The following is a 576,716-nucleotide window of genomic DNA, read 5'->3' as shown; positions in this document are numbered from 1 at the left end:
AATGATACAGAAAGCAAATATTGTTATGTTGAAAAGCTAGCGCTAGCAGCTGTTCAAGCGATACAGAGATTTCGACACTATGTCCTCTTTCGAAAAACTACCATTCTATCAGATTGCAACCCCATGACTTATATATTGTTGCGACAGTTGCTGGGGGGAAAATATTCAAAATGGATAGCAATTCTACAAGAGTTTGATCTGGAATTTGTAAAATCCAAGTCAAAGAAAGCCCTAGTTTTCGCAGAATTATTATGCGATCTCCCATCGTCATCCAATGATGAAACATCCGAAGAAAATATCGTGGATGAATCTTTGTTTCTGATATCTTCAAGCAATCAGTGGTATGGAGATATAATCATCTATCTCCAAACCCAAAAATATAGGCTTAATACCTCCCATTTCGAACAAAAATGTATTCGATACCAATCAAAAGACTACATGATCGTCGGTGATACACTTTACCGTCGTGGTGTCGATACAGTTCTACGGAGGTGCCTCACCCATGAGGAGGCCGAAAAAGTCCTGAATGATTGCCATTCAGGTGCGTGTGGGGGGAATCAATCCGGTTACGCTACGGTGCAAATTTTTTTACGAGTAGGATACTTCTGGCCAACAATGTTCAAAGACTGCATAACCGCAGTCAGAAGTTGCCATGCCTGTCAAATTTTCGATAGCAAAACCAGAAGACCACCCGCACCTCTGCAGCCAATAGTTGCTGTTGGGCCATTCGCCAAATGGGGCATCGATTTCATGACATGTAACCCCACCTCAACTGGGGGGCATGGGTATATCATAGTCGCAGTTGACTATTTTACCAAATGGGCCAAGGTGATGCCTACATTAGATAACACTGGTGAAACATCTTCCCTCTTCTTTTTCAATCATGTAGTTGCCAGATTCGGCGTCCCACAGGCTATAGTCATAGACCATGGATCGCATTTTCGCAATCACATGATGGTCAAATTCGCTGCCAAATTAGGGTTGTCGCATGACAACTCTACTCCATATTACCCGCAAGCCAACGGACAAGTTGAAGCAATCAACAAGGTCCTGAAGCACATGCTGCAAAGGATGATTGGAGTCCACAAAAGGAGTTGGCACCTGATCCTGTACTCAGCCTTGTGGGCATACCAAATATCGGTAAGGAATGCGATCGGGTTTACACCTTTCCAACTGGTGTATGGCCTAGAAGCAATCTTACCAGTTCAGTGTGAAATCTCGTCCCTCAAACTCGCAATCGACCTTCTCCCCGGAACTTCAGAAGAGGAGGTTCGTTTCTTGGAACTAATCCAATTGGATGAAACCCATGATGATGCCGCTTTGGCTAACGAAGCCCATAAGAAATGAGTCAAGGCGCAGTTCGACAAGAATGTCAAACCCTGTGTCTTCTTAGAAGGTGACTTGGTCTTGCTTTATGACCAAGAATCCGATAAATTGGGAGCAGGTAAATTCAAGTCTTTATGGATGGGCCCCTATATTGTTAAGCGAGTGTTAGCAAAAGGAGCCTATGAGTTAATGGATTATGACGGGATTCCACTGGCACAACCTCGTAACGGGTTGTACCTTAAGCGTTACTATGCATGATTCAGTATGGTAACCTATATGCTTTTGTTACATTTTTGTTTTCGCTAAAGTATTTGTTTTGGTCAAGTAAATCCGCTTTTTACATTTGTTGCAGATGTCGAACCTATTGGAATCATTTGTTGGATATGCCGACGGAGCAAGTTGTAGTTCGCGGAACCTATCTTCTATGGCCTGGGCCATTTTTGATCCAAGCGGCGAGTTAGTAAGTTTCAGAGGGGTATGTATTAGTCGATCAACGAATAACATCGCTGAATATAGCGCGTTGATAGAACTTCTCTTTGATGCCATCACACGTGGCATACACCTACTGGTCGTCAGGCTAGACTCACAACTCGTCATACTACAGCTCACTGGTATCTACTCCGTCCGAAATCCAGCTATCTATCGCATGTTCCTAAGGGTCAAGATTTTGGAAAGGCAATTTGATTTTATTCAATATCAGCATATTTCCAGAAGCTTAAACACATTAACTGACTCATTAGCAAATTATGTGTTAGATAGACATTTGCAACATTTATAAAAAGAAGCATCTCATCAATATTTGCATTAGGATCATGCAACTTAACCAAAATAAAACTTTGAAAATCAAAAATATATATATATAACTATTTATGGTTTACACATAATGTTCTGTAACCAAGACAAAATTGGTCAAATGACCCAAAACTCAAAACGCTAGGGGGCACCCTAGTCTAATGATGCTGGTGATAACAAGTCACCGCCTGTGTAATCATGCGTAAAAGCCTAGTCCATCGACTTGGCACGCCAGTAGTATGTCGCTGCAACCTCAAAGGCAGCTCGTCAGTCCTCACATCTGGAATACCGAGAGTGAGGCCCTCGACCTGATCCTGTAATGTTGAAAGAGTCTCGGCCACATCAAGGTCGCAAAGGATAGCCCTTCCAACAGCCTCTCCTACTGGGGCTGAAGCTGGCACTCTCAGGCGTACTACTGGCCGAATGGGACCAACATTTGCATGATCACATGAGTTCTGATTAGTCTTGATAGAGTAAAGCACGAGGAAATTATAAAAGAAAAACGATAAACATAAATATGGTCAAAAATTTACCAATGGCACCCCACTGTTCACCAGCCGGCAGTGCCAAATCTGGGTCACCCCGGAAGTCCATACCAGCATATGGATACTAAGAATAAACCATCTCCTAATGATCAAACCACCCGAAGAAGGTATCTGAGACTGACCAGCATGCCTAGACATATCGTCGACCCATCTCTGAATACGTGGTTCAGTCGGTGGAGGTAAACCGAGTGCAATATACTGCGGCTATATCAGTGGTATCTTTTCCAAGGCGAAGGCGGTCAAAATAGAACCATATCCAAAGTTCTTCAGTCTCCCGCTTTTCACCTTGGTCAACTGTTCTTTCATCATAAGGAGTACTGCGTCACACCAGTTGAACACCTTCGATTCGAGACATTCCAAAGCGTACTGCATATAAGACCAGTTGGCCACATGAAGAGCCGCACCACCAGCCATCCTACCAAAAGTGAATAGAATGGTCATCAAAGACCTATCAATGACATCTCGGATGATGATCTTGACGTCTTTACTCAGCTGAGATCTTTCTCTGCAATACCTGCGAACATAATCTCTCATAGATTCACCTCCACGGGCCGAACCTAATAAAGAGATGGGGGCACCCCGCCTCGATAAGCCGGTCAAAAAATAGATGTCCACTACAGTCAAGGGGATGGATTTTCCCCTAATCTGGAACACCTGGCTGGTAGGATCCCAAGCATCGAGCAAATACTGCAGCAAGTTGATTTGTTGTCTCATGCTAGAGATGCGGAAAAACTTCAACAGGCCACAGTTCCGCAGTGCGTTTACTATAACCGGATCATGTAAAGCAAGCATGTCCTCTTCTTCATGCTCATGTTCTCGCCATGTAATAGTCATCTTACTCCAATAAATCTCTGAAAGCAAACAAGAGAAGAGTTAGATCCTGATTTGGTGAGAAACAGGCAAAAATTTCCATTAAAAACTGTGCATAGATTTCCCTCCTTGCGCCCATCGCACCTCCAGCTTAGTCCTGGGTGCGTTGCATGTCAACTGCCCAGTGAATAGGCTAACATAAGAGACACCTTTCGATGCAGAAAGGGTGCGATGGAGCTAGGGCGAGTTTTTTGAACCCCAGAGGCTCAGAGAAACCAGAAATCAGGCTCGGAATGCAAAATGGAAAGGATGAAATGAAAGAGCTCAGGTTTAGCTCCTACCTGGTCCAGACGGCACCGAAAATCGTCCACAGTATCTCTCGGAATAAGCTAGTGAAAATAAAAGGGGGAAAGCACCTCCAAAGCTCCAACAAGCCAAAGTTCAAATGAAATGGTAAAATGAGAGGTAAAAGCACTTTTAAATTACTTTTTACGTAATTCGAGTAAAATATTAGTGTCCTAACTCATTTTTTCAAACATATATTGTTCATTTCTAACTAGTTTGATGAAGCTATTGAGCATGCAGTATAATCTTTGAAGGAACAAAGCTAATTATGGTAAAGTCAAGAAATGACTGTTATATCAAGCAGTTTTAACGCAGACTTCATGCTCGTTAAAAAATAAACAAAAGAAATGAGAAAATGTTTCCCCCAGCGTTTAAGCTCAATAAAAAATGAACCAATTTCTGGTAAATAACTATTGTGAATGTAGTACTTCAGCCTTTAAAGCCTTGGTCGTGTTCTCATCATCACCTCCACTCCGTATTGGCCGATCATTCACCTCCATTTGATTGTTTACCCCTTTTGAGGAACAGCTGCGAAGAGTGATCCTATTAGCCATCCTTGTGACACTGCTGTGATTGGGAAATTCCAAACCTTACCTGGAATCGGCTGCTACCTGAATTTATCACTCGTTCCTCAAAAAACGAGTCTCCTTTAATCTCTTTTCAGCTGACTCATAAAATATGAAAAGATTGCTGAGCCATTGGCCTCTCCAACTCGTTAAAGGGACCAGAAGTGCTATCCCTCCTTTAGATTTTAATCTTTTTGGACCTGAGGGATTATTACACAAAAAGATTGAGCACTTGTTTTGTTCGGCTCGTTAAAAGTATCGAAAATGCATCCCTTCTGTATTGTTTTATACTTTTTCGGACTTAAGGGATTAGATGACGAAAAAGGATTTTTGGAGTTTCATTTACGTCCCTTTTCAGACTCTCTAAAATTGAAAAGGTCTGAGTTATCTTTGTCGTTAAACTCGTTAAAACCTAATAGCGACGAACTTTTCCATAGCAGACAAGAACGAGTTTCACTATCGCTAGGCTCGTTAAAACATAGCGATGGGTTTTCCCGAAGAGCAAATTATAGAACAAGCATATGTTATCCTCCTCAAGCTTGACAAAAATAAAGAGGTACTGGTCAGCAATGACTGGGGAAAAATTGGGAAGAAAACTTGAAGAAACTTTGTTGGTAGCAAGTCGCTCTTGAACATGACACTTTGACTCCGCATCCAAGTCGGGTTGGGTTGTTTCATTCACCAGTCACATCACCATGGTCATATCACACCATCCACTTTTGGGGTTAATGCTACCAATCCATCATGTCAGTGTCGCTGATATGTTCAAGAGAAGTCACTCAGAGAATTCACCTGTGTTTCACCCGCTGCAATACATTTACGCTCCATTCTTTCATGACCGCCACCCTGAACCTTGTATCACCAGATCGTTTTCACCTCCATTAAAATCATTTGCTCCATTCCGTGTCATTGATGTGGGATTCATTAAGGCCCTCCTATGACGGATCACTTCGTGTTGAAATCAGCTCATTATCCAAGAAGTCGATCTAGGAACACCCATTTCAGTACTTTGAAGATTGCATGCCTCAATGGCAAGTTTCTCACTTCCGGCGGCAGGTTTACATCAATGACCTTCGACCGAAATATTTTGCGTGGTGTTCGAAGCCAAGTCCTTTATTCACACCACGTGAATTGTACTGCAGTACCTTGAGGATCATTATCGTTATCAGTGATTCCTCTCGCGCCTGTTAACAGCTTACATCATTGGCTGGTAATCAGGCGATGTCTTTCCATGTTCGACTTCAGAACATCTCTCACATGGATCGACTTGTACTTTGAGTGAAGATCGAACGAGATTGAAGACCCCGGATCTAGTTTCATCCATACGGGCTGCGATATATATTCAGGAAAATAAAGACATCAAATGTACATCATTGCTGCACAGATAATCATCCAATCAAAGGGATGATGGCTCTACCAGAATCATCAGTCTACACTGAGACAATTGTCTATCCTATGTACATGAAAATGAATTTATAAAGCTGAGCATGGGAATGCCCGACTCAGCTAGATCATGAAAATATTATGAAGATAATGTATTGTATTGTATCTTATTACAGGTCTCCTTCCAGCTTGAAAGAACTTCGGATCCTCATGATAAAGCATTTCACCCGACATCAAAAAGGTTAACGACCTCATGCTTTAGGGGGCAACTGTTATAGAAATTTTTGGGCACTGCAACCCCAAGCATAAAATGTCCATAAACCAAGGGCTCCTAAGTCCCTAAAGGTGTTGTTCCAACCCCTAAAAGAACAAGGTCAACTGATTACAGCTTCTCCTAGAAGTTCTCCATGAAAAACTACTCATAACTGGTAAAAAATGGATCATTTCACCTACTCCACAGACAAAGTGCATTGCATCTCACCTAAGTACACACAGTGGGTGCGTTGCATTTCAAAAAGCTCTTTTATGGGGTGCGATGGGCGAGAAGAGACAAATGGCAGTGTCAATCCGTGAGGTGGAGAAGCATGGAATCTTCCAGAAACTTCTCCTGTGACACTTGCCTCTCTGAATTCAACCAGGGATGAGTAAGAGATCATCAATCTCCAAGTGGAAGGAAGAAATATCAGAGGGAAGACACTAATCAAATCAAAAGCTGACTCATCTCCCTTGCAAGCATCTATATATGGATCCCTCATCCCAGAGATCTAGAGGCTGGAATTTTGCATCTTGTAAGGAATTGTTGTTGGTTTCTTGAGGCAACATCATAGTGTTGGGTGATCTAAGCTTTGCATGAGGTGAAGAAGGGCTTACTTGCTGAGAGGATGATGCTGGGTCAGAACAACTGGTTGTAACTCTCTTGGCTCTTTCTTGATTATCAATAAAGCTATTCAAGTTTTCCTCCATACTCTTGTGTAATTTATGTTTTGTGCATTTGTATGGTCAATTTACATCTGATCCTAGATTGTTTATGATAATAGATCCATGTTCTCGTATAGTGTTATGCTGCTTTGATTCTACAGGTACTCTGTGAAGCTGGGTATACAAGAAAGCAAGTAGCAAAGGACTATCAGAAGAGAGAGGAATCGAGCAAGGAACCAAGCGCAAGACAGAGGTTGGTCTCCTTTATTCTTCTCTCATCTATCTTTCATAAAGGAAAATGAAAGTAGTTTTACTTTGTTTGTTTCTAAGGTAGCTACCCGCCTTAGTGGGATTAGCAGTTCTGCATAGACACTTTTCCCTGTAACACACAGGTTTCCAAGGGGCGCACTCACCCTACTCCTCATGTGTTAGAACCATTCATGCACCTTCGTTGTCTTACTACAGCTATAACACCTTTGCTACCAACAGAGTTATCTTACTTGCCTCTGTGTGAAATCCCAGTCAAGGAATTACCATACGACCCACTGCTGGGACTCCTACACCAAACAGTCTGAGGTCTAATTGGGACTTTTTACTCGGGAGATCCCCTGACATGTTGGTGGGTCCAACACCATCAACACAACCAAAGCTTGAATTTTTGAGATTTTCTTTCCAGAGAATGCCCAATTACCTAAAACGAATCCTCCATATCCTTCTTCCATTTTCCCTAATCAAGCCAAGTAGATTATTTCCATGATTTCTTAAATTTTAGGCTATTATTGTGATCAGTGGGTATATGAGCCCATTTTAGGATTCCTCTCCATATTTTCCACAAACAACAAGCCCTCCTTGGTGTTCAACTTCAGTCAATTCTTGGCTGATAGTATCCATGAAGAGTTCATAAATTTTCCTACAGAACATGTGTTAAATTACACCTCTATTCTGATTTATATGTTCCTCTATTATCATATATATAAATTCAGTGTTGCATTGTAGAAGCTTGATGATGTAGGGAACTAGCAGCCAGTAATATTTTGGAACTCATTGGTCATGAGAGAACAACAAGAATTCACCTACAAGTAGTTTATTGAATATTTTTTTCATCCATCCATGAACATTCTGAATAGTGTAGTACAACCCAGAATCAGTGAGGAAATCAAGAGAATTTTTCATTTGTCAGACCAAGCAAAGACCAGGGATTGGTATTTATACCAAAATTACATAAAAATCAGGGTATATGGTTGTGAATTGGCCCCGTATAAACTCCTCAAATACCTCGCAATGAGGATTTTTTCCTTGGAGTACATCAGGCGGATGCTGAATTTGGATGAAATCCACTTTGTAGTAGCCAAGAAGAAGGCACAATTCAGGATAAAGACATAGGTGGGCCCATGTTTGCAATACAAGGACAATAGGTGAAGATGCAGATAGAATGCTTAAAGAAATGAAGTTCAATTTGAGCTTTACATGGTCTTATGACCCCTGTGGCACTATTTCAAAGCTCAGAGTGGAGAACAAGCACACTCCTTACCTTCACACTTCAAGGCCAGCCATAGAGTAGTATCCTAATCACTTGGAGTGGAAAAAAAATACCTTGCAGGAAGCTGAAGAAAAACTTATTTCTACTTCTAGTTTGTAGACTCCTATCCTTCAAGAAAAATCAAGAAAAAGACAGAGGGAGGAAGGATCATCATCTACAACTGGGAGTGAAGCTAAAGAATTCAGAATCAACTATAGTAAGAGAGAAAAGGTAGCTCCCAGAGTAGAATTAGACAAATAAAATGAAGATCAGGCAGCCATCATCATCACAGATTCACCACCTGCAACTACCAAATTCACAACATCTCCTATTGAACCTTCATATTCACAGGGTCATAAGGAAATTGAGCTGGAATCACAAACCGTCCAAATAGAAAAAGAGAAGATAGTTTTTGATAGGTATAGGGAAATAAATCTCACGGATGAAATTCTAAAAAATAACATTTATAACCAATTTTGGAAGCAGACCTCCAACTCACAGAGTAGGTTGCTGTCAGTCTTTGATACAGAGCATGGAAAAATGTAGATGGCCTTTCTTGAGGCCCAAATTCCACAGCCAAAATCAGCAGCAGATTACAAAAGCACCACTTTTGAGTTCAGCACAAAGGACATACATCCCATTTATTGAATGAGGATGCACAAGAAAACTGGTGAAATGATATCCTCCACTCTGACTAACACTGCTATGTCACTTTCCAAATTGCAGGTTTCTTTTGCAAATGTCCAGTCATAGTTGAAAATGGAGAAGGCATCCTCCTTGGCAAAGGATAATAATATCAAGTCTTTGGAAGCGTTGGCGATTAAGATAGGGTATGACCCTAAAGATGCCAATGCTTCTGAGGATATTGTTAAAAATAAGAACCTAGACCTTGCAGCCTTAAGAAAGCAGCTCAAGTTGCTAGCCACATAGGATCCAATGACCAAGGATATTGAAGAAAGTGAAGTAAATAAAGCAGATATGATAAAATTGATCATAGAGAAGAATATACAGATTAGGTAGATGGAGGTAGAGATGGAGAAACTAATAAAAGGAGAAAGATGAAAGCTAGAGGATGGCCATTGTCCCCTTAGATGCCATACCTATCTCTCAACTTCCAACAACAGGGACAACTACTGCAACCACTTCTTCCACTCAAACTATGGGTGCTGACCAAGTAACAAAGAAACTATAGAACATGTCACTACAGTCAAAGGAGATTGAGACTTTGCAGGGCCTACTCAAAGATTTGGAAGTGAAAAAGGCCAAAGCTAAAGCTGTTCGGGTTACTGAAATGGAGAAAACCCAGAGACTATTGGAGAAGCTGCAGAAGGTAGAGAGAGACACTTCAATTGGTTAGACCTTGGCCTAAGCCAAGAAAACTATTTGAATGAATATATTAGACTCTATGAATGAGATTTGGCCTTCTATCCAAATCATATTTGAGAAAAAAGAGTTGATAGAGAAGGATACATAAACTATTGTGCAGTGAAGAGAAAAGCTATGAGAAATGCCCACATAAGCCTCTAACATAATCAACTTCTTGAACTCTAAGTCCAGGTATGAGCTTGAAGAAGTAGGGATCATCGATATAACTACCACTATTATGGAAGTGAAGAAATTCTTGACAAAGAGAAACCTCATTGATCAGTTGGAAGAAAAGTGTGAAACCTTGGAGCTACAAGTAAATAGGTTCACAAATAGAATTGAAGCATTAATCCAAAAGGGAGTGCCCAACATTTATGTTATAAATGAAAAGTTAATCACTCAGGAAGATTATATCTTGAAGATGAAAGAAGTGGATAGAAGCACCATCACGTTCAGTGAAATTAATGGCATTATGATAGCAAAATCATTTTTGGAAACTATGTCAAACGATTTCCATGTTCAGAATGAGGTAAAACATATTTTTACCGTGAAGCCAACTTTTGCCAAATACACAGAGGTAGATGAAATTTACCACAGTGTAACAAAATTAACAGTACCAGATGAAAAGAGATGGAAAGAATTGGTTGATTTACTAGACTGAAGGATAATTCAAAAACAATCAAAATAATTGCCAACGCAGCAGCAAACACATCGATCAGTTCAACAGTGCATCACTGTTTTAGGTTGACTCAGCAACCGAAACCATCACAATAGGCCCACCTTCCTTTTCAACAACCTACATGGCCTATTCTTCTGCCAAGATTAGATGATTTTGTTTGTAATTAGGCTAATAATACACTGTTGGTTTGACAATGATTTTTATAAAGGATTTTTTGTAATTTTCATTATAAATACTTCACTGTTTGAAGTATTAAGGGTTGATTTCCAAATATAATTTCCTTCTGCATATTGTAATTTTCAAAGCACTGGACCACCAATAATACAAGGACCTTTCATAGGATTCATGTGGTGTAATAAATGGTGATGTGTCTCTTTTTCCTATTTGTTTAAGCATTGTTTTCTTCCTCTATTATTCCAAATTTATGAATTAATCAACAGAAACTTTGATAAATAGGATTTGTTAATTAGAGCACCCTATTTTGGCTGTTGATAATGTTAATGTTTTCCACTCAAGTTAGATCAAGGAGTTATTAATTTCTCTTTGGTCTCTACTGAACCTTACACTTATGTTATTCCACAAATCATTTAATTTATTAAAAGGTCTAGTTAATACAACCTAGTTTTCCCTCAGAGAACTCCTCGAAAAATTGATGCAAAACTTCAGTTTAATTCATAGATTCCATAACCCAATGGAATTATATCACTTGAATCAACCAAAACCTTTCAAATAAAACAAACAATTACAATCATAACTAACCTAATATTCACATAAAACAAAGATAAATTAAATAGAGAGATCCCTCTCCGAAGTTGGCAGGGCTAGATCCCAGCTTCGAAAGTGGTTTTGATGTTGTCCTATGTGTTTACCCCATCAACCTCAAAAATACAGAATGCTAGCATAGTGTCCTATGTGTTCAAAATGTCCAAATTAGAAAATAACACCTCTTCCTAAGCTCAATTTGGTTGAAAATTTCTCTCTCAATGACTCAGACAGTATTTTCCTATAAAAACTCCTCTAAATCTGGAATGACTCTAGTTAGCCCTGCCCTTTGTGGAATTCTTGGTGAAATAGGAGGTTTGCTAAAACACCGCCATTTTAACTAAGAGTTTAACTAATGTTAAGTCAGGTTTAACGGAGGTGATTAGTGCTAACCCCGTGGATTAGGCTCACCATAACCGAAACTGGTGGCAGTTTAGATGGGATCACATGTCGTGGTTACCTCATAGTTTTGGAGTCCGCCGCACTAAACGTTCGGTGTAACATCATGACGTTCACATGGACGTAGACCATTGTAGTGTTGGAGCATTGGAGCCTGCCACCACATAACCGTTTTCGGTTAACAACAATTGTGTTCACATGGGGAGTGCTTGCCTGCGGGCTGGCCCTCCCCTAACTGCTAACCCAAACTGCAATATATTTTAACTATGTATGATCCGCTATAGGGGTAAGAAACAACTAGTAGTGGAGGTCGTTAATACTTGTAGACAGTATGCCAGAGGTTGCGGGTTCAACCCCGACCTCCACCCAAGAATTTTGCTCCACTACCGAGCCCTGCCTAGGCATTTGGGAGGTGCCATATGGTGTTCTTTCATTGGTCAAAAAACAAGCCAATAGAATTGTTTCAACAAACAACCTGAAACCCAATCTGAATGTGACACTTGTCCAACTATGATTCTATGTTGACCACCGTTGACCCTACCTGGTCACTTATCACATCAGTAGTATGGACTGCTGACTGTGCAGTGACTAGGCATTTTTTTTGCAAATTTCACCTATTTAGCAAAGCAATTATAATACAATAACTTTCTCATACGAACTCGGTTTTCAGCAAAACAAGTTGCATTAGGATAATTTTTCTGAGACGTATGCGGTCGTTCAACTTTTGAGCCATTATGAGAATTTTGATTTTTGAGCTAAATACTAAGCACTTGATCACATGGCTTGTGTCACCCAATTTACTCAGTAAATTTGAGTTATAAGAGTTAGAGTTTAGTTAAGGATGTGTGATTGCTAATTTGTAGCAATCAAGGTCTGTTTTTTCAAGTTGTTTTAAGTTAAACTAGTTCTGGCTGTTGGAGGAACTAGTGGAAGGCCAGTTGTGGAGTGAGGCTTCAGTCCAACTCAGTGATCATCTAGTTAGCTGATCAAACAATCCAAAATAGTTAGTGCATGCAAGGAATTCGAGTTCCCTAGATGTGGTGGAGATTCCAAGGTAGTGTAACATCAATTGTAGACTAGTATTGAGTGTACAAGTGCTGCATGCAGTCAAATGATCAATATTTTGAATTGCACAATCAATTTGAAGAATTTACTAATTAATAGGGGCCTAAATTCTCAAGGAATTGTGCAAGATAATAGGGGCTCAAGTAGAGGCATAAATTGACTAAGCCTATGTTAGAGCTTCTTAGTGAGAAGAGAGATAGGTTATTCACTTGTAGGTTGTGCTTAGTTGAGAAAATAAATTGTACTACATCTCTATTCATCATATTAATGCAAGCAATCATTGGGGTTTTTAGCATATTGCTTTCCCCAGGAAAAATAATGTGTGCATGTGTGTTATTTCTCATTGCATTTTTATGATTGATGTTCTAAATTATGAATTAATTTCTACAAATTGGGAGAGTAGTTTTGTGTCTTACGATTTTGATTAAAACTTCACGAGAAGTTGCAAATCTACACCATAATTTCTACATGGTATAAGGGAAGGTTTCACATTAGAGTAGGAATTTTAAAGAATTTTCTCAGGAGGTTCGAATTTGTAGTTCAATGTAGTAGGATCTCTATAGAGTTGGGAAGATGACCTTCAACACGCTTAGACTAGAGTATGCCTTGGAAGGAAGCTATACTTTAATTACATGGAAGGATCACATGGAGGCAATATTGGATGACAATTGATTGCTAGAATACATCAATATAGATGTTGCAAAACCACAACCGTCTGATTCCCATATCCTTACTCAGTGGAAGAAAGATGTAGCCGAGACGAGGAGAATAATCTTAGAGGGAGTGTGTTACCACATTGTCACAAATATCCATGGGAAAGAAACTCCTTACATAATGTGTTAGGAAGTAACAAAACTGTTCTAGAATAGAAACAACCATAAGAAATTGGTGCTCAAGGATAAACTTCGAAATATCAAGATGCAGAGGAATGACATTATTCAACAGTATCTGAGAAAGTTCACACAAGTTCGTGATTTTCTTGCAGGAGTTGGTGGTACTATTTCAGATGATAACCTAGTAAGCCTAGCCCTTATAGGCCTTCCCAAGAGTTGGCATAGCTATCAAGATTCGGTGAATGGGAGGGAGAAATTACCAAATTGGGAATGCTTATGTTCTAATTTTGTACAAGAGGAAATAACGATGAATACCAGATATGGGACTTCATCCAAGGGTGAGGATGGAGAAAAAATTGCATTGTTTGGATAGGGAAAAAAGGGAAAAGGGAAGAAATCTTAAACCAAACTAAAATCCAGCCAAGGGGGAAAAAGGATTTGTCCAAAATTAAATTCTTTAGTTGTCATGAATTCAAGAACTGTGTCATGAAGGGTCCACACAAAAAATTGAGAAATAAGTCCTCAAAGGAGTAGTAGGTGAAGCCTTGGCTTCAGTGTTTGAGCTTGACTTCACCCTTATCACATCCATGGCTAGCATAGTGATGGGGAGAGAGTGGAACTTGGACTATGTGCATCATTCCACATATGCACATTAAGTACATAAATATGACCTGGAGGAGAAATATTTTCATATGCACATTGAGCTGGGGGATGAAGAAAGGTACAACATGACTTGGATTGGTACAGTCACCTTTCAGAGGGAGTCGGGATCCCGTCTGAGACTCAAGGATCTCATACTTGTTCTAGTCATAAAGAAGAATCTCATCTCTGTTGTAGTTTTGGAAGATCATTGTTATGATGTGATTTTCAGGAAAGGGAAAGCATTCCTGAGACACACAGCCATGGGATAGGTGAAGTAGATTGGGGTTTGGATGAAGAAACTGTATAAGCTAGATGAAGAAGATTACGTTGCATTAAGAACTAAGGCAAAGAAACTGAAGAGTTTTGATGTTGGTGAACTTTGCCACATAAGAATTTTCCATTTGCATCATGGCACCTTGAAGATTATGCAACAAATAACCACTAACCTCCCTAAAGGAGCACTTGAGCAACAGGATGTATGCAAAGGATGTACCTTGGGGAAGTACACAAAATCCACATTCCATGATCGGGACAACAAAGCACATGCAGTCTTGGAAAGGATACATTCTGATGTCTACGGAACTTTTTCGATAGCCTCCACTACCAGACACAAATATTTTGTCATTTTTATTGATGACTTATCAAGGAAGTGTTGGATATTCTTCATGCGGAAGAAAGATCAAACATTCTCCGAGTTCATAGAATTCAAGGCACTGGTTGAGAAATAAATCGACAAGAAGGTGAAGGTTCTCAGGAGCAATAATGGAGGTGAGTATGTTTTGAATGAATTTAAGAAATTCTATGTGAAAGAAGTTATTCAAAGGGAGTTGACAAAACCCCACAACCCACAACTAAATGGGGTGGATGATAGAAAGAACTGTAGCATTATGGGAGATGCGAGATCTATGTTACATGAACAAGACCTACCTTTGAATTTGATGCAACGCAGTAGTCTACTTGTATAACTGATGTCCTCATCAGATTCTTGGTATGATTACACCAGAAGATCCTTTCTTAGGGAGGAAGTTAGATGTGTTGCACTTCAGGATTTTTGAAGCCTCTATTTACTAGCATGTCTCCAAATAATCAAGGAAGAAGATTGAGTTGAAAACAGAGTTGGGGGTATTTATGGATTACAAAAAAACTCCTCACAACTACTGTGTGTACTTACCTTCCCTAAGAATGAAATTTGTTTGAAGGGATGTAAAGTTTGATGAGGAGAAATCCATATGACACTCTCTTGAGAGGGAGCTTCATATCCCACCAGAATAGGAGCTTTTAGATCTAAAGAAGGAACCTCAAGAAGTTGTGGAGTAGCCACAAATTGAAGAGTAGAGAGTGGATACATCCACTCAAGCAGAACCATTTAGAGAAGGAAGAAAAAGAACTAGGGAAGATGATAGACTTGTATAGGATGTGATGGTGAATGTGGGAGCTCCTTCAAATTTGCACATGTAGAGAAGGTCACCTAAATGGTACATTGTTTACATGGATCTAATGATTGAGCTCGTATAGAATGAGCCATCCTCTTTCAAGGAAGTTGTAAAGAAACCTGTATGGGTTGATGCAATGGTGGAGGAATACAAATCCATTATAAAGAACAATGTTTGAGAAGTGGTTCCAAGACCAACAAATAAATTAGTTGTGGGTTTGAGATGGATCTTCAAGATTAGGCATGCAAAATATGGAAGCACAAAGAAGTATAAGGTGAGATTTGTGGGCATGGGATATTCTCAATTTGAGGGAAATGAGTATGACGAGACATTTTCTCTTGTATTAAGGTACTTATCCATTAGATCCATTCTTGCACTGGTTATGTAGATGGGGTGGAAGAACCACCAAATGGATGTAAAAACAAAATTTCTTAATGAGGTTATGGAGGAGGAGGTGTACATCAAGAAACAAGAAAGTTTTGAGATATTTGATCGAGAGTCTCGTTTATGCAGACCCAAGAGAGTGTTTTATAGTCTCAAACAAGCACCTCGTGCTTGGTACATCAGGATCGATATCTATCTCACCGGTCTGGGCTTCACCAAAAGTGAAGTGGATGAAAACCTCTATCACATCTTGGTAGAAGGTGAACTGCTTATTATTGTCTTATATGTTGATGATTTGATTTTGACTGGTAATGAGAAGATGATCATATCTTGCAAGGAGGACCTTGCAAGGGAATTTGAAATGAAGGAAATTGGTCTCATGCACAACTTCGTCGGGTTGGAAGTATGGCAAGGTGATGGAGAAATATTTATGTCTCAAGGAAAGTATGGAAATGAGATACTAAAGAAACCTTTCATGGAGAGTTGTAAACCCATGGAGACACCTGTAGCGACCAACTGGAGCAAGAAGGATGCCACTTCACATGAATAAGTGGATGCTACCATTTGTTGGAAACTAGTGGGTTCATTAATGTATCTTGTGAACACATGACCATATATGTGCTATGAAATCAAATATCTAAGCCAAGCTATGGTTAGGTTGACTAAATCATATTGGAAGGTAGCTAGGCATGTTTTATGGTACCTCAGAGGCACTACCTAGTTTGGCCTATGTTATAGATGGGTAGAGGGAGTGAAGTTTTGTGGCTTCACAAATGTAGATTGGGTAAGGAGTCCATCCTACTAAAATAATACATCAGGTGGAATTTTCAACATTAGGGTCTGTAGTGGTTTCTTGGTACAATAGGAAGCAAATATTTGTGGCACTCACCTCAGCAGAAGCAGAATACATGGCTGCAAGTTAAGCAACATGTGAGGTGATCTACATGAGAAAGATACTTGTGGGATTGTTTGGTCAGATGATAGATCTAATTGTGATCTACTATGGTAATCATAGTTGCATCAATCTCTCTAAGAATCCTATATTTCATGATCGATCCAAGCATAGATATATCCAGTATCAACATTTACAGGACTGTGTGCAGAGGTGGATAATGTTGCTACAATACATTCCGACAAAGGAACAAGATGTTGACATTTTGATTTTTTTTTTCAAAAGGGAAGTTCATGTTCCATAGGTGTAGGATAGGGGTGGTTGATAATCCCTTTCCTACTGAGATCATGTGTTGAAAAATGCAGCAAGAAATTCTCAATTTGATTTTTCCTTGATTAAATTGAGAAAATTTGAATTTCCACATCAATAGATAACTTGGATGAAGTTAATCTATGTGACATGGCATGTGTCACCTAGTTTACTTAGTAAATTCAAATTGGAGCAGTTAGAGTTCGGTTAAGCATGTGTGATAGCGAATTTGTAGCAATCAAGATTAGTTATTTCAAGTTGTTTTCAGTTAAACCAGTTCTAGCTGTTAGAGTAACTAGTGGAAGGTCAGTTTTGTAGTGAGACTTCAGTCTAACTCAATCATCATTGTTATAGCTCCAACTCTCACTCTTGATGTTTGTGATGCAACACTTATGGCCTAGGGAAACCCCTCCTTCCAGACCTAGTCGAAATACTTTAAAAATAATGTTTTACTCCCTATATGCGACATTGCCCTGAGCTAAACGCGTGTGTACTCAGGTCTATGTATACCCAACTCGCGTATATGTCTTAAAACACTTAAAAAAATTAAATCTCCTTAATTTCGGGTGGAGATCATGGGTTTTACCTATTGATTACCTATTAGTGCCCGTGGCCCAACTATTCCCAACGAATTCCCAACTAAAAAACTACTTTGGGAGAAGTATAAAAAGGCTTCAATGGGAAGGCCTAAGGAGGAGAGAATAGAGAGAAAATTCACTCTGCTGAGATTATCCCTGATCAGGTCGTAAGATCCTTGTGCTTCCAGCACTTTCCCCATTACAGGAAACCCTTGTTTCCTTGAGTTATGATGTCTTTTCATTAGTTGAGATATCCTTATGTGAGTCGTGGAAGGATCCTTTTGAAGACTTGGGATTGGACGAATCCAGAGGACGGTTCTGCTTGGAGCCCGCGAGAGGAAGATTCAGGTGATATCATTCCTTGTTTTACTTTAGTTATCTGCAATAAAGAAACATTTGTCTTCTTCTCAAAATCAATCTTCTTCATGCTTATGATGTTGTTATTATAGTTTGCATATGAATAGTTGTTTCAATTATATAACTAACTACCTTTCAATATGCTATGAAGTTGATTTATTTATTGTGCTTCGTCTATATACTACAATGCTTCTTTGAGTTGGTTATTTTACAGGTTGAAGGATCGAAAGGAACTCCAACAGGGTTTGGACCCTAGCTGGATCTACCCAAACAAAGGACCCCCAGGTGCACCTCTCTTCGCGTAGTTTTCTTATATTAGTATCATGGTTGTGTGGAATGATTTTTTCTCATTGTAGATAACCCCCGCTCTGCTAGGGTATTGACCCAATACCCTAGGGGACTTTGTCCCTCAATAGAATTGGCGACTCCGCTGGGGACCTCAATATTGTTGTTCCTAGTTTGGGTTAATTTAAGCCAATCAGGGCTCAGCCTTTGATTTTCTTGTTGTGACTGAGTTGTCTGTTCCTATAGGAACTCAGACTTTAAGTCTGAACATTTTCTTCAGACCCCTTTTTTGCTTTTTCTTGTGAACTGTTATATACGCAATTTTTCCAGGTTACAAAGGCGTATGTACACAAGTTTCCTCAAGTGAACCTGCGTATACACAGGTTTCCTTGGGTTGAATAGTGTATACACAGATGTGCATTGACACAGTCACATATACCCTAATTTTCCAAGATTTTTGCAAATCTTTCTTGTTCAGTACATTTGTTTTCTGGTCTGAGTGCTTCCTGAGTAGTCAAGTTTGGTTGTCAGTCTCTGTTTTTACAACAAGTTTCTTGTTTCGAATTCTCTCTGTTTGTGGAAAGTTTTGGTCTTGTTTTGTTTGGTTGCAAGTGTCATCATTTGTGTTTGAGCACACTGTGGAGTACTAAAGAAGGTATGTTTTTGGTAATTATTTCAACATCTTCTCATTAGAACTTACAAACCTTTTGCATCATGAACTAGGAAAATGATAAGGAATTGTAATAAAACCTGCGAGATTAATGTGCAAAATGAAAACACTGACAATTGTCATTTTCTTATGCAGGAAGAAGGAAAAACAAAAAACGACCATTCTAAAGGAAAGGACAAGGACAGGTTAACTACTGTCCCTTTGACGGGGAACCGTATGCAAACAAGGCAAAACAAATCAAAGTGAATCAACCCTGGAAAGGAAGTGGAGATATCGACTCGGCTCAAGAAAGAAAAGAGATAACTGAGGACTAACGGTTCAGCGAATCCCTTAGGATCCTTTGATCCTAAGGGATCGCTGCTTTAACTATTTTTGCACCTAGAAACCTCCGCCTTCACCATTATAAAAGGGGCAGCACTGTTCGCTCGAAGGGTCTGTCGAGTACTTATGTTTTATGTAATTTCTCTTAAGATTGAAACTTTGATCATCGAGTCTCGTTGAGCGCTGATCTACTGTAATTCCGTCTTATGCATTAATACAAACTCGGTTGCTATTTCATCTCTCAGTCTGGAATAACTTCAAGCGGTGTACCCCTGGAGGCTAAGGGCCTAGCCCTGGAGGACACTTGCTCCTATACTATTACGTTTGGTTTATGCGTGGTTTGCTTACCAACGTTATTTGGTAATCTGATATGTTTTGTTAGTTTACATCACATGCTCTGTTATGTTTGATTTGTTAAAGTTTCTGAAGACAGAACCATTGTATTAACTTTGCAACGTACTACTATTCTTTTAAGCACTAATATAGTATCGCCGGTCTTTACAGAATATTGTTGATGTTCATTTACAGAGCCTCTATGCTATGCACTTATTCATTGATATTACGGAATTCATCTTAGCGATTATGTTCTTTGCGATTGTTGGATCTATAGACATTGCTGTTCCATTCTGAAATACAGTCGTAATCTTTTATAACTGAGATTTATAACTAGTTTACCAAGATCAGGTTACTATTAAGGTGTGCTGTGTGCATATATGGTTTTCAAGTGCTGTTCTATAATTCATCATTAATTAGTGTTGTTCCATTTTGGTGTGTTGTTCAATTCATCCTTAAGAGTGGCGGATTGCCATTTGATTCCTGTAGGTCACAATTAGTGCATTTGATTTTGTAGATTAATGTGTTCCTGCTTGTTAGACTTAATTGCTGTTAAAGTTTCCTGTTTGCTTTTCCATTTCAGGTTTGCTGTTCTATTCCTTATTTGCTGTTCCATTTCTTATCTGCCGCTCCATTTCCTGTCATTTGTTATTTTGGTGTGAAGAATGATCCAAGGCTGTAGTGAGCACTGACATTTACTGTCTGGCTCCCAGATCCACGATCTATTCTCTGATTTACTTTAGTTCCATAAGTTTACAAAGGGATGAGTTATTGCTACTGAACCCTTGACTAATAAATTTCTTAGTTTTCCGAATGTGTGGTTTAATCTTTTGAAGTAGTTTGCTGTAAACAAGCATCCGTTTACTCTTGTATTTTTTAGCACTATACTACTAGCATTACTCTGGCGAATGATAGCCTCAGACTGAGACACTCTTTGAAATAACAAAATGTTCTTGGATTGACAAACTAATGTGAGGTAATTAGAGGTGAAAGAGACCCTTTTTATAGCTCGACATTTTGGCGCCGTTGCCAGGGAAAGAGTGTAGCCATTTGTTTCTTTCCAGAGTAGTGTAAGAACCTGTTAGGGAAGAATTGGGTTTTAAAAATAGAAGGTAAGAACCTACGTGTGGAGCATGTAACAACCCTGCTCCCCTGCCCGCTTTCCTACAGATTTGTTGCTGTTTTGTTTGGGTAGAATCTAGCAGTTGATTTGTGTGCATGACTAAGCAGAAAAAGCCAGAAAAGAATTCCAAACCTCTACCCAAGCCAGAAAAAGCTAAGGGGCCGGTGACCCTTGGCTGATCAACCTTCATAGACGAAATCTTCAAGAAAGCAGAATCTCAGCCTTCAGTAGGACCTAGAAAAGTTATTTCTAGATAGCCTACTAGTTCCCTTCAGGCCACAGGATCACCATCTGTAGCCTTTGCTGAGGTGCATAGTCAAACTGAAGAGCAGGACTTTCAAGAAATTGAAAATTCTACTCCAGAACTATTGCAAGAAGGGAATTTCAGCAATCTTTGTGAAGGAGGAGGAGAGACAGGGGAAACTGAGGAACCGAGGTCTCCTCTTGGGACAACTTAGAAATTGAACAACCCAGACAAGGGAAGTGCTGCAAAAATCATTGTTGAAGAAACTCAATCTCCTCAGACATTAGGCACTCTCATTATCCCAGATAGAGGAAGTGTTATTAAAACCATTCCTGTTAAAGCCATTCCTTCTCAACCTAGGAATACCCTCCTAGATATCCCAGAAGGTTATTGGCATATATTCGACCAAATGGCTCAAAACCAGCCAAACACCCAAACCTATACATTGCAATACCCCATAGTGGATACTGCAGCAAATGCGCCCATGAAAGAAATCCCTCTTCAACATATCCCTACATTCCACGGTCTTACATAAGAAGATCCGGATGCATTTCTATTTGAGTTCGATGTGCTGTGTAGGGGATATGATTACACCACTGACCCCCATAAGCTAAAATTATTTCCCTCTACATTAAAAGGGGCTGCCTTAAGATGGTTTATGGGATTAGGTGGCGGGGTTATAAATAACTGGGATCAAATGAAAGAATCTTTTCTAAAAAAATATCAGGACTATTGCAGGTCTAGAGAACTGAAGGACGAAATATTCCAGATGGTAGCTAGACCAAATGAAACATTAGAGGAGTATGTGGAATCTTTTCAGTATAATCTTCAAAGATCTCCTTATGCATCACTACCTTTACCTGATAATGTGTTAAAGAAAGCATTAATTAGGGGCATGAAGGAACAATGGATTGAAACATTAAACATTATGGGAAAAGGAGATATTTATCAGGAAAATTTTGCTGACATTATTAGCTTATGTATCAGGAGCTCGAGAGGCAGCACAAGATTAAAACCGGCAGAACATGATCGGTTTGTAAGAGATAATAAAATTTCGACAGAAGGAGTAACGTGTGCAGAAATTGGAAATTTATTAGAAAATTTTAAAACTGATATACTAGGGACACTAACTACACAACTTGATGTTATGCAGGCCAAACAGAAGCAAATGGAGGTAGAGCAGAATTTGGAAATCTTCTGTCCTCGATGCAGAAAGAAACATAGCCATAAGGAGTGTCCACTAGATGTAGTCCGAACATGCACCATCTGCACAAAAGATCACCTTACGGAAAGTTGTCCCTCACTTCCCGGATTAAAAGCAGTATGTAAGGAAGTAGAAGAAGAGCTAGAGTCGGTGTATCTGCTCAACCAGCACCATCAGTGGCAGCCGAGACAGTCTGGTATGTTTCGTACCCAACCTCTTCTTTTCAGTCTCCACAGTATAATGCCTAACAATATAATATGTGGCAAAATCAACCCCTGTTTCCAAATTGGTCACCACAGTCGTTTCCTTCATCAACCCCGTGGCCGAATCAGGCAAGCTAATCTGGTTGACCGAATTTTCCCTATGCCCCACCATATTGGCAAAATAACCCATACCCAGCACAATGGACTCCCCCTACTTCACAAAGTTCAGCCTGGCAGACAAACTGGCAAAGACCGATGCATCAGCCAGTAGGAACCATGCCGCTCCCTCAACCTACACTGCCAGCCTTACAACAAAATCCCCAGTCTAATCTGAGACTGCAACTCCCAGCCCAACCCAATCCCAATCCAAATAACAGACCGGTCCAATCTGTCCAAATAGTAGAAACATCAGAAATAGGAGCTGATCTGAGGGAGTGTAATGATCTTCAGCTAAGATCTGGGCGTATTATTGAAATTGAGGGAGATAAGACAGCCCATGCTGAAAATTAGTTACCCAGAGAACACCTGTCACAAGAAGAGGATGTGAACAAACAAAAAACTTATAACAAAGAAACCACATCCTCTCCCCCATTCCCAAAACGATTAATCATACCTCGACCTACACAATATCCTGATTTTGACATTCTGCGAGAATTACAAAATTTGTACATAAAAATTCCATTCCTCCAAGCCATTCAAGACATCCCGATATATGCAAAGACTATCAAAGAATTGTGTGTAAAGAAACCAAGGAGGAATGCAGCAAATAATCCAAGAGTCCAAGTAGTTGGCACTCTATCTGACTTATTATCAGGAAAAAAAACACCCATTAAATATGAAGACCCAGGAAATCCAATAGTCACCGTATAAATTTATGGTCAAACCTTCCCTAATGCCTTAGTTGATCTAGGAGCTGCAATCAACATCTTAACAACTACTACTTGCCAAAAGCTAGGCATTACATCTGTAGAACCCACCTCTACCTTGCTAGAGCTGGCTAACCAATCTGTGGTTAGGCCAGAGGGCACACTACATGATGTCATGGTATCTGTTGACTCCTGGGAATATTCGACCGATTTTCTGATAATAAATCCCAAAAGCCGACTTGATGGACACCCATTGATTTTAGGTAGACCTTGGCTTGCAACTGCCAATGCCTATATTGGCTGCCGACAAAGCAATATGACCATAACGAGGGGAGAAAATATCAAGAACTTAGCCTTACATCCTCCAACACAGCCAAGTATCACAATGATCAAAACTAATAAGCACCCTGTATCATACCTTACTGACAACATTAGATCTCCATTAACTATACAAGAGGCACTTGATTTTAAAGACCAGACAGAGGACGATGCCATTAATAAATTTATTAGCCAAACTAAATTCAGATCCCGCACACAGTGTCACATGATAGAGGCAGCCTTTGATAACGAATTAGAAGAAGATCCTCTTAGATCCACATGATCAAACAATGCCTTTTACCTTTGTTGCAAATAGTAAAATTGTGGAAATCAAACCGGGAAAAACCTTAAACATTAATGCCAACCTCACCTTTGAACAAGAAATGAAACTCATCCATTTTTTGAGGAAATATAAAGAAGCATTTGCATGGGACTACCCTGATATGAAAGGAATTTACCCCCAATTATGTACCCACCACATTTACATAGAAAAAGATGCGAGACCAGTTCGCCAACCTCAGAGGAGACTTAATCCTCATCTAAAATATGTGGTAAAAGATGAACTTCAAAAACTTTTAGATGTCAATTTCATCTATCCTATCTCCGATAGTAAATGGGTCTCTCCGCTTGTGGTGGTACCAAAAAAGAATGGGAAATGGAGAATTTGTGTGGACTACAGAGAACTAAATAAAGCAACACAAAAAGACCACTTCCCTCTCCCATTCATCGACCAAGTATTAGACACTTTGGCAGGAAAGAAATTCTTTTCTTTCCTGGATGGCTTCAGTGGATACAATCAGATTCAGATTGCCCCTGAAGACCAAGACAAAACCACTTTTACTTGTCCTTGGGGAACATTTGCCTATAGAGTTCTACCTTTTGGCTTATGCAATGTTCCTACCACATTCCAAAGGGCTATCCTCAACATTTTTGCAGACTTAATAAATGAAGGACTTGAAGTATACATGGATGACTTTACACCATATGGAGACGATTTCGATCCAGCATTGGATACACTGGAAAAAGTCCTACAACGCTGCATTGCTACCAGGCTTTGTTTAAGCCATGAAAAATGCTATATGATGATGACTGAAGGACTTATTCTAGGACACTATATTTCAGCAGCTGGAATTTAGGTAGACCCAGCCAAAATCCAAATAATTTTGCTTATTCCCACTCCTACCACTCAAATGGAGGTACGCAATTTTCTTGGATTTTCTGGTTATTATAGGAGGTTTATAGAACATTTTTCGCATATTGCTGTACCTCTGTATGCACTAACTGGTAACATTGATTTTCTTCGGACAGAAAAATGTGAACATGCTTTCCAGGATCTGAAGAAGCTTGTGTCCACAGCCCTAGTCCTTTGAGGACCAAATTGGGATTTTCCATTTCAGATATCATCTGATGCCTCAGATATAGCCATTGGAGCAATCTTTGGCCAGGAAGAGGATAAAAAACCATATGCAATTTATCATATTAGCAAAAATTTATCCCCTGCTGAATTAAATTACACTGTTACTGAGAAAGAATTTCTAGCTGTAATACATGCTGTCAATAAGTTTAGAAATTATATTACTGGATATCCTGTTATCTTGTATACAGATCATTCTGCCATCAAATATTTAGTAAACAAGCCTATCACAAATGGTAGAATAACTAGATGGCTGATTTTATTGCAGGAATTTGATATTACAATCAAGGATCGACCTGGAAAAGAAAATCCTATAGCCGATTTTATCTCAAGAATCCCAAAGCCAATCGATGCAGCAATAGTTGAAGATCAATTTCCGGACGAGCATCTGTTTGCTGTGGCTGTTCAAACACCCTGGTATGCTGATGTTTCCAATTACCTAGCAGTAGGTAAACTACCGAAACATCTAACCCCTAATGAGCGGAAACAGATTATTCAGAGGAGTGCTCGATTCTCGTGGGTTGGAGGCTACCTGTTCCACACAGGGGCAGATATGCATATCAAAAGATGCATTTGAGAGGATGAAATATTCGACATTTTAAAAGCCTGGCATGACGGACCATGTGGCGGACATTTCGCCAATCACAGAACTAGACACAAGGTGCTGCAAACAGGGTATTATTGGCCTAAAATTTTCAAAGATGCAAAGAAATTTGTCCAAGCTTGTGATAGTTGCCAGAGAGCAAGACGCCCTGGTCAGTCCGATGAGATGCCCTTGAACCCACAGTTAGTCATTGAACCATTCGAACGATGGGCCCTTGATTTCGTCGGACCAATTAACCCACCCTCAAACTAGAAAACATATATTCTGGTGGCAACAGAATATGTCACCAAATGGGTTGAGGCAGAGATGTTGCCGAGAGCTACAAAAGATTTTGTCATACAGTTCTTGTCCATATATTTGTGCGTTATGGCCTTCCAAGAGATATAATTACAGATGGCAGGCCACAGTTTGCTGGGAACAAAACAACTGCAACACTAAAAAACTATCATGTCGAGCATAAAATCACTACTCCATACCACCCACAGGCAAATGGTCAGGTAGAAAGTAGCAATAAAATAATAGAAGCAATAGTAACAAAAACAATTGCGTCACATAGACGTGATTGGGCTGCGAGACTACCAGAAGCACTATGGGCTTACAGAACAACATGGAGAAGTACCACTGGTTACTCACCTTATCAATTAGTGTTTGGAAAGCAACCCATTTTTCCCATAGAATTTGAAATCCAAACGTTGTGAACAACACAGGAAGTTGTGTCGGCCGGATAAGTCGTTCTTGCAGACAAGACCGACCTCCCTAGTATCTATTGATATCTAGCGACAAGCAAACCAAACAAATTCTATCTTTCTCTAAATATGCAATTTATAAATAAAGGCAAACAAGCATTTTAGGCCTACCTCAGGGTCCAGTGCTAGTTTGTGGAAGCCACGCTCCGTCGATCCAAGTGAGCTCCCTTGTAAAGAATCTGCAAACACAAACAAGCACACACATTAAATAGCACCTGAAAAGATAATATAATAAAGCATATTTATCATGATGATCAAGGAATTCATGAAATAAACCATATAAGACAATTTATTTAGAAAAATGAATCTGATTGTATTAACTTTAATCAAAGAAGAACTTTACAACCTTGGTGACTTGATGTTGTACAATCTCCTCCCAGGGTCCAACAAGAATCTCCTCTACTTTGACAAGTTTCACTCTCTTCCCAATGAAGCCAAAAGGTATGTAATCTCTCCTCTCAAGCTTAACTAGGAAGTCTCAATTCCAACAACATTTACACTAAAAAATGTTCAGCTTCTAACCTCTCTAGCAACCAGCCCAATGCCTTAATTTATAGTGCAATGGAGGGAAGTTAATAGGTCCACCTTCAAAAGGATAAATCCCTCCTTCAAAGGGATATGCTCCTCTCATCAAGGGATTAGCTCCTTTAGTTTTAGGATGCATGAACCACCTAGGAGCGAACCATCCAGGTCAAGATTCCTTCTAGAAGCATCCAGAATTAACCATAAGTGAGTTTTTAAGAATAAACTTGCGCCTTTTTGACTTTCACAGGGGTCCGCACCCACTCCTTTAGAGACAGAGCGGGCAGGTCCGCAGGTAACATGACCAAGGGGTGCGGGACCGCAGGTAACAATAAGATAAAGTGCGGAACTAGCGCTTTATTGATTTTCAAAAACTTTCTCTCATTTTTAAAGCTTGACATGAAGAGCTAAGGTTTGAGACTTGTAAAGGAGGACAGTTTGAGTGGTGATAGACTCACACTGATTGCAGAAAGTCATGGTGACAATATTTTGTGTAACAAGTTGGCTTAGATCTAACTGAGGCACAGATTAATCAATTACAGCAGATCAATGAGCTCGATGAAATCAGGCTCTCTGCACTCCAAAACATTGCACTTATCCAACAACAGCGAGCTAAATGGCATGATGCTCTCATTAAAATTAAAGTCTTCCACGAAGGAGACTGGGCACTTTTGTACGATTCCAGGTTTCAGGACTTTCCTGGGAAACTTCAGACTCGTTGGTTGGGACCATGCGAAATCCAGAAGGTACATGACAATGGTACTCTTACTCTAATCACTACTGACGGTTCCAGATATGCCTTCAAGGCAAATGGCCACCGAGGTTATTGCAAACCACTCACTCGAGAGTCCTTCTTCCAGCAGCTACGCCAAGACTCTGATATGGAAATTTTGGGGGAGGGAGAGAAGTCTTCCTCACCTGTGATTCATTAAGTAATTTATCTCTTTTCACAGTTTGTACATAATTTCTTTTGTTTTGTTTTTGTACATATTTTTGAATCAAACGCTTTGCCGTCACTTTTCGAAGCAGCAACAATGTTATTATTTTTGTTGTTCCTTTTCTCAAAGGGATAGCATTTTTTTTCTTCTGTTCCTTTTTCAAAAGAACAGCACCTTTTGGATCAGCCGTCATTTTGCTTTAATTTTGTTCTTTTTCTTTATTTTTTCTTTCTGCTGTTCCTTTTCCAAAGGAACAACACTTTTGCTTTTTGCTGTTCCTTTTCCAAAGGAATGGCATTTGGGTGTTTTGTTGTTCCTTTTCCAAAGGAACATCATTTTCAATTTTTGCTGTTCCTTTTCCAAAGGAACGACATTTCTGCGTTCTGGTGTTCTTTTTCCAAATGAACAACATTTTCGATTCTTGCTGTTCCTTTTCCAAAGGAATGACATTTTTGTGTTTTGCTGTTCCTTTTCCAAAGGAACATCGTTTCTAATTTTTGTTGTTTCTTTTCCAAAGGAACACCGTTTCTGATTTTTGTTGTTCCTTTTCCAAAGGAACAACGTTTCCGATTTTTGCTGTTCCTTTTCCAAAGGAACGGCATTTGTGTTTTCTGCTGTTCATTTTCCAAAGGAACAACATTTTTGATATTTGCTGTTCCTTTTTCCAAAAGGAACACCACTTGTATTATTTTGCTTTTCCTCTTTGAAACAGCGACATCCTCGTATTCCTTTTACTTGTGTTTGCTCCCCTTGCTGTTTTAAATTAAGGATGCTTACTCTTCCTGTTCTTTCAAGTCTTTTGGAATACAGCTATGCACTTATGCAATGGATACAAAATCACAACATACTGAAATCAGGTGAATTTTAAAATCATTTTTTTTATAAGAAATTGCTCTGAATTGGTAAAAGGACAGAGGGAAGGACACACTTACCCATTATCTTTTGCCGTCATTGTTTCACAACTCTGCTCTGATTGGTTATCTTTATCATGTTGGTTCCTTTTAATTCCTCTTTGATTATTATTCAGGAATAGGAGAAAAGGGTTTATATCTTCCTATTGAGATGTTAAGACTTCTTCCACCATTCCTACTCTTAAGGAGTGTTGAACCACCCTTTGTGTATAAATGGGAAAGTACTTTATGAAAAAGAAAGAAAAAAGAGCACACTGACTTGTTTATATAAAGACATCAAATACAGGATAGGGGGTCTCATCAAGAGCCAGCCTACCATGATCATGAGGAAGAAAGTGAAGTGGCATTCCCACTATGGCCACCACACCAGGGATATGGTCCAAAAGGTATATCAAATAAAGAACCCTTGGAACAGGAGATCTCATCATGAGCCGGCCTGCCCACCTTTCGGTCCTTCCTCGTGAATGGCATTATGGCTAACTGGTTACCAAGCCAGCATAATGGCCTACATTTTGACATTATACAACACTTCCTAAGCATACACAAAGGATCATGGTTCCATGGGTGAAATAAACAACTCTGCCAAGGTTATGGTGTTGTGGGGAAAAATGCCTATGCAGGACGATCCTATCCACCTAAGGTGTGACAGTACCTTAGCAACAAACAGATACAGCTATTATGGTTTTTCCTTTATGAAATGTGAAATAGGGGAGATCGATAGACTTACCATTGTCTTCCGTTTGTCCCTCGATCTAGATCCTCTTCTCTTAGGGTGTTCACAGCTACTTGCCTCCTCGCTTGCTCAAGAGAACAACTACTTGATTCCCACGAGGTCACAAGAGAACAGCTACCTGTGATAAGAGAACAGCTACTTGCGACAAGAGAAGAACACAACACAAAGGCATATATTCATATTCATAAATGATTCAGGATTAGAAGTAAATCAAATACACTAATGCAATCATACACATACACTAGTATATAGGAGAAAACCAAGATAGCTTTATTGATTGATAACAAGGTTCAGGAAGAGATAAAACCCAGAGGGCTCCAATCCAGCATCTCCTTCCCAGCAGAATGGAATTCCTTCTCAGCTCCCTTCAAAGCATTAAGCACCCAATGTTTCCAGCCTCAAACCAACAACAATTATTTGCAATAACAAAATTCCAGCCTCTAGATCCCATGGAGGAGAGATCTATATATAGTTATTTTGGAGAGAGGATGAGTCAGCTTGAGATCTGACTAGTGTCCTCTCCCTCTCTCAGTTCTTGAGTCCACTTGGAGGTTCTTGCTTCCACTTGGAGATTTGGAACCTCTTACTCATCACCAGTCGAATTCCTTGATACAAGTGTCATTTTGGAAGCTTCCTGGGCATTGACACATTGAGGAATGAGCCTGCCACTTGTCCAATTACGCTCAGCGCAGGTAGCCTTTGTTGGAGTTGACATTCAACGCAGGTAGACAGTGGAGCAGTTGACATTCAGCGCAGATGCTCAGTGGAGCAGTTGACATGATCCAGAATTGGCTTGTTTTTGAGTGTTTTCAGGTGGAGAACTTCTGTGAATTGCTGTGGTTGGTTTGCCTTGTTCCTCTAGGGGTAGGAACAACATGTTTAGGGACTTTGGATCCCTTATATTATGGACATTTCATGCTCCATGCTGTAAGGCACAAAAATGTCTATAACAGTTGCCCCCTAAAGTATGAGGCCGTTTATCGAGTGAAATGCTTTATCCAGGAGGGTCCGAAGTTCATCCATCTGTTGGGAGGAGACCTGTAATAAGATACAATACAATACATTATGATTCATACTGCTTTCATGATCTAGCTGAGGCAGGCATTCCCATGCTCAGCTTTATAAATTCATTTTTGTACATAGAACAGACGATCGTCTGATGGTAGACTGATAATTTTGGCGAAATTATCATCCCTTGAGTAGGATGATCATCTGCTGCAATGATGTACATGTCAAATGTCCTTATTTTTCCTGAATATATATCGCAGCCTGGATGGATGAAACTAGATCCGGGGTCTTCAAACTCGTTCGATCTTCACTCTAAGTACAAGTTGATCCATGTGAGAATTGCGCTGAAGTCGAACATGGAAAGACATCGCTTGATTACCGGTCAATGATGAAAACCGTTAACAAGCGTGAGAGGAATCACTGATAATGATAATGACCCTCAAGGTACTGCAGTACAATTCACATGGTGTGAATAAAGGACTTGGTGTCGAACACCACGCAAAATCTTCTGGTCGAAGGTCATTGATGTATACCTGTCGCCGGAAGTGAGAAACTTGCCATTGAGGCATGCAAGCTTCAAAGTACTTGGGGGGGGTGTTCCTAGATCAACTTCTTGGATAATGAGTTGATGTCGACAAGAAGCGACCCGTCAAAGGAGGGCCTTGATGAATCCCACATCAGTGACACGGAACGGAGCTAATTATTTTAATGGAGGTGAAAACGATCTGTGACATATGATTCAGGGTGGCGGTCATGAATGGATGAAGGATAATGTATGGCAGTGGATGGGACTCGGTTGACTCTTTCTGAACGACTTCTCTTGAACATATGGCGACACTGATGCGATGGATCGGTAGCATTACCCCAAATATGGATGGTATGGCGAGACCATGGTGATGTGACCGGTGAATGAAACAACCCAACCCGATTGTGGTACGGAGGAAAAGTGTCATGTTCAAGAGCGACCTGCTACCATCAAAGTTTTCTTGATTTTCTCCCAAATTTTCCCCAGTCATTGCTGACCAGTACCTCTTTATTTTTGTCAAGCTTGAGGAGGATAACATATGCTTGTTCTATAACCTGCCCTTCGGGCAAGCCCATCGCTATGTTTTAACGAGCCTAGCGATAGTGAAACTCGTTCTCGTCTAAAGACAAGTTTGTCGCTATTTAATAATTTTAACGAGTCTAACGACAAGGATAACTCGGTCCTTTTCATTTTTAGAGAGTCTGAAAAGGTACATAAAGTTAACTCCAAAATTCCTTTTTCGTCATCTAATCCCTTAAGTCCGAAAAAGTATAAAACAATACAGAAGGGATGAGTTTTCGATAATTTTAACGAGCTGAATAAAACAAGCGCTCGACCTTTTTGGGCAATAATCCCTCAGGTCCAAAAAGATTAAAATCTAGAGGAGGGATAGCTCTTCCTGTCCTTTAACGAGCTGGAAGGCCAGAACTCGACAATATTTTCACATTTTACGAGTCAATTGAAAAGAGCTTAAAGAAGACTCGTCTTTTGAGGAACGAGTGATAAACAGGGATAGCAGCAGATTCCAGGTACAGTTTGGAATTTTCCAATCACGGCAGTGTCACAAGGATGGCTAGGTGAAATCACTCTTCGCAGCTGTTCCTCAAAATGGGTAAACAATCATATGGAGGTGAACGATCGGCCAAATGAAAAGTGGAGGTGGCAGGTGCAAACACGACCAAGGCTTTAATGGCTGAAGATATTACATTCACAGTGGTTATTTACCGGGATAGGTTCATTTTTTAGTTAAAAATGAGCTTAAACACTGGAGGAAACTCTGCTCACTGCTTATATTTATTTTTTAACGAGCATGAAGACCGCGTTAAAACTGCTCGGATCTTGCGTTTATTTTTTAACGAGCATGAACTTTATGCTAAAACTGCTCGATTATATAGTCAAATTTTGATTTTTTACCGTAACTAGCTTTTCTCTTTTCAAGGACAGTACTGTATTTTCAATTGCTGCATCAAACTTAGTTAGAAATGAATAACATTTGCATGGAAATGAGAATATAAGCCTAATATTTCGCTTTGAACTACGTAAAAAGCAATTAAAAGGTGTTTTTACCTCTCATTTTACCATTTCATTTGAACTTGGTTTGTTGGAGCTTTGGAGGTGCCTCTTGCCCCTTGATTTTCACCAGCTGATTTCGGGAGATTCAGTGGACGATTCTTGGCGCCGTCTAGACCAGGTAGGAGCTAAGCCCTAGCTCTTTCTTTTCATGGTTTCATTTTTCCATTTTGTGCCTGTTTCCCAGTCTTTCTGAGCACCTGGGGTTTTGCCAGGGCGCCCTGTCATCAACGCAGGTTGTCCACTCGAAACCTGCGCTGAATGTCAAGCTGCCTTGAGGCAGTTTGACCTTCAACGTAGGTGGAACACTGTCTGCCTGCGTTGGGACTAGGAAACTGATTTTGTGGCACAGTTTTTGATGAAATTTCGCCAGTTTCTCATCAAATCCAGGATCTTACTCATTCTCTTGTTTGTTTTGCAGGGATCTTTTGAGGAAAATGTCCCTTACATGGCGAGAACGAGAACATGAAGAGGAGGACATGATTGCCCTCCATGACCCTGTCACAGTGAACGCGCTGCGGAACTGTGGCCTGCTGAAGTTCTTCCGTATCTCTAGTATGAGAGCACAGATCTCTTTACTGCAATATATGCTTGATGCTTGGGATCCTATTAACCAAGTATTCCAGATTAGGGGAAAATCCATTCCCTTGACCATAGTGGAAATTTACTTCTTGACTGGGTTTTCAAGGCGGGGTGCCCCCATTTCTTTGTCAGGTTCGGCCCGGGGGAATGACTCCGTGAGAGATTATGTTCGCCAGTATTGTAGGGAAGGTTCCCAGCCGAGCAGAGACGGCAAGGTTGTTATCCGTGAGATTACTGACAGGCCTCTCAGGTCCATTCTGTATACTATCGGTAGGATGGCCGGTAGCGCATCTCTTCATGTTGCCAACAGGTCCTATGTACAACATGCCTTGGAGTGTCTCCAACCGAAAGTATTCAACTGGTGTGATGCAGTACTTGTTCAGATGAAAAGTCAATTGACCAAGGTAAAGGACGGGAAGCTGAAGAACTTTGGATTTGGTTTTATTTTGACTGCCTTTGCCTTGGAGAAAATACCACTGATGCAGCCTCAGTATATTGCACTCGACCTGCCTTCTCCTACCGAGCCACACATGCAGAGGTGGGTCGACCACATGTCTAGGCATGCTGGTCAATCTCAGATTACTTTCACTGATACCTTCTTCAGGTGGTTCGAGCGCCAGGAGATGGTCTATTCTGAGTATCCATATGTGGGTATGGATTTCCGAGGTGATCCGGATTTGGTGTTACCGGATGGTGAACAGTGGGGCGCTATTGGTAAAATCTTTGACTATATCACTGTTTACTGTTTTTATTCATAATGTTGCTGTGCTTTACTCTGTTAAGAATTTTAATCAAACTCTTGTGTGCATGCAGATGTTGGTCCTGTTCGTCCAGCAGTTCGCCCGAGAGCGCCAGTTGCTGCCCCAGCAGGGGAGACTGTTGGGAGAGTTATTCTCCGCGATCTTGACGTAGCCGAGATCCTTACAGCTGTGCAGGAGCAAGTTGAGAGCCTTACTCTCGGCATTCCCAATGTGAGGATTGATGAGTTACCTTTACAGTTGCAGCGGCATACTACTGGCGTGCCTAGACGATGGACTCGTCTCTTGCGCATGATTGCACATGCCGTGACGTGCTATCATGAGCATCACTAGACTAGGGTGCCCCCTAGCATTTTTGAGTTTTTGGTTCATATGACCGATTTTGTCTTGGTTACAGAACATTATGTATGAACGATAAACAGCTTATATATATTTTGATTTTCGAGTTTTATTCTGGTTGAGTTATATGATCCACTTGTACAACATTGATGATGCATTTCTTTTTACAAATTTCGCAAATGTCTATCTAACACATAGTTTGCTAATGAATCGGTTAATGTGTTTAAGTTCCTGGAAATATGCTGGTATTGAATTGAATCAAACTGTCTTTCCAAAAACTTAACCCTTAGAAACATGCGATAAATAGCTTGATTGCGAACGGAATATATACCATTGAGTTGTAGTATTACGAGTTGTGAGTCTAGCCTGACAATTAGTCGGCGTATACCATGGGTGATGGCATCAGAGAGTAGTTCTATCAACGCGCTATACTCAGCGATGTTATTCGTTGATTGTCCAATACACACACCTCTGAAACTTACTAACTTGCCGCTTGGATCAAAAATGGCCCAGGCTACGGAGGATAGGTTCCGCGAACTACGACTCACTCCGTCGGCATATCCAACACATGTCTCCAGAAGGTTTGACATCTGCAATAAATGTAAAAAGGTGGATCACTCGACCAAAACAAATACTTTAGCGAAAACAAAATACAACAAAAGCATACAGGTTACTATCTAAGCATAGTAACGCTTGAGGTACAACCCATTGCGGGGTTGCGCCAGTGGAATTCAGTCATAATCCATTAACTCGTAGGCTCCTTTTGCTAACACCCTTTTAACAATATAGGGGCCCATCCATAAGGAATTAAATTTACCTGCTCCCAGCGGAGTCGCCAATTTGTTGTGGGGAAAAATGCCTATGCAGGACGATCCTATCCACCTAAGGTGTGACAGTACCTTAGCAACAAATAGATACAGCTATTATGGTTTTTCCTTTATGAAATGTGAAAGAGGGGAGAACGATAGACTTACCGTTGTCTTCCGTTTGTCCCTCGATCTAGATCCTCTTCTCTTTGGGTGTTCACAGCTACTTGCCTCCTCGCTTGCTCAAGAGAACAGCTACTTGATTCCCACGAGGTCACAAGAGAACAACTACCTGTGACAAGAGAACAGCTACTTGCGACAAGAGAAGAACACAACACAAAGGCATATATTCATATTCATAAATGATTTAGGATTAGAAGTAAATCAAATACACTAATGCAATCATACACATACACCAGTATATAGGAGAAAACCAAGATAGCTTTATTGATTGATAACAAGGTTCAGGAAGAGATACAACCCAGAGGGCTCCAATCCAGCATCTCCTTCCCAGCAGAATGGAATTCCTTCTTCAGCTCCCTTCAAAGCATTAAGCACCCAATGTTTCCAGCCTCAAACCAACAGCAATTCTTTGCAATAACAAAATTCCAGCCTCTAGATCCCATGGAGGAGAGATCTATATATAGTTATTTTGGAGAGAGGATGAGTCAGCTTGAGATCTGACTAGTGTCCTCTCCCTCTCTCAGTTCTTGAGTCCACTTGGAGGTTCTTGCTTCCACTTGGAGATTTCGAACCTCTTACTCATCACCAATCGAATTCCTTGATACAAGTGTCATTTTGGAAGCTTCCTGGGCATTGACACATTGAGGAATGAGCCTGCCACTTGTCCAATTACGCTCAGCGCAGGTAGCCTTTGTTGGAGTTGACATTCAACACAGGTAGACAGTGGAGCAGTTGACATTCAGTGCAGATGCTCAGTGGAGCAGTTGACATGATCCAGAATTGGCTTGTTTTTGAGTGTTTTCAGGTGGAGAACTTCTGTGAATTGCTGTGGTTGGTTTGCCTTGTTCCTCTAGGGGTAGGAACAACATGTTTAGGGACTTTGGATCCCTTAGATTATGGACATTTCATGCTCCATGGTGTAAGGCACAAAAATGTCTATAACATAAGGACACCTGTCGGCAGTAGAGCACTGTTAATGGTATTGAAGTCACATTATTTACACCAATAGGTAGTTATCAACACCCTTCTGTTTCTTATACCTTAGTAATCAATCGCATAAGACGGATGTATATTATTTTCTGAACCATACAACGCATGTAAATCTATTATCACCAATCATGACAAAACAATTGACAATGACCGCATGAGACTCGGTATGCACGGCAGATGTCCTATCCTCCCAGCCTCGCATCATATCACAGCAGTCTCTTACGTATTAAGCGATCCAACTTGACACCTCGATTTCGGTAATCTGCCACTTTTGTAAACATGGCATATTGCCATACGCTGTTCCTTTATGACTCTGCTTCAGAACAGAATGGCACGCGCTCCTTTATTTGACGACTGGGATGGCCTATCACATTGCGGGGGGGGAGGTTAACCTCATCATTCCTTGGATGATGTGTCAGACCGCTATTCGGGAAACTACGTACTTGGGAATAGCATGGCTCAATGGTATACTAGTTTTTATTTTTTGCATGGCTTGTTGTTCCTAAGCCATCTCCATAGTATGCTCTGCGGCATTAGTAAAACCCTTTAGATTTTGAGCAAGTCTTGCGTCTGTCAGCCTCTCTGTGTTTTAACAGCGTGAACAGCTGCCGTTCCATTGTCAAAATTCTGAGATTTTAAAGCGAAACCATAAACATGGGAGGAAGATCAATTCGGAGAGAGCCACAGGTGCTGACAGTCTCTGATGTTGCACGGGAAATCCTGGCAAGAGCAGGATGGCTAACTTATCTCAATCGCTTACAGGAATCCAACGAGACTGTAGCAATTGAATTCTTGCAAAACTTGCAAGAGGATCACTCCACAGTGAGGGGGAGACACATAGCAGTCACCGATGACATAATCGCAGAAGTCTCGGGACTGCCAGCCGCTGGACCTGTATGGATGTTAAAGAAGGAGAGATTGCAGAAGATCATAGAAACCTTCCAGGAGGAAGGCCAGAGCCTAACAATTAGAGGAAAGGGGGTTCTGCCAGCAGCATTAGGAGAGCCGTGGGCGGAATTGGAAAAGACCATTCAAAGCTACATCACCTGTGAAGGCAGAAAAGACGTGGTAAGACCACGACACCTGAAACTCTTAGCTGTATTAAAGCAAAAATGCTCTGTAAATTTACCTACATTTTTGAATTCATTACTTCATGACATTGCACGGAGCATAAAAAAGGCACAACATGTAGAATCAGTTGTTAGTCATCATGGGTTGATACAATTAATAGTCAGCCATAGCCTTACCCGGCAGTAGAGCAGCTGGGAAGAGCTAATTTCCATGATAGATGGAGGATTGACCACACCATCTCCAAAACGTAAACATGCCACCAGTACACCTGAGCGTCCAGAGAAACGAAGGAAATTGGTCCGACTAGCACAGCTATGAGGGAGGCTGGAGAATCCCCAAGGAAATACCGGCCAACGGGTAGAGATAGAAGATATAGGGGATGAGCAACCCCCACAATTAGAAGGAGAAGACAATGAGAAAGTAATGCAGGAAAACGAGGAAGGAGAAATGGAGGAAGAAATCGAGCAACTTGAACTGGAGGAGGAAACAGAACAGCAGGAAGGCAGCCCATTGCAAGATCCATTGAGAGAAGATGAATTGGCCAAAGTTTTGGCCAATATGGGCGAATATGGCCAATCTTCCAGCCCATCAGATCTCCATGCTGAAGAAGAACCAAAAGAACGCTTTGCTCAGGAGGGAAATGCACCTGAAGAATCACATGCAGAGGAAGTAGAAGAGGAGAGTCAGCATGTTCATGATGAAAACATGACAAGAAATGCAGAACAGGAACAATCCGTTCCTAGCCAGACAACACTAGAAGAAACTCCGGAAGAAGGGGGGGCAGAAAAGGAAGTCACCCAAGAAATAACAGAACCAGCTAGGGTTCTTGCCCCAGAGCAGCCAGAGCAGAGCAACAAAGAAGCACCCCAGAGAGAAAATTAGGAAATTAATCCAGGTCATAGTCTAGGCCGCAGCGAACAGTCTGCTGTTCCTTCTAAGGAAATTGAGGAAATTAAGAAATTACGGAAAGAACAGCAAAGACTACTGAATGTAATAGTTCAGCTTCGACAACAGATCAGGATTTTGAAAGCAAGGAAAAGGGTAAAAAGGACTTCGGGAAGGAAACATGCAACCACTCCAGCAAAACCCCTCAAGACAAAGGATCGGAGGACCAGAGTCCACCCTGCTGTTCAAAACCCTGTCGAAAAGCGGGCTGCTGTTCCAAATGTTATTGAGGAGCAGACTGCTGTTCAAATTCAAAAGGAACAACATTTGACTGTTACCCATGTTGAAATACAAATGGATGATATATTGACCTGCGATAAAGAAATTCAGATAGAGGCACCACCCTCGGGAGTGATATGGGCCATGAACACAAGACAATGCAATAAGAAAATTCAGGTAAAACTCCCGGTCTCCACCGCCGCATGGGAAAGAGATCCGAGAACAGTAACCCTATGAGAGGGTTTGACGCAAGCTCAGCAAGCAGCAAAAAAGCTCATAGAGCAAACGGTCCCTCGAGAAAGGTATGAAGAGCTACAGCAACAGCTTAGGAACGTCAATCTATCCGAAAGCCAGGCCTTTGAAGGGTGGCGAAGGGAAGAAGAAAAAGTCGCGAAGGTAACTTGTAGGTTAGATATAGTTATCAAGCAAATGGATACCTTATGTTCTTTGTGCAATGACATCCTAGCATGTAGGGCCCCTACTAAGAATTATGCCTTGTTTTTAATGGAACGATATTTGCAATTGAAAATAAAGGCTGTTAAAGTAGGTGCTACCATACAAATTAATACCATCGATGACTTTATAAACTGCTGTAAGCACTACGGGGTAAAAGTTCAAAGACTACTGTGTGAATTTTATTTACATAACCTTGTATTAGACCAGGAGACCGAGCTGAACCCTGGCCCTTTTGTTGGGGATATCCAATTACGGGCATTTATTTTAATTGGGGTTAATCAAATTAAATGGCTTAAAGCCTATAATGCTTTCCAAAGGCAAGAAAATAGATTAGATTTGTGGGTAAGAGCTGAGCTTAGGGATCCAGTAAAGTTGTGGAGAGAACATAGGAACCTCATGAAGACTCCAGGTGTAATTGAAGCATTAGGACCCATTCACACAACAATCAATCAGTAGGGAATAGAATACTTTTTCACTATTAAAGACCTTGCCATTGATGCGGCTAAATTTCGATATCAGATCTCTAATCCGAATATCCAACTCAGGGAACCATTAAAGTATGAAAATTTTAAGTTAGCTGCCAACCGCTTGCACCTCTATGGTGAAGTCATTTTGAGGGCAGGGCCATCCTGGTTAGGATATAGGTTCCGGAGTCCAATTATTTGGCACCCTACACCTGGATACCAAGCCCTGTATGAGATGCCTGAGGGTTAGACAGGCCATTTCTTTGAACACCTAGTTATGCATCATGGCTGTAGACCTCCACATGAGATTCCATCTCCAGCCTACTCTCTCACTGCCTTACATGTCAAGTACAATGTTTTCATGAGGGCATGAAAAAGGGTAAGTAGGGGGGTGTGTGGAGTACTAAAGAAGGTATGTTTTTGGTAATTATTTCAGCATCTTGTCATTAGAACTTACAAACCTTTTGCATCATGAACTAGGAAAATGATAAGGAATTGTAATAAAACCTGTGAGATTAATGTGCAAAACGAAAACACTGAAAATTGTCATTTTCTTATGCAGGAAGAAGGAAAAACGAAAAACGGTCGTTCTAATGGAAAGGACAAGGACGGGTTAACCACTGTCTCTTTGACAAGGAACCGAATGCAAACAAGGAAAAACAAATCAAAGCGAATCAGCCCTGGAAAGGAAGTGGAGATATCGGCTCGGCGCAAGAAAGAAAAGAGATAACTGAGGACTAACAGTTCGGCAAATCCCTCAGGATCCTTTGATCCTGAGGGATCGCTGCTTTAACTATTTTTGCACCTAGACACCTCCGCCTTCACCATTATAAAAGGGCAGCACTGCTAGCTCAAAGGGTCTGTCGAGTCCTTATGTTTTATGTAATTTCTCTTAAGATTGAAACTTTGATCATCGAGTCTTGTTTAGAGCTGATCTATTGTAATTCCGTCTTATGCATTAATACAAACTCGGTTTCTATTTCATCTCTGAGTCTGGAATAACTTCAAGCGGTGTACCCCTAGAGGCTAAGGGCCCAGCCCTAGAGGACACTTGCTCCTGTACTATTACGTTTGGTTTATGCGTGGTTTTCTTATCAACATTATTTGGTAATCTGATATGTTTTGTTAGTTTACATCACATGCTCTGTTATGTTTGATTTGTTAAAGTTTTTGAAGACAGAACCATTGTATTAACTTTGCAACGTATTACTGTTCTTTTAAGCACTAATATAGTGTCGTCGGTCTTTACAGAATATTGTTGCTGTTCAATTATAGAGCCTCTTTTCTGTGCACTTATTCATTGATATTACGGAATTCATCTTAGCGATTATGTTCTTTGCGATTGTTGGATCTATAGACATTGTTGTTCCATTCTAAAATACAGTCGTAATATTTTATAACTAAGATTGATAACTAGTTTACCAAGATCAAGTTACAATTAAGGTGTGCCATGTGCATATATGGTTTTCAAGCGTTGTTCTATAATTCATCATTAATTAGTGTTGTTCCATTTTGGTGAGTTGTTCAATTAGTCCTTAAGAGTGAAGGATTGCCATTTGATTCCTGTAGGTCACGATTAGTGCATTTGATCTTGCGGATTAAGGTGTTCCTGCTTATTAGACTTAATTGCTGTTACAGTTTCCTGTTTGCTGTTCCATTATAGGTTTGCTTTTCTATTCCTTATTTGTTGTTCCATTTCTTATCTGCCATTCCATTTCCTGTCATTTGTTATTTTGGTGTGAAGAACGATCCAAGGCTGTAGTGAGCACTAACATTTACTGTCCGGCTCCCAGATCCACGATCTGTTCTCTGATTTACTTTAGTTCCATCAGTTTACAAAGGGATGAGTTACTGCTACTGAACCCTTGACTGATAAATTTCTTAGTTTTCCGACTGTGTGGTTTAATCTTTTGAAGTAGTTTGTTGTAAACAAGCATCCATTTACTTTTGTATTTTTGAGCACTGTACTACTAGCATTACTCTGGCAAATGATAGCCTCAGACTGAGACACTCTTTGAAATAACAAAACGTTCCTGGATTGACAAACTAATGTGAGGTAGTTAGAGGTGAAAGAGACCCTTTTTATAGCTTGACACACACAAGATTTCTCTCTGAGAATCTTGGCTGTTCTAGTCTCCCAGAGCAGAAAGATTGTTTTCAATCTTTGTGGCAAACTTTATCTTTGTAGTATTCTTGCTTTCTGTCAAAACTACACTTTGTGGCCATTTACTTTTCTTGCTTTTTGAAAGTTGTTGTGTGACGATTTTGAGAGTTGTCTTTCTTGATCTTTTGATCGTTGTTACCAAGCTCTTTTTTTCTTCGTTTTGATTGTTGAGAGCATCTTGAAACACCTATTTTGTTGAGTTTTTGCCCATTTTGAGTTGATAACTTGCAAAGTGTTTTGGTTGCTTATTATTCGGTCTCAAATTTTTCCATAGTATTTGGAGCACTTTTGAAAAGTCATTTTTGTTTTTTCTTTTGAAGAAAATTTCTTGAAAACTTGTTTTTTGCTTTCTTTGGCCTTGTTTTGATTTGGTTTCTTTTTGCGAGTAAATTGCATTTTTGTTTGTCTTGAGATTTGCTTTTAGTGTTTGGATGAAAATGAGCATTAGCAACTTATATTCTATCTAAACATCTTAAATGGCTATTTAGAAGCGATAAGCAAGTTACTTTCATTCTTTGCTTTAGAGTTGCCTTAAATTCTTGCATCTTCATTACACCTTGCATTAGGATAATTTTGCATTGTTAAAGCATTTTAGTTGTTGCCTGTGTGAAGTATGTTGCAAGAAAAGAAAAGGAAAAAGTTATTCGCTTTCTAGGTGTTTCTTAGAACCCGAGTAGAAGTTTCTTTTCATCAAAAGAAAAATGATTGCATTCATGTAGTTACTTTTTCTTTGATTTTGATTGGGTCATACACACATCATCAGTTTCACTTCCATAACCTTGACTTAAAAGAACAACCTTTAAAATCAAGCGTTAATTAAAATATACTAGAACTTTTTATATTGTCGATTTAGACACACCAAAAAGTTTTAGGATATTTAGGACCTTGGATTAGGTGAGAGGAAAGTAAACTCTCCAAGGTCACTCTAAACTGTCAAACACAGAAGTCTGAACAAAGAGTGAAAATCCAATAGTGTTAGGGAGACCAGGAAAGCTCCGGATCTGGGAGTTAAGCACGAGGGTTTTTGACGATAAGGAAGAGAGATACCCCCTCTCCTACTTGTTGGATCTTACCTCAAGACTATTCCGCCTAGCTTCTAACACGAGTTGGTACCTTTAGTTGCCTATCCTAGGGATCTACATAGGTGGCTGTGGAGGGGAATCCCGTGGCACCTGAGGTCGACGTTGTATCACTCTCAGCAGTACTTCTGGAGGGCACCCTTGCGAAGCTCGGGGGCTTGCACCGGCACTGATGTTGTTTGGAGGTCAGCATAACTTCCTCTGATACCTTCGCTGGTAGGCCTGGGCCGTCATTATCCAAGACTATCTTCGGAAGGTCCCTTAGTTCACTTTCTTGTGTTTTGGTATCCAGTCCTAATCACCCGGAGCAGAAATACTTGGAAGTTTCTTGATTGGTTGTATCTTTAGGAACTTTATAGTTGAGTGCTCTTTGTTCCTTGTATATAGTTGGCTTTAGGTATTTTTGTCTAGTCACTTTTGGACTTTGTATTCTGAGTGACTGACTTACCACTCCACCGATCTTTAAAGGCTTTTGATCGTTCTTTCGAACGTTGTGGAGTTGCCTCCTCAAGGGTAAAGGTATTGATTGTGTGTCTATCTTCCTTGAAAAGCCATTGGTACATTCCCGTAAGGGAAGGGTCTACGAATCAGTTAGATATGGCCCATATTCCTATGGAAACCAACCAAAGTACCCTCCCAAAAGGGGATCCTTGTGCTTTTCCTTTCTTTGGAAACATTGGTACTCCCTTGATGGCCACTTTGAATATTCCTAGATTGAATGTTGGACTACCCATTTGGTTGTGGTCCACTCCGAATATTCCAAGTGCTCTTGAAGCTTCTTAGTTGAATGCTTTATTTCAGGGGCATTTCATGGATGTTAATCGTTTGTCTTCTTTCAAAGAGAAATATGGGATTCCTTTTTCTCCTACTTGTAATAAGAAATCTAAAAAGAGGAGAAAGAGGAAGTCAAAGAAGAAGAATAATTCTATCCATTCATCTTCAACCTTTGTTAGTCACATTGGGGATGAGCCTTCAGCCGCTGCAAGTGATGCTCGGGGCACAAGTCTCGTCACTACAAGTCATACTAGCAATTCATCTTCAACCTCTACCAGTCATGTTGGAGATGAGCCTTTAGCTGCTACAAGTCATGTTGGGGGCATGAGTCTAGTCACTGCGAGTCATACTAGCAAAGAGTCACTGACCTCTGCAAGTCATGTTAATGACTCTCTGCAAACCACTGCTAGTCATGTTGGTAGAATGGAGGTTGATAAGAAACTTGGACGTAGAAGTTTTAAACCTAGGTTCCCTTGTAAGATATGCAAGGGAGACCATCTTACTCATTTATGCCCTGGTATTCCAAAGGCACAAAGGATATGGTCTGAGTCTAAAAGTTCTTCTACTCCTGCATTTGATATGTTTTCTCGTCAATCCCATCAACCATTGGTTGATAATGTGGTTGAGGCAGTGCAATCTCTGGCTAATTACGCTCCTCTTTTGGGGGGTGAAGTGCCTAACAAAAGAGTCTATTTGATCTCTAGTACAGAGTCTTCTGGTATAGAGGGCATTTCGGTTTCTTCGAATGTTCCCCCTCCAAGTTCTAGGACTGTTTCCTTTTATTGGGATAATCTTGTCGAGCCTCGTCTTCCTTCCACTACACCTTTCAAAATAAAGGTTAGGGTTAATTCCACAAAGGTCTATCGTTGTATGGTGGATGAAGGATCCTCTAAAAATATTATATCTTCTTTGACTTGGAAAGCTTTCGGTTCCCCAAAGTTGTTGATAGCTTAGAGTCAGTTGTTAGCCTATGATAGAAGACCTAGTGAATCTATGGGTTTTCTTCCTCAATTATCTATTAATTTAGGTGGGAAGACTGTCTTAATCGATATGATGGTGGTTGATAGCCCTTTAGACTTTAATATCCTACTTGGGCGTGATTATATCTATGCTATGAATGCTGTGGTGTCTTCACTCTTTCGAGTGATGTGCTTTCCTCATAAAGGGAATATGGTCACTATTGATTAGCTTGCATCTGATAATTACCACCCTAATTTGAATTTACTGCAGAATACCCCTTGGTTTGTTCCAAGTTTTCAAGTAGACTCTACCCCACCATGGGTGAATTATGTGAAATTGAATCCTCAATGTTCAGTTGCTTCTGAGAAGGATCCTTTGACTTATTATTCTCCTTCTTATGACTTGGTCATGGTAGTTGACCAAGAGATTCTTCCTATAGGAACATGGGACCCCTTAATTCCCTCTTTTGATCCTTGTAGTCCTCATGATTTCTCAGAACTTGATTTGCCTTCATAGGACGAACTCTTTGAAGCCATGATTTTTTAATTACCAAAGGAGTCCTTGGCCTGATCCCTGCAAGTGGTTTGTCCAGAAGAACTATTATACGTAAACTGTAAGGTTACATGGTTCCCTATACCATATTGTATATATATAAGGTACGCATTTTCGAGTTTTGTAACACAAGATTTTATATGAAGTTTATATGTGGGATGTATTAACTTCTTGTCTAGTGTTCCTATTTATGTTTATAGAACTTGGAAGATTTCTGCTTTGGGAATTTTTATGGTTGGTCTGTTTTGACAAGTATTGGTTCTCGAAACTGGCATATAGGTTAGGTTTTTCCACCTGCATTGTGCACTTATCAGTTTCCTTTCCCATTTTAGCCTTAGGATCGACCCCACCAAGTTATGGTGCAGAACCTTCTCATTGCTTAGAAGTATCATGACTTGTGTGGTAGAGCCTACCTTATCATGGGTGCCCTAGTTAGCACCTTGTTGTCACTTGGCACTCATGTTGATTTTTTGTCCCTAGGCTTGGGAGTCCTCTGTAGTCTTGCCATGACTTACGCGATGAAGACTCATCCCTCTTTGCTTCTTCGCTTTGTTCTGGCCTTATACCCTAGAGGCTCCTTTATGTTGAGTTGTACTACTGCATTGCATTTTGACCATTTGCACCTTTTGGCCTTGAGCCAGCTTCACTTGGACTCATGTTTAAGCCAAATTTTGACCATGACATCTGCAAAATCAAACTTGCATCCCCTTGACTTCTGCAACTTGACACACCCTGACCCGTAACATACCTTTGAGTGTCTTTGACCAGTTTTCGCCTCCTTGCATTAAGCATAGGATTGTTCCAATCCCGGGAACTAGATCATCTATTTCACTGACACTCTTTCTTTCCACTGTACTATAGCATTCTGTTATTCTTTTTCTAGCTTAAAGAAAAAGAAAAAAATATTATATATTCCAAAAAGAGCGGGAATGGGACAATATTTCCACTTATTGTTGGCAACTAGAGTCGGTTGTGTCGCCCTTGTACAAAGCACTCAAAACAAAGTCTCCTCCATTTGGGTGGGATTTAGTTTGACTTAGGTACGCCTTAACCCTTTTATTGAGTTAGTTCTCCCTCGATTGGTTATCTCTTCTAATCATATGGAGGGTTCGTTCATGCCTCCTGCTAGAGGAACTTATACAGAGTCATGGTATGCTGCCACATAGTCACATTGAGTCATGCTTTTGTTAAGGGGAAGTTATCCTAAGTCGGCCTCTCTGCAGTCTCTCTTGACTCATTTTTCAGTCAGCCATCCCTGGTTGTCAGTGTCTTGTTGTTATAGACATATTTGGGCATTGCAACCCCAATCACATATGTCCATAAACCAAAGGCTTCTAAGTCCCTAAAAGTGTTGTTTCATACCCTAAAGGAGCAAGGTCAGCTGATTACATCATCTTCCAGAAGTTCCCCATGAAAAACTACTCAGAACTGGTCAAAGCAGGACCATACAGACTGCCCAGTGCTAAGGGTACGATGCATCTCACCTGCCACATGCAAAAAGTACAATGCATACTGGAAAGCCCTTTTGTAGGGTGCGATGAGTGAGAGCAGACAAATGGCACAAGTAGTTTGCTAGGTGGAGACCCTAAGAATCTTCTAGAAGCTGCTCATTTGACACTTGCCTCCCTGAATTCGCCCAAGGATGAGTAAGAGATCATGAAATCTCCAAGTGGAACCAAGAACTATCAGAGAGATGACACTAATCAAAATCCCAGAAGCTGACTCACCCCCCTGAAAATATCTATATATGGATCCCTCATCCCACAGATCCAGAGGTTGGAAATTGGTTATTTGCAAAGAAGTGCTGTTGGTTTCTCTTTAAAGACATTGTTGGGTGATCTTACTTTGTATGAGGTGAAGAGGGCTTTCAAGCTGGGAGGATGGCACTGGGTCAGACCAAGTGGTTGTAATCCTCTCTTCTACTACTTTTATCAATAAAGCTATTTGGTTTTTCCTCCATATTCATGTGTATCTCCAAATACTGTGTTGATATATGCATTTGTATGGTCAATGTATATCTGATCCTATGTTGTTTACAGTGATAGATCTCTATGCTTTGATGGTATTATGCTGCCGTGACTCTACAGGTGCTCTTTGAAGCGGGACAAGTAAGGAAGCAGTGGCGAGATTCTGTCGAAGGGGAAAGGAAAAAAGCAAGGAGCCAAGCGAAAGACTGAGGTTGGTACTCTCGGCTTCTTTCTCATCTGTCTCTCATAAAGGAAAGCACAAGTGACTTTAGTTTGTTTGTTTCTAAGTGTTGTGGGGAAAAATGCCTATGCAAGACGATCCTATCCACCTAAGGTGTGACAGTGCGTTAGCAACAAACGCGTACAACTATACTGGTTTCTTCCTTTATGAAATGTGAAAGAAGAGAGATCAATAGACTTACCGGTGTCTTCTGTTTGTCCCTCGATCCAATCTCCCTTCTCTTTGGGTGTTCATAGCTACTTGCCTTCTTGCTTATCCAGCTACAACTTCCTGCAAGATCACAAGAGAACAGTTACTTGCGACAAGAGAACAGCTACTTGAGACAAGAGAAGAACACTACACAAAGACAAATGTTCACATTCATAACTAGTTTAGGATTAGAAATAAACCAAATACACTAATACATTCATACATCAAAATACATCAGCATATAGGAGAAACCAAGATAGCTTTATTGATGAATAACAAGGTTCAGGAAGAGATACAACCCAGAGGGCTCCAATCCAGCATCTCCTTCCCAGCAAATGGAATTCCTATCTTTAGCCCTTTCAAAGCATTAAGCAGCCAATGATTCCAGTCTCAAACCAACAACAATTCTTTGCAATAACAAAATTCCAGCCTCTAGATCTCATGGAGGAGAGATCCATATATAGATGTTTGGAGAGAGGATGAGTCAGCTTGAGATCTGACTAGTGTCCTCTCCCTCTATCAGTTCTTGAGTCCACTTGGAGGTTCTTGCTTCCACTTGGAGATTTGGAACCTCTTACTCATCACCAGTCGAATTCCCTGAGGCAAGTGTCATTTTGGAAGCTTCCTGGGTCTTGACACCTTGAGAAATGAGCCTGCCACTTGTCCACTCTTGTTCAGCGCAGGTAGCCTTTGTTCCAGTTGACATTCAAAGCAGGTAGCCAGTGTTGGCTTTGACATTCAGCGCAAACAGCTAGTGTATCCACTGAAATGATCCTAAATTGACTTGTTTTGAGCAGTTTTTTGGTGGAGAACTTCTGTGAATTGTTGTGGTTTGTTAGCCTTGTTCCTCTAGGGGTAGGAACAACATGTTTAGGGACTTTGGATCCCTTAGATTATGGACATTTCATGCTCAATGTTGTAAGGCACAAAAATGTCTATAACAGTTGCCCCCTAAAGTATGAGGCTGTTTATCGGGTGAAATGCTTTATCAGGGGGATCCGAAGTTCATCCAATGCTGGGAGGAGACCTGTAATACAATACAATACAATACATTATTTTTCATACTGCTTTCATGATCTAGCTGAGGCGGGCATTCCCATGCTCAACTTTATAAATTCATTTTTCTGTACATAGGACAGACAATCGTCTGATGATAGACTGATAATTTTGATGAAATTATCATCCTTTGAGTAGGATGATTATCTGTTGCAATGATGTACATGTCAATGTCTTTATCTTTCCTGAATATATATCGCAACCCAGATGGATGAAACTAGATCCGGGGTCTTCAAACTCATTCGATCTTCACTCTAAGTACAAGTCGATCCATGTGAGAATTGTTCTGAAGTCGAACATGGAAAGACATCGCTTGATTACCGGTCAATGATGTAAACCGTTAACAAGTGCGAGAGGAATCACCGATAATGATAATGACCCTCAAGGTACTGCAGTACAATTCACGTGGTGTGAATAAAGGACTTGGCGTCGAACACCACGCAAAATCTTTCGGTCGAAGGTCATTGATGTATACCTGTCACCGGAAGTGAGAAACTTGCCATTGTGGCATGCAAGCTTCAAAGTACTGAAGGGGTTGTTCCTAGATCAACTTCTTGGATAATGAGCTGATGTCGACAAGAAGCGATCTGTCATAGGAGGGCCTTAATGAATCCCACATCAGTGACACGGAACGGAGCTAATGATTTTAATGGAGGTGAAAACGATCTGTGGCATATGATTCAGGATGGCGGTCATGAATGGATGAAGGATAATGTATGGCAGTGGATGGGACACGGTTGACTCTTTCTGAACGACTTCTCTTGAACATATGGCGACACTGATGTGATGGATCGGTAGCATTACCCCAAATATGGATGGTATGGCGAGACCATGGTGAAGTGACCGGTGAATGAAACAACCCAACCCGATTGTGGTACGGAGGAAAAGTGTCATGTTCAAGAGCGACTTGCTACCATCAAAGTTTTCTTTAGTTTCTCCCAATTTTTCCCCAGTCATTGCTGACCAGTACCTCTTTATTTTTGTCAAGCTTGAGGAGGATAACATATGCTTGTTCTATAACCTACCCTTCGGGCAAGCCCATTGCTATGTTTTAACGAGCCTAGCAATAGTGAAACTCGTTCTCGTCTAAAGACAAGTTTGTCGCTATTTAATGATTTTAACGAGTCTAACGACAAGGATAACTCGGTCCTTTTCATTTTTAGAGAGTCTGAAAAGGTACATAAAGTTAACTCCAAAAGTCCTTTTTCGTCATCTAATCCCTTAAGTCTGAAAAAGTATAAAGCAATACAGAAGGGATGAGTTTTCGATAGTTTTAACGAGCCGAACAAAACAAGCGCTCGATCTTTTTGTGCAATAATCCCTCAGGTCCAAAAAGATTAAAATATAGAGGAGGGATAGCTCTTCCGGTCGCTTTAACGAGCTGGAAGGCCAAAACTCGGCAATCGTTTCATATTTTACGAGTCAGTTGAAAAGAGCTTAAAGAAGACTCATCTTTTGAGGAACGAGTGATAAACAGGGATAGCAGCTGATTCCAGGTACAGGTTGGAATTTTCCAATCACGGCAGTGTCACGAGGATGGCTAGGTGTAATCACTCTTCACAGCTGTTCCTCAAAATGGGTAAACAATCATATGGAGGTGAACGATCGGCCAAATGAAAAGTGGAGGTGACGGTGAAAACACGACCAAGGCTTTAACTGCTGATTATATTACATTCACAGTGGTTATTTACCGGGATAGTTCATTTTTTAACGAGCTTAAACGCGGATTGAAACACTTGCTCGATCTTATGTTTATTTTTTAACGAGCATGAACTATGCGCTAAAACTGCTCGGATCTTGCGTTTATTTTTTAATGAGCATGAACTTTATGCTAAAATTGCTCGATTACCCAGTCATATGATAAGAGTGTCTCATCAAGATTCTATTTTTTATGGAGCTTCATCTCACTAAGCTTTGCTCCGCATCCTTTCTTTATGCAAGTTAGGAAACGGCTAACCCAAAAAACAGATAAATAACCGCTCTTTGCTTGCACTCCAAAAGGTTTGCATGCCCCCAGGTATAAAGTACGATTTCAAAGTTACCTCTACTTCATTTCCGTCAAAACTTTCGTTTCACTGGGAGAGGCCTACCTCTTTCAGGTTACCCAAAGATTGTCTCGTTAATCTTTCAAACAAAACACTTCTTCAGCAATGTCTACCGAAATAGACAAAGGTGAGTGACGATACCCGCCCTCTCACATAACTTTGACAAGAGAATCTTATTCCAGAACAACCCCTCTTCCAACCACGGATGGGGTATGGACTAGTCATATTCTCCCGCGGAAAACTACCCTATACCCAAAGTTTTCCTGCCGAAGCAGGCCAGGACGCATGCCCCCTGGGTTCCAGTCATATCCTCCTGGATTACTCGCGCTCATCAGGAGGATGGACCGTGGGTTGACACACTTCTTGCATGAATAGACCATTTTGGGATGGTATATGACTATTTGCGATGCGTGATCCGGGAAATGAAAGTTGGTCCACGAGCTTGACCATTCTTCCCTCATGTGGAAAACACATTACTCTAAAGAGTGAGGAGACAATAGCTCCCATGCAATATATATAGTCTCGTCCAAGGAGTAGGTTATAATCCAAGGGTCCTTGAACGACCATCACGTTCATTTGAACGGTCTTCCCTTTCAATGTTATAGGCACATTGGGGAGGATCCCTAAAGGTCGACTGGTTCCTTTATCAAAACCTGATAGATTTCTCATTTCAGGCAAAAGCGCTGGCGAACCAAGCGCTTTCCAAGCAATAGAGGAAAGGATACTCACAGATGCCCCCTCATCAATGATAGTGCCAGCCATTACCATTCTGTATATTTGAACGATAATTCTGAATGGTATGCTTGCTGGCAACCGGGGTCTGCCTAGTTGGTTCCAGTCAAAGGACACAACCAGGTTGCTTGGTGGTGGGACCAAATAAACGGCCGGATATCGCTCTGACGAACTTCCTTCCTGTGATAAAGGAATGGGGGCATTGCCCCCTTGTTCATCAGAGTCAGTGTTAATGAAGAGAATCTGGACGGTGTCATCTTTATTCTCCTCTGTGATGGTATCATTCGAAGATAGAGCCTCTGAAGGAAAAAACGGGTCAACTGCCGTATCAACCTTTTGACTTTCGTTAGGCATGGATCTAGACGGTTCATCTTCAATGATAGGTGCTTCGGCTGACCACCTGGGCGGGCCAGCCGGATTCTCAACTAGTGAAGGACTTGGCAGGAGTTTTTGATATCCAGGAGGAAGTTGCGCCCGTAAAATCGGGCGATCTTCCAGAACTCTTTTAGCCTTGTCTAAGAAGGAACAACGGTGGATGGCGTGATCACCTTCACACAGTTTGCAGGGAAATCTAGCTTTCCCTCTCTGTCCTGGGACTTCACTTTCACTAGTCGATGGTGAGCCGTCAACATGGCTATCAGAGGTTGATGCTACCGAATTATGCAAATGGGGAGACCAGTCCCTTAGTATTCGAGGGATACAGGGACAATCTCTGTGGAAATGGTCTCCCTTGCATATGACACATGGCGATTTAGGCCTGGTTAGTGCTGTGTGTGGATTTTTGTCAGACGACACTTGTTTGCCCCCAGTCGCCTTTGGCTCCTTCTTCTTCTTCTCTTTCTTCTTCTTTTCCTTCTTCTCCTTAGGAACCTGGTTTTTTGTTTTACCAGCTCCGTCAAGCAAAGAGGAAGGAGGAGAGGAAGAGTTAGATGAAGTAGAAGGCTGGTTGGAAACTCTTGTTTGGTCTAACTGTTGACTCGACTGTTCAGGAATGGTGGTGTTCTGAACGACATTGGTTGAAAAGAGCCAGACTGGCAGGCCAATTTTCAGTCCTGGAAGCGACAATGTGGCCATGTGGGGCGCACCAACATCTCCCCAAGAGGAGAAGGCACTAGGATTTCCTCCAAGGGGAATTCCTTGGTTGGTGTGCTCCATATTTCAACCTAAAGATCAACGCAGGAAATAAAGGGTGATTGTTCTGTTTAAAATAAATTTTAACGACGCTTTAGACACAACTTGCTTTTTCAGTTTTAAAGAGTCGAGAAAAAGCTAAAGATGACTCTAGTCTCCTTCGATGTTTTAACGAGCCCGAAGTGACAAATGCTCGGATGGACTTTTTCTGTTATAGAGTCTGAAAAAGGCCAAAAGGAACTGCTCTGGAGTTCTAGGCAGAGGGTGTGCCAAACTTTTCGCAAAACCGCAGAATACTTTTTTAAGGTATGGGCGGTCGATCTTCCTGAATGCTGTGTTCAGTGCATTGCGATCAGTAGGGCGGCCGACACGGCTTCCTAAGGATAAAGGTTTTATGCCTATAGGGGTCTCCCAATATATACGCGACGGTACGTGGGAGCACAATCCATACTGGCGCTATCATCCCTCAGGAGGAATCACCCACCATCCACGAGATCGATAGTCAACAGGCTTAACGATGCTGGAACACGTCTCTAGCCTAGACCTCTATGTTGTGCGTTAAGTTACAAAGCGTTGTTAAGTTCATTCAATTTATTTTAGGTTGATCTTTTTAAAGTTTGCCTTTCAAGGTTCACCATGAGATGTATGATACAAATTCCTAAATGCAGTCTAAAGATGATAAGCAAGCTTTATATCTTTTCAACTTTGAAAATCCTAGCTACTAAGGGAAAAGAAAGACACCATCTTTTCTCAAAGAGCAATCAGCACACTCTAATGCACTTTTCCCTAAATCCAACATGCAAACTATCAAATGCAAAATGCACAATGCAGGTGTTTGTTTTCCGCTTTCTTAGTATTGATGCCTACAAAGAAAGCTTTTTGTACAACTTTGAATTTTCTTTTAAATGATCAATACAAACAAGTTCACTTTTTCAAAATCAGAGAGGGTAGAAGAGATTACACTACTTAACGATTTTCGAAATAAAGACTTGTTTCGACCCTTAAAAGAGACAAATTCAAACCAATAAGAAAAAGTAAATGTATAATCAATCTGCAAACAACCAATGAACTCTCTTCTAAGATCACAATCAATCAGATCTGAATCAAAGGCTACAGGATGACTATTTCACTCATGCAAAGGAAAACTGTAAATGATGCCACAAACACATAAAAACACTCACAGTCTTTTTGTACAAAAGGAGGTGGAATGTAAGGAGAGAAAAGGGGTTATTAAACTGGTACCTATGCTGGTTACAGGCTGCAAAAATCAGAGATCAAAACAAGGCAAAACAGAGCAGAGAACCCCAGCTGCACAAGAGCAAACTGGTTCAGCATAGGTTCAACACAGGGGTTTTGACATTCAGCGCAGGTATCCTTCACGGGACCTGCGTTGAAATGCAGAATCCCTTCACTGGGTCTGCGCTGAAGGAGAAACTCTCGTTTCCCTCAGGTTCTGGGTCACAGATTGATATTTAATTCACTGTTTTAGGCCAAATAAAAGCATCAAGCAAGGTGTAATCAAAGGGATGCTTTGAGAGGCTACTAAGATCTATCACAAGGATCATCAAATAATTTGTGAATCCATTGTTAAGATCATACACTAGTCCAGCAATTGGATCAAAGCAGCAACTTTCTACTTTGCATCCGGGAAAGATGCAGTTCGATTGTCGCTGTCAAGTCTATGATGCAAACAATGATAGAAACACAAATAAAATGACTAAACAAATCTCCCCAGCAGAGTCGCCAATTTGTTATGGGGAAAAATGCCTATGCAGGACGATCCTATCCACCTAAGGTGTGACAGTGCCTTAGCAACAAATGAGTACAGCTATACTGGTTTCTTCCTTTATGAAATGTGAAAGAAGAGAGATCAATAGACTTACTGGTGTCTTCCGTTTGTCCCTCGATCCAATCTCCCTTCTCTTTGGGTGTTCACAGCTACTTGCCTTCTTGCTTATCCAGCTACAACTTCCTGCAAGATCACAAGAGAACAGCTACTTGCGACAAGAGAACAGCTACTTGAGACAAGAGAAGAACACTACACAAAGACAGATGTTCACATTCATAACTAGTTTAGGATTAGAAATAAACCAAATACACTAATACATTCATACATCAAAATACATCAGCATATAGGAGAAACCAAGATAGCTTTATTGATGAATAACAAGGTTCAGGAAGAGATACAACCCAGAGGGCTCCAATCCAGCATCTCCTTCCCAGCAAATGGAATTCCTATCTTCAGCCCCTTCAAAGCATTAAGCACCCAATGATTCCAGTCTCAAACCAACAACAATTCTTTGCAATAACAAAATTCCAGCCTCTAGATCTCATGGAGGAGAGATCCATATATAGATGTTTGGAGAGAGGATGAGTCAGCTTGAGATCTGACTAGTGTCCTCTCCCTCTATCAGTTCTTGAGTCCACTTTGAGGTTCTTGCTTCCACTTGGAGATTTGGAACCTCTTACTCATCACCAGTCGAATTCCCTGAGGCAAGTGTCATTTTGGAAGCTTCCTGGGTCTTGACACCTTGAGAAATGAGCCTGCCACTTGTCCACTCTCGTTCAGCGCAGGTAGCCTTTGTTCCAGTTGAAATTCAACGCAGGTAGCCAGTGTTGGCTTTGACATTCAGCGCAAACAGCTAGTGTAGCCACTGAAATGATCCTGAATTGACTTGTTTTGAGCAGTTTTTTGGTGGAGAACTTCTGTGAATTGCTGTGGTTTGTTAGCCTTGTTCCTCTAGGGGTAGGAACAACATGTTTAGGGACTTTGGATCCCTTAGATTATGGACATTTCATGCTCAATGCTGTAAGGCACAAAAATGTCTATAACACTAAGATAGCTACTCGTCTTAGTAGGACTAGCAGTTCTGAATAGACACTAGATTTCCCGGTAACAAAATGGTGACTCCGCTGGGGACCGATTAGTTTGATTACTTGTCTCTATTTGTTTGATTCATAAACCACAGACGGAGCCTGAAGTTAAGCCAGCTAGCCTTTGAACTGCATTTGCTATGCAAGTGCAAAGTAGATCAACGTTGCTTCACTCAATCTCTGGGTTTATTTATGAATTGAACAATTGACTTGAAAACATCCTAAGTGCCCTAGAGGTAGCTCAAGTAACCTCATTAGATCAACCCCTATACTTTGTATTTACTGACTATCATTAGCTCGGCGTGAATCCCCGAACTAAGCTACAAATTGTGACCAAAAACCAAGTTAAAGTCTCGTCCCTGGACCATTGTACCTTCTCCTCTTGGCAATCTGGATGCATCGCACCTCCCGTGTGCAGTAGGTGAGATGCATCCCTATTTCCCTGTGTTACAGGTGCGATGATCAGATAAGACTGTTTCTGCCTCCAGATTTTGGTTTTTTCTTCACTCTCTTCAGCTTTATTCAGGAGTTTTACTGTATGTGATCAGTAAACCACTGTTGAAACCGCATTCCATTACATCATCCAACCTCATTTGTACAAAAATTTGTGAATGTTTTTTTATGTATTTTTCGCCATTCACAGTTCTCATTTACAAAATGGTAGCTTAATCGGACTTTCGTCTTTTGATTTGAAAGTGTCGCAAGTGTCGTTTTCAGTCAAAGAAAAGAATCCTTCTCTTTTGTGATTGTCGATTACATTGTTACTCTTGTATTTGATCTGAATTAATAGTATTTCAAGTGGGTTCTCCGATCAGAAATTCAAATAAAACAAACCACAGATCTCTGAAATCCAGTATTTCAAGTGTCAAAATCAGTTTTCAATTCAAAATAGCAAAGTGTCGTCTTGTCTCCTTTTCGTTTTTTGAAAAGAAAATCATTAGTACTGTCGCTTTGAAAGAAGATATAATTCAGATTTGTACTTAGCATTCTTTTTGTCATTCACACATTAGGAAAGCATAAAAAAATACATGCATGTGAATTTTCATTTAGTCTGCTTGTTGATTTTGATTTAGGACAGTGCATCTAGTGTGTGCTCTCTGCTCTATGTTGAAAGGATTTCGTTTCTCTTTCCTTAGTATCTAGGATTTTCATTGCAAAACGAAGAGTAAATGACTGTTTATCATCTTAGATTGCATATTTAGGAGTTGTATATCTACATCACGCGGTGAACCTTAAAGGAAAACTTCTTAAGAAAGATAAACTGTAAAATAAATTAAATGAACATAAAAAACGCTTTGGAACCTAACGCACAACATCTAGAAGTCTAGGCTAGAGACGTATTTCGGTGTCGTAAAGCCTGGTAATTGTCGCTTTCATTGCAGGTTGGGTGATTCCTCCTCTTTGAGATGACAAGTGCCAGTACGGACTTGTGCTCCCACGTACCGTCGAGTATATATTGGGAGACCACAATAGGCTATATCCTTTATCCTTAGGAAGCCGTGTCTGCCGCCCTATTGATTGCAATGCACTAAACACAGCATTCGGGAAGATTGACTACCGTACCATAAAAGGTATTCTGCAGTTTTGCGATTGGTTTGGTAATCCCTTTGTCTAGATTTCTAGAGTAGTCTCTTTCGTTCCTTTTCAGACTCCTTAAAGGAAAAGGTCCATCTGAGCACTTGTCACTTCAGGCTCATTAAAAATCGAAGGCAACTAGAGTCATCTTTAGCTTTTTCTTGACTCTTAAAAATTGAAAAAGAAAGTTGTATCAGAGCATCTAAAATTTATTTTAATCAGAATAACGTCACTGTTCCCTCGTTGATCTTAGGTTGAGAAAATGGAGTCAACCAACCAAGGATTTCCCCTTAGGGGAAATCCTAGTCCTTTCTCCTCATGGGAGATGTTGGTGCACCTCATATGGCCACATTGTCCCTAGTAGGACTGGCAATTGGCCTGCCGGTATGGCTTTTCTCGACCTCTGTCCTTCAAAGTACCGTGATTCTTGAGCAATCAAATTAGCAACTAGGTGATATTAGAGTTACCCCTCAACCCTATACTTCATTTGTTTCTCCCTCTCCTTCTTCCTCTTCACTTAGTGAAGATAGTAAAACTAAAAACCAAGTAGCTGAGAAGAAGAAGAAAGGGAAGGAGAAGAAGAAGGAGGAGCCAACGGCAAAAAGGGGCAACCATGCATCGTCTAGCAAAAATCCACACACTACACCATCCAAACCTAAATCTCCATGTTTCATCTGCAAAGGGGACCACTATCATCGAGATTGTCCTTGCATCCCACGGATCTTAAGGGATTGGTCTCCCCACTTGCACAATCTGGTGTCGTCAACCTCTGACGATCATGTTGAGAGTACACCGTCAACTAGTGAAAACCAAGTCACCAGAAAGAATGGAAAATCTAAATTTCCTTGCAGACTGTGTGAAGGCGATCATGCCCTCCATCATTGTCCCTTCCTGGATGAAGATAAAAGAGTCTTCAATAACCATCCTGCATCAGTGCAGTGACTCCCTCCTGGATACAAGAAACTCTTACCGAGTCCATTGGTAGTTGAAAATCTGACTGATGCACCCTTGTTGTCGGTCGAAGCACTTATCATTGAAGATAAACCCTATGATTCCACATTGGACCAAAGTCAACAGGTTGAGACAGCAGTCGACCCCATCTTGTCTTCAGAGGATTTACCTTCAGATGATACAGTCACCAAAGAGAATGAGAATGACATCGTTCAAATTATTTTCGTAAACATAGACTCTGATGAACATGGGGGAAATCTACCCATTCCTTTACTACAGGAAGGAAGTTCATCAGAGATGTATCCAGCTGTTTATTCGGTCCCACCTCCAAGCAACCTAGTTGTCTCCTTCGATTGGAATCTACTAGGCAGACCCCGTTTACCATCTAATGTACCATTCCGAATCATAGTGCAAACTTACAGAATGGTCATGGTTGGTACCATCATAGATGAAGGGGCTTTTGTGAGTATACTTTCCTCATTTGCTTGGAAAGTGCTTGGTTCACCATTGCTTTTGCCTGAGATGAAAAATTTGATAGGCTTCGACAAAGGAACCAGTCGACCGTTAGGGATCCTTCCAAATTTGCCTATAACTTTGAGAAGGAAAACTGTTTATTTGAATGTAATGGTAGTCCAAGGACCTTTAGATTACAATCTACTCCTTGGGCATGACTACATTTATAGCATGGGAGCTATTGTTTCCTCACTCTTTTGAGTGATGTGTTTTCCGCATGAAGGAAGAGTGGTCCAGCTCGTAGACCAGGTTTCATTCCCCAGTTCACACATAGCTAATAGTCAAATACCATCCCTAACAGGTCTTTTTGTGCAAGGAATGTCTCATCAATCTCCAGTCTGTCCACCTGATGAATGCAAGTGATTCGGTGGTTGTAACTAAAACCCACGGGGCATGCACCCTGGTCTGCTTTGGCAGAAAAACTTCAGGTATAGGGTAGGTTTCTGCGGAGGATATATGACTAGTCTGACGCACCTGTCCGTTTAGGAAAATGGGATTAGACCAGAATAAGATACCTCTGTCAGAAGGTATTCCTTTCCCAACAGAGCAAGTATTTTTGTTTGCAAATTGAGGGGTAACCAAGGTATGCCTTTCCTGACAGAACAAATGTTTTGTCTACAAATTGAAGGGTAACCTAGGAAACTCTACTTCGCTATACCTGGAGGCATGCAAACCTTTTTCCGTGAAAGTGAAAGGAAACCTTTTATTTTCCTAGTTTGTAGATTCTTAACCCTTTAAACTCGTAGGGTTGGTCGTTCCTAGCTTACATAATAAAAGGAGTCGGAGAAAAATTTTGAATGGTGCAAGCCCCCAAAAAAATGAACCTATCGATGAGACATCCTTATTATATGACTGGCACGAGTTGTTTTACGCAAAGTTCAAGCTCGTTAAAAATTAAACCTAGCAATGAGCATATGTTCCACCAGAGTTTAAGCTCATTAAAAAATTAACCCACCTCTAGTAAATAACCATTACGAATGCATTATCATCAGCTTTTGAGCCTTGGTCATGTTCTTACTATCACCTCCACTCTGTTTTAGCTGATCATACACCTCCATTTGATCATTTACCCCTTTTGAGGAACAACTGCAATGAGTGATTCTGTTAGCCATCTTCTTAACACTACCATGATTGGAAAGTTCCAACCCTCACTTGGAACCAACTGCTACCCGAAATGTCACTTGTTCCTCAAAAACGAGTCTCCTTTAAGCTCTTTTCATATTACTCATAAAATATGAAAAGATTGCCGAGAAATTGGCCTCTCCAGCTCGTTAAAGTGATTGGAAGTGCCATCCCTCCTCTAAATTTTAATTTTTTTGGACTTGAGGGATTATTGCACAAAAATATCGAGCGTTTTCCTTGTTCAGCTCGTTAAAACTATCGAAAAGTCATCCCTTTCACATTGTTTTATACTTTTTCAGACTTAAGGGATTATACTACGAAAAAGGAATATTGGAGTTTCCTTTCCATCTTTTTTCAGACTCTCTAAAATTGAAAATGACCGAGTTATCCTTGTCATTATACTCATTAAAACAATAGCGACAAACTTGTCCATTCAGACAAGAGTGAGTTTCACTGTCACTAGGTTCATTAAAACATAGCGACAAGTTTACCTGAAGGGAAAATTATAGAACAAGTATATGTTATCCTCCTCAAGCTTGACAAAAATAAAGAGGTACTGGTCAGAAATGACTGGGGAAAATTGGGAAGAAAACTTGAAGAAAATTTATTGGTACTAGGTCGCTCTTGAACATGACACTTTCACTCCATCACCATGATTGAGTCGGGTTGGGTTATTCCGTTCACCGGTCATATCACCATTGGTCCACTGTACAATCCACTTTTTGGGGTTAACGCTACCAATCCATTTCAATGTCATCGATATGTTCAAGAGAAGTCACTCAGAGAATTTTCCTATCCAGCTTGTGTCTCATCCGCTGTAATACCTTCACGCTTCATTCTTTCATGACCGCCACTCTGAACCTTGTATCATCAGATCGTTTTCACCTCTACAAAATCATTTTCCCTGTTCCATGTCGTAGATGTGGGATCCATCAATGCCCTCCTACGACGGATCACTTCTTGTCGACATCAGCTCATTTTCCAAGAAGCTGACCTAGGAACAACCCTTTCAGTACTATGAAGCTTGCATGCCTCAATGGCAAATTTCTCACTTCCAACAATAGGTTTACATTAATGGCCTTCAACCGAAAGAATTTGCGTGGTGTTTGACATCAACTCATGTATTCACACCACGTGAATTGTACTACAGTAGCTTGATGGTCATCATCATCATTGGTGATTCCTCTCACACCTGTTAACAACTTACATCATTGGCTAGTAATCAGGCGATGTCCTTCCATGTTCGACATTAGAACATCTTTTCCCATGGATCGACTTGTACTTTCGGGTGAAGATTGAATGAGTTTTTAAGACAACGGATCTAGTTTCATCCATTCGGGCTGCGATATATTCAAGAAAATAAAGACATCAAATGTACATCATTGGTGCACAGATAATCATCCAAACTAAGGGATGATGGCTTTACCAGAATCATCAGTCTGCACACAGACGATTGTCTGTCCTATGTACATGAAAATGAATTTATCAAGCTGAGCATGGGAATGCCCGCCTCAGATAGATCATGAAAATATTCTGAAGATAATGTATTGTATTGTATCTTATTACAGGTCACCTTCCAGTTCGAAAAACCTCGGATTCTCATTATAAAGCATTTCACCCAACAACAAAAGATTTATGACCTGATGCTTTAGGGGGCAACTGTTATAGACATATTTGGGCATTGCAACCCCAATCACATATGTCCATAAACCAAGGGCTTCTAAGTCCCTAAGAGTGTTGTTTCATACCCTAAAGGAGTAAGGTCAGCTGATTACATCATCTTCCAGAAGTTCTCCATGAAAAACTACTCAGAACTGGTCAAAGCAGGACCATACAGGTTGCCCAGTGCTAAGGGTGCAATGCATCTCACCTGCCACATGAAAAAGGTGTGATGCATACTGGAAAGCCCTTCTGTAGGGTGCTATGAGCGAGATTAGACAAATGGCACAAGAAGTTTGCTAGGTGGAGACCCTGAGAATCTTCTAGAAGTTGCTCATTTGACACTTTCCTGGCTGAATTCGCCCAAGGATGAGTAAGAGATCATGAAATTTCCAAGTGGAACCAAGAACTATCAGAGAGATGACACTAATCAAAATCCTAGAATGTGACTCACCCCCCTGCAAATATCTATATATGGATCCCTCATCCAAGAGATCCAGAGGTTGGAAATTGGTAATTTGAAAAGAAGTGTTGTTGGTTTCTCTTTGAAGACATTGTTGGGTGATGTTGCTTTGTATGAGGTGAAGAGGGCTTTCAAGTTGGGAGGATGGCGTTGGGTCAAACCAAGTGGTTGTAATCCTCTCTTCTACTACTTTTATCAATAAAGTTATTTGAGTTTTCCTCCATATTCTTGTGTGTCTCTGAATATTGTGTTGATATATGCATTTGTATGGTCAATATCTATCTGATCCTATGTTGTTTACAGTGATAGATCTCTATGCTTTGATGGTATTATGCTGTTGTGATTCTACAGGTGCTCTTTGAAGCGGGAAAAGTAAGGAAGCAGTGGCGAGATTCTATCGAAGGGGAAAGGAAACAAGCAAGGAGCCAAGCGAAAGACTGAGGTTGGTACTCTCTGCTTCTTTCTCATCTATCTCTCGCAAAGGAAAGCACAAGTGACTTTAGTTTGTTTGTTTCTAAGATAGCTACCCGTCTTAGTGGGACTAACAGTTCTAAATAGACACTAGATTTCCTGGTAACACTTGTCTATCATCACATCAATTATATTGGTCCTTTATTCATGCCGATTTGAGAAGGTCTCCATTGACTTCTTGCTGGCGGGTCTTGTCCTTATCGATGACGACACCTTGATCTCAGTACAGGCTTAGAGCCATACCCTGGCCCTATTTTCATTATTGATAGGTCACATTGTGCTCAGCATCGATCAGTATCATGGGTCTTTGACTGAGTGGCTTCCCTTGTGTTCGACATCAGCTTACACTATCACACATCGGGATTCATGCAGTACCTTGGTTTCCATTTGACCCTATTGGTGGATACCTCGCCTCCGTGTCAGCTCTCATTATTAGTTGGTTCAGAGGGTTTCTGTTGTGCGTTAGCCACATCTTGTGTACGCTAGCTTCGGTTAGGTTACTACATCTTTTTCGTCTGATTACTTCCACATTATTGGCCTATGGGTTACACTCACGCTAGATTGATGAAGGATGCCTTAATGCCTTCCTTCTAGCGGATCTTTCCCCATCGACTATGACTCATTGCTCTAGGGCAAAGATCTAGAATCCATTTGGTAGTACCTTGGGGTTTGCAGTCATTAGTGGCAGATCCTTCACTATCAACAGTGGGAAACAATCATTGTCTCCTGATTGATAGATTCTTACAAGTGTTCGACTCCAACTCATCTATTCACACTTGTTAGATTGTACTGGGTACCTTGACGCTCATTATCATTATCAGTGAGTAGTCTCGTATTTGTTAACGGTATACATCAATGATTGGTAATCAAATGATTTCTCACATGGTCGACTTCAGATCATTTATTCCCATGGTGTAGAAATGTACCACGGTGGTCGGTGAAGACCTCAGGTTGCATCAGCATTCATTGGTTCACTTGACAGTTTCTCCTGTTGCTGCTAGTTCATACCACTCCACCTTATATGTTGCAGTCATTCATGGCGACATTCTATATTCTGGGACCTGAGTTTGCAGTGTAGTACCATCTTAATCCATCATGTTCATTTGGTACTTTTGAGATCAATTTTTGATATGAGTGATCAACTTCATCCTTCAGCATCATTGACATTCTTATATGTGATATTCAGACATGTGCTTGTTCGATCGTGATCAGATGATCCATTATGTATTTTCCAGTCTTCTATACTTGTATACTTAGTGGATCCACTTGTACTTGATATGCGGACATGTTTTACCTTCTCTGAGCATGGGTATGCCCGCCTTAGACAATGTTTCTTTCTGATCTCCTTTGGTGGCTTGGCAGGCTAAACTTTGGTGAAGTCCTTCTCAGTTTTTGACAGGTTTCCTTTCCATTTACTTACATAATACATTTCAGCCATCATGTACCCCTTTTGACTTCATATATTAGGGGGCATCTGTTATAGCTCCAAATCTCACCCTTGATGTTTGTGATTCTACACTTATGGCCTAGGGCAACCCCTCCTTCCAGACCTGGTCCAAATACTTAAAAAACAGTGTTTTACTCTCGATACGCAACATTGCCCTGAGCTAAATGTGTGTGTACGTGGGTCTGTGTATACCCAACTCGTGTATATGTCTTAAAACACTTAAAAAAATTAAATCTCCTTAATTTCGGGTGGAGATCATGGGTTTTACCTATTGATTACCTATTAGTGCCCATGGCCCAACTATTCCCAACAAATTCCCAACTTAAAAACTACTTTGGGATAATTATAAAAAGGGTTCAATGGGAAGGCCTAAGGAGGAGAGAATAGAGAGAAAAATCACTCTGATAAGATTATCCCTGATCAGGTCTGAAGATCCTTGTGCTTCCAGCACTTCCCCCATTACAGGAAACCCTTATTTCCTTGAGTTATGATGTCTTTTCATTAGTTGAGATATCCTTATGTGAGTCGTGGAAGCATCCTTTTGAAGACTTGGGATTGGACGAATCTGGAGGATGGTTCTGCTTGGAGCCTGTGAGAGGAAGATTCACATGATATCATTCCTTGTTTTACTTTAGTTATCTGCAATAAAGAAAGATTTGTCTTGTTCTCGAAATCAATCTTCTTCATTCTTATGATGTTGTTATTATAGTTTGCATATGAATAGTTGTTTCAATTATATAACTAACTACCTTTCAATATGCAATGAAGTTGATTTCTTTATGATGCTTGGTCTGTATACTGCTATGCTTCTTTGAGTTGGTTATTTTGTAGGTTGAAGGATCGAAAGGAACTCCAACAGGGTTTGGACCCTGGCTAGATTTACCTGAACGAAGGACCCCCAGGTGCACCTCTCTTTGCGGAGTTTGCTTATATTAGTATCATAGTTGTGTGGAATGCTTGTTTTTCATTGGAGATAACCCTTGCTCTACTAGGGTATTGACCCAAGACCCTAGGGGACTTTGTCCCTCAACAATCAACAAGTTAACTGATCCATCAACCCATAATAACTAGTGCATGTAGAGAATTCGAGTTCCTCAACTGTGGTGGAGATTCCAAGGAAATGTAACATTAGTTATAGAGTAGTCTTAAGTGTACATGTCTTGCATGCAATCAGATGATAAAAATTGAGAATTCCTTAATCAATTTGAGGAATTTCCTAAAGAATATGGGTCTAATTTCTCAAGGAAATGCGCAAGGAAATAGGGGGCTCAAGAAAAGGTAAAAATTGACTAAGTCTAGGTCAGAGCTTCTTAGTGAGCAAAGATATAGGTTATTCACTTGTAGGTTGTGCTCAATTGAGAAAAGCAATTGTAATATATATCTATTCATCGTATTAATGCAAGCGGGCATTGGGGTTTTCAGAAGATTTCTTTCCCCTGGAAAAATACTATGTGCATGTGTGTTATTTCTCATTGCATGTTTGTGATTGATGTTATAAATTGTCAATTGAATTCCATAGAGAAATAGAGTAGTTTTGTGTCTTTTGATTTTGATTAAAAGTTCATGAGTAGTTTCAATTATACACAATAATTTCTGCATTTTTCTCATTCAAATCACAAAGCTTAATTAGGAGGAAAGTAAGTGGCACTAAATAAAAACATCTTTTTTACTAACCAAATCTTTTTGATTTTTCAAATTATTATCGAGACCGGGATTGGGTGTTAGTAAAGCATTAGCGTGAATTTTTTCTACAAGTGTACAAAAAATGCTTCACTTAAGTTTTTGGTGACAAGAAACCCTAAAAAAAGAAATGGTTATTGATTTGAGGCTTCTGCGATCCATATTTTGTGTTGTGTTATCTTCTAGAGTCATACTTCGGAAGATAACACCAAAAAAAATGGTTGTTAATGTTTTATCTAGACTTGTAAAATAAATATCAAAACCCTACAACAAACAATACGCAAATAAAAAGATACAAGTAGCAACAAGATAAAAGTGTAACAACCCAATGGAAAATGAATAATTTTATTATTAAATTGAAATTTTTACACCTGATGAAGAGAGATTGTAGACTTGGGTTTGCAAATCCCCCTCCATGGGATGGATCGTTTTGTAACCCTGTGCTTCAGCTTCAACATGATGATTATATGCAATGGGAAAACTATGGTTATGGAGGCTAGAACTCAAAGTGAGAGCTCAAATGCCGTAAGATGATAATGGGGACGATGATAATGGTCATAGTGAAGAATGAGAAGAAAACCCCTCTATTTATAACAAAATATTGAGATAGATCTAGATTTAAAATAATAATAATAAATGTTGGACTAGAACAATATCTAGCAGTTAGGAATATTTTATTATATTTTTAGAGAGGGAAAGATATTTGAAATGGTCAAATATATTTATTTAGAAAGTGTTTAAGGTAATTAACAAATAAAAATTATTTATTAATTACTTGATAGTGATTAAGTCAAATATGGATTAGAAATAATTATTAAATAATGATTTAACAATTATTTAATGAGAGAAATACGGGATAATTATGGAATAATAAATAAATAATGATTTATTTAATTATTGTCATGGGATTTTTTAGATTTTAATGGAAATAAATTAGGAAAATGGTTCACTAAATTATTTCCTAAGCTGAAAGTGTGTTTTAATGTGTAAAAACCCACCCTAAATGATGTATTTTGATCAACCTAGGAAGAAATAGCTAGGTGATCATTTTTTTGGTGATAATAGATTTTCCCCCAACAAAAGAGTGTACGGAGCAAATCGTATGACTGAAATACATTGTAGGTTCACTTTCACGAGACATTGAAGGGGGGAGAGAGAGAGAGAGAGAGAGAGAGAGAGAGAGCTTAGCAATGCAGGTCATGACAAATTGGAGAGGGCGAGACCTACTTGTTAGAGATAAGTGTCCTTTTATTAATGAGTACAAGATCTTAATAAGGCGGGGGAGGCATACCTGTACCCGCTAAGATAACCAAGTACAATGAGAATGGTGCCAACAATGTGGGTATGAGCTACATAGTACATGATATGCTAGCATCAATGGGCCAGAAAGTGATACAAAGATAGAATGAGTACCATATATGTAATTTCTTGGAACACGAAGGCCAAGAGTAATATAAAGAAGTCTGGTGATATGAGTGCATAGGAAATAATTCCCCCAAGATGATGTGGTGGGTGATATCACAACCAAAGAATCCCTGATTAATAGGAGAGGTCTCTAAAGATATGAATGAACCATTTGAAAGAGTGGTACATGTTGTGGGCTTTGTGATCAATAGAAACCGAGCCAATCAAATCTACAAAACTACATTTATGGTTGGATCATGATTTGTTGACATCCAGGAATGTGGGTGACTACCTGAAGGGGCACCCCCTCATGAGTTATAAAATATCTCACACACACCTGGGAAATGCTGAGACAATCTGTTGGATCATTGGACCGTGAAGTGTACGAGTATCGATGATGCAATAATGAGTTGGAGTCGAGCATGCAAGAAACAAACAAGTCAAAGGGAAATTATGATTCCATTTTCTTGATCCATGGCACTGAACAAGGATGAAATATGGAACCAAGGTACATCGTGCTCTAGACCACTCTCCTAGAATAAATGTGCTGAAGTCGACAAAAGAGGGCCCACCAAAGTTGAGGCAATGAGGTTTCCTCAACAAAGGCATGAGGGTCATATGAATGTGACTGATATAGACTAATGCTAGGGATAATGTTAGGGAAGTAAAGGGACTGATGAACTTATGAATTCCCTTTCTAGAGCATAATATGTAAGGTTGACCTGGTAGAAACTGACATAATTCCAAAGGGGATGGTCAATTACTCAAATATAGCATTTTCAAAGACAGGTTAGGATATTTGGAGGCCAAATGTGAGAATAATGGGATGAACATGACATAGTGAAGGAATAATATATTCTAACAGGGCACAATGGGATACTAAACAGATTCCATGTATGTAGGGGCGACTCATCTCTGATACTCTAAATAATGGTGACTCTGTCATGCTGCCACATGGGAAAGGCTTGAAGGGGACCGTGAAAACATGACTAAATAATGGTTACTCATGATGAAACTTGACACACAATTCGATAGGTACAAATACGAAGTGGTGCCAGAGTACAATTGACTCATATGAAGCGATTCAATTTTAATGAGAGACAAAGTGAAACCTCATAGAAAAAATGGCTTCTTGGCAAAGTTTCAAATTACCAAAAATGAAGGGAGACCCATTATAGAGCTTGGTGAGAGATTTCCAATGTTGTTGATGATCATCAAACTGACCTACATTTTTGTCATAACGACCTATTGAAGGCTTGAAATGTTTGCATCAACATCGAGGAAAACCACCCGATCGGGACCTTAGAGCAGATTCTTCTCTGTTTGGGATGGTGGCACTGAATGGAATTTCTGGGACCCATTTTCTTTGATATAAAATAAGAAAATCAGTGAAGTATATAGATGTGAGACTTATGATGTAGTTGAACTAAGAATAAAAGGTATTTTAACTAACTATTTACCTATATATCTATCTATCCCGGGAAATCTGATCTATATATGTGATTTAGAAAAGCTTATATACAACATGAAAATATAGATTATCAAGTTAATATGAGGTTAAAGCAAACTATGATGACTAATTTAATTAAATAGTTAATTAAATTATTTGATGAAATCATTACACATATAAGATTTTGTTGTTTATGCATATAATATATGATTCCAATCACACATATCAATAATGAAATATGTATGACTTCTTGCAACACACATATGATAAACATAATCAAATAACCATTTAACTCTTAAGCAAAGAAAAACAGACAGATAATAGTACCCGATATATTGTAACTCTGCTCATGAGAAAATAGTATTGGTTCAGCTTTCTATTAAGATAACTTAAGTTACATTAGTGCAAACAAAATCTTTCTCTCCAAAATTCAAAACCCCTTCTCCATTCAAATGAAGGGGATTTATAGTTTTCAAATGAAATACAAATATAGCAAAGCAGAATAAAAGTCTGAAGCGGTTTTAACAAAAAACACTTAAAATAAAACCATAAGACAATTTTAGACTTTGTTGTAACAACCCAGCTAAGACTGTGAAGAAGAGTGCCCTCCTATATGTTGTCCCAATTCGTAAATATCTATCATGGGATTCAATTCAGTTGGAGACTATGGTTGAATCCACATATAACTGGTAAATATAGCATCTCTGATTGCCAGAAGCATATGAGTGGTTGTGTTAGATAAGAATCTAAGATTTAGCCATTGGCTATGAGGCTTGAATAAGAAATGCCAATGGCATTATAAGTCAATCTTAGATAGATATTAAATCTTCCTGCCCTTTCACTTGGACAATTCCTACCACGTTTTGGTCAACAACTTGATATCGGGTAGAGTTCCTTTGGGCAATCTAAAATAATCTTTTCCTGAAACAAATTATCATTGGTAGCTTCAATGAGGTCATTGGAATGTACCTTGCATTGAATATCATTGTTTTTGTATGTTTAAGGCAAATTTTCCATTCTCTGAAGACTATATCCTTATGCATTTCCTCTATCCTTGGGAGATCGGCTAACATCCCTTCGGAACTATCTTTCCATGCTATGTAACATGAAATATTCTTCTCAATATAATAAAAATATGTCCTCATGTCGAATAATTAGTCTACCAATGTATTGGTTGTTTGACACAAATCATGAATGATAGCTAATTTCTAATAGAAAATGACTGGTTGTTGAGCAAGGAGAGTATTTAATTCTCTTGATTCCTTTTTAAACTCCATCACTTCAAAATTGATTTTCAACTATTCAATATTTTTTTGTAATTCCTGAATTTGAGCATCTTGGACCTTCAAATAAGAGTTATGTTGAACTTTAAGGGGGTTCAAATTGTTTTGGAGTTCAACAAGTTGTTCTTGCTAATGATTGGGAATCATTTTCTATATTATTCTCAAGGCCTTGTTCCAACTGCATAATCCTTTCCTCTTTTTCTTTCAAAAGTTGTTGTATCTCGGTGGCTTTGTCCATAGTCGCAGAAGCATAAGCTCTTGTGAACTGAGTAAGTCTTTTGAGTTCCTCTACAGGAGTGGACTATGAACCTTTCCATAGTACTTCAAAAGAAGAATTTCTAGGGATTAAGGCTTGGGATTGGCCAATTTCCATTTTATTTCTTTCTGTTTTAACCATGGCCTTGTGCTGGGGGCTGTAGAATATGTCTAGAGGAGGAATCGCTTCAACTATCAACATGACCTCAGAGGTCAAAAATGATGGTATAATTTCAATATATTCAACCTCTAAAGGCTGATATGTAGTCCCTATTGTAATCATTGACTTCTCAAAATTTTTAGAATTTTCTAAGACGTTTTCTTGTAAAGTAGTCTTTGAAACCTCAGGTTTATTTCCTTTCAAGACATGGTTGCATTGTTCCCATATTTATTCAAGTTTAGAACTTGGCAACTGTCCCTCAATCTGAGTGGAAGAAGATGCCCCTATATCTTTTGGGTCAAGGATATCAATAACCTGTGTAGAAGAAATATCTATGACATTTTCTTGAATTGTGTTTTCCTACAAAAGTTTTAATGAATCCAAGGGTAAATGGGATAACCTCGTTTCCCTGTATTGGGAAAATTGATTGATTTCTTGTGGAGTTATTTTCTTTGAATTTTTTTCAAAGACATCATCAAATTGATCATGTTCATGATAAAATTTCCTTACACTTGATTGAGCGATAATCTTTTTAGCAGTCCCATGAGGATTGTACTACCTATTAAGGATAGTAGGAAAATTCAACTCTAAAATAAAGTTCACTTCAATAGTTGCATGTTTGAAATTATCTAATGTATACATACCACAATGGAAAGGAAAGGTAGGCCATACTTTCTTATTGGATTCCTTCAATATTTTATAAATTCCATTACCCACAGTTTGGTAGGCTATCTCACGAGCCAACAATTTATTAGGGACATACAGGGGAAAAACATGTGGATTAGCCAGACTACCAAAGACCTGAATGTAGGTAAACAATTCTTCACCAAACCAATTCCCAACCCTGAGCAAGTCTACTTCTACTTCTAGGGAAATCCTAGGGGCTCTCTTATTAAAAATAATTTGATGAATATGCAACATGACACCCTGGCATATTTTATAGAAATGGGGTTGGTACTTAGAATCCCAAAGGATATTATGATATATATGAATAGGAGTTGGATCCTCTAAAGTCCATTTCCATCCCACGGAGGAAAAATCCATACAAAAGCACAAGGATTCCATATTTTTTGAATTATATTTTTTGAAACTGTATGCTTTCTTCTAAAATTCAAAATGTGAGTGGCTAAGTTATCAGATAAAATATTTCCCTAGTCTAGTATAAATCCCTCTGAAGCAACATCAATCATTGGAGTCCATTGATATGGGAATTTCTAAGTATTAGGATAAGTAAATAATCTACATACCATGGAAACAATTTGGAAATAAGTTCCTGCAAGGGAGTCTACTGAATATATTCCCTTTTCCTCACGCTTTTTCATATTGGGATCTCTCCTCTAATCCTTGATGGGATTTGTTGCATGATCGATGTTGCTAATGAATTTATCCATGAATTGTTTGTCATATTTATACTGCGGAGGTGGAAAATGGCACATCGCGCTGAAATCACTGCCGATGAAAGAGGCAATGACTATTTCATTCTTTATCATGAATTTTTTGTCTGCAATGTTCTTGTCCTTCACGAACCATTGAATCATATATGTATAGGGTAGGAGCTTGGGTTGAGTAGAAATTCTGTGTAAAAATAAATTTGCGACATCATTATAGGTGGTATTAGAAACCAGAGAAGAATCCTTTGTTGTAACCATTCTTTGAGTAACCCTTGGTCCCTCTTCTTCGAATAACTAGTAAATAGATTCCCATGAGGTACTACCGATGTCTAAAGAACGAACTGTATCTGAAAACAACCCTGGTGTGTCAATATTTTCAGCTGGCGGAGCAGTCAGATGCTATTAAGTAACTAATTTCTTTCTTGTTTTAGTTACCCTAGACATATCTTCAGAATTACGTTTATTGGGACTGACTTGAAATGGAAAACACAAGACTAAGTGATAATTCTTTCGCCAAAAATCTCTTAATGCAAATAATGATTTTTCATAACGATTTCTGTCTTAAAGGGTGAATCATGATAATATTAATTTGCAATGAATAAAGCTATTTTAGAACTTTGAAAACCATAAATTCGACACACTTGGAAATTAAATGAAAAAAGTGGATTCACATGGGTGATGGACAAATCAACATATCAGAGAAATTTTACCAGAGAAATCCCATGGTTGCATTCTAAAAGTTACGATATCTAAGGCTTTCGATATGTGCTATTTAAAAATATAATGACTATAAGTATATGCGGGAAGATATACCGGAGGATTCATATCGACGATTGGAATATCGAGGTTTTCAAAGTGTGACATCCGATATGAAAAGTCCTAATATGGGTAGAGACAAGAATATTGGAGGATTGAGATATCAGAGGAGAGGAGTATCAGAGATATCAGGTATTGGGAGTGTGAGGCATCGGAACATTATGATATCGAGAGTTCTTGAAATAGTGAAAGTGCTAGGTATTAGGGATATCAGATATCAGAGGTTTGAGGTATCAAATTTTTTTGAGATGGCACTTGTTAAAAGTTACGATATTTAGTAGTTCCGGTATGCCAAGTCGCAATGTTTTGGGGCCGTTGGTTCTTTAAAGTATTCAATATAAAAGGAAGCACCCATTATCTTTATATATCGGGAAAGTTCAATCAGGGAAATGTTTTATCATAACTTTCCTATAAGGAATGTTACAATATTTGAATGATCCAAGATAACTTCCCTCATAATGCATTATTTTAAATAACAAGGCCTATCGGGTTTTTATGACACTTGTAAGGTTTTGAATCCTTCGATATGTAAGTTTGATATATGTAACCTTTATGAAAGAGGGTTATTTACAAAAATTAAAAATTGACTTATCTTTATTAGAACTTAAATAGTTTTATTAAAATTCAAAAGGGTGCCCATTATTTATTATATAGCTAAAATAAAACTAAATGGGGAGTTGTTGAGTAGTACAACAATTGGCAACATACTGGATGAAACAATTATCTCTATTAAAAAATAAATGAAATTTTAACTACTAAAGAAAAAGACTTAGAAAGGTAAAAATATTTGAAGTTTTGATTGATAAAGATTACTCTAAATAAAAGAACTCATTATTTTGTAAATTGTCTCACAACCTGTTATTGATGAAAATCTTTGTTATCTTTGTCGGTCATTTAGTTAGTTGTAAAGATAAAGTTAAGGGCTATAGAAGTTTAGCATTTTAGATAGACTTATTTATCACTGGTAGAGCCATTGCTGCCAGCAGGCATCCATAGCCTCGACAGGGTTACCATTTAACCAAAATGTACCAGTATCCCATCCACTTATAGTAATTTTTTAGAGGTATTAATTTTTCTTTTAAATTTTCTTTTGAAGCTACTTGAAAGCCAATGTCCTAGTTTGGTGGCCAAATGATGACATTGCCATTCACAAGTTATAATGATATTGAACAAATCGACTTATGATGAGACCTCTTATCTTATAGTTATATAGCCACAAGCCATTATCCTAGCTTGGTGACCAGTCATGATAATGTTAACATCATTAATTTCCCATGATCATGGTAAGTTGGCTCATGTTGAGACCTCTTATCTTTCAAGTTTTATATATTTTTGAATTACACTAAAAAAATTAAAATTAGTGGATGGGGAGGTAAATTTACTCCTTAAGAGTTATGGATGACAATTGGAGTCAAAAGATGCTAAAACTTCAAAATAGTCTTCATTTTTTAAAGAAAAATTTTCATGACCAATCATAGGACAACAAGATCTTTTAAAGTTTCAAGTTATGAAATATTTACAACTTAATGGATATAAATATTTTAGAGATTGTAATAGATGCAATACTAAACTTCAATGTTATAATTTTCTTTATGAGATTTCTACTTTAATTAGTCAAACTTCATGTAAATGATGAGAGACCCCAATATGAAGTCAAAAGAGTATTACCTAACATTACTAAGGCTAAAGACACTGATATGTACACATGATTATTTACATATTTACAATAGGACAAGGTATCTTCTAAAAAAATATTTTTTTCAAAACTAGCCCATTAACGAGAAGAGCATCCCTCTTTCCCTGTAAATCTTGAAGGATAAAGGTTGATGGGCCTAGTTTGTTAATGATATGAAATGGGGCTAGCCGTAATTTTTGGAATTTTTTGTGTTTTCCTTTCTCTTCATGGGCCTTATCCCATTTCATAACTAAGTCACTGATTTCAAAATTTTTGTTATTAACTGAACCTGCATCAAACGAGGACTTGACCAATTGTTGGTGGTGGGCATGAACTTGTTTTGCTTTATCTCTTTCTTCTTCTAGCTTAAGAATTTGGGACATCCTAAATTGTAAAGAAGAAGAAGGTTTTTCTTCAATAGATTGCATTAGGGCTAGTGAAGAAAGAGCTAGATTGGGAGGTAGGATAACTTCTTTTCCATACACTAATTGGAAAGGAGAAGTGCCTATAGAGATCTTCTGAGTAATTCTCCCATCCCATAAAGAAAAAATAGAGCTTTGTGCCAATTTCTTTGATTTTGGTCAACTCCTCACTTGATTATCCGAAGAAGACCAAACCTCGTAATAATAAATTGATCAATAAATTCAATAATGTTTTCAGAATTGGACACCTTTAGAGGTATTGCTTCCACCCATTTGGTGAAATAATCCATAACAATCAACATATATTTATGCTTCTTAGAAGAGTTAGGAACAATCTCACTTATGATGTCCAGTGCCAATTGTTCAAAGGGTTGCTCAATGTTAACTAGTTGCAAAGGCAGGGCTAGTTTATTTTGTCTTCCTGAAGCAGTTTGAAAGACTTTGCATTTTCTAACATAACCATGGGTGTCTTTGAATAAGGTCGGACAATACTAACTAGCATGTAGGATCTTATCAGAAGTGGTATCCCCACTATAGTATCCACCAGTTGGTCCATCATGTAGTTCTTGTAAAATTTTCTCTGCTTCAGATTTTTCTAAACATCTTAATAAAACAACATCATAATTTTTTCTAAATAAGAGATCATTAACAAGTTCGTACTGATTAGCTTTAAGTCCTAGACCTATTTTTCTTTTATAATTAAGTTCTAGTGGAGCATAACCATTTTTTAAATAAAATATTAAATCAGTATATTGAAATTCAGTGTCAACAGGGCATACCTCTATAATTTGAACATTATTACCTGAATCTTCATCAACCAAAGTGTCATAAGCTCCAATAATTAATCTGCAAAAAACTTGACCCCTTACTATTTTAGTTGGTTTTATCTTTAGGTCATATTATTGTAGGGCAGTAACCCAATTAGCCCTTTTCTCTCCTAATTCCTTTTGGATAAGCAATTGTCTAACTGCATGGAAAGGAACAATTAGTTTTGTCTGTGATTTTAGGAGGAAAGGCCCGAAATGTGTTATGGAGTTAAAGTTTGGAAAGGCTTGTTTCTCAACCTATGAATAGTTTAACTCGACTCCTTGTAAATTGGAATTAAAAAAGGAAATGGGAGCCTCAACTTGTTGTTCAATGGGTTGTGTTAATACTGTTGCATAGGATTGTTGGGAAGCAAAAGTGTAAAGAAAAATTTATTTCAAAACGTTTGGAATTCATAATGAAGGAGCATCTATGATTTATTTTTTTATTGATTCAAATACTTTTCTTTCAATTAGTCCCCATTTGAAAATTGATTTCTTCTTAAACATATTTTGTAAGGGTAAAACAATTTGTGAAAAATATGGGACAAAACATTTGACAAAATTTATTTTCCTAAGAAAGGATTGCATGGATTTTTTGTTGTGTGGTAAGAGGATTTTAGAAATTGCCTTAATTCTCTCTGGGTCTATGTAGATTTCCTCTTTGGACACAATGAAACCTGGAATCTTACCTTCCCTTAGGGAAAAATTGACCCTTTTGGATTCAAAGAGATTCCAAATTTTTTACATCTTTCAAAGATTTGTTTGAAATAATGGAGGTGATTACTTCTTTTCTTCGAATAAATTGTAATGTCATCTAATTACACTACAACTATCTTATTAATAAAACCTCTGAAAGCAATGTCCATGGCTCTCTGGAAAGTGGCTCTAGCATTAATCAGTCCAAAAGTCATTTTTTGATAGGCATACATTCCCCACTTGGTTCTGAATGTAGTTTTCAGTCTATCTTCTAGATGTACAAGAATCTGAATGTAACCTGAAAAACAATCTAAGAAGGATGTTAACTCAAAACTAGCAATAGTATGTAAAATTTGTTCCATTGGAGGCAAAGGAAGTTTATCCTTTTCACATGCTTTATTCAAGTTTCTAAAATCTATACAAATACGAATATCTCCATTATTTTTCCCAACTGGTACAAGATTAGAGACCCACATGGAATGTCTAACTGGGAATATAATTTTAGCTTTGAGGAGATTGTTCAATTCAGTCTTAATTTGGGCTTCTAAGTTAGGATGAATCTTCTTGAGCTTCTATTGAATACGCTTTGAATCTGGCATCACAAGTATGGTGTGATGAATGATAGATGTATTATATGTTTTGAGATCATCATAATTCCAAGAAAATACATCCTTCTATCTTTTCAATAGATGAATGAAATCATAAAATCATATCTTTCATCTATTATGATTATAAGGCCTAAATTGATGTTCTAAGGATTATGATCAGATCCTAAATTAACTAATTCAAATCTCAAAATAGAACTATGAAGCTTGCAATTAGTTACTTTTTTAAACCTATCTTTCAGATCATATAAATATTCCAATTTTACTACAGGTTTAGGTAAAGAATTTTCCTCAAAAGATTTATTCAATTGCTTGTCATGCTCATATTCATCAATAATCTGGTCAAAGTAAGAACCTTCTGATGTTAGAAATCTTAGGATGTCATTGTCATCATTAAACACATGTCAGATAGTTATGTTGTCTGGAATGGAGGGGTGAAAAAGTAACTCAATCAAAAATCTATCAGGACTAAAATCTTCAAGTGGAATGAGCTTGGAGGCAACAATGGCTAGGAGATTGGCACTAGCATTCTGTAATCTTGGGATCGTAACTATATTGAATGTAGTAAAATGTGAAGTTAAGCCTTCGATAAAATATTGGTAATGCTTAAGGTGACTAGAAACACAATGGATGTTGTTTCTAAGTCGTTTGATTACAATCTCTGAGTCACCAAAAACTATAAGATATTTGACATTAAGACAAATGGATTTCTGTAAGACTTGTACCAATGCTTCACATTCAACATTGTTATTGGTATAATCAAATTCCAGTCTACAAGCTAGTATAGTTTTCTCTCCATCAAGATTTATAATGATGCAACCAGCTCCTGCACCATCATTAGATTTCAATCCATCAAAGTAAATAGTCCAAAACAAATTATCATGCTTATTTATAGGATTTTATACAATAATAATACATTTTAAGAATTTTTTTTCGGTGTTAATCACATAAAGAAACATTTGTCGACACGTTTTGAACTAACCAGTGTGGTTCATCATCATGACAAGATGAAGAATCAAATCATGGCAGCGGGTTAAATAGATAGTCATATCATTCCAACTACTACATTTGACTGGGTCAAAAAATAGGCGAAGGATTAATTTTATTCATAATTTAAATAATTAAGTCAAATACATAAAAATAAGTATTAATATTATTTTTCACATAAATTTGAAAAAACTTTTGACTAAATTAAGAAAATTAATTTTCTTTTATAAATTATATATATATATATATATATATATATATATATATATATATATATATATATATATATATATATATATATATATATATATATATAGATATAGATATAGATATAGATATATATATCTGTGAATGAGATATTATTACCCACTCAATAGAATGAGGTCTAGGATGCATTATTAAAATAATGGGGCATTTTATTCTTATTACAAAGCTTAATAAATAAGAAACTAAAATAAATTATAAAATACCAAAGTCAAAGGTTGAATATAAAAATAAATTAAGATCAATAACAAAGAATATAATATATAAGTATAAAATATAAAAAGGGGAGTCAACTAAAGGGATAAAATAAAACAACAAAGGGAAACAAAGAGGAATCAATAATCCCAAGGGGGAGAAATAAGAAGAAACCAAAATCAAGGAAATAAAAAGGGAAAATCAAGGAAATTGAAACAACCACCAGATCAAGAAGGAAAACAAAAAAAAGCTAAGAGGAAAGGGTAGGGATCCAACAACTGCTAGTTTTCCATCCGTCATCTCTGTTTAGATTACTTGGCCTTATTTCAATTTCAACGTCCTCCCTAAACTTACGGTGATGAAAATGAGAAGTCTTCGCAATAACCTTAGCCTCCTCAATGCATATATGATGCTTTGTCTTCTCAGCATGTTCAGCCAAAGCTGAAGAGTGGGTCCTCCCATGCTTGATGTTGGTTGTGTGCTCCTTAATCCTATGATTTATAGATTGGCTAGTTTCAGCAATGTATGAGGTTCCACAAGAACAAGGGATAACATAAACATGTTTCATGTCCTTGGAGTCCACCAGGTATTTAACATATTTTAAGGAACTTCAAATTGTGTTGAGGGGTCTAAAGTTTGAGGGAACATTATGCTTCCTTAGGATTCTCGCAATATTGTTTGTGGTCCCTTGGATGAAAGGGAGATGCACCCCTAAAATACGATCATTAGGGTAATTCTTAACCTTAGGACCTTTTCTAGCTTTGAGGAAAGCTTTAAGACCTTGTTGTGTACTATATCCATTATTAATGAAAACATTAAGGAGATGGATTTTCTCTTTAGAAAGGTGGTATTCATCAGAAATTCCAAGTGCATGAGTAGCTAATGTGTTGAGAACAACTAGATTTTGAGCAGGGAAATGATGAGACTTGTCATGAAGATACTGCTTAGTACGTGTCTTCTTCTGAAATACCTAGTGGGAGAAAGATCCATCATCATTCCTTGAAATGACGACGTCAAGGGAAGGTAGGGAACCATTAACTTCCTACTCCATGGTAAACGTTATAGATTTAGACTGATTATTGAGATGTTGGTTAAAGAGATGTAACTTTTCATGACCATGCAGCGATATGGCACAGGTGTCATCCACAAATATCTTCCAAATCCTAGGATTAAATCGACCCGAGGCCAAAGATTTGGATTCAAAGTCTTCCATAAAACATTTAGCTACAATAAGGGACACAGAGGGAGCCTATGGTCACACTGCAGGTTTGTTCATAGAACTCCCCTTCAAAGTAGAAAAAAGTAGAAGTAAGGCAGATCTCGACTAATTTTGCAGTGTCAAGATCAATAAGGTGATTGATGACCTCAATGGCTTCATTAATGGGGATGTTAGTGTAAAGTAAAACTACATTGAAACTAACAATATTGTCTCCAGGATCAGAGTTCATGTCCCTTAACGCATTGACAAACGATGAGGAGTCTTTGACAAAGGACTGTGAAAGGTCAAGAATGGGTTTAAGATTCATGACTAAATATTTAGCTAGCAGATAGGTTGGCCCTCCTATGGTGTTAACAATGGGTCTAAGGGGGGCCCCATCCTTATGGATCTTTGGAAGCCTATAAATCCTAGGAGTGATAGGGCTACTCTCGATAAGTTTTTGGCTAAAGGTGTCAACACTTTATAACTAGAGAAACCGCTCCAGAGATCCTCTTCAAGGGATTCTTGTCAAGCTTTATGTAGCTCCCGCTATTACACAAGTGATTCAACATTTTCTTCCGATAATCCTCCTTATCAGGGATTACAATGGCCCCACCTTTGTCGACTCTCACGAGAACGATTTCCTGGTTCCTCTTTAAATATTTGAGGGCATCAAACTCATCATTGATAATATTATTCTTGGGGGGCTTTTCTCTCCCAAGGATAACAACATAGTCTTGTCGTACTATATCTTTAGTATTATCCGGTAAGCCCTTGATCCCAAACTCAATGGCACACATAATATCATCCACTGGGATTTTCTTAGTAGCAAGGGAAAGATTTAATCCCTTCTCCAGAAGTCTATAGACCGGAAGGGAAAAGGAAAATCTCCACAAGTTGACTACCCTATTAATATGAGAAAAAGGATTATTCTTATTCTTATTCTTATTCTTATTATTATTATTATTTAGTTCTTCACTATTATTATTATTATTAAGTCCTTCATTCCTATTATTATTATTATTATTACCTTCTACTTTATTAATATTAACCATATTATCGAATACAAAAGAATGACTTTCATTCAACATATTATTAGGGTTGTTAAAGATGAAAAAGGGACAATTGGAATCGAAATCCAACATCTTCCAAGAATGGAGACCATTGGCAGGGTGAACGCTGATGTTAAATAAGAGAGAAGAGGTTAAAGGATCACCGTTGGCAAGGGAGGAGCGGATACCAGGACAGGATGGGAAGACGCTAAAAGGAGATGAGGATCCATGATGGGAGTTGAGAACTAAGGAATGTGAAGTGTAATTGGCTGAGCAGGAAGGGAGAGGGTCAATGGATTGGACAAAGCCAGGGTTGACCATGACCTCAGATGGAGGGTTCACAACCTACGATATGGAGCCAAGAGTGTGTGGATTGATACCAATCATGAGGGATGAGTTATCAACCTAGGACGAATACTCTAGATGGGGAGGAGAAGACACAGAACCGCCTATAGCTCAGGCTAAGGAAGGCATAATAGCTTCAATGGATCGGAGAGATTGAACCTGAAGTGGATTTCCATAAGCAATGAAATCACCCTAGGAGCCATCAACATCTCTTGAAATATGCTAAAAGAGAGATCTCAATGAATCGATCACCCTAGCTGGGGAGGAAACATTTTTAGAAACCGAAAAAGAACTTATATTAATCCATGAATGAAGTGCAAACAATTTGAATGGAATTAACCCTTCTATTGGAAGAATGCCCGAAGGGGTCAGAAATGTTTCTATGAGCAGTGGTTCTCGTTTGCCTAAGAAATTTCAAAGAATGTTTTTTCTTCTAGATATCCTCCATCTGCAAAGATTTAAAAGTCGAGCATGCATCGATCCTTGCCCACAGGGTGGCCGAAATTATACAAGAGAGATCAAAATGAAATGAGATAAGATGTAAAGAGAGTCAATCAAGACCACTTCTTATTCTCCAAATCTCAGACCGTAACAAGGCAATAATTGCCTTCAGAAAAACATGATGGTTTCTCGGATTTATTGAGATGATGTTTAATTTGGGTGAACACTGGAATGTTGGATGAATCTCTACATATTTTAAGGAATTCTAGATCTGATTTCATCTTGGAGACCTGCAGTCGTACCCATTCAAAATGATGAACCTTAATTTCAATGGCCCTTCCATGCAGGGTTGTAATGATCGAGTTTAGGCTTTTGTGATCCATATTTAGATTCTAAGAATTTCTTTTTGTTAATAATCATAAGGTCTTAAATATTTCCTCAAATCTAGCAAAGGTCCTAACATTAAGAAAGACCCTACTGATCATATTTTAGGGGTGAATCGCCCTTTCATCCAAGGGACCACAGACAAGATTGCGAGAATCCCGAGGAATCATAATGTTCCCTCAACCTTTAGACCCCTCAACACCATTCGAAGTTCCTTAAAATATGTTAAAGACCCTGTTACATAGTATTTTGTCACACTTCCCATCCCATATCCTGAAGCAACAAAATGTCCCATATCCTGAAGCAACAAAATGATGAATGTTGTCAGTGCATTCACCATGAAACATATACTGAAGCATCCCTAAAGAAAAAAAGAAATGTTTGCATGAAAGAGTTCTGAAGAAACTTTCTTAACAACCTAGTTTTTAGGATCAACGCATTTTGCACCACTAGTGAATTGTGCTAGTAACTTGTTGCACTATGTTTACCTAGCGTTGCTAGCATGGATTTTATTGGGAAAACCCATGCTAAACCTCTTCAGGCATTTTTTTCCTAAAGTAAAGGAGAAGCTTCTCTTACTAGAAGTCTCGAGAATAGCGAGCTGGTTACAAGTGAATAAGGATTAGAGCGAGATCTCCCATTCTTGGTCCTTGATCCTACTTTCATGGAGCTTTCCCTTGAGTTATGGAACCTATCCCTCCTTTTATGGATCCTTAATGTTATCACAAAAAAATTGATCATCTAGCCTAATTTACTAGATGGATCGATGTACACCATGTAAAGCCAATTTTACCATAGTAAAATTGCTTTCATTGTGAGAAATAACTTAATAAACCACCTTGGTTAAGTAATTTATAGTTAAACCCATGAAGAATAATTAAATAAATCACTATTTATTTGATTTTCTTCTAGGAATAATTAATTTAACAATTGTTTTATTATTATTGCTTGTCATATTTGATCCAATCATGAAAAATAAACAAATAAATCATTAATTATCTTATTTTTCTCCAAGAATAATTAATTAATCACTAAATAATTATTATTCTTTGTCAAGTTTGACTACATCCCTTAGGAATAATTAAATAAATCCTTATTTGTTTATTACTCAACTAATTCCTTGAGATGATAAATAAATAATTTATTTATTTATTATTTCTAAATAAAAGTTTAAATACTTTTTCCTTCCTAAACAAATATAATAAAATATTCCAAGTGGTTATTCCAAGAATGGGATCAATAATATTTTATTATTGCTCATTATTTAGGGACAACTCAATATTTTGTTATAAATAGAAGAGTTTTCCATTCATTATGCACTTTTGATTATTTTCATTGTTTTCCATTCATTATTCACTTTTGATTCCATTAGCATCATGGATCATCTGATGGTAGTGGCTCATTATCAAATTTCCCTCATGGTCTTTACCTACTGGCCTATTTTTACAAGTTCAGGTCATTTACAGTCATCTTTTGTCATTATATTTGCAAAAGCCATTTTTAGGGTTTTAGGTCTCATTAGGTCTAGGGTTTGCCACCATAGTCATGTAAAAGCTCAATAATGGTCAGCAGGCACATGAGGAGGTCTAATAAGGTCTCAGCATCAAAATTTCAATAATGATATACTCAGTAATTGATTTTTCCTCAAAACCCTGTTTTGAGGTAAAACAGAGTTTTTATGTTCTATGTATAAAAATTTCATGTAATTTTAATTTTCCTATATGTAATAAGTTCAGAATTGCTACCCTTGGTCACCTTGCCAATTCTAGCCACTGCAAGCAAAAAACACAAGCATCAAAGCATCAATTTGTCAAATGATTAAGAAAAGTCAATTTCAATGGAAAAAGAGAGTTAAAACCAAAAGTGACTTTAACATTAGAAAAGTGGGTTTGAGCTGAGTGAAAAATTAAAGTCATTCATATTTAAAGTGAAAAGGGTCCTCTTGGTCATTTCATTATGCAAATTTACACTTGGAGAGTCAAAAATCGCAATTTGGAGCAAAAGAGGCAAAAACCTTGTTTTTTCAAGGCAACTTGGCTTGGCACTGCACATTAGAGGTAGTGCATTGCGCATTAGGTAGGCGTTGCGCATCAGAGGCAGAACTACAGTGTAAAATTGAACTGGTGCTACGCATTGGGCCTAGTGCACTACGCATCAGTCCAGTTTGCCCCAAATCATACCAAATTGCTCAAAAAACCTCAAATTTGCTACATTTTCCTTCTACAAGTAAGTACTCATCCTCCTAGGGTTGAAATTGAAGTCACATTGGTGTTTTTCATAGATCTTGCATGTGAAGAATGAAACCCTAGTTTCTCTTCATTATTTTCCATCCCAATTGTGCAATTTGCATCCCACCTTCTCAAAAACTTCATCAAACCCATTTTCACTCTTTATCTACCCTAATACACTTCATTCATCACATTTTCTCATAACCCACTCCCCTAAAGCAAGAATTTCCCTCACCAAACCCTAAATCCCTCACTAAACCCTAATCTCCCAAAATAATTCCTTTCACTCCCCAATTTCATCTTCCAAGAGTAAAATCTCTCCATACTCATCACTATTGTCCTTTTTCATCACCATTTTTCATCATACCTTCATTTCATCATTCCCCCTAAAACAAGCACAATGGCAAGAAATAGTGACTCAAGCTATGAGCAAGAAACACAAAGTGACAATTTAGGAGACAAAAATTTATAGCCTAGGAGACCTCACAAGGGTTGGAAGATCATCAGAGAGGAGCCTATTAGTATTGTTGAACGTCTTTCTTGTCCTCTTGCCACCACTTGTTTCAGATACCAATATTGCTTTGAGTTTTGTGAGATGGTAGAGAGGGTCAGGTATCATCATGAATTGGCTAGTCAATTTGTCATCAACATGGAGGATAATATGGTACAGCTTGCTGGCATCAACTTCACTCTTTCACCAGCCATTATTGTAGAAGAAACTAAGATGCCAGATGTGGGGGAAATATGGAATAAGAGACAAAATATTAGCAAATAGAACTATGAACCCTACATTAAAGCTAGATATCATAGCCAATTGGCCAGGGTGTTTCCTTTCATGTTTTTGGAGGACCGGTATGTGCCATTAATGAAACTCATCAGTAAATATTTCACATGCGAGGGAAGTTTCTCCTGACTCTATGCTTACCATATTAGGTTGGTTATGCATTTTACTAGGGTTAGAATGATGATCATACCATACTTCATTTGCAAAAACATAGAGAGGATGACTGTAATTGCAAAGAGGAAACCCTACCCACAGCAGCTCAATATTATATATCACTTTGCTGTCATCAAAATTATTGTTTTGCACCAGTTGACTCAGTTGGGAGTGCCATGGGAAACCTTCATTGCCCATGAGATTTTCAAGGGACCTCAAATATTTGCAGAACCTCCAGAGGAAGCTAGACCTTCCGGGCAACAAAGAGAACATGAAAGCAAAATTGAAGAGGCTCACATTACTATTTTGATCACTTATGAAAAGGGGACAAGAAGACTTTTTGCAGCTGCAAAATGAGTATTATCTCCACCAGGGGTGGAAGGGGTCTTGTTCTTTTCACTAGACAACAGGCAAATGTTATCTTCACCTGGGGTGAAAGGGAATTTGCCTTCTTCTTCAACAGAGCAGGTACAAGATAGAGGAAAGAAATCATTGCATGATGAAGGGCCTTCTAAAGGTCAAGAGAGTCACTTTATTTTGATTCAGGAGGAGGGCACTGATTTGATCTCCCAAAACTCAAGGCTCAAGGAGTTCATTAGAGAACAAGAAGCTGATATCAATACCTTATCCATCAACCTTGAGAGGGCTAAGTGGATTATTAAATACCTTGAGCAACAAAACAAGCAATTGGAGGATAAATAGATGATCATGGAGCTGCAAACTATCAGGGAAAACCGACTGATGGTAAAAAGGAGGAAAGTCAAGTTGACTTCGCTAGAGCAAGAAATAGAAACTGACCGAGAATCATGGTTGGAAAGAGTGCATGTCCACCTTGAGAAGCTTCTTGACAAGGCTAATAAGGAGAAGAAAATGTTGCGAAACATGGCCTATCACTATTTGGCCCGGAACAAAATTTGTAAGGCAAAAATAAGAAGACTAAAAGCCAAGCTTGGGAGAGCCTTAAAGGACAAAAAGGAGCAAGACAAACTTAGAATATTGGCTGAAGCTTCCTTGGCTCAAAAAGGTAGTTGATCAGCTTGCCTAATGCCAATTTTGAAGAAATTTGGAGATTTTTTTGTCATTTTCAAATTTTTAATTGCAATACACAGGGATTTTCCTCTGATGCGCAGTGCCATTGGTGCTTCACATTGAACTCGTAAGGGATTTTGAAGAATGGCTTATATTTTTGAATTTTTCATGAAAAAATATGAAAACCCAGAAAATTTCATGAATTTTGGAGGAGTTTTGGGTCACCAAAAGGGAAAAAAACACCTCAAAATTACCCTTTCTGCCACTTTTTGGATCCACAGGAAGCAATATTGGGAGAACTAAATTTTGGAGGGGAAAATGGATGCCAAATTCAAAGATTCCACTTGTCATAGAAAGTAGACAGACAAGCCTTTCCAACAAGCTAACTTGTAGAAAATTTTGTGAAGGGGAAGGCCTCCAAATTTAGCTGGGAAAAGGCACTGCACGTCAGGTAGATGGCACTGTGCATGAGGCGCAATTTGCTCAATTTTGCTCAAAACTCAAAAATTTCGCCTAGTTTTTTCTTAGTTTGACTTTTTCTCTCTCATGGTCAAAATTATGATGTAAATTGATGTAAATTGATGAACTTTGATGTGAAAATTATGAAAATTGACTCAAGGAGGTAGATACATCATGTATAGGTGGTTTTGAACTGAATGAATCAGTTTCCATAGTTTTAGAAGCAAGCTGTTCCACTGCCTATTTTTCAGTTCCTAGTTTAGATCTAGTTGAAACAGCTCCTAGACTCATGGATTTGACCCCTAAAGGCTAGCATGGGTGTTTTGTTGCCTATATCTTGTACTTTCTTAATCATTTTTCAAGGTTGGACTCTTGTGAATGCTTTGAGCGTTATTGTACATTCATCTCTGCAGTTTGGCAAAGAAATAGACCAAGGTTTGCAACATTTTGTGGGATTCTTGTGGCAAGGTGATTTAGCATTGTTTTTCCTTTTGTGATTCAATTTATAATGTATTTATGTGTGCCATCATCTCTCTCTTTTCAACTTAACTAAATGAATCAAGTATAAAGGTGGAAATCATTGATGTTGTTGTGCTCTACCTTAGGGTTTGTTTACCTTTACATGTTTTCTACTGTTTGAAGAGGACTCATGACACTTCCATGCCCTCTCCAACTCCTCATCAGTCTTAAAACTCTCCATTTCACCTAATTCAAAGTACTAAAGCACTTTCCTACCTTGCCCCACAGAAACCTCTGGAAGAATGAGTTCATTCCCCAGACCCAAAACTGCCTTTCACATTTGATCCAACAATCAACCATAAAACTCAATCAAACTCCTCTGAGGATATACCTAGCCTAAAATTAGTCTTTACATCAATCATATCAAGCCTCATTTGATATATTTTCCTGAGATTGACAAGGAGAGAGCCCTCTCCCGACTTGGTAGGGCTAACTACCAGGTTAAGCATGGTTTGATGTTACCCTAGACCTGCCTTTCTCAGCCTGAGGTAGATTTAGACCATAACATATTGGCAACTCCACCGGGGAAGAAAATTTTGTTTGTTGTTGTTTGCTTTGTAGACTACAGACGGAGCCTGAAGTTAGCTAGGTAGCCTTTGAACTACTTTTGCTTCGCAAGTGCATAAGTAGATGAATGCTGCTTTAGTCAATCTCTAGTTTAGTTTATGAACTGAACATCTGAAACTAAAAACTATTACCCCAATATCTTAAATCAATTCTAGACATTGGATGATGAGTTTAGAATTTGATAGGCTGAAAAATTGATAATGTCCATTTGATTTTTGGGAATAATTCAACACACTAGCTTCTAGACAATACACCAGGGCCAATCCTGATCCTGATCCTCCTCCCATGTATGAAAACCCAAATCTCATCCCAAGAATTCTCCGACAAGAAAGTTCTATGATTCCCATTTTTAGATCTCATTCATGTCCAGTTGTTTTTGAATATCTTGAAGATCTTGAGTTTGATGAACATTTTCATCTATCGTTGTTTGAAGCTAAATCTGAAAGTGTAGTTGGTTCTACTGTTCTAAATCCGAAGTTTGTCAAAGATCTTGAAACTAAAAAGGCTAATAGATCAATTGATGATTATATCTTGAATCTTCAAACTTCCATTGTGGCTACAAACATTCCCAAGTTCTTAGAATCTACATCTACAACTCTTGGTTCATCTGTTGTTGTATCTGGTTCAGAAATTCCTACTGAAACTCCTTTTATCCCCACCATTCCCGTGCAGCCCACCATATCTGATCAGAGACCTCCTGTCTCTTCTCCCCTATCAACCCCTTCAACACCTCAAACATCTCATATTTCCTCCCCTCCTTCTACACCTCATACACCCATTACATCATTTGCTATCATTTTTCCAACTCCTCCTACATCCCCAAGGCCAGTTTCAAATCCACCTAGAGCAATGGCTGCCCGATATGCACCTCTCGTTTTGCCACAAAACTTGGATGCTATGCTTGCTGATTACCAAAGAAAAATTCCATTGTTTGATGGTGCCCAAGGTATCATAGTGCAGTATCATGTGGATAAGATGACCGATTTCTTTTACCTTCATGAGATAGATGAAGAAAATGTGACCATGAGATTATTTGTACAAACGTTTGGATGCGAAGTGCGAAAGTGGTTTAGAGAATTGCCAACTGGGACTATCAATACATTGGTAGTTCTTCATAGACAATTTCTGGATTGTTGGGAGGTAAAGAAAAATCCACTTAAAATTCTTTCCGAATATGAAAACATAAAGAAGAATGTTGGTGAAAGTGTCCAGGATTACTATGTTAGATTCAATACTGTTTATAATGCAATTCCAGTTGATATAGGGCCACCAATGGGGTTGGATTTGATTAAATTTCCTGATGGCTTCGATCCCAACATGGCATATCAATTGAGAGAAAGAGACCCGACCACATTGGAGGATATGCAGAAAATTGCAGTGAGTGTGGAGGAAAATCTGCTAGCCAAAAGAGCTAGAACAAAGACCGAGAAGAAGGTGACCATAAAGGAGGAAGCTTCTTCCTCAGATCATTTGCTTTGCAAGATTGAGAAGATGTTTGATAGATTAACTATTGTAGATAAGCCCAAAACACAAATCAGAAATCCAAACTTCCTCGGTCAACAACAAACACAGTTAAGAATTAAATAACGGGAACAAAGAGCACAAGACCAAGCAGCACAACAACAAGTTAAAACACCATTACAACAGAATTTTGTACATGGTCTAGAATCAGATGATGATGAAAATATAATAGGAGAAGAGAATCATTTTTTTACACTTGATGGTTTGCCAATTTATATCATGGAGGATGAAGAGTATTCAGAAAGCCCAGCTGTACAAAAGGATGAAGATTTTATCTTAGCAAATGAAACAGTCCTAGAAGAAGAATTTGATGAATATCAGAGGGGATACATGAATGCCTTGACAGCCCAGCAATGACAATATTCACTCAGGAGTAGAGAGGTACCCATCAATCCAATTCAAAAGAGGAAGGAAGCAACACCACCAAAGAATGATTCTCCAAATGTGCAGAAAAAGGGAAAGGAGGCAGCAGATCCTACCACTAGCAAAACACAATCAGCAAATGAAAAGTCAAATCAACCAAGTGCATCAAAGGAGAAGACTGAAAAGAAAGATGCTCCACTCAAAGAGGTAGAAAAAACTATAGCCTTTAGCTTAGAGAATGAGATTTCTAAGTTAAAAGTGTCAATACCTTTGACTGAATTAATGAAGAATAGCAGCTATAAAGGTCATGTGTCAAAGATTTTGAATTTAGATCCGTTATCTGATATGGTTAATGTGGAGGATGACCAGCCCGAGCTTATCTTTGGTCCGGCATTAGAAGGTCAATCTGAGGATAGTGATGTAGCTCCTTTTTACATCAGCCTTAGATTGCATGATTATGTCTTGCACAATGCCATGTTTGATTTAGGAGCATCTCATAATTTGATGCCAAAGGAAATTATGGAAAAATTGGGTTTAGACATCACTCGCAAGTACCATGATCTTTATTCCTTTGATTCTGGTAGGGTCAGATGTATTGGTCTCATTAAATATTTGGTTGTAACTTTAGATCAGATTCCAGCAAAGAATGTTCTTATGGATGTGGTTGTGGTCGACATTCCCCCTAGATTTGGCATGCTTCTATCTAGATCATGGGGCGCAAGACTCAAAGGGACATTGCAACTGGATTTCTCCTATGCCACTATTTTTGTGTTTGGTCAGTTGAGGAAATTATATCGGGAGAAAAAGATGAAATATATGATCACAAGCAAAGAGAAACCTTTGAATCATCCAATCAATTATATACATACCGATTTGGAATCTTTTGTTCTCTATTCTAATAGTTTTAATGATGTAAATAGTCAATTAGTTGAAGTAGAAGATATTCCAGAGATCACAGAAAATTTCAGTGCCATACTTGATCAAGAGACAAAGGCTTGATAGTACCATTGAACAATCAACCTTCCACCAACAGTAGAAAATTGATGGACAGCAAGCAAAGGTAGAAGAGCAGCCAGAATTTTAGCACTTGGAGGACGAAGCCAATTTGTGGAGTATGGACTTTGATGGAGCAGTAGGTAAGGATGGTGCTAGAATTAGTATTTGGATACGCAGCCCTGTTTTCCTACCAAATAAAGTCCTGAGTAATCTTAGAGTTTGTTCATATAAATTGGCTTTTGATTGTTCCAATAATGAAGCTGAATATGAGGCTTTAATTGCTGGTTTGAAAATCCTCAAGAAGTTGAATGCAAAGAGAATTTTAGTTTATGGCAACTCCGAATTAGTAATCAAGAAAGTCAAGGGTGAATACCAAGCCAAAAATCCCTGAATGCAGGCCTACAGTGATGTGGTTTTAGATATTTTGAGGGTGTTTCCAGATTATACTTTGACATGTGTTAGTGCCTAAATCTACCTCAGGCTCAGAAAGGTAGGATCTAGGGTAACATCAAACCAAGCTTAACCTGGGAGCTAGCCCTACCAGGTCGGGAGAGGGCTCTCTCCTGTCAATCTCAGCAAAAATGATCAATGAGGCTTGAGATGACTAATGTAATGACTGATTTTAGGCTAGGTATCTGTGCAAAAGGGTTTTATTGAATTCGATGATGTTTTGTTGGCTCAAATGGAAAGGCAGTTTTGGGTCTTAGGAATGCGGCTCAGTTTTGCTCTTTGCTTTCAACTCGACTGTTCTCTTGTTCACTCCTTCTCCTTTGGATGCAAATGAGCTCTTTAAACATGAAAAATGGTTTATATACAAAATATTTTAATTTTTCACTTATCAAAAACCCACTTTGTAATGTTTGCATTTGACTTGTTTTTCAAACTCTGTTTTTGGGCAGTTTGCTTTATTTTTACCTGTGATGAACTGAATGCTTTTATTTTTTTTGTTTGCCTTGTAGGTGATGGAGATGCTGAAGCTTGGCAAGGTGACCAAAGTTGCCACTGAAGTTATTACATATGGAAAAACTGAAACTACATCAAATTTATACATAAAAACATAAATAACTCTGTTTTTCCTCAAAACAGGGGTTTTGAGGAAAAATCAATCATTGAGCATGTAATTATAGAAATTATTGTTGTTGAAACTTTATTTGTCCTCCTCATGTGCCTGCTGACCTTTATTGAGCATTTTGAAGACATTTTTGACGAAACCCTAGACCTAATGAGACCTAAAACCCTAAAAATAACTTTTGTGGATTTAAAGACAAGAAATGACTACAGATGATCTAGATGAATGAAAATGGGCCAGCAGGTAAAGGACATGAGGGAAAATGTACAACAAGCCACTATCGTCAGATGATCCATGCTCCTAATGGAATGCATGACTGAGCGAGACACCTAATATGCAATGCAACAAGAGAATTTGATCTCTGACGGAGGGATGAAGATACCAACACTAACATTGGCTCCAATGGGGATGGTAGCTCCTTGGAGGTGCCAAGAACTACAAATCTCTAGGAAAGCAAGCAATACCTCTTCCATTGGGCTACATGGAGTCAATAACTTTAGCAAACTAAAATTAATATCTTGACAACAAAACATCGAAACTCAAGACTCAAGACTCATAACTGAAATGAGTAAGACTGGCTCAAAATGAAACAAGACACTCAAAAGCTGAAACTAGAGATTCAACAACTAGAACTAAACATTTAGAAACTGGAACTAGACATTCAACAACTAAAACTAGACACTCAAAACTGACGAAAACAAAAAATGACTCAAGACTTACTTAACTGAAACAAGTACTTACAAAGCTTTTTAATGGCAGCATACCATCAAGATTTGAGGGCTTCAAATCATTATGACAACCACCTGCTTACTGATGAAATATGTACAATCATGTGTAGTGAGCCTTCCAATGTAACCAATCTAGTAGATGGCTACATATTGAAATTCTGCTCTCACTTTTCCCGAGCAGGTAGAACGATGTAAATGTAGGCAACTCACAATAACCACTGAAACCAAGGCTTATAATAACGAACCAGGAAACATCCATCTTCTCTAATGCTTTCAAAAGAATGCCGAAGGGATCTTGAAAATCCTGAAACGCTAGCTTGTCTTGAGATCCAGCAGCAAAAATACAAGTACTCCCTTTATTCTGATCTAAAAGAACAGTTGGTTGTTGATTGATAGTAACTGACTTGAATTCTGGCATACGGTGTCTCTCAGACTCATATTCCTCAATTTCATGGTCTAGGTCATTCTTAAATAGAAAACAATCTTCAAGATTATCAAACATGATAGCCTTATCATTTTCATGAAAGAAAATATTATGTGTTCGCTGATCTATAAACCTAATTTCAAGACTATCATCGTTGTCAAAAGTGGAAGAAGCTTCACCAACATCTTCTTGACCATGTGCACACTGTAGATCTGCATTAGCTTGGGCTATAACCTGACCTTTCAGGAGTTGATCTATCTCATCTTCAGACAGAGGAGAGAATACTTTCTATTTTGTTTTGCTCAAGTGATTATTATCTTCTTGAAATAACATTTCAAAACATGAAAAACGTGAATGACAGTCCTCAATTCCCTGATCTTCTGAAATTTGAAAACATTATTGATCATCTTCGTATGACATGGCAATAAAATTATCATTTACCACTGAGTTATTGAAAGAGGATTTTTCACTTACTTGAATAAAGATCCCATCTTGTTTTTCATAAAATAACTGGATTACCTCCTTATGAAGGCTTGGTTTTAATGAAATGAGAACACTTGGGTCAATAACTCTATCTTCTTCATTCCAGATGATCTTAACAGCAGAGCTCTCCCTCATGGGATTCAAACCAAGGTACTCTTGATCATCACGATCTGAATCTAGATCTGAAATAGCTGACTTGACTTTATCACATTCTGAAATTGAAACTTGACTTTCCTGCATACTGTTTTATTCTATGGACAGATATGAAATAAAAACTTCTCTTTCATTATTTTCCATTGTACTAAGATCTTGATCCTGCTGCAAAGTTTTCTGAGCATCTTGATGAGTATCCTCTAAGTTCTCTTTATGTTGCTGAAATGGATTTTCGTACGGAGCCTCCATGATCTCATTGTCCATGAAGTCATCATCTTCATAAACTTTTTCAAGATTTTCAATAAAACTATAAACATGTTTACAACAGTCCTAAACTAAGGTTAAGGATGGATAAGATTCTTTATACCTCTCAAAGAACATGGTATGAAAATCCTTCAAACAATAAATACAAGTAGGTGGCAAACTTTCATACCAAGATCGGGCTTCACCTTCCAGAGTGGCCATGAATATCTTCATCAAACAATCTTCAGGAAAATCAACCTTCAACTTGCGAATATGTATGTGAAATCTAACCAGATGTAAAGCAGCATCCTTCCTATCATCATCTTTAAATGTAGGCAAATTCCTTTTCCAATCTACCTTAGGAATTTTATTTGGGAAACCTGGAATGTGATCTCGGCTCATGGGAGCATACCTTCGATCCAGCGAAACCATTTTGATAACAATGAATTCAATAAGAAATTCTCCAGGCTACTGGTTCTTGAAGAGTAGAGTTGCCATAAAAAGTCCAAACCTTTGGATTTTCGACACTGGAGTCGCTAGGAGAATGATTTCAGCCTTCATATGTGTCTGACTGCTGTCCACCATCAACAATCAGATCTAACTCGATTCATGTACTGGGGCAATGTGCAAGTCAGATGTTCAGCTTATAAGACTAGACCGGAGATTGACTGAAGTAGCTTTTATCTATTTGTGCTAAGGCAAAGAAAAAGTGTTTCGAATGCTACCTGGATAATCTTCAGACTCTGTCTGTATTTTATAAAATGAAGAACACTAACAAACAAATAGTCTCTTCCCCAGTATGGTCGCCACTATGTTAGTGCCTAAATCTACACATCGAGATAGGTTTTACTCAAATGATGTTTCTAAGCAAGGAAAGATGAATTTGGAAAAAATGAGAGAGGTTTTTTTCCACAGTAGGAAAGGAAGAAAAACCTCCTTCACTTTTTACACAGGTGTCATGGTTTTAGAGAAATGTCAAAAATACAATTGCCTCAGGAGAATTGATGCACCTCTATAGTGACTTTGGAAAACTCAAGATTTATCCTAGTTTGGTTGACCAAATGACTTGCTTGATGAATAAAATGATAACTATACACAAATATATTTCCAATGAGCTATCATGAGCTCAATTTGGGGTTGAGGAAGACCTTCAAACGTTGACTGCAACAACACTCTGCCTTTAGGTAGCCTCATTTTGCACATTTTGACCAGTCTTGGGAGATTTGACTTTTGACAGGGAAAATGAACTCCAAATTGAAAAATTAAAGTTGGGTTGGAAATTAGACTCAATAAGATTTCCAACAAGCTATTTTTCACCTAATTTGGACACAAGGAAGGCCCTCAAAACGGGTCTGCAAAAAGGCGCTACGCATAGAAATTTTTAACATAGGTTTTTCTGCCCAATGCGCCGCGCCACCTGGCGCTCGCTTTTGATGGGGACCTCCTTTTGAGGAAAGCTTAGAATTTTTGGATTTTTCATAGAAAAATATGCATTCCCACAAATTTCCAAGAAATTTTGACAAGTTTTGAGCCCCCAAAAAGGTCAAAAACACCCCAAAAATGACCTTTCTGCCCCTTTTTGGACAGACAGGAAGCAGTGTTGGGAGAAATCAAGTTTTGAGGGGGAAATCGAGGCCAAATTAAAAAATTCCACTTGGGTTGGAAAGTAGACTGGCAGGCCTTTCCAGAAAGCACACGTGGAGAAAATTTGGACACCAGAAAGGCCTCCAAATTTGGCTGCAAACAGGCACTACGCATAGAGAAATCAGCGCGACGCATAGGGGAAATTTTGCTCAGTTTGACCAAGTACACTCTATTTTTCGCTTAGTTCTTTGACAGTTTGACTTTTCTCTTTCTTAATGTAAAACTTATGATGTAATTTAATGTAAGTTGATGGATCTTGATGTAATTATGTTAAATTTTCACTCATGAAGGTAGATTCATCCATAAAAAGTTAGTTTGCAACTGAATGAATCAGTTCCCTAGTTTTTGGAGGCATGCTGTTCCACTGCCTAATTTGTAGTTCTCAGTTTAGAATTAGTTGGAACAGCTCCTAAACTCATGAGCTCGACCCCTAGAGGGTAGGATGAGTTGTTTTTTGCCTATATCTTATGTTTTTTCAGTCATTAGCATGGTTGGACTTTTGGGAAAGCTTGGAGCTTATTGTATACTCATTTCAGCAATTTTGGCTAAGGAATAGACCAGTGGTTTGTAGCACTCTATGGGATTCATGTGGCATGTTTCTTTGATATTGTGTTTCCTTCTATAAATTGTAAGTTTATATGTGTTTTATGTATGCCATTATCTCTCTTGCTTCTTCTTAACTAAAACAAACAAGGATAAAGGTAGAATCCATTGAAATTGCAGTGCTCTACCTAGGGTTTGCTTAGTTATTGATGTTTTCAGCTATTTGAAGAGGATCCTTGAGGTTTTCTTGCCCTCTTCAACTCCTCACCTATCTAAATTTTTCCATTTCATTCAATTTGAAGTATCAAATCACTTGCCTACCTTGCCCCATTGAGACCTCTGCAAAACTGAGCTGCATTCCAAAGACCCAAAACTGCCTTTCCATTTGAGCCAACAAAACTTCATCAAATTCAATCAAGCCCTATTGTACACATACCTAGCCTAAGATCAGTATTCATATCAGCCATCTCAAGCCTCATTGATTGTTGGGTCCCTATAATACTAGTGATTACCCCATGACTATTGTAGTTGTATCCCTTATTAATATTGTTGTGCCCCTATTGTCCCCATATTGTTATTACTGTGCCCCATAGAATCCCTCTATTGTTATTTTTGTGGCTTTATATTATTATTGTTAGGTCGGTTGGGTTATATTGTACTCCTTAGACTCCTATATATAGAAAGGAGGTTTTGTCATTTGAATCATCCAAGAATTGCTCATTTACGTAATGTAAAGGATGCTGCCCCCTCGAAGAGGCTGAATTCTAAGGCGTTGATCTATCTTTTCTATCTTTCTGTGAGCTGGTTTCATAACATTTGGTATCAGAGCTTTGGATTCTAGGGTTTCGCAGCTCCAAATAGGTCATCGTGGCATTTTCGCTATAAATCTTTTTCTGCGACATTTTAGAAGCTAAAAACAAAACCCATTTGAGAAGACATCGTGCTTAACCTTGGGTCCTAATTTTAGAGCTTTTCAATCTATATTTGCGGAGATATGATTTGAGGAAATTGGTCTTTTTGCAGACTCCTGAATTACATTCCAAATAGGTGACCAGGGAAAAATAATCATAACTTTCTCTCTGAGCATCAGATTGAAATTTCGTAAGAAGGTACAGAAAGAGGACGGAATATAGTTTCTTGTGTATATTTTTCAGAGCCAAAGGTACAAACAGTGACTCATGGCACGTCGTACAAGTTTGCTCTACTGAACTATTCTATAATCAAGTCACTGTGGGAGATTTCACATAACTATTCCTTGGAGAATCCAATTTGGATCAGACTGGTGGCATTGGAAAGAGGATACAGAGGGCTACTGCAAGTTGCAATTTGAGAACTGGATGATCGAAAAGTACAGAGATACATCAAAGGCAATATCGAGCTCCTACAAAGTGAAAAAAGGTGTGTAGATTTTTTAAATTTTTTGCTTAAGCTTGGTTTGAAAAAATTATTTTGAAGGAATTCAAAGGCAATAGTAGAGAATTATTATTGGTAACTGATGGCCCGAGGAAAGAAAATGCAAACAACTAGTAAGCAACCTGAAAGCTCTAGCGTGACTCATGAAGAAGAGGAAGAAATACTACATGATATAACAAAATTACAAGACCAAGAGCAACAAATGTCACTCTCACAAAAGCTAATAGAAGCTAAGATAAATGGCGTGGAATCTAAGACAAAGGGCGTGGAAGCTAAGATGGATGATTTGAAGATATATTCGAAGAAATATTTGAAGACAGAGATGGCAAATTTGAAGACAGATTTGAAGACAGACATGGCAGATTTGAAGACAGATTTGACAAATTTTCTACAGGAAATACTTACTAATGGTGAAAAGGTAGTAAAAGAATCTCATGATGCGAACAAAAGAAAGGTTAATCATGATTTCATAGACTCTAATTTGGGATCAAAGACCCACCATATTCCAAAAATTGATATGAGGAAGTTTGATGGCAAGGATCCCGCAACATGGATATTACAGATGGAGCAATTTTTCGATCTCAATAATGTGCAAAACACACAAAAGGTATGTATTGCAACTTTATATTTGGAACCAAATCAGTTTGTATGGTATCAATGGCTTTGCTCTCGTAAACAAGTTATCACTTGGGAAATTTTTACGGAAGAATTGACAACACATTATGAGGATACAAAAAGCAACACTTTTTTTAGCCAATTGATAAGTCTTAAACAAAAGGGTTCAATAATGGAGCACATTGAGGAGTTCCAAAAATTGAACATAAGGGTAAAAAATATTCCAGAGGAGAATAGGATTGATGTGTTCATAGGGAATTTAAAGGATAATATCCAACATGATGTTCACCTTTGGGAACCTGATTCATTAGAGAAGGCATTCAGGTTAGCAAGAAAAATGGAAAGCAAAATTATGGCAACCAGGAAGCATACCACTCACAACTATAAAGATGGAAGTGTTGTTGCCCCTAGTCTTCCACAACCTATAAGGTTGACACCACAACAATTGGAAGAAAAAAGAGCAAAATGGCTTTGTTACAGTTGTGATAGCAAATACACTAAAGGTCATAAGTGTGCTGAGAAGAAATTATTCTACATAGATTGTGAAGAGGAAGAAGAAAAGGAGCAAGAAAGGTCAAAATAAGAGGATATACTCTAGGAACAAAGCCTAGATAAAGAAGAAATGAATCTGACCATATCTTGTAATGCATTGGCAGGAATTACCACTCCTCAAACCATCAAGATAGAAGGACAAATCAAGAAGAAAAAGGTAATAGTGTTGATTGATTCAGGAAGTACCCACAATTTTATTCATTGTAAGGTAGCAAAAGAATTGAATTGCTTCTTATATCCAACACCAGAGTGTCAAGTGATGGTTGCAAATGGAGGAACAATAAATTGCTCAGGAAAGTGCCATAATATCAAGCTATCCATGGGAGAATATGTATTGACTAGCCCAATGCTTTCCATTCCAATGGGAGGTGTTGATGTTGTACTAGGAGTCCAATGGCTACAATCCTTGGGTACAATAGCTTTTAATTTTCAAGAACTTTTCATGAAATTTTCTGTGGAAGGAAAGGAAGTGGAATTAAGGGTATTGCAGGGAAACCAGGAAAGATAATCAGCTCTAGTGGTATGACAAAGCCTCTAAAAGAGGAACAAAGAGGTGTAATTGCACAATTATGTTCGCTACATATTTCCACATTTGAACCATCTATTTCTCCAGATCTCCAAAAAGCCTTGGACAATCATTCCAAGGTATTTGAGACTCCCAAAGGTCTCCCACCTATTCGTGATCATGATCATGCTATTCATCTGATTCCAGGAAGTGTTCCTCCAAACATCAGGCCGTACAGATATCCCTATGCCCAAAAGAGTGAAATTGAACGTATGGTTGCAGAAATGCTAGAGGCTGGTATAATTCAACAGAGTCAAAGTTCTTTCTCTGCTCCAGTAGTATTGGTGCACAAGAAGGATGGATCATGGTGCATGTGTTTGGATTATAGGGAGCTCAACAAGCTCACTATTAAAGATAAATTTCCCATTCCTGTCATTGATGAATTACTGGATGAATTGCATGGATCAATTTACTTCACCAAGTTGGATCTTCGTTCAGGATATCATCAAATCAGAATGAAGACTGAAGACATTCCGAAAAAATCATTTAGAACTCATGAGGGTCATTATGAATTTTTGGTCATGCCTTTTGGCCTTACCAATGCACCTTCAACATTTCAAGGTTTGATGAATTCCATTTTCAAACCATTCCTTAGAAAATTTGTGTTAGTATTTTTTGATGATATACTAATCTACAACAAGTCTTGGAAGGATCATGTTGAACATGTTGACAGGGTGCTACAACTATTGGAGAAAAAACAATTATATGCAAAAAGATCCAAATGTTTCTTTGGAGTACAAGAGGTGGAATATCTAGGTCATATTGTATCTCATGAAGGAGTTAAGGTAGACCCTAGAAAAATTAAAGCCATTAAGGAATGGAAAACCCCCACATCCATAAAGCATCTGCGAGGATTTCTCGGGTTGACAGGTATTATCGTAAGTTTGTTAAGAATTATGGGAGAATAGCAGCACCTCTAACAACATTTTTGAAAAAATATGCATTTTCATGGACTCCAGAAGCAACAAAGGCCTTTGAACATCTTAAAGAGGCAATGTGCCAAGCACCGGTCTTAGCTACACCGGACTTCACAAAAACCTTTATTGTGGAATGTGATGCTTCAGGAAATGGAATTGGTGCTGTTTTAATGCAAGATGAAAGACCCATTGCTTTTGAAAGTCGTCCAATCAAGGGAAAGTTTTTACACAAAGCTATTTATGAGAAGGAAATGTTGGCAATACTCCATGCACTTAAGAAATGGCAACCCTACCTAATGGGAAGACACTTCAAGTTAAAAACGGATCATGATAGCCTTAAATACTTTTTAGAACAAAGATTATCCTCTGAAGAGAAACAAAAGTGGGTCACAAAGATGTTGGGTTATGACTTTGAAATCATCTACAAAAAAGGGAAGCAAAATGTGGTGGCAGATGCACTCTCAAGAAAGGATGAGGATGTGGAAGCATTGTTGTGCACCATTTCTATTATCCAACCAGATTGGATAAATGAAGCAAGGGAGGAATGGAAGAATGACGAAGAAGTGTGGGCACTTATTTGAAAGTTACAACAAGATTCTAGTACGTCTGATACATTTAGCTGGAAAAATGATTCGTTATGGTACAAAGATCGCTTATACCTCTGTAAGAATTCCCAACTAAAACAAAAGATTCTTATGGAATTGCACACTTCTCCCTTAGGAGGGCACTCAATATTCTTAAAAACTTACCACAAGGTTAAGAAGGAATTTTTTTGGGATGGCCTTAAATCATATATTCAAAATTTTGTGGCGGAATGTTTGGTTTTCCAACAAAATAAAGTTGAAACAATTAAGACACTGGGTCTATTACAACCTTTATCCATTCCAAGCCAACGTTGGGAGGAGGTTTCAATGGATTTTATCATAGGTTTACCGAAGTCTGAGGGAAAAAGTGTCATCATGGTGGTAGTTGACAGACTTACCAAGTATGCACACTTTTGTGCATTATCACATCCATTTAAAGCCAGTACAGTTTCTACTACATTTATGGAAACAATTCAAAAGCTACATGGAAACCCAAAGATTATTGTAAGTGACAGAGATCCCATTTTCACTGGAAATTTTTGGACATAATTATTTTCTTGCCTTGGTACTCAGTTAGCTCATAGCTCATCTTATCATCCTCAATCTGATGGGAAAACTGAGATAGTAAACAAATGTTTGGAAGGATATCTTCGTTGCTTTGTATTTGATAAACAAACACAATGGGTCAAATGGTTGCCTCTAGCTGAATGGTGGTATAACACTTCCTTCCATACAGCAACAAAAATGACCCCATTTATGGCACTTTATGGATATCAGCCACCATCCATCACATCATATTTAAGAGAAAATTCTAAGGTTCAAGTAGTGGAACATCACATCGAACATCAACAAAAATTCCTCCAACTCTTAAAGGATAACCTTGTGTTGGCACAGAATAGAATAAAACAATAGGCAGATCAACATCGCAGCGAAAGAAGTTTTGATGTAGGTGATTGGGTATTCCTATGGCTACAACCATATAAGCAAATGTCCCTCAAGCAAGCTAAGAAGGATAATAAATTATCACCAAAGTATTATGGTCCGTACAAGGTGTTGCAAAAGATTGGTACTATGGCATACAAATTGGAGCTTCCTGCAGCTTCTCGATTACACCCAGTTTTCCATGTTTCATGTTTAAAGAAGGTTATAGGCAACAAGCTCCCAGTTCAAACAATATTTCCAGAGCTTGACGAGGAAGGAAAAATTATATTGGAACCGGAAGCAGTCACAGAAACAGGAACTCGACAGCTATGAAATTGATCAATTTCGGAGTATCTTATCAAGTGGAAGAACTTATCTGCTGAAGATTCCACATGGGAGGATGAGAATTTTATACAGAAGCATCTAGAACTACTCAAGCGTTGAGGACAACACTTTTTTGAAGGAGAGGGGCATGTTGGGTCCCTATAATACTAGTGATTACCCCATTACTATTGTAGTTGTATCCCTTATTAATATTGTTGTGCCCCTATTGCCCCCATATTGTTATTACTGTGCCCCATAGAATCCCTCTATTGTTATGTTTGTGGCTTTATATTATTATTGTTAGGTCGGCTGGGTTATATTGTAATCCTTAGACTCCTATATATAGAAAGGAGGTTTTGTCATTTGAATCATCCAAGAATTGCTCATTTATGTAATGTAAAGGAGGTTGCCCTCTTGAAGAGGCTAAATTCTAAGGCGTTGATCTCTCTTTTCTATCTTTTTGTGAGCTAGTTTCATATCATTGATCATTTTTGTTGAGATTGATAGGAGAGAGCCCTCTCTCAACCTGGTAGGGCTAGCTACCAGGTTAAGTTTGGTTTTATGTTACCCTAGATCCTACCTTTCTCAGCCTGAGGTAGATTTAGGCACTAACAACATGTGTCCCTCGTGTACAAAATGTTATTGTAGGTTCCCTTGCTACAGCTACAAGTAACTTGAAAATCCCGATGAATTCAAACAATACGTTTGAAATTCATGTGAAACATCACCCAGTTGTACCTAATAATCAATGATATTGGCAGGTGTTTCAAGATGATAAAGAGATTGAAGAATTTCTACAAAATGAAGGCAAATACAAAGATACTTCTATCGATGGAGATCAAGATGATGGTGAATCAGACATAGAGGTAAATCAGATGGAAGTTTTGCAGCTGAAGGACAATGTCATTCCTAAAGACCTAATACCTTTAGAGGAGTTATTTGATAAAGATGATGTAGCCCGGAAACCAAGCTTGGTGCCGAACAAGAAGGGATTTGAGGATGTGAATATTGGAACATCGAAAAATCCAAAGACAGTGAAGTTGTCAAAGGAATTGCTTGCTCAGGTAAAGGAAAAATACATTAGTTTATTGTCTTCATTTGCTGATGTATTTGCATGGGACTATTCAGATTTGAAGGAGTACGATAAAAGTATAATTCAGCACATCATACCAATCAAGCCAAACCAGAAGCCATTTCGACAAAAGTTAAGAAGGATAAATCCCAAGTTGCTGCCATCAATAGAGAAAGAGGTGAATCGATTGTATAAGGCTGGTATAATCGTTCCAATAAGATTTTTAGATTGGATTTCCAATTTGATGCCCGTGCGGAAGAAAACAACTAAGATTAGATTATGTATTGATTTCAGAAATATGAATAAGGTGTCTTTGAAAGATAAGTATCCATTGCCAAAAATGGACCACATACTTCAAAGAGTATTTGGAGCATCTCGTATGTCGTTGCTCGATGGGTATTTTTGTTATAGTCAAATTCTGGTCCGTGAGGATGATAGGGACAAAACAACATTCACCACTCTGTGGGGGACTTTCCATTATGCCAAGATGCCATTCGGATTAAAGAATGTTGGTGCAACATTTCAGCAGACTATGGATATCGCCTTTGCAAATGAGAAAGATGTATTTTTAGTAGTTTATCTTGATGATTTGATAGTTTTTTCCAATTCAGATGAAGAGCATCTTTGCCATTTGAAGATTGCTTTTCAGCGGTGTAGAAAGTATGGCATATCTCTTAATCCAAAAAAGAGCTTGTTTTCCATGGATGAAGGGAAGCTTCTTGATCACATCATATCTAAGGAGGGCATCTGCATCGATCCTGCTCGAGTGGAAGCCATTCAGAAAATTGATTTTCCACGTAGAAAAAAAGAGATCCAAGCATTCAACGGTAAGATGAACTTCTTATGTCGTTTTGTGCCAAATCTAGCTAAACATTTGAGGGAAATCACAAACATGTTAAAGAAAGATAGTGTAGTAAAGTGGACCGAAGAAGCTATCAAGTCTTTCAAGTTGGTAAAGTTGGCTCTTTCTTTAGCCCCAATTTTAATCAGCCCAGATTATTCTCAAGATTTTATATTGTTTTCATTTGCTTCGGATCATATTATGGTAGTGGTCTTAATGCAGAAAAGAGACCAGCTTGAGAAGCCAATTGCCTTTTTCAGCAGGACAATAAGATATGTAGCCTTAAAGTATAACATTATTGAAAAACAAGCTCTTGCCTTGGTAAAAGCTTTGAAAGATATCCGGGTATATATTTTGCATTCTCATATTCTTGCTTATGTCCCTAACACAGCTGTTAAAGATGTCTTAGTACAAACAGATCTGGAAGGGCGACGAGGCAAATGGATCGTAGCTTTGTTAGAATATGATGTGGAGATAAAGCCAACAAAGCTCATCAAGGGGCAGGGGCTAGCAAAACTAATGGCGGAATCTAATTTGCATGCCTTGGACATAAATCTGATTGCTGCTATGTCTGAAGAAGATGAAGACAGCCCACTTGTTCAGGTATCTGAAATTTTTCTTCATTCTCCTTGGTATTCAGATGTTGTATATGTGCTCCAGCATCTTTCATCACCACCAGGGATGGCTAGAAATAATAGTAGAACTCTGAAAGTAAAGACTTCCAATTTTTGTATTATGAATAATTCACTTTATTGGAAAGATCCCAGCGGTATTTTGTTGAATTGTTTGGTTGAGGAGGAAGCAAAACAGGTCGTGCATGATTTTCACAAAGGAGACCGTGGAGGTCACCTATTTTAGAAGACAACAATAAACAAAATTTTGAGAGCGGGGTATTATTGGCCTACCCTTTTCGCTGATGTGTATAAAACTGTTACAAGTTGTCACGAATGCCAGATTTTTCAGGGAAGGAGAAAGTTGCAGCCTTTACCTCTCAAGCCAGTGGAAGTTAGTGCTCCATTTTAGCAGTGGGGTCTAGATTTTATTGGCGAGATTCATCCTACATCTTTAGCTCAGCACAAGTGGATCCTCACAGTGACAAATTATTTCACAAAATGGATTGAGGCGATTCCCACTCGGCAAGCCACCGACTTGGTAATAATTCAATTTCTTTAAAACAATATTTTGTCACGTTTTGGCTATCCTAATAAGTTGATTACAGATAATGCAGTAGCGTTCAAGTCCAAAAGGATGATTTACTTTTGTAGAAAATACAACCTTACCTTGGGACACCCTACAGCATACTATCTGCAAGCTATCAGATTGATGGAATCTTCAAATAAATCATTGGTCAACATCATCAAAAAGCTGTTGGAAACAAACAAAAAGAGCTGGCATAAGAAATTGGTCAACGCACTATGGGCGGATAGAGTAAGTCAGAAGAAATCAATAGGCATGTCTCCCTTCGAGATCGTATATGGTGTTGACAAGGTGTCCCCGACATCTCTCACAGTCCCAGTTGTTAAACTTCTACAGGAAGTTGGCAGCGAGGAAGATCATTTACAACGAAGAATAAACCAAATGGTCCATTTACAGTAGATGAGAGAGGAAGTTTTCCATAATACTTTCAGGCTACAAGAGATAATCAAGAAAATCTATGATTGGAAGGCAAAGGCGGACAAGTTTTAGATTGAAGACATAATGCTGAAATGGGATGCTAGAAACGAGGACAAAGGAAAGCATGGAAAGTTCAAGAATCTATGGAAGGGACCATTCAAAATTGCTGCATATCGGGGTCAAAATGCTTTCCTGCTGAAAGAAATGAACGGGGAAGATTGTCCAGGAGGGCCGGTCAATGGTCAGCTGCTGAAACGGTATTATCTTTGAGATATTTTCTGTTGTCACATATATCACTATACATACCATTTTATTTCCTTCATTGCAAAGTGTGTACTGTCGTCATTCATTCAGTTTGGGGCCCGAAGTGAAGGCTATAAAACTGAAGGTCTGATTTCAGTTTTTGATTACTTAGTGTGGATTGTTTGAGTCAGTTTTAAATCAGTTTTCAGTCTTGTAATTGAGTCAGTTTTGAGTCAAGATATTGGTTTTGGTTTGCTGAAGTTATTGACTCCATTTAGCCCATCGGAAGAGGCATTGTCTTCCTTCCAGAGATTTGTAGTTCTTAGCACCTCCTAGGAGCTACCATCCCCATTGGAGCCAATGTTAGTGTCAGTATCTTCATCCCTCCATCAGTGATCAAAATTCTCTTTTTGCATGCATTCTAGGTGTCTCATCTGATCAGCTGCATTCCATTAGGATCATGGATCATCTGATGGTAGTGGCTCATTATCAAATTTCCCTCATGGTCTTTACCTGCTGGCCTATTTTTACAAGTTCAGGTCATTTACAGTCATCTTTTGTCATTACATTTGCAAAATCCATTTTTAGGGTTTTAGGTCTCATTAGGTCTAGGGTTTGCCACCATAGTCATGTAAAAGCTCAATAATGGTCAGCAGGCACATGAGGAGGTCTAATAAGGTCTCAGCATCAAAATTTCAATAATGATATACTCAGTAATTGATTTTTCCTCAAAACTTTATTTTGAGGTACAACAGAGTTTTTATGTTCTATGTATAAAAATTTCATATAATTTTAAGTTTCCAATATGTAATAAGTTCAAAATTGCTACCCTTGGTCACCTTGCCAATTCCAGCCACTGCAAGTAAAAAACACAATCATCAAAGCATTAGTTTGTCAAATGATTAAGAAAAGTCAATTTCAATGGAAAAACAGAGTCAAAACCAAAAGTGACTTTAACATTAGAAAAGTGGGTTTGAGATGAGTGAAAAAATTAAATTCATTCATATTTAAAGTGAAAAGGGTCCTCTTGGTCATTTCATTATGCAAATTTACTCTTGGAGAGTCAAAAATCGTGATTTGGAGCAAAAGAGGCAAAAACCCTGTCTTTTCAAGGCAACTTGGCCTAGCACTGCACATCAAAGGCAGTGCGCTGTGCATCAGGCAGGCGCTGCGCATCAGAGGTAGAACTGTAGTGTAAAATTGAACTGGCACTGCGCATCAGGAGGGCACTGCGCATTGGGCCCAGTGCGTTGCGCATCAGTCCAGTTTGCTCCAAATCATCCCAAATCGTGCCAAATTGCTCAACAAACCTCAAATTTGCTACATTTTCCCTCTACAAGTAAGTACTCATCCTCCTAAGGTTGAAATTGAAGTCACATTGGTGTTTTTCATAGATCTTGCATGTGAAGAATGAAACCCTAGTTTCTCTTCATTGTTTGCCATCCAATTGTGCAATTTTCATCCCACCTTCACAAAAACTTCATCAAACCCATTTTCACTCTTTATCTACCCTAATACACTTCATTCATCACATTTTCTCATACCCCACTCCCCTAAAGCAAGAATTTCCCTCACCAAACCCTAAATCCCTCACTAAACCCTAATCTCCCAAAATCATTCCTTTCACTCCCCAATTTCATCTCCCAAGAGTAAAATCTCTTCATACTCATCACTATTGTCCCTTTTCATCACCATTTTTCATCATTCCCCCTAAAACAAGCACAATGGCAAGAAACAGTGACTCAAGCTATGAGTAAGATACATAAAGTGGCAGTTCAGGAGATAGAAATTTGCAGCCTAGGAGACCTCACAAGGGTGGGAAGATCATCAGAGAGGAGCCTATTAGTATTGCTGAACTTCTTGCTTGTCCTCTTGCCACCACTTGTTTCAGATACCAATCTTGCTTTGAGTTTTGTGAGATGGTAGAGAGGGTCAGGTATCATCATGAATTGGCTAGGCAATTTGTCATCAACATGGAGGACAATATGGTACAGCTTGTTGGCATCAACTTCACTCTTTGACCAGCCATTATTGCAGAAGCAACTAAGATGCCAGATGTAGGGGAAAAATGGAATAAGAGACAAAATATCAGCAAACAAAACTATGAACCCTACATTAAAGCTAGATATCATAGCCAATTGGGCAAGATGTTTCCTTTCATGTTTTTGGAGGACCGGTATGTGCCATTAATGAAACTCATCATTAAATACTTAACATGTGAGGGAAGGTTCTCCTGACTCTATGCTTATCATATCAGGTATCTTATGCATTTTACTAGGGTTAGAATGATGAGAATACCATACTTCATTTGCAAAAACATAGAGAGGATGACTGTAATTGCAAAGAGGAAACCCTACCCGCAGCAGCTCAATAGCATATATCACTTTGCTGTCATCAAAATTGTTGTTTTGCATCAGTTGACTCAGTTGGGAGTGCCATGGGAAACCTTCATTGCCCATGAGATTTTCAAGGGACCTCAAATATTTGCAGAACCTTAAGAGGAAGCTGGACCTTCCGGGCAACAAAGAGGACATGAAAGCAAAACTGAAGAGGCTCACATTCCTGCTTTTATCACTTATGAAAAGGGGACAAGAAGACATTTTTCAATTGCAAAACGAGTATTATCTCCACTAGGGGTGGAAGTGGTTTCGTTCTCTTCACCAGAAAATAGGAAAATGTTATCTTCACCTGGGGTCAAAGGGGATTTGCCTTCTTCTTCAGCAGAGTAGGTACAAAATAGAGGAAATAAACCATTGCATGATGAAGGGCCTTCTAAAGGTTAAGAGAGAGACTTTATTTTGATTCAAGAGGAGGGCAATGATTTGATCTCCCAAAACTTAAGGCTTAAGGAGGTCATTCAAGAACAAGAAGCTGATATCAATACCTTATCCATCAACCTTGAGAGTGCTAAGTGGATTATTAAATACCTTGAGCAACCAAACAAGCAATTGGAGGATAAACAGATGATCATGGAGCTGCAAACTATCAGGGAAAACCGACAGATGGAAAAAAGGAGGAAAGTCAAGCTGACTTTGCTAGAGCAAGAAATAGAAGCTGACCAAGAATCATGGTTGGAAAGAGTGAATGCCCAACTTGAGAAGCTTCTTGACAAGGCTAATAAGGAGAAGAGAATGTTGTGACACATGGCCTATCACTATTTGGCCTAGAACAAAATTTGTAAGGCAAGAATAAGAAGACTAAAATCCAACCTAGGGAGAGCCTTAAAGGCCAAAAAGGAGCAAGACAAACTTAGAATCTTGGCTGAAGCTTTCTTGGCTTAGAAAACTAGTTGATCAGCTTGCATCATGCCAATTTTGAAGAAATTTGGAGAATTTTTTGTCATTCTCAAAATTTTAATTGCAATACATAGGGATTTTCCTCTGATGCGGCGCTGCGCATTGAGCTGGTAAGGAATTTTGAAGAATGGCTTATATTTTTGAATTTGTCATGAAAAAATATGAAAACCTAGAAAATTTCATGAATTTTGGAGGAGTTTTGGGTCACCAAAAGGGCAAAAAACACCTCAAAATTTCCCTTTCTGCCACTTTTTGGACCCACAGGAAGTAGTGTTGGGAGAACTGATTTTTGGAGGGGACAATGGACACCAAATTCAAAAATTCCACTTGTATTACAAAGTAGAAAGATAGAAAATTCATACAAGCCAACTTGGAGCAAATTTGGTGAAGGTGAAGGCCTCAGCATTCAGCTGGGAAAAGGCATTGTGCATCAGGCAAATGGCAATGTGCATCAGGCACAATTTGCTCAATTTTGCTCAAAACTCAAAATTTTTGCCTAGTTTTTTCTTAGTTTGACTTTCTCTCTCTCATGGTCAAAATGATGATGTAAATTGATGTAAATTGATGAACTTTGATTTAAAAATGATGAAAATTGACTCAAGGAGGTAGATACATCATGTATAGGTTGTTTTGAACTGAATGAATCAGTTTCCATAGTTTTAGAGGCACGTTGTTCCACTGCCTATTTTTCGGTTCCTAGTTTAGTTCTAGTTGAAACAACTCCTAGACTCATGGATTCGACCCCTAAAGGCTAGCATGGGTGGTTTGTTGCCTATATCTTGTACTTTCTTAGTCATTTTTCAAGGTTGGACTCTTGTGAATGCTTTGAGCATTATTGTACATTCATCTCTGCAGTTTGGCAAGGAAATAGACCAGGGTTTGCAGCATTTTGTGGGATTCTTGTGGAAAGGTGATTTAGTATTGTTTTTCCTTCTGTGATTCAAGTTATCATGTGTTTATGTGTGCCATCATCTCTCTCTTTTCAGCTTAACTAAATGAATCAAGTATAAAGGTGGAAATCATTGATGTTGCAGTGCTCTACCTTAGGGTTTGTTTAGCTTTACATGTTTTCTACTGTTTGAAGAGGACTCATGACACTTCCATGCCCTCTCCAACTCCTCACCAGTCTTAAGACTCTCCATTTCACCTAATTAAAAGTACTAAAGCACTTGCCTACCTTGCCCCATAGAAACCTCTGCAAGATTGAGTTCATTCCCCGGACCCAAAACTGCCTTTCACATTTGATCCAGCAATCAACCATAAAACTCAATCAAACTCCTTTGAGCATGTATCTAGCCTAAAATTAGTATTTAAATCAATCACCTCAAGCCTCATTTGCTATATTTTCCTGAGATTGATAAGGAGAGAGCCCTCTCCTGACCTGGTAGGGCTAGCTACTAGGTTAAGCATGGTTTGATGTTACCCTAGACCTGCCTTTCTCAGCCTGAGGTATATTTAGGCCATAACACTATAGATCTACAATGTTTAGTAGCCATTTATATTGTTTAGATTGTTTGTCATCCACAATCTTAAGTGGGTTCTTTTTGTACATCTTTGAGAAAAAAACACTATAACAAAATTGGAGACTCTGCTGGGTTTTATACTTCAGATCCAGAAACCTGTGTGACCTTTGGTTCAGCTTAGAGTTCCTTCTTTTTTCAATTCTGTTAATGTCCCATAGTTTTTTAACCCTAGATCTAATAAATTTCTGACTTTCGGAAGCTTTCTAAACTTTTCCACAGGTCACAGGAACCAGTCACGACAAAGGCGACACTTTTTTTTTCTGAAATTTTCCGATCGAGATCCACAGAGTAGAAATCACACTTTTTGGCCCTTAAAGTGCGATCTGGAGGCAATAATGCACTAAACAACCTAAAAAGTGTGATTCCTATAGAGAAACAGTCTAGTACCTGCGATTTCTTAGTTTTAGGGTTTTTCTCAGATCAGTTTCTCGGTTCTTCAGAGAGTTTTCTGACCTCTGTGTCATCTCTCTTAGGCCTTGATCCACTATGATTTACTCATTGAAGTCAAATTTAGCCTCCCCTAGGGCTTCTAGTATGCTTCCACCTTTTTAGGAGGAGTTTAGCTGAGTGAGTAGTCTAAGTTTCTACAATGCCTTTAGCGACATTTTCTAGATATGTAATATTTTGTTTCAGATCTATTAAGATAGCCTGCTACCATCCTTAGTTTCACATTTAAACTTGTTTGGTCATTTTCCATAGGGTCCCATCGGTTGTCCTAGGTGTTTCAACCATCTCCCTATCTTTTTGCAGTGATCTTCTCCTCTGGTTTTTTGTTTTTGCTGCACCACTTTCGAGTAGCTTAGTGTCACTTGATCCCAGTCACACCAACATTTATATATCTTGACTGTTTCAGTGTATTTTCCATCGATTTAGCCACCAAGCAGTACAATGTCTTAAAACTTAGTTTGGGTGTGGTTTAGTTAATCATTTTTTTGTTCATTTTCAGTCATTTATTTCAGTTTATTTTCAGTAAGATTTTTTCCTTTTTACAAACACAATCTTGGCTTAATAAATTAATACACTTGCACACAAAAGCACACCTTAAGCAAAGGGCACTTGGTTTACACCACCAAGCCAATACTTAACATAATAAATTTATCTCCCCACATTGAGACAAAGATATATTGTTGATCTACCTTCACCATTTTTGTGTCACATGTGTCCTACCATCATTACGCCACCAAGGCATGTGTCGTAGAGACTATTATTCCTTCATCCCCAGTTTCTACTTGGGCATATTACTCCTCCCTGTTAGGTTCGAGTTCATAGCCGTTCGAACCCCCATACCAATTCTTCTCCTAGTTCTTTCGATTCCTCATTTGATTTCAAGCCTCCTTCACTGCATATCGTCACCATGTCTATACCCACAGCTGGTGCAGGAACCCAACCTAGTGTTGGCTCTAGTTCTATGCCGATGGTCACATTAAGCGACACAGTCTCAGGAACCATTCCAGCAGCCCCCATGCTCCCCTTTGTGGCTGGGTTAAGTTTACCAAATCTTAACCAATTAATAAATGACCCCATACACCATGATGTTGGTTGGTGCTCTATGCCAACTAAGCTTCCCTCCGACATCCAAAAGTTTCAGGGTATTGTTGGAGAGGATCCTACCAACCATGTTCGATCCTTCCACATGTTGTGTTCATCCAAATCCATAACCAATGATTCCATTCGTCTTCAACTCTTCCAATGCATGCTCACTAGAGACGCTGCGAAATGGTATGTATACCAGCCCTCCAAATCTCATTCCATTTTCGTGATGCTTGTTAAAGTGTTCCTTTCATATTTCTAGTTACATCTCCGGTATGACACTGGTACAGAGCTATTGACCACATTCCATCAGTCCTCCGCCACTCTCCTTTATGACCATGTTCAAGAGTAGTGTCGAAGGAGGAGTACATGTCATGCCCCACCTTTTGAAGGCCATGTCTATCTAGATTGGTTTCTTAAGAACCATTTGTCCCCCATTGGGAAATATGCTGCGTCCCATTTTCCTCATACCAAGGAAGAATCTCTCCAGACCGCTTTGAGATATGATCTAATTTATGTACAATTTGGTTATGTCTATACTATCATTCCAAACCTCCCTCTTCCTGGAAGTGCCAATGCACTAAGGGCATCTCACGCCACCGACGGTATCGTTGGATCCCTTTCAAACTCTTCACCATATCCTCAAAAAATTTATGGCTACCCACAGGGGGGCACCAATTCCTCTCACTTACGCCCATCCTACTAGCAACATGTTTCCTAGACCCCAACCTATCTACCAAATTGTTGCTCCTCCTTATGCACAACCGAATGCTCCAGCCCCTCATGTATTGGCACCGCAGCCTCACATGCATCCTCAGCCCCAACAACCACCGCCCCCTCAAGGTCAGGTGTTTGCGCACTAGAGTGCTACCAATCCCCCAAATTCAACGAAGAAGAATAAGGGGAAGGGTAACAAGGGTAACTAGGGTAACTAAGGTAACTAGCCTAGTGAACCCCAAGGGAACTAGCCTAACACCAACAACTAGCAATAGGGAAGCCAACCCAAGTAGAAAAAGGCTATACGTATGAACAAGCCTTGCGCATGTTGTGGTGTACATGGCCACTACACGCATGAGTGTCCCCTCTTACCCTAGATGTGCCAAATGTGGGAAGCTAAAGCAACTTCTAGAGGTCAACAATCACCTCAAATTCCTGCGCCAACCCAACTGGAAGTGCTCACAAATCCTTTCCCTCAGCAAGGATTTGTTTCTACTCAACCCCAGCTAGGTCAAGCAGCCCAACTCCCCCAACCTTTTGGTCCCGGTGACTACCAGATCCTTATGATGAACTCTGATGAGGATAACCCCTCCAATATCAACCTACAAACTCAGTCACATCAATATGACATGCCCTCCATTTCGTCAGCTATCGAGTCTAAAACCAAAGTATCTGTTGAGCCTCTTACGACACCAAATGGTCCTTTACAGATCCCTCAACCTAAAGTTGAGGCCATTTCCAAGATCCCAAAGGGACCATTAAGTCATAATGTGACTTCTAACAGAGCTACCTGTTAGATCCTAGATTTGTCTCAGGCTGAAAAGACAAGGTTCTAGGTCCACATCAAACCACGCTCAACCTCGTAGCTAGCCCTACGAGGACAGGAGAGGGCTCTCTCCGAGTCAATCTCAGCGAAAGATACTCAATGGGGCTGGAGATGACTGATTTAGCAACTGATTTTAGGCTAGGTATTAAGTGAAAAGGATTTGATTTGAGTTTTTTAGGGTTTTGTTGAAAAAATGGGAAAGGCAAATTTGGGCTTGGGGATGAGGCACAGTTTCTGCAGAGTTCCGATTGGGGCAAGGAAGGCAGTCGTTTTGATGCTTTAGAGTGAGTGAGATGGATAGATCAGACCGATGAGGAGCTAAGGAGAGCAAGAGAGTCTCATGAATTCTCCTTAAACAGACGAAAACATGAAAATTTAAACAAATTCAAAGGCAGAGCATAGTAGTTATGAATTCTACCTTAATCACTCATTTGTTCAAATTCAGAATAAGAAGCTTGAAAATGATACTCATAACACAAGATAAACTTACAATTACTCAGAGAACCACACCATCAAAACATAAAGCCACATGGATCCCGAACAGTGCTGCAAAACCTTGGTCTTTCCTTAGCCAAAAATGCAGAGATAAGATGTACAATAGAGTGCCAAGCTTTTCCCAAGAGTCCAACCCTGACAATGACTTAGAAAATACATGATATAGACTAGCCCAACCCATTCCCCTGCCTCTAGGGGTCGAGCTCATCATTCTAGGAGCTGTTTCAACCAATTCCAAATAAAGCACTAAAATCTAGGCAATCAAAACAACTTGCCTCTATAAGGTAGGAAACTAATTCATTCATTAAATTTTCACTCTTTGGTGAATGAATCCTCTAGAACAAGTAACTAAGTGTCAAAATTACATCATGTTCACCCAATTACATCAAGATAAGTAAAAAATTACATCACAAAGAAAAACTAGTCAAACTAGCCGAATTTCTGAGCTGGAAGGTGGAAAATTGGTCAAAAAACCTCTATGCGCAGCGCCATTTTCTGTATGTGTCGCGCCACTTTGATACTACATTTGAGGCACTTTTTGAAGTCCAAATTGAGCCCAAGTGTGCTTGTTGGAAATCCCTGCCTGTATACTTTCCAACCCAAGTGGAATTTCGGAATTTGGTGCCCATTTACCCCTCCAAAACCTCAATCTCCCAAGACTACTTCCTGTGTGTGAAATTAGGGGCATAGAGGTCATTTTTAGGGTGTTTTTGACCTCCTGAGGACTCAAAACTTGCCCAAACTTCTTGGCCATGCACCAACGGTCATGATTTTTCATGAAAAATCCAAAACTATAAACTTTTTTGCATTTGGAGATTCCAATCGTAAGCGCGCGCCATGTGGCGCAGTGCACAGGGAGAATAACCTTGTTTTTTGCACAAAAATTTCCAAAAATACTAAAAAAGCCCCAAATTTCTTGAAATTTGGGCTAGAGCTTCCTTATCAAGTGTTATGCTGGGCTAAAGAAGATTCAGCCAATATTTGAAGACGATCGAGCTCCCTTTGCCTCTTTTGCTTCTTGATTGCCTTCCTCAGTTTCACGTTCAAATTCCTGATTTGGGCCTTGCACACTTTGTTTCGTGCCATGTAGTGAAAATCCATGTGTCTCAGCAGTGCATGGCCTTTGTCAGCCTTGTCCAATAGCCTCTCTAGGTGCATGTTAACTCTCTCGAGATTGGCCTCCCGATCCTCATTAATCTCTTGCTCCAATGACGTGAGCTCAACTCTTCTGCTTTGTGCAGCTTGGCGATGCTCATGAATTCTTTGTAGCTCCATGATTGCCTGCTGATCTTCAAGCTGCTTGTTCCTCTACTCTAAGTATTTCATGGTCCACTTAGCCCTCTCCAAGTCAAGGGATAAGGCTTCGATCTCTGATTGCTGCTCCTGGATGATCTCTCTAAGTTTGGCGCTTTGTGGACCCGTATCTGTATCATCATCATGAAGGAGAATGAAGATAGTCTCTCGTTCACCTGATGGCTCACCTGAAGGCCCCTCATCCTACATTGGCCTCTTGCCTTTTTCCTGTACCTGTGATGCTGATGGAGGAAGCGAGGCCCCTTCCACCCCGGGTGGAGATAACACTCGCTTTGTCGCTGCAAACAAATGTCTGGTGCCTCTCTGATATGTGATGAAAACAGGCACACTAGTAGTCTCATGGCGCTCATACTGATGAGCAGGTTCACCCTCATGCTTAGCCTTTGATACTCCCTGTGAAGCTCTGAAGAAGTCACGAGAGATGAAATCATCCCAAGTGATGCCCTGCAATCCAAGCTGATGAACCACCAAAATCTTAATAAGAGCAAAATGATAGACACTGTTAAGTTGCTGTTGAGGGGTTTTATGTTGTATAAAGGTGGTCATCCTCTCTATGTTCCGGCAAATGAAATATGGAATGTTCATCATCCGTACCCTGGTGAAATGCATGAGCAACCTGATGTGATAAGCATAAAGACGAGAGAAACATCCCTCACAGCTGAAATATTTCATGATCAATCTCATTAATGGAGCATATTCATCTTTCAAACATCGGAACTGGAACACTCTCTTGAGCTGCCTCAAGAAACTGGTTTTAATGTATGGCTCATAATGCTGCAGGTCAATCTTCTGTTTCTTGTGCCATGGTTCACCAATATTCAGTATACCAGTTGCTAATGAGACAGATTCTGGTGTAAGTGTGAAGGTGACACCAGCCAAGATAGCCTGATCTTCGTGCAAGTGCAACACAAAAAGATGAGCCAACTCATGATGAAATTGGACACTAGCCACCTTTTGACAAAACTCATAGCATGACTAATGCTGAAAACACTGCATAGCAAGAGGGCAGGCCTGCAATTCTGTAAGGGTGGTCGGTTCTTCCCTAACATGTCTACCACTTTTATGAGGCCTACGGGGTGCCTGTTCTTCCAAGGGAGAGTCACTTTGGGTTTCCACCTCATAGTCTGATGAATGCTCAGATGCCATGACTACTGGACAAAATACCTTGAAGACAAGATGCTGTTGTATATAAACTGTACTTGGACTGCTCTTTTTGATGTAAAAAACTGTTGTGTTGTGATTCTGACAAATTCATGCAAGGATTGAGCAATTTGGTGAAGTTTCATGCAATATCAGGCTTTGGACTATATGCGCCATGCCAAGAGCCCAATGCGCCATGCTCTCTCTGTGCGTCACGCCCGTTCAAATTAACACTGGGCAGAAACTCCCAGTGCGCCGCGCGCTTCCAGTGTACCGCACCACCTGTTATGTGCGTCGCGCCAGTTAGTTGCAAACGATTTCTCTCCAAAACACGCACTACTCACCCAGATTCGCCTTGAAATGCTTTTCTCCAACCTTAGCATGCAGAATGACTTTCATCTTCATGGAAAAACCTTTATAAAGACATCAATTTGATTTTTGGTTCTCCAATACCCATTTTTGTAATGGTATGCAATTGGCACTTTTTCACAATTAATAGAACTCTGACTTTTCGTTTCCTCCTTGATTTTTGGTTGAAATGATGAATTTGTTGGCAATTTTTTGCAGGGATAGTTATCATGGAATTTGGCAAAGGAGACCAGGGTTGCGCTTGAAGAATTCAAGAACTAAATTTTTTTTAAAATTATTACAAATAACAAAATGTCGACTTGTCTTCAAAACAATGTTTTGAAGTAAAGTCATAATCCATCTATATGACGATAAAAATCTTTTGAAATAACAACTTATCAAGGACCTCCCTCTGGCCTGCTGGCTTTATTAGACTTTGTTGAAGACCAAATTGACTAACCCTAGACCTAATGACTAAAATGACTGTTATGACCTAGAAACTGCAACAGGACTGCAAATGACTTTTAAGATTTGATTTTGATGGACAGACCTGAGACAGTAGTGAAAAGCATGAGGGGAATGAATGACAAAAGCCCTTCCGTCAGATTTATGGCATGCCCCTAACGAAATGCAACTGGTCAAGAGAGATGGGACACCTAAACATGAAATGCAAAAAGAGTTTTGATCTCTAATGGAGGGATGACCAGACTGACTCTAACACTACCCATACATACATTATAGTAGACGACTTGGCTCAATCACCTGCTACCATGTCGACGCTGGAAGTCCTCCATTCATTCCCATCCCAAAAGAAAGCTCTACCAACTACCTTGGGTGCAGTGGATCCCTCCGACAATCATTTGATTCTCTTCTCAGTTGATACATCAGAGCCTCTGCCATTGCCTTCATCTGTTTCTTTCCAGATACGTGTTAGAGTCCATAATTCCATCATCCCCAGATGCATTATTGACAAAGGCACATAAACCTGTGTGATGTCCATTGCTGTTTGGAAACAACTTAAGTCACCTGAGTTGTCCCCCTCGACCATCACTTTGCATGCTTGGGACAGAAAACCCTCCATGCCCCATTGGCTGTACCGCAACTATTTAGTGACCCTTACAGGCAACACTGTCCATGTTGATATCGAAGTCATGAATGCCCCTTTGGATTACAACATTCTCTTAGGTCGTAGTTACACATATGCCATGTCAGCTGACACGTCTGCGGTGCTCTGCAAGATGTGCTTCCCCCATGAAGGGAAGATCGTTACCATTCATCAATTGACTTACTATGAGCCGACATCTATGACCTCCCTCGAGTCCATTATCATGTCGATGTCCAGCAACTAGTCTTCAACTCCTTGCACTAGTGTCTCACCCGGAGTCTATAAGGATCCCTGATTCTTGGGTTCTTTCTCTGGTCCTCCCCCTCCCATTTCCAAACCTACTTCCATGAGTGTTTGCATGTTACAAGTGTCACGAGATTCCCTTAAGCAGTCTGGTACACCTGATCAATAGCCAACTCCTCAGCACCTTGCTCTTGCTCTTCCAACTGAATCCTCTGGACCCACTCCCCCAGGACCTCCTCCATTTGTGGGTGCCTCTCCTATGTTCCCACCAGGAACCGTTCCTCTAGGTCTCAACCATCTACAAGGTATTCCACTGGGACATTATCCTGTCGGCCATATACCTTTCTTATTCCCCCCTCCGGGAATTTTTCCTGTACCTATCATGGCTTCACTAGTCCTTCCTAACATGACTCTGGTGATCCCAATATGGTACATCAATCCCCCTGCAAACATCCTGCTTGGTTAGCCAAGACCATATCATTCTTTGACCCCTGTTCAACTGGTCCCCATGCCCCCTTCCACTACTTTAGTTCCATCACAACCTCAACAGGTACCAACTCTTGTTGTGAAGGCATCTAGCCACAGGGGCAAAGCCAAAAGGAAAGATTCAAAGGACAAGGCTCCCCAAGCTACTCTAGCCCCTAAGGCCCCACAATCGTCACCTTTGTGCTCTTTCTATAAAGTTGTTAGGCATGCCACCAATAATTGTCCCGAGCTTTCTCAACTTAAACCTTTAGTTCATGAAGCATTCCTTGAGTTGAATATCCGAAAGTTCATGTTAACTTACCGATCCCACCTAAGAAACTCAAAATGCTATGCTCAAGCCACCCTTGTGCCCTATGTGATCATCAAGGTCACTATTCCCATTGTTTCCCTCGTCTCGATGAATTTCACGATTTCCTTGGGGTGATTCGCAAATACGAGGCAACTCGTAGTGGATCATCTACTCCTCTACCCATGGATTCTAGTACCACTAGTAAACTAGAGAAGGGAGACTCTGGCCCCACTATTGTGATCCCTCCTCCCAATTTCGAGATGACGTACAACACAGTCCATATCCTTTACCTGTTTTCATCCTCGAGTTCCTCGCAGAAAAAACCTTTCGAAGGTTTCTATGTGTGCTTCTATGGAACCTCTTTCAACAGAATCCTAGGTCTCAACATCTGTAGATCCTCGATCTAATAGCTCATCATCTACCATTCCAGATGATGCGTATGTGAAGCTTCTTTCTCAGGTTGATGCACCAGGTAATGCCACCACATCATGTAGTCAATCTTCCTCTCATCCACCCATCTCTCATCTTGATGAGGACACCACTGAAGCTATATCTACCCCTGATTACCCCTACCCTTAAGTAAGGGGGCATTTCTTGAGAGGATTTTGAAGGCCATTTCCTTACTAATTCTCCCAATGCGCTCTACCTCAAGAAATTTCTCTCATAGCAGATCCCTTTGATTTTCATGTCTTTATTTCAGCCATGAAGTTAGGTAGATTGCATCATCTCATCTTTTGTCTCTTTCACCTTTTAGATGGATCCATCATCCACACTGTATATCGGTCATGCCGACAATGCAAGTCGCTTCTCCTGGAATCTAGCCTCAGCAGCCTGGGCCATTTTTACCTCCTTGCATGTGTTAGTCCTTTGAAATGGCGTGTGCATTGGATCTGCCACCAGTAATCAGGCCAAATATGATGCAATGATAGGTTTTTTAGTCGATGCCCTCGCTCATCACATCCTTCATCGTCATGTTTTTTTAGATTCCTTGCTACTTGTCATGCAATTGAATGGTGTATATCATGTGCATAACCAATTCCTATTTGGAAAATATCTAAGACTTAAGCTATTGGTACATGAATTTGAAACAATTACATTCAATCGTGTGCCTAGAGCCCAAAATCACTATGTAGATACCATCTCAAACAACATTCTAGATTTTCATTTATCACATATATACCACAAAATATAACCATAAACAAAACAAATGGCGAACCATCATCGTCATATAAAATGCATAATCATATTATGTATCATAAAAGTGTTTGGAGCCATAGCTATAAATACATCCAACATGCCCATAGCATGTTACAAAAATAACAATCAATGGGACCCACATGTCTGAACATCTAGTCACTATCCAGTGGATCTTGCGCGAAAGGCTCTACTCCACCTGTACGTAGATCACGTATTGTCTAATCTACCATCACCACGTGCCGAACTATACCTTGCCACTCCGAGGGAAGACTGGTGCACTCACCTATGTACCAATCCTCTAAGTCATGCTATCCACGCTCTGAACCTCTGGTCAAGAGTATATCAAACCTATGATGCAAATCAACAAGCAGCGCAGTATCCTCTGGACCCTGCTATGATGATGATGTCTCCTAATTTGCAGCCCCAAGCACTATGGCTCCACTTGCATATCTTGCCAACTTTACTGGTTCTATGTCTGCATACAACATTTTTAACACTCAGTACCTACACATGTGATAGAAATATAAAATGCACCATAAAACATAGCAACTTAATACTTACCGTTTGGTCCCCATGCTTGCCCAGTGTTGGCTTGAAGGGGCCTAACCCAGGTTTAGCATTAATTAGCCAAACAAATCCCTACACTACTAGCACTTTCGGCATCAGTCTGCGGAGCGCAAACCGAAGTCTCACCCGAAGTTGTATGGGGGGATGCTAGAACCAAGTTTCCGCACCATGAGATGGTTGTGATGTCATTTGATTTATTCTATCCCTGCCTTCATGCAGGTGATCCCAGTCTAGGGCTTGTTAGACAAACCCTCTATTCCGGCTTTCTATACCTTCACAAAAGTATATGATCGACCTTCACACAACCCTAACCTGGGGCTCAGGTACTTTCGTGCTATTATGGCAGTGCGCCGTTCAGATTCCTCAATTACTCTAAGTGGTTTGCTTATCTTTCTGACTACTTAAAGTTATCACCACGTAATCCAATATTCGTAATTGCGTTTAATTATTCAATGTAACTGTATTCATTGACACGTCATGGAAGCATCATAAAGGAAATTCATACACTAAATATTAAAACCCATCAATAGAACAAATATAGAGAAATTGCAGAATAACTCCTTTTATTAATATCTTCCAAATGTTTACAGACTTTGTTCACCCTGCGCACACAGATGCAGGGGTCTGCGCACTCATTTTTGGACATCTACCCTAGGCCTTTGTGCACTCAGCTACAGAGCCTCTACCTACACTACAACACAAGACTTAGACTTCTTGCTCTAAAGCTATGACTCTCTTACATTTTTCATCATTCTATGTCTCTAAAAGTACTTAGAGCTTAGCTCTTTTTATACAATCCCATGGTTCACGGACCATGGGTAGATCTCTTACAGCTGGCTTTACTTTACAAAACCAAGGGTAGACTACCCTTTATGACACATATCACCTTTGCACTCCGTGACCACAACATGTGGAGTCTTTACAATAATATTACAAAAATTGACTTAAACGTGGGCTTTTAGCCCCAAAACTACCCTTGGGGGATCCCGCTCCCAACAGGCCCCTAACACAAACATCGTGAATCGCCCTTGAGTCACTCAGTAGGCACAAACATCTTTGCACGAATCTTGTCCAACTTGACCCTAATTATTGCAACTTCAGCTGTGCACTGATTTGTTGCCCACTTCGCATCTTCGACTATCTTCTCAGTTACTGCCCTTGCTATCAACCTGAAGCTGTTGTTGTGTTGCTTGCAGAGTTGCAAGCTTGCCTTCAATGTTTCCTGTGATTGCATAAGCTTCCTCCAGCCATGGATTTAGTCATGCCTTCAGCACTACTTCCTTGTGTAGCACTGTGTCCACCTATTCCTTCGACTGCTTGGCTTCCTGTAGCTTGGCTAACCTCTGTGTCAGCGCGGCAGTTCGCATTGTGCCATTAACTTCATCATAGTGTTGTTGGAGTTCACACACTTCCATCTCTAGCCTCTGGATGTTTGGGTCCTCTTGCAAGTCGGTTAGGACCTCAAACTATTGTTCGAACAACTCTATGCAGTCTGCTACTGCACTCTCCACTACCACAACTACTTCTGTGACAGCAGTCGCCTACTGTTCCTTTACCTTTGGTGGTGTTGAAGGTTGAGACCTCAACTAGAGCTTTGTAATATGCAGGTTCAGCTCCGACTGAACCCATGCCATCTCTATCCAAGTGTTGCATGCTCCTGTGGTCAATTTACGGATACGGACCTCGACTGGATCCTCCTATGGAATGTCCAATTCTGAGACCATTCTACAGGCCTCCTTTACGACTTGTATGATCTTCTTTCTCTGGCTGGTTGCCTCGGCCTTGGTGACGATGGAAGCATTCCTCTGTAATTCCATCTCCTCATTTTTTATTTTTTGTTCACTGATCACATGGACGGCATGGTGTTCACAGGCCTTCAGCTTTGCAATGACTCCATCTTGCAAGAGGTGGAGTGCTTCACGAGGGAGCACTGTTAGGTTCAACCCATTCCCTTCAATGCGCTAATGGTGGGCCTGCCAGCCTCATTTTCTGTTGTCAGTGCTCCATCCAGCAGCACTAGTGCATTGGAATCCTTCGTACACAACATATCGGTAGCCTTTAATGTGCCAATAGCCAAGCTAGTAGACATCATACCAACTTGCGACAAGTGGGTCTGCAACTCCTGCAGTCCTGCCTGGATGGCCCCTAGGATGATCCGTTGTTGCTTTCTAAATTGCTGCAGGGCCTCAGCGGTGACATCTCGAACTGTGTCACCAATGTCATATAAGTCACCCTTCATTAGTGTGATAGGGTCCAGCAAGGTCTTGGTTGCCTTGGATTTCTTTCTGGACCCTCCCTTCTCCAACTCTCTCGAGTGCTTAATGTGGCCAGACGTCTCTTGAGGGTCAACGTCATGCTGCTCTATGTCCTCCTCTTAAGTTTTAGGTGAAGGCGACCATGCACCTTTATCATATCCCTGCTCTGCGCCACACGTCTATTTTCCTACCTCCTTTCTTGCCTATTCCGCCTAGGACTTCTTAGCGGCCTCCTTTTTCCTCTTTTCAAATAGCTGCGCCATCTTCAGCTTGGCCTCTTCCTTCTTCTTTTGTGTGGAGGACTTGCTTCCATCCAATGCCAAGTCCATCAAGGTGCACCACTCCATCGACCATTTATTCAACACTGCATCAATGGCATCATCTGTGGCTAGGTATGACAAATCATACCACTTCTGCGCAGGGTCCTTCCACGACCTGATCAAAATCCAATGGAAATCAGCCTTAAAATCGACATAGCTCTGCAGGTTAGCATATACTGTGGGTGACAATCATGGCTTGTGATTGATAGCTATCCTGATATTCATTTCCATCAAGATCCAGAAGATCGTGCTGTCTGGAATGCACTTCGCGTCCTTGGTCACTGATAGCGAAGCGTACTTCATTGCTTCAAGAAGGTCCGTCACAACCAAGGGGAATTGTCTCTAGTATGGTAGCTCCCATGCTACGAGCACAATCGAGAGAAAGAGCCATGCGTAGTGGAAGGTATTACTTTTCTCTTGCGCTTCATGGTAGTTCACCAGGAATTCTCCACGAAGGTAGTCTGACTAGTTAAGCTAGACTCCTTCCACACACTGTTGTGCGGGCGCGATGACAGGCACTGGCACCTCATTAGTGCAGAACTTCCGTATCACCTTCCCTGCAAGGATTTGCATTTCCACATTCACAGCGGGGTCGTAGATGCTAGAGATAGTGTACCCGCACGACTTCTTTACCAGTTTGAACTTCTCCTTCATTGATTCTACGAGCACCTGCACACCACCCTTGCTGCCAAAGATCATAGAGAGATTTTTGCTTGTATACGAAAGATGCATTATGTGGTGAATCAAACTCCAGCCACGGACACCCATCATGCACCAAGCACAACAGCTTCTTGCTGACCAACACTGTCACGGGGGTGTGGTTGTGGTGTGACACCCAGAGCAGGTTGAGTAATCTTGCCTTCTCTACTCCTCTGAGCCACTTCTGCGGCTCCAATGCAGTCATCTTTGTATTTGTGTCTATGATGCAGTGCATCAACTATTTGGTCGCCAGGTGTAGGAACTTCTTATGATCCACCAAGTCCCAGTCTTTAAGCTTCAAAATTGGTACTTGTGCCAAGCGCAGATCCTCGAAAGTGATTTCATCTGGTAGAAAAGGGGTTTGTAGGGGAGTCTTACTTTCATCAATGTCCTTTGGGACCTTCAACTTAGGCTTGTGTAGAGGGACATATTCCGACAACCGTGTAATAGGGTTTGCACCCTGGGCTTCAACCTCCTCTATTTCCATTGCCACATCCTCATCATCCCCGAGGATGTCTTCAATATCCTCCTCTTCTAATTCTAGGTTTATAGCCTTGCCTTTCTCCTGGGCATTGGGCTTTGGTGGATTTTTTCTTGGCGACTCGCGCACGGTATGGTAGGCTGCTTTCCCTTCTTGTCTTTCATGGTCTCCTTGGTCGGGGTTGGCTTCGATCTCGACATTCACAAGGATTTAGTGACCTCTGCTAATACTTCGACTACTTTTGGGGCAGCTACTTCGGCCTCTCTCTCCATTTCTTGTGCTATCTGCTCTACTACTTGATGTGTATTGAGAGCTTCTGGGGGACAGACATGATCTTCTGCAAGAATTCCTGTGTGTTTGCCAGCAAGTCACAAATACCCCCGAAACAATAAGAAGCTTGTACTGCTCATGATTCATAGGTGTGTGAGAGCTCAACCATTGAATACTCAAAATGACAAGTGTTTTTCGTTGGGTAGCCAGTTGTAATTTATAGGGAGATTTGAATTCAAATTAGACCATTCCCCCCAAAATTGGTTCATTAATTCTAGATTGGTCGCATATTTTCAAGGATCTAAGCCATAAATTTCATCTTAAATGTTGGTTGCCCGCTCCATTTAGCCTCACTTCTGTCGTATTTTCATGAACAGTGAATTTAATGGTCACTTTCTAACTGACCTACGCGATTTCTCCTTGGGTAGCACAACTCCCTCCACACTACCGCAAACCTAGTGGCACATCCTTGTTTTGCGCCATCATCCAATAACGCAACTCCCCAACCCGGGTAGTGTAGTTTATAGTCCCGTGCCTCCTTTCAGCTACCTAGAGCGCTAAGACTATGTTTCTTTCATTTAGTCACATGGCTGGACCATCGGTGTATGGCTTCACCTTTCCTGGGAAGGGTTCTCCATTTAATTTGACCAACCGTACCGCTCCTCCATTGGTAATCTCCTTAATGTCATAAGGCCCTAACTAGTGCATCCTAAATTTCCCTAGAAATTTATCAAACTTACTATCATATAACAAAACTAGGTCATTTACCTTAAATGTGCGCAGCTTGATGTGTCGATCATACCATGCCTTTTCGCGCTGCTTTTGGACCTGCTAGTGAAATCCAGCTAAAATATTTCTTCTTTGAGCTCATCCAACTACATGAGCCTCTCCTCTAGGGCTTCATGATACATCATACCTATGAGCGCTACTATGCGCAGACTAGGCACAATGTATTCCATAGGCATTACGGTTTCCACACCATAGACTAGCCTAAAAGGGGTTTGTCCCGTCAATTCATGCATGTTGTTCGATAAGCCCATAATACTGCAAGTATGCATAGGTCCCAATCACTTTGCTGAGCATTACAACCTTGGTCTGCGCATTTTCAAGCACTTTGTTGAATGCCTCCACTATCCCGTTAGTCTGTGGGTGATAAGGTGTGATCTTCTGGAGATATACCTGAAATTCCTCTGTTAGTGTGTTGATCTTCTCATTTAGGAAGTGCGTATGATTATCATTCATCAAGATCCTTGGACATCCAAATCACATCAGTACATGCTCAAATAGGAACTTCGTGGCCGTCGCGCCCATGCAATCCTTCACTGGCTGCACTTCTGCCCAACGAGTCAAATACTCTGTCGTAGTGATAATGTACCTTGCTCCAGTCTTCCCTTGTGGTTGAATGAGTCCTAAAAAATCTATCGTCCACTTCTCGAAGGGTTGCAATGTCATTTTTGGATTCAAAGGCATTTCAAGCCTCCGTAATGGCCTTCCTGTTCTTTGACATACATCACATGCCTTGCAATATGCTTTTGAATCCTGATGAAGGGTTGGCCACCACAACTCTTCACGTAGAATCTTCTGCACGGTTTCTCTCCTTGCATAATGTCCTCCCATGGCACCCCCATGAGCGTCTGTAAGGATGTTGCTTCTCTCGAACTCAAGTACACATCAACGCAATATCTCATCAGTACCCATTTTGTACAGATGCCCAGCAATGACAGAAAAATCTACCGTGTGCACCACTAACTCCTTTTGTTGGACAGAGTATCCTTTTGGTGCAGCTCCTATTGTTCGGAAGTGTATTATATCCTCAAAATGACCATCCGTGACATGCACTGCGAGTAGATGTGCATCAGGCAATCCTTCTTCCAAGTTAGTAGGTTCCTCCCCTATTTCGATGCACGACAGATGGTCTAGTTCCGTGTTCAATCGTCCAGGCTTCACAACAACTTCAAAATCGTACTCTTGGAATAATAAGAGCCATCAATAGATTCGCCCCCACAACACAAGCTTATTGACCAGGTAATTCAACGCAGAGTGATCTGTATACATCTTAAAATGGCCTCCTAGCAAGTAGTGCCTATACATCTGGAGCACATACACCATAACTAGCCCCTCGTGCTCAGTGGTAGAATAGTTCTTCTCTACTTTGGATAATTTGCAGCTTGCGAATGCGATAGGATGGTCCAAGCCTTCTCCACTAGCCTGTGTTAGTACTGCCCCCAACGATATACATGACACATTGACATGTACATGAAAATCATTCTTCCAGTTCGGGAAAACTAGAATCAGTGCAGTAAACATATTTTATTTCAATATATCCAAGCTCTTCTTACAGTCATCATTCCAGTAGAACATGACATCCTTCTTTAACAATTTTTCCATAGGTGTAGTGATCTAGGCATAACTTTTCATAAACTTTCTGTAATATCCCATATGTCCCAGAGTAGCACGCAGTTGTTTCACACTCCTTGACGCTTCCAAGTTCAGTATCATCGTGATCTTCATGGGGTCTACCATCAGTCCTTGTCTGCAAACCACATGCCCCAATAGGTTCCCAAAAGGAACACAAAACAAACACTTCTTGAGATTGAGCGTGATCTAGTATCTCTGATAGGTATCTAGCATCAGGCGCAAGATTGCTACATGGGGCTTAACCAGCCCAAAAATAGTCAAATCATGAAAATATACCTCCAGGAACTTATGAATAAATTCCTTGAATGCCGCAACCACCACGTGCAAAACGATTGTAGGTGCATTCTTCAATCCAAATGGCATTACAGTGTATTAAAAACAACCCCACTCAGTTGTGAATGTTGTCTTGCTCCTATCCTCCTGCACGATTTTGATTTGGTGGTACACAGATAACCCATCAATCAAGGAATATGCTTCCTGACCGCCTACATTTTCCAACACTTCATCCGTGAAAGGAGTCGGGAAAGGATCATGCACACAAGCATCATTCAGTTTTCTAAGATCCATGCATATCCTTATCTCATCCTTCTGCTTCTTCTCTTGCACCACCATTGGGCTTACCCAATCAGATTCTTCCACAGGCTCAATGATGCCTGCTGCGAGAATATTGTCTAGCTCTAAGCGCACCTTCTCCTTATATTTTAGATTGAGACAGTAAGGCCTTTTATTAACTAGCTTCGCGTCAGTCATTAACATGATCTTGACCATTCCTAGGTCCCTAATTATTCCTTTTAGACCTGTAAACTTGGTAGGGAATAAGTCTTGGTATTCGTGGAGCAATTCAATGACCTTATCCACTGTCACGTCATCAAAGTAGTCTCTAATCTTCACAAATTTGGTTATGCCTCCATACCAATGTTTACTTGTTTCATTCTCAATGGTGCGGTTATATCAGGATTCTCAATCTGCAGTCCTTGAACCTCGTGGTGGCCTTCTATTTCTGGAATGTTAATATTCCGCGGACCCTCGTCCTCTTCTTCAAAATTTACATTATAACATTCAAGCGCGCGACTCAAATGAGTAGCCCATTTAGGCTGAATTATGTCTAAAGGATCCTGCGGTGTCCTAAAGATAGATGCTTTCACCTCTTGTAGCAATTCATCAATACTATCAAACCCGTCCTCAAACCTGAATGTCATCATGAATCCTTCGTGCAGGATATCCCATTCGCATGTCCCATGGTGAAGCTCTGTTTCTATATACCAATTCATTGTGATAACATCTAGGGTATGATAGAACAAGTGCACCCACTCAGGTTGGGGCTTTCCTCCATAAGCCTGCATCCATTTGGCTAGATGCACGCGCGAATTGTTCTACCCATCATACTTGTCTATTAGTCACATCTTAGGCTTCCCAAATCATGTACTCATCATCCTCCTACATTCGCGCCAATAATCAAAGCTTCCCTTGTGCGTACCCCACCATCTTGCGGGCATAGCATGTAGTGCCCAGTCCAAGGCCTGGAAGCACTACTTTTCTAGTACCTCCCTTTCAAATGCATCTAAAAATATATCCACCTCATTCAGACCATCATAAAAAGGTAGATTTCTTACCTCTGACGACACACAACTCAACGACTGGGTCATCATGTTACAATTCAGCGTAGTTACTTCTTGTAACCGATTTTGCCAGTGTTCTATTTCATTGTTGGAGTCCGAAGGGCAGGAACTATCGCGATCCCATGTATTTCTTCTCAAAGATTGTATTTTGCTTCTTCAGATTGATTACCCCGTTCATATCAGTAGCCCAGTCAATTCCCAGTAGCAAAGGATAGGGATTTTTGTCATCCACTATCTCTATTACTTCAAAGTCAGCCAGTGTGCTCGCTCCCCCAATATCCACAGTCACCCCTTGCAACGGCCCCATGGGGATGACCTTCTGCTGATTCGCCATCCTTAGCTAAATCGAAGACCATTGTAGCGTAGGTCTCCCATTTGCTCCCAAGTCTATTTTGGTAGGACATTCGCATCTGACCCTGGGTCCAAAATGACCTGATCCATTTCATACTCTCCTATATGTGCGGTCAGTCTCATATCCCATCCTGTCCTTGTTTTATGCTTTCCAATATTTCGTACTACGCGCGGCTCACCTGGCATGGTTCCAATGCATCTATTGATGAGTTCTTGTAAAACTTTCACAACCTTACTGTCACGCAGTAACTTCATACAAGTTTCCAGGAAAGTTGTGGGCATAGAGGGGTCCATCTCCGGCTCATGCGTATCCTTGCTTCCTGAGGTGTAGGCCTCAACGAAGCTCTTCTTAGCTTCCATGAAGGTTTCACATGCACACTCCAAATCGAACTCAGACTCCTTCACCGGAGCTTTGAGGGCCCACATATTGTCTTTTGGTTGTTTCCCTTTGTCATCTCCCATCGTGATTCCACTTCTGAGCACTATATTTACGTTTGGATCTTCTTCGCACTACTCAGACCTCATCATTTGCAGGTTCTGAGTCAGTGGAGGTGGTAGCGCCCCTTTGTCACATATCCTAGCTATCAACGTAGGACAACCTTCTGTTTAATGATCAAATAGCATGCAATGCTTGCATGACAGACGCATGGGATTAGTGCAATTGCAACCACAGTGTCCTGGTCTTCTGTAATTGTAGCAAATCAACTATCCTCGACCTCTACTAGGTCCTCCTCTACCTCGGCCTCGTCCTCGCCCCTAAATCCTGTCTGCATCATCCATGCACTCTGGTCAAGGGGCCCCATTTTGGCCTAAACCCTATAGCTGGGAGTTCTATCCATCATTAGTTCATAACTCGTACGATTTTTCTCATCATGCCCTACCAATCTACAAAAGTTGCAGAATAGCTGTTGCGGTGTCTGTACATACTTCTGTGGCATATGGCAGTTATCCATGGCATGTTTTCTTGCTACCTGATAGATCGCACACCATAATGCAGGCCTTATGCTAGTTCTTGCTTGAGCTTCTGGCCTTAAAGGCATCAGTTCTCCTCCTACAATATAGTTTGTAAATACCGGAAAATGGTCTTTTTCATGACCCTGACTCTTGCATTTTAGGCACCATACTTCCTCACGTACCTTTGGTTGAACCGTCCTGTCCTGCTTCAGACTTTGCATCTCAAGGCATAGATTCTTCAGCTACGGATGGATTTGCTGAACTCCTCGATTAGGATCTTGCATCAGAGTTTCATGTAGTCTGATGGCAATTTCCAAGGCCTCGGCCTGAGTTTTTATCTTTTGCTATGACATCGCACTCCTTAAATGTGGTAGTAGCAAGGCCACAAACTACTCACGATGCTGTCCATCTGTCAAATTCATGTTGGCTTTGTAGATTGTACATTTTAGCCTCTGATCTAGTTCCCAATGCGTCTCGCCTGGTTTCATCACGATCCCTTTGAATCCCACAATCGACTGCACCTCAGATTTAGGCCTACTAAATTCCCTATTTAGTGTTGCCTCGATGTCTACTAATCCAACATTCAAATTATCGTTAGTGTACTTAATATACTAGGTTAGCGCGTGATTTTGCAGAGCACTAACCAATGTAACCTTCTTTATATGATCATCTATAACACCTTGTTCTTCCCATACAGCTTTCACAACGAACCAGAATCAGACTAGATCCTCATTTCCCAAGCCTTTGAACAAAGTCAACTTTACTACATTTTCCATACTAAACTATGGCAGAGGTGGAGGTGGTATGGGTGAAGTCGGAGGTGATGGTGGTGAAGTTGGAGGTGGTGTGGGTGGAGGTGGTATTCACAGGAATCCTTGTCTTATTAACTCAATAACACTTTGTGGAGAAACCTTCGCTATTCCTTCTTCATCACTTCGCGGAGGTGAAATCAAAGGGCTATACTCCTGACCCTTTTTCCCTTCATTCCTGTAAGCTTTTCTTCTTTGCGTCATTTTGAACATCAAGGTAGCTGCTTAACCCATTTTTCAGACAACAACATTTTAATCCAAGTATTCAAAGATTTCAGTACTTACCTCGTAGTCCTTTGAAAAAGTGTCGCTTCACCTCACTATAGCTGACTGAGGTGTCGACTGTGAATTTAGTCACAAATCCTCCTATGACGTGATTGAGCTAATGATCGAGAGCGCGGGCGATCTTATCATCTGATGCCTCCAACCTTCGCACTAGCTCCAGGGTCCACACAATAGGACGATCAAGTTTCCACCTTATTTGGCTATCTGCTAGGTTCACGATCTGCTCGTATAGCTCAATAGGGAAGGAGCAGAAAAAGATCTCATGGATATTTGTATACAGGTATCTATCCAACCACTATTCCTTTATCAGTCACAGATTTTTGTTCTCTTACGCTGCAAATTCGTGGATCTTTCTATCCAACCAGTCTCCAATCTCCTTCTTAGTTGGATTTCAATGATACGACATCGCACATCTCTCATATAGATTCTAGTCCCTGTTACACAGTAATTTGTCACCGGCCCTGTTACCCCTCTCCTGCACTTTGGAGGACTCATTCCAGGACCTGTGAGAAGTGACATAACTCGAAAAGACTTGCATTATGTTCCCCTAAGTATGGACTTCATATGCCCTGAAGACATCTCCTGTAGAATATCCTTAAAAAGTTCCCTTTTTCCATTAGCGCGGATCCACAGTGTATTACTTGTGCCAATGGGGGAAATCCTCCAAAGAGGGCGCGCCAGTTGGCGCTCTGTCTCAGAGCTATACTTGCGCCAACCGAGATTTGGAAAGATTTTTAACAAACGCACGCACGAAGGTTTTTACCTTTCAACTCATGAAGCTTTTTAAGGATAATGCCAATCCCATGGATGTCGTGATTGATCTTATCTCCCTTTCCTCTATCCATAATAGCTTTTTGAGGATAAACCCAATCCCATAGATGGTATGATTGATCTTATCTCCTTCTCTTCCATCTATAAAAGCTTGTTCTGTTGCCTTTGACAAGCTAGTTCGAGCATAGGGAGAATTATACTTTCTGAAGTCTAAGAGATTGCTGTAAGAGTCTTCTTTGCATTCATAATCAAAGAGAGAGAGGCTTGTTCCCAATCCCGACAAGCTTTGCAAGACATATGTATTTGATGACCCAGCCAAAGGAGGATTTGACGTCAGAACTATGGTTGTATTCTTCTTTGTTGTTTATCAATAATAGATGACTATCATTATGGTTCCACTCTTGTTGTTCATTGTAATGATGTTTGAGTTATATCTTTTCTAACCGATATATAATTGCATCTATTGGATTTTATGCTTGTATTTGTGTTGTTCTTTGCATGTGCAGGTGTCCATTCACGGAGATCATGGGGATTGTAACCGGCCGGAGCAAAGGAACGAGGGCATCGACTCTTCTACAGTACTACCGTTGGAATCCAAGTAGGCTCTCATCATTTACCTTTAATTTTCAATTAGGGACCTGCGTGTTAGTATTGTTTGATTGTTTCTAGACCCGTTCTGGGCTAGTAGGGATCACCTTTGTTCGCAGAGGGGATTTACCTCGCCAACAATTTGGTGACTCCGCTGGGGATGCTATTTGTTGTTTGATTTGTAAACTTTGGACGGATCCTGAAGTACGGCCAGATAGCCTTCGAAACGCTATTGCTCTGCATTAGCGAAGTAGATCAACGCCACTTCAGTCAATCTCCAGTTTGCTTTACGAACCGAACAACTTGGATTTTGCTTGCTTAGATAAGCTTTCTGGGTTGAATTTTTAAGTTGTCTCTTGCTGCCTGGTCTGTCTGGATACTGTTGATCAAGCCGTGGACTGCTTGTTTTTATTTTTAAGCTAGCAAACTTGATTAGCGTGATTTTTTCCCTGACAGTCGCGCTAGTGGGCGCATGTTGCACAAAAACAACTCGCGCTAATCCCTTAAAAGCGCGAGTTACAGCCTGACAGTCGTGCCAGGCCTGTGCACTATTCCAGTTTGCTTGTTTGGAAGCCTTCTGAGCTTGGATTTCTGTCTTGTCACATCTTTTTCAACTACTGGAGTGTGTCAGAGCTTTGTTTGACTGGTTTTGACCTTCATCCTTCGGGTGTTTGCCTCTTTCCATCGATTTCACATTCCAGCCCTAGGGCATCTAGTGGCTTTGTGCATCGAGCCTTCCGTAGGAGTTTTTGGTTCTTTGATTGTCCAGTCGACTTCTTGGCTACTTTTTGCACTTGTCTAGTGGTTGTCAAAACTTTTTATTGTGTTCTTCGAGCAATTTACCTCTTTTTCGTTTGGATTTCGCTTGGCTTCGTTTGGGCTTAGATTACATAGCTCATTGAGGTCTTTGTGATTTTTCTTGGTTTGAAAGATTGTCTTGGTGTTTCAAGGACTTGATTGTGTTTTCATTGAGTGAAATTTGTCTTTTTTTACTCTTTGTTATTATCTCTCAAAATTTGTTTAGTGCATTTTGCCATCGAAAAGAAAACGAACAATCTCTTTTGCGTTGCAATAGTTAATGGAAATTAGAGCTTTTCATTGTTATTAGCGATTAGTGACTTTAAAGAAAAGTTTCATTTATTGCCATTAGCTGCATTAGAGTCATTGTTGATTGTTTTATGATCATTTTGTTTGATTGAAAGATCTCAACTCTCTCGTAGCTAGCATTCATCGAATGAAATGATATATTTTGGCATATAGCTTGCATTTAGGAAATTGTGAGAGATTACATACGGTAGGACCTGGAAACTAAAACCTAATCAAAGATCAACCGTAAAATGAACTGAATGAATCTAAAAACGCATTGGAGCTTAACGCATACATCTAGAGGTCTAGGCTAGAGACGTGTTCCGGTGTCGTTAAACCTAGTCACTGTTGTTCCACATTAAGGTTGGGTGATTCCTCCTTTTGTGACTCAATAGTGTTCTAGCACGGATTTGTGCTCCCACATATCATCGAGTATATGGGGAGACCCCACTAGGTTATCATCCTTTATCCACAGGAAGCCGTGTCTGCCGCCTTACAAGCCGTAATGCACTGAACACAGCATTCAGGAAGATTGACTGCCGTACAGAAAGTCCTTGGTTTTCATATGATTGCCGAGGTGTATATGTAGTTTTACGGATTTGTTTGGTAAACCCTTTGCCTAGTTCTCCAGAGTAGTCACTTTTGATCCTTTTCGGACTCCCTAAAAGAAAAGGCTCATCTGAGCATTTTGTCACTTCGGGCTCATTAAAAATTCGAAGGAGACTAGAGTCATCTTTTTGTCCTTTTCTCGACTCTTAAAAAGTGAAAAGGTCAAGTTCGGTTCCTTTGTCTTAAAATTTATTCGGCCACGATTCACATTTACCCGGTTAGATCTTAGTTGCGTTAGCTTTAGTAGGCTTCTTTTTCGATGGCAATTTTTCCGGGGTTCACCAACCTAGGGATCCCCTCTGACGGAAACCCTCGTCATTTCGCTCCTTTTGGGAATGTTGGTGCTCCTTACATGGCAACGTTGTCCCTCCCAGGGTTAACTGTTGGGTTTCCTGTTTGGTTGTTCCCAACCTCTTTGGTCCCTGCCATCTCAACTTCTGGTCAATCAGTCCCTCCACCTAAACAACATCATGTCGATTCTAAGGTGGACCTCTCCCCTTCTTCGCCTGCTTCTACGTCCTCATCTTCTACTTCGCCTGGTGAAAGTCTCGATTCGAGTAACCAGGTGGCTAAGAAGAAGAAGAAGAAGACGAAGAAGAAGAAGTCTCCTAAGGGAGAGGCTAAAAGTGCCGCTACTCCTCCGAGTCCACCTCAAGTCGGGCCACCTTCTGCTCCTCCGCGGAAGGTCAAGTTTCCTTGTAGATTGTGCAAGGATGACCACCCTCTTCGCGATTGTCCTGGCATTCCCAGGGTCTTAGGGGTATGGTCTCGCGATCTGGACCACCCCTCATCATCCTCTGAAGCTCACGACGATGTTACCTTATCAGATGGAAATGGTAAGGGAAAAGGGAAGATTCGAATCCCCTGTAGACTTTGTGAATGCAATCATCCCCTTCACCTTTGTCCACTCATGGATAAAGCCTCCATTGTCTTGGAAAGTCTCGCAGTTCCCTAACCCCAACTTCCCGTTGGATATCAACATCTCTTTGCGGTTGCGGATCACCCCCTGCTGACAAAGAGATTGACCAAGATCCCTCTCTTATCCAGCCTCCTCTTCCTGAACCTGGCTCTGCCAAGCCTATTCCAGACCAACCATTGGTCGGAAAGAGTGTCGACTCGAGTTCACCACCCGATCACTCTGTTTCGGAAGAGCATAATTCCCATGTTCATCTCATCTCCTCAGATTCTCTTGAGTTCGGAAATGACTCTCCTATCCCAGCTTCTCCCGAGAGTCCTGCTTCGGTCCCTTTAGAGCAGGGGGGAAATCATATGATTCCCCCACCAAGTAGTTCAGTCGTTTCCTTCGACTAGATTCATTTGACCGCCTCCCGCCTTCCATCCCATGTGCCTTTTTGGGTCACGGTACATGCCTATAATAAGGCGATACCTGGCACTATTTTGGATGAGGGTGCATCTGTCAGTCTTATGCCTACCACTACTTGGCAAGCTTTGGGTTCCCCACAGCTTGTGCCCGTTGCACCGAATCTAACGACTTTTGACGGAGGAACTAGTCAACCATTAGGGATCCTTCCAAAGTTCCCTATTACTTTAGGAGGCAAAACCATCTATATAGACATATCGGTTACCCAAGGTGCTTTAGATTTCAGTCTTCTCCTTGGTCGTGACTATGTTTATGCCATGGGGGCCCTTGTCTCTTCACTTTTCTATGTGGTTTGCTTTCCACGCGATGGAAGAATCGTGACTATAGATCAATTATCGTTCGTTCGTCCCCGGGTCCCTCCCGCGCAGTTGACATCCCCTCCTAGTTTTCATCCACGAGTTGCATCTGCCCTAGCACAGATCAACTACGTGACCACCTATCCTGTGCCTCTATCCAGTGATGCTGCCGTTGTGCATAGTGTCCTCGGGGCATTGGGTCCTGACTTCCGAGATGTTGTCCTTCCACCGGGAGTGGCAGTCTTGGAAGCCATGACTTCCTGTTTATTCTAATGAAGTTCGGGCAGAGCATAGTTCGTTTTCCTATGTCAAGCTCCTTAAAAAATGAAACTAGGTCTGGCGGAGCATAGTTCGTTTTCCTATGTCAAGCTCCTAAAAAATGAAACTAGGTCGGGCCGAGCATAGTTCCTGATCTTGTGTCAAGCTCATTAAAAAATGAAATAAGGGTTATGAGGATAGTTCTTTTCCTAGGTTAACCTCATTAAAAAATGAAACATCTCCTCCTTTCCAAATCGAGTCTTTGATTAAGATCTCGTAAAATACAAGTCGAGTCTTTCATAGATCTCGAGAGTGAACCTTCATTCCATCCACTTTGTTGAATGCAATGAAGCTTGGGGGGCATGTACCTCATTTTGCGTTATTATGCTGGGGGCATGCGAACTTATAACAAGCATAGTTTTTCGTTTCAAGCTTGTGTAAACATGAAACCGAATCCAAGCAGAGTTCTCCATGGTTCAAGCTTGTGTAAAAATGAACCCATACCCATTTTACATCTCGTGATTTCCGTTATTTTTCTAAATTATGTTAGATGAGCCTTGGTTGTTTCATTCCATTGCTACCATATCTTTGGCTGATCATATGCTTTCACTTGGTTGTTTATCCTTTCCTGAGGAACCGCAGCGATGAGTGGTTTTATTAGCTAGCCTCTTGACCATTATATGTTTTGAGCAATTCCACCATTTCCAGAACCAATTGCTACCCTTTATACCACTCGTTCCTCCAGGAAGAGTCTCCTTTTAAGCTCTTTTCTGACTCGTAAAAAATGAAAAGATTGCCAAGTATTTTTCCCTTTTTGACTTGTTAAAGAGAATAAAAAAGGAGGTCTAGTTTCAACTCTTTTTCGACCGTTTAAAGACGAAAAGATTGCCGAGTTATTCCTCTTGACTCGCTAAACGTAGATAAGGGGTGGTCGTCTTTAAACTCTTTTCCGACCGTGTAAAAATGAAAATATTGTCGGGTCCTTGTCATTTTAGGCTTGTTAATGGTTATGAAGCGACATGGTTTCGATCGCTTTTTTACTTTTTCAGGTCGAAATCACTACTCATGAAAAGTACTCCTCGATCGTAATGGTCGGGCGGTTCTTTCGAGCATTGTTTTATACTTTTTCAGGCTCGAGAGACACAACTTTACAAAAAAGGACAACCTTGGAGTTTTCTTTTCTGCTGTCTTTTCAAACTCTCTAAACATGAAAAGACGCCGAGTTCTTCCTCTGTCAGACTCGTTAAAACTTGATGACATTGGAGTCCATCGAGATGACGCTTTACAAGCATATGCTATCCCCGTCAAGCTTGTTAATAAAAATAACTGGGGTACTCACCAGAAATGGTGGGGGAAAATGGAACCATAATTATTGTCGTGTCGGCAGTATGTCACTCTTGAACATGGCACTTGTCTGCTTTCGTGTCTGGGTGGGGACATCTCATCTCGTTTTTCACTTGCTTCCGTGGATTTGGGTGATCCTTTTTGACCTCTCATCTACTCATTGCCTCGTCACCATGACCTTTGATCCATTGCTGTCAAATACTACCAAGTCCACTGTCCTGCCGCCAATATGTTCAAGAGAAGTTGACCTCTACAGAATAACAACCTCCCTCTGATAGCTCACATAATTCTGATTCACCACAACATTCTTCCTCTGTCTCGTGTCGATGATGTGGGAAACACTATGGCCCACCTTCGATGAAGGTCACTTCCTGTCGACTTCAGCTCATTATCCAGGAAGCTAATCTAGAGACCCCCTTCCGGTGCCTTAGAGCCTGCATGCCTCAATGGCAGGTTCTTCGTGTTCGACGTGAGGTTTTCATCATTGGCCTCCGATCGAATGATTCTACGGGTGTTCGACACCAGCTCACTGATTCGCACGCCGTCTATTGTACCTATAGTACCTTGAGGGCCATTGTCATTATTGGTGGTACCTCTCGCGTCTGTTAATAGTTTTCATTATTTACTGGTAATCAAACGATGTTCATGCATGTTCGACTTCAACTCATGTATTCGCATGCTTGAACTTGTACTTTTGTTCGGGTCAAGATGGAGTGCAAGACCCTGGATTTTGTTTGTTGGAATCCACGCTGCGATTTTGTCGATTATTGTGATTATTACATGACTCATTCACTGGATGGCTGCGACCATGCCTGAGTCTATTCATCGATCCTCACCGGATGGCTGCGCCCATACCTTGGATCTAGATTATTATGTACTCTGTTATGGATGGCTGCGCCCATACCACATATATCATGTACTTGAGATATCAGTTGTACCTCTCTATGCAGATTCTCCGGCGGCGACATTTTCAGTTGCATGTGTTCTTGTAAAGCATTTCACCCCTCTCTCTCTCGGGCCTCATGCTTTAGGGGGCATCTGTTACACAGTAATTTGTCACCATTTGTCACCGTCCCTGTTACCCCTCTCCCGCACTTTGGAGGACTCATTCCGGGACCTATGAGAAGTGACATAACTTGAAAACACTTGCATTATGTTCCCCTAAGTATGGAATTCATATGCCCTGAAGACATATCCCGCAGAATATCCTTAAAAAGTTCCCTTTTTCCATTAGCGCGGATCCATAGTGTATTACTCGCGCCAATGGGGGAAATCCTCCAAAGAGGGTGTGCCAGTTGGAGCTCTGTCTCAGAGCTATACTCGCGCCAACCGAGTTTGGGAAATCTTTTTAACAAACGCACGCTCGAAGGTTTTTTCCTTTCGACTCATGAAGCTTTTTAAGGATAATGCCAATCCCATGGATGTCGTGATTGATCTTATCTCCCTTTCCTCTATCCATAATATCTTTTTGAGGATAAACCCAATCCCATAGATGGTGTGATTGATCTTATCTCCTTCTCTTCCATCTATAAAAGCTTGTTCTGTTGCCTTTGACAAGCTAGTTCGAGCATAGGGAGAATTATACATTCAGAAGTCTAAGAGATTGCTGTAAGAGTCTTCTTTGCATTCATAATCAAAGAGAGAGAGGCTTGTTCCCAATCCTGACAAGCTTTGCAAGACATATGTAGCTGATCACCCAGCCAAAGGAGGATTTGACGTCAGAACTATGGTTGTATTCTTCTTTGTTGTTTATCAATAATAGATGACTATCATTATGGTTCCACTCTTGTTGTTCATTGTAATGATGTTTGAGTTATATCTTTTCTGACCGATATATAATTACATCTATTGGATTTTATGCTTGTATTTGTGTTGTTCTTTGCATGTGCAGGTGTCCATTCATGGAGATCGTGGGGATTGTAACCGGCCGAAGCAAAGGAACGAGGGCGTCGACTCTTCTACAATACTAGCGTTGGAATCCAAGTAGGCTCTCATCATTTACCTTTAATTTTCAATTAGGGACCTGCGTGTTAGTATTGTTTGATTGTTGCTAGACCCGTTCTGGGCTAGTAGGGATCACCTCTATCCGCAGAGGGGATTTACCTCGCCAACAGTCCCTGCAACGGAACCATTTGTTGGCTTGAAGGGGCCTAACCCAAGTTCAGTGTTAATTAGCCAAACAAATCCGTACACTACTGGCCCTTTTGGCATTAGCCCACTGAGCATGGACCGAAGTCTCACCCAAAGCAGTATGGGGGGATGTTTGAACCAAGTTTCTGCACCCTGAGATGGTTGTGATGCCGTTTGATTTCTTCTATCACTGCCTTCGCACAGGTGATCTCGTTCTAGGGCTTGTAAGGAAAACCCTCTATTTCAGCTTTCTATACCTTCATGAAAGTATACGATCCACCTTTGCGCAACCCTAACCTGGGGCTCAGGTACTTTGGTGCTGTTATGGCAGTGTGCCATGTAGATTCCTCAATTACCCTAAGTGATTTGCTTATCTTTCCAACTACTTAAAGTTATCATTGTGTAATTCGATATTCGTAATTGCATTTAATTATTCAATGTAACTATATTCATTCGTGCATCATGGAAGCATCATGAAGGAAATTCATACACAAAATATCCAAACCCATCAATAGAAAAAATACACAGAAATTATAGAATAACTCCTTTTATTAATATCTTCCAAGTGTTTACAGACTTTGTTCCCCCTGTGCACACAGCTATAGGGTTTGTGCACTCAGGTGCAGACTTCTACCCTAGGCCTCTGTGCACTCATCTGTAGAGCCTCTACCTACACTACAACCCAAGACTTAGACTTCTTGCTCTAAAGCTATGACTCTCTTACATTATTCATCATTCTTTGTCTCTAAAACTACTTAGATCTTATCTCTTTTTATACAATCCCATGGTCCGCGAACCATGGGTAGATCTCTTACAACAGACTTTACTTTACAAAACTAAGGGCGTACTACCTTTTATGACACATAACACCTTCGTGCTCCACGACCAAAAAATGCGGAGTCTTTACAATAATATTACAAAAATTGTTAATTTTAGGTATGTTCTATGCTTAGAGCAATTTATTTCAATTTTCACAGTTAGCTCCATATCTTTTCCAGATTAGAAATCACATTAGCATTAAAATAAACTGCAGATAGAACATAAACATAAATTACAAAAGACAAGCCAAGACAAGAAGACAAAAGATGTGGTGCTAGCCAGGGACAAACCCCAATGTGGGGAAACCCTTGATCAATTCTTCTTATATGTTCTTCAATAGTTCAGTAGAGAGAGAAAGAGAGAGATAGTACATTTACAACAGAATTCAACACTTTGACTTATCTAGCTAAGAGCATAGATCATCTCTAAGAAGATGATACATGGGGTCAGTTGAAGACATGCTACTTCAACTAATTCTCCAAGGTGACTCCTTCACCTATCGTTGTGCTACATTTCGTCATCATGCTGCACCTCACTACATTGCACCATGTTGCACCCATCATCACTATGTTGCATCTCATCACGCTTCATTAATCATGAGTGTACTCATCACTGTACTACATTATGTGCCATTGCTGCACCATGTTGCCATCCTGACATATGTGTTGGCTGCAACTTGCTTGCGTGTTTTCCCTAGCATGCTTGTTGTGGAATGCTAGTTGTCCCTTACATGCTAGCTGTAACATTGCATGCTTGGTGTATTTGTTGCTAAGTACCACACAACTATCCCAATGTTAGTTAGATGTCCCTTGCATGCTGCTCTCTTTCAGAGATAGATGCTTCGACTGTTTCAGCAGTTCTCAACAGTTTTGGCATTCCCGATTATTCTCGGCAGTTCCAACAGTTCCGGTTGTTCCCATCATTTCCAGCAGTTCCAGCTTTTCTGCCAATTTTAGCTTTTCCAGTAGTTCGGCATTTCTAGCATTTCCGGCTTTTCTGAGTTTTCTGGCAGTTCCGAATTTTCCGGCATTTCCTTCCAACTTTTTTGCATTTCTGGTTTTTCCGGCATTTTCGGCTTTTCCGGCAGTTCTGGATTTTCAGGCAGTTCTGCCTTTTTTCGCATTTCTGGCTTTTTCTTATTTTCTAGCAGTTTCGGCTTTTTCGGCTTTTCTGGTAGTTCTAGCTTTTTCGGCAGTTCTGGCTTTTCCGGCAGTTCCGGCTTTTTCAGCAATTTCAACTTTTCTAGCAGTTCCGAATTTTCCAACAGTTTCGGCTTTTCCGACAGTTCCAACTTTTACGGCTTTGCTGACATTTCCGGCTTTTCCGATGGTTCTGGCTTTTCCGACAGTTCAAGATTTTTCGGCATTTCCAGATTTTCTGGATTTTCTAGCATTTCTGGAAGTTCCAGCTTTTCCGGCAGTTCTAGATTTTCCATCTTTTCTGGTAGTTCCAGCTTTTTCGAGATTTTCAGCTTTTCTGGCATTTCTGGCTTTTCCGGCATTTCCGACTTTTCTGGAAGTTCCTACTTTTCTGGCAAGTTCTGCCTTTCTGCCCTCTGGATTAGGGCAACGTTATTCCTTAGGATCTCTCCTACTACTAAAACCCAAATACAAATAGAGAGAGGAAGAGATCCCAAGTGTGTTGAAATGACTTGAAGGCCACCTCTATTTATACTAAAATGTTGAGCACATGTGGGGTTTATTTGGTTGTTGTCCGTCCTTGACGAATTGTATTATAACGCAAATAAATTCATAAATGCATGAATACTTATCAGAATTGGATGATCTTTAGATCAATCCTACACCTGTCGATGAGAGGTATCCAAGAAAAATATCAGTTGCCATAAATAAGATGACCCACATGGAGTTTGGCCCTAGTTGCCAATTTTAACACTCCCTCTCAACTAGGGAGAACTCCATCCGTTGATCCATATGTCTGACTGTACTATCTCTGCCATCAGTGCCTTGCACTACTCTGCTCTACTCTGATCTACTGAGCTCTGCTCTGCTCTACTCTACCTTTGATCTGCTAAGCTTTGCTTTGTAGAACCATGAAGAAGAAGAATTGATCGAGAATGTCCCATATCATTCTCTACTAACCTGAAGTCAATTTCATCTGAAGAGAGTGTGTCACATCACTCTTACTGACCCGAAGTCAGTTTTATTGATCCCAAGTCAATATCACAAGAGAGTGTCTGAAACCACTCATACTGATCCCAGATCAGTTTCATTGATCCCAGATCAATGTCACAAGAGAGTGTCTCAAACCACTCATACTGATCCCAGATCAGTTTCATTGATCCTAGATCAATGGAGGTCATCCTAGCATAGGGAGTACGGTAGATACAATGATGCATCCGTTGATAGTACTACTATGGTCCCTATCCTCATTTCCTTGCTCATTGATAAGATGAGAGGTACTTCCCATGAGTCCCAGACTACATGGGTAGGATGCCTCAGCAAGAGAACTAATCATCCTGTCCACAGGAGAAAGAATCATCCTGTCAGTGGATGCCATGGAGAACTAATCATCCTAGCCCACAGGAGAGTTAATCATCTTGTTCCATAGTCGCCACTGAGAACAAATCATACTAGCCCAAAGGAGAACTAATCATCCTGTTCCATAGTCGCCACAGAGAACAAATCATCTTGGCCCATACGACAACTAATCATCCTGTTCCACAGTTGCCATGGGGTATCACAGGGGAAGGTTGAACTTGTCATCCTGTACATATCGCACCACCAGGGGAGGGTGAGTCACCTTATGGTCGTATGTTGCTCCAGTAAGTACCCCAAACCCCCCAAAGCTCCCAGAGCTCAATGCATGCAACATCCAAGACCCTGTTGTGCCCTACAACAACCCTCCATTTCATATCATATTTATTTACTAAATCATCATATGAAATGGGTCCCTTTAGAATTTAGTTGGTATCAATACTTCATTATTTGAAAAAGGTCCACAAACCAAATGAAGACATTATATAAAACCTTTTAAAAACCCATTTTTGGGTCAAATAAAACAATCTTTTATCATTGCGATAAAGCGATCGCAAGATTGCATATCGCAATGGCATAGAAAACACAAATAAGTGGCACATTGGTCTCCGCCGATGCGATATCACTATCGGCTATCGGCAATACTCTGTGCACATTTTAAAGCGCCCCATGCCATTAGCCCCGACGCGATGCGCAATCGGCGATCGACTATCGGCGGTAATCTTTACACAGTCTTAAAACACCCCAACCCTTTCACCCCGATGCGATGGAATATCGCAATCAGCAATCGGCAGTATCCCATGCACAATAATAAGGACCCAGGTCATACCCCCGATGCGATGAGATATCGCAATCGGCAATCGGCGATACACTATTTATGCACATTATGATGCCCATTCACCCCGATGCGATGCGATTTCGCTATCGGCGATTGGGATTTCAAAATTGTCAACATAAGGATTTAAGTGTTCCCGACGCCCGATTACGATATAGCGCGGATTTCAAAAAGTCGTTAAATGGAGGGATATTATGATTCATTCATATTTAAAGCTTGATCTTTTAAGCAATCATTCACCCACGCTCAACTGCCAAAACATCCACAGCACGCTTAAACGGGCCATTCGGCCGAATAATGGTATAATGAGCATTTAAGGGGTGGCAGGTCTTGAACGGCCATTTAATGTAATTGTAAGATCCTCCCATGGATTGTGTCTGTGCCCATTTTTAAAGCTAATCCCTTATTACGCATCTGTCAATATTTCTCATCACTTGCAAGTTTTCATTGCTATTTCTCTGTATTACGTATATTTGCGCCTCTGTGCAGAATTCATCCAAAGGAGAAAGCTCAAGCAAAATGGGGAAGAAATCCAAGAAGACCATAGGTGCTTCCACTACGCCAGCAGCAGGACAGGTTCTGACTGACAAGAAGAAAGGATTAATTTCGGATACAACATGTTCAGGTCTCGGCAGAACTACTTGGCAGGGTACCTACAACTTAATCGAAATTGAAGAACCTACGGTGACAATAGTAGAAGCCACTGCTGATTCCACTCGGAAATCTGAGTGCACTCTTAAGGATTTAGCTGACTCCTTCCTTCACAGGATAGCAGCCAGGGATCAAATTCTCCCATACACAGACGTAGTGCAGTGGGCGATTGAAGAAATCCCAATCTTGGATAGAACCTTCAGCACCAGAGACGGAAGAATTTTCGGGTCGTTCAAAGCTGAGGACTTGAGGAAAATGTACCATTTGCCTAAGCCAGAGAAGATATACAATAAGGCGTTCCTGGAGAAATTCGCAAATGAAAATGAAGTTGAATCCGAACCCATCCGGGATTGGAGACAAAATCCGGCCAAGCACAAACACGAATCTTCCGGTAAGTACTCAGTTGATTCCCTGGCTTCTCCTTATTGCTACGCTGGAATAATGATGTGTAGATTGTGGGGATTTCATGACTCCTCTAATTTCACCATAGAGATGGTTCCTTTAATGGAAGCTGCAGTGAACAGTCAAATAATGGATTGGGCCACTATTCTCTCAAATAAACTAGCCATAGCTGTTCTTGATATTAGAAATCAGACTGTCGTCTCTGAAAGGAAAATTCCCCCATTCTATTACAGTGCATATATTTTAGATACATTATGTTTCAATTCTGAATTTCCCGTGCTCGGCTGGAGGTGGACGCCACAAGATCCCACAGATATCCACATATACCATCAGAAATTATGGAAGACCTCTTACAAGCACCATCTGTACCAAATCTGCAATGGCTTTATGGTGCCTATTTATTATTCTATTTTTGATAAACCCATTCCCAAGATTTCCTATCAAGCTTCGTTTGATTTAATAGCGGTATGGAGTTGGTTTGGAGAGCAGAGATTTACCTACATAAGAGTTTTCGGCAGCCAAGCCAACCCACATGTTCCCCCTTTGTACATACTAGATAAACTGCTAGCAAGAGAAATCGCTTATCAGATTACGGGTGAGAGTGTTACACAGACTCTCAAGAAAGAAAAGAAGAGGGGTTGGCCCTCTTTTCCCTTGAGGTGTGGTGTCTATACTCTGCATGATCTCAAACATGCAGAAAAGGAAGCCACAAAGATTCAATCCTTAACTCTGGTGACTATCCCAAATAGGCCATTTGATCCAAAGAAAGTTGCCTATAATGCACTAGAACAGGCCAAATTTAAAAAATTTGAGCATAAAGAAGATACGTTTGACGACCTGTTCGTTTCAGCCGAATCAATAGGTCAGGCTAGAGAATTCAATAGAATGAAATATAATGATGAAGGGTTGACTGAGTTTAATAAACTTAGAGAACAGAGGTTGCAAACTCTACCTCTAGATTTACTAGCAACAACCCCGGCGACATCATCAAGCGAGCCTGGTTGCCAACAGTCAAAGGAACCTCCAGTTGTAACAAAGGATCATAAGAAGGAATAGGAGGAAAGGAAGAGAAGAGAAAAAGAGGAAAGGCAGAAGAGAGCACAGGAGGAGAAACAAAGGAAAGAGAAAGAGGAACAACAAATGAAAGAGCAGGAGGAAAGACAAAAGAAAGAACAAGAGAAGCAACAGAAGAAAGAGCAGGAAGAAGTGCGAAAGGAGTCCCAAGCCGAAAAGCAAAAGCAAACCACCATTGATGTCAATATAGATACTCGTATTGACCCCAAATTGCTCCAGGAATGGAAGCAATTTGACTCAATCATCAGTGGGTTGGAATGTTCCAAGGATATAGACACTTCCAAGACAAACGACACACAGGACATCACTTCACCTCAGGTTCTAAGTGGAACTAGCGGCCCACCCATTTCTAAGGATGTTGAGGTAATACCAAAAGACCCCTCCGACCAAATCATTCTCCAGGTAGAAGATATTCCTCCCCTGGATGTTTTCTACAGCCCGAGGCATAAAGCAGTGGTAAAACGACAAAGGAAAAGAAGGAAGATTGATCAACCTTCCCTTTTCCCAGAGCAAACTGTTACGGGCAGCGTGGTTTGGAAGGAGGAATTTGACCCCTGCGATGACCTGACAAAACTGTCACAGTATGCGGGAGCCTATTCGGCAGCGACAATCAATAAGGCATCGGAGGTAAGTCTTCTATTGAAAACCAAGGACCAAGAAATTTTCGCATTACAGGTAGAATTGGCTGAGACAAAGCAGAAGGTAGAGCAGCAATTGTCTACACAACAGCAAGTGAAAAGTCAATTAACTCAGCAATTGCAGGCAGAAAAGCAAAGGATCGACTAAAGTGCGATCCAGAAACAGAAGGAATTATCAGAGGCATTGGCACAATTAAGGGCATCAAACGAGCAAATGATGAAAACAAAGGATGAACAAATCGCTCAATTGTCATCGCAGCTCGAAATAATAAAGGGCGCTCCACAAGTGGCTGAATTCAGAGCAGAAGCATTAAAAATAAACACTACATTAATATCTCAAATTAGGCTTCTGTGTCAACAAATCGCTTAGGCAGAGCCACTCTGTGAATTAACGACATCCATAAATCAGCAGGTAGAGAAGGCCAGAAATGAATTGGATCAAGCCGAAGAGATCATAACTGCATTTCTTGACTGGAAAGAATCTGAACAAGGAAGAGCATCAAATTTGCCTAGAATCTTAGAAACACATAAAGATATACTATTCACAGAATGGCAGTCTCAGATGATGAAAGCAGAGAGGGCAGCTTCAAGATGTAAATCAACTTCCAGCAATCTGGTTGAACTAGTTAACAACACTCTCTACTTATCAAATATGATTTCCCAATGTACACCAGGAAAGTTGACAACAACAAACACATTGGAGCAATAATGCTATCCTGATTTAGAGGAAAAGGGGAGATTAATCGCTGGGATTAACAGTTTAACTATGGAAGCATATTGGCTCTTCCTGGTAAAGCCGCATACACAAAGAGCCGCCCTTAAGTGCCTAACAGATGCGATCGAGTATATAATTCCCGATATTCAGGATGCCACCTATGCCGCCCAGCTCAGTTCGCGCCTCAACAAAACCGCTTAAGTAGAGCCAATGCTTGCGATAAGTCAGCTCAGATTTAAAGGCAAGAAGCCTACTTGATGAATCATGCCGCCGATTGCCAGATCGCTGAGGAAAATAGGATCAAGATTTATTGATACCAATTTAGTAGGATTTCAGTTTAATAGGTATTTAGATTAATATAGTATTTATAGACCCTTTCATTGTTTTGGAAAGGGTCGTAAAGTTTTGTACCAGACTTAAAGACTGAAGTTTGCACTACTGTGCTTCATTTAATATTCTTTTATGAAACTGGACCAGTTTTTCTTAATTCAACAAGGAGGCTTTTTATGCGATTGTGCACTATTGTATTTGTTGAGAATGTTTCTGCGTTGAAGAAAGAATTACAAGTAGCGATTGATATCGGGAGTGTCAAAGTAGCTCATATGGTATTTCTATCTATGTCTGAATTCATTCCTGTTATGTGAATTGTTATTTGATTTTCCTTGCTATTGTTGATTATATGCATGCGCTTTAACAACAATTCTACATTCTTTCCACTATTGGTTGTTTTATGATATGCTTTCATTTTAATCATGTATATGTCAATAATATAAATGATGAGTGTGGTAATATCGTTTTAATCGCTTTGCTTAACTATTTAGGCACAATAATCTTGAATGAATTAATATCTATGTCTGTTAGATGGAGTCATCTATATGCCTGTCTTTAGACACAGACCATCAAACGCTACACTTTAAAGCTCAATAGATTCCCGGGATAGTTCATAATTTTTGTATTCTTGTCAATAGTTTAGTTATTCTCTCACCGCTAGCTTAGTTTATAAATCATCCATTCATCCCGTTTATCCACTTTTGGGAAACTGGTCCCATTATCCCCAGTCGGAGCCACTATTCCAAACGGAAAAGGAGCTGTACTAAGGTCCGGACCGGGTGGTTATCCCCGATGTTGTTGCAGCGATTTTCGAGGCATCAACATTTTTGGCGCTAGAAGGAGGGCCTGACTGTGAATGGCAAACAAACCCAAATCTGCAAGCCATTCTAAGAGTAATTCTCCCTCCGAATCCCCTCGAACTTCTCATTCGCATGCTGGTTCTCCAGTATCCAAACAAGAAGAAGAGGAATCAACTACCACTGCTCAAACCCATCATACTCCAGAACAATTAAGTCTTGAATCACCTGAAGTCCAGTCTCTTATCCAAAAACTTCAGAGCTTCTCGATTTCACCACAGAAATCTGAGGTATCACAAAGCAGTGCGACTTCACAGTTCAATTTACCTCATCCTCTCACCAGACTTCAGAGCGAAAAGCTCGGTATTGAACCCACTGAGTTCCCTTTACCCAAAAGGAAAAAGGCGAAGAAAAATACTGAAGGATCTAACAGTGAAGAGCTTTCATCCATATCCTCCATTGCATCTTCCCCTCTGCAAAGTCAACCATCCACTCCCCCATTACATATTGTTGTTCACCAGGGATTAGAAGCTTCAACATCCCAACCTGCTCACTCCTCAACATTATTTCCTTCCCATACATCTGGAATTCCAACAGTAGTATCAACCACTGTTGCTATTACAATGGCATATCCATGGACCAGACCTGGTGCAGTCAATATGCCTGCGCCATTGCATCCATTACCAGATTATCCTGAAAAATGGCTACCCAAGTTTAATCCAGATGATGGAACCCAGGGTGAGGAACACATCAATAATTTCATGTTAGCAGTCAACTTGAAAGGAGTAACAGAACAAGATGTTGTTGTTAGACTTTTCCCTTACACCTTACAAGGATCAACAAGATCCTGGTATTTCTCTTTACCCTCTGGTTCCATTACCAGTTGGAACACTTTCCAAGAGCAGTTTCTTACCAAATATGGAGATGATAGGTCTTTGGCTACCCTAATAAATGATCTCTCCAATCTGAGAATAGAGCATAAGGAACCAATTAAGGAATTTAATGCCCGCTTCAATAAACTCCTGAATAAAATCCCTACAGCCTCCAAACCAAGTGAACAAATTCGAAGCGAATGGTATATCACCGCCCTACCCGCCAATATAGCCATTTTTGTAGACAGGGCTGGGAAACCTACCTTAGCTGAAAACATGAGAGAAGCACTTGCTGTTGAAAAGCGCATCAATGCTCTAGAGAAGAAAGCTGCTCTGGAAGACAGAAAAGCCAAAAAGGTCTCTTTCAAAGATGACTCAAGAAAGAAAACCCCAAAAGACCCATACGACATGGAGGGTTTACAAAAGGTCCTAAAAACTTTATCAAACGAAATGGTTGAAATAAAGAAACAGGTAGCTGAGACATCAACCAAAAGGCCCTTTAGAACTTTTAAGAAAAATGAATCAAAGCCGCCAAATGTCATATCTAATGCTGATTCAGAACAAGAAGAAGAGGAAGAGGAATCAATTTCACAAACTAGTGATGAAGAAGAAGTAGTGGAATGTCATGGAATGTGGGATTTTATACTCCCCAACTCTGATACCGACAACGAAGAAGAAGCATTCCTGGTCACTACTAGGAGCAAAAGTACTTCTGAACCTGTTCAGGCAACATCAAAGAAAAGGAGTGCCGGTTCTGCTACAACCAAAGAAAAAACACCTGCAAAGAAAACACCTGTAGCAGTCCCCCAAAACCAGCCTTCAACTTCTAGTACTCCTTCAACATCCAAAACATTAGTAGTATCCGATTCAATGGAGTATAACATTGTTGATGACATGAAGAAAACTAAAGCAAACATTACCATGTTTGAACTTAGTAAATTAAAGCATCAGCAGAAATTACTCCTTAAAGAATTGAATGTTGTTCCCTCTACACCACTTCCCAGTGCAAAAGCTGCTAATGATTCAAGCCAACCTCCTCCAGGTATGGTTGAAGCTACCGATTCAGTTCTGATTGGAGATAGATCAAATTCTCATACTCCACCATTCCTTTTAACCTATGAGATTTACAACAGAAACTTGCACAACTGTTTAATTGACTCAGGGGCATCATCTAATATAATGCCAGATTCAGTTTGTTCTAAACTGAACATTGAACCCCAGAAGTCTGATATCCATATTGTACAGTTGGACAGGACCAAAGTGCAGGTTGTGGGAGAAATTAATTCCGTAACTATCAGGTTGTTTGCTGATCCCAGAGTAGTACAAAGGATTGACATCCTAATAGCCGATATACCTGAATTTTACAGTCTAATTTTGAGTAGGGATTGGTCCGAAAAATTGCATGGGCATATTTCCACTGATTCGTCACATATGTGGCTTCCCTATAAGGGTAAGCCAAATCAAATAAGGATCGATCGGGAAAAACATATGGCCCATACAGTTACTGAATTTGAGCAAGAAAACCAGCCAGTAGCATTCAACAACAACATTTTGGGGAATTATTCATCAGAGTCATTCTTTGGCAACTTTGTTGCCCAACCATCTCCTTTTTCAGTCAATCATTTTACATCTCAGATTGAGAATTTTTCACAAATTGATATGTCTAGATGTTTCAATGATGCTGAGAAAACTGTAAATACATTTGTTAATACCTCTTTATTTTGGTCTTTATATTTCGATGGGTCCAAGTCTAGCGAGGGCTCAGGAGCTGGATGTATTTTGGTTAGCCCACAAGGAGAAAAGACAATGGTGTCTTGTAGGCTGGTATTTGAATGCACTAACAATACAGCCGAATATGAAGCCTTAGTCCAAGGACTGTATAAAGCGATCGGTCTTAAAGTGCAATATTTGAAAGTATTCGGTGATTCTGAAATTATTGTTAAACAGGTGAGGAATGCAATCCATTATCTTTCAAATCACCTCAAGCATTATCAATCGCTAGTACAAGAACTTACTTCGCACTTTTCCGCATTCAACATTTTCTCCATCCCCAGGTCTCAAAACTCGGCAGCGGATCTCCTAGCCAATGTAGCTTCCAAGCTTCTACCTTCTGAACACTACAACCTAGATAGATTTTCCGTAGAATTGCTTTTTAGGAGTTCAATTCCTGACAATGTCACTAATTGGAGAGTATTCAACCATGATGAGGATATTTTACAATTTCTAACTTCTGAAAAGTCCTATGACGATCAAATTATTGAGGAAAATGACCGTGATCTACAAATGAAAGAAACACCTCAAGAAAATTCAATTCCTAAGCCAGTGGTAAATCTCAAAGATCTTTATGATATCAAAGATAGGTTTAAACCTGTAACTAATGCAAAGCTCCAAAGTTCTACCCTTAGGTTTGAATTGATAAATCTAGGTACTGAGCATGCTCCTCAAAATATTAATTTAGGATTAGGACTTTCCTTTGAAGAGAAAGAGGCATTCATTAAACTGTTAAGGAAAAATAAACAGGTTTTTTCTTGGAAATATGATGATTTGAAGACTTATGATACATCCATTATCCAGCATACCATTCCAATGCTTCCCGATCAGAAACTGATTCAGCAGAAGTTAAGAAAAATACATCCAAACTTGGAGAGCTAGATAAAATTGGAACTTAACAAACTCTTGAAAGCCAAGATTATTTTTCTTGTCCGACACTCAAACTGGGTCTCTAATATGGTGCCAGTCAGAAAGAAAAATGGCGACATTCGAATTTGTATTGATTTTAGAAATTTGAGCAAAGCGAGCTTGAAAGTCAAACATTATAGACCCTTCCTTTTGAAAACTCACACAAAAGTTATATTTCCTTTCCCAGCAGTTAGGCAACTATTAATCCAAAAAGAACTGGGTGAAAAAAGGGCAAATTGGGTCACAGCGCTTCAAGAGTATGACTTAGAAATTAGGCCAGCAAATATTGTTAGGGGCCAAGGTTTCTGTAGGATATTGGCAGGAGCATCCAACATTCTAGAATCAAGCGATACAGATCAAACTGAAGAAATCAATCAGATAAGTGTTACTGATTCTGAATCTCAATATGCAGATTTAATCTTTTATTTAAAGAATGGTTATGCACCTCCAAACCTATCTTACAAGAACAAAAGGGCCATTAGGTTGAAAGCAAAGAATTTTACAATTATTGATGATGTGCTTTTTAAGCAGAATTATGATTCTATTTTATTAAGATGCCTTGAGAAACCTGAAGCCCAAAAGGTTTTGCAGGAGTTACATGATGGACCAGCAGGAGGACATTTTGGAGCTGACACAACAGCTCACAAAATTATTCATGCTGGATATTATTGGCCTACTCTGTTTAAAGATGCCCACGAGTATGTAAGGAAATGCCTCAATTGTCAAACTTCTAGTGGAAGACAACGTAAATCAGCTTTCCCTCTGCAACCAGTCAACATTGAACAACCATTTGAGCAATGGGGATTGGACATCATTCGGGAGATTACTCCACCATCTTCCAAACAGCATAAGTATATCCTTACCGCTACCGATTATTTTACTAAGTGGGTTGAGGCAATCCCTTTGAAGACAACAAATTCTGAAGCAATCATTGAATTCATAGATCAATTCATCATTACCAGGTTTGGTGTCCCAAATGCTCTTGTTTTTGATAATGAATCTTATTTCTCAGGCAATGCTATGTTTGATTTCGCTATTAAAAGAGGATTTAAATTAAAATATTCTGCTAAGTACTATCCCCAGGGTAATGGTTTAGCAGAATCTACTAATAAAAATCTGATCAAAATCATTAAGCAAACTATCGAACAGAATCACAAAAACTGGCACAAATCCTTAATGTTTGCATTATTGGCTGACAGGATAACACAGAAAGCTTCTATAGGATCTTCTCCGTTCAATCTTGTGTATGGAAAAGAAGCAGTAATACCCACAAATCTCGTTGTTCCTTCTTTAGCCCTAGTGCAGTTCATTGAGGAAAGTCCTTCCTCTTCTATTCAGCTTAGACATGACCAAATTCTAAAATTAGAAGAGGAAAGAGAAAAAGCCAGGGTTATTCATGCCAAACATTAGCAAGTCATCAAGGCAGCTTTTGATTCAGTCTCATCCGGTTCAAAACAGTTTCAAGTCGGTGATTTAGTTCTGAAATGGGACAAAGCCCATGAGGATAAGGGGAAACACACCAAGTTCCAGAAGATGTGGCTTGGACCATTTCAGATCTGTGAAAAGATAGGCCATTCGACCTTTATATTGCAAGACTTATCACGGTTGAGAGATTCTCTCCCTGTTAATGGCCTTATCTTGAAGAAATTCTTTAATTGAGGAGGTAACCCCTTCTCCTTTTAGTTTGATAGATTTTTGTAGTTTGTAGGATTTGCAGAAAATAATGTTGTAAGGTACCTACTATTGACCTTTGCTGTGTTTGAAAATTTGATCTACAGGAGTACATCGATATTTGCTTTTAAAATAATAGAACTCTTAACCAAAAGGGATAATTTCTAGGAAATTAGGTATCATTGTATTCTGAAACCACAGTTCAAGTTTTGTGAACTCCTTTCAAAGTTTAAAAGTATTGTAAATAATTTTCTGTTTTGAATTTGGTCTCAAAAGGTTATCAATATCAAGATAGAAGCCAATCCATTTTCAGCATCTTCAACTCTTACCCTGTCATCCATTTACTCTTAAGGAGAAGATTGTTCATCCCATTCACTAAAGTTTATGATTACTCAGAGTGTAATTCTAAAATATCTGATATTAAAGATAAGAGGTCTTATTACAAGCCTGCTTACCATGTTCATAGTGAAATAGTTTAACCGACATTACCAATACTGCATACCAAAACAGGGTAATGGCTTGAAATTATAAGACAAGGGGTCTCATCAAGAGCCAACTTGTTCGGTTAGATTACTACCAGTGAATGGCATTGTCAATAGCTGGCCACCAAACCAGGACAATGGCTTTTTATCTTATCAATAATAGAAAAAGGAAATGAAATACAAAATATGAAAACATGTTTTGAATTCATTCTGTTAATCACACTCTTAATTGGATGGAACAATGGACAATAGCATGCTTAAAAGGTATCCCTCTCGAAACTATGAACGTTTGCTGGCAGCAGAGGCTCTACCTATGACGGAGGAGTTCACTTTAAAAGCTGATTTGGAAAGGTTTTCTGTTTTATCATTATAAACCAATAAAGGCCTATTTAAAACTTAGAATGTATTTATTTTCTTAAAAAAAGAAAAAGAAAAAAGAAAGGAAGTTAGCAAAATAGTTTCATTTTACTCGGAATGCATATATACCTAGTTATATTAGAATTTTCCCCTTTGATTAGAACTCTATTGTGAAAAAAGTTTAAGTATTTCTATGCTTTCCAGAGATAACTGGTTCTTCCAGCGAATCGCCAATTGTTGTGCCCTACAACAACCCCCCATTTCATATCATATTTATTTACTAAATCATCATATGAAATGGGTCCCTTTAGAAGTTAGTTGGTATCAATACTTCATTATTTGAAAAAGGTCCGCAAACCAAATGAAGACATTATATAAAACCTTTTAAAAACCCATTTTTGGTCAAATAAAACAATCTTTTATCATTGCGATAAAGCGATCGCAAGATCGCATATTGCAATGGCATAGAAAACACAAATAAGTGGCACATTGGTCTCCGCTGATGCGATATCGCTATCGGCTATCGGAAATACTCTATGCACATTTTAAAGCGCCCCATGCCATTAGCCCCGACGCGATGCGCAATCGGCGATCGGCTATCGGCGGTAATCTTTACACAGTCTTAAAACACCCCAACCCTTTCACCCCGATGCGATGGAATATCGCAATCGGCAATCGGCAGTATCCCATGCACAATAATAAGGCACCCAGGTCATACCCCCGATGCGATGCGATATCGCAATCGGCAATCGGCGATACACTATTTATGCACATTATGATGCCCATTCACCCCGATGCGATGCGATTTCGCTATCGGCGATCGGGATTTCAAAATTGTCAACGTAAGGATTTAAGTGTTCCCGACGCCCGATTACGATATAGCGCGGATTTCAAAAATCCGTTAAATGGAGGGATATTATGATTCATTCATATTTAAAGCTTGATCTTTTAAGCAATCATTCACCCGCGCTCAACCGCCAAAACATCCACAGCACGCTTAAACGGGCCATTCGGCCGAATAATGGTATAATGAGCATTTAAGGGGTGGCAGGTCTTAAACGGCCATTTAATGTAATTGTAAGATCCTCCCATGGATTGTGTCTGCGCCCATTTTTAAAGCTAATCCCTTATTACGCATCTGTCAATATTTCTCATCACTTGCAAGTTTTCATTGCTATTTCTCTGTATTACGTATATTTGCGCCTCTGTGCAGAATTCATCCAAAGGAGAAAGCTCAAGAAAAATGGGGAAGAAATCCAAGAAGACCACAGGCGCTTCCACTACGCCAGCTGCAGGACAGGTTCTCACTGACAAGAAGAAAGGATTAATTTCGGATACAACATGTTCAGGTCTCGGCAGAACTACTTGGCAGGGTACCTACAACTTAATCGAAATTGAAGAACCTACGGTGACAATAGTAGAAGCCACTGCTGATTCCACTCGGAAATCTGAGTGCACTCTTAAGGATTTAGCTGACTCCTTCCTTCACAGGATAGCAGCCAGGGAGCAAATTCTCCCATACACAGACGTAGTGCGGTGGGCGATTGAAGAAATCCCAATCTTGGATAGAACCTTCAGCACCAGAGACGGAAGAATTTTCGGGTCGTTCAAAGCTGAGGACTTGAGGCAAATGTACCATTTGCCTAAGCCAGAGAAGATATACAATAAGGCGTTCCTGGAGAAATTGGCAAATGAAAATGAAGTTGAATCCGAATCCATCCGGGATTGGAGACAAAATCCGGCCAAGCACAAACACGAATCTTCCGGTAAGTACTCAGTTGATTCCCCGGCTTCTCCTTATTGCTACGCTGGAATAATGATGTGTAGATTGTGGGGATTGCATGACTACTCTAATTTCACCATAGAGATGGTTCCTTTAATGGAAGCTGCAGTGAACAGTCAAATAATGGATTGGGCCACTATTCTCTCAGATAAACTAGCCATAGCTGTTCTTGATTTTAGAAATTAGACTGTCGTCTCTGAAAGGAAAATTCCCCCATTCTATTACAGTGCATATATTTTAGATACATTATGTTTCAATTCTGAATTTCCTGTGCTCGGCTGGAGGTGGACGCCACAAGATCCCACGGCTATCCACATATACCATCAGAAATTATGGAAGACCTCTTACAAGCACCATCTGTACCAAATCTGCAATGGCTTTATGGTGCCTATTTATTATTCTATTTTTGATAAACCCATTCCCAAGATTTCCTATCAAGCTTCGTTTGATTTAACAGCGATAGGGAGTTGGCTTGGAGAGGAGAGATTGACCTACATAAGAGTTTTCGGCAGCCAATCCAACCCACATGTTCTCCCTTTGTACATACCAGATAAACTACTAGCAAGAGAAATCGCTTATCAGATTATGGCTGAGAGTGTTACACAGACTCTCAAGAAAGAAAAGAAGAGGGGATGGCCCTCTTTTCCCTTGAGGTGTGGTGTCTATACTCTGCATGATCTCAAACATGCAGAAAAGGAAGCCACAAAGATTCAATCCTTAACTCTGGCGACTATCCCAAATAGGCCATTTGATCGAAAGAAAGTTGCCTATAATGCACTAGAACAGGCCAAATTGACAAAATTTGAGCATAAAGAAGATACGTTTGATGACCTGTTCATTTCAGCCGAATCAATAGGTCAGGCTAGAGAATTCGCTAGAATGAAATATAATGATGAAGGGTTGACTGAGTTTAATAAACTTAGAGAACAGAGGTTGCAAACTCTGCCTCTAGATTTACTAGCAACAACCCCGGCGACATCATCAAGCGAGCCTGGTCACCAATAGTCAAAGGAACCTCCGGTTGTAACAAAGGATCATAAGAAGGAACAGGAGGAAAGGCAGAAAAAAGAAAAAGAGGAAAGGCAGAAGAGAGCACAGGAGGAGAAACAGAGGAAAGAGAAAGAGGAACAGCAAATGAAAGAGCAGGAGGAAAGACAAAAGAAAGAACAAGAGAAGCAACAGAAGAAAGAGCAGGAAGAAGTGCGGAAGGAGTCCCAAGCCGAAAAGCAAAAGCAAACCACCATTGATGTCAATATAGATACTCGTATTGACCCCAAATTGCTCCAGGAATGGAAGCAATTTGACTCAATCATCAGTGGGTTGGAATGTTCCAAGGATACAGACACTTCCAAGACAAACGACACACAGGACATCACTTCACCTCAAGTTCTAAGTGGAACCATCGGCCCACCCATTTCTAAGGATGTTGAGGTAATACCAAAAGACCCCTCCGACCAAATCATTCTCCAGGTAGAAGATATTCCTCCCCTGGATGTTTTCTACAGCCCGAGGCATAAAGCAGTGGTAAAACGACAAAGGAAAAGAAGGAAGATTGATCAACCTTCCCTTTTCCCAGAGCAAACTGTTACGGGCAGCGTGGTTTGGAAGGAGGAATTCGACCCCTTCGATGACCTGACAAAACTATCACAGTATGCGGGAGCCTATTCGGCAGCGACAATCGATAAGGCGTCAGAGGTAAGTCTTCTATTGAAAACCAAGGACCAAGAAATTTTCGCATTACAGGCAGAATTGGCTGAGACAAAGCAGAAGGCAGAGCAACAATTGTCTACACAACAGCAAGTGAACAGTCAATTAACTCAACAATTGCAGGCAGAAAAGCAAAGGATCGACCAAAGTGCGATCCAGAAACAGAAGGAATTATCAGAGGCATTGGCATAATTAAGGGCATCAAACGAGCAAATGATGAAAACAGAGGATGAGCAAATCGCTCAATTATCATCGCAGCTCGAAATAATAAAGGGCGCTGCACAAGTGGCTGAATTCAGAGCAGAAGCATTACAAATAAACACTGCATTAATATCTCAAATTAGGCTTCTGTGTCAACAAATCGCTCAGGCAGAGCCACTCTGTGAATTAACGACATCCATAAATCAGCAGGTAGAGAAGGCCAGAAATGAATTGGATCAAGCCGAAGAGATCATAACTGCATTTCTTGACTGGCAAGACTCTGAACAAGGAAGAGCAGCAAATTTGCCCAGAATCTTAGAAACACATAAAGATATACTTTTCACAGAATGGCAGTCTTAGATGATGAAAGCAGAGAGGGCGGCTTCAAGATGTAAATCAACTTCGAGCAATCTGGTTGAACTAGTTAACAACACTCTCTACTTATCAAATATGATTTCCCAATGTACACCAGGAAAGTTGACAACAACAAACACATTGGAGCAATCATGCTATCCTGATTTAGAGGAAAAGGGGAGATTAATCGCTGGGATTAACAGTTTAACTATGGAAGCATATTGGCTCTTCCTGGTAAAGCCGCATACACAAAGAGCCGCCCTTAAGTGCCTAACATATGCGATCGGGTATATAATTCCCGATATTCAGGATGCCACCTATGCCGCCCAGCTCAGTTCGCGCCTCAACAAACCCCCTTAAGTAGAGCCAATGCTTGCGATAAGTCAGCTCAGATTTAAAGGCAAGCAGCCTACTCGATGAATCATGCTGCCGATTGCCAGATCGCTGAGGAAAATAGGATCTAGATTTATTGATACCGATTTAGTAGGATTTCAGTTTAATAGATATTTAGATTAATTTAGTATTTATAGACCCTTTCATTGTTTTGGAAAGGGTCGTAAAATTTTATACTAGACTTAAAGACTGAAGTTTGCACTACTGTGCTTCAGTCAATATTCTTTTATGAAACTGGACCAGTTGTTCTTAATTCAACAAGGAGGCTTTTTATGCAATTGTGCACTATTGTCTTTGTTGAGAATGTTTCTGCGTTGAAGAAAGAATTACAAGTAGCGATTGATATCATGAGTGTCAAAGCAGCTCATATGGTATTTCTATCTATGTCTGAATTCATTCCTGTTATGTGAATTGTTATTTGATTTTCCTTGCTATTGTTGATTATATGCATGCGCTTTGACAACAATTCTACATTCTTTCCACTATTGGATGTTTTATGATATGCTTTCCTTTTAATCATGTATATGTCAATAATATAAATGATGAGTGTGGTAATATCGTTTTAATCGCTTTGCTTAACTATTTAGGCACAGTAATCTTGAATGAATTAATATTTATGTCTGTTAGATGGAGTCATCTATATGCCTATCTTTAGACACAGACCATCAAACAATACACTTTAAAGCTTAATAGATTCCCGAGATAGTTCATAATTTTTGTATTCTTGTCAATAGTTTAGTTATTCGCTCACCGCTAGCTTAGTTTATAAATCATCCATTCATCCCGTTTATCCACTTTTGGGAAACTGGTCCCATTATCCCCAGTCGGAGCCACTATTCCAAACGGAAAAGGAGCTGTACTAAGGTCCGGACCGGGTGGTTATCCCCGATGTTGTTGCAGCGATTTTCGAGGCATCAACATTTTTGGCGCTAGAAGGAGGGCCTGACTGTGAATGGCAAACAAACCCAAATCTGCAAGCCATTCTAAGAGTAATTCTCCCTCTGAATCCCCTCGAACTTCTCATTCGCATGCTGGTTCTCTAGTATCCAAACAAGAAGAAGAGGAATCAACTACCACTGCTCAAACCCATCATACTCCAGAACAATTAAGTCTTGAATCACCTGAAGTCCAGTCTCTTATCCACAAACTTCAGAGCTTCTCGATTTCACCACAGAAATCTGAGGTATCACAAAGCAGTGTGACTTCGCAGTTCAATTTACCTCACCCTCTCACCAGACTTCAGAGCGAAAAGCTCGGTATTGAACCCACTGAGTTCCCTTTACCCAAAAGGAAAAAGGCGAAGAAAAATACTGAAGGATCTGACAGTGAAGAGCTTTCATCCATATCCTCCATTGCATCTTCCCCTCTGCAAAGTCAACCATCCACTCCCCCATTACATATTGTTGTTCACCAGGGATTAGAAGCTTCAACATCCCAACCTGCTCACTCCTCAGCATTATTTCCTTCGCATACATCTGGAATTCCAACAGTAGTATCAACCACTGTTGCTATTACAATGGCAGATCCATGGACCAGACCTGGTGCAGTCAATATGCCTGTGCCATTGCATCCATTACCAGATTATCCTGAAAAATGGCTACCCAAGTTTAATCCAGATGATGGGACCCAGGCTGAGGAACACATCAATAATTTCATGTTAGCAGTCAACTTGAAAGGAGTAACAGAACAAGATGTTGTTGTTAGACTTTTCCCTTACACCTTACAAGGATCAATAGGATCCTGGTATTTCTTTTTACCCTCTGGTTCCATTACCAGTTGGAACACTTGCCAAGAGCAGTTTCTTACCAAATATGGAGATGATAGGTCTTTGGCTACCCTAATAAATGATCTCTCCAATCTGAGAATAGAGCATAAGGAAACAATTAAGGAATTTAATGCCCGCTTCAATAAACTCCTGAATAAAATCCCTACAGCCTCCAAACCAAGTGAACAAATTCGAAGCGAATGGTATATCACCGCCCTACCCGCCAATATAGCCATTTTTGTAGACAGGGCTGGGAAACCTACCTTAGCTGAAAACATGAGAGAAGCACTTACTGTTGAAAAGTGCATCAATGCTCTAGAGAATAAATCTGCTCTCGAAGACAGAAAAGCCAAAAAAGTCTCTTTCAAAGATGACTCAAGAAAGAAAACCCCAAAAGACCCATACGACATGGACGGTTTACAAAAGTTCCTAAAAACTTTATCAAACGAAATGGTTGAAATAGAGAAACAGGTAGCTGAGACATCAACCAAAAGGCCCTTTAGAACTTTTAAGAAAAATGAATCAAAGCCGCCAAATGTCATATCTAATGCTGATTCAGAACAAGAAGAAGAGGAAGAGGAATCAATTTCACAAACTAGCGATGAAGAAGAAGTAGTGGAATGTCATGGAATGTGGGATTTTATACTCCCCAACTCTGATACCGACAACGAAGAAGAAGCATTCCCGGTCACTACTAGGAGCAAAAGTACTTCCGAACCTGTTCAGGAAACATCAAAGAAAAGGAGTGCCGGTTCTGCTACAACCAAAGAAAAAACACCTGCAAAGAAAACACCTGTAGCAGTCCCCCAAAACCAGCCTTCAACTTCTAGTACTCCTTCAACATCCAAAACATTAGTAGTATCCGATTCAATGGAGTATAACATTGTTGATGACATGAAGAAAACTAAAGCAAACATTACCATGTTTGAACTTAGTAAATTAAAGCATCAGCATAAATTACTCAAAGAATTGAATGCTGTTCCCTCTACACCACTTCCAAGTGCAAAAGCTGCTAATGATTCAGGCCAACCTCCTCCAGGTATGGTTGAAGCTACCGATTCAGTTCTGATTGGAGATAGATCAAATTCTCATACTCCACCCTTCCTTTTAACCTATGAGATTTACAACAGAAACTTGCACAACTGTTTAATTGACTCAGGGGCATCATCTAATATAATGCCAGCTTCAGTTTGTTCTAAACTGAACATTGAACCCCAGAAGTCTGCTATCCATATTGTACAGTTGGACAGGACCAAAGTGCAGGTTGTGGGAGAAATTAATTCCGTAACTATCAGGTTGTCTACTGATCCCAGAGTAGTACAAAGGATTGACATCCTAATAGCCGATATACCTGAATTTTACGGTCTAATTTTGAGTAGGGATTGGTCCGAAAAATTGCATGGGTATATTTCCACTGATTGGTCACATATTTGGCTTCCCTATAAGGGTAAGCCAAATCAAATAAGGATCGATCGGGAAAAACATATGACCCATACAGTTACTGAATTTGAGCAAGAAAACCAGCCAGTAGCATTCAACAACAACATTTTGGGGAATTATTCATCAGAGTCATTCTTTGGCAACTTTGTTGCCCAACCATCTCCTTTTTCAGTCAATCATTTTACATCTCAGATTGAGAATTTTTCACAAACTGATAGGTCTAGATGTTTCAATGATGCTGAGAAAACTGTAAATACATTTGTTAATACCTCTTTATTTTGGTCTTTATATTTCGATGGGTCCAAGTCTAGCGAGGGCTCAAGAGCTGGATGTATTTTGGTTAGGCCACAAGGAGAAAAGACAATGCTGTCTTGTAGGCTGGAATTTGAATGCACTAACAATACAGCCGAATATGAAGCCTTAGTCCAAGGACTGTATAAAGCGATCGGTCTTAAAGTGCAATATTTGAAAGTATTCGGCGATTCTGAAATTATTGTTAAACAGGTGAGGAATGCAATCCATTGTCTTTCAAATCACCTCAAGCATTATCAATCGCTAGTACAAGAACTTACTTCGCACTTTTCCGCATTCAACATTTCCTCCATCCCAGGTCTCAAAACTCGGCAGCCGATCTCCTAGTCAATGTAGCTTCCAAGCTTCTACCTTCTGAAGACTACAGCCTAGATAGATTTTCCGTAGAATTGCTTTTTAGGCCTTCAATTCCTGACAATGTCACTAATTGGAGAGTATTCAACCATGATGAGGATATTTTACAATTTCTAACTTCTGAAAAGTCCTATGACGATCAAATTATTGAGGAAAATGACCATGATCTACAAATGAAAGAAACACCTCAAGAAAATTCAATTCCTAAGCCAGTGGTAAAGCTCGAAGATCTTTATGATATCAAAGACAGGTTTAAACCTGTAACTAATGCAAAGCTCCAAAGTTCTACCCTTAGGTTTGAATTGATAAATCTAGGTACTGAGCATGCTCCTCAAAATATTAATTTAGGATTAGGACTTTCCTTTGAAGAGAAAGAGGCATTCATTAAACTGTTAAGGAAAAATAAACAGGTTTTTGCTTGGAAATATGATGATTTGAAGACTTATGATACATCCATTATCCAGCATACCATTCCAATGCTTCCTGATCAGAAACCGATTCAGCAGAAGTTAAGAAAAATACATCCAAACTTGGAGAGCCAGATAAAATCGGAACTTAACAAACTCTTGAAAGCCAAGATTATTTTTCCTGTCCGACACTCAAACTAGGTCTCTAATATGGTGCCAGTCAGAAAGAAAAATGGCGACATTCGAATTTGTATTGATTTCAGAAATTTGAACAAAGCGAGCTTGAAAGACAATTTCCCATTACCTACTATGGAGCAAATACTTCAATCAGTAGCAGGCTCTGAATTGATGTCCTTTCTAGATGGTTTCTCAGGATATAACCAAGTCCTAGTTCATCCTGATGACCAGCTTAAAACTACATTCAGAACAAAATGGGGAACATATGCATATCAGAAAATGCCTTTCGGACTTATAAATGCAGGAGCGACATTCCAAAGAGCTATGGATATAGCTTTTAGAGGGTTGATTAATAGAACAGTAGTCGTCTATCTAGACGATATTACTGTATTCTCTAAGGAGAGGTATAATCATTTGCATGATCTAAATCAAATCTTTCAACGTTGCAAAAGATATGGTATTTCTCTTAACCCTAAAAAGTCTTTCTTTGCTCTTGATCAAGGGAAGCTCTTGGGTTTTATTGTGTCCAAATATGGCATTTATATTGATCCTGATCGGATCAAAGAAATCTCTGAAATCCCTTTCCCACACAATAAAAAATCGATGCAGTCATTTTTAGGCCAGATCAATTTTGTTAAAAGATTTTTTCCAGATTTTTCTCAAATTATTTTGCCACTTCAAACAATGATTAAGAAAAATTCAGTTTTTAAGTGGGGATCAGCAGAAAATGAAGCTTTTGATCTAATCAAGCAATCAATAATCAATGCCCCAGCCTTAAATACTCCAAATTTTTCTAATCATTTTACATTGTATACCATCGCATCCAACTTGTCTTATGCTGCAGTACTCACGCAACTAAATGATCACAATTTGGAAGCACCCATTTCATTTTTTAGCTCAAATCTTCAGGGTGCTGAATTGAATTACTCTGATGTAGAAAAACAAGCCTTTGCTGTATTTAAAGCAGTCAAGCATTATAGACCCTTCCTTTTGAAAACTCACACAAAAGTTATAGTTCCTTTCCCAACAGTTAGGTAACTATTAATCCAAAAAGAACTAGGTGAAAAAAGGGAAAATTGGGTCACAGCGCTTCAAGAGTATGACTTAGAAATTAGGCCAGCAAAGATTGTTAGGGGCCAAGGTTTTTGTAGGATATTGGCAGGAGCATCCAACATTCCAGAATCAAGCGATACAGATCAAACTGAAGAAATCAATCAGATAAGTGTTACTAATTCTGAATCTCAATATGCAGATTTAATCTTTTATTTAAAGAATGGTTATGCACCTCCAAAACTATCTTACAAGAACAAAAGGGCCATTAGGTTGAAAGCAAAGAATTTTACAATTATTGATGATGTGATTTTTAAGAAGAATTATGATTCTATTTTATTAAGATGCCTTGAGAAACCTGAAGCCCAAAAGGTTTTGCAGGAGTTACATGATGGACCAGCAGGAGGACATTTTGGAGCTGACACAACAGCTCACAAAATTATTCATGCTGGATATTATTGGCCTACTCTGTTTAAATATGCCCACGAGTATGTAAGGAAATGCCTCAATTGTCAAACTTCTAGTGGAAGACAACGTAAATCAGCTTTCCCTCTACAACCAGTCAACATTGAACAACCATTTGAGCAATGGGGATTGGACATCATTGGGGAGATTACTCCACCATCTTCCAAACAGCATAAGTATATCCTTACCGCTACCGATTATTTTACTAAGTGGGTTGAGGCAATCCCTTTGAAGACAGCAAATTCTGAAGCAATCATTGAATTCATAGATCAATTCATCATTACTAGGTTTGGTGTCCCAAATGCTCTTGTTTTTGATAATGCATCTTATTTCTCAGGCAATGCTATGTTTTATTTCGCTATTAAAAGAGGATTTAAATTAAAATATTCTGCTAATTACTATCCTCAGGGTAATGGTTTAGCGGAATCTACTAATAAAAATCTGATCAAAATCATTAAGCGAACTATCGAACAGAATCACAAAAACTGGCACAAATCCTTAATGTTTGCATTATGGGCTGATAAGATAACATAGAAAGCTTCTATAGGATCTTCTCCGTTCAATCTTGTGTATGGAAAAGAAGCAGTAATACCCACAAATCTTGTTCTTCCTTCTTTAGCCCTAGTGCAGTTCATTGAGGAAAGTCCTTCCTCTTCTATTCAGCTTAGACATGACCAAATTCTAAAATTAGAAGAGGAAAGAGAAAAAGCCAGGGTTATTCATGCCAAACATCAGCAAGTCATCAAGGCAGCTTTTGGTTCAGTCTCATCCGGTTCAAAACAATTTCAAGTTGGTGATTTAGTTCTGAAATGGGACAAAGCCCATGAGGATAAGGGGAAACACACCAAGTTCCAGAAGATGTGGCTTGGACCATTTCAGATCTGTGAAAAGATAGGCCATTCGACCTTTATATTGCAAGACTTATCAGGGTTGAGAGATTCTCTCCCTATTAATGGCCTTATCTTGAAGAAATTCTTTAATTGAGGAGGTAACCCCTTCTCCTTTTAGTTTGATAGATTTTTGTAGTTTGTAGGATTTGCAGAAAATAATGTTGTAAGGTACCTACTATTGACCTTTGCTGTGTTTGAAAATTTGATCTACAGGGGTACAACGATATTTGCTTTTAAAATAATAGAACTCTTAACCAAAAGGGATAATTTCTAGGAAATTAGGTATCATTGTATTCTGAAACCACAGTTCAAGTTTTGTGAACTCCTTTCAAAGTTTAAAAGTATTGTAAATCATTTTCTGTTTTCAATTTGGTCTCAAAAGGTTATCAATATCAAGATAGAAGCCAATCCAATTTCAGCATCTTCAACTCTTACCCTGTCATCCATTTACTCTTAAGGAGAAGATTGTTCATCCCATTCACTAAAGTTTATGATTACTCAGAGTGTAATTCTAAAATATCTGATATTAAAGATAAGAGGTCTTATTACAAACCTGCTTACCATGTTCATAGGGAAATAGTTTAACCGACATTACCAATATTGCATACCAAAACAGGGTAATGGCTTGAAATTATAAGACAAGCGGTCTCATCAAGAGCTAGCTTGTTCGGTTAGATTACTACCAGTGAATGGCATTGTCAATAGATGGCCACCAAACCAGGACAATGGCTTTTTATCTTATCAATAACAGAAAAAGGAAATGAAATACAAAATATGAAAACATGTTTTGAATTCATTCTGTTAATCACACTCTTAATTGGATGGAACAATGGACAATAGCATGGTTAAAAGGTATCCTTGTTGAAACTATGAACGTTTGCTGGCAGCAGAGGCTCTACCTATGACGGAGGAGTTCACTTTAAAAGCTGATTTGGAAATGTTTTCTGTTTTATCATTATAAACCAATAAAGGCCTATTTAAAACTTAGAATGTATTTATTTTCTTAAAAAAAAAAACAGAAAAAAATAAGAAAGGAAGTTAGCAAAATAGTTTCATTTTACTCGGAATGCATATATACCTAGTTATATTAGAATTTTCCCCTTTGATTAGAACTCTATTGTGAAAAAAGTTTAAGTATTTCTATGCTTTCCAGAGATAACTGGTTCTTCCAGCGAATCGCCAATTGTTGTGCCCTACAACAACCCCCCATTTCATATCATATTTATTTACTAAATCATCATATGAAATGGGTCCCTTTAGAAGTTAGTTGGTATCAATACTTCATTATTTGAAAAACCTCCGCAAACCAAATGAAGACATTATACAAAACCTTTTAAAAACCCATTTTTGGGTCAAATAAAACAATCTTTTATCATTGCGATAAAGCAATCGCAAGATCGCATATCGCAATGGCATAGAAAACACAAATAAGTGGCACATTGGTCTCCGCCGATGCGATATCTCTATCGGCTATCGGCAATACTCTATGCACATTTTAAAGCGCCCCATGCCATTAGCCCCGACGCGATGTGCAATCAGCGATCGGCTATCGGCGGTAATCTTAACACAGTCTTAAAACAGCCCAACCCTTTCACCCCGATGCGATGGAATATCGCAATCGGCAATCGGCAGTATCCCATGCACAATAATAAGGCGCCCAGGTCATACCCCCGATGTGATGCGATATCGCAATCGAAAATCGGCGATACACTATTTATGCACATTATGATGCCCATTCACCCCGATGCGATGCGATTTCGCTATCGGCGATCGGGATTTCAAAATTGTCAACGTAAGGATTTAAGTGTTCCCGACGCCCGATTACGATATAGCGCGGATTTCAAAAAGCCGTTAAATGAAGGGATATTATGATTCATTCATATTTAAAGCTTGATCTTTTAAGCAATCATTCACCCGCGCTCAACCGCCAAAATATCCACAGCACGCTTAAACGGGCCATTCGGCCGAATAATGGTATAATGAGCATTTAAGGGGTGGCAGGTCTTAAATGGCCATTTAATGTAATTGTAAGATCCTCCCATGGATTGTTTCTGTGCCCATTTTTAAAGCTAATCCCTTATTACGCATCTGTCAATATTTCTCATCACTTGCAAGTTTTCATTGCTATTTCTCTGTATTACGTATATTTGCGCCTTTGTGCAGAATTCATCCAAAGGAGAAAGCTCAAGCAAAATGGGGAAGAAATCCAAGAAGACCACAGGTGCTTCCACTACGCCAGCTGCAGGACAGGTTCTCACTGACAAGAAGAAAGGATTAATTTCGGATACAACATGTTCAGGTCTCGGCAGAACTACATGGCAGGGTACCTACAACTTAATTGAAATTGAAGAACCTACGGTGACAATAGTAGAAGCCACTGCTGATTCCACTCGGAAATCTGAGTGCACTCTTAAGGATTTAGCTGACTCCTTCCTTCACATGATAGCAGCCAGGGAGCAAATTCTCCCATACACAGACGTAGTGCGGTGGGCGATTGAAGAAATCCCAATCTTAGATAGAACCTTCAGCACCAGAGACGGAAGAATTTTCGGGTCATTCAAAGCTGAGGACTTGAGGAAAATGTACCATTTGCCTAAGCCAGAGAAGATATACAATAAGGCGTTCCTGGAGAAATTCGCAAATGAAAATGAAGTTGAATCCGAACCCATCCGGGATTGGAGACAAAATCCAGCCAAGCACAAACACGAATCTTCCGGTAAGTACTCAGTTGATTCCCTGGCTTCTCCTTATTGCTACGCTGGAATAATGATGTGTAGATTGTGGGGATTGCATGACTCCTCTAATTTCACCATAGAGATGGTTCCTTTAATGGAAGCTGCAGTGAACAGTCAAATAATGGATTGGGCCACTATTCTCTCAGATAAACTAGCCATAGTTGTTCTTGATTTTAGAAATCAGACTGTCGTCTCTGAAAGGAAAATTCCCCCATTCTATTACAGTGCATATATTTTTGATACATTATGTTTCAATTCTGAATTTCCCATGCTCGGCTGGAGGTGGACGCCACAAGATCCGACGGCTATCCACATATACCATCAGAAATTATGGAAGACCTCCTACAAGCACCATCTGTACCAAATATGCAATGGCTTTATGGTGCCTATTTATTATTCTATTTTTGATAAACCCATTCCCAAGATTTCCTATCAAGCTTCGTTTGATTTAACAGCGGTAGGGAGTTGGTTTGGAGAGGAGAGATTTACCTACATAAGATTTTTCGGCAGCCAAGCCAACCCACATGTTCTCCCTTTGTACATACCAGATAAACTGCTAGCAAGAGAAATCGCTTATCAGATTACGGATGAGAGTGTTACACAGACTCTCAAGAAAGAAAAGAAGAGGGGTTGGCCCTCTTTTCCCTTGAGGTGTGGTGTCTATACTCTGCATGATCTCAAACATGCAGAAAAGGAAGCCACAAAGATTCAATCCTTAACTCTGGCGACTATCCCAAATAGGCCATTTGATCCAAATAAAGTTGCCTATAATGCACTAGAACAGGCCAAATTTAAAAAATTTGAGCATAAAGAAGATACGTTTGACGACCTGTTCGTTTCAGCCGAATCAATAGGTCAGGCTAGAGAATTCGCTAGAATGAAATATAATGATGAAGGGTTGACTGAGTTTAATAAACTTAGAGAACAGAGGTTGCAAACTCTGCCTCTAGATTTACTAGCAACAACCCTGGCGACATCATCAAGCGAGCCTGTTCGCCAACAGTCAAAGGAACCTCCGGTTATAACAAAGGATCATAATATGGAACAGGAGGAAAGGCAGAGAAAAGAAAAAGAGGAAAGGAAGAAGAGAGCACAAGAGGAGAAACAGAGGAAAGAGAAAGAGGAACAGCAAATGAAAGAGCAGGAGGAAAGACAAAAGAAAGAACAAGAGAAGCAACAGAAGAAAGAGCAGGAAGAAGTGCGGAAGGAGTCCCAAGCCGAAAAGCAAAAGCAAACCACCAATGATGTCAATATAGATACTCGTATTGACCCCAAATTTCTCCAGGAATGGAAGCAATTTGACTCAATCATCAGTGGGTTGGAATGTTCCAAGGATACAGACACTTCCAAGACAAATGACACACAGGACATCACTTCACCTCAGGTTCTAAGTGGAACCAGCGGCCCACCCATTTCTAAGGATGTTGAGGTAATACCAAAAGACCCCTCTGACCAAATCATTCTCCAGGTAAAAGGTATTCCTCCCCTGGATGTTTTCTACAGCCCGAGGCATAAAGCAGTGGTAAAACGACAAAGGAAAAGAAGGAAGATTGATCAACCTTCCCTTTTCCCAGAGCAAACTGTTACGGGCAGCGTGGTTTGGAAGGAGGAATTTGACCCCTCCGATGACCTGACAAAACTATCACAGTATGCGGGAGCCTATTCGGCAGTGAAAATCGATAAGGCATCGGAGGTAAGTCTTCTATTGAAAACCAAGGACTAAGAAATTTTCGCATTACAGGCAGAATTGGCTGAGACAAAGCAGAAGGCAGAGCAGCAATTGTCTACACAACAGCAAGTGAACAGTCAATTAACTCAGCAATTGCAGGCTGAAAAGCAAAGGATCGACCAAAGTGCGATCCAGAAACAGAAGGAATTATTAGAGGCATTGGCACAATTAAGGGCATCAAACGAGCAAATGATGAAAACAAAGGATGAGAAAATCGCTCAATTGTCATCGCAGCTCGAAATAATAAAGGGCGCTCCACAAGTGGCTGAATTCAGAGTAGAAGCATTACAAATAAACACTGCATTAATATCTCAAATTAGGCTTCTGTGTCAACAAATCGCTCAGGTAGAGCCACTCTGTGAATTAACGACATCCATAAATCAGCAGGTAGAGAAGGCCAGAAATGAATTGGATCAAGCCGAAGAGATCATAACTGCATTTCTTGACTGGCAAGACTCTGAACAAGGAAGAGCAACAAATTTGCCCAGAATCTTAGAAACACATAAAGATATACTTTTCACAGAATGGCAGTCTCAGATGATGAAAGCAGAGAGGGCAGCTTCAAGATGTAAATCAACTTCCAGCAATCTGGTTGAACTAGTTAACAACACTCTCTACTTATCAAATATGATTTCCCAATGTACACCAGGAAAGTTGACAACAACAAACACATTGGAGCAATCATGCTATCCTGATTTAGAGGAAAAGGGGAGATTAATCGCTGGGATTAATTGTTTAACTATGGAAGCATATTGGCTCTTCCTGGTAAAGCCGCATACACAGAGAGTCGCCCTTAAGTGCCTAACAGATGCGATCGGCTATATAATTCCCGATATTCAGGATGCCACCTATGCCACCCAGCTCAGTTCGCGCCTCAAAAAACCCCCTGAAGTAGAGCCAATGCTTGCGATAAGTTAGCTCAGATTTAAAGGCAAGCAGCCTACTTGATGAATCATGCCGCCAATTGCCAGATCACTGAGGAAAATAGGATCAAAATTTATTGATACCGATTTAGTAGGATTTCAGTTTAATAGATATTTAGATTAATTTAGTATTTATAGACCCTTTCATTGTTTTGGAAAGGGTCGTAAAGTTTTGTACCAGACTTAAAGACTGAAATTTGCACTACTGTGCTTCAGTCAATATTCTTTTATGAAACTGGACCAGTTGTTCTTAATTCAACAAGGAGGCTTTTTATGCAATTGTGCACTATTGTCTTTGTTGAGAATGTTTCCGCGTTGAAGAAAGAATTACAAGTAGCGATTGATATCGGGAGTGTCAAAGCAGCTCATATGGTATTTCTATCTATGTCTGAATTCATTCCTGTTATGTGAATTGTTATTTGATTTTCCTTGCTATTGTTGATTATATGCATGCGCTTTAACAACAATTCTACATTCTTTCCACTATTGGATGTTTTATGATATGCTTTCCTTTTAATCATGTATATGTCAATAATATAAATGATGAGTGTGGTAATATCGTTTTAATTGCTTTGCTTAACTATTTAGGCACAGTAATCTTGAATGAATTAATATTTATGTCTGTTAGATGGAGTCATCTATATGCCTGTCTTTAGACACAGACCATCAAACGCTACACTTTAAAGCTCAATAGATTCCCAGGATAGTTCATAATTTTTGTATTCTTGTCAATAGTTTAGTTATTCGCTCACCGCTAGCTTAGTTTATAAATCATCCATTCATCCCGTTTATCCACTTTTGGGAAACTGGTCCCATTATCCCCAGTCGGAGCCACTATTCCAAACAGAAAAGGAGCTGTACTAAGGTCCGGACCGGGTGGTTATCCCCGATGTTGTTGCAGCAATTTTCGAGGCATCAACAGACCCTTATAAGAAGGTCTCTCAATGACTCCAAGGTGTTCAGGAAAGTCACAGATTTGACCTTTCCCTAGGGCTTTGAAAAAATGTTCGCGACCTGTACATCAATCTCAATGCCATGGAGCCTCCTCGCTCATCGACTTACCATATCCCAGATAAGGTAGTATCTGATGTCTATCTGCTAGAGCAATCATCAAATATGGGATTCCTCAATAATTGAATCCCCCCTCTGGTTGTCATAGACAATCATAGTGGTATTCATAATGTGTACAAACAACTCACTTAAGAGCTTCTACAACCATGCACCTTCACATGAGATCATACTTCTAGCTATGTATTCAGTCTCAGCAGTGCTTATAGAAATCGACTTCTTCTTCCTGCTCATCCATGATATCGAAGTAGAATCCAAACAGAACCAGCATTGAGAAGTAATCTAGTGATCCTCCACACTGCCTACCTAGTCAACTTTCGAATAATCATGTAGTCTCATAATTTCAGTAGTGTATCTCAATCCATGAGATTGTGCCCTGAAGATATCTCAGAAGATTCTTAGCGCCAACCCAGTGAAGCTCAACCAAATATGAGCTCACCATGCTAACTGCAAAACATATGTCCGAACGGAAGTTCACTAAGAACATCAACGCAAATGTGTTTATGAAACTCAAAGGCATTTCCTAGATCTGGTCCACATCACTACCATATAACTTTTGAAAGTTAAGATCCTCAAGGTAGTCATAGGCTTGCATTTTATCATTCCACATTCGGAATGAGAGGTCTATCATCCACAACCTTCGAGTAATGGTTTGGATCAGTTTCAATCCTAGTGAATCTCAGCTTCATCAGACAACTATCAATCCTCTCATACTACGCCCGGGGTGTTTTGTTTCAAGCCATAAAGGGCTTTCTTCCACTTGTATATATGAGATTCCTGATCATGAATCTCAAACTCCTCGGGTTGTTCCAAACCTGTGGACCTGCTGCATGAGGGGAATGGTCCCCTTATAAGTTTTTCCTTCGGTACATCTCAGACATGTACCTTCATACTCTACTTGAATTCAGACATCCCTATCACCATTTGACTCACATCAGGTAGGTCCCCATAGGTAGAGACCTCTGGTGTTATAGATGTGATATGTCAATTGACATGATCCGAAATGGACCATCCTGCAACTTGATACAAATTTCCAACCCTGAACCCATGAGAAAAAGCATCTTTGAAAATTATATTTTTAACACGTACCTGTCCATTCATGAATGCCACCCTGAAACCTTTGACTTCCATTTCTGAGATGGACACCACGTTCTTCTTGTGATCAGGTACATAAAAGAGATTCTGTAAATGAATCGAGTTACTCTCATTCAATTGAGAGTTAACATTCCCTACACCATTTCCGGGATAGGTGACATCGGCTCCAAGTATAATCCCACGATTGTTTCCATCTCTACCAAATTAGAGAGTGCGCCCATCTATCCGATGAAGTGGCTTGAATCACTACAATCTATAAGCCAGATTCCCAAAGAATCTAAAGGAGAGGGCCAATACAAGATAACGCTTCTTTATCTTATCAGAAACAACATTTGATTCTTCATACCTGGGGTTCCTTGCTTTCTATGAAGAGTCGGCCATTTCCTTGATGACCTACATTACCTGTCATTCCTTTGGTCATTGAAGATGACCCTGGAATGATTGTTATCATCATCAAGTGATGTGTCCCTGCCATTTGGACACTCCTTCGCATAATGTCTGAACTTATTGCAACTAAGTCATCTGCCTATCCTTCCACACTTAGATCCGAACTTCCCAATGAAGTGATCTTTAGGTAGGCCATCAGAAACCTCCGCTGTGCCATTCTGATAATATTCTCTTCTTTGACTTCACCGTCGGTGAATTTGAAGAGGGATGAGGAATCCACTGATCCTTTTGTCCTTTCCCAACTGTCTTTGGTGATTGCTCTTTCACTCTTTCTTGGGAATTGTCTTGACCTCAGCTCTAATACCATGTTAATTTTAGGTATTTTCTATCCTTAGATCAATTTATTAAAATTTTCACAGTTAGTTCCATATCTTTTCCAGAGTAGCAATCACATCAACATTAAAGTAAACTGCAGATAGAACATAAACATAAATCGTAGAAGACAATCCAAGACAAGAGGACACAAGATGTGGTGCTAGCCAGGGACAAACCCCAATGTGGAGAAACCCTTGATCAATTCTTCTTATATGTTCTTCAATAGTTCAAGAGAGAGAGAGAGAGATAGTACGTTTACAACAAAATTCAACACTTTGACTTATCTAGATAAGAGCATAGATCATCTCTCAGAAGATGATACATGGGATCAATTAAAGACATGCTACTTCAACTAATTCTCCAAGGTGACTCCTTCACCTATCGTTGTGCTGCATTTTGTCATCATGCTGCACCTCATCGCGCTGCACCATGCTGCACCCATCATCACTATGCTGCATCTCATGATACTTCATTAATCATGACTGTACCCATCACTGTACTACATTATGTGCCATTGTTGCACCATGTTGCCATCCTGACCTATGTGTTGGCTACACCTTGCTTGCTTGTTGTCCTTAGCATGCTTGTTGTTGCATGCTAGTTGTCCCTTGCATGCAGGCTGTAACATTGCATGCTTGGTGTATTTTCTGCTAAGTACCATACAACTATCCCAATGTTAGTTAGATGTCCCTTCCATGCTGCTCTCCTTCGGAGACAGATGCTCTGGCTGTTTCAGTAATTCCTGGCAGTTTTGGCAATCCCGACTGTTCCCTGCAGTTCCAGTAGTTCCAGTTGTTCCTGAAAATTTCGGAAGTCCCGACAGTTCTAGCTGTTCTAGTAGTTCTGGCTTTTCCAGCAGTTCCGACATTTCCAGCATTTCTGGCTTTTCCGGATTTTCCAGCAGTTCTGGATTTTCTGGCATTTCTAGATTTTCCAGCTTTTTTTGGCATTTCTGGCTTTTCTGACAATTCCATCTTTTCCAGCAGTTCCGACTTTTCCAGCAGTTCTAGCTTTTCTGGCAGTTCTGGATTTTCCAGCTTTTCTGGCAGTTTTGGCTTTTCTAGCTTTTTCAGCAGTTACACCTTTTCTGGCAATTCCGGCTTTTTTGGATTTTTTGGCAATTCTGGCTTTTCTGGAAATTTCGGCTTTTCTGGCTTTTTCTGTAGTTTTGGCTTTTTCGACAGTTCCGACTTTTTGGGTTTTCCAGCATTTCCGGCTTTTCCGACAGTTCCAGCTTTTCCGACATTTCCAGCTTTTCTGGCTTTTCCGACATTTCCAGTAGTTCTGGATTTTCCGGCAGTTCAGGATTTTCCAAATTTTCTGGCAATTCTAGATTTTCCAGCATTTCCATCTTTTTTGGCATTTCTGGCTTTTTCTGCATTTTCGTCTTTTCTGGCAGTTCCATTTTTTTCGGCAAGTTCTGGCTTTCTATCCTCTAGATCAAGGCAATGTTATTCCTTAGGATCTCTCCTCCTACTAAAACCCAAAGACAAGTAGAGAAAGGAAGAGATCCCAAGTGTGTTGAAATGACTTGAAGGCCACCTCTATTTATACTAAAATGTTGAGCACATGCGGGATTTATTTGGTTACTGGCTGACCTTGACGAATTGCCTTATAATGCAAATAAATTCATAACTCCTTGAATACTTATCGGAATCAGATGATATTTAGATCAATCCTACACCTCTCGATGTGAGGGATCCAAGAAAAATATTAGTTGCCATAAATAAGATGACCCACATGGAGTTCGGCCCTAGTTGCCAATTTTAACAAAAATTGACTTAAACATGCGCTTTTAGCCCCAAAACTACCCTTGGGGGATCTTGCTCCCAACACCCAGGCAGAAGTGGAAAATTAGGGTCCCCTTGATAGTTCATCCCACTATAAGAGTAATCATCAAGGTAAAAGGGGAATCTGATCCCAATGTGTGAATACTTGGGTTGGAACACCCGTTTGACTCCCCCTTTGTTTTGGGCAAATTTAGTGTTTCTTCAAACGCCTAACCCTCTAGACCTAGTAGCTAGTCTAGAAACAACAGACAAAGTAATTTGTCGCTTTTCCTATAATTAATAGATAAGAGAAGGAAGGAAAGGAACCAACCTGTAACTTTCGCTTGATCCCTTTCTCCTTTGACCGAATTCACTGCTCCTTTCCATTCTTAACTTGCTTGGAAAGTACCTGCACACAAGCCGAGATAGAAACCCATCAAAGCATACAATAATGACGATCTGTTAACTAAACATATCATATAATCAAGAATATGATATACATCATATGAACACATGAATGGAAAAAGCTTAGAATTCTTTATTAATAGAAGGAAATATTACAACCCATGAAGATTCATGCTCGATTCAGTGTCATCCTTCTAGCTTCAAACCCTTCTCTCCTCATGAAGCAACAATTCGACATCATTACAATACTCTTACAAATCTCATTCAAACAACATTTCCTTAGCTCAAGAAATTCCAACCTAGACCAGCCTTTGAATGCTTGGTCAATTTATAGCTGAATGGAGGAAATTAAGCCCTTAATGGCCCTCATGAATGCTTTGCCAAAATTGGGAAGTGGTTCCATGGAGGAAGGGATAATGGATTAAGATTCATTCATCCTCTTCCTCATCCAAAAGCAAGCTCCATCCATCTAGAAACTTCCAGAAGCATCCATTGGATGAGGAATCCAATGGATTCATTTTTAAAAATTCGATGAATCTCGCTCATCGCAGGTGAAACAAAGGCTAAGTGTGATGCATTGCACCCAGTCAGTGTAGTTGGCTACAATGCATTGTAGCCTGACAAAAGGCTCCCTGCGCTGATCTCTTTAGGGACAATTTTTGGATGAATGGTGACATGGAAACCCTTGGGAGGCAAGCATGATGTAGGTTAACTTCATTAGGGAATGAAAACAACAGAATTAGGGATTGATGGACCCTAATAGTACTGATCTGGAAGTCGGGATTGATGTGCCCAAATTGACCTGTAACAGTTGCCCCCTAAAGCATGAAGTCGAAAATAAACATGTCGAGTGAGATGCTTTACCACTTGGAGAGAAGGTTTTGAAACGGAAGGAGACCTATATTAGTTACAATACATATATCATGATACTTTGATTTTTTCTCATAAATTAGTTGAGGGAAGGCATACCCATGCTCAGCTTATAAACTTTCATTACATGTAAAAATATAGTTGCCTACAAATATATGCTCATGAATGGATGACCATGAATGTAAGGCCATTGTACATTTGATATAGTACTCCTGAAAATATATATCGCAACCCAGATGGATGAAACTAGATCCGGGGTCTTCAATCTCATCCAATCTTTCACTCAAGTACAAGTCTAACCATGTGAATAGATGATTTGAAGTTAAACATGGAGAGGCATCATTTGATTACCAGCCAATGATGTAAGCTATTAAAAGACACAAGAGGAATCACCGATAATGATAATGAACCTTAAGGTACTACATTACATTCCGCATGGTGTGAATAAATGATTTGATGTCGAACACCATAAGAAGTCTTTTGGTCGAAGGGCAGTGATGTCAACCTATCGCCGGAAGTAAGAAACCTGCCATTGATGTATGCAAGCCTCAAGGTACTGAAGGGGTGTTTCTAAGTCAACTTCTTGAATGGTGTGCTGATGTCGATAAGAAGTGACTCATCGTAGGAGGGCCTTGATGTATCCCACATCAATGACACGAAACAAGGTAAATGATTTTGGAGATGAAACATCGACTAGCGACACAAGGTTTAGGAATGGCGGGCATGAAAATGAAGGTTTACTGTATTGCAACGGATGAAGTTTTGAATTGAATGACTTCTCTTGAACATATTGGCGACACTAAAGTGAATTGGTAGCATCGACCCAAAACAAAGTGTTGGAGAGGTAAATCCCCTCTACGGATAGAGGCGATCCCTACTAGCCCAGAATGGGTCTAGCAACAATCAATCAATGCTACCGTGCAAGTTCCTAATTGCAATTAAAAGAGAGGCAAAGAACACCTACTTGGATTCCAACGCTATTGTTTGATGAAGAGATGCCGCTCTCGCTCCTTCACTCTGGCCGGTCACGATCCTCCACGATCTCTGTGAATAGATACCTGCACACACGAAGAGAAAGACAAACACAAGCGTGAAATCTAATAAAAGCAATTATACATCAGTCAGAAAGGATGTAATTCACATTAACCATTATAAAGACAAATGAGAATGGAACCATAACAGTAGTCATCTATTATTAAATCAATAACAGAGAAAGGTACAACCAAAGTTCTGACGCTGAGTCCTTCTCTTGAGGGTCCAGCCAGCAAGTCTCTTAAGCATTCACCCTTGAAGGTAGATTCTCCCAACACAAAAGCTCTCTCTCACACAAGAAATACTCACAACCTTCCTTAAGCTTCCTCTAGCAAAACCACACTTGTCACACCAACTACCTACTAGCAGCAGCAATCCAAGCACTATGAATTCCACACTATCCAAAACTACAAACTCCCAACTAAAAAACTAGCTGCTCATGGCAATGGTAGAGGCTTAAATAGGAGAAGGAGTCTCCATGAATGGTGGGAGGATGAGCTTATCTCCAAGGAAGGTGGCTCAAATGACGAAACAAACATGCCAGAGAAGGGAGGGCGACATTGACAAGGCCAATAACCAGGTCTGGAGTCATCTGGAAGGCCGGCTGTTAGAACAAACTCGCCCAAACTGGATCAGCGCGGTTCCATAACTGCACTGGAGCACTGACATCGCAGCTGAATAACAAAGAAGGTCATGTCAGCGCGATCAGATATGAATAACAAATGCGTTGGCTCATGAAATTCGATCAGCATGGAAAACACATGTTCTTCCGCGCTGACAGCACATTCGGTCTATTATGGAGTGCCCATCAGCGCGGTTATTTGGCCAAAAGTCGCGCTGATAGCAAAAACTTTGGCAAAGTGGGTCATTTGGCTAGATTAGAGAGCATGAGCATGATTGATTTGAATTCATGACATAGTAGGGAGACTGACAGGGAGACAGTGACAAATTACTGCGTAGCAGATGCCCCCTAAAGCATGAAGCCCGAGAGAGTGGGAGGGGTGAAATGCTTTACAAAACTGCTGAACTAGAACACCACCAGGAAGGACCTGCACGTATGTACAACTGATATCTTGATTACATGTAGTCTAGGCATGGGCGCAGCCATCCAAAAGACATATGAAGAAGGTCTGTGGTATGGATGCAGCCACCCAGCTGAAGAGACCATAAAGATAAGAGGGTATGGTCGCAGCCATCCCAAAGACTCAGGTATGGGCGCAGCCATCCATCAATGAGTCATGTAATAACAATCCACAAAATCGCAGCCTGGTTCGCAACAGATAAAAACCAAGGTCTTGCGCTCCATCCCAACCCGAACAAAGTACAAGTCCAAGCATGTGAATACATGAGCTGAAGTCGAACATGCATGAACATCGTCTGATTACCAGCCAATAATGAAAACTGTTAACAGACGCGAGAGGTACCACCAATAATGACAATGGTTCTCAAGGTACTTATAGGTACAATCCGCGACATGTGAATCAATGAGCTGGTGTCGAACACCCGCAGAATCATCCGATCGGAGGCCAATGATGAAAACCTCACGTCGAACACGAAGAACCTGCCATTGAGGCATGCAGGCTCTAAGGCACCTGAAGGGAGTCTCTAGGTCATTGTCCTGGATAATGAGCTGAAGTCGACAGGAAGTAACCTTGATCGAAGGTGGGCCATGATGTTTCCCACATCATTAACATGAGACAGAGAAGGATAAAATGTTTTGTGTGAGACATCAGAGGGAGGTGGTAAGTTTGCAGAGGTCAACTTCTCTTGAACATATCGACGGCACGACAGTGGATTTGGCAGTATCTGACATCAAATGAGCAGAGGTCATGGTGACAAGGCAATGAGCAGATGAGAGGTCAAATAGGATAACCCAAACCCACGGAGGCTAGTGTAAAACAAGATGAGAAATCCCCACCCAGACACGAATGCAGACTAGTACCATGTTCAAGAGCGACATACTGCCAACACGACAATTATTACAGTTCCATTTTCCCCACCATTTCTGGCAGGTACCCCGATTATTTTTGGACGATAAGCTTGATGGGGATAGCATATGCTTGGAAAGCGTCATTTCGACGGTGTCCGATGTCATTAAGTTTTAACGAGTCTCACAAAGGAAGAACTCGGAGTCTTTTCCTGTTTAGAGAGTCTGAAAAGACAGCGGAAAAGAAAACTCCAGGGGGGTCCTTTTTCGTAAAGGTGTGTCTCTCGAGCCCAAAAAAGTATAAAACAATGCTCGAAAGAACCGCCCGACCAGTATGATCGAGGAGTAATTTTTGTGAATAGTGACTTCGACCCGAAAAAGTAAAAAAGCGGTCGGAAGTACGTCGTTTTGGGGCCAATAACGAGTGCGAAACGACAAACACCCGTCGATCTTTTAAGTTAAACGGTCGAAAAAAGAGCTTTAAAAACGACCGCCTCTCGTTCCTTTTAACGAGACAAAAGGGGGACTCGGCAATCTTTTCATCTTTAAACGGTCAGAAAGAGCTGAAAGCAGACTTCCATTTTTATTCTCTTTAACGAGTCAAAAAGGGAAAATACTCGGCAATCTTTTCATCTTTTACGAGTCAGAAAAGAGCTTAAAGGAGACTTGTCCTAGAGGAACGAGTGGTATAAAGGGTAGCAACTGGTTCCGGTAATGGTGGAACTACTCAAAACATGTAATGGTCAAGAGGTTGGCTAATAAAACCACTCATCGTTGCGGTTCCTCAGGAAAGAAAAAACAACCAAGTGAAAGCATATGATCGGCCAAAGAGATGGTAGCAATGGAATGAAACAACCAAGGCTCATCTAGCAGAATTCAGCGGATAAAAATGGCAATCACGAGCTGTAAATCGGGTATGGGTTCATTTTTACACAAGCTTGAACCATGGAGAACTCTGCTTGGATTCAGTTTCATGTTTACACAAGCTTGAAACGAAAAACTATGCTTGTTATAAGTTCACATGCCCCCAACATAATAACGCAAAACGAGGTACATGCCCCCCAAGCTTCATTGCATTCAACACAGTGGATGGAATGAAGGTTCACTTTCGAGATCTTAGAAAGACTCGACTTGGATTTTACGAGATCTTAATCAAAGACTCGATTGGGAAAAGGGGTTGTTTCATTTTTTAATGAGGTTGACACAGTAAAAGAATTATCCTCATAACCCTTGTTTCATTTTTTAACGAGCTTGACACAAGATCAGGAACTATGCTCGACCAGACCCAATTTCATTTTTTAGGGAGCTTGACATAGGAAAGTGAACTATGCTCCGACTGAACTGCATCATAATGAACAGGAATTCGGTGCTTCCAAGAGTGTCACTCTTGGTGAAAGGACCACATCTTGGAAGTCAGGGCCTAATGCCCCCAGGAAAATATGCACGACGGTGTCATCACTGGATACAGGCACGGGGTAGGTGGCCACGTAGTTGATCTGCGGTGGGGCAGATACAACTGGTGGATAAAAACTAGGAGGGGACGATAACTGCGCAGGAGGCATTGGGGGACTAACGAATGACAATTGATCGATAGTCACAATTCTTCCATCGTGGGGAAAGCAAACCACATGAAAAAGCGAAGAAACAAGTGCCCCCATGGCGTAAACATAGTCGCGACCAAGGAGAAGACTAAAGTCTAAAACACCTTGGGTAACCAAGACGTCTATATAGACGGTTTTGCCTCCCAAAGTAATAGGGAACTTTGGGAGAACTCCTAGAGATGGACAGGCTCCTCCGTCGAAGGCCAACAGATTCTGAGTGACTGGCCCAAGCTACTGGGAACCTAAGGCTTGCCAAGTAGTGTACAGCATAAGATTGACAGATGCCCCTTCATCCAAAACAGTGCCAGGTACTACCATAACACAGGCATGTACTGTGATCTGGAAAGGCATATGGGATGGAAGGCGACCGACGATCAGGCGATTCCAATCAAAGGAAGCGACCAGACTACTTGGTGGGGGAATCGTATGATTGCCCCCATGTGCTAAAGGAACCGAAGGAGAACCTTCGGGAGCAGCTGGGTTAGGAGAGTCATTTCGGGACTCAGGAGAATCTGAAGAGACGAGAAGAACATGGGCGTGGTTCTCTTCCGAAACAGAGTGAGCGAGCGGCGGACTCGATTCAACACTCTTTCCGACCAATGGTTGGTCTGGAACAGGCTGGACATAGTCGGGTTCGGGAAGATGGACCTGGACAAGGGAAGAATGTGAACCAATCTCATTGTCGAGAGGTGGATGATCTGCAGCTGCAGAAAGACGTTGATATCCAACGAGGAGTTGGGGTGAGGGAGCTGGGAGACTTTCCAAGACACTGGAGGCTTTATCCATGAGTGGACAAAGGTGAAGGGGATGATTGCCTTCACAAAGTCTACAGGGGATCTGAATCTTCCCTTTTCCCTTACCTTTGTGAGCCGATAGGGGAACATCGCCGTGAGCCTCAGTGGACGATGAGGGGCGGGCCGCATCGCGAGACCATACTTCTAGTACCCTGGGAATGCCAGGACAATCGCGAAGAAGATGGTCCTCCTTGCATAATCGACAAGGAAACTTGACCTTCCGCAGAGGAGCAGAAGGTGGCCCGACTTCAGGTGTACTCGGAGTAAGAGCTGTACTTCTAGCCTCTCCCTTGGGAGCCTTCTTCTTCTTCGTCTTCTTCTTCTTCTTCTTAGCCACCTGGTTATTCGAATCGAGACTTTCACCAGGCGAAGTACAAGAGGAAGACGTAGAAGTAGGCGTTGAAGGGGAGAGATCCACCTTAGGATCAACATGATGTTGTTCAGGTGGAGGGACTGATGGACTAGCAGCCGATACGGTAGGGACCAAAGAGGTTGAAAACAACCAAACAGGCAACCCGACAGTTAACCCTGGAAGGGATAACGTCGCCATATAAGGAGCACCAACATTCCCGAGAGGAGGGAAATGACCAGGATTCCCGTCAGGAGGGGAACTTGGGTTGGTGAACCCCGGAAAAGTTGCCATGGCAAACAAAAGGAAGCCTACTCAAGCTAACGTACACAAGATCTAACCAAGTAACGTTAGTCGTGGCCAAATAAATTTTTAAGACGCAGGAACTAAACTTGACCTTTTCATGTTTCAAGAGTCGAGAAAAGGACGAAAAAATGACTCTAGTCTCCTTCGAATGTTTAATGAGCACGAAGTGACAAGACGCTCACTGGCACCTTTTCTTTTAGGGAGTCCGAAAAGGATCAAAAGTGACTACTCTGGAGACTCTAGGCAAAGGGTTTACCAAGCAATCCATAAAACTGCTTATACACCTTGGCAATCGTATGAGAACCAAGGACTTTCTGTACTGCAGTCAATCTTCCCGAATGTTGTGCTCGGTGCGTTACGGTTCGCAGGGTGGCAGACTCGGCTTCCTATGGATCAAGGATAAAAGCCTAGTGGGGTCTCCCTATATACGCGACGGTACGTGGGAACACAGTCCGTGTTAGACCACTATCGAGTCACAGAAGGAGGAATCACCCAACCGTAATGTGAAACAATAGTGACTAGTTTAAAGACGCCGGAACATGTCTCTAACCTAGACCTCTAGATGTTTGCGTTAAGTTCCAATGCGTTTTTAGGTTTATTCAGTTTATTTTATGGTTGATCTTGAATTAAGTTTCGGTTTCAGGTCCTACCGTATGAAAACTCTCGCAATTCCCCAGATGCAAACTACATGCCAAAAAATACCATTTCGTTCGATGAATCCTAACTATGAGAGGGTTAAGAGTTTTCAATCAAACAAAATGAACTCAATCAATCAAACAATCTAATGCAGCTAACGGCAACGAAATGAAATTTTCTTTTGAGAACACAAATCAATAAAATGCTCTTTTTCCCATTAACTATTGAATGCAAAAGATATTAGTTTGATTTCTTTTCCAATGGAACAATGCACCAATACACTAATCTCACGATGCATCAATACTACTAATGAAATATTTAAATTTTTCTTTTCAATTTCTCAAACATGAAAGTTCGTAATGCAAATGCACTTTCACTTTCGTATGCTAAATGAATGCAAATGTTTTTGTGAATTCAAGAAGACAAACAAGCAAGTGTGAACTGATCGATCCAAACAATTGTGATCTATGCTTGGTAGTGAAGAAATCGAATCAACATAAAAAGTGGTTCAATAATCGACACTAAAAATCAACCAGCAATAAGCAGTGAAAAAACCTCAAGCAAATCAATAAGAAGGTTGTGGATGAACCTTGAATAGACAAGTAACCTGAGCAAACGGTTTCTCGATGAAACTTCTAAAGGGCTAGGTCACATGGTCTAAAAAACACAAGACTCACTCGAATGAAATCAAAGAGAGAGCGTCCCCTAACCAAAAGCAATCAAAACAAGCTAATGAGGGACAAGAAACAACAGGGGATAAGAAAGATTGATGAATTCAGGAGATAAAGTTATAAAAACAACTTTTCAGGAATCAGCGCAATTTTTACACAGACCACCCGAGATGATCACAATGTGATCACAATGTCAGCGCAATTTTTACACAGACCACCCGAGATGTCAGCGCAACTTTTACACAGACCACCCGCGCTGATCCGATTTCAGGAGTCGTCACGGGAATTAAGCTACCAACCCAAGGTCAGCGCGGGTAAAAAGCATACCAAGTGGCGCTGACATCGCGACTGTACACGTCTTTTACGCGCTGATCCGATTTCTAGGATTGTCGCGACTGTTTTATGTACAAGCGCGATGACAACGGGGTCAAAGAGACAGCTATGCACTGTCAGCGCGACTGTTTTGATATAAACCACGCTGAGGCTAAAAAAGAGGCAGAATCAAGCCAAAAACTCCCAAACCAAGGCCAGAACTCTTTAAACAATTTATACACCTCCCAGACTGAACTAGGAAGTCTAAAAGCAGAGAACTAATCCCCAATTTTTGAAAAGAGAGTAACAATCAAACTCAAAAACAAGAATGAAAAAAAAGAGGCAAAGGCCAGCTCCCCAACGGAGTCGCCAAATTGTTGGAGAGGTAAATCCCCTCTACGGATAGAGGCGATCCCTACTAGCCCAGAATGGGTCTAGCAACAATCAATCAATGCTACTGTGCAAGTTCCGAATTGCAATTAAAAGAGAGGCAAAGAACACCTACTTGGATTCCAACGCTATTGTTTGATGAAGAGATGCTGCTCTCGCTCCTTCGCTCTGGCCGGTCACGATCCTCCACGATCTCCGTGAATAGATACCTGCACACACGAAGAGAAAGACAAACACAAGCATGAAATCTAATAAAAGAAATTATACATCAGTCAGAAAGGATGTAATTCACATTAACCATTATAAAGACAAATGAGAATGGAACCATAACAGTAGTCATCTATTATTAAATCAATAACAGAGAAAGGTACAACCAAAGTTCTGATGCTGAGTCCTTCTCTTGAGGGTCTAGCCAGCAAGTCTCTTAAGCATTCACCCTTGGAGGTAGATTCTCCCAACACAAAAGCTCTCTCTCACACAAGCAATACTCACAACCTTCCTTAAGCTTCCTCTAGCAAAACCACACTTGTCACACCAACTACCTACTAGCAGCAGCAATCCAAGCACTATGAATTCCACACTATCCAAAACTACAAACTCCCAACTAAAAAACTAGCTGCTCATGGCAATGGTAGAGGCTTAAATAGGAGAAGGAGTCTCCATGAATGGTGGGAGGATGAGCTTATCTCCAAGGAAGGTGGCTCAAATGACGAAACAAACATGCCAGAGAAGGGAGGGCGACATTGACAAGGCCAACAACCAGGTCTGGAGTCATCTGGAAGGCCGGCTGTTAGAACAAACTCGCCCAAACTGGATCAGCGCGGGTCCATAACTGCACTGGAGCACTGACATTGCAGCTGAATAACAAAGAAGGTCATGTCAGCGCGATCAGATATGAATAACAAATGCACTGGCTCATGAAATTCGATTAGCGCGGAAAACACGTGTTCTTCCGCGCTGACAGCGCATTCGGTCTGTTATGGAGCACCCATCAGCGCGGTTATTTGGCCAAAAGTCGCGCTGATAGCAAAAACTTTGGCAAAGTGGGTCATTTGGCCAGATTAGAGAGCATGAGCATGATTGATTTGAATTCATGACATAGTAGGGAGACTGACAGGGAGACAGTGACAAATTACTGCGTAACACAAAGTGATGGATGGTATGATAGACCAACGGTGTGATAACCATCAAGCTAAATGACCCAACCCACATAGTCACGATGATGAGGTGAAAGTGTCATGTTCAAGAGTGACCTGCTACTATAAAGTGTTCTCGGCTTTTCCAATATTCCGTAGTCATTTCTGACTAGTACCTCTTTATTTTTTATTAAGCTTGAGGAGGATAACATATGCTTGTTGTATAATTCCACCCTTCGGGTGAATCCATCGCTATTTGATGTTTTAACAAGTCTAGCAAAGGTGAAACTTGGTTCTTATCTAGATGGACAAGTTTGTCACTATTTAATGTTTTTAACAATTTAACGACAAAGACAAATCGGTCCTTTTCATGTTTAGAGAGTTTGAAAAGGGACGAAAAGAAAAATCCATAAGTTCTTTTTCATAAAATAATCTCTCAAGTCCGAAAAAGTGTAAAATAATACAAGAGAGATGTCATTTCCAATCTTTTAATGAGCCGGAATAGACAAGCACTCGACAATCTTTTCATATTTAGAGAGTCTGAAAAGAGTTTAAAGAGGACTCCACTTTGAGGAACGAGTGGTATCTAGGGTAGCAACTGGTTCCGGTGATGTTGGAACTTCTCAAAACATGTTGATTTATGTGAAGAGGCTGGCTAATAAGACCACTCATTGCAACTATTCCTTAAAAAGGGTAAAACAACCAAGTGAAAGCATATGATCAACCAAAGGGATGGTGGTGATAGGATGAAAACAACCAAGGCTCATCTGATGAAAAAGGCTGATAGAATGGCAATCATGATGGTCAAAAATGGAAATGGGTTCATTTTTACACAAGCTTGAACCATATGGAACTATGCTTAGGTTCAGTTTCATGTTTATACAAGCTCGAAATGAAAAAACTATGCTTGGATTCAGATTCATTTTTATACAAGCTTAAAACAAAGAACTATGCTTGAATTCAGTTGACACACCCCCAACATGATGAAAGGGAGAGTCTCCTGTAACCAGATGGAAGTCACTGCAGTGAAGTAGGATGGTTATCCAACACTTGTTTGGCTTCATCCAGATAGACAAAGGTGAATGGGGTGATTCCCTTCACATAACCTACAGGGAAACTTAACATTACCACTAGGTGTATGCCCCCTAGCTTCATTACATTCACCTAAGTAGACTACTCATAGCTATCAGGTGGATGGAATGAAGGTTCTTTTACGAGATCAAGTGAAAGACTCGACTAGGATTTTACGAGATCTAATCGAAGACTCAACTTAGAACTTGGGACCTTGTTTCATATTTTAATGAGCTTGACACAAGACAAGGAACTATGCTCATATCCTTGGTTTCATTTTTTAACAAGCTTGACATAAGACAAGGAACTATGCTCAAACTCCTTGTTTCATTTTTTAATGAGGTTGACACAAGACCAAGAACTATCCTCACAGACCTGTTTCATTTTTTAATGAGGTTGACACAGTAAAAGAACTATCCTTATGCTCCTTTGTTTCATTTTTTAACGAGGTTGACACAAGACCAGGAACTATCCTTGTAGATCCTTGTTTCATTTTTTAGTCTCCCAACATATACTTGATGGTACAGGGAGCACAAGTCCATACTAGCACTTATCGAATCAGAGAGGAGGAATCACCCAACCTCAATGAAAACGATAGCCACTAGGTTTAAAGATGCTGGAACACATCTCTAGCCTAGACCTCTAGATGTTTTCGTTAGGTTCCATTGCGTTATTAGGTTAATTGATGTAAATTTTAGGTTGATCTTGCTTAAAATTTTCTTTTGAAGGTTCGCCATGAGATGTTTTCTGAAATTCCTAAAAATGCAACTAGAATGAGAAGCACTCTTTCCATTTAATTTCAGCAATGAAAATCCTGGCTATGAGGGATATAACACACAAGTACTTTTGGAACAAGCAACAAAGAGCACAAACTAATGTGATTCCCTAAACCATTCCTTTCGAACACAGAAACTCTAATATGCACAATGTATGTTTTTCTTTTCAGTTTCTCTTAATGTGAATGATGCAATAAGAAAAACTAATGCACAAACGATTCAGAACTCTTTTCATGAAAAATGACGATTTGCGACAATTTCTTTTAAAGGGAAAGGAAGACTGTATGACACTTTCGATTTTAAAGAAATGAAGATTTTCGACACTTTAAATGAAAATAAAATACAAATCAAGTGCACACATCAATCAATCGATCTTTCATGAATGAAGACTTTACAACAATTCAACTTTCGAAAGAAAAGATGATTTTACGACATGTTTCTATTGACAAAAACAATCGATTATATTCTAACTTTGAATATAGTTTGATAATGACAAAGAAAAAATGAAAGAAACATTAATCAATCCAATCAAAGTAGGGCTGGCTGGCTTAAGTAGATGAAAAATTGTTTCAGATACAAAACATCATTTACATTCAACAAGCAATTCAAACTGACGAAAATTGACAAAATTTTTCAGTTCCTAGATGGGAAAAGTGACCCTAAAGGGATCATCACAGGGAACAGTTAGAGACAGTGCAATACATCGCACTGGATCTACGCGGGAAGTGCACCGCATCGCACTGTGTCAGTGACAGAAGTGCGATGATTACTGAAGGCAATTTTATGCTTAAATTTGATTCAATTTTCAGTGAAGTTGGACTTGAATTCAATAAATGACAGAAGCTACAGTATGTTAAAGTTTTTTAAGATATTGATAAGATACTATAAGGGATAGCATCGTTCCCCAGTGGAGTCACCAATTTGTTTTGGGCAAATTTAGTGTTTCTTCAAATGCCTAACCCTCTAGACCTAGTAGCTAGTCTAGAAACAATAGATAAAGTAATTTATTGCTTTTCCTATAATTAACATATAAGAGAAGGAAGGAAAGGAACCAACCTGTAACTTTCGCTTGATCCCTCTCTCCTTTGACCAATTTTGCTACTCCTTTCCGTACTTAACTCGCTTGGAAAGTACCTGCACACAAGCCGAGATAGAAACCCATCAAAGCATACAACAATGACGATCTGTTAACTAAACATATCATAGAATCAAGAATATGATATAAATCATATGAACACATGAATGGAAAAAGATTAGAATTCTTTATTAATATAAGGAAAGATTACAACCCATGAAGATTCATGATCGATTCAGTGTCATCCTTCCAGCTTTAAACCCTTCTCTCCTCATGAAGCTACAATTTGACATCATTACAATACTCTTACAAATCTCATTCAAACAAAATTTCCTTAGCTCAAGAAATTCCAACCTAGACCCACCTTTGAATGCTTGATCAATTTATAGTTGAATGGAGAAGGTTAAGCCATTAATGTCCCTCATGAATGCTTTTCCAAAATTAGGAAGTGGTTCCATGGAGGAATGGATAATGGATTAAGGTTCATTCATCCTCTTCCTCATCCAAAAGTGAGCTCCATCCATCTGGAGACTTCTAGAAGCACCCATTGGATGAGGAATCCAATGGATTTATTTTTAAAAATTCGATGAATCTCGCTCATCGCTGGTGAAACAAAGGCTAAGTGCAATGCATTTCACCCAGTTAGTGTAGTTGGCTGCAATGCATTACAGCCTGACAAAATGCTCCCTGCGCTGATCTCTTTAGGGACAATTTTTGGTTGAATGGTGACATGGAAACCCTTGGGAGGCAAGCATGATGTAGGTTAACTTCATTAGGGAATGAAAACAACTGAATTAGGGATTGATGGACCCTAATAGTACTGATTTGGAAGTCAAGATTGATGTGCCCAAATTGACATGTAACACCCTCCTCCTCCTCTCTATAGTAGTAGCCCCTAGTGGCGCATCCTGGGCTCCTGTGGGCCCCCATCTCAGATTTGTACATGAGGATGGATCATGGGTATCTTCTCAAAGAAGAACACACATAGTATTGTACCAAAAGCGTTGTCACTGTTCACTTGCCTCTTGTAAAAGACTCAACTGTCACTTCACCGATGACAGCATCATTTGGGCCCACGCCTAGTAGGTCCTAGCCAAAACACTCTCAACCAACATCATCTGCCCATTAGTGATGTGGTGGAATGCCTGGCTGCCTAAGACCCATAGTACAGCTGTGGCAACATGCTGTGTCTATAACCTCTCTATATCAACAAAGTGGGATAGTCATGCCCTTGACACGAGCACCCCATCGATAATGGTGCTCCACAAACTCAGCAATGTTCCTCCCACGAGGTAGAACCAGATGAATATCCCCCACCACTCTAAGCAGAGGCAGTCCAGTTAAGAAATAAATATCCTGTAATGTGAGCTTGATCTTGTGCCTCTGCATGACAAAGACCTCCTAGTCTGGATCCCAATAGCTCACAATTCTCGATAGCAAGGGCTCACCTGCCCTTATCAGTGGGTTCTCTACCATCTTCAGAACCCCATAATGAGCCAATGCCCCTCGAACCACCTGATCCCCTTGGATCTCGGATCGAAGGGTATCCAAATCTCGTTCATGCTAGTTTATTTTTAGCTCTGCCATTCCTACAAAACACCACATGTCTTATTAGTTCAGAGAAGAAAACAATGGGCTACACTGATCAACCTACAACCCCCACCAGTCTAGTAGACCAACCCTCTCTCCAGCCCCAAATCATAGTTTTCAGCCTAGAAAGTGCGAGCTCACAGGTTTCCAGTTATTTCCTGTGAGCCAGATCACATTTCTAGGCCCGAAAAGTGTGATGTGACCATGAGCGTGAGTAGGGGTCTCTCAAGGAGTTGCCAGGTGCCAAAAATTAGGAAATAAATGACTGAAATTGAAGAGATGAGTAAGGCCACCTACTTGAAAGTTGCAAATCCTCATTTTGATGGTGCGTTTGTCTTCTATAATCTCCACAAGATGTAGGGCCTTTTCCTCCTCTCTAAATTGGCCACAACCCACTTAGCAAATCAATCCAACTTAAAGGGAAAACATCCTTTCATAGAAAAATCCCAAATTTTTCTATTGCCCATTGCGACTAGACTGTAGCTTAGTTTGACGAACCATCGACATTGTAGTAAATATCTCACCGAGCTCTATAATGGGTCTTCCTCAGTTTGAATGATTTGACACTTTACTAGGAAGCCTTTTTTCCCAGAAAAGTCACTTCGTCGCCTCTCAAAATCAAATTTTGTCATAAAGAAACACTTGTACTTTGAGGTCCACCTCCTCTTAATACTTGTCATAACATATGTCAACTTTATTCATGAGTAACCATCTTTTACTCATGTTTTCATGGTCCCCACTAGGCCTAGTCTGCGTGGCAGCATCATCGAGTCCCCCTTGTTCAGGGCATCTACGGTGAGTCACCCTTATATTCTTGGAGTCTATTTCATGTCCCATCATGTCATGTCAGAATATTCCATCCATATTTTCATACCGTTCATCCCGTGTTGCCCATTTTGGCATCCAATCATACTGTCCCCATCCCCTCTGAAGTTGAGTCAGTTGCTGCTAGGTCAACCATGCACTTTATACTTTGACAAGGGTAGTCATCTATTTGTCCCTCAGTGCCACTTTTCCCCACTATCCGAGGTATTAGTCCATCAGTCACATTAATATTTTCCCTCATGCTTTAGTTAAGGATCCTCATTTCCTCATCTATCGCGGGCCCTATTCTGTCGACATCAGTTCATTTATTCCAAAAGAATGAACTAGAGGGCAATGTATCTCATTTCCAACTTACATTATTTTTCGGCACCTTGGATCAAGCAGAGGGTCTCATTATTTCCCTTTGACTTAGTCATTTCATGTTCGTGATCCATACACTTGATGGTCCAGTGATGCAGTAGATTGTACTAGTGATTCCCAGTTGTGTGTGAGATGTTTCAGACCTCATGAGAGGGTGGCCCTTCAAGTAGCCCCCAACATGCTCGGATGCATACCTACTATGCTACAGCCTCAGATTCAGTTGCGCAGAGTTGATGGGTTTGGTTCCTACCAATCGCAGTGTTCATAGCATGCACATCTCCTCCAGATGATCCATTCAGTTTTGCAGAGCCCTTCCTTGTTCAATGGGGCTTCTCTAGTTTTTCTACCCTCCCTCTCACCCATTTTTTGAGGGAAGGGGCTTTGTATCTCATGTACTCATATATTATTGTATTCCGTTCTCGCTCATGTTCTTCCAGGTGCACTATGTATATGGGACACATTGTATTATTTTCTGCTCTGTTATACCAACATGTCATGTGCCATTCAGCATGCACTTCATTGCTTAGTTCTATATTTATCGGTGAACCATTATTTTTGTACTAAGTTATCTCGGTGTGTATGGGTATGCCTCCCCCGCCTCAGTGAGGTCTAGTACCACAACAAAAAAGGAGACTTGCATTAGTCTCGCCCCCTCTGTCCCTATCCTCTTTCAAATTCAGTTTCATTGGTCTCTCTCTCTCTCTCTCTCTCTCTCTCTCTCTCTCTAACTCCCATGTGTTTTCTAAGTGATTGTGTCTTTACAACGTACTTCTGTCATACGTTTTACTCCTAACACTCGTACATTGGGGGGCAATCTATTATCACAAAAAAATTGTTCATCTAGCCTAATTTACTAGATGGATCAAAGTACACCATGTAAAGCCAATTTTACCATAGTAAAATTTCTTTCACTGTGAGAAATTACTTAATAAACAACCTTTGTTAAGTAATTTATAGTTAAACCCATGAAGAATAATTAAATAAATCACTATCTATTTGATTTTCTTCTAGGAATAATTAATTTAACCATTGTTTTATTATTATTCCTTGTCATATTTGACCCATTCATGAAAAATAAACAGATAAGTCATTAATTATCTTATTTTTCTCCAAGAATAATTAATTAATCACTAAATAGTTATTATTCTTTGTCAAATTTCACTAAATCCCTTAGGAAAAATTAAATAAATCCTTATTTGTTTATTGTTCCTTAACTAATTCCTTGAGATGATAAATAAATCATTTATTTATTTATTATTTCTAAATAAAAGTTTAAATACTTTTTCCGTCATAAACAAACATAATAAAATATTCCAAGTGGTTATTCCAAGAATGGGAACGATAATATTTTTTTATTGCTCATTATTAGAGGATAACTCACTATTTTGTTATAAATAGAAGGGTTTACCATTCATTATTCACTTTTGATTATTTTCATTATCACACTCATTGTTGTAACTCTGATAGCAAGCTGAAGATGTTTGAGGATAGCCAACAACCCATCTCATAGGGGGGCCTAGTAACATTTATCCGTTCTCTTCATAGGTGTTGTAATAAAATTATTCTTTACATATATGGTTTCCATTGGATGGTTGGAGTTATTACTCTTTCTTTTTTCTATTTAACTATGATTGTGGCATAGATCCAGACTTTGGCAGGTTTTGTTTCTATCAGTTGTTGCATATCTATAATGTTTAGCAGCCATTTATATTGTTGATATTATTTGTCATCCACAATATTAGGTGGGTTCTTTTCATACGTCTTTAAGAAGAAAACTGTTATCGAGAAAACTAGTGTCTATGCAGAGCTACTAGTCCCACTAAGGCTGGTAGCTACCTTAGAAACAAACAAACTAAAACTACTTTCATTTTCCTTTATGAGAAATAGATAAGAGGGGAATAAGGAGACCAACCTCTGTCTTGCGCTTGGTTCCTTGCTCGATTCCTCTCCCTTCTGATAGATCATTGCTACTCGCTTCCTTGTCTACCCAGCTTCACAGAGCACCTGTAGAATCAAAGCAGCGTAACACTATCCAAGAACATAGATTTATTATCATAAACAATATAAGATCAGATATATATTGACCACACAAATGCACATAACATCAATCATACAAGAATGTGGAGGAAAACTTGAATAGCTTTATTGATAATCAAGAAAGAGCAAAGAGGATTACAACCAATTGTTCTGACCCAGCATCATCCTCTCAGCAAGAAAGCCCTTCTTCACCTCATGAAAAGCTTAGATCACCCAACACTATGATATTGCACCAAGAAACCAGTAACACTTCCTTACAAGATACAAAATTCCAGCCTCTGGATCTCTGGGATGAGGGATCCATATATAGATGTTTGCAAGCGGGGTGAGTCAGCTTTTGAGAGTGGATTAGTGTCCTCTCTCTGATAGTTCTTGATTCCACTTGGAGATTGATGATCTCTTACTCATCCCTGGGCGAATGCAGAGAGGCAAGTGTCACAGGAGAAGTTTCTAGAAGATTCTATGATCCTCCACCTTGCAGATTGACCTTGCCATTTGTCCACTCTCACCCATCGCACCCCATAGAAGGGATTTTCAAGATGCATCGCACCTATTGTGTGTATTTAGGTGGGATGCAGCGCACTTTGACCATGGAGCAGGTGAGATGGTCCAGTTTTGACCAGTTCTGAGAAGTTTTTCATGGAGAACTTCTGGGAGAAGATGTAATCAGTTGACCTTGTTCTTTTAGAGGTTGGAACAACACTTTTAGGGACTTAAGAGCCCTTGGTTTATGGACATTTATGATTGGGGTTGCAGTGCCCAAAAATGTCTATAACAGTTGCCCCCTAAAGCATGAGGTTGTTAATATGTTGATGTCAGGTGAAATGGTTTATCATGAGGATCTAAAGTTCTTTCAAGCTGGAAGGCGACCTGTAATAAGATACAATACAATACATTATCTTCATAATATTTTCATGATCTAGCTGAGGCGGGCATTCCCATGCTCAGCTTTATAAATTCATTTTCATGTACATAAGATAGACAATCGTCTGAGTGTAGACTGATGATTCTGGTGGAGCCATCATCCCTTAGATTGGATGATTGTCTGTTTAGTAATAATGTACATTTGATGTCTTTATTTTCCTGAATATATCTCACAGCCCGGATGGATGAAACTAGATCTGGGGTCTTCAATCTCATTCGATCTTCACTCAAAGTACAAGTCGATACATGTGAGAGATGTTCTGGAGTCAAACATGGAAGGACATCGCCTGATTACCAGCCAATGATGTAAGTTGTTAACAGGTGTGAGAGGAATCACCGATAATGATGATGACCCTCAAGGTACTGCAGTAAAATTCACGTGGTGTGAATAAGGGACTTGGCGTCGAACACCACACAAATCTTTCGGTCGAAGGCCATTGATGTAAACCTGTCACCGGAAGTGAGAAACTTGCCATTGAGGCATGCAAGCTTCAAAGTACTGAAAGGGTTGTTCCTAGATCGACTTCTTGGATAATGAGTTGATGTCAACAAGAATCGATCCGTCATAGGAGGGCCTTAATGAATCCCACATCAATGACATGGAACAGAGTAAATGATTTTAATGGAGGCGAAGACAATCTGGCGATATAAGGTTCAGGGTGGCGGTCATGAAAGAATGGAGTGTGAATGTATTGCAGTGGGTGAGGCACAGGTGAATTCTCTGAGCGACTTCTCTTGAACATATCAGCGACACTAACATGATGGATCGGTAGCATTAACCCCAAGTATGGATGGTGTGACAAAACCATGGTGATGTGACCAGTGAATGGAACAACCCAACCCGACTTGGATGCGGAGTGAAAGTGTCATGTTCAACAGCGACTTGCTACTGATAAATTTTCTTCAATTTTTCTTCCCAATTTTCCCCAGTCATTGCTGACGAGTATCTCTTTATTTTTGTCAAGCTTGAGGAGGATAACATATGCTTGTTCTATAGTTTTCCCTTCGGGCAAACCCATCGCTATGTCTTAACGAGCCTAGCGATAGTGAAACTCGTTCTTGTCTATACGGACAAGTTTGTCGCTATTCAGTTTTAACGAGTTTAACGACAAGGATAACTCGGTCCTTTTCAATTTTAGAGAGTCTGAAAAAGGGACGTAAAGAAAACTCCAATAATCCTTTTTCGTCATATAATCCCTTGAGTCTGAAAAATTATAAAATAATACAAAAGGGATGAATTTTCGGTACTTTTAAGGAGCCGAACAAAACAAGCGCTCGATCTTTTTGTGTAATAATCCCTCAAGTCCAAAAAGATTAAAATCTAAAGGAGGGATAGCACTTCCGGTCCCTTTAACGAGATGGAGAGGCCAATGGCTCGGCAATATTTTTATATTTTACGAGTCAGTTGAAAAGAGCTTAAAGGAGACCCATGTTTTGAGGAACGAGTGATAAATATGGGTAGCAGCTGATTCCAAGTAAGGTTTGGAATTTTCCAATCACGGCAATGTCACAAGGATGGCTAACAGGATCACTCTTTGCAGATGTTCCTCAAAAGGGTAAACAATCAAATGGAGGTGAATGATCGGCCAAAACAAAGTGGAGGTGATGATGAGAACATGACCAAGGCTTCAAAGGCTGATGGTAATACATTCACAATGGTTATTTACCGGAGAATGGTTCATTTTTTAATGAGCTTAAACTCTGGGGGAACATTTGCTCATTGCTTATGTTTATTTTTTAACGAGCTTGAATTCCACGTTAAAACTGCTCGATTAATCCAGTCGTATAATAAGGATGTCTCATATATAAAAACGACATTATTTCAAAGCTTTGCCCCGCATCCTTTCTTTATGCAAGTTAGGAAACGACCAATCCTACGAGTTTAAAGGGTTAGAGGACCTATAAATTTAAAAAATAAATGGTCGCTCTTCGCTTGCACGCCAAAAGGTTTTCATGCCCCCAGGTATAGCGAAGTAGAATTTCCAGGTTACCCCTCAATTTGCAGACAAAACATTTGTTTTATCAGGAAAGGCGTACCTTTTCAGGTTACCTCTCAATTTGCAGACAAAACATTTGTTTTATCGGGAAAGGCCTACCTTAACAGAGGTACCTTATTCCGGTCTAATCCCATTTTCCAAAATGGACGGGTGTGTCAGGCCAGTGATATACTCTCCGCGGAAACCCACCCTATACCAAAGGTTTTCCTGTCGAAACAGGCCAGGGTGCATGCCCCCTGGGTTTCAGTCATATCCTCTGAATCACTCGCGCTCATCAGGAGGACGGATTGGGGATTGATGAGACATTCCTTGCGTGAAAAGACCATTTAGGGTTGGTATATGACTATTTGCTATGTGTGAACTGGGGAATGAAAGCTGGTCTACGAGCTTGACCACTCTTCCTTCGTGCGGAAAACACATTACTCTAAAGAGTGAGGAGACAATGGCTCCCATGCAATAAATATAGTCTCGTCCAAGGAGTAGATTATAATCCAGGGGTCCTTGGACTACCATTATGTTCATGTGAACGGTTTTCCTTCTCAACGTTATCGGCACATTGGGAAGGATCCCTAATGGTCGACTGGTTCCTTTGTCAAAGCCTGTTAGATTTCTCATCTCAGGCAAAAGCGATGGTGAACCAAGCACTTTCCAAGCAGTTGAGGAAAGGATACTCACAGAAGCCCCTTCATCTATGATGGTACCGGCCATGACCATTCTATATATTTGAGCAATGATTCGAAATGGTACACTAGCCGGTAAACGGGGTCTGCCTAGTAGATTCCAATCGAAGGAAACAACCAGGTTGCTTGGAGGTGGGACCGAATAGACGGCCGGATATGACTCTGACGAACTTCCTTCCTGCGGTAAAGGAACGGGTAGACTGCCCCCATGTTCATCAGAGTCTGTGCTTATGAAAAGAATTTGGACGGTGTCATCCTTGTTCTCTTCGATGACTGTATCATCTGAAGATGGATCCTCTGAAGGCAAGACCGGGTCAACTGCCGCCTCGACCTTTTTACTTTCGTCTGGTGTGGATTTAGATGGTTTATCTTCCATGATAGATGCTTCGGCTGACCACAAGGGTGTCTCAGCCGGATTTTCAACTAGTGACAGACTCGACAAGAGCTTCTTATATCCAGGAGGAAGTCGTAACGGTGAAACTGGACGTCGTCCAAAACTCTTTTAGCCTCATCTAAGAAGGGACAACGGTGGACGACGTGATCGCCTTCACACAGTTTATAAGGAAATTTACATTTTCCTTTTTGTCAAGGGGCTTCACTTTCACTAGTTGACGGTGTACTTTCAATGTGATCATTAGAGGTTGACGACACCGGATTGTGCAAACAAGGAGACCAGTCCCTTAAGATCTGAGGGATGTAAGGACAATCTCGATGATAGTGGTCTCCTTTGCAAATGACACATGGTGATTTAGGCCTGGTCGGTGCAGTGTGTGGATTTTCGCTAGATGATGCTTGGTTGCCCCTTTTCACCTTTGGCTCCTTCTTCTTCTTCTCTTTCTTCTTCTTCTTCTCGGTTACTTGATTTTTGGCCTTACCAACTTCATCAAGCGAAGAGGAAGGAGGAGAGGAAGAATTGGACGAAGTAGAGGGTTGGGGGGTAACTTTGGTATCGTTTAGTTGCTGACTTGATTGTTCAGGAATCGTGGGGTTCTGAACAACAGAAGTTGAGAAGAGCCATATGGGCAAACCAATTGTCAAACCCGGAAGCGACAATGTGGCCATATGGGGCGCACCAACATCTCCCCAAGAGGAGAAGGGACTAGGATTTCCCCCAAGGGGAACTCCTTAGTTGGTGGGCTTCATTCTTCTCAACCTAAGACCAACGTAGGAAAGGTGATATTTATTCCGTTTAAAATAAATTTTAGACGCTTTGACACAACTTGTTTTTTCAATTTTTAAGAGTCGAGAAAAAGCAAAAGATGACTCTAGTCGCCTTCGATTTTTAATGAGCCTGAAGTGACAAGTGCTCAGATGGACCCTTTCCTTTAAGGAGTCTGAAAAGGAATGAAAGGGACTGCTCTGGAAATCTAGACAGAGGGACTACCAAACCAATCGTAAAACTGCAGAATACTTTTTACAGTATGGCAGTCAATCTTCCTGAATGCTGTGTTTAGTGCATTGCGATCGATAGGGCGGCAGACATGGCTTCCTATGGATAAAGGATAAAGCCTATTGTGGTCTCCTAATATATACTCGACGGTACGTGGGAGCATGAGTCAGTACTAGCACTTATCGTCTCAAGGTGGAGGAATCACCCAACCAACAATGAGAACAACAGTTACCAGGCTTAACGACGCCAGAATACGTCTCTAGCCTAGACTTCTGGATGTTGTGCATTAGGTTCCAAAGCGTTTTTAGATTCATTAAATTTATTTTACAGTTGATCTTGCTTAAGAAATTTTCCTTTCCAGTTCACCGCGTGATGTAGATGTACAATTCCCAAAATGCAATCTAAGATGATAAACAGTCGTTTAATCTTCTTTTTGCAATGAAAATCCTAGCTACTAAGGAAAGAGAGATGGCGTTCTTTCAACATAGAGCAGAGAGCACACACTATATGCACTGTCCTAAATCAAACCAACAAATAGTCTAAATGCAAATGCACGTGCATGTATTTGTTTTCAGCCTTCTTAATGTGTGAATGATAAAAATAAAGCTAAGGGCAAATCTGAATTATTTTTCAAAGCGACATTACTAACAAGTTTCTTTTCAAGACAAAATGAGGACAATGACGACACTTTGCGATTTGGAAATGAAAACTTGCTTTCGACACTTGAAAAACTACTAATTCAAATCAAATACAAGAGTAACAGTGTAATCGACTATCAAGAACAATCAGATTCTCTTCTATGACTGAAAACGACACTTTCAAATCAAGAAACGACAGTACGATTATGCTACTTCTTTGTAAAAGAGAACTGAAAATGGCTCAAAATACATAAAAACATTTACATTCCTTTGCACAATAGAGGTGGAATAATGGAAAGGAAGGGGGTTTCAATAGAGGTGTACTGACTACAGGCAGCAAAACTCTTGAATAGAGCTGAAAAGAGCGAACATAGAAACCAAATCTAGGAGCAGGAAAGGCCTTGTCTGATCAATGCACCTGTAACACAGTGAACTGGAGATGCAGCGCACCTACTACACTCGGGAAGTGCGATGCATCTAGAATTCACAGAAGAGACAGTGCGCTGGACCAGGGACGAGACTTTAACTGGGTTCCGGGTCACAATTTGCAGCTCAGTTCAGGGATTTAGGCCAAGCAAGTGGTAAATAGTAAATCAATCACAGGGGTAGATCTAAAGAGGTTACTAGAGCCACCACAGGGGCAATTAGAGAGCTTGTAAATCAATTGTTCAGTTCATAAACAAAACCCGAAGATAGACTAAAGCAGCATTGATCTACTTTGCACTTGCATAGCAAATGCAATTCGAAGGCTAGCTGGCTTAACTTCAGGCTCCATCTGTAAGTTTATAAAGTAAACAAATGTAGATAAACAAACAATCTATTCGCTCCCCAGCGGAGTCACGATTTTTTTATCGGGAAAACTAGGGTCTATGTAGAGCTACTAGTCCCACTAAGGCTGGTAGCTACCTTAGAAACAAACAAACTAAAACTACTTTCGTTTTCCTTGATGAGAAATAGATAAGAGGGGAATAAGGAGACCAACCTTTGTCTTACACTTGGTTCCTTGCTCGATTCCTCTCCCTTCTGATAGATCTTTGCTACTCTCTTCCTTGTCTACCCAGCTTCACAGAGCACCTGTAGAATCAAAGCAGCGTAACACTATCCAAGAACATAGATCTATTATCATAAACAATATAGGATTAGATATATATTCACCACACAAATGCACATAACATCAATCATACAAGAATGTGGAGGAAAACTTGAATATCTTTATTGATAATCAAGAAAGAGCAAAGAGGATTACAACCAATTGTTCTGACCCAACATCATCCTCTCATCAAGAAAGCCCTTCTTCACCTCATGAAAAGCTTAGATCACCCAACACTATGATATTGCACCGAGAAACCAGCAGCACTTACTTACAAGATACAAAATTCCAGCCTCTGGATCTCTGGGATGAGGGATCCATATATAGATGTTTGCAAGCGGGGTGAGTCAACTTTTGAGAGTTGATTAGTGTCCTCTCTCTGATAGTTCTTGATTCCACTTGGAGATTGATGATCTCTTACTCATCCCTGGGTGAATGCAGATAGGCAAGTGTCATAGGAGAAGTTTCTAGAAGATTTCATGATCCTCCACCTTGTAGATTGACCTTGCCATTTGTCCACTCTCGCCCATCGCACCCCATAGAATGGATTTTCAAGATGCATCGCACCTACTATGTGTATTTAGGTGCGATGTAGCGCACTTTGACCATGGAGCAGGTGAGATGGTCCAGTTTTGACCAGTTCTGAGCAGTTTTTCATGGAGAACTTCTGGGAGAAGATGTAATCAGTTGACCTTGTTCTTTTAGAGGTTGGAACAACACTTTTAGGGACTTAAGAGCACTTGGTTTATGGACATTTATGATTGGGGTTGCAGTGCCCAAAAATTTCTATAACAAAAACACTACAACAATTAACTCCCTCTCCTTCCCTATAAATGAGATCCCTACTATCCACAACTGGTTGGCTATTGCTTGGTTTCCTTCCTATGTTGAAACTATGCCTAAATGTTGCCTATTTTTCTAAGGAGAAACAAGTGCTTGAAGGTATTTGCTAGGACTTGGAAAATCATCCAAAGGAGGCTTCCAACATCAAGGCTTAAGTGGTTGTATGCTGACCTTAATTTATATTAATAATACATTGTGTTTAATTTCCATAAGTGTGTAAATCATTACTCATTTAGTGTGATACTCCTTGATCTATCACATAGTTTATGTTAAAATGAATTATGTTATGTATTCTTTTGTTGTCTCTGTTTAATCTTACTTGTAGGGATTCATTCATAATGACGTAGAGAGGATTGAACTTGGAAGCGATAAGATAGATAATGAAATCAATGGGACTTAGCATTGAACTGAGGTAGGTCATCTATCCTCCTTTGTATTTTCTTATATGAACTCAGATTTTTTTCACATATTTGTCTACTTTGTTTCTAGATCTTCCCATAGGACTAGAGGGATCGTTCCTTTCTGTAGAAAGGATTTCCTACAAAGAAATATCATGACTCCGTTGGAGAGCTTATAACCCTTCAAACCTCCTTTTTACGTTTTCTTTCTTTTATTAGTTTGACCAACCTCCTTGTGATCTGTGACTTAGGGTTATTTTGGGTCAACATTCTTAGTGATACATTCTTTAGGGTGTCAAGTCTAGATCTGTCTTTGGATATCTCCTCATTTTCCTATTCTTTCTCACTCAAAGTGCTTTTTATAAAAAACAAGCATGTTGTCAGTGCTACTTTTTCTCATTACAGTCGCGATGAAGACCCTGTCAGTTTTCCAGCACGGGTTTTGACCATAAAAGTAGCGTTCATCCACCTTATCAGTGCAGATTTTGATCATAAAAGTAGCGCTGATCCAAAAACCATGTTTTTTTTAGGGTTTTTATCAAAAAGGTCTAGTGTGCCTTGATCTCTGAAGTGTTCTCCTGCTCTGTGTGCATAGAATTTTCCATTATTTTTGTTGATTTCTTATTGGTTTGAAAAATCCCATCCCATTGTTTGAAGTAGTGAAAGTGAATTTTGGTTGAGTCTTTAGTTATTGGGTCAATTGAATTTCATTGTTTGTTGCTTGTATGTGTGGAAGGAATATTGATTTCTTGTTGACTAAAGCATTATTAGTGCTTTCGAGAACCATAAAAGAAATCTCATTTTTCATTTTCTTAGCTTTCATCTCAGGGTTTAATTTTTGAAATGCATTACATTACATCACATTGAAAATTCATTTTTGGGATTATCATTGAACATAGATTACATTGCTTAGTGTTGAATGCTGAAAAGTGCATTTTCATCCATTAAGAAGAAAATTAAAAAAAATATCATTTTACTTTTGGTAGGTGCATTGGAATAATGAAAGCAAAAATTCTAGTTAGGAAGCTTTCTTTGTTGCATACTTGATTATTGCATCAATGTTTGTGTTTTTTCCCTACACTAGATAGATTTCATTGAAATGAAAAGAATATTTTTTTCTCATATTAGTTGCATCATAGGTGTGTTCAGGTGACATTGATCTTTGAGCCTTAAAACTAAAACTTAATCCAAGATCAACGTTAAAATTTAACTCAATTAAGCTAAGGAGCATTTGGAACATTAACAAAAACATTTAGAGGTCTAGGCTAGAGACATGTTCCGCCATTGTTAAACATAGGAGCTATAGTTATTTTCCAATGTTGTATCGTGGGGGTGGAATCCTTTTGTGACGTACAGAAGTGTATAAGACCATCCTCTAGTACTTGCAGGTATATCGGAGGCGTTCCATGCATGGTAAGTATATGGGAACACTCTCATCAAACGGTTATGTATTAGACAACACTACTATGGACTACAATCCCACATACCATCACGTATATTTTTGGGGTCCTCAATAGGTTTATATACATCCATAGGTAATTGAGTCTGTCACCTTGTATACTATGATACACCGAACACATAATTCAGGGAGATTGGTTGTCATACGTTAAGTCCTTGGATAGCCAAGGTGTTATTGTAGTTCATGGTTGTGTGGTGAACCTTTATGCCTAGCTACCCCTTTTTTATTTATTTTTGTTAAGTTATAAAATCAATTAATTAAGCACGGAAAAACATTCTTGTTGTGGAAGTACTCCTTAGTATATCTTAGGGTGAGACTAATGACAACAGTTCCCGAGTTCACCAACCAAGGAAACCCCTTTGACAGGAATCCTAGTCCTTTTCCTTCTTTCGGAAATGTCAATGCTCCCTATATGGCAACACTGTCCCTTCCTGGGTTTACCATTGGTTTGCTAGTTTGGTTATTTTCAACCCCTATGCTTCTGAATGTCCAAATTTCTCATCAATCGGGCTCTCCTCCACCTGAAAAGTATCAACTTTCGGTTAAGCCTAAAGTTGACTATTTTCCTTCTTTTCTTGTTCATTCTTCTTCCTCTTCTTCCTCTTCGTCTAGTGAAATCCTACAAGCTAGTAACCCAGTGGGTAAGAAGAATAAGAAAAGGAAGATTAAGAAGAAAAAAAATAAGCAAAGGGCCAACCAAGCGACCATTGCTACAAATGCAACTGATGTTGGAAGATCTTCGAATCAACCCCATAAAGTGAAATCCCCTTGCAAGTTATGTAAGGGTGACCACCTTCTTAGAGATTTTCCTAGTATTACCAAGGTTTTAGAAGTGTGGTCTACATGTTCACAATGGCCTTTGTCATTAGCCTCTAGAGATCATGTTGGTGACAAACGTTCAACTAGTGGCAGTAAATTCCATGGGAAAAATGGAAAAGTCAAATTTCCCTATAGGTTATGTGAAGGGCATCATCCTATTCACCTTTGTCCTTTTATGGATGAAGCCTATAATAACCTTACTGCTTCTCAACCTCGTCTTCCAACTGGTTACTAGAAGCTTTCCCTTGATCCTCCACTAGTTGATCAAGTGATTGATTCGAACTCATCTATGGTCAATCCCACTCTCTCTGAAAGTGAATCCCATGAGTCTGTTTCCAACCAACAATTGGTCGAAAAAATGGTTAACCTAATTTCGCTTTCAGTTGATTGTATCTATCCTATAGAGAATGAAGTTCATGCCACTCAAGTTATTATGGTTTCTTTAGATTCTGAAGAATTAGGGGGAAATCCTCCTATTCCCACGATACAGAGGGGTGATCCTGCTATTCCCATGGTACAGGGGTGTTACCGGGAAATCTAGTGTCTATTAAAAATTGGTAGTCCCACTAAGATGGGTAGCTATCCTAGAAACAAACAAACTAAAGTCACTTGTGATTTCCTTTCTGAGAGATAGATAAGAAGGAAGCAGAGAGTACCAACCTCAGTCTTTCGCTTGGCTCCTTACTTGTTTCCTTTCCCCTTCGACAGAATCTTGCCACTGCTTCCTTACTTGTTGATGAGCCCCAAAAATGGGTAACTTATTGGGCTCATTTTGCCTATTGTTCTTCATCAATCCACCATTTTTCATATTTTATGCATGTTTTTTGAGTATATTTATGTTAGTTGAACGAATGAGAATAGTCACTTGACCAAGAAGGCTAACACGTGGTTATTGCAGATTTTTGGACAAATTTTTGACCAAGGCCAAGAATTTATGAGCCAGATGACAGCCAAGCATGAAGTAACAAGGGTGAGGATTCCTAGGAAGGGTGTCTCCTCCACTAAATGGCCCCTTCTTGGAATTCTCCACCCTCAGCTCGGAGTTCAGTAGGTCACCAAAAAGGATTCCCAAGGGCAGCCGAGCAGTTTTGTGTAAAGTGACTGATCACTGGCAGTTCGAGCAACCGAGCCCCTCGAGTTAAGGAGGGCTATTGGAGACCCTTGTAGTGCATAAATGTGAAGGCTTCCAGCCTTCGTAGGTTACTTTTTGAATAGTTGTATTCTGCACTATAATACTGCTAGTTTTTCAGCTCATTTTGTAGCTTCTATTGTACAACTTTTTGTAACATGGTTATTTTTGAGTAATGGAAAGCAGTTTCATTTGGAACTAGTTCTGAGCTTTTTCTTAGGAGCCTACAACTCTTGGTTTTGGGCCCAACCCAAGTTCCAAGGCTTCATTCGTGTACTGCTATATGTTTTGAATGTCTTTATCAAATAATTTTTGTTAAGTAGATTACAGTTTTGCTTGGTTACCTAGGTCATTGTTGATGATTAAAAAGGTTTTTCATGTTCAGATTGATTTTATAGGTTAATAACAGAGAATATCTTTAGAAAAAGGCCATCAAGCACCCCTAATCTCACATCTCCCTCTGTGGGACCATGAGCTAAGACCAAGGTGTCCTTGCCGCCACCAAAAACACTGCCTTTGTTTCATCATGCAAATGTTAGTGTTAGATTCTCATTTGCAGAAGTTGATACCAGTTGTGGTTACATGCTTAGGTTTGTGATTGCTTAGTTTGCATAGCTATTTCACGTGATTTCATTGCAAATAAACTTATGTTCATTTTCCTTGGCTAATATTTAGGACAGATTAGGTTACAGTAGCTAGGTCTTTGGTTTTCTGAGTCTTTGTTTGAATAGTTTGGAAAATAACTTGTAGAGCACCTGTGATACTTCTTTGCCTACCCCTACTCCATCAATACCGCCTGCTCGGTCCTCCAACTCTGATTCTTGCCTCACATTTTCTACGTTCCCTCACTTTGACCTAATTTCCATATTTTTGTGCAACATTTCTCTACCCCTCCTTGAACAAATCCAACCATCCTTATCACTCACCCGCTTCGTTCACCAGGTCCTGGACCCCTCCAAATCATCATCCATCCTCCGTACCCATTTCTTCACCTTTTTTTTCCACCATCATCCCTTCAAAATCCCCTTTTAGAACATCCTGTAGAAACATCCTATAGAACCCCTATAGACTTCCTGTAGAAGCTCACGAAAGCGGTTTCTCGAGATCCGAATACTGTGAAACTCTCTGGAAGGGTGCTAGGGATCCCTTAGACCCTCTTCTAACCTTCCCAACTCTTGCAAGCACCTACTCCCTTTCCTTTCGCTAATCAACCTCTGCACAGTCAAAAACAGTTAAAGCACATGCAAAATAATTCTGAAAAAATACTCAAAAATGAAAAAAGATGTTTTCTTCATATTTCTCTTCAGAAGTAGCTTAGTCACATGCATTTTACCTTTCTAGAAGTCAATGGCATCCATTTTTGTAGCTTTCATCCTTTTACTTGCACCAATAGGGTTAGACAGTAAAACTAGTGTTCGCTAGGGTTTGCATTTCCTTTCAGCTTTCTGCTTCTTTTTGCAAGTAGATTAGCCTCCGGTTGAGTTAGCTTTCATCCATCACAGTTAAAAGATTCTTCTAAGAGCTCATAGAAGTTGGCTTAAGCTCCTAGCATACTTGTGCCAGCTGATCAAGTGGCAGCCTGTAGCAAGAGCTAGTACTTGTGCATATAGCACTGTCGCTTCCAAGTTTGTTACAAACTACAAGGTTGATAAAAGTAAAGAAGGGAGCCCTAGGATTTGCAACATTATTGCTGCAATACTGGAGCCCACCACTTGTCCTGCTTCAAAGAGGACCTATAGAATCACAACAGCATAATACCATCAAAGCATAGAGATCTATCACTATAAACAACATAGGATCAGATATATATTGACCATACAAATGCATATATCAACACAATATTCAGAGATACACAAGAATATGGAGGAAAACTCAAATAGCTTTATTGATAAAAGTAGTAGAAGAGAGGATTACAACCACTTGGTCTGAACCAGCATCATCCTCCTAGCTTGAAAGCTCTCTTCACCTCATACAAAGCAAGATCACCCAATAATGTCTTCAAAGAGAAACCAACAACACTTCTTTGCAAATTACCAATTTCCAACGTTTGGATCTCTGGGATGAGGGATCCATATATAGATATTTGCAGGGGGTGAGTCAGCTTCTGGGATTTTGATTAGTGTCATCTCTCTGATAGTTCTTGGTTCCACTTGGAGATTTCATGATCTCTTACTCATCCTTGGGTGAATTCAGGGAGGCAAGTGTCAAATGAGCAGGTTCTAGAAGATTCTCAAGGTTTCCACCTAGCAAACTGCTTGTGCCATGTGTCTGCTCTCGCACATCACACCCTACAGAAGGCCTTTCCAGTATGCATCGCACTTTTTGCATGTGGCAGGTGAGATGCATCGTACCCTTAGCATTGAGTAGTCTGTATGGTCTTGCTTTGACCAATTCTGAGTGGTTTTTCATGGAGAACTTTTGGGAGATGATGTAATCAACTGACCTTGCTCCTTTAGGGTATGAAACAACACTTTTAGGGACTTAGAAGCCCTTGTTTTATGGACATATGTGATTGGGGTTGCAGTGCCCAAATATGTCTATAAGAAGAGGGGAATCCTCATGTTCCCATAACACAAAAGGGAAGTCCTCCCATTCTGATGGCACCCTCTCCAACTATTTTAGTCACTTTCTTTGATTGGAGTCGACTGGTATGATATCATCTTCCTTCCTATGTGCCCTTTCAGATCATGGTACAACCTTATAATATACTTGTACCTGGAGCATCATAGATGAAGGTGCATCTGTTAATATTCTTTCATCAACTACTTGGCAGGATTTAGGTTCTTCGCAGCTTGTGCCCATTACCCAGAATCTATTGGCTTTTAATAGAGGAACTAGTCAACCCTTAGGGATCCTTCCAAAGTTGCCTATTACTTTCAGAGGAAAAAATATCTATCTCGATGTGATAGTTGTCCAAGGCCCTTTGGATTTTAATTTACTCCTTGGTCATGACTATGTTTATGTCATGGGAGCTCTTGTCTCTTCTCTCTTTCATGTCATGTGTTTCTTGCATGAAGGAAGAATTGTAGCCATTGATCTGCTTTCATTCAATGGTACTAATTTGATTTTCAATCAACCATCTTCCCTAAATAGTCCTTGTATGCAAGTGGCATCATCCACACCACGGGTTAATTATGTGGGAACCTATTCCATGCCCACATCTACTGATGATCCAGTAAACGATATAGTGTGTCATGTACTGGGGGCATTGGAACCTGATGTTTCCATTAGATCCATTGGCATGTATCCCTTCCAGAGCATTTTTCTCCCATCTGATGATAACCTCTTGGAGGCTATGACCTCTTATAGGCCATAATCAAGGTACCATGAGGATAGTTATTTTACTATTTCCACCCCGTTAAAAAATGAAATAGGTCCCTATGAGAATGGTTCTTTTCTTGTGTCAATCTCATTAAAAAATGAAATATGGTGTCATGATAAGAAAACCTTACTTATCTCAAGCTCATTAAAAAATGAAACAAGGTGTCATCAACATGGTTCTTTTCTTGTGTCAAGGTCGTTAAAAAATGAAACAAGGTGCCATGAGAAGAATTCCTTACTTGTGTCAAGAACGTTAAAAAATAAAATAAGGTGTCATGAGCATGGTTCTTTTCTTAAGCTTATTAAAAAATGAAACAAAACCCCTTCCAATTCGAGTCTTTGACTAGATCTCGTAAATTCCTAGTCGAGTCTTTCACTTAATCTTGTAAATGAACCTTCATTCCATCTACCTGTTAGTAATTAAAAGTATATTTAGGTGAATGAAATGAAGTTTGGGCGGGCATGTACCTCGAATTGAGTCATTATGTTTTTGATCCAAGATATTTTACTTATAGATGCATCAGAATTACATGAAAGAGAGCTTATTAACCATGGAACTTAAAAGCACTGTTGTAGCGGCTACAACCACACTCCGAAATTTTTCCTTAGCCTGTTTTGGAGCCTCCCTACCAACCTTACACAACACTTTGTCTTGCTTCGTCAAGTACTCAAGCTCAAGTGTTTTCCTCCCACAAAGGCAACCTGTCGATCACAGTTGATCCATTCCCCTCACAAGATGCTCACCCGGACTTAGTCCAGCTGCAGGCTGAGTAGCTTCCCCTTGAAAATTGTGCATTTCTGGAGGGAAACCTGCCTTCCCTCTAGGAATTGCATAATCCTCTTTGACAGCCTGCTCGACTCCAGGATTGCGCAATCCTGCCAGCCAACCCTCCCAGTAGGATTTGCGTAAATGTTCCCAGCAGCAGGCTGTTCATCCCAAGATTTGCATAAATCTGGGCAGCAGTCAGCTGCTCTGCCCAAAAATTGCACAAATCTCCTGGGCAGTGAGCCCAGCTCCCAGCCGAAAATGCACATTTTTCTCCAGCAGTTAAGTAGTCTCTTGCATGTGCAACTGAGTTGACCGATTCCCTTTGAAACTGAGTAAAATAGACTTGCATGCATGGGTTGTTTCTCCCAAGGCAGCGTGAAAAGGCATCCATTGTTTCATGGAACTATGTTTAGAAATTAGAGGTTACATGCAAGGAACAATTCAGAAACCTCCCTCCAAGTGTCTCTTCCCCTAGATTTGTGGCATGCGCATCACAACCTTGATGTTATCAAAACTCATCAACTAGAAACTGCAGAGCTCATTCCTCACATCAACCTTGTAGCTCTAACATCCCACATCATATCTAGGAGTAGTCGGCACATTCAACTCAACTGTTTTGGGGTAATCTTGCTTCCCATGCCTTGTGCTGCATTTCTGGCGCTTTTTGTGTATTTTCTTGTGTAAGTTCTATTTTCTTGATTTCTTTGAATGCCTACTATTGTTTACATGTATTCTAGCTTTTCCTAGCTCTGTTTCAATTTTCATTTCTATCTCACTGTTGTTGCATGCATGAAACTATTTTGCATGGACGTTCACCCAACCGGCAAACTTCCTCACCCACATGCATGTTGATTTGTTTCATGAATATTTCATGCATGTTTTTCATGCACTGTCAATCACTCCTGCTATCACTTTGTTGTTGCCATGCATTTACTATCTTAATTGCTTTTAGTTTCCTGTTGGCGAGTCGGGCCAACCTTGGCCCAGACGCTGCCTTCACTAAGGCTGCATTGCGCAATATGGGAAAGGAAGGCTCACCTTCCTCTCCATATTTGCGCATTCATGCCCAACATTGGCCTCCAAGACTATTTTTCACATTTCTGGAGGACACTGGCTGCTTGGCCCAATTAATTGCGCAAATCTATCCCTGGGCTAGCGGTCCTTCCCAGCTAGAATTACGCAGTGTGCAATCCCAGTAGTCAGCAGCCAGACTGCACTATGCATTGTGTAGTTTGAGCAGTCATCTAGACTCCCAGTAGCCTAGACTATTCCTTGAGTAGTCTTGGCAGTCGGTCTCCCAACTTCCTGTCCGCAATTGCGCAACCTTCATGATCATTCACCCAGATATGTTGCAAGTTAGTAGTCATGTTCATTCTAGTTTTCAAATGATAGATTGCTTGCTATGAGTGATTCCATGTCTCTAGGTATCGCAGGTGTTCATCTACCTCTCAAGAGTATAGGTACAATGGTTTCCAAAAGAGCAGAGACAAGGACACCATTTAGATCACACTTGGGGATGCAATCGATCAAGTGTCTATGAGCTTGCCTACTCATGAAGACATCAAGTTGTTCGTAGACAAGGACATCAAGTGGTAGCATCATGAGCAGCAGTTGAAGATAGCATACCAAATGCAATGAATGCAATAGGAGGTTTTTTGACAACACAGAGCTGGAACAAGGTTGTAAGCTCAAGCAGGTCCTTCGATGATGAAAGCTACTTTGGAGACTCCGGCTATGGAGTGACGGTGCGTCTTGAAGATCGTGTGAAAGAATAAGATGTAACAAAGAAGGAGTTGCATGCGCTGAAGAATAAACTAAGGTGAAGCTATGCAAATAGATGAATGAGTTGTAGCAGGATCAGGAACAACAGTGGGAGCAACGTGCTCTCATGGATGAAACTACGCCAGACAAGTTAAAGATCCATCCCAGCAGCTAACATGGGGTAGACATGGTGAGCAGTGTGGCTGATCGCATGCAAGGGATTCAACAACATGCATGTCATTGTGCACACACATTCAATCCAACCCATTCAACACACTCACCAAGGCAAAGACAAGAGGCAAGTCCAACAGGAGCCGAATGGGTACTTCAGCAAGTTGATGCGCATGACCACCAGCACACACTTGAAGATCAGCACAGACACTATGCATCAGTATTCTATCAGTTCAGCCACACCCAAGAATACCATTTACATGTTAGTAGATGAGTTTCATGAATGGGTCGAACCAATGCACCGATTGCAACAGAAGTAAGAGTTCGCTTCATCAAGATGTCACCATGAGGTGCATGCACACCATCACGAACGACCAAGCTTGGCATCAGCTCACTAGCTTCACCATCACAAGCATGTCAAAGAGTTGGTCTCACCACAGTGGACCAAGTGTCAATGACATCTTGCAAGGCTTTCTCAAGCCATGTTGTCTCACATGAGTAGATGTGCATTGTAATGTTGAGTCATGTCAAGTGTAAGTCAAGTGTCAACAGTTGGATGTAATAGTCATAGAGTAGGTGAAGAGTCATGAGGGTAGTTGAATTGTCACAAAGGGGAATGTCAAGGGTCACCCCACCTTTCTCTATAAATATTCCCTCATAAATCATTGTAGAGGCTTTTGGTCAGCTAAGCTTCTACTAAGACTATCTTGAAGAAGGCTTGAATAGTATTGTAACGCGCCTTGGCTTCTCCATTGCATGAAGCTAGTACATCTCTTTGGAGGAGCAGGCAGATGTAACGTTCCATGGTTGGGGCTAGTAGGTTTACATGGTGTATTGTATGGTTGTGACTTACACTTATTTAATAATAAGAGCCGACACATTTTCATGCATATGTTGTTATTGTAGTGGGACTGTTCCGGTTGCCATAATGATATATGTTGTTTAACTTATGTACTTGTATATGAATTGATTTGTATGCAATTATATGAATCTTGTTGTTAATGTGTTTCATATGTTGTTAATGTTGTCACCATCTGTGTTGACTGCTCTGCCAGACTTCAGACAAACCTTTCTCATGAACCTTGTTATATCAACCATCACACTCGTCTCAGACTGATCCGTGAGTGATGTTCGTGTTATCTTACATTGTATATTGTGACTGTCGCATCTGAGTGGAATTCTCCACCAAAAGCGATGCATGTCCTTTGTGTGGTGTGTTCCTAGCTGAGTTGGGACTGATCCCTTTCAACCTATAACTCACCTACACCTTCATCTCCCTTCGAAGTGTTGGAACATCTCGTACACATTCCTCGACTCTCTGCATCAGTCACACCCTTATTGTTGACAGAGTTATCATACTTGCCTCTTTGCGATATCACGGTCAAGGCATTACCTTACAACCCACTATTGGGACTCCTACACCAAATGGTCTGAGGTCTAATTGGGACTTCTTGCCGCGGAGATCCCTTGACATTTTGGTGGGTCTAGCACCATCAACATTTCTAGTGCTAGAAGGAGGGCCTCATGACAAGCAGTTTCCTCTCATCCAGTTTTGAACCTTTACACATCTTTCATGGATTTTTGCATTCTTCTTCCCCCAAGGTGTTTTTCAAATCGTGAAGATGTCTCCATCTTGGGGAAGCTTTTCAATCTCTTGCCCACTCACATGTATAATGGTGAAGGCGAAGTGGCGTGGCCTGAGCACTTACATAAATTTCTTTCCATGATTTATGAGGAAGATGAGTTTACTAATGAACAGGTCAGGTTGTTGCTCACATAAACACTTTACGAATCTCCATTTCATTGGTTGCTTAGCCTACCGGCTAACACCCTACACTCATGTGAGCGCTTATGTGATCTTACCAAAGACATGTTCTATCATTTTGATCCAAACCATCTTGACCGGAAATTGTTACATCAACGAAGGGCTCCACATGAATTTGTTATTGATTTTTTGTAGTGCTTCTGTGACTTGCAGTTTCAAGCTTCGAAGAGCTAGATGAAGTTTGCTTATCTCTAGGACCGGTTCGAGTACATCCTTAAGAAATATCCTTGTCCAAAGAGAAATCTTGATGTCAAGCTTCACTCAACCTTCTTCATTGATGGAACTCTGCAATCCCATGTTGGTGCACACACTATCCTAATGGACTGTTAGCGTCCCTCTCATTCAATAGTTCCACCTTCACTTAGTGATGTTGAGGATCATGTTCACACATCTGTTCATCCTTCACACCTGCCCAACATCACTCCACTCAATTTTCTCGCAGAGCTGGTTGTGCATCCTTCGAGTTCCCATATGCGTTCTTTTCTTCGACCTCCATCTTAGCACTCAAGTGTTCCTCCAGATGATGTTGTATTGTGTTCGTCCATTTTGGACTCTTCACTTGTTGTGAACGCGAAACAACCCACTGATGGATTTTGTGTTGCAAAACCAACATGCACTGTCATTCATGAAGAGTATGAATGGGAGCTTTAACATCAACACTTGGCAAAGGATGACTCCCTTCTATCCCTGCCCCCTCTGTTCTTTCCTAGCTTCTTTCGTGAACCTACAATCCATCATTTTGCATGTGTGTCTTCATCCACGGATGCACCCATTGTTGATCACTCGTAGGACTCACCGGATGCTAGTTCATCATTCAACAATGCAGAGGATAAGTTATTCATTGAAGATCCACTTGATCCTTCATTTTTCTTTTCTGGAAATATAGAGGATGGGTTCGTTCACTTTTCATCTACCCCTCTATTTGATTCATCTGATCATGAGGATGCCGAAGAATTCATTTATTTTTCTGATCGTGGCAGTCATGATCCATTTGCTTCCATTTTTTATCATGATCACGAATCTATTTTAGTTGATTTTTTGAAGCCACCAGTGTATGATGATCTACCTTGTTGGGCATGGAATCCCCCCACAGCATGGTTTGGGGCTCAAAGGCCAAGTTTTGAGTAATATTGTTGTAAAAACTCCACGAGTTGCGGGCGCAGAGTGCGAATTTTATGTTAGAGTCATAGGGCTGTCCGTCCTAAGTTTTGAATGTAGTCTCAGCCTACCCATGGTCTCCGGACCATGGGATTGTATAGATAGAGTGAGGCTCTAATTTGTAAAATAGTTAAGGAAGTGAACCAATGGATGGAGTCTGAAAAATAGCGAAGCATAGAGAAAGGGTCTAGTATCTTGGGTCGTAGTAGTAGGAAGAGGCTCTAAATGTGAGTGTGTAGAGGCTTGGTAGAGTCTGGAGCTGAGTGTGCGAAACCTTACAGCTGAATGCGTAAGGCAGAGTCAAGTTTGTAACCAAGGAAGAAGAATAATAAAGATAAGTTTTATCTGAATTCTGTGTATCCGCTCTTAAGTTATTACATGTTTGATATCAAGTGCAAGTATACTGTCTATTTTCTGCGCACTTTTGTGTGAATTATAAATATTGTTATGTATAAATGAAAGCATACATATAAGCTAAGTTAATCAACTAATATCGGCTTCCTAGTAAGGATTTGGATAATAACACTATTCAGCCCCCGAGTAGGGCTGCGTGAAGGTAGCATCACTGGCTGCGAGGTACTGATAAGTGCGCGTAATGACGTGCACACAAGGTCAAACCGCGGACCACTTGGAACCCATCAGACATCCCCAAGGTGTGGAAACCTAGTTCTAGCACCCTCCCATACTACTTCAGGTAAGATCTCAGTTCGCGCTCCGTGGACTATTGTCGAAAGGGCTAGTAGTACTGGGATTTCTTTGGCTAAATCATCTCTGAACCTGGGTCAGGCCCCAACAAGCCAACATACCTAATGATGAAGTTGAGGCACCCAAGACTGTCGAGGCACTTCAGCCTGAGCTAATGGGTATGATAGGCCCTCACTCTCTTGGGGTTAGTATCACTTCCAATCATGAAATTGTTCAATCACCCAAGGCTCCTCATCACTCATTTGTATGAATTGAAGATCCATCTCACTAATAGATCACACTTCCTCCACCGAAACTGCATGATCCCATTGCTCATGCATTGGAGGAGTCTTACATTGCAAGCATTCGTTCGCGACGCAAGTTATCTTTGTTTCTTTTGTTTCCTTGCATGTCTCAGTCAAGAGTGTCCTTTAGCTTCAAAGTTGCATGTAGTGTCACACAACACCATGATAAGTCTATAAACTGGCCTTCATGCACATGCACTCACTTATGTCCCATGGGCACTTTGAAACACAAAGTGTCATTGTCTTCACTGATATATCTTTCTTGTATGCTGGTCCACACGACTGGGTTACTCGCAGACCAAGCCTTCACCCACATGGGTCTACCATTGCATCGGTAGCTGCATTGGAAGTATCACTTCACGTGATCAGACCCATGCACTGTTAGTGTAGGAGTAGGAGTAGTGTTTTCTTTCAGTTGTTTTCTTGCATGCTTTTTTTCATTCATGCTTTTATTGCTTGATTGTTTGCTTGCTTTTCTCTTATTTTTGCTTCTGCTTTTGCTTGGATTTTTTGTTAGTTCATTCACTTGTTTCATTCGTAGGTTAGTTCGCATGAAACCATGTGTGACTCATGAAGCAAGTTGGGTAAAGTAAAAGAGGGCTTGTACAGCTACCGCTACTTGGTTATCTTTCAAGTTGCCTCTGTATGATGAACTTGTCACTCTTAGTCCATGATACGTCGAAGGAAAATATGTATTGTTCGAAGTGAACCTTGGTGTAAACACGATGCTTACACACTAACTAGTGTCACCTTCTCTAGTTGATTGCTTTTGGTTTAACCCTTGTCAAGTCAGCCAAGTAGAGTAAGGTGAGGGGGAAAACCTTAATAGACACATCAAAGATATAATAAACTACTTCTCTACTGAAACAACCTCTTCTTCTCTCAATAAGTTTGGATCCCTCTTCCACCTCTGAAATGAATAAGTGCCATGCACAATGAAAATGGAAAAAAAAAAGTAAAAAAAAAATGAAATATGAAAAATGAATAAGGTGAAAGAAGAGAAAGGCTTCCTAAGCAGGGAGGTGATGCAAGTAACTTCGCCGGGGTATTGACCAGGCTCCCTGGTAGCATAGCCATGCTTGTGTTCCTATGTGACTCCACCGAGGTACTATCTAGGCCTACTGGCAGTGGAGAAACACCAGAGATGAAACTAAGACTCTGATGACTATACTGCTTGTGCACCTATATACCCCTCAACCCCGATTGAAACAACTGTGTTTCCTTGGCTTGGAATGTGTGTCAATCGACCAAGAGTCTTGCATATGCTACATCTTATAATCAAAGCCAAGATGAGTTGAGAGCTGAATAATACTTCCAGAGGTGTTAGACTTGCTTTTCACGAACAAGGTCCATTCAGAGAGCTGAAGTTCTACCAGTGTGTCGCCAAGTGTTGTAGTCGCTACAACCACCCTCCAAAATTTTTCCTTATCCTGTCTTGGAGCCTCCCTACCAACTTTACACAACACTTTGTCTTGCTTCGTCAAGTACTCAAGCTCAAGTGTCTTCCTCACACAAAGGCAGCCTATCGATCATAGTGATCCATTCCCCCCATAGGTTGCTAAACCAGAATTGGTCCAGCTGCAGGATAAGCAACTTCCCCTTGAAAATTGCACATTTCTGGAGGGAAACTAGCCTTCCCTCCAGGAATTGCACAATCCTCTCTAACAACCTACTAGGCTCCAGTATTGCGTAATCCTGCTAGCCAACCCTCCCAGCAGGATTTGCGCAAATTTTCCCAGCAACAAGCTGCACAGCCCAGGATTTTCACAAATATGGGTAGCAGTCATCTGCTCTACCTAGAAATTGAACAAATCTCCAGGGAAGCCAGCCTAGCTCCCAACCAGAAACGCACGTTTTTCTCTAGCAGTCAAGCAATATCTTTCATGTGCAGCTATGTTGACCGGTTCCCTCCGAGACTGAGAAAAATAGACTTGCATGCTTGGGTTGTTTCTTCTAAGGCAGCGTGCAAAGGCATCCCTTGTTTCAGGGATCTATGCTTAGCAGTTGGAGGTTACATGCAAGGAATAATTCAAAAACCTCCCTCCAAGTGTCGCTTCCCCCATATTTGTGGCATGTGCATCACAACCTTGATGTTATCAAAACTCATCAACCAGATGCTGGAGAGCTCATTCCTCACATCAAAATTGTAGCTCTGACATCCCACATCACATCTAGGAGCAGTTGACACATTCAGCTTCGCTGTTTTGGGGTAAGCTCGTTTCCCATGCCTTGTGCTGCATTTCTATCACTTTTTGTGTATTCGCTTGTGTGAGTGTTGTTTTCTTGATTTCTTTGAATGCCTGATGTCGTTTACATGTATTCTAGCTTTTCCTAGCTTTGTTTCAATTTTCATTGGTATCTCACTGTTGTCGCATGCATGAAACTATTTTGCACAGACATTCACTAAACCAACGAACTACCTCGCCCACAAAAATATTTCATTCATGTTTTGCATGCATTGTCAATCACTTGTGCTATCACTTAGTGTCACCATGAACTTACTGTCTTAGTTGCTTTCAGTTTCCCGCCGGCGAGTCGGGCAAACCTTGGCCTGACTCTGCCTTCACCATGGCTGCATTGCGCAATTTTGGAAAGGAAGGCTCACCTTGCTCTCTAGATTTATGCATTCCTACCCAACACTGGCCTCCAGGACTGTCTTACACATTTCTGGAGGACAATGGCAGATTGGCTCAAGAAATTGTGCAAATCTAACCCTAGGCCACCAGTCCTTCTCATCTAAAATTGTGAAATGTGCAATCCCAGCAGTCAACAGCCTGACTGGACTGTGCATTGCATGTTCCAGCAGTCAGCCAGTTTCCCAACAACCTAGACTGTGCCTTGAGTAGTCTTGGTAGTTGGTCTCCCAACCTCCCAGCCAAAATTACGCAACCTTCATGATCATTCACCCAAGTATGTTGCAAGTGAGTTCTCATGTTCATTTTGGTTTTCGACTGTCAGATTACTTGCTATGAGTGTTTCCATGTCTCCAGGTATCGTAGGTGTTCATCTGCCTCTTAGCAGTACAGGTACAATGGTTTCCAAGAGAGCAGAGATGAGGACACCGTTCAGAGCACATTTGGTGATGCAGTCGATCAAGTGTCTATGAGCTTTCCTACTCATGAAGACATCAAGCTGTTCATAAACAAGGACATCAAGCGGCAACATCACAATGAGCAACATCATGAACAATAGCTAAATACAACATACCAAATGCAATGAATGCAAGAGGAGGGTTGTTAACAACACGAAGCCGGAACAAGGTTGCAAGCTCAATCAGGTCCATCGATGATGAAAGCAACTTTGGAGACTCCGGTTATGGAGTGACGACACGTCATGAAGATCCAGTGAAGGAAAAATATGTAGCAAATAAGGAGTTGAATGTGCTGAAGCAGCAACTCAGGAAGAACATGAAGTTGCATAGATAGATGAATGAGTTGCAGCAGGATCAGGAATAGTAGTGGGTGCAACGTGCGCTCACGGATGAAACTGCGCCTAGACAAGTTAAACATCCATCACAATAGCTAACACGGAGTAGACATGGTGAGTAGTGTGGTTGATCACATGCAAGGTGTTCAACAGCATGCATGTCACTGTGCGCATGCATGAAATCCAACCCATTCAAAACACTCACCAAGGCGAAGACAAGAAGCAAGTCCAACTGGAGCCGAATGGACACTTCGACAAGTTGATGTGCATGACCACCAGCACACACTTGAAGATCAACATGGACACTATGCATCAGTGAGCTGCCAGTTTATCCGCACCCAAGAACATCATGAGCATATTAGCAGATGAGTTGGATGAAGGGGCTGAACCAATGCACCAGTTGCAAAGAAAGCAAGAGTTTGCTTCAGCAAGATGTCACCATGATGTGCATGCACACCATCACGGATGACCAATCTTGGCATCATCTCACTAGCTTCACCATCACAAGCATGTCAAATAGTTGGTCTCACCACAACAGACCATGTGTCAGTGATGTCTTGCAAGGCTTTCTCAATCCATGTTGTCTCACATGAGTACATGTGCATTGTAATCTTGACTCATGTTAAGTGTAAGTCAAGTGTCAACAATTGGATGTTATAGTCATAGAGTAGGTGAAGAGTCATGAGGGTAGTTGAACTTTCATAAAGGGGAATCTCAAGGGTCACCCCACCCTTTGCTATAAATAGTCCCTCATAACTCATTGTAGAGGCTTTTGGTTAGCCAAGCTTCTACTAAGACTATCTTGAAGAAGGCTTGGACAGTATAGTAACACGCCTTGGCTTCTCCACTTCATGGAGCTAGTACATCTCTTTGGAGGAGCAGGAAGATGTGGACGTAACGTTCCATTATTGGGGCTAGCAGGTTTACATGGTGTATTGTATGATTGTGACTTACATTTCTTTAATAATAAGAGCCAACCCATTTTCAGGCATATGTTGTTATTGTAGTTGGATTGTTCTAGTTGCCTTAATGATATATGTTGTTTAACTTACGTACTTGTATATGAACTAATTTCTATGCAATTATATGAATCTTGTTGTTAGTGTGTTGCATATGTTGTTAATGTTGTCACTGTCCACGTCAATTGCTCTTCCGAACATCAAACAGACATTTCTCATGAACCTTTCTATATCAACCATCACACTCATCATACCGATCCATGAGTGATGTTTGTGTTATCTTACCTTGTATGTTGTGATTGTCGCATCTGAGTGGATTGCTCCGGCAGAAGCTGTGCATGTCCTTTGTGTGGTGTGTTCCTAGCCAAGTTGGGATTGATCCCTTTCAACCTATAACTCACCTTCACCTTCCTCTCCCTTTGAAGTGTTGGAACCTCTCGTACACATTCCTGGACTCTCTGCATCAGTCACACCCTTGTTGCTAACAAAGTTATCTCCTCTGTGCGACATCGCAATCAAGGCATTACCTTACAACCAACTACTTAGACTCCTACACCAAACAGTCTAAGGTTTAATTGGGAGTTCTTACCAGGGAGATCCCCTTGACATGTTGGCGGGTCCATCACCATCAACAGGCATTAAAAAATGTGGAAATAACATGATAAGAAAGAAACCATGGCATATATATTTGATTATGGAGTTCATCCAATTTGGACTATGTCTCTAAGCCCTGCTCAATAGTGGGGAGGCCTTCTTTCATTAAGTGGAATAAAAAGAGATAAAATTACAAGAAACATTCAATTATAATCCCTATACCTCCAATATGGAAGATGGATGAAGAATGGAGAGCCCAACTTCATAAATAGACAATACCACCGAAATCCTGGCGGAAAATATTGCAAAAATACCTATCTAAACATCCAATTCAGATAATCGGAATTTCTCACCTTCTCGGAACCTCCCTGCTACTCAAGGAGAGGTTCCAACCCCTGCTTCCAGGTTGGGTTACTTTTGTGTACAGTTATGAACTATCGTTCAGCTGCCCCCTTTCTTATGCGAACCGTCTAATATATATACTAGGTGGCTAAATCGTCAATTCCTGGGCAGTTTCCAACAGAAGAAAAGTATTAGATGGTGGGTTTGTTTCCAAGAGGGATTCTTGGGGACGTAAATAATACATAGGTAACAAAACCTGTTTAAACATAGAAAACCACTTTATCAAGGTTTCCACATGAATTTGCATATTCCCTGAATCCCAACAACTTTATCTGTGTTGATCACTCATCAGCAAAGAGAACTCAAATCGAAATCGGCAGAACCAGGGTGGGACTTGTTATCGAGACACTACATAGTGTGATGTGTGATATGCGATATCGCACTGCAGCCAGACTCTGTGGGGTCCAATTCGTAAATCTCTTCCCTCTGGGATTGCAATATGTCTGTCAAACTTGATATTGAATTTCTTTAACTTCTTCATATGAACTCGGATTTGAGTGTCGTTTACAACATTGGAATCAGGATGATAAGCACTTCAATTTGATGCTACATTTATATATTTTCTGCCACTTTGAGTTTTGAGCCTTCTTACCATGTCACTAGTACCTTTTAGAGATCCACCTGGATCAGCTGGGGGCATGCAAAACTATCTCAAGAATAGTTTTTCTTTATTTCAAGCTTGTGTAAAAAAGAAACCAAATCCAAGCATAGTTTTTTCTCATGTTTCAAGCTTGTGAAAAAATGAAATCATCTTCAAGTATACTCAAGCATAGTTTCCCATGTTTCAATCTTGTGTAAAAATCAAACCATTACCACTTTACCTCTCGTGATTTCCATTTTTATCTACATGTTTTTGCTAGGTGAGCCTTGGTTTTTTCATTCCATCGTTACCATATCTTTGGCCAATCATCCACTTTCACTTGGTTTTTTTACCCATGCCTGGGGAATATCTACGATGAGTGGTCTTATTAGCCAGCCTCTTTACCTTTACATGTTTTGAGAAGTTTTGTCATGACCAGAACTAGTTGCTATCCTTTTATACCACTCACTCCTCTAGGAGGAGTTCTCTTTGAGCTCTTTTCATACTCCCAAAATATGAAAATATTTCCAAGCACTTGTCTTCTCGAACTTATAAAATTAAATGAAAAGACATCTACTCAGTATAAGTTTAACCCTTTTCTAGATTGAGATATACTAGCTATGAAAAAAGAATAGCTTAGTCGAACATGGATAAGAGGTTCTCTTGAGTATTGTTTTCTACCTTTTCAGATTCAAGAGACTATCCATGAAAAGAGACATTTGGAGTTTTCTTTTCACCTCTTTTTCAAACTCTCTAAGCATGAAAAAGATATCGAGTTACCCCACCTTCGGACTCGTAAAACTGAAACAACGGAGGACTTGTCACCATGACGAGACCGAGCTACTCCTTCATAGGGCTCGTTAAAAACACTAGGATGGATTATTTCGAAGGATAAAATTATATGACAAGCATATTTTATCCTCTTAAAGCTTGATATAAAAAATAGTTAGGTACTCGCTAGAAATAGTGGGGGGAAAATGGAAGTAAACATATATCCAGTATTTCGTATAAATGCAACATGTCGCTCTTGAACATGACACTTATCTGTTGCTCGTGTTGGGTTTGGGTTATTCTCACTTCATCACTTTCCTTACTGGGTTTTGGGAATCCATTTTCCTCTCATCTAATTATACCATATTTTCATCATGACCTCTGACCCTATGTTGAGACAAATGCTACCAAATTCCAGAGTCATGTCGCTGATATGTTCAAGAAAAGTCCCATCTACAATTCAAACCACTTATACATTGTTTTACTTTTATGCAGCAATCCTTAATCACTTTTGTCAACTGTGGAAAATCCTTTTAGGTTAATGATGCATGAAACATTATGGCTCTCCTTCAACAGATCACTTCCTTCAGAATCCAACTCATTATCTAGGAATATGATCTAGAAAATCCCTTTTAGTACCTTGGAGCTTGCATGCTCAGTGGAAGGTTCTTCACATTCAATGATAGGTTCACATCACTAGCCTTCGATTGAGTGATTTTGTGAGTGTTAGAATTTAGCTTCATTGTTGTTGTTGGGAAAAGTATCCAATACAGAATGACCCTATCCCACTCTAAGGGTGATAGTACCTCAGCAACAACCGAATGCAAAGCTATTCAAGATTACTTCTTTATGAGATGTAAGAGAGGGGAGAAAGAGATCCACTAACCGTCGTCTTCCGCTAATGTTTGATCCAATCTTCTCTCCTTGCTGCTTGCTCCCAGCTCCTTGCTCTTTCACTGGCCCAGCTACACAAAGATCCTGCAAAAGCATAAGAAAGGGAAACTACAAGAAGCATACATCCATAATTGGTTCAAGGATTAGAATAAATCAAATATACGAGCATCAATACGCCACAAAGACACATGCATATAGAAGAACCTCAAATGCTTTATTAATGGAAGAAGTAAAGTTCTGAGAATGTTACAACCATAATAGGCCCAATCCAGCAACACCTCCCAGCAGAAAGAAATCTCCTCTTCACCTCCTTCAAAGCAATCACCTAATAGTTCTATACTCAAACCAACAACACTTCCTTACATTCACAAGATTCCAGCCCCCCTAGACCTCATGAGAGAGCTCTATATATAGGAGTTTTGGAAGCTTCCTGGGCATTTGACACCTTGCAGAATGACTGTGCCACTTGGCCAATCTCGCCCAGCGCAGGTAGCCTTCATTAGATTTGACATTCAGCGCAGGTACAGAGTGGAGCAGTTGACATTCAACGCAGATGCTCAGTGGAGCAGTTGACATGATTCAGAATTAGCTTGTTTTTGAGTGTTTTCAGGTGGAGAACTGATTTTTAGTGTTGTGGTTTGCTGACCTTGTTCCTCTAGGGGTAGGAACAACATGTTTAGGGACTTTGGATCCCTCTGATTATTGACATTTCATGCTTCATGCTGTAAGGCACAAAAATGTCTATAACAGTTGCCCCCTAAAGTATGAGGTCGTTTATCGGGTGAAATGCTTTATCAGGAGGATCCGAAGTTCATTCAATCGCTAAGAGGTGCCCTGTAATAAAATACAATACAATACATTATTTTTCATTCTGCTTTCATGATCTAGCTGAGGCGGGCATTCCCATGCTCAGCTTTATAAATTCATTCTGGTACATAGAACAGACGATCGTCTGATGGTAGACTGATAATTCTCTGCTGAAATTATCATCCTTTGAGTAGGATGATCATCTGCTGCAATGATGTACATATCAAATGTCTTTATATTTCCTGAATATGTATCGCAGCCCGGATGGATGAAACTAGATCCGGGGTCTTCAAACTCGTTCGATCTTCACTCTAAGTACAAGTCGATCCATGTGAGAATTGCGCTGAAGTCGAACATGGAAAGACATCGCTTGATTACCGGTCAATAATGTAAACCGTTAACAAGCGCGAGAGGAATCACCAATAATGACAATGACCCTCAAGGTACTGCAGTACAATTCACGTGGTGTGAATAAAGGACTTGGCGTCAAACACCACGCAAAATCTTCTGGTCGAAGGTCATTGATGTATACCTGTTGCCGGAAGTGAGAAACTTGCCATTGAGGCATGCAAGCTTCAAAGTACTGGGGGGTTTGTTCCTAGATCAAGTTCTTGGATAATGAGCTGAAGCCGACAAGAAGCGATCCGTCAAAGGAGGGCCTTAATGAATCCCGCATCAATGACATGGAACGGAGCTAATGATTTTAGTGGAGGTGAAAACAATCTGTGAGATATGATTCAGGGTGGCGATCATGGGTGGATGAAGGATAATGTATGGCAGTGGATGGGACACGGTTGACTCTTTCTGAACACATCTCTTGAACATATAACGACACTGATGTGATGGATCGGTAGCATTACCCCAAATGTGGATGGTTTGGCGAGGACCATGGTGATGAGATCGGTGAATGAAACAACCCAACCCGATGTGATACGGAGGACAAAGTGTCATGTTCAAGAGCGACTTGCTACCATTAAAGCTTTGAGGTTCTCCCAATTTTTACCCAGTCATTTCTGACCAGTACCTCTTTATTTTTGTCAAGGTTGAGGAGGATAACATATGCTTGTTCTATAACCTGCCCTTCGGGCAAGCCCATCGCTATGTTTTAACGAGCCTAGCGATAGGGAAACTCGTTCTCGTCTAAAGACAAGTTTGTCGCTATTTAATCATTTTAACGAGTCTAACGACAAGGAAAACTCCAAAAGGTACAGAAAGTTAACTCCAAAATTCCTTTTTCGTCATCTAATCCCTTAAGTTCGAAAAAGTATAAAACAATACAGAAGGGATGAGTTTTCGATAACTTTAACGAGCCGAATAAAACAAGCGCTCGACCTTTTTGTGCAATAATCCCTCAGGTCCAAAAAGATTAAAATCTAGAGGAGGGATAGCTCTTCCGGTCACTTTAACGAGTTGGAAGGCCAAAACTCGGCAAACTTTTCATATTTTACGAGTCAGATGAAAAGAGCTCAAAGAAGACTTGTCTTTTGAGGAACGAGTGATAAACAGGGATAGCAGCAGATTCCAGGTACAGGTTGGAATTTTCCAATCACGACAGTGTCACAAGGATGGCTAGGTGAAATCACTCTTCGCAGCTGTTCCTCAAAATAGGTAAACAATCATATGGAGGTGAACGATTGGCCAAATGGAATGGAGGTGGTGGGTGCAAACACGACCAAGGCTTTTTATGGCTAATAATTTTACGATCACAAATGGTTATTTACCGGTACTGGGTTCATTTTTTAAAGAGCTTGAATGCGCCAAAACACTGCTCAATGCTTATGTTTATTTTTTAACGAGCATGAATTCCGCATTAAAACTGCTCGGATCTCGCTTTTCTATTTTTTAACGAGCATAAATTCCGCGGTAAAACTGCTCGATTATACCAGTCATAAGATAAGAATGTCTCCTGTGAGATAGCTATTTTTTATGGAGCTTTATCTCACGAAGCTATGCTCCTAATTTGGCAAATTTTGACCTTTGCCCCACATCCTTTCTTTATGCAAGTTAGGAAACGACTAATCCAAAAAAAAAACAGATAAATAACCGCTCTTTGCTTGCACTCCAAAAGGTTTGCATGCCCCCAGGTATAAAATACAATTTCAAGGCTGCCCCTACTTATCCGATAAAACATTTGTTTTAAAGGGTGAGGCTTACCTCTTTCAGGTTACCCAAAGATTGTTCTGTTAATCTTTCAAACTGAACACTTCTTCGGCGATGTCTACCGAAATAGACAAAGGTGGGTGAAAAACAGATTATTTCACTCACATAACTTTGACAAAAGAATCTTATTCCAGAACAACCCCTCTTCCTAGACGGACGGGGTACGGACTAGTCATATTCTCCCGCGGAAATCTACTCTATACCCAAGGTTTTCTCTGCCCAAAGCAGACCAGGATGCATGCCCCCTGGGTTCCAGTCCCATCTTTCCGAATCACTCGCACTCATCGGGAAGGAGGACTGGGGGTGGAGACATTTCTTGGGTGAATAGACCATTGAGGGTTGGTATGTGACTATTTGCGATGTGTGATCCCGGAAATGAAAGTTGGTCTACGAGCTTGACCATTCTTCCTTCGTGTGGAAAACACATTACTCTAAAGAGTGAGGAGACTATAGCTCCCATGCAATATATATAGTCTCGTCCAAGGAGTAGGTTATAATCCAAGGGTCCTTGAACAACCATCACGTTCATCTGAACGATCTTCCCTTTCAACGTAACAGGTACATTGGGGAGGATCCCTAATGGTCGACTGGTTCCTTTATCAAAACCCGAGAGATTTCTTATCTCAGGAAAAAGCTCTGGGGAACCCAGTGCTTTCCAAGCAATAGAGGAAAGGATACTCACAGATGCCCCTTCATCAATGATAGTTCCAGCCATTACCATCCTGTAAATTTGGACTATGATTCTGAATGGTATACTGGCTGGTAACCGGGGTCTGCCTAGTTGGTTCCAATCAAAGGATACAACCAGGTTGCTTGGTGGTGGGACCGAATACACGGCCGGATGTGACCTTGACGATGTTCCTTCCTGCGATAAAGGAATGGGCGCATTGCCCTGATGCTCATCAGAGTCGGTGTTGATGAAAAGAATCTGGATGGTGTCATCCTTATTCTCTTCAGTGAGGGTGTCATTTGAAGATGAATCTTCAGTGACGGTGTCATTTGAGGATGAACCCTCTGAAGGAAGAACCGGGTCAACTGCCGTATCAACCTTTAGACTTTCGTCTGGTCTAGATTTAGTAGGTTCATTTTCAATGACTGATGCTTCAGCTGACCACTTGAGCGGGCCAGCTGTATTTTCAACCAACGACGGACTTGGCACCAGTTTTTTGTATCCAGGAGGAAGTCTCAACGGCGAAACCGGGCGATCTTCCAAAACTCTTTTTGCTTCGTCTAAGAAGGGACAACGGTGGATGGCGTGATCGCCTTCACACAGTCTGCAGGGGGATCTTGCTCCCACTCTTTGTCTTGAACCTTCACTTTCGCTGGTTGACGGTAAGCAATCAACATGGCTATCAGAGGTTGATGCCCCCGAATTGTGCAAACGAGGGGACCAGTCCCTTAGTATCCGGGGAATACAGGGACAATCTCTATGGAAGTGGTCTCCTCTACATATGACACATGGCGATTTAGGCCCGTTCTGTGTTGTGTGTGGATTTTTGTCAGATGTCTTTTGCTTGCCCCCAGTCGCCTTAGGCTCCTTCTTCTTCTTCTCTTTCTTCTTCTTCTCCTTCTTCTCCATGGGAGCTTGGCTTTTGCCGGCTCTACCTTGCGAAGATGAAGGATTAGAGGAAGAGTTATAGGAAGTAGAAGGCTGGTGGGCAGCTCTAGACTGATCTAACTGTTGACTCGACTGTTCAGGAACCATGGTGTTCTGAACTACATTGGTTGAGAATAGCCAGATTGGCAGGCCAATTGTCAGTCCTGGAAGCGACAATGTGGCCATGTGGGGCGCACCAACTTCTCCCCAAGAGGAGAAAGGACTAGGATTTCCATCCTGTGGAATTCCTTGGTTGGGGCGTTCCATGTTCTCAACCTACAGATCAACGTGGGAATAGGAGGTGATTATGTTCCGTTTAAAATAAATTTTATAACGACGCTTTAGACACAACTTGCTTTTTCACTTTTTAAGAGTCGAGAAAAAGCTAAAGATGACTCTAGTCTCCTTCGATGTTTTAACGAGCCCGAAGTGACAAATGCTCGGATGGACTTTTTCAGTTATAGAGTTTGAAAAAGGCCAAAAGAAACTGCTCTGGAGATCTAGGCAGAGGGTGTGCCAAACCTTTCGCAAAACCACAGAATATGTTTTACAGTACGAGTGGTCGATCTTCGTGAACGCTGTGTTCACTGCATTGCGATCAGTAGGGCGGCCGACATGGTTTCCTATTGGATAAAGGCTTTGTTCCTATAGGGGTCTCCCAATATATACGCGATGGTACGTGGGAGCACAAGTCCGTATTGATACTTATCGCTTCACCGTGGAGGAATCACCCAGCCACTCAACGCTAAGATATCACGTTTAACGACGCCGGAACATGTCTCTAGCTTAGACCTCTATGTGTTTGCGTTATGTTTCAATGCGTTGTTATGTAAATTCAATTTATTTTAAGGTTGATCTTGTTTAGCAGTTTGCCTTTATGGATCACCACGAGATGTATAGTAACACTCCTAAATGCAGTCTAAGATGATAAGCAAGCTTTTCAATCTTTCAACTTTGAAAATCTTATCTACTGAGGGAAAAGAAAGACAACATCTTTTCACACAGATCATAGAGCACACACTAATGCACTTTTCCCTAAATCAACATGCAAGCTGTCATAATGCACATGCACAATGCAAGTATTTCTTTTCTCTTTCTTAATGTTTGTGCGACACAAAAATAAAGCTGTTGTATAACTTTGAATTCAATTTCAAGTGAAAGCAAACAAGCTTGTCCAAAATCAAAAGACACCTTAAGATTTACTTGTTTCGACACTAGAAATATATAAATTCAAACCAAACGACGAAAGCAAAAGCTCAATCAGCTATGAACAGCAAACAAACTAACTCTTAAGACCAAAACAACACTTTATCACAGGTCTAGATCTAAGAGGCCACAGCAAGACTAGTTCACTTTCATTATGGGAAACTGTAAATGATACAAGAAATACACAAAGAACAAACACAGTTTCTTTATACAACCGAGGCGGAATAGTGGCAAGGCAAGTTGGTTTCAGATAGGCACATTGACTGGTAACAGGCAGCAAAAACAAGAGTGAAAACAGGGCAAGAAACAGCAGGAAACCCCAGTAGCACAAGGCAGGACTGGTCCAGCACAGGTGGTACACAGGCAGTTTGACCTTCAGCGCAGGTAGCCCCTTCGGGAACTGCGCTGAAATGCAGACAGCCTTCACACAGCCTGCACTGAAGAACGAAACTTTCGTTTCTCTTGGTTTCCGGGTCACAGATTGCTCAAAAATTCACAGTTTTTGGCCAAATCAGAAGCTATCAGTCAAGGACACACTAAGGGATGACAAGGAGGATGAAAATCTATCACTAAGAGCTTATTAGAGTCCTTGTGGATCAGCTCTTCAAATCATAAACTTGCCCAGAAACTGAACTAGAGTAGCTGCCCTCTACTTTGCATTTGAAAGATCCAAATGCAGTTCGATTCAGTACTCCCTTTGTTTATGAAATGAATAGCAAAAACACAAACAACCAACAAGATACGATTCCCCAGTGGAGTCGCCAATTTGTTGTTGGGAAAAGTATCCAATACGGAATGACCCTATCCCACTCTAAGGGTGATAGTACCTCAGCAACAACCGAATGCAAAGCTATTCAAGATTACTTCTTTATGAGATGTAAGAGAGGGGAGAAAGAGATCCACTAACCATCGTCTTCCGCTAATGTTTGATCCAATCTTCTCTCCTTGCTGCTTGCTCCCAGCTCCTTGCTCTTTCACTGGCCCAGCTACACAAAGATCCTGCAAAAGCACAAGAAAGGGAAACTACAAGAAGCATACATCCATAATTGATTCAAGGATTAGAATAAATCAAATATACGAGCATCAATACGCCACAAAGACACATGCATATAGAAGAACCTCAAATGCTTTATTAATGGAAGAAGTAAAGTTCTGAGAATGTTACAACCATAATAGGCCCAATCCAGCAACACCTCCCAGCAGAAAGAAATCTCCTCTTCACCTCCTTCAAAGCAATCACCCAATAGTTCTATACTCAAACCAACAGCACTTCCTTACATTCACAAGATTCCAGCCCCCCTAGACCTCATGAGAGAGCTCTATATATAGGAGTTTTGGAAGCTTCCTGGGCATTTGACACCTTGCAGAATGACTGTGCCACTTGGCCAATCTCGCCCAGCGCAGGTAGCCTTCATTAGATTTGACATTCAGCGCAGGTACAGAGTGGAGTAGTTGACATTCAGCGCAGATGCTCAGTGGAGCAGTTGACATGATCCAGAATTAGCTTGTTTTTGAGTGTTTTCAGGTGGAGAACTGATTTTTAGTGCTGTGGTTTGCTGACCTTGTTCCTCTAGGGGTAGGAACAACATGTTTAGGGACTTTGGATCCCTCAGATTATTGACATTTCATGCTTCATGCTGTAAGGCACAAAAATGTCTATAACAATTGTTCACACTCGTATATTGTGTTGTTGTACCTTGAGAGCCATTGTCATCATTGGTGGTTTCTCTCATGCCTATTAACAGTTCACATCATTGACTGGTAATCAGGTGGTTTCTACCATGTTCGACTCTGACACATCTATTCACATGGTGAGATTCATAGTTGGATGGATGGAGACAGAGATGAAGACCTTGGGTTTCATTTGATAAATATAGGTTGTGTGGCTTTATTAAGTATTCATGATTGTACACATGATCCATTCTATTCAGATGTTTGTGCCCATGCTGTGGATTCATACACATGATCCCTTCTATTCAAATGGCTACGACCATGCCGTCGACCTATGCACATGATCCTTTCTATTCGAATGGTTGCATCCATGCAGTGGATCTATGTATTGCTATATGCTTACAATTTGAGCATACTTGCATGAGAGATGCCATATATATTGTATTATGTTTGAGTTAAAAGTCTCCTGACAGTGGTTCTCCAAAGTCCTTGCCTTGATTTGTAAAGCATTTCAGCCATCACTTCCCATTATGACTTCATTCTTTAGGGGGCATCTGTTATACAATATGTTGTCACATTCCTAGTCTCATATCCTAAGTGTTGCACTTTGTGTCGTCAATGTTGTAAGTGTCGCAAAGTGACAAAAGTTGTCAAAAACAATGTATTCATCATGAAACATGTTTAGAAGCATACCTAAAGGAAGAAGAATACTTGCCTTGAAGAAATTCTAAATAACTTGTCCAAAACAGTGTTTTGCAAGTCCAGTGCTACTTTTAGCAGACAAACCCGTGCTGGTAACCTTTTGTCTAACTAGCGACTAGCATTAGCAATGCACCTTTTGATAGGAAAATATGTGTTGGACCTCTTCAGGTAGTTTTTCCTTAAATGGAGGAGAAGCTTCTCCTACTAGAAGTCTCGAGAATGACGATTTGGTTGCAGTTGAATGAGGATTAGAGTGAGACCTCCCATTCTCGGTTCTTGATCCTACTTTCATGGATCTTCCCCTTGAAATGTGAACCTCTCCCCCCTTTTATGGATACCCAAGTCCCTCTCCTTCCCTATAAATCAAACCCCTACCATCTACTTTTGGTTAGGTGTTGGTTGGCTATTGCTTGGTTACCATCCTATGCAGAAACTATGCCTAAATGCTAGCCATTTTGCTAAGGAGAAAGGAGTGCTTGAAGGTTGCAGCTAGGACTTGGAAACTAACCTAAAGGAGGCTTCCAACATCATGGCTTAATTGGATGTAATTCTCCCTTTACCATATATTAATAATAAATTATGTGTTTACTTTCCATGAGTGTGTAAATCATTACTCATTTAGTGTGATACTCCTTGATCTATCACATAGTTTATGTTAGAATGAATTGTGCTATGTATTGCTTTGTTGTCTCTGTTTGATCTTCCTTGTAGGTATTCATCCACAAAAATTTAGAGAGGATTGAAATTGGAATCGAGAAGATCGAGGATGACAACAACGGATTTTACCATCAAAGTGAGGTAGGTCATCTATCCTCCCTTGTATTTTCTAATATAAACTAAGAAAGTTCGCACATATTTGTCTGTGTTTGTTGCTAGATCCTCCCATAGGACTAGAGGGATCATTTCTATCCACAGAAAGGATTGCATGCACAACATTTAGTCAAATGTGAAAATGAATAATTATCAAATAATGATTTAATAATTATTCCTAGATAAAATTAAATAAATAATTATTTATTCAATTATTCTCATGGGGTTTTTTAGTTTTAATCAGAAAATAATTTAATAATAATGGTTTACTAAATTATCTGCTATGGTGAAAGTGATTTTACTATGGTAAAATTAATCCTACATGGTGTATTTTGATCCACCTAGTTAGAAATGGCTAGGTGATCATTTTTTGGTGATAACAGATTGCCCCCCAATGTATGAGTGTTAGGATCAAATCATATGACCAAAATATGTTGTAGGTTACAATTCCATGAGACACCAAAGGATATTCAAAGAGATAAAGAGAGAGATAGCTGAATAAATGTAAGGAAGGACAAAAATGGAGGGGGAGAGACCTACTAAACTGATAGAGGCCTCCTTTTAGGTTGGAATACATGATCTCAAATGAGCCAAGGGATGCATACCCATACCTGCCAAGATAATTGCGTACAAATTTGGTGAGCCTGAAAATGTGGGACTAAGATACAAAGTACATGATATATGATATGCTCTCATCAATGGGCTAGAAAATAATACAATGGATCCCATATACATAATGTGCCTAGAAAGACATAGGCCAGGAATTAATACAATAACATCTGAGTACATGAGACATAATTCCCCTCAAGCTGACATGGTGAGGGGGGATTGCAACGAAAGAAGCCCTACTAAACAGGAAAGGGCTCTGAAGATATGAATGGATCATTTCAAGGAGACATGAGTGTTGTGGGCATTGCAAGAGGTAGAAACCAAACCCATCACATTTGTTGAAATGCATCTGAGGATGGATAACCATCCGTGGTCCTCCGGGCATGTGGGGGGCTACCTAAAGGGCTACCCCCTCATGAGGTCTATAACATTTCACACACACCCTAGGATCATTGGGACAATTATATGGATCACCAAACAATTAAGTGTACGATTCTCAATCGTGCGATAAGGAGCTAGCTTCAGGCACATGAGAAAAAACCAAGTCAAAGGGAAATCATGATTCCCTTTGCTTGATTTGAGGCACTGAACAAATATGGAAGCTGGAACCAAGGTACACTCCCCTCTAGACCACTCTGTTGGAATAAATGTGCTAAGGTCGATAGAAGAGGGCATGCCAAAGTTAAGGCAATGAAGAATCCTTAACAAAGGCATGAGGAATCATAGTAGAGTGAATGATGGACTGACACTAGGGAGGATGATGGAAGGAAACTATATGAGTGGTGTACTGCCGACTTCCCTTGCTAGAGCATAATATGTATGGTTGACCTGGAAGAAACTGACTCGATTTTGGAGGGGATGATCAATGACTCAAATGGGGGTTCGACAAAGATAGATCAGTAGAGTTGGAGGCCAAATATGAATATAATGGGATGGATGTGACACAACGATGTATAGAACATTGTAACTGGACTCAAGGGGACTCAAAACATACCCCGTATATACGAGGGTGACTCATCTCAGATGCTCTAAACAAGGGTGTCTCAATGATGCTGCCATGTGTTGGAGGCCCAAAGGGGACCATAAAAGATGAGGAAATGATGTTTACTCATGGAAAAAACCGACATGTGAGTCAATCAATACAAAAGTAAAGTGGTACTAGAATACGGTTTTCTCAAATGAAGAAATTAAATTTTAATAGGTGGCAGAGTGAGATCAGTGTGGAAATAATGATTTCCTAGTGAAGTGTCAAATTAGAAAAAAAACAAAGGGACACCCATCATAGAACTTAGTGAGAGCTTTCCCACGGTGTTGATGATTCCTCAAATAGAGCTATGGTTTTGTTGCAATGGGTGATGGGAAAAATAGGGTTTTTCCTATAAAAGGGCTTTCTCAACCCCAAATCCAATTCATTTGCATAGTGAGTTGTTGGGGATTTTGGAGAGGAGAAAATTCTAAATCTTTTGGATATCATAGTATACAAACCGACCATCGGAATTTGGATCTGCGACTTTCAAGTAGGTGGCCTTACTTGTCTAAGGATGGCCTTAATGCTTCTTGAAAGGATGGTTCCTAGTGAAGAATTAAGGTAAGAAAGGAATACATGAATGAACTACTAGAAAAGGTCTAGGATCATCCCTACCCATGAAGTCAAACATGGGGATCAGGTGGTAAGTGTGGCATCAAATAGAGTAGAATTTTTGAATAGGTGATATCAGTGATCTACAATATGTACTGTGTATATGGCTCATTGGAGAGGTCGGTAGGAGAAATTGTCCAAGGAATGAGAGGATAATTGACCTTACCTAGATTGTTCGAATCTAGGCCGAGACTTATTTTGAAAAATATGGATAGGGGTTCCATCATGCCCCCAAGCATGAGATATTTCCCCTCAACATATGATGATGGAAGGACTTATCATGTATGCAATGGCGGGAATGATGCCCCCTACCAAGAGGATTCTGTGGAGTGCCATGGCATTCCAAGTGCTCAAATAAGGGATTCAAGAATTTCGTCCTACTCGCACAAGGTCCTCTAGAGGATGATGGGAAGATGGAAGGGCATGTGTGCCCCCCATTTTTGTATGTAGCATGCGATGGGAATGTCATATGTATTTAGAGTAGTGGAATCCAAACACATTTTGATGATGTGGATTTCCATTTGTTTATGTTATGGATGTCTTCTTGTGGGAAGAGAAAACAGATACAGTTAGAGAAAGGAAATGGTGGATTACTAATCTCGTTTGGCACTACATATATGAACCAAATGGACTAAATTTCTAGGTTCACATACATGGTGTCACTATACCAAAGAGTGGTTTCGGATATGATGAATTGGTGCTCACCTAGAAAACATGGTGTTTGAACAACAACAATGTCTAATGGACTGGGTGGTTGAGGTAAATTGGAGGGATGAGTAAGTGGATCATCTCAAGAGTGATATGAAGTGATATGAGACTCTAGAGGTTCTTTTACATGGGGAATAATAATGGTACTAGAGTCTAAACTACTCAATGCACTAAGAGGGTTGGGGATAATTTCTTCTCCTGGACTCTAAAAAATGGATGCCCCCTTACCCAAACATTGAGTGGCAATGTAATGGCCACAAGGTGGATGTGGATCAAATTCATGGGTTAAAAGTAAGGGGTTTTTGAACCAATAGACCTCGCCATGGATGAATTCTTTGGGATATGTTAGTGTCTGTCAGTCCTTCCATGTGGATCAAATTCATGGGTTCGAAGTAAGGGATTTTTGAACCAATCAACCTTGCCATGGATGAATTCTTTGGGATGTGTTAGTGTTTGTTAGTCCTTCCTATCACCAGTGATCAAATAAGCTCGTACAAAGTCTTTGTTAGGGTCTCAAAGTCAAATTTTTATCATTTCATTAGGTTTCCAAAATAAAAAATTGGTCACTGGATAGTGTGTCTAGGTCTATTACTGCTCCTTTCAAAATTTTCATGTTCAGGTCACTGCCATCACTCAGTTGGATATGTCATCACTGAAAGGTTATCATTGTCATCTCGGTCATATCATCATTGTCCTCATTCAACTCAGTGTCACCATTAGGTCATTAGGGTCAAAGTCATCAAAATCTTTCATTTCATTCATAAATCCGGCAAATGAAGTAGTAATAGGGAATTTTATCAAAAGGTTTTTGTTTCAAAGTGTAATTTATTTCAAATATCATGCAATAAGTTCTAATGTTCCAAATCTATATTGAATATGCGAAAGTTACATAGTTTTCAAAGAAAAGGTGAAAAACATATGGTGGGCCACCCTACCACTCTCAAGAATTTGACTTCTAAAAACTATAAAGACCATCACAATTCATTTATCTCACTCAGTTCATTAGAAAATGGCTCTCACTCACAATCAAGCACCTCCACATTGTTTTCAGAGCCAAATGATACTTCAGCAAGTGTTTCCAAGCAACCATGCTGCGTTTTCCAGCAGCCACACTGCTCTTTTTAGTAGCCACGCTATGTTTTCTCTCGAAAAGATATAAACTCACTTTCAAGGGTTATCAAAGGGAAATTGAAGTTTTTGTTAGCATTCTACAAGTAATTTTATGCCTCTTGATACCTCCATCAGCTTTATTTCCTTGTTTGTATGGTGCATAGCCTCCATTTGTCCCCACGCTGTGTTTTTGGTAGTTTTCCTAGCTGGGATTGTGTAAAAATTCCCTAGACTAAATCCTACACCCATTTCATCCCTTTCCACTTCCAAAAGTCCCCTAACACCGTTACCTACCTCCCTATATTTTCTGACCCTCATTTCCCTTCCCTAAACCCTTCATCCTATCCCCTCACTCACTTCCCCTATCTTCCCCACTAGGGTTTTCTCTTGCAAATTACCAACATGGAGGAAGAAAATAAATCCTATAATAAGGGAGGTCAAATATCAAGGTATGAACCACACAACACCCATGAGCTGATGTCCTCCTCACTGTCCAAGAAATTCTTTCAAAATGTGGGGTGTTTAAGGTTCTGTGACCAAGTTCAACAAGTCAAGTATCATGCCAAGTTGACTAGCTTGTTTGCCACTAACCTTAGGAGAGATGAGATCACTGTTGCAGGGGTCAACTTCACCATTTCAACTAAAGCCATAGCAATAGCCATAGGGATACCAAATAGTGGGGAAACATGGTTTAAGATCCTTGACTTGGATATGGAAAACTACAAAGCCTTCATCAACGGTTGCTACAAAGATACCATTAAGAAATTTTTTCCTTTTGGAGAGCTCCTTGAGAAGTTTTCTCCATTGATGAGGGTCATAATGAAGTATTTTACATGTGAGGGAAAATTTTCAAGATTTCACAAGTATCATGTCATCTTGCTCATGCATTTCAGAGGGGTAAAACCACTTAACCTACCCTACTACTCTACAAGAGCTTCGTTAAAATGGAAGAGAAGGTGTAGCATAAAGAAAGTGATCATCAAACCAACGTTTTTCACCATGACCTCATCAAAATAATTGTATTTCATCATCTTGAACAAATGAACATCACTTGGGAGACATTCATTCAGTCACATGTCTTTTTGTCTTTTGTTGGTCAGTCTACTAGCGAAAGTACACCATCAACATCATCCGAGCATATGGAGATTGAATCATCTAGAAGAAATATAGTCAAGAGGACACCTAGGGCTGAGGTGACTCAAACATATCAGAGAGGAAGGAGGATTTTGTTTTCTCCACACTTTTTGGAAGGGGCCAAGCTTACATCAGCAGAAGGGATCACCATCACAGCATGAGACACCTTTACAAGATGACGAGTCATTCCATCTTGAAACTGACATAGTATAATTTAAGGTTAATGAAGAGCATAAGACAATAGAGCAAGTCATCATGGAGAAATATGTTGAGATGAAAGAGCTTAAGGACAACTTGTCCAAGGCCAGCTTTTTGATTTCATTCCTAGAACAAGAGAATAAGCAATTGAAGGTAAATCAACTACTCTTGGATATGCATAAGGTCGATGTTGGAAAAGAAGATGTAAAGGGATAAGCAGTAGTTTACACAGATGATTCACATGAGCATCTGGAGAAGGTGAAAAGGAAGAGGCCAAGGACTATAGGCCTCCAAAGGGCGCTTCAGCAACAAAGAGAAAAATCTCCACCAAAAGAGAAAATGTCTTCAGTTGACCTAATTGCAGCAGAAATAAATTAAAATAGGGAGTTTTGGCTTGAAAAAGTGAATTTCCATTTGGAAAATCTTCTTAAGAGTGCCAAAAAAGATAAAAAATTACAAAGACACATGGCTTCTTATTACTACACAAGGAATCAAGTCTCCAAAGTCAAGATCAAATAGTGAAGGAAAAACTCAAGGAAACCCTAATCAGGAAAAAGAGAAGGTTAATTTGGATTTTATTTCTGATGCTTCCCTCATATCATAGCATACCATTTCAGGTCTTTATGGAGTAGCTCTAGACCAATTTTGGAGAAATTTTAAGAAATTTTTGTTTTTATGAATTTTTTTTAACTTTTTGAGACAGTCACTAGGTCAAAAACGCAGCATGCCCGACATTGTGCTTTTGATGGGGAGCTTCAAATGACATTTGTGTTATAGACATTTTTGTGCCTTACGGCATGAAGCATGAAATGTCCATAATCTAAGGGATCCAAAGTCCCTAAACATGTTGTTCCTACCCCTAGAGGAACAAGGTTAGCAAACTACAGCACTGAATAAAAGTTCTCCACATGAAAACACTCAAAAACAAGGCAATTATGGATCATGTCAACTGCTCCACTGAGCATCTGCGCTGAATCTCAACTGCTCCACTGTCTACCTGCGCTGAATGTCAACTGCAAAGAAGGCTACCCACGCTGGGTGAGTTGGGACATGTGGCACAGTCATTCCTCAAGGTGTCAATGCCCAGGAAGCTTCCAAAATGACACTTGGATCAAGGAATTCGACTGGTGATGAGTAAGAGGGTCTATATCTCCAAGTGGAAGCAAGAACCTCCAAGTGGACTCAAGAACTGAAGAATAACTGAAGTGAGAGAGGACACTAGTCATCTTCATGCCAGCCTCAAGCTGACTCATCCTTTCTCCAAAACTCCTATATATAGATCTCTCTCATGAGGTCTAGGGAGGCTGGAATCTTGTGAATGTAAGGAAGTGCTGTTGGTTTGAGTTTAGAACTATTGGGTGATTTGCTTTGAAGGAGGTGAAGAGGAGATTTCTTTCTGCTGGGAGGTGATGTTGGATTGGGCCTCTTATGGTTGTATCACTTCCTGAACTTTACTTCTTCCATTAATAAAGCATTTGAGGTTCTTCTATATGCATGTGTCTCAATGATGTATTGTTGTACTTGTGTATTTGATTTATTCTAATCCTTGAATCAATTATGAATGTATGCTTCTTGTAGTTTCCCTCTCTTGCCATTTTGCAGGATCTTGGTGTAGCTGGGCCAGTGAAAGAGCAAGGAGCTGGGAGCAAGCAGCAAGGAGAGAAGATTGGATCAACCATTAGCAAAAGACATCGGTTAGTGGATCTCTTTCTCCCCTATTTTACTTTCATAAAGAAGAAATCTTAGATAGCTTCGCTTCGATTGTTGCTGAGGTACTATCACCCTTAGAGTGGGATAGGGTAATTCCGTATTGGATACTTTTCCCAACAAAAAATTGGCGACTCCGCTGGGGATCGTATCTTGTTGGTTGTTTGTGTTTTTGCTATTCATTTCCTAAACACAGGGAGTACCGAATCGAACTGCATTTGGATCTTTCAAATGCAAAGTAGAGGGCAGCTACTCTAGATCAGTTTCTGGGCATGTTTATGATTTGAAGAGCTGATCCACAAGGACTCTGAACAGCTCTTAGTGATAGCTTTTCATCCTCCTAATTACCCTTTAGTGTGTACTTGATTGATAGCTTTTGATTTGGCCAAAAACTGTGAATTTTTGAGCAATCTGTAACCCGGAAACCAAGAGAAACGAGAGTTTCTCTCTTCATTGCAGGCACTGTGAAGGCAGTCTGCATTTCATCGCAGGTCCCGAAGGGGCTACCTGCACTGAATGTCAAACTGACAGTGTACTACCTACGCTGAACCAGTTTTGCCTTGTGCAACTGGGGTTCCCTGCTGTTTATTGCCCTGTTTTCATCCTTGTTTTTGCAGCCTGTTATCAGTCAATGTACCTATTTGAAACCACCTTTCCTTGCCATTATTCCGCCTCGGTTGTATAAAGAAACTGTATTTGTTCTTTTTGTATTTCTTATATCATTTGCAGTTTCCCATAACGAAAAGTGAACTAGTCTTGCTGTGGCCTCTTAGATCTAGACCTGTGATAAGTGTCGTATTGATCTTAAGAGTTAGTTGTTTGCTGTTCATAGCTGATTGAGCTTTTGCTTTCGTCATATGGTTTGAATTTATGTATTTCTAGTGTCGAAACAAGTAAATCTTAAGGTGTCTTTTGATTTTGGACAAAGCTTGTTTGCTTTCACTTGAAATTGAATTCAAAGTTATACAACAGCTTTATTTTTGTAGTACATCAACATTATGAAAGAGAAAAGAAATACCTGCATTGTGCATGTGCATTTTGACAGCTTGTATGTTGATTTAGGGAAAAGTGCATTAGTGTGTGCTCTATGATCTGTGTGAAAAGATGATGTCTTTCTTTTCCCTCAGTAGTTAAGATTTTCAAAGTTGAAAGATTGAAAAGCTTGCTTATCATCTTAGGCTGCATTTAGGAAGTTGTATTATACATCTCGTGGTGATCCATAAAGGCAAACTGCTAAACAAGATCAACTTAAAATGAATTGAATTTACATAACAACGCATTGAAACATAACGCAAACACATAGAGGTCTAAGCTAGAGACGTGTTCCAGCGTCGTTAAACGTGATATCTTAGCGTTGAGTGGTTGGGTGATTCCTCCACGGTGAAGCGATAAGTATCAATACGGACTTGTGCTCCCACGTACCGTCGCGTATATATTGGGAGACCCCTATAGGAAAAAAGCCTTTATCCATAGGAAGCCATGTCGGCCGCCCTACTGATCGCAATGCAGTGAACACAGCATTCACGAAGATCGACCACTCGTACCGTAAAACGTATTCTGTGGTTTTGCGAAAAGTTTGACACACCCTCTGCCTAGATCTCCGGAGCAATTTCTTTTGGCCTTTTTCAAACTCTATAACTGAAAAAGTCCATCCGAGCATTTCTCACTTCGGGCTCGTTAAAACATCGAAGGAGACTAGAGTCATCTTTAGCTTTTTCTCGACTCTTAAAAAGTGAAAAAGCAAGTTGTGTCTAAAGCGTCGTTATAAAATTTATTTTAAACGGAACATAATCACCTCCTATTCCTGCGTTGATCTGTAGGTTGAGAACATGGAACGCCCCAACCAAGGAATTCCCCATGATGGAAATCCTAGTCCTTTCTCCTCTTGGGGAGAAGTTGGTGCGCCCCACATGGCCACATTGTCGCTTCCAGGACTGACAATTGGCCTGCCAATATGGCTATTCTCAACCAATGTAGTTCAAAACACCATGGTTCCTGAACAGTCGAGTCAACAGTTAGATCAGTCTAGAGCTGCCCACCAGCCTTCTACTTCTTATAACTCTTCATCCAATCCTTCATCTTTGCAAGGTAGAGCTGGCAAAAGCCAAGCTCCCATGGAGAAGAAGGAGAAGAAGAAGAGAGAAAAGAAGAAGAAGGATCCTAAGGTGACTGGGGGCAAGCAAAAGACATCTAATGAAAATCCACACACAGCACAGACCGGGCCCAAATCGCCATGTGTCATATGTAAAGGAGACCACTTCCATAGAGATTGTCCCTGTATTCCCCGGATACTAAGGGACTGGTCCCCTCGTTTGCACAATTCGGGAGCATCAACCTCTGATAGCCATGTTGAATGCTTACCGTCAACCAGCGAAAGTGAAGGTTCAAGACAAAGAGGGGGAGCAAGATCCCCCTGCAGACTGTGTGAAGGCGATCACGCCATCCACCGTTGTCCCTTCTTAGACGAAGCGAAGAGAGTTTTGGAAGATCGTCTGGTTTCACCGTTGAGACTTCCTCCTGGATACAAAAAACTCGTGCCAAGTCCTTCGTTGGTTGAGAATATAGCTGGCCCGCTCAAGTGGTCAGCTGAAGCGTCAGTCATTGAAAATGAACCTACTGAATCCAGACCGGACGAAAGTCCAAAGGTCGAAATGGCAGTTGACCCGGTTCTTCCTTCAGAAGTTTCACCTTCAAATGACACCATCATTGAAGATTCATCTTCAAATGACACCCTCACTGAAGAGAATAAGGATGACACCATCCAGATTCTTTTCATCAACACAGACTCTGATGAGCTTCAGGGCAATGTGCCCATTCCTTTATCGCAGGAAGGAACATCGTCAGGGTCATATCCGGCCATATATTTGGTCCCACCACCAAGCAACCTGGTTGTGTCCTTTGATTGGAACCAACTAGGCAGACCCCGGTTGCCAGCCAGTATACCATTCAGAATCATAGTCCAAATATACAGAATGGTAATGGCTGGCACTATCATTGATGAAGGGGCATCTGTGAGTATCCTTTCCTCTATTGCTTGGAAAGCACTGGGTTCCCCGGCGCTTTTGCCTGAGATAAGAAATCTCTCGGGTTTCGATAAAGGAACCAGTCGACCATTAGGGATCCTCCCCAATGTGCCTGTAACATTGAAAGGGAAGACCGTTCAAATGAACGTGATGGTCTTTCAAGGACCCTTGGATTATAACCTACTCCTTGGACGAGACTATATATATTGCATGGGAGAAATAGTCTCCTCACTCTTTAGAGTAATGTGTTTTCCACACGAAGGAAGAATGGTCAAGCTCGTAGACCAACTTTCATTTCCAGGATCACGCATCGCAAATAGTCACATACCAACCTTGAATGGTCTATTCAATCAAGAAATGTCTCCACCCCCAGTCCTTCTTCCCGATGAGTGCGAGTGATTCGGAAAGATGGGACTGGAACCCAGGGGGCATGCATCCTGGTCTGCTTTGGGCAGAGAAAACCTTGGGTATAAGATAGAATTTCCGCAAGAGAATATGACTAGTCCGTACCTCGTCCATAGAGGAAGAGGGGTTGTTCTGGAATAGGATTCTCTTGTCAAAGTTACGTGTTTGACAAGAGTCATTCACCCTTGTCTATTTCGGTGGACAGTGCCGAAGAAATGTTTTGTTTGAAGAAGTTAACGAAACAATCTTTGGGTAACCAGAAAGAGGCAAGCCTCACCCTTTAAAACAAATGTTTTGATGGATAAGTAGGGGCAGCCTTGAAATTGTACTTTATACCTGGGGGCATGCAAACCTTTTTGAGTGCAAGCAAAGAGCGGTTATTTATCTGTTTTTTGGATTTGTCGTTTCCGAACTTGCATAAAGAAAGGATATGGAGTAAAGCTTAGTGAGATGAAACTCCTTAAAAAATAGAGATCTCACAGGGGACATTTCCTATCTTATGACTGGTATATTCGAGCAGTTTTAGCATAAAGTTCATGCTCGTTAAAAAATAAACGCAAGATCCGAGCAGTTTTAACATGGTCTTCATGCTCGTTAAAAAATAAATAAAAGCAGTGAGCAATGTTTCCCCCAGAGTTTAAGCTCATTTTTAAATAAAAAATGAACCTATTCCGGTAAATAACCTCTGTGATCGTAAATTTATCAGCCATAAAAAGCCTTGGTCGTGTTTGCACCTACCACCTCCACTGTCATTTGGTCGATCGTTCACCTCCATATGATTGTTTACCCTTTTTGAGGAACAGCTGCGAAGAGTGATTTCACCTAGCCATCCTTGTGACACTGCCGTGATTGGAAAATTCCAACCTGTACCTGGAATCTGCTACTATCCCTGTTTATCACTCGTTCCTCAAAAGACGAGTCTTCTTTGAGCTCTTTTCAACTGACTCGTAAAATATGAAAAGATTGCCGAGTTTTGGCCTTCCAGCTCGTTAAAAGGACCGGAAGAGCTATCCCTCCTCTAGATTTTAATCTTTTTGGACCTGAGGGATTATTGCACAAAAAGGTCGAGCGCTTGTTTTATTCGGCTCGTTAAAGTTATCGAAAACTCATCCCTTCTGTATTGTTTTATACTTTTTCGGACTTAAGGGATTAGATGATGAAAAAGGAATTTTGGAGTTAACTTTCTGTACCTTTTCAGACTCTCTAAAAATGAAAAGGACCGAGTTTTCCTTGTCGTTAGACTCGTTAAAATGATTAAATAGCGACAAACTTGTCTTTAGACGAGAACGAGTTTCCCTATCGCTAGGCTCGTTAAAACATAGCGATGGGCTTGCCCGAAGGACAGGTTATAGAACAAGCATATGTTATCCTCCTCAACCTTGACAAAAAATAAAGAGGTACTGGTCAGAAATGACTGGGGAAAAATTGGGAGAACCTCAAAGCTTTAATGGTAGCAAGTCGCTCTTGAACATGACACTTTTCTTCCGTATCACATCGGGTTGGGTTGTTTCATTCACCGGTCTCATCACCATGGTCTCGCCAAACCATCCACATTTGGGGTAATGCTACCGATCCATCACATCAGTGTTGTTATATGTTCAAGAGATGTTGTTCAGAAAGAGTCAACCATGTCCCATCCACTGCCATACATTATCCTTCATCCATCCATGACCGCCACGCTGAATCATATGTCACAGATTGTTTTCACCTCCATTAAAATCATTAGCTCCGTTCCGTGTCACTGATGTGGGATTCATTAAGGCCCTCCTTTGACAGATCACTTCTTGTCGACTTCAGCTCATTATCCAAGAAGTTGATCTAGGAACAACCCCCTCAGTACTTTGAAGCTTGCATGTCTCAATGGCAAGTTTCTCACTTCCGGTGACAGGTATACATCAATGACCTTCGACCAGAAGATTTTGCGTGGTGTTCGACGCCAAGTCCTTTATTCACACCACGTGAATTGTACTGCAGTACCTTGAGGGTCATTATCATTATCGGTGATTCCTCTCGCGCTTGTTAACGGTTTACATCATTGACCGGTAATCAAGCGATGTCTTTCCATGTTCGACTTTAACGCAATTCTCACATGGATCGACTTGTACTTAGAGTGAAGATCGAATGAGTTTGAAGACCCCGGATCTAGTTTCATCCATCCGAGCTGCGATATATATTCAGGAAATATAAAGAAATTTGACATGTACATAATTACAGCAGATGATCATCCTACTCAAAGTATGATAATTTCAGCAGAGAATTATCAGTCTACCATCAGACGATCGTCTGTTCTATGTACCAAAATGAATTTATAAAGCTGAGCATGGGAATGCCCGCCTCAGCTAGATCATGAAAGCAGAATGAAAAATAATGTATTGTATTGTATTTTATTACAGGTCACCTCTCAGCGATTGAATGAACTTCGAATCCTCCTGATAAAGCATTTCACCCGATAAACGACCTCATACTTTAGGGGGCAACTGTTATAGACATTTTTGTGCCTTACAGCATGCATCATGAAATTTCCATAATCTAAGGGATCCAAAGTCCCTAAACATGTCGTTCCTACCCCTAGAGGAACAAGGTCAGCAAACTACAACACTGAATAAAAGTTCTCCACCTGAAAACACTCAAAAACAAGGCAATTCCGGATCATGTCAACTGCTCCACTGAGCATCTGCGCTGAATGTCAACTTCTCCACTGTCTACCTGCGCTGAATGTCAACTGCAAAGAAGGCTACCTGCGCTGGGCGAGTTGGGACATGTGGCACAGTCATTCCTCAAGGTGTCAATGCCCAGGAAGCTTCCAAAATGACACTTGGATCAAGGAATTCGATTGGTGATGAGTAAGAGGGTCTAGATCTCCAAGTGGAATCAAGAACCTCCAAGTGGACTCAAGAATTGAAGAATAACTGAAGTGAGAGAGGACACTAGTCAGCTTCATGCCAGCCTCAAGCTGACTCATCCTTTCTCCAAAACTCCTATATATAGATCTCTCTCATGAGGTCTAGGGAGGCTGGAATCTTGTGAATGTAAGGAAGTGCTGTTGGTTTGAGTTTAGAACTATTGGGTGATTTGCTTTGAAGGAGGTGAAGAGGAGATTTCTTTCTGCTGGGAGGTGATGCTGGATTGGGCCTCTTATGGTTGTATCACTTCCTGAACTTTACTTCTTCCATTAATAAAGCATTTGAGGTTCTTCTATATGCATGTGTCTCAATGATGTATTGTTGTACTTGTGTATTTGATTTATTCTAATCCTTGAATCAATTATGAATGTATGCTTCTTGTAGTTTCCCTCTCTTGCCATTTTGCAGGATCTTGGTGTAGCTGGGCTAGTGAAAGAGCAAGGAGCTGGGAGCAAGCAGCAAGGAGAGAAGATTGGATCAACCATTAGCGAAAGACATCGGTTAGTGGATCTCTTTCTCCCCTATTTTACTTTCATAAAGAAGAAATCTTAGATAGCTTTTCTTCGATTGTTCCTGAGGTACTATCACCCTTAGAGTGGGATAGGGTCATTCTGTATTGGATACTTTTCCTAACAACAATTTGGTTTGCATATTTAGATTCCTTATCACTTTTACATCCGTTCTAGCCCTTGGGAGCAAAATTTCAGCAAGTTCTGGTAGGTGGAAAAGGCCAAAAACTACTCAAAGATCACCTCTCTGCCCTCTTTTTGAAGTGCTGGCAACGCTTTTGGAGTACCTCTGGGAGAATAATTTTTTGGAGGGCTAGGAGAAACCTTTTTCAGTTCTTGAGGATTTCATCATGTAGCAGACATCGATGGCTATCTCCATCACACTTTAGATCAGGATTTGGACCTCGGGAAGGCCTCCAAAAGTCACTTCTACCAATTTTGTTGCGCTTTCTGCTCGCATGCTACGCTTTTGACTAAATTTGCTGCACTTTTGCCTGAAACTATTGTTTCCCAGTTTTATCATCCATATTAGAGTTTTTATGATGTATTACTTGAATTTGATGTAATTATGATGTAATAAGAGGTAAATAAGATGGTTAGAGTTATTTTCATGCAAACTTAGGCCTCATTTATGAGAGAAGTTCAGTCAAAGTTTAAATGGAGGATTTTTTTTAACTGACCTAGACATTAGGGTTAACACCTCATGTAATCAGTTCCTAAACTGAACGATTCGACCATAAGAGAGGGGAAATTTTGTTTTGGTCTATATGTATCTATTTTTTAGTCGTAGAACAGGTTGGACATCAGTGAGTAGAACTCTTGGAGCCTGTACTTCATCACTTTTGTATAAAATCAAAGGATAGCTGTAGCTATTATTCAGGAATTCTTGTGTTGTAAGTTTGTGATCATGTTTTCTCTTTTTTATAGTTTTATATGAATGATGAACCCATCTTCTTTCCATGTCTATTTCTTTTAGTGATTTTCCTAAGAGGTTTAAAACAAAATTCTTAGTTTTAAGCTCTGTTTTGTTAGGAACTTCATGTTTATGTCACCTATCTTCTCATAAATGAATTCATGCTTGCCATGCTCGTTTTGATCTTTGATTTTTCCACCCTACACTACATCAAAAAAAACCAAAAAGTATCACAAAAGCATAAATACCCTGCTCCTTTATATATCTTGCAGTTGAACCCTTTGATATTGTGACCTAGTTCCCTAATTTTCCCTCCCAATCTAGAAAAAAGTCTAAAATATTCAAAACCCTAGAGCTGAACATATCTAGCCTAATATCTTTTTCCCACTCCAGTCACCATTGGCTATGAGCTCATAGAGATATGCCTCTCTGGTTTAGCACAGCTAGCTACTGAACCTAAGTGGTTTGAGGTTACCTCTATCGATCTCCTTTCTCAGCCTTGGGATATTGTGGAGGATAACATTTTGGTGTTGTTGCCAGGGAATGCAAGATCATATCTTCCCTGGCAAAGAATGACAAGGATACAATCTAATTGCTTATGGTCGACAGTGATCACACACAGGAAGGCTGAGATCATTCACCTGGCGACTCCAGTGTCAAAGAATCAAAAGGGTTAGAATTTTCATGGCAACTCCATTGTTCAAAAACGAGTAGTTTGAAGAACTTCTTTATGACCTAATTGTTTTCAAGATGGATTCAACTACTCGAAGGTATGCTCCTATGAATCATGCTCACATTCCTGGTTTTCCATGTCGAATTCCTTCCATAGATTGGCAAAGTAATTTTCCCAAATTCATAGATGGAAACGAGGATGAATCCATTCTGCATCTAATAAAATTTCATTGGCATGTACATAAGCTTAGGATTAGGTTTCACGATGATTGTTTATGAAAATGTTTATGGCTACCCCACAAGGAAAAGCAAGATTATGGTATGAAGGATTGAAACCAGGTAGCTTATTCTCTCTTAAAGAGTTACATACAATATTCTATGAGTTTTATGGAATATTTCATCATTCATTCTTGTTGTTCGAATATTTTTGTGAATCCTGTGAAAACTTCATTCAATACCTTGAGCAGAATTTTGGTGATGAAGAATGTCTAGATTATGAGATCCTAGGGGCCCTTTATAAATTTTCTTCCCAACAAAAAATAATAGAGGTTAGTTTCTTTGATACAAAGGATCATTCACAGCACACATCAACTCCTTCTTTGCTTGAATATGAAACAGATTTGCATCCTAAAAGTTAAGAAGAAATTGGTCTGAGTCAAAATTTTGAAATCGCATGTACAAAAAACTTGAGCAGTGAACCATATTATGGCAATGATCATCTAATTTTTCGAAGAAATAGTGAACAAGAAATTGTTTTCCGTGATTCTTGTGACAGTCAAATTAATATTCTTCCTATTGAAGCACACAAGGAATCAAATATGCTTGAAGAGGTTGTTTCATTAATAGTTTTCCATGAGCCTCCAAAACCCTCTCTTCTGGATGAGAGGTATGAAGATAATGATTCACTTGTTTTTTCAGATTGTTCTTTCTCTGAGTTGTTATTTGAAGATCAAGTTTGTGAGGACCAAGATGAGGTTTTTGATGAATGCATGGAAGAAGAGATATTAGAAGCCTTTTATGATTTTTCCTCTCAACAAGAATTAATAGCTTCCTCCTTGAAAATGAAAATCTAGGTTTAAATGATGACCGTCATGAGACTAATGAAAGTATACAAGAATTTGTTGTGAGTAAGCCAATTTTTGATGTAAATTTCCTGCAAGGATATCAACTACCATGTTGCGAGTGAGACCACCCTAGGGCTTTTGGTTGAGAACCCCAGCAGAGTAGAGGGAAAACCAAAACAAGAAATGCTTAAGCAATCAACCAAAATTCGTATTCTACTAAACTATGTAGGAGTGTCCTTACCCAGATGTCCTCCGTTTGGGTAGATCTCGTAGGGTGCAAACCCTTAGCTTCTCCCGATGTTTTTGAAACCTGAAAATTATTCAAATGGAACATACACAACAGTAGAAACATAAAGCATGTTCATGATATTAACTTTAAATCGTATCAATGAATGACTAATTATACATCAATATAAGATTCATAAATGAATTATAACATAACTTGATGCATTAACATATTTAATATCGGAAACAAAACAAGATTCATTTTACTGAAGTTAGCTACAAGTAAAGTGGAGAAATATGACCTGAGTCCTTCTTCAGCTCCAAGCAGAACCGTCCTCCGGATTCGTCCTTTCCCGGCCTTTAGCAATCTTCCTCCATCACCAACACAAGGATATCTAAAGTAAGATGAAGGATATCTATAACAAGGAAACAAGGGTTTCCTGAAGCTTTGGGGAGTGCAGGAGGCACAGGGATTCATCAGACTCAATCACGGATAATTTCACTATAGTATCAATATCTTATATCTTCTCCCTTATGGCCTTCCCATGGAGGTTTATTTATACTTCTCCAAATTAGTTTTTTAGTTGGGAAACAGATGGGCCATGGGCAATAGGAGGTGAGTAACAGGTAAAACTTGTGAACTCTGCCCGAAATTAAGGGAATTTTTTTTTAAGTGTTTTAACATATGTACGCGGGTTAGATACATGCTGACCCAAATGTACACACTTTTATCACAGGAAAAAGTAGCGTATAGGGAATCAAACACTGTTTTTTAGATTTTGGACCAAGTTTGGAAGGAAGGGTTGCCCTAGGCCATAATCAAAGCATCAGATCTACCAAGAGTGGTAAATGGTGCTATAACAAATACCCCCTTATATATGAGGTCAGAAGGGGTACATGATGGTTGAAATGTATTAAGTGTATGGAAGGAATCATGCTGAGACTGAGGAGGAGTTCACCAGAATTCATCCTACCAAGCCATCGAAAGAGATCAGAAAGAAACTATTGTCTGAGGCAGGCATACTCATGTTTATAAATAATAAAGCATGTCTACATGTCAAGTACAAAAGCAGATCCAATATGCATATAAGTGTTATAGACATTTTTGTGCCTTACAGCTCTAAGCATGAAATGTCCATAGACCAAGGGATCCTAAGTCCCTAAAAGTGTTGTTCCTACCCCTAAAGGAACAAGGTCAACCAATTACAGCTTCTCCCAGAAGTTCTCCACCAGAAACTGCTCAGAATCAGTCAAATCAGGATCATTTCAGCTGCTCCACTAGCTAGCTGCGTTGCATAGCACCCTAGTACACTAGCTAGGTGCATTGCAACGCACCTAAATGCACTACCAGGGTGCGCTGAACGGGAAATGACAAATGGCAGTGTCATTCCGCGAGGTGGACAGACAATGGAAGCTTCCAGAATCTTCCCCAATGACACTTGCCTCACTGAGTTCGACCAAGGATGAGTAAGAGGCTCTCAGTCTCCAAGTGGAAGCAAGAACTGACAGAGAGAAGCCACAAGTCAAATCATAAGCTGACTCATCCTCTTTGCATACATCTATATATGGATCCCTCATCCCAGAGATCCAGAGGCTGGAATTTTGTACTTTGCAGAGAATTGTTGTTTGTTTTGAGATAGAGATCAGTGCATTGGGTGATTTATGCTTTGTTGGAGGTGAAGAGGGGATTCCTTTGCTGGGGGGTTGATGCTGGATCAGGAATCATCGGTTGTAACTCCTCCTGGACCTTCTTGTTATATCAATAAAACTATTTGAGTTTCTCCTACATGCTTGTGTATCAATGATGTTTTGTTATATTTGCATGTTTAGCTTAAATCTGATCCTAAGCTATTTATGAATGTAAATCCATGTCTTTGTGTAGTTTTCCTCTTCTGTGATCTTGCAGGAACTTGGTGAAGTTGGGCAAGTAAGGGAGCAGGTAGCTGGAAGCTATCAAAGAGGAGAGAGTTTGGATCAAAGGACTAGCGCAAGACACAGGTTGGTTCATCCTATTCCTCTTCATTTACAGTTCATAAAGAAGAATACGAAAGTAGTTTTCCTTGTTTGTTGCTAAGGTACTGTCACACCTTAGTGGGATAGGGGCGTTCTGAGTAGACACTTTTCCCATCAACAATAAGTATAAAGGGACTAAAAATACATAATGGATCATTTGATCATAATCAAGAAAGTACATGTCCAAATATCACATATAAAGAGCTGATCAATGATGCTGAAGTATGAATTTGATCACTGAAGTCAAGAAATTGATCCAAATAGTACCAAGTGAACATGATGGAATGAATGGTACTACACTGCAACACGGGTGCCAGCATATAAGATGTCACTATAAGGAACTGAAACATATAATGTGCATGGTGTCAACTAGCAGAAACAGGAGCAACTGACAAGTGAACCAAGACACGCTGATGCAAACCTGAGGTCTTCACCGACCATTGTGGCACATTTCTACACAATGGGAATGAATGATCTAAAGTCGATCATGTGAGAAATCGTTTGATTACTCTTCATTGATGTATACCATTAACAAACGTGAGACTACTCACCGATAATGATGATGAGGGTCAATGTACCCAATATAATATAATAAGTGTGAATAAATGAGTTGTAATTGAACACTTGAAATAATCTATCAATTGGGAGACAATGATGTTTTCCCACTGCCGGTAGTGAAGGAATTTGCCACTAATGGCAACAAACCCTAAGGTACTGCCAAATGGACTCTAGATCTCTTTCCCATAGCAATAAGCTGAAGTCGATGGGAAACGATCTACTAGAAGGAAGGCATTAAGACATCCTTCATCAATCTAGCACAAGTGTAACCCATAGGCCAATAATGTGGAGGGAACCAAATGAAAAAAGATGTAATAACCCAATCGAAGAACGTTTTCGTCATACACAAAATGTGGCTAGCACACGATAGAAACCCTCTGAACCAACCAATACTGAAAGCTGACATAGAGGTGAGGAATCCACCAATAGGGTAAAATGGAAACCAAGTCACTGCATGAATCCCAATGTGAGATAATAAAAGCTGAAGCCGAACACAAGGGAAACCACCCAGTCAAAGACCCATGACACTGATTGATGTTGAGCACAAGGTGACCTATCAATAATGAAAATAGGGCCAAGGTGCAGCTCTAGATCTGCCCTCAGAACAATTTTTTGTAGTCGATAAGGATAAGACATGCCAACAAGAAGTCAATGGAGACCTTCTCAAAGTGGCACAAGCAAAGGACCAATAAAACTGATGTGACAACGAACATGACGCTAACAACTAGGGATGGCTGACTGAAAAATAGGTCAAGAGACACTGTAGAGAGGCAGAATCGGGTTTACTTCCCTTGAACAAAAGCACGACTCAACTATGACCACATGGCAACATATGATAACTTTGTATAATTTTGTCATGCAGGAGGCATAAGAAAACTCTCAATATGATTGGAAGAGGTAACCAATCAGAGGAGTACTGACTCGATAATAAGGTTAAGGCTCTCCTAAGTCAAACTAAAGCCCACCCCAATGGAGGAAAGACTTTATTTTGAGTGCTTTGTTCAAGGGCGACACGACTGACTCTAGTTGCCATCAAAATATGGAAATAATGTCCCATTCCACTATTTTTGGAATATATAGTTTTTTGTCTTTTTCTTTTGTATGAAGCTCAAAAAAGAATAAAAGAATGCTATCAGTGGAAAGAACGAGTGTTGAAAAAACATATGTTATAGTTCCTGGGAGGGGAACATTCCTATGCTCAATGAAAGGAGGCGAAACTGGTCAAGGACACTTAAAAGGATGTTCTTTCCATGAGTATAAGAGTGTGTGAAGTTGCAGAGGATAAATGATTGCAAGGTTGATTTTGCATAAGACATGGTCGATAAGTGGCTTAAACATGAGTCCAAGTGAAGCTGGCTCAAGGCCAAAAGGTGCAAGTAGTCAATATGCAATGCAGTAGTACAACTTAACACAAAGGAGCCTCTAGGGTATAAGGCCAGAAAGTAACGTAGAATAATGAGAATGAGTCTTCAACGCACAAGTCATGGCGGGACTAAAGGGGACTCCCAAGCCTACTCAATATAGCAGCATGGGCAGCCAATGTCAACGACGATCTAACTAAGATGCCCATGTAAAGGTTGGCTCTATGATCACATAATGATTTTTAAAGTCAGCGAGTGAAAATGGTTTGCGAACCAAGATATGATGGGGTTGAACCTATGGCTAATGTATCGCATTGTGGATGCTATTATGCAAAATGTAGCGGAAAGTGGTATTCCCTAACCTATATTCCAGTAAGAAAATGATACCTGCCATGACAGGTCTGTAGTCATGGGACCAAAATGATGTCTTGAAGAAGTCTCCAAAATTTCCTGTAAAAACAACCCATTATCGACACTCTAAACCAAAAGGCCAAAAAGTCCATAAGACAAACATCAATTTTTGAAAAAATATCTTTTATTTTTCAACTTATATAAGGACTTTTGGACTCACAATTTTGTCATTTGTGTTTTGAGCAAGGAGCTATGGAGACAAACTCAAGCAAGTTTCCTTTGACCAGTTGAACCATTCAAATTGTTCCAAAACATCCAGGTAAGCCCTATATTTGTGATACTTTTTAGATCTTTTTTTCAAGTTTTGACCGTGGGAAAATATGTCAAAAAATTCAACTCTGCGTACACACAAGTTGAATATGAGTAACTCGGGTATACGAGGGCCCTACATGCAACTGTGTGAAAAGGGAACTCGCGTGTGCGTAGGTAAAAATTTTAAAACATAAATCTAATGGTTTAAAACATATTTTTTGGGCAAGATGACCATCACCTGGCGAGAAAGGGAGCATAGTGCCATAGATAATCAAGTAGTGGAGGACCAAAATGCTTTGGATGCTTTAAGATGTTGTGGCTTGCTAAAAAAAATTAAGATGCCAAATATGAAAGCCAACACATGATTTCTTGAGCTTTTGATTCATTACTAGAGTGTAGAGGATGACGCATTCATGATCGATCAGATGCCCCTAAGGATCGAGATCGAAGATATATACTTTATTACCGATCTTTCTCGAAGGGGAGAGGTTGTGCATTCGACTGGCAGGATGAGGGGTGGTCTTACTGTAGAAGACTATGTCCACATATACTGTCTTGTTCATCCTAAAATTATTGGAAGTCAGATTCCAATCAAACACGTAGAGAGCTTGTCCTTAAAGATTTTAATATTTACCATTTCCAAGTTAAATGGTTCATCTTCTTTGTATCAGGCCTCACGAGTATCTATGAGCATAGCAGTGGAATGTATCACCATAGTGTTGGATTGGTGTGCACCTCTACTCACCAATATGAAGAACCAACTGACCTCCATTCAGAAGGGTCAGGCAAATAATTTTGGATATGGCACAATCTTATGCTCATTCTTCTTGGAGAAAGTACCTGGGCTTTGACCCAAGGTATAATCGACTATCAAAATCCCTAGAGATCCATGAATGGGTAGATGGGCTGACCTGATGAAATGCCTTGGGGGTGGCAATGTGTCCAGGATGAATTTTGACGATGAGTTTTTTGCATGGTGGGATCAACAGGTCATCACAGTCGATGACTACCCCTATGTCAGCATGGATATCCAGTGAGATCTAGATTTAGTGTTACCACCGAATGCAGCATGGGGTACCATAGGTAACAATTTTTTAATTTTTAACATTTTAAAGATTTTTTGATTTTTAATATAAATGAACTTAAAAATATTTTTGATGAGACAAGATACATGCAAAATATATTGATCATGTTTCATATGTGGGACCAATGAGACTTGATGGCTTTCCCATACATAGGTGTCGTGGAAGAGATGCCGAAGGGGCTGCAGCTAAGATGGAGATAGTTCTCCATGCAGTTCAAAGGAACTTGGTGAGGCTGACTCACCAAGTACCCATGATAGCCATAGAGGATCTACCCGAGAAGATGCAATGTCGCATGGTAGGAGTACCACGGGACTGGGTGTGGCTATTCTGGCGTGTAGCCAATGCCATTGTTTATTTTCTAGCTCCTCATCCTGAGCCAGCTAGATAGATGATCAGATCTTTTTATGACTAGACATGATGATGGGAACGAGCCCAAATTTTGTAGATCATTTTGTCCCAATTTTTTGTATACTATTTTGGACATAAACACTCTATCTATATCCAGGCAATTTTATGATATATACAGATGACACTTTGAATATTTTTTTATGTTTTTTAATTTGATGAATAATTTATATGACAATCTAATTCTTGATTAGTAATAGAATATGCTAATGAATTTTATTATCATGGAATGTGAACATATGTGATATAAACAAATGATTGTTGCAACAATATCACTCTCAAAAATTGGCGATACAAATAGGGATCTCGTACCCGATAAGTGTTATTCAGCTGAGATACCACCAGTTGTGAGTCTAAATAAACCACTAACGAATCAATACCAAGAGATATTACTTCAGATAGAAAATTAATAACAACAGTATATTCAACAATATTATTTGAAGCAGGACCGATATATACTCCTCTCGAAACCATCAATTGGCCATATGGATAATAAATCACCCAAATCATGGAAGCAAGGTTCTGGGTATGCCTACTCGCACCATCGGTGAATCCTAGATATACTAAATCATCCATCAATACCTGCCAAAGTAGATCAAAAATATCAACATCACTAAAACCGCTAGATAGATATGTACAAACATACAATATATACAAACAAGTAAGTGCTCAGCCAAAGCCTAAGCAAAGTACTTCTTAAGGTAGAGCCCATTTTTGGGCTCTGCCAACTTGTTTCCTTCAAAGTCAATTAATTCATAAGCCCCCTTTTTCAAAATGTGCTTGACTATAAAGGGACCGTACCACATAGATTTAAACTTGCATGCCCGAGGGCGTATTTTTCTTGATCGTAGACCATGACAAGGTCACCTTCAGAAAACTTCCGAGGCCAGACAGCTTTATCGTATTGAGTTTTTACCCTCTTTTTATGGGCTTCATTTATGATGGCAGCATCTTGACGCTGCTCATCAAGATGCTCCAAATGAATGAGGCATTCCTCGAGACTAGAAGTCTCTGGAAGAATTTGAACAGCTAGCTTAAGAGAATTAATTTTACATTCAATAGGAAAGATAGATTCCAACCCGTAAACTAGTTGAAAAGGACTAAAACTAGTGGCAGTCTGAACTGATGTTTGGTATGCCCAAAGTGTCGGATATAACATGACATGCAAATTGGATCAAGATTTGTCAATCTTCCTTTGCAACGTGATTTTAAGGGCTTACTCAAAGCTTCAACCTACCCGTTGGCCCTAGGATAATATGGAGATGAATGCTCTTACTGGAAACTCAACTTGAGAGCCAATTCGGACATCGGTTGATTTTGGAAATGACTGCCATGGTCAGTGAAAATCTCTTTAGGGATAGCAAATCATGAAATAACCTGATTGAAGAGAAACAAGGCCATTGTTTCACTATCATTTTTTAAAGTAGGCATGGCCTCAGCCCACTTTGTAAAGTAGTCTACCGCTACAATTATGTACTTGTGATTTCCTACCAAAGGCGAATTACAAGTAGTAAAATCAATGCCCCACTTCATAAAAGGACTGACGGTGATAACAGGGAAAAGTAGAGCTGGATGTGCACACATTTTCTGAGTATAGACTTGACAAGGATGGCATCTTTTGACCGCTTCAATACAATCTTTGAAAATCAAAGGCCAAAATTATGCTGCTCACAAATTTCTTTGGGTTGTTTCAAGCCCTGATAGATGACCACCACAAGCTCCACTGTAGCAATCATTAAGAACCGACTCACCTTCTTCCAAAGTTAAACAACGCCGAAGGATTGAATCAATCTCGTGACGATATAATGTGTCACCTATAATAACATAATTCTTAGCGAGGTGACGCAACTTTCTACGCTCATCTTTGGAGAAAGAGGGTGGAAACTTCGAAGTCTGGAGATATATAATGATATCTCCATACCAAGGATCTTGTGAAGAAATGAGAAATAAATGTTCATTGGGAAAATTTTCCTCATGAATAACTTCTTCCTCACAAGGCAGCTTTAATATGAACTTTGAAAATACTAAATATTTCTTAGATTTAGTTGACATGAATTCGAGATCAAATTCTTGCAAAATGACAATCCATCTATTATATTTTCCCTCAATCACTCGCCTACTGAGAACAAACTGAAAAGTATTGATGACTGCTAAGATGAATGTTTTTCGAAGCATAATGTAATGCCAAAGTTGTTGGACAACATGGAGAACTTCCAAAGCCAATTTCTTGATGGGAGAATAGTGTAGTTCAGGACCTACCAAGCCTCAACTTAGGTAGTAGATTACATGCTCACAGAAAGCATCATCTTCCTGAACTAGAACCATACCAATGGTTGATTCTACTGCATCAAGATACAAAAGGAAGTCTCTGCTATAATTGGGTGGACTCAATAATGGAGCAGAAGTTAATGCTTTTTTCAAAGCATCAAAAGATCGTTGCGTGAAATCATCCCATAAAAATGGGACTCCTTTCTTAAGCAAATGCATAAATCCTTTTGTAATCTTGGCATAATTTTCTATGAATCTCCTCAAGAAATTTTCCTTTCCTTGGATAATTGGAAGTTGACAAATGGAAGATGCAGGAGGCAACTAAAGTATTGCCTCAACCTTGAAGGTATCAACACGAATCCCTTTTGTCGATACGATGAATCCTAACAACTGACCAGATGTGATGGTAAAAATGCACTTATTTGAATTCAACCGGATTTTATAAAAATGACATCGTTCAAAGATCAACCGAAGGTGTTTAGGATGATCAATTCTCTTTCGAGAATGAGTAGCTAAATCATTCAGATATGCTTCCATAACATGTTTGATATCGTGAAAAGCATAAGACATGGCCCATTGAAAAGTGGCTCCAGCCTTTTTAAGGCCAAAAGGCATCTTTTTGTATGTGAATGTACCCCAAGGACAAATAAAGGATTTCTTGTGCAGATTGTCTGGACAGATAGTAATTTGATTGTAACCAAAGAATCCATACATGAACGAAAAAATTTCATTACCTGCACATTCATCAATAATTTGATCAATAAAGGACGTGGGGTAATTTTCTTTCGAACAAGCCTTATTTAGGTCCCTAAAGTCGATACATACCCATATCGTTCCTTGATTTTTATCTACGGGGACTGGGTTAGAGACCCACTCAGTTAGAGGAGTGGGGTATATAAAACCCACCTTTAGGATATTTTCAACTTTAGCTTTAATAGTTGTTGCTTTTCTAGGATTGACCGGTCGAAGTTTTTGACGAATAGGTTTAGTGTTTTCGTATGTCTTGATCTCATGTTGGACTATAGATGGATCTATTCCAGGCATTTCCTCATAAGACCAAGTGAACACATCACGAAACTCTTTGAAGAGATCGGTGTAAATTTGAATTTCTTCAGGGGAACAGTTAGTTTTGATGAAGAAATTTTTTATTATGTTAGGATTCCTAGAGATGTTCATAGGTACAATTCGTGAGATAACAGACATGTTAAGTTTGGAAGAAAACTGTGCTAGGACCAAAGGGTTAAAACTGTATGAACATCACTAGTAGACGGACTGAACAAACTTGACTCAATTTATCACAAATGAGGGAGGAAATATGAACGATGATGTAAATCATCCCATGGTATATCAACACCCACCATTGCTTCTAGAATTTCTTCCTTAGATGGTAAGACTATATGTAAGCAATCATGTGCTGAAGTTGAATCGAGGGTCCAGGTTGGAGCCACATCTCCATCTAACTCCTCTGTTGAGAAAGGAGTAGGTTGGGAGTCTGCAGAGTTAATGATGGACTAATAAACGATTTCCGTTGCAGAAATAGGGCATGCCATTCCACCTACTTGCCCTCCATATAATGTGGTGGTAGATGAGGGTAAGGGCCAAGGGTCCGAAAAATAATGAGTTCAAAAGAACTCTCTTCGAGAAGGTCCCATGGAGGATGAAATAGCATTGGTTCTAGCTAAAGGAGCAGGGAGATAAAAAATACCCATTAAATAAGAGTACATCCCAACTCCTAAATTCTCAATAGGTTGCCTGGGATTATCCACTAATGGAATAGTAGAGTCAGAGGATGCGTGACAGTCACCCAGATAATAATCCATCTGATCAACTTTTACAATCCTTCCCTCATGAGGAAAACAAGGGATGTGAAATAATGATGAAACTATGACATCCATCTCATAAATCAAATTCCTGCCTAAGAGGAGGTTGCAATCTAAGTTGGCATCGACTATTTCTACCTCAATATGTACCACCTTTCCCCCAACATAGATGGGAAAGGCTGGAATAATCCTGTGCAGCCTATGAGAATGTCCATCAAATGTCGTCAATAGAGTCGGTGAAGGAACAACTTCAGGTGGTCCAATGGCCTTCCAACATGACATGGACATCACAAATGTGGAAGCTCCCTCATCTATAACTATTCAAAAGATGTTGGTCTTTCGATATGTAGACTTTATCTGGAAATCCATATGATGGGGAAGTCTCTTTTTGATGTTTGACATATCAAAAGTGAGCACAAGATACTTTTTGGATCTACTGCTTCGATTGCTGAGAGAAAAGCACTTCTCTGAGCAGGGCATGACTGGAGTACCTCTAACGCTAACATAGCACAAGAATAGTGAGCCAAATCTTCTACAATCAATTAGTTCAAGGCTGACCTAGCATTAGGGTTAATGGTCAAGTGCTTCACAGAGCCTCTTGGCATCCGAGGTATAGACTCAATATAGGGCCTCTCAATATGGAGAGGCTCTGAGGCATCAGAAGCATACTTAGCCTTAGATGATTCTGATTCATCGTAATCATGTGATTGCATAGAGATGTTGATATGTGAGCTCATCATATAGAATTTGATGAATTATCCCCTTCTTGGTTGTCCCCTGCGGTACCAAATTTAGAATTCGCGCTAGCAAGTAATTGTTGCCCTTGGGGAAAACAGTTAGTGAGAATAGCTTGGGAGCTAGAAGACCCATGCTACACTAACAAGCACTGAGCGTCTTGGATCTTAGGGTAGAGATGATTCAAATGATCCCCACTGCATAACTTGCATGGAAATTTTACCTTTTTCTTGGACTCTTTCGTAGCCTCTCCGACATCATTGCCGAGTTTGTTTGCATTGCCCTTCCCATCCTGGTTCTTCTTCCTACCTCGTCCTTTCTTATTTCCATCGGATTGTTGATTTCCTTTGGGGTTAGAAGTTTGGATGACATTTATAGATGTAGGTTGAGAAGGTGTAGATGTGGACGGTGATGCCTGCATAGAGGAAGTAGTTTGTAAAGACAACTACTGCAATTGATTCAGCAGGTTAATTGTGTTAACATCAATTGATCTGACTAGCCTGTCAGCCTGGGGAACTAGCTTCGGTTTGGCTATATCCACCTTGGATCTAGGAGCATTAGGTAGAATTTTTTGAAAAACCCCAGACTGAGAATAGATCAGTTCTAACTGCTGGGCCCTGAAAATAGAATGCTCTTTAGTGAAAGCACCGAAGATGGACACGCCCTTAGAGATCTCAGGTTGTAATGATTTAAGAAACCATTGAAGAAGGAATTCATGTGGGATATCAGCTTTGATGAGCCTCTTCCTTCTGCTCCATTCCTAGATATGATCCGAAATGTCAGTTGCCTGATCTTGTTGGAAATTAGACAGAAGCTTAGATCCGGCATCATATAAGACAGGCAATTGAAAATGGTTCAAAAAGATAGTAGAAAAATCACCGAAAGAAGTAAAGGTGCCCCCTGGTAGTTCTATGTACCACTTAGCTGCATTTCCAGTTAGGGTACATTGAAATAATCTCAACTTGATTGAATCATCTATCAAGGAGTTAGACGAACATCATAAGTGGAAGGTGGTTACATGGTCACTCGGATCTTCACCAGTCTTCCCCTCGAATTTTGGGATATCTGAGGGAAGTTTGGCTGGGACTGGAGGCAAACTAGGTTATACCTAATTGTATCATTAGTCAATTTAGAGAGATCTGGAAAGTTTAAGATTTCCAGAAAAGGGAGTCATGGTGCACCATGAGGATTCCACCTGGTGTAGCGAAAATCCCAATGTTCTAAAAAGAATGACCTAGATTTTTGAAGGCACCAGGTTGCCCAAAGTAATTCGTAGACCCAACTAAAACATAAGGAGCCCCTTGCGGTCTAGAAAAATTTGGAGTTTGACCAAAACCTACTGAAAATCCTCCGTAACTAGTAAAGTTATCCCCTAAAGAAGAGTTAAAAGGAGAAAAAAGCCCCTGATAAGGGTTCCACGCATTAGCATAGGGAGAAAAGTTTTGAAATGAATTAATAGAAGAATAGGGCATATTCCCCTATTGGCCGAAATAAGATTTATTCCCGGCTCCTAAACCACTAACCGCAGGGTTTGTCCAACTTTGAAACGGATTATAACTTTGACCTATAAAGGAAAAAGGCATTGATCCCACTGTTGGGTTGGAATGTGGTATATGACCACCCCTAAACGGGAAACCCTAAAAATAAGCTGATCCACTTGCCATGGATGTGGAGGTAGCTAATAGAATACTCAATGGAACTGAAGGAATCACATTGGTTGGCATTCCAAAAGGGAAAAAGCCAATGCCAGAGGAAACAACTTGAGAATTTCCACTCGATGATGGAATGGAAGTAGAACCAAATATAATAGTGCTAGGAGTAATAGAAGGTATAGAAATTGTTCCTCCTGCTTGTACAGATACAAGATTCTGCATACTCATAGCACTTGTCATGGATGCCATGCTTCTAGCAGTGGTAGTTGAAGGAAAATATCGATATAAACTTGGGCTTGAAGGCCTATTGGTAGGAGTTTTGACGTATAATAAAACATATGGATTATTATGAGGAAGAGGATAATTAGGAGCCGCAATAGACTATGAAATCTCTTCAACCTCAATATTATCTTCTGACTGGAAGAGGAGTCGAGAAAGAACTGGAGTGCTCCTCTCTAACTCTCTACTTGTACCAGGTCTTTCTTATGAATCAATGATTCCAACCGGAGGATAATCTCTGATGTGCCTGCTGCCACTGGTTCAAAACCACTAACAGTATTTCTCCTATGCCTTCGAGGAGAAGGCTTAGGACTCGTAGCTGATAGCCAACTAGGAGCAAAGAGCACTCTTTAAAAGTCCCTAAATATAAAATAAATCGAACAACTTTCTGGTATTTCCACTTCGGGTGATTAGGACCGAACACCAAAATACAAGAAAGCCAAAATCAAGGGTCTTCCAAAAATAGATTGGGGTAATTATGCCCTAGGCCAACTAGCTTTTGGGCTGTAAAAAGGGTCTTTTTAACCTCTATTTACCTTCACATTAATTATCAATCCAGGTACGATTTTATAATCTCAAGAGTGTACTTAGTCTGAGGTGGTCACTTGTTCAAGAGTAATGTCTGTATTATAGTGCTTACAAAAGTAACTGAATGCTAGAAACAAACTCTAATTGTAATGGAAAGAAACTTAAATACTTTGTAACTAAATCATTCACTCAAGAAACTATAACAATCATCAGTCAAGGATGTAGTAATGATAACTCTTTCCCTTGTAAACTGATGTAAATGTAAATCAATGATGAACAAGACCTCCAATCTGAGAACTTAGACAACAGTAGTCAATGTTCGCTACAGTTGTAGATCTTTCTATTCACACCAAAGCAAATGCTGGAAATGACAATTCAATTTGCAGAAAAGAACAAAAATTAATCTATTGAAAAGATTGAACAACAAAGCTTAATCTACAGAACTAATTTAAGCAGCAATCTTAACCGAAAGGAATTGAACAACACTCTTCAACTAATAAAGGAATTGAACAGCGATCTGAACTAATAAAGGAATTGAACAACAATCTAAGAAAGGAACAACAAACTTAATTAAGTGTAAACACACAGCAAATCTAGAGTAGTTGAATCAGTAATCTTATTCTAGCATACAGGATATTAACCACAATTATAAAGGAACGGAAATTGCAATGATAATGGAACAGTAATCGAGTGAACAACAATCACAATTGTAAGTAAACTGTAGCTAAATGAACAACAATACCAATCGGTGAATGAACAACAATATCAATCTGTAAATGAACAGCAATGTCAATCTGTAAATGAACAGCAATATCCAAATTAGACAGTACGATATTATTTCAGAATGAACAACATAACATTTTCAGTTGCAAATAATAATCTTGCTATCCACTTACTAATTCAATATAACAGATCAATTCAATGAAATGTTCAGAAACAAAATATTTTCTGAATAAAGCGAATTAAAAGGAATGCAAAGGAAATCAAACCACACACGATTGTAATCGGAAAATAATGATACAAGAAGCAAGTGATCCACTAGGGCCGGGCCCTTAGCCACCAGGGAAGCACTGCTGCGATTACTCCAGGATCAGATAATGGAACAACAATGAAGTTATATATTAATCATAAAGGAAGAGTTACAGCTATCGCTCCTTAAAGAGAGTCGATGATCAAAGTTTAGATTACAACAGTAAATTCTACAAATCAACAATAATCTGCCCCCCCTGGGCTACCAGCACTGTCCCTTTTTATAATGGCCAGGTGGAAGTATCAAAAATACAGATAAGTCTTGAGGCAGCGATCCCTCAGGATCAAAGGATCCTGAGGGATTCGCCATATCTTTAATCTTCAACTTATCGTTTTGTCCTCTTGCGCTGATACCGCGTTTCTTCTTCCTTTTCCTAGTCCATGCATTCCGATATTGATTTCCTTGTCTAGATGGTTTTGCTTTGTCTTTTCCTCCAAAATAATGATTTTCCATTTTCTTCACTTTTTGCATAGAAAGATACAATAATTAATCATTTTACATTAATCACAAATCTCCTTAATTCTATCATGATCGTTTAACATATTACCATCTTTGAATGTAAAGAAGTTATGATTTAAAGGAAAAGATAAAGAAATAGATGGTAAATACATACCTTTTCCAATGCTCAACACACCCCCTGCTTACCCTTTTTCATGCCCTCATGAAAACATTGTAATTGACATGCAAGGCAATTAGGGAATAGGATGGAGAAGGATTTTCATGCAGTGGTCTAAAACCATGATTTCTAGCTAAGACTTCAAAAATATGCCTTGTTTGGCCTTCAGGCAATTCATATAGGGCTCTATACCCTGGTGTAGGATACCAGATGATTGGACTTCGAAACCTATAGCCTAACCAATATGGGCCTTCTCTCAAGATGAGGTTACTATAGGTAGCCAGGCGATCAGCAGCTAGCTTAAAATTTTCGTAATTGAATGACTCTCTGTCTTGGACATTCTGATTAGAAGTCTTGTATCAGAGTTTGGCTGCTACTATGGCAAGGTATTTGATAGCTAGGAAGTATTCTACCCCTTGCTGGACAACTGCTTTGTGAATGGGTCCCAATGTCTAGATCACACCCTTCTTTCTCATTAAGCTTCTATGCTTATTCCACATTTGCAATGGGTTTCTGCATTCACCCCTTACCCACAGATCTAACCCGTTCTCCTATCTTTGGAAGGTATTGTGGGCTTTAAGCCACTTTAACTGATTAATAGCAAAAGAGATGAATGCCTGAAGCTGGATATCACCCAAAAAAGGGCTAGGGTTATCTTCCATTTCACCATCCAACACAAGATTATGCAAATAAAACTCACCTAGCAATCGCTGGACTTTCACCCCATAATGCTTACAACAATTTATGAAATCATCAATAGTCTTTAGCTCTATATGCACCCCTACCTTGATAGCCTTAATTTTCAATTGTAAATACCTTTCCATAAAAAACAAAGCATAGTTTTTGGCAAGTGCCCTACATGCTAGAACATTAGTATACAGAGAACATAAGGTATCCATTTGACTCATAACTGTGTCTAGTCTATTGGTTACCTTTTTAACTTTTTCCTCTGCCCTTCGCCATCTATCGAAGGCCTCGCTCTCTGATGCATTGATGTTCTTTACCTGCTGCTGTAACTTCTGATATTTCTCCTGAGGAACAGTTTCCTCTGTGAGCTTTTCTATTGTTTGTTGGGCCTATGCCAGATCTTTTTGAAGTTTCACTATCCTCGGATCATTGTCCATCATAACATTTTTGGACTGGAGATCTACCTGGATCTCCTTATTGTGACATCTGGTTCTTATAGTTTGTGTTTCCTTCTCATGAACTGTCCGATCGATTGTGATGCTAGAGGGAAATGCCTCTGTCTGGATGTCCTTATTACAGACTAGTGTGCTTTCTGTTTGGGCTTCTGCATTTGTAACAGTCACATGCTATTCCTTGCGGTCTTGGATGATAATGGGTTTGGTTTGAGTTCTTTTGGTCTTCTTTTTATGGGGTTTCGCCTGGGTGGCTGCATGCTTTGCTCCAGGGGTTCTTTTTGAGCTTTTCCCTAGTTTTAGAACCCTTATTTGTTGTCTGAATTGTTTAATTACATTTAGCAGTCTTTGTTGTTCCTTTCGCAACTTTTTGATTTCATTTGTTTTCTTCGAACGAATAGTTGTTTCTTTTCTTGGGCCTAGACTTTGTTCTTCAAGGATTGTACCCTTTCCTTGGCCAATTTAAATGTTTTCTGCTTGGAACACTTCTTCAGTGTTATCGTCCTGCTGATCAGATTTCTCAGGGATGGGAGCCTTGGGTTGATCTACTATTTCTCGGGTGGCTTCTTCTTCTACCTCTTCTTCATCATGCATTTCTTCAGATGCACTCCGACTGTGAGAAGAGTGTTCCTGAGATTGTCCTTCTTCTTCCTCCTCATCACTCATCTCCCCAGATGCACTCTTACTATGAGCAAAGTGTTCCTATGATTGTCTTTCCTCTTCTTCCTCATCGTTCATTTCTTTAGATGCACTCTTATTGTGAGCAGAGTGCTCCTGTGATGGTCCTGCCTCAATATCGGGGTTGAGTGGGCTGTGGGGCTAGATGTATTCCCCCATGTTGGCCAAAATTTGGGCCAATTCATCTTCTTGTAGAGGGTTTTGTAATGGGCTTTTGTTGGGTTGCTCTGCTTCCTCCTCTTCTTCCTCGCCGAAGTGCTCGGTTTCTTCTTCCGGTTCCTCTTCTTCATTTTCGTATAATTCTTCTTCTTCATTTTCCCACCTTCAAGTTGTGGAGGTTACTCATCCTTTGAGTCATGTATTTCTACTGGCTGGCTACTGTTTTCTTGGGGATTTCCCAACATTCCTCTGCTTCTCCCCAATCTGACAGATTGTCTTCGTTTCTGTGGTCTAATTGATGTGCTAGTAGTGTTTTTTTGTTTTGGGGCTGGCAAGGCCAATCCCCCATCTATTAAGAAAACCAATTCTTCCCAACTACTCTGCTATTGGACGAGACTATAACTGATTATTAGCTGAATTAAACCGTGATGACTTACTACTGATTCTACATGACGAGATTTTCTTATACTTTGGGCAGCATCATGCAATAAAGATTTTAAGTATGCGGGAAAATTCACAGCACATTTTTGTTTTAATACAGCTAACATTTTGAGATGGCGTGGTCTTACCACGTCTTTTCTGCCATTGCAAGTGATGTAGCTTTGCACAATTCTAGCTAATTCTGCCCATGGCTCTCTTAGGGTTGCAGGCAGAACTCCTTTTCCTTTGACAGTAAGGCTCTGTCCTTCATCCTGGAAGATGGTTATAGTGTCTTGAAGTCTCATTTTCTTCAGGGTCCATACTGGTCCAGTAGCTGGCAGTCCAGATACTTCAGCAATTATCACGTCTATTACTACTATTTGCTTCCCCCTCACCATGGAATGATATTCCTACAAATTTTGCAGAAATTTAATGGCCACCGTCTCATTGGACTACTGTAGTCGGTTAAGGTAGACAATCCATCCTGATCTTATTAAGATTTCGCGTGCAGCATTGGAGACCATTAACACCTGCGGTTCACTGCGTATCGATCTGCCTCCCATCTTTGTTCAAGCTTAGCACACTGTTAAAAAACATAGAGATGAGGATGGAATAGCTAGCTGTTCAAGCTTTAGCTTAGCAAAAACACAGAAATGTCGATGGAATGGCAAGCTATTCAAGCTTTAGCACACTGTTTACAGAGAAAAAACACAAAAATGATGATGGAACAACAAGCTGTGCATATTGGGAAATACAATACCGTTAAACTTGCTATTCCTGAGTTTTGATGGCGTCATAATACCTCCAAATAAGGAGCTGACACGTATGCCAGAGTATTATGGAGATCACCCGTGCCCCCCTGAAATGTGATAGGCCGTCCTCGGCTGGCAAATAAAGGAGCAGCATGCTGAACTACAGTCATACAGTAAAATAAAGGAATGGCGTATAGATCCATGACATGTTTACAAAAATTGGTGGATAACTGAAATCGAGGCTCATGATGGAAATCGCGAATAAATATGGAAATGCCATGAAATGATGTGAAAAATAGAGGATAGGACAACTGATGTAAGTAAAAGTTTTTATGCGGTTGCTATCCACTTTAACCATTATGATTGATTTATAAAAAGGTTCAAAATGGTTATATAACATTATCTCATTTTAAATCAATATAAAGATATAAGAAGAAGGGTTTATAATGACTATTGGTGTATAAAAAATATGACTTCAATACCATCAGCAGAGCTCTGTTGCCCACAAGTGTCCATAACCTTGACAGAGTTGCTTATTTCACCCTTGGAACCATAATCCTTTGTGTATCCCTAGGAAAGTGTTGTGCGATGTCAGAATGGAGGAAATTGTGTTGGCTTGGTAACCAAATGAATCACAATGCCATTCACCAGGAAGGAGTGAAAGGTGGACAGGCTAGCTCGTGATGAGACCTCCTGTTCCAAGGAATTTTTTATTTTTTTTGATATGCCTCTTGGATCATCTCCCTGGTGTGGTGGCCATAGTGGGGATGCCACTTCACTTGCTTCCTTATGATCATGGTAGGTTGGCTCTTGATGAGACCCCCTATCCTTCATCTGAAAAATCATGTTAGTAATCATATAGATATATATTTTTCTTTTTTCTTTTCTTTTATATAGCACTTTCCTATTTATATACAGAGGGTGGCTCAACACTCCTTAAGAGTAGGGATGGTGGAAGAAGTCTGAACATCTCAATAGTGGAAAATATGCCCTTATTCTTATTCAATAATAATGATCAAAGAGAATTATGAAGATTTAAGAAAGAACCAACATGATAAAAATAATCAATCAAATTGGTTTTAGTGAAAATAAAGACAGCAAAGTGATATAAATAGTTGTGTCCTTTCCTCTTTTTTCTTATCAGTCCAAAGCAATTTCTCTAAAGAAAACGATTTTTCTTTGATTTGTTGATTTCAATATCCTCTAGTTTTTGTATTCTTGCATAAATGTATAGTTGTGCCTTAAATGAACCATCATTCACAAAAATCCTCTAAATGATGAAACACACATGCACAAAAAAACAAAAAAATGCACTCAAAAAGTGTTGTTCCTCAGATGGGACAACTGTTGTTCCTTAAGAGTAACAACAAAAGAACATCTGCACGCAAAAACCAAAGTTCCTTTAAGAGGAATAGCAAGCAAAAGAAAAAAACATACTTGAAACTACTATTCCTTAAGAGGAACAGCAGATGTTCCTTAATCGGAACAAAAAATAAAGCAAGTGTAAAATAAAATACTGCTCCTTTAGCGGAATAGCCTAAGATTATCTGAAATCGAAACTACTACTCCTTCGGAAGGAACGACAAAAAGTAAAAAAATGCGAAGGAGGGTTGTTCCTTTAAGAGGAACTGCAAAACAATCAGGCGGAAGTGCTATTCCTTTGGAAAGGAATGGCAAAAAATGAAAGTGTTGTTCCTTCGGAAAGGGATAGCAAAAAAAAAAAACAAAAAGTATTGTTCCTTGGGAAAGGAACAGCAGAAAAACGAAAGCGATGTTCCTTCGGAAAGGAACAGCAGAAAATGAAAGTGTTGTTCCTTTGAAAAGGAATAGAAGAAAACGAAAGTGTTGTTCCTTCAGAAATGAACAACAAAAAACGAAAGTGTTGTTCCTTCGGAAATGAACAGTAGAAAAATGAAACTGTTGTTCCTATGCGGGGATGATGTTCCTTCGGAAAGGAACAACAAAATGCGAAAGTGTTGCTCCTTCGGAAAGGAATAGCAAACAAATGAAAGTGTTCTTCCTTCGGAAAGGAACAACAAAAAGGTGGAAATGTTGTTCCTTCAGAAAGGAACAACAAAATGCAAAAGTGTTGTTCCTTCAGAAAGGAACAACAAAATAACGGAAAGGTTGTTCCTTCGGAAAGGAACAGCAAAATGTGAAAGTGTTGTTCCTTTGGAAAGGAACAACAAAATGATGGAAATGTTGTTCTTTCGAAAAGGAATAGAAAAATGCAAAAGTGTTGTTCCTTCGAAAAGGAACAACAAAATGCAAAAGTGTTGTTCCTTCGAAAAGGAACAACAAAATGAAAAAGTGTTGTTCCTTCGAAAAGGAACAGCAAAAAGGTGAAAATGTTGTTCCTTCAGAAAGGAACAACAAAATGCAAAAAATGCAGAAATGCAAAAATCTGTATAGAAAGTAATTTATACAAGCAGAAAAGAAAAAGTTATGTACAAAATTTAAGAGCAATGAAATTACTTAATGAACCAATGCTGAGGAAGAATTATTTTCCTCAGCAAGAATCTACATATCTGAATCTTCTCGGAGTTGCTGGTGGAAGGATTCACAAGTAAGCGGTTTATGGTACAGTCGAACTCGGTGGCCATTTGCTTTAAAGGTATGTCCAGATCCGTCAATAGTAGTCAAAGTAATAGTGTCATTGTCATGCGCTTTCTAGATTTCATACGGTCCAAGCCATCAAGTCTGAAGTTTTCCTGGAAAATCCTGAAACCTGGAGTCATATAGGAGTGCCCAATCTCCTTCGTGGAAGATTTTCTTTTTGATCAGGGCATCGTGCCATTTTGCTCTCTACTGTTGAGTTAATGTAGTGTGTTGAAGAGCCGAGAGCCTAATTTCATCTAGCTCATTAATTTTTTTTAATCTGTTAGTCTAGCCCTCATTCAAATCTAGACCGACCTCCTGTGCTGTTCTTAACGTTTGTATTTTGAACTCTATTGGAAAGATGGGTTTCTTTCCAAATATTAGCTGATATGGTGAATAATCAGTGGTGTTTCTCCATGTTGTTCGGTATGCCCATAAGGCTTCTGAGAAATTTGAAGCCCAATCACGCCTTGGTCATGCAATGGTTTTTTTCAATATTGCCTCTATCACTTTATTCATGCTCTCTACTTGGCCATTTGCCTGTGGGTGATACGGAGTGGTAACTTTGTGCTGAATGTGATAATTTTTTAATGTTGCAGCGATTTTATTACCTACAAACTGTTGTCCTCCATCCATGATTATGTCCCTTGGGAGGCCATATGCACAAATATTTGGAATAGGAAATTAATCACAGAGTCCTCTGTAGCTCTTGTGAGTGCCTTTGCTTCAACCCATTTGGTAACATACTCTATTGCTACTAGAATATATGTTCTCTGATTTGATGATGGGTTGATTGGACCAACAAAATTGAGTGCCCAATGCTCAAATGGTTCGATTACTAACTGCGGGTTTCAAGGCATTTCATCGGACTGTCCAGGACGTCCTGCTCTTTGGCAACTGTCACAAGCTTGCACAAACTTTTTAGCGTCTTTAAAGATTGTGGGCCAATAATAACCTGTTTGCAAAACCTTGTGACCAGTCCTTCGATCTGCGAAATGTCTGCCACATGGTCCGTCATGACAGGCTTTTAGAATGTCAAATATTTCGTCTTCATGAACGCATCTTTTGATGTGCATATCTGCCCCTGTATGAAATAGGTAGCCCCCAATCCAAGAAAATCGGGTACTACGTTGCACAATCTGTTTTCATTCATTGGGGGTTAGATGCTTTGGTAATTTTCCTACTGCTAAATAATTTGCAACATCAACATACCAGGGTGTCTTGACAGTGACAACAAACAGATGTTCATCTGGGAATTGATCTTCGACTGCTGCTATGTCCACTGGCTTCGGCATTCGTGAGAGGAAATCAACTATAGGATTCTCTTTCCCAGGTCGATCTTTTATTGTGATGTCAAATTCTTGCAATAAGATCAACCATCCTGTTACTCTATTGTTTGTAATAGGTGTATTTGCTAAGTATTTTATGGCATGATCTGTATATAAGACAACAGGATATCCAGTGATATAATGCCTACATTTATTTACAGTATGTATTACAGCTAAAAACTCTTTTCAGTAACATTATAGTTTAGCTCAGCAGGAGACAAATTCTTGCTAATATAATAAATTGCATATGGTTTTTTTTCTTCTTCCTACCCAAGGACTGGTCCAATAGCTGTGTCTAAAGCATCTGATGAAATTTGAAATGGCAGGTTCCAATTTGGACCTCTAAGCACTGGCTCTGTTGACACGAGCTTTTTTAGATCCTCAAAAGCACGGTCACATTTATCTGTCCAAAAGAAGTTAACATTCCCTGTCAGTGTGTATAGAGGTACAACTATTTGGGAAAAATGTTCTATGAATCTCCTATAATAACCAGAAAATCCAAGAAAACTACGTGCCTCTGTCTGTGTGGTAGGAGTATGTATTAACAAAATTATTTAAATTTTGGCCAGATCTACCTATATTCCAGCTTCTAATATATAATGACCTAGAATGAGCCCTTCGGTCATCATCATATAGAACCTTTCATGGCTCAAGCAGAGCCTGGTGGTGATACATCATTGCAACACCTTTTCCAATGTGTCTAGTGCTGGCTCAAAATAATCTCCATATGGTGTGAAATCATCCATGTATACATCGAGCCCTTCATTTATTAAATCTGAAAAGATGCTGAGGATGGCCCTTTGAAATGTGGCAGGGGCATTGCATAGGCCAAAGGGTAGGACTCTGTAGGCAAATGTTCCCCAAGGACAGGTAAAAGTAGTTTTGTCCTAGTCTTTAGAGGCAATCTGAATCTGGTTGTATCCATTAAAGCCATCCAAGAAAGAAAAGAATTTCCTTCCTACTAATGTGTCTAATACCTGATCAATGAATGGAAGGGGAAAGTGGTCTTTCTGGGTTGCTTTGTTTAATTCTCTATATTCTACACAAATCCTCCACTTTCCATTCTTCTTTGGCACCACTACTAGTGGAGAGACCCACTTGCTATCGGAGATTGGATAAATAAAGTTTACATCCAAAAGTTTTTGTAATTCAGCTTTCACAATATCTTTCAGATGAGGGTTGAGTCTCCATTAGGGTTGGCGAACAGGTCTAACATCTTTTTCTGTATAAATGTGGTGTGTACACAGTTGGGGATCAATTCCCTTCATGTCCGGATAGTCCCGTGCAAAAGCTTCTATATATTTTCTTAGTAGTTGGACCAGCTTTTCTTCTTGTTCAGGGGTCAATTTACTATTAATGTTCAAGGTTTTACCTGGCTCAATCTATATAGTTTTGTTGTTTGAAATAGAGGTAGTGGGTATTGATTGGTCATGAGTGTCTTTGAGAGGATCTTCTTCTAGTTCATTGTCAAATGCTACCTCTATTATGTGACATTGTACATGAAATATGGATTCGGATTGGTTAATGAAGTTATTAATAACATCATCCTCTGTTTGATTTTTAAAATCGAGGGCATCTTCTATTGTTAATGGGGACCTAATGTTTTATGTGAGGTATGAACAGGTTGTTTGTTATTTTTTATTATTGTTACACTTGGCTGGGCTGGAGGGTAAAGAGCTAGATTCTTCATATTACTCCCTCTAGTTATGGTCATACTGCCTTGTCGGCAACCAATGTAAGCATCAACAGTCACAAGCCAAGGTCTACCTAAGATTAACGGGTGTCCATCGAGTTGGTTTTTGGGGTTGATTATCAGAAAGTTGGCAGGATATTCCCAGGAAAATATGGATACCATTACATCATGTAGTGTACCTTCTGGCCTAACTACTGATTGGTCAGCTAGTTCTAATAAGGTAGAGGTTGGTTCCACTTATGTAATGCCCAGTTTTTTACAAGTGGTGCTTGTTAAAATATTAATTGCAGCCCTTAAATCAACTAGGGCATTTGAAAAGGTTTGTCCATTGATTAGCACTATCACTATTGGATTCCCTAGGTCTTCATATTTTATAGGTGCTTCTCTTCCTGATAATAGATCGGATAGGGTGCCAACTACTTGGACTGTTGGGTTATTTGTTATTCTCCTCTTTGGCTTCTTTATACATAATACTTTGATGGTTTTGGCATATATTGGGATATCTTGGATAGCTTGGAGGAGTGGGATTTTTATACACAAATTTCTAAGTTCTCCCAGAATATCAAAGTTAGGATGTTCGATAGGGCGTGGTATGATTAATCGTTCTGGGAATGGGGGAGAGGACGTGGTTGCCTGGTCATGAGTTTGTTGTCTGACCACATCCTCTTCTTGTAGTGGTTGTTCTATGGGTAACTGATTTTCAACTTGAACATTTTTATCTCCCTCGGTTTCTATAATGCGCCCAGACCTTAATTGAGGGTCGTTGCACTCCCTTAGATCAGTTTCTATTTCTGGTGTTTCAATTATTTGAACAGATTGAACTGGTCTATTATTTTGGTTCGGGTTGGGAGTTGCAGTCTGTTGGGTCGTTAATATGCCATTGTTATTGTCACTTGTGAACATTTATTCCACCCATTTCTACCATTCTTCATCATGTCATTTATTATAATTTATTATATAAATCCATTCTATGATGATTTATGCTCTTACATTATTTATTCTCCTTTATTTCTAATAAATTGATTATTATGCATTATTTTACCAATGATAGTTCTAATAAGTTGGTTGTAACATTATTTACCATTTTTAGCCTCCAAGGTAACTTCCAGATTGAAGATTTGATTTTTAAATCTGTCAACTCAGAAATTCGCTGGTTTAAGGAGTGACAGTTTTGCGGTTGAGATTCTGAGAAAATGAAGACGAATTTGGAAAATCCGGAACATGGGTTTTGTCCAGAACGGGCCCAATTAACTTTATCAAAGAATGGTTTGCTCGAATTCGGCTTGTACAGGGAGAAACGTAGGGTTCTTTGAGCATGATTTTCTCAGATTTGCAGTTGCGGCCGTCCTCCAAATCTCAGCTGCAAACCCAAATTCGTCTTGCTTTTGTTGAAGAGATGAGAGGGAATATATTTTCTTGTTGATCATCTGGTTAGAATCAACCCAAATTTGTAAAAAAAATCATGATTGTAATTATCTATGCTCTGATCCTTCTCTATTTAAATGAAACCAAAGATCAGAGGGGAGAGGATTGTTTTTGTAATTTTACAGTTTCAGAATAAACTCTGATCGTTGAGTCTCATTGAGACCTGATTTTGTTATACTTTTGTGGATGTGATTAATATAGAAGACTTGGTGTTCATTCCGTCGCTGCATCTGGAGTAACTTAAGGCAGTGTTCCATTGGCAGCCAAGGGCCCGGCTCCGAAGGACACTTGCCTTTGTATTATTATACGGTGATTTGCGTGTGGTTTGTTTATTTCTATTATTAAGTAATCTGATACATCTTTTATGTGATATGCTATGCTTCATTATAACTGATATCTGAATGAGTTCTTTATCTCATGTCTCTGCATTTATTCGAATTGCATCTTTCAGCTATTTCTGTAGCGGAATGTTGGTATGAATGTTATTGTTATCAGATCCATGTGAAATAGTATTTGTAAGACTTGAAAGCAATATTACTTCGTTCAGAAACATAGTCATATCATCCATTACTCTCAGATTGCTGTAGTAGTAGAGAACGTGTACACACGGTTGAGGATTGCTGTTCCATTAGTGTGTTTTGTATATATGATAACTGCTGTTCCATAATTCATTTGTAAATATCTTCTCGGAAAGTAAAGATCATTGGAATTGCTTTTGCCGATTGTTATTTGATTGCGGAATGAGAGTTCAGTTCTAACTCGCGAGATTTAGTTCTTTTAATTGCTGTTTCATTTACTGCTGTCCATTTCGTTTCATGCTTCTTTTTGCCATTCCTTTTACTTGCATTTATTGCTTTGGTGTGAGAGAAGGTCCAAGGCTATCGTGAGCCTCAGCAGATGCTACCACGCTCCCTGATCCATGGTCCATGCTCTAATTCCTTTTGCATCAATTTCTAGAGGACTGAGTTAGTGCTACTATATCCTCGATTGATGGTTGTTTGAATGAATGATTTAGTTTAAGAACATTTCAGTTTCTTGCTGTTCCAATTAGATTCTTTTTCAAGCATTCATTTACTTTTGGGTTTTAAGCACTATACTGCAAAACATTACTCTTGAGTAAATAGCCGCCTCAGACAGAGTACACTCTTGAAATAAAAAGTCGTCCCTGGGTTGATAATTAATGTGAGGTAATTAGGAGTTCACAAGACACCTTTTTATCGCTCCACATTTTGGCGCCGTTGTCGGGGAGAGTGTAGCCATTTCTAAAGAGTAGTGTGAATCTGATGAGTGCCTGCTAGGGAAGAGTTGGATCTTAAAAACGAAAGGTAAGAACCTGTGTACGGAGCATGTAAAAGCCCTGCTCCCCCGTCCGCTTTCCAGCAGGACTGTTAAAGAACCTAGGGTAGAAATAGATGTTTGAATTTTTGTGTGAATGATTAGGAAAAAGATAGAAATTTTTAAAAAATGAATTACATGATCTCACGCAAGTGGTGATGTAAGCACCACCCATTTCACTAACCGATTGACAGGAACATTTGAAGAAGGAGCCTCGAAGAAACACATGAAGAACATATTAAACTATGGTAAGAAATGGCTCACATTTCTACTTTTGAATTTCCTATCAAAGATCTAGGAGTGACACAAATGCACATAATTCCCCCATCTTTATCAAATTTTCATGGTTTAGCAAATGAAGATCCACATACATTTATGTTTGAGTTTGAAATACTTTGTAGAGGATATGATTATTGTACTAATGATCAAAGATTGAAAGTGTTTCCTCTTACTCTAAAAGGAGCAGCTCTCCGATGGTTCATGAGCCTAGGTGGGAATTGCATCCAATCATGGGAGGACATGAAGAACATATTCTTGAAGAAGTACCAAGACTATTGCAAATCCAATGAAAATATTTTCAGTATGATACAAGGGGAAGATGAAAGCTTGGAGGATTATGTAGATCGATTTCAATACAACCTTCAAAAATCAAAATATAAGCATTTGGAAAAAGAGATCTTAAAAACACTCATTCTTAAAGGAATCAAAGATAAATTTTTAGAACTCTTAAATCTGATAGGAAAATGTGATGTTTTTCAGTTATCATATGATGATGTTTGTGAGTTGTGCATAAGGTATTCAAGAGGAATCTCCAAGGCTGGTAAGAATCCTAGAGATGTTTTTTCTTTGTTTTCCAAATCTGCTACAAGAATAGGAGACATAAGAGCTGAAATCAATGCTTTATTTGAAAATTTGAAAATTGATTTTATTAGCTCTCTAAATGAAAAATTGGATGTTTTGCAGGTTCATAAAAATCAAGAATTTGATGAAGTGTTTTGCCCTCATGACCGAAAGGAGCATCTCATAGATACTCACTCTTCCTTATCTAGGATGGAAGTGGCATATCAAAGAGATGGGAAAGCTACAACAAGGCCTACAGGTATGGTTCAAAACACTTTTTCTCCATTGTCATACTTGCATAATCCATTATGGAATGCTAATGTGTTAGGGCAGCCATGTCAATTTCAATATAACCACCTATCTTGTTTACAAGTTGGGCATGGTTCATCTTATGATGGCATGACTACTCTCCCTCATCTTGTAGCACAAGTACATTCTCCATATTCTCCACCAGCTCTTTCACAACACCTTGCTTGCCCCTCAAAACCATTCACACAACCCAATCAGCCACATCATCAAAATGCTCCATTCCATACACATTTTCCTGCTCAACTAATTCCACACCCTCACCATAATAAACCAGTACAACATGCTTACAATGTTGAGCTGGCAAATTTACCCACCCTTCCCACCCATTCTATCTCACATGTGTTATTAGAGAAAACCTACAATGAGATTCAGAATGTTTCAAATGTAAAAATTGTAGAAGCTATGGAAGAAAATGAGGTTTCTTTTACTATGCATCAACAAACTATTTTAAAAGCTCAAGAACTTCATGATATGATGGCTATGCGAAATCAAGAAAATAAAGGATACATTGAAGATTGGTTTCACTCCATCATTTGTTTGCAACATCACTCCATGCTTCAACAATTTTTGATACCATTTTTTTAAGGGAAGTTGGCTTCTCATACCCTAATATCCATTAACATGCATTTTTCAAACTTGGGTATGTGCATACGTGAAGCCGTATTTCGAAAATGGCTTCACTGGAAGTACTCATACACGTAGTCATATTCATCCTTCAATCAAAGTAGGTTAGTGAAAAAAATAAAATAAAATAAAATAAGGACATAAATAAATGCATTTTGTTTTTCCATGTAAAACTAGAGTTTTTGTTGCAACGCGCTATCGAAATCAACATCGATGATAAATATTTCAATCTATTTGTGTATGTAGATGATTTATAATAGAAATAACAATTCTACAAACACTTATATTCATCTTTATCATCAATTTGAAAAAATGCTTGAATTTCATTTTTTTTTGCTTGCGGGCTTGATGAACTTTCTGGAAAAACAGTCGGGACAGTCATGTTTTGAGGGACCAAAAGTGAATATTTTTAAAACCTGTTTCTACCCTAAGTAGCCCTTGATGTCTAATTTCTAACCCAATTTGAATCACTCAATTTTGATTTGAAACGAAAAAGTTAGAACCAAAACATTGATCGGTTATCTAGCGGGCAGCTCAGGAACAGAGTTGGGAAAGTCAGGTTTTGGAGGCCTAAATGAATGAATTTTTAAAACATGTTTCTATGGTAGATTCCCCTATGAATCTAGTTTACAATGCAATTGGAATCACTCATTTTCGATATCGTATAGGGAAGTTATGATCAAAATACTGACTGTCTATCGTAAATCAGCACCCTTAAAACTATGTCTTTCCGGTTGTTCCTTAAAGTATTTGACCTATCAATTCTTCTTGTATTCAAAACCTGTTTCTATTGGAGATCAATAAATGAATCTACTTTCATTTCCAATTTGAATCATTTGGATCCGACATCAAACGAAAACGTTATGCTTGAAATATCAACTGTTGGTCTAAGCCGGGTAATCGACAATGACTCTATTATGCAGGTTGTTCTAAACAAATTTGACATATCATATCATTGAGTTTTTAAAACCTGTTTCTATTGGAGATACACCTTTGAAGCAGCTTTCATTTGGCTTTGGAATCACTCAATTTGGACGAAAAACAAAGAAGTTGTGATTAAAACACTGCTGGTTAGTATAGTCGACCATTGCTCTCCCGCAGGTAACAAATAAATGTTACTTTGTTATTTTCTCTATGGATTTGTTATACAGAATAACTACTTGTTGTTTTTTGCATAATTCTTGGATTAAGGGAGCCCGTACACCTCTATTTCTTCATGATTTAATGCTTTATTGCAGGTAGATACTTGTTTTTGCAGGTCCTGGGAAAATAAAGAAGGTCAATTTATAGACGAGTGATTTTTCAAAGAAGTTTTTATAAAACAAAGGAATTTTATCCAAATCATTACCCAACGGATTCATAATAAAACAAATGAAGAATTGATTTCAATTTCAAGATTCATGTCTTGTCATTGTTGCCAAAGCACTTTTAAAAAAGATCATTTTTTTACATAATATCATAGTTGTTGTAACTTAATTTACATATTGTTTTTTTTTTTTAATAAAATGTTGTTTCTTTTCTAATTTCTTTTATATTTTGTGTTTCAGGTGTTGCTTCATTCAAACAGCATCAATGCAGTGAACAGCTAATTCATTCTTTGCGTGTTTGCATTTTATGGTTGTGTATTTTGCCGTTCCTTTTCGAAATGGAACAGCTGTTGTTCCTTTTCGAAATGGAACAGCACTTTTGCACTTTCACGTTGGGTGTGTTTTTGCTGTTCCTTTTTCAAAAGGAACAGCATTTGGTGTGTTTTTGCTGTTCCTTTTTTTAAAAGTAACAGCAGTGCGTGTTTTTGTTGTTCCTTTTTTAAAATGAACAACAGTTTGAGTTTTTGTTGTTCCTTTTTCAAAAGGAACAGCAGTGCGTGTTTTTGCTGTTCCTTTTTCAAAAGGAACAGCAGTTTGAGTTTTTGTTGTTCATTTTTTTCAAAAGGAACAACAGTGCGTGTTTTTTCTGTTCCTTTTTCAAAAGGAACAGCAGTTTGAGTTTTTGCTGTTCCTTTTTCAAAAGGAACAGCAGTGTGTGTTTTTGTTGTTCATTTTTCAAAAGAAACAGCAGTTTGAGTTTTTGCTGTTGCTTTTTTTCAAAATGAACAGCAGTACGTGTTTTTGCTGTTCCTTTTTCAAAAGGAACAACAGTTTGAGTTTTTGCTGTTCCTTTTTTCAAAAGGAACAGCAGTGCGTGTTTTTGCTGTTCCTTTTTCAAAAGGAACAGCAGTTTGAGTTTTTGTTGTTCTTTTTTTTCAAAAGGAACATCAGTGCGTGTTTTTGTTGTTCCTTTTTCAAAAGGAACAACGGTGCGTGTTTTTGTTGTTCCTTTTTCAAAAGGAACAGCAGTTTGAGTTTTTGCTGTTCCTTTTTCAAAAGGAACAGCAGTGCGTGTTTTTGCTGTTCCTTTTTCAAAAAGAACAGCAGTTTGAGTTTTTGCTGTTCCTTTTTTTCAAAAGGAACAGCAGTGCGTGTTTTTGCTGTTCCTTTTTCAAAAGGAACAGCAGTTTGAGTTTTTGCTGTTCCTTTTGTTTGAGTTTTTGCTGTTCCTTTTTTCAAAAGGAACAGCAGTGCGTGTTTTTGCTGTTCCTTTTGAAAAAGGAACAGCAGTTTGAGTTTTTGCTGTTCCTTTTTTTCAAAAGGAACAGCAGTGCGTGTTTTTGCTGTTCCTTTTTCAAAAGGAACAACAGTTTGAGTTTTTGCTGTTCCTTTTTTCAAAAGGAACAGCAGTGCGTGTTTTTGCTATTTCTTTTCGAACAACAGTTTGAGTTTTTGTTGTTCCTTTTTCAGCAGTTTGAGTTTTTGCTGTTCCTTTTTTCAAAAGGAACAGCAGTGCGTGTTTTTGCTGTTCCTTTTGTTTGAGTTTTTGCTGTTCCTTTTTTTCAAAAGGAACAACAGTGCGTGTTTTTGCTGTTCCTTTTTCAAAAGGAACAGCAGTTTGAGTTTTTGCTGTTCCTTTTTTCAAAAGGAATAGCAGTGCGTGTTTTTGTTGTTCCTTTTTCAAAAGGAACAACAGTTTGAGTTTTTGTTGTTCCTTTTTTCAAAAGGAACAGCAGTGCGTGTTTTTGCTGTTCCTTTTTCAAAAGGAACAGCATTTTGAGTTTTTGTTGTTCCTTTTTTCAAAAGGAACAGCAGTGCGTGTTTTTGCTGTTCCTTTTTCAAAAGGAACAACAGTTTGAGTTTTTGTTGTTCCTTTTTTTCAAAAGGAACAGCAGTTCGTGTTTTTGTTGTTCCTTTTTCAAAAGGAACAGCAATTTGAGTTTTTGTTGTTCCGTTTTCAAAAGGAACAGCAGTTTGAGTTTTTGCTGTTCTTTTTTTTCAAAAGGAACAGCAGTGCGTGTTTTTACTGTTCCTTTTTCAAAAGGAACAGCAGTTTCGCGTTTTTGTGCGTATTTTTGCTTTTTTTGGTATGCATTTTCTTTGTTGTTCCCTACACAGAACACCATTTTCTTTTTGAGTGTTTTTACTGTTCCTTCAAAAAAGCAACACTTTGAGAGTATTTTTGAGGGCAACCCTTTCCTTTCTCTTGTGGGATTATTCATAGTTTAGCTCAACCACATTCTCTTGATTCTCTTTCATGACATGAAGTACACTATTTTTATGAGGACAGGAATTATGGATTCTATTGAAGCAAGTTAATATCATTCACGTTATGATCTTTAACAGGACAACTCCTTGATGATAGATTTTTTTCAAAAGAGACACAATTATTTATATACTACTTTACTACATTGTTTTATGTTGAACATGATATTGATTGATCATCTTAATACCATGCTGGTTCCATCATCCCTGGTTATAATCTTCTTTGTCTGTAATAAATGAGATTATGGGTATATTTTTTCTATTGACATCTTCAACTTCTTCCGCCATCCCTGCTCTTAAGGAGTACTGAGCCTCCCTCATTTTATCATAAAAATATGTAATAACAACAAAATTTTGTTCGCAGATGGAGGATAGGGGGTCTCATTACGAGCCAGCCTACCATGTTCATAAGGCTGTAACAAAGTGACATTCCCATTATGGCCACCACATCAGGGTTATGATCCATTGGATAGCCAAATTATCCTTGGAATAGGAGGTCTCATCACGAGCCGGCCTGATCACTTTTGCTACCTCCTAGTGAATGACAGTGTAGTTATCTAGTTACCACGCCAGAACACTGATCTCTTCTGTAAAACAACACTACAACTCTCCATTTATAAATTGAGGATCCTGGCTCATATGGGTTAAAAAGCAACCCTGCCGAGGCTATGGACGCCTACTGGCAGCAGCGGCTCTGCTTATGGTATTGAAGTTATATCTTTTTGTCAATTATTATTATAATACCCTTTTCTTATTTTTTTTTTATCAGAGAAGTTATTTCCTTAACTTTTTCCCTATTTGAACCTTTATGCATGAGAAATTGTTTTATGATCAATCACATCATTTTCAGCTAGAATACCGTCAGCAAAGCATCTTTTTAGCATATTGTTGTCCTTTTTCGTTTTGCATAAACTATCATCACTCCAAAGCGTCCTATCTCTTATTCATAACTATCTTTACACACTTTGCTCTCAATATAACCATAACTTTCACCGTCCTATCATTGATAAGTGTACTCTGCCTCCCTTACTGATATATTGTTCATTCCATTGTCTTGCCGTCAGCACCACCCCTTTCATATGCTTTATGGTTATATTAGAGGGGGGAATGTCTGCATTATGGAATTGCATGCGATATGATTACTACACTCTGCCATAACTTGTTGATTTGACAACAGTTTTTCTGACTGAAAGTTTTGCATGCATCTTATCTATTTCTATTCAAAACTAACACTATGGATTCAAGAACATTGTATGCAAAATAGTGCTTTGTTTACAGGCGAACAAAAAGTATGGGCAGAATTCTATTCGTAGCATGACCACATTATTGCACTTCACAGTAGAGGCTCGCGAACGTGAACAATTCTTCAGACATGATGTGCTTCCCTGGATTCCACCTTTTGCATCACTTTCAGCGCCAACTCTGTCTACATCAGCTTCAACAAACTGCCAGTCCATATATGTCATTCCACATTTTTTGGAGGTAAAACTTGAGGTAAAATCGCATAGTTTTCTAATTTATTATGAATTTAGGAGAATTTAATGAAAATCTATTTTGAGCATTATTTGTCATCTTTCATTCCACATCTTTACCACTTCCCCTTTTTCCGCAGCATGTCATTTTCGAGTGTGGGGGAGTGTTCCTTTTCATTCATTTCTTTCTTATGACCACGCCATTCATATTCTTTATCATCCATTGCTATTCTTATTCACTCTCAACACCTCCCTTATTCCATGTTGTTTTACACCAAGCATAGACTTCCACAGCTGGTAGCAACCACCTCTACTTGTTTTCTAGCATCGCATGAGGACATGCTAATTTTTCAGAGAGGGGGAGGAATTGTTATGCATGATGGATGTTTTCTACTTTCTTCCTTATTTAAGGCATACAATTTCATTTTTACACAGTGCAGAAATTGATTTCCCATATTTTTAAAACTATGAACTCAATTCTTGTAATTTTTGGAAAACACATTAATACAAAACCACACAATTTCAAGAAATATTAGTTCATAAAATTTCGGAAATCATGCACTCTCACCTACAGCCATTTTGTTTATATCTCATTATCCATGCATCAAAACGATCTGATTTTTGGATCATAGAAGCCTTCATATATTACAAATCTACTTGCAACATTTCAACAAAATCTGGTTTGTAGTTTTTGGGAAAATGGTTAATGAAGTTTGCTGTTATCTGTGTCATATTTTGTTGCAACTTCATAATTGAATGTCAATGTAAAAATTGTTATGCCTTCGTCAAGATTACTAAAAGTGAATATTCATTAATTAAGAAAGCATTTATTTATTCTCAAATTTTTATTGTTTGGTTAACACATGGTTTTTTGTCTTTTGGTTGCATGAGGACATGCAATATATTCAGTTTTCGTTGCATGAGGACATGCAATATATTGAGTGTGGGGGTATGTTGGGTCGTTAATATGCCATTGTTATTGTCACTTGTGAACATTTATTCCACCCATTTCTACCATTCTTCATCATGTCATTTATTATAATTTATTATATAAATCCATTCTATGATGATTTATGCTCTTACATTATTTATTCTCCTTTATTTCTAATAAATTGATTATTATGCATTATTTTATCAATGATAGTTCTAATAAGTTGGTTGTAACATTATTTACCATTTTTAGCCTCCAAGGTAACTTCCAGATTGAGGATTTGATTTTTAAATCTGCCAACTCAGAAATTCGCTGGTTTAAGGAGTGACAGTTTTGCGGTTGAGATTATGAGCAAATGAAGACGAATTTGGAAAATCCGGAACATGGGTTTTGTCCAGAACGGGCCCAATTAACTTTAATGAAAAACGGTTTTCCCAAATTCGGCTTGTACAGGGAGAAACGCAAGGTTCTTTGAGCACGATTTTCTCAGATTTGCAGTTGCGGCCGTCCTCCAAATCTCAGCTGCAAACCCAAATTCGTCTTGCTTTTGTTGAAGAGATGAGAGGGAATATATTTTCTTGTTGATCATCTGGTTAGAATCAACCCAAATTTGTAAAACAAATCATGATTGTAATTATCTATGCTCTGATCCTTCTCTATTTAAATGAAACCAAAGATCAGAGGAGAGAGGATTGTTTTTGTAATTTTACAGTTTCAGAATAAACTTTGATCGTTGAGTCTCATTGAGACCTGATTTTGTTATACTTTTGTGGATGCGATTAATATAGAAGACTTGGTGTTCATTCTGTCGCTGCATCTGGAGTAACTTAAGGCAGTGTTCCATTGGCAGCCAAGGGCCCGGCTCCGAAGGACACTTGCCTTTGTATTATTATACGGTGATTTGCGTGTGGTTTGTTTATTTCTATTATTAAGTAATCTGATACATCTTTTATGTGATATGCTATGCTTCATTATAACTGATATCTGAATGAGTTCTTTATCTCATGTCTCTGCATTTATTCGAATTGCATCTTTCAGCTATTTCTATAGCGGAATGTTGGTATGAATGTTATTGTTATCAGATCCATGTGAAATAGTATTTGTAAGACTTGAAAGCAATATTACTTCGTTCAGAAACATAGTCATATCATCCATTACTCTCAAATTGTTGTAGTAGTAGAGAATGTGTACATACGGTTGAGGATTGCTGTTCCATTAGTGTGTTTTGTATATATGATAACTGTTGTTCCATAATTCATTTGTAAATATCTTCTCGGAAAGTAAAGATCATTGGAATTGCTTTTGCCGATTGTTAATTGATTGCGGAATGAGAGTTCAGTTCTAACTCGCGAGATTTAGTTCTTTTAATTGCTGTTTCATTTACTGCTGTCCATTTCGTTTCATGCTGCTTTTTGCCATTCCTTTTACTTGCATTTATTGCTTTGGTGTGAGAGAAGGTCCAAGGCTGTCGTGAGCCTCAGCAGATGCTACCACGCTCCCTGATCCATGGTCCATGCTCTAATTCCTTTTGCATCAATTTCTAGAGGACTGAGTTATTGCTACTATATCCTCAATTGATGGTTGTTTGAATGAATGATTTAGTTTAAGAACATTTCAGTTTCTTGCTGTTCCAATTAGATTCTTTTTCAAGCATTCATTTACTTTTGGGTTTTAAGCACTATACTGAAAAACATTACTCTTGAGTAAATAGCCGCCTCAGACAGAGTACACTCTTGAAATAAAAAGTCGTCCCTGGGTTGATAATTAATGTGAGGTAATTAGGAGTTCACAAGACACCTTTTTATCGCTCCACACAGTCTTAAGTTGGACTGGGGATTTTGTTGTATTGTATATGGCACTGGCAATGTAGGTTGAGGGAGTGGAATGGTTCTTGCTAGTTGATTTATCGGTCTTTGCCATTTTGTATGCTAGGATTGACTCTGCGAAGTGGGAGGGGACCATTGTGTTGCATATGCATTGTTTTACCAATATGGTGGAGTGTAGGGAAAATTTGGCCAATTCGATTGGCTTATTTGATTCAGCCATGGTGATGATGAAGGAAATGGTTGTTGTGACCAGTTTGAAAAGGGAGGTTGATTTTGCCACATTGTATTATATTTTTTAGCATAATATTGCGGAGGCTGGAAAGAAGAAGATGGATTGAAGGACATACCTGGTTGTCGAGGCTACCATTGATGGTGTTGATTGAGTAGGTACATTGGTTCTGATTCTTCTTCCGCTTCTTTGTATACTGCTTTCAAACCTGAAAGTGAGGGGTAGTGCTCTATGGAGTGATCTTTTGTATAGATAGCATAGAGTTGAACTGCATCTAGTGGGCACTCTTTATGGTTGTGTTTCTTTCTGCATCTGGGGCAGAATATTGCCAGATTTTGCTCTGCTTCTACTTGTTTTTGTTTTTCTTGCATAATATCGAGCTGCATTGTCAAAGTCCCCAATATATCAGTTTTGAAATTCTCCAGTAAATTCTCGATTTTTTCATGGGTTACTCCTTCTCCGATGATCTTTTTGTCCCTTGTGAACCTGTCATGTTCCGCTGGTTTTAGCCTTGTGCTGCCTCGTGAACTCCTGATACATAAATCAATAATGTCAGCAAAATTTTCTTGATAAATGTCTCCTTTTCCCATAATATTTAGTGTTTCAACCCATTGTTCCTTCATTCCTTTAATTAATGTCATTTTTAATACATTATCAGGTAAGGGTAATGTTGCATAAGGATATCTCTGAAGATTATACTGAAAACGTTCAACATATTCTTCTAGAGTCTCATTAGGTCTAGCTACCATCTAAAATATTTCATCCTTTAACTCTCTAGACCTACAATAATCTTGGTATTTCTTCAGGAAAGCCTCTTTCATCTAATCCTAGTTGTTTATGACACCTCCACTTAACCCCATAAACCATCATAAGGTTGCCCCTTTTAATGTAGAGGAAAATAATTTTAGCTTTTGGGGATCGGTGGTGTAGTCATACCCCCTGCATAGTACATCGAATTCAAACAAAAATGCATCTGGATCTTCCGATGTTAGGCAGTGGAACGTAGGAATATGTTGAAGAGGAATGGCCTTCATAGGTGCATTAGCTGCAGTATCTACAATGGGATATTGCAGTTTCGAGGTTTGAGGTGTTTGCTGGTTCTGGGCCATTTGGTCAAATATGTGCCAATATCCCTCTGGGATTTCTAGGAGGGTATTCTTAGGCTGGTTAGAAGGAACAAGAATGGCCTTGACAACATTTCCTTTGTCTGGGGGGATCTTAGCTCTTCAGGTTCATCAGCTTTATTTTGGATGATTTTGACAGCACCTCCCTTATCTGGGTTGCTAAATCGCTGAACTATTCCAAGAGGAGATCTTGGTTCTTCGGTTTCCCCTGTTTCTCCTCCTCCTTCGCAGAGATTACTAAGGTTCCCTTATTGTAACGATTTCGGGGTAGAATTCTCAATTTCTTGAAAATCTTGCTCCTCTGTTTGGCTGTGCACCTCAGCAAAGGCTACAGATGGTGATTTTGTGGCCTAAAGGGAACTAGTAGGTTGTCTAGAAGCAACTTTTCTAGGACCTACAAATGGCTAAGATTCTGTTTTTTAAGGATTTCATCTATAAAGGTCGATCGGCCAAGGGTCACCGGTCCCTTAGCTTTATCAGGCTTGGGTAATGGTTTAAGATTCTTTTCGGGATTTTTCTGCTTAGTCATGCACACAAATAAAATACTTATTTCTACCCAAAATAACCAACAAATCTGCAGGAAACCAGGTGGGGGAGTAGGGCTGTTACATGCTCCGTACGAAGGTTCTTACCTTCCGTTTTTAAAACCCAACTCTCTCCTAGCAAGTACTTACACTACTCTCTTTTCAAAAGAAACAAATGGCTACACTCTCCCCAACAACGACACCAAAATGTTGAGCTGTAAAAAGGGTCTTTTTAACCTCTATTTACCTTCACATTAATTATCAATCCAGGTACAATTTTTTTATCTCAAGAGTGTACTCAGTCTGAGGCGGTCACTTGTTCAAGAGTAATGTCTGCATTATAGTTCTTACAAAAGTAACTGAAAACTGGAAACAAACTCTAATTGTAATGGCAAGAAACTTAAATACTTTGTAACTAAATCATTCACTCAAGAAACTACAGCAATCATCAGTCAAGGATGCAGTAATGATAACTCTTTCCCCTATAAACTGATGTAAATGTAAATCAATGATGAACAAGACCTCCAATCTAAGAACTTAGAAAACAGTAGCCAATGTTCGCTACAGTTGTAGATCTTTCTATTCACACCAAAGCAAACGCTGGAAATGACAATTCAATTTGCAGAAAAGGAACAACAGTTAATCTATTGAAAAGATCGAATAGGAAAGTTTAATCTATAGAACTAATTTAAGAAGCAATCTTAACTTAAAGGAATTGAACAACACTCTTCAACTAATAAAGGAATTGAACAATGATCTAAACTAATAAAGGAATTGAACAACAATTTAAGAAAGGAACAACAAACTTAATTAAGTGTAAACACACAAAAAATCTAGAGTAGTTGAATTAGTAATCTTATTCTAGCATACAGGATATTAACCACAGTTATAAAGGAACGAAAATTGCAATGATAATGGAACAGTAATCGAGTGAACAACAATCACAATTGTAAGTAAACCGTAGCTAAATGAACAACAATACCAATCGGTGAATGAACAACAATATCAATCTATAAATGAACAACAATGTCAATCTATAAATGAACAACAATATCTGAATTAGATAGTGCGATATTATTTCAGAATGAACAGCATAACATTTTCAGTTGCAAATAATAATCTTGCTATCCACTTACTAATTCGATATAACAGATCAATTCAATGAAATGTTCAGAAACAAAAGATTACTGAATAAAGCGAATTAAAAGGAATGCAAAGGAAATCAAACCACACATGACTGTAATCGGAAAATAATGATACAAGAAGCAAGTGATCCACTAGGGCCAAGCCCTTAGCTACCAGGGAAGCACTGCTGTGGTTACTCCTGGATCAGATAATGGAACAACAACGAAGTTATATATTAATCATAAAGGTAGAGTTACAGCTATCGCTCCTTAAAGAGAGTCGATGATCAAAGTTCATATTACAACAGTAAATTCTACAAATCAACAATAATCGACCCCCCTCTAGGCTACCAGCGTTGTCCCTTTTTATAATGGCCAGGTGGAAGTATCAAAAATGCAGATAAGACTTGAGGCAGTGATCCCTCAGGATCAAAGGATCCCGAGGGATTCGCCATATCTTTAATCTTCAACTTATCGTTTTGTCCTCTTGTGATGATACCACGTTTCTTATTGCTTTTCCTAGTCCATGCATCTTGATCTTGATTTCCTCGTCTGGATGCGATTTCCTGTCAAAGGGACAGTAGTTGGTTTTTCTTTGTTTTTCCCTCCAAAATAGTGATTTTTCATTTTCTTCACTTTTTGCAAAGAAAAAGACAATAATTAATCATTTTACATTCATCACAAATCTCCTTAATTCTATCATGATCCTTTAACATATTACCATCCTAGAATGTAAACAAGTTATGATTTAAAGGAAAAGATAAAGAAATAGATGGTAAATATATACCTTTTCCAATGCTCAACACTAGCGAAGGTACTAGAAGCATTTACACTGAGCTCCAGACAACAACCTTTGCCGATGCAAGCACCAAAGATTTGCAAGGGTACCCTTCAGAAGTATTGTTGAACGTGATGCAACGTTTGCCTCAGGTGCCACAAGATTCCCCTCTGCAGCCACCTATGCAATTCCTAGGGAAGGAAACTATGGATACTAACTCATATCAAACTGCGGGTAGAACAGTCGTGAGGTGGGATCCAACAAGTAGGAGATGGGGTATCTCTCTTCCTTGCATGCACTCCCCCTCATGATTAACTCCCAATCACAAAGCTTTCCCGGTCTTTCTAACGATATTGGGTTTCACTCTTTATTCAACTTCTACGTTTTGTAATTTGAGCAGCCTTGGAGAGTTAACTCTCCTCTCACATAATCCAAGGCCCTAATGAACCTAAACTTGTTGGTGTTTTTTAGTGACAAAAATAAAAGTTCAAGATCATTTTCTTAATCACTTGATTGTATATAGTTGTTCTTTAAGTCAGGGGGAAATACGAGAGTGAAACTGATGATGTTTTTATGACGCAAAAGAAACCAATAGAAAACTAGCTATATGAATGCAGCCATTTTCTTCAATGAAGAGTGATCTCTATTTGGGTTCTAAGAAAAATTATATATAAACAAAATATTTTACTTTTCTTTTCTGGACTGAAACAATCCACACACACCCAAAAACTAAAAAGGCTAAGAATGCCTTAAAATGCAAACTAGCCTAATGCAAGTTACAATGATGATGCAAGGTCCTAAACAACACTCATAAGCAAATGAAACTCTTTATAGAGACAATAAGCCAACTTCAAATGAAGAGGGCAAAAATTTGAACCCAAATCTCTCTTCAAAGAAAGCAGAACAAATTACCAAAGATCTCAATTCGCTTTTCAACAATAAAACAAAAGAAACCAAAAACCAAAAACTTGGAAAAATAAAAACAAAAGAAATGTTTTTTGAGCTTTTTCTTTTAAGGGAAAAAAACAACTTTTTGAGGTCAAAAAAGTACTACTAAAAACTCGAAAGATCAATAAATAGGCACAAGGAGTCTTTCAACCTCGCAAGTTATAAACTCAAAAATGAATAAAACTTGAACAAGGAACACTGCAAACTTGCACAAATTGATCCAACTAGCAGCAAATGATTTCGACAAACTGACAAAAATGACAAGAAAGAAATACTTTCAAACTTGTCAAAAAGACTCTAAAATAAGCAAGAAAATCAACAAGGCCACCAAACAAGGGAAAGCAAAGCAAGGGACTTGAAATCCAGCCTAGAAACGAAATTGAAAAAATTCCCATTCTAGAAGACCAGTACAACCAAGAACTTCAGAACGAAGCCTTGAACCCAAGATACAAACTACAAACTTGCTTAAGAAGAAATCCTAGGCCAAATCTTTTCGGTGAGAAGGAGATTTTGAAAAAGAAAGTTTGTAGGAAAACTGAATTCTCCAGATAGAAGATGACCATACAACAACATAAATCACTAGGTAGTAGACATAACTGGGCAGAAATATTTGAAAAAATAATCCAAAAAATTGCATATGCGATTGTGTAAATACAAAGAAGCATGCACACGCGTTTCTAATACAGGAAACTCGCATATACGCGAGTCTGATTTATAGAGACCTGCATGTATACACTACTATAATCAAAGAAAACATCATATACAAATAAAATCTTTATTAAGAAAAACAGAAATCAAGGTCTTATCAAGAATATTAGACTTGAATCTTGGGACACTAATGGACCAAACAATATTGTAAAAGAAAAATCAAGAAACTAAACCCTGATTGAGAACAAACAACCCAAACCAAGAATAACAAGATTGTTATTCCCAGTGGAGTTGCCAATTCTATTGCGGGTGAGACCACCCTATGGCTTTAGGTCGAGAACCCCAATAGAGCAGAGGGCAAACCAAAACAAGAAATGCTCAGGCACTCAACAAAAATGCTTATTCTACTAAACTGTGTAGGAGTGGCCTTACACCGATGTCCTTCGTTTGGGTAGATCTTGCAAGCTGCAAACCCTCAACTTCTCCCAATGTTCTTGAAACCTGAAAATGGTTCAAATGGAACATACAGAGTAGTAGAAACATAAATCATGTTCATGATATTAACTTTAAATCATATAAATGAATGACTAATTATACATCAATATAAGATTCATAAATGAATTACAACATAACTTGATGCATTAACATATTTAATATCGGAAACAAAACAAGATTCATTTTATTGAAGTTAGCTACAAGTAAAGTGGAGAAATATGACCTGAGTCCTTCTTCGGCTCCAAGCGGAACTGTCCTCCGGATTCGTCCTTTCCCGGCTATAGCAATCTTCCTCCATCACCAACACAAGGATATCTCAAGCAAGATGAAGAATATCTATAACAAGGAAACAAGGGTTTCCTGAAGCTTTGGGGAGTGTAGGAGGCATAGCGATTCATTAGACTCGATCAGGGATAATCTCACTGTAGTATCAATATCTCATATCTTCTCCCTTAAGGCCTTCCCATGGAGGTTTATTTATACTTCTCCAATTTAGTTTTTCAGTTGGGAAATAGTTGGGCCACAGGCAGTAGGAGGTGAGTAATAGGTAAAACTCGTGAACTCTGCCTGAAATTAAGGAAAATTAATTTTTTGAAGTGTTTTAATATATGTTTGTAGGTTGGATATATGCTAGCCCATGTGTACACACTTTATCACAGGGCAAAGTAGCGTATAGGAAATATAACTTTTTTTTTAGATTTTGGACCAAGTCTGGAAGGAAGGGTTGCCCTATGCCATAATCAGAGCATCAGATCTACCAAGAGTGGTAAATAGTGCTATAACATACAAAGGACTATTTTCTTTCATGAAGAGGATAGGGTTGGCATGTTTAATAATATTGAATAATTTTTTTGTTCAATGATGATTTAGACTATGAGTTGGAAGAGTATGAGTCTGAGATAGACAATATGCTAGAGATAGAAATAGAGTTGCTCATGCTTGAGGAATTTACAGCCAACACTCAGGTAGCAGAAAGTCATACTGCCCTATGCCTTCCTATGGATCGGCAACCAAGTATTCTTTCAGATCAAAATGAAAGGAGTACTTGTATTTTAGTTGGATTTCAAGACAAGGTAAAATTTCAGATTTTTAAGGATCCTTCCACTATTTTGCTACAGTCAATAGGGAAGATGGATTTTCTTGTATTTATGGATCATGAGCACATGTCCAATTGGACACTTGTAGTGGCCTATCTTTTCTTTTTTTCTGCCTGCTCAAGGAAAGTATGAGCGGAATTCAAATAAGTAGCCATTTGCTGTATTGGTTACAATGGAGCGATCATTTCACATGATTGTATATATATTTTTAGCATGTGGGTGGTTATCATAAGGATTTGAAGCTTGGAGTGAAGGCCCTAACATCGAATGGTCTTCTTCCATAAGTAAGTTCAGTCAGTGTGTTTTGTATGGTCAAGCTAGTTCAGTTTTTCAGTGATTTTTGAGTTTGGGTTTTGTGTTTTGACTCCACGCCCAATGGATAAGGATACCTAGTCTACAATGTTCTTGACACCTCCTAAAGGAGCTTCCATCCCCAAATGGAGCCAATGTTAGTATCTATCAGTCCTGCTAGTCACCAGTGATCAAATATGCCCTTACAAAGTCTTTTTTAGGGTCTCAAAGTCAAATTTGTATCATTTCATTAGGTTTTCAAAAATAAAGATTTGGTCACTAGCTAGTGTGTCTAGGTCTATTACTGCTCCTTTCAAAATTTTCATGTTCTGGTCACTTCCATCACTCAGTTGGTTGTTACATCACTGAAATGTTATCATCATCATCTCAGTCATATCATCATGGTCCTCATTCAGCTTAATGTCACCATTAGGTCATTAGGGTCAAAGTCATCAAAATCTGTCATTTCACTCATAAATATGGCAAATAAAGGAGTAGTGGTAGGGAATTTTCTCAGAAGTTTTTTGTTTCAAAGTGTAACTTATTTCAAATATCATGTAATAATTTCTAATGTTCCAAAGCTGCATTGAATATGCCAAAGTTAAATAGTTTTCAAAGAAAATGTGAAAAACATATCATTGGTCACCCTACCACTATGAAGACATTGAATTCTACAAACTATAATGACCATCAAAATTCCTTTCTCTCACTCATTTCATTAGAAAAGTTCTCTCACTCGCCATCAAGCACATCCACAGCGTTTCCAAAGCCAAAGGATACTTCAAAAAGTGTTTCCAAGCAGCCACACTGCATTTTCCAGCAGCCACGCTGTGTTTTCTCTCCAAAAGATATAAACCCACTTTCAAAGGTTCTCAAAGGGAAATTGAAGTTTTCATCAGCATTCTGCAAGTAATTTTAGGCCTCTTGATACCTCCATCAACTTTATTTCCTTCTTTGTATGGTTCATAGCCTCCATTTGTCCCCATGCTGTGTTTTTGGAAGTTTTCCTACCTGGGACTATGTAAAATTTCCCTAGACTAAATCCTACACCCATTTCATCCCTTTCCACTTCCCAAAGTCCCCTGACACCCTTACCTACCTCCCTAAACTTTCCTACCCTCATTTCCATCCCTAAACCCTTCATCCTATCCCCTCACTCACTTCCCCTCTTTTTCCCACTAGGGTTTTCTCTTGCAAATTACCAACATGGAGGAAGCAAAGAAATCCTATAATAAGGGAGGTCAAATTTCAAGGTATGAACCACTCAACACCCATGATGTGGTGTCCTCCTCACTGTCCAAGAAATTCTTTCAAAATGTAGGGTGTTTAAGGTTCTGTGACCAAGTTCAAGTATCATGCCAAGTTGACCATCTTGTTTGCCACTAACCTTAGGAGAGATAAGGTCAATTTTGCAAGGGTCAGCCTCACAATTTCAATTGAAGCCATAGCAGTAGCCACATGGATACAAAACAATGGGGAAAAATGGTTTAAGAGCCTGGACTTGGGTGTGGAAAACTAAAAACACTTCATCAAAGATCACTACAAAGATGCCATTAAGAAAGTTTTTCCTTTTAGACAGCTCCTTGAGAAGCTTCCTCCATTGATGAGGGTCATCATGAATTTTTTTACATGTGTGGGAAGATTTTTGATATTGTACTAGTATCATGTCAGATTTCTCATGCATTTCATAAGGGTAAGACCACTTAACCTACCCTACTACCTCTACAAGATCTTGGATAAAATGGCAAAGAAGATGAAACATAAAAAAAGTGATCATCAAACCAAAATTTTTCACCATGCCCTCATCAAAATCATTGTATTGCATCACTTTACACAAGTGAACATCACTTGGGAGACATTCATTTAGTCACATGTCTTTTTGTCTTCTGCTAGTGAGTCTACTAGCCAAAGTACACCATCAACACCATCCAAGCATATGGAAATTGACTCATCTAGCAGAAATGTAGTCAAGAGGAAACCTAGGGCTGAGGTGACTCAAACATATCATAGAGGAAGGAGGCTTGTGTTTGATCCACATAATGTGGAAGGGGCAGGGCTTACATCAGTAGAACAAGGATCACTGTCATAGCATGAGGCACCTTTGCAAGATGAGGAGTCATTCCATCTTGACTCTGACATAGTAGACTTGAAGGTTAATTAAGAGCATAAGATAGTAGAGCATGCCATCATGGAGAAATATGTTGAGATCAAAGAGCTTAAGGAGAACTTTTCCAAGGCCAATTTTATGATTTCATTCCTAGAACAGGAGAATAAGCAATTGAAGGTAAATAAATTGTTATTGGATAAGCATAAGGTTGATGTTGGCAAAGAATATGTCAAGGGAAAAGAAGTAGTTGACACAGATGATTCAGATGAGCATCAGGACCAAGTGACAAGGAAGAGGCCAAGGACTAGAGGCCCCCGAAGTGCACTTTAGCAACAAAGAAAACAATCTCCACCAAAAGAGCAAATGTCTTTAGTTGACCTAATTGTAGCAGAAATCAATGAAAATAGGGAGTTTTGGCTTGAAAAAGTGAATTTCAATTTGGAAAATATTCTTAAGAGGGCCAACAGAGACAACAAATTGCAAAGACACATGGTTGCTCATTACTACACAAGGAATCAAGTCTCCAAAGTCAAGATCAAACAATTGAAGGAAAAACTCAAGGAAACCCTAATTAGGAAAAAAGAGAAGGTTAATTTGGATTTTCTTTCTGATACTTCCCTCATAGCATAGCATACCATTTCAAGTCTTTATGGAGTAGCACTGGACCAGTTCTGGAGAAATTTTTGGTTTTTATGAATTTTTGAAAATTTTGAGAGGGTCACCAGGGAAAAAACACAACGTGCCCTACGTTGCGCTTTTGATGGGAAGCTTCAAATGAAATCTGGTTTGCATATTTGGATTCCTTATCACTTGAAAATCAATTATATCCCTTGGAAGAAAATTTTCAGCAGGTTTTGGTAGGTGGAAAAGGCCGAAAACTACTCAGAAATCACCTCTGTCGTCTTTTTGAAGAGCTCGCTGTGATTTTGGTGTACCTCTGTGAGAATGAATTTTGGAGGTCTAGGAGAAACCTTTTTCAGTGCTTCAGGATTATATAATATAGAAGACATCCAGGGCTATCTCAATCACTTTTTATATCAATATTTGAACCTCGGGAGGGCCTCCAAAAGTCACTTCTACCAATTTCGCTGCGCTTTCTCCTGGCAAGCTGCACTTTTGACTGAATTTGCATTGCTTTTTCTTGAAACTAATTTTTCTGAGTTTTATTAGCCAAATTCAAGTTTTTATGATGTAAATACTTGAATTTGATGTAATTATGATGTAATAAGATGTAAATAATATGGTTAGAGTTATTTTTATGTAAATTTAGGCCTCATTTAGGAGAGTAGTTCAGTCAAAGTTTAAATGTAGGATTTGTTTTAACCTCCCTAGACATTAGGGTTTTTTGAACACCTCATGTAATCAGTTCCTAAACTAAAGGATTCGACCATGATATAGGGTAAATGTTTTATTGGTCTATATGTATCTATTTTTCTTTCATAGAATAGGTTGGACATCAGTGAGTAGAACTCTTGGAGCTTGTACTTCATCAATTTTGCAGAAAATCAAAGGATAGTTGCAGCTATTATTCAGGAATTCTTGTGTTGTGAGTTTGTGATCATGTTTTCTCTTTGTTATAGTTTTATATGAATGATAAATCCATCTTCTTTCCATGTCTATTTCTTTCAATGATTTTCCTAAGAGGTTTTAAACATAATTCTTAGTTTTAAGCTTTGTTTTGTTAGGAACTTCATGTTTATGTCACCTATCTTCTCATAAATGAATTCATGCTTGCCATGGTCATTTTGATCTTTGCTTTTTCACCCTACACTACATCGAAAAAAACCTAGAGTATCACAAAATAATAACTACCCTACTCCTTTATATCTATTGGAACTGAACCCTTTGATCTTGTGACCTAGTACCCTAATTTTCCCTCGTGATCCAGCAAAAACCCTAAAATCTTCAAAACCCTAGAACTGAACATATCTAGCCTAATATATTTTTCCCACTCTAGTAACCATTGGCTGTGAGCCCATAGAGAGATCCCTCTCTAGTATAGCATGGCTAGCAATTGACCTAAGTGGTTTGAGGTTACCTCTGTCGATCTCCTTTCTCAGCTTTGGGATATTGTGGAGGATAACAGGCTCCACAATATATTGTTCATGGGTTTGCTATGGAAATAAGTATGCATGATGGTGCATATCATCCCAAAGATAATCAAGAGTGTTCATAGCTTCCATGATGTCTTCATTGAAATGGAAGATGGTTGGACTAGAGGAAGAAGGACCACATGATGGAGAAGAGCTACTTGAGGCATCTTCATGAGAGATAAGGTTCACATACACATCATCAAGGTTAGGAGACATATGACAAGTAGATGGAATATCTACCGATGTTGAGACCGGGTTGTTTGTTGAAGAAGGTTCAATAGAACCACAATAGAAGGCATCAAGGGAATTCCAATGAATCGATCTCATGGATGAAGAAAGGTAGAGAATGGTAGTGGTACTATCCGTCATCTCCACTTCAAGGAGAGGGATCACAATGGGTGTTTGAGAGACCTCCTGTTCTAGCACAGGGGAGGGACTAGAATCCAGAGGTAGATGAGAGGTGGAATCATTACAAGTGGCCTCTAATTTGCAAAGCGCTTGAAGTGTATCACAAAAATATTCAAGACAGGGAAAAAAATGAGAATACTAGCCATAAATATCACACAAAGCACATGGGTGATTCGTTCGTATTCATTTGTTCTTCTTAGCTGACTGAGGTAAGCTGACATGAACATCAAGAATGTTAGAATTAGGGAAGGTATCAAAGACAACATTCTTGACAATGGGGAGTTAGGACAATTATTAGTGGCATGGTCAACAACATCACACAAAGCACATGTAGGAATAACCTTTGGCAGATTAGGAGGAGTTAGAGTTGCAGGGGGTGCCTTGTCTTTGGTTCCCTTTTTCTGGGCTTTTCCCCCCTTATAGATGCTTTTACAACAAGAGTAGGGTCTTATTGAGGTTGTTGTGGAATTGAAGCAAAGTCACAGGTAGGAACAACATGTCGGACCAGGGTCAAATCAATGTAAGGTTTGAGTTGAATGTTTGGAGTGTTTGCGGGAGGATGAATGTATGAGACTTGAATTGTTAGAATAATGTAGAAATTGAAGTATCTAGAAATGTGATAGGTTTGTTGAGTTGTCTTCCAAGTTGTCAGGAAATGATGTCCATCTATGTGAGTTACGAGATGTTGTTCTGGAAGTTATTGTTTTCCAATGTAACTGAGTGGTATTTGAGTTAGAGTGTGTATCATCCATGTTGTTATGTCCATAGAGTCTAGTGATGGCATTGTTATATAATGGGACACATTGTGATGTATTGGCAGTGAGCCAGTGTGAGCATGCTTTGGCTTGAATTAATAAAGTGCTCCATTGTGTTAACTTTGTGTTCTTCTAATATGGTATCAGAGCCAGAGAGGGAGATCTAGCAAGGATTCAGAGAGGGAAATCTAGTGAGGCTTCAGATTTGAGAACAAGAGTGTCGAGATCTGTGAGGGTTGTGAAATAGAGGGTTGTGAGATCCCATTGTTAGGGTTATGAAGTTGAGGGTGGTAAGATCGAGGTTGTTACGTCACTGCTCTCCAATTTTTTATTTTTTTTTATCTTTGGCTAAGATCGTCAAATCTATGACTTTTGTTGTCTATTTCTCTAGTGAGGCCCTTACTACACAAACCTTCATTGCACAAGGCCATGGTTTATCGCTGCCAGCTATATTAAATGTTGCAGATCAGTGATTTGCAGAAATGTTAAGAGATCAGAGTCATCGGCTATTAGAGATTGCATGTGTTTGTGTCGGATAATAAAGGAGATTTTGCAGAAGGATGAATCCATAGATATCAGATGAATCAGGTGGTTGATCCAATGGAGCATGTTGTCACCTTTAGAATGTACTTGTATGGCCTAGTAGGGTGAGTGGATTGAACCTAATGTTTGAAGGAACTGATCTGTTGTGTGGGGATCAAGTAGCATGGGGTGTGAGCATTGAACAAGCTTGAACTCACGACTTCAGCGAAAGGCTAGCATGATGTGCCTAAAGTGAAAACCTGTTTATTGAAGGAGTAGATCATATTTCTCTCTGTATCAAAATTACTGGAAGGATCTCTTCAATTGAGGATTTAGTGCAACAATTTTAAAAGGGCTCCTCAAATGACTCAATCAATGGCCTCATCCAAGTTTAGTTTCCAGTGTTGATATAGACTGACTGATGATTGCATCTTGTGATAGGAGGCATGCCATTTGAGACTGCTCAGAGCATTTAGATAGCATACTATTGGCACCCAATTCAATTCGAATCAAAGGCAAAAAAGCTTCAAACGTTGAGTATAATGCTCACTTACATCATCTGTTGTATATATGTACAGATCTCCATTTTTTTCCTCAATATTTGTTGAAGAGCCATGGACCAAAGGCAGAAGGGTTGTCAGAGTCAGCGCAAGCTGAGGATTTGTTTCGTGAAAGAATTGGATCAGTGAATTGGTTGTGTCATTCTTTTCAAACCAAATGAGAAGTTGTAGTGTGTAATCCTTTTTGTTGGAGGGCTTGCATTACAATTCACTTGAAAGTGAGTATTTATACACTAGTGAATTGTATTCATGACTGTCATTTCCATGGTGTTGCCTTAGTTCAAAGGTATGATTTGATTTTTAAAGGAATCCAAGCCAAGTGAAACATTCATGGTTATTCTTTTTATGGAGTAAAATTAAGTTATGTTTTTTAATGAAGAATAAATTACAGATGGGTTAATGGAGAGATAAGGAGTTAAAATTTTTATGGTGAAAAAATGTTTTTTTATTGGTGAGAAGTATTTCTATCCATTCTTTTTGGGTGAAGAGAGTTAAAAATCAAATAAGAAAGGCGTCGGAGGTTTTCAATGGTGGAAGTAATTTTCATGAGGTTGTTTTTTCTAATGAATGGTAAATGGTAAAAATGAGTTTGTTTGAGAGATACAGTATTTTTTTAAGATTTGGCTTGAAAAAACAAAATTGTTAAGAAAAGGGTTTGGTGGTTTTTTAATTAAAAAAGGAAAGTGCATTCTACCAAAAGCATAGGAAGCATGGTATGATTTTATTTGAGGTACTGGTTGGTATCAGTTTATTATTTGAAATATTGCAGAGATTTGGCTCAAATTTTGTGCAGTGTTAAAGGAAGGAAATTTATTGTCATTGGTGATTGGCATGAATTTTTAGTTGATTATGGTCAAATAAATTGTAGAAGGCAATAGCAAGGATAGCAGTGATGGGTCAACAAAGGAGAATTAAATAGTTTTGGAGAGAACTAAAACAGTTGAGGTGAAAGAATCAAAGGGCATAATCTACAAAAGAATATGGAATGTTTCCAACTATGGAACCAATGACTAATGAAGACATGAATCAGCCTAAAGAATATCAAGAAACTGGTGCAATATTGAAGCGATTAATGCCAATTTTTCCATCTTTCTCAGGTAAAAATTTTAAACTTTGGGCAATAAAAATGGAGGGATTGCTTGGTTCAGTAGATTTATGGTAATTTGTTCAAGAAACTTCTATAAATTCTCAAAATATAAGTAGAGGTGTAGTATCATTGTTTCTTATTATATCAACACTGGATAAAAACATATTGTCTAGTATTTTGCATGAATATGGTGAAGTAAAAAATGCAAAAATATTTTGGGACATTCTTGAAACAAAGTACAGTGAGAAAACTAATGAAGATGAAGCTGAAAATTTAGTACGAAATCTGAAGCTAGGTGCAAAGATTGTAGAGGAAAAAATTGTGGATGATTCAGCAACAACTCATGAATTAAAGAAAGAGGGATTTGCAGCAAAATTTGATGATGGATATTTGTGTTATGAAAATGAATTTAAGGTGATCTCTGAAAAGAAATTAGTTGATAATTTTTTGTTTTCTTTTGATGATCAAGTGGAAGAACATGAATAGGAAATTGTAGCAGTAGTTAGGGGAACAAACAAGTTTGAAGATGTCAAACTTGATTATGGCACAGAGATAAATCTTATTGAAGAATGGCTTCAAAATTCCTTTGAACAGATTGATGAAGGTCTAAAAGATGCATTTGACGTTACATGCTTAAAGGTGAAGGCTCTTGAAAATGAGAAAAATGGTAGATCAATGAATGATTCAAATTATATGGAAATGGAAACATTGGTGGATACATCTAAAGATGCTAATGAAATTTTGATGCATTGGGCCTAGAGGAAATAAGATATTATTATGAACTGATGAGGCAACAAACAAGTAAATAAGAAACTATTGATGATGAAAATGAACTTGTTGAAAAAGGAGTTGAAATGGACTGGGATCATCCTAGTTACAATAAGAAGCAATATCCAGAGTTCATTTTTTGAAGTAGGAACAAGACTGAACAAGTTGAAAGTGTCAGAGTTTGGAGCAGGAAGTTCAAGAAGAAGTTTCATCAACATGTTGAAGCAAAGAAATTCAAGATGAAATATTTGAGTCATATTTGTAAGCCTAACTCAGACTTAAACCAACAAGAAATTTTATTTATGTTATAGGAAATCCAATTCTGTATTAAGGGGGGATGTTAGAATAATGTAGAAATGGAAGTGTCTATAAATGTCATAGGTTTGTTGAGTTGTCTTCCTAGTTGGCAGGAAATGATGTCGATCCATGTGAGTTACGAGATGTTGTTCTGGAAGTTTTTTTTTCCAATGTAACTAAGTTATAGTTGAGTCAGAGTGTGTATCCTCCATGTTTTTATGTCCATAGAGTCTAGTGATCCATCGTTACATAATGGGACACATTGTGATGTATTAGCAGTGAGCTAGTGTTAGCAGTATTTGGCCTGAATTAATAAAGTGTTCCATTGTTTTAACTCTGTGTTTTTTTAATATGAATCCCCAATGTAATGTTGGGTGAACTCAACGTAGCCATAACATGTGTAAAATAAACTCCAAGACGTGGAAATAGGAATGATATCTGACTAGAAGGATAATGGCCTAGAGGAACTGCTCCGAGATGGTTAAGAACTAGGGGAATGGTTCCAGGTGGAAAAGGATTAGGAGAGACACTAGTAGAAGGAAATTATCCTTGCAAATTAGTACGGGAAGGTTGGATTAAGTTCAGAATAGTAGGTTGCATAGGTGTGGGTTGCTGTGAAGGCATAGCAGACCATTTGTGGGTGGCCTGTGATGCTTGGAGCATGCAAACACTAGATGAGTTAGGCTCAGAAGGAGTAGGTGGTGGACCATAATAAGAACCAAGTAGAGTGGAATCTTTGTAGACTCTAGGTCAAACATTGGTGAGATACGAGACAGTATTATTGTCAGTCACAGAAGAGATATTGGACTGAGGTGAAATCTAGGCTTTGGGATCATAGTATGTCAACTGATCGACGGTGACAATATTTCCATTGTGGGGAAATCACATATTACGGTGAACTGCAGATGTGACAACTAGCATAGCATAGGTATAAATACAACCCAAAAGGATGTTATAGTCTAAGGGAGCATCAAATACTTCAATGTCGATAAGGACAGTCTTTCCTGCAACTATGATTGGGTATTTACGATATAAGCCAAGGAGCTATGAGCGATGATCGTCCCAAGCACAGAGAGTGATGGTGGATGGGGATAGGTCTATGGAACCAAGTCACTTCCAAACACTCGAAACCATCCAATAGGTGGAGGAGCCTTCATCTATGATACACATTTGAACAATGGCATTTCTAATGGAAACTGCTATTTGAAATGCAACAGATGAAGGTAGGGGAGGATTTTCTGACATGTCAACATGAAAGGAAATCATATGATCGTATTGGCGATCCACAATACCCAAAGTAGAGAGTAGATATTTCCTTTGGGATGGGCACGTCTAGAGGAATTCCAGAGTTAACATGGAAACAGGAGGTTGTGCCAAGTCATATACTATGCTATAGGTATAGGCGACTTTAGTAGAAGTAACATTTCGACGTAATGGACCTTTGGGGATCTTGGGAATGACAATGACCTTAGGCTAAGGGATCTGTAAGGTACCATTGGATGATGATAGAGGCTCATTGGAAACTTAGGGGTGGGACTCAGTTGTTGACTTAAAGGATGGTTTGTCGTATTAGTGCGATCGAGTTTGAAGGTTGACTTGCTCGGTATTGACTTCATCAGAATTCATCACAAGAGTATGATAATCATGGTGACCAGATGGTGGATGGCAGAGCTTAATGACCCTGTGTAGGTTGGGATGTGATATATCCTTGGTGAGGAAAAGGATTGGTAAGAACTGTCAATTGAGACGAAGCATGAGGGGGAGGAGGAGCGATGGGCTGCAGTCCTCAAAAAGCATATGCTTGAGCTTCCCATACTTGATGCATTTATGGTAAAAGGGGACACTCTTGAGTATAATTACCATATACTCTGCAACAGGCATAAGGTTTGTCCATACAAAGACCCTTGTTTTGGTTGGGTTATCGCCATGTTATTTGGTTGCGGGGCTAGGCTGAGGACCCTGAGGTGCATTAGGTGGAGGATCCTACTTTCCTTGATTACCTTGAGATTTCTGGTTCCAATTACCCTTCCCCTTATTCTGTTTCTTGGGGTTAGGGACTTTGGGTATGCTCTGTTTAGCATACACTTGACCTTGTGGATGAGGTTGCTATGGTGGCAAAGCAGGAGAAGGAAAGGGGGATGGAGTGTTAGGTGGTGCTGACTGATAATAAGGAGAATGGGAAACATTAAATGGGTGGTGCAACAACTGGCCCTAGCATTTATTTATGTGGATGGGGATATACATATGGCGTGCTGGGACCTGGATAAGAGTTTCCATGTGGAGGATTGGGGGAGGGATAAATGTAAGAGGAACTGGTCCCTCCTTGAGGTGGACCATAACTCATCAGAGGTGGAGCATATGGTTGAGGGTATGAAATGGTTCCAACTATGCCATCCATGACATGAGATGCCCTCAGTGCATTAGCAGCACCAAGCTGAGGCAGATTGGGGATGACAATGTAGACATAACCCGACAGGGAGTAGATCAGAGAAAATTTTAAAGCTACTTGGAGTACATATTCCTTAGACTGGGGGAAGTGTGACGCAACATCCTTAGCAATGGGGGCTAAAAGCAATATAAGTTTCCAATCCATGTAGACACGATCGTCGAATACATGAGCTCTACAAATGCTTGTCCTTCTACACCATTCCTAAACATGGTCAGATAGATGAGTGGCAAAAGTTTTAAAAAAATAAGTCAATAGTTCAGTACCAGTGCTATAACAGAGAGGTAATTGAAAATAGGCAAGAAACGATTTGGAAAGAGTCACAAAAGTGGAATGAGTGGTTCTGGAGTGATCACTGTACCACTTAGTAGTATATCAAGTAAGTGTGTGTTGGAACAGATGAAGACAGATGGAGTCTTCAATAATGGAATTTGATGAACACCACATGTTGAATGAGTGAACATGATTAGTGGGATATTCTCCAGGATTACCTTCAAACTTTGGGATGTCTAAAGGGAGTTTAGTAGGCATAGCTGACCAAGTGGGATCATGGAGAAGAGGATCGTTGATGAGCTAGTTGAAATCAAGGAGACTCAAACCAACCATAAAAGGAATAAATGGAGTGGGAGTGGCCACACGGGTGGGGGTATTGCTGGTGGGGGTACCTCAGTTAGTACGTGAGTTACCACCCTCGTTTCCTTCACCCACTTTGGTGCCTGACATGGTGGCAATACGAGGTTGAGAAGACACGGAATCAAAGGAGGAACTCGAAGAATCAGTAGAATCAGAATCAAAATGATGAGTTGATGAAGGAATCAGATGATGTAATCTAACTTGATGGGGAGGAGTAATATGTCCTAATGGGAACTAAGGGTGAAGACCTCAAAGTCTCTGCAACAAACACCTAGGGGTCGCAATGATGTCAAGACAATGAAGACTCTAAGGACTAAAAGGTGATGATAGGAATAAAAGAGCAACAAACAACAAGAAAACACCTAGTGTAGTGGTTCCAAGTGTAAACTAACTATATGAATGGTGTTACTCTAATACAAGGAAACATGTCCTATCAAAGAAAAATAACTCTAGCCTATAGGTGGTCTAAATCCTCAAACAATCCTAGACATACTATTTCAAATGGCCTTCCAAAGAATTTCTTACTTGATGGAATATCATCCCCACAAGTAGAGCTATCCAGAGAAAGGTAGGGTAGAGAACCAACTACTTCCCACATCTAGTCATATAAGGTGTCTTCCTAATATTGGTCGCTATGGTTACCTTCGTCCCATTGGGGGTGTTCGAGTTTTGAGATTCCTGGTAGTCAACCAACACATGGTATTCCTTGCCACAAGTTGGGTAGCCCTGAGGAGAACCACTCGCACGATCATGTAGAATAACCCCCTCTTAATTAGGTTTCATATGCACTCAATCTTTGGACTATGGGATGGTGAAGGATTTTAAGCTCCCTAATATGTCAACTTCTATGTTTCCATGAAAGTAATCAATGGGTGTAATTGGAAGCCTATCCCACTGATCCTACAACTACATTACAAAGATTGTTTTTCCTTGCTGCCCAAGTGGGCTTAATCTATGTGTGTTGAGTTATTAAGGTGTAGTGTTTCAATTCTTGGCTTGTAAGTTTTAACCAAGCTCACGTTCACTTAGGGTGAGAGTGTGTGAAAATAATGTGTCAAGTGGATGAGTTAATTGAGCATGTTTTTTGATGCCATGTGCTTCTGAAAATAAAGTGTTGAAATACTATCAATAAATATGAAAATAATAGAAAATAAATATCCAATCAAGCATAGAAAATGCCACCCACAAAGGCTAGAAAATAGCTAAGCAAGAGAGGAAAAACAAGCTACTCAAAGACACACAAAAAGGCCTAAAATATCTAATGTCAAGGGACTGAGATCTAGAGGCGATAATCTATTGTAAATGGTGTAGATAAACAACAAAAATTAGAGGTGAATAATGTTGCAAAGGATATGAATGAAAATCTAAAACCTAGGGTTCTCAAGGGAATCCTAAGGGGGAAAGGAAGAGCCAAACTATAAAGGGATAAAAGGTAAAGAAGCCTATCCAAAAGTGTTGAAAAGTAATGGACTAGGCTCTGAAAATCAATGGCTGAAAATGTTAAAACCCTAGACTCCTCACTCAGCCAATATCTTCCTAACAATGTGGAGGTGTACTCTAAACCCTAGGGGGATTTTTCCTTCCTCAAAGAGAAAAATTAAGTGTATATAGGCCTGGGAGAGACCGAAAACGGAGGTGTAGTACCCTTCCCAGTCTACAGACAACACTGTCGGTAAATCTGATAAAAATAATAATAAAATAATTTAAAAACTGAAAATTTTCTGGAAAAATACCAAAACATAAGTACTAACTTGGAACACTAGGAAACACAATTTATGGGCCAAAAAATGAGCTCTAGAGCGCAGATCAGGGGCTGAAAAGTTTATTTTTCTCCTAAGACTCTTGGTCAGAAAATCTCACATAGATTTTTCCATCTCCTGCTCAGTTGGTACCTGTGACTTGCAAAAAGAACCAGAAAACCACCAAAATTCGAAAATTTGATAAAAAAATTAAATAATACTATAAATAGAAATTGAAAGGCTAAAAATAGTTGTAGAAAACCTAGCATCTATTGAAACTTCAGTCACCCAAGAATGTTGTTATTACCCCAGTGGATTCGTCACTTGTTGACGACAAAGCTAACTAAAAACCTAGTGGATTCGCCATTTGTTAGTGTGAAATTTCTTGAAAGGTGTACCAAAAACACTTCCCTTAAGTCACTAGGTGACAAGTGACCCTATCAACAATTTGATGTCTATTTACAATTCATATCTATAATAAAAGGTGAAAAACCTATGATAAAAGCATATATGCTCCAGAATAGAAAACAACAGTAAAGATATCCAATGCAATAACCCAAATGGAAAGACTTTAATTTAATAAATTCTATATTGAAAACACCTAGTGAAGGAGATCTACAGAAGGGTCTAAAAATCCTCCTCTGTGGGATGGGTCCTTTGATGTCCTTGATGCTCCAGTAATTGATCTTCTCTCTCAATGTGTGAAAAAACCAAAACAATATGGATAACTCAAATGGGAGCTCAAAAGAAAAGAGACGATAATGGTGATGATGATAATGATCATGGTGAAGAATGAATGAAAAACCCTCCTATTTATGACAAAGTGTTGACACCTAATCATTGGGATTGGGTGAATATATGTAAATAGTGTAAATAGTAAATAAGAAGAATAGGAATAAGAAGAGACACTGGGAGGTGAAGCCCAAAAGTCTCTCCCTCCATGTATATATCCATGAGAAATCTTAATGCAAAGACACCATTTGCATTATGGAGTTACCTCCTGGCCTAACATGGTATTAGAGCCAACTCCATTTTTAGCCTTTCTACCCTTGTAACTCCCTTCTACCATTCCTGTAGTCTGCCATATTCTTACGCTCTCATATTTTTGCAGTATGCATTGAATGGTGTCCTGACTAGCCTCCTATCTATTGTTGCGAGTTATTGGCTCCAGTTTATGTGCAGTTGAATACATTGTCATACACGTTTTCTTTCTAGGTTGGAATGCTAGACCATGCCTCACATCCCTCTCCATTGTGATTTTACCATAGTCAACTCCCCACTATGGTCCCTCCCCCCTATGCAGCAAACGCTCTCCTATACATAGTCTACCCTCGCAGTCGGTGGTTGCACCCTTCTAATCCCTCAATTGTGCTTCCAATTCAATACCCCCCATTACACTCTCCTTGGCTAGTTCTCCTATACACCTACACACCCATTATCACTTGGCTTCCTTGGTTAATCCATACATAGGTTAACTCGGCCATACCTCCTACCTCTCATATCTTAACTCCTGATCGTAATATCTTTGCTTAACTCCTACCACACTCTTGTTAACACTACTCGACTGTATTAAACTCGTTTGTCACACTATTCTCATACCATCACATGAGATACCATTACAACTTTGAGTTTTTAATTACTGTACTTTGCCAAGGCTTCTCCATATGGGTTTTTCCATCATTTTTATACCACATTAGGTATTATAATACACTCTACTCTATGTTGATCCTCCAATTCAATATCGCTTCCTCCCACCACTTCCTTGATATACACTCCCAATTTTTTGAATGCTTTATACACCACGTCAACCTCCATACACATAAACCTCTACCTCACAATCGCTCATGGCCTCACAACCTCGACCCTCTCCCTCAACCTCGGTCCCATGGCATCTCCCCTTCACCTTGGTCCCTCGACCTCACACCCCTCCCCACTGTGCTGCCACTACCATACACGACCACTCCTCCATCCCTCCTGTTGCCGGCGTCTATCCATACGTTGGTCAACCAACATCCTCTGACCACGCTATTTTAATATAAATTCATATGTTTCTAAAATTCATTAATACCCACTGTAATACATCGCTCCCTCCATACACAGTTTATATTGTGCTCTCCCCACATACCACCTCCCCTAAGTAATAACTCGCCACATACCACTCTCCCCACATACCATCTCCCTTAGGTAATAACTCCCCAAATCATTACCTCTGTCCTACATATTAGAGTGAATTTTGTTTTACAATTGTACACCATAACTGCATTTTTTTTACCACTAGGAGTGTAAATTTTATATATTGGCATCACAGAATATTTTTTACATAGTACATTGTATTTAAGATGCATTCATTTATATCTATTATTGGAATAGTCCTCTCTGGAAAAGAGAAATATCCAAAATTGTCAAGGAATATTAAACACACTCTCATTTTCAATGAGTTGTGGAAAGGAGTTTGTGTAGGAGAAGGAGATGATGAACCTGCAAAGCCCACCTTAGATAAGGAGATCACTATTTAGGAAAACAAGAAAAACAAGGCATATGCCTTGATTACAACATCTGTAAATGAAGAGGTGAGTCACCATATTTCACCATTTTAAAATTATTTTGAAGCCTTACAGAAGTTGAAGGAACTCACTGACTCACACTTTGAACTTGAATTTGTCTAATTGATGATTAAATTGTTCAATCTTGAATCGAAAAATGATGATCCTCTTGCTTTAGCATCAAAATTACGATCTATTATGCATGAACTTAAAACCACTGGTGTTCAAATAGACATTCCTCTTATATCTTATGTCAAGCCAATATATCCCACTTATTCAAATTATCTTGAGTCATTGAAAGAAATTCAAAACCTCAACGAGATCACCTTGACTCCCTTGAGAAGAAGTTTGTTGAGAGAGAGAAGGATTTTGGAAAGAAGAAAAATCCTCAGTCTTTTGAAGAAGCTATGTGTCTTGCACATAGAGGGAAGAATCATGCTCAAGATTCTTCTAAAGGAAGAGGTGGCTAAAGAGGAAGAGGAAGAAGAAATTTTAGAGGCAGGGGGGGTTGACACTCTCTAGGAGAAAAGTCTGATCTTCATTGCATATGTTGAAATAGAGATGGACATGATGAATCTACATGTAAGTTTCCTTGGGACATAATTGAACAAGAAACAAATCAAGCCATAGGTAAAACCAATGGCAAAGAGAAAGGTAAAGAATATGAATCCTCTCACTATGTAGTGGCACATTGTAATATTTGATTAACTGAAGACTTGTTTAATGCTTAACTTGCTTCTTGGAAAAATGATTTGTTTCTTGATTTAGGAGAAAATTTCCACATGAATTTTAGAAGATATTTTTTTGAAGAATTTACTAACAATGTTGATGGAGCAATATACTTTGCAGACAAATCAAAACTCAAGCCATCATAGCTTGGCACAATGAGGCTCAAATTGCCTTGTCTTCTAGACTTTCTTCTACATGATGTTTTATATCTCCCGACGTTGAGGAGGAATTTGTTGTCCTTAGTCCACATCCACCAGCAAGGACACTCCATTCATATGTTTGATGGTAAGTTTGAGGTCAGAAAAACATCAGATCACTCACTTGTCATGATGGGGATAGAAGAAGAAAGATTTTTGAAGCTACAAGGTACCTGTGCTCATGCACAAAACTTCTCATACCATTCTCATTATGATGAAAGTAAATTTCCATCAAGTCTTTTATGGCATGCTAGCTTTGGACACTTGAACTTGAAAACCTTCACTTCTTGAAGAAAAGTGGTGTTACTAGTTTGCCTACAATTCCTAAGAAACTTAAGCAATGTGATGCTTGTATTCTAGGAAAGCATAGAAAAAAATATTTTCATGATTCACATTCCAGAGCACATAAAAAAATTGAACTCATTCATTCATATTTATGTGGTCCAATGCTTGTTCCTTCTACAAATGGAAATAAATATATGATGACATTTATAGATGACTACACTAGATGTACATCCTAAATTTATATTCCTCTATCAGAAAAGGTACATTGATGATCTATTAAACAGGTTTGGCATGGCTAAGTGCAATCCTTTAACTACTCCAATGGAACAAAACTTGAAGTTCACATCCATTGAAGGAAAATAATTTCAAGATGCAACAAATTATAGGCAACTTGTAGGAAGTCTCAACTACCTAACCACTACTAGAATAGGTATTTCATTCATTGTTGGAATCCTCTCCATGTTTATGCAAAAGCATTGTGAGGGACATTGGTCTACTGCAAAAAGAGTTCTAAAGTACTTGAAGGGAACTCAAGACTTTGGGCTCAAGTATACATAGGTGGGTGACTTCAGCTTGATTGGATACTATGATTTAGAATTTGATGTAGAAAAAGAAATTGGAGTATCTACTTTAGGTTATGCTATGAGTCCTGGGTCAGGAGATGTCTTCTAGAGATCACATAAAAAATCAGTTCCAGCATATTCCACAACAGAGGTAGAATATGTGGCAGCAGATGAAGAAACAAATGAAATTGCGTGGCTCAAAAAAATTCAGGAATATTTGCAGGTGAAACAATTACATTCAACTCCACTCATGATTAACAAAAGCTTTGCAATAAAGTTGGCCAAGAACCCAAAGTTCCATGATCGAATGAAGCACATAAATACAAAATACCATCTGATTCGACATCATGTTGAGGCCAAGACAATCCATCTATGCCATTGTTCCACTAATGAGTAGATTGCAGACACCTTCACTAAAACGCTTGGAAGATAAAAGTTTGAAATATTCAGAACGATGCTTGGACTCACCAACATCCCTTCAGATTAAGGGGGGGAATGTTGACACCTAATCATTGGGATTGGGTGAATATATATAAATAGTGTAAATAGTAAATAAGGAGAATAGGAATATGAAGAGACATTGGGAGGTGAAGCCCAAGAGACTCTCCCTCCATGTATATATCCATGAGAAATCTTAAAGCAAAGACACAATTCGCATTGTGGAGTTACCTCCTGGGTTGACACAAAGTATTGATTTAATCTTGAAAACGGAGAATAATAAAATAATATTGACCAAATCAAGATCTAATCATTAGGAATCAATTATTATATTTTTTGGAGAGGGAAAAGATATTTGAAATGGTCAAATATATTTATTTAGAAATAATTAACAAATAAAATGATTATTAATGATTTCGCAAGGCTTAATAATGGTGTGAAATTGAAATAATTATTAAATAGTGTTTTAACGATTATTCCAATAATGGAAATAATGAATAATATATAAATAGTGATTTATTTAATTATTTCTATGGGATTTAGTCAAATGTGACAAGGAATAATTGTCAAACAATGATTTAATAATTATTCCTAGAGAAAATTAAATAAATAATGATTTATTTAATTATTCTCATGGGGTTTTTTAGTTTTAATCAAAAAATAATTTAATAGTAATGGTTTACTAAATTATTTCCCATGGTGAAAGTGATTTTACTATGGTAAAATTAATCTTACATGGTGTATTTTGAACTGCCTAGTTAGAAATGGCTAGGTGATCCTTTGGTGATAACAGAGGTGATAACAAACATCACATATTGGTATGCCTCACTAAGTGGCACCTTCATTAGAGTGTTTGGCAGAGAGAAGCCTCTACATGTTTTACCAAGGTACGCCACTGACAAACTTGTCATGAAATAAGTATCATACCATCTCACCATAGGGTTATTAGCAGCACTGCACTAGAAGAAGAAATCACCATGGCCAACTCTTCCTTTGTAGATTAGATTATATGCGATAAGGAACTTAAAATTTGTGGATGTTGAGGCAAAGGAGATAGTGAGATTTGAATTTGACACTCGTGATTTTAATCTGTATCATCCCTGCAGTATTTGTAAACGCCATTGTGCAAGTGTTTACTTTCCATGGATCAGTCGAGCATTTCATTGGCCAGAGGATGATCCATGGAGGCACTGTTACAATGCCTCCAGACTTCATCATTCAGTCATCTTAGCAGGGACTTCACTACTGCTGCACAGATGAAAACAACTCTGAAATAAATAAGAGAATAAGGAAACAATCTCGTGCAAGACAAGGGAAAGAGGAAGATTTCTGATAGTCCATAGGGAGAACAAAGTTGCAAGATGAAATCAAATCCTATCCTCATGAAAGCAGCTTTGGCAGTAGAAGATAAGAGGAAAGAGAGGATACAAAGAGAAGAGCGAAGGAAGAGATAAAAGCAGAGGTTTCAGGGAGCAGAATTGAAGTTGCAGTAGACAGAGAAAAAGTTGAAGGAAGAAGAGGAGTTGAGGAGAAGTGAACAAGAAGAGAAGCAGAAGTAGGAAGAATAAAAGAGGCAAGGATAATTAACAGAGGAAACAAAACCGATACAAGTTAAAGAGTGGGAACAAGACCAACCAACAGCTGAGGAGGAAGGTGAATAGATGCAGGATCAAGAGCTTGCTCAATAGGTTTAGAAATTGATTGAAGTGATAGACATGGAGATGGAACACAAGCCACAAAATGAATATTTTGATTTGATGCCAAGGGCACCATAGGTCATTCTTCAGTCTCCACCACCTCTAGCAGCAGAGCCAACTTCGAGCGAGCAAGGGGGTGCTTTTCCCCTTGATGATGATCTGGTAATGGATGTGTACAATCTATCATTCAATGAGTTCCAAAGGAGGATTGTACAAGCACATAGAAAGCATTTTCCATATGATCACACATCACCTGAATTCGTTATGGAAAGGGTGATAGTTTTGGACACCAGGAAGCATCCAAATGTAATTGTCAAAGCTAACTTGGCCTATGCAGGAGAAATAGGATTAAACATTCAGTATCTAACAACTGAGAATGAGAAATTGTCAAAGAACTTGCAAGCTTCCAGGAAAGAGCCAAAACAACTTCATGCAATAGTGCAAAACGCAGTTTCCACATAGGTATTCTTGGAGGAGATGAGATCAGTGATACTTGATGAAGTATCAACAATTGGATAAACCATGCAGAAGCTCTATAAGGTGTTTGCCACCGTACATAATGAAGTTGTCCATCTGCATGTCCTATAGGAACAGAGCAAAGAGTTTGTTAAAAATATCAAGAACATACAAGTTTCCATTTCTTATGTGTAAGGATGGAAAATGTGATACAAAGGGGCACAACTTGACTTAGTGAAGAAAATGAAGCCACAGGTAGAGCTGGAGAAAGTGAAGGTTCAAATTTTGATTCAGAACAAAAAGAAACTTGCCTCATTCATTGGAAACATTTAGGCCTCATATGTATGGTTGTTTAGTAGTTTGGATGTCTTGGTGAGAACACACTAGATCCTGTCAGTCTATTCCCTCACCAAAGCCAAATATAAGAACCAAGTACGGCAGGAGATCGAATAGTGCTTGGAGCATCCAAGACAGAATTCCACCATGGAAGACTTGGATATGAATAGACAGAACATGAAGAATTTCATCAGTGGTCTTGTCCAAGTCATAATAATGTTCGTCATGCTTCAAAATGAACTAGACATAGGTTCCAAGACAATGTACCCATATGCCATGGAGGCCAGAATATGCTTCCTGTCAGACACCATTACATAGTTTGGGGACATCACCACACAATATCAAGCTTGGCACCAATGTGTGACTAAGAAGAAACAAGTGGAGGTTGCTGAGATAGACTTCTCCCAAACTCAAGCATCATAGTGTTGTGTCTTGTTAGGATGTCAAGTTGTCTTTACCCTATTTTGTCTTATATGGGTACAAGTGTAAAATGTAATATTGTTTGTAATTATGTTGTAAGTGAAATTCCAAGTGCCAATGATCTGAAAATGGAATGTACTTGTTTAAGGGTGCAGGGTATCCATTTCCCATAATTTCAAATGTGAGCTATACACTCCAAGTGACCTATGAAAATGTGAAAACTTCTTATTTCTTATACAGAGATAGACTGTAGGGGCATTCACCAGACATGTCACCTCTAAAGAGAGGATGAGTTCCAGAGGCTACCTGGCCCTCTACAGGCTCTGCCTAAAGAAATAACGAAGTAAACACTTAGAAGTCATTGACATACACATACTTGAAGTTTGATGTCTTGCGGAATAAAACAAATAACTTTCTGCAGTTGTATAGGTGATTATGTGTGTATGAAAGTTATGTATATTTGATGTTTAACACTTTATATCAGTTTTGTTTAGCGTACCATCTTCAGCAAATAAATACATCAAAATGATGAAGCATTTCACCCCTCCTGGGCTACATCTGCTGGACCAAACCTCTCAAACTAGGCTTGTCCTCTTGTATTAAAAATGCTACAAAGGCTAATACAAGAATATGAGTGTCTCAAAAGACAGATCTGACTTTAAAAACAGAATCAGAAGATAGGAATTAGCTAAACATGCTCTTTCCCAAGCACTAAACAGTGAAATTGTACCTTATACAGTACTTTCCCCAATTGGCCCCAGTGGCCCTTTAAACTTGCATGGAGAATTTAGAGGTGAATATGACCTCAATTGGTTCTGAACCTCTGCCATTAGACTCAGAAGGTCGAAAAAAACAGACATAGGCTTTTGAATCACCAAAAATGGATGAACACAACCCCCAAACAGCTCAAGCACTGAAATGGCCCTAGTGGCCTTAAAAGCTTCCCTGAAGCTAAACACTGAGAAGAATGCCTCAACAGGAAAAAAAAGCTATAGAAATGGATTCAAAATTTTGAAAACCTTTTGGAATGACCTTCGTTCCACATTCACTGGCTGCACAATTCCCAATGCAGCTCCCAAACTGATTTGGCCCTAGTGGCTCCTGGAACTTCCATGAAGAAAAAACACATGTAAATGACCTCAGATGGCTATGAAACCTATGCCAATAACTTCAGAAGGTCAAAGCGACCCAAAATAAAAAAAAAAAATCATCCAAAAAGGACTTTTCTAGCCAAAGTTATGGCCATTTACTCCCAACTACCAGCTGGTCCTAGAAAGACTCCCAGTTTAAAACTGGCTAACTGCCAGATAACCCCGACAAATAGGCAATTCCGCCATTTTTGGAGCGCTCCGCCAAATACTCCGCCAGAAAGACCACCGGTTAATGGATTGTTTTAATGGCACATGTGAACGCATTTATCAACGGGCAGTTTACCTTGGATGGCGCGCCTGGACGGTTAGTGGACGGGCGGTGAACTGTGTGTTAACTCCCGCGTTTGGTGGCAATGTGAACACGTTGTATAACACAATGCGGTAACCGTTTACAATAGCGCCAGCGGTTGAGTTAGGCCCACGGTTATGGGGCGAGGGTCCCATGGTATGGGGGCTGGCACTTAGGGGCTGGCCCCCTTCGGGCCACGACCAAATATTTTACAACCATTAAATATAGTTCGTTCCGCATTCATAACAAGAACTTCCCGCGTGGTCCATTGGTAAGGCGTATGGCTTGTGGTAAGGAGGTCGCGGGTTCAATCCTCCGTGCCTCCCAAAATTTTAATACGCACCCAACATGCTTGCTGACGTCATCCAGGCCACGTGGCAGCCTCCAAGCCTGCCATTCGTTGCCCAAAACAGAATATTCCAAAGAATATTCTATTTTAAATTTTTTTGAAAAAATTCAAAATTTCAATGTTATTGGGCAATTCTTCTTTTTGGCATAACTTTCTCATACGGCGACCGTTTTCCGAACCGTTCGTGACACCGGAATCAGGAAGATGAGCTCTATCCATTCGTTCAAGTTCAAACTAGTTCTGAGCACTTTCATTTTTGACCATTTTACGACACTTGGTCCTGAGCTCCTAATCACACCTCCCAAATGAGAAGGCTTTTGGTCCCCAAAATCTTACTGCATCTCTGAACTGAACTATACAACACTTGAGGAGCAGAAATATCCTCTTCCGCTCAGCCAAAAGAGCATACTGATGCCAAAATGTCCTGCCTTATCAACTGTCACGATGCCCATCCATTGCACCTCCGCTCCAGAAGAAGAGCTGCCTCCCAAATGATAAGGCTTTTACAAAGATGAAACACTTCATCATTTCTCCTCTTTACAATCTTGGAGATCAAATTAACTTTTTCCAAGTCAATATTACATTACATGCATGGTTAAAAACAAAGTAATCGACCCTTCAAGTTAATCACACATACATGTTTAAAATACAAGGAAATCATCATGATCCCTGTGCTCATGCATATCATTCTCATGCATGCAGTTTATGATTCCTTCAACTTTCTCTTAAGTACAATCATAAGTACAAGATCCTCGATCACATGTACATGTACTTTCAAAACTGAAATGAATATAACTTTTGCTGCAATAGAGTGAGTCTCATACTCAGCTTTTCCATCCCGCAACTTGTATTCCCTTAACAAAGAAATGCATTCAATCAAAAGACATGCAACTTTAATTGGATGAGAATTCTAACCATTTCTTACCAATCCATTTCAAAGGCACTTCCTTTAATTGCACATTGATATCAACATGTGTATCATCCTTACACATATCAATGATGGAAACTTCCTTCCCATTCTTGCCATACTCTTTCTCCAATTTCTTCAACTTTCGTGGAAGCATTGTTGGATTCAAAGTCCAAGACCTTTCAGCAGTATGTCCATGCTTATGGCAATAAGTGCAACACACGTTCATCTTCTTGACAGCATGATTTGCATTGTTCAATGGAACTTTGGCTTCTTGCCTCCTTTCCTTCAAAAGTTTCTTGTATGTTGCCATTCTTTTCCAACATCTAGAAACACTATGGTTAACCAAACCACAAAAAGAACATGCAATTCTTTTCCAATGCTTATGTGGAAATTTTCCATGCTTTATATGATCAAAGGAAGTGTGATGGAAATCAGATTTATACCTTTCTCTTTCACTTTCATTACCTTCATAAGGAGATGAATTGAAAGAAGAAGAATCTCCCTTTAGAACACTATGAACCCCTTCAATGGTTTTAGAGCTTTCACTACTTTCTTGTTCAAGTGCATGTTTATGCACCCCTTCTTCCTGCAAAGCATGTTTCAAACTATTGCATTCCTCAAGGATACAACATTTACAACCTTGAGATAGAGTACCTGAAATGAAACTCCTTCTAGGAACTGTTTCAATTGCCTTCATGGCTGCTTTGGAACTTTCTCCATAAGATTGTCCATAGCCAAGACCCAAATTCTTAGGCCTTACCTCAACCATTATTGGCTCAACTATACCTTGTGCGTGTTTGCCCAATCCTTTTCCTTCATATCCCATTTTGGACATCAACTTGGACCCTATGCCTCTGGTATGTTTTTCAAAAGAACCAACATAAACATTCTTATAAGAATTTGAAGACAAACTAGAATTGTTTACCTCTTCTTCAAGCTGATACTTGGCTAAGGCTTCTTTGGCAACAAGGAGTTGTGTCTCCAAATCATGCATCCTTTCCAGATTCATGTTTGAAATATGAATTTGGCCTTCCATTTCCTGCAATTGGTCAGAAAGCAACTGCTTCTCTTCCCTCATGGAATTCAACTGCTCTTGAAGTCTAGAGCTCTTTCTTTCATCCTCATACATTTCTCTCACCATATTCATCATGATGAAAAATTCTTGCTTCAAGCCTTCATCAAAAAATCTTGTGAAGGAGGACGATTTTTAGAACTCACTTATGGAAGTTTTCATTATAAAAATGAACAAAAGAGCTTCAGCAAACTCAAACAACAAGTAGTTTGCAGAATAATGAAGCAGTCAATCTTCAACATTGCTTAAGACACCTTCAAGCTACACAATCAAGCTAGTGATGTCAGTCAAGCAAACCTAGTGCTCTGATACCAACCTGATCTAAAAATGGAATGTACTTGTTTAAGGGTGCAAGGTATCCATTTCCCATAATTTCAAATGTGAGCTATACAGTCCAAGTGACCTCTGAAAATGTGAAAACTTCTTATTTATTATACAAAGATAGACTGTAGGGGCATTCACCGGACATGTCACCTCTAAAGAGAGGATGAGTTCCAGAGGCTACCTGGCCCTCTACAGGCTCTGCCTAAAGAAATAACGAAGTAAACACTTAGAAGTCATTGACATACACATACTTGAAGTTTGATGTCTTGCGGAATAAAACAAATAACTTTCTGCAGCTGTATAGGTGATTATGTGTGTATGCAAGTTATGTATATTTGATGTTTAACACTTTATATCAGTTTTTTTTAGCATACCATCTTCAGCAAATAAAGACATCAAAATGATGAAGCAGTTCACCCCTCCTGGGCTACATCTGCTGGACCAAGCCTCTCAAACTAGGCTTGTCCTCTTGTATTAAAAATGCTACAAAGGCTAATACAAGAATATGAGTGTCTTGAAAGAAAGATCTGACTTTAAATACAGAATTAGAAGATGGGGGTTGGCACTTAGGGTCTGGCCCCCTTCGGGCCACGACCAAATATTTTACAACCATTAAATATAGTTTGTTCCGCATTCATAACAAGAACTTCCCACGTGGTCCATTGGTAAGGCGTATGGCTTGTGGTAAGGAGGTCGCGGGTTCGATCCTTCGTGCCTCCCAAAATTTTAATACGCACCCAACATGCTTGCTGGCGTCATCCAGGCCACGTGGCGGCCTCCGAGCCTGCCATTCGTTGCCCAAAACAGAATATTCTATATTATTTTTTTTGAAAAAATTCAAAATTTCAATGTTATTGGGCAATTCTTCTTTTTGGCATAACTTTCTCATACGGCGACCGTTTTCCGAACCGTTCACGACGCTGGAATCAGGAAGACGAGCTCTATCCAGTCATTCAAGTTCAAACTAGTTCTGAGCATTTTCATGTTTTACCATTTTACGACACTTGGTCCTAAGCTCCTGATCAGCCAATATTGGAATATGAAGAGTTATCGTGTCCTTTCTAGTTGAATCTCGAAATACCCATAGTAATAATCATATTTGTCAACGTTTCAAATCCCAATAAGGATCCATCATCAGGACAATTATTGAATGATGATAGAAGAAGAGCTTAGTGAGATTATAAATAGCATTAAGATATTTTTAAGATAATTTGATTTCAAGGAGATGAGGTCGGCTTAAAATTTTTATTTTTATTATTTTATAATAATATTTAACCATGTTTAAAGTTTTATTATAATTTTATAATAAATTGTATTTTATTATTTACATTTGCCTTAGTTTTTTATTATTATTAATAGATTATGTATAATGTTATGTTATTATAATGTGACAATTTTGTAATGTTTTATTAGATTAAGTAGTTAGATAGTTTTAAAAAAAAATTAGTTATTATTATATCTTAATTCTAATAAATTAATTAATTGATTCATAATTATTATAATAATCAAAGTTTTTTTTTTTTCCAAGGAAAAAAACCGAGCTTTTCTATTATAAAGAGCTACAAATAGATGAGTTAACATCCAGCAGATAAAAACACTGCCTGAGACAGATATGTTGCCACATGGGCTCGCAACGTTAGTGAACTAATGTGCACAAAGAATATGAAGGAGAAAAGAAAACGAAACGAGAAAAGGGGAAAAACCTGGCTTCCGGCTCAGGTTTTTCGCCCCTTTTTCTTTTCTACCTTGCGCCATTCTCCCACCGTGGGCTCGGTCGAGACAATGACTAACTGAGTTGTTTCATTTTGCTGTCCACTTTCTTTATCTGAATCTGATGTATCTGAATGATGCTGCCGTTTGATGCCTCCCATGCTTTGATCCACGCTTGTCATCTGATGCTGGGTCTCTGTCTGGGAAGAAAGTGGCTGTTGCTCTTTGTTTACTGCTGTAGTTTCCTTTTGGGTCTCTAGATCAACCTCCTCTATGATTGTATCGTCCTCCTCTTCTTATGTTTCTGCATCTTCTGATACTGTGGGTACTTTCTTTTCCTCAGTCTTCTTCTTTATGACATTGTCTATGTTCTGCCATCCTTTATGCTTCCTTTGTTGTGGCTTGTTCTTGTTTTGGCTTTTGCATGCATTGAACAAATGACCTGTTTGTTGACATCCCCTGCATCTGAATGCTGTGTTCTCATAGTCCAAAGATTGTTTCCATTGTGTATTGTTGAAGTTCAGGATGATGCTTTCTGGTAATCCCTGGCTTAGATCTACCTCGACACAAATTCTAGCAAATGTAAAGATCCCTTTTAGATGTCTCTCTGTGTCTATCTTTAACATTCTTCCGAGAGCACTTCCTATGACTGCTAGGGATAATCAAAGTTTTATTTAATAATGATAATTAATTTTTATTATTATTAATAAAAGATAAATTTATTTTATTTTAATAATATCACTAATTTTATTAGATTTAATTAATTACTTAGTCACTAAATATTATAATTAGATACTAATTACTTGTTTAGTAAGCTAGATGGTATTATAATAATTAATTTTTATTATAAATATCTAATGATACTAATACTAATTATTATAAAAGAATTATTCCTATTATTATTATAACTAATCTTTAAATAATTACTATTCTTTTAATTATAATATCTATTAACTAATTAATTGATTAATTATAATAAAATTAGTTATATTATTATAACTTAATAGAGAAGCTCTAATAATAATTATTATTATAAATGAAACATTCCTATTATTATTATTAAATAATTATTATCATAATTATAACTAATCATTAAATGATTATTATTATAGATACTTAATAATAATAATAATGATAATTATTATTAAGAATCATAATAATAATTATTTTAAACTATTTTTGATTTTTAATTTTATCTTTATTATGAGATCAGAAAATTATAATAGGAGAGGAGAGGAGTTACCTGACTACCTGAAATGTACTGGTGGTCCTAATCCCTTTGATTAAAGGAAGCCAACTTCCACTAATCTCGATACCGTTGTCTCTATTGAGATTCTGTGGATGTTTTATAATTTCAAGAGCCTCCCTAATCTTTCATCTATGATATTGTTCCTCTCTTGCGATAATTGAGGCGCTCTCCAAACAAACCTGGTGTTTCATTTTTTAGGAATGCTCCGCAAGGGCTGACGTATGAGACCTTCCATTCTTAATATCTGCTCCATGTTCCTTTAGTCTTTTCTGTAGAGAGCGCCTTGTTTCACCAATGTAACACTTGCCACAAGAACAATCAATTTTATAAACTCCTTTGAGTTGATGTCTATCAATATCATCCTTGACAGACCTCATACCTTGTTTAATTGTTCCAGTTGCTAAGAACTGAGTGACTATGTCTTTCCTTTTTAAGATTTTGGCAATATTATCTTTCACCCCTTGAATATATGGTAGGAAAACTCTACCACACTGATGAAGGTCTTGCACTTTAGGTTCCTCTGAAACCACTCTTCTTTCCACTCTTTCTATATCTCTCCTAATATCTTTTTCTTTATATACTAGACCATTAAATACTGAAGATCAATGTTTCTTCTCTTCCTCGAGATGCTTAGAATCAGAAATTCGAAGGGCTCTAATGGCACGAGTGTTAAGGACACCAAACTTCTGGGACAGGTGATGGTATGATTTGGCGTGGAGGTAGCTTTCTATGTGAGTTGATTTTCTAAAAACTTTATGTCCTAAAGAGCCATCCTCCTTCCTAATGATAAGAACATCTAAGAATGGGATCCTATTGTCTTCCTCCACCTCTATAGTAAATTTTATTTCAGGAGAGATAGAGTTAAGGTGCATAAAGAACTTATCAAGTTCTCTCCTACCATGAGTCCATTTTAGGTTGGAATCATCGGCGAATCATTTCCACCAAGCTAGCTTCAAAGGGTATGCTTCAAGCACTTTCTTTTCAAAGTATTCCATATATAAGTTGGCCACAATTGGAGAGACGGGTGATCCCATTGCCACTCGAGATGTATGCTCATAGTAATCTTGTGATGTTATCATGTAATTTAATGTGTCATTTTGTAAAGAAGTTGAAGAGTCATGAGGGTAGTCCAAAGGTCACAAAGGGGATTTGAAGATTCACCCCTTCTTGTTATAAATAAAACTTCATAACCCATGTAGCGGGATTTTGGGAGCCAAGCATTTGGCTAGGCTTAGGCTTAAAAGGAGCTTGGGAGTATTGTGACTAGCCTTGGATTCTCCATAGCGTAGAGTGAGTATACTTCTTTGGAGAAGCAAGTGTTCTTGACTGTAATGTTCTACTATTGGGGCTAGTGTTCGTCAATGGTGTATGTATGAATGGAACTTTCACTTATAATAATAAAATCAGAGCCAACATGCTTTCATGCATATGTTGTTAATATAGTAGGACTATTCTTGTTGTATTTTCAATGTATGTTATTTACATTAGGCTTATGCTTATGAAATATTTCATTTGCATTTGTATGAATCTTGTTGGATGCGTGAAGTTGTATTAACTTATCACTTTAACTTGTGGACTATTCTACATCGTATCTTGCGATGTCATTATGCTCATGTATTGGAACCTTCATGCATTGCACTTCACTCTCTGCAGGGTCACATGCTTTCTCTCACCCAAAGTTAGCATACTTCCCTCTACATTTTTACGTAGTCAAAGCATAAAATTACCACCCACCATTGGGACTCCTGCTCCCAACAGTGTGAGGTCTAGTTTGTATTTCATATGGAGGAGATACCCGGAATGTTGGCGGGTCTAGTTCCATCAATAGATACCAAGTAATTCTTTCTATAGACTACTTTTTAAACATAGGTGCTATGCTTTCTTAAGAAGTTCTTCCAATTTTTTAAAATTTCAAGGTCATCTTTTTTGTCACTGTACATGCTTGGTATTATAGATATCAAAGTCACATAATTCATTGTCTTGGCAATGGCATATATATACATATTTTTCTGAATATGATTTTGGATTTTGTATCACTATTAAGACTTGAATTTATTTCACATATCAGATCTTGAAGACAACTCCCTTCACTGGCTTCTAAGGGCTTATGCCTTCTACACAAGATTTTCAAATCATTTTCAGGTGACTGTAGTTTCCAAATACGCCCTCTAATTAGGCCTCCAATGGCTTGCTCCTGGTTTCTTAACCAATGATTCTCATGCTTCCTATTAAATCCTCAAACATACAATTCATTTCTTGATTCGATAGATTATAATTATGCACAGACCTATGAAAAAGGTGCCAGAACTTAGACTTCTTTAGTGATGATTTCAACTCAGGGAGCTTTGTTCAGGGGTTCGATAATTTCCTCAAGAAGATTTGCATTGAATGAGCTAACTCTTTAGCCTTTCAATCTCCCAAAATATTGCTTCTATCCTCCTAATACTTCTTCATTGTCCAATTATAAGTATGTGACCTAGTTACTCTAATTAGGGCTTATTAGAGTGCTTCACAATTCTTTCTAGGAACTCGATCTTGGATAGCCAAACTTATTTTCTTGACTAGATGTCCTTGTGATCTCCTTCTTGACCTTATGAAAATGAACCATAGCTCTAATACCATGTTGAGAAATCTAGGGAAATGTCGATAAGGATTCTTATTAATTTGATTTATTTATTACATGAAAATTTCTTTTGATTAGGTATTTCTTCATCTTCTTTGTTATTACACTATTATCATCAAGACAATTTCCAAAGCAAAAAAACACATGAGAACACAATATATAGGTGCTCAACCAGAGAGGAACCCCTAGGTATGGGATAACCCAGCCAAGAAATCTTCCTTCAGTAGATTTAAATCACAGTGAGACATTCCTAACCTTAGACTAGAGACACAATCTCATTCCATCCACCAAGTCAACCCTTACCACAAATAGTCAAACATATTTTCGACTTCTACTTCTCTACAAATTCTACAAAATTTCAATCTCACCCCCCTGTAATCTGCTTTAGGATCATATGTGCGACATAAAGATTTCGGTTTCATAACTAGAATGAATTCTTCATTTTTCCTTTTTAACTATCCTTTCTATGATCTTCACATCAATTTTCTATCCTTTGTTCTTCACTGTGGATCTACCTACGTACTCCTCTCTAATAGGTCAAATACACACCTATATATAGTTGTTGGAGTGTCCTTTAATAGGCTAACATGAGTTGTTTGTAGGAGTTGACTTGTCAACTATTTTTTAGGCCAACTTGTTCACCTTTTGTCAATTGTTTAGAGAATGACATGAAGGATAGGTGTCTATCATTGTATGAGAAGGAGTTGACTTGGTGGAGGAGATTCTTTGACACAAATTAATTTTCTTTTCTTATGAATTTGACTTAATAAGAAAAATCCTAAAGCACACAATGGGTGCTATGACCTATGAACCATTGACCCAAGCATGAAATCGTTGCTTTAATAAGTCAATTTAAATAATAATAAAATATATCTTTTGAAAAATATATTACATAATGACTCAAGTACAATTATGAGGACCGAAACTAGTTACATTCTTCAACAATTTTGTCTTAAAAATAACAAAACATATTTCATGCACGAACTAATCAACTTTTTGGTCCGGTCAACATTTACCAGTGACATCTTTAACTTGCCCTTGTGCACGCTGATAATGAGGGAATTTTCTTCCATGATGAAGCGATATTGGTTAGCTGTCCACATGAAGATCACATCTCGAATGTACATATAGGTGATCCTAATCACAACACCACAAACATCTAGTGGAACTACATTCAATTTTACTTCATTGATAAATTTAACAGTGATAGAAAATTTGATTACACACTATTTGTTTACCTTTATCTATGACTCCTTATTGACTCATTCCAATGGATATGGTCTAGGATGGTCATGAATCTCTAATCCCTGTTTCTTGACAGAATATGATGTTATGAGATTCACCTATGGTCTTGAGTTGAACAGAGCATCAATTTTTTCCTTCTTGGCCCGTATATTTATATGGAAAAGTTTGGTCATTTCCTGCTCTTCTTGTTTTTGAAGGCTATTCAGATTCAACCCCTTCTAGATGGATGTACATACAATCTTTGCATTCACATCTAAGTTACTTTCCACCTAGTTTCTCGAATCAATGGGCATGAAGAGTCTAGTCATTTCCTTCTCTTATTATTGTTGAAGGATACTTAGATTCACCCCCTTCCACACTGATGTACATACAGTCTTCTCACTCACGTTCGAGTTACTTTCCACCTAGTTGCTTGAATCAATGGGTATGATATTTTTCTTCTTAATTTCTTTCTTTCTATTGTTCGGGTTGAGCTCTAAATGAAACTTTCAACACTTGTCATCTATATGATTGTCAATGTTACAATGATTATAGTAGTTGCTCAGATCTTTGCACTAGTTTGTTGTGGTTGTTCTCCTTTTTATTTCCTCCCATTTCACTTCTCATTCCCTTCCTTAGAAACTTCCTAGTGCTCCTTTTTCTTTAACCCATTGTTGGCAGGCCAACCAACTCCCTTGTATTTTCTTCAAAATATAGGGCCCCTCATTAAGGGAATTTTGAGGTCTAAAATGGGCCTCCTATGGAATTTACAAAATAATAGTGGAAATAATAAAACAATATTAGATTACATCATCAAATTTTAGAGGGAAAAAAAAAAAAAAAAAAAAAAAAACTATTTTTTCAACTCGTATTTTCAACTTATCTCCCTATTGGTTTACTCAAATTTTGAGTGGAAACACTCATTGGATGTAGAATTGGATTCCTCATCCAAGGAGTACCCATGTTGCATACTTTCGATGGGCCTTGCTACACGAAAAATGAAAAATACATGAAAATTTTGATTGCAATCATGTTTTTTCATGTATTTCTCATTTTTCATTTAGGAGGTTCCATCAAAATTATGAAACATGGGTACTCCTTGGATGAAGAATTAAATTTTTCATCCAAGGATTATTCCTACTGGAAATTTGAGTAAAACCTTAGGGAGATAATTTGAAAATAAGAGTTGAAAAAGTAGTTTTATTATTTTATTATTTTTACTTTTTTACTCCAAAAATGGTGAATCATCCCCCATGGTTCACATCATCATCTTGAATCTTATTGGTTTTTATAAAGTTTATTTTAGTTGTAATTTTTTCGTAGGAGGACCATTTTATACCTCAAAATTTCCCTAATGCATGAGTTTTCTTTTTATTCTGCTTGTTTTCATTTAATTAAAGTTGGTATTGGATTAATTCCTATTTCATATCATATAGTTTTCGTTATTTTGATTTTAGTTGCATGGATGGTTTCATTTCTCAGCTTTTCCTCTTATCCATTGGTGACAAGGACCATATTTTGATTATGATGTCCCTAAGTGATTGCTTCTACTATTAAGGAAATATTTTAGTTTTAAAAGGCCATTACAAAATCTCAGATTCTATAATAGCATCAATTATGAATTTATTATGATGATTCTAAGTGGTAAATTGGTCCATTGTTTTCACAATTATGTTAATAGTCCTTGTCTCCTATGCAATACAATTTAATAATAATTTGAATATGGTATCTCTGGGTGAAAGGTTGTTTCTATGATTTGATAAAGCTCTTTAATTTGGTCACTTGGCATGCTTCTATTATATCCACCTGATGGATCATTAATTGTCAATTTAACGTATAAAGTATCACTTGTCGGGTTTACATTCAATCTGTGGTCATCCAAGAGTGTGTAATATCCTGACCTGAATACCTCTACCCCTGCCTGTCAGTTTGTGGTTGTGTCATTTATCATATGGCACCGCCCTCCACGTGATACAATTATTAATCGCATCCCTAGACCTAGTTACTCTTGATACTTGGCATGTGTGATGTTAACCTCATTCTATCCTTGAAATGAGCCTTTTCGAACCCTATTACTTGGATGCATTCCTCTTTAGTTATGAGAATTCTATGCCTTAGGGTTTTATGACCTGTTTCCATTCCATAACCTTGTTTTTCCATGAAACCTAGCCTACACTTCACAAAAATGCCTATGAGCTGCACTGAGTTAGTTGCAGCTGAGTTAGTAGAGGATGGCGAACAATGCTTGGCTTTGTTTAGAAAAGTCAGGTGGTGGTATTTCCTACAATGTTTTCAATGGAATAGTGAAGGAGTGGTTAGAACCTTCGTTGATACTTTCAACGGTGGAGAGCATATGTTGCAAGCTTGAAGATTAAGGTCAGTTTGGAATTATTGGCAACAACTATTCACCCCTTTCTCAAAGGAAAGTGTTGGTCCAAGAACAAGCCTGTTCAAAATGTGCCATGGGAAAAGTTGTTAGCCAAAAAATATTACCAGTATACGGTAAAAGGTATGCCTCTTCCCTTCCTTAGAAATAAATGACACCAACCTTTGTATATGATTCATAAATACATTACTTACGAAGGTCGTTACAACATAGTATTTATGTATCATTTGAGGTTGTTAATGGTTTTCATAGGGCGTGAGCTCAATTTACAGTATTTCCTGTTGAAAAGTATAACAAGAATGGAAAAAGCATATCATGATGACTATAAGAATCCCAACCATTCCCTTTTCCATCATACCTTGATCTATATTTTAGTTCATCATCATTTGGATCAGGCAAGGGATGATTGGGCCTCATTTATTACTCGAAATTCATTCAACCCAACTCAATCTTATGCAAACCTTATGCCAAACCCTTCACCTGTGCACTCTGCTTCATTGTTAGTAGAAGAGTTAGCCCAAGACGAGCATGCAATCTTTGTCCAACCTATTGGTTTTCCATCTTCAGAGGATAGTCAAGTTTAGGCATCTAACATTCTTACTTCCCTTCGATAACAAGTAGTATGACCAAGGTAGATTATTTTAAGTATTCTAATAAGCCCCCTCAGTCTGAGATTCTGCACACTTCACCTACACAAGAGAAAAACATAAGTCAAATTAAGAAAAATGAACAAGAAATGGTTAAAATCAAGCAATTGCAGCATAAAATAGCTAGGGCACATAGGATAAGGCATAAGAGCCCCCTTGAAATAGTTCCTTTAGTTGATTTGAAGAACAAATCTCAACTATTGAAAAATGCAGCAAGAAATTCTCAATTTGATTTTGCCTTGATTAAATTGATAAAATTGAAATTTCCACATTAACAGACAACTTGGATGTAGTTAACTTGTGTGACATTGTTTATGTCACCCACTTTACTCAGTAAATTCAAGTTGGAGGAGTTAGAGTTCAGTTAAGCATGTGTTATTTCTAATTTGTAGAAAAAAAAGTCAGTGATCTTAGTTTGTTTTCAATTAAACTAGTTCCAACTGTTGGAGGAACTAGTGGAAGGCCAGTTGTGTAGTGAGACTTCAGTCAAACTCAGTGATCATCCAGTTAACTGATCAATCAACCAAAAATAGCTAGTGTTTCATGTAGTGAATTTGATTTCCCCAGCTGTGGTGGAGATTCCAAGGAACTGTAACACTAGTTGTAGACTAGTCTTGAGTGTACAAGTGTTGGTGAAGTCACATGATCAACCTTGGGAATTGCGCAATCCATTTTGGAGAAATTCCTATATAATAGGGGCCTAATTTCTTAATGAATCGTGTAAGGAAATAGGGGCTTAAGAAAAGGTAGAATTTGACTAATATTGAGTTAGAGCTTCTCAGTGAGTAGAGAGATATGTTATTCACTTGCAAGTTGTGCTCAGTTCATCAAAGAAATTGTAACACATCTTTATTTATCATATTAATGCAAGAAGGCATTGGGTTTTCTAGCAGATTGATTTCCCCAAGAAAAATACCATTTGCATGTGTGTCATTTATTATTTCATATCTGAAATTGTTGTTCTAAATTGTCAATTAACTTTCGTAGAGCAGTAGAGTAAGTTTGCGTGTTGTGATTTTCATTAAAACTTCATGAGCAGTTACAAATCTACACCCTAATTTCTACATGGTATTAGAGTAGGATTCACATTAGAGTAGGAAATTTGAAGTTGTTTCTAATGAGGTTTGAATTTTGAGTTTAGTGCAGTAGGATCTCTGTATATCTGAGAATATGGCCTTTAATGGATTGAGGCTAGAGTATGCCTTGGAAGGAAACTATAATGTCATCACATGGAAGGATCGCATGGAGGCAGTATTGGATGAAAATGGTTTTCTAGAATACATCAAGACAAATGTTGCAAAACCATAAGAAGTTGATGCACAAAACCTTGTTTAGTGGAAGAAATATGTGGCCAAGGCGAGGAGAATAATCTTAGAGGGAGTACGAGATCACATTGTCTAAAATCTCCATGGAAAAGAAACTATATTCTCAATATAGAAATAATTGACATAATTGTTCAAGAATATTAGTGACCACATGAAGCTATCACTCAAGGATGAAATTCAAAGTTTCAAGATGCAGAAGAATGACACTATTCCACAGTATCTAACTAGGTTCACACAATGTCGTGATGAACTTGGCGGGGATGGTGTTAATGTTCCAAAAGATGACTTGGTAAGCATATCCCTTCTAGGCCTTCCCAAGAGATGAGATAACTACCAAGATTTGGTGAACGAGAAGGAGAAACTACCAAATTGTGAATGATTATGGTCTGATTTGGTACAGGAGGAAATGAGGTAGAATAATAGAGATTGGACTTCATCCAAGGGAGAGGATGAAGAAAAAAATGTATTGGCTAGAAAGAGAAAGAAGGGAAAAGGGAAAAAATCTCAATCTAAACGAGAGTCCAGCCAAGGGGGTAAGAAGAAAGATTTTTCAAAAATTAAATGCTTCCATTATTATGAATTCATACGCTATGCAACAAAGTGTCTGCACAAAAATTAAAGAAAAAAGACCTTAGGAAGAGTAGCAGGTGAAGCCTTAACATCAAAGTTTGAGCTTGACTTTACCCTTATTTCATGCATATCCAGCGCAGTGAAGGGGAGTATGTGGTAATTGGAATTAGATGCATTGTTCCACATGACAGGGTGTATATTTTTTCAGTGACCTAGAGGAGAAAGACTTGCAGATGCACATTGAGATGGGGGACAATGGAATTTACAACATGATCGAGGTCAGTATAGTCACCTTTTAGAGGGAGTTAGGCTCCCCTCTCAAGCTCAAGGATGTCATGTTTGTTCCGGGCCTAAAGAAAAATCTCATCTTTGTTGCAGTTTTGGAAGACTGTGGTTATGATGTAATCTTCAGTAAAGGAAAAGCATTCTTGAGACACACATCCATGAGATAGTTGAAGCAGATTAGGGTTCATGTGAAGAACTTGTATAAGCTAGATGTCGAAGACTGTGTTGCATTAAGCACAAAGGAGGAGAAGGTGTAGAGCTGCGATGTTGGTGAACTTGGCACAAAAGACTTGACCATTTTCATCATGAAACCCTGAAGCTTATGCAACAAATAACCACAGGCCTCCCTAAAGGATCACTTGAGAAGCAGGATGTATGCAAAGAATGTACTTTGGGGAAGTACACGAAATCCACATTCCATGATCGAGACAAAAAAGCACATGCAGTTTTGGAAAGGATTCGCTATAATGTTTATGGACCTTTCTCGATAGCCTCCACTACCAGACATAAATATTTTGTCATTTTTATTGATGGCTTCTCACAAAATTGTTGGACCTTCTTCATGCAGAAGAAATATGATAAATTATCCAAGTTAATAGAATTCATGGCACTGGTTGAGAAATAAACTGGTAAGAAAGTGGAAGATATCAGTAGCGATAATGGAGGTGAGTACCTTTCGAATGAATTTGAAAATATCTATGCAAAAGAAGGCATTTAATGAGAGATGACAACACCCCACAACCTACAACAGAATGCGGTGGCTAGGAAAAAGAACCATAGCATTGTGGGAGTAGAAAGGGTGATGTTGCATGATGAAGGCCTACCTCTCCATTTGTGGGATGAGGCATGCAACACAATATTTTATTTGTATAACTAGAGTCCTCATCGGATTCTAGGCATGATTATACCAGAGGAGGATTTCTCAAGGAGGAAGTTGGATGTGTCGCACTTCAAGATTTTTGGAGCCTTTGTTTACTTCCATGTCTGCAAAGAATTAAGGAAGAAGCTTGAGCTAAAAATAGAGTTGGGGGTATTTATGGGTTACACAAAAAATCCTCACAACTGCCATGTGTACTTTTCATCCCTCATAATGACAGTTGCGGGAAGGGATGTAAATTTTGATGATGAGAAAGCAATGTGGTGCTCTCTTGAGAGGGAGCTTCAAATCCCACCAGAAGAGGAGATTTTAGCTCCAAAGGAGGAACCTTAAGAAGTTTTGTAGTAGCCACAAATTGAGGAGAAGAGAGTGCAGATAGCCACTCAAGAGGAACCATCCAGAGAAGATAGAAAAAGAACCAAGGAAGATGAGAGACTTGTGCAGGATGTGAGGGAGAATGTGGGTTCTCCTTCAAATTTGTGTAGGTAGAGAAGGTCACCTGATTGATACATTGAATACATAGCTCTAATTACTGAGCTTCTAGATACTGAGCCATCCATTTTTGAAGAAGAAGTAGAGGAACCTGTATGGGTTGATACAATGGTGGAGGAATATCAATCCATTGTAAAGAACAATCTTTGGGACGTGGTCACAAGACCAACATATAAACCAATTGTGGGTTCTGTTATCACTCAGATTTTCCTTGAATTTTTTGGGAAGAGGAAAGGGGTCCAAGGTAAAAACAAACCAACTTTTAGGTACAGAATCTAGCCAATCTATATCTAGAGAGGGTTCTCTCTTTAATTTTTAGCTTTGTTTTGAAAGATATTAGGCTAGTTATGAAAGCTTAGGAGTTTTGATTATGTTTGGGTGGTGAAATTCAATAGCAAAGGAGTAGAACTAGGTAGTTTAGGCCATTGGGATAATGGACTCAAAGAAGATGGCTTAACTGGATTTGGTTTCTTAACAAGGGATGGTTTCACAGGGCAAGATAGTTAAACAGGGAACAAATAAAGACTTAAAAAGATGGAATGGAATCAAATGGGATGAAAGGAAATTAAGAATCCTTGATCATATTTGAAAGGGGGAACTTGAATGATTATCAATAAAGAGAAAATAAGAATTCTTTACAAAATAATCAAAATGAATAAACTAGCAAATAGGAGCAATTAAGAATTCACCGTTTATGCTAGTTATAGAGGAAAACATTAGGAATAACAATGATTGAAAATAAATTGCACTCAAGCACTTTCTGAATTATTCTTTTTTGTTTATCATTCAGATATGAAACACAGATGATATAATAAGCAAGAAAACTTTAAAACATGAGATATAGAAGACTTATTGATCCAGTGTCTGACTCAAGAATCCTGTGAAAAGTCCTTTGCATCAATTCTTCATCTAGCTATCCATACAAAATTTTGTCCAACAACACTTTATTCCAAGATAATCGTATTACAGCAATGTCTATGAATCCACACTCAATACTCCAATTGAGGGAGTATTTATACAAAAAATATCTCATAACAGAGTGAGATATATTCTAGGATGACTAAGAATAAGTTACAAGAAAATAGAGACAAATGGTCTCGTAGATAGGAGAAAAGGTAAATTGATGTTGTGTTGTTCCTATTCTTCTAAGTGTGCTTGAGGCAGGCCCTATGATTTGGCTTGCTGCTATCTTATTTGGTAACTCTATGCTGGCTACCTTGTTTTCACTGATACTATTTACCTGTTCTGATACACTTCAACCTGTTTGATCTCTGTTTATCCTCTTTACCATTACTTACTGCAGTAAATAACCAAAATTTACCCAAGGATAATTTTACAAAATGTCTAACATTTCTTCCCACCATTATGCTTCTAGTATTCTGGTTCTTTGAAGCTTTCTCAGGGTCTCATCAATTTCTATGTACCTGAAAAAGGTAGGCTGAATTGGAAACAAGTGCTTTATCTCATGCTCGACATAGAACAAGTTCTCTAGACTGTCATAGAGAACTCTACCTGTAGGAAATGCTTTTGCTACTGATGCACTTGTTGATGGACCTGCCTAGTTGCCTGCATACTGATTCAATTTCTCCACATAGTCTATATGACTCATTAGTTTATCATGAATAACTAAAATACTTGGCAACCCTTTACTCTGCAAAATATCAAATCTCTTCATGAAATCATTAATTTCTTCATGCATGTCATGGCACCTTCTTTCTAAGTTTTGCATCATTGTTCTTTTAGTAAAAACCCTTTTGACTTCCAAAATTGTCCCCGTTCTATTTGAATGCCTAGCTCTTCAAGCTGGTACTTACTCTTGGTATTCAAAAACTGTATGAGCCTGCTGGCTTCCTCAGGCATATTTCCTAACTCTGCCCTTGCCTTTTGAACTTCTTCTTGAGCTAGCTTCACTAAATCAATTTGCCCAAAAATTATTTGAATTGATTGCCAAACATCATTTATTGATTGAGTGATGTTGGCCCAAAGAATTTTCTTAATTTTTGTCAAAGGTTTTTCAAATGTGAGATCCCTTTCTAATGATTTCACTAGGTTTTCTAACCCTTTGATCTCTCTTTTCTTTTCTGCAACATTTATCTTTGAGAGATCATGGCTCTGTTCCAAGTTGGCATATTTTTCTTGTATCTTTTTAAGCTCTGACACTTGTAGTTTCATGTCCTCCATTGATTTTATTAGTTCCTCTGTGCTCAAATTGACAGTACTATCCTGTGCTGCTCCTGTTGTTGTTGTACCTGTGACCATCTCTGCTATGGCTGCTGGAATGTTTGGTGCCAGAGCTGCTCCAAGAGTTGAAGGAACTGTCGTTGAGACTACTGGTATTACATTAGGAGGCTGAGAGGTCGACTCTCCCTGCTTGTCCTTCAATGCTTTTTCAAGTTCTTTCTCAGTCTCATTCAATCGTTCATTAAGTTTTAAGAGCAAATCCATCAACTCTTCTTCAGATTTTTTCTTTATGACCTCAGCAGTCTATGGATGCCTTGAAGGTGGTAGCTTTAGTTGCTTCCTTAGGGAAGCAATATCTTCATCTTTCTTTTTGATTAAGGCTTATGTAGCCTTTACATCTTTGGGATCATGACCCAATCCACTAATTATTTCTTCTAAAGACTTTATTCTATTATCTTTAGCCTGGGAGGAAGCTTTCTCCAAATGTAGTTGGGCAGTTGTGTTATCCAAAGAATTTTCCAGCCTTTGGGCCATCATAGCCTTACTAGTCAACGTGGAATAAATCATTTCTCCAGTTTGCTTGTGTAGCTCGATTTGATCCAAAGGATGAATATTCTTTGCCATGACTTCAAAATTGGTTCTAAGGTAGTCTGTTGTTGTTTGAGGCTATTGCACTTTAGGCTTGAAATAACTCATTATCATTTTTCCTTCTTTGAGGTCATAGGTTGACATCAATCTATTTTGGTTTGAGGGAGCCATTTTCAAAAATTGATTGTAGACTTGAAGTCTCAATGGATCATTTCTGGCTTTTATGTCTATAAATGTCTTTTTGATATCCCAAGTGTCCTTCACTAGTGGCCTGAAAGATGATACCTCTGCACTTTGTTGTCTCTCTAGCTCCTTTCTCTGTGAGCTAGTAGATGTCCCACCTACTGGGAAAGTTTGTTGGCTATCTACTCCTTCTCTCCTCTAACTATCAATGGTCTCTTCAACAAATTCTTCCTCTGAAAGGGGATTTAGCCTTTGCCTTTTGGTACCAGGCTGTCCTGAAGGTCTACTAGCAGGGGTAGTTGTTTCTCTGTCTCTCTTTTTATTTCTTTCCTCATTTAGAGGAGTTTGCAAGATTGTAGGTTCTCCCACATTCCCCTTAGTGGGAGAAGTGTGCATTTGGGCCTACTCCTTGGAAGTTTCAGGCTACTTTGACATTGTGGGTTGCTCGGTGGGCTGTGCATTGGTTTCTAGTTCCTTGCCTTTAGATGTTCCTGTGGCTGGTGTGTTGTTTTCCTGTGAATGTTGCTGAGAGGTTCCAGCTGTAGAGGGACCACTCCCCGACCTTTGTACCTACCAAAAGAATCCAGGTCAAGTGTTTTCTCAACATCTCTCATAACATTTTCAATATTGACCTGTTCACTATCTTTTGCTATTAGGGTCCCTTCCATCCATTCATCCATATTTGTAAATTGTTAAATCTCTGGAATCCTATGGTGAATGTATGGTGACAATCTGTTCTTCATTCTTCTATCACATATAAAGCTATTAGGGTCATATGGTACCCACCCAAAACTCTTTTGTAACTTAATATGATCTTCTAAAATTCTTTCTGCTTCTTTCCATGCATCCCTAGTGTTACAGACAAAAGGGCCTAACTGATTCTTGATTCTAAGCTAAGATTTCTTCTTGGCATTATAAAAATGGACCAGGTCTAAATTTATCATTTGCCTAAAATATTCCAATGCAAAGAGCCTCATTGGAACATACTTTGGTAGCTTAAAAGGGTAGAGCTCACACCCATATATCATGATTTCTATATGGTTCTTGTATAGGTACCAATCACCTATTCTGTACTGCTTGGAGAGCTGAAGGATCTTCTTCATATCACCATTGATCCTTGGAGGGGAAACTCCTGTCAATAAGGTGGTTGCTGGGTGAACAAATAGGTCAATGAATTCATTGTAGGAGTAAAGGGTTTCAAAGGAACTATGGAAGATTGTAGACTAGAAGATTACAGACCTTGGATTTCCTCTGGTGTCAAGTTTCATGACAAGGAAGGGGAAGTTTTCTGACTGATAATACAGCATAAGATGATATATGAAAGTGGTGTATTTGAAAATTCCTTCATTGTCTAGTCTTAAGAACTAATCATGAATCTTATTAGCAATATAGGAGGCATAGTCATACTTAACAGCAGGGGGCTATCCAGGAGTGAAAATTGACAACAACACTAGGGTTATCTCATCAACATACTCACTAGTGTTGAATCCCATGATCAAAGATATCATATCAATTATGAGTTGGCTCATATCTGTGAAGAAAGTCTGCATGTAAGGAGGTGGGCCTTCAGGCTGATGCTTTGGTGACATGAAAGTCTGATATATGCGTTTCAGTTTTGACTGAGACAATTGAGTGGATTTCTCAAGAAAATATCCCATGGAAATGGGGGTGAGAGCTTGACTGGAGTGGAATTGCAACATTTCGTTGATGGATTGAGCAGTTATTGGAAAGAGGACTATTTGGCTTGGAGACATAATTGCTCTGAGGTTAAGGTCATAGTTGGCCTGGCATTGGTGAATTATATCAGGGAAAACATGGACTGAGGGGAGAAAATACATGGGAAGGTTAGATTCCCACTATCCTAAGATGTCAGACCCATTCAGATAGTTATTCCTACCTTGGAAAAAGACTTTAAGGTGGTTTTTGTTAGTGGATAAGTCTTTTATCTGAAAGTCTTTATCCGCAAGAGGCAGATAATCTAAATCTTTATGAGGGGCATTCATGGGTGCAACAGACAAAGCCACAGGGGTTTCTATTTCTAGTTCTTGTGGATTCAGAAAGGAATTTGGGTTTTTAGTGAAAAATGGGAAAATTCACATGTCTGGGAACTTAGATGGCAAAACAAAGACTGAATTTGCAATAAATTTTTGCCTTTTATGTGGAATTGCAGAGTAAAAAGTGAATTTGCAGGGTTTTGGTGGAAATTAGATAAGTACCTGTGTTCGAGGAGTGAACAGTGCAAAAACAGGTACGGGCAGTAGCTAATAGGTTCTGGGTTGCGTCAGCTACAAATTTCTTAGCAAGGTGGCGCTTGGAAATATTTGACAGTTGACCTCGACATTCTTTAAATGGGAACACTGGTATACTATAAAAACAATGAAAATGACATTCATTTGTTTTATTAACAAAGTCAAAGTTGGTAGGGTTTTTTTGGTTTTCGGGTGGATGACGTGTGCAATGAATGAATTGACGTTTTGTCGTATATGGAATAGCGGTAAGTTGTTTCATTGCACCGCTTTTGGGGATGGGCGGTATTTAGTTGGGAGCCAGTGATTCCATAGATCGCTTGACGCATGGTGGAGGTACGGGAGAAAACCACTTAGTGATCCCGCACTAACACGCGGTCACTAAGGGGTGTGTGGAGGTTTGCCGTTACACCAAAACCCGCAGGTGTTGGTAAACATTACAAGCCAGTAACTAGGATCCCCAGGGTGGAAATTACGGATTCTATAGAGGTGCGGTGATTCTTCCAACACCCCCCCTCAAACGCAACTTGGGAGAATCGAACCTGGGTCCAAGCTCTGATACCATGTGGAGGTTTGCCGTTACACCAAAACCCGCAGGTGTTGGTAAACATTACAAGCCAGTAACTAGGATCCCCAGGGTGGAAATTACGGATTCTATAGAGGTGCAGTGATTCTTCCAACAAGGTGCACGATATTGATTAAGGTCGTCAGATCTGGAGAGTGTGATCGGATGGCTGACAGGAGGCACGATACGGCGGGGTTTAACAGCGATGGGCCCAACATAATTAAGTGTTAGTTAATTATATCGGGGGCGATATGATAGGTCGGGGAGAGTTATTAATTAGTCCGGATGACTAAATTAATCCTCATTAACTAGTGGCGGGGTTGGGTTCTTAGTTAGTTACAGATTAACTAATTAATCCCAATTAGAACGTATTTATGGTTATATTTAACCATCGGAGTGGGGTATATAATAATTTTGGATTTTTACATATTTATAATAATACGGGAAAATGGTAATTTTCTTTTATTTGGGAATTATATAATATAAGTTAAAAGTTAAAATGATCAAATGAATGGAAAGAGAACTAAGTTTAATGTTTCCAAATATATTTCGTCATATAACATATTGACTTAGGCTAAAGTGTGTAAAAGGGTTTTTATGAAGATTTATTTCAATTTACCTAAGTAAAATAGGATTTTACTTAGGAAAAGACTTATGAAAGTAAATGAATGACTTTATGGATGATTTTAAGTACTTAAGCTTTTAAATTATTGGACTGAGGGTCTGATCCCTCCAGAAGTCAGAGAAATGCTTTGAGTCCCTCTAATTCTCAAATGCCTTAGTACTTAGGGGGAATTAGTGAAAATTTAGGGAAAGATGAGAAGGGGAGTTAATTATTTGACCTTGTCTTGCTTGAAATTCTTCCAGTGTAATGTTTGCCTTGCACTTGTGATAAAAGTGAAAAATTAACACATTTAGAGTCATAATGCATCACATGTAATTCTGCAACACCATCTACCTACCCTACCCACTTTAACCTAACATTTTTTCTTCTTTATTAGGGTGCACTTAGACTGGCAAACCCTTTCACACTTTCTTTTCTTTTACATGTAGATATCTATCTAAGTCTAACCTTATTGCATCCAAGGGCTTAGATTAAACTGTTGAGCTCCTTTTATTCACTCTACCTATCTACTTATCTGCCAAGATTAAACAGTTTGGTTAGATTTTATTCTCTATCTCTAAAACATAAAATTCAAATATGAACTAGTCAAGCTTAAGCTGTTTGACTATTCACCAATTGTGGCATAAGTTACAAGCTGCACACAATTGTTTATTACATAAGAGTAAAAAAGTAGTGGCATTTAGACTTGCACACTTTCATAGTCTTTCTTTTTGTTGGGGTTCATTCTCTTTCATTTTTTTTACCTTTTCTTTATTCTTTTTACCCTTTGATTTTTCTTTTAGGGTATACCCTCTTTACATTTTTTAAATTTTTTGGTTTTTTGACAATATGGAAAACCTTTGCAACAAGGAAAGGTATAAACGTATTCATAGCTCATCAAGTCAATCATGAAATATGACACCTATTGGTATAGGAGCATAACACTGACTCCACTTGGGGATGGCTTTTCCTAGTGTAAAGTCAAGAACAGCAGGTCAGATGGCCTCTGAATGATTTTGACTAAACTATGGAATCTTCTTCTGCTTGTTGCTTTATTGTATGTATGACAGTGATACTTCTGAAGCTTAGGGCCTTCTCTTCAGGCTTCAACTCCAATAAGTTACTATCCAATCAAAACTTTTTCATTACAGAGGATATAGTATTTACATGTTAAAAATCAGGATACATTAATAAGTAGGATCAAAGTAATGTTTCAACATCTGACCATTAACTGGCCCTTCTTCTATTTCTGTGCCGTCCAAGTTTTTCAGATAATATGTATTGTTTCCTTGTAAGGCATAGATAATATAAGGTACTTTCCATAGGAAGTCAAAATTCCCATGTTTTCCCTTATCCTCTCTCCTGGAATCCCATCTTAACACTTTGTCTCCAAGGTAGAAATCATCTGCCTTGGTTCTTTTATCAAATATCTTCTTAAGCTTCTCTTGCAACACTTGGGATCTTTGATACACTTCCTCTCTGGTCTGTTGCAGATTGATGGTCTGGTTTATCCTCCTTTGAATATCATTAGGTTCCACCTGAGCTTCTTGAAGTAATTTCATTAAAGGAACTCATAAATATGAAGGAAATATAGCCTCCATGCCATAGACTAACTCATAAGGACTAGTTCCAATAGATTTTTTGGTGGTGAGTCTGTCTGCCCATAGTGCATTTGTAAGTTTCTTGTGCCAATTTTTCTTGTTCTCCTCCAATAATTTTTTAATAATATTAATGAGGCTCTTGTTAGAAGACTCAGCCAGTTTATCACCTTGAGGGTAATAGGTTGTGGAATGGCCTAAGGTGATATGGTACTTGTTAAAGAAACTTATCATCTTCTCGGATTTAAAGGCAACAACATTGTCAGTTGTGATTTTATCAGGACAGCCAAATCTAGACAATATGTTGGTTTCTAAGAATCCTATGATCACTGTGTCATTGGCTTGTCTGGAAGGAATGGCTTCTATCCATTTGGTGAAATAGTCTGTGGCAGTGAGAATCCATTTGTGTTGGCTAGAAGAGGGGGGATGGATTTCTCCAATGAAGTCAAGGCCCCATTGTTGGAAGGATTTTTCAGTGGAAATTGGTCTCAAGGGTAAAGGTAACAATTTTCTCTTGCCTTCAAAAATTTGACATTTATGGCAAGCAGTGATAAATTTCTTTGCATTAGCAAACAAGGTTGGCCAATAAAATCTATCCCTTAGGATTTTTTTTGCAGCTGATTTACAGTAAAGGTGTCCACCACAGTCACCTGCATGAAATTCTTGGAGACCCTTGTTAGCTTCTTCTTTTAATAAACAATTCAATAGAATACCTTCATTATTTTTCCAAAAAAGAGCATTATCTAAAATACAAAACTTTGAAGCTTTCATATTTAAAAACATTTTCTTTGTTCTGGATAACCCTGGAGGAGCTTGCGGGTTTAATAGTACATAAATTATATCAGCATACCAAGGTGAATATAAGAAGGCCTGGCTAATTTGTGGAGTCGCCATCTCCTGTTCGTTATCCAGTTCATTAATGTCCAGGGCTTTTCAATTTGTTTCTGTCTTGATCTTAGCCAATCCCTATCCTTTTATAAGCTTTGTAGCTTTTATTTCAATATCATACTCTAATATAGTAGCAACCCATTTACCTCTTTTTCCCTCATTTCCATCGTGGGTTAAGATGTCTTTGACAACAACATTTGGTACATAGGCTATCACATGGGAGTACAATATGTAGACTCTAAACTCTTTAATATATTTTACAAGTGCAAAAGCTTGTTTTTCCATGATTTTGTATTTTAATGATGCATCCCTAAGTGCTTTACTAAAAAAAGCTATGGGCTTCTCACATCCTTGATCATCCTTCTATAATAAAACAACTGCTATGGTGTGTTCTGATGCAAATGAGAATATTATGAAGTCTCTATCAAATTGTGGACTTGTAAGGACCGGTGTTCTAGTTAAAGCCATTTTAATTTCTTGAAATGCTCGTTTGGCTTCTACTGTCCATTTAATACTTGAATCCTTTTTTAACATATCATTAAGCAATCTAACTAGTTCAGCTAGGTTAGATATGAATCTTCTCAAAGAAATTATCTTTCTTAATAAAGCTTGAAGTTCCTTGATATTTCTAGAGTGAGGTATCTATAGAATAGCTTCTATTCTAGCAGGATCAATTCTAATACCATCTTTGGAGATGATATGGCCCAAGAGTTTACCTTCCTCTAGACCAAAAAAGGATTTCTTTGAATTCAAAGAAATACCATATTTTCTACATTTTAGGAACACTTGTCTGAGATGATCCAAATGCTACTGATCTGATTTAGAAAAAACAGTTAAGTCATCCAGATATATAACAAGAAAATCATGAATTTCTTTTGCAAATGCTATGTCCATTGCTCTTTGGAAGGTTTCTCCTGCATTTTTAAGTCCAAATGGCATTTTGACGTACTTGAATGTGCCCCATGGTGATGTAAAAGCAGTTTTTTCCTAGTCATCTGGATGAACCAGAATCTGGTTATACCCTGAAAACCCATCTAAAAATGAAATACTAGAAGCACCTACTACCCTTTGTAAAATGTGATCCATCTTGGGTAAAGGGTAATTGTCCTTCAAAGAAACCTTATTTACATTTCTTAAATCAACACATAATCTAATCTCCCTAGTTTTCTTCCTAGTGGGTACTAAATTAGACACCCACTCTGAAAACCTAATGGGAGCAATTATCTCTGCTCCATTCATTCGTTTGATTTCTTTTTCAATTAAGGGCAGTAGTACAGGGTTAATTCTTCTGAGTTTTTGTTTGAATGGTTTCTGATTTTCTTTTAAAGGTATTGTATGCTGAATTATAGAGGTGTCATATGATTTCAAGTCCTCATAACTCCAGGCAAAGGCATCCTGGAATTCTCTCATTCATTCAACATATTTTAGTTTTTGGTTAGGGGACAAAGATTTAGATAACTTTATCATTTTTGGATTTTCTTCAATCCCCAATTTATATTCCTTAATTTCTGCTTTTAGTGGTTCCATATTAGGTTTCTTTGGAATATCATTGGAATCTAAAAGGTTTTCCAGAGGAGTTAATCCTTTGGGCAAATGATTGTCTTTTAAATTAATGACTTCAGATTCTCCTTCAATAATCTCCTCAATATCCATTTGTTTAAGGTCCTGCATTTCTTTGTTGGTGAACTTTGTGGGATGAAGCATCTGAATTGTGCTCTCTTCTGAAATGTCTGTTTCTACCTCATTTGTTTGATCAAATTCAATAATTGTATCTACATTTATGTGACTGTTAGAAAATTCTTCATCTAAAGTCAAGAAATTGTTAATCTTCTCATCACTATCAAACACTTGTCAGTTCTTTAAATTTTCAAGTATGGCTAGTCTGTGTCTAATCTCAGCTGTGAACTGATGATTAGGTTCGAATGGTAATTTGCAGGTGCTAGCAAACATTTCCAGACTGTGGACTTGCTAGTTATGTTTTCTTGGGATTTTAGCAAGCTGAGTTTCTAGAAAAGTATTGAGAATTTCTATAACTGTTCCTCTGTAGTATCTCAATCTGGGATCATTTGTCAGATACTTCCCTTTGATTTTTTGAATGATTAAATTAGAATCTCCTATGACAGATACTCTAATTGCCCCTAATCTTTTGACAAGTTTAAGACCTAGCAAAAGAGCTTCATACTCTGCCATATTATTGGTGCACTTAAAGTTTAATATGTAGGCATGGCATTCAGCATGGTCATTTTCAAGGTTGTACATCCAAACTCCTACTCTTGCTCCTAATTTGTTGACTGAACCATCAATTTCTAAGTGCCAAATAATTTCGTGTTCATAATTGGTATCAGGAGTATCAGGAATTGGTTTAATAGTGAGATCTGATATTTTATTTTCTTCTGTTTTCTCTTGGGTATCTGATTTTTCATTGTTCTCAGAAATTTCCTAGATTTGAACACTAGACTTTGCTTTTGTAATTTCTTTTGGTTCTGCTGCTAAAACTTCTAATTCGTTGGAGGGATCACTTTCAACATTGTAAAGAATGAAAGAATCCATATCAAAGTGTACTGAGTAGATAGGGAAATTTTGGGGTTTCTCCTGACTACTTACTACATATTTCATTAAAGTTTCTCTGTATAGTTTCTTAGGTTGGCCGCAAACTGAAATAGTAGCATATGACATATCCAATTGAAGAGATCCTTGAAGCTTTGCACTCCAAGATCTGGACAATAACATGCCATACTTTTCTGGGATATCTGCTACTACTATATCCATTAAGATTGATTTTGCAGGATATTGAACCAAGGAAACACACAAGTCTTTGATTAATCCTAAACATCTCACCTGACTCGAATCAAAAGAAAAGGGGTCTTTGTATGGCCTGGTGATGTCTAGGTCTAATTTCTCCATTATAAACTTGGGCATTAGGTTGGAGATGCCCCAAAATCAAACATGGCATTATGAAGTATTTTATCATGTATGTTTAAACTTACATAGAAAGGAGGGATTTCTCCATCTATAGGTTTTCCATTTACTTCAGGGCCAAAGATTAATTTAGGTTGGTCATCAAAAACATTTATTGAGTCTTCATTTCCAAAGATTTTGAGTGATCTATTGATTTGGCTTCGGTAGACATCATGTTTGGCTAATTCAAATAATTGAACAGCTACTTTTAATTTGCCTACTTCAGTCTCCAGATTAAAAGGTTTTTCAGTCTGAGTTCTTATATTTCGGATAGTTGGATTCTCTTTATCTTCTGTATTTTCTATGTTTTTCTCCTTCTCATGAGTGGGGTTATGAACTGAATTTGTTTCCAAATCAAATTTTGGAGGTTCTTCCACATTTCCTTTGGGAGGAATAGAAGTGGAGTGTTGTCTGTTATTAGGTTGATTATCGGATACATCTTCAATAATTGGATTAGCAGGAATAGGATTTGATCTAGAAAGAATATGTACAGGGGTGGTATTGGTCTTACCTTTGTTAGGTTTTTTTGTAGCTTTCTGTTTGTTGGTTTCAGGGACATCAATTATTCTTCTCCTCAGATTATATTTCTTGTGGACTTCATAAATGGTTGTATCATATCCCTCCCTGAAGTCAAATGATTCACCTGACTGAGTTTGGAATTGTTTGATAATGTGAGCTTCTTGATCCTCTTGGGTCAAGAAAACTTGTTGCTCATTATTGATTCCCATCAAGTTTATTTGGGTATCTTTTGTTGGTTCATCAAAATTTGAGGCTTCAGCATAATTTTCCTGGAATGGGGGCCTAATGTTTTGGTCAGAACTAGTCTTTCCAGTGTTCTGGTTTTGATTTTTCCTGAAATTTGGATTTTTTCCAGTATTTCTCGACTGACCATCCCAAGGGGATTTACTTTCAATTGTTTCTACTCTATCTCCTAGCCTATCCATCCCTTTAATAATAGCATCTAGTTTCTGTTCAAAGGCTGAGGGTTCTTCTTTCAATGGTATCCTTCTTTCACTTCTAGCCTTAGCTCGTTTAGAAATCAGGTTGGCTTCAACAATGATAGCTATACTTTGCATATCTTCTAAAGTTTGAGGAGCTCTTTCCCTAAGTTGGTATTCCATGTCAGAATCAAATCCATCAGGGAATTTGATTAAAGCTAAATCTGGAGGAAGTCTGAGGTTTTGAGGGATAGCATTGTAAACATTATTGAACCTAGTGCAGTAATCTTACACGGTTTCTTGTGTTCCTCTCTTCAGGTTTTCATATTCTGATAAGATTTGGAGAGGATCTTTCTTCTTTTCCCATCTGTTCAAGAATTTTCTATAAAGAGATTCTAAGTCATTAATACTGTTTGCAGGAAGGGCTCTAAACTAGGTTCTAACTTCTCCAGTCAGACTTTGAACAAATATTCTCATTCTTACATCATCTGCATCTATTTCATATATCTCAAAGTAATCAGTCATGTTTTTGGTATGTTGTTGTGTATTGTAAGTACTAGAACCATCAAATGGGGTGATTTTACTTTGATAGTCTTGGGGCATAGCCCCTAGATTGGCTGGTAATACCAAGGGAGTATATATGTTTGCCATTGCAGTAGGTAGTGATGAAAAAATAGTTGGATCTGGTCTTGGAGTGATGGATGGAGGGGTAGAAGGGGTGGTTTGAGGTTGAGATTTCTGAGGAAATGTTGATGAACTTGGAGAGGCAGTCATGATTACAGAAAGGTTGGGTGTTGCTTCAGAGGTAAGCTCAGATTGTATGGAGTTCTGCAAATGTCTATCAAGATGTGAAGTGACAACTTCAAGTTGTAAATATTCAATAAATACTGGGTCTTGAACCAAGTGGACCAACTCAGAGTCATAAAAGGTTACAAATAAAGAGGTTTCAAATTTCTCATCAAAGGGTTCGTCCTCAAGGTAGATCCCCTTTACAGGGCAGGATCTTGATCTATAAAGAGGCTGAGAATTAGCAGAGCTTTCTTGGATGTTCTGTCTCCTAAGAATTCTTGGGATCAGATTAGGATTTTCAAACACAGGTGGTGGATTTGGATTAGGATTAGCTCTGGTGTAATGCATCCTTTCTAAAGCCAGGTTTCTAGGTGTATTTTTGGTTTTTCTCTAAATGGAATTAACAACACAACTTAAACAGTTTCTTTAAGAGGTTTTAGATATGGGATTTGAACTTTCTTAAAGACTTATTTGACAAGAGGAACTGGTCGAGTGTTTGAAACAAGATGTTCAATCCATAAACTAGACTGGAGATAGACTGAAGCGGCATTCATTTACTGTGCAATTGCAAAGCAAAAGCAGTTCAAAGGCTACCTGGCTAACTTCAAGCTCCGTCTGTATTTTATAAAGTAAACAATAGTAACAAACAAAATATTCATTCCACAGTGGAGTTGCCACTATGTTATCACTCATATTTTCCTTGAAGTTGTTGGGAAGAGGAAAGGGGTCCGAGGTAACCATAAACCAACTTTTAGGTACAAAATCTAGCCAATATGTATCTAGAGAGGGGTCTCTCTTTAATTTTTAGCTTTGTTTTGAAGGATATTAAGCTAATTATGAAATTTTAGGAGTTTTGATTGTGTTTGGGTGGTGAAATTCAATAGCAGAGGGGTAGAACTGAGAAGTTTAGGCCATTGGGATAATGGAGTCAAAGAAGATGGCTTAACTGGATTTGGTTTCTTAACAAGGGATGGTTTCATAGGGCAAGATAGTTAAACAGGGAACAAATAAAGACTTAAAAACATGGAATGGACTCAAAGGGGATGAAGGGCAATTAAGAATCCTTCATCATATTTGAAAGGGGGAACTTGAATGATTATCAATAAAGAGCAATTAAGAATTCTTTACCAAATAATCAAAATGAATAAACTAGGAAATAGGAGCAATTAAGAATTCACTGTTTATGCTAGTTATAGAGGAAAACATTAGGAATAACAACGATTGAAAACAGATTGCACTCAAGCACTTTCTGAATTATTCTTTTTCGTTTATCATTCAGATATGAAACACAGATGATATAATAAGAAAGAAAATTTTAAAACATGAGATATAGAAGACTTATTGATATGGTGTCTGACTCAAGAATCCTGTGAAAAGTCCTTTGCATCAATTCTTCATCCAGCTAGCCATACAAAATTTTGTCCAACAACACTTTATTCCAAGATAATCAGTATTACAGCAATGTCTAAGAATCCACACTCAATACTCCAATTGAGGGAGTATTTATACAAGAATTTCACAAAAAATATCTCATAAAAGAGTGAGATATATTCTAGAATGACTAAGAATAAGTTACAAGAAAATAGAGACAAATGGTCTTGTAGGTAGGAGAAGAGGTAAACTGATGTTCTGTTGTTCCTATTCTTGTGAGTGTGCTGGAGACAGGGCCTATGATTTGGCTTGCTGCTGTCTTCTTTGGTAACTCTGTGCTGGCTACCCTGTTTTCACTGATACTCTTTACCTGTTCTGATACACTTCGACCTATTTGATCTCTGTTTATCCTCTTTACCATTACTTACTGCAGTAAATAACCAAAATTTACCCAAGGATAATTTTACAAAATGTCTAACATTTCTTCCCACCATTGTGCTTCTGGTATTCTGGTTCTTTGAAGCTTTCTCAGGGTCTCATCAGTTTCTGTGTACCTGAAAAAGGTAGGCTGAATTGGAAACAAGTGCTTTATCTCATGCTCGACATAGAACAAGTTCTCTAGACTATCATAGAGAACTTTGCCTGTAGGCAATGCTTTTGTTGTTGATGCACTTGTTGATGGACCTGCCTAGTTGCCTGCATACTGATTCAATTTCTCCACATAGTCTATATGACTCATTAGTTTATCATGAATAACTAAAGGACTTGGCAACCCTTTACTCTACAAAATATCAAATATCTTCATGAAAGAATTAATTTCTTCCGACATGTCATGGCACCTTCTTTCTAAGTTTTGCATCAGGGTTCTTTTAGTAAAAACCCTTTTGACTTCCAAAATTGTCCCCGTTCTATCTTGAATGCCCAACTCTTCAAGCTAGTACTTAATCTTGGTATTCAAAAACTGTATGCACCTGTTGGCTTCCTTAGGCATATTTCCTAACTCTGCCCTTACCTTTTGAACTTCTTCTTGAGCTAGCTTCACTAAATCAATTTGCTCAAAAATTATTTGAATTGATGGCCAAACATCATTTATTGATTGTGTGATGTTGGCCCAAAGAATTTTCTTGATTTCTATCAAAGGTTTCTCAAATGTCAGATCCTTTTCTAATCATTTCACTAGGTTTTCTAACCCTTTGATCTCTCTTGTCTTTTCTGCAACATTTATCTTTGAGAGATCATACCTCTGTTCCAATTTGGCATACTGTTCTTGTACCTTTTTAACCTCTGAAACTTGCAGTTTCATGTCCTCCATTGATTTCATTAGTTCCTCTGTGCTCAAATTGACAGTACTATCCTGTGCTGCTCCTGCTATTGTTGTACCTATGACCATCTCTGTTGTGGCTGCTGGAATGTTTGGTGCCAGAGCTGCTCCAAGGGTTGAAGGGACTACCGTTGAGACTACTGGTATTACATTAGGAGGCTGAGAGGTCGACTCTCCCTGCTTGTCCTTCAATGCTTTTTCAAGTTCTTGCTCAATATCATTCGATCATTCATTAAGTTTTAAGAGCAAATCCATCAACTCTTCTTTAGATTTTTGCTTTATGACCTCAGCAGTCTGTGGATGCCTTGAAGGTGGTAGCTTTAGTTGCTTCCTTAGGGCAGCAATATCTTCATCTTTCTTTTTGATTAAGGCTTTTGTAGCCTTTACATCTTTGGGATCATGACCCAATCCAATAATTATTTCTTCTAAAGACTTTATTTTGTTACCTTTGGCCTGGGTTGAAGCTTTCTCCAAATGTAGTTGGGCAGTTGTGTTATCCAAAGAATCTTTTAGCCTTTGGCCCATCATAGCCTTACTAGTCAATGTGGAATAAATCATTTCTCCAGTTTGCTTGTGCAGCTCGATCTGATCCAAAGGATGAATATTCTTTGCCATGACTTCAAAATTGGTTCTAAGGTAGTCTGCTACTGTTTGAGGCTGTTGCACTTTAGTCTTGAAATAACTCATTATCATGTTTCCTTCTTTAAGGTCATAGGCTAACATCAATCTATTTTTATTTGAGGGATCCATTTTCAAAAATTGATTGTAGACTTGAAGTCTCAATGGATCATTTCTGGCTTTTATGTTTATAAATGTCTTTTTGATATCCCAAGTGTCCTTCACTGGTGGCCTAAAAGATGATACCTCTGCACTTTGTTGTCTCTCTAGCTCCTTTCTCTGTGAGCTAGTAGATGTCCCACCTACTGGGAAAGTTTGCTGGCTATCTACTCCTTCTCTCCTCTGACTATCAGTGGTCTCTTCAACAAATTCTTCCTTTGAAAGGGGATTTAGCCTTTGCCTTTTGGTACCAGGCTATCCGGAAGATCTACTGGCAGGGGTAGTTGTTTCTCTATCTCTCTTTTTATTTCTTTTCTCATTTAGAGGAGTTTGCAAGATTGGAGGTTCTCCCACATTGCCCTTAGTGGAGGAGTGTGCATTTGGGCTTGCTCCTTGGAAGTTTCAAGCTGCTTTGACATTGTGGATTGCTCGGTGGCCTGTGTACTGGTTTCTAGTTCCTTGCCTTTGGATGTTCCTGTGGCTGGTGTGCTAGTTTCCTGTGAATGTTGCTGAGAGGTTCCAGCTGTAGAGGGACCACTCCCTGACCTTTGTACCTGCCCAAAAGAATCTAGGTCAAGTGTTTTCTCAAGATCTCTCATAACATTTTCAATATTGACTTGTTCACTATCTTTTTCTACTAGGGTCCCTTCCATCCATTCATCCATATTTGCAAATTGTTCAATCTCTGGAATCCTATGGTGAATGTATGGTGACAATCTGTTCTTCATTCTTCTATCACATATAAAGTTGTTAGGGTCATATGGTACCCACCCAAAACTCTTTTGTAACTTAAGATGATCTTCTAAAATTCTTTCTGCTTCTTTCCATGCATCCCTAGTGTTACAGACAAAAGGGCCTAACTGATTCTTGATTCTAAGCTGAGCTTTCTTCTTGGCATTATAAAAATGGACCAGGTCTGAATTTATCATTTGCCTGAAATATTCCAATGCAAAGAGCCTCATTGGAACATACTTTGGTAGCTTAAAAGGGCAGAGCTCACACCCATATATCCTGATTTCTGTATGGTTCTTGTATAGGTACCAATCACCTATTCTGTACTGCTTGGAGAGCTGAAGGATCTTCTTCATATCACCATTGATCCTTGGAGGGGAAACTCTTGTCAATAAGGTGGTTGCTGAGTGAACAAATAGGTCAATGAATTCATTGTAGGAGTAAAGTGTTTCAAAGGAACTATGGAAGACTGTAGACCAGAAGATTACATACCTTGGATTTCCTCTGGTGTCAACTTTCATGACAGGGAAGGGGAAGTTTTATGACTGATAATACAACATATGAAAGTGCTGTATTTGAGGACTCCTTCATTGTCCAGTCTTAAGAACTAGTCATGCATCTTATTAGAAATATAGGAGGCATAGTCATACTTAACAACAGGGGGCTGTCCAGGAGTGAAAATTGACAACAACACTACGGTTATCTCATCAACGTACTCACTAGTGTTGAATCCCATGATCAAAGATATCATATAAATTATGATTTGGCCCATATCTGTGAAGAAATTCTACATGTAAGGAGGTGGGCCATCAGGCTGATGCTTTGGTGACATGAAAGTCTAACAGATGCATTTCAGTTGTAACTGAGACAATTGTGTGGATTTCTCAAGCAAATATCCCATGAAAATGGGGGTGAGAGCTTGACTGGAGTGGAATTGCAACATTTCATTGATGGATTGATCAGTTATTGGAAAGATGACTATTTAGCTTGGAGACATAACTGCTCTGAGGTTAGGGTCATAGTTGGCCTAGCATTGGTGAATTATATCAGGGAAAACATGGATAGAGGGGGAGAAAATACATGGGAAGGTTAGATTCCCACAGTCCTAGGATGTCAGACCCATTCAGATAGTTATCCCTACTTTGGAAAAAGACTTTAAGGTGGTTTTTATCAGTGGATAAGTCTTTTATCTGAAAATCTTTATCCGCAAGAGGCAGATAGTCTAAATCTTTATTAGGGGCATTCATGGGTGCAACAGACAAAGCCACAGGGGTTTCCATTCTGGTTTTTGTGGATTCAGAAAGGAATTTGGGTTTTCAGTGAAAAATGGGAAAATTCATAGGTCTGGGAACTGAGATGGCGAAACAAAGACTAAATTAGTAAATTTTGGCCTTTTATGTGGAATTGCAGAGTAAAACGTGAATTTGCAGGGTTTTGGTGGAAATTGGATAAATACCTGTGTTCGAGGAGTGAACAGTGAAAAAAAAAGTACAGGCAGTAGCTAACAAGTTTTGAGCTACATTGACTGCAAGTTTCTTAGCAAGGTGGTGCTTGGAAATCTTTGACAGTTGACCTCGACGTTCTTTGCATGGGAACACTGGTATACGGTAAAAACAATGAAAATGACATTCATTTGTTTTATTAACAAAGTCAAGGTTGGCGGGGGTTTTTTGTTTTTCGAGCGGATGACATGTGCGGGGAATGAATTGACATTTTGTCATATATGGAACAGTGGTAAGTGGTTTCATCACACCGCTTTTGGGGATGGACAATATTTAGTCGGGAGCCAGCGATTCCATAGATCACTTGACGCATGGCAGAGGTATGGGAGAAAACCACTTAGTGATCATGCGCTAACGCATGGTCACTAAGGAGTGCAAGATATTGATTAAGGCCGTCAAATCTAGAGAGTGCGATCAGACAGCTAACAGGGGGCGCGATACGGCGGGGTTTAACAGCGGCGGGCCCAACATAATTAAGTGTTAGTTAATTATATCGGGGGCGATATGATAGGTCGGAGAGAGTTATTAATTAGTCTGGATGACTAAATTAATCCTCATTAACTGGTGGTGGGGTCGGGTTCTTAATTAGTTACATATTAACTAATTAATCCCAATTAAAACGTATTTATGGTTATATTTAACCATCGGGGTGGGGTATATAATAATTTGGGATTTTTACATATTTATAATAATACGGGAAAAGGGTAATTTTCTTTTATTTTGGAATTATATAATATAAGTTAAAAGTTAATATGATCAAATTAATAGAAAAAGCGCTAAATTTAATGTTTCTGAATATATTTCGTCGTATAACATATTGACTTAGGCTAAAGTGTGTAAAAGGGTTTTTATGAAGATTTATTTCAATTTACCTAAGTAAAATAGGATTTTACTTAGGAAAAGACTTATGAAAGTAAATGAATGACTTTATGGATGATTTTAATTACTTAAGCTTTTGAATTATTGGGCCAAGGGTCCAGTCCCTCCAAAAGTCAGAGAAATGCTCTAAGCCCCTCTAATTCTCAAATGCCTTAGTACTTAGGGGGAATTAGTGAAAATTTAGGGAAAGATGAGAAGGGGAGTTAATTATTTGACCTTGTCTTGCTTGAAATGCTTCCAGTTTAATGTCTACCTTGCACTTGTCATAAAATTAAAAAATTAACACATTTAGAGTCATAATGCATCATATGTAATTCTGCAACATCATCTACCTACCCTACCTACTTTAACCTAACATTTTTCTTCTTTATTAGGGTGCACTTAGACTGGAAAACCCTTTCACACTTTCTTTTCTTTTACATGTAGATATCTATCTAAGTCTAACCTTATTGCATCCAAGGGCTCATATTAAACTGTTGAGCTCCGTTTATTCACTCTACCTATCTACTTATCTACCAAGATTAACTAGTTTGGTCAGATTTTATTCTCTATTTCTAAAACATAAAATTCAAATTTGAACTAGTCAAGCTTAAGCTGTTTGACTATTCACCAATTGTGGCATAAGTTACAAGTTGCACACAATTGTTTATTACATAAGAGTAAAAATAGTGGCATTTAGACTTGCACACTTTCCTGGTCTTTCTTTTGTTGGGGTTCATTTTCTTTCATTTTTTTGACCTTTTCTTTATTCTTTTTACCCTTTTATTTTTCTTTTAGGGTATACCCTCTTTACATTTTTTAAATTTTTTGATTTTTTGACAATATGGAAAACCTTTGCAACAAGGAAAGGTATGAACATATTCATAGCTCATCAAGTCAATCATGAAATATGACACCTATTGGTATAGGAGCATAACATGTTCAATATGGATCTTCAAGATTAAGTAGGAAATAAATGGAAGCATAGAGAAGTATAAGGTATGATTTGTGGCCAAGGGGTACTCTCAAGTTGAGAGAATTGACTATGAAGAGACCCTTTCTCTTGTAGCAAGGTACTCATCCATTAGATCGTTTCATGCAATGGCTATGAAGATGGGGTGAAGATCCACTACATGGATGTAAAACCAACATTTGTCAATGGGGTTATATTGTAACGGCTATAACCACCCTCTAAATTTTGGCTCGCATGCAAATTTCATAGCCTACTTGGATCATACGATCGATTATCCTTGGCTGCGTTTTGGTAACCTGATGATTTCAATCTCCCCTCCTTGATCTTAACAGTTGTCTGTATTCTCATCTTCATGCAACATGTGTCATATTTGGGCATAGGGGTCATTGTTTGTCATATAAAGGGAATGTTGTCTTGCTTCAAGGGAATTGTATGCGTATGCATGGTTGTCATCACATAGACATGTTTCACACTCACCTAACGCACTGACATCATGAAGGTTGTTTCATTAAGCAAAGTATGTCTTATGTATTCTCGATGGTCTACATTGTGTCAAAATGTGTCCATGTGCGATCACAGTAGAGTCCTATCATTGTTTGCATACGTTTCACTGATCTCACACTTAGCCATTTTCCCAAGCAACCTAGCCTTATCCAGCTTCCCGAAACTGTGCGGTTTTATTCTGCAACCATCAAGCTTCCTCCCTTTCCTTCTGAAATCCCACATTGCCCAGAGACACCAACCTCCCTTTCATGTTGAAACCCCACAACCCATAGAGGCCCCAGCCAACACTTCTCTCTAGAAAGGCACAAATCTGTCCAGTTGCACTACACTCAGAAATTGTGCAGAGGTGTACTTCCAAGACCCCTATCCCGCAGCAGTGCTTTGATCCTGAAAACTACGTAGTGGTGTCCAAGTTGCCTTGTCAGTCTTGCATGCAAAAATTGCGCAGATGGGCTTCCCAGGGCCTCATTCCTGCAGCAGTCAATGTCCATTGAAATTGTGCAGATCTACCTCTCAGTGACTATAGCAAAAGGTGACATGCTGAAATCGCTTCCAAGGAGTTAAGGATAAAGACCAAGGAACTGAGTAATAGAAAATAATATGACTGCATTCAAACTCTATCAGATGCATGATCATCTTGATGGTAAGTATGGTAAGTAAAGAAAAACTTCCGAAGTACACCTCTTAGTTGGGTTTGCAAGACTACTTGTCATTGCCATATCATCCTGTCCTTAGTAACAGGCATGTGCACAAACACGAAAGGTCATCTCATGTGTTTCTTCTACATGTCTTGCTTCTTTTTCACTTGTTTGACCAACTGTCATCTTCCAAATGTTGAGTGTTATATCATGCTTGCGAACTCATTCCCGTGATGTTGAAGCTTGTGTTTGAGTTGTGTTCACCATGTACACATCTATCGCATTCACACATGATGTTGTATGCACTGTCACACAAGCGTCGTCATGGTCGTTCAATGATAACTCATAAGTGTCGTGCTTGTCGCTCGCACTGTCAGTCAGTCATGTTGAGTATATGTTGTCTTGATGGTTCAAGGCATCTTATCTTCAAGTCATGTTGAGTGTGTGTTCGCAAGGCCGCATATGCACAAATTCACTCGCTCACACTCTTAGTCATTTGATGAAGTTTTGATGACCAGATCACCCTCTAACAGCCAAACCTCCACCCCAGAATTGACTCAATCAATTGTCACCCAGACCAACGAAGAAGCTTCCAACAATCCATTTCAATATGTGCTTCCCGCGAGCTAATCAACCAACCCTCCTACTAGTCAACCAGAGACTTTGACTAGGCAGTGACCTCGGGACTCACTCCCCTCAAAATTGCGGAAAAGTTGCCAACCTTTCCCACTCTGATGACTAAGGAAACCGCATAGACAGCCCGAAAAGACACCCAGTGCCTGTCTCTATCTCCCTCAAACAATTCCGTAGTTTTTCTAGCTGTTATCACTCAGAAATTTCTCAAGGTTAAAGAAAGAAATCACCGAGGTAACCACAAACCTACTTTTGAGATCAAGATCTAGCCTTCCTAATCTCAGAGAGGGCTCTCTCTTTTTTATTTAACTTTGTTTAGTTATTTGATTTTAGGCTAGTTATGATTGTGCTTGGGTTTTGATTTGAATTTGGGTGGTGGGATCACTTACTTAGATGAATAGATGAATGTCTATTTTCCATTGGGCTATGGAGTCAATCAGGCTTTGAAAATAGAACAACAACAAACCATAAAGAAAATGTTACAGGGCAAGATAGGTGAGCAATATCAGATCTCAAAGGCTGGATGGTGAAATGATTTCCAATTGGGATCAAGGAGCAGTTAAGGATTCCTTAAACCGGATTATGAAGAGAAATGCAAGAGGTCAACCAGGATGGGAGAGCAATTAAGGGTTCTCAAATCCGAATATCATAAGAAAACATATAAATGATCAACTGTGCAAAACAAAGTGTACTTAAACAAGTTCTGAGTTATATTTCCAGTTTAATTCATTCAAATTTGGATAACATTTAAGTTTATGAAACACTTAGAAAAGAACATAAACAAGATGAAATTTGTACTTCACTGAGATAGCTCAACACATGAATCCTATAAAGAAGTTTCTTTATAACTTGCCATGTCTGTCAACTGGAAATTGCTACAATAACCCTTAGGTAGTAGATTAGTCAGCTATAACAATTGTTGGAGAGGTAAATCCGCTCTACGGATAGAGGCGATCCCTACTAGCCCAGAGCGGGTCTAGCAATAATCAATCAATGCTACTGTGCAAGTTCCTAATTGCAAATAAAAGAGAGGCAAAGAACACCTACTTTGATTCCAACGCTATTGTTTGATGAAGAGATGCCGCTCTCGCTCCTTTGCTCTGGCTGGTCACAATCCTCCACGATCTCCGTGAATAGATACCTGCACACATGAAGAGAAAGACAAACACAAGCATGAAATATAATAAAAGCAATTATACATCAGTCAGAAAGGATGTAATTCACATTGACCATTATAAAGACAAATGATAATGGAACCATAACAGTAGTCATCTATTATTAAATCAATAACGGAGAAATGTACAACCAAAGTTCTGACGCTGAGTCCTTCTCTAGAGGGTCCAGCCAGCAAGTCTCTTAAGCATTCACCCTTGGAGGTAGATTCTCCCAAAACAAAGCTCTCTCTCACACAAGCAATACTCACAACCTTCCTTAAGCTTCCTCTAGCAACACCACACTTGTCACACCAACTACCTACTAGCAGCAGCAGTCTAAGCACTATGAATTCCACACTATCCAAACTAGCTGCTCATGGTAATGGTGGAGGTTTAAATAGGAGAAGAGGTCTCCATGAATGGGGGGAGGATGAGCTTATCTTCAAGGAAGGTCGTTCTAAATGATGAACAGACATGCCATAGAAGGGAGGGCGATACTCACAAGGCCAACAACCAAGTCTGGAACCATCTGGAAGGCTGGCTATTGGAACAAATTCGCCCAAACTGGATCAACGCGGGTGTAACACTGAACTGGAGCGCCGACAGCGCATCATAATAACAGAGCAGGCTGTGTCAGCGCGGCTCAATACTTTCATAGGATGCACTGGCGCATAAAATTTGACCAGCGCGGAAAACCCGTGTGCTTCCGCGCTGGCAGTGCATCAGTTACACTATCAGCCGCCAGTCAGCGCGGTTATTTTAATAACAGTTGTGCTGATGCAATAAACTTTGGAAAAGTGGGTCATTTGGCCAATTTAGAGAGCATGAGCATGGTGCATTTGATTTCATGACACAGTAGGGAGACTGACAGGGAGACAGTGACAAATTACTGCGTAACAGATGCCCCCTAAAGCATGAAGCCCGAGAGAGTGGGAGGGGTGAAATGCTTTACAAAACTGCCGAACTGGAACACCACCAGGAAGGACCTGCAGGAATGTACAATTGATATCTCGATTACATGTAGTCTAGGCATGGGCGCAGCCATCCAAAAAACATATGAAGAAGGTCTGTGGTATGGACGCAGGCACCCAGCTGAAGAGACCATGATGATAAGAGGGTATGGTCGCAGCCATCCCAAAGACTCAGGTATGGGCTCAGCCATCCATCAATGAGTCATGTAATAACAATCCACAAAATCGCAGCCTGGTTCATAACAGACAAAAACCAGGTTCTTGTGCTCCATCCCAACCCGAACAAAGTACAAGTCCAAGCATGTGAATACATGAGTTGAAGTCGAACTTGCATGAACGTCGTCTGATTACCAGCCAATGATGAAAACTGTTAACAGACGCGAGAGGTACCACCAATAATGACAATGGTCCTCAAGGTACTTATAGGTACAATCCGCGACATGTGAATCAATGAGCCGGTGTCGAACACCCGCAGAATCATCCGATCGGAGGCCAATGATGAAAACCTCACATCGAACACGAAGAACCTGCCATTGAGACATGCAGGCTCTAAGGCACCTGAAGGGAGTCTCTAGGTCACTTTCCTAGATAATGAGCTAAAGTCGACAGGAAGTAACCTTGATCGAAGGTGGGCCATGATGTTTCCCACATCATCGACACGAGACAGAGAAGGATAAAAGATTTTGTGCGAGACATCAGAGGGAGGTGGTAATCTTGTAGAGGCCAACTTCTCTTGAACATATCGGCGACACAACAGCGGATTTGGTAGTATCTGACATCAAAGGAGCAGAGATCATGGTGACAATGGCAATGAGCAGATGAGAGGTCAAACAAGATAACCCAAACCCATGGAGGTTAGTGTAAAACAAGATGAGAAATCCCCACCCAGACACGAATGCAGACGAGTGCCATGTTCAAGAGCGACATACTGCCGACACGACCATTATTACAGTTTCATTTTCCCCACCATTTCTGGCAGGTACCCCGGTTATTTTTGGATGGCAAGCTTGACTGGGATAGCATATGCTTGGGAAGGCGTCTTTTGACAATGTCCGATGTCATTGATTTTAACGAGCCTGACAAAGGAGGAACTCGGCGTATTTTCTTGTTTAGAGAGTCTGAAAAGACAACAGAAAAGAAAACTCCACGGGGGTCCTTTTTCGTAAAGTTGTGTCTCTCGAGCCCGAAAAGGTATAAAACAATGCTCGAAAGAACCACCCGACCAGTATGATCGAGGAGTACTTTTCGTGAATAGTAGCTTCGACCCGAAAAAGTAAAAAAGCGGTCAGAAGCACGTCGTTTTAGAGCCAATAACGAGCGCGAAACGACAAACACCCGACAATCTTTTTAAGTTAAACGGTTGGAAAAAGAGCTTAAAAACGACCGCCTCTCGTTCCTTTTAACGAGCCGAAAGGAAGCTCGGCCATCTTTTCTTGGTTCATGTCGGAAAAGAGCTTAAAGACAACATTTTTTGGGACCAAGTGTACGAAGAATCGTTATGACCACGCCGGTTACTAGAACCTGCACAAGAACACCACCCGCATAAACCTATTCGATATGTGTAAAAACATAGTAAAACATGCATAAAATCATAATATAGTGACATTAGTGCTAAATCCATTGTGAAAATATGACAAAAACCCACATTGATAAGAAACTATAGCTAATTATGAATTTTTTACCATAAATAGAGGGGTAAAAGTCATTTTTTACCATTGTTACCATTTTGAGTTGTGAAGAACGTTGAGGAGCTGCCAGGTTGATGGAGCAATTTCCAGCCCGTGCGGACACCATTCATCTGGCAGCTTGTTCCAGGTAGGTTCTCCTCCCCCTGCGCTTTAATTTGAGTCTTTTTGAGAGCAATTCCACGGTGGGAAGTGGCCCTTTGGGCAAATGTTTTTAGCATTGGTGCGCTCTCGGTCAGCGCAGATTTCCCGCTCATGTCCGCGCTGATCGATTTACATTTACACATACCACCTCTTGGGTCAGCGCGGAAAACACGTGTGCTTCCGCGCTGACCCAAGGAAAAAAACAACGGGGTACCATGATCAGCGCGACTGTTTTAAAAACAGCCGCGCTGACACCGTAAAGATTTGTTTTTAAGAAAATGAACGTACAAATTCCAACGATTAGCGCTCTAATGTTTTTTCATGGTCTTGCAGGACATAATGTCTTTTGTTTGGCAAGAGAGAGCTCACGATGATGAGGATATAGCTGCTTATGCCATTGCCGAATGCCGAAATGCAATGCGGGCATGCGGGTTCTTGAAATTCTTCCTCACTCCGCGCCTGAGGGCGCAACCTGATCTGCTCGAGCTCTTAATCAGAGCTTGGAACCCAGTTGATGGAAAATTCACAATCCGCGGCCGGGACATTGAGTTTGATTCCACGGACATCTATTTTTTGACTGGATTATCACGCCGAGGCCAGATGCCCATCTTGGAGGGGCAACGACCCAGCGGTGAGACTCTTGACCAGCTGATGGCTCGAGTGTGTCTAGGGGATGTTAAAACATGGAGCGGGAAGGTTGGTATTCCGACGGTGAACAACATGGTTCTTCGCACCATACTCTTTATGGTGACACGGGCAGTGGGCTCTTTGGCCAATCATGAGGCCTCAAAGACCCATCTACTACTGGCTCTTGAGTGCTTACAGCCCACTATTTTCAACTGGGCAGCAGCTGTGACGACCAACATGAAGAGGCAGTTGAGCAACTGCCGACGTGGAGAGTCGAAGCAGTTTGCTTATGGGTCGCTCTTACTTCCGCTCATGCTGGAGCGGGTGCCTATTATAGACATTTTTGTGCCTCGCACCATGGAGCATGAAATGTCAATAATTACAAGGATCCTCAGTCCCTAAACATGTTGTTCTTACCCCTAAAAGAACAAGGTCATCAAACAACAGCACTTCCAATCAGTTCTCCACCTGAAAACACTTCAAAACAGGCTTATTTTGGATCATGTCAGCTGCTCCACTGAGCTTCTGCGCTGGAATGCAACTGTCCCTCCTTGTACCTGCATTGGAAGTCAAAATTAATGAAGGCTACCTGCGCTGGGCAAGATTGGCCAAGTGGCACAGTCATTCTGCAAAGTGTCAACTGCCCAGGAAGCTTCCAAACTGACACTTGGTTCATGAGATTCGCCCTGTGATGAGTAAGAGGTACTTGATCACCATGTGTAAGCAAGGATCTCCAAGTGGACTCAAGAACTGAAGATTAACTGAAGATGGAGAGGACACAAGGCAGCTTCATGTCAGTCTCAAGCTGACTCATCCTCTCTTCTTCTCTCCTATATATAGAGCTCTTCTATGAGGTCTAAGGAGGCTGGAATTTTGTGTAAAGCAAGGAGGTGCTGTTGGTTTACAGTTAGAGCTATTGGGTGATTGTTTTACTAGAGGTGAAGAGGAGAGTTCTTGCTGCTGGGGAGGTGCTGCTGGATTGGAGCCATCATTGGTTGTAACCTTCTCAGAACCCTGTTACTTCTATCAATAAAGTTTTGCATGTTCTCCTATATACTTGTATTGCATTGATGTATTGTATTTACATGTATATTTGATTCATCCTAATCCATGCTTCAGTTATGAGTACATGTATCTTGTAGTTTGCTCTCTTGTTTTGTGCAGGATCTGTGTGTAGCTGGACCGGCAAAGAGAGCAAGGAACTGGGAACAAGAGACAAAGAGAGAGGACAAGGATTGACTAAGCGAAAGACACCAGGTTGGTTAATCTTTCTTCATTCTCTCTGTACTTTCATAAAGGAAATCATCAAAACTTTACTTTCAGTTGTTGCTAAAGACTGTCACCTTTAGAGTAGGGATAGGGTCATCCGCATCGGATACTTTTCCCCACAACAGTGCCGGCCCTACAGCTACAGACCATGGCCGTGGATCCACCCAGAGGTCCCCGGGAGACAAGGGCCAGTCGATGGGGCCGTGTTATGCCGCGCGGAGGTGGCGGCCGCCCAGTGGCTTGGGGAGTGTATTTTCAAGAGTGGCTGGATCGGCAGGCCATTCTCGTAGAGGACTAGCCATATGCCGGTATGGACTTCTGCAACGATCCCGACATGCCACTGCCCGCGGGAGAGCATTGGGATGATGGAGGTATGACACTTGATCTCTTTTTAATATTTTCTAATGTTTTTTATTTTTCATGTACATGTCTTGATAAATGTCATGGTGTGCAGATGTGGGACCTGTGAGACCCATTGGCTTAGCCCCAGAGGCACGGAGAGAGGGGCATGGAGCTGGAGCCCTGGCCCTAGTTCCTCTAGGAGTTGGCACGACGGAGACTATAGCTCGCAACCTTGAGGGTTTACTGGAGGGGGTGATAGATTACCAGGGGGTCGAGGAGGTCCCCATAGCTCACCAGATCCACACAGTGGGGGTGGAACCCAGGATGCACCGCCTTTTGAGGTGGGTGGCACGGGCAGCTGTATGCTATAGAGAGCATAACCCAGCTCAGTAGTCATCTAGGTCTTTTCCACTGATGTTTTTGAGAGACACATGTCTCGGATGTACCGAGAACACCGGCTTTACTTCAGACATATACACTTATTTTTGAGCGCCTTAGTGCGCCACACGATATATATATATATATATATATATATATATATATATATATATATATATACTGTTTTTGGATGGATCTTTTCACATGTGATGATGTTTTTATATGCTATGCAAATGTTTTAATACAGATGTGATCTAATGTATCAGTTTGCACAACACACGACCCATGTCTTTTCATTTTTTATGCAAGCTTGAAAATACACATGCAGGCACACATGCAAACTATGCTTGGAAAAGAAATTATTTACACATGCTTATTCTATGGTCTTATTATGTTTTCTATCTCTTCTTTTATCTATTGCGCAAATGTCTGTCCAACACATGGTTTGCCAATGCATCGGTTAACATATTTAATCGTCTCGGAATGTGTTGATATGTGATATAATCAAAATTCCTTTCTAACAATCTCACACGTAAATAAAACCTTAGAATGCGTTGGTCTCTGACGGAATATCGCCCGTTGAGTTGATGGACGACAAGTTGAGAGTCCAGGTTTACCACCAATGTACGGATGCCAAGATCAACTGCTTCGGCTAGTAATTCAATTACAGCACTGTATTCGGCAACATTGTTGGTGGTACGGCCCAAGCACACTCCTTGAAGATCTAGCAACTCGCCGTGAGGATCATAGATCGCCCACGCCGCAGAAGACAAATTGCAAGTACTACGGCAGGCACCATCGGCGAAGCCAACATAAGGTGTACTAGACATCTGCACAAGAAGCAAAAAACAAAAATAAGAGGCAAACACGCCTTCACACCAAAGCAAAACAAGAAATCATGCACACATCACACACTTGCTAAGGACACATGTATGTACAAACTAGGTGCACGAAATCATGCATAATATTTTTTCAAATAGAGCCCGTTGCGGGGCTTGTCAAGAGGATTTCCTTCGTAATCGATCAGCTCATATGCCCCCTTTTGCAAAACTCTATTCACGATATAGGGGCCTAGCCACATGGATTCGAGTTTACCTGCCCCCAGCTTATCCTTAGCTTGATCATAGAGCAGTACTAGATCTCCCTCAACAAAGGAACGAGGTTGAATAGTATTGTCGAAGTGAGCCTTAACCCTCTTCTTCTGCGCTTCAATAGCTAGAGAGGCTAAGCGACGGGTCTCGTCTAGCCGTTATAAATAAATAAGTCGTTCCTCCACCGGAGTGGTGTTGGGAAGCAACTCGACAACTAACTTTAATGAAGGAATCTCACACTCAACAGGAAGGGTGGCCTCCAGTCCATAAACAAGCTGAAAAGGAGTGAAACTAGTGGCGTCCTTCACAGAGGTCTGGTAAGCCCACAAGGCGGGGAACAACATCAGATGCCAGTTAGACCTGTGCGTATTCATGGTACGTTGGAGCATTGTGATCAAAACTTTGTTCACGGCTTCAACTTGGCCATTGGATTGAGGGTAATACGGCGTCGAGCTATCTTGACGCAAGCCTAGCTGGGTCGTTAGTTCCGTCATCATGTGATTACGGAAATGTTTTCCGTGATCCGTGACGATAGCCTGGGGGACTCCGAACCGAGTAATGACATGATTAAACAAGAACTGCGCCGCTGTGTAACCGTCTTCGTTCAATGTAGGCATCGCTTCAGCCCATTTGGTGAAGTAATCCACGGCAACGATGATATATCCATGCCCCCCGGCCGAACGAGGGTTACAAGACGTATAATCGATGCCCCATTTGGCAAATGGACCTACGGTAACAACAGGGTGCAGTGGTGCAGGAGGTGCATGCATTTTCCGGTGGTAGACCTGACATTCATGACATGCATGGACGACAAGAATGCAATCCCTGAAGATAGAAGGCCAGAAATAACCAATATGGAGGATTTTTTGGGCGGTGGCGTATCCGGACATATGGCCGCCACAAGCACCGGAGTGGCAGTCATTCAATACCCGCTCAGCCTCCTCGAGAGTCAAGCATCGGCGGAGAATAGAATCAACACCGAGGCGGTACAGGGTATTGCCAATAATGTGATAGGGTTGAGATTGGTGACGAATCCTTCGTCGAGCATCTTTCGATACGTTAGGACGGAAGGAAGACGTCTGCAAATATACTATGATGTCTCCATACCAAGGGTCGAGGGTGCTGATTAGAAACAATGTTTCATCCGGGATATTCTCTTCCGAACGGGATGGTACAGAAGGGGATGGCAAAGAACAGAGCAATTCGGCAAAGACCAGAGATTTCTTAGACTTGGCAGCAGTAAATTCCAAGTCAAACTCTGGTAGGATGACAATCCATTTCGAGTACTTGCCCCCCAGCAGCTGACGCAACAAAATGTAGGTCATTGGGTTGCAGTCGGAAATCACGGTCATAGTGCGCAATAGGATATAGTGCCGGAATCGTTGGACGGCGCAGACAGCTGCCAATGCCAACTTCTCGACATAAGCGTAACGAGTTTCCGTATCCAAGAGATTGCGACTAAGGTAATAGATAACGTGCTCGTTGCCATCATCATCATCTTGTACCAGAACCATGCCGATGGTGGTGTCAGCGGCAGCTAGATAGAGAGAATAATCACGGTGGTAGTTCGGAGGTCTTAAGAGTGGGGCCGAGACAAGGAGGTCCTTGAGTCGCTTGAAAGACTCCTGGGTGATGGCATCCCATCGAAAGGGTGTGTCTCGCTTTAATAACCGTGTGAAACCCTTAGCCACCTCGGCATAATTCAGAATGAATCGTCTAAGGAAATTTGCTTTGCCCTGCAGGCTCTGCAATTGCTGCAAAGAGGCAGGGGGAGGAAGATTCAGGATGGCCTCAACTTTGAGGGGGTCCAGACGGATGCCTTCTCGGGAGACGATGAACTCGAGCAGTCGGCCCGAGTCTACGCAGAAGACACACTTATGAGGATTAAGCCTTATGCGGTAGTGTCGACAGCGGAGAAAAATCTCGTGAAGATGAGAGGGATGGTCCTGACGCTTAGCTGAATGGGCCGGGAGGTCTTCCAGGTAAGGTTGTACAATGTGACGAATATCATGAAAGGCATAAGACATTGCACGTTGAAATGTAGTGCCGGCATTCTTTAGACCGAAAGGAAGCTTCTTATAGGCGAAGGTGCCCCAAGGACAAATAAAAGTTGTCTTATGCTGGTCCGTGGGTGCAATGTTGATCTGGTTATAGCCAGAGAAGCCGTCCATAAACGAGTAAATCTCACTTCCTGCGCACTCATCAATAAGCTGATCGATGAAGGGCGTAGGGAAGTTATCCTTCGGACAGGCACGGTTGATATCACGATAGTCAACACAGACCCGGATAGTACCCTGTTTTTTATTCATAGGGACTATATTAGACACCCAATCCGTAAGGGGAATGGGGTAAATGAAACCAGCTTTAAGAAGTTTTTCGACTTCGGCCTTGATGGCTGCAGCCTTTCGGGGGTGCACAGGGCGTAAGCGCTGACGAACAGGCTTAGCACCTGGGTATGTAGGTATTTTGTGCACCACTATACTAGGGTCGATGCCAGGCATTTCCTCATAGGACCATGCGAAGACATCACGAAATTCGCGAAATAAAGCAGTATAGAGTTGAACTTCCTCAGGAGTGCAAGTGACTCCGATATGAATGTGCTCGACGATCCCTGGTTTAACAGAGATGTCGATCGGTTGGGTTTGCGTGATATTTCCCATATTGCCCTCTGAAGACACTTGATAAAGCTGAATGGGTGTTTGGAGGGGCGGGGATGGGACACATGAAGCAAACCGCTCGAGACATGCGGTCATTTCCGGATGGGGAGGGAGAAACGAAGAGCGATGGTGGTGATTTGACCAAGGGAGCTCTTCGAGAGACATGGTCTCTATGATGGCTTCGTCGGAAGGAAATATTTCCTTCAATGGATCCGAAGTAGCCTCATCTCCTAGCCAAGGGAAATGATCATATGAATCGGGAACACTGCTCGGGAGAGCAGGTTCATCAGGGGGAGCCGATGCAGCAACAATCTCGATGTAGTTGAGTTCGGCAGGACTCAACGGCATCATATCACCCCAGGAGTCTTCCTGGTTAGCAGGAGGAAGAACCCATGGATCTGAGCATACAGAGATCATGTTGATAGGGGCGAGATTCGGAGGTGGGAGGGGAAAGACTCCCATTAAAGTGGGATCTTTGAAAAGTCCGGCACCCACACTCTCGAGTGACTTAGAGGTATGCTCCACGAATGGTACATTACCTTCAGAAGAAGAGGCGAAGAAGGAGAGCTGGTCCACCGTGACAATCTTCCCCTGGTGAGGGAAACGAATGACACGGAACAGGGAGGAAGCCACGGCCTGCATGGCGTATGTCCAGCTCCGTCCGAGGAGGAGGTTGTAGGTCAGATTGGCGTCAACAACTTCGACCTCCACTTCTACGGTCTTTCCTTCCAAAGAGATGGGTAAGCGTTGGAGGATACCGTAAGGATGAGATTCTCTTCCATCGAAAGCTTCTAACGTCGTAGGAGACTGACTCAAAGTAGGGGAACCAATCGCCTTCCAGCAAGCAACGGACATGATGCAGGTTGAGGCACCTTCATCAATAACCGTACGATGAATCGTTCTGCCATTGATGATGACCTGTATAAGGAAAGCGACTTGGTGAGGCAATCTCTGTGTAAAACCCTCGAGATCGAAAGAAATCAAATCTGAATCTGCCAGGTCGATGCCACCAATAGCTGATAGCAAGGACTTCCTCTGGGAGGGGCAGCTCTGGAGGACTTCTAGAGCGGACATAGCAGACGGAGCCTGAGCTAAGTCCTCAACAATGCTATAGTGCTGGGTAGCACGAGCATTAGGGTTGTAAGATGACTTCCTGAGTACACCTTTTGGAGGGGGTCGGGGGATCGTCTCAGTGCTGGGCCTTTCGATGTGGAGAGGACCAGAACTAGACGGAGGAGTGCTGGAGGGAACCTCCGGCTCTTTCCCGGCATGAGATGGATAATCTTTCGCTCGAGTTGAAACATGGATGGGAATCGTTCCAGCCATGAACACTTGAGAACCGAACGAGGAAGAGGGTTGAGACGGGTCTGCCACCATTTGGGTCTGCTGGGAAGGGAAAGGCTCTTTAAGCATGGCAGGAGTCCCAGGAGCACCTTTCAATAACCGACTAACTTCGGACCGCCTTGGGCAGTCCTTAGTGTAGTGATCCTCATCACAGATGAGACAAGGATACTTAGGTTTTCTTTTAGCTCCTTCCTCGGGTGGAGGCTTAGGGGCATCCTGCTTGGGCTGTCCAGACTTATCTTTAGCTTTCCCTTTCTTTTTCCTTTTTGAGGATTTATCCGCCGTGGTGGACAGGACGGCGTTTACCTCGGAGGTACTTCTAGGATTAGATTGGCCCTGAGGAGCATTTTCATTAGAAGGATTTTGTTTTTGCTTCCCAGGGTTCGCGGCCGATTTCTTTGATGACGAATTAACAGAGCCAATGACTCCATCAACAGGATGGTTTGGGCGGAGCCTTGGTCTATCTAGGCCTCGGGGCGTCTGGAAAATAATCATATAGAGTACCCGACTGAGAGTATACCAAGTCTAGGTACTGAGCACGCGCGATCGCTTGCTCTTCAGTTACACAAGCTCCCATGGCGATGTCTTTTGCAATTTTAGGGACAAAGGAAGTCGTGAACCAATCGGTCAGGAGTTGATCAGGAATCCAGAATTTGATCAAGCGATGACGCCTTCTCCATTCATGTATATGATCAGATATGTGCGTAGCCGTGTCCTGTTTGAGAGACGTGAGGAGATTTGTCCCTATCTCATACCGAATGGGTAACTGAAAATGAGTTAAGAATGCCATAGCCAGCGAGTTGAAATCTTGAAACATGCCGCGATTCAGCTCAATATACCACTTAGCGGCTAAACCGGTGAGGGTTCTCTGAAAGAGGCGGAGTCGGATAGAGTCATCAAGCCATGAGTTCAATGAACACCAGAGGTGATAGGTCATGACATGTGCTTGAGGATCTTCACCATCTTTGCCATCAAATTTTGGACAATCACAGGGTATTTTAGTTGGAACTGGTGGCCAATACGGAATATGCAAAATGGGATCATTTGTTAACTTGGACACATCCGGGAGTTCCAACGTCGCTAAGAATGGCAACTGAGGGTTAAAGGACATTTGTGGCTGTGGATTTGAGGCAGTATTAGGGTTCCAACCAGGTGGTGGTTGCCCCCATGGACTCTGTCCAGATGGACCTGGCCCAAAAGGGCCTGGCACATAGGAACCTTGTCCAGATGGACTTGGCCCAAAAGGGCCTGGCGCATAGGGACCTTGTCCGTAGGGGTTCTGCCCATACGGATTTTGTCCATATGCAGACAGTTGTCCCTGGGTCTGCCCCCCAGCACCCCATGTATTAGCAACTTGACCCGCAGGTGCAGCATACTGATAATTTTGGTAAGGCGTGACCTGCATCTGTTGATAATTTTGATAAGGGGTAAACTGAGTTTGCCCTTAGGGTTGCTGGTAGCCATACATTTGTTGGGCTCCATACCGAGCCTGATAAGCAGGCTGCGCTTGGTAGGAAGGTTGGGGCTGTGGCCCGCCTTGCAGTTGATAACCCACTTGAGTTTGAGGCCCAGAATAATGTCCTTGAACCGGTTGGGCTTGGATCATCTGGCCGGAAGGTTGGCCTGGTTGAATTCGGGATGGACCTGTTTGCCCAGAAGGACGTACTTGCTGGGTGCCAGGTTGTCCTTGAGCAACCAAGGGTTGTCCTTGCGGAACAGATGGCCGAGCAGGCTGGATGGCTGGTTGACCTTGCGGTTGGCCGGCCTGTCCAGATGGATGACTAGGGCGGACAGTGGGTTGGCCTTGTTGCACAGAGGGCTGGCCCGTTTGTCCGGAGGGTTGTACTGGCTGAGCAGTGGGTTGGCCCTGCTGTACGTAGGGTTGCCCCCCTTGCCCAGAAGGTTGCATGGACTGAGCAGTGGGTTGGCCCTGCTGTACGTAGGGTTGCCCCCCCTGCCCAGAAGGATACCCCTGCTGGACTACTGGTTGACCTTGAGGAGTATAATTTTGCCCAGCTTGTCCAGTGGGATAACCCTGCTGGAAACCAGGTTGGCCTTGTTGGATGTAAGGCTGTCCTGGCTGACCAGACGGGTAACCTTGCTGGGTACCAGGTTGCCCTGGATAACCAGAAGGTTGACTCTGATAGGAAAAAGATGGACCGCCCATGGCTGAAGGTTGTCCCGGGTAGGGTTGTCCTTGTGGGCCCCCAGATTGTCCTGGGTAAGACTGGCCATAAAGTGGTTGCCCTTGGGGGGCTTGCACATAAGGTGGCTGGCCTAGATTAGGTGGTCCTTGAGGCTGTCCAGGAATTGCCTGGCCCCCATGAAAAGAATGAGTACCGGGATCATAAATAATGTTTAATGGTACCGAGACTTCAACGAAAGGTTGAAGAGGCGCGGATTGAGCGAACTGGAGGTACTGACCGGTAGAATCATAATAAAAGAGTGGACCTTGGTAATTTGGGTTCACAATGGGTTGCCCATGGGCATCATATGGCCCCCCTCCTGGAACAGGACCAGAAGAGGGCTGAGCACTTTGTGTAGGATCGATGACTCCAGACGAAAGCCCTGGTTGGCCACTACTCACTTGACCGTGAGAGGGACCAGCCCCAGGGTTTGTAGATGAAGATGTTATCACAGCACTGACGACCGGAGTTGAGTATGCTACACAAACAGTTGGATTCATGGGAACTGAGGTAACAGGTGTATTAGGGGGTTGCGAAAGAAAAGGTTCCGTGGTGGCAATGAGACTAGGATCCCATATAGTCGTAGAAGGCATTCTGGCAGCTATTCTATCCCTCATCGACTGATACCGTGGAGGGAGTGGGGAAGTAGCTGGAATGGGAGATTCAACATTTGACACCACGGGTGTCTCACCTGCGCTGGGAGATGTCTCATCCATGTGGGAAGTGGACATCGGAGACGACATACCGGGAGGGGTAACAGGAATATCGTCCTCGTCAGGCTCCCAGATAGGGTTCCAATCTTCTTCGTAATCCTCGTCGCCCGGGGCACGTACGTTGATAGGTTGGATACTCGGGATAATCGGAAGAGTACCGCTTACAACTGGTACCTCAGGAGCAACAGAAGATGGAGAACCTTGATCACTTGGACCGGGAGTTGACGGGTCAGCCAGGATGACAAAGCCCACACAAAAACCTAAAGGAAACTAACGACAAAGACCTTACTCAAACTAACGCATACAAAATCTAACTAGGTGATGTTATCGTGGCCGAATAAATTTTTAAGACACAGGAACTGAACTTGACCTTTTCATGTTTCAAGAGTCGAGAAAAGGACGAAAAGATGACTCTAGTCTCCTTTGAATGTTTAATGAGCATGAAGTGACAAGAAGCTCACTAGCACCTTTTCATTTAGGGAGTCTGAAAAGGATCAAAAGTGACTACTCTGGAGATTCTAGGCAAAGGGTTTACCAAGCAATCCGTAAAACTGCTTATACACCTTGGAAATCGTATGAGAACCAAGGACTTACCGTACTACAGTCAATCTTCCCGAATGCTGTGTTCGGTGCATTACGGCTCGTAGGGCGGCAGACTCGGCTTCCTATGGATCAAGGATAAAAGCCTAGTGGGGTCTCCCTATATACGTGACGGTACGTGGGAGCGCAATCCGTGTTAGACCACTATCGAGTCACAGAAGGAGGAATCACCCAACCGTAATGTGAAACAATAGTGACTATGTTTAAAGACGCCGGAACACGTCTCTAGCCTAGACCTCTAGATGTTTGCGTTAAGTTCCAATGCGTTTTTAGGTTTATTCAGTTTATTTTATGGTTGATCTTGAATTAAGTTTCGGTTTCAGGCCTTATCGTGTGATCTCTCACAATTTCCTAGATGCAAACTACATGCCAAAGAATTCCATCTCGTTCGATGAATTCTAACTATGAGAGGGTTAAGAGCTTTCAATCAAACAAAATGAACTCAAACAATCAAACAATCTAATGCGGCTAATGACAAAGAACTGAAATTTTTCTTTTGAGAACACAAATCAATGAAATGCTCTTCTTTTCATTAACTATTGAATGTAAAAGATGCTAGTTTGATTTCTTTTTCAATGGCACTATGCACTTTAAAATGAATTTTGAGAGACAGCAACACCGAGCAAAAAGAAGTAAAATCACTCAATGAAAAGCACAACAAGCGTGAAAAGAGCTGATTGAACCCTAGCAACTGTGATCTGTGTCTGGGTAGTGAAACAATCCGAGGATCGGTTCAACAACAATCACCTCAAGCAAACAAGCAAAGAAAGCAAAAAGAGGAAGGTTTCCGCAATAGCAAAGGCAAGTAGCAACGAACTTTTGTGAACAAGTGAATAAAACAAGGTCAATCCAGTGAAAGCTGGGTGATGGCACTAGGTCACGGGACACAAAAACGAAATTCGTTCGACAAGACTTCGCAAGCAAGTGTTTCACAATTCAAACAATAAATACCAAGTCATAAACCAAGTAGAAAGAGCTGGAGATAGTCAAACCAACAGGCTCAGGAGGCAAAATTGAAACAAATTCAATTTTACAGGATCAACGCGGGTAGCGCTCAGCAACAATGCGCTGACAAAAGGTCACGCGTAGCAACTAGGCGCTGTCAGCGCGGAAGGACACGACTTAAGCGCGCTGGTTCGATTTCAGAACCGTCGCGACTGTTTTACGTACAAGCGCGATGACAACGGGGTCAAAGAGACAGCTATGCGCTGTCAGCGCAACTGTTTTGATATAAGCCGCGCTGAGGCTAAAAAAAAGGCAGAATCAAGCCAAAAAACTCCCAAACCAAGGCCAGAACTCTTTAAACAATCTAGACACCTCCCAGACTGAACCAGGAAGTCTAAAAGCAGAGAACTAATCCCCAATTTTGAAAAGAGAGTAACAATCAAACTCAAACACAAGAACAAACGAAAAGAGACAAATGCCAGCTCCCTAGTGGAGTCGCCAAATTGTTGGAGAGGTAAATCCCCTCTACGGATAGAGGCGATCCCTACTAGCCCAGAGCGGGTCTAGCAACAATCAATCAATGCTACTGTGCAAGTTCCTAATTGCAAATAAAAGAGAGGCAAAGAACACCTACTTGGATTCCAACGCTATTGTTTGATGAAGAGATGTCGCTCTCGCTCCTTCGCTCTGGCCGGTCACAATCCTCCACGATCTCCGTGAATAGATACCTGCACACACAAAGAGAAAGACAAACACAAGCGTGAAATCTAATAAAAGCAATTATACATCAGTCAGAAAGGATGTAATTCACATTGACCATTATAAAGACAAATGAGAATGGAACCATAACAGTAGTCATCTATTATTAAATCAATAACAGAGAAAGGTACAACCAAAGTTCTGATGCTGAGTCCTTCTCTAGAGGGTCCAGCCAGCAAGTCTCTTAAGCATTCACCCTTGGAGGTAGATTCTCCCAAAACAAAGCTCTCTCTCACACAAGCAATACTCACAACCTTCCTTAAGCTTCCTCTAGCAACACCACACTTGCCACACCAACTACCTACTAGCAGGAGCAGTCTAAGCACTATGAATTCCACACTATCCAAACTAGCTGCTCATGGTAATGGTGGAGGTTTAAATAGGAGAAGAGGTCTCCATGAATGGGGGGAGGATGAGCTTATCTTCAAGGAAGGTGGTTCTAAATGACGAACAGACATGCCATAGAAGGGAGGGCGATACTCACAAGGCCAACAACCAAGTCCGGAACCATCTGGAAGGCTGGCTGTTGGAACAAATTCGCCCAAACTGGATCAGCACGGGTGTAACACTAAACTGGAGCGTTGACAGTGCATCATAATAACAGAGCAGGCTGTGTCAGTGAGGCTCAATACTTTAATAGGATGCGCTGGCGCATAAAATTCGACCAGCGCGGAAAACTCGTGTGCTTCCGCGCTGGCAGCGCATCAGTTACACTATCAGCCGCCAGTCAGCGCAGTTATTTTAAGAACAGTTGCGCTGATGCAATAAACTTTGGCAAAGTGGGTCATTTGGCTTTGGCCAGTTTAGAGAGCATGAGCATGGTGCATTTGATTTCATGACACAGTAGGGAGACTGACAGGGAGACAGTGACAAATCACTGCGTAACAACAATATTCAGAAATCCACACTCAATACTTCGAATTATGAAGTATTTATACAAAAATTATTACAAAATATCCTATCAACTGACTAGGATTTATTCTAGGAATAAAATATCCGGATGCTAAAAGGTAGTGACACCTTTCAAATGACTAAAAATTGTCCCTATTTTACATGATCGTTGTTATCTATCTATTTCTTTTATGCTGGTTTGTCTCTCACACTTTCTTCTTCCTCTGTCTTTTAACTGTAGTAAATCTTTCACCTGACTGCTCTATCACCTACTTTCATTTTTACCTTTTACTATAAATCTTACTCACTCTTTTATGCTTCTTTGTTTTTAGTAAAAATAATTTTTACTAAAAGACACATGTAGAATACAAAACATTTATTGGAGTGTAGTTTGTAAGAATCTTTTGTTGTGCTGGTGAAAATGATTTCATCTCTGTTTTAACATTTAATGTGTAAATTGTTTCCTTCTACTTTATTGTTGTATTAAAATTGATTTTCTCTTTGAACACAAAACTCCTGCTCAATGAAGCCTTTGAATACATTTCCTAAGAATCCGAAGAAAACAGGTTTTGTGACTAGTATCAAAACTTGTTTGTCCAATATCTTGGCCTTGTTAATTGCCTGCAAAATAAAACAATCATCAATAAAGCATATGTCTATGGGGAAGGCAATGAATGGCTTTATTTAACTGAGATTTCTGTGGACGAAGTCCGAAAGCATGTTCGAAAGGTAATTGGTGGTCAAATTTGGTTGCAGAGGCTCAGGGTGGTGCAGGAAGGCTTAAGCAGCTTTCACAGTTTGAATGAGCGAAAAAAGTGAAAATGAGCGTCTTCAACCTTTTAATGGGTAACGGTCACATTTGGCTCGGAATTTCTATAAATGAACTATGGGTGGTTTCATTTTACGCGGGGAGGCAGTTTCAGGGGCCATTACACCGATTTTGGAAATCGGGCAGTATTTCCTTAAGAGCACGCAAGTTCACCTAAAGCTACCGCGTAATCGAAAGGGGCCCGAGCAAAACCATGAATCACGCGTGCTCTCGGGCTGGTAAAGCTAGGACAGAGAATCAGTGCAATATTGATGCATGTCGTCAGATCTGGAAGTGGGTGATTGGAAGGCTATCACACAATGGATTTGCGAGGGCTGAATGGGGGAGTGGGGTCAGGTTTAATTAAAATGAAATGTAATTAATTAAAGAGTAATCACAGGATTTAACATATTGCGATGGGTTAATAAAATGTGGGACCCAGGAATAAATACACTAGGGATATAAGTTAAAAGGGTATCGGGGAGGGTTTATTAACCACACCCAGGGTGGTGGGTTAAATGGGTTTATGTTGGGAAAAATGTGAATGGCAGAGTTAATTAAATAATACAGGGGGGAACAAAACTTAGAATAAAGGGGTTTTATGGGTTTTTTAGGTGAAATATGGTATGGCAGAGTTAATTAAGTAATGCGGAGGGGGTATTTAAACTTAGGACATGGCGGGTTCTATGGGTTTTTTAGATAAAATAGCAAAATTTTTAAATGGAAAATGATTTTTTCAAATGGAAATGGGTTTCACACTAGGGAAGAGGGGTTTTGGGTTGGGAAATGACCTTTGGAGGGTAGTTTTCTAGGGAAATGTGTAAAACCAAGGGGTAAGGGTCAAAATGGAGGGAAAAGGGTATATTCTTAAGAAATGATGGGATAATGGGGAAATTAGCAAGTATGTAATGGGGGGTGAAATGAAATGAGGGGAATTTAATTAAATCAGCTTGTGAATATCTTTTCACTTTCATAACTACTCCTCCACACTGAAACATAGGATTAAGCATGATAAATATGTTTATGCTTTGACAACTTTGTATTTATGCAACCTTCCTTCTACCTACCCTTTACTTATCCTAACATTTTTTCTTCACTTTATTGGGTGCATTTAAACTAGTAGACCCTTTCTTTCATTTTTCTTTTGAAAAGAAAACTATGTAATTCTAACCTTATATCTTCCGATGGCTCAGATTAAGCTTATGAGCACATTTTTATTTCTCTACCTAACTATTGATCTACCAAGGTTAAACAGTTTGGCCAGATCTTTATTCTCTATCTATAAACATGAAATTTAAAGCAGGATTTAGTCAAGATTAAGGTATTTGACTATCATGGGTTGTGCATTTATGACAAGCTACACACAACCTTATTTTCAAAAAGTAAACTGAGAGGAGTGGCATTTGAATGTGCACACTTTCATGATCTGTTTTTTGTTTAGGGTTCATATTTTTCACTTTTTTGATCTTCTCCTATTCTTTTTGTCCTTTGATATGTCTTTTAGGACATACCCTCTTTACATTTTTTAATCTTTAATATGGAAAACATTTGTAGAAAAGCAAAGGTATGTACAATATTACAAGACTTAACATAGTCAATTCAAAATTATGATCCCTATTATTATAGGAACCTAAAATTGGCTCCACATGGGGATGGCATCTCCTTGTGAGATGTCAAGAACACCGTCGACTAGTGGCCTGATCCATTGGGCCAATCCCAAGCTTGCACATGCTTTGTTATATAATCTTTGTGACTGAAAATCTTGAACTGAAATCTTAACCTTTTCTGCAAATTGAAATCTGATATGAAACTGAAAAAAGGTACTACTAACCTCAAACCAAAATAATAGATCATCAAGACCTTAGGGCCTCTTCTCGGTCTTAAATCTTAATGAATTATTTCAATGCTTGCTGAAAACTGAAAAATGAAATAAACTTGTTGTTGCAAAATGAATTTATTCAAACTGAAATCCTACCTACGTACTCTAATCAGTTGTCCAAATGCTGGTTAGGTAAAATGAAACAGCCATTGCAACAATTCAAGCATCATATACATTGGTGGATTTTGCTACTTGTGCTTGTTTGTGATTAAAACTGAAGTTCCACAACCCAATATAAACTTGTCAACAAATGAGAAGATAAGGAACTACTTGATTTCTATTGTTGACTCTAAAAACAGTAAAAAATGATATTCCAAAATATATACACTATTGTTCAGCTGATTTAAGCAACTGTACAATTGTTCTGGATGGCCTCCATGCCACGAAACTGAAATGTCATTTTTATCTTTATCACACTGCAGATTTTCAAACAAGATTTGTGATGATATTTCTACTGATTTAAATGTTTGACTGATGAAACCTTTATCATCTTGATCCTGAATCTCATAGTTAGTTAATGAAGAAAATTCTAATTGCATTCATTATCTAATATATCAATTATTGGATCATAAAAAACTTGGAAGCATTGCTGCAACTTATTGCTCATAGGTTTGAATGGAACTTCACAGATTTCTAGAAGCTACTCATCCTTTTCTTTATAGATTTTATACCACATTTCCTTTAAAAATTGAAATGATTCAAAACATAGAGGTATAGAACTTTTCTGTGTCATTTGATTGGGTGTTTCAATGAAATTTGATAACTGTAATTGTGAAACCAAAGAAACCTGATTAAGACTTTCATTGTCTTCTTTGTTGTCAATATCAATACCTAAACACTGTTGATTTTTTATTGCTGTAAAGTTTTCTCTGTTGAAATGAAATTAAGCTAAACAAAGAGGCAAAGAACCTTCAATTATTTCCAAATTTTCCGCACTTCCTTCCTCATTCTCATATCTGATATGTATAGGCTAATCACTATGTTTAATTTGCTAAAATTGAATTTCCTCATCCTCCAAACTAGTTTTTGATTGCTCTATAAAGCTAGCTTGAGTTTGAAGAACATAATTATCATCATACTAATCATACTTAGGAAAATCAATAAAAGAAGGAATGTCACCAAACATATACACCAAATCAGTAGATTCCTCTTCCACATATTGATCTATAAATCCATTTTCTGATCTATGATAGTTGGAATTAGCAAGAATTTGTTCATGGCTATCAATCTCTTCTTTTTGTGAAATAAATGTGTCATGGTGATCTTGCACAAAAAATTTATCTTGCATGGTGATATTTTGTATCATTTCCTCTATTTTTCTTACCAAAATGTCGAGTTTTACCTCTGCAATGTTGTTCTTCTCTGCTTCTGCTTTCAACTTTTCTCTTCTAATTTGCAGATTAACTTCTACATCTACTGCAATGTTTTGCATCTGTTCAAGAGTTGTTGGGTTTCTTTCTCTTAGCTAAAATTCTATTTATGGATCAAATGCTTTTGGATAATGCAAGAGAGTTGAATCAGGAGGAGGTCTTATATTTGATGGCATTGAATAATAGATTTGGTTAAATCTGTAAGAAAATTGTTCTATTGTTTCATTTTGCTGTCTTTTCAACTGATTATATTCTTCTATGATCACAAAAAGATTGACTTTGATTATCCATCTATCAAGGACAATTTTGAAAAATGGTTGGAAATTTGAGATGCTTGCAATAGGTAGATTCTTGAACTAACTCTTAACTCTACTTTGCAAAGAAAGAGCAAAAATTCTATTTCTAACATCATCTTCATCAATCACAAATAAGTCTAGATAATTTCAAATCCTTGAATATGTTTTTGGGTAGTGATACCATTCTCTCCATCAAAATTGGGGAGATATTTGTAATAGTTATCAAGGAAATCATGGAGTATAAGAGGTAACATGAGGGGCTTATATCTATCAGGAACTTTACAAGGTACATAAATATGTACTAGAATTGTAAGATTAGTCCTGATTATTTGAGGCTTCTCAATCAGAAAATGATCATCATAAGATTTAGAAGAAAGCTGCTCAAATGGATAAGGAGAATATATATTTACAATCTTCCAAGGAAAATAATAAAAAATTAATCTAAGATCTTCTCTAAAATACAATATACATTGAAAAACCTTCTTGATGAGAAAGAACATAATGTCTTGGATAACAATCCAAGTTAGAAGCATGATCTTCCCATATTATTCTTTCAGGTTCATTCTCCCAGTGGAGTCTTGATTGTGAAATTGATTTCGAGCTAGAGTTGCCAGGTGGATGATTTTAACCTTTGTGTGTCTGATCACAATCCACCATCATAGATCAGATCTTGTCTTTGTAAAATCTTTCTGAAGAAAATTTTCTCGTCCCTAGTATGGTCGTCATTATGTTCTCGTCCCCAGTATGGTTGCCACTATGTTGTCACTCAGAAATTTCTCAAGGTTAAAGACATAAATCACTGAGGTAACCACAAACCTACTTTTGAGATTAGGATCTAGCCTTCCTAATCTCAGAGAGGGCTCTCTCTCTTTTATTTAACATTGTTTAGTTATTTTATTTTAGGCTAGTTATGATTGTGCTTGGGTTTTGATTTGAATTTGGGTGATGGGATCTCTTACTTAGATGAATAGATGAATGTCTATTTTCCATTGGGCTATGGAGTCAATCAGGCTTTAAAAATAGAACATCAACAAACCATAAAGAAAATGTTACAAGGCAATATAGGTGAGCAATATCAAATCTCAAATTATTGGATGGTGAAATGATTTCCAATTGGGATCAAGGAGCAGCTAAGGATTCCTTAAACCAGATTATGAAGAGAAATGCAAGAGGTCAACCAGGATGGGAGAGCAATTAAGGGTTCTCAAATCTGGATATCAAAAGAAAACATATAAATGATCAACTATGCAAAACAAAGTGTACTTAAACAAGTTCTGAGTTATATTTCCAGTTTAATTCATTCAAATTTGGATAACATTTAAGTTTATGAAACACTTAGAAAAAGAACATAAACAAGATGAAATTTGTACTTCACTAAGATAGCTCAACACATGAATCCTGTAAAGAAGTTTCTTTATAACTTGTCATGTCTGTCAACTGGAAATTGGTACAATAACCCTTAGGTAGTAGATTAGTCAGCTATAACAATATTCAGAAATCCACACTCAATACTTCGAATTATGAAGTATTTATACAAAAATTATTACAAAATATCCTGTCAACTGACTAGGATTTATTCTAGGAATAAAATATCTAGATGCTAAAAGGTAGTGACACCTTTCAACTGACTGAAAATTGTCCCTATTTTACTTGATAGTTGTTATCTATTTATTTCTTTTATGTTGGTTTGTCTCTCACACTTTCTTCTTCCTCTATCTTTTAACTGTAGTAAATCTTTCACCTGACTGCTCTGTCACCTGCTTTCATTTTTACCTTTTACTGTAAATCTTACTCACTCTTTCATGCTTCTGTGTTTTTAGTAAAAATGATTTTTACTAAAAGACACATGTAGAATACAAAACATTTCTTGGAGAGTAGTTTGTAAGAATCTTTTTTTGTGCTGGTGAAAATGATTTCATCTATGTTTTAACTTTTACTATGTAAATTGTTTCCTTCTAGTCTACTACCGTATTAAACTTGATTTTCTCTTTGTACACAAAACTCCTGCTCAATGAAGCCTTTGAATACATTTCCTGAGAATCTGGAGCAAACAGGTTTTGTGACTAGTATCAAAACTTGTTTGTCCAATCTCCTAGCCTTGTTAATTACCTGCAAAATAAAACAATCATAAATAAAGCATAGGTCTGTGGGGAAGGCAATGAATGGCTTTATTGAACTGAGATGACTGTGAACGAAGTCGGAGTGTGCTCGAAAGGTAATTGGTGGTAAAATTTAGTTATAGAGGCTCAGAGTGGCACAGGAAGGCTTAGGCAGATTTCAGAGTTTGAATGAGAAAAAAAAGTGAAAATGAGTGTCTTCAGTCATTTAACGGGTAACAGACACATTTGGTGTGGAATTTATATAAATGAACTATGGGTGGTTTCATTTTACATGGGGAGGCGATTTCAGGGGCCATCACATCACTTTTGGCAATCGGGCAGTATTTCCTTGAGAGCACGTGAGTTCACCTAAAGCTGCCACATAACCGAAAGGGGCCCGAGCAAAACCACAAATCTCACATGCTCTCAGGCTCGTAAAGCTAGGAAAGAGAATCAGTGCAATATGGATCCGCACTGTCAGATCTGGAAGTGGGTGATTAGATGGCTATCGTGCAGCGGAGTTGCGAGGGCTAAATGGGGGAGTGGGGTTGGGTTTAACTAAAATGAAATTTAATTAACTAAAGAGTAATCATGGGATTTAACATATTGCGATGGGTTAATAAAAGGTGGGACCCAGGAATAAATACATTACGGATATAAGCTAAAAGGGTATCGGGGAGGGTTTATTAACCACACCTAGGGTGGTGGGTTAAATGGGTTTATGTCGGGGAAAATGTGAATGGCGGAGTTAATTAAATAATATGGGGGGGAAACAAAACTTAGAATAAAGGGGTTTTATGGGTTTTTTAGGTGAAATATGGTATGGTGGAGTTAATTAACTAATGCGGAGGGGGAAATTAAGCTTAGGACAAGGGGGTTTTATGGTTTTTTAGATAAAATAAGGAAATTAATAAGGGGAAAATGATTTTTTCAAAGCGGAATGGGTTTCACACTAGGGAAGAGGGGTTTTGGGTTGGGAAATGACTTTTGGAGGGTAATGTGCTAGGGAAATGTGTGAAACCAAGGGGTAAGGGTCAAAATGAAGGGAAAAGGGTATATTCATAAGAAATTATTAGATAATGGGGAAATTAGCAAGTATGTAATGGGGGTTGAAATGAAATGAGGGGAATTTAATTAAATCAGCTTGTGAACATCTTTTCACTTTCATAAGTGCTCTTGCACACTGAAACATAGGATTAAGCATGATAAATGTGCTTATGCTTTGACAACCTTGTATTTCTGCAACCTTTCTTTTACCTACCCTTTACTTATCCTAACATTTTTTCTTCACTTTATTGGTTTCATTTAAACTAGCAGACCCTTTCTTTCCTTTTTCTTTTGAAAGGAAAACTATGTAATTCTAACCTTATATCTTCCAATGGCTCAGATTAAGATTATGAGCACATTTTTATTTCTCTACCTAAATACTAATTTGCCAAGGTTAAATAGTTTGGCCAGATCTTTATTCTTTGTCTATAAACATGAAATTTAAAGCATTATTTAGTCAAGATTAAGGTATTTGACTATCATGGGTTGCGGCATTTATGAAAAGATGCACACAACCTTATTTGAAAAAAGTAAACTGAGAGGAGTAGCATTTGAATGTGCACACTTTCATGATCTGTTTTTGTTTGGGGTTCACATTTTTCACTTTTTTGATCTTTTCTTATTCTTTTTATCCTTTGATATGTCTTTTAGGACATACACACTTTATATTTTTTAATCTTTAATATGGAAAAAATTTGCAGAAAAGTAAAGGTATGTACGATATTACAAGAATTAACATAGTCAATTCAAAATTATGATCCCTATTATTATAGGAACCTGACACCAACCAACCACCCAGTCAGACGATCGACTGCTCACCTAGAAAATTGCGCAAATTTCATGAACAAGCCCCTCAGCTGCCTAGCATCCTGCTCAGCTCAGAAACTACGCAGAGGTATTCAATAGGTCACCTTCCCATCAATTGCACAATTTTTGTCACTAGCAACCCTACAGCCCGCAGCCAGCTCCCTGGAAAAAATGTGCAAATTTTCCCAGCAAGCCAACTACAACCCACTTCCAGCCCCCTCCAGGAATTGCACAGTTTTTGCTGCCATGCCTCCTGCAACCCATTGCTTCCTCCCTCCAGGAATTTTGTACTTTTTGTTTCCAAGCCTCCTACAGCCCGCTATTTCCTCCTTCCAGGAATTGCACAGTTTTTGCTGCCAAGCCCCTTTGCAGCCCGTAGTACTTCCCTCGAAAAATTATGGAGATCTTATCTCTAGCTAAGCCAGATCCCACGGGCAGTCACTGCTAATCCATATTGTCCATCTCAGTCTCCCAAAGACTTTTGCATAATTTTCACCAATAGTGCCTGGATCCCATATCCCAACTTGAGACTTGCTTTGTACAGTTTCATAACCTTGTCCTCTCTCCCAATCATCTGCATCCGAAAGCGAATAACAATGCATCATGGTAGACTAGGAGGTTTATGGATTTGATGTCGTCTTGTCATGAGTGATCCCAAATACAGGTATATGGATAAGACATGACACAATAATGGATGGGATGAACAAGGAAAGTACATGCAAGGAGTTGTGTTCGCAAACGGATGAATCAACGATGCATGCAAGGATATTTTCTTGCAAATAGATGATGTGCGTGAGGAGAATTTTTCATGAACAAACGAACATGTCAAGCATGCCAAAGTATAAGAAAAGGAGCAACATGCACATGAAACATCAAGCGAACACCAAGCCAATCGAAGAATCCGCACACCTTGCCACGTGGAGGTGAAGCTATGATACACCAAGAGCACATCCAGCACTCGGTAACATTGTAGCTTGACATGGACACCACTAACAACATGGACATACTAGCACTATCATGTTGAGTCATGTCATGAGTCATGTCGGCCACATCACTATTGTGGGCCATACTTTGTAAATCAATGTAATGTAATGTGGAAGTAGACCCACATGTCATACGAAGCGTCATGTAAAGATGAAGAGTCAAATAAGTCAAATAGTCATGAGGGAAGTCGAACAGTAACAAGGGTCCATTTTTCCCTTAGCTATAAATACCCCCTCATTTGTACATGCAAAGGAATTTTCTCCTTAGCTCCTCCCACATGGCCTTGAGAGTCTATAATATTTTCTTTGAGGAGCGAGTAGTGGCTCCAACGCCCCACCTACGACATTAGTGATGTATGGCATATCGATGTGTCTTGGAACTTTCACTTAATTCAGAAGCCTGATCACAGGCCAACACGTTTTCACACGTGTTGTAACTATTTGTAAGATTAATCTTGAACACTTGTAATACATGTTTCTTTAACCTATGTTAAGCAATTGAACTCATTCAGATGTTCTAATACATATATTTATGAAAATGTATTGTATAAGTTGTTAACGTTGTCCTTCCCATGTTGGTTACCTCCCCAGAGATCAGACTAAACCTTTCATGTAAACTTGTTATAATGACCATCGCACTCGCATGAACTATCTCGCTGGGTGTTGTGACTACCACATCTATGTGGATTTATCCTCTGAAAGCTATGCATGTCCTGTTGTGTTGTGTGTTTTTGACAGAGTTGGGATTTTCTCCCTTCTGATTGGAGACTCACTCCCACCCTCTCTCTTTGCGGTGAAAGAACCTTGACACAAGTAACACTAGCACTCACCAGGCACGTGAACCTCATTGTTCTTAGACAAGAAAACCACTCTCATGTGCTGACAAGCAAGATTCAAGGCAAACATTTAAGATAATGGAAATTTGGCCATCATACCGGATGGGACTCCTACACCAAACGATGTGAGGTCTAGTTGGGACTTCATACCGGGGAGATCCCGTAAATGTTGGCAGGTCCAACACCATCAATAGGTTATTAAGGAGGATGTGTACATCAATTAACTAGAAGGTTTTGAGACATTTGACCAAGAGTCTCATTTGTGCAGACTCAAGCGAGCATTGTATGGTCTCAAACAAGCACTTTGTTCTTGGTACACCAAGATCAATTGCTATCTCATCAGTTTGGGCTCCACCAAAAGTGAAGTGGATGCAAACCTATATCATATATTGGTAGGAGGTAAATTGCTTATTATTGTCTTATATGTTGATGATTTGATTTTAACTAAGGATGAACAAATGATCAGATCTTACAAGGAGGACCTTGCAAGAGAATTTGAAATGAAGGACATGGGTCTCATGCACTACTTACTTGGTTTGGAAGTATGGCAAGGTGATGCCAAACTGTTTGTCTCTCAAGGAAAGTATGCAAATGAGATACTACAAAAGTTCCAAAAGCAGAGTTGTAAACCCATGGAGACAACTATAGTGACCAATTAGAGGAAGGATGGTGCCACTTCAGATGAAGTGGATGCTACTTTTAATTGGCAGCTAGTGGGTCCACTCATGTATCTTTTGAACATACGAAAAAATCTGTGCTATGAAATCAACTAACTGAGGCAAGCTATGGTTACGCTATCCAACTTATTGTGGAAGGAAACTAAGAATGTTTTATGGTACCTCAGAGGTACTACTGAGTTTTGACTATGGTAAAAACAAACATAGGGAGTGAAGTTGTGTGGCTTCACAGATGCAAATTGGGCAGGGAATCCATCAGACTAAAATAGTACATTAGGTGGAATTTTCAGTGGTGGGTCTATAATGGTTTCCTGATATAGAAGGAAGCAAATATTTGTGGAACTCAACTCGACAGAAGCAGAATACATGGCTAAAAGTCAAGCAACATGTGAGTGGATTTGGATGAGAAAGATACTTGTTGGACTATTTGGTCAGATGATGGATTGAACTGTGATCTACAGTGATAATAAGAGTTGCATCAAGCTCTCTGAGAATCTTTTTTTTCATGATCAATCCAAGCATATAGATATCCATTATCACCATTTATAGGACTGTGTGTAGAGCCAAAAAATGTTGCTGAAATACATTTCGATAGAGGAACAAGATGCTAACATTTTGAAAAAATATTTGTCAAGAGGGAAGTTTGAGTTCTAAAGGTGCAGGATCGGGGTGGTTGATAATCCCTTTCTTGCTGAGAGGGAGTGTTGCAAAATGTAGCAAGAAATTCTCAATTTGATTTTTCCCTGATTAAATCGAGAAAATTTGAATTTCCACATCAACAAAAAAATTGGATGCAGTTAACTTGTGTGACATGGCTTTTATCACCTAGTTTACTCAGTAAATTCAAGTTAGAGTTAGAGTTTAGTTACGCATGTTTGATTACTAATTTGTAGTAAGAAAAGTCTGTTATCTCAAGTTTTTTTCAGGTAAACTAGCTCTAAGTGTTCAAGGAACTAGTGGAAGGTCAGTTGTGTAGTGAGACTTCAATCAAACTCAATGCTCATCTAGTTAATTGATCAATCAACACAAATTAGCTAGCACATGAAGTGAATTCAAGTTTCCCAGATGTGGTGGAGATTCCAAGGCAGTGTAACATCATTTACAGACTAGTCTTGAGTATACAAGTGTTTTATTCAGTCGGTTGATTAACCTTGGGAATTGCACAATCCATTTTGTATAAATTCCTAAATAATACAAGCCTAATTCGCAAGGAATTGCGCAAGGAAATAGGGGCTCAAGCTGTTGTGGGGAAAAGTATCCGATGCGGATGACCCTATCCCTACTCTAAAGGTGACAGTCTTTAGCAACAACTAAAAGTAAAGTTTTGATGATTTCCTTTATGAAAGTACAGAGAGAATGAAGAAAGATTAACCAACCTGGTGTCTTTCGCTTAGTCAATCCTTGTCCTCTCTCTTTTTCTCTTGTTCCCAGCTCCTTGCTCTCTTTGCCGGTCCAGCTACACACAGATCCTGCACAAAACAAGAGAGCAAACTACAAGATACATGTACTCATAACTGAAGCATGGATTAGGATGAATCAAATATACATGTAAATACAATACATCAATGCAATACAAGTATATAGGAGAACATGCAAAACTTTATTGATAGAAGTAACAGGGTTCTGAGAAGGTTACAACCAATGATGGCTCCAATCCAGCAGCACCTCCCCAGCAGCAAGAACTCTCCTCTTCACCTCTAGTAAAACAATCACCCAATAGCTCTAACTGTAAACCAACAGCACCTCCTTGCTTTACACAAAATTCCAGCCTGCTTAGACCTCATAGAAGAGCTCTATATATAGGAGAGAAGAAGAGAGGATGAGTCAGCTTGAGACTGACATGAAGCTGCCTTGTGTCCTCTCCCTCTTCAGTTAATCTTCAGTTCTTGAGTCCACTTGGAGATCCTTGCTTACACATGGTGATCAAGTACCTCTTACTCATCACAGGGCGAATCTCATGAACCAAGTGTCAGTTTGGAAGCTTCCTGGGCAGTTGACACTTTGCAGAATGACTGTGCCACTTGGCCAATCTCGCCCAGCGCAGGTAGCCTTCATTAATTTTGACTTCCAGCGCAGGTACAAGGAGGGACAGTTGCATTCCAGCGCAGAAGCTCAGTGGAGCAGCTGACATGATCCAAAATAAGCCTGTTTTGAAGTGTTTTCAGGTGGAGAACTGATTGGAAGTGCTGTTGTTTGATGACCTTGTTTTTTTAGGGGTAAGAACAACATGTTTAGGGACTGAGGATCCCTGTAATTATTGACATTTCATGCTCCATGGCGCGAGGCACAAAAATGTCTATAACAGTTGCCCCCAAAAGTATGAGGCCGTTTATCGGGTGAAATGCTTTATCTAGAGGGTCCGAAGTTCATTCCAGTGCTGAGGAAGCGCCCTGTAATACAATACAATACAATACATTATCTTTCATTCTATTTTCATGATCTAGCTGAGGCGGGCATTCCCATGCTCAGCTTTTATAAATACATTTTGGTACATATGACAGACGATCGTCTGAAGGTAGACTGATAATTTTCTGCTGAAATTATCATCCTTTGAATAGGATGATCATCTGCTGGAATGATGTACATGGCAAATGCTTTTATATTTCCTGAATATATATCGCAGCCCGGATGGATGAAACTAGATCCGGGGTCTTCAAACTCGTTCGATCTTCACTCAGTACAAGTCGATCCATGTGAGAATTTCGCTGAAGTCGAACATGGAAAGACATCGCTTGATTACTGGTCAATAATGAAAACCGTTAACAAGCGCGAGAGGAATCACCAATAATGACGATGACCCTCAAGGTACCGCAGTACAATTCACGTGGCGTGAATAAAGGACTTGGCGTCGAACGCCACGCAAAATCTTCTGGTCGAAGGTCATTGATGTATACCTATCGCCGGAAGTGAGAAACTTGCCATTGAGGCATGCAAGCTTCAAAGTACTGGGGGGGGTGTTCCTAGATCAACTTCTTGGATAATGAGCTGAAGTCGACAAGAAGCGATCCGTCAAAGGAGGGCCTTAATGAATCCCACATCAATGACACGGAGCGGAGCTAATGATTTTAGTGGAGGTGAAAACAAACTGTGACATATGATTCAGGGTGGCGATCATGAATGGATGAAGGATAATGTATGGCAGTGGATGGGACACGGTTGACACTTTCAGAATGACCCCTCTTGAACATATAACGACGCTGATGCGATGGATCGGTAGCATTACCCCAAATGTGGATGGTTTGGCGAGGACCATGGCGGTGAGACCGGTGAATGAAACAACCCAACCCGATGTGGTACGGAGGAAAAGTGTCATGTTCAAGAGTGACTTGCTACCATTAAACTTTGATGTTCTCCCAATTTTTCCCCAGTCATTTCTGACCAGTACCTCTTTATTTTTGTCAAGCTTGAGGAGGATAACATATGCTTGTTCTATAACCTGCCCTTCGGGCAAGCCCATCGCTATGATTTAACGAGCCTAGCGATAGGGAAACTCGTTCTCGTCTAAAGACAAGTTTGTCGCTATTTAATCATTTTAACGAGTCTAACGACAAGGAAAACTCGGTCCTTTTCATTTTTAGAGAGTCTGAAAAGGTACAGAAAGTCAACTCCATGATTCCTTTATCGTCATCTAATCCCTTAAGTCCGAAAAACGTATAAAACAATACAGAAGGGATGGTTGTTCGGTACTTTTACGAGCCGAACAAGACAAGCGCTCGATCTTTTTGTGCAATAATCCCTCAGGTCCAAAAAGATTAAAATCTAGAGGAGGGATAGCGTTCCGATCGTTTAACGAGCTGGAAGGCCAAAACTCGGCAAACTTTTCATATTTTATGAGTCAGTGAAAAGAGCTCAAAGAAGACTCGTCTTTTGAGGAACGAGTGATAAGCAGGGATAGCAGCAGATTCCAGGTACAATTTGGAATTTTCCAATCACGGTAATGTCACAAGGATGGCTAGGTGAAATCACTTTTCGCAGCTGTTCCTCAAAAGGGGTAAACACACATATGGGGGTGAACGACCAGCCAAATGAAATGGAGGTGATGGATGAAAACACGACCAAGGCTTTTAAGGCTAATAAATTTTCGATCGCAATGGTTATTTACCGAGATAGGTTCATTTTTTAATGAGCTTGAACTTTGGCGGAAAAACTTTGCTCACACTTTTCTATTTTTTAACGAGCATAAATTCCGTGGTAAAACTGCTCGATTCATGGTCAAATTTAATTTTTTACTTTTACTAGCTTTTCTCTTTTCAAATGTAGTACTTCATCTTCAATTGCTGCAACAAATTTTGTTAGAAATGGACAATATTTGCATGAAAACGAGATTATAACCCTAATATTTAACTTTAAACTGTGTAAAAAATCATAAAAAAGGGTTTTTACCTCTCATTTACCATTTCATTTGCATTTTGCTTGTTGGAGCTCTGGAGGTGCCTCTTCTTCCTTGATTTTCACCAGCTGATTCTGGGAGATTCTGTGGACGATTTTCGGCGCCGTTTGGACCAGGTAGGAGCTAAACCTTAGCCCTTCACTTTCATGGTTTCCTTTTTCAGTTTCATGCATGTTTTTCAGGGTTTCTGAGCCCCAGGGGTTTCATCAGGGCGCCCTGGCATCAGCGCAGGTTCCCCTTTCGAAAATTGCGCTGTATTTCAGGCAGCCTTAAGGCAGACTGTCTTACAGCGCAAGGGGAAGCCTATTTGCCTGCGCTGGGCTTAGAAAAGCTGACTTTGCATGTGTTTTTTGATGATTTTTTCGCCAGTTTTTTCATCAAAATGAGGAACTTACTCCTTCTCTTGTTTGCTTGCAGGGAACTTTGAACAAAATGTCCCTTACATGGCGAGAACGAGAACATGAAGCAGAGGACATGGTTGCACTCCATGACCCAGTCATGGTGAACGCGCTTCGGAACTGTGGCCTGCTGAAGTTCTTCCGTATCTCTAGCATGAGAGCACAGATTTCTTTACTGCAGTATATGCTTGATGCTTGGGATCCTGTTAACCAAGTATTCCAGATTAGGGGGAAAACCATCCCCTTGACCATAGAGGACATGTACTTCTTGACTGGGCTGTCAAGGCGGGGTGCCCCCATTTCTTTGTCAGGTACGGTCCGAGGGACTAATTCCACCAGGGACTACATTCGTCAGTATTGCCGGGAAGGTTCACAGCCGAGCAAAGACGGCAAGATCAATATCCGTGACATCACTGACAGGTCTCTCAGGTCCATTCTGTTTACCATTGGTAGGATGGCCGGTAGCGCAGCTTTACATGTTGCCAACAGATCTTATATGCAGCACGCCTTGGAGTGTCTCCAACCGAAAGTGTTTAACTGGTGTGATGCAGTACTTGTTCAGATGAAAAGTCAATTGACCAAGGTAAAGGACGGGGGGCTGAAGAACTTTGGATTTGGTTCTATTTTGACTGCCTTTATCTTGGAGAAAATCCCATTGATGCAACCTCAGTGCATCATGCTTGATTTGCCTTCTCCGACCGAGCCACGCATGCAGAGGTGGGTTGACCATATGTCCCGGTATGCTGGTCAACCTCATATCACTTTCACTGAGTCCTTCTTTAGGTGGTTCGAGCGTCAGGAGATGGCATTTTCTGAGTATCCATATGTGGGTATGGACTACCGAGGTGATCCGGACTTGGTGCTCCCGGATGGCGAGCAATGGGGCGCTATTGGTAAAATCTCTGACCATATCACTATTTATTGTTTTTATTCATGATGTTACTGTTCAAAACTGATCAAACTCTTGGGTGCATGCAGATGTTGGTCCTGTTCGTCCAGTGGTTCGTCCACGATCGCCAGTTGCTGCCCCAGCAGCAGAGCCTGCTAGGAGAGTTGTTATTCGCGACCTTGGTGATACTGAGATACTTGCAGCTGTGCAAGAGCAAGTTGAGAGACTTACTCGTGGTCTTCCGGATGTACAGATTGACGAGTTACCTTTACAGTTGCAGCGGCACACTATTGGCGTGCCTAGACAATGGACTCGTCTCTTGCGCATGATCGCACAGACCGTGACGTACTTTCATGAGCACCACTAGGCTAGGGTGCCCCCTAGCATCTTTTTGAGTTCTAGGTCGTATGACCAATTTTGTTTTGATTACAGCACATTATGTACAAACTATAAACAACTTTATATATTTTGATTTTCGGAGCTTATTTCAGTTTATTTGTGATCCACTTGCATAGCACCGATGCATCTCTTTTTATATATGTTGTAAATGTCTATCTAATACATAGTTTGCTAATGCATCTGTTAATGTGTTCAAGTTTCTGGAAATATGTTGGTATTGAATTAAATCAAACTCTCTTTCCAAAATCTTAACCCTTAGAAACATACGATAAATAGCTGGATTGCGGACTGAATATATACCAGTGAGTTGTAGTATCACAAGCTGTGAGTCTAGCCTAACAATTAGTCGGCGTATACCATGAGTGATGGTATCAGAGAGGAGTTCAATCAACGCACTATACTCAGTGATATTGTTCGTTGACTGTCCAATACACACACCTCTGAAACTCACTAACTCGCCGCTTGGATCAAAAATGGCCCAGGCTGCGGAGGACAAATTCCGCGTACTATGACTCGCTCCGTCGGCATATCCCACATATGTATCAGAATAATTCGACATCTGCAACAAACGAGAAGGGTGGATTACTAAACCGAAACAAACACTTTAGCGTAAACAAAATACAACAAAAGCACTCAGGTTACTATTTAGGCATAGTAACGCTTGAGGTACAACCCGTTACTGGGTTGCGCCAGTGGTATTCCGTCATAATCCATTAACTCGTAGGCTCCTTTTGCTAACACCCTTTTAACAATATAGGGACCCATCCATAAGGACTGAAATTTTCCTGCTCCTAATTTGTCGGATTCTTGGTCGTAAAGCAAAACCAAGTCACCCTCAGAGAAGATGCGAGGTTTGACATTCTTGTCGAACTGTGCTTTGACTCGTTTCTTATGGGCCTCGTTCGCCAAAGCGGCGTCACGACGGTTTTCATCCAATTGGATTAATTCCAAGAAACGAGCCTCTTCTTCTGAGGTTCCGGGGAGGAGGTCAATTGCGAGTTTAAGAGACGAAATTTCGCACTGGATCGGTAAGACTGCCTCCAGGCCATACACCAATTGGAATGGTGTGAACCCAGTGGCGTTCTTTACCGAGGTTCGGTAAGCCCATAATGCTGAGTACAGGATTAGATGCCATCTTCTCTTGTGAACCCCGATCATCCTTTGCAACATACGCTTCAGGACCTTGTTGATTGCCTCAACTTGTCCGTTGGCTTGTGGATAATATGGGGTAGAGCTGTCGTGAGATAGCCCTAGTTTGGCAGCTAATTCAACCATCATGTGATTGCGAAAATGCGATCCATGATCTGTCACTATAGCTTGCGGAACGCCGAACCTGGCGACTACATGATTGAAAAAGAAAAGGGCAGCTGTTTCACCAGTGTTATCTAATGTAGGCATCGCCTCGGCCCATTTGGTAAAATAGTCAACAGCGACTATAATATACCCATGCCCCCCGGTCGAGGTGGGGTTACATTGCATGAAATCGATGCCCCACTTGGCGAAGGGCCCAACAGCAACTATCGGCTGTAAGGGTGCGGGCGGTCTTCTGGTTTTGCTATCAAAGATCTGACATGCATGGCAACTTCTGACAGCTATTATGCAATCTTTAAACATAGTTGGCCAGAAATATCCTGCTCGTAAGATTCTTTGTGCTGTTGCATATCCAGATTGATGTCCCCCGCACGCGCCTGAATGACAATCATTCAGGGCTTTTTCGGCCTCCTCATGGGTAAGGCACCTCCTCAGAACCGTATCGACACCACGACGGTAAAGTGTATCACCGACGATCATGTAGTCTTTTGATTGGTATCGTATACGTTTCCGTTCTGAGTGTGAGGTATTAGACCTGAATTTTTGGGTTGGAGATAAACAATGATGTCTCCATACCACTCATCGCTTACTGATATCAGAAACAAATTTTCACCCACGATTGACTCTTCTGATGTTTCATCGTTGGACGACGATGGGAGATCGCATAATAATTCCGCGAAAACTAGAGCTTTCTTTGATTTGGATTTTACAAAATCTAAATCAAACTCTTGAAGGATGGCTATCCATTTTGAATATTTGCCCCCAAGCAACTGTCGCGACAGTATATATGTCATGGGATTGCAATCTGACAGAACGGTAGTTTTCCTAAAGAGGACATAATGTCGAAACCTTTGAATTGCTTGAACAGCAGCAAGCGCTAGTTTTTCAACATAGGAATATTTAATTTCTGTGTCATTTAAGTTTTTACTTAAATAATAAATAGGATGTTCAATTCCATCGACTTCTTGCACTAAGACCGTCGCAATGGTCGTATCTGCTGCAGCTAGATACAGGTTAAAATCTCTTTGATAGTCCGGGGCGTACATTAATGATGCTCTTACTAGAGAATCTTTCAGAGCGTCAAAGGAAGCTTGCGCAACCTGGTCCCAGACAAAAGGTACATCCTTTTTCAAAAGACGAGTATAACCCTTGGCAAGTTCTGCGTAATTTGGAATGAACCTCCTCAGAAAGTTTGCTTTCCCTTGGAGTTTCTGAATCTGAAGCAAATTTGAAGGTGGAGGCAAATTAATGATTACCTGAACCTTACAGGGGTCGAGACGAATCCCGTCCTTAGAGACCACAAAGCCAAGTAAACGACCAGAACCGACGCAAAACACACACTTGTGTGGATTGAGTCTTATCTTGTAATGTCGGCAACGTAGAAATATTGCTCTCAAATGCCGCGGATGATCAGTCCGCTTCCGCGAATGAGCCGGAAGATCGTCGAGGTAAGGTTGAACGATGTTCTTGATGTCATGGAAGGCATAATTCATTGCCCTCTGAAACGTCGCCCCTGCGTTCTTCAATCCAAAGGGTAATTTTCGATAAGCGAATGTGCCCCACGGACAAATAAATGCAGTCTTAGACTGGTCCTGTGGGCTGATATTTATTTGATTATACCCGGAAAATCCATCCATAAAGGAAAAGATTTCACATCCGGCGCATTCATCAATTATCTGGTCGATGACGGGTGTAGGGTAGTTGTCCTTTGGACAAGCTTGGTTTACATCCCTATAGTCGACGCACACTCTTATCGTCCCTTGTTTTTTCATAACAGGGACAATATTCGATACCCAATCGGTTAGAGGAACCGGGTAGATGAATCCAGCATGGAGAAGTTTTTCAACTTCTGCCTTAATGGCAGCGGCTTTCTTTGGATGTACCTGCCGAAGCCGTTGTCTTACTGGTTTGACATCAGGATACATTTTAATTTCATGTTCAACTATGCTCGAGTCAATGCCTGGTTTACACAAAATTCCAGCCTGCTTAGACCTCATAGAAGAGCTCTATATATAGGAGAGAAGAAGAGAGGATGAGTCAGCTTGAGACTGACATGAAGCTCCCTTGTGTCCTCTCCCTCTTCAGTTAATCTTCAGTTCTTGAGTCCACTTGGAGATCCTTGCTTACACATGGTGATCAAGTACCTCTTACTCATCACAGGGCGAATCTCATGAACCAAGTGTCAGTTTGGAAGCTTCCTGGGCAGTTGACACTTTGCAGAATGACTGTGCCACTTGGCCAATCTCGCCCAGCGCAGGTAGCCTTCATTAATTTTGACTTCCAGCGCAGGTACAAGGAGGGACAGTTGCATTCCAGCGCAGAAGCTCAGTGGAGCAGCTGACATGATCCAAAATAAGCCTGTTTTGAAGTGTTTTCAGGTGGAGAACTGATTGGAAGTGCTGTTGTTTGATGACCTTGTTCTTTTAGGGGTAAGAACAACATGTTTAGGGATTGAGGATCCCTGTAATTATTGACATTTCATGCTCCATGGCGCGAGGCACAAAAATGTCTATAACACAAGCAGAGGCTGAACTTGACTAAGTATGGGTCAGAGCTTCGTAGTGAGAAGATATATAGGTTACTCACTTACAGGTTCTGCTCAGTTCAACAAATAAATTGTAATACATCTCTATTCATCAGATTAATGCAAGCAGGCATTGGGGTTTTCGGCGTATTTCTTTCCCATGGAAAAATTATGTGTGCAAGTGTGTTATTTCTTATTGCATGTTTGAAATTTTTGTTCTAAATTGTGAATTAAATTCCCCAGAGTAGAAGAGTAGGTTTGTGTCTTGTGATTTTGATTAAAAATTCATGAGCAGTTGCAAATCTACACCATAATTTCTACATCAACCTTCACCTAAAAGGAACAAGCCTCACGTAAAATATGCTCCTAATGGGAAAGGTGACAATCTAGATTATAATAATTTCCCCACTACAAACCCTTATTTAAATGATTTGATTACCAAGATGTATATCCAACATAAGTATTTGCTTATTGTTCCCTGCTTCGAACATAGGATTGACTAGCTAGTCTACGAAAATGATCAGACGAGGGAATCAATCCAGACAGGTAAAAGATCAAATGAACAATAGTCATCTGGAAAAGAGGAAATGACATCTAGGGTGTAAGGAATCTCTCGGTCAAATGACACACACACTGTTATTAACTCTCCAAATCTCAAAATTGTTATTTCCTTTAAAGCTAAATGACTGTTTGGTTTTATTTTCAAGATGAAATGTTACAGGTAAATTATTATATTTTTAGTTACTTTTGTTCTTGAAATAAAAAGGTTTCTACATAACCGTATATTCTGTAACAACCTTCATTATAATTTTATAAGTTAATTCTTGACTTGAATTGGTTGTTGTAACATATTACCCATGTCGATTAGACAACCTTCTTGAGCATCATGATCATAGGATACTCTATCGACCCAGTGTTGGGAATTATGAAATCCAAAGTGATTAGTACTGTTTGGAAAACCTGTCAAGTTAGCAGTGGATACTTATTATTAGTTGTTGTTACTTGTTTTTGGATTAGAATTTCACTAGCTGGTTTGGCACACTGTCATTATATTTTTGGACAGACAATTCTGATTAGAGACCTTTTATTATTTTCTAAGTCGCCTAAAGTAGAGGGGATCCTATATAAACCCTGAATTTTGTAATGGAAAAGGGAGAGGGGGGATTTCATGCGAGAAGAAATACTCTCAAACTTTTATGACTATGAATATCTGGATTTACAACTTTGAATACATATGACTTGATTTGGTCCAATTAATATCATTATAGTATTTCCAGTTTATTCATGGTTATTTTAATTATTCCTCTGCTACTTTCTATTTGATTTGAGTATTCAAAGTTCAGTAGATAAGAATAATTGTTTGTTTGGTTTGGTTTAACATGAAATTTACATAATTCAGTTTCTTCTCCAAATCGTTGATTTCATATTTTCTTTATTTCGACTGAGACAGTCTCCAGTGGCTTGTGTCCTGAGATTGATTATGAAGTCTGAGCATACAATTTATTCAAATTCCTATGGTTGTGTCATGATTAATTTGAAATTTGGACTGGTGCTAATTTTAATATTGTAGAAATTCCACCTGTAGATCACCTGATAATGCAATATACTAAAGCAAAATACTTGATCTACTTCTACAACCAATTTAGCGGAAGCTTAATTGAACATGAGAAAGATCAATTGAACACATATAACTGATAAGAAGAAATCAATCACACATAACACAGAAGAAATAACCTGGGGAAAGCCTCAACCTAAAACCCCAACTCTGTATTATCATATAAGTGGAAATATAGCCAGTGTTACGAAAAGAATCAGCTCAAAAGCTATCCTGCTCTCTCTACAATACCTCTGCTACTCATAGATAGTCAAAGGCCTCTCTCAAACCTCCTAATCTACCCTACAAGCCTCCTATTTCTTTGCGCAATTTTTATTGGGGTCTAGTGCAGCTACTTGTGTGAATTGGCCTCTTCACACACTCACTAACCTCTGATCCAACTACACAATCCTGAAGGAGATAAATCCTTCTCCATGGATGAGTTTCCTTTATAGGAAAAAATGCATCCAACTGATAATACATTGTCCCTCCTCTGATCTCAACTGGGTCTCTATCTGAACTGACATGCATGAGTTATTCATGAGAGAATATTTAGTTATCTGAAGTGTAGCAGTTATATGAAATAATGCATTAACTAACTGAACCCATATTAATTTAAACAAACTGTTTAAATCAATCTAACTGGACTTGACTCAGTTAACTTAGCCAACTAATTACAACTCAAATTAGAACTCATCCTTATCTCTTTAACTGATGAATAAATTCCTCAATTGATAGAGAAATTGTTACATGTCCTCACATAGACTTCATGTTTGATTTTTCACAACTAATTAACTCATGGTGAATTAATTAATTTATTTTCAAACAGCTGTTAAGTTCAAATTCAAATTTTACTTCCTATTTTAGTCCAGGGACTGACTAAAATTGGAATCCATCCCAAACCGCTAAAAATAGCAATGTTATTTTTAGCACTTCCATTTTTCATTCCCTATTGCTCAATCCTTCACTGGTACCCAAACTGCTATTTATAGCAGTGCTATTTTTAGCACTTCTATTTTTAGCATTTCTTGCTGCTATTTTCAACACTCCCTATCAACAAGAAAGGCATTCAACTCGAACCCGATCCTATACCTTTGGAATGTTTTGCATGCAACACTTCTACCAAGTGTGGTTGCTCCAAAAACTCTAGAAACAAAAAAAAACTCCCAACTGACCTCTCTGTTTGGCTAGAAACATACTCTGATGCTGAAGCTCTACTTGCTGCTGACAAGTGTTCCCTCTCTGACCTGTGAGCTGTTGCAACACTCTATGCATCTCACACCGTGGCACACCTACTAGCTCTACATAGTCCTAAGACTCCTGCACTGTAGCTCTCTCTACCGCTCCATCCGCATATGTCTCTACCCACTCAGCCAGTCCTACTACTCCTCGTCGGGGCTCCCATAGCAAAGTCGAATCCGAAAGTTTGGGTACCTCAAGGATCTAGCCCTTATTTCAGATCACTCCACATCGCCCCACCTCCTACCCGGAGGTATGGATGCATGTGATCCCTCTACCCACCTGGTTCGAAATTCCCCCTATTCGAAGTCTCTACATGAGTGGATGCCTCCACTCTGTCTCCTCTCAGCTTCCCCAGTTGTGGCTGCTCCACAACCTCCTGAAGTTGCTTCACCAATCATGGCTCCTCTACAATTGTCTGAGACTTCGTCTGGCGCAGCATATTGAGAGGTAATTTAATCTCCCTCTCAACCACCAAGTATCTAACCTTTGCCTTCCTCCTCAAGGCTTTGCATGCATCTTGTACCTCAAGTGCATACAGGTTCTTGGATAGCACACCAATATGTTTTATCTTTCCCGTCGTCAAGAAATTTTCTGGAAAAAGAGCTGATTTAAAATCAGCGATATCTCCCTCATCCGAACTCCGATTCAACCGATTTTGTTTTTGAATTTGGGTCTTTTTCCGCAAGGAATCTAGATCTACTATTTGTTTTTGAAAATTTTGTACAAAAATTTTTAGATCTGCTCTGAAAACTTGCGGCCCAAAACTCAAAACTTTGAAATCTTCTCTCCTTTGTATATTGTTCTTCGCTTTGATTACCTTTGCTCTAATACCATGTAGAAATTCCACCTGTAGATCACCTGATAATGCAATATACTAAAGCAAAATACTTGATCTACCTATACAACCAATTTAGCGGAAGCTTAATCGAACATGAGCAAGATCAATTGAACACATATAACTGATAAGAAGAAATCAATCACAAATAACATAGAAGAAATAACTCGGGGAAAGCCTCAGCTTAAAACCCCAACTCTGTATTATCATATAAGTGGAAATATAGCCAGTATTACAAAAAGAATTAGCTCAAAAGCTATCCTGCTCTCTCTACAATACCTCTGCTGCTCATAGACTATCAAAGGCCTCTCTCAAACCTCCTGATCTGCCCTCCAAGCCTCCTATTTCTTTGCCCAATTTTGATTGGGGTCTAGTGCAGCCACTTGTGTAAATTGGCCTCCTCACACACTCACTAACCTCTTATCCAACTACGCAATCCTGAAGGAGATAAATCCTTCTCCATGGATGAGTTTCCTTTATAGGAAAAAATTCATCCAACTGATAGTACATTGTCCCTCCTCTAATCTCAACTGGGTCTATGTTTGAACTGACATGCATGAGTTATTTATGAGAGAATATTCAGTTATCTGAAGTGCAGCAGTTATATGCAAGCGTGCATTAACTAACTGAACTCACGTTAATTTAAACAAACCGTTTAAATCAATCTAACTGGACTTGACTCAATTAACTGAGCCAACTAATTACAACTCAAATTAGAACTCATCCTTATCTCTTTAACTGATGGATAAATTCCTCAATTAATAAAGAAACTGTTGCATGTCCTCGCATAGACTTCATGTTTGATTTTTCACAACTAATTAACTCATGGTGAATTAATTAATTTATTTTCAAACAGCTGTTAAGTTCAAATTCGAATTTTACTTCCTATTTTAGTCCAGGGATTGACTAAAATTGGAATCCATCCTGAACTACTAAAAATAGCAATGTTATTTTTAGCACTTCCATTTTTCATTCCCTGTTGCTCAATCCAGCACTGGTACCCAAACTGCTATTTATAGCAGTGCTATTTTTAGCATTTCTTGTTGCTATTTTCAACAAATATATGATATGAGCTGATAATGTTGTAGTAATCTCTTTGCTTAATAATTCACTTTAGTCATTTGCTTATTGGTTTGATTAATAAGCATTTGGTTGAAGTGAATCTATCACACAAGTAATTATTATAGTTTTACCCTATATTCCAGCTAGACACTAGAATAGATTTCATTTAGTTTAGATTGCACATATTCAAGATGTTCATTGTAATAATAGATTCAACGTTACTTGCATATGTTTTAAGGGAACGAATTCGCATTGTAGCAATTCATTGACCTTTATATTTCACATCAGGAATAATTTTTTCCTTTTATTTTAGTATTTAACTTAGACTGGAGTTTTCATTTCTCAAGGCACATTAGAATTTGATTCTTGTTTCTCCTTCTGCAGAGGATCCCATTCACAATTCTTTTCACTAGTTACGATTGATTTCTGGTCTTATCTATTTGTGGATATTTTGTACATCTACTTATTTTGCGCAAAATTAGTTGTCAACTAATTAGCTCCAATACAATTAATCTTGATTAATCATTAACATTGGGAGATCAATGAGAATGATGCTTTGCAAAACATAAATAACATTAAAGATATTGTTACTTCTAAGTTCAAAGAAAAATTGTGGTGTGAGAAAGATTTAGCGTCTAAAAGAAAATTAAGTTATTATAAGAAGGTCATCAACCCCACCCTTGAGGATCAAAAGTATCTCTCTATTCTAACTAGCTCAAAAAAGAAAATTAATATAGCAAAGATTAGAACGAATTCTCATGAGCTCCATAGTGAGACTGGCCGCTGGGTAGTTCCTAAAACGGCATGGATGGAAAGGATCTGCCATATTTGTGAGAATAAGAGCATCGAGGATGAAAACCACTTCCTCTTAGAGTGCCCTGCATACAACCACATTAGATCTCAATTTCACAACCTTTGTTATAATACTGACCTTTCTAGCCTTTTACAATGCCAAAATTATAGTGAACTCGGGAGGCTTCTCTCCAAGCTTTTTGAGCATCGGAATAAAATCATAAATCAAAATAAATAATTCGTCTTTTTAGGTCCGATAGATCATTATTTGGTCTCAGTGGACGTTAACAACCATCATCATCATCATCATCATTATATGATCGTTTCATGTCTGATTTGATTTTTTTTTTAAACTAAATTTACTTTATATTCTAAATGTAATATATGAATTAGAAACTCTTTCATTTCGATATTGTATAGTATTAAGGCATGCAATCTTCTTCTTTTCAATGATGTATTTAGGTTAATCTATTTGTTCTTATTACTTGCAATTTTTAGTTATCTTTTAATTTAACTCACACAAACAATAGTCTTTTTTAGTAAATTAATTATATCATATTTCACATAGTTGTAGTTTAACCTTAGTTTATTACCACCTATATTAGTTTAGGATAACTTTAGTTTAGTTTAGGTTATTTTTTACTAGCATTCTTCTTCATAAGAGGAGGAGGCCAAAGGCCAACGAAGCCTTAAACCCCATCGATAAAAACCATCCCAATTTGGGTTATTGAAGAGCCTTGGTTTGGTTTGTCTCTCCTTTGTTGACTGCGTATGCTAATACCTACATCAACACCCACTTTATTTCCCTTTCTTCTAGCCAATGTTATCTAGATATTGTGCTTGTACACAAGCCTAGTCCATGATTCTGGGTTTGAATAACATCATTTTCTTCCAAAAATGATTAGGTAGACCCTCCAGATACTTGAGAAATATGTTTGAGTTCTTTGGAGAAATTCCTATCATTATGGCCATAATTCTAAATTCATGGTGTACTCATGTACACTTTACCCCTATCTCTACCTGAATTAATGTGACTAGACCGACTCGTCCTCTACATACCTAATAGGGTAAAATTGTGGCTTTATGAGAGTTTTGAAATCCTCCCACTTAGTCACTGAAGGATATCCCTCTAACCTCAAGGTCTTCACAAGGATTTCCCACTAGGTTAGGCCATGGCCCTCTAATTTTAGTTGAGCAAAAATTATCTTATATTCTTCCTTTAGATGATGAGCACTAGAATAAAATTCTAACTACTACAGTTAGTGGTTGAAATTAAAAGCATCAATCTCATCTTGATATGGCTTGATGTAAACCTTTGCTTCCATCTTGAATAGGGACTACAAATGGTTCGCAACACTTGAAATGGGTTGGTCCTTTTCGAGTTCATTCTTAGACACTTTCTTTGGTTCTTCCCAATCTCCCAATCCCCCCTTTGATCCGACCTTTGTATTGAAACCCCCATCTTCGAATTATGCTTCAAGTTGCACAAATCTCCCCTTTATGGGATCTTAAGGGTTATTAACAGATTCATCAGCCATGGATGAGGTTTTGTGACTTTTGGCTTAATTTATTTGGATCCCCTACAACTCTCCACAATATACCCAGAGAAACCTACTCTAATAATAATATGAGCTATAAATTGTTATTGGTATTCCACTAGACAATTCATTACAATAGATTGGATCAATTTATACTGAAAATCCAAAATCTATGTTATGAGGGTTATTTTCTCCTTAGACTTCTAGATTGGTTAAGTTATTATTTTGTATGCATGTAATATAGAAAATGCAGAAAATAGAGAACAAAAAAAACACTCACAACCGTAATAACACAAGGTGTGACATGGGAACCCCTTTTGGGAGAAAACCTAGTTGAAAGGTAAGGTTGCTTTTCTCTTTCTTTCTCTGAATGGAAATGGATGCAAGTACAAAGAAGTGAGACCTATGGATTTTGGGTTACTATAGTGCACATACCCTTTTTGTTTTATCTCTCTCTCTATCTATGATCTACTACTCTACTCATCTATGGAGCAAAATGCACTTGAATAGATTGGAACCCCTTTTCCTCCCAGTGGTCCAATTATAACACATCCTAATAGCCTACTAGTGGTCAAGTTTGGCTCTTTCAACTCTTAATTAAAGTTACAATATTGACTCTTCTAGAGTTATCTTCATCATCATCACATGGCTACCCCCTTTTCAGTGAATAATGGGGGCTGAGATGGCATCCTCTTGTTGGCCCACAACAAATCCCCTATGTTTTAGCTCCAAATATAGGCGGCCCCATTAAAATTTTTGAAAATTCACCCTTCTAGTTGCACTTGATTGGTCGATGGGTCCTCCTATCTTCATTGACTAGCTTTTGATCATGTCTCAACACATCATTTGTCTTGATCCTTGGGATTATTGCCTTGATTGTTTGGTTTTGTATGATGTTGAGCCGATCCATTTCAATTGCCTCATTTATGTCTCTTTTTCTGACAATTTTATTTAACGAAATAAGCTTTCATAGTTTCCAAATTCATTTTTTTCATCATTATAATGTCTTGCTTCGACAACTTTCTCTTTTAAGTTGTTTGATTCATGCCCCTTGGGAAATTTGTAAATATAAATGTACATACATAAATATAAAATATATATCATATGAAATAAATTATATTCTAAATATATCTATGTATATATTTACTATTATATATAGTTTGTAATATAATATATTCGGTTCATTATGCATTTTTTTTATTTCTATTGATATAAAATATATATAACACAAATGAAAAACCATATGACAAATAAGCCAACAACATTAGACATATAGTATATTGTTAAATCATCTACTTCATAATATATCGTTGTGTGTTGGAAACAAATGTCACAATCCTACGTATGGAATCCATTACGAGACACATAAGAATTTGTAATATATATATATATATACTACCTCAACGTTCGTATTAAATGTACACATTTCATTAAATGGAACCCCTTATGGTGAATGTTAGGAGGATGGTAAATATTGTAAATCATATTATATACATTATATAAAACATAAAAACGAAGGGGCAATGAAAAAAAATATATATAAGTCATGTGGATAATATAATGAATCTTATTAAACTTAAATCTAGGTTTTAAATAAATGAGTTGTTTTTAGTGTGATTTTTTGGAAGGTTTTTTTATGGGTTTTTCTGGTCTAATTTCTCTAAAATTCGGTAGGATTTTGTTGAAATCACAATCTTGATGGGTAACCCTTGGGCAATTGCAGTGGCCTAGGGATTTTATGTTGAAAATAATACTGAGAGGGGGGGTGAATCAGTATTATTAAGTCAAATTATTTTTCAATTTATACAAAGATTTGTATACGCTACTTCAATTAATGAAAATAGCGTGTATACGCAACTCTGACTAATGAAACTCGCGTATAACTTCCAGACTTATAATTTAATTTATTCTTCAGATGTTGATCATTAATCTGTGTGTCAGAACCATATAACAGTAAGCAGGAACAGAAAAGTAGAGCAGACAGTCACACAAAAGAACACAAGATATAAGGTGGAAACCCAATGTGGGTGAAAACCACTTGCTGCAATATGTCTCTATCTTCTTTCAATTAGAAACTTCTTTTTACAATGATTCTGTACTGGTGCAGTCTTATACCAGCACGCAGGCTTCAACCTGCAGAAGGCTACAACCTTCTCTCGTTCTCCAGACTCTCCTGGAAGGGAGCTACAACCCCCTTAGCTCTTGTACTAGCTGAGGTACTAGTACGTAGGTGCTGACCTATAGAAGGCTTCAACCTTCTCTTTTCTTCCAGGGACCACGTTTCATAAATTTTCAGACTGGATCCATGAATATCAATCAAACATCAAGTAGATCTGCAACAACCAATATCCTTTGTACAAATACTGAATCAACCAATAACTTCTCAGAATGTTGTAACCAGAAAGTAGTACCAGTAACCAGACACCAATTCTAAACCCAGAACACTGCAGCAATAAACAGAAGCAGCTAAAACATATTTCAAGAGACGTACACTACTTCACCAAAATAAACCTGCGTACATACGCAGATATGCGAAATCCAACCAGTGTATACGCATTCTTCACTTTCTTAACCTGCATGTATACGTGCCTCTGTTGTGCCGAACCTACGTACAGATCTATAAAAGATAATTTATCCTCAGACGTCAGTTATACCCAGATTATCAGTTTTATAGATCTAATCATGCGCCAAATATAATAGATCAAAATCATACATTGATACTACTATTCAAGCCTTGAGATCTTGACCCATCAATAGAACTTAACCATCTTGTAATGCTCAAGTTCTTCCTTCATTCAGGTCCAGCTATATCTCACCAACCAATCACCAGTTTTCTAGATCTTGCCTCTCTTAAGATATTCAATGCATAAGTCGATACCCTTGCCAAATGATTTCCTTCCTTTTTTATAGTCTTAGGCCTTACTCAAACCATGGTCCAAAACCATTGAGAACTAATACTAGGGACCCAATACTTGGGTTCAACACTTTAAATGCAATACCAAGGACCAAAACCATAGGTTCAAATATGTCGAACTAAATACCATGGACCAATCATAAGTTTCCCAAATGTACGCGCTTTTCTTTGCATGAAATTACATGCATACGTATACGTGCCTTCTGATCGGTACACCCGCGTGTGTACACGATTTTGTTATGAGGAACCTGAGTATACCTTATTTTTTTTTCATTTTGAGGGCCTGACTGTGATCTGCCATTTTGAGAGAGTTGTCATCAAGGACAACACCTGTGCCATAATGCCAACAATCTCCCCCTTTAGACTTGATGGCAACCCCAAGTCACTCAAAATACTATGATTTGCCATTTTGAGTGAGTTGTCATCAAGGACAACACCTGTGCCATAGTGCCAAACCTGTGCCATAATGCCAACAATCTCCCCCTTTGGACTTGATGGCAACCCCAAGTCACTCAAAATCATTCTCCCCCTTTGACATCAAGGGCAAAGGGTTATGCTCCCCCTGAGTCCATGTTGAAATCTCTGCTCTGCTGTGTTGTCCAAGCTCCCCCTAACTTGTAGGCAAGGTCTGCAAGAAGATGTTCTATAAAAGAAACATGACTTTATACATCATACATGACCTTCCTATCACCAAAGACTCATACATACATCAAACTCCCATCCAAATGGGAATATACTAGAATTGACTCATCCACCCAACCAAATGGGGATACATGATAAAGTAAGAACATTACATCATTCATCCCAGGCATAGTGGGGAAACCAAAATAGGCCATTACATGACCTTGATAAAGGAAATATAAGACATAGAGACACAATATCTATAGCAAGACTCTGACAGTTATTAGCAGCATTTGTCAATCATTGTTCAAATCAGCACCCATGTTCTCCTTCTGCACCTGTTCCACCTGAAACCAAACCAACTATGAATTTGAACCAAGATCTTCTAAGATAATGCCAACAATGAATTATTAGAAGAATATATGCTCCCTCTGAACCTGTGTCAGATGGTCTCTGTCAGACCCATATCATACTTTTTCAACCTGAGCCTAGCCCCACTGCTTTTCTTCAAACCAACATATACGTGACTGTACCTTAATAAACAGGCATATGTATGCGGATCCTCCTCATTCAACTCGTGTACAACCACTTTTCTCTGAAACAGACAAGATTCAACAGCAAGATGATGCATCAACTACCCCCAGCTTCTATCTGAGGTATTCAAATGTCTCCCTGGGTAGTGGTTTGGTGAGGATATCAGCAACTTGTTCCTTAGAGGGAACATACTCCAATTTGACCTTTTGTTCAAGCACTTGTTCCCGGAGAAAATGATACTTGATTGGTATGTGCTTAGTCTTTGAATGCATGACAAGATTCTTTGAAATACTAATTGCACTTGTATTATCACAAAAAATGGAGATAGGTGGAGTAAAAGTGATTTGCATGTCTTGTAATGTTTGCATCATCCAAAGGAGTTGTGTGCAGCAAGATGCAGCAGCTACATATTCTGCTTCAGTTGTAGATAATGCAATAGAACTTTGTTTCTTGCTGAACCAAGATACTAATCTAAGACCCATGAAGAATGCACCATCACTAGTGCTTTTCCTGTCATCCCCGCTTCCTGCCCAATCCGCATCTGTATATGCATGAAGTGTGAGATTTGTACCTCTAGGATACCATAACCCATAGTTTTGAGTTCCTTGAAGATACTTGAAAATTCTCTTAACTGCCTGAAGATGAGTTTCCTTTGGATTTGACTGAAACCTTCCAACTATTCCCACTGCATGCATAATGTCTGGTTGGGTACCTGTTAGATAGAGCAGACTACCAATCATGGATCTATAGGTTGGTTGATGCACTGCTGTTGATTCATCATTTGTGCCGAGGCTGCATCCTGTTACCATAGGGGTACATGCTGGTTTTGAATCCTCCATCCCATATTTCTTCAAGATCTTCTTGAGATACCTGGTTTGTGATAGAAAAATGTCGTCTTTGTTTTGTTGGACTTGTAAACCAAGAAAATATGTGAGCTCACCAAGCATAAACATTTCAAACTCTTTTTGCATCACCAAGGCAAACTTTTGACTCATGTCTTCTTCATTGCTACCAAAGATGATATCATCAACATACACAACAAGTATTAGCAACTTATCATTGTCAACTTTTATATACAAATTGCTATCTGTGAACCTTTTGTAAAACCTTGTTGATGGAGGTACTTATCCAAGCGATGATACCAAGTTCTTAGAGCCTGTTTAAGGCCATAGAGAGCCTTTTTGAGTCTGCAAACAAGCTTTGGATCATTTCCAAGGATAAACCCATCTGGTTTCTCAATATACACTTCTTCATCCAAGTCTCCATTTAGAAAAGCAGATTTCACGTCCATTTGAAATACTTTGAACTTATGAAAGCTAGAAAGAGCAAGGAACATCCTTATGGCCTCTAGTCTGGTAACTGGTGCAAAAGTTTCTTCAAAGTCTATGCCTTCCTGTTGAGCATACCCTTTGCAAACAAGTTTGGCCTTATTTCTAATCACATCTCCATTTTCATTCAGCTTATTTTTGAATATCCATTTTGTTCCTATGACATTCTTATCTTTTGGTCTAGGAACCAACTCCCAAGTGTTATTCTTTTCAATCTGCTCAAGTTCTTCCTCCATGGCCTTGACCCAACATTCATCTTTGCATGCCTCTCTTACAGTTTATGGTTCAGTGGAGGAGAGCAATGCTAGATAGCTTGAAGCTTCTGAGATGGTTCTTCTTGTCTGTACACCTGCCTCTTTCTGCCCCAAAATTTGAGATTTTGGATGATTCTTCTGAACGTACCTGGATGGAGTCTTTTCTTCTATCCTTATCTGTTCTTATGGTGCCTCATGGGTTTCTTCTTCATCATGAATCTGATTTGATGTTGATGGATAGTCCTCATCATCTTCGAAATCTTCAGATTTTACCTACCTAGGAGTTTTTCCTTCTTCATCAACCACTACATCAATACTTTCAACAATTTTTCCAAGTCTTTTATTGTAACACTTGTATGCTTTGTTGTGGGGAGAGTAACCAAGGAGAATGCCTTCATCTACTCTAGGTTCAAACTTTCCAAGATTTTCATCAATCTTCTTGATGTAGCATTTGCTTCCAAAAATTTTGAAGTATTTTACCGTGGGAGTCTTACCATACCAAAGTTCATGAGGAGTCTGAGTGTTGTTTACCCGAACGTTTGTCTTGTTGAGAATAGTAACTGTAGCAAATTCGGCTTCACCCCAGAAAGTTGTGGGAGTTCCAGACTCATCAAGCACAGCACGAGCCATTTGTTGAACTGTTATGTTCATCCTTTCCACTACTCCATTTTGTTGAGGAGTCCTTGCAGTAGAGAATTCCCTCCTTATTCCATGTTCTTCACAAAAATCGAAAAACTCATTCGAGGTAAATTCCCCTCCTTGACCAGACCTGAGGCATTTGGTTTTGCGATCTGATTCGTTCTCCACCAAGGCTTTGAATGATTTGAATTTTTTGAAAGCTTCATCTTTATGCTTCATAAGTCCTATCTAACACATCCTGGAAAAGTTGTCAATGAACAATATAAAATATTCTTCTCCTCGAGGTGACCTTTTCCTAGATGGACCACATACATCAGTATGGACAAGTTCAAGTGGCCTGCTAGCTGATCCTTCCTTCTCAAAAAAATTAGTTCTGGTTTGCTTACCAAATTGACATGATTTGCATATTGTATTGTCTGGAATTCTGATGTCAAGTAGATCACAAACTACCTGATATTTGCATGCTTTCCTTATTTGTGAGAAGCTTAGGTGCCCCAATCTTCTATGCCATAGCCAATGTTCATCATTCTTCCTTAGATAGCATTGTTGTTGTCCTCCCTTAAGTATATATAAATTATTTGGAGTTCTTATGCCTTTGATCACTGTTTCTCCTATATCAAGCTCACGAACAATGCATCCATTTGATCGGAATATTACTTCATTTCCTTGATCACACATCTAACTGACACTTAATAAATTATGCTTTAATCCATCAACATACATAACATTTCTAGCCTTGACCTTTTCTTTTAAAAGAACAGAACCTTTACCTTTTATGAGAGCAGGGATGTCATTTCCAAATGAGACCTTCTTTTCCTTTTCTAAGGCACTATATGACTGAAGTTTATCTTTATCACCTATCATATGTTTTGAGCATCCACTATCGATGTACCACTGATTTTCCTGTCCTTCTGCATATAAGGCTATCCCACATCTTTCTGGTTGCAATTCTTTCTTTTTCCATGTTTTGGGACTCAATGAAACTTGCTCCTTCTGAGTTGTTTGCTGAAACTTGCTCCTACATTCAGAATCTTCATGACCGAAGTTGTTACAAATAGAACATTCTACTTCATTCTCAAGAGCAGAAAAGTTATTGTAGGTCCTTTTCATGATCCCAGTCATACTCCTTTGTTTTTGAGCTTCTCTAGTCATGATTGTCTTGTAGGCAACACATTGAGCTGCTTTGCGACCTCAAGAAGCTCCTACGATTATCACATCTACCAACCAAATGACTGTAGTTTCTATCCATTCTTGAGGAAAATTGAGAATGATTTACCTATGGTTGGGTGTAGCTTCTGTTCATCCTTGAAATAGATTTCCCCCGATTTACCTGGTAGTCTTTGTTCATTCTTGAGGTAAATTGTCCTTGACTTACGCGGTGATCTGCATTATGATTTTGCTGAGGATTGTCAACCTGTTCACTTCTCCTTGCAGCTTCAAGATAACTTTTGGAAGTAGATGGCTTCTATGCTTGAGATGTTTCTTTGGTATACCCAAGACCTGTCTTGATTAGAGGAGAACGCTACACTTTGATAATCTCATCTAAAGTTTCAAATCCTTTAGCAAATCTAAGATTAAGAGCTTTCATTTTCTCAATGTCCTTTCTAAGCCTCACAATTTCACATTCTAACTTTTCATTGTGTTTCTCCATTTCACCAAGTTGGGAAGTCAGAGTATCTATAATCATATTTTTCTCTTCTAAGAAAATTTTGAGTTTAGAAATTTCTTCATAAAGACTTTCTTCATCTATAGCATTCAAGAAATCATCATCTGCAAAAGCCATCAAAAGTATATAATCATTACCTTGTTCATATTTATCGCTATTTGAAAGTCTGTCACTGTCTTCATGTGTGTAATAACTTTTCTTACTTACATTCTATTTTCTGTTCCATCTAATTGGTTCCTTACCTTTGTCAAGCTTATCTTTATGAGGACACTTGGCAGCATAGTGACCGACTCTTCCACAAGCAAAACATTTGAAAGGGAGCTTACCTCTGAATCTTCCAGAACCCCATTGAAGGTTCTTGACAAAATTTGACTCTTCCTCTTCTTCCGACATATGTCCTGAGTCATTGTAATCTCCTTTTCCTGAGGCTTTGAATGTAGCTTCTCTCCTGTCTGATGGTCCACCTTTTCTCATTTCATAAGCAGTTAGGATTCCGTGCAACTGTGACATGGTAAGGCTCTGTAGATTCGGCTTTTCTTCTATGGTAGAAACTTTTGAATCAAACTTACGAGACAAAGATCTTCGAACCTTTTCAACCAAAACAACTTCTTTTATTTCTTCACCCAAGTTTTTCATGCAATTAACAATCTCATCTATACGAAGGAAATAGTTAGCCACGCTTTCATCATTGTACATTCTGAGATTTTCATACTGAATTCTGAGAGTTTGAAGTTTTGCTCGTTTTACATGATCATCTCCTTCATAGCTCAGAACGATATTGTCCCATATTTCTTTTGCGGTTTTGAGCTGCATAACCTTGATGAATTCTGATTGAGATAGACTCCCTAATAGGGTATTGACAACCTTTGCATTTGTTTCATATTGCTTTTTACCAGCCGTATCTGTAGGAGTTGCTGAAGGAAATGTGTATCCTGTTTCCACAATATCCCAAACTTCTGTACCAAGAGATTGAAGATAGGCAGTGATTCTTACCTTCCAATAGACAAAGTTGCTCCCATCGAAAATTGGTGGCTTGATTGATGCTTCCTTTTCGTAGTTGCTCATGATGATAGATCTTCCTTCAAGCGATCAAACTTCTCCTCAAGGACCTGCTCTGATACCAATTGTTAAAAATAATACTGAGAGTGAGGGTGAACCAGTGTTATTATGTTATGAAACCAGCTCAAGAAAAAGATAGAAAAGATAGATCAACGCCTTAAAATTCAGCCTCTTTTAGGGGGCAACCTCCTTTACATTACATAAATGAACAATTCTTGGATGATTCAAATGACAAAACCTCCTTTCTATATATAGGAGTCTAAGGAGTCACAATATAACCCAGCTGACCTAACAATAATAATATAAAGCCACAAAAATAACAATAGAGGGATTCTATGGGGCACAGTAATAACAATATGGGGACAATAGGGGCACACCAATATTAATAAGGGATGCAACTACAATATTAATGGGGTAATCACTAGTATTATAGGGACCCAACATGCCCCTCTCCTTAAAAAAAGTGTTGTCCTCAACGCTTGAGTAGTTCTAGATGCTTCTGTATAAAATTTTCATCCGCCCACGTGGAATCTTCAGCGGATAAGTTCTTCCACTTGATAAGATACTCTGAAATTGATCAATTTCGTAGCTATCGAGTTCTTTTTTCTGTGACTGCTTCAGGTTCCAATATAATTTTTCCTTCCTCGTCAAGTTCTGGCAATATTGTTTGAACTGGGAGCTTGTCGCCTATAACCTTCTTTAAACATGAAACATGGAAAACTGGGTGCAATCAAGAAGCTGCAGGAAGCTCAAATTTGTATGCCATAGTACTAATCTTTTGCAGCACCTTGTATGGACCATAATACTTTGGTGATAATTTATTATCCTTCTTAGCTTGCTTGAGAGACATTTTCTTATATGGTTGTAGCCGTAGGAATACCCAATCACCTACATCAAAACTTCTTTCACTGCGATGTTGATCTGCCTGTTGTTTCATTCTATTTTGTGCCAACACGAGGTTATCCTTTAAGATTTGGAGGACTTGTTGTTGATGTTCGATGTGATGTTCTACTGCTTGAACCTTAGAATTTTCTCTTAAATATGATGTGATGGATGGTGGCTGATATCCATAAAGTGCCATAAATGGGGTCATTTTTGTTGTTGTATGGAAGGAAGTGTTATACCACCATTCAGCCAAAGGCAACCATTTGACCCATTGTGTCTGTTTATCAGATACAAAGCAGCGAAGATATCCTTCCAAACATTTGTTTACTATCTCAGTTTTCCCATCAGATTGAGGATGATAAGATGAGCTATGAGCTAACTGAGTACCAAGGCAAGAAAATAATTATGTCCAAAAATTTCCAGTGAAAATGGGGTCTTTGTCACTTACAATAGTCTTTGGGTTTCCATGTAGCTTTTGAACTATTTCCATAAATGCAGTAGAAATTGTACTGGCTTTAAATGGATGTGATAATGCACAAAAGTGTGCATACTTGGTAAGTCTGTCAACTACCACCATGATGACACTCTTTCCCTCAGACCTGGGTAAACCTGTGATAAAATCCATTGAAACCTCCTCCCAATGTTGGCTCGGAATGAATAAAGGTTGTAATAGACCCGATGTCTTAATTGTTTCAACTTTATTTTGTTGGCAAACCAAACATTCTGCCACAAACTTTTGAATATCTGATTTAAGTCCATCCAAAAAAAAATCCTTCTTAACCCTGTGGTAAGTTTTTAAAAATCCTGAGTGCCCTTCTAAGGGAGAAGTGTGCAATTCCATAAGAATATTTTGTTTTAGCTGGGAATTCTTACAGAGGTATAAGCAATCTTTGTACCATAACAAATCATTTTTCCAACTAAATGTATCAGATGTACTGGAATCCTATTGTAACTTTCGAATAAGTGCCCAAACTTCTTCGTCATTCTTTCATTCCTCCCTTGCTTCGTTTATCCAATCTGGTTGGATAATAGAAATGGCGCACAACAATGCTTCCACATCCTCATCCTTTCTTGAGAATGCATCTGCCACCACATTTTGCTTCCCTTTTTTGTAGATGATTTCAAAGTCATAACCCAACATCTTTGTGACCCACTTTTGTTGCTCTTCAGAGGATAATATTTGTTCTAAAAAGTATTTAAGGCTATCATGATCTGGTTTTACCTTGAAGTGTCTTCCCATTAGGTAGGGCCGCCATTTCTTAAGTGCATGGAGTATTGCCAACATTTCCTTCTCACAAATAGCTTTGTGTAAAAGCTTTCCCTTGATTGGACGACTTTCAAAAGCAATGGGTCTTTCATCTTGCATTAAAACAACACCAATTCCATTTCCTGAAGCATCACATTTCACAATAAAGGTTTTTGTGAAGTCTAGTGTAGCTAAGACCAGTGCTTGGCACATTGCCTCTTTAAGATGTTCGACGGCCTTTGTTGCTTCTAGAGTCCATGAAAATGCATCTTTCTTCAATAATGTTGTTAGAGGTGCTACTATTCTCCCATAATTCTTAACAAACTTGCGATAATACCCTATCAACCCGAGAAATCCTCGCAGATTCTTTATGGATGTGGGGATTTTCCATTCCTTAATGGCTTTAATTTTGCTAGGGTCTACCTTAACTCCTTCATGAGCTACAATATGACCCAGATATTCCACCTCTTGTACTCCAAAGAAACATTTGGATCTTTTTGCATATAATTGTTTCTCTTCCAATAGTTGTAGCACCCTGTCAACATGTTCAACATGATCCTTCCAAGACTTGCTGTAGATTAGTATATCATCAAAAAATACTAACACAAATTTTCTAAGGAATGGTTTGAAAATGGAATTCATAAAACCTTGAAATGTTGAAGGTGCATTGGTAAGGCCAAAAGGCATGACCAAAAATTCATAATGACCCTCATGAGTTGTAAATGTTGTTTTCTGAATGTCTTCAGTCTTCATTCTGATTTGATGATATCCTTAATGAAGATCCAACTTGGTGAAGTAAATTGATCCATTCAATTCATCCAATAATTCATCAATGACAGGAATGGGAAACTTATCTTTAATAGTGAGCTTGTTGAGCTCCCTATAATTCGGACACATGCGCCATGATCCATCCTTATTGTGCACCAATACTACTGGAGAAGAGAAAGAACTTCGACTCGGTCGAATTATACCAGCCTCTAGCATTTCTGCATCCATACGTTCAATTTCACTCTTTTGGGCATAGTGATATATGTATGGCCTGATGTTTGAAGGAACACTTCATGGAATCAGATGAATAACATGATCATGATCACGCATAGGTCGGAGACCTTTGGGAGTCTCAAATACCTTGGAATGATTGTCCAAGACTTTTTGGAGATCTGGAGAAATAGATGATTCCAATGTGGAAACATCTAGTGAACATAATTGTGCAATTACACCTCTTTGTTCATTTTTTAGAAGCTTTGTCATATTGTTAGAGCTAATTATCTTTCCTGGTTTCCCTACAATACCCCTTAATTCAACTTCCTTTACTTCCATAGAAAATTTCATGAAATGTTCTTGAAAATTAAAAGCTATTGTACCCAAGGATTGTAGCCATTAGACTCCTAGTATAACATTAGCACCTCCCATTGGAATGGAAAGCATTAGGCTAGTCAATATATATTCTCCCATGGATAGCTTGATATTATGGCACTTTCCAGAGCAATTTATTGTTCCTCCATTTGCAACCATCACTTGACACTCTGGTGTTGGATATAAGAAGCAATTCAATTCTTTTGCTACCTTACAATGAATAAAATTGTGGGTACTTCCTGAATCAATCAACACTATTACCTTTTTCTTCTTGATTTGTCCTTCTATCTAGATGGTTTGAGGAGTGGTAATTCCAGCCAATTCATTACAAGATATGGTCGGATTCATTTCTTCTTTATCTAGGTTTTGTTCTTGGAGTATATCCTCTTCTTTTGACCCTTCTTGCTCCTTTTCTTCTTCCTCCTCATAATCTATGTAGAATAATTTCTTCTCAGCACACTTATGACCTTTAGTGTATTTGCTATCACAACTGTAACAAAGCCCTTTTGCTCTTTTTTCTTCCAATTGTTTTGGTGTCAACCTTATAGGTTGTGGAAGACTAGGGGCAACAACACTTCCGTCTTTATAGTTGTGAGTGGTATGCTTCCTGGTTGCCATAATTTTGCTTTCCATTTTTATTGCTAACCTGAATGCCTTCTCTAATGATCATGTTCCCAAAGGCGAAAATCATGTTGGATATTATCTTTTAAATACCCTATGAACACATCAATCCTATGCTCCTCTGGAATATTTTTTACCCTTATGTTGAATTTTTGGAACTCCTCAATGTGCTCCATTATTGAACCCTTTTGTTTGAGACTTATCAATTGGCTAAAAAAAGTGTTGCTTTTTGTATCCTCATAATGTGCTATCAATTCTTCCGTAAAAATTGCCCAAGTGATAAATTGTTTACGAGAGCAAATCCATTGATACCATACAAACTGATTTGGTTCCAAATATAAAGTTGCAATATGTACCTTTTGTGTGTTTTGCACATTATTGAGATCGAAAAATTGCTCCATCTGTAATATCCATGTTGCGAGATCCTTGCCATCAAACTTCTTCATATCAATTTTTGGAATATGGTGGGCCTTTGATCCCACATTAGATTCTATGATATCATGATTAACATTTCTTTTGTTCGCATTATGAGTTTCCTTTACTACCTTTTCACCATTAGTAAGTATTTCTTGTAGAAAATTTGTCAAATCTATCTTCAAATCTGCCATGTCTCTCTTCAAATCTGTCTTCGAATCTATCTTCAAATCGTCCATCTTAGTTTCCACACCCTTTATCTTAGCTTCTATTAACTTTTGTGAGAGTGACATTTGTTGCACTTGTTCTTGTAATTTTGATATATCATGTAGCATTTCTTCCTGTTCTTCATGAGTCATGCTAGAGCTTTCAGGTTCCTTACTAGGTGTTTGCATTTTCTTTCCTCGGGGCATGAGTTACCGATAATAATTCTCTACTATGCCCTTTGAATTCCTTCAAAATAAATTTCAAACCAATCTTAAGCAAAAATTTAAAAGAGTATACACACCTTTTTTCACTTTGTAGGAGCTCGATATTGCCTATGATGTATCTCTATACATTCAAATCATCAAGTTCTGAAATTGTGACCTGTAGTAACCCTCTGTGTCCTCTTTCCAATGCCACCAGTCTGATCCAAATTGGATTCTCCGAGGAAGAGTTATGTGAAATCTCCCACAGTGACCTGATTATAGACTAGTTCAGTAGAGTGAACTTGTACGACGTGCCACGAGTCACTGTTTCAACCTTTAGCTCTAAAAAATATATACAAGAAACTACAGTCTATCCTATTTTTATACCTTCTTACTAAATTTCAATCCAACACTTAGAGAAAAAGTTATGACAATTTTCCCCAGGTCACCTGTTTGGAATGTAATTCAGGAGTCTGCAAAAAGACCAACTTCCTCAGATCATATCTCCGCAAATATAGTGCAAAAAGCTCTGAAATTAGGGCCCGAGTTTTAGCGCAATGTCTTCTCAAATGGGTTTTTCTTTTAGCTTTTGAAACATCGTAGAAAAAAAGTTATAGCGAAAATTCCACAATGACCTGTTTGGAGAAGCGAAACCCTAGAATCAAAAGCTCTGATACCAAATGTTATGAAACCAGCTCAAGAAAAAGATAGAAAAGATAGATCAACGCCTTAAAATTCAGCCTCTTTTAGGGGGAAACCTCCTTTACATTACATAAATGAACAATTCTTGGATGATTCAAATGACGAAACCTCCTTTCTATATATAGGAGTCTAAGGAGTCACAATATAACCCAGCTGACCTAACAATAATAATATAAAGCCACAAAAATAACAATAAAGGGATTCTATGGGGCACAGTAATAACAATATGGGGACAATAAGGGCACACCAATATTAATAAGGGATGCAACTACAATAGTAATGGGGTAATCACTAGTATTATAGGGACCCAACATATTAAGTCAAATTCTTTTTCAATTTATACAAAGATTTGTATACGCTACTTCGATTAATGAAAACAGTGTGTATACGCAGCTCTGACTAATGAAACTCGCGTATAACTTCCAGACTTATAATTTAATTTATTCTTCAGATGTTGATCATTAATCTGTGTGTCAGAACCATATAACAGTAAGCAAGAATAGAAAAGTAGATCAAACAGTCACACAAAAGAACACAAGATATAAGGTGGAAACCCAATGTGGGTGAAAACCACTTGCTGCAATATGTATTTATCTTCTTTCAATTATAAACTTATTTTTACAATCATTCTGTACTGGTGCGGTCTTATACCAGCACGCAGGCTTCAACCTACAGAAGGCTACAACCTTCTCTCGTTCTTCAAACTCTCCTGGAAGGGAGATACAACCCCCTTAGCTCTTGTACTAGCTGAGGTACTAGTACGTAGGTGTTGACCTACAGAAGGCTTCAACCTTCTCTTTTCTTCCAGGGACCACGTTTCATAAATTTTCAGACTGGATCCATGAATATCAATCAAACATCAAGTAGATCTGTAACAACCAATATCCTTTGTACACATACTGAATCAACCAATAACTTCTCAGAATGTTGTAACCAGAAAGTAGTACCAATAACCAGACACCAATTCTAAACCTAGAACACTGCAGCAATAAACAGAAGTAGCTAAAACAAATTTCAAGAGACATACGCTACTTCACCAAAATAAACCTGCATACATACGCAGATATACGAAAGCCAACCAGTGTATACGCATTCTTCACTTGCTTAACCTGCGTGTATACGTGCCTCTGCTGTGCCGAACCTACGTACAGATCTATAAAAGATAATTTATCCTCAAACGTCAGTTATACCCAGATTATCAGTTTTATAGATCTAATCATGCGCCAAATATAATAGATCAAAATCACACAATGATACTACTATTCAAGCCTTGAGATCTTGACCCATCAATAGAACTTAACCATCTTGTAATGCTCAGGTTCCTCCTTGATTCAGGTCCAGCTATATCTCACCAACCAATCACCAGTTTTCTAGATCTTGCTCCTCTTAAGATATTCAATGCATAAGTCGATACCCTTGCCAAATGATTTCCTTCCCTTTTTATAGTCTTAGGCCTTACTCAAACCATGGTCCAAAACCATTGAGAACTAATACTAGGGACCCAATACTTGGGTTCAACACTTTAAATGCAATACCAAGGACCAAAACCATAGGTTCAAATATGTCGAACTAAATACCATGGACCAATCATAAGTTTTCCCAAATGTACGCGCTTTTCTTTGCATAAAAGTGTATGCATGTGTATACACGCCTTCTGATCGGTACACCCGAGTGTATATGCGACTTTGTTACGAGGAACCTGCGTATACCTTATTTTTTTTCATTTTGAGGGCCTGACTGTGATCTGCCATTTTGAGTGAGTTGTCATCAAGGACAACACCTGTGCCATAATGCCAACATTTTATACGATGCTAAATCCATATACACAATAAAAAAAACCAGTTTAAATAACACAAATCAAGATTTCACCTCAATTTGTTTGCCAAATTCCGGCAAAAGAAAATCGAAAAAATCACATTAAAAACAACTCAAACAAATATATATAAAGTGCACTGAAGGTTTTAAATAATTCCTTTGATGTATGAATAATCATGCATGTGTTTTTGTTTAATACACTATGAACCAACGTATTTTTTGTGAGTCCACTTGACTGTCCATGTTGATCGTAAAATGATGCTACATAATTTTCTGGCAACCTACAAAAATCTACAACCTGTCACTATACTTCTATTTTGATCATGCCAATCTTTAAGTTTTACAATAATAGAAACATTGTTATGAGCTCGATTTGTTGAAGGATGAATTTAGTTCAACAATCAAGACCTTTAGGAGATCTTGTCTACCTAGCTTATTGTGATGAAAGATTCGAGTTTTCTATTTGAAAGTAAATTGTTAGACAAAATTTAAGTTTGTTACATATGTATTAGTATAAAAAGAGAGATGTTAAATTAAAAAATGGGGAAAAAGGAGGGGCGCACCCCGGGTGGGAGGTTGTAGCAAGGAAGAAAGGTTCTAAAAAACGTTTGGTCACCATGGAAACTATTATATTCTAGTATTTGGTACTTTTTAGTTTGAACTATTTCAACTGATTAATGTTTATAATGGTCATTAATATCTTTTGAATTTTTTATTATTTTGCTTTGGAAAATTATGAATAAACATTATTAGTGGCATTGTTAGACAAAAGTAATACTGAGAGGGGGTGAATCAGTGTTACTGAAATATAAAAATTATTTCTGTAAATAAAAATTATTAAGAAATTAACTTCAGAAATATTTGTCAATATCATGCACATCAAAAACACAAACAATCATCACATGTAGACACTTGGATTTTAGGTGGAAAAAACTCCCTCAAGGGAAAAAAAGCCACTGAACAATTTGTTGCTTTTTCCTATTATCTATTGCTTCAAAATATTCTCATTTACATTACATCAACTAGCCACCACTAGCAATGGAGCACCCACCCCTTGAATGAAATGAGAAATGTTGGCTACAACCAACTTGGAGCACCCACTCCTACAATAGACAATTAACATGCACTTAGCTTGAAGCCCCCACTCCAAGTACAAAAAATTATGCAATAAGATAATGAAATTCAGAATTGAAAACATTGTTGCATAAACAAGACTAGAAACAAATAAGCACAATCATGCAGCCACAAATCCACACTCCAAATGAGAGAACAAATCTCTCTACACACACTCTCCAAACTGATCTTCAATCTCTGCACACAACTCTGAAACTTTGCTGAAGAATAATCTCTAAAGCACACTACAATTCTGAAACTCTGAACTCACTGCAAAACTCACTGGTTGTGCACTAGTAACTCATGCACACTCACTCACTCACACTGCTTGAGAACCAACCAAATGAACTTCCTGCCTTCACATATTTGTAGAATCTGGATATGGTTAATTCAATTAATTTTTCAGATGATGGAGCTCACATAAAACCTTTTCACATGCTTCAAATATGATTGAGATTGGCATCTTGACCAAATCAAGCCACTCATTCCACTAGCCCTTTGATAATTTCAACTTTAACTGCTTTCTAGAGGCCCCACGACTTATTTTGACCTTTTTCTAGAAAATTCTGACAATAGACTCTGCCAAAAGAAAATTAATTCTAGAGGAGCGTGAGAAATCTAGAGAAAAACTCATAAATCCTCTCAGACGCACGCACAGGCCTATAAAAAATCGACCAGAATATTTGATTGCTCACATGAGTCTTTCCTCCAAGTGACTAGACCATTGAAGTCACTCTCATGAGCCTCCATCCATGCGAATAGGGCAGAGCATAAGTTGAAACAAGAGATCCAACCATAAAACTTGGAACAAAGCTTCAGGGGAGTGAAATGACTTGAAAACCATCCTTCCAAACTCATATTGACATCAGGAACCCAATTGCATAACTTCAATAAGACATCCATACATCATCAGCTAGACCTTTAGGACAAATGTAGCTTAACTTCAGATGAGGCCTTGTTACCTCATGACACCTCTCCTACAAACCTTCTAAGACTTCTGACAACATTTTACATCAACATGACAACCTTCAACAAGTGTACAATAGACTCAAGATGATATATAGGAACTCATGAATACATACATGAACAGGTGACATCAATGGCAACACAAATACGACAACATCCATGACCTTGATTTGTGAATATAGAGTGACTTAATTGTATCTTTCTTTGTTGCATATATATATATATATATATATATATATATATATATATATATATATATTATTGTATTAACCTTTCAAGGCTATGTCTTAAAGGATAGTGTCAATTTGTACATTACTCATGTTTGGGTTTATTTAAAATATTACAGGGGATTTAGACTAGTTGAGTATGTTGTCTGCATATGAATGGAATTAATACTCATGCTATAACAATTTTTTTGTTATTATAGTCTTTCACCGCTTGCATGCTGAGCTATTTCGAGGTTTAAGTGCTAAAACATTATTATTTCATAAGAATTATTATAGTAATTTGATTGTGCCTTAGCCAAGTTAGTATTAAGTAATTATATGTATATATGCAATGCATCTTGTTCCTTCAATGCAAAATATGAAGGCAAGTCCAAACTATTCTATGTTTGTTTAAAGGATTAGGAACTACAACGATTTGTGGTTTCTCTATCTTTTACAAAATATTACATTAAGAGTTAATTAGCTTTTAAATTATAATTGCATTTCTAAATTAGTGATTTAGTCTGGATTTGAAATATATTGCATTTTACAAATAAAATATGATTCATCTTTTATTATTACCAGTTACATGAATTTCTAGTTTCTCTTCTTTTCTATTATATTTCTTGTACAATTTGTATATCATCATTGTATTCTAATGTTGTATATTAATCATTGACTCCATTATTGTATTATATCTTATTAATAATTTAACTTGTAGATTTGAAATATTAAGATAAAATGGTAGCTTAGGGTTCATGTACATATAATATTAGATAATCTTAGCATTCCCTTGTCTCTTTCCTTTGTAAGAGGAAGAGATGAAAAGGACAATGGAGTCTCTCTTTCTTTCGCAAGAGGAAGAGATCAAAAGGACAAAGCCTTTAAACCCATCGGGAGAGGATATTCAAATAGCTAGGCCTATCTAAAGAGCCTTGGTCTAAGCCACATCCTCTTGTTGACACATGGTCCTAAATGCCACGTAAACATCTCTCAAATAATAGCGGTCGAAATAGGAAGGTCAACTTCTAAGTGGCATAACGTTCGCATATGTACTCTAATTGAGGCGATTCTTGCACCATTGGAAATGTACTTATGTCAATAATAACACTAGGGGGTGCAACACTTTGGTGACAAATCTTTATCACAAAAAATCCTCCACTTTTTCCACTCTAAAATCCTCAAAATGGATGAAAAATAAACTAATGATCCTATTAGGATCAAGGGGATTTGTTACAATACCATGGCTTACCAATACCACATGTCTAAAAACCATAACTCATTTCATAGTCAAACTATTTTATATATGTTATTTTAATTTTTTTTTTTGATCAAGTTAGAGTGGGACCTTCTATTAATCTAGAAAAAATACATAATGTGTATAGAGCAGCGCCAGCTCTGTGAAAATTCAACAGGCAGCTGGGTTGGCAAAAACCTGAACAAGACTACAAAGGCGTTGTAAACAAAACATCCAAAAAACATCCATGAACAGTTCGCCCTCAAGGTGACACTCTGAACAACCAGCGAATTGGAAACCTGCTATCTGAACTGCCGTGCATCAAATGACCTGCTGTGCAACAAAAAATTGTCGTGCATCAAAAAACCTGAACGCCTTTGATGACGGGGCCCACAGATCCGAAGGCCCACAAAACTGCACCATGTGACCATCTGAAGGCCCACAAAACTGCATCAAATGACCAACCTTAACCTTCAATTATCTTATTAACCTGAAGACCATGTGATCCAACCTTCATTGATCCAACGGTCATGGGCTGATTTCGGGCCGACACCTTGCCCACACTTTATCTCTTCTTACGAACCTAAAAAGAAACATAGGCCACCTCTCTAAACTATTTTGGGTCCGATTGAAGAAATAACCATCGTGCAGATTTCCGCCCGAAATCCATAGGATGAAGGAGATCCATAGAGGTCTCATCAACTAGCCCACTCTTTAACTTCCCTAACGGACCCGAAGATTAAATAAGCCACCACACTATAGATTTTGGGTCTGATTGGAGAAATAACGATCGTGCAGTTTTCCGCCCAAAATCCATAGGATGAAAGCGATCTCGGCAACTTGCCCACACTTTACCTTTTCATATGGACCTGAAGAGTAAATAGGCCACCATTCTATATTTTTCAGGTCTGTTTGTAGAATTAACCTACAAGCATTTTCTAGCCCAAAATCCATAGGATGATGGAGTTCAGGGCAATCTTTGGTCAGGTGCCTACCATCCTGCCCACTGTTTACCACTTGCTACTTCCTTGTGATTGGTCCACTTTCTTCTGTTTCCATTAGTCTTCTCTCTGCTTATTTCTCATGCTTTGAAAGTACTCCCTATCTTTGGTAGCCTGTCTGTGACAGTGTTTGTGCAATTTCCCTGGGGGAGTCAACATCTAGTCATATCTTCTATTACTTTTTTAACAGAGTACTCCTTCATTCGCCAAACGATCCGCTAACCTGTTGGTTATTCTGTGCACATGAACAAAATTGAGGGTTCTCAAGGCTCTTAGGTGGGATTGTATTTATTGATGGACCTGCAATAACCACTAGTGTTTCAACACTCTCTCTGGTGCTGTGCCATTGCATATTTTCTTGACCGAATTAATTATCAATTTAGAGTTAGCTTCAATGATGGTATTATGCAAATTTGATTCAATCAAGATTTCTAGGCATTGCTCTAGGGCTATGAGTTCCACCATATTATTAGTGGCCTTGCCCAAATGACTATGAAAGATGACTTTTATGTATCCTTGTTCATCTCTTATGACTCCGCCATAACCAACCACCCCAGGGTTTCCTTTAAAGGATCCATCTATATTTAATTTCAAAAAACCATGAGGAGGAGGTTGCTAGAAGTCCTTATCTGCTGTTATATGACTTACAATCTTGTTTATGCCCTGGGGGAAAGGCACCTGTAGACCCAAATGTAATAGTATTTGTGCATCCTGGTCTTGAGGTGGATTCTTAGTGGGTTTTTTTAGAAGGGTACCTACAATCCCTTTGAGCTGTCTAATGATCTGAGCTATGATGCTCTGGGATGAGCCAATTCTGTTCTTGAAAATCCTATTGTTGCGTTCTTTCCAGACATCCCAGATTAGAAAGCCTGGAACCAGAGTCCAAGCTTTGTTGATTATTTCATTTTCAGAGAAGTTTCTCCTCCAATTCTTCAAAGTGCCAGTGATGCTGAAATTGTCCCTATCCATTTGTCTAAAGATTGAAGCCACCCAATTCCACAAGGTGGAGGTGAATGGGTAGAGGTTGAGTAGGTGTTCCATTGTTTCTTCTTGTAATTCACATAACTGGCATCTAGATGGACCTGCTACACCTCTTTTCCGAAGGTTTTCCCAAGTCAATTTTTTTTTATGTTGCACCAACCACATGAACAATTTGATTTTCATCCAGTGTGGGTTCTGCCATAGATCCGTCCATACCTTATCAAGGTTTGGAAATTCAAGCTCTAGGGCCATTCTCTTGGCTTCTTTGAGGTTGAAGTTTCCTTCGTTGTTTGTTCCCCATCTCAGTTGGTCTGACGATGTTGATGTAAAAATCTTTCTTTGTTCCAAGATCACTGCAAGAGGTTTTGCCTATGCCTTCAAAGGGGTTTCTTCACTATATACCAAGTCCTTCCATATTCTCCATTTGACCTTGTTCCTAGCCTGATCCTAGAAGTCACTTACCCTGAGTAAACCTTTATTGTCAGTGTCATTCTTAAGATTGGCTAGTTCCTCTCTTAACAGGTTAGGTTCCTATTGCCAATTTTCCTCCCAAAACCAAGCTAGGTTTCCATCTTTGATCTTCCAGAAACTATGTTTCTTAACAATGGCTCTATTCTCCCATTCTTTGTTCCAAATGTGGGAGCCTTTGATGAGCCCAGACATTCTAATGTGGTCCATTTCTTACCAATTATTTGCATACTTTTGTTTCCAGACCTTGGCCCAAGGGGTTACCGATTCCTTTAGCCATCTCCACCATAGTTTTTCCCCAAAAAATTTGCTTAGGGTTTTAGGGTCATGAAGTCCCAAACCTCCCTGTGTCATAGGTTTACAAATCTTATCCCATGCTACCAAATCCCATTTCTTTTTCTCTTCCCCTTTGCCCCAAAGAAAGTCTCTTTGGATATTTCTGATGTGTTGCACAATTCCTTTATGAGCAGGAAGGGCTGAGAACATGAAGATGGGAACAGTTTGTAGGACAAATTTTGTTAGCACTAGCCGTCCTGCTAAATTCAAAGACCTGCTTGTCCAATTCCAAACTTTGTCTTGGAGTTTATTAGCGACTAGCTCCCAAATTTCCTTTCTCAGATGTTTGTCCATTAGACGTATTCCCAAATATTTGAAGGGTAGCTGTTCTCTTTGAAAGCTAAGAATTCTGGAGAGGTTTCTCTGAATAGAAATGTCAGTATTAAAAAAGAAAATCTTAGATTTGGTAAGGCTTACCTCTGTACCAGCAGCCATAGCAAAGTTGTTCAGGATTTTCTTGAAAGCTTTAGCTTCCTTGACCATGGGTGTACCCTGCAGCATAGTGTCATCCACAAATTGTTGATGATTCAAGGCATCTCCATTCAGGGTGAGTTTGAGACCCTGGATTTTTCCTTCTCTGATTGCATCACATTTCCTAAACCTTCCATCATGAGAATAAATAGGAAGGGAGAGAGCAGATCTCCTTGTCTAAGGCCTCTTGAAGGCCTAAAGGTTCTGGAAGGTGAGCCATTAAGCAGGATTGAAAAACTAGTTGTCGTGACAAGGGCCATTACCCATCTTATCCAGTTGTGGTCAAAGCCATACACTTTTAGTACTTCCCTTATGTATGCCTAGCTTAGCTTATCATAAGCTTTTGCTAGGTCAAGTTGTATGATCATACCTGCTTGCTTATTGCTCTTGAGAGAATGTACCACCTTGTGAGCTTGAATGATGTTATTTAGAATTTGCCTTCCTTCCACATATCCAGTTTGCTCCTCAGACACAAGAGTTGGAAGAAGGGGCTTGAACCTGTTTGCAATTACTTTGGATATAATTTTGTACACCACATTGCATAAAGCTATGGGTCTAAATATATCTGGTGTCATAGCTTTTTCCTGCTTTGGAATCAAAGTTATGAAAGAGGCATTAAGCGCCCTCAAAATAGTTTTGTTTTTCCTCGAGTCCTCCACCACATCAAGGATATCTTGTTTGACTATTTCCCAACATGCTTTGAAGAAGTCTACATTGAACCCATTCGAACCTGGAGCTTTCCCATTTTGCATCTCTTTTATGACTTCGCTGACCTCCTCTTCAGTCACTACTCTATTAAGATTGTAATTGTCTTCTCTAGTTACAAGCTTAGGAATGTGCTTTATGAAGTTATTGATAAATTGTGATCTGTCTATGAGAGGTTCCTCTACTATGCTTTGGAAATGTTGTACCAGAGCAAATTCTATTTCTTTGTGGGTGCTGAGTTGTTTTCCTTGAGTATCTCTGAGTTTTGAAATCCTGTTATGAGACCTGTGATCCATGGTTGACTTGTGAAAAAACTTTGTGTTTCTTTCTCCTTCTTTTATCCATTGCACTCTCGATTTTTGTCTCCAGAAGATCTCCTCTTGCTTGCATTTGTCTTCCCATTCCTGTTGAAGAGAGTCAGCTTGTATTTTCCTTTCCTCAGTAAAGCCATCTGTGATGAGGACCTGGTTAATTCCTTGTAGTTTCTATTCAACTTCTTTTTTGGCTTTGAAGATATTGCCAAACTCATTTTTGTTCCAATCTTTGAGCCTGAGTTTGATGTGTTTCAGTTTCTGATGCAGAAGGAACATATTAGTACCCTGAACGGGCATATCTTCTGCCCACCATTTTCCAATATTGCTAATGAAGTCAGGGTGGGTGAGCCAAAAGGGAGGATTAAAGCAGACAAATCAAGGCCTGTGAGAATGAAGTCCTGAGAGATTATGAATCTATCTAGTTTAGAGGCAACTTGAGAAGCTCCTCCCTGCTTATTATTCCAGGTGAAGGTACCATTTTCAGTCTCTATATCCACTAGCCTCATGTCGTTTAGGAAGTTCTGAAAGGCTATGGAGTCTCCACCTAGTGTTTTGGTCCCACCTTTTTTTCTGTAAGAGATCTAATCATATTAAAATCCCCTCCCAGAATCTAGGGCATAACAGGATATCTTTCTCTTAGCTCCTCCAGTGAGATAAGAAGCCCGAGTTTGTCTTCAAGTTTTTGAGGACCATAGACATATGTGATCAAATAGACTTCCTTATCACCTAAAGGTTGGATCACCATGGAAAGGTAGTTCCTGGATGCTTCAGCATCTAGGATTCCAAGTTTCTGAGGGTTCCAAAGTGTGAGAATCCCTCCTGTTGTGATGTCTGCTTTAACTTCTAGATATTCATATTTGATGAGCCATTTGCTATGTATCTCTCTTATTTTATCTATTAAACATTTTGTTTCCTGTATAAACGCCATATCTAGTTTTTCTTCTTTTATTTTGTTACTAAGATTTCTTTGTTTCCTTTTACTTCCTAGACCCCTAATATTCCAAGTTGTAAGCTTCATTAAGAAAGGTTTGTAAATGAGTAACTAGTAAGATCTTTCATCTTACCTGAGTTGATCATGAGTTTCCCACACTCTATCAGCAGCTCATTCTATCTTTTTCTTCCTCTTTTCCTGCCTGGGTTCTTGGGAGCGTGTCCCGATGTTGCCTCCATCGTTTTTACCCCTCTGTTTTCCTGGCTATCATGGTTTCTTTTGACTCCAGAACCCTTTGCTTGAGATCTCCAAAGGAAGAGTTGTTGTACTTTGTCAAACTCCTCTTGTGGTAGAGAATCAACCCCTTTGGTGGTTCCTTGCTCCAGAAAATTTTATAGATCGATATTCTCCCTTTCAAGAATTTCCTGCAGGTCATGGTCCTCTGTTCCAACCTCGCTTGGGGTCATCTCATGGTCCCTGTCAAGTTCCATAGTGCTTGGCAGATCCTCCTTTAGTTTGTTGTTTTCAGGTATATCCTCCATGCTGTCATCTTTTTCCTTCTCTGCAGGACTATCCTCCAGTACCTAGTTCATCCCATTGTTCCCATCTTCTTCTTCTAATATCTTGAATCTGTTATGACTTGGTTGCTTCTCCTCATTGATTTTCTTCTGGTTCTTTTTCACTCTTTTCCCTCTGCCTCCCACCTTGGTAAAGCCTTCAGTATCTTTGCCTGTGTTGGTTTTAATATTGCTCTCCATTTTGTTTAATGCCCAGTCTCTGAAGAAGTGCCCGTGTTCATGACATTTGCAACATCTGAATGGGACATGTTCATAGTCCACCACTTGTACCCATTCTTCATCACATACTTCTAGAATTATTTCGTCTAGAAGTGATTCAAATAGGTCCATTTCTACGCATATTCGGGCAAAGGAGGTGTATTTTCCTCGCAGAGTCACATATGATATTTTTAGAAAATGACCTAGTTTATTGCCTATGGCTTTTAAGGATTCTAGCAGCCAATAATCTAAAGGTAGGGAGTAGAGTCTTATCCATACTGGCACTAATGTGAATGTCTCTCTTTCTGGGACAAAATTCATCACCCATGGTCGCATGTAGAGGCCTACAACAGCATAAAAATATGGTCCTCCTTCGAACACTCTGTCATTGTTCTCTAGGTTTGTGAACACTACTTGTGAAAAAACCCTTGGACCCAAGGTGAAGATTTATTTCTCCCTTAGGTTTCCAGTGGTTCTTTATCCATGCATGCAAAGCCTTCTCCGTTGGCCATATCCCCATAAATTTGCATATTACTACATAAGCCACCATGTGATCCCTGTGCACCTATAGCGCTCGATCACTTAATACAACCCAGGGTGTGATGGTTGACCTGGGTTTATAGAGTACTGTCATATTCTTGTGCTCAGCTCTCTGCCTGCCTCCTCCTGTTCTCTTCTCTCCTATGACTTCCTCCTGATTCTCTTCCTGTTCCTATGATCTGATGTTTTCTATTTTTCTATGTTGATACTCCCATTTTCGGCCTCCATTGGTTTCTTGAAGCAGTTCGAAACTGCATGACTGTAGGAGGGAGTGGAACTCTCACCTCCTCGCCCCTCCATTGTGACCAGCACTGATACCCTATTGCAAACCCTAGTTCAGCTCGCTTCCCCCGCAGTCTGCCAAATCAACGCCCTCTCAGCTGTGAAGAGCCATTTGCATATATGTTATTTAATTTAATTTTATAACATTGTTTTAATTAAATTGAAAAGCAAAAAGGGCATAAGTACTTTTAAGATAAATGTCAACCCTCTATTATATCTAATACTAAAAATATTTACTAAATATTCTATAGATGTTAAATCTCTACCATATACCTATTAATGATTAAATTAAAATTAAACCGTATTCCAAAATAAACACGTCTTAGATTGATTGTTTTTTTAAATTAACCAAATAATTGATATTTAAATACCACAAAAAGTTTTTTTGATATTAAAAAATAATGGTAGTGAAGTTATACTTAATATATGTAATTATACTTAATAAGCATCTTGCAGAAGCAATTATGATATAAATTATTATTTTCTCATATTTTAAGTTATTAATCCAAGTCTCTCAAGGTCTATAGCATTTGCCTCACGGTCAAAGTTCGTTGACTTTCAATTATTTTGCCGAGATTTTTAACTTTAACCAAAGCTTCATGAAAATGTTGAATATTCCTAATTTTGAGTAAATTCGAAAATAATTTTTGTATTTTTGTATATATTTTTACTAATTTTCTAATATCTGAGTGAGCCTTGATGTGACATAATTCCCCTAATGGAGGGTGTGTTTCATTTTTGGTATTTGCAAGTGTCTAAAAAAAACTAATTTTGTGAGTGGTCATTTAGTTGGTGAGTGCTCTGACATTGTTATGCTTGACATTGCTAATGCTTTGCCCAATGATACTAGAACTCGCTTGCATGTCACTTAAGTAACCCATCGGGAGGTTAGGCTTGACATTGTTAATGCTTTGCCCAATGATACTAGAACTCGGTTGCATGTCACTTAAGTAAGCCAGTGGGAGGGAGAGCGGGGGTTAACAAATATGGGGAGAAGGCTTTCTTTGTGTGGAGTGCAGAAGTGCAAGTGATGCTAAAGTCTAATAGCAAAGTCTAACTCATAAAATCCTCTGCACATTTGCACTCTCCACAATAAAAGCCACCTCCACACAACTTCCTCCATTTTCATGAGTGTAAGTCAATAATTCACTAAGATCTTCAATAACTTCCTCCATTTTCATGAGTGTGGATCAGTTATTCACTATGAATCTTCAATTGCCATTCACTGACACTTGTTCTCAACAAGCCCTCTCCCCATGTTCCTCAACATTCGATAGTGAAATTTGTTCCCATTCTAGGCGGTTACAAAATAAATAAATAATATGCACTATAATAAAATTCAACATGCCATAATCTCTACCAGGAATTCTCAACACACTATATACTCTTTGGCGAGAACTATGTGTTTATGAAGATTCGTCTCTTCTTCTATAGAGCACTCAAATGTTTTAAAATTCTAGGACAATGTATGCATGTATCGTCATTGACATTAAAAGTTTAAATCATATGAAACTTAAAACTTGTCTTGAAATTGAATGGAAGAAACTTTGTATGCTTCACTGCATAGCGTAGACAATTTCGCGGTGAAAAGGACCAAAGTGTGTTTGCAGTATGGAATGGATCGATATTGTTATGTGGAGTGTAAAGGTGGCTTCACACTCTGCATAATCAAATCTATTTTGAAAGTTGAAATTGTGAATTGTAGTGTGTTTATAGCTGATTTTAGTTAAGATTATGAGCATTTTATGAACCAGCGTAAATTTATCTTAAGTATCTCTAGGGATCAAATTTCTTCAAGTGTAAATTATTTTAGAGCTCAAAATACAATGTGTAATTTTTATTGTTTAAATTGTATTTTTTGAATGCTATATAGAATTTATATAGGACCAAATAAATTTTTTAACCATAATTTTTTTTTTAATATATATACATCTTATTCACACATTTTTTTTACATCAATATTCTATTTAAAGCATAATTTATTTTTATTTTTATTTTAAAGGAGCAAGTGTGAATTTGACTAATGGACTAACAAACTTACACATCCCCTCATACTTGGTTGTTTTATTTCATTATTCTATTTAAAGCATAATTTATTTTTATTTCTATTTCAAAAGAGTAAGTGTGAATTTGAAAGATGACTAACAAACTTACACATCCCCTGGGCTGTAGAACTAACAAACTTACTTACACATCCCCTCGGCGGTAGAACTAACAAACTTACTTACACATCCTACACATCCCTTGGACTGTAGAACTAACAAACTTACTTACACATCCCCTAGGTGGTGTTGTAGGGAAAAGTATCCGACTCGGATGACCCTATCCCACTCTAAGGGTGACAGTTCCTTAGCAACAACTGTAAAACAAACTACTTAAGGTTTACTTCTTTATGAAAGCAAAAGAGAATGGAGAAAGCACTAACCGTTGCCTTGCGCTTAATGTCGAATCCAAACTCTTCTCTTTGGCCGCTTGCTCCTAGCTCTTTGTTCTTCTGCTCGCCCAGCTACGATGAGATCCTGCAAAATAACAAAGAAGGAAACTACAAGAGGCATGCAATCATAACTGATTCAAGGATTAACATAAATCAAATATACAATTATCACAATACATCATTGAAACAAGTGCATATAGAAGAACCTCAATAGCTTTTATTAATGAAGAAATAAAGGTTCTGAGAGTATTACAACCATTGAAGGCTCCAACCCAACAACACCTCCCAGCAGAAATAATTGCTTTTTCATGGTTTTAAGAGTCGAGAAAAAGCTAAAGATGACTCTAGTCTCCTTCGATGTATTAATGAGCCCGAAGTGACAAATGCTCGGTTGGACCTTTTCAGTTATAGAGTTTGAAAAGGGCCAAAAGAAACTGCTCTGGAGATCTAGGCAGAGGGTGTGCCAAACCTTTCGCGAAACCACAGAATACGTTTTACGGTACGGGTGGTCGATCTTCGTGAATGCTGTGTTCACTGCATCGCGATCAGTAGGGCGGCCGACATGGCTTCCTATGGATAAAGGATAATTGCCTATAGGGGTCTCCCAATATATACGCGATGGTACGTGGGAGCACAAGTCCGTATTAGTGCCACCGACTCTCAGGAGGAATCACCCACCTTCGTAGAGATCGACAGTCACTATGTTTAGCGACGCCGAAACACGTCTCTACCTAGACCTCTAGATGTTTGCGTTATGTTTCAAATGCGTTGTTAGGTTCATTCAGTATATTTTAAGTTGATCTTTTTAAAGTTTGCCTTTCAAGGTTCACCACGAGATGTATATGACAAATTCCTAAATGCAGCCTAAGATGAGAAGCAAGCTTTTTCAAATCTTTTTGACTGATGAAAATCTTAACTACTGAGGGAGAAGAAAGGAAAATTCTTTTCACATAGTTCATACAGCACAAACTAATGCACTTTCTCCTAAATCATCATGCAAACTTTTTCAAATGCAAAATGCACAATGCATGTATTTTCTTTTCCCTTTCTTAATGTGGATGGATTACAAAAAGAAAGTGGTCATATAACTTTGATTTTGATTTAAAGCGAGAGTAAACAAGTTTGTCCAAAATCAAAAGACACCTTAAGATTCACTTGCTTAATCACTGGAAATACATGAAATCAAATCATACTAACGAAAGTAAAATGACTAATCAGCTATGGACAGCAAACAAGCTAACTCTTTAGACCAGCAAAATGCCTAACACAGGTTCAGATCTAAAAGGTCAAAAGCATGACTAGTTTACTTTTCGTTATGGGAAATTGTAAATGAGTAAGAAATACAAAGAACAAGTACAATTTCATTATATAACAGAGGCAGAATGATGGCAAGTAATATTGGTTTCAAAACAGGCACAAGACTGACACCTAGCAGCAAAACTAAGTGAAAACAGGCAAGAGAAAGGAGGAAACCCCAAATGTACTAAGCAAATTTGGGCCAACGCAGGCTCTGCATAGCCAAACTGGCTCTCAGCGCAGGTAGCCCCTTCGGGACCTGCGTTGCAAAGCAGGTAGCCTGTGTACTATCTGCTTTGGAAAACGAGAATTGCGTTTTCACAGTTTCTGGGTCATAATTTTCTCAAAAATGCACGGTTTTTGCTCAAATCAGAAGCAATCAGTCAAGCACACTCAAAGGGATGATTAAGAAGGTGCAAAGCTATCACTAAGAGCTTACAAGGATCCTTGTAGATCAGCTCTTCAAATCATGAATTTGCTCAGAAAATGAGCAAGAGTAGCTGCCCTCTACTTCGCTTTTGATATAGTCAAAAGCTTTTCGATTTGGTACTCTTTTGTTCAGGAAATGAATAGCAAAATACTACAAACACAATCAAATGGATACGATCCCCAGTGGAGTCGCCAATTTGTTGTAGGGAAAAGTATCCGACTCGGATGACCCCATCCCACTCTAAGGGTGACAGTTCCTTAGCAACAACTGTAAAACAAACTACTTAAGGTTTACTTCTTTATGAAAGCAAAAGAGAATGGAGAAAGCACTAACCGTTGCCTTGCGCTTAATGTCGAATCCAAACTCTTCTCTTTGGCCGCTTGCTCCTAGCTCTTTGTTCTTCTGCTCGCCCAGCTACGATGAGATCCTGCAAAATAACAAAGAAGGAAACTACAAGAGGCATGCAATCATAACTGGTTCATGGATTAGTGTAAACCAAACATGCAATCATCACAATATATAATTGAAACAAGAGCACATAGAAGAACCTCAATAGCTTTTATTAATGAAGAAATAAAGGTTCTGAGAGTATTACAACCATTGAAGGCTCCAACCCAGCAACACCTCCCAGCAGAAAAAATTGCTCTTCTTCACCTCTCTCAAACAATCACCCAATAACTCAATAGTGAAACCAACAGCATATCATTACTTTGCACAAAATTCCAGCCTCCTGAGCTCATAGGAGAGAGCTCAATATATAGATGAATTGAGAAAGGATGAGTCAGCTTGCAACTGATGTGTAGCTGCCTTGTGTCCTCTCTCTCTTCAGTTAATCTTTAGTTGATCTTCAGTTCTTGAGTCCACTTGGAGAACTTTGCTTCCACTTGGAGAAACAGAGCCTCTGACTCATCACAAGGCGAAATACCTGATCCAAGTGTCATTTTTGGAAGATTCCAAAGCAATGACTCACTGTGCCACTTGTCCCTTCTCGCTCAGCGCAGGTGGCCTTTGTCCCACTTGCTTTGCAACGCAGGTACACCATGGAGCAACTGAGTTTCAGCGCAGAAACCTAGTGGAGCACCTGCTTTGATTTCAGGATTGCTTGTTTTTGAGTGTTTTCAGGTGGAGAACTGATCTGAGAGCTGTTGGTTTGCTGACCTTGTTCCTCTAGGGGTAGGAACATCATGTTTAGGGAACTTTGGATCCCTTGGATTATTGACAATTCATGCTTCTTGCTGTAAGGCACAAAATTGTCTATAACAGGTGGTAGAACTAACAAACTTACACATCCCCTCATACTGAGCTGTAGAATGAGAACTACATTCACCCAATAAAAAAATCAGTAACAACATAAAATTCTAACTTAGCTAGCTTCATAAATTAATTGAATTTACATGCAGAAAACTCCCATACATATGTAAAGGTTGTGGATTACCACACCCATTTCCCTCACTCATTGTTTGACCTTTATTTCCGAGTGAGTCCCACTATGCATGCAGCCACTGATTGGAATTCGCAGAGACTTTTTTAAATTTTGTTGGATTTAGAGACGTCTAATTACAATAATTAAGTTGGACATACATGCATTATGATTATGATATAAAATACTGTCAGCAAGATTACATTTATGTAATGATTAAAATATTCCAAAATAATGTGATTAATTAAGTCATGGCATTATACGTATTTAAATAAGGATTTGGATACAAATACATATAGAATAATGTTAAACAATTATAATTGTTAATGGACCGATTATAGTTGATTAAAATAATTGCAGTAATAAATTTGAGCTGAATAAGGAAATCAGAATCTATTCTGATTGATTTCAGTTTTTTCTGGAAAGTTCCCGATTTCAAAATCTGATGAAATCCGAAATTTCAGATTTCTTGACAGACTTGTTTCAGCTAAATTTCGGCTGCCCTAGGATTGGGGTTTTGCACTGCCATAAAGGGGCTGAGTCTCCAAGGCTTGCAATCAACTCAGAAAAATTGTCTGCTCCATTGAAGACTAGATACTTTGTCATTTAGGATAGCCAGAGAAAAGGATTGCAAGTTCTTGGAAGGATTCAAGAGCCAATAACTCAAGTCAAGACCAGGAGCCTTTGAAGATGGAAAGTAAGTTCCGCTGTGCATTAATTTTAATTTCTTACAAAGGAGTAGATCTTGGTTAGGGTTTAAAGTAATTAGGAAAACCCACAAAGTAAATCCAACAATTGGTATCAGAGCACCCTTATGTAAGAACTGTCTCTCCCGTCATATTTTTCGATCCTTAAAATTTCTGTTTTTTCCTCAATTCGAGATTTGACCCGGTCTGATGGACCTAAGGGCGAGGTAGTCTCTATTGTTTTTGGGGAAAGTTTGTACTACTCGGCTTTGAGGCTGAGCATGCCGATGATCCGAATTCACAATCGGTTGATCGTCAGGTTTAAATTTCTCTATTTTTTAGTTAATGAACATAAAGTACTGTAATAAGTAATTATATGGCGCTGTAATTGTGAGATCTTCCATTAACCTGAATATACAAGAAGTTATAGTCATCGTTAATAAAAAAAAAAATCGGCATAAGTTGTTATCTATTTTTCAATCCACTGGAATAGTCTGATAGTTTGACTACGCATTTTTCAATTACTGAAAGCAAAACGTTGTATATTTAGGCTAATTATTAGGATTTAGATATTATTTAAAACTGGTATTAACACCAAATAAAGGGTATAATACTGAATTCTAAATTGATCGCAATAATGCTAATTATGGCATAAAATTTGTATTAACGTTAATTATTGATATAATACTAAATTCGGATTTTATCACAATGATGCTAATCATGGCAACCATAAAATTATTTAGTATTCTCTAAATAAATTATTTAGTATTCTCTAAATAAATTATTGAAGCATTTCTAAAAGGTAATCATTGTAGAAACTGCAAAAGTTTTACTAAAACCTAATAATTATTTTGATGAATATAGTTGACATATTAAATTTAAAAGTGTTATAAGATACTGTATTCTATATAGGACGAGTAGATTCTATAGGTACGTCCTAGATTAGGTTTTAGACATAATTTTGGAATCTAACTAAAGACGTTTTTTTAGTATACATGTGTTGTTTTCGCATGAGTCAAGCATTGATGTTCGCAAACGAACCGCTCTCTATAAGACAATTGCAAGGATGACTCATGAGAAGTTGAAATAACGTGCTGGCAATGGACGTAGGTGTTAGCTTTCCCAAAGGAGGGTTGGCACCTACTAAGTTGTTTGGTGCATAAGGGTAGTGTATAAAAATAAGTTGCAACACACATGGACTAGCGATGTCTAGAAAAGCATCGGGAGCTTGGAACATAAGCGATCCGTATGTGGTCCACCTCCCCCCGTTGACTGGCCTGGTCGTTAGTTCATGGATATGTTAGTCTGACCCAAAGGTAGATTGACATGTTTGTACTTTATTCACTACACCAAAGTGCCTGAAGGTAATGATTGCACCCAAAGGTGTTTCATTACTGAATGGTGTTTTGGCTAAAGTTTTAATTGAGAAAATAGTTTTACACATGCCTTTAGATAGATTTTAGAATTATGATTAAGGATCAAATCGTGACGCATCGTATCTAAATTATTTCCTTGTTCTTGAATTTTTTCAGATCCAAACATAATGTCAAGTCTAAGTCAGATTAAGCCCCTCATGGGGAACAATTTCAAATAGTGGGAGGAAAAGCTGAAATTAGTCTTAGGGATCATGCAATTGGACACAGCACTGAGATTTGATCGCCCCAAGCCTAATAAAGAGAGTGAGGTAACTCCTCAAGAGAAGGCTGATATTGCTAGATGGGAGCATTCAGATCGCATGTGCATAATGGTGATGAAGCAAACGATCCATGAGACTTTTCGAGGCATCATACCTGATACAGAGACAGGCGCTATTGAATACCTTAAGGCCCTTGAAGAAAAATTCACAAAGAGTAAAAAGACTGAAGTTAGTACACTCTTTGTGAAGTTGGCAACAATAAAATACAAGGGAAAAGAAGGGGTTAGAGAGCATGTTATTGAGATGACAAGACTGCAACGTGCCTTGAAAGGGCATAATTATGACATCTCTGATGAGGTTCTCATTGAGTTCATTTTTCTGTCTCTCCCGTCTAACTTTAGTCAATTCAAGATGACTTATAATTGTCAAAAAGAGACGTGGACACTACCTGAGTTTGAGGCTCAGTTGGTGCAGGAGGAAGAGAGACAGAAAATGACTAAGGGAGAAAGTGCTCATGTAGTAACATCTAATCCTAAGGGTAAAGGCAAGAAGCGCAAGTTTACTGCCAAGGAAAAGAGACCTACCAAGGTAGCTGCAAACAATGCCGCGCAGAAAAGCAAGAAGGAAGATACTTCTGCGAAAGCAGAAGAAAAGAACTGTTTTTTCTGCAAAGCGCCAGGACATACAAAGAAATTCTGCACCAACTATCATGCATGGTTGGCAAAGAAAGGTATGTCTCTTGCTTTAGTTTGTTCTGAAGTTAATTTAAGTTCTGTATCTAGATATACTTGGTGGATAGATTCAGGTGCATGTTTTAATTTGAATTACTATGCGCCATAGACTATAGATTCAGGTGTGTAGATAGTGTAGCATGTTTTAATTTGAATTACTAATTGGTTAGGTAAGTTAAAACAATTTACAATTTGACTTACCTAAATAGTTAGGCATTATCGAGTAAACCCAAATCTAACATATATGTGTAATAATTTTTTATGCAAATACAAGGCTCGCAAGCATGTGCATGTATTATAAATTTCCGAGGGTGGTAACATGAAAACATTTTAAGTAGTTGCTATCATGTCCCTTCAAACATGATTATTACTTTAGAGTATACACATCTTTTTGTTTCAACATAACTCAAATAATTATACAAAGTTTCAATGCATATTTCTAAGATATAGTATGAATGTTGGTGCACATATTAATATTACAAATTATAAATTTATATTAATTTTTTAAACAATATTGTTGCTTATAGGTGCAGAGAATCGGTGTTGATCAGTAAATTGTTGTAGATATTTCACTCAACAGTGTTCCACAATAGATTTAATAATAATATATTTAAATTATGAAATTTTACACTATTACAGTTTTATTAAACTTCCATATCTATAAATTTAACTATAATTAGTGTAGTATTGATCCATAAATTGTTGTAGATATTTCACTCGACATTTTTCCACAATATATTTAATAATAATATATTTAAATTCTGAAATTTTACACTATTACAGTTTTATTAAACTTCCATATCTATAAATTTAACTGTAATTAGTGCAGCGTTGATCCGTAAATTGTTGTAGATATTTCACTCGACAGTTTTCCATAATAGATTTAATAATAATATATTTAAATTCTGAAATTTTACACTACTACAATTTTATTAAACTTCCATATCTATAAATTTAACTGTAATTAGTGCACGCATGTGAATGAAAATAATGCAAAAAGTTAGAGAACAAAAAAATAAGTTCACACACATCTAAGACACAAGATATGCTCTGGGAAATATTTTCAAGAGAAAAAATGGTGAGGAGGTCGTTTGCTCACTTTCTCTGTTTGGAAAATAAGGTTGAAGGTAAAAAGAAGTAATTTTTGTGGCCTATGAGCTACTATAATGCACAAATCCTCTCTATGTACTCTACCTCCTATCTCTCTTAGCTATCTTTGCTCAACTTTGGAAAAAAATTCTCTCGACAGAATGAAATGTATCTTCCTCCTAGTGGCCCAGTTATAACACAACCCAATAGCTTTCTAGTGGTTAAGTATAACTATAATTCTTAACTAGAGTTACAATATAGATTCTTCTAGAGCATTTTGCATCAATGTGGCTAGCCCCTTTTCCATGAATAATGTGGGATGACGCAACATCCTTGTGAATTATAAGTGTGAAAATAAGAAAAACAACTTCTGAGTGGCATAACTTTTGCATATGAATTCCGATTGACGCGCTTCTTGCATCGTTGGAAAGATCTTTGTGTGTAGAATAACATGAAAAGGTGCAGTGCTAAAGAAATATATTTTTACCCCCAAAAAAATATTGTTTTATGCCTGAAAACACTCGTGGAAGGTTTCATACCCTATTTTTCCAAATTGGATCTCACCGGTAAAAACAGTCCCATGAGATAATTCCTCCACTTTTTCCACTTTGAATGCATCAATATGGATGAAAACCAATACAATGATCCAATCCAGATCACAACTCCCCATTTTGGGAGGCTTTTGTCCCCAAAATATTTTATTAAATGAGGTGAGGAACTTTTTCCTTTACCTTCTCTTTGGTGTACCATTTAGCTTTGCCTCAAAGTTGTCCCTTCAATCCAATCTACCAAATGTCATGTTGCCCCTATCTTCTAGTTCTGGACCTTTTATGAAAAATTGTATCTTCTGCCAACTCTGCCTAACATCTGGTGCCAAATCCTCCACAGAAGGTAGGACCTATTCCTCTTCCTGATCTGGCATGGAAGGCTCACATAGTTTAAAATTCTTTACATTCACAATTGAGTAAATGCGCATATATGGTGGTAAAATGAGTTGATAGGAATTATTACCCACATTTTCTAGTATCTCAAAGGGACCATACCTCAAAGCCTTGATTTTGTTACCAGGCCCCTACAACCTCTCTTTATTTAATTGTAGCCATACCTTGTCTCCCACCTTGAATGGTCTCTATGTTCTGTGTTGATCATGTATGATCTTCTTTATAAAATTTTAGCCCTCAATGCATCTCCTCTAAGATCTTCCCTCACTCCTCCATACTGCCCATAAGAAATATTCAAAGGTGAAGGTGGAAAATATCCAAAACAAGTCTCAAATGGGGACTTTCCTGTATAAGTGTGGACTGCTCTATTGTAAGAATGTTGTATATACACCATATTTTCATCCCAGGTCTTAGGATGCTTCTGGTTGTATCCTCTCAAAATCTGCACCAAAATCCTATTGACTACTTCTGTCATCCCATTTGTTTTTGGATGGAATGGTGTAGACCCCTTCAGCTTTGTGTCCATCTTCTCCGACAATCTAGTCTAGAATGCACTTGAGAAATCTTGTATCCTTTTATGAAATGATGCTCCTTGGTATCCCAAAGTGCACCTAGACTTGTCCAAAGAACAAGTTTGATGCTTCTTGTCCATTGATGGTGTTTTTACAAGGCATCCGAGCACACATCTTGCTGAACTTATCAACTACCACAAACATGTAGTCATGTCCCTTCCTGGTTTTCGGTAAACCTCCCACAATGTCCATGGAAATGCTTTCCCAATGACGAGTAGGTAGAGGTAAGGGATGATATAAACCTTGTTTCTTGTTGCTAGGATTCCACGTACAATAAAGCATGCATCCTCTTATGAACCTAGCTACCTTCTCCTGCATCTTGGGCCAATACACATACATCTACAAGTTAGCCACAATCTTCCCTACACCAAAGTGCCTTGAAACCTTGGAGGTGTGAGCCTCTTTAATCAGTTGCAATTGCTCACCTTTAAGAACACATAGCTTATTTAGCCTGTAGAGTAACCCATCTTGGAGATGGTATTCAATGGTGCTATCACCATCATGCACATGACTCTGACTCTGTAATTCTTGATACACCTTCTTGAAGTCCTCATCCTTTGAATATTTCTCTCTTTATGCATCATGTGTGAATGGCTCCATGTGCATAAGAGTCCCCAAAGTTGTAATATTTGATGTGGGTGGTCTGGAAAGCATGTCGGCAAACTTGTTTATGCTTCCCTTCTTATAGTTGATCACCAAATGAAACTGTTGTAAAAATCTCATAAACTTGTAATGCCTGGTACGTTGTAGCTTACTTTTGGCCTGCAATTATTGTAAGAGCTAGTGATCTGTGTGGATGAATGTCTCCTTTCCCATTAGATAGTTCTTCCACTTCTTCACAACTTTCACCATGGCATAGAGCTCCTTGTCATAGGTGTGATAGTTAAGGATTGACCTATGAAATACTTCAGAATGGTAGCATACATGTCTTCCTCCCTACAACAAGACATCTCCCATAGCATACCCACTCGCATTTGTCTCCACTTAAAAGGGTTGATGCAAGTTTAGTAATTCTGAAACTGATGTTTGAATGATATTCTTCTTTATCTCCTCGAAAGCCCTTTGTTGACCTTTTCCCCATTGGAAACCTTTTCCACTTGTTGTTATGGTGCGGAGTGATGCTTCTACCGCTAAAAACGGGGCTATGAATTTCCTTAGGTATTGTGTTTCCCTAATGAAACTCGTGACCTCATAAAAATTAGTAGGCATTGACCATTTCATGATGGCCTCCATCATGGAAGGATCTATCTTCAACTCTCCTCCACCGATCACATACCCCAAATACACCATGGAATGTTGTGCAAACTTGCACTTCTTAAGATTTTCTAGCAGTTAATGCTTCTTCAAAGTTTCCAACACCTGTGTCAAATGTGAAATATGCTCGTTCCAGGTAGGAAAGTATAACAATATATCATTTAAATAGAAAATAACAAATGAATCTATAAAAGGGCACAATACATCATTCATTAATCTCATAAATGTAGTTGGTGCATTACATAGGAAAAATGGCATGACTAACCACTCATACAAACCCTGCTTCGTTTTGAAGGCAATCTTCTAGGTATCTTCTTCTTTGACTTGAACCTGGTGATACTAGACTTCAAGTCCAGCTTGGTGAAGTACTTTGTTTTATGTAACTAATCCAACAGATCATCTATCCTAGGCAGGGGGCATATATTCTTGAGTGTGATTTTATTCAATGCTCTATAATCTAAACACATCTGCCAAGTCCCATCATTCTTTGGCACAATGATGATGGGTGACCCATATGATGATGTGCTCGGTCGAATGACACCCTGTTCCAACAGCTAGTGTAATTGTTTCTTTTCTCCACTTGCTTCTATAACAAATTGTCTATATATCCCAATATTTGACAATGGGGAGTCTGGAAATAGCTGGATCTCATGCTCCACTTCTCTCTTAGGTAGTGACCCTTTAGGCTCTCGCAACACATCCCTGTAGGCCTGTAAAAACTCCTCGAATTGTTGTTTCTATTTCTTAGTACACCACTCTAAGGATGCCTTGCCTCTTATTGACTCCTCTTTAGACTGAATTTCTCTTAAAAACAATAAAACATACTTCTTGCTGGAACAGATCAATTCCTTGGCTTGGTTGGTGCTTACCAGTGAAATTTTCAACTTGCCTTTGTGTGCATTGATGATGAAATATTTTCCATCCTTGATGAGACAATACTGGTTAGCTCTCCTCATGAATATTGCATGACACATGTACATGTACGGACTCCCAAATAGGACTCCACATACATCAAGGGAAATCACATCTACATCTACTTCATTGATAAAATAAACACTAATAACAAATATTATTTTCCACTATAAAAAAATTTGCATTTAGCTCCGCATCCTTACTTACCCATCCGAGTGGATATGGGTTTGCATGATCATGAACTTCCAACCCCAACTTCTTGACTAGCTCTATTGCAATGAGATTCGCTTTTGATCCTGAGTGAAATAGATCACCAATATCTACCTTCTTAACATGTACCTTTATATGGTCATTTATTTCTCTTCTTATTACTGAAGGCTACTCAAATTCACCTCCTTCTACATTGACGTACAGACGATTATCTCATCCATGTCCAAGTTTCTTTCAACTTGATGTTGTGAAGGAAAATCCCCTCTGTAGACATAGGCGATCCCTCTAGCCCAATGAGTGGGTCTAGCAACAAACTAAACAAACTAACATACATTTTCCTAGCTTATGTTTGACAAATGTAGAGAGAAGGAGAAACCTAACTCACTCTAATGCTAATCACTCAATCCTTGGAGATGGCTTTGAATCTTTCACTCGAGGCCTTGATCTTTACTTTTTCTTCACATCCAAGTACCTGCAAGGAAGATCAAAGAGCTATGCAAGATACAAGAGCATATATGGTATACATCAAACATAAACTACTTAATAGATCAAGTAGTATTAAGCTAAAAGCATATAAATTTACACAATTATGGAAAGTGAACATCAGATGTATATATTAAGAAGCTAAAAATGGAAGCATACAACCTATGCCTTGATATTGGAGACATCTTTTTGGTGGATGTCCAAATACAAGAAAAGACTCTTCAAGCAGTCCTTCTCCAAGCTAGAATGGGTAGCATGTAAGCATAATCTCAACATAGGGATGCAACAACCAATGGCCAACCATTTGGGGATGGAAGGGAGTGAATTTATACGAAGGGAGAAGGAGTTAGGGATCCCATGATGATAAGATCAAGAGGTCCAAATGGGAGACCTCAGCCATATCAACAAAAACCAATATCGAGCTCGATCTTCCCGAATGTTCTAGTAGGCGAAGCTGCTCCTCCAGTTTGGGAAAACCTGCCAGAAGAGGTTCAACGCAGGTTTTTCTATGAAAACCTGTGCTGGAAACGTGAGTGTATAACTGAGAAGCCTACGATTGGCACGAGCAGGCAGTGGAGCAAAACACGCTAATGCTAAAATTAGGGTTTTTAGTCAACCTTCTTCAGAATGGATTCAGGGCAGTTTTCCTTTGATTCTTTATGGAGGTTTTTGTCTATATATCATGATGGATATGCTGCACAGTAGTCAACATTTTGGCACTTCGGGATATGGACAAGAAGTTAACAAGAGGTGTGACAAAATACTGTTTAAGAGATGCCCCCTAAAGCATGAAGGCAGAACTGGGAGTGATGGATGAGATTATTTACAAGTTAGTGCAAGGACGAGAACAAAACTGTCACAAGACCTGCAAATCAAGAATATACATATACATATACATATCTGACATCTCTGATGATCATGCCTAATGATACATGAATAGGCATCTAATAATACATGAATTCGCGGTATGGATGCAGCCATCCGAATAGGAGGGATCATGTGCAAGGATCCTCGATATGGTCTCACCCATCTGAATAGAAAGGATCATGAATATGGACCCACGGTATGATCGCAGCCATCCATCCAAAGAAAACATGTGTACAATTATGAATAACTCATAACTCCCCATAACCTGGACATTATCAAACAAAATCCAGGGTCTTGCACTCTTGTCTTGACCCGATCAATGTATTAATTCTAATCAAGTGAATAGATGTGTTGAAGTCGAACACGATAAAATCCACCTAATTACTAGTCAATGATGTAAACCATTAACAAGCATGAGAGAAACCACCAATAATGACAATGGTTCTCAAGGTACAATAAGCACAATCCACGACAATGAAGAGTGAAGCTGAAGTCGAACACCCGTGGAATCATACGATCGAAAGTCAATGATGTAAACTTGTCGCTGAATCCAAAGAACTTACCATTGAGGTATGCAAGCTTTAAGGTATTAGAAAGGAGTCTCTGGATCATCTTCCTGGATAATGAGCTGAATTCGACAGGAAGTGATCCATCGAAGGAGGGCCATAATGAATCCCACATCATCAATATGAAACAAAAGCATATAGTAGAGTAGATAAGTGTGATCTAGGACTGTGGCAAAAATTCAGACAATGTATAGGCAGTAAATAACTGCAAATAGGACTTCCCTTGAACATATTGGCGACAAGGCTACAGAGTTTTGCAGCATTTGACTAAACATAAGATCAGAGGTCATGATGACGAAGTGGTATAATTAGATGAGAGGAAAAAATGGATTCCCCAAACCCAAGAAGGCAAGTGACTAAGTAAGGATATCCCAAACCCGACACGAGCAACAAATGAGTGTCATGTTCAATAGCGACATGTTGAGTTTACATAATACAAGAGATGATTGCTTTCACTTTTTCCACCACCATTTATGGAGAGTACCCCATATATTTTTTATCGCAAGATTGAAGGGGATAGCATATGATTTCCATATATGTTCACCCTTCGAATGAATCCATCCTAATAAGTTTTATGAGCCCTGGGAAGGAGAAACTCAGCCTCGTCAACGTGACAAGTCCTGCGTCATTTAAGTTTTACGAGTCCAACAGAGGTGAAACTCGACATCTTTTTCATGTTTAGAGAGTTTAAAAAAGAAGCAGAAAATAAAACTCCAAAGGTCCCATTTCATAAGTCGTCTCTTGAATTTGAAAAGGTAGAAAATGATATCTAAGATAACCTCTTCGCCATGTTCGACTAGGGTATTCCTTTTTCGTACAATAGTCTATCTCAGTCCAGAAAAGGGTAAACTTATACTGAGTAGACGTCATTTCATCTATTTTAACGAGTTTGAAATGACAAGTACTCAACAATCTTTTCATTTTTCAAGAGTCAAAAAAGAGCTTAAAAATGACTCTAGGGGGTTTCTTTTTCGTTTATTTTTAATGAGTCTGAAAAAGTGATAAAATAAAACTCGTTGAATTAGTCAAGATAAATCACTGTCACCAAGAACATATGACCTATTGTTGCACAAGGAAATGCACATTATCGATATTGAGGAAAAATATTAAATAATTAGTGAAATATGCCCTAATTTGGTAAAAATATTATTTAAAACCTATAACTTGGGAAAAAAGTAAGTTATTTTTACGATTTTACCAATTTGCAATTATGAGAGCATTTTTACCTCATTTTACCTCAATTTTCAGGCAAGGAGCATGATCAATCCATGACACCATTCGTCGAGCCACTGGTTGTAGGTAAGAGATCTTGTCCTTCCCTTCATTTTGGTAGCCATTTCATGCATTTTCATCCATAGGATAGGCTACAAGGAAGACTTGCAAAAAATTCATATCGTGGGTGACCAACGTGGGTTTCACCCATCAGACTCACATTGCTCATGCTCGATCAATTAGTCCCTCGCACCAATAGTGCGAGAAAACCCATAAAGAAACATGCTAGCGTCGAGGTAAAAATTTTAAAATGAAATCTTCCATGTAAAAAAGTTTATCTTGGATTTTCTCTCCATGGATGCTCATGAAATGTTGGTTTATTGATTTTTTGCAGGATAACCAGTCCAAAATGGTGATTGAATGGAAAGAGAGGGGTCATGAAGCTGAAGACCATCAAGCTATGCAGGATCAAGATTATATTGATTCCCTACGAGCATGTGGATTGCTCAAGTTCTTCATGATTCCTGGGATCAAATCACAGCCTGAGTTATTGCAACACCTGATCAGTTGGTGGGATGTAGATCGCCAACTATTCATGTTCGGGGATCAAGAGCTCAAGATAGAGGTCGCCGACATTTATTTCATCACTGGGTTGTCTAGAAAGGGACAATGGGTGTAGTTGTTTGGATCATGAACTAGAGGAGAGAGAACGGATATGCTCATTGTGAGGCATTGTCTGGGGGCCAAGAAGACTCACAGTGGGAAAATTGACATAAAGACCATTACCAACCTCCCATTGCGAACAATCCTACACACCATGGCCCGAATAGTTGGGGCGCAAGCGTTGCATGAGGCAACAAAGTCTCATTTCTAGTATGCAATGAAGTGCTTAAATCCCACAGTTTTCAATTGGAGTGAAGTTTTGTTGGTGTGCATGAAGCGCCAACTAACCAAGTGCAAGTCAGGGAATCTGAAATAATTTGGTTTCAGATCTATTCAAGTGACCTTAATCCTAGAATATGTGCCATTGTTCCGTTATGAGTGGTTGGAAGTGGATCCACCGACGCCCAGAGATCCACGATTACTCAGATGGGGAGAGTTGATGCCTCGACATGGAGGTGGCCAACATATGTCATTCCCTCTGACATTTTTTGGATGGTTGCATCAGTAGCTAATCATGGTTGATGATTGAACATATGCATGCTGGTATTTCCGAGGAGATCCATATCTTCCACTTCCTCTAGGGGCACAGTGGATCGATTCAGGTAAAAACTAGTTTTGATGTTTTTGAAGTTTTTATTATTTTTTTTTTATGTGTACTGAGATTTGACTTATGATATTGTGCAGATGTGGGATCAGAGAGACTTCCAGGGGTTTCTCCAATAGCCAAGTGAGTGGCACGCCAGATTGAGGAGGCTCCTCCTTATGAGGAGGGAGAAGATCCTATCGTCGAGGTAGAGTGTAACCTGGAAGTTTTGACCAGGGGGATTCCAGAGTATTCCTCGATTGATGAGGTGCCATTATGCTACTAGAGGCACACCGTAGGAGTTTCCTCCAGACTGCGTCGACTGTTGGGACAAGTCATTAGGGTTGTCTCGTGCTATCATGAGCACCATGTGGGCGAATAGCCAACTCTAGTTTACTTTTTGCACTGTTGTAGGCTTATAAAGCCTACAATCCATAAACCCCCAAAGGTTTACTAGTAGTTATGTGTTAGGTGGGCTGCTCCGTTACGTGTTAGTTGAGCTACTTGGTTACGTGTTAGTCGGGTTGCTATGTAGGTTCAAATCCTCCCTATGAGAAAAAGTCGTAAAGCCCTAAAGGTTTACTAGTAGGCTGCTACATAGGTTCAAATCTAGGATAGGCAAATCCCCCCATGAGAAGACAATGTAAAGCCCTAGAGGTTTACTAGCAGTTACGTGTTAGGCGAGCTGTTGGGTTACGTGTTAGTCGTGCTACTCGGTAGGTTCAAATTCCCCCATGAGTACATGTAGTAAAACCCTAGAGGTTTACTAGTAGGTTGTTGCTTAGGTTCAAATCGTGGGGGGAAATACCCCCATGAGAACAGGCCTTAAAGTCCTAGAGGATCATGGCTAGGGCAATCCCCCATGAGAATAGGGCGTAAAGCCTTAAAGGTTTACTAGTAGTTACTTGCCACGTGAATTGCTCGATACAAAATATATATAATAAAATTAATTTATTTTATAAATTGTGAGATTCCTTAAGATTTTCTCTTTAAATTTTTTAAATAATATTTAAAAAGATAAATGAATATTGGAAACATAATGACATGTGACCACATTTAATGATAAAAATGACAAAGGTCAGCAATTCACATGATTACCCGTACGAGGCATTTGAAGTTTAAGGTGGAAACTTGGAGCATAAACCTTTGCATTAGGGCTCGTGGTTTAATGCCAAGAAACTAGGTGAAACGCCTGGACTTGTATTAAAATGGGGTTGTTTCGATTTTGTTCACGATGAGGATTAGGGTTTATGATGTGGATTAAAATGAGAGAAATTTTAAAGGATTTAAAATTTTGGCAAATTTTATTAGTTTTTAATGGGACGCGGATCAGAATAAGGATATGCCACGTGGGTTGGTATCAGAATTTGGATTCAAGGTCTAGGATTTGTGGGAGTTATTGGCAGGCTATTAAATATTGTGGCAGGTTGTAACAGTGCGTTCTCGTGATATAGATTAACCAAAGTGCAGTGCCCGTGCCCGTGCCCGTGCCCGGCGCAAGAAGCTTTAATAATTCCATACCCATAACAATTAACAGTGCTGCGAGTTCTATTTTGTCAACCCTAGATTGCTTATACATTGTAATGAAAGGTGTGATCTTATTAATAAAAGGCAAATGGCTTGGCGTGTAGTTGGTCTCTTTGCTTGTTTAACCAGTTCATGGGAGCACATGCAGAGCCTGCAACAGTGCCTGCCTTTCCAATATTTGCTGCTTTATGAGGATTCTCAGACAGGGCTGGGCCATGTGCCCCAGATCCCGAACATCTGATGATCCATGCGCTTTGGGTTGTGTAGAAATCAGAACACTGAATGCCGTTATGTTACCAGATCACGCTTCAGCATGACACAGCTTTTCCTCTGTCCTTATCAACCTGCAGCAGCAGAGGCATCCTCTTGTTTGTATATGAAGGCGCACATACACATGGGGAAATTAGTGCTTTTCAAAGAACGAATGTAATCGTGTTAGCATGAACAAAGCACTTGGATCAATCCTTAAAAATTGTATAGTCTTTGTACATATATGGTTAAAATTTCAGTTAAAATATATATATATATATATATATATATATATTCTCTACTAGTTTGAGCTTGGGTTGAGGTTAGCTATTTTATTGGAGGGAAAAAAACATGACACTTTTTAAGATAGTTTGATCTTTTTAAAATAGCTTTAATCATCTACCTATTCTATAAAGTTTGAACAGATGAATTTTTTTTATAAACTCATGCAAGCTATTTTTATTAATATAAAATATTATATATTAATATCTGGTTTACATACTTTTATAAAATATCATATATTGATACACTGTTTACAAACCTTTCAAAAGATACCACATCAATGCCACAAAGATCATCCACATAATAAAACATAAAAACAAGAGGGCCAAATAAACTCAAGGCTTACATGTAGGTGAGAACAAAGAAAACCGACATCATAGGTGGCTAATTTCCAACCCAAACAATAGATTTCTGGGCAGAGCCTCATGGATAGTTCCATTGGCATGAGAAGGGATTAAAGCAATTTATCCAAGTCATTGTCCTTAACTAGTGAGTGTCGCAACATAACCATGAAGTAAAAGTATTGACAAGCTCTTATGAGGCGAGGACCAACCAGCAAAGCGATGTAAACTGACCATCAAAAAGCCAAAAAGCCAATTGCAATCTGTGACACTTGAAGAGACATATACTCGCAAGCATGGAAGAGATACAGTAAGAGTCAACCAGCAAAAACAAAAGCAAGCTCCCATGACGAGAAAAACCTTTACAATTTTCTCAAGCACTCTCTCTCTGTACCATCACTAATGTCTTAACCAAAACATAAAGAACCACTGATGTAGAAAGTTGTGGAATAAAAAAAAAAAAAACTTCACAAAAATTTGGAGGATTATCAAGAGGAGGAAGAGTAGTGCTTCCAAGAGGGTCCAACAAGTCTCCATAAGTAGAGTCAGACACCACATAACTTTCCACCTTACTCAGACTAGTATCAATATCATCAAGACAATAAAGGATATTCTATAGAATCTATAGAATTCGTTTAATATCTTCTTGTATAACAAAGATTATATAATTGTCCACCTGTTTATCTCTTAAGACCATACAAAAAAAGTATCCAATTATTGGTGAACCCAGAGGGAATGTAAAAGATACAATCTTCATTGTTGGTGAACACACAGGGAATGTAAAATATACAATCCCCTTGTGGTGAACCTTCCTGGGAGCCATTGTAAGCCCTTATCTCCAATTTTCGAATTGGAGAAGTAAGGGATTTCTCCAAACTCTTGTGATTCCAATTGACAAATTTCATTCCATATTTGAGGAGGGATAGACTCAAAATGCGAACCCACTCACTTTCGTCAGTTTGATTTCCTTTATCATCACCAGTCATCATTCCGCTTCACAACACAATATTCACATTGGGATCCTCCTCGCAGGGTTTGGCTCTTGTCATCTATAAATTTTGGGTGGGTTGCTGAGGTTGCGCCTTCTTCTCCTGCATCTTAGCTATCCGTATAGGGAATTCTTCTGTCGTGTGGTCAAACTAAGTACAGTATTGGCATGATGGGCGTGTCTGGCTCATACACTCCCACGTGTAGTGTCCTAGCACTCCGCGGTTATAGCAAATAACTTGCCCTCGACCTCTACTAGGTCCTCCTCATCTGCGGCCTCGTCTGCGCCCTTGATATCCTCCGCGTGCTCCCCCAGCACCTTGATCCGGAGGTCGAGTTTCTATTTTCATTCGATACACGAGCGTTCTTTCCATCATCAATTCATAGCTACGACAATTACGCTCATCGTGGCCCACCAATTTATAGAAATTGTAGAATAACTGTTGTGGCATTTGTACAAATTTTTGTAACAAATGACAATTATCTATAACATGTTTTCGAGCCACTTGACAGATAGCACATCATAGCGCGGGCCCTATATTGGTCCGTGACAGCCTCTTGCCTCAGAGGCATTAGTCCTCCCCCTGTAATATAATTTTCGAAAACAGGGCAGTGATCTTTATCATGCTCCTGGATTTTACATTTTAGGCACCAAACTTCTTCACGCACCTCCGATCGAGTAGCTTTTTCCTTTTTCAAGCTCTGTAATTCCAGGCAGAGATTCTGCAATTCCACGTGAATCTGTTGAAATCCCAAAGCAACATCGTGGATAGGTGTCTGATGTAATCTCATTGTGATATCCAGTGCTTCTACCCGAGTCCCTATCTTTTGTTGTTGTTATCACTTAGGCTGTTCCCCAAAAGCAGTGGGAAAAGGGAATACGGCCGAGGTAACCACTAACCAATATTTTAGCTACAGATTCTAGCCAATCTGCAACCAGAGAGGGCTCTCTCTTTACGATTTAGCTTTGTTTTGCTATGTGTTAGGCTAGTTATGGAGCACAAGTATTTGTTTGGTGTTTGGATGATGACATTCAATAAAACAGGGCTGCAAAGTATGAGAAGTTCAGACCATTGGGTTAGTGGAGTCAATGAAAATAAATTTCTGGGTATGGTTTCTTTGACAAAAGGAGGAACTACAGAGCAAGATAATTAAACATGGACCAATCTTCAAGCTGGAATAAGATGAAACGGAGTCAGGGAATGAAAGGCAATTAAGGATATTTCTTATGCTAGCAGAGGGGAAATGAATAAATATTACCAAGGAGCAGTTAAGAATTCCTTAATTATATTCAGGGTGCAAGAACCAGGGAGACAGGAGCAGTCAAGAATTCCTGCCTATGCTAGTCCTGAAGAAAACATTAAAAATTACAGGAATTGAACACAGAGTACAGCAAAGTAAATTCTGGGCTATTCTTTTTTCCTGCAATCTAGAGTATGATATGTAAATGATATATAAAACATAGAAACAATAGAACGTGAGTTAGAAAAACTTATTGATCCATGAGATAATCCAAGAATTCTGCAACATGGGCTTCTGCCATTAATTCCATAACCAGAGATTTCATCAGCAAAGCATTCCAGCAATCTTTATCCAGAAGAGTTCTTAAATTTACAGCACAGGCCCAGAATGATATTCACCAACCAACCCCCAATACATCTCTAGGGTAGGTATTTATACAAAAAGAGTTACAAAATATCTCATAGAGAAAATATCAAGCAATAACTTTATCCATCTACTTCTTCAAAGAAGTAAATGACATTGAAAACAGAGCGCAATGAATGTAGGAGTAACTTCCGCTGTACTGGCTGCCTTAGGTGGTCTGATATATTTGACTTTTTAACTCAACAAGTCGGCTGGTAGCTGTCTCTTTATTCCACGTTCCTGCGTTGCTGTCCCGGCCCTTTCATCTACGCCTGATTCCTCTTAAATGAGCTACAGTTATAGCTTGATTGCCTTCCTCTGTTGTTTCCATCTTTATAATATGTAGCACACACATTAAATTTGGTTAAATGTAGATGATCAAAAAAGAGAACTAAAAATACCTTGGTAAAACCTCTAGCATACTCTCACCATTGGTCTATTGGCAACTGGTGTCTTTGTAGTTTTATTAATGTTTCATCAGCTTCAGTATACCTGTAGTAATTGGGATAGACTTCAAAACGCTGTGTTATTTCATGCTCGATATAGAACAGGTTTTCCAATTTGTCATATAAGCTTTGTCCAGAGGGAGGTACTGTGTCTTCTGAAGTGCTTGATGATGCTGTGATTTGATTGGTAACATATGTATTCACCCTATGAGTATATTGTTCATGTGTCAATAGCCTCTGATTGCTAGTTAACAAACTGGGTAGACCCTTTTGCTGCAAGACTGTGAACTTTTCTGTAAAAGCATTTATTTCTATCTGCATTTCTTGACACTTTCTCTCCAGATTTTGTATAAAATTCCTCATAGTCATCACCCTTTTAACTGTCAAAATGGTATCTGTTTTGTCCTTGATATCTAGAGCTACCAGTTCTTCTTTGGTGTGAGTGTTCAAAAAATTGATTAATCTGTTGGCCTGCTCAGGCATGTTTCCGAATAATGTCCTGGACTTTTGAATCTCTATTTGGGCCATTTCTATTAGTTCAATTTGCTCATGGATAGTCTGTATTGATCTCCATTGATCAATGATGGACTGGCCAATTTTAGTCCACAAAATTGTTTTGATTTCTAATAGAATTTTATGAAGAGTAAGATCTTTCTCCAAGGATTTTACCTTATTTTCCAAGGCCTTTACCTCTCTTGTTTTTTCAGCCACAGTTATTTTGGATTTATCATAGCTTACCTCTAACTTGGCTAGTTTTTATTTGGCTTCCTTCAGTTCTGCCATTTGGAGTTCTAAGGCCTTTATTTCCTCCATCATCTTTTGCATGCTCATGTTGGTATCTGGCACTGTTGTTGTTGTTGATGTTGTTGATGTAGTGGTTGGTGCTATTGATGCCGGATCAGTAGGAGGGACTGCTGTTGTGACTGTAGAAGGAGCAGTTGTAACAATTGGAGCTGTTTGAGATGGCTGAGAGGCAAACTCTCCCTGTTTTCCTTGTAGTGCTTCCTCCAATGCCTTCTATGTTTCTGCCAATCTCTCATTCATCCTCATCAGTAAACCCATCATATAATCCTCTGCTTTCTGCTGTGCAACTTCTGTGGTTTGTGGACGCATTGTAATCGGCAACTTTAATTGCTTTTTGAGGGCTGCAATATCTTCCTCCTTCTTTCTTATTAATGCTTGGATGCCTTTGGGATCCTTGGGATCATGTCCCAGCTCTATGATAATTTCATCTAAGGATTTAATCATATTATCCTAAGCCAAAGAAGAAGCTTTTTCGAATTCCAATTGGACAGAAGTATTATGTAATGAATTTTGCAATTTGTGAGCTAATAATGCTTTGTCGGCCAAGGTGGAGTACACCATTTCTCCGGTTTGTTTATGTAATTCAATCTAGTCCATTGGGTGGATGTCTTTAGAGAGAACTTCTAGATTGGTCCTGATATAATCAGCAGCTGACTGTGGCTACTGCATTGTGGGCTTGAAGTGACTAAGGGTCATTTTCCCTGCTTGAATATCATAGGCTGCCATTAGCCTTTGTTGATTTGTGGGGGCCATTCTCAACAATTGATTATAAATTTGGATCCTTATTGGCTCATTTCTAGCCTTTATTTTAGTAAATGCTTTCTTGATATCTGAGCCTTGCTTGCTCTGTTGTTTGCTTTGTGGCCTGGTGGATGTGACCTCCACACCATGCTGCCTCACTAGCTCTTGCTGATATGAGCTAGTTGATGTTTCCAAAATTGGAGGAGTCTGCTGTTCAGTTCTTCCCTCACCTCTTACGTTGCCTGTTGTCTCCTCTGGGAGTTCCTCTTCAGAGTGAGGATTTAACCTTTGCCTCTTTTCCCCTTGCTGTTCTGTTGATCCACTTATAGGTGTTTCTTCCTGCCTGTCTATTTTCTTGGCTCTTTCCTCATTGAGAGGAGTTTGTAACACATGGATTTCAGGTACCTTTGTTTGTGTTCAAGGACCATGCCCTTGGCTTTGTTCCTTTGATGTATCTGGCTATTCTGCCATTATATCTTGCTGATCTGAATGCAACACTTGTTTGCCTTTGGATGTCGCTGCAGGTGGAGTACTTTCCTGGGTAGGTTGTTGTGAAGTTGTAGCAGATGATGTGCCCGCTCCAATGTGTTGAGGTAGTTTGAAAGGGACCTGTCCAAAAGAGTCTAGCTCAAGTGTTTTTTCAAGGTCTTTCATTGCTTTTTCCAATCTCTCTTCCTCAGTAATCTCTTCTACTAATGTGCCTTCTACCCATTCTTGTTGGTTAGCATATTTTTGAATTTCAGGGATTTTGTGGTGAACATATCCTGTAAGCTTGTTTTTGACTTTTCTATAACTTATGAAATGTTCAGGGTCATATGGTGCCCAATAAAAGCTTTGTTTCAGCATAAGTTGATCCCTTAAAATCTTATCTGCCTCCTCCCAAGCTTCCCTTTCGTTGAAGATAAAACGGCCCAATTGATTTCTTATCTTGAGCTATGCTTTTTTCCTAGCTCCATAGAAATGAGTCAAATCTGAACTAATAAATTGCCTAAAGTATTCCAGGGAAAATAGTCTCATAGGGACATACTTTGGCAGCTTGTAGGGGGATAGTTCACAGCCATAAATCCCGATTACTGTGTGATTTTGGTAAAAGTACTAGTCACCAATACTGTAGTCCTTTGGGAGATCCAAAATTTTCTGCATTTCAGTGGAGAGTCTGGCAGGAGGAGTTATCAATAATAGAGAAGTAGCTGGATATATGAACAGGTCAAAAAACTCAAAATATGTAAAAGGGGAGTTATGGACTTCATGGAATATTGGGGTCCAGAAAATTACAGACCTCCTTTCTCCTTTGAGGTCCAACTTTCTAAGGGGAATTTGAAAACTATCAGGTTGATTGTACAGCAGCAAATGATATATGTAGGATGTGTACTTGAACACTCTTTCTCTGTCCAAGTTCATGAATTGCTCATGGATTTTATTGGCTATGAAGGTGGCATAATCATATTAGACAGCAGGGGGCTGTCCTGGAGTGAAAATGGACATCAACACTAAGACAGTTTCATCAATATGTTCACCGGTTTTGAAGCCCAAGATATAGGAAATCATATCAGTAATGAATACACCAGCTTCATTGAACCAGACCTGATTAAAAGCGGGTGGCTGCTTGGGCTGGCTTTCTGGTCTCATGAATAATCGAGCTATTCTAGTTATCTCTGAACTAGGCAGTTTGGCAGCTTGGTCAAGCAAGAATTCCATGGTGAGAGGGGCCATAGTTTGAGTTGGTTTAAAATGCAGCATCTCATTTATGGATTGAGGGGTAATATAGAAGAGGACAGTCCCAGATGGAGCCATAACTGCTCTTTGTGTGGGGTCATAATTTGCACAACACAAATGGATGAGATCAGGCAGCACATTTACTGAAGGGAGGTAGTAGATGGGCATGTTGGACTCCCAAATTCCAAAGACATCGGTATTGCTTCTGTAGCTATTCCTAATTTCACAAAAATCTTGAAGGTGAGGCTTGTCACCCATCATATCCTTAATTTGGAAATCCCTGTCAGCAAGGGGCATCCATTCCAATTCCTTATGTGGTGCATTCAAGGGGGCAACATTCAGGGCCACTGGAGCCTCCATTTTTCAAATTATTTTATGACTCTTTCAACTTGTAGTTAGGGGATTTTGTAGCAACAGTAGGGTAAAATGACAGTTGGTGGGATTTTCTATGGAAATTGCAGAGCGAAATAGGCTTGAATTTTAGCTAAATGGGCGGAATTGCAGAGGGAAACACAGTTCACAGGATTTCTTTGAAAAAATGGGTAAAACAGTGATGTTAATGCAGAGGTGTAGAGGCAGCACTGTGATTCTCATTCGAATTTTGGTTCTGCGGGCAATTTTTACAGAAAAACTTGGAAAAACAAGGTTTATGAATGGGTTTATGGTAAATACCTGTTTTATGGATGCCTGGTGCAAAATGTGTGTGACAGACCGAGCTGAGGGACCGAGCAGCGGAGTTGATTTCCCTGGGTGGTGGACTATGCAACGAAAATGGCGTTTTGGACGTCCAAAACCATGCAGAGCTTGTGCAAAAAGAACAAAGAGAAATGGACAAAAAACGACATTTAACAGCTTTTTAACAAAAATTTGATTTTGGCGGGTTTTTGGTGCGCTTTGGTCGGGTGACGTCAGCATGACATCATCTTTGTCAGGTAGCGGGTGTACGGAAGGTGACTTGGTGCTGACATGGTGGACATGGCAGACGAAACAGTGACGAGGTGGTAGCTGACGTGGGTGCCAAGGTGGGCAATGACGTGGGCGCTGACGTCAGCGGCGGGAAGGGAGAGTGGTTTATGGTTTTATCGCACCGCTTTATGTACCATGGTGGTTTTGGGCCGAACGGATGCGATACAACATGGTGATGACACATGGACTTTGTACGGTGGAAAAAGCACCGTTTTCCTGAAGCCTATCGTTCGGTCATCGGGGCGCCTCTGATATCGACGTGGATCGTCCGATGGGAAAGCCTGGATCGGGCAGTTGTCGGAGGGGTGGAGTTGGCAAAGGTGTATGGAGCATGTAACCACGTTAATTTTTAACGTTTTATAATGTTCTCGGGGTATTTAAACTTTGGTTTATCGGGGTTTGTAGGCGCGGTTATTTATTTAACCAAGTGTTAAATAAAATCCATGATTTGTGTATGTGGAGGGGTTATTATAAGGTTCCAAGTGAACCTATAATTCCCGAAATTCCATGTTTTATGGCTATAATTGCCGGGGCGGCGAATATTTAAGTATTTTGGGGTTTTTATGTAGTTTTACATAGTATGGGAAGGGAAATATACATAGGAGTTATATAAATAGAGTTAGGATGTTAATATGAGAGGTAGGTTTACACAAAGAACTAAGTTTGCAAAGTGACTTAGGCTTTAGGGAAACAAGAAAGGAATCCAAATCATGAATTTGTAGAGACTTAGCATAAGGAAAAAAAAGATTTTTACATAAGAAATGTGGCCTGTTTTGGCTAAGTAAACACAGAGTTCCACTTAATAATTTTCATGAAATGAAGTGAATTAGGAACAATGAACAGATCTCAATGTCCTTGTGGGGAGGTTAGTAAATGATTTTTGGGGAAATGAGAAGGGAAATTAGTCATGCTCCACCTGAACTGTAACCAAACAACTGCCATTGCACTTATGATATTCATGAGAGATGAATTCCCTCCTATAGACAGCACTGCTCATCAACCTGCTTCTGCAACCTCAAAACTGCCTACCCAGCCTAATACACCTAACATTTTTTCTTCTTTCTTCTTGGGTGCATTTGAGCTAGCAAACCCTTCCTCTCCTGTTTTCTTTTAACTGCCCTCCTATCTAAGTCTGCCCTTATCTCTTCCATGGGCTCAGATTCAGCTGTTGAGCACCCTTGCTTCTCTACCTAACAATTGATCTGTCAAGCTTAAACTGTTTGAACAGACCTTATTCTCTATTTCTAACACAAAAATTTAAACATGGATTGGCCAAGAATGAGCTGTTGGGCCATCTATCAAGTGTGACAGAAGTCACTGATTGCATAACTTGAACTTGTTTACAAAAAATAGGACAGTAGTGGCATTTTGATTAGCACACTTTCCTGGTCTTTTCTTTGGGATTCATTTTCTTTCTTTCTTGACCAATTCATTCTTTTTTCCCTTTGATTTTTCTTTTAGGGCATACCCTCTTTACATTTTTTTTTAATTTTTTGGTTTTTTGAAAATATGGAATCTTTGCAGCATGGAAAGCATGATCATATTTGGCATTTCCAGAGTCAATCATGAAATATGACACCTATTGGTATAGGAATCTAATAGTGGCTCCACTTGGGGATGGCTTTTCCAAGTGAAAAGTCAAGAATAGCAGGTCAGATGGCCTTATATTCAACTCTTGCAGCAATCTGAAATTTCCTTTGCTGAAGACAAACAAGTCTATATCTCTCTAACATATATGTTTTTCCCATAAGCTGTCTTGAACAATTACATCTCTGTCTTTGATAGTTTGCCTGAATATTGCTATCATTTTTATAGTTCCCAAGTATTTTTCCTTAAGTCTTCCAATAGACTCAAAATATCATACAAAAAGGTGGCACAGATTCTTGCTTTTCCTCAAAATTTGCTGCATCTTATTCCCTATCTTATTGCTGTAATAAACTGCAGAAAATAGACACTATTATGTACAAAATATAGTCCTGATATATCAACAAAGAGGATCAAAATAATGCTTGAGCATTTGCCCATTGACTGGCCCATCCTCTGCTTCTATACCATCCAAACTTCTCAAAAAGTAAGTGTTGTTTCCTTGTCCAACCTGAATAGCAAAAAGTCCTTTCCATAGGAAATCAAAATTTCCATGTTTTCCTTTATCTTCCCTTCTGGAATCCCATTTCATCACTTTGTCTCCTATGAAAAAATCCTCTGCCTTTGTCCTTTTGTCAAAAATCTTCTTCAATTTCTCTTGTAGGATCTGAGATCTGTGATATACTTCTTCTCTAGTCTGTTGTGAATGAATTGTTTGATTGATCCTTCTCTAAATATCATTGGGTTCTGCCTGTATTTCTTGCAGCAATTTTATCACATGGATTCCCAAGGATGAAGGGAATACTGCCTCCATGCCATAAACCAACTCATAAGGGCTTGTCCCAATAGATCTCTTTGTGGTCACCTGTCTTCCCATAGTGCATTAATAAGCTTTTTGTGCCAATTGTTCTTATTTTCCTCCAATACTTTCTTTATGATGTTGATCAAGCTCTTATTGGATGATTCAGCTAGACCATTACCTTGAGGGTAATAGGCTGTGGAATGGCCTAAGGTAATATGGTATTTATGACAAAAATTGATCATTCTTTTGGATTTAAAGGTAGCAGCATTATCTGTTATAATCTTCTCCGGACAACCAAATCTAGATAGGATATTGATTTCTAGGAATTGCATTATGACTGAGTCATTGGCTTGCCTACAAGGAATGGCTTCTATCCACTTAGTGAAGTAATCTGTGGCAGTTAAAATCCACTTATGTTGGCCAAAGGAGGAAGGGTGAATTTCTCCAATGAAATCTAAACCCCATTGTTGAAATGGTCTCTCAGTGGAAATGGGTTTTAGTGGTAAAGGTAACAGTTTTCTCTTGCGTTCAAAGATTTGGCATTTATGGCAAGAAATTACAAATTTCTTTACATCAGCAAATAGGGAGGGCCAATAAAAACCAGCTCTTAAGATTTTATCAGCTGTTGAATTCCAATACAAATGTCCACCACAATCCCCTGCATGAAATTCTTTAAGCACTTTGTCAGTTTCATCCTTTGTTAAGCAATTTAGTAAAATGCCTTCATGATTTTTCCAAAATAAAACATTGTCTATAATACAAAACTTTGAAGCTTTCATTTTCAAGAATCTCTTTTTAGTTCTGGATAACCCTAGAGGAGCCTGCAGGTTTAACAATACATAAATTATATCAGAATACCAAAGTGATTGTAAGAAGGCTTGATTGATCTGTGGAGTCACCATCTCCTGTTCGTTATCCAGTTCATTGATGTCGAGGGCTTGAAAATTGGTTTTAGTCATCAATTTAGCTAAACCTTGTCCTTTTATCAGCTTTGTTGGCTTAATTTTAATATCATATTGTTGTGGGGAAAAATGCCTATGCAGGACGATCCTATCCAACTAAGGTGTGACAGCGCCTTAGCAACAAACGAATACAGCTACTATGATTTCTTCCTTTATGAAATGTGAAAGAGAGGAGATTGGTATACTTACCGTTGTCTTCCGATTGTCCCTCGATCTAGATCCTCTTCTCTTTGTGTGTCCACAGCTACTTGCCTCCTCGCTTGATCAAGAGAACAGCTACTTGAATCCCACGAGATCACAAGAGAACAGCTACCTGTGACAAGAAAACAACTACTTGCGACAAGAGAAGAACACAATACAAAGGCAAATATACATATTCATAAATGATTCAGGATTAGAAGTAAATCAAATATACTAATGCAATCATACAACGTACACCAACATATAGGAAAGAATCAAGATAGCTTTATTGAAAGTAACAAGGTTCAGGAAGAGATACAACCCATAGGGCTCCAATCCAGCATCTCCTTCCCAGCAGAATGGAATTCCTTCTTCAGCTCCCTTCAAAGCATAACGCACCCAATGTTTCTAGCCACAAACCAACAACAATTCTTTGCAAATACCAAATTCCAACCCCCCCTGACCTCATGGAGAGAGATCTATATATAGGAGTTTTGGAGAGAGGATGAGTCAGCTTGAGATCTGACTAGTGTCCTCTCCCACTTCAGTTCTTGAGTCCACTTGGAGGTTCTTGCTTCCACTTGGAGATTTGGAACCTCTTACTCATCACCAGTCGAATTCCCTGATCCAAGTGTCATTTTGGAAGCTTCCTGGGCATTGACACCTTGAGAAATGAGCCTGCCACTTGTCCAGTTACGCTCAGCGCAGGTATCCTTCTTTGCAGTTGACATTCAACGCAGGTAGACAGTGGAGCAGTTGACATTCAGCGCAGATGCTCAGTGGAGCAGTTGACATGATCCAGAATTTCCTTGTTTTTGAGTGTTTTCAGGTGGAGAACTTTTGTGAATTGCTGTGGTTACTTGGCCTTGTTCCTCTAGGGGTAGGAACAACATGTTTAGGGAATTTGGATCCCTTGATTATTGACATTTCATGCTCAGTGATGCCAGGCACAAAAATGTCTATAACAGTTGCCCCCTAAAGTATGAGGCCGTTTATCGGGTGAAATGCTTTATCCAGGAGGGTCCGAAGTTCATCCATATGCTGCGAGGAGACCTGTAATAAAATACAATACAATACATTATGATTCATACTACTTTCATGATCTAGCTGAGGCGGGCATTCCCATGCTCAGCTTTATAAATTCATTTTTGTACATAGAACAGACGATCGTCTGATGGTAGATTGATAATTTTGGTGAAAATTATCATCCTTTGAGTAGGATGATCATCTGCTGCAATGATGTACATGTCAAATGTCTTTATTTTTCCTGAATATATATCGCAGCCCGGATGGATGAAACTAGATCTGGGGTCTTCAAACTCGTTCGATATTCACTCTAAGTACAAGTCGATCCATGTGAGAATTGCGCTGAAGTCAAACATGGAAAGACATCGCTTGATTACCGGTCAATGATGTAAACCGTTAACAAGCGTGAGAGGAATCACCGATAATGATAATGACCCTCAAGGTACTGCAGTACAATTCACGTGGTGTGAATAAAGGACTTGGCGTCGAACACCACGCAAAATCTTCTGGTCGCAGGTCATTGATGTATACCTGTCGCCGGAAGTGAGAAACTTGCCATTGAGGCATGCAAGCTTCAAAGTACTGAAGGGGTTGTTCCTAGATCAACTCCTTGGATAATGAGCTGATGTCGACAAGGAGCGATCCGTCAAAGGAGGGCCTTAATGAATCCCACATCAGTGACACGGAATGGAGCTAATGATTTTAATGGAGGTGAAAACAATCTGTGACATATGATTCAGGGTGGCGGTCATGAATGGATGAAGGATAATGTATGGCAGTGGATGGGACCCGGTTGACTCTTTCTGAACGACTTCTCTTGAACATATGGCGACACTGATGCGATGGATTGGTAGCATTACCCCAAATATGGATGGTATGGCAAGACCATGGTGATGTGACCGGTGAATGAAACAACCCAACCCGATTGTGGTACGGAGGAAAAGTGTCATGTTCAAGAGCGACCTGCTACCATCAAAGTTTTCTTGATTTTTCCCAATTTTTCCCCAGTCATTGCTGACCAGTACCTCTTTATTTTTGTCAAGCTTGAGGAGGATAACATATGCTTGTTCTATAACCTGCCCTTCGGGCAAGCCCATCGCTATGTTTTAACGAGCCTAGCGATACGGAGACTCGTTCTCGTCTAAAGACAAGTTTGTCGCTATTTATTATTTTAACGAGTCTAACGACAAGGATAACTCGGTCCTTTTCATTTTTAGAGATTCTGAAAAGGTACATAAAGTTAACTCCAAAATTCCTTTTTCGTCATCTAATCCCTTAAGTCCGAAAAAGTATAAAACAATACAAAAGGGATGAGTTTTCGATATCTTTAACGAGCCGAACAACACAAGCGCTCGATCTTTTTGTGCAATAATCCCTCAGGTCCAAAAAGATTAAAATCTAGAGGAGGGATAGCTCTTCCTGTCCTTTAACGAGCTGGAAGGCCAAAACTCGGCAATCTTTTCATATTTTACGAGTCAGTTGAAAAGAGCTTAAAGGAGACTCGTCTTTTGAGGAACGAGTGATAAACAGGGATAGCAACTGATTCCAGGTACAGGTTGGAATTTTCCAATCACGGCAGTGTCACAAGGATGGCTAGGTGAAATCACTCTTCACAGCTGTTCCTCAAAATGGGTAAACAATCATATGGGGGTGAACAATCGGCCAAATGAAAGATGGAGGTGGCAAGTGCAAACACGACCAAGGTTTTTATGGCTGATAAATTTACGATCACAGTGGTTATTTACCGGGATAGGTTCATTTTTTAGATAAAAATGAGCTTAAACTCTGGAGGAAACATTGCTCACTGCTTATATTTATTTTTTAACGAGCATGAAGACCGCGTTAAAACTGCTCGGATCTTGCATTTATTTTTTAACGAGCATGAACTTTATGCTAAAACTGCTCGATTATATAGTCAAAATTTGATTTTTACCATAACTAGCTTTTCTCTTTTCAAGGATAGTACTGCATTCTCAATTACTGCAACAAACTTGGTTAGAAATGAATAATATTAGAACCCTAATATTTTGCTTTGAACTACGTAAAAAGCCATTAAAAGGAGTTTTTACCTCTCATTTTACCATTTCATTTGAATTTGGTTTGTTGGAGCTTTGGAGGTGCCTCTTCCCCCTTGATTTTCACCAGCTAATACCGGGAGATTCTGCCGACGATTTTCAGCGCCGTCTGGACCAGGTAGGAACTAAACTATAGCTCTTTCTTTTCATGGTTTCTTTTTCCCATTTTGTGCCTGTTTTCCTGCCCCCATGAGCCCCTGGGGTTTCACTAGGGCGCTCTGGCATCAGCGCAGGCAGTCCATTCGAAACCTGCGCTGAATGTCAAGCTGCCTTAAGGCAGTTTGACCTTCAACGCAGGTAGGACACTTGCCAACTGCGTTGATCTCAGAAAAGCAGTTTCATGCACAGTTTTTTGATGAAATTTTGCCAGTTTCTCATCAAATTCAGGAACTTACTCTTCCTCTTGTTTGTTTTGCAGGGATCTTTGAGCAAAATGTCCCTTACATGGCGAGAACGAGAACATGAAGAGGAGGACATGATTGCCCTCCATGACCCTGTCACAGTGAACGCGCTGCGGAACTGTGGCCTGCTGAAGTTTTTCCGTATCTCTAGCATGAGAGCACAGATCTCTCTACTGCAGTATATGCTTGATGCTTGGGATCCCATTAACCAAGTATTCTAGATTAGGGGAAAATCCATCCCCTTGACCATAGAGGACATTTACTTCTTGACTGGATTGTCAAGGCGGGGTTCCCCTATTTCTTTGTCAGGTTCTGCCCGAGGGAATGACTCCGTGAGAGATTATGTCCGCCAGTATTGTAGGGAGGGTTCCCAGCCGAGCAGAGACGGCAAGGTTTTTATCTGTGAGATTACTGACAGGTCTCTGAGGTCCATTCTGTATACTATTGGTAGGATGGCCAGTAGCGCATCTCTACATGTTGCCAACAGATCTTATGTGCAGCACGCCTTGGAGTGTCTCCAACCGAAAGTATTCAACTGGTGTGATGCAGTACTTGCTCAGATGAAAAGTCAATTGACCAAGGTAAAGGAAGGGAAGCTGAAGAACTTTGGCTATGGTTCTATTCTGACTGCCTTTGCCTTGGAGAAAATACCACTGATGCAGCCTCAGTATATCGCGCTCGACTTGCCTTCTCCTACCGAGCCACGCATCCAGAGATGGGTCAACCACATGTCTAGGCATGCTGGTCAATCTTAGATTACTTTCACTGATATCTTCTTCAGGTGGTTCGAGCGCCAGGAGATGGTCTATTCCGAGTACCCATATGTTGGCATGGATTTCCGAGGTGATCTGGATTTGGTGCTACCGGATGGCAAACAGTGGGGCGCTATTGGTAAAACTTTTGACCATATCACTGTTTACTGTTCTTACTTATAATGTCCTTATGCTTTATTCTATCAAGACTTTAATCAAACCCATGTGTGCATGCAGATGTTGGTCCTGTTCGTCTAGCAGCCCGCCCGAAAGCGCCAGTTGCTGCCCCAGCAGGGGAGACTGCTGGGAGGGTTATTCTCCGCGACCTCGATGTGGCAGAGACTCTTACAGCTGTACAGGAGCAGGTTGAGAGCCTTACACTCGGCATTCCCGATGTGAGGATTGAGGAGTTGCCTTTACAGTTGCAGCGACATACTACTGGTGTGCCTAGACGATGGACTCGTCTCTTGCGGATGATTGCACAGGCCGTGACGTGCTATCATGAGCATCACTAGACTAGGGTGCCCCCTAGCATTTTGAGTTTTTGGGTCATATGACCGATTTTGTCTTGGTTACAAAACATTATGTATGAACGATGAACAGCTTATATATATTTTGATTTTCGAGTTTTATTCTGGTTGAGTTATATGATCCATATGTACAATCATTGATGATGTGTCTCTTTTATAAATGTTGCAAATGTCTATCTAACACATAATTTGCTAATGAGTCGGTTAATGTGTTTAAGTTTCTGGAAATATGCTGGTATTGAATTGAATCAAACTGTCTTTCCAAAATCTTAACCCTTAGGAACATGCGATAAATAGCTGGATTACGAACGAAATATATACCATTGAGTTGTAGTATTACAAGTTGTGAGTCTAGCCTGAAAATTAGTCGGCGTATGCCACGTGTGATGGCATCAGAGAGTAGTTCTATCAACGTGCTATACTCAGCAATGTTATTCGTTGATTGCCCAATACACACACCTCTGAAACTTAGTAACTCGTCGCTCGGATCAAAAATGGCCCAGGCTGCGGAGGATAGGTTCTGCGTACTACGACTTGCTCCGTCGGCATATCCAACACATGTCTCCATAAGGTTTGACATCTGCAACAAATGAAAAAGGTGGATCACTTGACCAGAACAAATACTTTAGCGAAAAAAAATACAACAAAAGCATTCAGGTTACTATTAAGCATAGTAACGCTTGAGGTACAACCCGTTGCGGGGTTGCGCCAGTGGAATTCCATCATAATCCATTAACTCGTAGGATCCTTTTGCTAACACCCTTTTAACAATATAGGGGCCCATCCATAAGGAATTAAATTTACCTGCTCCCAATTTATCGGATTCTTGGTCATAAAGCAAGACCAAGTCACCTTCTGAGAAGACACGGGGTTTGACATTTTTGTCGAACTGCGCCTTGACTTGTTTCTTATGGGCTTCGTTAGCCAGAGTGGAATCACGACGGGTTTCATCCAACTGGATTAATTCCAAGAAATGAGCCTCTTCTTCTGAAGTTCCGGGGAGGAGATCAATTGCGAGTTTAAGCGACGAAATTTCGCACTGGATTGGCAAGACTGCTTCCAGGCCATACACCAGTTGGAAAGGTGTGAACCCGGTTGCTTTCTTTACCGACGTTCGGTAGGCCCACAAGGCTGAATACAGGATTAGGTGCCACCTTCTTTTATGAACCCCAATCATCCTTTGCAACATACGCTTCAAGACCTTGTTGATTGCTTCAACTTGCCCATTGGCTTGCGGATAATACGGGCTAGAGCTGTCGTGAGATAGCCCTAGCTTGGCAGCTAATCGATCATCATGTGATTGCGAAAATGCGATCCATGATCTGTAACTATAGCCTGTGGTACGCCGAATCTGGCGACTACATGATTGAAAAAGAAAAGGGCAGCTGTTTCACCAGTGTTATCCAATGTAGGCATCGCCTCGGCCCATTTGGTAAAATAGTCAACAGCGACTATAATATACCCATGCCCCCCGGTCGAGGTGGGGTTACATTGCATGAAATCGATGCCCCATTTGGCGAAAGGCCCAACAGCAACTATTGGCTGTAAAGGTGCGGGCAGTCTCCTGGTTTTGCTATCAAAAATTTGACAAGCGTGGCAACTTCTGACTGCGATTATGCAATCTTTGAACATAGTTGGCCAGAAGTAACCTGCTCGTAAGATTTTTTGTGCTGTTGCATATCCAGATTGATGCCCCCCACACGCGCCTGAATGACACTCATTCAGGGCTTTTTCGGCCTCCTCATGGGTAAGGCACCTCCTCAGAACTGTATCGATACCACGACGGTAAAGTGTATCACCGACGATCATGTAGTCTTTTGCTTGGTATCGTATACGTTATTGTTCAGAGTGAGAGGTGTTAGGCCTGAATTTTTGGGTTTGAAGATGAATTATGATATCTCCATACCACTCATCGCTTGTAAATATCAGAAATAAACTTTTGTCCATGATCGACTCTTCTGATGTTTCATCGTTGGACGACGATGGGAGATCGCACAATAATTCTGCGAAAACTAGAGCTTTCTTTGATTTGGATTTTACAAATTCCAGATCAAACTCTTGAAGGATCGCTATCCATTTTGAATATTTGCCCCCCAGCAACTGTCGCGACAGTATATAAGTCATGGGGTTGCAATCTGATAAAATGGTAGTTTTCTGAAAGAGGACATACTGTCGAAATCTTTGAATCGCTTGAACAGCTGCAAGCGCTAGTTTTCCAACATACGAATATTTACTTTCTGTATCATTTAAGTTTTTACTTAAATAATATATAGGATGTTCAATTCCATCGACTTCTTGAACTAAAACCATCGCAATGGTCGTATCCGCTGCAGCCAAATACAGGTTAAAATCTCTTTGATAGTCTGGGACGTACATTAATGATGCTTTTACTAGACAATCTTTCAGAGCATCAAAGGAAGCTTGCGCCACCTGATCCCAGATGAAAGGTATATCCTTTTTCAAAAGATGAGTATAACCTTTAGCCAGTTTTGCGTAATTTGGAATGAACCTCCTCAGAAATTTTGCTTTCCCTTGGAGTTTCTGAATCTGAAGCAAATTTGAAGGTGGAGGCAAATTAATGATTGCCTGAACCTTGCAGGGGTCGAGACGAATCCCATCCTTAGAGACTACAAAGCCAAGTAAACGACCACAACCGACGCAAAACACACATTTTTGCGGATTGAGTCTTATCTTGTAGTGTCGACAATGTAGAAATATCGCTCTTAAATGCTGCGGATGATTAGTCCGCTTTCGCGAATGAGCCAGAAGGTTGTCAAGATAAGGTTGAACGATGTTCTTGATGTCATGGAAGGCATAATTCATTGCCCTCTTAAACGTCGCCCCTGCGTTCTTTAAACCAAAGGGTAATTTTCGATAAGCGAATGTGCCCCACGGACAAATAAATGCAGTCTTTGACTGGTCCTGTGGGCGGATATTTATTTGATTATACCCGGAAAATCCATCCATAAATGAAAAGATTTCACATCCAGCGCATTCATCAATTATCTGGTCGATGAAGGGTGTAGGGTAGTTGTCCTTCGGACAAGCTTGATTTACATCCCTATAATCGACACGCACTCTAATTGTTCCTTGTTTCTTCATAACAGGGACAATATTCGATACCCAATCGGTTAGAGGAACTAGGTAGATGAATCCAGCATGGAGAAGTTTTTCAACTTCTTCTTTAATGGCAGCGGCTTTCTTGGGGTGCACCTGCCGAAGCCGTTGTCTTACTGGTTTGACATCAGGATACATTTTAATTTCATGTTCAACGATACTCGAGTCTATGCCTGGCATTTCATCATATGACCAAGCAAAGACATCTCTGAATTCGCGAAAAAGAGCGTTATATATTTCCAGTTCTGAAGGGGAACAACCTTTGCCGACATAAATATTCTCTACAACATCTGTTTTAGTCGAGATATTTATGGCTATAGTTTCTTCAATATTGGATAAGTTTCGCTCGGAATCCACCGTATTTACAGTATTTGTTAGGAATTCAAAAACTGAAGGGTGATAAAGGTCACGTTGAGTATCCTCTTCATATTCCGGAAGGAGGGAACGATGGTGGTGATCATTCCATGGTGCCCCCTCAATCAACATTGATTGTAGGATTCCTTCGTCAGTCCCATGTACTTTCGACCAAGGATCTAATGGGGTACCATATTCTCTAGACCTGTCTACCCAAACGCTTGACGAGCGTTGATTTGGGTTCGCCTCCCATGCTTGAAACATTGATTTCTACAATACTTCTAAAGGGCTTGGGGGCAAAACGATTGCATGATCCATGTCGACATTGTCTTTTGCGACCTTCGTGGAAGATATCATGTTGTAGGTTGCTACAAACGGTATATTTCCTATGTAAATAGGAGGTGGTAGCGCGAAAGTTCCCATCATTGTGGGGTCTTTCAATAGTCCTACTCCGATATCTTGTAGTGAATGGTTTCTCTCATGGATCATGGGAATGCTTCCTGTAACTTGTGAACCATTAGGGAGGAAGTTTTGTTGGTCGACGACCGTAATCCCTCCTTCAAACGGGAATGTGATCTTCCTAAAATAAGTCGACACAACAGCTGCCATGGCATAGATCCATGGTCTACCCAGTAGGATGTTGTAGTCAAGATTTCCATCGATGACCTCAACATCAATTTCCACTGTTTTTCCTCCCAGTTCAACCTTCAAGTTATTAAGGATACCGTACGGGGTATAAGTCCTTCCGTCAAAAGCTTTTAATGTCGTCGAAGATCGCGACAAGGTTGGAGATCCTAATGTTTTCCAGCAACTCATCGACATAATACATGTAGATGCCCCCTCATCAATAATTGTTCGGTGAACAATTTTGTTGAGGGCTTTCACTTGAATAAGGAAAGCTAGTTGAGCTGGTAACTGAGGATCGTATCCTTTGTGATCAAAGGATACAAGATTGGAATCCTTAGGATCAACCCCACCAATAGCCGATAACAAAGCCTGCCTTTGGGATGGGCAATTTTGTAATACTTCAAGAGTCGACATAGCGGATGGCGATTGGGCCAAATCTTCCACTATGTTATAATGCTGCACCGCTCTGGCGCGAGGATTAAATGTCGACTTGTGTACTACTCCCTTTGGCGGTCTTATTGTTAATTCAGGAATGATGGGCAGTACAACTTCTGTCGAAGTTGTTGTCGAACTACTTGGTTGATCTTTACCTTTGTCGTTCGACATCTGCGGATTCCCGTAATCTTTGTTCCTTGTCGAAATCAAAGCATCATTCTGCTGTTTTGAAACCGACAACATAAGCACTTGCGACGGGGAAGCATTTCCACTATCAACTAGATTTTGACCTGGGTTGGGAAATGGATCAGTTAACACAACTGAGGTTTGGGAACTTTTAAAGAACCTCTTCAATTCAGCTTTGAATGGGCAATTCTTTGTGTAATGATCCTCTTCATCACATATTTGACATGGATAATTTGGTTTCCCTTTCCCAGGAGGGTTTGAAGAATTTTTTCCAGGGGATGACTCACCTTGTTTCTTCTTCTTCCCTTTGTTTTGCTTCTTCTTGCTTCCTGGTTGATTGGTTTCTTTACCTTTATCTACTGATACGGCATTTACTTCCGAAGCAAGAATTTCTTCTTTTGCATTTTGATCCGAATTCTTATGGGCTTTCTTAGATGAAGCCTTTATCGATTTCGTGTTTGTCGTGCCAATCACGCCATCACCGACATGAGAGTCACTATTGGATTTAGGAGGGGGAGGAATTGAAAATTCCGGTCTAGGGGCATCAGGTATTTTGTCGTAGAGCGTGCCAGACTGAGTGTAAACTAAGTCTAGATACTGCGCACGAGCAATAACTTGCTCCTCTGTTACGACTCCTCCCTTGGCCACATCTTCCGTTATAGCAGGAAGTAACGACTTTATAAACCATTCAGCTAATAGCTGATCGGGAACGTATGTTTTAACCATCCTACGACGACGACGCCATTCATGTATATGATCAGATATATGAGTGGCAGTTGTCTGCTTGAAGTTGGTTAATATTTCTGTTCCTGTTTCATACCTTATCGGTAATTGAATATGGGTTAAGAAAGTCGTGGCTAGGGAGCTAAAATTGTCGAAAGAGGCTCTAGGTAATTCAATATACCATTTAGCCGCTGGACCTGTCAATGTCCTCTGAAAAAGGCGAAGCCTTATTGAATCATCGTTCAGGGTGTTCGACGAACACCACAGGTGAAAAGTCATCACATGATTCGATGGGTCTTCACCTGGATTTCCATTGAATTTAGGAATGTCAGATGGAAGTTTGTGAGGAATCACTGGCCACCAAGGGGCATAAGCAATCGGATCGTTGGTTAACCGGTGTAAATCGGGTAACTCTAAAGTTGCCACGAATGGTAACTGTTGATTCAGGTTAGGTGAAGCATAACCAGGGTACGATGGAATTGCTTGAGCAGTGGGCCTTTGCATACCAGCATAATGTAATTGATGTTGGTATGATTGATACGGTTGGTGGACTTGACCACTGTAAAGTGGTTGGTTTTGACCATTTTGGATATACGGTTGTCCACTGTTCGCAAAGATCTGCTGCTCAGAACCTTGGTACACTTGCTGGAATTGTGGTTGTTGGTATTGCACCAGCCATGGTTGTGAATCCATGTTCTGTTGTGCTATGCTAACTGTTGGACCAAGGTGTGGGGTAACTGTACCCGTTTGGACCTGTGTTGCCCCACCAGTTTGCGATTGTGGTTGTGACCCATGGTCAAGGGGCTGTTGCATTACAACCTGAGAAATCTGAGGTTGACATGCAACAGGCATCGCTTGAACTTGTGACACTGATACAATAGCCGGTGTGGTTGGGATGTTCGTCATAGGTACACACTGTTGCATAGAATATACAACCCTTGGTTGTTGAGGTAGCGTAGGTACCCAACCACTTGATGTAATTCCAATATAACCTGAATACTATTGTGAACTCCCGTATGGGTACCCTCCCGGAGGGGGTAATGAAAGGGCATACTGCCCCCCATACGGTAGCAATCTGGAACTCAAGGGGATTGATTGTCCTTGGGGACTGGATTGCCCAAATTGACCTCCAAATGGATCAATTTGGCGAGTCTCAACATAAGAGTTGCCAGATACTACTCCGGATGAACAAACTGGAACAGACCATACTGTCGAAATAGTCCCTTGGTGGACTCCTTCTAGCGATTGTGAGCTAGTTGGGACAGATGGTATGCCGGAAAACATTGCTGGAGTGACGGCAGGGGCTTCTGCTGTCGCTGTGTCGTTTGACACAGTCCTAGATGATGACGATTGTTCAGACATTTTAAGTCTATCCAAAAGATTGCCTAGTGATTCTACAGGAACCTCCACTTGTGGTGGATTAACTTCTGATGAAGGAAATAGAGTGACCCCGACTCCAAAATGAGTTGGAGTACTTGCTTGCGGATCCTCTGCAATTTCCTCTATCGCAATCAAACTAGGTGGAAGAGGAAGACCGTCAAGTCCGTAAAATATTTCTGGTGCCGAAGAAGGGGTTGTTTCGACAGCGACAGTTGTTTGAGGAACAAAATTCTCTGGACCGGTTCAGATGGAACTGGTTCAGTTACACAAGTATTTGCCCCGAGACTAAGATCAGTATTACTGTCCTTCTGTGGCTGTTGAACTTCTTCTATAGAGGCAGGGTTTCCAGAAATGTTTGGAGTAACCGGAATCTCAGATGTAGTTGGAACACTTGTTCTAACTTTGATAGGAGATTTTGAACCGGTTAAACGAGTTCGCTTTGTCCGTACTCTTTTCGATTCCGGAGACAAAGACGGTTGACTCGTAAGTCTCCACGAACGACGGGGTTTCAATTGACTTTCTTCCACGATTGCAGATTACTCGATCAACCAAAATACTAAAATGGGAAATTTGTGTTTCCGAACTGAATGAATTTTATGAGACGCTTTAGACACAACTTGCTTTTTCACTTTTAAAGAGTCGAGAAAAAGCTAAAGATGACTCTAGTCTCCATCGATGTTTTAACGAGCCCGAAGTGACAAATGCTCGGATGGACTTTTTCTATTATAGAGTCTGAGAAAGGCCAAAAGAAACTGCTCTTGAGATCTAGGCAGAGGGTGTGCCAAACTTTTCGCAAAACCACAGAATATTTTTTACGGTACGGGTGGTCGATCTTCATGAATGTTGTGTTCACTGCATTGCGATCAGTAGGGCGGTTGACATGGCTTCCTAAGGATAAAAGATATATGCCTATAGGGGTCTCCCAATATATACGCGACGGTACGTGGGAGCACAAATCCGTACTAGCGCTACCGTCTCTCAGGAGGAATCACCCACCTTCTTAGAGATCGACAGCCACTAGGCTTAACGACGCCGGAACACGTCTCTAGCCTAGACCTCTATGTTGTGCATTATGTTACAAAGCGTTGTTAGGTTCATTCAGTTTATTTTAGGTTGATCTTTTTAAAGTTTGCCTTTCAAGGTTCACCACGAGATGTATGATAAAAATTCCTAAATGCAGTGTAAGATGATAAGCAAGCTTTACAATCTTTCAACTTTGAAAATCCTAGCTACTAAGGGAAAAGAGAGCGACTATCTTTTCTCAAAGAGAAATCAGCACACTCTAATGCACTTTCCCTAAATCCAACATGCAAACTATCAAATGCAAAATGCACAATGCAGGTGTTTGTTTTCCACTTTCTTAGTATAAATGCCTACAAAGAAAGCTTTTTGCACAAATTTTGAATTCGCTTTTACAATGATCAATACAAACAAGTTCACTCTTTTCGAAATCAACAAGGGTAGAAGAGATTACAATCACTTTGTGATTTTCGAAATAAAGACTTGTTTTGATACTTTGAAAAGAACAAATTCAAACCAATAAGCAAAAGTAAAACTATAATCAATCTAAACAAACAGCCAATGAACTCTCTTCTAAGATCACTATCAATCAGATCTGAATCAGAGGCTACAGGATGATCACTTTACTCATGCAAAGGAAGACTGTGAATGACGCCACAAACACATAAAAACATTCACAATATTTTTGTACAAAAATGGGCCAGAATTCAAGCAAAGAAAAGGGTTTATCAGACTGTCACCTATGTTGGTTAAAGGCTGCAAAAACAGAGATCAAAACAGGGCAAAAGAGGACAAAGAACCCCAGCTGCACAAGGCCACACTGGTTCAGCGCAGGTCTAACACTGTCAGTTTGACATTCAGCGCAGGTAGCCCCTTCGGGACCTGCGTTGAAATGCAGACTGCCTTCACAGTGCCTGCGCTGAAGAGAGAAACTCTCGTTTCCCTTGGTTTCTGGGTCACAAAATGCTCAAAAATCAACTGTTTCAGGCCAAATCAGAAACACAAGCAAGGTATAAATAGAGGGATGCTTTGATAGGGTACTAAATACTATCACAAGGATCATCAAATCATTTGTGGATCTAGTTTAGATCATAGACAAGTCCAACATATTGGATCAAAGCAGCAACTTTTACTTTGCATCCGGGAAAGATGCAGTTCAATAGTCGTTGTCAAGTCTATGAAATAAACAAATGACGGAAACACAAATGAAGTGAATAAACAAGTTCTCCCCAACGGAGTCGCCAATTTGTTGTGGCGAAAAATGCCTATGCAGGACGATCCTATCCACCTAAGGTGTGACAGTGCCTTAACAACAAACGAATACAACTACTATGATTTCTTCCTTTATGAAATGTGAAAGAGGGGAGATTGGTAGACTTACCGTTATCTTCCGGTTGTCCCTCGATCTAGATCCTCTTCTCTTTGTGTGTCCACAGCTACTTGCCTCCTCACTTGATCAAGAGAACAGCTACTTGAATCCCACGAGATCACAAGAGAACAGCTACCTGTGACAAGAGAACAGCTACTTGCGACAAGAGAAGAACACAATACAAAGGCAAATATACATATTCATAAATGATTCAGGATTAGAAGTAAATCAAATATACTAATGCAATCATACAACGTACACCAGCATATAGGAAAGAATCAAGATAGCTTTATTGAAAGTAACAGGGTTCAGGAAGAGATACAACCCATAGGGCTCCAATCCAGCATCTCCTTCCCAGCAGAATGGAATTCCTTCTTCAGCTCCCTTCAAAGCATAACACACCCAATGTTTCTAGCCACAAACCAATAGCAATTCTTTGCAAATACCAAATTCCAACCCCCCCTGACCTCATGGAGAGAGATCTATATATAAGAGTTTTGGAGAGAGGATGAGTCAGCTTGAGATCTGACTAGTGTCCTCTCCCACTTCAGTTCTTGAGTCCACTTGGAGATTCTTGCTTCCACTTGGAGATTTGGAACCTCTTACTCATCACCAGTCGAATTCCCTGATCCAAGTGTCATTTTGGAAGCTTCCTGGGCATTGACACCTTGAGAAATGAGCCTGCCACTTGTCCAGTTACGCTCAGCGCAGGTATCCTTCTTTGCAGTTGACATTCAATGTAGGTAGACAGTGGAGCAGTTGACATTCAGCGCAGATGCTCAGTGGAGCAGTTGACATGATCCAGAATTGCCTTGTTTTTGAGTGTTTTCAGGTGGAGAACTTTTGTGAATTGCTGTGGTTACTTGGCCTTGTTCCTCTAGGGGTAGGAACAACATGTTTAGGGACTTTGGATCCCTTGATTATTGACATTTCATGCTCAGTGATGCCAGGCACAAAAATCTCTATAACACATATTCCAAAATTTTAGCTATCCATTTGCCTCTTTTGCCTTCTATTCCATCTTGAGTTAGAATGTCTTTGACCACGGTATTTGGGACATAAGCTATTATATGAGAGTATAAAATGTAAACTCTGAAATCCTTGATAGCTTTCAGAAGGGCATAAGCTTGTTTTTCCATGATTTGATATTTTAAAGGTGCATCTCTAAGTGCTTTGCTGAAGAAAGCAATGGGCTTCTCACATCCTTGATCATCCTTTTGCAATAGGACAACAACAATAGTATGCTCAGATGCAAAGGAAAAGATTATGAAGTCTCTATCAAACTTTGGGCTTGTGAGGACCGGTGTTTTAGTTAAAGCTATCTTGATATCTTCAAAGGCTTGTTTAGCTTCTATTGTCCATTTGACTTTGGAATCTTTCTTCAGCATGTTATTCAACATTCTTATTAGTGCGGCCAAGTTGGGTATGAATCTTCTTAGGAAATTGATCTTTCCTAAAAAATCTTGTAGTTCTTTGGTGTTCCTTGGGTGAGGCACTTGGAGGATAGCTTGTATTCTATCTGGGTCAATTCTAATACTGTCTTTCGAGATTATGTGACCTAAGAGTTTTCCTTCTTCTAGGCCAAACAACAATTTCTTTGGGTTAAGTGATATGCCATATTTTCTGCAAATTAGGAACACTTGTTTGAGATGTTCTAAATGTTCTTGATCTGATTTGGAAAAGGAAGTGAGGTCATTAAGATATATGACTAAAAAATCATGAATCTCTTTTGCAAAGGCTATGTCCATTGCCCGTTGAAATGTGGCCCCTGCATTTTTAAGTCCAAAAGGAATTTTTACATATTTGAAGGTTCCCCAAGGTGTTGTAAAGGCAGTTTTGTCTTGATCATCTGGGTGAACTAAGATCTGATTAAATCCTGAGAATCCATCTAATAGTGAAATCCTAGAAGCTCCCACTACCCTTTGCAAAATGTGATCCATCTTGGGTAAGGGGTAATGGTCTTTGAGAGAAACTTTATTCAGATTTCTTAAGTCAACACACAGTCTTATCTCTCTCGTTTTCTTCCTAGTGGGCACTAGATTTGAAATCCATTATGAGAATCTAATAGGTGCAATTATTCCAGCTTGGTACATTCTTTTGACTTCCTTTTCAATGAGAGGAAGTAGGACACGGTTCACCCTTCTAAGTTTTTGTTTAAAAGCCTTTTGATTTTCTTTTAAAGGTATTGTGTGTTGGATGACAGAAGTATCATAGGACTTGAGGTCTTCATAGCTCCATGTAAAGACATCTTGAAACTCTTTAAACAACTCAATATATTTCAGTTTTTGGTTGGGAGGCAAGGCTTTAGACAATTTTACCATCTTAGGATTTTGTACAGTTCCTATATTACAGTCCTAAATTTCTGCATTTAAGGGCTACATTTTTAGCTTTCTTGGTATATCATTTGAATCAAAAATATCCTCCAAAGGAGTCAAGCCTGTGGGCAAAAAATTATCCTTCAACTCAATTACTTCAGATTCTCTCTTAGAAATTTCATCAAGGTCCATTTGTTTCAGCTCTTGTAGATTTTTGCTGGTAAATATTGTTGGATGCAAAATGTGATTTTTTGTTTTAGCTGATATATTTTTCTCAATTTTATCTATTTGTTGTTCTTCACAAATGGTGCTTGTGTCTATGTTTGTGCTTGAAAATTCGTCTTTCAAAGTCAAGAAATTATTAATTTGTGTGTCATTTTCAAACACCTGCCAATTTTTAATATTGTCTGGAACAGCAGGTCTGTGTTTAATCTCAGCAGTAACGTGGTGGTTAGGCTCAAATGGCAGCTTACAAGTGCTGGAAAATGTCGCCAAACTGTGAGCATGTAGATTGTGGTTTCTCGGAATTTTGGTTAGCTAAGATTCTAAGAAGGTGTTGAGTATTTCAATTGCTGCCCCTCTATAAGCCCTTAGCCTAAGATCGTTTGTAACAAAGTTTCCTTTCATCTGTTGGATAATCAAATCTGAATCCCCTAGAATTGAAATCTTAGTTGCCCCTAGACTTCTAATCAGTTTGAGTCCCAACAAAAGGGCCTCATATTCGACCATATTGTTTGTACATCTAAAATTCAGCCTATATGCATGTCGTTTAGCATGATCATTTTGCATATTGTGTATCCAAATCCCTGCCCCTACTCCTAATTTATTCACTGACACATCAAACTCTAAGTACCATAGGATTTCTTGATTACCACTAGGATGAGGAGTTTTAGAAACTATCTTAGTGGGCAGATTTGGATTTTGTGAGTCATATGGTTTGGCTTGTTTGTTTGTTGCATCTATCCCTTCAATAACTTTTACATCTTGAGCAGTAGATTCTTGATTTATGCTTCTTGCTTGTGCTGATTCTAGCAACTTGCCATCAGTTTTGGGACACATTTCAGCATTGTATAAGATGAATGAATCCATATCAGAATGCATGGAATAAATGGGGAAGTTTTGGGGTTTCTATTGACTGCTAACCATATACTTCATCAATGTTTCCCGGTACAATCTCTTTGGCTGGCCAAAGACTGAAATGGTGGCATAAGACATGTCTAGCTGCAAGGATCCCTGGAGTTTTGCACCCCAAGATCTGGACAAAAGCATTCCATACTTTGGTGGGATATCAGCTACCACTACATCCATTAAAATAGTCTTGGCAGGATATTGCACTAGAGATACACACAAATCTTTGATTAGGCTTAGACAACTGACCTGGCTGGAATCAAATGAAAACAAGTCTTTATATGGCCGTGTGATATCTAGGTCCAATCTTTATGGGAAGCTCCTGAATCAAACATTGCATTATGCAGCACTTTTTCATGAATGTTTGAGCTTACATAGAATGGAGGGATTCCTCCATCTGCTGTTTTACCATTTACTTCAGGGCCAAAAATCAATTCTGGTTGGTCATCTAAGACATTCACTACATCTCTATTCTCTGATATTTGAAGTGACCTGCTGATTTGTTCTCTGTAAACCTCATGTTTCGCCAATTCGGACAGTGGAATGGATATTTTTAACTTACCTATTTCTGTGTCTAGGTTGAAAGGTTTTTCCACTTGAATTTTTGTATTCCGGGCAGCAAGGTTTTCCTTTTCTATTGTATTTTCAGTGGTTTTTTCTTCATTATGAGTGCTGTTATGAACTACATCTGCTTTGAAATTATTTTCAGGAGAGCTGTTTACATTCTTTTTTAGAGGAAAGGAGGTGGATGGTTGATTATTTGATGGCTGTAAGTCTGATATGTCCTCAACCGTGGGTTCTTTTGGGTTGAGGTCTATTTTAGCAGGGAGTTCTGTCAAGGAAGTTTTATCCTTTGCTTTTTTAGGTTGCTTGGTATCCTTCTGCTTGTTGGGTTCAGGTACATCTACCGTTCTACTTCTCAATTTGTATTGTTTATGAACCTCATAGATAGCTGCATCATACCCCTCTCTGAAATCAAATGATTCTCCGGATTTGGTTTGAAATTGGTTGAAACTATGAGCTTCTTGGTCATCTTGTGTTAAAAAGATTTGTTGTTCATTATTTAGACCCATTAGGTTGATTTGAGTATCCTCTGTTGGCTCACTAGAGGTTGAAGCTTCGGCATAGTTCTCTTGGAATGGAGGTCTGATGTTCTGGTCTGGACCAGCTTTCCCGGTGTTAGGATTTTGATTTTTTCTAAAGTTTGGATTTCTAGTGGTGTTACTTGTCTGGCCTTCCCAAGAAGATTTCCTTTCAATGGTTTGCACTCTATCACCCAATCCATTCCTTTGATAATTGCATCTAGTTTTTTCTCAAATGCAGAAGGCTTTTCTTTGAAGGGAGTCCTTCTTTTAGCTCTAGCTCAAGCTCTTTTAGAGATCAGATTGGCCTCTACACTAACAGCTATGCTCTACATGTCTTCTAAACTTGGAGGAGCTCTTTCCCTTAGTTGATATGCCATATTAGAATCAAATCCATCAGGGAATTTGATCAAGGCTAAGTCAGGTGGAGGTCTAAGGTTCTGAGGGATAACATTGTACACATTATTGAATCTAGCACAGTAGTCTTGGACAGTTTCTTGCAGGCCTATTTTTAAGCTTTCATATTCAAATAGGATATGTAAGGGGTCCTTCTTCTTTTCCCATCTGATCAAAAAGGTTTGGTAAAGGGCATCTGGATCAACAATTGTATTTTCAATAATGCCCTAAACCAGGTCCTTACATCACCGGTTAAGATTTGAACAAAAATTTTCATTCTGACATCGTTATCATCAATTTCATAGTTCTCAAAATAGTCCATCATTTTCTTAGTGTGTTGTTGGGATGTATAGGAGCCAATACCATCAAAATATGTAATTTTGCTTTGATAATCTTGAGGCATAGCCCCTGGATTTGCAGGCAACTGCAGAGGAGCATATCGGTTTGCCATATTTACAGGTATAAATGGGACAGCTGGAAGCACAGGGATAACAGCTGAGATAAATGGAGTGGATGGAGGAGTGGAGAAAGTGCTTTAAAGTGATGATGGTGAACTAGAAGAAGCTGTAGCAACAGTAGAAAGGACTGCTGCTTTTCCAGGAGGTGATTGGGTAAGGTTTTGCTGAAGTATATCAAGATTTAAATCAGCAGAATTTTCTAGACTTTCTTGTCTTCTAAGGGTCTTGGAGATCAAGTTAGGATTTTCAAAAATAGCTGGAGGATTGGGATCTGGATTTGATCTAGTGTAACGAGTTTTCTTCTTTGGAGCCAGCTTCTAAATCTATTTTTGGTATTTTCTAGAGATATTTGAAGAATGATGCTTTTGACAATATCTTTCTAGGAAAATATAAATTGTAAGAGCCTTGAATTTTCCTGAAGATTTTTTTGAAAATAAGAGGAAACTGATCAAATTTTGAGACAGTTGTTTAAAGCCTAAAGCTATACTAGAGATAGACTGAAGCAGCTTTTATTTACTCCTGTAATTGCACAGCAAAGACAGTTTCAAAGGCTACCTGGCTGACTTCAGGCTCCATCTGTAGCTTTAGAAAATAGACAACAGTAACACACACAGTCATTCAGATCCCCAGTGGAGTCGCCAATGATGTTATCACTCAGGTTGTTCCCCAAAAGCAGTGGGAAAAGGGAATAGTACCGAGGTAACCACTAACCAATCTTTTAGCTGCATATTCTAGCCAATCTGCAACCAGAGAGGGCTCTCTCTTTATGATTTAGCTTTGTTTTGCTATGTGTTAGGCTAGTTATGGAGCATAAGTATTTGTTCAGTGTTTGGATGGTGACATTCAATAAAACAGGGCTGCAAAGTATGAGAAGTTCAGACCATTGGGTTAATGGAGTCAATGAAAATAAATTTTTGGGTATGGTTTCTTTGACAAAAGGAGGAACTACAGAGAAAGATAATTAAACATGGACCAATCTTCAAGCTGGAATAAGATGAAATGGAGTCAGGGAATAAAAGGCAATTAAGGATCTTTCATTATGCTAGCAGAGGGGAAATGAATAAATATTACCAAGGAGCAGTTAAGAATTCCCTAATTATATTCAGGGTGCAAGAACCAGGGAGACAGGAGCAGTCAAGAATTCCTGCCTATGCTAGTCCTGAAGAAAACATCAAAAATGACAGGAATTGAACACAGAGTACAACAAAGTAAATTCTGGGCTATTCGTTTTTCCTACAATCTAGAGTATGATATGTAAATGATATATAAAACATAGAAACAATAGAATGTGAGTTAGAAAAACTTATTGATCCATGAGATAATCCAAGAATTCTGCAACATGGGCTTCTGCCATTAATTCCATATCCATAGATTTCATCAGCAAAGCATTCCAGCAATCTTTATTCAGAAGAGTTCTCAAATTTACAGCACAGGTCTAGAATGATATTCACCAACCAACCCCCAATACATCTCAAGGGGAGGTATTTATACAAAAAGAGTTACAAAATATCTCATAGAGAAAATATCAAGCAATAACTTTATCCATCTACTTCTTTAAAGAAGTAAATGGCATTGAAAACAGAGCGCAATGAATGTAGGAGTAACTTCCGCTGTACCAGCTGCCTTAGGAGGTCTAATATATTTGACTTTTTAACTCAACAAGTTGGCTGGTAGCTGTCTCTTTATTCGCATTCCTGCGTTGTTTTCCTGGTCCTTTCATCTATGCCTAATTTTGCTTAAATGAGCTACAGTTATAGCTTGATTGCCTTCCTTTGTTGTTTCCATCTTTATAATATGTGGCACACGCATTAAATTTGGTTAAATGCAGATGATCAAAAAAGAGAACTAAAACTACCTTAGTAAAACCTCTAGCATACTCTGCCACCATTGGTCTATTGGCAACTGGTGTCTTTGTAGTTTTATTAATGTTTCATTAGCTTCAGTATACCTGTAGTAATTGGGCTGGACTTCAAAAAGATGTGTTATTTCATGCTCGATATAGAACAGATTTTCCAATTTGTCATATAAGCTTTGTCCAAAGGGAGGTACTGTGTCTTCTGAAGTGCTTGATGATGCTGTGATCTGATTGATAACATCTGCATTCACCCTATGAGCATATTGTTCATGTGTCAACAGCATCTAATTGCTGGTTAACAAAATGGGTAGAACCTTTTGCTATAAGACTGTGAACTTTTCTGTAAAAGCATTTATTTTTATCTGCATTTCTTGACACTTTCTCTCTACATTTTGTATAAAATTCCTCATAGTTAGCACCCTTTTAACTGTCAAAATGGTACCTGTTATGTCCCTGATATCTAGAGCTGCCAGTTCTTCTTTGGTGTGAGTGTTCAAAAAATTGATTAATCTGTTGACCTGCTCGGGCATGTTTCCCAATGATGTCCTGGCCTTTTGAATCTCTATTTGGGCCTTTTCTATCAGTTCAATTTGCTCATGGATAGTCTGTATTGATCTCCATTGATCAGTGATGGACTGGCCAATTTTAGTCCACAAAATTGTTTTGATTTCTGATAGAGTTTTATGAAGAGTAAGATCTTTCTCCAAGGATTTTACCTTATTGTCCAAGGCATTTACCTCTCTTGTTTTTTCAGCCACAGTGATTTTGGATTTATGATAGCTTACCTCTAACTTGGCTAGTTTTTCTTTGGCTTCCTTCAGTTCTGCCATTTGGAGTTCTAAGGCCTTTATTTCCTCCATCATCTTTTCCATGCTCATGCTGGTATCTGGTACTGTTGTTGTTGCTACTGTTGTTGATGTAGTGCTTGGTGTTGTTGATGCCGGATCAGTAGGAGGGACTGTTGTTGTGACTGTAGAAGGAGCAGTTGTAACAATTGGAGCTGTTTGAGATGGCTGAGAGGCCAACTCTCCCTGTTTTCCTTGTAGTTCTTCCTCCAATGCCTTCTCTGTTTCTGCCAATCTCTCATTCATCCTCATCAGTAAACCCATCGCATCATCCTCTGCTTTCTGCTGTGCAAATTCTGTGGTTTTTGGATGCATTGTAATCGACAACTTTAATTGCTTTTCATAGCTAATTGGGCAGAAGTATTATGTAATGAATTTTGCAGTTTGTGAGCTAATAATGCTTTATCGGCCAAGGTGGAGTACACCATTTCTCTGGTTTGTTTATGTAATTCAATCTCGTCCATTGGGTGGATGTCTTTAGAGAGAACTTCTAGATTGTTCTTGATATAATCAGCAACTGACTGTGGCTACTGCATTGTGGGTTTGAAGTGACTAAGGGTCATTTTCCCTTCTTGAATATCATAGGCTGCCATTAGCCTTTGTTGATTTGTGGGGGCCATTCTCAGTAATTGATTATAAAGTTGGATCCTTATTGGCTCATTTCTAGCCTTTATTTCAGTAAATTCTTTCTTGATATCTGAGCCTTGCTTGCTCTGTTGTTTGCTCTGTGGCCTGGTGGATGTGACCTGCACACCATGCTGCTCACTAGCTCTTGCTGATATGAGCTAGTTGATGTTTCCAAAATTGGAGGAGTCTGTTGTTCAATTCTTCCCTCACCTCTTAGGTTGCCTATTGTCTCTTCTGAGAGTTCCTCTTCAGAGTGAGGAATTAACCTTTGCCTCTTTTCCCCTTGATGTTCTACTGATCCACTTATAGGTGTGTCTTCCTGCCTGTCTCTTTTCTTGGCTCTTTCCTCATTGAGAGGAGTTTGTAACACAGGGATTTCAGGTACCTTTATTTGTTTTGAGGGACCTTGCCCTTGGCTTTGTTCCTTTGATGTATCTGGTTGGTCTGCCATTATATCTTGCTGCTCTAAATGCAGCACTTGTTTGCCTTTGGATGTCACTGCAAGTGGAGTACTTTCCTGGGTAGGTTGTTGTGAAGTTGTAGCAGATGATGTACCCACTCCAATGTGTTGAGGTAGTTTGAAAGGGACCTGTCCAAAAGAGTCTAGGTCAAGTGTTTTTTCAAGGTCTTTCATTGCTTTTTCCAATCTCTCTTCCTCAGTAATCTCTTCTACTAATGTGCCTTCTACCCATTCTTGTTGGTTAGCATATTTTTGGATTTCACGCATTTTGTGGTGAACATATCCTGTAAGCTTGTTTTTGATTTTTCTATAACTTATGAAATGTTCAAGGCCATATGGTTCCCAATAAAAGCTTTGTTGCAGCATAAGTTGATCCCTTAAAATCTTATCTGCCTCCTCCCAGGCTTCCCTTTTGTTGAGAATAAAAGGGCCCAATTGATTTCTTATCATGAGCTATGCTTTTTTCCTAGCTCCATAGAAATGAGTCAAATCTGAAATAATAAATTGCCTAAAGTATTCCAGGCAAATAGTCTCATAGGGACATACTTTGGCAACTTGTAGGGGGATAGTTCACAGCCATAAATCCTGATTACTATGTGATTTTGGTAAAAGTACTAGTCCCAATACTGTAGTCCTTTGAGAGATGCAATTTTTTTTTCATTTCAGTGGAGAGTTTGGCAGGAGGAGTTATCAATAATAGAGAAGTAGCTGTATATATGAACAGGTCAACAAACTCACAATATGTATAAGGGGAGTTATGGACTTCATGGAATACTGGGGTCCAGAAAATTACAGACCTCCTTTCTCCTTTGAGGTCCAACTTTCTAAGGGGAATTTGAAAACTATCAGGTTGATTGTACAGCAGCAAATGATATATGTAGGATGTGTATTTGAACACTCTTTCTCTGTCCAAGTTCATGAATTGCTCATGGATTTTATTGGCTATGAAGGTGGCATAATCATATTGGACAGCAGGGGGCTGTCCTGGAGTGAAAATGGACATCAACACTAAGATAGTTTCATCAATATGCTCACTGGTTTTGAAGCCCAAGATATAGGAAATCATATCAGTAATGAATACACCAGCTTCATTGAACCAAACCTGATTAAAAGGGGGTGGGTACCTGGGCTAGCTTTCTGGTCTCATGAATAATCGAGTTATTCTAGTTATCTCTGAACTGGGCAGTTTGGCAGCTTGGTCAAGCAAGAATTCCATGGTGAGAGGGGCCAGAGTTTGATCTGGTTTAAAATGCAGCATCTCATTTATGGATTGAGGAACAATATAGAAGAGGACAGTCCCAGATGGAGCCATAACTACTCTTTGTGTGGGGTCATAATTTGCACAACACAAATGGATGAGATCAGGCAGCACATTTACTGAAGGGAGGTAGTAGATGGGCATGTTGGACTCCCAAATTCCAAAGACATCGGTATTTCTTCTGTAGCTATTCCTAATTTCACAAAAATCTTGCAGGTGAGGCTTGTCACCCATCATATCCTTAATTTGGAAATCCTTGTCAGCAAGGGGCATCCATTCCAATTCCTTATGTGGTGCATTCAAGGGGGCAACATTCAGGGCCACTGGAGCCTCCATTTTTCAAATTATTTTATGACTCTTTCAACTTGTAGTTAGGGGCTTTTGTAGCAACGGTAGGGTAAAATGATAGTTGGTGGGATTTTCTGCGGAAATTGCAGAGCGAAATAGGCTTGAATTTTAGCTAAATGGGCAGAATTGCAGAGGGAAACACAGTTCACAGGATTTCTTTGAAAAAATGGGTAAAACAGTGATGTTAATGTAGAGGTTTAGAGGCAGCACTGTGATTCTCATTTGAATTTTAGTTCTGTAGGCAATTTTTACAGAAAACTTGGAAAAACAGGGTTTATGAATGGGTTTATGGTAAATACCTATTTTATGGACGCCTGGTGCACAATGTGTGTGACAAACTGAGCTGAGGGACCGACCAGTGGAGTTGATTTCCCTGGGTGGTGGACTGTGCAGCAAAAATGGTGTTTTGGACGTCTAAAACCATGCAAAGCTTGTGCAAAAAGAACAAAGAGAAATGGACAAAAAACGACGTTTAACGGCGTTTTAACAAATATTTGATTTTGGAAGGTTTTTGGCGCGCTTTGGTCAGGTGATGTCAGCATGACGTCATATTTGTCGGTTAGCGGGTGTATGGAAGGTGACTTGGCGCAGACATGGCAGACACGGTGGACGAAACAGTGATGAGGTGGCAGCTGATGTGGGCGCCGAGGTGTGCAATGACGTGGGCGCTGACATCAGCGGCGGGAAGGGAGAGTGGTTTATGGTTTTATCGCACCGCTTTATGTACCATGGTGGTTTTGGGCCTAACGAACGCGATACAACATGGTGATGACACGTGGACTTTGTACGGTGGAAAAACCGACGTTTTCCTGAAGCCTATCATTCAATCATCGGGGCGCCTCCGATATCGACGTGGATCGTCCGATGGGAAAGCCTGGATTGGACGACTATCGGAGGGGTGGAGTTGGCGGTGGTGTGTGGAGCATGGACCCACATTAATTTTTAACGTTTTATAATGTTCTCAGGGTATTTAAACTTTGGTTTATCGGGGTTTGCGGGCGCAGTTATTTATTTAACCAAGTGTTAAATAAAATCCATGATTTGTGTATGCGGAGGGGTTATTATAAGGTTCCAAGTGAACCTATAATTCCCGAAATGCCATGTTTTATGGCTATAATTGCCAGGGCGGGGAATATTTAAGTATTTTGGGGTTTTTATGTAGTTTTACATAGTCTGGAAAGGGAAATATACATATGAGTTATATAAATAGAGTTAGGATGTTAATATGAGAGGTAGGTTTACACAAAGCACTAAGTTTGCAAAGTGACTTAGGCTTTAGGGAAACAAGAAAGGAATCCAAGTCATGAATTTGTAGAGACTTAGCATAAAGGAAAAAAAAGATTTTTACACAAGAAATGTGGCTTGTTTTGGCTAAGTAAACACAGAGTTCCACTTAATAATTTTCATGAAATGAAGTGAATTAGGAATAATGAATAGATCTCAATGTCCTTGTCGGGAGGTTAGTAAATGATTTTTGGGGTAATGAGAATGGAAATTAGTCATGCTCCAACTAAATTGTAACCAAACAACTGCCATTGCACTTATGATATTCATGAGAGATGAAGTCCCTCCTATAGATAGCACTTCTCATCAACCTGCTTCTGCAACCTTAAAACTGCCTACCCAGCCTAATACACCTAACATTTTTTCTTCTCTCTTCTTGGGTGCATTTGAGCTAGCAAACCCTTCCTCTCCTGTTTTCTTTTAACTACCCTCCTATCTAAGTCTGCCCTTATCTCTTCCAGGGTCTCAGATTTAGCTATTGAGCACCCTTTCTTCTCTACCTAACAACTGATGTGTCAAGCTTAAAGTGTTTGAACAGACCTTATTCTCTAGTTCTAACACAAGAAATTTAAACATGGATTGGCCAATATTGAGCTATTGGGACATCCATCAAGTGTGACAGAAGTCACTGATTGCATAACTTGAACTTGTTTGCAAAAAATAGGACAGTAGTGGCATTTTGATTAGCACACTTTCCTGGGCTTTTCTTTGGGATTCATTTTCTTTCTTTCTTGACCAATTCATTCTTTTTTCCCTTTGATTTTTCTTTTAGGGCATACCCTCTTTACTTTTTTTTTTTTTTTAATTTTTTGGTTTTTTGAAAATATTGAATCTTTGCAGCATGGAAAGCATGATCATATTTGGCGTTTCCATGGTTAATCATGAAATATGACACCTATTGGTAAAGGAACCTAACAGTTGTGATAAAGCGACCCTTAGGTGGGGCAGGAGCAAGGCTACAAACCATTCATGGTGTTGACTATCCATGAGGTTTATGTTTGCTTCGCGGATCTAGCACTTCAATCTTTGATCTAACTCCAAGGGTGTTTCGTAAGGCCTCATCATGATTTCCTTGAATCCAGCGACTGATTGTGATTCAGACTTGGGCCTATCGAATTACTCATTCAGAGCAGTCTGAGTGTCCACTAATGATGCCAATGGCTTATCGTTGCAGTACTTAATGTACCATCTCATCGTGCGATCTTGTAGAGAATTAACCAACTGCACCTTCTTTTTATGATCATCTATAATATTCTGTGTCGTCCATACATCCTTCGCGACGAACCATAACTGATTTGGGTCCTCACTTCCCAAGCCCTTGAAAACAGGAAACTTCATGGTATTCGACATATTGAATGGTAGTGGAGGTGGTGGTGGTGTGGGTGAAGGTGTATGTTGTGGAGGTGAAGGTGGAGGTGGTGTGGGCAGATGAGGTATTCGTGGAATACTCTACTTTATCAACTGTAAAGCACTTTGTGGTAAGGCCTATACCACTCCCTCATCATCACTTGAAGGAGGTTCTATCAATGCGCTGTATTCAAGACTTGCTCTCTCCTGATTTCTAAATAATTGTCCACTTCACGTAGATCTAAACATCAAGGTTGTGGCATAACTTGCTTTTCACACAAGAGAATTTTAATCCAAGTATTCAAAGATTTCAAATACTTACCTCGTGGTTCCTTGAAAAAATGTCGCTCTGCTTCACTATAGCTATTTGAGGTATCGAATGCAAATTCTATCATGAATCCTCCTATGACTCAATCCAACCAGTGGTCAACAGTGCACACGATATTATCTTCAAAAGTTTCCAATTTCCATGCTAGCTCTGAGGTCCACACTACTGGACTGTCAAGCCTCCACCTTCCTTGGTCGTCTGCCAATTTAGTAATCCACTCGTACAGTTCAATCGGGAAGGTGCAAAAGAAAATTTCATGTATTTCTATGTATAAATACCTGTCCAACCACTGTTCTTTTGTCAGGCACAGATTTATGTTCTCTTGCATCACGAATTCGTGGATATTTCTATCCAACCAATTCTCAATTTATTTCTTTGTTAGATTCTAGTGATGTGACATCATACATCTCTTTATGCAAATTTTGGTCCCGGCAACAGAACCATTTGTTGGCTTAGTGGGTCCTGACCCAGGTTCAAATTTAGTTGCGCCAAAAACATCCCTACACTACTGTCCCTTTCGACATCAATCCACAGAGCACGGACTAAAGTCTCACCCGAATCAGTATGGAGGGATGCTGAAACCATGTTTCCACACCCAGAGATCAGCGTGATGTCGTTTTATGCCCTAAATCTACCTTCGTGTAGATCAATAAGACTTGAAGGCTTATCGATATAACTTCCTTGAATCAGCCTCTAGACCTCCCCGAAGGTCTACGACTGGCTCTTGCGGACCCTAAGCAGGCTAATCAGCCACTTATGCGCATCCAATACTATTCTTAACCCATCAATTATTTAGTCCTACTTAAGTGTTGGATAAATTTAACATACAATAGTATAATCTTCACGTAAACACTTAATGTCAATTTCGTTCATATAAAAATATAAGCCATCTAAAGTTGCACATCAATACATCATTATTTCATACAAGAATTATTTATTGCATCATTCATACATAACAAAAGTAAATGGGTAAATAGAGGAATTTCAGTAATAATCTTCTTTATTGATAATCAGTTCAGCTTACAGACTCAACACGTCCCTGCGCACTTAGCTGCAGGGGTCCGCGCACTCAGTTACGGACTCTACTCTAGGCCTCTGCACAAACAACTTCAAAGCCTTCCTTATTATTTAAGACTTCTATGATCTTTTCTTCTATTGACTCATTATATTCATCTTCATCATCTCCTATCTCTTTAGACATCCCTAAGACACACTTATTCATACAATCCCATGGTCCGCAGACCATAGGTAGATCTACAAAAAGCCGAATTAACTTACATAAAAGAGGGTAAAAACCCTTTTTGACTCTTTAATTATCTACGCGCTCTGTGACCACAATTTTTGGATACTTTACATTTTGTACATCAAAACTTGGGCTTTTGTCCCAAAACCTAGGCTTTTTCCCCAAAAGTTGACCCAAGGGATCCCATCCCAATAGGCCCCCAACATTTGACCCAAAACTTGACCCAGGGGACCCCATCCCTCAGGCATTGTGCAGAGCAGCAACCCTGAAGGGTAAGGACTAGGCACTTCACAGTTCAAGGCAGTAGGGTAACATCCCATAGGGCTAATACTACACAGTGCACAACTTAGTCGGGGCTTGATGAAGCTAAGTTGTCTGGTCGGGAGGATTTTTTGAAAATGGCTAAATGCGGGAAGATAGATGGAATCACGATGAACTTGAAATGTGATCAAACACTTAGCATACTTTGACAACATGACAACATATATCATTGGAACACACAAACAAATAATTCCCCTTTGTGTGACTACCTCATGACAAGATACAACAAGTGCGACACTTAAGATAGACTTTAGGATGACCGTGACGATGATTGTGCGGCAATGCTCAAGACTTTGTGTATGAATGTGATACACGTTTACATGGTTGGAGAAACTCATATACACAAAGACTAACCTTCGAAACCACCAGAAAAGGTTCATAAACATTGTATGACAGTCAAACATGCCAAAAGATGATGGTTAATACAACATGCAAAAGGGGCCAAAGAACTTTAATAAATCCCATGAAATGAGCTTAAGTGTATGTAATAATCAAGGAAATACCAAGGAATGCTTCGAAATTTTTGTGCAAGCCAAAATTTTTGAGGGTGTTGCTTTTTACTCAAAAGACCTGCCTATGTATGTGGCCCTCCTTCATAGGAACCACTTATACTTTCTCAAACTTCACTAAACTCTCATGATTCATCCATCTAACATTTCTCTGTCCACATCATCTATAGCATTTGTACCAATTTGTGTTAGTTGCAAAGTCATCATATTATCATAATGTTCACATAAAGTACATCTTTATCAATCAATTTTCCATAAAGGACAACACATTAGCCACAATGCCAATAAAATTCACCCCCTCTGGGCAGGATTTTTTGATTCAGATTTTGTGTTGCATAACAATGGTGTTTTTTGGTTGCTCATGTTTAGAATATTGAGAAGCGAGTTTGAAAATGTATAAAATGTGGTTCGCATGGAGGAAGTGAAGGCATGGAGGCTTAAGAGTAGACAGTGATTCAGTGTATTTAGTAGAAGGAACATATTTCTCCATCTAATGGGTGTTGGACAGTCCAATGGGTGTTGGGCAAGGACCATTAGTCATGGGTGCTTCCAACAGATAGATTTCCATAGATCCAACAGAGAAACAAATTTCCTAACTGATCGGTGCCAACATACTGTAATGAAAGTCCAGTCTTCTATCTTATGGGTGTAAGCTAATTCATATAAAATATTTATCAAAAAATAATAAAGAATTGAGGAGCACGGTGGTAGTAGGGTGGTTTTCTCCCGAAAGGGTGTCCACCTAAAATACTTGTGTTCTTGTGGGTGCATGCTTTTATTGATGTTTCACATCGTTATTATGCTTTGAGTTTGTTGTTTCTTTAATTTTTTGATTAGATAAAATTATCGATGTGTGTTGTAAGTTGATAATCCAAAAAAGAAGTTATAAATTTGATATAAAGGCATTCACTACTGATTCACCCCCTTGCTTAGTAGTGTTCTAGTTTCCAACAATTAGTATCTGATCCAAGTTTGGAGAGGATATCATGGATCATGGCCAAAAGCAAAAAGAGGATGTCTCAAAACAAAAAAAGTTTGATGAAGGAATAAAATCAATCCATTGGAAAAGTAGCTGCAAATTATGAAATCTCAGCCAAAATAGTTATGTCATGAGGTAATATGTTGAAAGAATTTTTGAATTATGCTTATGATGTTTCTATTGAGCTACATAGTGAAGAAGAAAATTGTGTTCCTCTTGTTAAGGCTGAAAATGAATCAGCAATTGTTGTAATCAAAGAATTAGTTATTCAAGTGGATAGACTAACCATTGCATGTAAAGATCATAAAATACTTTTGCACATTTGTGATGAAAATGAGAAAAATCTCAATGAGAATCTCACTACCTTGAGACCCAGCAAATAGACTAAAAAAAATCGAAGAAGTAATGTGCAGCAAGGAAAAAGAAAATAAATACTATGTAGAAGCACTCGAAAATGTAGTAGATGAATTGAGAATGCAATTTGAAGAAAAATACCAACATCTTGAAAAGGTTAAGAAAAGAATAACAGTGAACAAATCTAGCCCTAAGCATCAAATAAGAGAGATAATTTTGGATGTAGAAAAGATCAAAAAAAAAAAACAAAACAAAGAAGCCTACAACAAAGCTTGTGAGCAAACATGAAAATATTAGAGAAAAGAGGCAGAAAATTCATCACCAGCAAAAAAGAAGAGAACCGAAAGGAGCTTCTATGTCAAGAAGATCATACGTTCCTAGAGTTGATAGTAGAAAAGTTCAAAGGAGAAATCAGAATTCATTTTCCCCTTTGATGAATGAGATTGAGTGTTTACACTGTCACCCGTTTGGACATGTGGCAACCAATTGTAGGAGGAAATTGGACACATATATACAGCAGCTTGGATAGAAAAGAATAGGATCCTCTTTCAGGTATATAGGTGTTCTTAATGGTTTATGTTATTAGTGTAACCTATTTGGCCATAAGGTCATTGATTGCAGATTTAGTATGAGAAGATGGAGATCTAGCATGACTGACAATAGATCAGATATGTTGGCTACTTATATTGGCCCTATAGAGTGTTATGTGTGTCACAACTTTGGGAACATGCCTAAATATTGTAAAATTCCTAAATCCTTGAGGACTTCAGTTCAAAAGTAGTGGTTAAAGCAAAATACCCAACCAAGAAACCAACCTAGGAACATGTGGAGGAAGAAGGAACATCAGCTAGGAAAGTGTGGTATTGCTATTTGTTCACATGATCAAGATGATAAATGGTATATTAATAGCAGATGTTAACATCATATGTCAGGAGATAGGAGCAAATTTCACTTCTTAAATAGAATCAGAAGTGGTCATTTTGGTTTTTAAGGGAATGAACCAACAAGAGTATTGGGAAGTGGAAAGGCAAAAATTGGTGAAAAGAGGACCAATGTTGGAGATGTATGGCTCATTGAGGGCCTAAAGCACAATATTCTAAGTATGAACCAAATGGTTGATGGAGGTAAGGAAGTGGTCTTCAACTCCAAATGTTGTTTCATTAATAAAAAAGGATCAAAGTGGGTAATTTATAAAGGAGTTAAGACACTGGACAATGTTAATGTATTGAAGGGAAGAGTAAGCAACGGAAGGAGATCAAAGAAGTATTATTCATTTTTAGATTCAGAGTAGAATAGATCAGCACATATTGCAGTCCACTCTTCCATGATAGATCTGCTAGACTAGAAAAGGAATGTGAGGCCTTCATTGGCTCAGGGGGAGTATATGGCACATATTGTTTTGCATGTCGTTAGGATGTGATGTTAATGATGCTTATCTCTTTGATTATGATTTCTTGATGATGAATTTTTGCTACCGATGTTGTTTTTGCTAAGGTTATTATGATTAGGAGATTTTATGTTGTGATGAGTGGAGATGACACATGTTCAAGAGGATCACTTCATATGCTTCCAATATGTTAATGGTTTTGATGCCATTTGTTTCCTTGGAGGAGTTGGTTATGCATTCCATGTTATGTGTTTATTTGACATGAGGTTTATTTGACATGTAGGAGATTGCATTTTGGTTTTTCATGGATTATTTGCTACCTACATTAGTTGACATGTAGATTGCTAGTATTATGCATTTTTTTATTATAATATTATGCATGTGATGGTTCCATGGAGATTAGTATGATAATGGTGTATGGATATAGTTACTTGCATTCATGCATTATAAATTTGCAGTCTATATGTGGAAAACTAGAAGTTGACATAATGGATTTATTACATATATGGTTGTTGTTGCACATGATTTCATGTTTTTCATCCATTTGGTATATGATGCCTATACTTATGAGGATTATTTTATAATGTGATATTTTCATTGTCACTCCATCATTATATGATTGTTTTTGCTGCCAGTACAGTTTATATTGCAGTGATTCATGCTCCATATGATGATTATTGTTGTTTCTATGTATTTCTATAGAGGGTTGATATATTGTGCTACTTGGTGTGTTGTGTTTCTAATTCATCATGCTACCATATAATGTTGGTCATTGATATTTCTGCTATGAGGATTTTCATGTCAAAAAGAGTCTTCATAATGTTGCTAATATATCTTTTTTGTTGCGCCACTATGCATTGTTATGTATGACTGGTCATTACTATAGGAATTTTGATCTATGGATGGTGATTTGGAGAGTCAATCACATGTCTATCATGTGATATGTATTTTTTATTATCTTTCTGCCATGAAAGATACATATTATTGATCACACATATCATGTACTTGTTAATATCATGGTAGTTCGACATGCTTTGCAGTGGAAGATATATTTTAACCATGTATGAGGTCTTGATGTCATTTGTTACACAAAATATTGTCACCATGACTTTCTGCAGACAGTGTCAATCTATCACCACTCATACTGTCCTCCTTCGAAAGTCTCAAACCTCAGCTCTTCATGTCAAACTTTAAAAATTAGAGAAAGTCTTTGAAAATCTATAAAACTTTGGTTCTGCACTTTCTCTTACCATTACTTGCGGTCCCGCACCCCTTGGTCATGTTACCTGCGGACCTGCCCACTCTGACTCTAAAGGAGAGGGTGCGGACCCCTGTGAAAGTCAAAAAGGCGCAAGTTTATTCTTAAAAACTCACTTTGGGTTAATTCTGGATGCTTCTAGAAGGAATCTTGACGTGGTTGGTTTGCTCCTAGGTGGTTCATGCATCCCATAACTAAAGGAGCTAACCCCTTTATGGGAGGAGCTTATCCCTTTGAAGGAGGGCTCTATCCCTTTGAAGGTGGACCTAGTAACTTCCCTCCTCTGCATCATAAATTGATGCATTGGGCTGGTTTCTAGAGAGGTTGAAAGTTGAACATTTTTTAGGGTAAATGTTGTTGGAATTGAGACTTCCTAGTGAAGCTTGAGAGGAGAGATTACATACCTTTTGGCTTCTTTGGGAAGAGGGTGAAACTTGTCAAAGTAGAGGAGATTCTTGCTGGACCCTGGGAGGAGCTTGTACAACATCAAGGCACCAAGGTTGTAAAGCTCTTCTTTGATTAAAGTTAATACAATCATATTCATTTTTCTCAATAAATTGTCTTCTATGGTTTATTTCATGAATTCCTTGATCATCATGATAAATATGCTTTATTATATTGGCTATGCAAGTGCTATTTGATATGTGTGCTTGTTTGTGTTTGCAGATTCTTTAAAAGGGAGCTCATTTGGACAAACAGAGCGTGGCTTCCACAAACTAGCACTGGACCTGAGGTAGGCCTAAAACACCTGTTGGCCTTTATTTATAAATTACATATTTAGAGAAAGATAGAAATTGTTTGGTTTGCTTGTCTCTAGATATCATTAGATACTAGGGAGATCAGTCTTGTCCGCAAGAACAATTTATCCGCCCGACAAAATGGTGACCATACTGGGGACTTGAATTTTTGGTTTTTTCCTTTTCTTTTACTTTGACTTGAGAAATTGTTTCTCTATTTCTAGTTTTTTCTTGCTGTGTGGGATTGGGTAGACTTTTAGATTTAGAATTGTTTTTGTTTTTCACGTTTTTGAGAGTGGACTGCACTTGCTGTTTGTAACACAGTGCGGACATACCCGCACTGTTCCTTTACTACACAATACGGTATCGCGCCTGGTTATACCAGGAGCCTACGGACCCTGTCAAGATTTTGAAAAACTTAAAATATTTTCATTCATTTAAGCTTAGGATTTGTTTATATGCTTTAGCCTCTGCCCAGACCTAGACATGTCTTGTCAGAAACCTTTCGTAGGTTAATTCCATTGGCATTTAAATTTTAGGTGAATTTCTAAAAGCTTTGTGTGCCTGGATTGATTTTTGCTTGGTCTTTGTAGTAACTCAGAGCTTAGAGGCTTTAGAAACCTCAGATCACCCTGGTTTTTGTTGTTCTTTTTATGAGTCCACCCAATTCGTAAAATCTGCCTTTGTTGAGGAATACATCTCGTTTTTCTCTTTGCGAAGCTTCGAAAGAACTTGTGTTGAAAGTTTTCAATTTCATTTTTTAAAAAGAAAACAAAAGCTGGTTGTTTTTTGATTAATTTGTGATTCTGGACAAATTAGTCCTTAGTTTGCTCATAACTAAGTAAAACATCCTTGAAAATAAATTTTGTAAGCTTTTACTTCAATTAGTTTTTTTTTTTTTTAATTTATAGATCTCAAGATTAGATTTTTTAATTGTTTTGAGTGTTTTATAAAAATTAAAAAAAAAATCTCTTTTGAAAAGCTTTTTTTTTGTAGTATTTGAGTGTTGAAAGAAAAAGGATTTTTTTGTGAGCATAATTAGTGGTCTCGTTTTTGAGTTAATTGAAAAATACAAAAAAGTTCTTCTTTTTTTTTTTTTGTTAAGGAAAGATTTTTTTTTCAAGCAATTGCATTCTCAACTCTTTCTTTAGCTAGAAATTCATTGAAGAAAAAGGATTGTTTATCATATTAAGTGCATTTTTAGTGTTTTGGAGTCGAGTCTTCACACCATAAAATTTCATCTCCACACCTTTTGACTTAAGAAAAAACCAATAAAAATAACACTTAAAGTAAAATCTATGTAGTAATCTTTTTATTTCTAGGGCTCTTTATCACCAACATAGCTTAGGCTAGTATCTTGGAGTAGGGAGTAATTAGCTCTCTAATATAGTAAAACAAACAAGTAGCTGTATCTTGCGGTAGGAGATAAATTCCAATTGTTACATCTATGCTCTAGGAATCTCTTCTTAAAGGAGTCAAGCACGAGGTCATATCCGAACCAGTGGGGTAATCAATCCTTCCTCATTGGGAATGATAGCAGTTATGCACGTATTAAAAACGGTAAACCTCGGATTAACCATTGTCGAGGAGCCTGGGGTCACTTGTTGGTAAACCTTGGATTATGTCAAGGAGCCTTCAAGGGGATTGAGCTTGCTACTCTGCCCTTGTGTGTGTATTGGATCACAGACTGTTCCCCCAGGTATATTTGTTTCCATTGGTAACCATAGTGACCATATTCTAAAGGATTCTTTCCTAAGGTGACGGTGAAGGGAAGATCCTACTGTACCTGGAGCAGACGTCGACTAGACTCAATTGGATTTTCTGGGGGGTTCTCTTCACTCGAGACAGTTTAGTGGAGAAACTTGTGCCAGTCTATTCATTAAGCAGGTTGTCGGGGTAACTGTTCCAACTGCCATTTCTGTATTGAATTCTGCAACGTTGGATTTCATCACCAACTAGTGTTTTCAGTACGGAAAGTTATTATTTGTGTGTGGTTTGACCTCCTAGATTATTTAGGCATGTGATTCAAAATTGTTTGGTTCTTTAGAGACTTTAGGTGGTTTTCATTGAGATTTTTCTTTGTTTGCGTGTGAAGTAATTAAATTTTTTAATCGTGGCCGAATTACCGAGGCAATCCCGTAGACTTCGGGGCCAACCTCCTAAGTTTTCACCAAGCCAGCTTGAAGGGCTACGAGCCCCAATCCCGTAGACTTCGGGGCCAACCTCCTAAGTTTTCACCAAGCCAGCTTGAAGGGCTACAAGCCCTTGTAACTCCTAGTGACAGTAGAGTTGGGTCAGCTGAAGAAGGAGAGTCTTCTTTAGTTGTACATCCTGATTATCAAGTTCAAGCACCAGAGTATATTATTGAGCCTGTTTCATTTTCCGAAGTTACTAGTAGTTTTTCTTCTACTAGTGAATTAGTCGAGGAACCTGAAATTTTTGAACCTGAAACTGAACCTGCTGCTACTCCATCATCAGGATTTTCCTCTCCAACTTCCAGTGGTCCTAGTTCACCCAGGGTAGAAAGGGTCATTACCCAAAATCTTCCTTCTAGACTTACTACTATTGAATAACTTGTTACTCCGGAAGAAGGTATACCTATCCCTGAAAATCAACTAGCTATAAAACTTAGGGAGCGTGAATCGATCTTTTACAGTCCACCTAGGAGGGATGCTTGGTATCTTTCGTTGACCAATTTTTTGGAAAACCCGGGACTAATTTTTTCACCACCTCACATTCCTTTTCATCCAACACCTAGGGGTTATTATCCTCCTTTGAATATGTTGAGACAGTCATCCATGTTTTCTCAATCTCCAGAAACATTTTTATATGGTGGTCCTTCTGTTCCCTCTGGGTATCAGTCACTTACTGGTACTTTTTCGGGAGAATCTCCTCAACCTGTTGAACAAGGGTTATTAACTGGTAATAACAGAACTAAGCCGTTGAGTGTAGAAGATATTCTTATGATGTCAGGTACCATTCCAAATCCGCAACCTTAAGGTAGTCAGTTACTGCCTAGGGGGCAACCTCAAGGTCCTCAATTATCACCTGGGGGGCAACCTCAAGGTACCCAATTACCGCCTGGGGGCAACCTCAAGGACAATACATACCTTCGGGATAGTACATTCCTCAAGGTCAACCCCAGACTCAGTATGTACCTCAAGGTCAACCCCAGTATCAATATGTACCTCAAGGTCAACCCCAGTATCAGTACATGCCTCAAGGTTATCAACCTCAAGGTCAGTACCCAACCTAAGGTTCCCAACTACCTTCAGGTCAATCATTTGTCCAAGGAGTTGGAAATGTACCTTTGAATTATCAACCCTACCCTCAACCCGGTTATGGTCCTCAATATGTTCAACCTTCTATGGGTCCATACCCCGGAATGAACTTAGTGTGGGATCCATCTGAATCTCAATAGATCTTGCAACCGAATGTGCAGTTGTCATCTCAATCTGGACAACCTTTGGTTTCTGGTTCAACCCATCAACCTGTCCAGCCTACTATTCAAACTTTTGTACCTTCTGTAGTTTCTCAACCTGGGCCTAGTTCACCTCAAACTCTGCCTCAAACGATTGCTACAACTGCTGCAACATCTGTTCCATCTACCCCACCTACTTTTAGAGTATCGACAGCTCCGATTTCTACTGTTCCTGCATAAATTCTTCAAGTATATTTACCTCAGTTTGGACCCACAATTCAGAGTTCGGTTCAAATTCCTATAGGCCAACCTAGTCCAAGTACGGTTGTCACAAGTCAACCTCAATTTACTTATCAACCGTACCAGGGACAGTACCAATTCGGTCCTGCTGTGTAAAACCCAGTCTATCAATATCAACCGTACCCTGGATATACTTATCAGCAGCCTCAACAACGCCAGTACGGTCCGGTTAATCCTGGTTTTCCGGGAGGAAATAATATCCCAAATGCAATTCCAATTACTAGTTATCTTGGATATCCTCCTCCTCGGGCTGGTCTCATGACCCAAGGTTTTCGAGACCCTAATCGTCATTTACCATTCATTGCGACTTTGGACTTGCCTGACTTTTCGTTCCTTACGAACGATCCAATTAATTATCTTCCGTTTTGGCCGCCAATGCCGAATAAGTTGCCTAGTGACATCCCAAAGTTTGAAGGTAAATCAAGAGAGGGTCCATCAAACCATGTGATGACTTATCACCTCTGGTGTGCATCTAACTCCATTTTAGATGATTCAATTCATTTACGGCTTTTTCAACGCAATCTAATTGGTCTTACGACCAAGTGGTACATTGAGTCACTGCGAGCCACTTTTTATAACTTTAGCCAGTTAGCTACTTTGTTTTTAACTCATTTTCAGTTGCCTATCAGATATGACAATGGCACGGAATTATTAACTTCATTAAAACAGTCAATGTCCACTTACATTTTAGATCACATTCATGAATGGAGACATCGACGACATTTAGTGAAAGTTTTTATTACGGATCAGATCTTAGCAGAATGGTTTATTAAATCATTATTACCGAAAATCACTTAGGATGTAGCTAAGGCAGGAGTTGTTACTGAAAAGCAAGTAATTGCTCAAGCTCAATACCTTGACCTCGTTTATACGCAGTCGGGTACGTTACACGAGAAAATCCCCGACATTCCTAAACAAAATCAAATAACTGCATCTCCTTCAGGGTCTCATGCCACTGATGGTATGATTGGTACAGTTAATACCAAAAGTAAGAAGAAATCTTCCAAGAATTCTTCTCCTATCATTACTTTACCAGATTCCTCGATAGGAGACTCTTCCACGGAAATTTCTATCGATATTCATGTTGTGGAGTCATCTACGGCCAAATCAAAATCCGACGGTAAAGAGAAAGGGAAGAAGAAAAAGAAAACAGATAAAAATTTGAAAGAGAAACCAAATAAAACAGAATCTACTAATGAGAAACGCAAACATTGCTATCCTTGTCTCATTTGTGACGAAGAGCATTTTACAAGAGACTGCCCTCATCATGCTGAGTTTGCGAAAATCGTCAAAGGTTCTCAAACACCTGCTATATTGAAGGATCCTTTTCCTAGTCAAGGCAGTAAGATGATAGGTTCTTCCTCAAATGCCTCAGAAGAACCCATAATGATGATGTCCCATGTTAGGATTGCGACACGATCACAAGATTATGGAAGTAAAAGTCCTGTTGGTGGTAAGGAAGCAGAATCTTCTAATTCGAACCCATCAACTTCAACTCCCAGATCTGATCCATTACAGATCGAGAAACCTAACCCAGACTTAGTAATCAAACCGCCCGCCAAGGGTATACTTCGAAAGTCAACTTTCAATCCACATGCGAGAGCTGCTCAGAACTATAAAATTGTTGAAGATTTGGCTATTTCACCTTCAGCAATGTCAGCTTTGGAGGTGCTGCAATCATGTCCAGCACAATGTAAATTGCTATTGTCGGCTATAGGAGCTATTGATATTCAGGACTCGAACATTATAATCTTCGATTTAGAAAATAGTACACCTCGCTTACCTCATCAAATGGCTTTCCAGATTCCAGTGTTAGTAAAAAACAGACCTTGTTATAGGACTGTGATTGATGAGGGAGCTTCAACGTGTATTATGTCGATCCAGTGTTCGCGATCACTTAGTTCTCCTACACTTAACCAATCCTCAATGATTCTAAAGGCTTTTGATGGCCATGGGTTCCATCCTTTTGGCATTCTACAGGATTTACCTATAGGGGTTGAAGGTAAAACTGTTAATCTAGATGTGGAAGTGGTTGATGCCCCTCTAGATTACAACCTTCTCTTGGGTCGTAGTTGGTCTTACGCTATGACTGCTATTGTTTCATCGGTCTTTTGGCTTATAAAGTTTCCTCATAATGGAAAGATCGTAACTATAGACCAGCTAACATACTTTTCATCCGACCCAGCCTCTTCTGAAAGTATCCAGCATGTTGGCAAAATAACTATCCCTTATAAGGATGTTGGAGTAGGACTAGTTAAAGATTCTGGTTTACTAGGAAATTTTTCCTTTCCTCCTCCTAACGTATCACCTTCTACTGCAACCATTCATATGATTTCATCAGACACTATTGTTTATGATGATCCTTGGATCGTACCTTCCGAATCTGAGATAGATTCATTTGGTGATGCTATGCCTTTGAGTCCATATGAAATTGCGTATCAGGCCGTACAGTCATTTTCCGACCCTTCTTCGACCGAAATTGACTTAATGAATGTGGTCCATGAAGAATCACTTTCAACATCAAACTCAAATTCAACAACTTTTTCCGAACTTGTTCACACTGATGAGAAAATTTGTGAAATCTTGTATGTTGATGATTTACCATCGGAAGATATTCATCATAGATCTTCATTTTTACCTGAGATTGATCACTTTGAAAATGATTTTTCATCTATTTTTACAACTGATTATGTCAAGGAACCTCAGAATCCATTGAAAAATCCTGATTCTGAGTTAAATTTGGGAAATATTTCTCGAACTATTCCTATTGACATTTCGGTTAAGCCTGGAATTGTTGAAAACATTCATATAGGTGCCTCTTGTACGAAAAATGAAATTCAAACATATAAGGCCCTATTTCAAGAATTCCGCAACGTGTTTGCCTGGTCATATGAGGAAATGCCAGGAATTGACCCAACAATTGTTGTTCACGAAATCAAAAGTTAACCGAATGCTAAACCTGTCCGGCAACATTTGCATCAGATTCACCCACGAAAAGTTGCTGCTATTAAAGCAGAAGTTGAAAAATTACTTAAAGCAGGTTTCATTTATCCAATTCCCTTAACGGATTGGGTATCGAATATTGTTCCTGTTAATAAAAAGCAAGGAACAATAAGAATATGTATCGATTATAGGGATATTAATCGAGCCTGTCCAAAAGACAATTATCCAACTCCCTATATCGATCAAATCATTGATGATTGTGCCGACAGTGAAATATTCTCCTTTATGGATGGTTTTTCGGGTTATAATCAAATCAACATTCTACCTGCTGATCAACCAAAAACGGCTTTCATTTGTCCATGGGGAACATTTGCTTATTGCAAATTACCTTTTGGGCTCAAGAACGCCGATGCAACTTTTCAAAGAGCCATGTCTTACGCGTTTCATGACATCAAGCACATTGTGCAACCCTATCTCGATGATTTACCTACTCATTCATTACATCGAGCCGATCATCTCATCCATTTACGAGCAATCTTTATGAGGTGTAGGCATTATCGAATTAGGTTGAATCCACACAAGTGTGTTTTCTGTATAGAAACGGGTCAGTTACTGGGATTTGTTGTTTCGAAAGCTGGCATTCGTGTCGATCCCTCGAAGGTTGAAGCTATTGTCAAATTGCCTCCTCCTTTGACTCTTTGCCAACTCCAAAGTTTGCAAGGGAAAGCAAACTTTTTACATCGATTCATTCCTAACTACGCTGAGATCACAAAGGGTTTTACCAGGTTGTTGAAATAGAATACTCCATTCTTTTGGGATGAGATAGCTGACAAATCTTTTGATGCACTAAAACACGCGTTGACCCATGCACCATTATTGCATCCTCCCAACTACAACCAGGACTACTTTTTATATCTCGTCGCCTCGCACTCCACCATCAGAATGGTGTTAGTTTAGGAAGATGAATTCGGTAGTGAACATGTGATTTATTACCTTAGTCACACTTTGAATCCAACTGAGCTAAAATATTCACATGTGGAGAAATTAGCCTTGGCAGCTGTTCAAGCTGTCCAACGATTTCATCATTACATTTTACTACGCAAAACTACTGTAATTTCTGATTGCAACCCTATGATCTATATTTTGACCAAACAATTGCTAGGGGGCAAGTATTCCAAATGGATTGTTATCCTGCAAGAATTTGACTTGGAGTTTGAAAAATCTAGGTCAAAGAAATCTTTAGTTTTTGCGTAGTTGATGTGTGACGTCCTGCGTGCTGATATTGAAATTGTGGCAGAAGAGCCCATTGCGGATGAATCCTTGTTTCTAATCAGCACTCTTGATCCATGGTATGGAGATATCATCGTTTATCTCCAAACCCAATCCTTTCGGCCTAAAATTACAAGATCTCAGCGTCGGAAAATACGATTCCAATCCCAACAATTCAAAATTATTGGAGATACTCTTTATCGTCGTGGGGCAGACTCTATTTTCCGGCATTGCTTAATTCATGAGGAAGCTGAAAGGGTTATAAATGACTGCCATTGTGGAGTGTGTGGCGGTCATATTTCTGGGTTTGCCACAGTCCAAAAGATATTGTGTGCTGGCTATTTCTAGCCGTCTTTGTTTAAAGATTGTATTAACGCGGTCCGAAAATGCCACAACTGCCAAATTTTTGATCGAAAGATGCGCGCTCCACCTGCTCCTCTCCACCCTATAATTGTGGCAGTCCTTTTGCAAAATGGAGTATTGATTTTATTACATGTAACCCTCACTCGGCTGGGGGGCATTCGTATATCATCCTTGCGGTATATTATTTTACCAAGTGGGCTGAGGCGATGCCTAGATTTTCGGCAGATGGCAAAACTGCTGCGATTTTTGTTTTCAATCATATAATTGCTAGGTTCAGTGTTCCACAAGTGATTATCACTGATCATGGGTGTCATTTTTGAGATATTATGATGACTGAACTAACAGACCAACTTGGCCTGCGTCACGATAGTTCAACTCCATATTATCCACAAGCTAATGGTCTGGTTGAAGGCATCAACAAAGTTCTAGTCATTATGATCCAACGAATCATTGGGATTCATAGGTCAAATTGGCATAACATGTTATTTTTAGCGCTTTGGGCGTATCGAACCTCAGTAAAAACATCAACTGGTTTCACTCCTTTCCAACTAGTTTACAGTTTGGAAGCTGTGTTACCCATTGAATGCGAAATCCTGTCATTGCAAATAGCCATAGAATTACTTCCAGCCACTTCCGAAGAGGAGAAATGTTTGTTGTACTTGGCTCAGCTAGATGAGAATCGACGTGATGTTGCACTAGCAATTGAAACTCATGCCAAACGTATTAAAGCTCAGTATGATCGAACTGTTACACCTCATAATTTTTCGGAAGGAGACCTAGTCTTATTGTACGATCAAGAAAATGATAAATTAGGCGCTGGAAAATTCGTACCCATGTGGCATGGTACTTATGTTGTTAAGTGAAAGCTGGCAAAAGGGGCCTATGAATTGGTAGACTTTGACAGAGTCTCTTTAGGTAAACCCAGAAATGGTCTTTACCTGAAGAGATATTATGCTTAAATCTGGGTGTGGAGATTTTTAGTTAGGTTAGTTTTTCTTTCTAGCTAGTGTGTTTTAGATTAGAAACGTGTGCTTAGTTTAGAGAGTGTTTTTGTCATTATTCCTGCTTATCTTGATTTTACTCTTGGTATTGCAGATGTCGATGTCTCTCCAAACATACATTGGTTTTACTGATGGTGCTTGTCATAATACACAGAATATTTCTTCCGCAGCTTGGGTTATCTATTCACCCTCTGATGAGTTGGTATCTATGCATGGGGTAAGCCTCGGTCAAACAACGAACAACATTGCAGAGTGTTGGCATTATGATTCTGGTATGGCTTTATGATACATATGTTGTACTTGATGGCAACCCACTCATCTCAGATAATAAATTATAGTGTAGAGAAAAGTTCACACACTTATATGTAGAGAAAAGTTTATTTCATGTAGAGAAAAGTTCACGCACTTTTATGCAGAGAAACGTTTATTTCATGTAGAGAAAATTTCACGCACTTTTATGCAGAGCAAATTTTATTTCATGTAGAGAAAAGTTCACGCACTTTTATGCAGAGAAAAGTTTATTTCATGAAGAGAAAAAGTTCACGCACTTTCATGCAAGGAAAAGCGCGTATATGTTGGAGAACTTACCTTTGGTCCATGGTAGTTAGTCCTTGGTATTTGAACCTATGAGGAAAAGCGCGTATATGTTGGAGAACTTACCTTTGGTCCATGGTAGTTAGTCCTTGGTATTTGAACCTATGGTTTTGGACGATGGTACGCACTTTCATGCAAGGAAAAGCACGTATATGTTGGAGAACTTACCTTTGGTCCATGGTGGTTAGTCCTTGGTATTATTGAGCCCCATGTTTTTGGGCCCCTTGTATTAGTTATCTATGGTATTGATCCATGATTTTAGGAAGAAGATTGCCTATATAAAGCAAATGAGATCACTTGGCTAAATCATCCTTGCAATTGAATATCTTAAGATCTGAAATATTGGGTTATTGTTTTGAAAGTTTGATCTATGAAAGTGAAGTTGAAAGCGAATCTGTGAAGGGTGATCTCTCGAGTGCTGCAGCTGCAGAAGTGCAGAGGCGCCATAGAAGGCACAGTGCGGAGGCGCCACAGAAGGTGCAATGCGGAGATGCCACAGAGGCGCCACAGAAGGCGCAGTGCGGAGACGCCATAGAGGCGCCACAGAAGGCGCAGTGCGGAGGCGCCACGGAAGGCACAGTGCGGAGGCGCCACAGAAGGCGCAGTGCGGAGGCACCACAGAAGGCGTAGTGCGGAGACGCCACAGAGGCGCCATAGAAGGCACAGTACGGAGGCGCCACAGAAGGCGTAGTGCGGAGGTGCCACAGAAGGCGCAGTGCGGAGACGCCACAGAGGCGCCACAGAAGGCGCAGTGCGGAGGCGCCACAAAAGGCGCAGTGCGGAGACGCCACAGAGGCGCCACAGAAGGCGCAGTTTGGAGGCGCCACAGAAGGTGCAGTGCGGAGGCGCCATAGAAGGCGCAGTGCAGAGATGCCACAGAGGCGCCACAGAAGGCGCAGTGCGGAGGCACCACAGAAGGGGCAGTGCAAAGGCGCCACAGAAGGCGCAGTGCGGAGGCGCCATAGAAGGCGCAGTGCGGAGGCACCACAGAAGGCGCAGGTGCGGTGGTCGCGGCGCCACAGAAGGCGCAGGTGCGGAGGTAGTACAGATATCCGCAGATCTATACCAGTGAAGTTGCGATCCCTGCTTAAAAATTGTTTTAACTGCCTTTGACTATTCTGCAGGTTTTGGGTGCATAACTGATGTTTGGTTACTGGTATTGAGTTCAGATAACAGCATGATTAATGACTTATCTTTATATACTAGATCTAGTTGATAACTCTCATAATATCATTGTATATGTATGGATTTGGTGATTGGGTGATTCAGAAGGTTGTTTGATTATGAGCTTCATTGTTGTTGTTGGGTCCAGTATGAAAATTGGATGAAAAGTGGCCTTTCAGATTATGTGTTGTGCTTCAGTGTATCTAGTCTGAAAATTGATGAAACGTGGTACCTGGAGGAGAGAAGATTGTAGGCCAGTGCCTATGTACTAGTATCTAGGCTAGTACAAAAGCTAAGGGAGATCTTTGGAGCATTGTAGCAGGTAGCAGCCTGCGTACTAGTAAATGGATCGGCTAGTACAAGAGCAAAGGGGGTTGTAGCTCCCGTACTGGTATAAGACTGCACCAGTACAAATATTGTAAAAGGATTTTCTTATTAAGAAGAATATTGAGATGACTTGCAGCAGGTGGTTTTTCTCTCGCATTGGGTTTCCACCTTATATCATGGTGTTCATGTGTGTGCCTTATGTGTGATGATCTATTCTCTATTACGGCATCTGTTATCTGATAATATGGTTGATAATGTTCTAATGCACTCATTGAAGATCAATTAACTTAATCATAAGAACTTGTGGAAGTAGCATATATGAATCTGATTATGGAAATGAAAAAGTTTTATTAATGTGATAATACTGATTCACCCCCCCTCTCAGTATTATTTCCAACAAAGAGTATAGTGCAGTGATGGAGTTATTATCTGAATCCATCTCATTTGGGATTCAGAGTTTGATTGTGAAGTTAGATTCTGAACTCGTTGTGTTACAGCTTAATAGAGTGTATGCCATTAGAAATCTAGTGTTATTGAGATTATTTTTGAGAGTTCGTCTCTTGGAACGTGAATTTGACTATATTGAATATCAGCATATTCCAAGATATTTAAATACATTAGCAGATGCAATTGCTTCTCGAATGTTAAGTAGATATTTGCAATAATAAAACAAGTAAATTTAAAAACATTCCATAACATGTTTTACAAGATAGCCAATAATAGTAATATAGCATAGAATAAAAGGGTGTCAAATATACATCATCTTCGATCATAGGTTGAAAAACACCTTATGATCGGCAAAAATGATAGTACAAAAAGCAAAAATGTCATATGAGTCTACAACAGGCGATCATCCTATTACTGGTGATGATCACGATAAGAAACCACTGTACGGGCCACCCTACAAAGGAACCTCCTGAAAGGTCCTAGGACCCCAATCACATAGCGTTGTAGCCGAAGAGGAATGTCATCTATGCTAGTCTCTAGAATGCCCGTTGTCAAACGCTCTAGATGGTTTTCCAATTCGGCCAGGGTCTCTATAGATTCATCCCGTGGGGCTGGTGCTGTTGCAGCTGGCTATTTCCTCTCATAGGGTCGGAGAGTGGCTGGTCGCCGTGGACCTACATCTGCATTTGAAACATTTTACTATCAATTTTGGGACGATTTAAAAACAAAAAAAAAAAAAATTAAATTAGAAAATGTTGAAAATGATTTTACCTGAGTCATCCCATTGCTCTCTTGGTGGAAGAGCCATGTCTGGGTCGCCACGATAATCCATCCCAGCATAAGGAAAATCCTGAATAGCAAAAAATTGGTTCTCCAACCAATGAAAATACTCAGGAGGAAATTGAACAACCTCTGTTCCCTCCTCAGGATGACGGGCCATAAATGCAACCCAACGTATCAATTTGGGCTCTCGGGGAAGTCCAACTTCAATGGAAAGATGTTGTGGGACCAACATTGGGACCCTCTCTACACCAAAGCTCACAACTAAGAAACCATATCCAAATTTTTCAGTCGCTCATTCTTTTCTCTAGTCAGTTGGCCTTTTACATTAGCCAACACAGCTTTGCACCAGTTGAAGATGGTGCCCCAAAAGAAGTCTACTGCCATCCACATTTGGGATCCAGTGACCATATGTAGTGCTGCGCTTCCGCAGGGTCTGGTGACAGTAAATGCAATCACTTTGAGTTCAGGATGGGAGATGGTTTTGATATCAATCCCTTTGTCCTTGGTTTGGTCATTACAAAACTCTAGCCGGAGGCTATCGACAGACTGGCCACCTGGCCTAGTCCCGAATAGAGTCAATTGTTCACCTTTCTTAGGCAAACCAGTCAAAAAGTAAATGTATTTCAGCTCCATTTCGAGCTGGTGGCCACCAATAAAGAAACAATGGTCCTGTACATTCCACCTATCTACCAACTACTGCAGAAAGTCTACTTGGGCCCTCATGCTAGGTATAGCCCAGAATTTGAATAAACTGCATGCCTTCAATGCATCAATCAAAGGTTGATGATTAATTGCGGCGAGGTCCACATCCTCATGCTCTAGTTCTCGCCAGTCAAGCATGGTGTATACCCTACATTCAAAGAAAAGGCGGATTAGAATATTTTAAATCAAAGTTTTTGGGCAGAATTTGAAAAATTTATGTTTGAAAACCTATGCCACGGGGACCGCACTCTCTAGGTTAGAGAGAGTGCATAGGTCTGCACTCTTTCTTAATAGAAGGTGCGAGCCCTTGACTTTTTTCCTTCTACGAAAAAGTCGGGGTCTGCAGGTTTCCTATACTGCGCCTGCGGACCCTCGTGTGCGGTCTGTTAACCTAAATATTTCCTAAAAATGAAAATAAAAACCTAAAAACAAATTTCAAATGGATGAAATGCAAGAGTAAGGTGATGTGGATTACCTGGAGGTGACGGTGTTCGATTCCAACGGATGGATTTTCCCCAATCTTTACGGGAATTTTCTTACCCAAAAGCTCTCTTTCTCACTCTGAAGTCAAACGGTAAAAATGAATTTACAAAAGCGCTTTTTATAAGCTTTTTTGAATGAATGAATTTTTAATTTGTTTATTTTTCACTTTAAGAGGTAACTTTTGAAGAATTTTTATTTATTTTAAACAGGTATGAGTAATGTTTGAGTTTTTGTGCAGGATAACGGATTTTTTAGGAAAAATTGATCATTTTCAACAAAAAACATTAGAGTCACCTTTAAGCTCTTTTCTGACTCCTAAAATATGAAAAGATTGCCGAGTTTTTCTTTTTAATCTCGTTAAAACGGAATTAAAAAGACGGTTCACTTACAACTCTTTTCTGACCGTAAAAACATGAAAATATTGCCGGACTTTTGTCGTTTCAAATTCAATATTGGTTATAAAACGACGTGTCATTGATCACTTTTTTACTTTTTCGGATCAGAGACACTAATTATGAAAAGTACTCCTTGATCGTAATGGTCAAGCAGTTCTCTCAAGTATTATTTTATACTTTTTCGGGCTTGGGAGACACAAATTTACGAAAAAGGACAACCATGGAGTTTTCTTAAGTTTTTTCAGACTCCCTAAAATTGAAAAACGCCGAGTTTCTCCTATACTGGACTCATTAAAATTTAACAGTAAAGGATCTGTGTTCAATTACAAACAGGAACGGACCACTCCTTCTTAGGGTTCAAATTTAAACTAAGTTGGACTCATCTGAAGGATGAGCTTATAATCAAGCAAATTTTATCCTCCTCAAGCTTGTCAAAAATAAAGAGGTACTTGCCAGAAATGGTGGGGGAAAAGAGAGAAAAATGAACCTGCTTGTCATACTTTGTGTCTCAGAAAAACAGTTAACCACTCTTGAACATGACACTTTTTGTTCACCAGGGTTGGGAAATCCTTTGCCTAATAGTTAATCAAACCATATTGAAAGTCTTCAGCTGGTTTCTGGGTATTAGCTTTGGGTCAATTGTCACCAAACCATCTACAGTGTCATTATGTGTTCAAGAGGCCAGTGCAAATAAACTATTCATCTATAAAATATTTGTCATCCATCTTGACCATCCTTGAGTCAGTCCTTGCAACTATATTTCTTCAAACTTGATCTATGATTTTGTGTTGTGGGCTTGCCTACGACGGATCGATTTCTATCGACTTTAGCTCATTATCTAGAAAGATGATCTAGAAATCATCAATACCTTGGGATCTGCATGCCTCAAGGGCAGGTTTCTCGCCTTCGATGATAGGCTGCATCATTGACCTTCGATCAAAGGATTCTGTGACATGTTCGACATCAACACATCTATTCACATTTCATGGATTGTATTGAGTACTTTGAGAGCCATTGACATTAATGGTGGTTTCTCTCACACTTTTTAACAGTTTACATCATTGACTGGTAATCAAGTGGTTTCTACCATGTTCGACTTCAACACATTCATTCACATGGATAGGATTGTACTATTTTGGGAAGTAGAAATCAAGACCCTGGATCTAGTTTCCACCATCCACGCTACGAGGAATTTTGTATTCATTATACATTGGACTATTTATAAACAGATGGCTACGGCCATATTGTGTCTACATGTGTCTATACTTGTGATGTATTACAAGATCATTCCTACTTCAAAGCAGTTTAGTTAGTTTTCTAGTCAGTTTTAATCTGAGTATGGGAATGCCTACCTCAGCGATGATATGATCTCATATATATATTTTGCATTGAATGTTTTTACAAGTTCCAACCAGGCTCTCCGCAAGATGATCCTTGAAATGATAAAGTAATTCACTATTCTTAGATGATAAATGAAATCCTCATCTACTACAGACTTTGCACTTTAGGGGGCAATCTGTTACACAAAATATTGTCACCATGACTTTCTGTAGACAATGTGAGTCTATCACCACTCATACTGTCCTCCTTTGAAAGTCTCAAACCTCAGCTCTTCATGTCAAACTTTAAAAATGAGAGAAAGTCTTTGAAAATCTATAAAACTCTGGTTCCGCACTTTCTTTTACCATTACCTGCGGTCCCGCACCCCTTGGTCATGTTACCTGCGGACCTGCCCACTCTGTCTCTAAAGGAGTGGGTGCGGACCCCTGTGAAAGTCAAAAAGGCGCAAGTTTATTATTGAAAACTCACTTTGGGTTAATTTTGGATGCTTCTAGAAGGAATCTTGACGTGGTTGGTTCACTCCTAGGTGGTTCATGCATCCCATAACTAAAGGAGCTAACCCCTTGATGAGAGGAGCTTATCCCTTTGAAGGAGGGCTCTATCCCTTTGAAGGTGGACCTAGTAACTTCCCTCCTCTACACTATAAATTGAGGCATTGGGCTGGTTGGTAGAGAGGTTGAAAGCTAAACATTTTTTAGGGTATATCCTGTTGGAATTGAGACTTCCTAGTGAAGCTTGAGAGGAGAGATTACATACCTTTTGGCTTCTTTGGGAAGAGGGTGAAACTTGTCAAAGTAGAGGAGATTCTTGCTGGACCCTGGGAGGAGCTTGTACAACATCAAGGCACCAAGGTTGTAAAGTTCTTCTTTGATTAAAGTTAATACAATCAGATTCATTTTTCTCAATAAATTGTCTTCTATGGTTTATTTCATGAATTCCTTGATCATCATGATAAATATGCTTTATTATATTGGCTATGCAGGTGCTATTTGATATGTGTGCTTGTTTGTGTTTGCAGATTCTTTAAAAGGGAGCTCATTTGGACAAACAGAGCGTGGCTTCCACAAACTAGCACTGGACCTGAGGTAGGCCTAAAACACCTGTTGGCCTTTATTTATAAATTACATATTTAGAGAAATATATAATTTGTTTGGTTTGCTTGTCGCTAGATATCATTAGATACTAGGGAGATCGGTCTTGTCCGCAAGAACTATTTATCCGCCCGACATCATTATTGGGGTATTGTATTATGCTCATAAAATCATGCACTCTTATTGTAAATCATTTGGTCTTGGTCTTAGATTGATGAGCCATGAATGACATGTGTTGTATAATGAGTCATGAGAATTGGTGTAGCTATGTATGGGTTGTTAGTAGTGTTAGTACAACCATTTATTTCATGTATTATTCATGTATACTCTCACACTTATCATGGAGAGACTATCTAGAGTCATGTATGCATTGACAGTGAGTCACGTATAGGCTTATTGATGTCATTCTAAAATCATGTATCATGTCTCATAGTCATGTAATAGGCCTACAAAGTTTTGTACGCTATTGCATATCATTTGGTTGTAGTCATTGGTCCATGTGGAGTAGCCTCTTGCATACGGGAAGGAGGCATTGGAAACGATATATATATATATATATATATATATATATATATATATATATATATAGATATATCTCAGTCTACATTCATCCATGGAGATGTTTTTATTCAGTGGAGTATGGTCATGCTATTGTGACCTTGTTCCTCTAAGGATGTTATAGTTGCTCATAGGAGTTAGAGATGTTGTTTGCAGATGGTCATTGTTGTTGATAATGTATGAGTCTTCTGGTACTGGATAGTACATTATGGATAGGATGTATTTGTTGTTGTTACATCATAGTTGGTTGGATATATGTTGTTTCTCCTATGAAGTTTATCAAAATTGATATTGTTAGATGGTTATATTATGTTGTCGCTGTTATATATTCTTGATTTTATTTGGTGCTACTATATGACATGGATTTTGTTGCTGTTGATAGGAGATGTATACCACTTCTATAATGTGTTGTTGATTGGGCATAGCTTGTGTCTAGGGGGAGTTTATTACATGTTATTTTCTATTATGTTGAGGAGTATTGTTATTATTCTCATCTTTCAGTCTTAGATTTCATTGTTCATCGCTAGCATATGATATTGAGTGGAGTTTTTATTTTTTTATGAAGCGCATTGCATTTTTCCCTGATATGATTAGCCCTTTGAAATTGATGTGAATGGGGGATAATATGAGGATGAAGATCAGTTTTCAGAGGATAGTTTCAAATGGTTTGTTCAGCAAAGGTTGCCATAAATTCCAAAGGGGAAGGTTGCTAGCATTGATGTCTATTGTAGTGTTGCAGATGTGTTGTTGGTTGGCATTGATGTCAACCTATTAGCATGGCTTGAAAGAGAGTTGGTTAGAAATTGCATGCTTGGTTATAGTTGGCTTGTAAATGGTTTTGTATTGCATTTGTTTTATCATGTCTACTAGCATGGCGATGTGAGGCTAGAGATATGATTTGTAGGTGTTGCATACATCGTGTGAGAAACAGATGTCATAGTCCTCATTAACATGTTGTTATGATCATGATTATTACATGGATTTGGATGTTTTACCACTATGGTTAGTTATGCATAGCTATTGTGTAACAGCCCTAGCGAAATTTCATGTAAAAATATATAAGGCCATGGTGATAGGACATGTATTCCAAGCTAAATAGTGGGAAAGACATCCTAGTTTGGGTATTCATTTGGTTTTTTATGGCAAAGGCAATGGCTAGGGATTTAGAAAGGCAAAATGGAATTTTTGGCACAATTATTTATGAAAATAATGGAAATTAGGAGAAAACGAAGGTGAAAGGTCACAGGATGCACGTGAGGAGGAAAATGAAGGAAGATAATAGAAAATGAAGAAAATAGAGGTGTCTATTATGAAACCTAGTAAGAAAACTAGGTGTCGGTGACCTAGTTTTGTCGGCTTATGACAGCGGATTTCAGCCTAGCCTTGCATTTTTCCGAGTGCCATGGTGTTGGGATGTTTATCTCAATTTTTGAGCTTTGGTTTTCTGGATGGATTTCGGAATCTTAGGCGGAGGTGGTCTCAACTTCCATTTCCAAAGGCTTAGGAATCCCTTGACCGATTTTGGTGGGCTACATGACAAATCCTGAGGGAGAAGTCTCGGTTTAGGGCCTAGTGATTTGGGTTTGGATTAAATCCTAAGAGACAGGTCTCAGTTTAGGGTCTAGTGATCTGGTTTGGATTGCGATAAAGCCTGAGAGACAAGGAGAAAGAAAATTCCTCAAGGATAGCGATGGATTCTAGATGGCATTCCAAGTTTGGTTCAGTTGTGATTGGATCACCATTTTTGGTGTGCTTACACTTTGAGGAGGGTGGAGGTGCTTTAGCCTATGGATCCCCTTAGTTGTTCTATGAAATCTCACATTCATGCTCGTAATATGGCATGGGGATGACTAGCTGAAAGAGAGATTTGGTTCAGCCACGTCTATGGTCGAATGGTACGTGGAAGTCCTGAATGTGGTAAGATTTCCCTATGATTAATAAAAGCTAAGTTATCTTACTTTTTCACTCGTGTATATGTGGATTAAATGGATCTCTTATCTCTAATATTTATATGGTTTTATGTTGGTTATAAGCATGGTTAAATGACTGGTTCATGTCATGGCTATTTTATGTATTTACTTGTAATTGTTAAATGAATGGATGAAATATGTCATTGATGATATAATAGTTCATTGGAGGAGGTGATCCTTCTTGTTATGTGTCATAATTTATTTCAGTCATTTATGCTTTGTCTTGTATCCTATACCAATAGGTTGTATCGATTCCAAGTGTTTGACAGAAAGTTATTCGTGATTGGGGATGCTTAGACCTAATCCTGAGGTTGAGTTTGATTCATTATAATTTTTATCATGTTTTTAATGATTCCCGAAGGTTCCAACAAGTTCTAGGCAGAGGCTAGGAAGTTTGGGCTAGAAAAATAACTCAATTTCTAGGATTTCTGGCCCATAGAGCATTACCCAAGCGACAAATGTTGTTGGTTGAAGGATGGGAAGTGTTATAAATCACATGGGTTGTTGCTAGGGTGCATTACCTTTCCCTAAGTTGCTCAAAGAATAGTGGATCTTAGGGATAGACTGTCTAAGTGGCTGACTTGTCTTATGAGGGGTATGATGATGGTGTTGGATGACTATGTGTGATGTTCTGTCGATTCCAATTCCTTAAGGACACATAAGAGGTTGAATCCCATCATAGTAGCCTCTCTTCTCATGTTTAGCCAGGTTGGTATGGTTACTTTGGGTAGACCTGGGAGGGGGTTGTTACATATTGGTATCAGAGTGTGGTTAGACTCTCCTTGGGTGAAGGTGACTAGTCATGCATGCATTCCAGTTGCATGTGTGTCTCTTAAACTTTCATTCCATGTGCTTGTTGCATTTTCATGGTGTTGATCATGGTTACAGTGATGTTGCCATGTGAAGGTTAATGATGTTGTTTTTTGGATGCATCATCAGAAGTACATGACAGGTTACATATTGTTATATCTCTCTTGATTACATCCTCGTATGTTAGGTTGCATTCTTGTATGTTTGATTACATGTATCGGTCTTGTAGGTTGGTTATAAGTATTGATTGCTTATGCTCAACTACATGCGTTCATGCGTATGTGTAGTTGATTAAGCATTGATTATGCATGTTGATGGTTGCATGTGGAAATGTGTACACTAGAGTAATGGTTGTTGTCATGCATGAGGCCATGGTTTGTGAAGTTGGTATGGTCATGCATTGATGACTAGACTCTAGCTAGAAGGATATGTATATACTTTTGTCCTCATGTGGTATATGTCTATATATAGTCGTTATGAATGTATGGTACTGGTTATAGTTATGCATGAATAGTAGGTCAAAAACATGCCTTGTGAAGTCATGGTATGCAATTTAGGTCATCATGGTGCTATTGGTATGTTATGATGCTAATGTGTTGAATGAGGTAAAGCGGGAGATGCATATCATCAAAGTGAAGTTGCAATATTGGACCTCGAGACAAGAGCATGTCAATTTGTATATTTGGAATGCAATTATTGAGGTTAAGGATTATTATATTCAATAGGTTTATGTACATGTCTTTTGATGTTATGATTACATTCATGATAGATTTTAGTTTATTAGTGTAGTTTTATGCACATTTGTTGGATATTCAAGAATGATAGTAACCTATAGTTGTATGCATTGTTATTTTTGTTTTACATTAGATCACATGATGATTAGGTTATATGTTGTTGATGAGAATGATATATAGATTATTGTTGTTATATGATATTAACTTGATGATTAGGGTTATTTCATTGAGATCTTGATGTAGTAATTTGGATTGGTCATATGCTTGATGGTTATGTTCATTGCATTGATGATGTTGATGTTATATGTATTACGTTAACCTGGATTGTTTATGCAAATGGTTAGGGTTATGACATTCAGGTATGAGTCGACATATTTGTGATCTTGTGTTGTACTAATCTAGACTAGTGGAGCATATGTGATAGTTATGTATGAATGATAATTGTTTATGAGTTTATGATGTGAACATGTTAGTTAGTGATATTTATGGATAGCATGATCTTATTTATGTTTAAGCTAATGTGTGGAGAAGTTATATTGTGCTAACTATCTTGATTGTGTAGAAAAGATAGCCTCCCCTGAGATTCAGTAAGGTACGAGTTTGCTTATGCCGTATATTTGGTGCTTGACTGTTTGATTATGTCATCTAGTTAATTTATTTAACATGGTATGTTGCAAGTTGGTTGAATGTTTGATGAATTGCATAATATGAGTATGTGCTCAAATGATTTTGTTTTAAGATGATTTTACTAACATATATGTGTTGAGACAATTCATGTGTACTAGAATGTAGTTTATAGTTGTAGCATTATGTCTAAGGACTATGAGTTGACTATGGATTATGACATGATTGTTCGCCTTGGTAAAGGTTGATTTCAAATTGATAGATATGATTGTCCTAATATTTGGAACAAGTGCTTGACATGTGTGAGAAATTTTCAGGAAACATGCTTGGTAGTACTGTGACAAGATAATAGTTGATGTGTTTATATAAATAATAGTTGGGTGATGTGACAATACATAGTAAGCCTTGATTGCAGCAAGGTAAAAAGGTAAAGGAAATGAATTGGGCAAGAATTCCTTTGGCTATGTTTGGAAACCCTAATTCCAAACGAATGAATGCTTTGCATACAAGAAGTATTATTAACCTTGATTTGTTTGAAATTATGTGGATATGTGCTATATTCATGGACATGTAATTGACAGGTATATTAGCTAGTATCTAGTTACATGTGGTTTTGTCAAGGGAATTGGAGTCCCTTGAGAGATGGCATAGACGTGTTCAGCTATAAGGAAACATTCTTGGAACAAAAAGATAAGGTATCTAATGTATTGCTATATTTATTTATGCATTGATAGTTATTTGTCTATGGCGGTATGATGCAGGGGATTGCATGGCAAAGAAATTGCCATGAATTATGAAGAACGCTCAAGTTGAAATTTTCTTGGGAACCAAGGGGATTAAGTCTTGGTGTTTGTTGTTAGTCTTATGCTTGGGTCTTTTGCAACTATTGCACTTGATTTTCGATTTTTCATGTGTCTAGTGCATAGCTATGCCACTTTAATGTGGTGTCATGTTGTTATTAGTTTTCATGGTTTTTCTTCTTGTTTCTTTCTTGACATTTCCGTTTATGTGTTAAGTCTTCGAAATTGGTTGGGAAAGGAGGAAGTTGATAGAGCTCGAGGATACATGTGTGGAACCCGACAATAATGTAAGACACGGATGAAAGTTGGTGCATGAGTAAGAACAACAGAAGGTAAGACTATGATAGTTGGTTGGACTGTTTGGGTCCATTGTGGTAAGTGGATGATGACATGACAAACATGAGAAAGGTAACCAAAAAAGGTAAAGTAAATGGATCTGAGGTGTCAAATGCCTTAGCTATGTTTGGAACGACTATTCTCAATCTTGTGCATGTTGTGAATGAATAAAGGAAGTTCTCTTAACCTAGACCCTATGATATTTGGTAATTATATTATGATTATGCTGATGTTTATATTTGTGTACATTTATGTATGTATGTCGTTGTCTGACACAATGGGGATTTTTTATGCTAATGAGTATATATGTATGTGTGTATGTATGTATGTATGTATGTCACTATCTGATACAGTCATCAGGAATTATCCTTGTGGAGGAATGATTACTTACGTAGGCGAATGGCATTAAGAGGTTCCTGGTCTTACGAGGAATCAATTGAGAAGAGTAGTCAAGACAAATATAAAAGGTTAGTATGATATAGTTATGAGTTGATATTATGTGATTATATTATGTCTATGTTATGGACAGGTTATATCGAGGGATATAGCAGTGTGGTCTACGGCATGCTAGGACAAGCATGGATAAGACAGTGGAAGCAAGGTTGCTTGGTAAAGCCAATGTGCCTTCAGATGTGAGGTACTATTGTTGTGCATATGTTGTATATGTTGTACATGATGGATACGTGGTGTTGTGTGTATATGGTGTTGTGCACATCTTGGATATGTAGTGATATGTACAGATGATGCTATGTACATGTTGGATATGCAGTGCTACGTACATATGGTCCTATGAATATATGGTGTTGTGTGCATGATTGTACAAGTGGTGATGTGAGAATATGGTGTCAAGTACATGTTGTACATGTGGTGTTGTGTGCATGTGGTGTTGTGTACATGTCGTGCATGTGATGTTATGTACATGTGGTGTTGTGTACATGTCGTGCATATGGTATGGTGTACATCTGGTATTGTGTACATGTTGTACAGGTGGTGCAGTGTACATGTGGAGTTGTGTACACATTGTGCAGGTGGTGCCGTGTACATGTGATGTTGTGCACACATTGTGCAGTTGATGTGGTGTACATGTGGTACATATGGTACTGGGGTAGATGCATGTATTGCATGGTGTTGTATGACGTGTGTAGTTGTATGTGTGTGATGCATACTATGTGTATGTGCACATGGTTTAGGAGAAGGCATTTTATGTTGTTTGGTATGGAAACCAATTTGGAGTGTGTACAGAATAATGGCAAAGGTAGAGGATAAGGATTGATGAAAGGATAAGTATCAGCATTTTATCTCAATTTTATTATGCATGTGATTTATGACTATGGTATATGATGATTATATGTGATCTATGATTATGGTTTATGATGGTTACATGTGATTTATGATGTTGGTCTATGATGGTTTTGATTTGAGCTAACAAGATGTGATATGTTTATACATGATGTTTTGATCAAACAATTAGTTTGACTTGTTGTGGCAGGAAGCGAACAAGATTGCAAGTGTACCTTGTTGACGAACTACCATTGAGGTATGATTTTAGGTTATTTCAATTTATTTGAATCTAATGCAAATTATGTGCTTGAAATAGGAATGCATGAACATGCCCAGTTGGGTGGTTGAAATCGACTGCAAGAATTGGTAGAAGCAAAAAAAGCAATTGGAACATGCAGCAGTATGTTGGTAGAGTACTTCAGGAGTAGGGCCATTGTGGGACACTGGTACCCAATAGTGTCCATTGATTTCCATGAGCATGTTGTGACTGGTATGATGGTTGAGGTAGCTATATGCCTTGGTTGTTTGATCTTCCGATGTGAGGAAACCTTTCCAAGGGATGGATCACCCAAGATAGTGGATGTCAGGGAACTTGGAAGGTGAGTGACTGCATGGAAGGGGCTAACCGAATTTCCCGAGGGATTGTGTAACAGAGAACATAAGGTAGCGGATATATTGGTTTTGGTCATTAGAATTTCTAGATGGAATCAAATACACATTGGGAGTGCACCCAGGAATAATGAGTTGGTAATTTTTCACTGAGGGCACAAGTGGCATAGGATTATAGCATTGGACATTAGATGCAGCTTTAACTATGACAGTGGATTTTGGACTTCCTGGGAAGGAGGTGAATCCTGGTATTACTTTGAGGATGAAGGTGTGATCCTCCGGATTCCCTTGTTAATTAATACAAGCATCGTATACTTTTATTTGATGGTTTAGAAAATGTACTTATGTGTATATGTGGCTATTGTAAATACCATAATGAGTTGTGCTATAAAGCTCCAGTAAGTGGTATGGTTGTTATCTTTTCATGTTGTCATGATGTTTTTCTTTTAAGAAGGGATTTCATTGTAAATACTACAACGAGCTAAGTTATAAAGCTCCATGGGCAGTATGTTTTCTTTTCAGGGGTTTTGTTGAGGTATTGGTGTGGTTTAACACCGAGGACAGTGTTCCCCCAAGGGGGAGGGTTCTGTAATAGCCCTGGTGAAAATTCCATGTAAAAATATATAAGGACACGATGATGCGACATGTATTCCAAGCTAAATGGTGGGCAAGACATCATAGTGTGGGTGTTCATTTGGTCTTTTATGCTAAGGCTTTGGAAAGGAAAAATGGCATTTTTCGAACAATTATTTATGAAAATATGGAAATTAGGAGAAAAGGAAGGTGAAAGGTCATAGGTTGCATGTGAGGAGGAAAATAAAGGAAAATAATGGAAAACAAAGAAAATAGAGGCCTCATTCATAAAAATGATTTTTAGGATTAGTTTGCAGACTCTTGGCTCAAGTTTGGTCATTGTAACCTTTTGTCAGTTCAAGTTTGGAGCTCTCCCATTATTCTCTCTCTCTCTCTCACTCTTGGTCACTTAGAGTTTTTCTTGGAGCACTCTAGTTTGAATCAAGGATCAAGGAAGGAAAGAAGGATCAAGAAGATTCAGCAGGAATATTGCAAGTAACCTTTTGCATGTGTGATTTCCTAGCTGGTTTCGACATGCATGGCTTTACATGTTGGTGTATGGTTCTCTTGTTGTTGGTGGCATGGTTTTTCCAGGTTATGATAGTGGATTTTAGCCTAGCCTTAACTTTTCCCCGATGCCATGGTGTTCGGATGTTTATCTCAGTTTTTGAGCTTTGTTTTGCCAGATGGATTTCGGGATCTCGGACGAAGGTGGTCTCAATTTCCATTCCCAAAAGCATAGGAATCCCTTGACTATTTTTGTCAGGATATGAGATAAAGTCTCAGGGAGAAGTCTCGATTTAGGGCCTAGTGATCCAGTTTTGGATTGCGGTAAAGCTTGCGAGACTGGTCTCGGTTTAGGGCCTAGTGATCCAATTTGGATTGCAGTAAAGCTTGAGAGACAAGGAGACAGAAAATTCCTTAAGATAGTGATGGATTTTGGATGGCATTCTAAGTTCGGTTCAGTTGTGATGGGAGCATCAGTTTTGGTGTGATCAAGGTTTGAGGAGGGTGGAGGTGGTTTAACCTCTGGATTCCCTTGGTTGTTCTATGAAATCCCATATTCATGCTTGGAATATGGCACGGGGGTGACTGTCTAAAAGAGAGATTTGGTTCAACCACGTCTATGGTCGGGTGCTACGTCGAAGTCCCGAACCTGGTCATATTTGACTATGATTAATAGAAGCTAAGTTCTCTTACCTTTTCAATTGTGTATATGTGGATTAAAAGGATGTCTTATCTTTGATATTTACATGGTTTTATGCTAGTTATAAGCATGGTTAAATGATTGGTTCATGTCATGGCTATTTATGTATTTACTTGTAACTGCTAAATGAATGGATGCAAGACCTCAATGATGATATAATAATTCATTGGAGAAGGAGGTGATCCTTCTAGTTATGTTTCATAAGTTATTTCAGTCATTTATGCTATGTTTTGTATCCTAGACCTGTAGGTTGTATTGATGCCAAGTGTCTGACAAAATTTCGGTCTCGGTTGGGGATGCTTAGGCCTAATGCTGAGGTTGAGTTTGATTCATTAGCATTTTTATCATGTTTTTAATGATTCCTGAAGGTTTCAACAAGTTCTAGGTAGAGGTCAAGAAGTCTAGGCTAGAAAAATGGCTCAATTTCCGGAATTATTGGCCCACAGAGTGTTACCCTAAGGACTAACGTTGTTGGCTGAAGGCTAGGAAGTGTTATAACTCACTTGGGTTGTTGCTAGGGTGCATTACCCTGCCCTAAGTTGCTCAAACAATAGTGGAACTCAGGGATAGGTTGTCTAAGTGGCTGAGTTGTCTCCTAAGGGGTATGTTGATGGTGTTGGATGACTGTGTGTGATGTTTCGTCTATTCCACTTCCTTAAGGACACATAGGAGGTTGAATCCCATTATAGTAGCATCTCGTCTCATGTTTACCCTGGTTGGCATGGTTACTTTGGGTAGACCTGGGAGGGGGTGTTACATGTTGCATGTTTTAGTACAGTTGTTTTAGACATGTGGTGATATCCTTGTTCATAATTTTTCTACAGTTGTTACTCTTTGTTCATGATGTTGCTACAAGAGTTAGAGTTGAGGAGTTTGGCAGATTAGGTCTCCATGTCCTACATTTGGTCCTCATGTTGATGATATGATACATAGGGCTTGGAGAGGATCTACAAGTGTCTTAAGATTCTTGAGTTGGTTGTCCAGATGTTGGAGGATGTCTGACATGTTATGGAGTTAAATATTGATGGTAGAGTTTTGTGGAGTAGGTTAATGGACCAGGTGTTACTAAGGTTGTTTGTTGGCATCCAAGTCCACCTAGTTTGAATTTTGATGATATTGGTGATGGGGTAGTGGCTTGGTGAAGTGTTGCAGAGATGATAATGGCTTCTTGAGGTCTATTCTATGTTGATCAAGCTATTGAATAAGTTTGGTCAGATCTTGCATTGGTTTGACTGAGTTTCTTCCATCCTCTGCACCAGTCGCTCCCATGAAAGCTTGTTGTTGTGGGGAAAAGTATCCGATGCGGATCACACTAACCCTTTCTAAAGGTGACAGACTTTAGCAACAACTGAATGACAAAGTTTTCATGTTCATCTTTATGAAAGCACAGAGAGAATAGAAATAGGATCAACCAACCTGGTGTCTTGCGCTTAGTCGATCCTTGTCCTTCTCGCTTTGTATCCCGTTCCCAGCTCTTTACTCTCCAAGCCGATCCAGCTACACACAGAATCTGCACAACAAAAGGGAGCAAACTACGAGATACAAGCAATCATAATTGAAGCATGGATTAGGTTGCATCAAATATACATGTAAACACAAAAGCATCTATGTAAAACAAGTATATAGAAGAACATGCAAACTTTATTGATAGAAAGTAACAGGGTTCCAGAGGAAGTTACAACCAATGATGTTGGCCCCAATCCAGCAGCACCTCCTCGGCAGCAAGAACTCTCTTCTTCACCTCTAGTAAAACAATCACCCAATAATCCTGGCAGTATACCAACAGCACCTCCTTGCTTATACAAAATTCCAGCCTCCTTAGACCTCATAGAAGAGCTCTATATATAGGAGAGAAGAAGAGAGGATGAGTCAGCTTGAGGCTGGCATAGAGCTGACTAGTGTCCTCTCCCTCTTCAGTTAATCTTCAGTTCTTGAGTCCACTTGGAGATCCTTGCTTACACATGGTGATCAAGTACCTCTTACTCATCATAGGGCGAATCTCATGAACCAAGTGTCAGTTTGGAAGCTTCCTGGGCAGTTGACACCTTGCAGAATGACTGTGCCACTTGGCCAATCTCACCCAGCGCAGGTAGCCTTCATTAAATTTGACTTCCAGCGCAGGTACAAGGAGGGACAGTTGCATTCCAGCGCAGAAGCTCAGTGGAGCAGCTGACATGATCCAAAATAAGCCTGTTTTGAAGTGTTTTCAGGTGGAGAACTGATTGGAAGTGCTATTGTTTGATGACCTTGTTCTTTTAGGGGTAAGAACAACATGTTTAGGGACTGAGGATCCCTGTGATTATTGACATTTCATGCTCCATGATGCGAGGCACAAAAATGTCTATAACAGTTGCCCCCTAAAGTATGAGGCCGTTTATCGGGTGAAATGCTTTATCTAGAGGGTCCGAAGTTCATTCCAGTGCTGAGGAGGCGCCCTGTAATACAATACAATACAATACATTATTTTTCATTCTGTTTTCATGATCTAGCTGAGGCGGGCATTCCCATGCTCAGCTTTATAAATACATTTTGGTACATAGAACAGACGATCGTCTGATGGTAGACTGATAATTTTCTGCTGAAATTATCATCCTTTGAGTAGGATGATCATCTGTTGCAATGATGTACATGACAAATGCTTTTATATTTCCTGAATATGTATCGCAGCCCGGATGGATGAAACTAGATCCGGGGTCTTCAAACTCGTTCGATCTTCACTCTAAGTACAAGTCGATCCATGTGAGAATTTCGCTGAAGTCGAACATGGAAAGACATCGCTTGATTACCGGTCAATGATGAAAACTGTTAACAAGCGCGAGAGGAATCACCGATAATGATAATGACCCTCAAGGTACTGCAGTACAATTCACGTGGCGTGAATAAAGGACTTGGCGTCGAACGCCACGCAAAATCTTCTGGTCGAAGGTCATTGATGTATACCTGTCGCCGGAAGTGAGAAACTTGCCATTGAGGCATGCAAGCTTCAAAGTACTGATGGGGGTGTTCCTAGATCAACTTCTTGGATAATGAGCTGAAGTCGACAAGAAGCGATCCGTCAAAGGAGGGCCTTAATGAATCCCACATCAATGACACGGAACGGAGCTAATGATTTTAGTGGAGGTGAAAACAAACTGTGACATATGATTCAGGGTGGCGATCATGAATGGATGAAGGATAATGTATGGCAGTGGATGGGACACGGTTGACACTTTCAGAATGACCCCTCTTGAACATATAACGACACTGATGCGATGGATCGGTAGCATTACCCCAAATGTGGATGGTTTGGCGAGGGCCATGGCGATGAGACCGGTGAATGAAACAACCCAACCCGATGTGGTACGGAAGAAAAGTGTCATGTTCAAGAGTGACTTGCTACCATTAAACTTTGATGTTCTCCCAATTTTTCCCCAGTCATTTCTGACCAGTACCTCTTTATTTTTGTCAAGCTTGAGGAGGATAACATATGCTTGTTCTATAACCTGCCCTTCGGGCAAGCCCATCGCTATGATTTAACGAGCCTAGCGATAGGGAAACTCGTTCTCGTCTAAAGGCAAGTTTGTCGCTATTTAATCATTTTAACGAGTCTAACGACAAGGAAAACTCGGTCCTTTTCATCTTTAGAGAGTCTGAAAAGGTACAGAAAGTTAACTCCATAATTCCTTTTTTGTCATCTAATCCCTTAAGTCCGAAAAAGTATAAAACAATACAGAAGGGATGAGTTTTCGATTGCTTTAACGAGCCGAACAAAACAAGCGCTCGATCTTTTTGTGCAATAATCCCTCAGGTCCAAAAAGATTAAAATCTAGAGGAGGGATAGCGTTCTGGTCGTTTAACGAGCTGGAAGGCCAAAACTCGGCAAACTTTTCATATTTTACGAGTCAGTGAAAAGAGCTCAAAGAAGACTCGTCTTTTGAAGAACGAGTGATAAACAGGGATAGCAACAGATTCCAGGTACAAATTGGAATTTTCCAATCACGGCAGTGTCACAAGGATGGCTAGGTGAAATCACTCTTCGCAGCTGTTCCTCAAAATGGGTAAACACACAAATGGAAGTGAATGATCGGCCAAATGATGGTGGAGGTGACGGTGCACAAACACGACCAAGGCTTTTATGGTTGATGAATTTATGATCTCAAAAGGGTATTTACCGGTTCATTTTTTCTGAATGAGCTTGAACTCTAAAGGAAAGCCTGCTCATAAACTTATGTTTATTTTTTAACGAGCATGAACTATGCGCTAAAACTGCTCGGATCTTGCGTTTATTTTTTAACGAGCATGAACTATGTGCAAAAACTGCTCGTTATGCCCCCAGCATAATAATGCAACCGAGGTGCATGCCCCCCAAGCTTCATTGCATTCAACTTTGTTGATTGGAATGAAGGTTTACCATTGAGATCTGGAAAGGGGATTGTTTCATTTTTTAATGAGGTTGACATAGTAAAAGAACTATCCTCATGGTTTTTCATTTTTTAGCGAGGTTGACCTGAGATAGGAACTATCCTCGAAGCCGACCAAATATCTAGGAATCTTCCGAATCCAACCAGAAGATTGGATTAGATTTCATTTTGTAGGTTTCCACCGTGGCCACTCCCGCCAGATTAATTGGAGGCGGTAGGGTGAAAGTACCCATTAAGGCAGGGTCTTTTAGGAGACCTACTCCGATATTTTGAAACGAATGGTCGCTTCCATGGATCAGAGGAACGCTTCCTGTAACTTGTGAACCATTAGGGAGGAAATTTTGTTGGTCAATGATCGTAATCTCTCCTTGAAAGGGGAATGCGATTTTCCTAAAATAGGTCGACACAACAGCTTCCATGGCATAAATCCATGGTCTTCCCAGTAGGATGTTATAGTCAAGATTGCCATCGATGACTTCAACATCTATTTCTACTGTTTTGCCCCCTAGTTCAACTCTCAAGTTACTAAGGATACCGTAAGTGGTATATGTCCTTCCGTCGAATGCTTTTAATGTTGTTGATGATCGCGTCAAGGTTGGAGATCCTAAAGTTTTCCAGCAACTCATCGACATAATACATGTCGATGCCCCCTCATCAATAATTGTTCGATGAACAGTTTTGTTGAGGGCTTTCACTTGGATGAGGAAAGCTAGTTGAGCTGGTAACTGAGGATCATATCCTTTGTGATCAAAGGATACAAGATTGGAATCTTTAGGATCCACCCCACCAATTGCTGATAACAATGCCTGCCTTTGGGATGGGCAATGTTGTAGTACCTCAAGAGTCGACATAGCAGATGGCGATTGCGCCAAATCTTCCACTATATTATAATGTTGTGCCACTCTGGCACGAGGATTAAATGTCGACTTGTGTACTACTCCCTTTGGCGGTTTTATTGTTAATTCATGTGTGATGGGGGGTACAACTTCTGCCGAAGTTGTTGTCGAACTGCTAGGTTGATCTTTACCCTTATCGTTCGACACCTGTGGATTCCCGTAATCTTTGTTCCTTGTCGAAATTAAAGCATCATCTTGTTGCTTCGATATCGATAACATAAGCACTTGCGATGGTGAAGCATTTCCACTACCAACCAGATTTTTTCCTTGATCGGGAAACGGATCAGTTAACACAGCTGGAGTTTGCGAACTCTTTAAGAATCTTTTTAGATCAGCTTTGTATGGACATTCTCTCGTCCAGTGATCCTCATCACATATCTGACACCCATAAGGTGGTTTCCTATCTCGAGGAGGGCTTGAAGAAGTTTTTCGAGGAGATGACTCTCCTTGTTTCTTCTTCTTCCCTTTGTTTTGATTCTTCTTGCTTCCTGGTTGATTGGAGTTTTTGCCTTTATCAGTAGATACAGCATTTACCTCCGAAGCAAGAATCTCTTGATTTGCTTTTTGATTCGAAGTCTTACAGGCTTTCTTATCTGAATCCCTTGTCGACTTAGCGTTTGCAGTTCCAATCACGCCATCACCGGCATGAGAGTCACTATTTGATCCGGGAGGAGGAGGGATTGAAAATTCCGGTCTGGGGGCGTCAGGTATCTTATCATAGAGCGTGCCCGACTGAGTATATACTAAGTCCAAATATTGAGCACGAGCAATAACCTGCTCCTCTGTTACGACGCCTCCCTTGGCCACATCTTCTGTTATAGCAGGCAGAAGCGACTTTATAAACCACTCAGCCAATAGCTGATCTGGAACATAGGTCTTTACCATTCTGCGACGACGACGCCACTCATGTATATGATCTGATATATGTGTGGCCGTTGTCTGCTTGAAATTGGTCAAGATCTCCGTTCCAGTTTCGTACCTTATAGGTAACTGAAAGTGTGTTAAGAAAGTCGTGGCTAGGGAACTAAAATTGTCGAACGAGGCTCTAGGTAATTCAATATACCATTTGGCCGCCGGACTAGTCAATGTCCTCTGGAAAAGACGAAGCCTTATCGAATCATCATTCAAGGTATTCGATGAACACCACAGATGGAATGTCATCACATGATTCGACGGGTCTTCGCCAGGATTTCCATTGAATTTAGGAATGTCCGAAGGAAGTTTGTGAGGAATCGCTGGCCACCAATGGGCATAGGCGATTGGATCGTTCGTTAATCGATGTAAATCTGGTAATTCTAGGGTCGCCACGAATGGCAACTGCTGATTCAGGTTTGGCGAGGCGTACCCAGGGTACGATGGAATCGCCTGAGCAGTAGGTCTTTGCATACCAGCATAATGCAACTGATGTTGATATGACTGATATGGCTGGTGGGCTTGGCCACTGTAAAGTGGTTGATTTAACCCGTTCTGAATATAGGGTTGCCCACTATTCGCAAAGATCTGTTGCTCAGATCCCTGGTACACCTGTTGAAACTGAGGTTGTTGGTATTGCACCATCCATGGTTGTGAAGCCATGTTTTGCTGTGCGACACTAACCGACGGACCAAGTTGCGGGGTTATGGTTCCCGTTTGTATCTGTGTCGTCCCGGCAGTTGGCGATTGTGGTTGTGTTGCAGGGTCAATGGGTTGTTGCATTACAACTTGGGGTTGACATACAACAGGCATCGATTGAACTTGCGACACGGTTACAATTGCTGGCGTCGTCGGGATACTAGACATAGGTACACACTGTTGCATGGAATATACAACTCTTGGTTGTTGGGGTAACATAGGTACCCAACCACTCGTCGTTACTTCAGTCAAACCTGAATGTTGTGGAAAACTGCCGTATGGGTATCCCCCCGGGAGGGGAAGTGAAAGGGCATATTGCCCCCCATACGGTAACAATCCGGAGCTCAAGGGTATAGATGGCCTTTGAGGACTGGATGGCCCAAACTGATTCCCAAAGGGATCAATTTGTCTAGTTTCAACATAAGAATTACCGGGTATTATACCGGAAGAACAAACTGGAACAGACCAAGTTGTCATAATAGTCCCTGGGTGGACTCCTTCTAGTCGATGAGAACTAGTTGGGACAGATGGTATGCCGGCAAACATCGTTGGAGTGACAGCAGGAGCTTCTGCTATTGCTGTGTCATTTGGCACAGTCCTAGATGTCGACGGTTGTTCAGACATTTTAAGTCTATCCAATAAACTTCCTAACGATTCTTCAGGAACTTCCGGTGGCGATAGACAAACTTCTGATGCAGAAGGAAAAAGAGGGGTACTTACTCCAAAGTGAATTGGAGTATTTGCTTGCTGGTCCTCTACGATTTCCTCTATTGCAATCAGACCAGGAGGAAGAGGAAGACCGTCAGGTCCGTAAAAGATTTCTGGTGCCGAAGAAGGGGTTGCTTCGACAACGACAGTTGTTTGAACAACAAGACTCTATGGACCGGTTTCAGATGGAACTGGTTCAGTTATGCAAGTACTTGTCTTCAGACTAGGATCAGTACAACTATCCTTCTGTTGCTGTTGAACTTCTTCAATAGAGGCAGGGATTCCAGAAATATTGGGAGTGACCAGAATCTCAGATGTTGTTGGAACTTCCGTTCTAACTTTAAAAGGAGATTTTGACCTGGTCCAGCGAGTTCGCTTCGTCCGTACTACTCTCGGTTCCGGAGACAAAGGCGGTTGACTCGCAAGCCTCCCTGAACGACGGGGTTTTAATTGACTTTCCTCCACGGTTGCGGATTACTTGATCAACTAAAATACAAAAAGGGGAATTATGTTTCCGTATTGAATGAATTTTATTAGACGCTTTTAGACACAACTTTGCTTTTTCATGTTTTAAGAGTCGAGAAAAAGCTAAAGATGACTCTAGTCGCCTTCGATGTATTAACGAGCCCGAAGTGAAAAATGCTCGGTTGGACCTTTTCAGTTATAGAGTTTGAAAAGGGCCAAAAGAAACTGCTCTGGAGATCTAGGCAGAGGGTGTGCCAAACCTTTCGCGAAACCACAGAATACGTTTTACGGTACGGGTGGTCGATCTTCGTGAATGCTGTGTTCACTGCATCGCGATCAGTAGGGCGGTCGACACGGCTTCCTAAGGATAAAGGATAATTGCCTATAGGGGTCTCCCAATATACGCGACGGTACGCGGGAGCACAAGTCCGTATTAGTGCTATCGTCCCTCAGGAGGAATCACCCACCTTCGTAGAGATCGACAGTCACTACGTTTAACGACGCCGGAACACGTCTCTACCTAGACCTCTACTGTGAGAGTTATGTTACAATGCGTTTTTAGATTCATTCAATATATTTTAAGTTGATCTTGTTTATCAGTTTGCCTTTCAGGATCACCACGAGATGTATTGGTACAAATTCCTAAATGCAGCTAAAATGATAAGCAAGCTTTCACAATCTTTTTAGCTTTGAAAATCCTAACTACTGAGGGGAGAGAAAAACAATATCTTTCCACACAGAGCACAAAGCACAAACTAATGCACTTTCTCCTAGATCAGACACACAAACTTATCAAAAATGCAAATGCAAGATGCATGTATTTCTTTTCTTTTCCTTTAATGTTGATGTAGACAAAAGGAAAACTGTTGTATGACCTTCGAATTCAATTTGAAGCGTAAACAAACAAGCTTTGTCTAAATGAAAAGACGCTTTACAAGTACTTGTTTCAACACTCAAAATATATGAATTCAAACCATAAAGTGAAAAACAAACAAACTCAAACAGCCATGAACAGTAATAAAACTAGCTCATAAGATCACAAAGACACTTTTACAGTTCAGGATCTAAGAGGTCACAGCTATACTAGTTCGCTTTTCACAATGGGAAACTGTAACTGAAACAAGAAATACTGAAAGAACATTCACAGTTTCATCACACAACTGAGGCGGAATAATGTCAAGGAGAAGTGGTCTACAGCAAGTACAATGACCAGCAAGCAATCAGCTAAAAATCAGTGAAAACAGGGCTCAGACACAATGGGAAAACTGAGCAAGACAATGGCTAACTGGACCAGCGCAGGCTCTGGTCTGTCAGTTTGACTCTCAGCGCAGTTCCCGAAGGGAGCACCTGCGCTGTAATGCAGACTGCCTGTGGACAGCCTGCTCTGGGACACGAGAGTTACGTCTACAAAGTTTTCCGGGTCATAAAAAGCTCAAAAATGCACTGTTTTTGCTGAAATAAAAAGCTATAGGTCAAGTACAAGCTAAGGGATGATCAAGAGGATGAAAAGCTATCACAAAGAGTACAAGAGTCTTTTGTAGATCAGCTCTTCAAATCATGAATCTGCTCACTAAATGAGCAAGAGTAACAGCCCCTCTACTTCGCTTTTGATATAGTCAAAAGCTTTTCGATTTGGTACTCTTTGGTTCAGGAAATGAATAGCAAAGATACTACAAACACCAACAAGATACTAGGCTCCCCAGCGGAGTCGCCAGTTTGTTGTGGGGAAAAGTATCCGATGCGGATGACACTAACCCTTTCTAAAGGTGACAGACTTTAGCAACAACTGAATGACAAAGTTTTCATGTTCATCTTTATGAAAGCACAGAGAGAATAGAAAGAGGATCAACCAACCTGGTGTCTTGCGCTTAGTCGATCCTTGTCCTTCTCGCTTTGTATCCCGTTCCCAGCTCTTTACTCTCCAAGCCGATCCAGCTACACACAGAATCTGCACAACAAAAGGGAGCAAACTACGAGATACAAGCAATCATAATTGAAGCATGGATTAGGTTGCATCAAATATACATGTAAACACAAAAGCATCTATGTAAAACAAGTATATAGAAGAACATGCAAACTTTATTGATAGAAAGTAACAGGGTTCCAGAGGAAGTTACAACCAATGATGTTGGCCCCAATCCAGCAGCACCTCCTCGGCAGCAAGAACTCTCTTCTTCACCTCTAGTAAAACAATCACCCAATAATCCTGGCAGTATACCAACAGCACCTCCTTGCTTATACAAAATTCCAGCCTCCTTAGACCTCATAGAAGAGCTCTATATATAGGAGAGAAGAAGAGAGGATGAGTCAGCTTGAGGCTGGCATAGAGCTGACTAGTGTCCTCTCCCTCTTCAGTTAATCTTCAGTTCTTGAGTCCACTTGGAGATCCTTGCTTACACATGGTGATCAAGTACCTCTTACTCATCATAGGGCGAATCTCATGAACCAAGTGTCAGTTTGGAAGCTTCCTGGGCAGTTGACACCTTGCAGAATGACTGTGCCACTTGGCCAATCTCGCCCAGCGCAGGTAGCCTTCATTAAATTTGACTTCCAGCGCAGGTACAAGGAGGGACAGTTGCATTCCAGCGCAGAAGCTCAGTGGAGCAGCTGACATGATCCAAAATAAGCCTGTTTTGAAGTTTTTTCAGGTGGAGAACTGATTGGAAGTGATGTTGTTTGATGACCTTGTTCTTTTAGGGGTAAGAACAACATGTTTAGGGACTGAGGATCCCTGTGATTATTGACATTTCATGCTCCATGATGCGAGGCACAAAAATGTCTATAACACTTGTGCATGTGATTAAGAGGCTCCATTCACTGGGAAGTATGCTTGTGCATGAGTCTATTCAAAATCAATTAGCGTTGTGCCTGTGGTTAAGGCTTAGAATGAGTTTTTCTCTTGATTCCTCATGCATTTCAAATAATTTTTGTATTGCGGTGATGTTCTTGATCATAACTTTTCAGTATATGGTCAGAATAGGTAATGGAGCATATAAAAGTTGGTTAAACCTGAGAATATCCATCAAGTAGTGGAGAGAGTGGCTTCACCAAGTTAATGAGCTGGATCCAAGAAAATTCAATTGTGGGAAAATAATTGTCAAATGGTCAATAAAATGTAGCATTTACAAAGATAATCATCACAAAAAAATGATAAATAGAGGAAGGATTTGAGTCTATTTTGTTGTTTTTTTGGAGTGTGTGAGCATGCCATTGTGAAGGAATTGTGAGTGAGTGGATATTGCAGTAGTTACTCATACAATACTATAGAGATATATTAGAGTTCTGTGTGCAGAAATTAGAGAATAATTTGATAATAAAATTTAGATTATATGTGTTGTAGAGTGGAGAGGAAATGACAGCTTATGGTGTGTTATAGAGCAATGCATTGGTGTGACAAGAAGAGAAGAATTTGTTAGCAAAATAATGAGAGGACGGTGGGTGAATCAATATTTTTAACTCACTTTAACTTTTCATTTTCTTATTCTGAATTATGTACACAACAGTTCTTTATGCAACCAGTGTATGTACGTGACTTCAGTGAAAGTAAATAGTGTATATCCAGTCAACAAATTATTCATAAGTTCCATCAGATATTTATCTTTAACCAGTGCATTATTAATTTCACCAAACATATAATATGCAATAAAGAGAAGAATAAACCATCACACATAAGCAACACACCAACACATGATAAAGCTTGGATTTTTAGGTGGAAACCCAATGTGGGAGAAAACCACCATTGTCGTTGTCTCGGTATTATTTCTTATTATATAGATAAAATATCCTTACAATATTATACTGCCACAAACTCTTACAAGCATGTAGTCACCCACCTTTAGAAGGCTACAACCTCTGCTCATTTTCCAACACCCACTAGAAGGGAGCTACAACCCCCTAATCTCGTTTGTCGACTCCTACTAGAAGGGAGCACCTACCAGCTGAACAAATTTACCATCTACCACTCGAAGGAAGCTTGACTCCCTTAATGAAGGCTCCAACCCTTAGCACCCCTTTGTGGACCATGTTTCATAATATTTCATATTAGATCCACCTGACTCAAAACATCAAAACCTGTAGGCCACGTTTCATAATATTTCATATTGGGTCCACCTGAGTCAAAACATTAAAACTTGTAGGCTACCTTTCATCATATTTTCATATTGGAACCACTTCCAACATATGCTCAGTATCAAAATAAATATAGAATCTTAATGTCAATCACATAACCAACTGAATAACTATACCATTAGCAAACCAATCACTGAACTGAATCTCAATCAACCATTGCAACTAGATCAAACCAATCCATAACAGATATAAACTATCATAATCATATCATACCAACCACTCATAAATAGGCCATACATTGTTAACTATGATGGAAACAAAGTGTTGTTACTGCAGAACCTAGTCAGATTTACTTCAGAAGGTATACGCTATTGTTCTTAAGCATACTCGCATATATATGCATTTCCTTTGTATCACACCTGCATACGAATCTCAGAATACTGAAAACTGAATCATCGGTTCACTAGAACATTGAATCGACCACTGAACGATACATATACCATTGAACCAATCACATATTATTGCTCTAATCATAGATCACCACATTGTAGCATCATTACCAATCACTATTCCATTACACATTCAACCCATTCAACATTGTCAAGCACAGATCATCAATATAGAGACGTCATTGATAGAAAGCAACAAACAGAGAAGAATTAATCAAATGTCATTATCAAGTTACACTACAAACCCTAGAATATACAGGTGGCATCCATGAAACATATTAGCATATGTACATGGTTATAATGCATAACACCCGCGTATATATTTGAACACACAGAATAAATTATCGCAGGATTTGTATGCTACCATACTGAACCACATCTGCGTATGTACGTGACTAACCAGAAGTGAACCTACATACATACCTTAAATATTTTACTATAAACATAACTTCACACTCTGTGACCTTCACCAATAAAAATGCATACTTCTAGATAATTCATTTAGATCACAACATCACTATAATCACATATTCATCATTGTTATCTACTTAGACATTTATAACAACTAAACCAATCAAGCATATATGTCAACATATCTTTAGATCTTCCAAATCTTAGTCATATCCATGCTTCCTAGTTCATCCCTATTCTAGATCAAATCCCACATGTATAATCCTTTATTTGCACACTTAACACCTTGATCTCCATCTCCCTATAGCTTTTTCCTTAATCAATAACTTAGGTAAATCCATTGGTAATGTTGTTAGTATTATTTAACAAGGAAAAATAACCATTGTCGCTCCAATTACTATGGGTCAATACCATGGTGATGACCCCTAGTATCCAGAATTCCATGGTTCATATTTTGTACGTGAATTTTACTCACAAGACTTGCGTATGTACATAACCTTCCTTCATAGGAACCATGTATATTTTCTCAAACTTCACTAAATTTTCATCCATCTATCATTTCTTTGTCCACATCATCTGCAGTACCTATACCAATATGTATTAGTTCCACAGTCATCATATTATCATAATTTTGACATCAAGTACATATTTATGAATCAAGTTGCCATCAAGGACAACAAATTAGCCATAATGTTAACAGAATTAACCCCCTCAGGGTGGAATTTTTTATTCATATTATGTGTTACAGAACAATGGTGTTGTTAGGTTGCTCATGTTGAGCAGATTGAGAACCCAGTTTGAAAATGTATGAAATTTTGTTTGCATGGAAGAAGTGAAGGCGTGGAGGCTTTAACGTAGATATTGGTTTGGCGTATTTAGTATAAGGAAACAAATTTTTCCATCCAATCAGTGTTGGAGAGTCCATTGGGTGTTAGACAAGGATCATTGGTCGTGGGTGCTTCCAGTGGATAGATTTTCGTAGAACCATGAGAGAAACAAATTTCCTCACTGATAGGTGTCAGAAAATTGTAATGAAATTCATGTCTTTCAGCTTATGGGTGTAGGATAATATATGTAAAATATTTTTCAATAGAATAATAAAAGAATTGAGCAGTGCAGCAGCAGCAGGGTGGTTTACTCCTGCAAGGGTTTCCACCATAAATAATTGTGTTTTTATGTATGCATGCTTTTTTTTATGATGGTTATTATGGTTTGAGTTTATTGTTTCTTTCATTTTTTCACTATTTAATGATTGTGGATATGTGTTTCAAGTTGATAATCCAGAAAAAAAAAAAAAAAAGAAGAAGAAGAAGAAGAAGAACCCAGTTTGAAAATGTATGAAATTTTGTTCGCATGGAAGAAGTGAAGGCATGGAGGCTTTAACGTAGACAGTGGTTTGGCGTATTTAGTATAAGGAAGCAAAATTTTCCATCCAATCAGTGTTGGAGAGTCCATTGGGTGTTAGACAAGGATCATTGGTCGTGGGTGCTTCCAGTGGATAGATTTTCGTAGAACCATGAGAGAAACAGATTTCCTCACTGATAGGTGTCAGAAAATTGTAACGAAATTCATGTCTTTCAGCTTATGGGTGTAGGATAATATATGTAAAATCTTGTTCAATAGAATAATAAAAGAATTGAGCAGTGCAGCAACAACAGGGTGGTTTTCTCCTGAAAGGGTTTCCACCATAAATAATTGTGTTCTTATGTATGCATGCTTTTGTTTATGATGGTTATTATGGTTTGAGTTTATTGTTTCTTTCATTTTTTGATTATTTAATGATTGTGGATATGTGTTTCAAGTTGATAATCCAGTAAAAAAAAAAAAAAAAAAAAAGAGAAGAAGAAGAAGAAGAACCCAGTTTGAAAATGTATGAAATTTTGTTTGCATGGAAGAAGTGAAGGCATGGAGGCTTTAATGTAGACAGTGGTTTGGTGTATTTAGTATAAGGAAACAAAATTTTCCATCCAATTAGTGTTGGAGAGTCCATTGGGTGTTAGACACGGATCATTGGTCGTGGGTGCTTCCAGTGGATAGATTTTCGTAGAACCATGAGAGAAACAGATTTCCTCACTGATAGGTTTCAGAAAATTGTAATGAAATTCATGTCTTTTAGCTTATGGGTGTAGGATAATATATGTAAAATCTTGTTCAATAGAATAATAAAAGAATTGAGCAGTGCAACAGCAGCAAGGTGGTTTTCTCCTGAAAGGGTTTCCACCATAAATAATTGTGTTCTTATGTATGCATGCTTTTGTTTATGATGGTTATTATGGTTTGAGTTTATTGTTTCTTTCATTTTTTGATTATTTAATGATTGTGGATATGTGTTTCAAGTTGATAATCCAGAGAAAAAAAGAAGAATAAGAAGTTATAAATTTGTTATAAAGGCCTCCACTACTGATTCACCCCCCCTCAAGTAGTTATCTAGTTTCCAACAATTGGTATTAGAGCCAAGTTCTCGTCAGTGAAGCTTGACTGCTTGGAGAGTATATCCTGGATCATGGCAAAAATCAAGAAGAGGATGTATCAAAAGACAAATAGTTTGAAGAACGAAGAAAATCAATCCATTGCAAAAGGAGCTGCAAATTGTGAAATCTTAGCCAAATCAGTTGTGTCAAGAGGTAATATGTTGAAATAATTTTTGAACTATGATTATGATGGTTCTGTTGAGTTACATTGTGAAGAATAAAATTATGTTTATCTTGTTAAGGATGAATATAAATCAACAATGGTTGTAATCAAAGAATTAGTTGTTGAAGTGGATAGACTAAGCATTGCATGTAAATATCATAAAATAATTTTGCAGCTTTGTGATGAAATAGAGAAAAATATCAAGAAGGAGATCACCATTGTGAGGACCTAGGTAGGGGACTCAAGACGAATCGAATAATAATGTGTAGCAAGCAAAAAGAAAATAAAGACTATGTAGAATCACTCGAAAATTTAGTAGATGACTTGAGAAAGCAACTTGAAAAGACCAACAACTTGCAAAGGTTAAGAGAAGCATAGCAGTGAACAGTTCTATCCCTAACCATAAAATAAGAGATACAATTTTGGATATAGAAAAGATCAACAAAATAAAACCAAAGAAGCCTACAACGAACATTGTGAGCATCCATGACAATATTGGAGAAAAGAGGTAGCAAATTCATCACCAACAACAAAGAAGAGAATTGAAAGGAGATTCTATGTCAAGAATAGCATACGCTCCTAGAGTTTATAATAGCAGAGTTCAAAGGATAAATCAAAATTCATTTTTCTCTTTGTTGAACGATATTGAGAGTTTAACCTATCATCATTTTGGACATGTGGCAGCCATTTGTAGGAGAAAGTTGGACACATCTATGCAGCATCTTGGAAAACAAAGAACATTATTCTATTTTAGGTATAAAAGTTTGTTTAATGGTTTATATTATTCTTGTACCCTATTTGGCCATAAGGCCATTGATTGGAAATCTACGATGAGAAGATGGGGATCTAGCATGACTGACAATGATCAAATCCTTTGGGTTCTTATCTTGGCCATATGGAGTGTTATGTGTCTCACAACTTTGGATACATGGCCAAATATTGTGAAATTCATAAATCCTTGAGGCCTTTGGTTCAAGAGAAGCAATTAAAGAAAAATACCCAACCAAGAAACTAACCTAGGAACATGTGGAAGAAGGAGAAGCAGTTAGGAAAGTGTGGTATTGCTATTTGTTCACACGATGAGGATGATAAATCGTATATTGATAGTGGATTTTCACATCATATGTTAGGAGATAAGGGAAAATTTCACTTCTTGAAGAGAATCAAAAGTGGTGATGTTTTTTTAAATGAGAGTGAACTAGCAAGAGTATTGGGAAGTGGCAAGGCCAACCTTGGTGAAAAGAGGACCAATGATGAAGATGTATGGCTCAATGCAGGCCTAAACCACAATATTCTAATTGTGAGTCAAATGGTTAATGGAGGTAAGGAAGTGGTCTTTAACTCTAAAGGTTGTTTCATCAAGAAAAAAGGATCAAAGAGGGTAATTTCTAAAGGAGTTAAGACACCGGACAATTTTTACGTATTGAAGGGAAGAGTAAGAAAGGGAAGGAGATTAAAGAAGTACTCTTCATCATTAGATTTAGAGTAGAAGATATCAACACATATTGCAATCTGCTCTTGCATGATAGATCTTTTAGACTGTAAAATGAATGTGAGGCCTTCATTATCTAAGGGGGAGTATATGGCACATCTTTTTTTGCATGCAGTTAGGATGTGATGTTAATGATGCTTATCTCTTTGATTGTGATTTCTTGATGATGGATTTTTGCTACTGATGTTTTTGCTAAGGTTATTCTGATTAGGATATTTTTTGTTGTCGTGAGTGGAGATGGTCATGTTCAGGGGGATCACTTCATATGCTTCCAATATTTCAGTGGTTTTGATGGCATATGTTTCCATGGAGGAGTTGGTTATGCATTCCATGCTATTTACTTTTTTCACATGAGGTTGTTATAGGAGCTTGCATTTTGGTTTTGCATGGATTATAAGCTACCTACATTAGTTGACATGAAGATGTCTAGTATTATGCATTTTTTAATAATATTATTCATGTGATGGTGCCATGGAGATTAGTATGATAATGGTGTATGGATATAGCTGCTTGAATTCATGCATTAGTGATTTGCATTCTATATGTAGAAAAATATAAGCTAATCATGATGGATTTATTTCATATTATGGTTGTTGTTGCACATGAGTTCATGTTGTTGAGCCATTTGGTATAAGATGTCTTTATGTATGTGGATGGTTTGCTGATGTGATATTTTCGTTGTCACTCCATCATTATATGATTGTTGTTGCTACCAATGCAATTTATATTATAGGGATACATGCTCCATATGATGATTATTGTTGTTGTTATGTATTTCTATAGAGGGCTGATATATTGCGCTAGTTAGTGTGCTATGTTGCTAATTCGTGATGTTTCCATATATTGGAGGTTATTCATACTACTACTATAAGGATTTTTATTTCAAAAAGAGGATTCATAATCCTCCTGATATATATTTTTTCTGGGGCCACTAGCCATTGCTATGTGTGACTGATCATTGCTGTTAAAATTTTGATCTAGGATGGTGATTCAGAGAGTCAAACACATGTCTATCATGTGATATGTATTTGTTATGATCTTGCTACATGAAGGATACATATTGGTGATCACACATATCATGTACATGTTAATATCATGGTAGTTAGACATCCTTTGTAGTGGAAGATATGTTTCAGCCATGTATGAGGTCTTTATGTCATTCTTGAAGTCTTGTATTTGCTCATGAAATCATTTACTCTTATTCTAAATCATTTAGTCTTGGTCTTTGAGTCATGAGCCATTAATGGCATGTGTTGTATAATGAGTCATTAGAATTGGTGCAATTATGTATGGGTTGTTAGTAGTGTCAATACAACCATGTATTTCATGTATACTCTCACACTTATCATGGAGACACAATCTAGAATCATGTATGCATTGAGAGAGAGTCATGTGAGTCATGGTTCAGCCATATGTATAGGCTTATTGATGTCATTGTACAATCATGTATCATCTTTCATAGTCATGCAATAGGCCTATGAATCTCGATACTCTATTGCATATCATTTGGTCATAGTCATTAGCCCATGTAGAGTAGCCTCTTTCATATGACAAGGAGGCTTTGACAGTGATATATATATATCAATCTACATTCATCCATGGAGATGTTTTTTTTAGTGGAGTATGGTTGGTCATGTTATTGTGACCTTGTTCATTAGGGGATGTTATAGCTTCTCATAGGAGTGAGAGATGTTTCCAAAAACTCATTGTTGTTGTTGATGTATGAGTTTTTTGCTAGTGAATAGTACATTATGGAGAGGATGTATTTATTTTTCTTGCTTCAGAGTTGGTTGTATATATGTTGCTTCTACTATGGAGTTGATCAAAATTGCTGCTATAAGTTGGTCATACTATGCTACTGCTTCTATATGTTGGTGATTTGATCTATTGCTACTATATTACATGGATTTTGTCGTTGTTGATAGGAGATGTATATTGTTTCTCTAGTGTGTTGTTGATCCCATATCTTGTGTCCAAGGGGAGTTTATTGCACATCATTTTATGTTATGTAGAGGAGTATTGTTATTGTTCTCTTTTTTCAGTCCTACATTTCATTGTTCATCACCGACATATGATATTGAGTGGATTTTTTGTTTTTGTTTATCAATCTCATTGAATTGTCCTTGATATGTTTAGCCCTTTGTCATTGATGTCAACGGGGGCGAATATGAAGATGAATATTAGTTTTTAGAGGACAATTTCAGATGGTTTTTTCTACTAGGGTTGCCATCAATGCTAAAGGGGGAGATTGTTGGAATTGATGTCTATTGGAGTGTTTCATATGTGTTGTATGTTGGCATTGATGTCAACCTAGTAGCATGGGTTGTAGGAGATTTGGTTAGCACTTGCATGCTTAGTTGTAGGTGGCTTGTAAATGGTTTTGTATTGCATTGGTTTTGGCATGTCTACTAGCATGGCGATGTTAGGATAGAGATGTGATTTGCAAGTATTGCATACATAGTGTGATTAGAGGATGTCATGGTCCTCATGATCATGTTGTTATGATCATTATTGTTACATGGAGTTGGATAGTGGTGTGTTGCACTATTTTGGATGTTTTTCCACTATGGTCACTTATATAGAGGTGTTGCAGTTTTAGTAGAGTTTTGTTAGAGATGTGATGATCTCCTTGTTCATGATGCTGCTACAGGTGTTACTCTTTGTTCCTGATGTTGCTACAAGAGTTAGAGTTGAGGAGTTTGGAAGATTAAATATCCATGTCCTAGATTTGGTCCTCATGTTGATGTTATGATACATAGGGATTGAAGAGGATCCACAAGTGTTAGAAGATGCATGATTTGGTTGTATAGGTGTTGGAGGATGTCTGACATGATATGGAGGTACATATTGATGGAAGGATTTTTGTGGAGTAGGTTGATGGACAAAGTGTTAGTATGGTTGTTGGTTGGAATCCAAGTCAACCTATTTTGACTTGTGATGATGTTGGTGATGTGGAAGTGACTTGGTGGAGTGTTGTAGAGGTGATAATGGCTTCCTAAGGTCTATTTGATTTTGATCAAGATCTAGAAGAGGTTTGGTCAGATTATGAATTGATTTGACTGAGTTTCTTCCATCCTCTACCCCAGTCCCTCCCATGTAGGCTTGTGCATGCAACTAAGAGGCATTAGTCACCGGGAAGCAGGATTGTGCATGAGTCCAGTCAAAATCAACTAGTGTTGTGCCTATGGCTAAGGCTTAAAATGAGTTTTTCTCTAGATTCCTCAAGCATTTAAGCTAATTTTTGTATTGTGGCGATGTTATTGATCGTAACTTTTCAATATATGGTTGGAAAAGGTAATGGAGTTTCTAGAAGTTGGTTAAACTTGAGAATATCCATCAAGTAGTGGAGAGAGTGGCTTACTCAAGTCAAGGAGTTGGATCCAAGAAAATTAAATTGATTGAAGAGAATTGTTGAGTGGTCCATAACCTATAGAATTTACTGAATTACTGATCACAGAAAAATGATAAATAGAGGAAGGCTTTGAGTCTATTTGGTTGGTTTGTTCTAGAGTGTGTGAGAATGCCATTGTGAGGGCATTGTGTTGGCTTGTTGGGGCCTGACCCAGGTTCAGAGTTAATTAACCAAACAAATCCCTGTACTACTAGCCCTTTCGGCAACAGTCCGCGGAGCGCGGACTGAGGTCTCACCCGAAGTAGTATGGGAGGGTGTTGGAACCATGTTTCCACACCCTTGAGATGTCTGAGAGGTTTGACTGGTCCAACAGTTCATCCCTGCACGCAGGTCGCTTTGTGCACTTCCCAGGCCTTCGTGCCCTAATATACTTGCCTTCGTGCAACCCTAACCAGGGGCAGTGGGGCTTCTACATTGTTGAAGCAGCGTTTTGTTCTATTTGCCTAAGTTGCACCTGAGATATTACTTATTTTCCTACGTCTAGTCAATTATCTTTGTGCAACTGGATGTCTTATGTTATATTTATTCATACAACACATTCATAAGAGTTCCCGCAACAAATAAACAATACACGTGCAATTTATATCCAATCATACATTAAAACAGGAAAAGATACACAGAAATATGGTAAGCTTCTCTTTACTAACTCTTCCAATGGTTACAGACTTGACCTTCCCTGCGCACTCAGCTGCAGGGGTCCGCACACTCAGCTGCGGACTACTAGGCCTTTGCGCACTCAGCTGCAGAGCCTTCTCCTACTCTACAACCCAAAGACACACTTTACACTTCGACTCAAGCACTTAGACTCATCCTACTTCCATTCCCCTTCGCTATCCTATATACTTAGAGCCTTGCTCTATTTATACAATCCCATGGTCCACGAACCATGGGTAGGTTTATTAAGCCGACATTACATTACAAAACCGAGGGTGGACAACCCTGTGACTCTATTATAACTTCGCGCTTCGCACCCATAATTCATGGAGCTTTTACGAAAGATGTCATCAAAACTTTGGCTTTAAGGCCCAAAACACGCCTTAGGGGGATCCCATGCCCAACAGGCCCCCAACACAAACATCATGACTCACCCTCGAGTCACTATATCAGCCTAGAGATCTTCGTGCAGAGTCCCTCCAACTTTGTCCGGACTGCTGCAAGGTCGGCAGTGCACTGAGCAGTTGCCTGCTCGATCTCCTGTACGCGTTGTTTCAAGGCCGCAGTGTCGGAACTGCTTCCCTGCATCTATGCCTATGTCCCCTGCATTTGTGCGAGCTTTCCTTCAATTGATGTTGTTATGTTGAAGGCTTCGTCGATCCAAGGTTGAAAGCGCACCTTCAGGACTGCTTCCTTGTGTCGTGCCGCATCCACCTGTTCTTTCAGCGCTTGGCTTGTTGCATCCTCGCGAGCCTCTAAGTGAGGGCCACCGTCTGTGCAGTTCCTTTCATGCTGTAATACTACTATTGGAGTTCTCACACCTCTATCTCTAAGCGCTGGATGTTGGGGTCCTCCTGCAGATTCGTGAGGACCTCAAAAGACTCCTCCAACATTCTGATGTAGTTTTGTACTGCACTGCTAATCTCGTCTAGTCCTGCTGTAATACCGTTGGTGCATTGTTCTCTAAATTTTGGAGGGGTGGACGGTTGAGCCTTTAACCACAACTCAGCGATCTAAAGGTTCAGATCTAGCTGAACCTTTGTCTTTTCCTCCCAAGCCTCATGCACCCCTGCTACTAGCCTATGGATGCGCACCTCTACTGGTGTGTCTGCTGGGATGGCCAGCTGAGGGACGCTTTGACAAGCTTCGTCAAGTACCTGTACCAGCTGCCGATTCTATGACACCACTTCATCGCACTGCAAGCTCAACTGTTCCATGTTTATTTTCTACTCGCTGAGGACTTGCAGTGCACAACCCTCCCTAGCCCGTAGTTCTGCAATAATTCCATCCTGCAGAATGTATAATGTCTCCCGCGAGAGTGTAGCCATGTTGATGCCGATAGCCTTCAACACGCTAATTGTAGGCCTGTCGGCCTCATTTGTTGTCACTAGTGCCCCTTCCGGTAGCACTATGGTATTCGTCACTGAGCGCGCAACATCTTTTCTGCTACCGGTGTTCTGACTATGAGGCTGGTCGAAAGGGTACCAACCTGAGGAGTGCGCACTTGAAACTCCTCTAGCTACGCTCTAAGGTCCCCCAACACAATCTGGTTCTCCTGCATAAAATATTGGAGGACCTCAGAGGTGACATCGCACACTATCTCGCCGATGTCATGCATATCTCCCTCGGTAAGGGTGATCGGGTCAATTGACAACTTCGATGCCTTGACCTTCTTGCGTGGCCTTGTCTGCTCAGTTGGGTGTTGGCACTTCAACTGTGTTGACACAGTTTGTGGGTCCACGCCTCCCTCCTCTTCTTCTACTTCCTGCCCATGCGAAGGCAAATTTTGGCCCTCACGCACCTTCGCGGCTACCTCCTACACTGCTGCTACGACTACTGCCTTTTTCTGTTCAGCTGTTGTTTGAGAAGCATCCTGCACCTCCTCTGCTTCTGTTTCCACTACCTCCTTCTTTCTATTTTCTTCCAACTGCGACATGTGCAGTTTGGCCTCCTCTTTCTTCCTCTGCGCCGCGGACTTCTCTATCACCGCGATGTCTGGAGAGCACCACTCCGGTGACCATCTCTCCAGTGCATTTAATATTACGTCATCTATGGCCACAAAGGGTAGCTCTGTCCATTTCTTGGTCAGGTCCTTGCACTCTCTATTGTATATGCTGTGGAGGTCTGCCTTAAACTCTGCAAAACTTTGCAGGCTATTGTAGATAGTGGGTGACAATCGCGGCTTGCAGTTGATCCCCATTCTGAGGTTCATCTCCATGAACACCTAGAATATCTTACTGTCGCGGATCCTATTTGCATCCTTTGTGGCCCAGAGCGAAGCGTACTTCACGACCTCTGGCAGATCCCTGTCAATTTTGGGGAATTGACTGCCTTCCGGTGATTCCCCTGTCGCAAGCACTATGGACAGCAGAAGCCATGCACAGTCAAACGTTTTCTCCTGTTCTTGAGCTTCGTGGAAATTCTCCAAGAATTCCTTGCAGAGGAACTTGAACCAGTTAAATTGGACCCCCTCCATACACTGGTCAGCAAGTGCTACCACCAGTGCGGGTACTTCATCTATGCGGCACTTGCGCATAACCTTACCTGCCAGAATTTGGGTCGCCACTCGTACTGCTTTGTCATTGATGTTGGATATGGTGTAACCCCTCTTCTTCTTTTCTAGGTTATACTTATTCTTCATGGCCTCCATGATGTCCAAGTCACTGCTTTTCCCCTCCAAGATATTCGCACGTTCCTCTCCTTTGCATGGCAGCTAGGTGATGCGGTGAATTAAATGCTCCATGATGGGGATGGGCTCCTCTAGCCATAAACACCCACCATGCACCAGGCAGAGCAGCTACCTAATGACGAAAATTGTTATTGGGGCGCAGTGGAAATGCGACACCTAAAGCAGGTTGAGTAGCCCTGCCTTGTCTGCTCCGCACAACCACTTCCGTGGCTCTAGTTTAGTAACCCCCGTCGCGGTGTTCTATTTAGGCTTCATAAGTTGTGCAGTCTCTAGGTGAGGGAACTTTTCATGTTCAGTGAGGTCCCAAACTTCAAATTTTAACTAGGCACCCATCCCAGGTGCATGCCCTCAAGAATGATGTTGTTTGGGAGGAGCAGGGTCTGGAGCGAGCTCTTGCTCTCATCAAGATCTTTGGGCACTTTAGCCTTCCCCTTTCGTTGAGGGATATAGGTGGGTAGCGTTTTTGGAGGATGCGCAGGCTCAGTCTCCTCCATGCCTTCGTCCTCGTCTTCTTTAATGATCAGGTCCTCCAGGGCTTCCTCCTCCTCGTCGGTTTCTATGTTAACGGCTTTCCCCTTCTCCTCCATTGTTAGCCTGGTGCACAGCGGGTTTCGATGGACACACGTATGGGAACCATCACCTATTTTTCCTTCTCTCTTCTTAGCATGCGCGGTGATTTCGGGATTTTTGCCACAATCCCGGCGCCTTCAGGGGAATCCCCCACAGTCAGGGCCTACACGGCATCTTCGGTGGTGATGTATGTGATATCCATAACGTTCTCAGATGTTTCCATCATGTCCGACCAGAAATCTATCATTCGCGTATTCAGGGGCTCAATGAATGCTCTTCATAGATCAAACAGGGCTCTGCTCAGGCTACGCGTGGTACACAATTGCTCAATTCACAAATGACCAAGTGTTGCTTGTTGGGCAACCCTTTGTAATTTATAGCGCCTTTTGAATTTGAATTCAACCGTTACCCCCAAATCCAGATCATTAATGGTCCCTTGGTGACATATTTTCCCAAATCTTGCCCATAAATCACGTCTTAAATGCCTGCCGCCCTCTCCATTTGGCCTCAATTCAAGCATCCCATCGTGAATAGTGACTTCAACGGTCACTTTCTAACCAACCCACGTAGCAGCGCAGCCCCCCTTACGTGGTCGTGGACCTTGTGTCTCCTTGCTTCTACCAATGGCTCCAACATCGCGCAACTTCTGGGCAGAGTAGTTTATAGTCCCGCACCTCCTTTCAATTGCTTGGAGTGCTAAGACTATACTTTCCTCAGCTAGTCAAGTGGTTGCACCACTTGTATAGGGTTTCATCCTATCATCCATCACTTTTCCTAGAAAATACCCACCTTTTATTGTTACGGGTGGCATCGCGCACTTTATCATCTGCAACACGCTACCCTGGTTGATTCGCTTAGTAATGTGCGGTCCAAGCCAAGGCATCAGACTGATCAATTCACGGCGATAGTCCTCAAACTTGTCAGCGTGATCGTGCGCATCCTGTCTTATCACCCTGGTCTTCTTATCGAGAAAATCTTCCTTTATCTCGTCCTCCAGCTTCTTGACTTCCGCTTCTACCAGAGCGCTTTTCTTCCTTAATCGCACCCTTTCTTTCTCAAGTTCTTGGAGCCTAAAATTTCCCTATTGGATTTCTTCTTCCAAGGTTCTGTGAACCGTTGTATCTACCAGTGCTGTCATGTGCGGACTAGGCTTTTCATGTACTATAGGGCTTACAACATTCGCTTTATACTCCAACCTTGGCGATGCCTGTGCAGTTAGGTTCTTACACGCGGTCCTATAAGCCCATAGAACCGCTGGTACGTGTAGGTCCCAGTCAGTCCACTTCACATTGTGGACCTTATTCAGCGCTTTGCACACTTTGTTAAAGGCTTCTGCGTGGATAACCTTCTGCGTGAATAACCTTCTGCGCACTTGGTTTTTCCACACTCCGTGGTTCCAATCAGAGGGATTGTTTGTGCCATTGCCTTTCCTGCACCTACTTATTGACCGTGTCTCCTAATGCGAAGACTGTGTGCATCTGTGCAGGTTTCATACCATATGCCTGTATCCATCCGAATAGGTAGGCATGCGGACCATTTCATCCAGAAATCTTGTTAGTGAATCACATCTGAGGCTTCCCAAACCACATCCGCATCATCCTTCTACATTCGCACCAATCCTCAAAACTTCTTTGGTGCGTACCCCTCCCACTTCGCGGGCGTAGTTTACAGTACCCATTTCAAAGCTTCGAACCATTGCTGTTCCAACACATCTCTTTCAAATTTGCTCAGGAAGTCATCCACCTCACTTAACCCATCATACGTAGGCAGGTCTCTCACCTCCATCGATCAGCAGGGAAGTGATCTCGTCATCATGTTATAGTTCAATGTGGTTACCTCGTGTAACCAGTTCTGCCATCGTTCTATTTCCTCGTCCGAATCCGATGTGCAAGAGCTTTCGCGCTCCTATGAGATTCGTCCATCTGCGGTCATATTCACCCAATCTTTCTCTCACGCGGTTATCTTATAGATGCAGTCCAATTCATCGTCGCTATCATAGTCACGGACCGGCTCCATGTGGCGCGATCCCTCTATAGGGTCCAAAGGTACAACTATTTGTAGAGACATTTTGTCAAAAATAATCTTGTGCTTCTTCAGATTTATTACTCCATTCATGTCAGTGGCCCAATCTATTCCTAATAGCACGGGGTAGGGATTTCTATCATCAACAATCTGTATTACTTTGAAATCTGCTAGCACGCTTGCTCCTTTGATATCTACTGTGATTCCCTACAATCTCCCCATAGGTAGGATCTTTTGCTGGTTTGCCATTCATAGTTGGATAGGAGACCATTACAATGTAGGCCTTCCCATGCACTCCCATGTCTACTTTGGCAAGATGTTCATGTCTGATCCTAGATCTAGAATCACTTGGTACATCTCATATTCCCTAATCTACATGGTCAATCTCTTTTCCCTTCCCGTCCGTGTTGTGTGCTTTCGAGCTTCTGGACTACACGTGGTTCTCCTTGCACGGTCCTAGCGCATCTATTTATGAGTTCTCGTAGCCCCCTTACAGCCTTGCTATCGTGCAACAGCTTCATGCATGTTTCCAGGAACGTAGTGAGCATCGATGGGTCCATTTGTGGCTCCAGTCTGTCTTTACTTCTTGAAGTGGAGGCATCAGCAAAGCTCCTCTTGTCTTCCATGAAGGTCTCCTTAGCACACTCCAAATCAAATTCTGGTTCCTTCGTTGGAGCCTTGCGAAGCCAAGTACTTTCTTTAGGCTACTTGCCTTTGTCATCCCCTTTCGTAATTCCACTCTAGAGCACGATATTTACATTAGGGTCTTCCTCGCGTGGCTCAGACCTCATCATTTACAGGTTCTAGGTCAAGGGAGGTTAGAGTTCTCCTTTATCGTGCAATCTTGCTATCGGTGTGGGACAATCCTTCGTCTCATGATCAAACAACATACAATATAAGCATGATGGTCACGTTGTATTCATACAATCGTAGGCATAATGACCTGGCCCTCTGCAATTGTAACATATCAGTTGTCTGCGACGTCTTCCTGGTCCCCCTCCACCATGGCCTCATTCGCGCCCCTAAAATATGGTCCACACCATTCCTGCGTTCTAATCAAGGGGCCGCGTTTCAGCCTGAACTCTGTGGGTAGGAGTTCGACCCATCATTCGCTCATAACTTCTACAGGTGCACTCATCATGTCCCACTGACCTACAGAAATTACAGAACAACTACTGTGAATTCTACGTATACTTCTGTAATAAATGGTAGTTATCTGTTGCATGCTTTCCTCCTATCTGACAAATCGCACACCATAGCGCAGGTGCCATGCTCAGTCCTGCTTGTGCCTCCAGTCTCAATGGCACTGGCCCTCCTCCCATAAGGTAATTCGCGAATATCGGGCAGTGGTCCTTGTTGTGCCCCTGGCCCTTGAATTTTACACACCATACCTCATCGCGCACCTCTAGGCGGGTTGTCCTGTCTTGTTTCAAACTCTGCATCTCAAGGCACAAGTTTTTCAACTGTGCATGAATCTGCTGAACTCCCAGGTTGGGATCTTGTATTGGGGTCTCATGCAATATCATCGCGACCTCCAAGGCCTCGACCTGAGTGGTTAGCCTCTGTTGTGACAGCGCGTTCCATAGATGCAACATTAACGATGCTACAAACCATTCGCGATGTTGCCCATCTGTTAACGTCATGTTAGCTTCACAAATTGTGCACTTCAGTCTTTGATCCAACTCCCAAGGGGTCTTGCCTGGTAGCATTGTGATTTCCTTGAACCCAATGATCGACTGTGCCTCTGACTTTGGCCTGCTAAATTCTTTGTTTAGCATAGCATGGATATCCACAATCCCCGCATTCGGATTGTCATTGGAATGCTTAACATACCAGGTCAGCGTGCGATCTTGCATAGTGCTAACCAATGTTTCCTTCTTTATATTGTCATCCATGACTCCCTGCACTTCCCATACAACTTTTATCACAAACCAAAACTGGTTCGGATCTTCATTCCCTACACCCTTGAACATTGGCAACTTTATCATGCTTGCCATACTACTTCGCGGTGGTGGCGGAGGTGGTAGGGGTGAAGACGGGGGTGAATATGGTGAAACTAGCGGTGGTGTGGGTGGGGGTGGTATGCGCAGAATTCTCTGCCTTATCATATTGATTGCACTTTTTGGTGATACCTTCGTGACGTCTTCTTCACCCCCTCACGAAGGTGAAATCAAGGGGCTAGTTTCTAGTTCTGTGCTACCGTCGTTTCTGTACATTCTCCCACTTCGTGTAGCCCCAAACATCAATTTATTCGCATAACCCATTTTTCACACAGTAGCATTTTAATCCAAGTGTTCAAAGATTTAACGTACTTACCTCGCGGTCCTTTGAGGAAGCATCATTCTGCCTCGCTATAACTGACTGAAGTATCTACCATGAATTCGGTGATGAATCCTCCTATGATTCAATCGAGCCAGTGATCGACAGTGCGCGTGATCTTATCCTCTGATGCTTCCAATCTGCACACCAATTCTGGAGTCCACACAATAGGTCTGTCGAGTTTACACCTTCCTTGGCTATCTTCTAGCTTTGCGATCCACTCGTATAGCTCAGTAGGAAAAGACGCGAAGAAATTTTCATGGATCTCTGTGTATAAGTAGTAGTCTAACCACTCTTCCTTTGATAGTCACAGATTCCTCTTTTCCTGCTCAGCGAACTCGTGAATCTTTCTATCCAATCAATCTTCAATTCCCTTTTCTGTCGAATTCCAGTGATATGACATCAGACATCTCTATACAGATCCCGATCCCGACAATGGAACCATTTGTTGGCTTGTTGGGGCCTGACCCAAGTTCGAAGTTAATTACCCAAATAAATCCCTATACTACTGGCCCTTTCAGCAACAGCCCGCAGAGCGCAGACTGAGGTCTCACCGAAGTAGTATGGGAGGGTGCTGAAACTAGGTTTCCACACCCTTGAGATGTCTGAGAGGTTCGACTGGTCCAACAGTTCGTCCCTGTGTGCAGGTTGCTTCGCACACTTCCCAAGCCTTCGCGCCCTGATATACTTGCTGTCACACAGCCCTAACCAGGAGCGATGGGGCTTCCGCACTGTTGGAGCAGCGTTCTATTCTATTCACCTAAGTCGCACCTAAGATCTTACTTATCTTCCTACCTCTAGTCATTAATATTTGCGCAACTGGATGTCTTACGTTATATTTATTTATACAACACATTCATAAGAGTTCGCACAGCAAATAAACAATACACTTGAAATTTATACCCAATCATACATTAGAACAGGAAAAGATACACAAAAATATGGTAAACTTCTCTTTATTAACTCTTCCAATGGTTACAAACTCGACCTTCCCTGCACACTCAACTGTAGGGGTCCGCGCACTTAGCTACAGATTACTAGGCCTCTGCGCACTCAGCTGCAGAGCCTTCTCCTACTCTACGACCCAAAGACACACTTTACACTTCGACTCAAGCACTTAGACTCATCCTACTTCCATTCCCCTTCGCTATCCTATATACTTAGAGCCTCACTCTATTTATACAATCCCATGGTCCGCAGACCATGGGTAGGTCTATCAAGCCGACATTACATTACAAAACTGAGGGTGGACAACCCTGTGACTCTATTATAACTTCACGCTCCATGCCCATAATTCGCAGAGCTTTTACAAAAGACGTGGTCAAAACTTGGGCTTTAAGCCCCAAAACATGCCTTGGGGGTATTCCATGCCCAACAAATTGTGAGTGAGTATAGATTGCAGTAGCTACTCACACAGTATTGCAGAGATATATCAGAGTTATGTATGAAGAACTCAGAGAATGATTTGATAATAAAATTTAGATTTTATGTGTTGCTAAGTCGAGAGGAATTAGTAGCTTATGGTGTGTTAAAGAGTAGTGTATTGGTGTGAGAAGAAGAAAATAATTAACCCCTCCAGGCAGAGTTTTGATTTAGATTTTGTGTTGCAGAATGATGGTCTTATTCAGTTGATCATGTCAAGTAGATTGAGAACCTAGTTTGAAACTTTATGAAATGTGGTTCGCATCAAGGAAGTGAAGGCATGGAGGCTTCAAAGTAAATAGTGATTCAGCGTATTCAGTAGAAGGAAAAAATTTCTCCATCCAATTGGTGTTGGATAGTCCAATTTGTGTTGGGCAAGGATCATTGGCCATGGGTGCTTCCAGCTGATATATTTCCCTAGAACAGTCAAAGAAACATATTTCCTAACTGATAGGTGTTAGCATATTGTAATGCAATCCTTATGGCTTATGGGTGTAAACTAATATATGTAAAATCCTGTTCAGCACAATAATAAAAGAAATGATCAGCGCAGCAGCAGCAGGGTGGTTTTCTCCTAAAAGGGTTTCCACCAGAAATACTTGTGTTTTTGTGTGTGCATGCTTGTGTTGATGTTTCTCATGGTTATTATGCTTTGAGTTTATTTTTGCTTTCATGTTTTTATTATCTAATATTGTGAATGTGTGTTGCAAGTTGATGATTCGAAAAAAAATAATAATAATAATAATAATGATAATGATAATAATAATAATGAAAAAAAAAAAAATTATTTAATTAGCCTACAGGGCTTTGGATTGACGGTGAATGGGTGCATTGTTAAGACACTCCTTGTGATAGGTCACCAGTTCAAATCCCCCGTGGGTGCTTAAGTAGTATTATATAGAAAAAAAAATTAATTAATTAAAAATTAAAATAGAATAAAATAAAATAAAAAATAAAATTATAATAATATATATATATATAGATATATATATATATATATATATATATATATATATATATATATATATATCTATATATATATATATATATATATATATATATATATATAATAAAGTAAAAAGAAAAATTATGAATTTGATATAAATGCCTTCAATATTGATTCACCCCAACCCCCTCTCAGTGGTGATCTAGTTTCCAACAAGGTAAAAAAGAAGTTTATTCTTTCAAGAGATGTAATTTTTCTTGAATCTTCCAAGAATGTCAAAAATATTGAGCAACATATTAACAAATTGGAATGATTCACTCATGTAAATACATATCATGTATTTGATAATGAGATTTCACATCTTGTGTTATCACTAGGAACTATAGTTCATGTATATAAGATTGTCCATAAGTTTTTATAAAGTCTTGAGGTCTTGTAAATAGGTTTATTAGTATATGTCAATTTCAAATTTGAAATTCAAGAGTTATTGATGTGAATTCGTGTAAAGGAAAAATCATTAGACACCCTCCATCATTGTTAGTTAAAGCATGTCATGTCATTGGTACTTTGCGCAGTTTCGCAGCGCGGGTATGATGTCTTTGGTACTTGCGCAGTTTCGCAGCGCGGGTGTGATTGGTCAGTTTAGCTGCGAAATAATGTTTTCGCGTTTTCGTAGCGCTCTGTTTGTCAGCGATTTCGTAGCGCATCCTGTTAAATTTGAACTGCCCGCGCTACGAAATAGGGGTTTCAGGGTTTTTTGCATCGTTTTTCTCTGAATGTCTAATCCGAGAGTAATGAGTCACAAGTCCGTTCATGATTGTCATTTCACACCCTCTCCATGTCATGATAAGCCATTATTTTACCATAAGGTCCGAAGTCATGTAGTTGTGTGTCAGTTTAGAGGACGTTATAGGAAGTGGTCATTTCATAATGAGTCCTTCATATCATATGAACGTGTTTGCTATATGAAAAGCTTAAGCTTCGATTTAAACGGACTACTGCAAGCGAGCCTGCTCTACAAAGCTGAAGATTGTTTTCGTGCTACAAGCCACCATCAGTCCCTTGTGTAAAAATACTCAAAGAAGCATGGAAAGAAAGGAACATCGTTCTGGTAAATGTGTGAGAATAGAGCCGGAGGGGTTAGATATTACTCTCAAGGATGAGGAGGTAGCAAAGGCATTTCGAAGTGCTGGCTGCTGGCGATTTTGTGAAAAATTGAAGGGTGGACATGCAGAAGTGACCAAGGCTTTCGCATTAAACTTCACGGGACTGAATTCGAAGGTGGCCATGTTGGAGTTTCCGGTGTCCCCTGAAGTTATTTCCACTGTCACAGAAATCCCGAGGGGTGGCCAAGAATGGTTCAAGAACTTCAAGTTTGACATGGGTCCATGCAAGGAGTTTTTGAAGGCACCTTATGTAGATGAAGATCTCACTAAAGCTGTCCCAAGGAGCTATCTAAAGGATAATTATGCTATGCTATTGACATGTATCCAGAAGTATCTGACATGTGAGGGTAGGTACAATAAAGTTTACTCCTACCACTTCAAGCTTCTGCTACACTTCACTGGTAAGAGTTCAATAGACATACCTTTTTACTTGTTCAGGAGTATTAGCAAAATGTGTGATAAGATTCAGTTAAAGAAAGATGCTTATGAAACATCCCTTTTTCATCATGGTTTAGTAAAATTGTTGGTGTTGGATAGTTTACAAAAAATTGGTAAAGACTGGGATTCATTTGTGTTTATGGCCGGTTTCCCAAGTAAAACAGGCCTCACTCCATTACCTGTAAGAGAAAGAGAAGAAAGGAGTGAGGAAACTACTTTGGCTGAAATTAGGAGAGAAGAAACAGACCATAAGAAGCCCAAAGCTAAAACAAAGAAATCAGAGAGGTCTGTAGCAGTTAAAGAAACACCTGAAGCATCAATGAAGAAAACTCCTAAGCCAGCAGTTAAAGAGATACTTGAAGCATCAGTAGATAAAACCCCAAAATCATCTAGAGTATCTGAAAAGGAAACCCCTAAGTCATCTCCTAAGGAAACACCTCAGTCATCAAAACAGAAGACTCACAAAAGAAAAGATGAAGCTAAATCCAGTGAAGTTGAAAGGGTTTCAAGGGTGAGAACTAGAGGCCAACTAAGCAAAGAAAAAGGAAAGTCAGTCCCTGTGGAAGAAAGTCCTATTTCAAAGGGTAGTTTAAATGACTTACTTGAAGCCATTGAATTGGAACAAGATCATCCAATCCAAATTGAACCACTTGAACTTGAGCAAGATCAATTGGTACCACCAATGCATATTGATCTAACACAATCTTCACCTGAAAGTTCTAAAAAGTCAAGGGCTTCTAAAAGGTTAAAGTTTGAAGAACCAAGTGAAGAATATGCCTTTAAACCACGCAGACCAGTGACTAGAAGGCAAATTAAAGAAGTGGAGAGAGCTCAGAAAGAGAAAGCACCTTCGGAAATGCCTAGGACAGAGGCACTTGAAATCTTCTCTGAAATAGTCCAAGCAGCTAAAAGCAACAACAAGGATAATAAGGTTGTTATCAGTCAAAGTGGAAATGTGACTGCCATTAAGAAACAAGCTGGAGCATCAAAGGAAGAAATACCTCAGGTTCAAAATGTTTTTAAAGAAAAGGCAGTAAGATATACAAGTTACAAGAAAGCTGTAATGAAGGGTAAAACAAGTTTGATCAGTCAGGCTAGCTCGGTATCTGATGCATATGTATGGACAGTGCCAGCTCTGAAGCAGGCAAAGATTATGAAACAAATGAATGCAAGTTTAAGAGCAGAGAACAAGATGTTAAAAGAAGAAGTCATCAGCCTGAAAGGGAAGCTAGACAAACTAGCTAAATGATCCAAGGAGGAATGTGCTTCCCAAATTTTGATATATTTTGGTTATCATCTTTTTAAAGCTTTTTGAGACTTTTTGATGTCCTTGCACCTGTATAGAATGACTGAAGAAATCACAGACTTGAGTTATTGTTGCTGTAAGGTTCATGTGTTTAATTTTGATGACCTACAGCAGTTTCGTAGCGCGCTACGAAACTGCTGTAGATGACTGTTTATATTGAAAACTTGAGTTTGAATGCTGAGGTCAGCAAATGTTTAAAGAGATGACTTAATGCCAGCATGGAGACTATAGAAAGTCAGTCAGATGTTTAAAAAAGGATGCCAGGTGTAAGTATTCGAAGAAAAGGTGAAGTTTTATCTTTTGTTGAAAGTTTCACTTTATGTCCGAATTTTTAGGGTTATGATAGAGCTGCCGAGGTGTTAAATGGTACACCTGTCCAGTTATGGGATGACCAAATCATTAGTTTTCTTCAGTCACACGGGACTATCAAGGGATTAAATGGCTTGAAATTGGATCATTAATGCATGAACATCAATGGGAGGCAAAAACCGTGAATATAGGGTTCATATTCTTATTGGTTGATGAATCATCTGTGCATCAGGCATCCGAGGCTGTTCATCCATTGAATATGCTTTCAGTTTGGATTGGTTATTATTGTAATGCTACAGGTGGCAAGCTCCAAGAACGCAGCAAAGTATACGAGGAGATAGACTTAAAGTGCCAATGTGATGGAGTCCTCTGTTTTCGTAGCATCATATCTCTTGTAATTAATTAGCTTGTTTATGTTATAGTTAAGGTCATTAATGACAGAATTCCGAGCTCCCTTCATGCTTGTTGAGGAGTCTCAGGCAGTAGTTTTTGATGGGCTATATATAGAAATAACTCATATGTAAAAAAGGTTGGATATTTTATAGAAAAACAGAGTTGTTTTGGGCCATTGTAAGACCTTTTTGACAGTAATAGTAAAACAGTGTTATTCTCTTCTCAAGATTCTCGATGGATTGTCATGTTCAAATATAATGATGGTGTTTTATACTTTATGTTATTTTATAGTCTTGTTGTAATGCAATCACTCAGAATTCATAATCATATGCTCTGACTTCCTGTGTATTCAGCAAGCTATGTTTTGGTGGAGTATGTTTGACATGTAATGCAAAGAGCCTTGATTTCCATGAGATCACTATGTTTTCTTTGTTTACTTAATATAATAGACTCCATAGCCCAATGAGAACCAGTTTGATGTGTTTCCAACCAGCTTTGCTTTCATGATTAAATAAGGAGTTAGCCATCCATTGTTTGAAGGATTTTATCAAGAGTTTGTGAGAGAGCCCTCTCTGATCAAAGAGGCTAATCTTTGGTCTAAAGATAGGTTGAAATAGTTACATGAAATCTCGCTTGGTTGCAGCCCTCAGTAGTGATTTTGTGATAACATCTTGAAGGGGTGATCCTTATATTAGATCAATCTTTGGGATCTTCTTTCAAAGCATCAAATCCTCCTCATGAAGTTTCACCCAAATCGTCAAACCAAGAATATCCATTAGATGATGTTACTAAGAATATTTAAATGATGAACATTGATACAACATCATCTTGATTAGTGGAGTAACCTAGACCATCTTAGAAATATCCACAAAAATGGCTCATCAAAACACTTGAAAGCATTCATCTTGATGAAGCAAGAAACATAGGAACCAAAGGTTTGATCAAACAAGATAGAGGCGATGTAGATAAGTTTAATTCAAGTGATGTAGTTGATATGGATGTTTCATGTGGCTATGAATTGAATTTATCTATTAATTTTGAACCAACTTCATTTGAAAAAGTTGCTTCTTATGATTAGTGAAAAGAAGAAATAATGGAGTATGATGCTCTCATCACGGGACATGGAAATTGATGGAATCTCCATTCAAAACCAAACCAAATGGATGAAATTGGGTATTCAAGAATAAGTATAAATCATATGGCTCACTTGAAAAGCATTAAGCAAGGCTTATGGAGAAAGGATTTGCATGAAAAGAAGGCGTTGATTATGAGGAGACATTTTTACCCATAGTAGAATGGGCCACCATCCATACTCTATTTCCCTCGGTAGCATAGAACGAATCGTAAGTTCATCAAATGGATGTGAATATTGCAAACTTAAATGGAGACTTAAAAGAGAATGCCTTCATGTTTCAGCTGAATTTTTTTTTTGTGATGGGAAAATAACATAAATTATTTGTTATCCTCCACAATGTCCTAGATTGAGAGGAACTGACAGAGGTAACCATAGACCAAGCTTTCAATTTAGTAGCTAGCCCTACCAAAATAGAGAGGGCTCTCTATATGAAATCACAGCCAATGAATTCACTGGAATATAAAAGGATTTTAGGCTAGATATGATAGGCTCAGGTAGGTTTTGAAAATTTAAGGTTTTGATGTTGGACAAGGGATGAATACCAGGTAACTAGGTCAAAGGATCAAAAGAGTAACAACAGAAAAGATATAAAGGAGCAAGGTAGCAATAATTTTGTGATGGCTTAGGATTTGCCAGTGTAGTGTAGTGTAGTGTTCAAAAGAAACAAGAGGTCTTAATGAGAATGTACATCATGAATTCATTGAGAAAGAAATAGAATAACACAATGATATTTACATCAAAACTGAGCTTTGTGTAAATAATTATGCTTAGAAAATTTAAGAAAAACAACTGAAGAACTGATGAATGGAAAGAGAAGATGAATATATTTCATATAAAACTATAATAGATAAAATAAAACATCACAAACTCACTGCACATGAATTCCTAGATAATAGTTGCAACTGCTCCTTTGATTTCATGAAAATGCTCAAGCACAAGCTACAAGAGTTCGCTACTCAGATGTCCAACCATTCTCTCTGACTGAGAAAATGATACATATAGAGCAAAATAAAAAGTTTCCCCACCCTTAGGGGTCGAATCCATGAGCGGTGGAACAGTTCCCAGGAATATCTCAACCAACAACTGAGATTGAGAAGGTTGAATACAAACTCTTCATTTAGACTTTGACTTGAGTTTTTCCTCTTTAATGAGGCCTAAGTTTACATAAAAAAAAATTAAAAAGACTAATTACCCACTATAAAATCATATTTACATTAGTATTAATCAATTACATCATTTACGTAGGTAAAAAGTCAAACTAGGTCAAACTGATGAAGAAAATCAACCTCCTGGAAAAAGCGTAGCGAATCTGGAAAAAGCACAGCGTGGCTGAGGAAAAGCGCAATATGAGATTGCAGGCCATTTTTGGAGGCCTTCCTGAACTCCAAATTGAGCTCATGATAGCTCATTGGAAATATCTTTCTGTCTAGTTATCCATAGATCCCTCAAGCACTGAAAATGATTAAGTATAACTCCTCAGAAGTGAATTCTCCCAAGACTGGTCAAAAAGCGTAGCGTGGCCTCCAAAAACATGGCAGAAAGGTGTTTTTTAGGTGGTTTTTGGCCATTTCCACCCTGTAAAAGTTGATGACTCAGGCTTCCACGTGTCCTAATTTGATGTAGGGGCAAAAATATATCCAACCGTGTAGAGTTTTTTCCATTTGGAGCTCTCTATAAACAGCGTAGCATGGCCCATGCTACACTTTTGGCAAGGTGGTTGTGCCAAAAATTGCCAAATTTGACCAAAAAATTGCAAATGACCAAAATGTTCACTAAAACTTCTCAAAATTTGTTTATAATATCTAAATATGTTATACTACACTATCATAGATGCATCAACCAGCAAATGAAGCTTACCCTTCTCCTTTGACTGATTAGGTTTTTGTTTAGCCTTGCTTTCATTTGTTTGACCTTTACTCTCAAAATCAAGTTCCTTGTGTAATAATGGGCAGCCATGTGTTTTTGTAGCATCTTGTCCCTATTTTCCCTCTTGATAAGCTTCTCCAAATGGTCATTGACCTTGTCAATCCAATATTCTTTGTCTCCACTGATTTCTTTAGTAATGAGCTTTGATCTAGGGTTGGTAGAATTCGACATCTAGCTCTTGAGTTTTGAACTATTTCTCACCAATATTTGGTATCCCTGTGGCTTCTACTATGACATCAACTGATATAGTGAATGTCACCCCTACAATTGTGACTTGATCCTTCTTAATAAGTGTGACAAACAAACTAGTCAACTGTTGGACACCTAATCCTAAAGGGTTAGCGTGGAAGTTGAATGGACAAAGCAGTCCAAGAGACCTTGGGATCTGAATCCCAAGAGTCACAATATGTACTATAAATGTAAATGAGTTGTTAATAAAAATTGTACTGAATGATTTATCTTTCCATCTGTCTCACTGTCCATGTGAGTTTAACATGGTATCAGAGCCACTTGTGTTTCTGTGGCCTGTTATGTGCACGTCAGTCTTGCACCTCTGCCCATAATTCTGTGTCTGAGCTGCTCAATCTGAGTGCTGCCTCTCTGTCATGCGTTTCATTCTCTGCCCTGACACTGCGCCCTCTGTCGTGCTATACACCTGAGCGTTGATGCGTTTCTACCGGAGCATTTGCCTGACACGCCTCTGCTCCTCTACTCCCTGGCGCACCAGCGCTGCATACGCTCTCTGCTCTCTGCCCTGACACTGCGCGCAGGAATACCTGACGCTGCCCCTCTCTGCGCATGAATATTTGACTGTATCGGTTATGCGTTCCTCTGAAGACTGAAACGTTGATGCGTTTCTGGTATTACTCGATGCGTGTGTCGAGTATCTTACTTCTTATCTTACTTTCAAAAGAGGTTTCAAATTTTTCAACCTGCTCCTAAATGAATCTGTCAAGTCATCGCTAAACTAGCATACCTGTCTTCCTAATCAATTTCAGTCATCGTCACGCTTCTTGGGCTTCCGGTAGGCTTCCTCGATGTGTTTGGCCATGAAGAGACCAGTGTTCACAAGCTTCTGTATATTGGGTACGTTGTAGTTCTGCGCCACGTACACTCCAAAACCTGTCCCAAGTATGAAGGAGAAACTGCTCCGAATTATGCAGGTTCCCGTAGCTATGCTCCGCCATTGACATATTCTTCTGTCTGTTCCATTGCTATATTCATATACCCATCTAAACAAGCCAGAATGCCTCTGTAATCTACGCCAGAGTTGAGTTTGACGACCACTGGGCGCCCTCTTATGGATTTGAGAAAATCTGCCGGGGTTTTTGCAGATGCCAGTTCCAGCTCTTAAGAGCAGAGGTCGTAAGTACGTGTGCGACTGTTTATGCCGCTGTCCGGGGCTGGTCGTTGCAGTTTCGCACGCCTATTTTAGAGCGGAGTTTCGAGCTAGCGGTTAGAACTTTTTTCAAAGCGAAAATGAGCGGAGGAGGTAGCGGGGGCGGAAAATCTGCTGGTATATGACAAGAGAAATGATAGCGGTTCTGTTTTTTTTCAGAGTGTCTCTGTCTTCAGGCTGTGAGGTCCGTTTTCCAGGGGTTTGTTTCGTCATTTTCACAGGTCTATTATCTCTTATTCTATCCTTCTTTGCATGCAAGTAAATAAATCAGATGGAAAGCTCGGCGGATATCGAGAAGCAAGATAGCGTCTTAAATCTAGAAAATGGGAACTGTGAGCAACAAACAGTGGCATAATATTATACCAGAAGTGTTGATGGTTCTTTGCAACTAGAAGAAAATCAGAATAGCTTCTGAAGATTATAATTGGTCTCTACAGTGTGAAATTTCGGTTCTATTTGTATTCTGTTCTACTTTGCTGCGATAAAGAACAAAGTACACGGGTTCAGCTTACAGTCCCTTGTCAGCTTATTTGCGGTTGACTACAGGAACCATCACTTTAACTGATGCCGTGTGACCAGCTGATGAATATCAAAGCTGCTGATCATATTTATCTATGGCCGTTCCAGTAATATATTGTAAATTTATGCAATTTTATTGTCTGATGGTTGATCAGCAACTATTGTGGCAATTTATTTAACAAGTGGTATCGATAAGCAGTCCAAGAGACCTTGGGATCTGAATCCCAAGAGTCACAATATGTACTATAAATGTAAATGAGTTGTTAATAAAAATTGTACTGAATGATTTATCTTTCCATCTGTCTCACTGTCCATGTGAGTTTAACATCAACCTAGCATGACATTTGACTTTTTTCAACTTGCTCACAAAACTCAAGACACCCTCTTAGAGTCAGTATTTGCATACTACCATCAGTGATCAAAACTCCTCTTTCATATCATATTAGTGTCCCATGTTGAAATGTTTATCATTCCACCTAGGTTCTCATGCAAAAATTTACTCACTAATGGTAGCTCAAGTCAAAATCCCACTCTCCCTCAAAAAAAAAAAAAATTGCTCGCCAACCTTCCTATGTCTTACTGAGCATATATTCATTATAAAATCTCATTTCATCATGTCCTGGGTCAGTCAAGTCTAGATGAAGTCTAGTAATTCAAGATTCCATTAGGTCACTAGGTTTCATTCCTCCAAGGTCCAATAAAACACCATTCACTACATAAAGATAGCAAAAGCATGAGAGTGAAAGAAATAATATCCCTTTTCCATTCAAAGAGGATTTGCAAACATGTAACTATGGTTGCAGGTCACCTTTTCTAGTTTGGGTTCTTGAAACTGATAATGTATTGCATCTGAAGTATCTCATCTCCCAACATATTGGATATCCTGCCAGATTACAACTTTTGATATTTGGGGGCAGAGCACTACAGGACACTAGACTCCTGAAGGACTACAACATTATGTCAGTGTCCACCATAACACTCAACCTGAGGCTGCGAGGTGGAGCCGCGGCCTCTAGTAAAACAAAACATTCAGGAGGAGGAATTGGAAGTAGTACAACAAAAAACAATGAAACACAACAAAAGCACAAAAATGGAGGACTTTCTTTCAAGAATATCCTACAAGGAAAAAACACACCTACAACAACATCAAAGCAAGCTGGAACTGAACCCAGTCCATATATTGTGGAGCAACTGAATTATATTCCAGAATTAAACATAGATATACCAGAAACAAATATTCACTGTAATACTTTTGAATCACAAGCCCTAATCTATCGATTCAACTGTTTTTGGCCAAAACCTGTTGAGCTCTTCCATTGGATTTTCTCAAACTAGACTGCTCACTGTGAAATACACCTATGCTCAAAGGGGTTTTTCATTGTCAAATTCCATTCATCTGAGGCAAGGGACATTATACTACAGGAAGGACCATGGTTCTGGGGATCCACGGGCCTCTTCATCACACCTTGGTTTCCAGAATTTGATGCTAATACTATGGTTGTTTCCAGGATGCCAGTATGGGTTCGGCTGCATAATCTCCCATTACATTTTTGGGATCAACAGGTCCTTGCTGGTATCGGCAACTCCATTGGGCGATATATCAAAATGGACACACAAAGACTGGAGGAAAGAGTGTTCACTTTCGCTCGTATATGTGTGGAAGTAGATCTCAGCAAGGGATTATCAGATCGCATACTGCTGAAACACCAACAGTGGAGCTGGACACAGATACTAGACTATGAAAACACAACATTTAGATGCAGAATTTGTAGGCAAACAGGACACCTACAAAACTCATGCCCGGAAGCCAAAAAAGATATACGAAGAAAAAGAAAACAGGGAAACAACCCAAGGGTTGGAAATTCCCACCCCCCATGACTCTGATGAGGAGGAGGAAGTGGTTGTGGAAGACCCCATACCCAATGAGAATAACCAGGCAGACAAAGAACCAGAAGCACAGGAGATAACTCCACAAGATCCTATGGAATTACAGCCGGAAAAGATGCCAGATGCAAAGGACTCCAGTGGAGCAAAACGACTACATACACCAGACAATTCAGATTCTGACAAGGACAATCCTCGACCTAATGCGTTCAACTCGCTTGCACTCGTATCTTCGATGCCGACTCAAGGGGAGTGGCGCAAGGTTGAGAAGAAGAAGGGGAGAAAAACATGACTCTCCCCATTTTGTACATTAGTCTACATATTTGTACTTTAGTTTTCTTTCATTGAACCCCTTATTAGTAGTCTTTTGACTTGCCTGATGTAATGTGTTTCAGCATCTGCAACATGTAATTTTGTTTTCATTAATAAAATTATGATTTTTCCATGGTAAAAAATGTAACTATGGTTGCCTGAGCTCTAATTTTCATTCCAAAGTATGAGTTTTCTTTCAAGATTTGTAATTTTATTTCAAAAAGAGACATGTAATATTTTTTTTTTATGTAATTTTATGTCCGTTATATGTAATAAGTTACTATTCCTAAGTTTTTCACTCAAACTGTATGTGCCAACTTCATCCAAGAAAAATTCAAGGGTAAATATTGCCAAAACTTCAGCGTCATCCACTTGCAAAGGAAAAAGTAAGAAAGGAAATTAGCAAAGATGTCAAAAATGTGAAATAAAACATTATAAAGTGGGTTTTAAAGTTAAAAGATCAAATTCACTCAGCTATAAAGGACTTCTTAGCTTCAAACTCAGCTTCATTTGCCCCCTACCACTGATTGAGCAAACCCCAAGAGATCCTTTTCACAATTCTTGGCGAAAATCGGCAGAACAGAGCAAGCATTGCGCGTTCTCTTCTGGCATTGCACGTTCTCTTCATGCACTACGTGTTTACTCGGTGTTGCGCATTTCCTTAAGGCGCTGCACACTCCCCATTGCCGCTGCGCGTTTGTCCAGAAAAGGCTATAGTCACCTCTTCAGCTCCCTCAAAGGGAATTTGACCTCCAAACAAGTAAGTAATAGCTAATGATAGTGTGTTTCTTCCTCCTTAAGTCACTCTCAAAGTGTTTTAAAAGTTTAATTGAAGATTTGGTATTCATACTATATCTAAACCCTAGATCTCCCCCAAAACTACCCTTGCACTATCAATTCCTTTTATACACTCCCCTACACGTTTATTCCCTTTCCCTAAACCTTTTATCCAAAATACCTTTTAAACCTTTGTCCCAAACCCTAAGTCCTAGGTGCACAACTACCTAGGCTCCCAAAACCCCTACATTGCAAACAATTTCCCCCATCTCAAAATCTATCATACTAGTACCCTATATCCTCCTCCATTACATATATCCCTTCACCCATATCCTTCATATTTACCCTTCCCCATTTCGTATTCCCAAAAAACTAGATTCCCACTACCTTATACCTCCCTAGGGTTTGATATTAAACACCATGGTAGATGAGGAATACAAACCACACAGTGAGGAAGAGGAAACAGATAGAGAAGAGACAGAGGTCAATAAAACACACAAAGGAGGCAAGATAGACAGATTTTAGCCCACAGATCTCAGGGAACTCTTGGGTTCTCCTATGGTTGTGATATCCTTCAAATGGCTAGGCTGTTATGATTTTTGTGAGCAAGTTCAGGCAGTCCAACACCATCCTGAGTTGACTAGGCTCTTCATATCTAAACTCCAAGACGACCAAGTCACTCTAGTAGATATCACTTTTACTTTATCTACTTCCATTATATCAGTTGCCACCAGAATCCCATATGTTGGGGAGAAATGGTTTAAACAAGGTGATTTGGAGAGACATTATTATGAGCCTTACATGAAACCAAGGTACCGAAATGAAAGAAGGGGTTATTTTCCTTTTTCACACCTCCTTGACAGATATGCACCAATGATGAAGACTATCATGAAATATTTTTCATGTGAAGGTAGATTTTCTAGTTTGTATTCCTATCACATCCGGCTTTTAATGCATTGCACTAGGGTAAAAATTCTCAATAAACCCGACTATATTTGCCGGAGTGTTGCGAAGGTGGCTACATTTCCCAGAAAAGGGAGTATAAATATCAAATGCAGAGTCTCTTTCGTCATTCCCTCAATAAAATCATAGTCCTTTATCATCTCAAGGAACTCAACATTGCATGGAGTACCTTCATAGCTAATCCCGTATTCACTCATTCATCTACTCAGAATGTTCAAAGTATCCCTTCATCATCTCATCCTTCCACCTCCATTCCTCCATCTCAGCCCATAGATCATTCATCCTCATCTGATCAGTCAGCCTCACTGTCACCTCCATCATCACCATTTCATGAGCATATTCATTCACCTAACAGAGATGAAATCATAGAGTAGGAGCAGATTGAACAAGTTGAGGTCATCAAGCCTAAAGGTGCTGATTTGGGTTCTTTGACACACACTTATCAGAGAGGCCATAGGCAAGTGTTTTCCCCATAGATTGTGGGAGGGGCCTTGTGTTCTTCATCAGCAAGGTAGGTATAGAAGGACAAGGAAAACATGACAGAAGCAGAGATCAGACATGAGGAGGAGGACCTCCATGAGATAGAGCATGATTTTTCCTTAGTTGACCTAAGTGAGCATGATGACATTGAGAGCACAAGAATTGTCATCAAAGAAAAGGATGCACTCATTAGGGGGCTCCAGATAAACTTGCAGAGGGAAAAATACATCATCTCATATTAAGAGCAGGAAAACAAGTAGTTTGAGGCCAAACATGAGGTCATGGAGATTCAGCTCATCAAGGAAAAGAGGGAGGATGAAAAGGCCAAGACTTTACTTGATGAAGCATATGTAGAATATGGTAACCAACTGGAGGAATAGGTGTGAAGGACAAGTCCAAGGACCATAGGCCTAAAAAGAGCATTGGAGCTAGAAAAACAGAAAGAGGTTGAACTAGCTAATGAGCTCACCCTAAATGAACAATTTGCCAAAATGATCAATGAGAACCGGGACCATTGGCTTGAGAGGATGAAAAATAATCTTGAAAAGCTCCTAGACAAGACCAAAAGAGACAATAACATTTAGAGAATGATGGCAAAGTATTATTGCCAAAGAAACCAAATAGCAAGGGCAAAGCTCAAGGCTGCTAAGGCAAAAATTGAAACCCTAACTCACCAAGAAGAGAAGAAGAAGCAGCTTGATATACTTGTAGAGGCTTCACTCCATGCCTAGCCACACCAAACATCATCTCCTTGACCAATTTTGAAGACTCTTGGCTCATTGCTTGGTAATATTGTCTTTTATGTGTTTTCTTAAGAAATTTAATCTCAGCGGCATGGTCAAACGATCATTGCGCACCTTTTTGGGACACTTTTTCACGGAATGGAAGGAACCAATGGATTCATAAGGGCTAATACATCTAGGAAAACCATGTTCCCAACCCTCGAATGCAAAAAGGGCGGGTGAAAAAGGCAAAAAAGTACCAAACAATCATGTTTTTGCCTCATTTTCAGACCTAGCACTGCGTGTTTGACTGGTATTGAGAGAATGGATTTTTGGGGGGTAAAATCAAGCCGATTTTGAAACGCAAAGGAATTTTTAGAAACTAGACAGAATAATATTTCCAATGAGCTATCCTGGGCTTAATTTTGACACCATGAAGGCAGACAAAAATGGATCTGAAGATGGCATTGCGCGTTTGACACTAACGCTCCCTGTTTGATAGATGGCCTAGTTTTTCACTGTTCTTCTCCAAATTTGATTTTTACCTATGGGAAATCAATATTTTACTGTTCTAATTCATATGATTGATGTAATTATCATGTTTTTATTGTTACCTGGGGTAAGTACATTAGGTAAATTTCCTCCATGAGATGTAATGAATCAGTTTACTTAAGTTAGGGATGAGTCACTTTGACCACCCTATACTCTAACTATCAGTTTATTTTTTGTTGTAACTACTCCTCCTCTCATGGATTCGACCCCTGAGGCTAGGATGAGTTATTTTTAGGCCTATATCATGTAATTTCTCAGTCATTCTACAGGTTGGACTCCATTGGATGTTGTACTAGTGTTTCAGACTTTGGCATGGAATATATTGGATGAGTTGCAGCTATTTTGGTGGGATTCCTATGGCATGGTATTTTGATGTTGTTTCTTATTTAGCTAGATATGTGTGAATGTTTTGTACCTTTCATGATCCATTTCACTTCTAAATATGTTTTATTTTCAAGGTGTGATAAGCAGAATACATCTTTTATGCTCTGTTTTGGGAAAATCATCATAATTTTTTTTATTTCTTCAGTTTAAAAAGAATTCTTGATTTTCATGCTCTTTTTAGCATCTCACCAATCTATACCATTTCATCACTATACTACAAAGTGTTAAAGTAACTTTCCTACCTTGCCCCATCAGATGTCTACAATTTTGATTATCTTTTTCCCTGAACTAGTTTACTCTCTGACCTAATTCACTCATCCTATGGCTACCCCAATCAAATCAAATCAAACAAACCCTGAGCTACTATATCTAGCCTAAAACCTTAATCTATCCTTCCCTCTTGGTTGTGATCCTTTGGAGAGAGCCCTCTCTTGCTTGGTAGGGCTAGCTACCAAGTCCAAATATTGGTTTGTGGTTACCCCAGCTGGACTCTTCCTCAGCCTTGGAGATATGGTGGAGTGATAACACACCCTACATGCTAAAAATATGGCTTGGAGAGTGGTGACGACATCAAATCCTTTGTATTGAGGGGTTCATACCTTGCCATTTTCCCACCCTTGTTGTAAGGCCTCCTTTCCTTCTCCATAGTAAACTTGGGAGTGAAAACCCTAGAGGGAAAAATAGGGGAAGGGAATGAGGCAATAGGATGAAGGGGTTAGGGAGTAGGAATGGGTGTAGGAAAAATTTATGACATGGGGAGGGATGTTAGGGAACTTAGGGAAGTGGAGGGAAGTGAAAAGAGTGAGGGAATAGATCTAGGGAATTTATACACAGACCTGGCTATGAAGGTTTCCAAAAACACAGCGTAGGGATAGGTTTTAGGAATGAGAGTGAAGGGGTTTGAGGGTTTTAGGGAGTGTTTTTGAGTGTGAGGGAGAATAAAATGTATACGAATATGGTTTTTAGGCTTGAAAACATGAAAAGGAGGGCTTCCCACAGAAAATGCAACGAGGTAGCTTGAGACCAATTATTTGGAATGTCTTTGGCCATAAAAATGCTGAGGAAGTGGTTGGTAATGAATGAGATCTCTTTAGCAATGAAATGGGTGAGGAAATGAGTTATGATGGTATTTTACAGCTTGTAGAAGTCAATTTCTTTTCATAGTAGTGGGGTGGCCCACACTATGTCTTTTTCACTTTTTCTTTGGAAACTATGTAGCTTAGGAACATTCAATGCAATTTTCAGAACATAACTTATTACACCATATTTGAAACCATTCACACTTTGAAACAAAACCTTTGAGAAAATCCCTGTCACTACTCCTTCATTTGCTGGTTTCATGAATGACATGATAGTTTTGATGACTCTGACCCTAATTACCTAATGGTGAAATTGAGCTGAATGAAGACCATGGTGGTATGACTGAGATGATGATGATGGTGGTTTTTTCAATGATGGCACATCCAACTGAGTGATGGTAGTGACCGGAACATGAAAATCTTGAAGGAGCAGCAGTAGACCTAGACACACTAGCCAGTGACCAAATTTTATTCTAAAAACCTAGTGACATGATAAAATTTGACTTTAAGACCCCTAAAAAACCTTCTAAGAGCATATTTGATCACTGGTGACAGGAACTAACTGACACTAATAGTATGTAAACTCGTTAAATCCTTAAATGACATGAAACATGCACCATGAGCTTGGTATGAAAAATTAACTAAACATCTCCTTAAATTACATTTCAAAAACTTTAATATTGATGATGCAACTCAGTTTTTCAATAAATTTAGAAAAACTATTGTTTATCTTGCATAAAAAAAGAAAGAGTTAAATAAAGGCTTTGAAATGATAGATTTGGGGCATACTCACTACTACTTGGGCATTGAAGTGACTCAACATCCAAAGTATATATTCATCTCCTAAAGGAAGTATATTAGAGAATTTGTTGGTACCAAATTATGTCATCATAGAATTTCCTCTAAGGAATTCTTAAAGTTCAAGAAGAACACACTGTAAATCTATAAAATAGAAAGGAAGGTTCGAAGTATTAGTCTTGAAGGTGAAGGAGAAAGAAAATATGGTATAGAGGCTCAAGGCCTCGTTGGTCTAAATGCTAACAGGTGATGGCGCCACCGTGATGGGCACGTGCATAGTTCTATGAGTGCTGGAGTGTTGCGGGCATCAGAGGCATTAATAGTAGGAGTTTCACCCATCAGGATCTGACGATGAGAGTGCCTATCCATCCAATGACCTAGGGTACTCCGAACCATGGACTTTCCTGAGAGTTAATGAAGCAGAGCAATGGGAAGGGCACTACATGTCACTATCTCGATCCCTTCACAACACTTCGAGGGTTTTAAGAACAGACCTCCCGGTGATGCGAAAGGGTGCCACATGGCCCTCCATGTAGGATTCCTACATACCTTCTTGTTAGCCCTATTCCACTATCCATGTAATCTACCATATGGCCCTACCATGCCCAGACAACCCTCCATGTGTGCGCATGTTCTATTTATGTCAGCATGACATCATCCGAATTTCACCCAAACTAATTAGGCCACGTGTCCCAACCAATTTTATTTTTTTTACAAAAAGCTAATGGGCTCAGTTATTTGTCATTTTGACAGATAACCTCCCAGTTCATCTCACGTGCACCTATGAAGTTACTCTACTAAATTCAACACACTATAAACCAAATTTTGGAGATCTAAATAATTTTGTTTCCTCCCACCTATGAAATCAACATTTTAATGGCCTATTCTTGCCAAATTCATGTGAGTTAAGACCTAAAACAAAAACCCTAGCTTCCTTGTGAAGAAACACACACTTCACAGCTAAAATTCCTTGTTTCGGCAAATAAGATCCTCCCCTTTATTAGTTAATCCCTCAAATTCGTTGGCAATCCTATTGTACCCCAGTAGTTATTGTATTCCACCATCAATTTTATCGAAAAACCTCAAACCTTGTCCCCTACATGTTGGTCATGTTGTAACATTATTTGGTTTTGATAAGTTAGTATATTACTCAAAAATAATTTTAAAATCTTAAGTTAGAATATGGATGCAAAAGAAAGAAAAATTAAAATGTTATGACAATTTAATATTTTATAGGAATCCATATCAACAAAATGATAAGAGTTAGCTGCCCTAAAGAAAGAAGGCAAAAGAAAAATAAAATGTTAGGGAAGAAAAACAAAACAAGGCTTCAATTTCATAAAAATAAATGCAAGGGCTGCTAGTCTAAATGCGCTACATCAAAAAATGTTAAATTTTGTTAACATATGATTAATTCCTTAATCGAGATTAATTATTTAGTTATAAACTTTGGCATTTCAAGTTATACTATAGGGCGCATTTGATTAGACCCAAGTAAATAAATGACAAAAATGTATTGTTGGTTTTGGATAAGAAAGGTGCATGGTTCAATGGTTCATATTCCCCCAGCCTAGATCAACGGTGGGGAGAGCTTTCGCACCCCCCTTGACCGTTTCTCATTAATGTAATGGGGGGTTTCCACAAAGCGGTTTTCATGGCAGATGCGTCGACCTTATGTGTTGCCACCACATCACTCTGCCCCCCCCCCCCCCCCCCCCCCCCCCCCACACCGGCTCAAAACCACAAACAACTCTCTACCCCCCCCCCACCCCGCTCAAAACCACAAACAACTCACTACCTCTACCCCACACGCCACTTCTGGTTTCCCTCCACCAATGGCTCTTTCACCCTACCAAAGTCGTTATCCCTCAACTAATCCCAAGTTGACACATCACATATCCATTGCCTGTTCCTCCCATTTGTTACCTCCTTACGTGCTTATTTCCCTGTTCATCATGACCGTTATATCCATCTGTTGCAGTCCCATTCCTATGCATATAAAGCTGCTATGGTTATCAATAAAAATGTTACCCCTTCCAGCATCTTATAAATAAAACAAAATCTGCCTCTTTGTCACTTTCTTCTAATTATTTTCAATTGTTTGCAGGTTTACAATGTTGCAAAACTTCTTGCCTTTTGCTCAGTCTGTCACTTATCACCATTTTTCTTCCTGTCTGCCACCATGGCCCCAAAAGCAAAAACTAAGAAGCAGAGCATAGAGGAAATTACTGCTACCCCAATCCAGATTGACCTCAACCATATCTAGTTGGTCAATTCACTATTCAAAGTTGCAGAAGCCAAGTGTGAGTTTGATTTTCATGAACTACACTTGTGGCTCAAACAAAATTATCTCGACCAGCAAGATCCAATTAGGTTTTGGGAATCCTTGTTACCTTTCTATAGTTTCCCAAAGGCACATGAATTCCCTGACCCTATAACCTGGTGTCAAGCCAAGTATGATGTTGTGAAAAGGGCAGTCATGGCTCAAAATGGAGACATTCTGATAACTATTTATGCTCAAACAATAAATGAAATGCTATTAATTCCTCAAATTGACTCTTTGACTCAATGTTCACCAGCAACACTTATGGATTTGTACCATAAGTTAAATTTCCCATAGAGAGCCCAAATATTCAAAATCTTTTTTCCTGAGGATGCAAAATTTCCCAAAAGAAATCCACCTTACTCATCTGCCATGTTTCCTGAAGCCTCCAGACATTGCATTTCCTTTCTTTCCTATTTATTAGGATACCCTGATGACTAGTCTGTTGATGAGGTTATCCTTGGTTTCTTATCCATTTTCAATAAAGATCAACAACCAGCATTCATTTATAATTACAGCCAATTCTTGGCTGATAATAGACAGGGAGTGTTCAATTACTGCTCTGTAATTGTCCACATGCTTCCTTTTCAACAGGGTGATCTGTTACCTATTAAACTCAGCAAGCAGGATGAACAAGGAGTGAATCAATCAGGGATTCACTGGACATTAATGGTCAGAACAACTTCTACCTCATCATTTGCATAATTTATATATGCATTAATACATCCAGTGGCACAACTCCTTAACAGTCAGACAGAGCCCAGGATTGGGGATGAAATTAAAAGGATCCTACACTTAAGTGAACAAACCAAAACTGGTGACTAGTATTTATACCAGAACTACACTGAGATAAGAATATATGGTTGTGAGCTTGCACCATACAAGCTTCCTAAATTTCTTCCTTTGAGAATATTTTCTCTCGAATATATTAGGCAAATGATTCACATGGATGAGCTACATTTTGTGTCAAGTAAAAGAAAGCCTCAGTTCAAGCTTAAAGCACAGATTGGGTCATTTATTTGCAACACCAGATCAACTGGTGTTGAGGTGGATATATTATTGAGAAAAATGAATTTCCATCCCAGTTTCACCTAGTCCTATGATCCTGTTGGCAGCATTTCTGCTTTAAGGGTTAGTTTCAAGATGACTCCTTATAACCATACTCCAAGGCTAGAAATTGAGAAATTTATGAATCAAGAAACATGGGTTGATGGGACTCTTCAAGAAGCAGATGAGAAGGTTGCATCTACTCCCACTAAAAAGGTTGAGAGAGGAAACTTCTTCCAATGAAGATGTTCTGAAAGGATTAATTTTTCAACAAAAGAATCCTAAAGACAGCTTGGTCACACCAGCATAAGGGACTCCACCAGTGATCATTGATCTTGGAGATCCAGAAGTGTCTACATCAATAGGAGCTAGTGCTTCAACCACTCCTCCCACAGTTAGTGCTTCAACCACTCCTCCTACAACTTCACCTTCTAAAGAGCGTCTAGAAATTATTCAGTCATCAGGAACTAGCACTTCGGATGATCAAAACATATTTTCAAGGTTCCTAGAAATTAAGCAGAAAAATGAGACTTTAAAGTCCAATTTGTACAGTGAGTTCAAGAAGCAAACTTCAACCTCCCAACATAGGCTCCTTTCTGCTTTTGACAGTGAAAAAGGTAGGACGCAAATGGCTTTCTTACAAGCCCAAATTCCATTTCCTAAATCACCATCTGATTACGAAAAAGACTATGTTTTATTTTGACACCAGTCAAGTCCATCTAATTGACTAGATGGAAATGCACAGACAGACTAGTGAGATGTTGTTTTTTACTATGACAACTACAACCATGTCCCTTTCTAAACTTAGGACTGCTCTATCAAATGTTTAGTCCCAACTTAAGTTATAAATGATCTCCTCTCTAGCTAAAGACAATAGAATAAAATCACTAGAGGATTTTGTGATTAAAGTGGGATATGATCTCAAGGATGTAAAAGTTGAAGAACTACTCCTTAAGAAGAAAGATGTAGACATTGTTGCATTAAAGAAATAGTTGAAGTTGCCTTCAATAGAAGATCCTCTAACCAAGGATATGGTAGAAAGTGAACAACAAAAGTAGGATATGCTCAAGCTTATCATTGAGCAGAATCTACAGTTGAATAAGATGGAAGAGCAGATTCAAGAGCTATTGAAGGAGAAGGAAACATCACAGCTTTCCATGGTGCCCATCACAGCAATCCCAATAGCAGTTGTAGGTACAGATCCTAGTTCGTCATCTATAGAAATTGAGTCTACATAAATAGTAGCTGACCCAGCCAGATTAGCATAGAAATTGTAATACAAAAGTAGGAAAACCAGAAACTACTTTAGAAATTCAAAAATCTAGAATTGCAGAAAGTGCAAAATGATACTTTGTATATGCAAGAAATGTAGAAGACTCACAAATGGGAACTTAAAATCTAGAAGTTGGAGTGTGAGTCCCTAATAGCAGACATTTTGGCTCATGCCAAGGCTAGTATTTGGACAAAAATTAGCCAATCCATGACAAAAATATAGCTAGCCATATAGATTGTTTTTGAGCAGCAAGAACTCATTACTAGATGCAGAGAAGTGATTTAAGAACAAAGAGCGTCCTTGAAGACCAAGCTAGCAGAAACCACAGATATGATCAAGGTTTTAAATTCAAAGGGAAAATAAGAATTAGAAGAAATAAACATCTCTAATAGAACAACTACCATCTTAGAGATCAAGAAGGTATTACAGAAAAAGAATTTGATCAATCAATTAGAAACTAAGTGTCAAACCCTGGATATTTCCGTCAAGAGATTTTATTCAAAATTTAATGTTTTAAATCAAAAAGGGTTGCCAACATTAGTAGAATGATAAATTGATTAATGTAGATGATAATTGTAAAGGATTATATGGTAGTAGACAAAACCAAATTTGCAGGGGTTAAAGGACAGATAACAGGGAAGGCTTTCTGAGAAGCTTTGGAGTATGATTTAACCATCTTACATGAAATTAAACATTTGTTTCTCAACAAGCCTAATTTTGAGAGATACACAAAGGTGGATGAAACATTTAGAAAGATGGTAAATGTACAAATCCAAACTGAACAAAGATGGGATCAATTGTGTGAAACAATTGAGTAATTTCTCATTTTTTACAGCAGAACATCTCATCAGTGTTTTCAAGATGGCTCATCAGTGTTTTCAGGCTAGATCATCAACAAATCCCCAAAGGATAGAGCCACCTCTTCAGCAGTTTTTTCGGTTCCTATTATATTGTTCTATTTTTATAATTTTGTACTATTTTGGTATTCTATTCCAAATAGATTTTAGATCTTTTGTAAAATTTTGTATAAATAACTCCTTCTTTGAGTTATTAAGGGTTGAACCCTTGAACAAGTTATCAAGCAGATTTCTACTAAGCTGGAGCATTTTTGAAATAATAAAAGATTCTGGATTTACCTCATATGGTTTGTCTCTCAGTGAGTTGTATTTCATCTTGTCTATTCATTATGTTTTCTTCATATAAATTAAGTATTTTGCAATTATCCGATTTAAAATTTAATTGAGTTTCAATTTCATTTTGAAACCTCTTTGGAGTTTTAATTTAAATAAGAGAATAATTTACCGAACTATTTGTTATTGTAAATTCCTCTTTGAATATAAATTACATTATATCTCTGCAATAGTTTGATTATATTATGTTGATTAAGAAAGCACTGTTTTCTTAATTTCTTCTTGTAAATGGTTAAATATTCAGTTTGAATATCAAATCAATTATACCTCTCCATACTCTACTTCTCCATCACATAAAAATCAAACTAACCATGTGTAGATAAAGAACAGCCTTTTATTTTACTTAAGAATCTATCTAAGTTTAAAGCACTTGTTTATAAAATAGTTCACTGGTCATCCAATCACTTAAAACAACAAAACATTACAGATTCTTTGTCATAACTAATTGAACTTAGGTTATCTCAAAGGACAACATCAGATTGGCATCGTTTCCGAGGAGCGAAGGATTGAAAGTTCAATTTTCCCTGGGGCAACAATTTTCCCTTTTCCTTTAAGGTGAATAAAGGATAGGATATAGGTCAAAATATTTCACCTAGCGATTCCACTAGTCCAAGCTAGCTCCTTTTAAGCATACTAGATCACGTTCTGATTCTGAGATTGTTAACCCTCTACCAGATCCAGAAAGACTTATTAGGGGAGCCTCTTCAAGGAGAAGACATAAAACCTCTTCTTCTTCTTCAGCTTTACACCCTGAAGACATATCATATGTAGATCCTTTTTCATTTGTGCCATCCAATCCTGATTGGACTGAACTACCTCCTAGGGTTTCTGAACTCCATTCAAGAGGAGTAGATCTTCCATCAACCTTTTTAATACAATCACTTGAGTCATATCAAGTCCCATCCATTCCTATAAAATCACCTTCATCTGAGGAAGAATTGGGTTTACATTTACCTGAATTCAAACCTACAAACTTCATTTCTCCAACTCCTTATTCTATTCCATCAACTTCTACTAATCTTGAAGAGACATTTTCTGTCTATTCAAATCCTCTGTTTGATAATAAGGAAGAATTTCCATTAGGAGTTCCAAAGTTGGTTATCAAAACCCATTTGAAATCTTCAAGGAGGTCTCCTCCCTCTTTTTCTCCTCCACATACTAATACCCCTACTAACTCCTCTTCATCACCTTCATCTTCATCATCTTCCTCTTCCTCATCATCATCCACTCACTCATCCCAGACTCCTCCTGCTAATATGGCTTTTCGACCCATTGTGGAAGCAAGGTATGCTGCTCTAGTACTCCCTGGAAACTTGGCAAAGTTTCTTGATGGATATCTAAAGCATTTGCCAAGAGTTAATGGAGAAACAATTCCCTTAATAAAGGATCATGGATCAGCATTCCTAGATTTTGCTGACAATATGAACATAGAATAGGAAGATGTTTATATGAGATTATTTGTGCAATCCTTAGAAGGAAATGTTAGGATCTGGTTTAGGCAACTTAGAGCTGACTCTATTACAACATGGAATGAGCTCATAACTATATTTAAAAACCAATGGGGGGTAAAGAAGGATCTTGTTTCATTTCTCACTGAATTTCAATAATTGAAGAGAAACCCTAGTGAACCAGTTTCTGAATTCATCAAGAGATTTAATAAACTCTATCATAAAATTCCTGCTGATTATAAACCACTAGTAGTAGCTGCAAAAGTCAGATTTTCCAAAGCATTTGAAGATGACTTTGCAGTCATGCTAAGAGAAAGGGTATCTAACACATTGGAAGACATGCAGACAAATGCTATAGAGGTAGAAGCTAATAGGTTTGCTTCTGGAAAACTTAAAGCTAAAGCAAAGAAAGAAGAAAGAAAATTAAAAGCTAGGATTGATGACTCATCTTCTTCCAAATCTAAACTTGAATATCAGAAAATTGATGAAATTACATCCTTACTTAGAAACATTTCTAATAGGATTTCTAAAATTGAAACACAACCTAGAAATACTTAGCAAACTACTCTCAGACCTCAAGCTCAAACTCAATTCCAAAGATCTCCTCAAATGCAGATTCTCCAGAGACTGGGTTCTAATCAAAACATTCAACCACCCTTGTTGATTGATGATCAGAAGCCATAGGATACGGGCCCTTTAATCACTGAAGATATCAATAATATTAATTCTTCAATAGTACAAATGGAAATAGTTCCTTCATCTTCCCCTCAGTCTTTTGAACAAGAACAAGGAGATGCTCAACTTTCAAAATACCAAGCATTCTCTGAATTTCTGATTGCAAAATTAAATAAGAGGTATGATCTAAGACCTAGATCAAGTCCAGGTAGACCTTCAAAATCTACCACTATAATTGAACCTGCAATAAAATCTATTCAAACACAAACTCCAACACCTCAAACTACAAAGTCATCCACTGAAACCTTTTCATCTGACAAGACCATTTTGACAACTTTCAATATTGAAAAGGAATTGGAAAGGGTCAAGATTCCTATCCCTTTAGCTGAACTTTCCAAAAACCCTGGTTATAAAAATCAAGTGTCTAAATGGATACAATCCTCTAGTGTTGATGCTGAGGGAGATGTTATTAGTTTGCAGGATGAAAAGCCCTCAGTAGTGTTTGGCCCTAGTTCTGATATGATTGATGAGATTGTTCCACCATTTTATGTAACTCTAAAAGTTCATGACTTTCTTTTGTATAAATGCATGCTGGACTATAGAGCTTCTCATAACCTTATGCCAAAGGTAATTATGAACCAGATTCAGTTACAAGTTACTCATTCTTATCATGATATTTACACCTTTGGTTCAAAGAGAGAACCATGCATAGGATTGATCAAAGATGTAGTTGTGACCTTAGCCCAAATACCTGTCAAGAGTATAGTTTTAGACATAGTTGTTACTGATATTCCTGCCAAGTTTGGCATGCTTTTGTCTAGATCATGTTGTGATAAACTTGGATCATCACTTCAGATGGACATGTCTTTTACTACTATTCCAATCTATGGAGGTGAACATTTAAGGTTATATAGGGAAGTCAGATTCCTCCATACTATTTGTAGGTCCGATTAATCAAAAACCACCCTAACTATGCAGTAGATCAGGATTTTGGTTGCTTTCAGTTATCTTTACAAAATACATCAAACACTCATCTTGCCATTGAAAATATAGTTTCCAAACGTAAAATTGTAGAATCAGATATCTTGAAACTTTATTTTGATGGTTATTTCTCAAAGGAAGGAGCAGGAGCAAGAATTTTTCTAATTTCACCAAATAAAGAAAACATAACTCAGTCATGTAAACTTAAATTTTAGGTCACCAATAATGTGGTTGAGTATGAGGCTTTTCTTCTTGGTCTTGAGCGAGCCAAGAGTATAAAGGTTCAAAACTTAAGTTCCTTTTCTAATTCTGAGCTAATAGTGATGCAGGTTAGAAATCTGTGTCAAGAAAAACACCCAAGACTTAGGTCCTATAGAAATGAAGCTTGGGATACAATTGAAAAATTCTTCCAAGGATTTAACATAACTGCTATACCTAGAGATGAAAATATCCATGCTGACTCACTAGTTGTCTCAGCAAGCTCTTTCAAATCCCTGAGCCAATATTGTTAGAGTACCAAATTCAAGTCAAGTACAAACCATCAATTCTTGATAACCTTAAACATTGGCAGATTTTTGAGGATGATGAACAATTAAAATCTTTCCTTCAAGTCGTTGATGAATTTTCAAATATGAAAATTGAAGAAGATCAAAAAAATGTTCAGGAATCAAATCACCAAAGCCTGGAAACTTCATTTAGTCCTAAAATTCTTGATCATGATATCATCCAATTATCTAATAATTGTATTCCCAAAGTATTAGTTCCATTGGAGAAACTATTTGATAATAATGATGGTTCTAAAAACCCCTTGTTTAACTCCCCTGAAGAAGAAATCGAAGAATGAAATATTGGGACTTTAAATGATGTGAGAAATGTTAAATTATCATCAACCTTGCCTTTGGATGTAAAAATCAAATACTTGAATCTTCTTAAAAATTACAAAGATGTTTTTTCTTGGTCTTATAATGAGTTAAAAACTTATGATACATCTTTGATTGAGCATAATATTCCTTTGAAACCAGAAGCAAGACCATTTCAAAAAAAATTAAGAAGAATCAATCCCATACTACTTCCAACTATTGAGAAAGAGCTTAAAAAGCTGCTTGATGCTCATATCATAGTACCTTTAAGGTATTCTGACTGGGTAGCCAACCTAGTTCCTGTCAGAAAGAAAAATGGTGAGATTAGGCTATGTGTAGACTTCCGAAATCTGAACAAATCATCCTTAAAGGATAACTATCCATTGCCCAAAATGGATCATCTACTTCAGAAAGTTTTAGTTGCAAATAGGATTTCTATGCTAGATGGATTTTCTAGTTACAATCAGATCATGGTATGTCAAGCTGACCAAGAAAAAACTTCTTTCACCACTCCTTGGGGTACATTCATGTATGCTAGAATGCCATTTGGTTTGACCAATGCTGGAGCCACTTTCCAGAGATCCATGGATCTAGCATTTGTAGGTAAAACATCTGAATTTATTGTCATTTATCTAGATGATTTAACTGTTTTCTCTGATTTTGATGAAAATCATTTAAAACACTTGAGCAAGATTTTTGACAGATGCAGGAAATTTGCCATATCCATCAATCCGAAGAAATCTTTATTTCCTGTAAAGGAAGGGAAATTACTAGGGAATATAATTTCCAAGGAGGGAGTTATAATTGACCCAAAGAGAGTTTCAACTATTCAGACCCTATCTATACCAAGGAATAAGAAAGAGATACAAACCTTCCTTAGGAAAATAAATTTTCTCAGAAGGTTCATCCCTAATTATGCAGAGATAGTCAAGGATATAACTGACATGATAAATAAAAATAGTGAAGTGAACTGGACAGTTTCTGCTAGATATGATTTTGATCAGATAAAAAAGGCTATATCTGAGGCCCCTACATTAGCCAGCCCTAATTATTCTTCCACTTTTAGCATATTTTCTTTTGCATCTGAGAAAACCTTAGTTGTTCTACTGTTACAGAAGAACACAAATGGTGATGACCAGCTAATAGCCTTCTTTTCCAAAGTCATGAGGGATGTTTAGCTTAGGTATGATATTATTGAAAAACAAGCTTATGCCTTAATCCAAGCACTCAAATCCTTTAGAACCAATGTCTTGCATTCACACATTACAGCTTATGTCCCTAATCATGTTGTTAAAATTGTTTTGACCCAGCCTGACACTGACGGAAGAAGAGGAAGATGGATTTCTAAAATCCTTGAATTTGACCTTGAAATTAAGACCACAAAGCTAGTAAAGGGTCAAGTCCTAGCCAAATTGTTAGCTAAATAAAATTTCAAAGTATTGGGGATAAATATGGTTTTTGAAATTTCATCTGAGGAGAATCTGTTAGTCCCTTACAATTTCCTAGGCTGAAAGGGAGATCAAGAAGGGTAACCTCAAACCACTTCAGCTCAGTAGCTAGCCCTACTGAGCATGAGATGGATCTCTCAAAGTCTCTTATCAATGAAATTACTTTAAAGGAAATAAGTTTTAGGCTAGATATGTGAAATTGTTAGTGCATTGGGGAAAACTTAGATTTTAGGGTTTGCTGGACTAGGGTTTGGAGCCACAAATAGGTCTAGGTTGTAGGAGTGCAGAAGAAAATATGGAAAGGAGCTAGGTGTCAAAAGAACATAGTGTATTTAGAATATTTTCAATGTAGTATAGAAGACAGAGTGAAGAAGAAACTAATGAGAATAATTAAACATGATTTCATTAGCTTAGGAAGACATAAACATAACTATGAAAATCAGATAAACAAAGCTTGAGAACAAGAGTTCTGTATATTTCACTATAAGGCATCCATAGAAACAAGAGATATAATGTAGATAAATATGTTTTAACCATTATAAAACAAATAAAATGAAGAACAAACACCATGAACTCACTGGGCTAGAGTTCCTTAAAAATAGCTGCAATTGTCTCTGTATTACCTGAAAAGATGATTACATGCAAGCCTCCTCCACAAAAAGTCCAACCCTTCTCTCTGAAAGATAAATGATACATATAGACTCACTTAGACCACTTTCTCACCTTCAAGAGTCGAATTCCTAGGTGGTGGAACTGACTCCAAGATTCTCTCAACCAACAGGTGAGAGTGAGAAGGTGAAACTCAAACACTTCTTAGAGAGTTTGTTTAGGAGTTTGCTTCCTTAATGAGGCCTATTAAACATAAAAAAACAACCTATAATGTACATTTATTCATGCCTAAATCACCTAGCCTTAAAAAAATTGCCATTACATTAAGATTTTTGACTTTCACCAAGTCAAACTGAAAGCTAGAAAATTTACACAGTGAAATTTACAATTAAAAACATAGGAAATTGCAGAAGCACAGCATCGACTTTGAGCCCACTTTCAGGTGCCTTCCTGAGGTCCAAATGAAGATTTGATAGAATGATAGATTATATTCTCAAGTCTAGTTTCCAAAACACCTTGAAGTTTTTAAAAATACCCATGGGAAGGCCTTCAAAAATCCATTCTCCCAAGGTTGCTCCACGAGCGCAACGCCTCTCAAAAAAGGGTCCAGAAAGTTGATTTTTGCCGACTTTTTTTCCATTTTTCTCAAACTCTAAGCCTCCTTTGGAAAATATGAAGAAATGTGTTTTTAGAGGATGCCAAGGGCTTTCCAAAAATGTAAAGTTTTCTTGAAATGGGTGCCTGAGGAAAAATCACAGCACCAAGGCGTTGCACTCCTAG

Source organism: Pinus tabuliformis, chromosome X, assembly GCF_031772625.1.
Source record: "Pinus tabuliformis cultivar Carrire ecotype Pingquan chromosome X, CPIR1, whole genome shotgun sequence".
NCBI classification, from domain to species: domain Eukaryota; kingdom Viridiplantae; phylum Streptophyta; class Pinopsida; order Pinales; family Pinaceae; genus Pinus; species Pinus tabuliformis.
This window is presented reverse-complemented; position numbering follows the sequence as displayed.